Here is a 525,802-nt window from a genome sequence, read left to right on the forward strand (position 1 = left end):
TTTTTTTGCTTATGTGGAGCTGAGGAATCGAACCCAGGGCCTCAGGCATGCAAGGCAAGCGCTCTACCACTGAGCCACCTTCCCAGCCCTCCATGAGACTCTTATCTCTAATTAACCACCAGAAAACCAGAAGTGGTGCTATGGCTCAAAGTGGTAGAGTGCTAGCCTTGAGCTGAAGAGCTGAGGGACAGCACCCAGGCCCAGAATTCAAGCCCAATGACTGACAAAAACAACAAAAATGTATACTTCATAGCAAAATAATCGAGTCAGACACCTTTAATTCTTAGCAACTCAGAAGGCAGAGGCCTGGAAGACTCAAGTTCAGAGCCAGCCCAAACAGGAAAGTGAAACTCCATCTCCAATTAACCAGTAAAATGCTGGACTGGAGTCATGGCTCAAATGGAAAAATGCCACCCACGCAAGTAAGAATGTAATGCCCTGAGTTATTGCCCTGTCTCCTGAGTTACAGGAGACAGATCTGAGGATCCAGTCTAAATCCAGTCAGGGCAGATAAATCCAAGAGACTCTTAGATCCCATTAACCAGCAAAAAGCCAGAAATGGAGGGTTACAGAGAGAACAAATGCAGCAATGGTACTCAGTAGAAAATACATTAAAAAATGAACTATACAACTTGTGGACAGGGATGGGAGGGGAAAATTGGGAAAGAATAAAGGGGTGCCATTGTCCAAAAGAAATATACTGATTACCAAACTTATGAAACAGCAACCCCTCTGTACATCACCTTTATAATAATAATTTTTTTTTTAATTTTTTAGTTGGTCATGGGGCCTGAACTCTGGGCCTGGGCGCCGTCCCTCAGCTCTTCAGCTCAAGGCTAGCACTCTACAACTTGAGCCACAGCACCACTTCTGGTTTTTTATGTGTATGTGGTGCTGAGGAATCAAACCTAGGCCCTCAAGCACTCAAGGCAAGCACTCTGCCACTAAGCCACCTTCCCAGCCCCAATAATTTAAATTTTTTTTAAATTTAAGCCAGAAGTGGACCTGTGTCTCAAAATGGTAGAGCACCAGCCTTGAGTGAAAAAAAAAACAAGCAAAACATAAGTCCCTAAGTTCAAATCCCAGGACTGAAACTGGGGGGGGGGGGGGGGAGAAAGGGGGAGATGAACAACGGCTCCTAGCAATCAGTGGTACAATAATGTAAATATAATTAACACTATCTATCTGTAGTGGGGCATACTTGTAATCACAGTACTCAGGAGGCTGGGTACTGGTACTCAGTACTAAGTACCCCTGTAACCACAAGCCTTGCTGGGATAGTTCACATGTGGTACACCAGTTTAGTTGGAACTTGATTTTGTAAATGGGAGTTTCTGTTCTATTAATGGTCCACCCTGACAGCTGACAACACCCCTCTCTTTCTAGTCAAGGTCCATCATTCATTCTTCAGGTTCTGCCTATTGAGGTTTTTAGTTCTATCAGAGTCATTTTAAGTCAGCTGCTAGAATTTTGCTCCTATGTCCTGAAAAGCCAGTCGAACATTTCTTGGGGGGGGGGGGGGGGAGTTGTCTTTTCGTGACTGTTTGTGCCAACAGAGCTGACTCCTTCTGGAGTCTCTAGTGCAAGAATGCCTTTTTCAGCTTCTATTGCTACAATCTTCCACGTTCAATGTGCAGGGCTGCAGTCTCTTCTCCATCATCCTATCCTCTCTGACTCCCAGCTTCCTTCTTACAAAGATCTCTGTGAGTACAATGAACCAGTGTAATCCAATCTATAAGCATTCATTTCAATTTGTCTCCAAACCTTTTTTGTTGTTTGCTGTACTGGGATTTGCAGAGCCACTCATAGGCTCCACAGGCATTCTACTACTTAAGCCACATCCCCAGAGTTGTGAAATCCATTTAGAGCTAATGATTGACTGAGAACACAAAAGGGAAGGACAAATTGGATAACCAACTGAAGATAGCACTGCTTAGACTTACCTTTTCCCTTACAGCTAACCACAAACTCAACTGCACACTCTTACTATGGCAACTATCCCAGAGGAGTTAGGCAAAAACCTGTGCTCTATTTAGCAATCCATGAATTGAAATCCCATTTGGCTTGTTTGGTTGGTACTCAACCACTAGGGCCATGACTCCAGCTCATCTTTTTTTTCCTTTGTTGTAGATCCTAGGGCTTGAACTCAGGGTCTGGGCACTGTCCCTGACATTTTTGCTCAAGGCTAGCTTTCCACCATGTAAGCCGTAGTCCCACTTTTGGATTTTGGTGGTTAATTGGAGATAATAGTCTTATGGACTTGCCTACATTGGCTGGTTTCAAACCTCATTTCTCAGATCTCAGCCTATTGTGTAGCTATGATTACAGACATTCAGCATTCAGCCCAGCTTTTTACAGGTTATTTTGGAGACAGAGGCGTGCGGACTTTTCTCCACAAGCTGGCTTCAAATCACAATCCTCCTGATCTCAGCTTCCTGAGTAGCTGTGATTATAAGCCCAAGTCACCAAAGTGCCTGGCTCAAAAGTTTAAGTAGGAAAAAAAATATTTCTATATTTAGAAAAACCCAAACACAAAGAAAATATAACTCTCCTTTTCCTTCTGTCATTCAATCCCCAGTTCAGAGACAACCAAACATATAATCAATGCATATGCCAGTATGTACCTGCACATTCACATTTAAAACATTACAAAGGAACATCATTCTGATAATGAATTAGAAGCTGTTTAATAGTTTCAAGTTATTTTTAATAATCACTAATAAAAAAGAAAAGGCAGTCTTATATACCAAAACACAGATTACAGTTACAGTAGTTACAAACACAACAAGGCCCATTAATCATCGTCAAGCTGTTTCTTTGTACTAGCCTCCTCTGTATCAAAAGTGAACGGTTTGTCATAACCCATTAGATGGTTATAGTCATCAGGATTTGTAAAGAGCACGGGATTAACTAACAATGACTTTGTTTTTGCATAAAATGTGGTAAACAAATGTGCACTGTTGGGGATCTTCACATCATTCTGGTGAAACACTGTGCTCATTTCTGAAAGCAAAACACTGTAAGTAATAGCTTTGTAAGTGTCCGTCGTGGGCTCATGGTATAATCGAACAACATAGCCTTTTGTAAGGAAGTGAAGCAGTGTTGGGGTGATCACTGTAAAGCTTCCTAGGACGCCATAAAATAAGATTTGTAAAGGCAGACTTCCAAATATAATGTTACTCTGTGCAAACAGGTATGGTAGAAATGCAAGGCTGAGCACACTTGTAGAATAAGAGAAACATTTCACACCTAAAGGGAAAAAAGAGAAAATGATTAATACTTTTAAATTACATATAAGAATCAATTCATCCTAGTAATTCTTTCATCTTTCTTATGGTGTATCATCATGAAAACATTACCAATGTTTAAATCCTAGTATTACCACAAGCAAACAAACAAAAAAGCATCACAATGAGATAGAAATACAAATTACACTGCTTTATTACATGCCAGAATCTCTTAAGCAATTTTCCACAATTAATAATAAAATCTACCTATGAGATTAGTGTATAATAGTCAATACCACAATAAAAAGAAGAAAAGGAAATGCCAGAGGAACTCAATTTGGAAGCAGACCTGGACTTCACAATGGAACCTGTCTCAAAACACAAAAACAGAAAGCAAGGATAGGGCTAGGTACACAGCTTTGTGGTAGAATATTTGTCTAGCATGAGTGAGTCTCACAGATTTCTGCCCAGGCTAGCTTTTGTTTCTGTTGGTCATGAGGCTTGAACTCTGGGCCTAGGCGCTGTCCCTGACCTCTTCAGCTCAAGGTGAGTGCTCTACCACTTGAGCCACAGTGCCAATTCCAGTTTTCGGAGTGGTTTATTGGAGATATGAGGCTCACAGACTTTCCTGTCCAGGCTGGCTTTGAACTGTGATTCTCAGCCTCCTGAGTAGCTAGGATTACAGGTGTAAGCCACTGGCACCCAGCCCAAGCTAGCTCTAAACTGCTGAGCTGTGGCTCAAATGGCAGAATGACAGCCATTGAGGAAAAAAAAAGAAAAAAAGCTAAGAAACAGCATCCAGGCCCTGAGTTCAAACCCCACAACCAACAATAAAATATCACGCCCATAATACTAGCTACTCAGGAGGCTGAGGATTGTGGTTCAAAGCCAGCCTGGGCAGGAAAGACCATGAGACTCTTATCTCCAATAAACTACTCAGAAAACCAGAAGTGATGCTGTGGTTCAAGTAGAGCACTTCCTTTTCTTGAGCTGAAGAGCTAAGGGACAGAGCCCAGGCCCAGAGTTCAAGCCCCACAACTGACAAAATAAATAAATAAATAAATAAAAAATAAAACAGCAAGTTTTTTTGTTTTTACCAATCCTGGGCTTGAACTCAGGGCCTGCGCCACTGTCCCTGAGCTTCTTTTTTCTTTTACTCAAGTCTAGCACTCTAGCACTTGAGCTACAGTGCTACTTCTGACTTTTTCTGTGTATGTGGTACTGAGGAATCGAACCCAGGGCTTCATGAGTGCTAGGCAAACACTCTACCACTAATTTACAAATTTACTTAAGATGTTAATTTCTCTTAGTTTTAACTTACAATTTTAATATGATAGTAATCAAAGTACCATCTATTTGGAAAACTAAACAACTGAGATCCAAAACAAATATTATGACGTTTATTTGAAAAAACAAAAGGATAAAAATACCAACAAGGACAGCCAGGTATCCGCAGCTCACACTTGTAATTCTAGCTATTCAGGAGTCTGAGATCTGAGGATCTCAATTCTAAACCTGCAAGAGCATGAAAGTTCATGAGACTTATCTCCAATTAACTATCAAAAAGACAGAAGAGGAGCTAAGGCTCAAGTGACAGAGCATCAGCTGTTAGTGAAAAAAACTAAGTGACAGTGTCCAGGCACTGAGTTCAAAAGCAATGGGGAAGCCGGGCGCCAGTGGCTTGTGCCAGTAATCCTAGGCTGAGATCTGAAGCTAGATGGTGATTCAAAGCCAGCCCAGGCAGGAAAGTCTGGGAGACTCTTATCTCCAATTAACCACCAGAAAAAACTGAAGTGGCACTGTGGCTCAAGTGGTAAAGCACTCATCTTAGCTGAAGAGCACAGAGACAGTGCCCAGCCCCAGAGTTCAAGCCCTACAACTGACCAAAAAAAAAAAAAAAAGTAGTGGGGGAGGGGAGAGAACTAAACTTCATTCATAAGAAATACACAATTGAAACTACAGTATGCTACTGGTTTTCCCCCAAATTGGCAAACCTAGAAGTATAACATACTGCTGCTGAAGCTGTAACAAAGAATAAATCCATACGCTGCAGTTGGCTGAAGGTTTAATTATCTGGTGTTAGTAGTTTAAAAATAGTAGCTTCCTTCTTCCCACAGGTAGTTGCTATGACATCAGTATGAGTGGGATAAATGAGGACCAAGTGGCCTCATTATAAGTTCCCTCAGCCCTTCCCTATTCCCTAATACCTTTGTCATATCCTAGTGGGTTAAAACAAAAAGTATCCTCCATAAAATTCATGTCTACCCAAAACTTCAGAATGTAACCTTATTTGGAAATAAGTTTCTGCAGACTTTAAAGATTGAGATGGGATCATGCTGCATTAGAGTGAACCCTAAATCATATGAAAATGTCCTAATAAGGCAGAAAATAGGACAAAGAAGACTATCCTGTGAAGACTACAGCAGAGACTAGAGTTATGGCAGCCATAAGCCCAGGAATGCAAATGACTGCCAGGAACCACCAGGAGTGGCAAAAATTATTCTCTAGAGCCTGCAAGCCATCATAACACTGCCGATACCTTGATCTTGTATTTCTCCCTGCCAAATTGTGGCAAAATAAATTTCTGGTGCTGGGAATGTTTTTTGGTGGTAGGGTGCTTGCCTAGCATGCATGAAGCCCTGGCTTCAATTCCTCAGTACCACATAACAGAAAAAGCCAGAAATGGCGCTGTGGCTCAAGTGGTAGAACACTAGCCTTGAGCAAAAGCAGCTCAGGGACAGTGCCTAGGCACTGAGTTTAAACCCCAGGACTGGAAAAAAAGGTAGGTAGATAGGTAGATAGATAGATAGATAGATACATACATACATACATACATACATACATACATACATACATATACATACACATACATAGATACATAAATACATACATAGATATATAGCAAATTTGTGTTTTGCTGGGGTTTTTTTTTTTTGGTCAGTCATGGGGATTGAACTCTGGGCCTGGAAGCTGTCCCTGTGCTCTTCAGCTCAAGGTGAGTACTCTACCACATGAGCCACAGCACCATTTCCAGTTTTCTGGTGGTTTATTGGAGATAAGACTCTTGTGGACTTTCTTGCCCGGGGTGGCTGTGAACCGTGATCCTCATATCTCAGCCTCCTGAGTAGCTAGGATTACAGGAGTGAGCCACTGGCGCCTGGCAAATTTGTTCTTTGTCAGTCAAGGGGCTTGAACTCAGAACCTGGGCGCTTTGAGCCATAGCTCCCTTCTGGGTTTTGAGTGGTTAATTAAAGAGTTTCATGGGGACTTGTGGCCTAAGCTGGCTTTGAACTGTGATCCTCAGACCTCAGCCTCCTGAGTAGCTAGGATTATAGGCATGAGCCACAGGCATCAGCTAAATTTCTCTTCTTTTAGGTCACTAAATTTATAAAAATGTATGTCAGAAATCTAATCTACTATCTTATTTTGTCTGGAGTGAAATAATTGCTATTTCCTTTCTTTTTCAGGTACTTGGGTTTGAACTCAGGGCCTTGAACTTGCTCAGATGGAACTCTACTACTTGAGCCATACCCCCAGCTTGGCTTTTGCTAGGTTTTTTTTTTTTGGGGGGGGGGAGAGGGTCAGTCATGGGGCTTGAACTCTGGGCCTAGGTGTTATCCCAGAGCTCTTCAGCTCAAGGTTAGCACTCTACCACTTGAGCCACAGCGCCACTTCCAGTTTTCTGGTGGTTTATTGGAGATAGGATTCTCAGGGACTTTCCTGCTTGGGCTGGCTTTGAACTTCGATCTTCAGATCTCAGCCTCCTGAGTAGGTAGGATTACAGGTGTGAGCCACCAGCGCCCAGCTGGCTTTTGCTAGTTTTATGGAGATGTAGTCTCATAGGTTTTCTGCCCAGGTTGCCTTCAAACCTCAATCCTCCCAATCTCAGCCTCCTGAGAGTAGGTAGGATTATAGGCATGAATCACATAAGTGACCAACTAAAGGCTATTTGGGGAGTACTGGGGTTTGAATGCAGGCCCTCATACTTACTGTAAAGGCACTTTACCACTTCATACATACCTCCAGCCCCTGTAATTAGTATTTTTTTTACTTTGTACTGAACATGGGACTTGAACTCAGGGCCTATACCCTGTCTCTGAGCTTTTTCGTTCAAGGTTCTCTGCCACTTGAACCACAGCTCTACTTCTGGCTATTTTGGTGCATAACTGGAGATGAGTCTCATGGCAGCCGGGCGCCGGTGGCTCACACCTGTAATCCTAGCTACTCAGGAGGCTGAGATCTGAAGATGGAAGTTCAAAGCCAGCCCTGGCAGGAAAGTCTGTAAAATTCTTATCTCCAATAAACCACCAGAAAACTGGAAGTGGCGCTGTAGCTCAAGTGGTAGAGCGAAAGCCTTGAGCTGAAGAGCTAGAGACAGCGCTCAGGCCCAGAGTTCAAGGCCCACGACTGACAAAAAAAAAAGTCTCATGGCAGAGCTGGCTTTGAAATAAGATGCTCAGATCTCAATCTCCCAAGCAGCTAGGATTACAGGCATGAGCCACCATCATCTAGTGGCTTTCGCTGTTGTATCTTTCTTCAATACTACTTCGGTGCCTGGGATGCCCTTCTTTCTTCATATTCAAATTCTACTTAACTCATCCAGAAGGAAAGCCATCTTGATGTGGTCTTTTCTGTTCTTTCTCTCCTTAGTCTGAAAATAATATATAACCTGCCTCTTGAACTCAAATCTATTGTATAATTTTATAAATAGGATTATTATGAGGCATTTGTTCCACCTTATATTTGAATAACATTCCAACACAAAGCCCCTGACACAATACATAGCAAATACTTCAATGACATCTCTAATTATTTATGAATCAATAACCGAGAACTATGAAATATGTACCCATATGGCAATTTGGGGAATTGCCAAGAATGATACCTCTACCTTAATGGCTCTCTTCAATTGCCACAGAAAATACTGATCTGCTAGTGTCTTTCTAACACTAAAATAATTTAAACACTAAATTTCTCTATAAGTTAAAATTGTAAAAATAAACAAAATTATCATGAAGTTATACCAGCCCACAAATACTATGTCCTACCCACACCAAAACTAATTTCTATTTTCCCCTTTCTAGAAAGAACCTGCTCTACATTTCACTTTATGTATTGACCTTTTTTTTTTTGTGGGGCCTGAACTCTGGGTCTGGGCACTGTCCCTCAGCTCTTCAACTCCATTTGAGTCACAGCACCACTCCTGGCTTTTTCTGCTTATGTGGTGCTGAGGAATCGAACCCAGGGCCTCATGCATGCAAGGCAAGCACTCTACTATTGAGCCATCTTTCCAGCCCCATGTATTGACTTTTTAAACAAATGTCTAGAACTCAGAAGGCTTAGGCAGTAAGATTAAGAGTTAAGGACAAGGCCAGTGCTGATGGCTCATGCTGAGATCTGAGGATCACAGTTTAAAGCCAGCCTGAGCAGGAAAGTCTGTGAGGCTCCTATCTCCAATAAACCACTCAGAAAACTGGAAGTGGCACTGTGGCTCAAGTGGTAGAGTGCTAGCCTTGAGCTGAAGAGCTGAGGGACAGCGCCCAGGCCCAGAGTTGAAGCCCCAGGACCAACAAAAAAAAAAATTTAAAAATTAAAAAATATCATTCATTGAATGATTAAAATATATAGTGTCTATTATGAAGATAGCAGAAGAAACTCACTGAAAATTAATGAACAAGAGGGTAGAGGAATGTGGAGACAGTCATAGGTGAGGTTAACCTGACCAAATATAACAAATGCAGGCATCAATTACCATAGTAAAGCCTCTGTGCAAGTAATATATGCTAACTTTTTTTTCTTTTTGGTGCCAGTCAAGCCCCACAACAGGAGGGGGGATGGGGAGGCAGGGACGGGCAGGGGGAGGAGACAGAGAGACACTTAAGTCTCACTCTCTTAGAAACAGTCTTCTAAAAAAGTTATAATAGTCTTATATAATTGAAAGATGCTAAAACAATGAGTAAAAAAATACATATGTATACACATATTGAAAGGAAATACAAGAAATATCCTCACTTCTGATTACCCACCAAATACTGCACGAGACAGATTCCCAGTATAAATCAGCCTTCCATCTTCTGATTTGTCAAGCTGTGTATGTATGCATCGAACACATCCTTGCCAACAACTAGGAATCTATTGACACAAGGAATCCATAATGAGTGCACAATAAATTAAATTTTACATTTTAAAAGTTTGTTTTAATAAACTGCCCAAATCTACAGATTAAACCGCATACCATAATAGTTTTGCTTAATTCCAGTCATAAGTAGAAATCTGCTAAGTTGGAGCTTAGTATGTTTGCATCTCAGCTCTCAGACTTTTGCATCTAGTGTCACCTTGAACACATTTAAAAAAAAAAAAGAATAGTGGAAGTGAGCCAGATGCTGGTGGCTCACGCCTATAATCCTATCTACTAAGGAAGCTGAGATCTGAGGATCGTGGTTCAAAGCCAACCCAGGCAAGGAAAGGCGGTGAGACTATAATCTCGAATAAACCACCAGAAAACTGGAAGTGGCACTGTGGCTCAAGTGGCACAGTACTCTCCTTGAGCTGAAGAGCTCAGGGACAGCGTCTAGGCCCAGAGTTCAAGACCCATGACCACCACCACCAACAACAAAGGTGGAATTGTCTTAACAAGAATATCATGTGAGGGGCTGGGAAGGTGGCTCAGTGGTAGAGCGCTTGCCTTGCATGCTCAAGGCCCTGGGTTCGATTCCTCAGCACCACATAAGCAAAAAGAAAAAAGCCGGAAGTGGCGCTGTGGCTCAAGTGGTAGAGCACTAGCCTTGAGCTGAAGAGCTGAGGGACAGCGCCCAGGCCCAGAGTTCAGGCCCCACGACCGGACCCAAAAAAAAAAAAAAAGAATATCATGTGCATTAGGCTTAAACACATTGGTTAGTCATCAGAGTATAGCACAGTGGTGGAGCACCTGCTAGCATAAATAAAATTAATTTTAATACATTTATCTAAGCAAAACAATCTGCAAAGCCAAACCTTGCATTATGGCTTGTAGTTTTAAAAAGAGAGCAAATAACTTTGTAAAGAATCTTGCATCCCCTATTCCATTCATTCACTGATTCTTTGACAAAGGGTCTCACTAATGTAGCGCAGGCTGGAGCACACAATCCTCCAGCCCCGGGATCCACACAGAGGACAGGGTGTGCTGAGATTACAGGTGTGCCTCGGCGTGCCTCCTCCTTCATTAACATGGAGAAGGTTTTACTTGAAACGTTACATCAAATTCTTACAGAAACAAAGGAGTCCTGGGAACTTCTAAAAGGGGATTTCACGGGGCCCACAGATCGAAATGCAAAACGCATGCTTGTTCCCCCCCCCCCCATGGTAAAACTTAACTAATAAAAGGAAAAAGTCACCACTTTCCGGCGGCGTTCCCACCGTGCTGAAAGCGCGAGGCCCAGGGCTGACCCCGGCCCGGGCCTCGGCCTGCCGCACCCGCGCAGCCCGCGCGCACCAGGCCGGACGGGGAGGCCGCGGAGGCTCCCGGGCCCACGCCATGCCCGCTCCCCCCTCACCCAAGCCCGAGACGGCCGACCTGCGCTCGCCCGGGCCACGGGAGAAGCGGCGCGGCGCCTGGCGACCCCGCGCTCCCGCCGCCGACCAGCCCCGAGGGCGCGCGGCAGGAGGCCGCTCGCGAGACGGCCGCGCTGGGGCCTCGCAGCGCCGCGGCTGCCCACGCTGCGGTCCTCTTCCCAACCGGCCGCCAAGCAGCCGCCCACCGGCCGCCGAAAGCCAGCAGCAGCATCTCGCGGACGGAGGGCGAGCGGGGGATGTCGGCCCCGCGGGAGCAGCCGAGGACGGCAAAGCAAGGCCCCGCAGCAGCCGGCCCGACCGCAGGAGCGCGCCGCCCCGAGGGCCGGCAGCGCCGCGTGCGCTGGCTGCGGGGCTCGGCCGGCAACTCTCCCGGCCGCCGAGGGTTCCGCCGTCAGAGGCACCGCGAGCACCCGCTCTCCCCGGGGTGTGGCTCACTCTGTTTTTGTTGGGTTTTTTCCCCCTCTATGCTGTTGGAGTAGCTTGAAATTTAGCGCCTGCGTCCAGATCCAAGGCTGGCACTCCACCGCTTGAGCCACACCTCTACTTCTGGCTGTTTGCTTTTTTTTATTTTGGCTGGTCCAGAGTTTGAACTCAGAGCCTGGGAACGGTCCCTGGGCCTCTTTATGCTCAGGGTTAGCACTCGACCACTTGTTGGTTTTCTGGGGATGAATTGGAGATTAGAGTCTCAAAGACTTTCCTGGCCCGGCTGGCTTCCAACCTCAATCCTCAGATCTCAGCCTCCTGAGTAGCTAGGATTACAGAGCCATCTGCTCCTGGTTTGCTTTATGCTAGTTAATTGGGAGTCTCAGATTTTTCTTCCTGGGCTGGCTTCTTAGCAGTGATAAAATTACTTATTTCTGAGTAACCGTTTTTGTACAGTTAGTGTCTCTTTTTTCTTTTTCTTTATTTATTTTTACTTTTTGGTTCTGGTCCTGGGGCCTGAACTCAAGGCCTAAGCACTGTCCCTGAGTTTTTGTGTTCAAAGCTAGTGCTTCATCACTTCAGCCACAACACTACCTCCTGTGTTTGGTAGTTAATTGGAGATAAAAGTCTTATAGACTTTCCAGCATAAACTGTCTTCGATTGCAATCCTTATTGCTCAGCCTCCTAAGGAGCTAGGATTACAGGCGTGAGCCACCAGCATCCAGCAGTATAGACTTAACAGGAATTCTAACAAGCCAGTGTTATACTTTCCAAGAACCACGGCAGCCACATTAGACACGAAAATAAAAGACCTGTCTCAGCAAGGCAAAATTTACTTCTACAAAATGGTGCACCAAGCAGGGCACTAGTGGCTCACACTTGTAATCCTAGCTACTCTGTAGGCTGAGATCTTAGGATCGTAGTTCAAAGCCAGGCAGGAAAGTCTGAGACTCTTTTTTTTTTGGGGGGGGGGGTTCCGGTCATGGGGCCTGAAATCTGGGCCTGGGCACTGTCCCTCAGCTCTTCAGCTCAAGGCTAACGCTCTACCACTTGAGCCACAGCACCACTTCCGGCTTTTTTTTTCTTTTTGCTTATGTGGTGCTGAGGAATCAAACCCAGGGCCTCAGGCATGCAAGGCAAGCACTTTACCTTCCCACCCCCAAATCTGATACTCTTATCTCCAATTAACCACCAGAAAACCAGAAGTGGCACTGTGGCCTAAGTGGTAGAGCACTTGCCTTGAGCTGAAAGAGCTCAGGGACAGCGACCAGGCCCAGAGTTCAAGCCCACCACCAACAAAATAAAAATAAAGATGGTGGGCCACCAGCCAAAACTCTTGTAAGCAAGCACACAGAAATCAGGCTGCTCCCCTATTTATTCCTAACTCAGCAGGTCCTGCCCCCTCTGCTCAGATTGGTTGAGCTCAGGTTTACAATCTGCTCTGGATTGGCTAGTTTGAATAAGATAAGATGTATTTACATCAGGTGACCATTAAAAGACTTTGAAATAAGATTAACAGTACAGGGGCTGGGAAGGTGGCTCAGTGGTAGAGCGCTTGCCTTGCATGCTCGAGGCCCTGGGTTCGATTCCTCAGCACCACATAAACAAAAAGAAAAAAGCCGGAAGTGGCGCTGTGGCTCATAGTGGTAGAGCGCTAGCCTTGAGCTGAAGAGCTGAGGGACAGCGCCCAGGCCCAGAGTTCAGGCCCCACGACCGGACAAAAAAAAAAAAAAATAAAATAAAAAATAAAAAAAAAAAAAAAGATTAACAGTACATGGTCTCAAAGCTTGCCCATATACTCACCTATTCTTGATCAGTCTAAGATATGTCTTCTGAGGTATGTCTTAATTCTGTTGGAAAAATCAATTAACACAAAGCTTTATACTTAAAAGTTCCTATACTCTTTGCCTGACTTACGTAACTGTAAATCACCTTTATAATAACAATTTTTAAAAAATCCTTAAAGCAGTCCTCTTTCCCTTTCAGACCAGAGCAGGGTCTTTTTTTTTTTTCCCAGTTTTACTTTCTTACTTTCTTTTTTTTTTGGGGGGGGGGGGTCCGGTCGTGGGGCCTGAACTCTGGGCCTGGGCGCTGTCCCTCAGCTCTTCAGCTCAAGGCTAGCACTCTACCACTTGAGCCACAGCGCCACTTCCGGCTTTTTTCTTATGTGGTGCTGAGGAATCGAACCCAGGGCCTCGAGCATGCAAGGCAAGGCAAGTGCTCTACCACTGAGCCACTTTCCCAGCCAGAGCAGGGTCTTTCAAGCAACATAATTTGATTTAAAATTTTTTTTTAATTTAAAAAAAATTTTTTTTGCATAAGCAAAAAAAGAAAAAAAATGGAAGTGGTGCTGTGGCTCAAATGGTAGAGCGCTAGCCTTCAGCTGAAGAGCTGAGGGACAGTGTCCAGGACCAGAGTTCAGGCCCCACAACCGGACCAAAAAATTAATTAATTAATTAGTTAATTAATTAAAAAAATAAAAAGACAGTTTTTCTTATATCAGAAAAGGCTCCTAGCCAGGTACCTGTGGCTCACACCTGTAATCCTAGCTACTCAGGAGACTGAAGTCTGAGGGTTATGGTTCAAAGCCAGCCTAGGCAGGAAAGCCTATGAGACTCTTATCTCCAATAACCTTAGTTATGTTATCTCCTGCCACCAGGCTTTTCCACATGAGAAAAGTCTTTTCTATCAAAGTAATTGATTTCCTTTCTGTTTATCTTGTGAAATTTTTCTGAAAAATTCCTGCTTTGGCCAGATGGTTTGGGCCTTGTTAATTACATTTTAGTTACATCCTTTTCCCACTGCACTTTAATTAAAATATCCTATTAATAGCTCCTTGAATTTTAATTACTTCCTGTTAATTAAGCCATATCCTTTGCAGATTGGGAACCTGAGCTCAGCCAATCTGAACAGAGGGGCAGGGCTTCTGATTTAAGGATAAAAAGGGCGCAGTGTGCCTGTTCTTGTGCTTGCTTGACAAATTTCTGGCTAATGTATCCTTCAGAAGTAAACTTTCCTTTACCAAGTTCCTTTTGAGTTGGTATCCTCATTCCTATAGAATACCCAACATCTTGAGCTGTTTCTTGCATCCATTATAGGTTTATATTACGGCCATGGCTGCCACAGTCCACATTATTGAGGACAGTTTGAGGGAGACCACTTTCTGTGTTTTTCTACAGATCATTTGGTACTGTTCTAATAAGAACCTAACTTAGAAACCAGCCCTGAAGAAATGGTTGTTTGAAGTATTATAATTGACCCTCTAAATTTTAGGAAGGACAAAATATACCTGGTACACATATAAGAAGCTAAATCCTATCCCTTTTAGCATAGGGAGTTTTGATGAGCAAGTCTTTGAGGTTTACAGCAGGAACCTTTTATATCAATGTTTTATCCTTGGGTCCCATCCCTGAGAAGTATCTCTTCACAGTAAAGAGAACTTTCCCTCTGAGGAATTGTACATTTGCCAGGAGCTCTGATGTAGAAGACCAGAAAAGCATGATTAAACTCTGTATCCATTGATCCTTTTCTTCTCACTAAGCTCCGTTGCTTGAGTCAGAAGAGTTACTTACGTGCACTCCTGCCTGGGAGAAGAGCACCAGTATCTGGAAGAGTTACCATTGATGCCTGTTAGAGTAAATTAGACTTTGCAGAAAATCATGCAGACATCCAGGTACAAAGAACAAAGAAAAGGTTTGTTGCCAGCCAAGGGACTGGCAATACCCCTTCTCACAAGTGAGAAGTGAGAAGAACTGTTTGTCTGAGGTGCCCTATAAACCTACTGAGGTTTAGAAGGGGCTAGGAGGCAGAGACCCTGGTGTGGATGTGAGGACCAGGGGCCTTATCATGGTGGACCAGGATTTATGACTGCTGCCCAAGTAGTCGATAAGGGGCTCTGCAGCTGCCCAGACCTGAAGCTCACTCTAAGGGGCTCTTGCTGCCTTAAATGGTGGTAGCTGCCCCAGAGGGGTGCCATCTCAAGACAAAGGGTGGTGGGAGGGTTGGAGGCTGATTATCTACTGCCTTTACTAAATGGACCTAGTGTTGCCTAAGAAGGGAGCATGCTAAGCTGTGGAGAGGGGAAGGAGTGTGCTAAGCTGTGGGAAGGGAGCTCGTTGGGCTAACAATGCATGAGTGCGGTGTGGTGGGTTCTTGTTCTCTGACAACATAGAAATAAGTCCAGGAACACAGAAGGCAATTACTGTGAGGAAATAGTTTATTTAGCAGTGTTTATTTAGCAAAAGAGCTAATTTAACAAAGAGAAAGTGTCACTCAGGAAAAAAATGGCTTGTCCCTCTGAGTCTTGTTGGAGCTATTGCGTTAACCCTAACCCTCCTTTTTTTTCTCCTCCCTTTAGGCAATTTGTCAGGTTATCGTTGGCTTGTCTAAAACAGGCAAGAAACTCCCCTGGCGGTAGCCTCAGGATGGTGGGCCAGCCTGAGACTTTGTGACATTTCCCCCTTTTCTCTTTCCTGCCTTCTGGACTCCCATTCCACAAAAGTACTGGATCAGGAGCTGGGTGCTGGAGGCTCACAGGTATAATACTAGCTATTCAAGAGGCCTCAATATGAGGATTGCAGTTTGAAGCCAGCCCAAGCAGGAAAATCCATAAGACTCTTATCTCCAATTAACCAACAAAGAGCCAGAAGTGGTGCTGTGGCTCAAGTGGTAGAGTGCTAGCCTTGAGCACAAAAGCTGAGGGACAGCACCGGCACACACACACACACACACACACACACACACACACACACACACACACACACACACACACACACACACACACACACACACACACACACACACACACACACACACACACACACACACACAAACAGAGTCAGGGGCAATTTCTCAAATATTCTCTATCTACTTGTGTCTGCAGAAGTATCACCCAGTCAGATATGTGCTATGTCTCCTACTCTTCAGGGAGATACATGGCCAGGTTAAGAGAAGAGAATTTTTAAATGTTTTTATTGTTATTATAAAGGTGATGTACAGAGGGGCTACATTTACATAAATCAGGTAAAGAGTACATTTCATTTGGGACAATGTCACACCTTCCCTCACTCTCGGTTTTTCCCTCCTGTCTCCAACCACTAGTTGTAGAGTTCATTTTCAACAGTGTCTAGTGAACACCACTCCATTTCTGTGCCCCTCCTTGCCCTCCCAAGAGCAGGATTTGGACAGCTGGCACTTCCAACGGCAAGGCTTGGTATCAGAGAAGCCTGCTTTCAGAGTGCCTTAGGCTTCCTTTCAGGCAAATAGCCTGATACCTTATGAGAAGTGTGTACAATCAAGTCCTGCCGGTTTTTAAAACACTGCCAGTGTTTTAAGCACTGAGTGTTTCGTTGCCTTGGGGGACTAGAAAGGTCATGGATGGCAGCCATAGCTCGCAGGCAGCCTAGTCATCACTTAGCTACAACATTCAGTTCTTTTTCTCTGTCCTTTTTTAATTAAACTTAAATATTACCTATAAAAGACACCTTTAAACCAAGTAACAGAGAAAGGTTAAAAATACAAAGATATATAACAATAAAGTTCTAACAATAAAAGGCAAGTTTAAACTAAAATTCATTCAAAACAGAACACAAAACAAAAAAGTAGATTTAAAAAATAAAGCTTTTGGGCTGGGAAGGTGGCTCCGTGGTAGAGCGCTTGCCTTGCATGCATGAGACCCTGGGTTCAATTCCTCAGCACCACTTAAGAAAAAAGAAAAAAGCCGGAAGTGGCGCTATGGCTCAAGTGGTAGAGTGCTAGCCTTGAGCTGAAGAGCTGAGGGACAGCGCCCAGGCCCAGAGTTCAGGCCCCACGACTGGACCCAAAAAAAAAAAATCTTTATAATACAACATCCATTTCTTTGCTAAGATGCCTACACAAACTTGGCTGGTCCCAAGATTGGGTAAGCACACCTACAGGCATCCCATTATGCTCATGGACATCTATAGGTTAAAGTTTTTTCTAGTTGAAAGGCCTATGACAGGTTCTTGAAGAAGAGCCTGCTGAGCCAGGCACTGGTGGCACACACCTATAATCCCAGCTACCCAGGAGGCTGAGAATTGAGGATTGTGTTTTGAAGCTAGACCAGGCAAGGAAGTCCAAGAGTCTCTTATCTTCAATTAACCACCAGAAAACTGGAAGTGGAAGTGGTACTATGGCTCAAGTGGTAGAGTGCCAGGCCCTGAGTTCAAGTCCCAGGACTGGCAAAAAAGAAAAAAGAAATGAGTCTCACAGACTTTCTTGCTAGGGCAGGCTTCAAACTTCAATCCTTAAATCTTGAATATCTAGATTTACAGGCTGTGATCCACCAATACCTGAAATGGCTTCAACAGTTTATGTTACACACGGGGTGGGGGTTGGGGGGTTGGTAATGTGTAAGTCCCCTATCTGCATGACAAAGAGGGCCTTGTATTTGTTTTTTGTTTGTTTGTTTTTGTTTTTGCTGGTCTTAACACTAGAACTCTACCTAGATGCTGTCCCTAAGCAACTTTTGCTCAAGGCTAGTACTCTACCATTTGAGATACAGCACCACTTCCGGCTTTTTCTATGATTAATTGGAAATAAGAGTAGCTAGGGTAACAGGCATGAACCACCGGTGCCCAACTAGGAGGGACTTTTTTTATTTGGCATCTCCAGACCTCTCCATTTCCCAGTGGGGCCAGAAAGATCTCTCATTTCTGTGCCTTCCATTTCTCCTGGAGTATGAAGAAAGGTATACCCTACCCTGAATCTAGCCACTTGTACTTGGGTTACTATCAAATGTATCTGATGCTGCCTAGCTCACTCCCACCATTTTTTTTTTTTTTTGGTCGGTCGTGGGCCTTGAACTCTGGGCCTGCACACTGTCCCTCAGCTCTTCAGCTCAAGGCTAGCGCTCTACCACTCAAGCCACTGTGCCACTTCTGGTTTTCTGGTAGTTAATTGGCGATAAGAGACTCACGGACTTTCCTGCCTGGGCTACCTTTGAACCATGACCCTCAGATATCAGCCTCCTGAGTAGCTAGGATTACAGGTGCGAGCCACCGATGCCCAGCTTACTTCCACCAAACTTGATCCTGCCAAGTCTATTGTGCTTAGCTACTGTATGAAATGACAGTCTCTATAGTATGAGATGACAGGTATTTATTTTCCCTGTATTATCGAGTGTAGATTGCCCATGATCTCTTTTTCTTAAAAATTTTTATTGTGATTAAATGATTCATAAATTTCACAAATTTCATAGTCTTGTAAGATAGTGATACTTAGTTTAAAAGTCACAAACACATTCCAGCCTTCATGGGCAAATTGTCTTTATCATAGTCTATAAAGTTTGTGATTCTATGAGCTTTGACAATACAGCTATTTCTTCCCCAATGGGTGATATGTACATTTCTTTCCTTTTACTTAGTGTCAGCTGTTCCCTCTTTCCCTCTCATTCCCTTCCTCCAATGGCTGCCATTGAGTTGCTTAGTTAGAAATCTCAGAGCCTTTGGTGCCTGTCTTCCTACACTAAAGAGCACATAGCATATGACTCAGAGTGTACATCTTTTTCCATCAAAGCCGACAACCCAGTCCCTAACACCATAGGTAGTAGCTTAACAATGTCAGGGGTCCTTAAGGAAGGACACCAGGTCATAGACTTAGACAGACATCCAACCTAACATGTCCCACTGAGGAGTCAACAGCTTTCCCATTGTTAAAAGGTAAGACTTTGTTGGGCACAAGTGGTTCACACCTGCAGTTCTAGCTACACAGGAGGCTGAGGTCTGAGGATCATGGTGTGAAGACAGTCCTGGCAGGAAAGTCTGTGAGACACATTTCCAATAAACTACTCAGAAAAAGCTGGAAGTGGCGCTGTGGTCCAAGTAGTAGAGCTTTCAAACCTCAGGACTGGCAATAATAATAATAACAAAATAGAAGATTTTCCCACAATTTCCATAGATAAATGAAATTAATATATAGACAAAAATTTTTTTGGTCAGTCCTAAGGGCCTGGTTATTGTCCCTGAGCCTCTTTGTGCTCAAGGCTAGCGCTCTACCATGTGAGCCACAGCACCACCTCCAGCTTTTTCTGAGTAGTTTATTGGAGATAAGAGTCTCAAGGCCAGGTACTGGTGGCTCACGCCTGTGAACCTAGCTACTCAGGAGGTTGAGATCTGAGGATCTCGGTTCAAAGCCAGCCTAGGTAGGAAAGGCCTTGCGATTCTTATCTGCAATAAACCTCCCAGAAAACCGGAAGTGGCACTGTGGCTCAAGTGGTAGAGTGCTCTCCTTGAGCTGAACTGAGGGACAGCAGGCAGGCCCAGAGTTCAAGCCCCATGACTCACAAAAAAAAAAAAAAAAAAGAGTCTCACGAATTTTCCTGCCTGGGCTGGCTTCAAACACTGCTCTTTAAATCTCAGCCTCGTGAAAGCTAAGATTACAGACATGAACCACCACAGCCTGGCTGATAGGTTTTTTTTTTTTTAATGAGTATTTGATTCTGATAGATTTTAAAAGCAAAAATGCTAAGAACACCCTAATCCTGAGTTCAAGAACCATTGCCAGCAGAAATGTTGTAAAAGATAAGAGATAGCTAGGACTTCCACATAGATGGGACTCAGTAAAACTACATTTCAGTGTTATCACTTGTGGGAAAAGATGTAATTTTTATTTATTTATTTATTTTTGGTCGGTCAAGAGCTCAAGGCGAGCGCTCTACCACTTGAGCTACAGCGCCACTTCCGGTTTTCTGGTGGTTTATTGGAGATAGGAGTCTCACGGTCTTTCCTGCCTGGGCTGGCTTTGAACCGCGATCCTCAGATCTCAGCCTCCTGAGTAGCTAGGATTACAGGCGTGAGCCACCAGCGCCCGGCAAAAGATGTATTTTTAAAATTTATTTTTCAATCAAGTTTCCTGGCCTTCCCTCTGATTGGCATGGCCCAAGATTAAGAGTCTCCTTCGTCCTAATTGACAGGTTTTATTTTCTCATCTACCTACAATTGGGTTGCTGCTGGGAATGTTTCAGTTTGTTTAATTTGTCCTAGACCATAATCTCAGGTTTAACTGCTTTTACATTTTTCATTATTTTATAGAATCTTCCTCTCCCTATTTTGTTGAGCAAGTTCATTATCCTGCCATAGGCTATAAATTCCATCAGTTCTTTTTTTCTTTCTTTCTTTTTCTTTTTGCTGGTCCTGGGGTTAAACTCGGGGCCTGGATGCCGTCCCTGAGCTTCTTTGTGCTCAAGGCTGGTGTTCTACCACTTGTGCCACAGTGCCACTTCTGGCTTTTTCTTTTCTTTTTTCTTTTTTGTGTGTCGGTCTTGGGGCTTGAACTCTGGGCTTGGGTGCTGTCCCTGCGCTCTTCAGCTCAAGGGGAGCACTCTACCACTTGAGCCACAGCACCACTTCCGGTTTTCTAGTGGTTTATTGGAGATAAAAGTCTCACCGACTTTCCTGCTCGGGCTGGCTTTGACCTCGATCCTCAGATCTCAGCCTCCTGAGTAGCTAGGATTACAGGAGTGAGCTACCGGAGTCTGGCACTTCTTGCTTTTTCTGATTTGTTTACTGGAGATAAGAGTCTCAAGCACTTTCCTGCCTGGGCTGGCTATGAACTGTGATCCTCAGATCTCAGCCTCCTGAGTAGCTGGGCTTTGTTAGTTCTTATCACTTTATTCTTTTCCCCTGGCTTCACCTCTTTGCCAGACACGTTTTGTTTTTTAGTTTCATCTGCGGTTCTTGAGTTGTATAAACCTACATTCCCTTGCTTCTTGTCTTCTCATTTAAGAGCCCGTAATCCCATCCCTCAGAAGGCTGGGGGAGGATTGGGACTGGTGGCATTCAAGCCTTGGTACCCAGCAAGACTTTATCTCAAAACAAAATAAGCAAAACGAAATAAAACCTGTAGCAAAAGTAATTAATTACTTAAACAAACCCCAGATTGGCTATTTTCTTTTGTGGGCATGGTCACACAAAAGTTCCCAAATTGAAACTGGGCGCCCTTGGCTCCAGTCTGCAATCCTGGCGACTCAGCAGGCTGCGATCTGAGGATTTGCAGTTCGAAGGCAGCCAGGGCAGAAAAATCTGTGAGATTCCAATTAAACACCAAAAAAGCCTGACGTGAAGCTGTGGCTCAAGTGGTGAGCGCTAGCCTTGGAGCACAAAAACTCAGGGACATCAGTGCACTGGCACTGAGTTCAAACTCTAGGACTGGCAAACGTACACACACACACACACACACACACACACACACACACACACACACACACACACACACACACACACACACACACACACACACACACACACACACACACACACACACTGCTTAAACTGGACAACTTCACACAGCGTCTGGTCTCCACATTCTCTTCATTCCAATAGTAGAGACGGAACGCAATTAGCTGATTTGGCGTTCCTTGGAAAGGTATCTAGATATCTAACCACAGAAACACAAGGGAGAAAAAACAGGCTGATCCAGAGAGGTGGAGATGGGTGAAGCAGGGCAGTCCCTGAATGCGAAGGGCAGTCCCAGGATTGAGTAAAGGAGTCCGGCGCCCGCACTTTGAGTGAGCCCAGAATCTAGCAGAGCTGGGCAAACCCAGGGAGCAGAATCTGGGTGGAGGGTGGCTATTTTTTTTTCTTTCTTTCTTTCAATACACACTAATATCAGCGCAAAGAACTTAAGGCAAGCTCCAAGAGCAGCGCCGCCGTTTCACAGCGGACAGAGGCCGCTTCACTAAGTGCATAATCTTGTTAGCACAGAACCCACACTCTTCACTCTAGGTCGTCTTTGACTTCTGAATCGTCTAAAACCTTTAACGTGCAGCACGTGGAACTACAAGTCCCAAGATGCATCGCTGCAATGGGGCCCAGACACCTTTGGTACCCGCCAGAAAAAAAAAAGAAAAGAGAAAAAAGAGGACAAATGCCAGGATGTGGAAATTAGATCAGGTCCACCCTGCTGGCTGGGAAAGCAGAAGAGCTAGAATCTGATTGGTTGAAGTTTGACGTCTCTCAGGCTGGTGAATGTTCCTCGAATAGGAAGAGAGGGTGGGTGCCCTACGCACTTCCGGTAAGGCGGAAGTGAGCCAGCAGCCACCCACCCCAGCCTCCTCAAATACCACTCTCCCGCGCATCTCTGAAAGCGCCGGTGACCCGACGGAAGCAATTCCTCCGACTTGTTCCGGAACGCACAGAGGCCAGCAGCTGGGGGTGGGGGGGCGGCCCTGGAGAAGGGGCTGTGGCGGTACGCCGGGGAAGACTGCTGCGGCGGCTGCATTAGCGGCGGGATTCGCAAGTAAGTCTGGGGGCTGGTGCAGGAGCTGGGCTCCGGGCTGCGGGGTGCGTTTGGGGCCGGGGAGGCTTGTGACTGGGTGCGTTCGCCATCCCGCTTCGCACACTGGTTCCCGTCGGGGCGGGGGAAGGAACGGAAGCTCCTCGCCTCCCCGGCCTCCCCGGCCTCCCCGCCTCGTTTGGGGGAGGGGAGGCCCGCCGGAGCTCTCCCGGCGCCGCTCGGTGGGCTCGGGAAGCAGGGGGAGGCCCGGGCCGGGAGGAAGCTGCCCGCGATCCCGGGCCTTCTCCCCGGGCGGAACGCAGAGGGAGGGTGCAGTTGGGGGAGCATGGCAGCCCCATCGCCTTTTTGTTTTTTGTTTTTTTGCTTTCTCACGTGCTCTCAGATTTGTTCATTTCTTGGGTCCCAGGAGGGGCCGCTCGCCACTTTCCTCTGCAGTACCCCGAAAAAAAAGTTTGATCTTTGGAGCAACTTGTTGGGCCATGTCTCTCCCTGTGACCCGGTGGGTGGGGGCTCTCCTGCCTCTCACACTCCTTGTCTGAAAGGAGTTGTCTTCAGGCCAAGTACGGCGCCCCCTGAGTGCCCCGTAAACCAGTCTCTTCAGTAATAATAGATCTCCATTGAATTGAAGAGGGGGGGAATCCTGTAGTGCTAGTATTTCTACTCTGCAGCTTTGAGTGTAGAAAGCAACCGAAATCTTTAGTTATGAAACTTGGTTTTCAAACTGCCAAATTTGCTTTTGATCCCCAAATAACTACTTTTTTCCCCTGTTAAGTGGCTGAAGACGATAAATAATATCTGTATTATTATGCCGTATTTGAGCCATCACAGTTCGCAAGTGGGTTTCACTGGCGATGAAACCGTTGTTGGCCCTTCCATGATGGATATGTGTGGTTTATTGCGTGCGTGTGTGTGTGTCTGTGTGTCTGTGTGTCTGTGTCTGTGTCTGTCTGTGTGTGATGACTAATTTTTATCTGAAAAAATGGCAATTTTGCGATTAGACTTAACTCTTGATTATGTGAGGCAGTTGTTCTCTGCACCCTCCCCCCCAATTTGATAATGGTCCTTTTTAAAAAAGACATCTAATAACTGCTAGGCTGGGAATGTAGCTTAGTTGTAGAGTGCTTGCCTTTCATGCAAGAGACCATAAATCTGAAATCCAGTAACTAGACACATCCAAAAAAGTTGTCTTCTATCTAATAATTATTCAAAACCGATTTTTAAAATATGCACACTCATTATACATAGAACCAGTTTCATTATTAGATGCTAAATTTGAAGTAACTAGGCAATAATTTACACATGAAGCTATGTCTTCTATAGTTATCTAGTTAAGTACTGAAGTAATACTTTGTTGTTTAACTTCCAAAATGCTGTGTGGCTTTTTTTCCAGTCATGTAAAATAAACAGGAAAATCTTCAGTTTTTGCTAATGTATATATTAATACATTTTCCAAATGGTTATTGCTGCATTGTTAAAATCAGATAAACACCATTCAGTGAAGCATGAAACTTTTAAGTCTTAATAATTCTGGAAAATGATAATAGTACTCAAATATTTACCAAACATCTATTTATGTGCTTTGATGCCTACCCTCAAAATGGATATAGGGGATGGGATTATGTATTAGATATAACTTCAGGTAATGATAAATAAGAGGAAAATTAGGCCAGTGCTAGTAATTAGGAGTTGGGAGAATTCTAAAGTTCAAGGCTAGCTTAGGCTACATGTGGAGACCTTGTCTCAAACAAAAGGATGGGTTGGGAAGGTGGCTCAGTGGTAGAGTGCTTGCCTCACATGCATGAGCCCCTGGTGGCTCAAGTGGTAAAGTGCTAGCCTTGAGCTGAAGATCTGAGGGACAGTGCCCAGGCCCAGAGTTCAAGCCCCACAACTGGGAAAGGAAAAAAAAGAGAGACTTCTGGCTGCTTGTGGCTTATGCCTCTGTGATCTTAGCTGCTCAGGAGGCTGAGAGCTGAGAATCCATTTGAAGCCAGCACAGGCCAGGAAAGTCCTAGAAATTCCTATGAACAATTAACCACCAAAAAAGCTGAAGTAGAGCCATGGCTCTAGTGATTTAGAGCACTACCCTTGAGCAAATAAAAAAAAAAAAAAAAAAAAAAAAGCTCAGGGACAGCACCCAGTGCCTGCAGTCAAGCCCCAGGTCTAGTGCTTGGGCATGAGTGCACACACATACACACACACACACACATACACAAACAGATTTAGGTGATGATAATATGCTTTTGATGGAAAACTTGATTGTTTTAACTAGAGATTTCTCAAATAGTAAACTGCAAATGCATAGACCTTGACCACAATGAAGGAAAAGTAGTGTTGACATCAGGTTATGGTGGATGAGTGTTAATCAACTAGCAAATAAATAAAATTGAGGCTTATGGTCTTTTTTTTCTTTTTGAAATGAGAAACCACTGACAGGTTTTCAGTAGGAAGGTGGCTGATTTATGCTTGTTCATAGCAGATTGGTGAGTGGAGAGTAGACCAGCTCTCCAGCTCTGGATATAAGCTCTGGATGAGGAAACTTTTCTAAGTGTTTAAGTCTCTGAGATACATTAGCTTGAAATGTAGAGTTGGAAGATAATGATTTGAAGTGTAATTTCATGCTAGAGCCAAATGGCACAGATAAATTTTTCTTCTTTTTTCTTTTTATTTCTTTGTGGTGGGCTTGAACTCTGGGCCTGGGTGCTGTCCCAGAACTTCTTTTTGCACCAGGATAGAAATCTACCACTTGAGCCCTAGCTCCATGTCTGGCTTTTTTGGTAGATTATTAGAGACAAAAGCCTCACAAAGCCGGGCGCTGGTGGCTCACACCTGTAATCCTAGCTACTCAGGAGGCTGAGATCTGAGGATCGCGGTTCAAAGCCAGCCCGGGCAGGAGAGACCGTGAGACTCCTATCTCCAATAAACCACCAGAAAACCGGAAGTGGCGCTGTAGCTCAAGTGGTAGAGTGCTCGCCTTGAGCTGAAGAGCTGAGGGACAGTGCCCAGGCCCAGAGTTCAGGCCCCACGACCGACAAAAAAAAAAAAGCCTCACAAACTTTCCTGCCTAGGCTGGCTTTACTGTGATCCTTAGATCTCAGGACTCAGAGTACCTAGGATTATAGATGTGAGCCACCAGCTCTTAGATTTGATTTTCTTTTGAGTAAACAACTTCTATCCACCCTAATCATTTCAGGAATAGCAGTATCATAGTGTATCTTACTGGGTATTACTGCTTTGTAGCACGTACCTCTACTCCCAGAACTCAAGAGGCTGAGAGGTAGAAGGACGAGTCTCTGAGCAGCCTGTGCTATATGGTCAAACAAAACAAAAAGTATTTACTGAAGTGGGAAAGACTTGAGAAGGGAAACATCAGTTTTTGATAGTTTCCAAGAGTTGTGTGTGTATGTCAATACTAGGGTTTTTCTACTAAACAGCCTTGAATACTTAACTTCATTCTTTTGTTTAAGGCTGGCACTCTACAACTGAACTTTTAACTCCTCTTCTGGCTTTTTTTGGGGGGGGGGGCAGTCCTGGGGCTTGAACTTGGGGCCTGAACTTGGGGCCTGGAGCGTCCCTCAGCCTCGTTTGTTCAAGGCTAGCCTTCTATCACTTGAGCCACAGTGCTACTTCTGGCTTTTTCTGAGTAGTTTATTGGAAATAAGAGTCTCATGGATGCCGGGCACCGGTGGCTCACGCCTGTAATCCTAGCTACTCAGGAGGCTGAGATCTGAGAATCACAGTTCAAAGCCAGCCCGGGCTGTTTTACAATATACATGAGCTATGGGTAGATATACTTAGAAAATTTTCTTATTCTTTTTATAAACTATAAGGAAATTTGAGATAGTAAGGGAGATTAGGTAGTTTTCAGTGGTAAAGTGCCTTGCATCCTTTTAAGTTCACTGCTCTGTGGGAAACACCTGCTTAATAAAGATAAAAGTAAGATAAGTGGGAGTAACACAGTTAAATTCAATCACCTCATGTGAGATATGAAGAGTCAAATCCTGTCACTTAACCTATATAGATCTCAAGACAAATGTCTAAGCGAGAATAGAAATTCAGATATGGGGCTAGAGGTATGTGGTTTTTTTTTTGTTTTGTTTTTTTTTTTTGTCGGTTGTTGGGCTTGAACTCGGCCTGGGTGCTGTCCCTCAGCCCTTCAGTTCAAGGCTAGTGCTCTACCACTTCAGTCACAGCACCACTTCTGGTTTTCTGAGTGGTTTATTGGAGATAAGAGTCTCACAGACTTTCCTGCCCTGCCTGGTCTGGTCTGGAACCATGAAACCATGATCCTCAGATCTCAGCCTCCTGAGTAGTTAGGATTACAGGCGTGAGCCACTGGCACCCGGCTGAGGATTGTGTTTTGGAAGTCAGCCTGGGCAGGGCTGAGGATTGTGTTTTGGAAGTCAGCCTGGGCAGGAGAGTTGAGACTCTTAAATCCAATAAACTACTCAGAAAAGACTGGAAGTGGTCCTGTGACTCAAGTGTTAGAGAACTAGCGTTTGAGACAAATGACAGTGCCCAGGCCCTGAGTTCAAACCCCAGGACCTGTAGGACAACAAAAATGCCGTGTGAAGACACTGGTAAACAGTGGAGTTCATTTATTTTTATTACAGACCTATAAAAAAAATCTACATTTGTCCTCCACATGTAGTTCTATATACACATATACATACATATATACATACACGAACGAATGTTTGGTTTGGAAGTGGAATCATAGCTTTTTTTTTTGGTTGTGGGGCTTGAACTCTGGGCTTGGGCACTGTCCCTGCGCTCTTCAGCTCAAGGCTAGCACTCTACCACTTGAGCCACAGCGCCACTTCCAGTTTTTAGTGGTTTATTGGAGATGAAGAGTCTCACGGACTTTCCTGCCCGGGCTGGATTTGAACCTCGATCTTCAGATCTCAACCTCCTGAGTAGCTAGGATTACAGGCGTGAGCCACTGGTGCCCTGCTTTAACATTACTGTTTTAAGGTATTTCACTGTGTGCTGAATAAGCACTGTCTTTGTGCTTTATGTATAATTTATTTTTCATAATATCCTTGCGAAGTAAATGCCATATTTCCATTTTACAGTATCAGAAACGAGGCACAGAAATGTTAGGTAACTGGTTCATATAGCAATTAGTGATGGGGGTAAGCATTCTAAAGCCAATTGCTTTTAAGCAACTACATTATATGGAGGGCTAATGATACAAAATAACCAAAGAAATCTTAGGTAAGAGATGAAACAAGAAGATGTAGCAGGAAAAAAAAAAAAAAAGAAGATGTAGCAGAGGACTGTGTACACCTCCCAGTATTGGGTCTTCAAACGCATGTCTGAAGACATGGCTCAGTGGTAGTGTTTCTTTAGCATATATTCTGGATTGAACCATGAGCTAAAAAAAGAAACAAAAAAATCAAAACATTACATCTTGGTCCAAGTCTCAGCCTGTGTTCCTTATCAGTCACCATTCTCTTGTTTGATAAGATCTAGCTTCTCAATTCCTGGCCTCTTTTCCTATACTCATTGTCTCACTCTGGTCAAACTGGTCTCCATGCTCTTCTCTATCCTTGAAAGGTTCTTTTCCAGACACCATGACTCATTCCCTCACTTTTCAGGTTTTTGTTAAGTATCAATGGGGCTTTTCCTTTACTCCATTCCTTACCTCCTGCTTTATTTTTCCCCACTTCATTTCTTCGATCTCACGATTTTTGGTGTGGTATCTTTCAAGATCCTTTCCATGATGTTAAATATGTGTCATGTTCATCTGTGTTACTTAAGACACAACTTGACATACTATCCATTAGTAAATATTTGTTGGATGGGTGAATGTTCTTTATAACACTGAATTATGTATCTCAAACTATCTGACTTAGCTCATACTGTTTCCTTTGCCTGGATGTTCTGTCCTAATTTGGCCTGATAAAAATAACCCCATCTATCAAGACCCACATTAGAAACTGTTCCCCTAACAGGAACTTGTTAGTGATTATTTGTAGCTCCACATTTTCTTTGGGGCAGCCAGATTCCTACCTCTGTTAGCATGTACTGGCCCAGCAACAGCTTTTTCTGGTACTTTATTGGTGATAGGAGTTTCACAGACTTTCCTGCCTGGGCTGGCTTTGAACCATGATCCTCAGATCTCAGCCTCCTGGGTAGTTAGAATTACAGGCATGAGGCACTGACACTGGGCTAGGTTACTTACCCCCTCTCCCCCTCCTTACCTCCCCCTCCGCCCCCCAGGTTGTGGGGCCTTGAACTCTAGGCCTGGGCACTGTCCCTCAGCTCTTAAGCTCAAGGCTAGTGCTCTATCACTTGAACCACAGCGCCACTTCTGGCTTTTTCTGCTTATGTGGTGCTGATTTATTGAACCCAGGGCCTCATGCATGCAAGGCAAAGCACTCTACCACTGAGCCACCTTCCCAGCCCTCTGTTACTTTTATAGTCACTCCTAGGCAAAGGTCTGCTGATGACCTACATCCCCAGACTTCCCATTTTGCTTTTGTTGATTTTTGTTTTGTGTTGTTTTGTTTTTGGTCCGGTCATGGGGCCTGAACTCTGGGTGTGGGCGCTGTCCCTCAGCTCTTCAGCTTAAGGCTAGCGCTCTACCACTTGAGCCACAGTGCCACTTCCGGCTTTTTTCTTTTTGTTTATGTGGTGCTAAGGAATCGAACCCAGGGCCTCATGCATGCAAGGCAAGCATGCAAGGCAAGCGCTCTACCACTGAGCCACCTTCCCAGCCCATATTTTAACTCTTGATGATGATTTGCTCTGTTTCCATTAGTGATGTTAGAAAACCTCCTCCTTTTCATTTCTATTGTATACAAGGTGGCATTGATTTACTATATTAAGTGTGTGGAAAAACTGTTGCTACCCAAACGGTTTTAATGGTGTGACTTTGCATGGTTGCTGAGCTACTGCAAGCTAGTTAAACAAATATCCTATACATTTTTTTCCTGTGGAGCTTAGAACAGTTGGTACTTGACATTTTTATGCTTCAAGACTTTAGCATTTTTCTTTGCTTAGAATTAAGATCATAATTATATACAACAAAAGAAAGTAGTAATTGTCTAATATAAAATAGCATGCTATTTTTTAAGTTTAGAGATCTATCTAAGGATTTATATTAGCTGCTTCTAAAAGTACAAAGTAAATTCATTGGAGCAAAAAAAAATTTTGTTTTATTTTTGCATCCGGTCGTGGGGCCTGAACTCTGGGCCTGGGCGCAGTCCCTCAGCTCTTCAGCTGTGAAGTCAGATCCACCCAGGCTTAAACCTTGACTAAACCATCACTAAGTTATAGAAAGCTTGAGCAAGCAAAAGCCTTTTCCATGTTTTCAGATCTCTAAGATAAAAATGATTATTCCTCTTTGGGTGGGGGAGTTGGAGATTGAACCCAAGTCCTTGAACATGCAAGTAACTTCACCACCACTGTCTTAAGGCATATAGTGCTTTATTAAGTATTAGCCTAATAAATTGTTGGTTGTCTTTTACTTTGCCATTGCTATCCTTTTTTTCTAGTTCACAAGTTAGAAATAATTTCTCACTTTAGAAACAGCTCTCTCCATTCTTTCTTAGGGTTACTATAGATTAAAGTTGTTTCTACTCCTGTTTCTTCCCTGGAACAAATCACTCAGCCTCAATGATACTTTGTTTCTCAGTAAGCTGAGGGAGTTAGATTATTTCCAAACTCATTATTTACTTTATCTTTTGTTAAGATTAGAATTAAAATATTGGTCAAGAATTTGTTAGAGAATATTGTGACAAAAATGGTATAAATAAGATCTTCCCCCCCACCCCCCAGTTTTTAAATTAAACCTACACTTTATTGTTATTAAGGTTCCTTAAAGAAATGCTGTCGTGTTAAAATACAAACTCCTGGCAAAAAAAAACTCCCAACCTTTCCTTTTATGAATCATTTGTTATTCTTTTTGGTAGAACTGGTGTTTGAATTTAGAGCTTCACTCTTTCTAGGTTGATCCCTATCACTTAAACCACACTTCTAGCTTTATTTTATATTTTTAGTTTTAATTTTTTTGGTTCTGGTACTGAAGCATGAACTCAAGGCCTCTTGCTTTTGTTTTATGTGCAGGGATAGCACTCTACCACTGTTCAGCAACTTGAGCCAAACTGCCACTTCCAGTTTTTTTATGGCTAGAGATAAAAGTCTTTGCTGTTATCTTCCTGGGCTGGCTTTGAACTAGGAGCCACCAGCTCCTGGCCTTTGCCTGTTATTTTGGAGATAGAGTCTAGCAACTTTTCTGCTCAGGTTGGCCTTGACCAACTTAGAGATCAGATATTAGCATGAGCCAATGACACCTGGCTTGAATTATTTCATTTTGTAAAATTTTAAAGATTTTTCTCAATCACAAACTCTATCATTTTGTCATTAAATTCAGGACTTTTGTGGCCTACATATAGACAAGATGAAAAAATGATATTTACTATACACTCACATTACTAGAAGTCACTTTTTTGTTTGTTTTGCAAGGCTGGTGCTCTACAACTGCAGCCATAGCACATTGACATGTAGCAGTGCACACCGAATATTAATATAAAATGTGCACGAGCTTGTGCCACTAGTCAATTGGTTAATACAAATGATCAAGCCCAGCCAGGAGCTGGTGGCTCAAATATGTAATCCTAGCTGCTCAGAAAGCAGAGATCTGAGGATCATAGTTTGAAGCCAACCAATGTAGAAAAGCAAAAAGCTGGAAGTGAAGCCATGACTCAAGAGGTAGAACACTAGCCTTAAGCAAAAAAGTTCCGGGACAGCGCCCAGGTCCTGAGTTCCAAACCCTAGGACCAGCACCATAAAAAGAAAAAAAGTATCTGGTCCCAATATGATGATTAACCAAGACATTCTTACCACTTGGGAAATTCTTAAGAATTTAGATACCACCTCCCAGAAACTAAGGACAAAAGCCAGACAAATTCTTTTTTTATTTTTTTATTTTTTATTTTTTATTTATTTTTTTTAATGTCCGGTCGTGGGGCCTGAACTCTGGGCCTAGGCACTGTCCTTCAGCTCTTCAGCTCAAGGCTAGCACTCTACCACTTGAGTCACAGCGCCACTTCCGGGTTTTTTCTTTTTGCTTATGTGGTGCTGAGGAATCGAACCCAGGGCCTCAGGCATGCAAGGCAAGCACTCTACCACTGAGCCAACTTCCCAGCCCCAGACAAATTCTTTATTGATAAGAATACTTCAAGTTTTCTCAGACTTCTTAACAGGCCTATGCCCACCTTCTCCCCAAAATAAACAGAAGTCTTAGAATATCTTAGAGCCATGACATTTTTTCTTGGTAATCGTATTGTATGCATTTTAGTGGGCTGCACTTGTGTTTACATTCTGTTCTTAACACTGTATGACCATTTTCTTTGACCATTAAAAAAAAGTGCTGAAGGAAATTGGGCCCTACAGCCTCACACACGTAAGCACTCTTAACTACTGAGCTAACATCCCCCAGCCTTTGGTATTTTGAGATAGGGACTATCTCTATATCTCATGCTGATTTTGAACTCCTATGTAAAACAAGCTGGCCTCAACTCACAACCCTCTGCCTCCTTCTTCCAGTTGCTAGGATTACAGGAATGAACCACAATATCCATTTTTGTTTTTGTATGTTGATACCAGGGCCTGGGCACTGTTCAAATATAGCATTCTGCCACTTGAGCCACAGCTCCACTTCTACGGTTTTTATTGGTGGTTACATTGAAGATAAGAGACACATGGATAAGAGTCATATGGACTTTTCTGCCTGAGCTGGCTCCTAACCAGGATCCTCAGATCTCATTCTCAGTAGCTGGGATTATAGGCATGAACCGCTGTCACCTGGTGTCAGTTTTTTCATTTTTCTTTCTTTCTTTTTTTTTGTTGGTCATGGGGCCTGAACTCTGGGGTTAGACGCTGTCCCTGTGCTCTTCAGCTCAAGGCTAGCGCTCTACCATTTGAGCTATCCTGCCACTTCTAGCTTTTTCTGCTTATGTGGTGCTAAAGAATCGAACCCAGGGCCTCATGCATGCCAGGCAAGTGCTCTACCACTGAGCCACCTTCCCAGCCCCTTTTCATTTCTCTTTAAAGCCTATTTTGTATGTATATTATTTTAAGTAATATTTCTATAATTCAGAAGCTCTGCCCAAGCACAGAGCATTTTGTGATTCTTTTTGGTTGGTAACATTTTATACTTGACAACTCTTGATAAAGGAAGGAGATGTACTCCTTACCTAACTTATGTAACTGTAACCCCTCTCTGCATCACTTTTATAATAACAAATAAAAAGGAGGGAGACTCCTTCAGCTATTAATACCAAATGACATAAGCAACTGGTTGAAAACATGTCAAATTCAACATTATTCTTAACCTGGTCTTGTTACATTTCTAGGAAACTACTAAAGTTCCTGTGGAACCAAAGTAAAATTGTATAAGAACATAATGGGTAAGTTATACAAAGGTAATTTTGTGTTTTCAACTAGTAGAAGCTGTTTATTCTTAAACATAGGCTTTCAAAGTCATTAAATGGAAGAAAATGGTTAAACTGAAATTACTGTTTATGTAAATCAAGTTTATATTTACTGTATATTCCTAGAAGGCAGATCAGTAACAATTTTGTGCCAAGTGTAATAGCTTGTATCTTAAGAAATTAAGACTTCCCAACAAATAAGTAATAGGATTTTGAAAAAAATTGTGTTTATTGCAGTACTGATAAGAACTTAAATCTTCATTCTTTCAAGAGTTGGCAAGTCAGGTGTGGGGTGGCTCACATCTATAATTCTAGCTATTCAGAAAGCTGAGATCTGAGGATTGCAGTTAAAAGCCAGAGTTGACAAACTTAAGATTCTTGTCTCTGGTTAACCATGAAAAAGCTAAAAGTAGAGTTGTGGTTCAAGGGGTAAAGTGCCATCCTTGAGGGAAAAAGCTAAGAGAACAGTGCACACACAGGCCCTGAGTTCAACCCCCAGTACCAGCACACACAAGAAAAGAGTTGGTAAAACTGCTAAAAATCTACAAGTTTGTTCATTGGAATAATTACATTCAAGAAATATATGAAAAAAATTGTGAAAGACGTGTTGAGTAGCCAGTTGTGTGTAAAGCTAGCACAGAGTAACATTTGTGTTCTCTCTTTTACCTCTACTTTGATTTTGTTGCTACTGTGATTCTGGGGATCAAACTCTGGAACTCACATATACTGGGAGCATATTTTACCACTGAGCTACATCTGTAGCCAAGCCTGGGTTTTTATTTTTTTATTTTTTGTTGTCTTGTTTTGGTGCGAGTAGTGGGTCTTGAACCCAGGCCTCACATATTTAGTTTTGCCTGCTAAATGCTGGTGTTATCTCATTTGAGCTATACCTCTACTTGTGGCCTTTGGCTCTTAATTGGAGGTGACTCTCTGATTTGTCCCCCTAGTCCCAGACTGGCTTCAAACCTTGATCCTTGGATCTTAGCCTTCAATATAGCTAGAATTACAAGAATGAGCCACCAACACCCAGCCTGAGGCTTGTACCAGTCCTGAGGCTTGAACTTAGAGCTTGGGTGCTGTCCCTGAGGTTTTGTGCTCTGTTATTTGGACCACAGCTCCGCTTCTAGCTTTTTCCTGGCTAATTGGACGTAAGAGTCTCATCTGCTTTCTTGCCCAACGTAGCCTTCAAATCCGTGATTCTCAGATCAGTCTCCAAAATCATACCACTACTTTTTTTCAGATGGAGAGGAGAAAACCTATGGTGGCTGTGAAGGCCCTGATGCCATGTATGTCAAGTTAATATCTTCTGATGGTCACGAATTTATTGTAAAAAGAGAGCATGCACTAACATCAGGAACAATAAAAGCCATGTTGAGTGGCCCGGGTAAGTAGTTTTCTTCCACATATCTTTTTATGCTTGTTATGAGTTGAATCAAACGAAAGCATTTAAAGAGAAAGCAAGCAGGTGATAATAATCCCAGCTACTTATAAAGCCAAGGCTAGGGGATTCTTGAGTTCAGGTGTTGGATATGCAGCTACTGGGGGAGCAAAATAGAATTGTTGTTTCTGGCCAGACCAAGCCAAAAAAAATTTATCAAGACCCAGTTTCAAAAACAAGCTGGGAGCCAGGTGCCGCAGCTCAACGCCTGTAATCCTACTACTCAGGAGGCTGAGATCTGAGGATCACGGTTCAAGGCCAGCCCAGGCAGAAAAGTCCGGGAGATTCTTATTTCCAGTAAACCACTCAGAAAACTGGAAGTGGCGATGTGGCTCAAGTGGTATCACCTTTAGTCCCAAAACACCTTTTTTTTAAAAGGAAACTCCTACACTCATTACATTCTCACTACCTATTCTCTATGACTGTTATTTAGCAACAATGATAGACTTTCTGATTTGCTTGCTCTGGACATTTCACATAAATATACCTTTCATATCTGACCATTGTATGTTGTGCCAGTTCTGGGACTTGAAATTTACCTAGATGCTGTTCCTAGCTTTTTTGCTTAACGCTAGCACTCTACTACTTGAACCACAGCTTCACTGACTTTTTGGTGGGTAATTGGAGATAAGAGTCTGATGGACTTTCCTTCCCAGGCTGGCTTTGAACAATGATCCTCAGATCTCAGCCAATTAAGTAGCTAGGATTGGTGAGCCACTTGGCCATGTGTGGTCTTTTTTTTTTTTTTTGCCAGTCCTGGGGCTTGAACTCAGGGCCTGGGCACTGTCCCTTAGCTGCTTTTTTTGCTCAAGGCTAGCACTCTACCAGCTTGAGCCACAGTGCCACTTCCAGCCTTTTCTGTTTATGTGGTGTACTGAGGAATCGAATCCAGGGCTTCATGCATGCTAGGCAAGCCTTCTACCACTAAGCCACATTTCTGGCCCATGTTTGATCTTTTTAGTCAATCCTAGCTGCTCAGGAACTTGAGATCTTAGAATCACAGTCCAAAGCCAGTCTGGGCAGGAAAGTCCATGAGACTTATCACCAAAAAGCCAGAAGTAGAGCTTTGGCTCAATTGATAGAGGGTTAGCCTTGAGCAAAAATGCTCAGAATCAATACTTAGGCCCTTGATCAAGATTCAGGACTGGCACAAAAACACACAAAAGATATAGTAGTAACTGATCTCCACTCTATGAAAAAATGAGCAGATGATTGTATATTAATGTCAACATCCTTAAACATATCCATATGATCAGTGTCATGCTCCGGCTTCTGTTTTTATTGTGATCTAAAGCTTTTAAGTTCTACTTCTATGGATCTTTCCCATTTAAACATGAAAATTTTGAGTGTTTTACTTGCTTTTATTCAGTCATCTTTGTAGGGTTGGTTTTTTGGTCTGTTTTTGTTTTAGTGCCTGTTATGGGACTTGAACTCTGGGCCTGGGCTCTTTCCCTGAGCTCTTTCCCTGTCTCCAAGCTGGCATACTAGCCCTTTGAGCTGCAACTCCACTTCTGGTGCTGCGTGCCTGTGTAACTGGAGATAAGAGTCTTCACTGGCTTTCTTGCCCAGGCTGGGTTTGAACCATGATCCTCAGATCTTAGTTTCCTGAGTAGCTTGGATTACAGATGTGAGCCACCTGCGCCCAGCATGCTTTTGTTTTATTTAGGGTTTCTTTTTTGGTTATTTTTGAGGTAGAGCCTCACTAGGTTGTGCTACTGTGCTTCTTCATGTCACTGGAGATTACAGGTACATGCCACTACACCAGCTATTGTGCTTCCTGGTACCAAAGATAGCAGGCACGCTCCTCTGCCCAGCCATTGGTTGAGATGGAGTTCTGTGAACTTTTTGCCTGAGCTGACTTTGAATCACAATCCTCTATCTTTGTCCTTTAAGTAGCTGAGATTCTAGGCTTAAGTGACTGCACTAGGTACTCAATACTGTCTTGAAATGTTACTCAGAAATCAAGGATCATTTTTAAAATTTTCTTTTTTCTTTCTTTCCCTCTCTCCCACTCTCTCCCTCTCTTTCTATTTCCTTCTCTCTCCCTCTCTTTCTCTCTCCCTCTCTCTCTCCTGGTCCTAGGGCTTGAATTTAGGGCCTGGGCTTTGTCCCTAAGTCTCTCTGTGCTCAAGGCTAGCACTTTATCACTGGAGCCACAGCACCACTTCGCACTTTTTCTGTTGATGTAGTATTGGGGAATCTAACCCAGAGCTTCATGCATGTTACATAAGCACTCTACCACTAAGCCACATTCCCAGACAATTTTTTTTTTAATTTTTGGTCAGCCATGGGGCTTAAACTCAGGCCCTACGTGCTATCTCTAAGCCTTTTTGCTTAAGTCTAGTGCTCTACCACATTGTCACAGTGCCACTTTGTTATTCTTTTAACATGTATTTTATTGGGACTCCTGTAACAAAATATGTGTGTGTGTCTTTTCTTTTTGGTACTGGGGATCGAACCCAAGACGTTGCACTTGCTAGGCAAGCGCTTTGCCACTGAGCTACATTCCAGCCCCAGACCAGATGTCTTTAGTAACAAAACTTCTTGTCTTATGATCCTGGTTGTGGAAGCTGAAGGTTAGGATTGGTAGAGGTGATATCTGAGATCTATTTTTGCCTTGTAAATGGTGGTTATCTTTTCCCTGTGTCTTCCCATGGTCTTTTCTTTGTATCTCATGAAAATACCAATTATTTTGGATTGCTATATGAGACCTCCTGTTTTAATTTCTAAGTACCTCTTAAAAGACCTTATCTCAGCCTGTAGTCCTAGCTACTCAGGAGGCTGAGATCTGAGGATCGCGGTTCAAAGTCAGTCCAGGCAGGACACTCATCTCCAATAAACCACCAGAATACTGGAAGTGGTGCTGTGGCTCAAGTGGTAGAGTGCTCACCTTGAGCTGAAGAGCTGAGGGACAGTACCCAGGCCCACAGTTCAAGCCCCAAGACCAACAACAACAAAAAAGACAGTATCTCTGTATATAGTCACATTCTGAGATTCTATGGGTTAAGACAGCCAAATTGGGAGAGGGAAGAGAGGCACTATTCAGGCCATAACATACATAATCATTTTGTTTTGCAGGTCAGTTTGCTGAGAATGAAACCAATGAGGTCAATTTTAGAGAGATCCCTTCACATGTGCTATCAAAAGTATGCATGTATTTTACCTACAAGGTTCGCTACACTAACAGCTCCACCGAGATTCCTGAATTCCCAATTGCACCTGAAATTGCACTGGAACTGCTGATGGCTGCGAACTTCCTAGATTGTTAAATAAAATAAATTATAATAAACTGTTAATTTTTTCAGTATTTAATACCTGTAGTTCAGTTAGTAATTTTTTCACTTAGCATGTTGCCTGTATGCAATTGAACTATAAAGTTAATTGCAAAGCAAATTATCTTCTGTTCTTTTGCATAGCAATCAGAGCTGAAATTTGTTTGCTATATTGACAAGTTAAGGACGTTTTCACAAACTAAGAAATAAACAAATAATGACAATTCATAGGTCGTTTTGTTTATCCTTTGGATGTGACTTTTAAAATAGAACAATCATAAATACTGAAATGTAGGCATAAATGAACATGTCCTACAGATAAATAATGGGGCTAAGTATTTTTATGTTTTTAGTGTTTTTTAAAATATTTTGATCTTATAGCTGCTGCTTCTAGCATTACTAGAGTTATGCAAATAATTACATGAAAAATTTGTTTATAAGTTAGCCAAATCATTGATTTTTATAACTCAAAGGATTAAGAGTTGAAATTTCTTATGTGTTTTTTTGATAAACTGCAGTATTGTTTTAATTGTATCTTGTGTTTTGTTTATTGCTACAACTTAAGGTCTTTATTTAAAAGCAATTTTGGAAGTTATTAGGTACAAGTTTTACATTAGTAACTGAACCTGTAGCCAGATAATCAACAAGTGAACTACATAACTAAAGAGTTCCTGTGCATTGTATGTTTTGGACAACTCGAAGTATTGTACTTACATTGATTCTAAAGCTTCCTTTCTTGGGATTACACTTGTTTAAATGTATTTTAAAATATTCTATGAGCTTTATCTAGATCTTAAGAGCTAGACTTCTTTGAATTAGTCTTCCTCCATCTAGTTGGAATGTCATAAGAACCTTACAATGCACTCAATAGTACATTAATTATCTATGAAAATATTTGAGTAAATATACAACAATCAAAAAATATACTACAATCAGTGGGTCTTCTCAAAACTCAAGGAAGTTAATCAGCTTTTAATTATATAGATAAAAACATTTGAAAAGTATAATAGTATCTTTGTTTAGGCATTGGAAAAGAACTACTGGAGCTGGGTTTAGTGTTTAGAACAAAACCATCATAATGAAGTCTATAGACTTAAGTCCAATTCCCTTTCTTAATAAGACTAGCTTGATATAGCCCTATTTTTCTTCAGAAACTATAAACTAGAGTAACTTCTTTTTGAAAGCCAAAACATTTCGTACCTTATTAAAAGTGGTTAAGGTGCCTGTAATCCTAGCTACGAAGGAGGCTAAGATTAGAGGATTGCAGTTTCACGCCAACTGGGCTGAAAAGTCAGACATTCATATCTCCAATTAATCATCACAAAAGCCAGAAGTGGAGCCTTTGCTCAGGTAGTAAGGCACTAGCCTTGAACACAAAAGCTCAGGAACAAGGCTCAGGCCCCGATCCAGAGCTGGCCAAACAAAAGTGGTTAAACAATACTTAAATTTTTTCCATCATGTCTTTTTAAGACATAAATATCTTTTAGTATAAAAGATTATTCTGTGGCAAGGGATTTAGTTCATTGGCAGGAAGTTGTTGCTTCAGTCTGTAGGCACACCAAGTGATAGAACAGAGAATAGGCAAAAAGCCAGCTCACTTACTGTTTAGATTATATGTAAATATCCTCAATATTTCTTCTCCACAGAACATACTACCACCGCTTTTTGTTCAACTTATTTTTTTAACAAAGAAATAAATGCCTTGTTTAATATTTCATTTTTGTACTATCTAGGTTATGTGTTAGAATTTTTTTCCCTATATAGTTAGTAACTGTCTTACTTGTGAAGATGCTTGTTGATACTAAGGAATAAAGTTTATTATATGCAGTGAATTTAGCTTATTTCTTAGAGAACGCCTGTAGACATCTTGCTCTGTGTGGATTTGCCATCTTAGTTTCTTTTTTGCTAAGTTTAATAGCAAAGTGTAGATACTCTGAGAAACAATGTAAGAATTATTGTTAAAGATTGAAAGGCTTAAGCCAAGTGTGGTTCACATCTGTAATTCCAGTATAGGCAGTAGGATAATCAGTTTCAAGTCAGGCCCAGCTCCATAGCAAGACCTTGCCTCAAGAAAAAAATGAAGTGTTTAATTCAAGTAATTCCTACTACTCCAATAGAGGAAATTTTATACAAATTAAATGAAGCTTTAATGTGTCCAGCATTGCCAAGCTGAAATCTGGTTGACTTTAATCAAGCTCTTAAGGTCTGGTACTTAAATGATACTATTGATTTGTATGTGTTCTCTTATTTGCAATATATAAATACTGAGCCAGTCATATCTGTGCTTTTTATTGTTTGTATTAATTAGACAAAACTCTTTAGATTGTACCTAAGGGGTTTTTTGTTCTTAAGTTTTTTAAACTGAAAATTAAAAAGAAATTAGCCTGGAACTATTTTTGGTACAGTAGAGCACCAGCCTAGAAATTAGAAAGTCTAGATCTTGTGCTGATTAGCTGTGTGACCTTAATCAAGACCCTGGCCCTCTGCTGCACATCTGTAGTATTAGGAAATTTTACATGAATAGGGCAGTGTTTTACCATCAACAGTTTATCTGCAGGAACTCAGGGCCTTTTTTTTTCCAACTTAACATTTTTCTGAAAAATTTTTATTAATTTACTTTGTTATAGAGGTAATGTACAGAGGGATTACAATTACATGAGTCAGGGAGTGAGTACATTTCCTTTCAAACAGTATCCTCTGTTCCCTTACTCTCTCCTAGTCCTTCCATCCCATCTCTACACACGAATTGTATAGTTCACTTTCATCAGTGTCCAGTGAGCTCCACTGCTGTATCTTTTTCACACTCAGGGCCTTCTGAAGCTTTTGTTGGGCTCAAGGCTTACTACTGTACTACCTAAGCCACACTTAAGAGGTAAGCATTTCATGGATTTAATTGCTTGGGCTGGTTTCAAACTAGTTCTCAGATCTCAGCCTCCTGAGTAGGTAGGATGAGGCAGTCACACCTGACTCTCCCAATTTTTTTATCATGGTCAGTCCTGGGGTTTGAACTCAGGGCCTGGGCACTGTCCCTGAACTTGTTTTGCTCAAGGCTAGCACTACCACAGGGCCGCTTCCAGCTTTTCTGTGGATGTGGTACTGAGGAATTGAACCCAGGGCTTCATGCATGCAAGGCAAGCACTCTTATCGCTAAAGCCACATTCCCAGCCCAGTAAAACACTTTAATAGCAATAGCAAATGTTAGAAATTGGTATGGTGCCAAAGTAATGAGAATGTTAAAAAGAATGGGTTGATGTTTAGATTGTATAGATGGCTACAAGGACAGAAGAAAGGAAACTTTAATTTTTATTTTATTTTTTTGGGTCCGGTCTTGGGGACTGAACTCTGGGCCTGGGCGCTGTCCCTTAGCTCTTCAGCTCAAGGCTAGCGCCCTACCACTTGAGCCACAGCGCCACTTCCGGCTTTTTTCTTTTTTGCTTATGTGGTGCTGAGGAATCGAACCCAGGGCCTCAGGCATGCAAGGCAAGCGCTCTACCACTGAGCCACCTTCCCAGCCCCAAGAAAGGAAACTTTAAAAACATGCATCTGAGTAAGCCTAGGGTTGTGCAGATTCCTCTCAGTTTCAGGCCCTAGGAACTAGCTTCCATGCACCCAATACTACCTTGTTTTCTTCTTTTTTTTTTTTTTTTTGGTCGGTTGTGGGGCTTGAACTCTGGGCCTGGGAGCTGTCTCTGTGCTCTTCAGTTCAAGGCAAGAACTCTTACCACTTGAGCCACAACGCCACTTCCGGTTTCCTGGTGGATTATTTGAGATAAGCCTCATGAACTATCCTGCCTAGGCTGGCTTTGAACTGTGATCCTCAGATCTCAGCTAGGATTATAGGAGAGAGCCAAAGCCCCTTGTTTTCTAGTGAATGAGATTGTTTTTAGACATTGATTAAATCCATTATAATTATCAGGTTAGTAGAATTACCTAAAGAGAAGGAGAGCCCTTAAGATTAGACATTAAATATTTCACTCCAATACTAAACCTAGATTTACAGTCTTTGTAGTTTTTGTCTGTCAGTTGGGCCTGAACTCTGGGCCAGGGCTCTGCCCAACTCTTCAGCTCAAGGCTAGCGTTCTACCACTTGAGCCACAGCACCACTTTCAGTTTTTTCTGCTTATGTGGTGCTGAGGAATCAAACCCAGGGCTTTGTGCATGCTAGGCAAGCACTCTACCACTGAGACACTTTCTCATCCCTGTAGGTTTTTTAATTTTATTTTTTACTTTTAAATTTTAACAGCTGCTTAGACTTAAGTTCAGGGTCTCTTTAGTTCAGCTTTTTCTGCTTACAGCCAGCACTCGACCACTTGAACCAGGCTTTCAATTTCAGCTATTTGCTGTTTATTTGGAGATGTAGACTCGGATTTGTCTGCTAAGGCAGACTTTAAACCTTTATTTTCAGCCATCTGGGTAGCCAGAATTACAGTTTTGGGCCACTGATGCCTACCTAGCTTTGTACTTTTTGGTTTCCTGAAATACATAGAGGAACCCTTTTCCCTTCATTTTTATCTGTTTGTTAACGGATAATATAAAGGAGAAATTGTATTCTATCATTTTGTGCTAGTATAATTTTAATGTCAGGTCAACCTGAAAGTCATGTACTAATTTAAGAATTTACCTTGAATTAAATACATACATGACTTCATGTATCTCTAAGCTGAGAACAGAAGAGCAATATTTGGTTTTTCCCTAGGTGCTAGAGATTGAACCTAAGGCCTCACACATGCAAGATAAGCACTTTATCACTGAGCTACATCCCTAATCCCTAGAAAACCCTAGTTCATTTATTTGTTGGTCCTAGGATTTGAATTAGGGGCCTCACACTAAGTAGGCACTCTACTCTTTGAGCCACATCTCCAACTCAAGAAAACCAATTTTAATGTCCTGTGAAATAATTTACTTTCTCCGTGTTCCCTAGCTTGGTTCCCTTACTCTCAAGTTTTGGTGGATTTTTTTTTTATGTTGTTTTATTTGTAGTACTAGGGTTTGAACTAGGCCCTGTACTTCTAGACAGATTCTCTACCACTTGAGCCACACCCTGGCCCTTCAAGTTTTTTAAGTTGTGAAAACTTTGAAGTTGCTTGGCCATAAATTTCATGGTGTTAGTCATCAGTTTATTCTACAAATTAGTTTTCTGGAGTTTTGTTTAGATGCAGGCCATTGCTTATGCTAAGCATCAGCTCTACCACTGAGCTTACTCCAGCTCCGAACCTTTTGTATCTAAGATGACAGATTAAGATAAAAATTCACATTTGTTGACTTAATTGATTAAAGTCATTTCATTATAGCTTCTTTTTTATATATCATAAAAGTAGTTTGTGGTTAATCCTGCCTGCTCTGCATACCAACTGGCTCAGATTCTTTTTTTTTTTTTTTTAAAAGAAAAATTTTAAACTAGTGTTTTAACTGTGGGCATGTTGGATTTTAATGCAGATTTGTCACCTGTATTTTTCTTTTGAATCAGTGTAATGCCATTTTGGCTCTTGAAAACAGTTAAGTTTCTGTCCTGAATATAATTTCGAATTGGAAAGTACACTTTCTTCAGGTCACCAAAAACAATTTTTACCTTTTTTGCTCAAGGCTAGCACTCTACTGCTTTGAGCCACAGTGCCACTTCTGGTTTTCTGGTGGTTAATTGGAGATAAGAGTCTGGTGTACTTTTTTGCCTGGGCTGGCTTCTCTAACTGTGATCCTCAGATCTCAGCCTCTTGAGTAATTAGAATTACAGGCATGAGCCCCTGGTACCCAGCTAATTTTTATCTTTCTATAATTTCATTCCACTGTATTTGAAAGCATTCACTTCTTTAGCTTATCATACTTTGACCATTCATATCCCACAATATATTCCCATTTGAATTGGGGCTTTTAATCAGGGCCTGGGCACTGTCCCCTAAAGGCTAACCTTGTACCACTTGAGCTGTACCTCCACTTCTGGTGGTTAAATGGAGACTTGAGTGTTATGGACTTCCCTGCTTGGCTTTAAACCTTGGTCCTCAGATCTCAGTCACCTGAGTACATAGGATTACAGGGGTGAGCTGTTCCCAGCTCAAGATTAAGAATTTTTGATAGTCCAAGACTACAAATTAATGTTTACTGAGATTCTAGATCCAGATGGCAGTTCAGGTTAACTAGAATAAGCAAAGTGCTTAGATTCTGGGAAACTACACCCAGAAAAGGAAATCCTTTTCAATAAAATATTGAAATAATTGAAACAAAAATGTGGTGACACTGACCACGCTTCTCATTGTACACAAACTAACATGTTCATATGAAACCCTTTGTTCAACTACTTTAAGATAATAAAAATAAATAAGTAAATAAATAAAATGTTTCTGTGCTATCAGGGATTGAACTCAGGTTCTTGTGCTTGCTAGGCAGACACTACCATTTGAGCCACATCTTTAGCCAAGTAAATGTTTTGGTCACATACTTCCAAATAAAGGTGAGTAGCCAGGCCAGATAGTGAATTAGGTACATAGATACATATTAGCAAGGCTTTCTGCAGTAGCAGGTCATGTCATAGAACCAAATTGGAAACAAAAACCTGGAAACAAAAATAGAGAAACAAGCTGGGCAGTGGTGGCTCATGCCTGTAATCCTAGCTACTCAGGAGGCTGAGATATGAGGATTGTGGTTCAAAGTCAGCCCCAGTAGGAATGCCCATGAGACTTACTTCCAATTAACCACTTGAAAACTTGAAGAGGTGCTGTGGCTCAAATGGTAGAGCATTAACCTTGAGATGAAGAGCGCAGGGACAGTGCCCAAGCCCCACAACCACCAACGCCCCTCCCCCCAAAAAAACAGTTTTAATATAATACAATATTCCTATTGGCCCTTTTGTGAAAGTATTTTCATAAGTAGAAAAGTGAATTTCTTTTGGTTTTCCCATCAATCATGCTTGTTTTTTAATTTCCTTATTTGGGGGCCAGTACTGGGGCTTGAACTCAGGATTTCATGCTCTTGCTTAGCTTCTTCACTTAATGCTGGCGTTCTACCAAATGAACCTCACCTTTACTTCCAAATGCTTGCTTTGTTGAGAGTTTTGTGGCCCAGGCTGGCCTGGAACCTGACTGGTTTGAATCCAAATCATCCTGTCTCAGCCAACTGAGTTCTGGGATTGCAGGTGTTTACTACCAGACCAGGCTCACACTTTTTGTTTTTTTTTTTTAAAGCTGCATCAAGTGAGTTTCATAAAACTAATAATGCAGAACATTATTTTTACTTTCTTCAAAATAGATAGTATTCAAGCATCTTGCTTCCACAACATAGTGGTTCTTTTTGCAACACTGAATAGAGTACCATTCTCTAGTGAAAACCTCTTCCTCAAGCGAGGTTCATAGCTACATGACGGATGGAATGGTTATAGTAGAGTCCTAACAAGCCAAAGCTTACAAACAAGTAGAACTATGATCTAAAGTTTTGTTTTAAACACAACTGTTTTCATGATTTTCCAATAGCACTTTGTCATATATATAATATATATGTTATATATACATATATGTATATATAATATCTTTTTTAATTTCTTAAAATTGTTATAGTGGGACAGGGTTACAGTTATGTAAGTCAGATGAAGAGTACGTTTTTTTTTTGACAATGTCACCTTGTATATTATCTTCTAAAGATGAAGTTTGTAACCAGGAATTGTGGATGAGATGTTAATGGGACTATTTTATGAAGTGTTTATCTTACGTCCTTTAGCGCATAGCACAGTGCCATATATATGGTAAATAGTCAATAAACATTAAACATTAATATGCAAAGATAATATCATATATATTCTATGGTCTTAAGTTTTTGTGTTTTGTTTTTTGTTTTGTCAGTCGTGGGGCCTGAACTCTGGACCTGAGGGCTGTCTCTCAGCTCTTCAGCTCAAGGCTAGTGCTCTACCACTTGAGCCACAGCAACACTTCCAGCTTTTTCTGCTTACATGGTACTGAGGAATTGAACCCAGGGCCTCATGTATGCAAGGCAAGCACTCTACCACTGAGCCACCTTCCCAGCCCAGATCTTAAGTTTTATGTCTTACTCATGTATAATCACAATAGAAGTTTAAAGTCAACTTGATAAAATATTTGTTTATGTATTTTGTTGGTCGTGGGGCCTGAACTCTGGGCCTGAGCACTATCCTTCAGTTTTTTAGCTCAAGGCTAGCGCTCTACCACTAGAGCCACAGAACCACTTTTGGCTTTTTCTGCTTATGTGGCACTGAGGAAATGAATCCAAGGCCTCATGCATGCAAGGCAAGCACTCTACCACTGAGCCACCTTCCCAGCCCTATTCTTTATTTTAATCTAATATACTTAAGAATACACTTTAGCACTATTTAGGAATAAGAAAATATGAGAGTACCTGATTTTAAGATTACTGGGGGTATACCTCACTTGGTAGAGAATGTGCAAGACCCTGAGTTCAATCCTCAGTACTATATGAAACAAGGAAATGAGAAACACTAGGATAAATTGATAGTACCACAGAAGAAAGTTTGTATTTTCCCAAAAATGAGAATCAGTGCTTGCCTAGCAAGGGCAAGATCCTGTACTACACACAAAATAACCATCAGAATACTTACAAATTTAACATTTCTCAGTTCTGTTCCAACTGTAACATTTAAAAGAGAAGATATAAATATTGAGAAGGAACAAAATACTTGACAGCAATATTATATCGTGCAGAGTAATTCCAAAACTGAATTGAAAAAATCTTGAAATCTAGGAGAAGTTAAAAATGTGGATATTTGTAGAATATTTGAGCTGTTCAGCATAAAAATCTTCATCCTAGATTTGGACCATGCCCTGTCATCTTAAATTTAGATAAAAGTACTTCAGTAGCCCAAAGAGACTTCTTCCCTACCTGCTGATTACCAGGCTATAGGAACACAGCCAAGAAGTCCTCCACAGCCTTCTAAGAATTGTCAATTGTTTTTTCCTTTTTACATAACCAGTTCCATTTGATTTCCAGTGCTTTCAATAGGGAACCATGACTCGAAATAATTTAAAGGGTAGATCTTTAGACAAACCCTTCGGAAAAGGAGAAAGTTCTATTTTGATTACAAGATGTAGCTTGGACCAAAAATAGTACATGCACATTGGTATTTCAATTTAAGGTTTTATGCTTTCCCTTAGCTTTTCCATTCAAGCAGGGCAGTCTACCACTTGAGCCATACCACCACTTTCTGCTTTTTTTTTTGCAGATTGGAGATCACCAAGAAAAATTTGTTGCACTTTTCTTCCCTGACTCATTTTGAACCTTACTCCTCAGATCTCAGCCTCCTTAGTAGCTAAAATTGCATACATGAGCCAACAGCTCATGTTCTATTTTTCTTTTACAAATGTGAGTCTGAAAGCCAAGGGTCCTGGAATATTAAATAACTGCTTATCTCTTAGAACAGAGAGCTAGTTGAAGGCAAGGCTTTGGATGCTTAGAATGCGTGTGCCAGAAGCCATCACAGAGCTGGCCATGGTAGCTGGAGCATGCTGTAAATCCTAGTTAACTTGCAAGGCGGAGACTGGAAGGATTGATGGTTTAGACCAATCTGGGCAAAAAAATTTATAAGACACCTATCTCAACCAATAAAATGTTAGGTGTGCTTCATGCACCTGTCATTACAGGCAGGAAGGAGGTGTAAATAGAAGGATTTTGATCCAGGCTCACCTGAGTATAAATGTTGATCTTTATTCAGAAAATGACAAAAGCAGGGCTGGGAAGGTGTCTCAGTGGTAGAGCACTTGCCTTGCATGCCTGAGGCCCTGGGTTCAATTCCTCAGTACCACATTAGCAAAAAGAAAAAAAGCCGGAAGTGGCGCTGTGGCTCAAGTGGTAGAGCTAGCCTTGAGCTGAAGAGCTGAGGGACAGTGCCCAGGCCCAGAGTTCAGGCCTCACGACCAACAATAAATAAATAAATAAATAAATAAATAAATAAATAAATAAATAAATAATTTACTATGGGAATCATTTCATCATGGTAGAAGATGGTAGCTTCCCCCCACCCCCGCAGGAAAAAAAAAATATAACTATTTAAGGTCTGAACTCTATGTTCTTCCTCGTTTTGGGGACACTTGGTAGGACTCAGCCAAGAAGAATGAAGAATGAAGAATGCCAAGGTTCAAGCTTTTTTCCTGAGCTGGCAGCCAATCAGATATTCCTGATTGGAATTTTGCATTAAAGCCAATGACAGAAAGACGTGAGAGTACATGCATATCGGTAGCAGCTGTATCCGGAGGTTTCTGCTGGGGTCCAAGTCTTTTTTTCCAAGCACATTTTCCCCAGCGTTATGCCTGTTCTGTGAGCCCTCCTGCTCCTATTCCCAATACGGTTCTACCAAGAGTATTTAAAAATATTCAAGAGGGAAGTGGGATTAAAGAACATTACATAAATATATGTCAGACTATTATTTTGTATAATTAATGTAGTCCAATAAAAATGTTTTAAGTCCTCTATTTAAATAAAGCAACCAAATCGAACACTGGTGGCCCACCTCAGCTACTCAGGAGTCTGAGATTTCAGGATAGAAGTTTGAAGACAACCCCAGGCAAGAAAAATCCATATGACTCTATCTTTCTCCAATTAACCGCCAAAAAGAAAAAAAGAGGAGGTGTGGCTCAAGTGTCTCTGAGCAAAACTCAGGGCTAGTACCCAGGCCCTGAGTTCAAGCTCTAGGACCAATACACACACAAAAATAATAAAGCAACCAAGATATGGCTTAATAATAAATGATGTGGTTTAAATATTAAGAAGTCCAAGTCAACAAAAAAGTGATTTTTTTCTTGAGGTTGAAGTTGCGGGAAGTGGCGCTGTGGCTCAAGTGGTAGCGTGCTATCCTTGAGCTGAAGAGCTGAGGGACAGTGCCCAGGCCCAGAGATCAAGCCCCACAACTGACAGAAAAAAGAAGGAAGGAAGGAAGGAAGGGAGGGAGGGAGGGAGGAAGAAAAAATAAATAAATAAATTGGGTCCTCACACCTGCTACTAGACAGGAGCTCTACCATGTGAGCCACATTTCTAAGTTACATGTATGCTTTAACTCTTGGAGTTAATTGGAGATAGAGTCTCACAAACTTTCTTGCCTAGGCTGGGTTCAAACCTCAGTCCTAAGATCTCAGCCTTGTAAGTAATTAGGATGAGAGGCATGAGCCATCAATGCTTGGCTTGGCACTCCATTTATGTGTGCTTTGTCTAAATATCCAGAAGTAAAATGGCTTCTTCCTAGGAATGTCTACATTCAGATTTACAAGTTGCTGGCAAAAAGTTTCCTACAGTTGTACCAATTTACACCTTTGCTAGCAGGGTGTAAGAGTTCGAGTTATTCCAGTAGAGCTAGATCGAACCGGATTGAGCCAGATCGAACCGGATCAAGCCAGACCTAAAGGATAGATCCGGATTGAACCAAACAGAGCCTGATTGAACCAGATTGAGCCGGATTAAGCCGGATTGAACCTGAGCGAATCAGATCAAACCGTACTGAACCGGGTCGATCTGGATTGAACCGAATTGAGCTGGAACCAACTGGATCAAGACAGATTGTGCCAGATTGAACTGGATCGAACCAGATTGAGCCTCGATCCAACTGGATCGAGCCTGATGGAACTGGATTGACCCAAATTGATCTGGATTGAGCCAGATCGAACCAGATAGATCTGGATTGAGCAGATGGAACTGGATCAAGCCTGACTGAACCGGATCTAGCTGGCTCAATCCACACTGAACAGGATCAAACAGGACAGATTCGGATTGACCCAGCTTGAACCAGATCCATCTGGATTCAGCTGGATTGAGCCAGATCGAACCGGATTGAACCGGATCAAACCGAATGAAACCAGATAGAGCCAGATTCAGGGGGATTGAACTGGATCGAGCCACACTGAGCCAGATCTAGATGGATTGTGCCATATTGAACCAGATTGAGCCGGATCAAACCAGATTAAACCGGATCAAGCTGCATTGAGCCTATCCAGCATTGTTGCCTCATCCTTTGTTTTTCCCCTACCATCCTCTTCCCTTCCTTTTCAACATAGTGTCTTGTACATCTCATTGTTACAATGGGTCAACCTGTATCCCTATTTAAGCATTTTGTTATTTCCCTTCCCCTCCCCAAATAGAAAAGTATATATACAAGATGCAGGGCACCAGAATCAAATACAGTGAACAGGGGTTATATACCATGAGGGGAAAACATACAAAGAAACAAAAAAAAATCACATAGTACATTATAAATACATTAAAAACAGGGCTGGGAAGGTGGCTCAGTGGTAGAGCGCTTGCCTTGCATGCATGAGGCCCTGGGTTTGATTCCTCAGCACCACATAAGCAAAAAGAAAAAAGCCGGAAGTGGCGTTGTGGCTCAAGTGGTAGAGCACTAGCCTTGAGCTGAAGAGCTGAGGGACAGCGCCCAGGCCCAGAGTTCAGGCCCCACGACCGGACCTCCCCCCCCCCCAAAAAAAAATACATTAAAAACAATAACAAGAAAGAAAACACCACTTGTGTCCCTATCTTGGGTTTCATTTTGCTTAACATCATTATATGGTCATATGTATATAGCTTTGGCCTTTTCTGCTTGTCCTAGACATATACTAGTTATTGTAGATAAGGGAAACCATGGGACCTATGTTTCTTTGGGCCTGGCTTACTTCACTTCATACAACTTTTTCCAAGTTTTTCCATTTCCTAACAAATGGGGCAATGTCATTCTTTCTGATAGAGACATAGAATTCCAGTGTGTGTGTGTGTGTGTGTGTGTGTGTGTGTACATAACACATTTTCTTTTTTTTGTTTTTTTGTTTTTTGTCGGTCGTGGGGCTTGAACTCTGGGCCTGGGCGCTGTCCCTCAGCTCTTCAGCTCAAGGTGAGCACTCTACCACTTGAGCTACAGCGCCACTTCCGGTTTTCTGGTGGTTTATTGGAGATAGGAGTCTCACGGTCTCTCCTGCCCGGGCTGGCTTTGAACCGCAATCCTCAGATCTCAGCCTCCTGAGTAGCTAGGATTACAGGCGTGAGCCACCAGCGCCCGGCTATAACACATTTTCATGATCCATTCATCTACTGAGGGGCATCTGGGTTTGTTCCATATCTTAGCTGTGGATCCAATCTGTGGGCTTTCTATTGATCTTGTAGCTATGTCCTTTGCCACGAAGAAGCTGTGCTGTTTCATGCAATCCCATTTGTCCAACCTTTCTTTGATTTGTTGTGTTTCTGGGTCTCTATTAAGAAAATTTTGGCCTGTGCCAAGCAGACCACATTTCTTAGAATTACACATCCTCTGAATGACACGTAACTCAGCATCTTAATATATGCTGTTTTTACAAGACTATGTGCCTACAGTGCGTGTTCCTCATCAGGTGTTGTGACTTAATTCTGCCAAGTGAATTAATAAGTTATTGGGCCTCTATGACATGTTTAATAGAGAGAGATTCATGTGTTATCAAGCAGCACAGATGTGTCTATTTGATTTTGTTTACTAGTCTTTTAAAAAATATGTTGCCTACCCTTTGACAATATCTTTTTGAACTTCCTAAAGCTTTTCAAAATACAATCAAATTCCCTTTAAGCATGAACAAAACCTAAATGTCATCAATAAAAAGACAGTGGATTATATGCAATGTCCCCTAAAGTGAGCCCAATCAAATCTAAATGTTTCCATATATTTGCAACATGGCAAAACATTTTGTACAATAACATGTGGAGGAGATGGGGACAAACAAGTCGTTTAAGGATTCAGGTGGACCTGTTGCAACAATGAGAAGTACAAAATGTCATGTCAAAACCAGCTTTACAATGTCCGTGTGTGGGGGGGAAGGGGGGTATAATTGGGTGGGGGGAGGGGGGTATAATTGGGTGGGGGGAGGGGGGAGGCGGGGAAGGGAAGTGAAGGGTAAACAAAGGAGGAGGCTGCAATGCTTGGTAAGAAATGTATGCATTATCCTGCCCATGTAATTGTAGCCCCTCTGTACAGTATGTTCTCAAATAAAATAAAATACAATTAAAAAAATAGATAATGCAAAAAAAGAAAAACATTTTGTACAATAAGTTGGCAGCAAATTTAGAATGTAATCATGGATATAGGTATCATTTTACAAAACAGCTTTGGTGAGTAATTTTACCTGTCTTGGTTTCCTTTCCTAAGTCTGGCACTCTTGATGTTGAGATACTGAAAGCATATTTTATATGCCACACATTTTACTGCCTTAAGATAGTTGAGCTGCATCACTGACAGAGTGAGACTGAGCTGGAATGTAGCTATCTCCTGCTACCAAGCAATGGTGTCTGACCATGACATGACAAGTATGAGAACTATGTAATTTAATAAAATAAAAATTCCCTTGCAATACCCAAGGATTGAATCAAAACGAAGGAGACTTCAATCAGCTCACAGTCAGATTCACAACCTACCTGCAGGTGAAAATCATGCTATCAAGAGCATCTCAGCTTGCCACAAAGGAAGCTACTGAAAACATGTTCACTTAATCCAGCCTCCAGAGAGGAAGACCACAGCAAAAAGAAAAACAAAAGCAATAGTGATGATACTTTACTGATTTTGCTAAATTCTGCATCCTGTCTGTGGATATGGCATGTGTGGATTTTCACTGATGATCAGTGAACCAACCAGAAGACAAGAATTTTGGAAAACAACTGTGAGAATGTCATCAGATCTCTATTGGGATTATAGGTGTGAACCACCAGCACCCAGCACAGGACTATTTAATTTAGACAAAAATATTTTATATAGTTTGTGCCTCTTGGTATGCTATACCATTAATAGCATGCACAATTACTGAAACCAAAAGAAAAAAATTCTTTTTAGGATTTTGAAGAGCTGTTTGATATTCTGCAATGTATAGCAAGAGAAAGAGCACTTGAGCCACAGCACCACTTCCAGTTTTCTGGATAAGAGACTCATGGCCTTTCCTTCCTGGGCTGGCTTTGAACCGCCATCCTCAGATCTCATCCTCCTCAGTAGCTAAGATTATAGGCATGAGCCACCACACCTGGCTAGAACTTCTTTATATAGTCTATAGGTATATCTTTATTTTTTATATATGCGTAAAATATCTTGTATTTTTACAGTTTTCCTTCATCTTTCTCCACTTCCTCTTTTCTCCCCAACATATAGGAACTTAATCCTTCTGCCTTAGCCTCTTTTTTTTTTTTGTCGGTCTTGGGGCTTGAACTCTGGGCCTGGGCACTGTCCCTCAGCTCTTCAGCCTCAAGGCAAGCGCTCTACCACTTGAGCTACAGCGCCACTTCTGGTTTTCTGGTGGTTTATTGGAGATAGGAATCTCACAGTCTCTCCTGCCCGGGCTGGCTTTGAACCGCGATCCTCAGATCTTAGCCTCCTGAGTAGCTAGGATTACAGGCGTGAGCCACCAGCGCCCGGCTTGCCTTAGCCTCTTAAGTGCTGGGATTACAGGTGTATATCATGATGCCTTGCTTACCTTTTACTCTCTTAGTCTTGGTTGTTTGTTTGTTTTCCTGGTCTTGGGGTTTGAATTCAGAAGCTGGCTACTGTCCCTAAGCTACAGATCTACTTCTAGCTTTTAGGAGGTTAATTGGAGATAATAGTATCATGAACTTTCCTGCCTTGGCTGGCTTCAAACCATGTTACTCAGATTTCAGCCTCCTGCCTAAGTAGCTACCTTGGGGAAGGGGGGGAGTTTGTTTTAGTTTTTTTTTTTTCCATGCCAGTCCTGGGGTTTGAACTCAGAACTTAGGTGCTGTCCTTGAGGTGTTGTTTTTTGTTTTGTTTTTCTCTATGCTTGTGCTCTACCTCTTGAGCAATAGCTCCATGTCTGGCTCTTTGGTGGTTAATTGTAGATAAGAGTCACCAACTGGACTAGGAATGTAGCTAAGCAGTAGAGTGTTTGTCTAGCATGCACGAGGCCCTGGGTTCAATTCCTCAGTACCACACAAACAGAAAAAGCTGAAAGTGGTGTTGTGGCTCAAGTGGTAGAGAGCTAACCTTGAGCACAGAGGCTCAGGGACAGTGCCCAGGCCCTGAGGAGTTCAAGCCCCAGGGTGGCGGTGGTTGGGGGGGAAGAGTCACAGACTTTCCTGCCCAGGGTGGCTTTGAACTTTGCTCCTCAGATCTCAGCTTCCCAGGAGCTAGGATAATAGGGATAAGCTACTGACACCCAATCTTGATATATTGATATATATTTAAAAAAAAAATTTGGGTCAGTTGTGGGGCTTGAACTCTGGGCTTGGGTACTGTCCCTGAGCTCTTCAGTTCAAGGTAAGCATTCTATCACTTGAGCCACAGCACTGCTTCTGGTTTTCTGATGGGTTAATTGGAGATAAGAGTCTCACAGACGTTCCTGCCCAAGCTGGCTTTGAACTGCAATCCTCAGAGCTCAACCTCCTGAGTAGCTAGGGTTACAGGCGTGAGCCACCAGTGCTTAATCTTGATATTTTTATAAACAGATTTCTTAATTATAATGCAATTCCAATTTGTTTTTCCTCCTATTGTTAGTCCTTTCTGTGTTCTATTTAAGAAATCTTTACTTGTTCCAAAGTCATGAAGCTTCCTTCTGGAAAGAGTGCTGCTTTCCATTTTACATGATAGCTATACTGCATCTAAAAACTGTATTTCTGCCCGGTGCTAGTGGCTCACGTCTATAATCCTAGCTACTCAGGAGGCTGAGATCTGAGGATCATGGTTCAAAGCCAACCCCTGGCAGGAAAGCCCATGAGACTCTTATCTCCAATAAACCACTAGAAAACCAGAAGTGATGCAGTGGCTCAATCGGTAGAGTGCTCACTTTGAGCTAAAGAGCCCAGGGACAGTGCCCAAGCCCAGAGTTCAAGCCCTATGACAAAAAAAAAATCTTGGTTATTTTAGTGAGAGCAGTTCCTATGTTACTTCCTATTGCCCTCTTCTCGGGAGGCACAGAATAGTTCTCTCACTTTACTGATGTTGGCATCAGTAGGTTTGGGTGTGTCAGCATGACTCACTCATTTCAGTTGACCCTTAGTATGTGCAGGGGTTGCTTGGTTTGAGGACCTCATACAAAATCCCATCCATCAGTACTCAGATCCCTTATATAAAATGGTGTAATATTTGTGTACAATCTACACACATCCTGCTACATTCTTTAAATCATCTTTTGACTGTAATAGGTAATAAAATGTAAATTCTGTGATTGACAAGCAAAATGTCTCTGTATGTTCAGCACAAACACAACCATGAGAAACCTAACACCATAGTAAGGAATGAGATGTGACATGACCCATGCGCAAACAATGAGTATGGGAGGGGAAAAGAAGGGATGTGACTTAAGATGACACAGTAAGGAAGTTTTTTTTTTTTGGGGGGGGTCCAGTCATGGGGCCTGAACTCTGGGCCTGGGCGCTGTCCCTCAGCTCTTCAGCTCAAGGCTAGCGCTCTACCACTTGAACCACAGCGCCACTTCCAGCTTTTTTCTTTTTGCTTATGTAGTGCTGAGGAATCGAAACCCAGGGCCTCATTCATGCAAGGCAAGCGCTCTACCACTGAGCCATCTTCCCAGCCCCAGTAAGGAAGTTTTTGATAAGGAAAGCATTCATCTGGATAGCTTCGAAGAAATAATCAACTATCCATTTTATTGGTGAGAAAATCCAAACCAGACAGCTTCCTAGCCAGTCCTATGTCCTATACCACTAATGGGAAAACCAGCTTTAAAACCAGCTGGGATTTATTAGGATGACTATGTGACAATATTTAGATGCCTATCTCTTTGTAATGTTAGCTTTTCTACCCTCTCTCCCTCCCTCCCTTCCTCCCTTCCTTCTTGGCTTTAGCCTCCCAATAAGCTGGGAGTACAAGTGTTCACCACTCTGATTACTAAGTATAATTTGTACACCACAAACATCACCTGCTTTAAGTACAGAGTTACATGTTTATACATTTGGGGAACCATCAGCAAAATCTAGTTTTAGAATATTCCCATAACCTTAGAAATAAGACATCAAAATATTCTATCATGATTAGTCTCCAAAGAAACCTTCCACCTGGCTTCTCAGCCCTCCGTCACACCTCTGTGATCTCAGTAAAGATCTCTGGCCCCTCAGCAGTTTCCAGGACCCTGCCCAGTAGTGAACAGCCTCTGCCTTGAATGGTTGCCATCTGGCCCATACTCATAGTCAAGTAAGTTTAGTATTCCTAAAAAGAATCAGGGCAAGCACTCAGCTCTGATGCTTCCTTCTAGAGCTTCACACACAGCAGCCAGCCTTTCAGGAATACCTGTTCTAGAGTGTTAAAGGCTTAGTCTCCAGGTAGTGCTAACTGGGAGGTAGTGGACCCTTGAAGAGGTGGGGCCTAATGGAAGGATGTTAGGTCACTGGTGGCTTGCCCTTGAAGGGAAGGTCGGGATTTCAGCCCCTTCCACTTTCTCTTCTTAACTTCCTAGCTGCCACGAGATGAGCAAACCTCCTGTACCATTTGCTCCCACCCTGATATACAATGGCTGCATAGGCCTGAAGGAACAGAGCCAAGTGACCATGAACTGACAACTCTGAAATGATAAGCCAGAATTAACCTTTCTTCCTTCTTCTCCTTTTTCTTCTTCTGCCAGTCCTGGGGCTTGAACTCAGGGCCTGAGCACAGTCCCTGAGCTTCTTTTGCTCAAGGCTAGCACTCTACACTTGAGCCACAGAGCCATTTACAGATTTTTCTGTTTATGTGGTACTGAGGAATCGAACCCAGGGATCCATGCATGCTAAGCAAGCACTCTACCACTAAGCCACATCCCTATCCTTTCTCCTCCTTTTTTCCTTCCTCCCTCTTTTTCTTGCCTTTCTCCTTCCTTCCTTCCTTTGTTCTCCTTTCTTTCTTTCTTTCCTTTCTTTCTTTCTCTTCTTTCTTTCCTTTCTTCCTTTCTTTCTCCTGTTAATACTGAGGCTTAAACTCAGGATCTTGGCACTGTTCCTGAGCTTCTTTTGCTCAATGCTAGTGCTCTTGAATCACAGTACCACGTCCTAAACGTCTCATGGACTTTTATGCCTATGTTGGCTTCAAAGCACAATCCTCAGATCTCAGCCTCCTGAGTAGCTAGGATTACAGGCATAAGCCACTGGTGCCCAGCAATGCATTTTTCTTAAAGTATCACTCTAGATTGTATATATGGAGTATTTGATAAACCATGAAGTGAAATCTCATCTATTATACTTTATGCTAGTAACATTAGCATTTAAAAATTGTTGGTTAGGGGCTGGGAAGGTGGCTCAGTTGTAGAGTGCTTGCCTTGCATGCCTGAGGCCCTGGGTTCGATTCCTCAGCACCACATAAGCAAAAAGAAAAAAGCCGGAAGTGACGCTGTGGCTCAAATGGTAGAGCGCTAGCCTTGAGCTGAAGAGCTGAGGGACAGTGCCCAGGCCCAGAGTTCAGGCCACATTACCGGACCACCCCCCAAAAAAAAATTGTTGGTTAAAGGGCTGAAGGAATGGTTCAAGTGGTAGAGCTCTTGTCTAGTAAGATCAAGATCCTGTGCTTAAAACCCACTATTGCCAAAATAAATAAATAAATATAAAAGTCTTGGCATGGTAGTCTATTATTCTATTTTATATGGAGTTGTAGATAGGTGGGTGTAAATAGGTGTTTTAGGCCAGCCCTGGAGAAAAAAGGGAGACACTATGTGAAAAAATAACAACAAAGGGCTGGGAAGGTGGCTCAGTGGTAGAGCGCTTGCCTTGCAGGCCTGAGGCCCTGAGTTCGATTCCTCAGCACCACATAAGCAAAAACAAAAAAGCCGGAAGTGGCGCTGTGGCTCAAGTGGTAGAGCGCTAGCCTTGAGCTGAAGAGCTCAGGCCCAGGCCCAGAGTTCAGGCCCCACGACTGGACCCAAAAAAAAAACAAAAAAAAAAAAAAAAACAACAACAAAAACCAAAAAAGCACAAAAGACTAGATGTGTGGCTAAAGTGCTAGAGCACTGGCCTAAGAAGAACACAAGTTCAAAACACTGATATGGATATATGTATACCAATATAGAGATAGATATAGATAGATATACTAAAGCTCCAAGTATTTTTATAGAAATCACAATGAATCCTGGGCTGGGAAGGTGGCTCAGTGGTAGAGCACTTGACTTGCATGCCTGAGGCCCTGGGTTCGATTCCTCAGCACCACATAAGCAAAAAGAAAAAAGCTGGAAGTGGCGCTGTGGCTCAAATGGTAGAGCGCTAGCCTTGAGCTGAAGAGCTGAGGGACAGCACCCAGGCCCAGAGTTCAGGCCCCACCACCGGAACCCCCCCCCCCAAAAAAAAAGAAATCACAATGAATCCAATTCTATTCCTTAATACATTTGGAAAAACATATTTAAAAATAAAATACTACAGCATTTTCCTTGTATTTTATATAAATTTTTTGGCATAATAATTTTGGTTTTGCAGTGCTGGGGATGGAACCAAAGGTCTGGTGCATGCTAGGCAATCACTCTAACATGGATTCCCTTAGCACAGAATTTAATATAAATCACTTACCTTTTCAATTTTCTGTATGATATACATGGAATTTGAAATCTGGATGAACTTCTAAAGTTTATGCCATCTGACTTACAAATTTTAATGATAAGTTAGCCTGAGCAGGAAAGTCTGTGTGACTTTTTCCTCAGTTAACAAACCAACAAAAAGCCAGAAGTGGAGCTGTGGCTCAAGTGGGTAAACCCTTGAGCAAAAATTGTTAGGGACAGTGCCCAGGCCCTGAATACATGCACAGGACCGGCATGCACGGCCCCTCCCCACAAAATACACACACCTTCATTGATAAGGAAATAAACTAGAGGAATAATCATATCTAGGAGGGGGGAACAATGCTCCATAGGAAATGTACTTGTTACCTTACTCATGTAACCATAACCCCTCTGTACAGTATCTTTACAATAAATAATGCATATTAAAAATAGTCAGATCTAAGCTTGCTAGTGATACTGCTAGGAAAAGATGACAAACCTTGAACTCTTTGTTGGTGTCTTTTCTAATATCTAATGAACAAGCTGTTAGCGAATCTTCTCTATTTCTCTGATGAGATCAGCCAAAAGACAAACTACTCTGTTGAGACACAGACTCAAGCAAGAACTCTTGTGTCAACTCTGCCCCTTCCCATTCCCAAAAGCAAATCCTCAGAAGACAGCTTCTTCTGACTTTTGTTCTAGTGAATCACTGGACCACCACCAAACTAGGCTACATTACATGATTCATCTTCAGCAATTGCTTGGTGGTCCTTTTGTGGGTTCTTCAATATTACAAGACAAGTTTTCAATATTTCCTCCCCTTGACTACCAGGAAGTCCAGCTGCTAATTTAGTTTTCTGGGTCTCAGGTTTTAGAACCATCTCAGGCACTTGCAGAGCTTGTGAACAGCTTGACTTGTTTTATCTTACACAGGTGAAGCTGGGGTTAGTTTGTGAGGTAAGGAAGAATGATGCAAATAACATTACCAAATCTAACTATTCCTTAATGTCAATTGTAAATTTCATTTTCTCCAGTTGTCTCAAAAATATCTTTTTTTTTAAATTGGGCACCAGGGGTTCATACATGTAATTCTAGCTACTCAAGAGGCCGAGGATCGAGGTTTGAGGCCAGTCCAGGTAAGGAAGCCTGTGAGACTCTTTATTTCCAATTAACCACCAAGGGGGCTGGGAAGGTGGCTCAGTGGTAGAGCACTTGCCTTGCATGCCTGAGGCCCTGGGTTCGATTCCTCAGCACCACATAAGCAAAAAGAAAAAAGCCGGAAGTGGCACTGTGGCTCAAGTGGTAGAGTGCTAGCCTTGAGCTGAAGAGCTGAGGGACAGCGCCTAGGCCCAGAGTTCAGGCCCCATGACCGGACCCCAAAAAAAAAAAATCTCTCCAATTAGCCACCAAGTTCCCACTTGGTGTTCAAGTAGTCGAGTACCATCCTTGAATAAAAAAGCTAAGGGACAGCACCCAGGCCCTGAGTTCCATTGCTAATACTGGCACCAAAAATCAAACCAAAACCAAAAACTATTTTTGAAAGTTTGTTTAATCAGGATCCAAACATGATTAACATATTTACTATGTCTCTTAAACATCTTGTACTGCAAATGTAAGGATTATGTACTTAATTTCCCTATTGTTGAACTGTTTTCCAAAGTAATTGTGTTCATTTTATTTGTATATAGAATTTGTGAGAAATCCACTCCCCTTCCACTTTTTAAAAATTATATATAATATCCTTTGATTCTATTTGCACTTTTGACGAGACAATTTAACATTTTCCTGAGCCCCCCAATCTGTAAAGAAATGAGATATGAACTCAAACTTCAAATAATATACAATCAGGTGTTTCGGATATAAACATTTTATGCTCATTAGACATAATATACCCTTCCACCATCTAAAAGTCACTGTTTTACCTTCTGTGTCAGAAATGTTTTTGGAAGGGGAGTTGTTGGTAAAGGGGCTGGAACTCAGGGTTTCACACTTTCATTTGGCTTTCTTGCTCATGGGTGGCACTCTACCACTTGATCCATACCTCCAGTCCTGCTTTATTGCTCTTTAATTGGAGATGGAGTCTTGCAGACTTTTCTGCCCATGCTGACTTCAAACCTCAACCTTCCAGATCTCAGGCTCTTGTATAGCTAATATTACAGGAGTGTGACACTAGTGCCTACTAGGATTTTTTTTTTTTCCTGTTGGTTGTGGGCCTTGAACCCTGAGCTTTTTTGTGCTCAAGGCTAGTGCTATACCACAAGCCACAACACCACTTCCTAGGATATTTTTAAAAATTATTTTTTCTTTTCATGCTGGAAGATTAATTTCAGGCCCTTGCCCATGCCAGACAAATACTTTACCACTGAGCTATACCACCAGCCCTCTATTATGTATTAGTGAAATAATGAAGGTGGCTGTGGTAATTATGTGCTATTTAGTATTTCCTAGGGAAGGTATGCCTGATGGGTGTTGAATCTTTCCTCCCATGAAGATACTTTTTTTTTTTTTTTTTTTGTCGGTTGTGGGGCTTGAACTCTGGGCCTGGGAGCTGTCCCTGAGCTCTTCAGCTCAAGGCAAGCACTCTACCACTGCATCACTTCCAGTTTGCTGATGGTTAATTGGAGATAAGAGTCTCACCGACTTTCCTGCCCAGGCTGGCTTTGGACCCAGATCCTCAGATCCTAGCTTCCTGAGTAGCTAGGATTACAGGTGTGAGCCACCTTTGCCCAGCTTGAAGATCCTTTTAATACATATGAAACCCCTGAGGCTAGATATCACTTCTACTGTGAACAATGATAGAATTTCTGTAACCCCTTTTCTTCCTCCTAGTGTCTGTTGGCAGGCTATTTGTTTTGATGATGCCATAATGGTTTGTCTGTGGCATCACCAGTTGCCACATACCTTTTGGGAGAATCAACTTATAAGCAAAGTAAAACTTAGATGGTATGACCTGATCTTTGTGGAGCAGTTTTCTGAGATCATAGGAATAAAGAATATGTTTCTGGTTGATTCCTGGTTTCCAAGAGCATCCAAACTTCCTCAAGGACACAGTCATTTTCCCCAAAAGGAAAACCAACCTATTTTTGGTGGAAAACAGCCCATTTTTGGCACTACAGTTGACGTCTGAAAGAGGGAAGCGTATACACTGAAATAACTTCCCCTCTATCAAGGGAAAACAGTATGTTTAATATGCCATAGAATGACTGGAATATATTAAAAAATCATGATGTACCAGGGAACATCATGATCTATCTTAAGTGTGAAGAATGATAGCCTACGTTGCTGTTATATTTATCACTTAGAGAACTGCCTTAAAAAGATACAACAGATTTTAAGCTTTCATTTGGGTTAAATACCTGCTACTCAACGTGTCAGCCACCTTGATTTTTTTTTTTTTTAAAGAATTTGTGGTGCAAGGTTTTGGCTTCCATTTTACTTTTAAAAACCAATGACATCTCCAGTTTTGGAAGAGCAATTTCACTGTGGCTTCTGATAAATGTTGGCAGAACTGGTGCATTCTTAGAATAAATTCTGTATGCTCAGCATTTCCTCCCCAAATCCATCCATAGGTCCGATGACCACAAAATTTGCTCATCACAAAATAGGATAAAGAAAAATCTGCATGGGCTAGAGTAGGTGCGAGTGTGAATTATAATGTGAAACTGGTACATTGACAAAAATTCATGCTTAGCGTCAAATCGCTAACCAAATTTAGACTGCCGAAACAATGCCTATTATTGATAGACATGACCTTTAAAACTAGTTAGGCTAAGGGTGCAGAAATTACACACAAAACAAAAATTTCAAAACCCATCAGTTTCTTTTCAGGCAAACCTCAGCTCTACAGAACTACATGCCCTGGTCTTTAAAATATTAGAGTGAGGCCGAGCAAGGGTGATTCACACCTGTATTCCTAGCAACCTAGGAAGCTGAAATCTGAGATGACTACGGTTCAAAGCCAGCACAGTCAAGAAAGCCTGTAACACTCTTATCTCCAATTAACTATCAAAAAGCTACAAGAGGAGCTGTGACTCAGGTGGTAGAGCGCTAACCTTGAGCAAAAAAGCTCAGGGTCAGCTGCCCAGGCCCTGAGGTCAATCAGTCAATCAGTCAATCAACCAGCAGCAGAGTGGCTGCTCCTGTTATCCCTGTGAACAAGGACACCTGTGACTCTCTTCAATTTAGCAATATGAACTTTTCAGATCCTTAAGTCTCAGGAAGAGGTCCCAAGGGAAGTTTTATCTGGCCTCAAGGGTGTGAAAGACACGCGAAAGGAAAAATGTGTAAACCACACACCTGTAGTTGCAAAACAAAACGAAATCCCTGTGGACTCAGACATCTTCATGATCTCGCAGTACAGCTGCCCAAATCAGCAGCTGCGGTCCCCTCAACACGGGAGCGTGGCCTCCTAAGATACCCCAACAGAGGGTGGGTCCAACACGCCCTCGGAGCTGGGATCTGGGGTACCCGCAGCTTCCCTCACCCCGCCCCCGCCCCCTCCCCAACCCTTCCCCGGGCGCCCCGCCCCCCGGGCGCCCCGCTCGCCAGCCAATCGCCTCGCGCCATCCCCTTCCCATCGCAGGCTCCGCCCCCGCGCCCGGGATGTTGGGCCCCCGCGGCGTGACGCGAGCACGGCGGCTCCGCCCCCTGCGTCTCTGGCCTCGCTGGCCTTGGGGGGATGGTTCCATCATGGCGTCAATGCAGGTGAGGGGAGTTTGCTGCATCTGGACCGGCGGGTGAGCCGCCGAGAGAGTGCGAGCGTCCGGGCGAGGGCGGGGAGCGGGACTCGGCGACACCCGGGCGGGCTCCGGAGTGTCCCGATGGCCGGACTTCCTGCGGTGCCAGGGCGCCGGGGAGGGGTAAGGCGGCGGGAGGAAGCGGGGCGGGGGTGGGGCGGGGGTCTCCGGCGATCGCCGCGGACGCCAGCCGGCCGCGAAGTTAGTGGTGGGATCGAGGACGCGTGAGGAGGGCGGGCGGGGGGGAGTTGGCGGCCGACTCGGTGGTGGTGGTGTCCCTTCCTGCCCTGACGGCCGCCGTTGGGTGGTTCTCTCGGGGTCAGCCCCGGGGATGCCTTTTCCTCCCCGGGTTCCCCGGCCCGGCGGAAACAGCTGCGCCCGTCGTGGTCGCCGGGCCCGGGGCAGGGGGGGGTGGGGAGCGGGGCTGCGGGCGAGCGGAGGGGGCCTGCCAACGCCGTCCCAACCCGGGACGGCGCTCGGCGGCCTCGGCCCAGGCCTCCCACGGCCGGCCGCCCACCCTGCTCGGCCCCTTCCCTGCCACTCGGAATCCTCGGCCCGGTGGCTGCCTCCTGCGCTCCGCCTGGCGCGCCCTCGCAGTCCTCCCTCAGCCCATGTCTCCCTCCGGCCCCGGCCCCCCGAGCGGCCCCTGTGCTGTCACCTCCCGGGCGGGCCCCCCGTCGCCCAGTCACTCAGCCCCCGAGCCCCTCTCGGGGGAAGCCGCCCTCTGAATTTCTTTCTTCCCCTGCCCCACCCTTGCGGTCGCGCCGAGGCCGTGGCTCGGGCTCTCCGGCCCCCTCTCCCCCTCCCCCGGCGTTGAGTGCAAGCTCAGTGGGGCCGGAGCGTTTGTTAACCTGTGTCCTATCCATCTCACAGGGCAGTGCGTGGCTTTTCTGGCTTCTCAACTTAATTTGCTCCCTTCTCCCCTTAAATCCAGAGAGTTCGTTTTGTCAGGCAAAGATGGCAACCTCAGTGGAAGGGTTTTTAGAGATTGGCTGCATTATCTCTGTACCCTGCTTTTAATTCACAGATAAGACCAGTGGCAACCTTAAAACGTACAGGGAGAGAAGGCGTAACTCTTCAGTGTCAGCTGAATGTCTTTTAGAGTTTTAGTAGCCTTCTCTGAAGAGGGAATGTGTTTTTCTTAGAAGGATTTTTTTTTTTTTGCTTTTGTTTCTAGAAAAATAAGCAAGTCTGTCCTTTTTTTCTCTTTCTGTGACAGTGGGTTTTTTTCCTTTTCTGAGTCATTCCTGTTGTGCACATACCCATTTTTTTCCTTCTCATTATCCCCTTTCAACCTGTTTGCTTTACAGTATTCTTTTTACCTTTGCTTCTCCCCCTGGTCTTTTCAGCAGCATAAAATTGTATATAACATTTGTAATTGAAGAGTTGTTACGAAATGGTACAGTGGAAAACAAGAACAATTTCAGGAAATGTTATACCACTTGCTGGTCTCCCCAGAGATGTTGGAGAAGTTTCATCATTTGAGGCCAAAAAGGGAACTGTGGAACACCAAGTTGAACAGATGGGACTATAGGACCACTTAAAGATTTATCTGTACTAAGATGAAAATTTATTTTAACCAGTTTAAGATTATTGTCTGTACTAAGATAAAAACATTGAAAAATAAAGACTAAAATCTACAACACGTGATTTTATTTGAAAAGAGGACAGTGATAGGCACTTAGGTAATTAGATTTACACTCAAAAGTATTTGTGTTAGGTAGATTTGCTTTTATTGATAAGCTTGAATTTTACACGGTGACTTAAGCAGTGGAAAAAACAATACTTATCTACACAATATTAGGGTTTTCTGTACATTAAATGCCATCTCAGACTTGCCACTGGCTTAGCATTTTATTCCTTTCTCTTTCGATTTAGTGGAGTAGAGAACATGCTTCCCATTTTAATAAAGTACAGCTAAACCTTAATCTTTTATTTGTATTTGAAAATATCTGATAGGATTTTCTAAATACCTTTAAAATATATTACTTGGATTAATCAAACTTTTTACACAAAGGTTATAGCAGAGGTTGTTATTATTTTAGTTATTATTTAATTTTTTTGTTGTTCATGGGTCTTGAACTTAGGGCTTGGACACTGCCCTTGAGCTTTTTTGCTCAAGGCTAGTGCTCTACCACTTTGAGCCACAGGGCCACTTCTGGTTTTCTGGTGGTTAATTGGAGATTACTTGCCTGCCCCAGCTGGCTTTGAGCTAGGATCCTTAGATCTCAGTCACCTGAGTAGCTAGGATTACAGGCATGAGCCACTGGCGCCCAGCTGGTTAGTTATCTAAAATAACTACAAGTAATACACAAAACTACAACTAAAAGATGAAATGAGTATATTCACTCAGTGTATGTTTTTTGGGAGCCACAGTTTGTCAAGCACTTGAGTAGATCCTTGAAGCCTTGAAGTACAGCAGTACTAAGTTTCTGCCTTTGTGAATTTAAAAGTTAATTGTGTATTAGAAGTTGGTGGTGGTCTGGAGAAGCAGTATGGAAGGAAGTTAGGACATGAATATTCTGACAATTTCACTAGAAAAACACATGCTAATAAAGAGAATGCTGCTCTAACTTTGTCCTTACAATATTCAGTAGATTTCTTTGTCTTTCCCACACCAGGATATTGCTGTTAATGAAAAAAGGTTATTTAAACTTCCAGAGGAGCTGCATAGCTTGACGAGGGGGAGCCAGACCTGTACTTCGAGGAGTATCATGAGTTTGAGCCAGCCTGGGCTACATAGCAGAAGAAGACCCTATCTCAAAAAAGAAAAAAAAGAGGAACTGTATTTTAAAAATATGCCATATTGTACAGTTGCAGCGTGGAATTTGGTTGCTTAATAGGAGTGAAATGAATAGCCTGGTGCCAGTTGATGCCTAGAATCCTAGCTACTTGGGAGGTTACGATTGGATTGCAGTTTCAGTCCAGCCTAGGCAGAAAAGTGGCAAAACTCCATCTCAGTCAAGAGCTGGGCTCAAAGGCGCCTATCATCCTTGCTAAAATGGGAACTTAAAATTGGTGGATCCTGGCCAGGATGCATGGTACAGGGAGTGAGACTGTACCTCAAAAATAACTAGCACATGGGCTGGAGGTGTTGCTCACTGGTGAAAAAAGTACTTGCTTACCCAATGCTCTGCCCTAAGATCAAACCCCAATATTGCCTTCCTTGACTCCCTCCTTCCCCCCCAAAATAGAGTGAAGATTAAGGCAATAAAATTGAGTTATGCTGGGTGCTGGTGGATCACACCTGTAACTCTTGTTATCCAGGAGGCTGAGAGCTGAGGATGGAGGTTCAGAGCCAGTCCAGGCAGAAAAGGCCATGAGATTCTTATTGCCAATTAGCCACCAAAAAGTGGGAAGTGGCACTGTGGCTCAAGCCACAGCCTGAGTACAAAGGCTCAGGGACAGTGTCTAAGTTCAAGCACACACACAGTTCAGTTAGGGTAGACTTTCAATTTCATTTCTTTTCCCTCCCTTCTTCCCTCCCTCTCTCCCTTTCTGTCTCTCTGTCTGTCTCTTTCTTTCTTGCCAGTCTTAGGGACTTGAACTCGGGGCCTGGGCACTGTCCCTGAGTTTCTTTTGCTGAAGACTAGCACTCTACCACTGGAGCCACAGCACCACTTCGGCTTTTCCTGTTTATGTGGTACTGAGAAATCAAACTTAGGGCTTCATGCACGCTAGGCAAACACTTTACCACTATAGACTTTCAGTTTCTTATTGGAGAAATACATTTTAGAAATTGTGTTTATTGCCGAGCACCAGTGGCTCGTGCCTGTAATCCTATAATCCTGGCTACTCAGGAGGCCGAGATCTGAGGATGGCCATTCAAAGCCAGCCCAGGCAGGAAAAGCTGTGAAACTCTTATCTCTAATAAACCACTCAGAAAACCAGAAGTGGCACTGTTGTTCAAGTGGAAGAGTGCTATCCTTGAGCTGAAGAGCTGAAGGACAGCACCCAGGCCGAGTTCAAGCCCTATACTGACAAAAAATAAATAAAATTGAATTGTTACTATAAAGGTGATACACAGAGGAGTTACAGCTACCTAAGTCAGGTAAAGAGTTAATTTCTTTTTGGACTGTGTGACCCTTTCCTTCCCTCTCTTTTTTTCCTCTAGTTCCTCCACAAGTTTTATAGTTCATTTTTAGCAGAGAAATAACTTTAAAATTGAGATTGCAACTGCCTTTTTTCCCCCTCCGTTTTTGGCCTGGCTGTTCTCAGTTTATTGTGTGAAGAAAGTACACTAGTCCATAGTCCAAGATTAAAGATGTCTGGTTACCTGTCAGATCACATTATAGAAGATGTGACGTTTTAGTTGTTTTTGTTTTTGAGTAAGAGGGTTTGAACTGAAGGCCTTGAGTTTGCTAGGTAGCCATTTCTACCAATGAGACATACCTCCAACTTAGGCTGTGAGGTTTTTATTTTCAAACTTAGGAGAAGGAACAGAAGGAAAGTTGTGAGGAAACTGTAAGGAAATCATCACTTAAGCTTCAGTGAACCATAACCTTTTTTTTGTTGTTGTTGGTCGTATGGCCTGAACTCTGGGACTGGACACTGTCCCTCAGATCTTCAGCTCAAGGCTAACATTTTACCACTTGAACCACAGTGTCACTTCCACTTTCTGCTTATGTAGTGCTGAGGAATCGAACCCAGGGCCTCATGTGTGCAAGGCAAGCGCTCTACCACTGAGCCACCTTCCCAGCCAACATTTGTCTGTAAGTTGGATGTTCAATTACTGTATAGGTCAATTATACTATTTCTTAAACTTCATTATTTGTAATCCTTGGACTGTGGATCAGGGTCTTGTTGGCTGCTCTTCTGTTGAATTACTGTATGGCTATGATCTTTGGTGCCAGCTGGAAGCAGTTCATCACTCTCACCCTTGCTGCCATCAACACAGAGGTCAGGAGTGGAGGTTCTAGATGGGGCATGTGATATTATCTATGGAAACCGCATGAGGTGAGGGTAGGGAATGAATCATTGGGAATCTTGGGGGCTGGAGGAAAAGCCTGTGGGTCCTCTGTGATGGGGCTATAACTGCTTTCTTTTCTTTTCTTTTTTTTGTGTGTGTGCCTGTCCTGGAGCTTGAACTCCTAGACTGGGCAGTGCCCTTGAGCTTTTTTAAGCTCAATGCTAGAGCTCTGCTACTTGAGCCACAAATCCATTTCTGGCTTTTTGATGGTTAAAGAATCTCAACGACTTTACTGCTCTGGCCAGCTTACAATTTCATCCTCAGATTTCAGCCTCTTGAGTAACTAGAATTATAGGCGAGAGCCACCAATTATCAACTATCAGACTTTTCTTCTTCTTCTTCTTCTTTTTTTTCTTTGCCAGTCCAGGGACTTGAACTCAGGGTCTGGGCACTGTCCCTTAGCTTTTTTTTGCTCAAGGCTAGCACTCTACCAATTGAGCCACAGTGCCACTTCCTGCTTTTTCTCTTTATGTGGTACTGAGGGGTCTGCTACAAGGCTTCATGCATGCCAGGCAAGCACTCTACCACTGAATCACAGTCTCAGCCCTACCAGACTTTTTTAAATTTGAAAAACTTTAAAAATATTTTTTGTCATTATAAAGGTAATTACAGTTACATAAATAAGGTAATGAGTACATTTCTTTTTGGACAGTATCACCCCTTTACTTGCCCCATGTTTTCTCTCCCCTCCTGCCCATAAGTTGTGTAGTTTTCCACATAATTTATACTGACATTTCATATTTTTTGAAATAGGGTCTCACTAGCCTCAAACTCAAGGTCATCCCACCTATGGTGTGCTAGGATTACAGGTGTGTGTCATCACACTCAGCTTTGCTTTTATTTTGCCAGTGCTTCTCAACCTTCTTTTAAGTCGTGCCACACATAGAATGTAATTTTTTGTATAGTACACTAAGCTGGACGAGTTTGTTGGAGAGTGGAAGTAGGTGGCCAACCAGGTCTGCATGGACGTCAGGCAGGGATGGGGGAACCAGTGCTCTGGCACAAGTCCAGTGGTGGGGAAGTTCTGTGTTGCTAGACTTGTATATGCAGTTCAAGGTGGTGCTTTTCACACTTATCTGGATCCTTGAGGCATTCTCCTGTTTTTTGCTTTTCTCTTCCCACTATTCCTAAAGCAAAGTCACGAATCACCAAGTAAGATTACAGTTAGGTTATATTTTAGGAGATCATTTTTAAGAGAATAGTATGTTCATGGTGATGCTTTAAATTGGCAGGCATTAAAGAAACATATATTTTGGCAATTCAAGAAATCTTAAAATATTAAATGGAAAGTTCTTTGTGCACTTTTTTTAGTACTTTATAGGCTCTTGATTATTTGTTCCAGCCTTTCCCTCCCTAAGCAGCATTTATTATGAATCTTTTTTTTTTTTTTTGGTCGGTCGTGGGGCTTGAACTCTGGGCCGCCTGGGAGCTGTCCCTGCGCTCTTCAGCTCAAGGCAAATGCTCTACCTCTTGAGCCACAGCACCACTTCCAGTTTTCTAGTGGTTTATTGGAGATCAGAGTCTCATGGGCTTTTCTGCCCGGGCTGGCTTTGAACCATGATTCTCAGATCTCAGCCTCCTGAGTAGCTAGGATTACAGGTGTGAGCCACTGGTGCCCAGCTTTATTATGAATTTTTATATGTTTCTAAGATTTTGAAAAGTGTTTTCAGCCAAATCATAAAATTGTATTTTTGTGTGGTTTATTTTTTCATTTTATGTTATATTTTCTTTCTCATAGCTTAGCTTGTTCATGTTTTGAAATACTTAGCCAGTTTGGCCTCTTTGATATATTTTCAATTTCATTGTATTTTACTCTTTCATAGTTTTGGTGGTATTGGGGATTAAATACAGAGGTTCGTGGCTGCTAGGCACGCTAGGCACTCCCTTTTTGCACTGGCTATTTTCAAGTTAGAACCTGCCTTTATGCCCAGCTTGCCGTGGGCTTTGATCCCCCTACTGTGTTTCCTTGTCTCATTAAGGTTGACAGGTGTATACCACCACTGCACTCAGCCATTGTTCTTCCTCTGAAGCTGGGATAAGAAGCTGGTCACTGTACTGGTCTTGGGAATTTTTATGCCCAATGGCCTTGAACCTTGATCTCTGACCTCCAAAGTAAGTAGGATTACATGCTTCAGTTGCCATGCACAGCTCAACTTTAGAATTTAGCTCAGACTTTTTTTTAAATTTTAATTTGAAGTTTTAAAGTCTACCTAATTTGACACTTTAAGATTTTGGAAAGATAGTGCATAGTACTTGATGTTTGTCAGTTCTAAAAGTACTGATGTGATTGTGAGAAATAGTTGTGAAATTTCTGCATTTTCTTCCTCTCTCTGGTCTTAGACTGTTGACTTGATTTGCTAGATGGAAGGAGGTTGACATTAGTAAGAGGAAATAGAGTATGAATGTGTGCCTATTTTCAGGTGACTTATAAGTAATTAGGTTATTCATAAATAAAAAGTATGATAAAACAGTCATAGGGTGAAATTGCAGATTCATTTCATAAATCGTTGGAGTTGCATTTGAGTTAAAACTAGTAATTTCACAGGCTTTTTGTATGAAACTCTTTTTCCAAATACTTTTCCCCTTTTTTCTGATTCCTGGTCCCTGTTGGCTATCAGTGGAAGAAGAAAAAAAGCTAACAACAGATTTATTTTATGATTATTTATCATGTGACGTCTGCTATTTTGACTTCATAAGAGGAAAGCTGTAAGTGTGATTTACAAAAAGTATATTATTGGCTAGTCATTCTTAAAATTTGAGAATTAGGGGCTGGGAAAGTGGCTCAGTGGTAGAGCGCTTGCCTTGCATGCCTGAGGCCCTGAGTTCGATTCCTCAGCACCACATAAGCAAAAAGAAAAAAGCCGGAAGTGGCGCTGTGGCTCAAGTGTTGGAGCACTAGCCTTGAGCTGAAGAGCGGAGGACAACGCCCAGGCCCAGAGTTCAGGCTCCATGACCGGACCCCCCCCAAAAAATTGGGAATTAGTCAAGTAAAATTATGAGCCTTTGATACCAATTATAAAAGGTAATTTTTATTTCATTTGAAATATAATTCACATATTGTACAACTCCTAAAGTACAATTCACTAGCGTGTGTGTGTGTGTGTGTGTGTGTGTGTGTGTGTGTGTGTGTGTGTGTGTGTGTGTGTGTGTGTGTGTGTGTGTGTGTGTGTGTGTGTGTGTGTGTGTGTGTGTGTATGCGTGCATGCATGCCAGTCCTGGGGTTTGAACTCAGGACCTGGGCACTGTCCCTGAGGTTTTTTGCTCAAGGCTGGTGCTCTGTCACTTGAGCCACAGCTCCACTTTCAACTTTTTTGGTATTTAATTGGAGATAAAAGAGCTCAGCCTCCTGAGTAGCTAGGATTACAGGCATGTGGTGCCAGGTGGCTCATTGGTTTACAATATATTCACAACCATTAATACTTTCCAGAACCTTTTTCTTTTTGTGCCAGTACTGGGGCTTGAACTCAGGGCCTTGCTCCCTCTATCTCCCTTGGCTTTTTCATTCAAGGCTGGCACTCTGCCAATTGAACCACAACTCTACTTCCAGCTTTTTGCTGGTTAATTGGAGTTAGGAGTCTCAAGGAGTTCTCTGTTCTTAATCCTCAGATCTTAGCTTCCCAAGTAGCTAGCATTACAGATGAGAGCCATTAGTGCCTGACTTGTCCTAGGACACTCAGAGTGTGTGTGTGTTAGTGCGTGCGTGTGCGCATGCATGTGCACCTGCGCTTGTGTGCATGAGACCACAGAAAGGCATGTGTGTGTGAGTGTATGCACATGCTAGTACTGAGGCATCTTGGGTGTCCTACAATTCAGTCCAGTTTAGATAATAACAAGAGTTACTGGGGCTGGGAAGGTGGCTCAGTGGTAGACTGCTTGCTTTGCATGCATGAGGCCCTGGGTTTGATTCCTCAGTACCACATAAGCAGAAAAAGCTGGAAGTGGCACTGTGGCTTAAGTGGTAGAGCGCTAGCCTTGAGCTGAAGAGCTGAGGGACAGTGCCCAGGCCAAGTGTTCAAGCCCCACAACTGGCAAAAAAAAAAAAAAAAAAAGTTACTGCATACTCATATTTTAAGGACTTGGTTCCACAGACTACTTTCCACTTTAGACACTGATTGAAAGTATAGGGTCTCAAGTTACCCATAGCTTCTGTGGGACTTGACTACAAAGTAAGAGATTCTCAAGCATACAGGTTGAGAACTTTCCTAGGTGGGCTCCCAGAACTCCATGTACACTCAATTGCTGATATGTTAACAAAGAATATTTTAAAAGATAATAGCTAGATAAGACTGTACACAAAATGAGATTCCTAAGTGTCTGGAATACAGGAATTTTGTTCCTTAAAGTTGTGCTCATCATACTCTCTGCATGTGATTGTGTTGTTAAATGAAGAGCTCTCCAAGCCTTGTGGAGTTTTGAGACCTAGCATCTGTGATAAGTTCCACGTTTAGCTACTCTCCAGTAGCTGGAAGTTCCGACCCTTTATTCACATCAGTTCCTTTGGCAGCCAGTCTCCATCCTGAGGTTATCTAGGAGTGCCCCCTTAGTCATCCAAAGACACTTAAGAAATTCCCAGAGGGGCTGGGAATGTGGCTTAGAGGTAGAGTGCTTGCCTAGCATGCTTGAAGCCCTGTGTTTGATTGCTCAGTATCACATAAACAGAAAAAGCCAGGAGTGGTGCTGTGGTAGAGTGCTAGCCTTGAGCAAAAGAAGCTCAGGAACAGTGCCCAAGCCCTTAATTCAAGCCCCAGGACTGGTGAAAAAGAAAAAAAATTACCCAGGGTTTTAGGAGCTGTGCTACAGGAAATTAAAAGAAGGCCTCATCCAGTTGTGTCAGCATAGGGTTCCAAGACCCTATCCCCCATTTTAGAATACCACAATTCACAGATTATCAGATTCCTCATAAAAATGACATGCATGGCATTTGCATGTAACATGTACATCCTTGGGTGTTTTTTTTTTCTTTTTGAGACAGGTGTCTGGTCTTTTTTTTGAGACAGATGACCTGGAACACTTGTATATTCTAAATCATCTCAAAATTATTTACCTCTAATAAAACATAAATACTATATTAATAGTTATTGCAATTATTTTTTAGGGAATAATGACAAAACAAAGTATACATGTTCTTTACAAATTTAATTTCCTTTTCTATATATTTTATGTCCAAGAGTTGGTCGACTCTGAAAATATGGAACTTTTTGAGGAATCCTTGGATATTGCCATCTTTGGGTGTGTGTGCGTGTATGTGCCAGTACCATAATTTGAACTCAGGGCCTTACACTTTCACTTGGCTTTTTTGCTCAAAGCTGGTGCTGTACTTATTGAGCCAACCTGCCAGCATTTTGCTGGTTAATTGGAGGTAGAGTCTTAGAGTGCTTTTTTCCTTGTCTGGTTTTGATACTCACATTTCAGGCTCTTTTTTTTTTTTTTTTTTTTTTGTCGGTTGTGGGGCTTGAACTCTGGGCCTAGGCACTGTCCTGCGCTCTTCAACTCAAGGCGAGTGCTCTACCATTTGAGCCACAGCGCCACTTCTGGTTTTCTAGTGGCTTATTGGAGATAAGAGCCTCACAGACTTTCCTGCCCGGGCTGGCTTTGAACCTCGATCCTCAGATCTCAGCCTCCTGAGTAGCTAGGATTACAGGCGTGAGCCACCGGCACCCAGCTATTTCAGGCCCTTGAGTTGCTAGAATTATAGGTGTGAGCTACCAGTTCCTGGCTGTATATTTTCTTCTAAAACTGTTACCATGTTAGCTCTTGCATTTGACTTGATTGACATACAGTTTCTGATATTTGTATTATTTTATTTTTTTGAAGTTGTTTTAGGTCCAAGCTGATTATCCAATCCATTTTTACTGTTCTTTGTTTCCTTATTTTGTGCCTATATTCAGGGCTTGAGCAGCTCTTGCTTAGCCTTTTCACTCATGCTGGTGCTCTACCATTTGAGCCATAGTTACTTCTGGCTTTTTGCTGGTTAATTGGAGATGAGAATCTCATGGACTTTTCTGAATGGGCTGGCTCCAAACTTCAATCCTCAGACATCAGTCTCTTTAGTATGTAGAATTTCAGGCATTAGCCATCGGATTCAGTTATTATGTGAGATAAAAAAATTATATTCCAGTGATTTCTCTAGATGAGAGCTGTTTTGCAATAGGGCTTTTATTTGGCAGTCCTACTACTAAAAGACATTAATAATCTCAATAAATTATTACTTAGCCTAAAGGGACATCAAATTTTAGACTTAAAAAGATCTTCAGGACATACATAGGACAGGCCATCTGTTTAAGCATTTTGTATGTTTGTGTGTGTGTGTGAGTGAGTGAGTATGACTTGAACTCAGGACAGAGTACTTTCCTTTAGCTTGCTTTTCTGTTGAAGGCTCACACTTTTCCACTTGGGTTACAACTCAACTCTTGGCTTTTTAGTAGCTAATTGGATTTTCCTGAGCCATTGATGCTTGTCTTTTTTGGTCTTAGGGCTTGAACTCGGGGCCTGGGCACTGTCCCTGAACTTTTTCACTCAAGACTAGTATTCTACCACTTTGAGCCACGGCTTCACTTCCTTGGCTTTTTCTCTTTGTTTTTTTGGTCGGTCATGGGGCCTGACCTCTGGGCCCGGCACTGTCCCTAAGATCTTGAGCTCAAGGCTAGTGCTCTACCACTTTGAGCCACAGCACCACTTCTGGCCTTTTCTGCTTATGTGGTACTGGAGAATCGAATCCAGGGTCTCATGCATGCAAGGCAAGCACTCTGCCACTGAGCCACCTTCCCCAGCCCTTCCTTGGCTATTTTTAAATAGTTTTTTTTTTCTTTTTGTGCCAGTCCTGGGTCTTGAACTCAGGGCCTGGGTCCTGTCCCTGAGCTTTTGTACTCAAGGCTGATGCTGTACCACTTTAGCCAGAGCTCTGCTTCTGGCTTTTTTGTTGCTTAATTGGAGATGAGAGTCTCACAGACTTTCCTGCTTCAGCTAGCGTCAGACTGCAATCTTCAGATCTAAGCCTCCTGAGGAGGATTACAGGCACTGGTGTCCACTGATGCCCAGCTTGTTTTTTTTTTTAAACCGGTCATGGGGCCTGAACTCTTGGTCTGGGCACTGTCTCTCAGCTCTTCAGCTCAAGGCTAGCGCTCTACCACTGGAGCCATAGCACCACATCTGGCTTTTTCTGCTTATGTGGTGCTGAAGAATCGAACCCAGGGCCTCATGCATTCAAGGGAAACACTCTACCACTGAACCATCTTCCCAGCCCCCGTTTTTTGTTTTTTGAGATAGGGTCTTTAAAGGTAGGCCTTTAAGTCAATCCTCCTGCTTCATATGTACTGAGATTAGTGTGTACCACCATGCCTGGGTTAATTATTTTGTGTGTGTGTGTGTGTGTGTCTGCAGGGCCTCTTATGTGGCTTTGCACTCTTCCTCCTGGCTTGGCCTCCCAAGTGCTAGATTTATAGGCACATTCCACCAGGATAGATGGATGTTTGGTTATGTACATTGAATGCCTGGTTTGCTATGAGGAAAATCATATTCTTAGGAAAACCAATGAAAGAAATCCAGTGGTGAAAATTACATACCTGAGTGTACTGGTGTGAATTCTGTCCTTGATGTTGTTTAGTAGAAGCATTACAGAATTAATTGTACTTAATTGGAGTTATTTTTAATTAGTTTATATTAGGATAGACATAGTGGCTAATAATTTTAATTCTAGCTACTCAGGATGCTGAAATCTAAGGATTGTAGTTCAAAGCCAGCCAAAGCAGGAAAGTCTGTGACATTTTTTTTTTAATTTTTATTATTTTTGGGTCCAGTTGTGGGGCCTGAACTCTGGGCCTGAGCACTGTCCCTTAATTCTTCAGCTCAAGGCTAGCGCTCTACCACTTGAGCCACAGAGCCACTTCTGGCTTTTTTCTTTTTGCTTATGTGGTGCTGAGGAATCGAACCCAGGGCCTCAGGCATGCAAGGCAAGCGCTCTACCACTGAGCCACCTTCCCAGCCTAAGTCTGTGACATTCTTATCTCCATTTAAGCACCATAAAAGCCAATAGTGAAGCTGTGGCTAAATGATAGGATGCTAGCCCTAAGCAAAAGAGCTCAGGGACAGTGCCCAACCCATGAGTTCAAGTCCCAGGACCTGCATTTAAAAAAAAAAAATTGAGCCTTGGCTCATGCCTATCATCCTAGCTATTCAGGAGGCTGAGATCCAAGGATTGCTGTTAAAAGCCATGTGGGGCAAGAAAGTCTGTGAAACTTACATCTCCAATAAACTACTCAGAAAAAGCCAGAAGTGGTGTTGGGGCTCAAGTGGTAGAGTGTCAGCCTTGAGCATAGAAAGGCTCAGGGACAGAGTCCAGGACTGGCCAAAAATAAATAAATAAATAAATTTTACAGAAGCAATTTTGAGTTAGAGCTATTTATCTATTTTAATACTTCTACAGCCATTCCCATTCTCAGGTTCTGAGTTTGTGAATTCATCTACTTTGTCAAATTGATTAATTGATTGATTAATTTTTGTTCTGGGGCTTATCATTCCTACCATGTAGCAATTTGGGTATTTAAATTATATTGTCTAAATTTTAATGTATCTCTTTGGATCTGCTTTAAGAGTTCAGAAGACTTGAGAGATTTCAATGGCTAATAGTTTGGAAAACCTTAAAGAATCTAATCCAAGATTATAGAAATGTTTATATATGTTCCTGGCTTTCTACATAATCATAGTTCTAGCAAAGACTACCCATTTCTTGAACAGAGCACGTAACTGTCTTACCAATTTTCCTGAAATTTCTATGTAATAACTACTTTATACAAAGTAAGTTTCTGCCATGCAAGTTCTCTGAGGATCAGGATTAGTGTACTAAGTCCATTCAGATGGGGCTACTGGGTGGTCCCAGATTGTTATGAGCTAAATGCTTTTCTTTCATGCTAACAGTGTGTGCCCAGGTATACTTAGTTTATATTCTGAATCTTTGGAGTTAAATATGAATAAAAATAATTGTAGGGGCCCTGTATTAAAAAGTTGATAGTCCTGGCTGAGCATTAGTGGCTCACACCTATAATCCTAGCTACTCAGGAGGTTGAGATTTGAGGATCATGGTTCAAAGCCAGCCCGGGCAGAAAAGCCCCTGTGAGACTCTTATCTCCAATTAACCACTCAGAAACTAGAAATGGCACTGTGGTTCAAGTGGTAGAGCACCAAGAGGCTCAGGGACAGCACCCAGGTCCTGAGTTCAAACCCTACAACCGATAAAAAAAATTTTAAAAAGTGAATAGTTTGTCCATGTACTTTTTTTTTTTTTTTCCTCAAGGCTAGCACTCTACCACTTGAGCCACAGTGCCACTTCTGGCCTTTTCTGTTTATGTGGTACTGAGGAATCGAACCCGGGCTTCAAACACGTTAGACAAGCACTCTTCGCAGTCCCATGTCCATGTACTTTTAATGTTCGTAATTTTTTCCTCAGTCATTTGGTCCTTCATTTTTAGGACCAGTACTGTTGCTAGTTATTACATCTCCCATTCTAAGACTTAAGCTAAACTTTTATCAGTTTACTAGGAATATTTAAAAGCTCTCTTTATAGTCACCTGGAGTTTTTTAGTACTAGGGATAGAACCCAGGGCCTCACACATGCTGAGCAAGCATTCTACCCCTTGAGCTATGTCCTATGTCATTTTTTACACTACTTGCCTGTCTGTCTGACTGTCTATATACTGGTACTGGGACTTGAACTCTGGGCGTGGAAGCCATCCCTTAGATTGTTTGCTTAAGGCTGGCATTCAACCACTTGAACCACAGCTCCACTTGTTTGTTTTGTTTTGTTTTTGGTTGGTTGTGGGTCTTAAACTTGGGGCCTGGGCCCTATCCTTGAACTCTCTTGCTCAGGGCTAGCACTCTACCACTTAGAGACACAGTGCCACTTCCAGTGGTTAGATGGGGATGACAGTCTCACAGACTTTCCTGCCGGGTCTGGCTTTGAACCATGATCCTCAGATCTCGGTCTCCTGAGTAGCTAGGATTACAGGTGTGAGCCACTAGAGCCCAGCTCACTTAGGCTTTTTGGTGGCTAATTGGAGATCAGTTTCATGGACTTTCCTGCCCAGGCTGGCTTTGAACTGCTATCCTCAGATCTCACCTTTCAAGTAGGTATGATTACAGGCCCATCTTTGAATTTCCATTTTTAAATTCCTGGAAGTTTTGACAGCTCCTCTTACTGTCTTTTTTATTGTTCTTTGATTTGATCTCTCTCTTTCTCTCTTCTTTCCCTCTCTCCCTCCCATATCATGAGCCTGCTCTTTCCTAACTTCCTGAAATCTGATTTATCCATTGTAGACCTGAGATTATAAATTCACCAAACTCCTCAATAACTCCTCAAAGTTATTTATAGTTTTTCTTGTGTGTGTTCATAGAACATTTTAACCTATTATGGATTTATTTCACTTCTGCTTTATATTGTTATGTGTATAGGTGTTTATTTACTGGGGTTTGAATGGCTTTCTGCTCACTAGGGCAGGCATGCTACTGCTTGAGCAATGCCTCTAGTACAAGTTGGTAATGTTTATAAAGGTACTTGGTTTGGAAAAGAGTGTGTGTGTGTGTGTGTGTGTGTGTGTGTGTGTGTGTGTGTGTGTGTGTGTGTGTGTGTGTGTGTGTGTGTGTGTGTGTGTGTGTGACTTGGTTTGGAAAAGAGTGTGTGTGTGTGTGTGTGTGTGTGTGTGTGTGTGTGTGTGTGTGTGTGTGTGTGTGTGTGTGTGTGTGTGTGTGTGTGTGTGTGTGTGTGTGTGTTCGTGTTTCCCAGTACCTGGTCTTGAACTCAGGACCTGGTGCTGTGGCTTGTCTTTTTCACTCAAAGCTGGTGCTCTACCACTTGAATCACAAAAGCTTTTTGAGGTTAATTGAAGAGTCTCTTGGATTTGTCTGCCCAGGCTGGCTTCAGACTGTGATCCTCACATAACAGCCTCGTGAGTAACTAGGATTATAGGCATGAGCCACGAGCACCCAGCTATAAGATTATTATTATTTTATTTTTTATTTTTTTGCTGGTCCTGAGGCTTGAACTTACTGTCTAGATGCTGACCCTGAGCTTCTTTGTGCTCAAGGCTAGTACTCTACCACTTGAGCCACAGTGCCCTTTCCAGCTTTTTCTGAGTAGTTTGTTGGAGATAAGAATATCATGGACTTTTCTGTCCTGGCTCGCTTTGTATTGCAATCCTCAAATCTCAGCCTCCTGAGTAACTAGTATTACAGGCATGAGCCACCAGTGCCCAGCAGATTTTTTTTTTTAATTTAGTACTTCCACTACTTACTGGTAGCAAAGTGAATAAGAACAGATTGAGATAAATATTGTTTTAAAAATAGACCAAAAGTGATACAAAAATATTTGAGCATATTGCTTACTTCATGCTTTATTTCTGATTTCATCCATATTTGTCTGAGATCTGGAGGATCATGGTCTGAAGCCAGCTCAGGCAGAGAAGTCAAAAACAACCTCTTCAAAGTTACCAGCAAAAAAGGAGAGGGCTGGAGGCCCTACCTTGACGTGTGGCTCAAGTGATACACTACCAGCAGACCAAGCAAGCTGAGCAAGTTCAAGAATGTAGAGAGAATTATCCAACTATTAATCTAATTGATAAAGATCTATTTAGTGTGTATGTATTTATGTGTGTAACATTATATTGATTTATGATAAATTTTTCTATTCAATTCTTGATTATATAGTGATCCTTCAGATCTCTAGGTGTCATCAGTGCCTAGATGACAATATTATTTTTTCTGGTGGTGTTTTGGGTCCCCCCCACATGGTAAAGCTTATCTATCTGAAGTTGCATATATAATTCCTAAAAACTAGGGGTTGAATTATTCAATTAAATATAAGCAATTGGGCTACTATAAAAAAGAAAAAGTACCTTAAAAATAAGTTATAAGGCTGGGCATTGATGGCTTAGACATGTAATTCTAGCTACTCAGGAGGCTAAGATCTGAGGATCGTGGTTCTAAGTCAGCCCAGGCAGGAAAGCCCATGAGACTCTTCACTTAACCACCAAAAAGCCAGAGATGGAGCTGTGGCTCAAGTTGTAGAGCACTAACCTTGAGCATAAAGCATTGCCTTGGCCCTGAGTTTCAAGCTCCAGTACCTGCACACAGACACACAAAAAAGATAAAGCTGGGAATATTATTTAGTGGCAATAGTCCTTGCCTAGCATGCATGAAGCCCTGGGTTTGATTCCTCAGTACCATATAAACAGAAAGCCAGAAGTGGGTGGCACTGTGACTCAAATGGTAGAGTGATAGCCTTGAACAAAAGAAGCTTGGGGACAGTGCCCTGGCCCTGAGTTTAAGCCCCACGTCTGGCCAAAAAAAATAAAAATAAAACACACACACACACACACACACACACTGCTGTTAACTGTGGAGGCACACACACACACACACACACACTGCTGTTAACTGTGGAGGCTGGGAAATCCAGTATTTGAGAAACTGGCAGATTGAATGTCTAGTAAGGTTTTATTCCTTATAAGTGCCACTTTCTAGTTTGTTTTTTTTTTTTTTTTTTTTTTTTGTCGGTCGTGGGGCTTGAACTCTGGGCCTGGGCACTGTCCCTCAGCTCTTCAGCTCAAGGCGAGCGCTCTACCACTTGAGCTACAGCGCCACTTCCGGTTTTCTGGTGGTTTATTGGAGATAGGAGTCTCACGGTCTCTCCTGCCCGGGCTGGCTTTGAACTGCGATCCTCAGATCTCAGCCTCCTGAGTAGCTAGGATTACAGGCGTGAGCCACCAGCGCCCGGCTAGTTTGTTTTCTTATGAGAGAGAAGGGTCATAGGAAACTTATCAGGTCTCCTTATGTGGACACAAATCTGATTCTACACTCTTGTGACCGAGCATCTTCCCAATGACCACCACTCAATAGCAACACCTTGGAGCTTTTAGCATAAGGATTTTGGAAGGACACAGTCAGACTATAATATATTCGTTACTATGCCTAATTACTTACATTCTTAAGATTTACATTTTGTTTCATTTTGAATGAATAAGTGGCATACCCTTGTACACTGACACTTAATTCATATCTCTTGTGATACATTTGCATTTCAGTTTGTAGATCAAACTAAAACTTTCCACTTAACAAGAAAAGTATCAATTATTTTGGTCAATGTAAATACTTAGGCTGCTTTGGGCCACACTATGGTAGTAATCTGCATTTTTCTATTGCATGTCATGTTTTCTACTTTTTGTCATTTTATTAGCCAAAGTTTTTTAGTTCTGTTTATAAAAATCTCTGCAGGTAGCCTAGCCAAATCTAGAAAATAAAATTTTGAATCATAATTTTACAAGAAAAAAATTGATAAGCTTCCAAACTAAAAAAAAACACCGAAAACCTAGGTAGTTTAAACTACTCTGACTTGTCATTTCAAATTGTATGCATATATCAAATGACATTATACCCTATAAATGCATACAATTGTTATATATCAATTAAAAATCAAAATTAGGAAGTGGCTCTGTAGCTCAAGTGGTAGAGCACTATCCTTGAACTGAAGAGCTCAGGGACAGCACCAGGCCCAGAGTTCAAGATCTACAACGACAAAAAAGGAAAATTAAAAAAATGCTCAGCTTAAATGAGATATCAACTAGCTTAATACTAGTTACTTCTTTTTTCATCTATACTGTGAAATGGAGAGTGAAGGGAAGATTGTAGGCAGAGACTGTATTTTATTTCATTCTGAGTCAAGGTTTCTGGGTAACTTAAATATTTCATTGGAGTGTTACTTTCCAGAACACCAGACACATACCTCTTGAACTAGCTTGAGAAGTGAAGATTTGATTGGGACAGTACTCAGACACACACGCACGCACGCACACACATACACACACACACACACAAACATGACAGTACTCAGGCCCTGACACACACACCACTCACTACCTGTTCTTCCTATATTTTTTTTCCATGGTGAGTAACACTGCATCTGTGATGATTAGTATTTTAGGTTCACCCTCCTTTTTACTTTTTCACATCATACATCCAATAATCAGTAGCAGCAGCATATCTAGTGTCTTCTGCATCCTTGTCGAACCCTTTGGTTCTTCCACTTGTTCTCATTTCTCAACTCATTTTTTTCCCTAATAGCCAGGGATTTGAAATCAGGGTCTTGGGCACTGTCCCTGAGATTTTGTTCTCAAGGCTCACATTCTACCACTTGAGCCACAGCTCCACTTCTGGCTTTTTGTGGTTAATTGGAGAGAAGAATCTCATGGACTTCCCTGCCTCAGATCTCAGCCTTCTGCCACTAGTGCCTATTGAGACAGTCTCCCTGTGTGCTGTTTGTTGCTCTGTTGCTGGGATTACACCACACCTGGCAAGGGATTACTATTTACTTTAAAAATTATGCATATTCATTGTTGAAGTACTAGAAAACACAGATTGGCAAAAAAGAAAAATCACAAGCATAGAGTAAGGAGTGACTTTTTCAAAAATATTTTGGCTTGCACTTTTTATTTTCCTGTATAATCAGCATACCATTGGGGAAAAATCAATCCCTTATTAAGCCACTAATCTTGTGCTCCAGATCTAACTGATTTCTCCTTCTTTTTTTTTTTCTTTGTGTGTGCCAGTCCTGGGCACTGTCTCTGAGCTTCTTTAGCTTAAAGCTAGTACTCTACCACTTTTAATTTTCTGGTAGTTAATTGAAGATAAGAGTCTCATGGACTTTTCTTGCCCAGGATGGCTTTGAACTGAGATCCTCAGTAGCTGGGATTACAGGCATGAGCCACCAGCCATAGCCTCTTTGGGTATTTTACGTGGATCACTTCTCAATTTCTTCTCCTTTTCTTGATGCTTCCTATCAATATTTATTCTTTTTGATCTTTTTTTGTCCGTTCTGAGGCTTGAACTCAGGTTGAACTCAGGAACTTTTTCACTCAAGGCTAGAATGCTCTACCACCTTTAGCACCATTTCTGGTTTTCTGTTGGTTAATTGGAGACAAGTGTCTCACAGACTTTCCTATCCTGGCTGGTTTTGAAACATGATCCTCAGATCTTAGCCTCCTGAGTAGCTAGGATTATGGATGTGAGCCACCAGCACTCAGCATTTACTTTATTCATAATAAATGTATCTTCTGCTATACTTAGGCAGCTATTCCCCTATGACTCTCCCTCCCTTCAGAACCAAAGGCAAAAGTAGCCTAAAATAGTACTGAATAGAAGTTACCATTGCCTAGGCACCCGTGGCTCATACTTGTAATCCTCGCTACTTGGGCAGGGGAGAGAGGAAGGGTGTTTCAACTCAAGGTCTTGCATTCACTCACCTTTTATTGTGTGGGCTGGCTTTGAGTATCAGTTCTCTAGGTCTCAGCCTCCTGAGTGTCCAGGATTTTAAGCATGAGCCACTGGCACCTGTCCCTATTAGATTTTTGAAATGTTACTCTTAAATAATAACTGTTGGGCGCTGGTGGCTCATGCCTGTAATCCTAGCTACTCAGGAGGCCTAGATCTGAGGATCGTGGCTCAAAGCCAGCCCAGCAGGAAAGTACATGAGACTCTTAATAAACCACCAGAAAATCAGAAGTGGTGCTGTGGCTCAAGTGGTAGAGCACTTGCCTTGAGCTGAAGAATTCAGGGATAGGACCCAGGCCCTGAGTTCAAGCCCCACAATCAACACCCCTCCCCCCCCCCAAAAAAAGATAACTTCTATGTATTGAAGGTGTTTCCTTTCCTAGAAGGGGGATTTTTTTCAATTAAGTAACTTAGAAATTAAGGTCTGTAGAATTCTCTAAGAGGAAATATATTTTCTTTTTTTTGTGGGGGGGGGGGGGCCCTCCGGTCGTGGGGCCTGAACTCTGGGCCTAGGCATTGTCCCTCAGCCCTTCAGCTCAAGGCTAGCGCTCTACCATCTGAGCCACAGAGCCACTTCAGCTTTTTTTCTTTTTGCTTATGTGGTGCTGAGGAATCGAACTCAGGGCCTCAGACATGCAAGGCAAGCGCTCTACCACTGAGCCACCTTCCCAGCCCCATATATTTTCTTAATTTGTGTATATTCTGGTACATTTTAAAGTAAAGTAAAATTATTTAATTGTCTAGCATGTCACTTCACAAAGAGAAATGAGATTGTTAAAAATACTTTGAGAATACTTCGAGGAAAAAAGTAATAGTTATTGGTTGGGGTAATGCTGTTATTAAATACAGTATTATTTTTTCCCATTATGTTAACCTTCCACTTCATCTGGTTGTTAGGTGAAATACTATTAAATATTGTTGACTATTTAAGCTGGGCATGCAGGTGACTCATGCCTGTAATTAGCTATTTTGGGGCCTGAGAAGGATCAAGATTTCAAGCCAGTCTGGGTAGAAATAGAAAAGTCCCTGAGACCCTTTATCTCCATTTAACTTCCAAAGAGCTGGAATTGGAGATGTGACTCAAGAGCTTCAGCCTTCAGTGAAAAAGCTGAAGGACAGCTCCCAGGCCCTACCTTCAAGCACATACACGTGTATTATATCTTTTAGAAAATTGTTTCTCAACATGTCACATTTAGATAAAACTTAACAAGATGTGAATGTACCCACTACTTAATCCCTAGTTTGCTCCATTATGTTAAACATGCTTTGTTATTAATTAACCATTTCTTGCCCCAGTTGAATGTAAGCTTTCTAGAAGAAGAATGTTTGCCAACTTGACTATCCTGTTTATTAGTGAGGAAATTTATTCTGGGAAGTGGCATTGTGGCTCAAAGTGACAGAATGCTAGCCTTGAGTGAAAAAGCTCAGGGACAGAACCCAGGTCCTGAGTTCAAGCCCCACGACCAACCAAAAAGAAAAAAAAAAAGAAAAAGAATTGAGTGATTCACTTTGTCAGGCACCGGTGGCTCACACCTGTAATCCTAGCTGAGATCTGAGGATCTTGGTTTGAAGCCAGTCCAGATAGGAAAGTCTTTTGAGACAGTTATCTCCAGTTAATCACAGAAGAAGCCAGAAGTGGTGCTGGGGTGGAGTGCTATAACCTTGGGCAAAAATAGCTTAAGGACAGAGTCCAGGCCCAGAGTTTAAGGCTAAAGCAAAAAGATTTATTCTGTCCTGATTTTTACTTCAGTTTCAATGTGTATTAATAGAAATGAATTTCTATTTAATTTTTTTTTTTTTCCCGGTTGTGGGGCCTGAACTCTGGGCCTGAGCACTGTCCCTCAGCTCTTCAGCTCAAGGCTAGTGCTCTACCACTTGAGCCACAGCGCCACTTCCGGCTTTTTTCTTTTTGCTTATGTGGTGCTGAGGAATCGAACCCAGGGCCTCAGGCATGCAAGGCAAGCACTCTACCACTGAGCCAACTTCCCAGCCCAGAAATGAATTTCTATAGACGCTGATCCCATTTAGAAATAAATGAGTCTAGAATGCTATCTAAAAACACATACTTTCAAGAGTTGGAGCATTTTGTTTGATGTAGTCTTTTTCAGCCTACACAGTAAATATTCAGTGGTTAAACAAAACTATAGTAGTGCCTTTTCTGTATTAGTGTGCCTATCCTCGTCAACCATCTAAAACAGCAAAAATCTCCAATTTATATCTAAACATAGGTGTTGGAAAAAATAATCAATAGCCGAAGAGGCAAAGACTGAATTACTGGTGTAATGCTTTAACACTGCTGTAGAAAGTGTGGTCTGTGGACCACTCATGTGCATTTCTAATGTCACCTGTTGCTTTTAGTAAGGCAGTATAGTACAGTTAGATGAACATAAAGCAGTAAATGGGAGCTGGGAATATGGCTTAGTGGTAGAGTGCTTGCCTAGCGTGCTTGAAGCCCTGTGTTAAATTCCTCAGTTTTACATAAACAGAAAAAGCCAGAAGTGGTACTGTGGCTCAAGTGGTAGAGTGCTAGCCTTGAGCATATGCAGCTCAGCGACAGTGCCTGGACCCTAAGTTCAAGCCCCATCATTGGGAAAATAAATAAATAAAGCAGTAAAGGTCAGCCATTATTAATGCCAGCACTGAAAATGAGTTGGGATTATTACACCAAAATAATAACCAGGGACACAGTGGATAGAGAAGAAAAAAAATGTCAGTGACGTGACAGATTTCTGATAATAAATGGTAGTTAGAACAAACAAGGATATCAAGCTGTCACGGTTACTAACTAAAGGGTCAAATGAATTTATGAATGTCACTCTTTTTGGTTTACAGATGTTATGATTCCAAAAACTTTCACAACATTAATTACTATTAATAGTTTAAGTCCAAAAGCAGAATGTTGGAGATCTATGCTAGACCTTAGAAAAAAATTCAGTTTTTGTATTTACCCTTTATATCTCCTTTCTTGATTATGCTAGAGCTGTGTTTGACATATTCAAACTTGGTTTAACATTATGGGTTTTATGTTTGAACAGGCACTGACATTTTGAGTTGAGGAATATGGTACAGAACTAATGAGAATATAGTGTCTTTCCCACTCTTATTCTCCGTAGTGCATTAATTCCTAGACAGACAGTAAGGCAAAGGAAAGAAAAAGATGGAAAACAACTAGAAAAGAAAGTCAAATTATCTCTGTTTTACAGATGTTATGATTCTGTACTTAAAGACACTGCACACACATCCACATACAAATTCAGTAGTAAGATGCAGAATCAAACAAAAGTCAACTTCTATATGCCAATAATGATCAGACCGAGAAAAAAAAAAGAGAAAATCCCAAACTAGCCTTAGAAAGCAAAACTAGCAATAAACTCAGGAAATGAAACCTCTACAATGAAAACTAAAATACTGAAGACAACACTAGAGGACAGTCACCCTTTCCACCTGTGTGGGGTGGGTAAGATTTTCCTGGAAATTGATTGGCTGTGCTAACTATTCTACAGATTCAGTATGATCAAATGGATCTACAGATTCAATATGATCAATTCCAACATCATTCTTCACAGAAGTAGAAAAATCAGTCCTAAAATTGTTTGTTTTTTTTTGTCGGTTGTGGGGCTTGAACTCTGGGCTCAAGGCCAGCGCTCTACCACTTGAGCTACAGCGCCACTTCCGGTTTTCTGGTGGTATATTGGAGATAGGAGTCTCACGGTCTCTCCTGCCCGGGCTGGCTTTGAACCGCGATCCTCAGATCTCAGCCTCCTGAGTAGCTAGGATTACAGGCATGAGCCACCAGCGCCGGCCTAAAATTGTTATGAAAGCATAAGACTCCAAATCATTGTCAGTCCTGAATAATGAGAGCAGTGCTGTAGTTACCACAATATCTGACCTCAAACTGTATCACAGAACCATAGTAACAAAGTGAGGTACTGGCATAAAACAGTCTCAGGCCGGGGCTGGGAAGGTGGCTCAGTGGTAGAGCACTTGCCTTGCATGCCTGAGGCCCTGGGTTCGATTCCTCAGCACCACATAAGCAAAAAGAAAAAAAAAAAAGATTCGTGCCAATGGAATACAGTAGTAGATCCAGAAATAAACCCACAGATTTTCAACTGTACATTGGAGAAAAGACAAATTCTGTTAGAATTTAGACTGAAACTAAATCCCTCAAAAATGGATTAAAGATCTTGATGTAAGACTTGAAACTTCTAGAGAAAAAACTTACCTGAAATTGTTTTAGGCATGAGCAACAACTTTCGAAATAGAAATACCAATTGCTGAGGAAATAAGAGCAAGAACTGACAAATGGGATTGTTATCAGAAAGCTACTATATAGCAAAAGACATACTAGAATCAAGAGACAACCTACTAAATGCAAGAAAATCTATCCAGGCCCAGTGGCTAAAGCCTGGAATCCCAGCTACTCAGGAGGCTGAGATCTGAGGATTGTGGTTCAAATCCAGCCCAGGCAGAAAAGTCCCTGTGAGACTTACCTCTAATTAACCACTCAAAAAATGGAAGTGGCTCAAGTGGTAGAACACTATCCTTGAACACAGGCTCGGACAGCACTCAGGCCCTGAGTTCAAGCCCCATAACCGATAATTTCACTAACTATAACCCCTCTGTACATCAGGTTGGCAATAAAATTTAAAAAACAAAAACAAAAATCTTTTGTTTAGAGAAAGGATTAATATCCTGAATATATAAAAAGATCCAAAAATTAAACAACAGAAGAATAATCCAACTAGTGAGAGTGTTCTCTTTAAATACCTTTTTCTTTTTTCTATCTCTGAAAATATTAGATTTAAAACTTAGTGGTCTTGAGTTTGTTAGGCAGGCTGTGACTTGTCCAACCAGTTCTCAGAAGTTATACTAGTGGCCAGCTAACACATGAAGAAGTTGTTGACACTTTAGCCATAAAGGAAGAGGCAAATCAAAACAAAACTGAGATTCTATTTCACTCCTCTCAGTTAAAAATCTTGTTCTTAGGGGCTGGGAAGGTGGCTCAGTTGTAGAGCGCTTGCCTTGCATGCCTGAGGCCCTGGGTTCAATTCCTCAGCACCACATAAGCAAAAAGAAAAAAGCCGGAAGTGGTGCTGTGGCTCAAGTGGTAGAGCGCTAGCCTTGAGCTGAAGAGCTGAGGGACAGCGCCCAGGCCCAAAGTTCAGGCCCCACGACTGGACCCCCCCCCCCAAAAAAAAAATCTTGTTCTTAGCCGTGCACTGATAGTTCATGCCTGTAATCCTAGCTTCTCAAAAGGCTGAGATCTAAGGATTGTGGTTTGAAGCCAGCCCAGGCAGGAAAGTCCATGAGACTCTTGCCTCCAATTAACTAAAAAAAAAAAACACAAAAAACCAGAAGTGGAACTGTGGCTCAAATGGTAGAGTATTAGCCCTGAGCAAAAAAAGCACAAGGACAGCATCCAGGCCCTGCGTTCAAGTCCCAAGACTGACACACACATGAAAAATCTTGTTGAAAATAAAAAGAAAAAACTGTTGGAGAGAGATGAGAATGTTGAAATGACACAAACTGTTAAATGTCAGCTGCTTTGTACAACTGTTTGAAGATAATTTAAAAAAATCTAACGTTATTTTACAGATATATTCCTCCTTTAGTCAAAATCATGTAAGCAAATTTCTATTTTATATAGCTAAATTTCTTTTAAATGGCATTTAACTTGTAAATATTTACATTTTGGAGGACTGCTGAGATCACAAGTTGAAGGTAATGGATTATTGCAAGGTCAGATAAAAAGTTTCTCAGGCAACTTAATGTCAATTACAAGGCAGTGTTACTCACTAGACACTATGTTGAACTACACAACTTGTTGGTGGGGATGGGAGGAAAAAACTGGGAGAGCAAGGGAAGGAGTAAAATTATCCAAAAAGAAATGTACTCTTTACCTGACTTATGTAAATGTAATCCCTCTGTGGTCACGTTTATAATAACAACTTTAAAAAAGTGAAAAAAAAAGTATTACAGTAATTTGAAACAAAACAGAAGGTTCTAGTCTGTAGTGATATTAGAATGACTAAGTTTATTTAAAGATGCTGTGAATTGGGCTGGGAAGGTGGCTCAGTGGTAGAGTGCTTGCCTTGCATGCATGAGGCCCTGGGTTCGATTCCTCAGTACCACATAAGCAAAAAGAAAAAAGCTGGAAGTGGCATTGTGGCTCAAGTGGTAGAGTGCTAGCCTTGAGCTGAAGAGCTGAGGGATAGCGCCCAGGCCCAGAGTTCAGGCCCCACGACCAGACCCCCCCCCCAATAAAAAGAATATTAAAAAAAAAAAAGATGCTGTGAATTGAAAAGATATAGAAACATTGCTGTTAATAATAGTGCTTCATATTCAAAACAGACTAAATATTCTTTTTTTTTTTTTGGGTCCGGTCGTGGGACCTGAACTCTGGGCTTGGGCGCTATCCCTCAGCTCTTCAGCTCAAGGCTAGCGCTCTACCACTTGAGCCACAGCGCCACTTCCGGCTTTTTTCTTTTTGCTTATGTGGTGCTGAGGAATTGAACTCAGGGCCTCAGGCATGCAAGGCAAGCGTTCTACCACTGAGCCACTTTCCCAGTCCAAAACAGACTAAATATTCTTGAGTTGTGGAAAGGCATTTGTGTTCTCTTATGACAAGAGGAGAGGGGAGTGGGGAAAGGAAAGCAGGAGAAAATGAGGGAGGGATAAACCAAAAAAGAAATTCCCATGGATGTTAACAAAGGAAAAGGTGAACCATAAAAGCTGTACAAATAGGAATACAAAAGAACAGCTGGGCTCTTGTGGCTCAAGCCTGTGATTATGACAGTTCAAAGCTAGCCTGAGCAGAAAAGCCCTTGAGACAATAATCTCCAATTAACCACCAAAAAGCCAGAAGTAGAATTGTGATTCTAGTGATTTGAGTACTAGCCTTGAGCAAAAACGCCAAGCAAGAGTGTGAGGCCCTGAGTTCAAGCCCTAATACCAACATCCACATACACACAAAGAGAAATGTGAAATACAAAGCCATTTTAGAGCCAATAGCCTTATCTGTCCTTGGTCTAATAGTTAACGTTTTGGGTTTTTATTTATTTTTTTAAATCTAAGGAGGGGCTGGGAAGGTGGCCAGTGGTAAAGCGCTTGCCTTGCATGCTTGAGGCCCTGGGTTTGATTCCTCAGCACCCATAAGCAAAAAAAAAAAAAAAAAAAAGCCAGAAGTGGTGCTGTGGCTCAAGTGGTAGAGTGCTAGCCTTGAGCTGAAGAGCTGAGGGGCAGCGCCCAGACTTAGAGTTCCGGCCTATGACCGGACCCAAAAAAATTAAAAATCTAAGGAAAACTTGTCTATCCAAAATTATATACATGTTCTTTAGTGATTATGGAAAGTATAATTTTCAAAACTAGAAAGCAGCAAAATCTTCTGGACTCCAGTGGCTCATGCCTGTAATCCTACTACTCAGGAGGCTGAGATTTGAGGATCACGGTTCAAAGTCAGCCCAGGCAGGAAAGTCCATGAGACTCTTATCTCTAATAAAAGCACTCAAAAAAGTGGTTCTGTAGCTCAAGTGGTAGAGCGCTTGCCTTGAGCTGAAGAGCTCAGGGGCCAGTGCCCAGGCCCACAGTTCAAGCCCCATGACTGACCAAAAAAAAAAAAAGCAAAACTGAGTGCCTTTAATCTAGAAACTTTAAAACCTCAGTAGAGTGGCTAGGATGTCTTAAAGTTTTATCCGCAACTGTCTGTTCTCCATTACGGTATTAGATTGTGAATTTTAGAGTAGGCAATTCAAATTTTGAGAATTGGGCATATAAAATATATAAAAGATCCAGGGGGCTTGTGAAGATATGAGCATTTAGAGGGAATTTATTCAGTAGTTACAGACTGTATCTAGAAAGACATTAAAGATGAAAGTACAAATTACTATTATTGCTTTCAGAAACGACTACAGAAAGAACTGTTGGCTTTGCAAAATGACCCACCTCCTGGAATGACCTTAAATGAAAAGAGTGTTCAGAATTCAATTACACAGTAAGTATTTAGTTTTTTTGTGTGTGTTTTTCTTTTTGTGCCAGTCTTGGGGCTTGAACACCGGGCCTAGAAACTGTTTCTGAGCTTTTTTTTCAAGGTTAGAACTCTACCACTTCTGGCTTTTTGGTGGTTAATTGGAGATAAGAATTTTACAGATTTTCCTGCCTGGGATGGCTTCCAACTGCATTCCTCAAATCTCAGCCTCCTGAGTAGCTAGGATCACAGGCATGAGCCACTGGTGCCTGGCTAGTAGTTTTTATAATGTCTTGCTTCTATTGCTGGTAATGTATGAATATATATTCACTTTTTAAAAAGCTTTTTCATATTTTGTCATATTCCTCTTGTACCAATAGGAAAATACAGTAAAGTGTATTAATAAAATTAATAATATTCTCTGAGATTACATAATTAAGCCAGGCACCCATGGTTTATGCCGTAATCCTAGCCACTCATGAGGCTGAGATCCAGAGTCTATTTGAAGTTGGCCCAGGCAGAAAAGTCCAAGAGACCAGCTTCAAAATAACCAGCAGAGCAGATGCCATACTAACAGCCAAAATGGCTGCCTCAGGAAGCCTGAACTTAGCAGCACCTGGTGGGTTGGGGAGCCAGCCCCAGTGGAAAATGTGGAAATGTGGAGGGGGCCACAGGGCAACTAGTAGCTCAGGTTACAGTTACAGAGTCTCTTGTTAACTTTTCAATTCTGTTTGGAAAAACATAGGCAAGAAAAAAAAGATAAACAAATTTTCTAATGGTAAATAATACAAGGGCAGACCCAGCTTTCCAAGATACTTTGCACATGTAAGGGTTAATAAGCGGACCCTTCTGGAAACAGGTCATAAAGAGCTTCTGTTACCATTCAGTGAACAGTGCTCTTCTATTGAAGATAAGGACTTTTTTGGGGGTCAGTCATGGGGCCTGAACTCTGGGCCTGGGTGCTTCCTAAGCTCTTCAGCTCAAGGCTGGCACTTGAGCCACAGCGCCACTTCTGGCCTTTTCTGCTTATGTGGTGCTGAGGAATCCAACCTAAGGCCTCGTGCATGCAAGGCAAGCACTGTACCACTGAGCCACCTTCCTAGCCCCTAAAAATAGTTTTTAAAATGAAAAAAAAAAAAACAAACAGTGGAAAGCTGGGCTGTAGGCATGGCTCAAATGGTAGAGAACTAGCTGAGAGAGGAGCAAGCACAAAGCCTTCTTGAATATACGCAAGGTGTACCACAGCACTTAACAGACAGACAGCTCATGGTCAGGAAACCCACACATAGCTTTCACTCACACTGAGGTGATCTTATATATGAATAGAAGAAACAGATTGTTCCTACAACAGTAGCGAAGATTGCAGGGCTGGGAATGTATGTGGCTTAGTGGTAGAGTACTTGCCTAGCATGCATGAAGCCCTGGGTTCAATTCCTCAGTACTACATAAACAGAACAGACAGAAGTGGTGCTGTGGCTCATAATAGAGTGCTAGCCTTAAGCAAAAGAAGCTCAGGGACAGTGCTCAGACCTTGAATTCAAGCCCCAGGACTGGAGGGGTGGGGGAGGGGGGTCAGAGGGAGGCACATAAAATTGAATGCGAATAAAAGATTCATTTTATAAATTAGGCAAAATGTGTACAGTATTATACATTGATGTAAAACAAAATTGATTGTATATATAAATTTTATTTTTCTTATACAGAGATTTGAATTCATGGCTTTCACCGTGCCCTGTTTGCTTATTTGGCTGGTGCTCTATTACTTAAGACATACTTTCCCTGCTTTTTGCTGTTTTGTTGTTGTGGTTGTGGTTGTTGGTTGTGGGGCTTGAACTCAGAGCCTGGCCATTATCCTTGAGATTTGCTCAAAGCTAGTGCTTTACCACTTTGAGCCACAGCTCCACTTCTGGTTTTTCTGGGGGTAATTGGAGATAAATTTACCACTTTGAGCTACAGCTCCACTTCTGGTTTTTCTGGGGGGTAATTGGAGATAAGATTCTCACAGATTTTCCTGCTCAGGCTGGCTTTGAAGCACTATCCTCAGATCTCTGCCTCCTGAGTAGGATTACAGCCATGAGCCACTAGCGCTTGGCTCATTTTGTCGAGATGGTGTTGTTTAGATGTTTCTGCCCATGCTGACTTCGAACCTTCATTTCCAAGGTTTTTCTCAATCTCCTGAAAAGCTAGGCATCATGAGCTATCTGTGCTTGGTGTACAATGCTGGTTAATTAATTTATTTTTTTAGTGGTACTGGGGAGTGAACTGGCTTCAGTCTTGGTAGGATCCTACTTTTGAGCCATGCCTTCAGTTTCCAATTTTAGAAGTAATATGAAAACAGTGCAAACAATAATAGAGACGGAGTTTGTCAAGGAACTGTAGTGAAATGGCTTCAGTTGAGTTGTATGCAGTCATTATGTAAGAAAAAAAAATCATTAGACAAGCTTAATGGATGAGTGCAGTCGTTCACACCTGTTGTCCCAGGAAGCTGAGGTATAGAATCATCCCAGACATTCAAAACAAGCCCTAGCAGCATAGTCATACTCTTATTTCAGAAGAGAAAAGAAAAAGAAAGGAGGGAGGTATAAGGATGAAGAAAGAAGAAAGAAAAGAGGAGATAACATGATTTCAAGCCAGTTTTTCCTGTAAAGTGAAATTACTGTTTCTATATAATTTGGAGTCAGGGTTTGTGGGGAAAAAAATACCAAATTTAAAATGTTAGTCAGACATGGTGGACACAAGCTTGTAATTCCAGCTACTCGAGTAGTGGTCCTTGAGAGAATTGTGGTTTCAGGTCCGTCTGGCAAAAAGTTTGTGAGACCCTTCTCTATCAATAAGTCAGTTGTGGTGATTCATGTCTGTAATCCCAGCTTTTGGAGAGGAATAGGTAGAATTATGGTCCAGGCTGGCCCAGAGCAATCAATAAATGTGCCACCCTAGCTAAAGAATAAAGGAAAAAAGGGCTAGGGTTTGATTTAATTGGTAGCACACTTGACTAGCAGGCCCATCAATTTCAACCCCATTGCTAAAAAATATATGTATATCCCACCCACATATGCAATAAATCAACCCTTAGTATTACAGTAAAAAGTCCAGGAATGTAGGAATTGACACATTCCATTTCCCCATTGCATCTTTAGGCTCTACACTGATTATCAGAATCAAATGCTGGTGGTCTCCTTTTTTTTTTTTTTTTTTTGGTCTGAGATCAATACTTAAACTCAGTACCTGACCCTTTTGCTTATTGGCTGTCTCTCTACTAACTGAACCATGCCATCAACCCCATAGTGGTCTAAATTAATACAGTTTCAAAGTTCACATAATGCTACTTACTGTGTTTTCATTTCTTTCAGCTATGATGATGTGGGAAACTGCAAAAAGATTAAATGAAACCACCACTCCACAAAATAGATCCCAGAAATGGTTATCTCTGGGTGATTTTTTTTTTTTTCAGTTGTGGGGCTTGAACTCTGGGCCTAGGCACTGTCCCTGAGCTCTTCAGCTCCAGGTGAGCTCTCTACCACTTGAACCATAATGCCACTTCCAGCTTTTTCTGAGTAGTTTATTGGAGATAAGAGTCTCACTGAAGGGCTGGGAAGGTGGCTCAGTGGTAGAGCGCTTGCCTTGCATGCTCGAGGCCCTGGGTTCGATTCCTCAGCACCACATAAGCAAAAAGAAAAAAGCCGGAAATGGTGCTGTGGCTCAAGTGGTAGAACGCTAGCCTTGAGCTGAAGAGCTGAGGGACAGCGCCCAGGCCCAGAGTTCAGGCCCCATGACCGGACCCAAAAAAAAAAAAATAAAAAAGAGTCTCACTGACTTTCCTGCACAGGCTGGCTTTGAATTGCCATCCTCAGATCTCAGCTTCCTGAGTAGCTGGGATTACAGGTGTGAGCAACCAGCATCTGGCTCTGGGTGATTCTTTTTTTTTTTTTTCTGGTCATGGGGCCTGAACTCTGGGCCTGGGTGCTGTCCCTCAGCTCTTCAGCTCAAGGCTAGAGCTCTACCACTTGAGCCTGCCATTCTGGCTTTTTCTACTTGTGTGGTGCTGAGGAATTGAACCTAGGGCCTTATGCATGCAAGGCAAGCACTCTACCACTGAGCCACCTTCCCAGCCCTTCTTCTAAATTTTCTATGAGTGTGTATTACGTTTTTAATTAGCAAAGGTTGGGGCTGGGAAGGTGGCTCAGTGGTAGAGCACTTGCCTTGCATGCATGAGGCCCTGGGTTCGATTCCTCAGCACCACATAAGCAAAAAGAAAAAAGCTGGCCCAGGCCCAGAGTTCAAGCCCCACGACCGACAAAAAAAAAAAAAAAAGAATTAAAAAAAAAAAAAAAAAAAAGCTGGAAGGGGCGCTGTGGCTCAAGTGGTAGAGTGCTAGCCTTGAGCTGTAAGAGCTGAGGGACAGCGCCCAGGCCCAGAGTTCAGGCCCCACGACCGGACCACCCCCCCAAAAAAAATTAATTAGCAAAGGTTATGAAAAATTACCATGTACAATGTTGAAAATTGTGTCTTGAGCCTACTTTACAGAGATGAATGGGATATTTACTTAAATGGGGTATTTGCTTATCTATTACTTAAAAGCTGCCCATATATAGGTCACAATTAAATGTTGTATGTTGTATGTACTAAAAAATGACATATAAACTAAATCAAAGAGTATCAAGAAACCCTCTCATAACAGTCAAGAAAGTGGATAACTGGGTCTGTGGAGCCAGGGGCAGAGATAAGAAAGGACTTTGAAGCACCCAGTTCTAAGGGAGGTAGGAGTGGGTAGAGAAGGGAAGGAAGAGTGTGTGTGTGCTTGTTGGTTTGTTCTTATGTTTGTGGTGCTGGGATTGGAAGCCTGGGCTGCTCCATCATGTTAGACAAGAGCTCTACACTGATGTAAAATCTCTAGTAATTTTTTCATTTTAACGTAGCTTTTAAAAACATTGCATTGGCCAGGCTCTGGTGGCTCACGCCTGTAATCCTAGCTACTTAGGAGGCTGAGATCTGAGGATTGCAGTTCAAAGCCAGCCTGGGCAGGAAAGTCCATGAAACTCTTATCTCCAATAAACCACCAGAAAACCGGAAGTGGCGCTGTAGCTCAAGTGGTAGAGTGCTTGCCTTGAGCTGAAGAGCTTAGGGACAGTGCTCAGGCCCAGAGTTCAAGCCCCACGTCCGACAAAAACAAAAACAGAAAGCATTGTATTGGTTTTTCTCTATGCTCCTTCCAGTGTTAAGAGTGTGCTAGATTTTTAGTATATGTAGTATCATATGTCTTCCAATACCCTTAGTTTACATTAGTAGAACTTAACATATGTGTGCTTTAGCTTATTTCAGACAATAAGTATATTTGTTTATTTATGTACTTATAATTCCATACTATGTGGAATAATGACTAGAACCCGAAAATGGTGTCTTTAACTTACATCTTTTTGTTTCTCTGTATTTATTTATGTATTTTAACTTATTCTGTATTTTTTGGCAGTACTGGGGATTGAACCTAGGGCCACAAACATAGTAGGGGAGTACGCTATCACTGAGGTATACATCACCAGCTCCAGTTTTCCAATATTTAAAATAAAAGTTTTGATTGGAGGCATGGCTCAGGTGGTAAAGCACAGCTGATGAGTGAAAGCAAGTGTCAGATTACAGAGTTCAAGTCCCAGTTTCAGACAAAATTAAACCTGAATAAAATTTCATACCTGAAAAGAATAAGATTAAAGGAATTAGTCAACTACAATAATTAGATATGATAGATATGATTTGGAACTCTTTCTTTTTTGGTTTATAGTAGCATTGTAGTTTGATTGTAGGCTTTGTGATTGCTAGGCAAGCTGGCTATCGCTTGAGCCCTTATTTTTCAGATAGATTCTCTTGTTTTTTCCTGGCTGGACTGGCCTTGGACTTCAGTCCTCCCTCCTAAATCTCCTGTGGACCCATGATTACAGGTGTGATCCCTGAACCCAGAACTCATTTTTTTTCTTTTTTTTCTTTTTTGCCAGTCCTGGAACTTGAACTCAGGTCTGGGCACTGTCCTTGTACTTTGTTGTTGTTGTTGGTGGTGGTTTTCTGTTTTTGTTTTTTGCTCAAGATTAGCACTCTACCACATGAGCCACAGTGCCACTTCTGGCTTTTTTTGTTTATGTGGTACTAAGGAATTGAACCCAGGGTTTCATGCATACTAGGCAAGCACTCTACCACCGAGCCAATTCCCAGCCCCTGGAACTCATTCTTAATGATTGATATTTACCTTTGCTTCTAAATACTGCTCTGTTATCTTTGCTGTCTAGCCTCTACCCCGTTGCTTTTACAGAAAATGAGAGGGAGCTGGGTGTCAGTGGCTCACGCTTGTAATCCTGGCTACTCAGGAGTCTGAGGTCTAAGGGTTGGGGTTTAAAGCCAGCCCGGGCAAGGAAAGTCTGTGAGACTCCAGTTAACCATCAGAAAACCAGAAGTGGCAGTGTGGCTCAAGTGGTAGAGTACTAGCCTTGAGCTGAGGAGCTCAGGGACAGTGCCCAGGCCCAGCGTTCAAGCCCTATGACTGACCAAAAAAAAAAGTCTTCCTGAGAGTTGGGTGAAGGATGAGTAGCTGGCATCTTAGTCTTTCTTTCCTCCTCCTCATAGTTATTTCACGTTTTAATTTGTTTTTGTTTTTTGTTTTTCGCCTTACAGGTGGATCGTAGACATGGAAGGTGCACCAGGTACCTTATATGAAGGGGAAAAATTTCAACTTCTTTTTAAGTTTAGTAGTCGATATCCTTTTGACTCTCCTCAGGTAATTACCTTGCTTTAAAATTTTCACTGCATTATTAATATTGCAGCTAAATGCTGAATTCATGGTTTTTCTTGTCCTGTTTTTGTTTTTGTTTTCCTTTCAGTGCTGGAGATGTAAACCAGGGCTTTATGCTAAGCAAGCACTCTACTGATGAGCTATCCCAGTCAAATGAGGGGTTTTTCACTAACTAGAGATATATAAAAGAAACTCTTATAAACCTGGGTGGATTTGTTCATTCATTATAGGATTTCATTGTAGGATTTCAAATAAATTCTGTCATTTTACTTCAAATTCCATTTCCTTCACTGATTTTGCTGATATCTGCTCTTTTGATTTTGATGTTTTCCAGGTTTTTTATTCAGTACTACCTTATTTTTCTTACTGTAAATAATCTTTCATATCTTATTTGTAATCAAGATCTTAGGAACATTTTACTTTGAGTCTTGGACTATCCTGTTTTTGTGCTTCCAAGAACTGGAGATTGTTTCTTATTAGGGGTTTTAGCAGAACAAAAAAATCTAACCAGAACTCTGAGTTATTGGAGAAATGAACATTTTTCAAATGATGACCATCATTTTTTTTTCTTGATCAGGTGATTAAAAGAGTGGTAGAGAAGTGCAGGTTCATAGGAAGGAATGAATGTTTGATTTCCACTGACATGATGTTTTTGTAGCCTTAGAGTACTACAAGGACAGAGTTATGATGTTAAAGACATAGATAGCAGTCCTAAATTTCATTGTTATACTTTAAATCATAGTTTAATGGCTTAATACTCAAAGTATAATGGTGGTAGAGGAACAGTTTTGAGAATTACTTAACTCTAGTAAATGGTTGATTGGAAGTTAGGAAAAGGGAGACTCTAGGATGACTTCCAGGTTTCTGGCTTTGTGGATGGATAAATGAGTTACTCTAGAGTAACTTACTCTTCAGAGAATTATTATAATGAAGTAGCCTATTTTTTAAATTTGAGGATTTTGAAATTCATTGGCTAAATGGTGAGATTCAATACCAGCCTCCTGTAATACTGCGAATTAATGAAATATTCTAGAAAGTGAATCAAATGCCTGAAATTAGACTTGTCATGTGCTAGTTTATCGTTTTGAGGAAAGTCTTTGTTGCTGCTTTAAGCAGGATATCCCAAACATAACTTGATCTTTTCTTGTCCATATAGAAGACTAGAAGTCATTGTACTTAGAAGGGAAATCATTTTAAGGCATAGTATTAAATAGATACTTATGCTTTGGATTCTAAAGATTTCATGTAAGTAGAAAACTGTTAAGACTTGGGGGGCTCTCTTTTACCATTTGAATAAACATCGAAAGTAAAGGAATATTCTGTCATTCTTACATATAAGAAGCATCTGTAGGCTAAAATCAAAAACCAAAGCAAATGTCTTCCTTCTCTCCAAAAAACTATCTTTTCTCTGTTGACTTATGATATCCATCCTTTGGTTACCTTTGGCCTTTTGTACCTTTCGTTAGCAACATTGTGACCCAGCTCAGACTCTTTTCAGCTAGATGGGGGAATTGAGGAAGGCTTACTCTTGAAGTTAGATTTTTTTCAGCATTTTTTTTAACTGTATTTTTTTTTTTTTTGTCTTTTCTTTTTTGGTACTGGGGATCGAACCCAGGACGTTGTACTTGCTAGGCAAGCGCTTTGCCACTGAGCTACATCCCAGCCCTTTTTTCAGCATTTTTGAAAACATAAAACCAAGGTTAAAAAAAAGTTTAGCCCTTGTGACTCACGCCTGTAATCCTAGCTACTCAGGAGGCTGAGATCTGAGGATCACGGTTCAAAGCCAGCCTGGGCAAAAAAGTCCACAAGACTCTTATCTCCAGTTAACAACCAGAAAACAGGAACTGGCATGATGGCTCAAATGTTAGAGCGCTTACCTTGAGCTGAAGAGGTGAGGGACAGTACTCAGGTCCAGAGTTCAAGTCCCATGATTGAAAAAAAAAAAAAGTGGTCTCTTACTCTGAATTTAAATATCAAACTTAAATATTTTCTCATCTTCAGTTTTTCTTTTGGTAATAGGATTTCTAATAAATTCTTTGATTTTACTTGAAATTCCATTTCCTTCACTGATTTTGCTGATGCCTGGTCTTTTGATTTTGATGTTTTACAGGTTCTTTATTCATTTCTTGCTCTAATAATCTTCAGGCATCTGTAAAGGCTAAGTCAGAGATTTACTGATGCACACATACCTATTTATTTTCCTCCCCTTAGTAGTTTTTTTCCCCAAGAGTGGTAGGCACTCTACTACTTGAGCCACAGTTCTGTTTCAGGCTTTTTGCTAGTTAATTGGAGATAAGATTCTTTTGGGCTTTCCTGACCAAGCTGAATTTGAACATTTGTCCTCAGAACTCAGCCTCTTGAGTAGGTTTACAAGCATTAGCCACTGTTACCTAGCTTTTATCTCTCTTCTTTATAAAGTTTACTCTCAAGTCATGTTTTGGGCACACTTACTTGTCTCCAGACATTTCAAATTTGACTCATTTAAATTCAGCTCTTTCCAGGGCTGGGAATATGGCTTAGTGATAGTGCTTGCCTAGCATGCATGAAGCCCTGGGTTCGATTCCTCAGTACCACATAAACAGAAAATGCTGGAAGTGGCACTGTGGCTCAGGTGGTTGAGTGCTAGCCTTGAGCAAAAGAAGCTCAGGAACAGTGCCCAGGCCCTGAGTTTAAGCCCCACGACTGGCAAAAAATAAATTCAACCTTTTCCAATAGTAAGAAAGGAAAGTTAAACATGGGTTACTGTTCTGCTTTATGTTAAATCATTTTCTTTTCTTCCATATTTGTTTTTCAAACTGCTTTTGCAATGCTTAAATTAACCATTCATTTTTCATCTTACCATCATGCTGAAACCTATGGTTTTATCAGTAGCTTCTAGTTCTTTTACTATATACCTTCTTTCATGATTCCATTAGATTTTTATGAAGGCATAAGGTGCTAGAAATTAACCAAAGGCCTTGCACACTCCAGGTAAAACCTCTACCTGACCTGCATCCCCTACCCTTATTAATACTACTTAAACATTACCACTGCACCCAGGACCATGAATCATAGCGTACTCCTAACTTCCTGTCATCCCCATTAAAAAAAAATCTCTAGCCGGGCGCTGGTGGCTCACGCCTGTAATCCTAGCTACTCAGGACGCTGAGATCTGAGGGTCGCGGTTCAAAGCCAGCCCGGGCAGGAGAGACCGTGAGACTCCTATCTCCAATAAACCACCAGAAAACCGGAAGTGATGCTGTAGCTCAAGTGGTAGAGCGCTCGCCTTGAGCTGAAGAGCTGAGGGACAGCGCCCAGGCCCAGAGTTCAAGCCCCACGACCAACCAAAAAAAAAAAAAAAAAAAAAATCTCTAGGGCTGGGAATGTGGCTTAGTGGTAGAGTGCTTGCCTACCATTCATGAAGCCCTGAGTTTGATTCCTCAATACCATGTAAACAAAAAAAGATGGAAGTGGTGCTGTGGCTTATATAGAGTGCCAGTCTTGAGCAAAAGCCCAGGGACAGTGCTCAGGCCCTCAGTTCAAGCCCTAGGACTGGCAAAAAAAAAATCATCTAAATGATTTTTGTATTTCCTGCAGAATCAAGTATTTATTTATTCATTTATTTATTTGCAGTATTAGGTTTGAACTCAGGGCCTTTTACTTGGTAGGCAAACATTCTACTACTTGAACTACTCCAATAGCTCTTGAAATTAGGTCATTAGCTTGGCATTTAAATCTGTACTAGAACTTAATCTTTCTCTATAAATTGCCTTCCAGCATTCTACTACATTTATCTTAATGAAGTTTTTTTTTTTTTTTTCTCAGTCGTGGGCCTGAACTCTGGGCCTGGGCACTGTCCCTCAGCTCTTCAGCTCAAGGCTAGCGCTCTACCACTTGAGCCACAGCGCCACTTCCGGCTTTTTTTTCCTGCATATGTATGTGGTGCTGAGGAATCAAATCCAGGGCCTTATGTATGCAAGGCAAGCGCTCTACCACTGAGCCACCTTCCCAGCCCTTAATGAAGTTTTCTAAGTGAAAAAAACTGAAGTTTGTTGAAGTATCTTACTTTTGGTTTGATAGCTGATTAGTTGAAGTCAAGACTTAAAATTATGTCTTTTCTGTGTCCTGTGCCGTACTACCTATTAAATGTTAAGTAGCAGCATGGAAAAAGTGTCTCCTTACCCTTACAGTAATTTTCTTTCAGAAAGTAAAACATTATGTATGAAATTATTATATGTAGAAAGGAACAATTTCTAGGACTGTTGTTCCCATTCTTTCAGAATGGTAGGGCTTTTGTTTGTTTTTGGTAGCCCAAGGTTTACTGGGGCTAGAACTCAGAGTCTGGAGCTTGCTAGGTAAACACTAGCTTATAAACCATCTTTATCTCCCTATCTCTTTTTGCTAACACCAGTTAATTTTGAAGTCCTCATGTCACAGAAGTTATTCGATATTCTGGTGTCTATTGATAGAGAAAATAATATTACTGCTCTGAGACTGGTAATGTTTTGTTCATTATTTAAATTTTTTTAGGAAGTAGGAGTGTGGCTCAAGTGGCAAAGTGCCAGCCTTGAATGGAAAAAGTCACACCAAGAGCCTGATGTCTTGAGTTCAAGCCTTAATACCAGCACCAAGACAAACCAAGTGCTTCTCTTAGTATGTGATGAGGCAGACACATACTTCTTGTTAACTTTTAGCTCCTGTGTAAAGATGTGATGTTTGTCTTTCTCAGTTTATGATTTATGATTATTTTTAATTCCACCTATTTTCTTGTAAGTGCACAATGGGGGGAATGTGAGGAGATCCAGTGGGAAAGAGGTGGTGCAGGATAGGGTAAATATGATCAAAGCACTTCATAGGCTTGTTAAAAATTGTTTTAGGAGACGAGTGCCAGTGACTCATACCTATAAATACTAGGTACTCAGAAAGCTGAGATTTGAGGATCATGGTTCAGAGATAGTCCATGCAGGAAAACCTATGAGACCCTTATCTCCAGTTAACCACCAAAAAGCTAGAAGTGGAGTTGGGGCTCAAGTGGTCGAATGTTAGCCTTGAGCGAAAAAGCTCAGGGACAGTACACAGGCCATGACTGAATTCAAGCCCCCAGACCAGGAAAAAACAAACACAGATTGTTTAGAGATGTCTGTGTGTGGAAATACCACACTATACCCTTTTGTACAATTAATATACACTAATTTTCTTTATTTTTCCTTTCCCCCCAAACCCCAGGACTGGGGCTTGAACTTGATCTTGCATTGGCTTGACTTGCTTGCTTACTGGCTGGTGCTCTACCATGAGCCATACCTCTGGCCTGGCTTTTTGCTGGTTACTTAGAGATAGTCTTGTACTTTTTTTTTTTTTTGTCAGTTGTGGGGCTTGAACTCTGGGCCTGGGCACTGCCTTTCACCTTTTCTGCTCAAGGCTAGCGCTCTGCCACTTGAGCTCTGTCACTTCTGGTTTTCTGGTGGTTTATTGGAGATTTGTGTTTCATGGACTTTCCTGCCCAGGCTGTCTTTGAACTTCAATCCTTAGATCTCAGCCTCCTGAGTAGCTAGGATTACAGGTGTGAGCCACCGGTGCCTGGCCTAGTCTTGGATTTTTCTTCCCAGGTTGGCTTCAAACTGAAATCCTCCAGATATTGAGAGCTAGTATTGTAATCATAAGATGCCAGTGCCAAACAACACTAATTTTAAAAAATTATTTGGGTTTGGAAACTTAGATCCAGTGGCAGGGTGTTTGCCTAGTACATGTAAGGCTTTGTGTTCAATTTCTAGCCCCATAAAAAGAAAAAAGGATCTGGGCATTAGTAGCTCACACTTGTAATCCTGGGTACTAAGATGCTTTAGATCTGAAGATGGAGGTTCAAAGCCAATCCAATCAAACAAACCCAAGAGTCTCTTGCCTCTACTTATTCAGGAAGTAGGAGCTGAAAGTGGACATATGTCTCCAGGGGTAAAATGTTAGCTTTGGGCAAAAAAGGCTAAGGTGCAAGGCCTGGAGGTATAGCTCTAGTATTGGCACGTGTATACACACACACACAGGCACACACAAGAGTTTTTGCCAGAATTTTAGATTAAAATTTCAGTCTTTGGTCATTTATGTTAAATACTAATTTCAGACTACTTTTATTATGTCTTATACGTAATAAAATATCTGCTTTACTTTTTATTATAACAATGAACTCCCTGCTTGTATGCCAGCTTTTTGTTTCTGGTTTGGGTTTTTTTCCCATTTATATGGTAATGAGGAATCAAACCCAGGGCCTCATGCTTACTTGGCAACCAGTCTGCCACTAAAGCCAGACACATTTCTAGTCTCTGTATGCTAGTTTTTATACTTACCCACTAAGTGCTGTCATCTGCTTATAATTTTAACCAAGAAAACATTGCGTCATATTGTCCCTAGAGAGAAACCTTGGTATCTGAGCTTTCATAATTGTAGACTAGTTTATGGTTGTCCCACTTGGTTCCTCCCCTATCCTGTACCCTCTTTCACACTCCTATACGTTTCCTTGCCCTATCTTCTTGCTGGGGATTCAACTCATATCCTCGCTACATTCTTAGCAAGCTACCACTGAGTTATACTTCCCTTTGGTTGCTACAAATTTCAGATTGGCTACATTAGCCTTGCGCGTAGCATGTTTAAAAGCCTCTGCTTTTTTATTTAAGAATGGTTGAGATCTGATGGATTTTTTATTTATTTATTTATTTTGGGTCCAGTCATGGGGCCTGAACTCGGTCTGGGCGCTGTCCCTCAGCTCTTCAGTTCAAGGCTAGCGCTCTACCACTTGAGCTACAGTGCCACTTCCCGCTTTTTTGCTTTTGCTTATGTGGTGCTGAGGAATCAAACCAAGGGCCTCATGCATGCAAGGCAAGCACTCTACCACTGAGTCACCTTCCCAGCCCTGGGGCTGATGGATTTTTATTTCAATCTCTTGTGTTTCTGTCGTCTTGATTTCCAGCTCTTTTCTCCTATACATTGTCTGCTGTTTCAGCTATAGGTGTCTTTTTCCATTCATTTCTTTCCTCTTTAGATTTCCTTTTGGTTTGTGCATACTTTTTAGCTTTCAGGCTATATGAGTTTAACAATTTCTCTCCAAGAATGCTGGTTTCTTTTTGTGCTGTGAGTTGGCTATCAATGCATGTCATGATAACCTTTGCATTTGGCTGTATATTTTTCTTGGTGGTTGCTGATATACTTTATTATTTTTGCCAAAGAAGATCACTTCCAAGTTCTTTGGTACTTGCAGAGTACTGTTTCACTTCACATCTTGGTAAAGGGACCTTATTTGTGTGCAGTGTTTTAAAAAAAATTGTAGCAAGGGAATAAGTTATCCAGGAATTGCTTATGTTCAGAATGAAAATACCCTACTGGTCAGATGGTTTTCTATAAGAAAAAGAATACTCCAAAAAATATTCATACTCTTTAAGATTTTTGTGAACTCCCATCCTAGATATCTAGCACATTGTACAAATACATACAACATCATAAGCTATACTTGATGCTTATAAACTTTTAGTGAAATACCACTTGTGGCAGGCTTAAAAAGTAGTGTTGCAAGACTGCTTACAGGTGTACTTTCTTATGTATAGCACTGATAGATTCTTGAGATATCAATGACCTTCTTAGAACATAGCCATTTAAAGTCAAAGCCTTTTCAGAGGATCTTCTGCAATTAGATTGACAAGTAATTCAATTTTTTTTATTTTTGAAGCCTTACTTTAATTCTTAGTTTTATTTTAGCTTTTTAAAAGTGAGAATAGAGATGTTCAGCCAGAATTTAAGGTTTAAAAAATATATGCAGTCTTTTATTCATGGATAGGTAGGATCGATATTGTGAAAATGGCCATACTGCCAAAAATGACACACAGATTCAATACAGTCCCCATCAAAATCCCAATGACATTCTTTACTGAGATAGAAAAAAATGATCCAAAAATGTATAGGGAACAACCAAAGACCTACAATAGTCAAAGCAATTCTGGGCAAAAAAAAAAAAAAGGAAATGTGGGAGGTATCACAATACCAGGTTTCAAACTCTGCTACAGAGCCATTAAAAAAACCCAACACAGCTTGGTATTGGCACAAAAATAGACCTGAAGAGATCAGTGGAACAGATTAGAAAACCCAGAAATAAAACCACAAACTTACAGTTACTTGATATTGACAAGGGAGCCAAGACATACAGTGTGAAAAAATAGCCTCTTCAACAGTTGATGTTGGGAAAACTGGGAGCCATATTCAGAAAACTAAGAGCGGATCCCTGCTTGTCACCATGCACTAATAGCAATTCAAAGTAATATCAATTCAAAGTGGATCAGAGATCTCACCATCAGACCTGGCCATTAAAATAAAATAATGTCATTTGCAGAGAAATTGTTAGAATTAGAACAAGTCATATTAAATGAGGTAAGCCAAGCTCAGAGCGACAAATGGCACATGTTCTCTTTGATATATGGAAGTTTAGATCTAAAATACATTAGTATATAACTCGCATACAGTGAGACCAAAAAAGGATAGTATAAGGAGTGAATTATAAAAGTGCAATACCTGATCACTTCTTCATATTTATATAAAATAATATACTGAAACCAACTCCAAAGATTCTGAATGCTTTACCTTGTATATAGTGTGTTCACATGCATATCTGTGGGAAATTGAGAAGACAATACAGTTTCCAAAGAAAAAGTGAAAAAATGCAGCAGTGGAGCACACTGGACATTGAAAGTGAACTATACAACTGGTGGGTGGAGATAAGAGGGAGGGAAGGCCAGAGGATGAGGGAAACAAACACTGCACACAAGGAAATGTACTTATTACCTGACTCATGTAAATGTAATCCCTCTGTATATCACCACTATAGTAACACTGAATTAAATTCTTAAAAAATACATGCTGGCTTTGAAAAGGCTTTGAAAAAATTCTCCTTTTGTTTCCCTACATTGTTTAACCAAGAAAATGTCTCATATGTTAGTGTATTTAAAATGTTAGAAGCATCTAAACTATGTGAAAGACTTCTTTGCCAAAGTGTAATATTTGAAAAATTATTTATAGTTAGATTTTGTTTTTGGTCAGCCATGGGGCTTGAACTCCGGGCTTGGGTGGTGTCCCTGAGCTCTTTTGTTCAAGGCTAGTACTCTACCATGTTGAGTCACAGCACCACTCCCAGTTTTCTGGTGGTTAATTGGAGATGAGTCTTACAGACTTTCCTGCCCAGGCTATCTTTGAACCATGATCCTCAGATTGCAGCCTCCTGCGTCTCTAGGCATGAGCCACCAGCACCTGGCTTGTAGTTAGATATTCCAAGTATCTATTAGAAGCATAGTTTATTCTCACTTCCCATAACACATTCCATATTAAACTTTGGCTCTTACTCTGGCCATATACTGATCATTCTTATTGACTTTTGTGTAATATAAAGATTTATATCTGTTGAGATATTCAGATCTCATTGTGTCTTCTGAATCTGAAAATAGGACCTTTGATTTTTTTTTTAATGTATCTATGATTTTTTTTTGTTGTCCTGGGACTCCTAGGTTCAAGTGAGCCTACCACCTCAGCCTGCTGAATGTGTATTAATTGTACCAGGAGTTTTCACCATGGTATTTCAGATGTGGATAAACTGTTTTGCTAAAAATAACCCTCTCTATTGCTTTCTCCTTCCTTATCACTCTAACAACAGCTTTCATTAAGGTCCCTTCTGCCATCTTCATACATACATACATAGTTGCAGTATATCTTGAAATTATTCACTCTCCATCTTTCTTTTTCCATCTCCTTCCCCTCACCCCCAAAGCAGTCCCATAGTTAGGATCATTTGTGGTTTCTTGTTTCCTGGGCAATTGGATTCCTGTATGGAAAACAATTAGGCCTATAATTTCTCATGGTTTTCCTATGGTAGATTTAAAGTTTCAAGTCTTGAGTTCTTTGATCCATTTGGAATTGATTTTTGTACATGACAAGAGATAAGCTTAAGTTTCAATCACTTGCAAGTAGATAATTAGATGTTTGTTCATTTTGTTATTGTTTTGTGTCAGTTCTGGGGCTTGAACTTAGGATCTGGGTACTGAGCTCGGTGCTGGGGCTTGAACTCAGGGTGCAGTCCTGAGCTTTTGTGCTCAAGGGTAGTGCTCTACCACTTGAGCCCTGGCTCCACTTTTGGCTTTTGGGTGGGGAATTGAAGATAGGAGTCTCAGGGACTTTCCTTGTAAAGCTAGCTTTGAACTGTGGTTCTCAGATTTCAGTCTCCTAGGTTGCTTTGATTGCAGGTGTGAGCCACTGCCTCCAGCTTAATAGCCAGTTTTTTGAGGAAGTTAACTGTTCTCCAATCTGTGTTGTTGCTCCTTTGTTGGAAATTAGATAACTGTAGTTAAGTGGTTTTCTTCCCGAGTTGTCTTCCTGTTCTGTTTCATTGGTCTTTGGCTCTGATTTTTTACTGATTCTATGCTGTTTTGTTCTTTTTAAAAACTCTGTAGTACAATTTGAAGTTTGGTATAGTAATACCCCCAGCATTGCTATTTGCTCAGAATTGCCTTTGCTATTGGAGGTCTTTTATGCTTCCATATGAATTTTGGGGTTGACTTTCCTATTTCTGTGAAGAAAGAGATTGGAGGGGCTGGGAAGGTGGCTCAGTGGTAGAGCGCTTGCCTTGCATGCCTGAGGCCCTGGGTTCGAGTCCTCAGCACCACATAAGCAAAAAGAAAACAGCTGGAAGTGGCGCTGTGGCTCAAGTGGTAGAGCGCTAGCCTTGAGCTGAAGAGCTGAGGGACAGTGCCCAGGCCCAGAGTTCAGGCCCCATGACCAGACCAAAAAAAAAAAAAAAGAGAGAGAGAGATTGGAAATTAAGTTATTGCATTAGATTTGTAGAAGGCTTTTGTTAATGTGATCATTTATGATATTTTGACAATCCATGATCATGAGAGGTATTTTTCATCTTCTGGTGTTTTGGAATACTTTTTTCAAGATTTTATAGTTTTCATTGTAGAAATTTTTCAGTTCTTCTGTTTTCAGTTAATGACTGGGTATTTTATTGTTTTTGAGGCTCTTGGAATGAAATTGATTTCCTGTTTTCTTTCTCAGCCTTTTAATTACTGATATATAGAAATGCTACTGGGCTGAGAAAGTGGCTTAGTGGTAGAGTGTTTGCCTAGCATTCATGAAGCCCTAGGTTTGATTCCTTAGTCCCACATAAACAGAAAAAGCTGGAAGAGGTGCTTGTGGCTCAAGTGGTAGAGTACTAGCCTTGAGCAAAAGAAGCTCAGGGACAGTGCCCAGGCCCTGAGTTCAAGCCCTAGGACTGGCGAAGAAAGAAAAGCTACTGGTTTTTTAAAAAAAAAAATCAGATCTTCAGTGATTTTTTAAAATGGTATGATTAGGAATTAAGACTTTACTTGGAAGTGGCGCTGTGGCTCAAGTGGTAAAAGTGCTCGCCTTGAGCTGAAGAGCTCAGGGACAGCACCCAGGCCCAGAGTTCAAGCCCCATGACCCCCCCCCCCCAAAAAAAAAGACTTTACTAAACTGTAGAGCAAATATATTATTACATCTCATTAAAATTTTACATAAAAATAGACAGTTTCTCTTGGAACTTTCTCACTTGTAGAATGCTTGCCTAGCAGATACCTGGATTCATTCACTTTCCTTAGGGAAAGTGAATGAATGAATGACTTGAAATAGCGTATAAGACTTCTGTTGTTGTTTTCTTTTGGTGGGGGGATGGCTCTGAGGCCTTAAAATTCACTGTGCTTTTTTTGCTTAGAGCTAGTGCTCTATCACTTGAGCCACAGCTCCAATTCTTTCTGTTGGTGGTTAATTAGAGGTAAAATTTTCATGGACTTCCCTGCCTGGACTGGCTTTGAACTGCTAGCCTCAGATCTCAGCCTCCTGAGAGTTTGGGCATGAGCCACCAGTGCCTGGCTAAGACTTCTGGCTTTTGAGGCACTTTGAAGTAGGATATTTTTTCTTGTGCCTCTTTAGTGTTTAGATAGATAAGTTTGAGAAACACAAATGTTGGAATATTTGTTAAATTACTAAGGCAGAAGACGAGAATAATAGATAAATTGCCATTCACAGCAGTGCTGAGGAAAAATGGAGAAAGGAAAAACGGTGTTACAAGAATTGAATGAGAGGAAAGGCAGAGAAAAACATTAACTAATTGGAAGGCTCATTCAACCTTTTTTGTTTTTGTCTAGACATGTAAGTATTTGCTGATTAATAATCTCATAATGGATTATGATTTTAGAGGAGGTAGACTATTCAGCAGTCATTTCCTAATGTGTATAGCACCTTAGGTGCTAGTGTTGTTGTAGGTGATAGGGTGATCCTGTAATTTGTATTATCTCAAAGATGAATTGTTTTGTTTGGAATTTTAGTGTACTGTATTTTTATATGCAGAGCAATGAATAGAATTGGAAACATTCTTATAAATGTAGTTTGCTTTTTTTCTAGTGAAAATTATGTAATTTAGAAAAATGAAAGGGTATTTGTGAAAAGTAGTTGGAAATTTAAAGTAATTTAGGTTTTCTTATAACATAGGTTTTCATAAGTGAAAATATTACTGAGTTAATGAGGATTGACAAATAAGTAGTTGCATATCTTATTTCTGAAATCAAGTTTAGTTTTTATTTTGCCTAAAATATCAGAACTTGTTATATGTAGAGGATATTGTAGTTTTTAGTATTAGAGAATATTCAAGTGTTAATGGAATTTTATTCTTTCATAGGTCATGTTTACTGGTGAAAATATTCCCATTCACCCTCATGTTTATAGCAATGGTCATATCTGTTTATCCATTCTAACAGAAGACTGGTCCCCAGCGCTCTCAGTCCAGTCCGTTTGTCTTAGCATTATTAGCATGCTTTCCAGCTGCAAAGAAAAGGTAGGACTTTTCAGAATTATTCCAAGTAATGTCTCTTCTTTCAGTTTAGGTAGGTTAACAATTTTAATATATAATTATTTTTATTTGAAAAGGGATTTGTCTTTTTATTATAGCAAATGTCATGTTTAGTAATAATTTGGAAAGCTACTTTTATATCTCTTATTCCAAATATTTTTATGTTAATTAATGGCTCAGAAAAAATTGCACCTCAGGATATAGTAAAGACACTTGTACAACCATGTTCATTGCTGTAAAACAGCTCACATGCCCTTCAATGGATGAATGGATCAAGAAAATGTGATGTAATACACACACACAAATGGAATTTTACTCATTAAGAAGAATTATGTTATTTTCAAGGAAATGAATAGGCATGGAAAAAAATTACATTACAAGAAATAAGGCGGATGCTGGTGGCTTACACCCATAATCTTAGCAACTCAGGAGGCTGAGATCTGAGGATCGAGGTTCAGAGCCAGCCTGGGCAGGAAAGTTCATGAGACTCATTTCCAATTGACTGCCATAAAACCAGTAGTGGAGCCTATGGCTCAAAGTGGTAAAGCACTAGCCTTGAGCACAAAGAGGCTCAGGGATAGCACCTGAGTTGAAGCCCTGCTACCAACAAAAAAAAAGAAAAGAAAAGAAGTAGGCTCAAGCTGAGCACCAGAGGCTCACACCTGTAATCCTAGCTATTCAGGAGTCTCAGATCTGAGGATTGTGGTTCAAAGCCAGCCTGGGCAGGAAAGTCCGTGAGAGTCTTATTTCCAATAAACCACCAGGAATCTAGAAGTGGCTCTATGGCTCAAGTGATAGAGCACTTGGCTTGAGCTGAAGAACTAAGGGACAATTCCCACGCCCACCAAAAAAAAAAAAAAGAAAAAGAAAGAAATAAGTAGGCTCAAGAAAGATGAAGAACACATGTTTTCGTTCAGACGTTGAAGAAATTAAATCTAAATTATAAATGTATATAAACATACACATATGTACACACACAAACATTTTAGGTGAGATATAGCATGTGTGTGGCAGGAATCCAATGGTGTAAATTCATTGAACAACCAACTTACAGTTTAACAAAATGCCAGGAAGCTGGAATGTGGTAGAGTGGGGGAGGTGTCAAGCAAGGGGAAGGTGGAAGCAGATGAATGGAGGAGGGTGGACTAACGTGTAGTCATAATATTCCAGCCTTAATGTAACGTGCAGATGGAATCAGGTAACTTGAGGGGATGGGTGGGATTGGTCAGATGGGAGAAGAATGAGGAAGGATGTAACAGTGATCAAGATGCCTTGTACTTAACAAACTGACATGTTGAACTTAAAACCCCTTTGTATAACAACTTAAAGATTATTGTTTAAAAAGAAAACTTGTTACATACACACACACACACATTTTGTTTTTTTGTTTTTTTTTTTGGTCTGGTTGTGCAGCCTGAACTGTGGGCCTGGGCGCTGTCCCTTAGCTTTTCAGCTCAAGGCTAGAGCTCTACCACTTGAGCCATAGGGCCACTTCCGGCCTTTTCTGCTTATGTAGTTCTAAGGAATCGAACCCAGGGCCTCATCCATGCAAGGCAAGCACTCTACCACTGAGCCACCTTCCCAGCCCTTGTTACATATTTTTTAAATGTTTTTTCACTCCTTTTGTTGTTGTTGTTTTTTGTTCTTCCTGGGGCTTGAACTCAGCCTGGATGCTGTTGCTGAGCCTTCTTGTGCTCAAAGCTAGTATGCTAACACTTGAGCTACAGTGCCACTTCCAGCTTTTTCTGAGTAGTTTATTGGACATAAGAGCACAGACTTTTCTACTGGGGCTGTCTTCAAACCATGATCCTCAGATCTCAGCTTCCTGAGAAGCTAGGATTATAGGATTGAGCCACTGTCACCTGGTATGCCCCCCCATTTTTTTTTTGTCAGTGATAGGGCTTGAACTCTGTCCCTGTGCTCTTCAGGCCAGTGCTATACTGCTTGAGCCACAGCACCACTTCTGGTTATCTAGTGGTTTATTGGAGAAAAAGAGTCTCACCAACTTTCCTGCTTGGGCTGGCTTTGAATCGTGATCCTCAGATCTCAGCCCCCTGAGTAGCTAGGATTACTGGTGTGAGCCACCAGTACCTGGCACACCTGTTCTTTTAATCTGAACTTTAGTTTCATAAATGTGAGCAAGGAAAAAGTGTACAAGAAATTCTTATTTCTGGATGTTACAGTGGGAGCCCAAGAATAAGCATCCTAGTTCCTTCTCCCTCTTTGCCAGCCCTCATCCTATGGGCTGCTTTTAGGGCATTCACCAGCAGCAAGAGCTTTCCTATCCTAATGCATAGGTTGAAGGGGAAAGACTGTTTACCAGTAGAGTTTTCAGGGCTTTTCTGCATGTTGTTTGAAATCCACAGATTGTGTATCTAATGGAAGTGAGGGAAAAGAGCAGAATGAAAATCACGAGTTGAAGATACTTTTAAACTAGGAAGTATGGACACGTACACACACACACACACACACACACACACACACACACACACACGTTTAGTACTTTCTCTTCATAGTTTTCTGTTCTGTGTGTGTGTGTGTGTGTGTGTGTTGTGTTGTGTTGTGTTGTTTGTTTTTGTGCAAATACTGGGGCTCAAACTCAGGGCCCAGGTGCTGTTCCTTAGCTTATTTTACTCAAAGTTGGTGTTCTACCATTGAACCACAGCTTTATTTCCAGCTTTTTGGTATTATTGGAGTGTTACAGACTTTCCTGCTTGGTCTGCTTTGACTCATGATCTCGACTCATAGCTCCATCTCATAGCTCAGCCTTTTGAATGGCTAGGATAACAGATGTGAACCCCTGACACCTGGTTTGTAGTTAGTTCATTTTTAAATGATTACTTAGTGTAAAAAATTTTATTTATTTATTTATTTTTGGTGCTGGTCTTGAGGCTTGAACTCAAGGCCTGGGCAAGGTCTCTTAGCCTGTTCACTCAAAGGCTAGCACTGTACCACTTGAGCTAGAGTTCCACTTCTGCTTTTTAGTGGTTAATTGGAGATAAGAGTTTCATGGACTTTCCTGCCTGGACTGGCTTGGAACCATGAACTTCAGATCTGTCTTCTGATTACCTAGGATTATAGGCATGAACTGCCACTGAATCTGAAATACTCTTAAGCCACTGTTTTTTTTGTTTTTTTTTGGGTCCGGTTGTGGGGCCTGAACTCTGGGCCTGGGCACTGTCCACTCAGCTCTTCAGCTCAAGGCTAGCGCTCTACCACTTGAGCCACAGTGCCACTTCTGGCTTTTTTCTTTTTGCTTATGTGGTGCTGAGGAATCGAACCCAGGGTCTCATGCATGCAAGGCAAGCGCTCTACCACTGAGCCACCTTCCCAGCCCCTTAAGCCACTGTTTCACCCAAAATTTCTTAAAATACTAGAGGCTTCTTGGTATTTGCTTTAAAAACAACAACAAAAAAGTATTTGTTCAAATAATAAGCATGGGGAATGAGCTAAACTGAGTGTTTCAGAATGAAGAGTTCTTAGTACCCAGTTTTTATCTACCATATAAGAACAAAAAAGGCTAACAATTTAACTGTGATACACTATAAATGAGAAAATACTATCTCTGTTAAGGAATATTAAAATGTATAAAAATGGGGACTGGGAAGTTGGCTCAGTGGTAGAGTGCTTGCTTTGCATGCATGAGGCCCTGGGTTCAATTCCTCAGCATCACGTAAGCAGAAAAAAGCCTGAAGTGGCTCTGTGGTAGAGCTCTAGCCTTGGGCTGAAGAGCTGAGGGACAGCGCCCAGGCCCAGAGTTCAGGCCCCATGACCGACAAAAGAAAAAAAAAAAGTATAAAAATGTAGAGAAAGTGAGGTACGTATGTATAATATATCATTTTTTAGCTTCAGCTTCCTCTTTGTTGTGGATTTTTTCTAATCTGCACTATAAACATAAAATTGAACTTTTGTTTAAGCCTAAGGGCTTACTCATTTGTTTCTTAATATTTGTTGCTTATCATCATACTTGTCCTATACATACACTTTCAACTTATATATGTAAGACAGAGCAATATATCAGGGCTTCTATTTTCCTATTAAGCGTATTAGACAGTAACTGCAAGATTTAATAAGAACAGTAAGAGATGATCATTAATGATATCTGCACATGGCTCTTGCGTATGTTTTATGATGGCTAGCTTTTGTTTATATTTACATGTTAATGATTTAATGGTATATTTACTTCCTTTGTCTACCCCTTCTGTTTGCCTCATATTCTAGTTTGGCTGTTACTGGTGTTTCTTGCACACTTGATATAAGAATCATTCTGTTGAAATTGGTGATAAACTGTTTTTATTAGAAACACTTTAATATGTTGACTAAGATGATATAGTCTTTAAGCCAATTTGTTGAAATACAGTAAAATTCAAACACTTTTTGGGTATTTGACATTTTTACTGTGTTAGGTTACAAAGATGAAAAGGAAATGAAGTATTCAGGCTTATGATTTGCTCATTTTAATTTTTTAGGAATATCTCATATGTCAACAGTTATATAGGTCATTGTGTAAGATCTTGTACTCTAGTGTTCTTTTTTATTAAAAGAAATTATCATTAGCTGGGCGCTGGTGGCTCATGCCTGTAATCTTAGCTACTCAGGAGGCTGAGATCTGAGGATCATGGTTCAAAGCCAGCCCGAGCAGGAAACTCCGTGAGACTCTTATCTCCAATAAACCACTAGAAAATCGGAAGTGGTGCTGTGGCTCAAGTGGTAGAGCGCTTGCCTTGAGCTGTAGAGCTGAGGGACAGCGCCCAGGCCCAGAGTTGAAGCTCCACAACTGACAAAAAAAAAAAAAAAAAGAAATTATCATTAATGCTACCTTAGCTTTAATGCTACCTTAGCTAAGATGATAATTATGTATATGAAGGTCTTTAGAAGTACCAATCAGAATGACTGCTTTCCCTCCTATTGGATGGTTCCTCTCAACAGTACTTTCTCATTGGATGGCCATCCTGAAATGATAGCCCTTCTGACTAGCCTCACATCAGGAAGGTTCCCCTAAATCTCTTACCTTCTAACTAACAACTAAATCTGAAGAAACATTGAAGATTAGGGAAAAATCAAGTTGTTGGGAAAGTTGACAAAAAGAGACTTATAGCTGAGCATATCTATCATATGATCTATAAAACTTAGTAGCTTTAAAGTAAATTTAATATGTTTCCTCCTCTTTATAGAAAGTTACTTGTTTCTTGTGTCTGGTTAGTATCTTAACAGTGCTCGGCAAAGATCTGTACATAATCTGTCTTCAGTGTTTCTGGCATCACTATTTCCATTGTAGTTCTCATGCATAGCTGCTGTACTTCTCTTAACTGTTCTAGTCAGGGTATACAAATAACAGAAAGACCAGTGTATGGTAGAATGCTGATACATATTTTTCCTCTTGCATTATTTTCTGTTTCCTTGGTAATACTGTATAATAAAGTAATAAACCTGTTTAGAGGTTAGGTAGGTAGGTAGGCTTTTCTGTTTTAATTAAGAGGGAGACAATTAGGGGGAGACAAACTGTGAAGAGTTGGGCTTTCATAACTCTTACCTCCCTTTAGTTGATAATCATTTTCTATTGATCACCCCTAGAACTTAACCCAAAACTCCTGCCCCTACCACATCTCTTTGGGAAAAAAAAAAAATCTTGGTGTCAACAGTTTACATTTCCCAAAGTAGATTTATAAGCTTTTATTCTTGCAGTTAACCATTGTTTTTATAAATTGTGTAATTATTTTAAGCTTTTATTAAATCATTTCTCCATATTCTATTTTAGAATGTAGCTGTTTAAATTCTTCTTTTGTTTCAGAGACGACCACCAGATAATTCTTTTTATGTGCGAACATGTAACAAGAATCCAAAGAAAACAAAATGGTGGTATCATGGTAAGAAGTTTTAATTTGGAATGAAAAATCTTTTGTATTTTGATTTGAAAGATTGTATTTCCTAAAACTTGGGGAAATAACTGCTATATTTTTGTAACATGGAGAACATTCTTTAAAATATTGCAAGATATTTTTTGGAGAAGTTACACTAGATTTTTTTTTTGTGGGACAAACAAAATAGCTACCATACAAGTAAAATCTAACATTAACATTCTAACATCTTTTTATTATAAAAAGAAAAATAATGTCTAGATTAAAATAAAAAGCTAAAATAAAATATGGGCTCTTGAGAAACCTGGCATTTGAAGGAAGACGTTTTGATTCCTTGTGTACTCATGTAGTTCCCATAGTTGGAGGAAGGATAGGATGCATTGTTACAGGTGCCTCATAAAACTTCTCTGATTCTAGTAATACCCTTCAAAAAAATATGAGGTTCTGGGTTGGGAATGTGGCTTAGTGGTAGAGTGCTTGCCTAGCATGCATGAAGCCCTGGGTTTGATTCCTCAGTACCACATATACAGAAAAAGCCAGAAGTGACACCATGGCTAAGTATTAGAGTGCTAGTCTTGAGCAAAAAGAAGCTCAGGGACAGTGTGCAGGCCCTTAGTTCAAGCCCTAGGACTGGCCAAAAAAAAAAATGAAGTTCTATAAAATTTATCTTTATGAATAAATTATCCTGTTTTGGTCAGTACTGGGCATGGAGCTCAGGACCTCAAGTGCTCTATGTAACTTGAGCTATACTCCCAGACTTTTTGTTGTTGGTGGTCATAGGGCTTGAACTCTGGGTCTGGGCACTCGCTGTCCCTCAGCTCTTCAGCTTGAGGCAAACGCTCTACCACTTAAGCCACAGCGCCACTTCCCATTTTCTGGTGGTTAATTGGAGATGAGAGTCTCACTGACTTTTCTGCCCAGGCTGGCTTTGAACTGTGATCCTCAGATCTCAGCCTCCTGAGTAGCTAGGATTACAGGTGTGAGCCACTGACACCTAGCTTTTTTTTTTTTTTTTTTTTTTTAAGATAGGTTCTCATTTGCTTTGCCTAGGTTGGTCTCATACTCTCTAGTTTCCTATTTTTGCCTCATGAGTAGCTGGGATTATAGAACTAACCACTACATCCAGCTCATAAATGAAATACTCTTTTTTTTTTTTTTAATTAGCTTACATTAGTAATACAGAAGAGATTTCATTGTGAGATCCACACATATATTTACAATATGTTCCAGTTAATCTTACCACCTCTTAGATCACTGTCCCTTCTACATTTAATGATTTAAAATTTCTGTTTTCTTACAAACAAAAAGTTTAGACTGGTTGCCAGTGGTGCTGAAATATAGAGGATTATGGTTTGAAGTTAGCTGAGGAAGAAAAGTCTGCAAGACTCCATACCCAAAATAACCAGCAAAAAGCAGGGCTGGAGAAATTGTTCAGGTGATAGAATGGCAGCCAAGCAAGCAGTCTAACCAAGTATGAGATTTTGAGTTCAAATCCTAGAGCCAGCCAAGGCTTATGTCCTTATGTCATTTTTGTTTCAGAAAAATGATCACTAAGCACCTGTTCCCTTTTTAGCATACAGTTTCCAAGAAATATGAACTCTTGCTGTTTCTTTTATTTTTTTATTTTTGCTATTAATACTGTCTTTGAGATAGAATTTTAACTAGGCTGTGATTGTTCCTCCACAGCCTCTGAAGTAGCATGCCACCATGCCCAACAGACTATTTAACATCATCTAGTTTTCATTTATTTTTTTATTTTTTTTTTTTGGTCGGTCGTGGGGCTTGAACTCTGGGCCTGGGCACTGTCCCTCAGCTCTTCAGCTCAAGGCGAGCACTCTACCACTTGAGCTACAGCGCCACTTCCGGTTTTCTGGTGGTTTATTGGAGATAGGAATCTCACAGTCTTTCCTGCCCGGGCTGGCTTTGAACTGCGATCCTCAGATCTCAGCCTCCTGAGTAGCTAGGGTTACAGGCGTGAGCCACCAGTGCATGGCCATCTAGTTTTCAAAGGATTATAAAAACAGATTAGTTTCCACGTGTGACCTGCAAAGTTAATCATAAAGATAAGAGATTCAGGACTGGAGCACCTGCTTAGTATGCACAAGGGCCTAGGCTTATTCCTCAGCAAAGCCTCTCCCTCCCACACCCACCCTTTTAGAAAAGCTTTAACTATTTTTTGTCTTTTTGTAGTTCTGAGAGATCTGATCTAACCTAGAGCCAAGTACATGGTAGGCAAGCACTTAGCCACCGAGCCAGGTCCTTAGCCTTGGAATTCAGTAAATTTAGTGAAACATGTAGCATTCAACTTCAAGAAACTAGAATTCTTAGTTTCAGATATACTGTTTCGTGGTCCTCCTGTGTGTTGCTAACCAACAGAATTGGGTCAAGGTGGGTCAGTGTGTCAGGCTCAAACAGAGAGGCAAGAGAAGGTTTGATTTACAGAGAATATGTATACTCTCAAAGGTGCTTCCTGGAGGCAAGGTGGAGATACAGAAATAACAAGACTGAAATTCAGTTCATCTCTAATCTCCTAATTTTATAAGAGAAGTCAGATGACAAACCAAAGTTGAGCTGCCAGATACCAGAGTTGTATTCTTGGAAAAAAAGCTTCTCAGCTCAAACTCATTTCAACCAAATTATTAAACTTCCTTAAAAAACCTACTGCCTCTGGCTGGGAATGTGGGTCAGTGGTAGAATGTTTGCCTAGCATGCATGAAGCCCTGGGTTTGATTCCTGACTATCACAAACACAGAAAAAACTATAAGTAGTGCTATGGCTCAAGTGGTAGTGTTAGCCTTGAGCTAACCACCCCCCCCCAAAAAAAAAGCCTACTACCTCATTGAACTCATGGGTGGAAACAGGAGAGGGACTGGGAGAGACTGAGAGAACAGACTGTCAATGTTTTCCAGCTCTTTTTTTTCTTGTTGGTTATGGGCTTGAACTCAGAGCCTGGGCATTGTCCCTCTTTTGATCAACACTATTGCTCTACCATTTTGAGCCACAGCTCCACTTCTGGTTTTCTGTGGTTAATTTGAGATAAGAATCTCACAGACTTTCCTGCCTGGGCTGACTTTGAACCTGGATCCTCAGATCTCAGTGGCCTGAGTAGCTAGGATTATAACAGGTATAAGCCACATTGCCCAGCTCCAGAATTCTTAGTTTCCATTCACTGAGGAATTGAGGTCTTATATGTATTAGGATGAAAATTATAGTGTTGCCAGTTAAGGCAGAGGTCCATATTCTTTAAAAAATATCAGTTGTGCAGGGAACATGAGGTTAAAATAAAGGAACCTAATCAAAATAGGTTTGTGAAATAGAAAACATACAGATGTGCTGAGGAATTAGCCTGTGATTTGGATCTTAACTTTTTTTAATTTTCAAAAATTATCTTTTAAGTAGTTAAAGGTGTTTCAACTCAACATATCAGTGTTTAAGTACAGTGCAACTTGAGGATTTTGACATTTTGTTAAGATACCTCTGCATCTTCCAAATTTCATAATATTAAACAGGCAAAGAAATTGTTGTTGATAAAAGTATAAAGTTGGGCTGGGAAGGTGGCTCAGTGGTAGAGTGCTTGCCTTGCATGCATGAGGCCCTGGGTTTGATTCCTCAGCACCACATAAGCAGAAAAAGCTGGAAGTGGCACTGTGGCTCAAGGGTAGAGCACTAGCCTTGAGCTGAAGAGCTGAGGGGCAGTGCCCAGGCCCAGAGTTCAGGCCCACGACCAAAAACAAAAAAAAAAAGTACAAGGTTGCCGGGTGCCGGTGGCTCACACCTGTAATCCTAGCTACTCGGGAGGCTGAGATCTGAGGATTACAGCTCAAAGCCAGCCCTGGCAGGAAAGTTCTTGAAACTCTTATCTCCAATAAACCACCAGAAAACTGGAAGTGGCAGTGTGGCTCAAGTGGTAGAGTGCTAGCCTTGAGCTGAAGAGGTGAGGGACAGCACCCAGGCCCAGAGTTCAAGCCCCACAACTGAGAAATAAAATAAAGTACAACGTATCTTTTGTTACATTATAAAAAATATTATAAAGAGGTATAAATATATTGTTGGTTTATTTTGCTGGGAATCAAATCCAGGGCATTTGCTATTCATATAGCTACAGGCCAAGCCATTGGTTTTGTTTTTGAGATGGGATTTTGCTGTATAGTTCTATCCAGTCTGTCCAATCTTGAAGGTGGTAGGTGATCCAGTCTAGCCTCTCATTCAAGACCTCCCTGTTTCAGCTTCCCAAGTGCTGTGTTACAGACATTCATCACTGCTGACTAGACTATCACTGAACAACTACATTCTGAACTTTAGATAAAATGTTTCTGTATCTGATATTGAAATTTGAACCCATGGCTTTACACATGCTAGGAAAAAACTACTGCTGAGTTGTATCCCTACCTCCTGACTTACTTTCAAAGTCTAGTCTGTTTTCTCTAAATTATAGGAGCATGAAATCTTCGTTTCTCCAGCCATTAGACTCTACTGTGGTGTTATGGGTTTTGTTTTTATTTTTGTTTGTTTTGTGGGTAGGAGTGTGTGTGTGGGTAGGAGACAGAGACAGAGAGAGAGAGAGAGAGAGAGAGAGAGAGTGTATGGTTTTTTTTTCAGTTTTTATTTTTTGTTTTTTGTCAGTTGTGGGGCTTTTACTGGCCTGGGTGTTGTTCCTAAACTTTTTCCACTCAAGGCTAGCACTCTATACTTTGAGCCACAGCACCACTTCAGTTTTCTGGTGGTTCTTTGGAGATAAGAGTCACACTGCCTTGGGCTGGGAAGTTGGCTCAGTGGTAGAGCACTTGCCTTGCATGCATGAGGCCCTGGGTTCGATTCCTCAGTACCACATAAGCAGAAAAAAAAAAGCCGGAAGTGGCACTGTGGCTCAAGTGGTAGAGTGCTTAGCGCCTTGAGCTGAAGAGCTGAGGGACAGCACCTAGGCCCAGAGTTCAAGCCCCACGACAGGATCAAAAAAACAAACAAAAAAAAAGAGTCACACTGCCTTTCCTGCCCAGGTTGGCTTTGAACCATGATCCTCAGATTCAGCCTCTTGAGTAGCTAGGATTACAGTTGTAAGCCACTGGCACCTGATAATTTTACTGAGTTTTGCTCATCATTTAGTTTCTTTTAGTCTTGGGAATTTTATTAGCAGTATATCAGTTCTTCTATGGAATAGTATTTTTTTCTGAAGAATAGTTTTCCAAGATAGATAAATGCTTTAAATTTGTTTTGTAAAATATTTCTTTATTTTTGTTAGTTATTAGGGCTTGAACTCAGGGTCTGAGCCTGTCTCTGAGCTTCTTTGCTCAAGGCTAGCACTCTACCACTTAAGCCACACCTCAACTTCTGCTTTTTGTTTTCTGTTTTTTTTGTTTGGTTATTTGGACTTTCCTGCCTGGGATGGCTTGTAACCACAATTCTCAGATTTCAACCTCCTAAATCACTAGGATTACAGGCATGAGCTACTGGTGCCTGGCTGAAATAAATTTTGTACTAAAAGTTGTCTGTTATATACAGTGTGTTTACGCTACCAGAAAGTATAAGTAATTTGGTGGGATTTTTAAGTGACTTGTGCACATATACTTGTTGAAATTGATACATTGAATTAAGACTCCTTTGTATAACTTAAAAATAATAAAAATTAAAAATTTCCAAAAGAAAACTTAGACTAGCAATCAGTTTTAAAATCATATTTCATTGTTGAAGGTGTGTTACATTACAGTCTAATGAGCTGCCATATTACTTTGTGTTAAGTAGCATGGTAATGATGGTTATAAGTTTACTTCCTACTCCTTACAATTTTAAATTGTTGTCCATAAGAGAATTCTCTGGTTATAATATGAATTGGACTTTTTATTTTCAAGGATTGGGGAGCCAAGTCAGATAAGTCAACCATGTTCTTGCTACTTGAATTATTTCTACATTAGACTAACTTGTAGATTTAATTTAATCATACCTGATGTTTAAACTATCTTTTTTCTCATTCTCTTAAAGATGATACTTGTTGATGCCACTGTTGTCGTCATCCTCCTAGCAGAAGATAGTCCTACTGAGAAAAATGAGCACTTTGATCATTCAGTCTTTGAACTTTAACATTTGACTGGAAGTGACCTATAGGCAATGAAGACTACTTCCTTTTACTGCATTTTTACTCGTGTGCATTCTGGGCGCATGTTGATCGCTGGTTCAGTCCAGGCAACTGACATGCTTTTATTAGTCATACAGTATTAATGCAGGTGTCAGGAAATGTCAAATATAATTCCATTTTTTTTATTTTATTTTTTTAAGCTTTTGGAAAAGTTCCAGGTCCTCATGTATTGTGCAATAACAATGACTTCCCTGGTGGTTTGGGGACGTTCATTGCCGGCAATGGACGTTTGTAACAGGAAATGTTTCATTAATTCCTGCCGCTCCGTCATTAATGCATGATAGGGCCTATGAAATGAATTTATCGGTTATAGTGGGAGTATAATAAATAAAGTGAGGGATCCAGCATTGCTTTGAAAGTTTCACCCCAACTGTTTATATTTGGATTCTATGCACTGTGATCCTAATAACATGCGTCTTTAAAGGACTATAATGAACGATCATTGCGTATTTATTTAATTGTTTATATCTGCTGTCAAATTGTTTTGACATGGAAGGCTTTCAGATAACATTGGCAGAGAGGTACAATATGTTATCCCTATGGTGAAAATAAATTCATTTGTTGTAAATAGTTCCTCAGTCTCTGGAGTCAAGGAATGGAAAATATAGGGTTTAATCAAGGCTTTACTTGGGAAGTAAGGAAGCTGCCAGTGATGGGTAAATTGCTGCAGTCCATCCTTTGGGCTTGTTATTTGTATATTAAAGATTTTTTTTCCAAGTACATTATGCTGTTACTTCTTGCTAGCCATCAGCATGAGCCCTACTGCCTAAACACTATTTGATTTATTTATGTTTGGAACATCCTAAACATTTTTGTTTGCGATCTTGTTTCTTTTTGTTATGTTTTACGTCAAATTTGAATGTTATAATTACCTTAATTGAAAAACTTCTGTCACATTTTTTTCCTTGTAAATTTTCTTGTCCTTCAATCCTGTACCCTAAAATAAGAAATACACTTTTTGACAGAGGCTTAATGTTTTAACAAAATGTGTGGACATTTTTATTTTAAGATTTGGGCAAAAGTACACTATAAAATGGTATGCTTGCTTATTTGTCTCACACAATCATAGTTTTTCCTGGAGGGATTTTTTTTTTTGTTTTCTTGTTAGTGAAAAGACTTTGATCACAGCTAGGTAAGGTTTTTCTATATTTAAAAAAAAAATTGTTGAAAAGTCCCATTCTCAGTACATGTAAGTTAGTGATACTGCAACTAGGTTCTCTTTTTAAAAAGCAATTGATGTATTTTATAAATTACCTTTTCACATATGCAAAATCTGTTTTTACTACAGTGTTATTTTTACTAATGCCTTATTATTGCACTCTTTGAAGTATCCTGCAGTGAATATATTAATCAGTATGGGCTTAAACATAAAAGCCAATTGGCTGAAAGATTTGAAATATGTACCCCAGTAAAACCATCCAATAAGCAATTGATAAAGAATCTTGAAAAAATTGTTTTTAATCTCTGTGTAGATGACATTTTGTAGCTTTGTACATGTTGTTAATTAAGGGCATATAATTTTACATACAAAGTATGATTGCTGAACTCAGGGGTGGGTAGACTTCAAAAATTTATGTCTGTCATAGAAATAACTAGAAAAAGATATTAAAATCATGGCCAGCCATCAAATTATGGAGACTGTTTATACTGCTAAATAGCAACTACCACTTTTAAAATTTTTAAGTATTTTTGTTCTATCCTGGCTAGATAGTCATAATTCTTACAGTGATCAATTTTATTAGCTGGCCTATTTAACCTGGTTAGAAAAAAAAACTTTGAATTATTCTGAGTTTTTAAACTGCTTTTAATACAAAAATTACAGCTGTATATTATGTATTTTCATATTTTACATAACTACCCTAATCTACTGATTGACTTGATCTCTTTTCCATTGGGGGAGGGATATAGGGAAGTCACTCTCCATCTTGCTGGTCCTCTTACTAAAGTCCTTTTATGAAGAAATGACCTGTGACATTTATTCACCAAAGGAATTAAGATACTAGGTCAAAGATGAACAATGCTACACTATATTGATGAATAGGTCATGTTGTACCTTAGTCAAGTTTTTTATAATAGCATTTTTACATACCTCTCTCTAAATATAGATACCATAAAATGAAATGGAGGGGAAAAGTAGAAAACCAAATACTTTTGGTGTGTTATGGTTCAAAGAGAAAAGCAAAAAGATGAAAAAATTTAGGAACACCAACCATTTAAATTTCATGAGCAAGTTAACATTGCTCCCTTGAATTTAAGAGTGATTGGAAACTCTTTTGTTTGCACTTAGAGTTAATCATTTTATATGTAAGCTACTTAATTGAAAGTCATAGGACATTTATCTTAGTCATTCTATTAAGGGGTAAGTAAGGGCTTTGTAATAAAAGAAAAATATTTCACTATAGTTTATTGTTTGAAAACAATCAAAATACCAAGAAATTCACATAAGCATATGCTTTTCTCTGCATTCCTTCCACGGAGCACTAGGCCTACAGAATTATACATTCATACTTAGTTGTGTTATTTTTCCTCCCTCCTTCAGTCCATCAATCCCTTCTTCTCTCCTTCCCTTCCTCCCTTCCTTTTATTTATTTTAGGCCATTCTTCTGGTTTGCCAATTTTGTTAAGATTGTGATTCAGTTTTTTATTTATGCATGCTTAGATCATGAACTTGGTGCCCTTTCAAAAAGTTTTTGTCAGAAACTTAATGCCATAAGTTTTAAGAAGAAAGATTTCTGTTTAAGGGAAATTAAAAATAAATTTTATGGCTATTTAGGAATTATAGTTTATTTCTAATAAACTTGTAATATGTACATTTTCATTTAGTCAGTGGGAAATAAAGTATTTTTAATCACCAGAAGAAAGTGCTGGAAATAGCTTTTATGTAGTCAACAGCAGTTCAACTGGACAACGAGCTAATCCTCCTTTTGAGTAGGTACATAAATATCTGTTAAATGATAACTACCTGAGTTTATTGCTTTTTTTCCTTTTAAGTCTTAAATACACAATCATTAGATACCTGTGATGGATAATAACTTGCCAAAATTATGAAACATATCTAATGACTGTTTCCAGATGGCATCAAAGGTGAATTGACAAAAACATGAAAAGGACTTAGTGATATGAAAATGCTCTAAGTAGTTGTTCCTGGTTAATCAAGCCCTTTAAAAAAAAGCCTATTGTTATTGAGAATCAAGATATTTAGCACTTGTTTAAAGCTTCCTAAAAACAGAAGAGGAGGTACTGTGTTACAAAAAACAAAAAAAACAAAAAACCTTTTAATAAAAAATTCAGTGTCAATAGTTACAAGCCTTTATGGTTATTGCTGCTTATATTCCTTTATCTCACACTCATTTTTTTGTGTACATAGATGGAAGCTTAAAGCTTATAATTAAAAAATTTTTTAAAAACCTTATACTTATGTGTAATTGTGTATGTATGTAAATTGATTCTCAAGAAAATACCTGAGACGTAATCATATCTTTTCTAAAGACTAGACTCATAGTTAAAGTCAGCTACATTACTATTCTGGTTAGGCTAGTGTATTTTATGACTTTGTGTGATTGATGAAAGTGTCCTTTAGTCTGTGCTGTTTGGTTGCAATCTTTCTTTGCAGAGCTTTTCAGGGGTGTGTGTGTGTGTGTTGATCCTGAGGCTTAAAAACTCAGGCCTGAGTGCTGTCCAGGTGTGTGTGTCCTGCTTTTTGATAGTTAATTGGAGATAAAAGTTTGACATATGTTCCTGCCTGGACTGGCTATGATTCTCAAATCTCAGCCTCAAGGATTACAGATATGAGTCTCCAGCACCTGGCTCTTTCCAGATTTTTTTTAAAAATACTTGTTATTATAAAGGTGGTGTATGGAGGGGTTTCAGTTACAGAAGGCAGGTAAAGAATATATTTCTTTTTGGACAGTGTCACCCTTTCCTTTCATCCCAGTTTTTTTTCTCCCAGCTCCACCCAAAAGTTGTACAGTTCATTTCCAACATGGTATCTAGTGAGTACCACTGCTGCATTTGTTCACCTTTTGTCCCTTATTAAATCATGTTTGTCCCTTTTTAATCTTTCTCTTTATTCCCGTTCTCTTCATTGTTCAGGATTCAGTCTTCAGTGGATTACTTTTCCAATTCAGGGTTACTATTATCATTGCATCACCATTTTAAGGTTAAGAAATCTAAAGAAGAAAGATAATTGAAATTATAGTATTTTTAAATAAAAAAATATGCCCTTCTTTACAAATAAAACAATGGTTTTTTGATGCCTAATGGTTTCATCAGTTGGTGGATAAATTTATTGAATAATTGACTTCAATGAACTCTGACCCATAATTCAGTTCTTCAGTACAAATATTGAAGAAAATTTGTTTACTTTTTGGGTGGGGCTTCTCCCAAAGGCTGCATATTCTCAAATAAATTCCTAAGGTATTTTGACATGGGAACTAATCACGTGCTTCAGGCTTACTTCTGCCTAAAAAGTTATTTACGGTTCTGAATGAGATCCTGGTTAAGTGAGGTACTGTCATTCTCAAATTATAATACTGAGATTTGTATTTAGTGTTGAGTCTTCAGAATGACTATGTGATTGTCTTTAAGAAAAACAATGTTGACAGTACCTGAAGCTAGTTTGAATATGTGGAAGTATTTTCTGAGCAGAAGCTAGTCTAAATGTACCCCTGAGCTCTGATCCTACTTATGAGTAAGCATTGACTAGGAAGCAGATTCAGTTCTTGTGTTTCTTGGGACTGCTCAGCATGGATTTTGAGCAAAGGTCATTTGTATAATTTGAGCTGTTTTTCTTCCAAAGCATAAAAGATTATACTGGACTTAACCTTGTTATGTGACCTAACATCAGGTTCCCTGGTATATGGAAAGATTCAGTAGTCCTACTTATCTTAAATCCTAAAAAGGACTATTAAAAGAACTTTGTAGATTGTATCAGATACCACAAAAAGTCAAGTCTTTCAATAACCATATATTGTTCATGTAAATGCAAATTGTTAGGCTTGAGGTAAAATAATTCAATGGATTTGGGGATTGGTTATCTAGTAGACAAGAATTAAGTGCATGTTCAGGTGGAAATGAATTTGTTCATTTTAATTGGCACCGTTTTCTTTTGAATATTCAGAAATGCAAACTGTTCATTTTACTGATGGAAATGGAAATTCAGCTTGAGGATTTGAATAGGGTGGATGTATATATTTTACTAATTCAAATTGCAAAAATATGTAACTACTTTTTAAATAGAATATAAATGTTAAAACAAATCTGTTATATATTTTTAAATATGTGTATCAAACTTTTGTTAGTTGGATATAGGTTACTTTGTGTGCTTTATGAATTCATAACTTTTAATAATAAAGCAGTTGTCATTTGATTTTTTTTTCCCTGTATACTTGAATACTAATTGGATAGGCACTAGACTTTAAAACATCTGTATAATGGTTTTCTCTTTAGGAAATCAAGTATGTTCTTTCAAGGATTTTGGAAACAAACTTCTTCATTTCTAGAATGAATGCTGTAGAATGAAGATAAATGCTTAACAGATCATCTTTACTTAAGTATGGCTAGTCCTGGGTGGAGCAAGGTGGCATGCGTCTGTAAACCCAGCTATTTAGGAGACTCGAGACAAGAGAATCAAAAGCATCAGGCCAGTTTTGTCAATTTACTGAAATCCTGTCAAAAATAACAATTTTAAAAGGGTTGGGAGCTGGATACCAGTGGTTCACACCTGTAATCGTAGCTACTCAGGATGCTGAGATCTAGGATCATGGTTCAAACGCCAGACTGGGCAGCAAAGTCTATGAGATTCGTCCCAAAAGCCAGAAGTGGAGCTTGGCTTAATGTGGTAGAGCACTAGCCTTGAGTGAAAAGTCTAAGGGACAGTGCTCAGTGTCTGAGTGAGTCCCAGGAGAGGCACCAAAGAGGGGAGGAGGAAGTGGGTTGGAAGGGGGAGGGATTGGGAGGTATGTGGAGGCTGAAGCCAGCCCAAGTAGTAAAGTCTGTGACTTGTCCAATAAATACCCGTACAAGGCTGGTTGGAGTTCTAGCTCAAGTGGTAGAGCCACCATCCTTGAGCAAAAGCTCAAGGACATTGCCCAGGCCCTGAGTTCAAGCCTTGGGAATGGCACACACAAAAAGGTTTGGGGATATGGCTCAGTAGAAGAGGAGCTGCCTAGCATGTATGAAACCTAGCATTTAATCTCCAGGACTACGATAAACCCACAAATCCTTATTAAATACTAGAGGTTTCAGAATTTCAGATCAGAAAATAAGGGAGTACCATAAGAAAACTTTCAGATGCTTTTCTTAGTATACAAATAACTCATTTACTTAAATGAGTAGTTCTTGAACTTACAAGAAGAAAGAAAAAAAGCAAAAGGAGGGAATATCACTACATTTGTTATTCCAGAAACAAGTTCTGCTGATACTAGGTTTTCTTTTCCCCAGAGGATCTGCTTTGCCCTAAGGAGCACTTTAGCTTATTTTTAAGCAGTCATAACAGCATAAAATTATATTTTAAGCCGGGCGCTGGTGGCTCACGCCTGTAATCCTAGCTACTCAGGAGGCTGAGATATGAGGATCGCGGTTCAAAGCCAGCCCGGGCAGGAAAGACCGTGAGACTCCTATCTCCAATAAACCACCAGAAAACCGGAAGTGGCGCTGTAGCTCAAGTGGTAGAGCGCTCGCCTTGAGCTGAAGAGCTGAGGGACAGTGCCCAGGCCCAGAGTTCAAGCCCCACGGCTGACAAAAAAAAAAAAAAAATTATATTTTAATGGGGTTTTCTTTGATTCCTAAACAGCTAAATAAGTAGATTATTAGATAAATGTAGGAACTTCCTTTGTACTTTAGTAAGCTAATTAGGTAAAAGGATTTCTACTTCCTATATTTTATGTTTAAGATGCTGTGTTTTTCCCCTCAATACTTTTTTTTGGGGGGGGGGGTCTTTTCTTTTTCTTGTTTGGTTGGTCATGGGGCCTGAACTCTGGGCCTGGGCGCTGTCCCTCAGCTTTTCAGCTCAAGGCTAGCGCTCTACCACGGAGCCACCTTCCCAGCCCCTCAATACTTTTTATATTAATGTAACACACAAAATTGAGCGAGCTGAATTGGAAGGACAAATGATACAACTTCAGGCTTTAGTATTTTCTCGATTTTGGGGGGAGTGGGAAGAGTGGGATGGTTGCTGGTTCTGGGGTTTGAATTCAGGGCCTTATATTCTTACTCTTGCTCAGCATTCTTGCTCACCTCTGGTGCTCTACCACTTCAACCATGCCAGCTTTCTTTTTCTGATTAATTGAAGATGTAGTCAAATGGACTTGTCTGCTTGGGTTTACTGAACCCAGATCTAGGTCTCAGCCTCATAATGAGCTAATTTTATGGGTGTGAGCCCCCAGTACTTAGCTCAACAATTTTGTTTTATTTTTGTTTAGTCTTGCTGAGTCTGTTGAGAAAACAACATTGAAACTATTTCTCTCTAGTCTCCTTTACTAGTGTAGCCTTTCACTACCTGGCCCTAGGGTTCCAAGCATCTTGTTCCATCCATAGTAATAATACAGGGCTTCACTATACTTGCTAATGTACTGTATGTAGAGTGTCACAATCTACTTTTTTACCTGGAAGCTGTGTTTCTATGTAGTTGAGATTCAGATGTGATGAGGTCATCCTGTCCTTTTCTCCTCTTCTGCAGTTGTCTCCTCTGACCCCTCTGGGAGTAGCTACAGCATCGCAATTGTGCTATCTCCCCAGCATACAGTAGCAAACATACAGGCTTTTAATAAAAGTCTATGGAATCAACTTAATGTTTGTTCTTTTTTCTTTAAACTTAATTTTCAAGGTGATGTACAGAGGGGTTACAGTTACATAAGTAGTGAGTACATTTCTTGTGTAACTTGTTACCCCCCTCCCTCATTTTTCTTCTTCATTCCCTCCAGACCCGGATCCTCCAAGATGTACAGATCATTTCCAACATATTGTCTTGTGCGTATCTCTGTTGGATAGGTTCCCCCTTTGTCCTTTGTCTCACCATTTTGTTATACCCCTTCCCTTCCCTAGTTCAGATAAGCGTGTATACCATACCCAGGGAACCAAACTTGAATTACAGAGACAACAGGATAAACCATAGGGGGTAAAAAAAGGAAAAAGAAATCACCTAGTACATTGAGAACAATAACAACAAAGAAAAACCTCTTGTGTCCATGTCTTGTGGAGTTCATTTTGCTTAGCATTGCTTCTTTTAAACTTAACATTTTTAAAGAAACCTCATCCAGGTGCTAGCTATTTTGATCCCCATGTGAAGTGAAATGTTACCAGCAGAACACATTGCTCTTCCTGTGCCAGCAAGTCAGCGAAAACTGCTTTTAAATAAATCACTAATCATTGTTCATTAGAGGACATACTGGATTATGATGGATCCAGTGTGTCCATGTGACTGGTGTTCTGGTTGGAAAAGAGACACAGGAGAACACCATGTGACAATAGAGTGATGCAACCGCAGGCCAGCAAATGGCAAGGGTTACGTTACTGGTGATTACCACACAAGCCTTTGGAGAGAGCTAGGTTCTGCGGACATCCTGATCTTGGATTTGCAGCCTCTAAAACTGTGTGCTCATAAAATTCTATGTTTTAGCCAAACATGGCCGGCCTAGGCTACCTACCAAAAACCACAACTTTTTAAAAAATGAGCATAAATTAGTTGTACAGGATAAATTTCATTTTAATGTTCCCACACATGTATTCTATATATTCTAATCAACCTCACTCCTATTGGTCTTCCCCTTAAAACAATTTAAATAGGATTTGTTTTTTTTGTAAATGCAAACAACTACTTCAACCATACTCATCCTCATACTTCACCATCTTGGTAAGCCCTCCCTACTTCTATCCCCCATGCTTACCCCAATAAAGCCTGTTTTACTTTTCTGTCCCTTTTTTAGTGTACCTCATTACACCAAAGGGTTTCACCCTGTAGTTTCAGACATGCAAATATTACATTTTACTCAGAATAACCCTTTTGTTTTCTCATGTCCTATACCCAACCAACCATGTTGATCTAGATAGAGCTTTTTATTGAGATTGTGTCACCTTCATAGTTTCAATGTATTTCAAAATTGTTCATCTCCTTTTTCCTTCATCTCCTTAAATAGTCCCATGGTTAAAATCATGTTTTCTGTGTCTGTATATATCTATGCATATATGTTATCTATATGTATCCATGAATACATGTCTTTTAGTCCTATGAGCAAAAGCATAGGATATTTTGCTTTTGAGCTTGGCTTATCCCAACATAACCTCCAGTTCCATCCATTTTCCATGCAAATAACATAACATAAAGAAAAATAATTAATTTTTATTTATGGTTGTGTAATATTTCATGGTGTATAGTACTATATATTCAACATCTGTTGCTGGGCATTCAATTTCATAAGTTGGTTACTGTAAACAGTGCAGCAACATGGATCATGCAGGTACATTTTTTTTTTTTTTTTGCCAGTTTTAGGGCCTGAACTCTGGGCCTGGGCGCTGTCCCTCAGCTCTTCAGCTCAAAGCTAGCGCTCTACCACTTAAGCCACAGTGCCACTTCCAGCTTTTTCTGCTTATGTGGAATCAAACCCAGGGACTCATGCATGCAAGGCAAGCACTCTATCACTGAGCCACCTCCCAGCCTGAGGTACATTAACATATTGTTCATTAATTACATTGTACATTACACTCCAGATATATGCAAGAAAGTGGTATAGCAGACTTAAGAGTTTTGTTTGTTTGCTTGGTTGGTCTTTTTTTTTTTTTTTTGGCCAGTCCTGAACTTAGGGTCTGAGCACTGTCCTTGAGCTGCTTTTGCTCAAGGTTGGCACTCTACCACTTGAGCCACAACACCACTTCTGGCTTTTTTTCTGTTTTTGTGGTACTGAGGAATCAAACCCAGGGCTTCATGCATGTGAGGCAAGCACTCTACCACTAAGCCACATTCCAAGCTCTCATAAGGTTTATTTTTATTCTACTTTTTTTTTGTTTGCTTTTTTGCCAGTCCTGGAGCTTGAATTCAAGGGCCTGGACACTATCCCTGAGCTTCTTTTGCTCAAGGCTAGTACTCTACCACTTGAGCCACAGCATCACTTCTGACTTTTTCTGTTTATGTGGTACTGAGGAATTGAACCCAGGGCTCCGAACCCAGGGCCCCATGCATGCAAGGCAAGCGCTCTACCACTAAGCCACATTCCCAGCCCCTACTTCTTTTTTTTTTTTTTTTTTTTTTTTTTTTGAGAAACCTCACTATTGATTTCTTTAGTGGTTGCACTCATTTACATTCCCACCAACAGTGACGTTTCCTTCTGCCCTCTCCTGCATCTTCACCAGCACTTATTACTTGTTTTCCTTCTTCTTTTTCTTCTTTTCTTTTCTTTGTAGGTCACGGGGCTTGAGCGCTGGGCCTGAGCATTGTCCCTGAGCTCTTCAGCTCAAGGTAAGTGCTGTACCACTTTAGCTATAGCGCCACTTCTGGTTTTCTAGTGGTTAATTGGAGATGAGTCTCACGGACTTTCCTGCCCAGATTGGCTTTGAACCATGATCCTTAGAATCTCAGCCTCCTGAGTAGCAAGGATTACAGGCATGAGCCACTGGTACCTGGCTTGTTTTCTTGATAATTGCCATTAGGACTGGGTGAGATGGAATCATAGAGTGATTTTGACTTGCCTTGCCTTCATGGCTAACAATGATAAGCATTTTTTTTAATGAATTGAAGGACATACTTCTTTTCTATAAAGACATTTACAATTTAGAAGGGGTCATAATGTGTAAAGTGGCTCACCCATCACATCATCTCACAAGTTGGGACCTGTGGCTCACCTCTGGCAATACTTCCTTCTTGATTTGAGGGACACTGCATGCTTTGGTTTTCTTCTCTCATTATTCCTTCTCAAGGAAAGATTCCTCCTGTATCCCCCTAATCAGAAAACAGAGCAGAACTGTTCTTCCTCTACTCTTCTGCAATTTTTTTTTTTTTTTTTTTTTTGGTCATGGGGCTTGAACTGTGGGCCTGAGTGCTGTCCCTCAGCTCTTCAGCTCAAGGCTAGCACTCTACCACTTGAGCTACAGCGCCACTTCCAGTTTCCTGGTGGTTTAGTGGAGATGAGTTTCACAGACTTTTCTGCCGGGGCTGGCTTTGAACTGCGATCCTCAGATCTCAGCCTCCTAAGTAGCTAGGATTACAGGCGTGAGTCACCGGCGCCCGGCTGCTATATTCTTATTAGATGACTTTCTCTAGTCCCTAGTTTAGGCCATCATACATCAACTGTTATCCACCAAATCTAGCATCAAGCATGTCCAAACTTAATTTTCACCCCACCTGTGTTGATTGAACACATCATGTGTCTATTGGCCATCTGTGTTTCTTCTGAAAACTGTTGATTCAATTTGCTTGTCCATTTGTTAATGTGATTATTCTTTTGCTGTTTATATTTTTTAGCTCTTTGTATACTCTTGAAATTAATCTTTTATCTATTGAATAGCTGGCAAAGATTTTCTCCCATTCCTTGGGTTGTCTTGATTCTGGTAATAGTTGGTTGTTTTTGTGGGGGGGGGGTGTTGTTTTGTTTTTTGCTTTTTTGCTGGCCCCTGGCTCACACCTGCAATCCTACCTTCTTAGGAGGCTGAGATCTGAAGATTGAGGTTTAAAGCCAGCCATAGCAGGAAAGTCAGGTAACCACTATAAAACTGAAAGTGGCACTGTGGCTTAAAATGGTAGAGTGCTATTCTGGAGTATAAAAGCTCAGGGATAGCACCCAGGCCCTGAGTTCAAGCTCATGAGTTCAAGTTCAAGCCACAACTCACACCCTCCAGAATTTCATTTCAATAAATAATATTTTATTTTTATTTATTATTATAGAAGTGATATACAAAGGAATTACAACTACAAAGTCAGGTAATGAGTACATTTCTTTTTGTACAGTGTCATCTGTTCCCTCTCTCCCATCTCCACCCATGAGTTGTCTAATTCACTTTCATTAGTGTCCAGGGCGTTCCGTTGCTACACTTTTTCTCCCTTTTTTCCTCAAGTCTGTACCCTCCCCCCAACCCTTCCAAAGATGTACACTTGAATACAACAAACAATACCTGAGAAGACAGAATCATCAAAAACTAAAAACTAGAAAGAAAGTCTCTTGTTTCCATATCTTGGAATTCATTTCAGCATGTATATTATTTTATATAAATCTGAAGAGGCACTTAGCATTGTGCCTTTGTGTTTCTCTTCTAAGAGTATCCTCCTCTGGTCCTACTGTGTGTGAGTATCTAGAATCCTGTATATTTAGTCATATCCCATTGTATTTTAGATCTAACTTCCATATATCAGAACATGTGATATTTGTCTCTCTGAACTTGGCTTACCTCACTTAACACAATTTGTTCTAGTTCCATCCATTTCCCTGCAAATGATATTTTATTATTTCTAATGGCTGTGTAAAATTTCATTGTATATAGGTACCACAGTTTTTGGATCCACTCATCTATTAGGGGCCATCTGGACTGCTTCCATATCTTGACTATTGTGAATAGTGCAGCATAGAAACATGGATATGCAGGTGTCCTTATCATAATCCTTGTTTATGATATTCAAGGCAAATGCCCAGGTGTGGCATGGCTGGGTTGTAGGTAAGGCCTACGTTTAGTTTTTTAAGGAATCTTTAGACTGCTGTCCGGAGTGGTGCTCAGCAGTGCAGTAGGGTTCCTTTTTCCCCACATCCCCACCAGCATTTGTTGTTTGAATTCAATATGTTAGCCAATCTTACTGCGGTAAGATAGTATCAGGGTTGTATTGATTTCCAGTTCCTTTATGGCTAGGGATGATGAGCATTCCTCATTGCCATTCTTACCTTTTCTTCTGAGAAGTCTCTCCTTAACTCCCTTACCCTTTAGTGATTGGCTTAATAAATTTGGGAGGGGTTAATTTCCTGAGAGCGCTCTCTTACTCTCTCTCTCTCTCTCTCTCTCTCTCTCTCTCTCTCTCTCTCTCTATATATATATATATATATATATATATATATATACACACACACACACACACACACATATATACATATACATGATATTAGGTCTCTGATGTATTGCTGTAAAGATCTTTTTCCAGTTTGTTGGCTTTTTTAGTTTAGTAATCATTTCCTTAGCTGTGCAGAAACTTTTGACTTTGTTGTAGTCCTGCGCCAAATGGATCTCTGTTGGACTTTGCATTTGGCAATCTTCAGCTCTGTGTGGTGCAGCTAGTGTAATGCATCCTGGTCAGTTGTTGGGGCTCTGTGGTGTGCCGGGCTGTCTGGTATTCTGGCCAAGGTTTGGGCCCAGTGGCGGGTTCCCACTAGGTGGTGCACAGCAGTCTAGTGTGTTGGCCGGGTTCTGTGTAAGCAAATTCCAGCTAGTCGTGGGGGGCTGGGGGTCCATTTCCAGAGGGGCTGGGGCAGTTCCAGCGCCCGATCGCATTTGAGCCCTGCGTGGGGCAGTGGGGGCGGGGTGCCAGGAACGTTCCAACTGGGCTTAATAGGAGGCTGTCCCCACCTGAGTCCTGGTTGGGAGAGGCGTGGTCACAGTGGGGGCGGGCTCCCACAGGGCTGCTCAGGAGATGGTCCCCACTCGAATCCCGGGTTGGTGCCTTTTTGTCGGGGCTGGCCTTTACTACCCGCGGGGTGAGGGGCTGTGGTCTGTGGTCCGGCCTGGTGCGCCCTTGGGCCTGGGCTGCTATGCACGGGGCCTGGCGCATGCTCAGTCTTGCGGGGGTGAGGGGGGAAGAGGGGTGTTGAGGGGCTGCCACCAGGTGTGAGAAGATTTTCCCAGCTGTCTTCTAAGCAGGTCAGGTTTTTCTGCAGGCTGCGGAGAATGCAGGGTCCTAGTGCCTACCCAGTATTAATACTGGTGGTCTTCCGTTGGAAGCAGCAAATGGTTGCGGGGTGGGGGATGAGGAAGGGCTCTGGCATCTTTGCCCTCTTCAGGTGTGGTGTCCCTTCTTGGGCGTGGGGGGGGGGAGGCTGGGGGAGAGGGGTTTGGCCAAGCACTCTGGGTCTCCTGTAGCATGGGTCCCTGGCACAGTACTCACAGTTCGGGCGTTGGTTCTGAACTGACCCTAAGCGCTGAAAGTTTTCTGCTTCCGGATGTAGATGCAGATGCAGATTGGTGTCTCAGTGTATGCTGGTTAGAGGGTCCCGGGCCCTGGGGTCGCTCTTGTGGCTTAGCTGCTCTGCAGGCACAGGATGGGGGTGGGGAGGGGTGGGAGGAAGGCACTTTGCAGTTTTCCTTGCTTGTGTGTGTTAAGTATAAGTGCTTTGTTCTTGTGATTCTCTGTTTCTGTTTTTCTTGTCGATCTCTTGGGGTGAAGTGCATGTAAGGACTCTAAATCTGTGATTAGACAGCCTAGGGTGACCCCTATTGTTTTGCTGTTATCTGATGTGTCCGCATACATAGTATTTTGAACTTTCAGAGAAGTTACAGCCTTGTGTTCCTCCCCAAAGGTATCTTGCTTCATGCAAACCTCTTAAACTTGATGTAGTCCTATTTGGCAATTCCTGTTCTTGTTTCCTAGGCAATTGGAGCCCTATTCAGAAAATAATCACTTGTGCCTATAACTTGCACAGAATTTTCTTTATAGATTTAAAGTTCAGTTCTTTCTTTGAATTTGTTGATCTAGTTGGAGTTGTGTGTATATGTGTATGTGTGTGTGTGGTGTGTGTATGTATGTATGTATGTATGTGCGTGCTTATCCTGGGATTTGTCTCACGGCCTGGGCGCTGTCCTTGAGCTTTTGTACTCAGGCCTAGTGTTTTACCACTTGAGCTGCTGATCCACCTCTGGCTTTTTGGTTTTCAATTGGAGATAAGCGTCTCATGGACTTTCCTGCCTGGGCTGGCTTCAAACTGCAATCCTCAGACCTCAGCCTAGCCAGTAGCTAGGGTTACAGGCATGAGCCAAAGGCACCTGGCCTAGCTCTGTTTTCTTTGTGTATAGAGTAAGGTACAGAACTTTCCCCAGATATTTCCCAATGTTTCAGAAACACTTTTCATCCAGGAAAACATGTGTCTCACTATTTTTTTGTTTGCTTTTATATTTATTATTATTTTGTGCCATTTCTGGGGTCTGCACTGTCCCTGAGCTGCTTTTACTCGAGGCCGGCATTCTACTATTTGAGCCACAGCCCACTTGTGATCCTCCTGCCTCACCCTCCGCACCCATTACTGGCATGGCCACCATTGCTGGCTAAAATCTTGAAAATACAAAATATTGAAAAATTACTTGAAAATGTGCCATATTAAAAATAATAAAAATAGGTATGGGAAGTTGGCTCAGTGGTAGAGTGCTTACCTTGCATGCATGAGGCCCTGAGTTCGATTCCTCAGCACCACATAAGCAGAAAAAAGCTGAAAGTGGTGCTGTGGTTCAAGTGGTAGGATACTAGCTTTGAGCTGAAGAACTGAGAGACAGCACCCAGGCCCAGAGTTCAGCCCCCATGACCGACAAAAAATTAAAAAATAAAAAAGTAAAAATGGAGCCAGGTGCCAGTGGCTCATGCCTGTAATCCTAACTACTCAGGAGGCTGAGATCTGAGGATCACAGTTCAAAGCCTGCCCAGGCAGGAAAAATCCGTGAGATTCTGATCTCCAATAAACCACTCAGAAAACTGGAAGTGGCGCTGTGGCTCAAGTGATAAAGCACTAGCCTTGAGCTGAAGAGCTGAGGGACAGTGCCCAGGCCCAGAGTTCGAGCCCCTTGACTGACAAAAAACAAAAACAAAAAACTAGAGAGGTCTTCATTATTTGAGGCTCTGAGGTGAGATTCCTGGGAACCCAGGATTTCAACACCAGCCTAAAAAATATGTGAAAATCTGGTATCAAAATAATAAACATAAATCTAGGTGTTGGTTGCTAATGCCTGTAATCTTAGCTACTCAGGAGACCTATATCCTCCAAGGATCACAGCTCAAAACCAGCTCAGGCAGGAGACTATTATGAAACTCTAGTCTCTAATTAACCACACACAAAAAAGTAGAGCTGTGGCTCAAGCACCCAGACCCTGAGTCAAGCCCCACGACCGACCCCCCCCCCCCAAATGTTTTAACATATAGTAGCCAGATTGCTCTTACTACTTAATATATAAAAGAGATGAAATTTATTCTCTGATTTAAGATTTTTCAAGCTGTGACTGAGAGTTCCAGAAATACCTTTCAAACGTCTCAAGTACTAGACTGTACTTCATATTGATGTTATGCCTATGTTTGCATTAGGAGAAAGGGTTTGCTGATTGATTGATTGATTGATTGATTGATTGATTGATTGATTTAGGGTCCAGTTGTGGGGCCTGAACTCTGGGCCTGGGCGCTATCCCTCAGCTCTTCAGCTCAAGGCTAGCACTCTACCACTTGAGCCACAGCACCACTTCCAGCTTTTTTCTTTTTGCTTATGTGGTACTGAGGAATCGAACCCAGGGCCTCAGGCATGCAAGACAAGCGCTCTACCACTGAGCCACCTTCCCAGCCCCATGCTGTTTTAAACAATATTGAAAAACATTACCTAAGATTGAATCCATTTTTTATAACTACAAATAAAGAATTTATTTAAAAAATTTCATGTTTTAGAAATAAAACATTTAAAAAACAAAAACTTCACAAAAATAGTAATTTCATTCTATCCAATTGCTTAAGTGTGTTTTATAAATTCCAAACAAGTAAAATAATGTATTTTCAAACTTTTATAAAACAAAAAACCACAATCATTACTTACAAAATTTTCTTTATTCTTTCAATAGAGGAACTCACAGATATTAAAGTTATGTACTTATATTGTCAAATACAATCACCAACAGGCAAGTAATTACAGTTGTATTTTGTCTAAACTTTATATAGTTTTATTTACTTCCTATAGAAATGATGAAACACTGTGGTTACTAGTAATGATGTTAAAATGTATTCAGGAGACTGAGAGAGATCTGTGGATCATGGTTCAAAGCCAGACTGGGCAGGAAGGTTTGTGAGATTCTTATTTCCAACTAACCACCAAAAAGATGGAAGTGGAAGCCGGGCGCTGGTGGCTCACGCCTGTAATCCTAGCTACTCAGGAGGCTGAGATCTGAGGATCGCGGTTCAAAGCCAGCCCGGGCAGGAGAGACCGTGAGACTCCTATCTCCAATAAACCACCAGAAAACCGGAAGTGGCGCTGTAGCTCAAGTGGTAGAGTGCTCGCCTTGAGCTGAAGAGCTGAGGGACAGTGCCCAGGCCCAGAGTTCAAGCCCCACGACCGACAAAAAAAAAAAAAAAAAAAAAAAAAGATGGAAGTGGAGCTCTGGGTCAAGTGGTAGAGCATTAGCCTTGAGTGAAAAAGCTAAGGAATAGCACCCAGGCCTTGAGTACTGGCTGGCACGCATGCATGCATGTGAGCACATGCACACACACGTGTGCTCGCACACACACACATGCACACATAAAAAGTAGAAAAGTACATATGCTTTTGGTAAGCAAGAACTTCTTTAAGTGAATACAGCATTTAAATTTAAATTTCTTGAAGGTTATCTTTTTTTTTTTTTGGTTGTGGGCCCTGAACTCTGGGCCTGGGCACCTTCCCTCAGCAATTCAGCTCAAGGTGAGCACTCTACCACTTTGAGCCACAGCACCACTTCTGGCTTTTTCTGCTTCTGTGGTGCTGAGGAAGCGAACCCAGAGCCTCATGCATGCAAGGCAAGCGCTCTCCTGCTGAGCCACCTTCCCAGCCCCTTGAAGGTTAGGTTATCTTTTAAGAACTGTGAGGTGATCACTTCAGATTTGATTAGCAGTGACTTGTCAGTAACCTCAAAACTCCCAGCCAGGCACCTAGGAATGTAGCTTAGTGGGAGAGTGCTAGCCTTGAGCAAAAGAAGCTCAGGGAAGTACCCAGGCCCTGAGTTCAAGCCCCAGGATTGGCAAAAAAACACCCCAAAACTCCCAGCCAGGAGAAGATCCTTTCTTTGTTCTCAATGTGGTCAGTTTATGGCAAGCCTGATGAATTAAGAGAAAACATTTTGTAAACTTTTAACAGAAGTTGATATTACGAATTGTCAGCTAAAGATATCACCTCTGATATATATGGATGGTTTCATTCAATCCATGTTCTACCAGCATATCTCCTACATATATGATGATAATCAAGTGGCTAAGTCCTGTTGTTTCAAATGATGCATGATTTCTCCTAATCTGCATCTCTGTAATACCTTCCTTCAGATTTGACTGCTCCAAAGTGATTCTGCCTCCTGATCTGGGATATCAGTTCATTTCATTGGCTCTTGAAATGGGTAAGGGGCATTTAGATTATACTGAATTGTCTCCAGCTGGGCCCCAAACTGTTCTTTATCTGCCTTGATGGCATTATGACTCTTTCTAGAATTTCATATTTGATTAGGATCTGTAAATTTCTATGGGAAAAAAAGAATTTTCAATGGTATACTTTTGATCATAGTTGTAAAAATTCCTTTGCAGTTCACTAAAATCTTCAGATTTGCTATCTAATCTGGACTGCTGTCCTGTTATTGTGTTATCTGATTTCAACCTTCAGTCTTCAGAGAAATTCTTAGAAACTCACCCTTGGTATAGGATTTAACTTTTAAGAATCAAGATTATCTACGTTGGTTTATTTCTAAATAGGATTAATATCGGTAGGAAGATTCAGTAAAAGATTGATCTGTAAAGGAGAAAGTTCTGTTATAGTCAGAAAAAGGCCTACATCCACTTGCTGCAATTATGTTTTTATACTGGCTTGTGCAAAATGGGCATATGTTTTTGCAGGAATTCTTTTTGAGGTGCTGTTGAAAGCACACAACCACCCTCTGGTGTCAGAAAATGAATAAATACACAAAAGATATATGAGATTTCGTCAAGGCATTTTACCACTTTGCAGAAGGGTGTGCTGCAACAACTCTCCCCAGAACTAGGTAGACAGACTAGGCAGGGTGGTCTGCTTGGCTTGTAGTCAGACACGCAGATACACATATACATATACAAATATAAAGTAATTGGTTGCCAGGTTATGGTACAAGGAGGTTAGAAAGCACCCTCCATCAGTGAAAGGTCCCTACTTGGGAAAGACTGTCCTTTTGGAGGCAAGGGTCTTGTCATGGTTGTCTGGGATTGGGGCTGGGGGTTGCCGATGGTTACAGTTGGAAGAGGTTAGTAAAGTCAATAGAACGTTTCCACTCAGGAGCTGAGATTGTAGCTTAGTGGTAGAGTGCTTGCCTACCATGCATGAAGCCCTGGGTTTGATTTTTTTTTCTTTTTTTGTGTGTGCCAGTCCTGGGGCTTGAACTCTATGCCTGGGCACTGTCCTTGAGCTTTATTTTGCTTAAGGCTAGCACTCTACCACTTGAGCCACAGAGCCACTTCTGGCTTTTTCTGTGTATGTGGTACTGAGGAATTGAACCCAGGATTTCATGTATATGAGGCAAGCACTCTACCACTAAGCCACATTCCCAGCCCTGGGTTCATCCATTGACCTTGAATCCTGAAATAATGAAAAATACTCTTATATTCCATTGAAGACAGTATTCTTGAACTTCTCAACACTAAAAAGCTTCAGTTTATTTGGCATCACAGCCATTTCCTAACCTAGACCTTATCCTTACACTTAACTGCAAGCTAACTCAAAATTTAACCCTAATTTTTAACACCAAAGAATAAATGTAAGGAAAAATATTGTAGTCTCCATGAAATTCCACAGTGGTTTTACTTCTAATTTTTAGTAGAAAACTTAGTTTGACCGTAAAGCTCACCCTGCCCTAACCCTAACCTGCATTAGAAATATGAACCCTTACCCTAAGCCTAAATTACCCTCAAATGCTAAAAGTAAGCTTCATACACTATTCTCTCTTGCTAGATTGGCACCAACTGATACTTCATAAAATAGGTGGTAGTTTGCCTCAATATTTACTCTTTTTCTAATTCTAAACCTAACTCTTAACTGGAGCACTGAGGCTAACTGTAACTCTAATGCTATCCAAATCCTAGTATTAATAGCAACCCTGTATTTCTTATTCATCCAGTTTTACTCATCTTGTCATTCTAAGATTAATTTTCATTTGACCCTTAGTGTCACATTTTCCTAACCCTAATCTCAGCTGGAACCCTCACTCTAACCCTGATCCTAATGGTAGCCCAATCCTAATGATAATGAAAAATACTTGAGTTCGGATTCATCCTAACGGAAACTTCTTGAAATAAATTGCAGCTTGCCTGAAATCCTACAGAATTCCCAACCCCAATGTCTAAATTAACATGGTCCCTTCCATCCATTGGCCTTGAATCCTGATATGATGAAACCTGCTCTATTCTCCATTGACAGCTAAGTATTCCTGAACTTCTCAACCCTAAAAAGTTTCAGATTTACTTATTAACATTGCAGCCATTTCTTAAGCCAAACTCTATCCCTAAATCTAACTGGACAGCTAACTCTAAATTTCACCCTAATCAACCCTGAAGAGGAAACATTAGGAAAAATACTGTAGTCTCTATGAAATTTCACAATGATTTTACTTCTAATTGTTAGTAGAAAACTCAGTTTGATCCTAAAGTTTGCCTTTCCCTAACCCTAACCTGAACTAGAAACAGAAATCCTAACCCCAACTCTGTCCTGCCTTGGCTGGCTTCAAACCATGATCTTCTAATCCTGAGTAGCTAGGTTTACCAACATGAGCCACCAGCATCTGACCCTGTCCTTTAGGTTATTTTTATTTTTTCTTTTCTTGGCAAAAGGCTGGTGCTCTGCCACTTGAGCCAGAGCTCCACCTCCAGCTTCTTGGTTGTTAATTGGAGATAAGAGCTCCTCAGATTTTTCTGTCCAGTCTGGCTTTGAATCTCAATCCTCAGATCTCTGCTTCCTGAGTCGATAGGATTACAGACACGAGCCACTGGAACTCAGCTTGCTTTCCTCTCCTTCTTTTCACAAGTTTCAGATCTGCATCATGGTTTGGTTTGCCCAGCCTTATCTTTCTTTATCTTGCCCACTTATCTTTCACAAACTTACCCTGCCAAAAGTTCTCTTGCCCTCTTAGCTCCAGTGTCTGCTTCCTGGAAGGCCCAGGTCAACACAGTTGGCATTGGTGGTGTGCAAGAAGGAGGTAGCTGGATGTTGTGGCTTTAGACTCAAATCACTCACTGTCTCCATGACAGCGAGGTCTTAATTCCAGGTTCCATCTAGAACCTGGATAACCTCTACCACATGTTTTACTAAACCCAGTTACAACTTTCACCTGGGTGTGATTGCACAAAGCTGTAATCCTAGTACTCAGGGAGTAGAAGCAGGAGGATCTCAAGTTGTAGGCCATCCTGGGCTAGATAGGGAGTTTGAGAACAACATGGATTACATAAAGAAATCTTGACTTGAAAGTCAGGGAAGAAAGACTTTCACCAAATGTGACTTAGAAGAATGCTCCATTGGAGGGGACGCTCCATAACAATACAACTGATCAAGCCTATTTAAAAAATATGAGACATAATCCTAGCCACTCAGGACACTGAGATCTGAGGATTGCAGTTCCAAGCCAGCCCATATCAGGAAAGTCATGAGACTTTTATCTCTATTAACCTCCAGAGAACCAGAAGTGTCACTGTGATTCAAAGTGGTAGGGCACTAGCCTTGAGTAAAAAAGCTCAGGGACAGTCCGTGCCCAGGCCCTGAATTCAAGCCCCAGGACTGACAACAACAACAACAACAACAACAACAACAAAAAGAGAAAGCAATTAATTCCAGGACAATGGAATGAACTTGTTAGTAATTGTATTGACTATCCTTAGTTTGCTCAGGCTGGCAATAAGATTTAAACAACAGAAATGCATTTCTCTCCCTGTGGAGTCTGGAATACCAAAACCAAAGTACTTTCAAGGGAGCGTTCCTTCAGAGGCCTTTTCTAGTGGCTTTTGGGCGTCTACCCTCTTACTGTTCTTCTAGGAAAGGAGAAGGAAGGAAAAGGACAAGAATAAGAAAAGGGGAGAAAGAGAGAATCCCGTTATGGGGTAGAACTTCAGCATAAGAATTGTGCTAGGGGGGCTGGGAAGGTGGCTCAGTGGTAGAGCACTTGCCTTGCATGCCTGAGGCCCTGGGTTTGATTCCTCAGCACCACATAAGCAAAAAGAAAAAAAGCCGGAAGTGGCGCTGTGGCTCAGGTGGTAGAGCGCTAGCCTTGAGCTGAAGAGCTGAGGGATAGTGCCCAGGCCCAGAGTTCAGGCCCCACGACCAGACCCAAAAAAAAAAAACAAAACAACAACAACAAAAAAGAATTGTGGTAGGGGAGCAATTCCATCATAACAAAATGTTGAAGAAGAACTGGAAGGGCTCACCAGTCCTATAAAAAACCAAGTGAGAGCATAAGGCTGTGAGTTCAAGTCCCAGTACTGGTGAGTGCATGCATATGTAGTGTGGGCAAGCATGTGTGTGCACACACACACACACACACACATGCACACACACAAGCACACCACAAAGTCCAGGACAGTTAATCCTATTGAAAATTGAGTCTGAAGATCAGAAGGCCTCTTTAGGAGCTGCCAAGGGAAAGAAAGTCTTAACTCTTAACTCTTGCTGTGTGAGAGCAGGAAAAACTGAAGACCAAGGCTGTGGGAGTAGATCACTGGTAGAGTATGTACTTAGCATGCAAGCCCTGTGTTCATTCCTCAGCAGGAAAAAAGAAAATTCTGAAGACTAAACTCAGGATTTTGAATAGTCTTGAGCTTAATGATATTTGAGTGTCCAGCAAAGGTAAATCTGTTAGATCAAAGAGATCAGGGCCTGGGTTAGGAAAACACAAGACCCAGCCACATAGGTTGGAATCATCTGAGTACATGCAAAGTTTTTTTTTTTTTTTTTTGGCTCCTTTGACTCTGAAATCAGCCTGGGATGTAGCTCACTCCTCCCAATTGTGGATATTAAACTATTCTCCCTCAAAAAATGAAAAAAAAAAAAAAAGGAGTAGCCTTCTGAGGGAGAAGTTCCATCAGGGACCTACCTCTTTTTTTTTTTGGTCGGTCACGGGGCTTGAACTCTGGGCCCTGAGCGCTGTCCCTTAGCTCTTCAGCTCAAGGCAGGCACTCTACCACTTGAGCCACAGCACCACTTCCGGTTTTCTGGTGGTTTATTGGAGATAGGAGTCTCACGGTCTTTCCTACCCGGGCTGGCTTTGAACCGTGATTCTCAGATCTCAGCCTCCTGAGTAGCTAGGATTACAGGCGTGAGCCACCGGCGCCCGGCTGCCCCTACCTCTTGTAGATGCTATACATCTGGGGTTTTTTGCTTGTTATTTTGTGTATAGTTTTTGTTTGTTTGTTTGTATCCTGGGGTTTTGAACTCAAGGCCTGAGCACTGCCCCTACCCGAGGTTTTTGTTTGTTTTTTGTTGTTGTAGGGCTTGAACTCAGGGGCTAGGTGCTATCTCTGAGCTCTTTTTGCTCAAGGCTAGTGCTGTTCTACTTTGAGCCACAGCACCACTTTCAGTTTTTGAGTGGTTAATTAGAGATAAGAGCCTCACAGGGACTTTTCTGTCCAGGCTGGCTTTGAACTGCAATCCTCAGATCTCAGCTCCCTGAGTAACTAGGATTACAGGTGTGAGCCACTGATGCCCAGCCCCTGAAATTTTTTGCTCAGGTTTGTGTTCTATTACTTGAGAGACAGCTCCGCCTCTGGCTTTTGGGTGGTTAACTGGAGATAAATAGAGCCATGGACTTTCCTACCCAGTCTGGCTTTGAACCGTGGTCCTCAGATCTCAGCCTCCTGTGTAGCTAGATTTTCAGTTGTGAGCCACTAGTGTGCAGCCAATACATATGGGAACTAACAGCAAAACCCACCTGGGATACCCTGGACCTAATACTGGAGGAACAGTACTATGCTCCCATCATACCTGGAATAATTATGTTACATTAATCTACAAAACCTAGGGGAGCATCCTTGAGCCTGGGCTTTATATATATATATATATGGTTAATGCTGACTGAAGCATGAGACTGATTAGAGAGAGCCTATTTTGTATTGAGGACATTCTCTTGGCCTGTGAGATTTTATACCTCAGCGAGTAACACCAGAGCATGGTGCAAAACTCTTTTTTAAGGTAGATACTAGAAGTCAACATAAGAACTACCCATGAAGCCAGGTACCAGTGGCGTATGCCTATAATCAATCCCAGATACTCTGGAGGCTCAGTTCTGAGTTTTGCAGTTCAAAGCCAGCCTGAGCAATAAAGTCTGTGAGACTCTTCTCTCCAATAAGCTACCCAAAAAGCCAGAAGTAGAGCTGTGGCTCAAATGGTAGAGCATTAGCCTTGAGCAAGCTTGAGTTCAAGCACCAGGACTGGCACCCAAAACAATAATAATAACACCCACAAAAACTGGGTGCTGGTGGCTCATGCCTATAATCCTAGCTACTTAGTTAGGATCCAAGAATTATGGTTCAAAGCCATCTTGGGTAGAATAAAGTTTGGCTTTAATAATAGCCTTAACAAATGGTGTGTTTACATCAATATAAAGTCCAACTCCATTCTAAACTTAGGATGCTTCCGTCCTCATGGACAGAATTATTGAGTATTGTTGAGTGAGGTAGGCTTTCTAGATTACATAGATAGGGATTTTAAAAAAATGACAAGGCATGTTGGGCTCCAGTGGCTCATGCTACCCAGGAGTCTGAGATCTCAGGATTTCTATTCCAAGTCAGCCTGGACAGGAAAGTTTATGTAATTCTTATCCAAATTCACTATGAAAAGGCGGAAATGGAACTGTGGCTCAAGTGTTAGAGTGCCAGCCCTGAGTGAAAAAGCCTAAGGAACAGTGGCCACACCCTAAGTTTAAGCCTAAGTTTAGGTAAATGAATAAAAAAGGGCAGATGTGACATGTGGCAGATAACATCTAGTCCATCATGATACTTCTTCTTGCCCTGGATTCCTGCAAGAATGCTTCCCAGAATTCTTCCCAGAATGCTCTGCATTTCCCCTCCAACTCTGTTTCTTCCCAGAATGCCATGGGATCCTGCTCAACCAATAAAAAGAGCCAAGGCAGAACACAGACACAGACAAGTCATCAAGCAATCAGGATAAATCCCCAGAGAAGAGATACAGGAAGAGCCCTGTCCTAGAACCACAACCTTCCAAAAGGACTCCATTGGACTATGAGCTATGGGGCCCTCTTTTGCTTTCAAATAAACTTGCTCTGTTGTAAACATTTTCCTGCCTTCTATTTCTTTGATTGGTGGAGAAATGAATCTGCACCCCTCCACCCCATGGTATCTCTGCCACCTGATGATAATCATTGTGTGGACCCTATGCTATATTTAGTGCTTGAGCTCACTAGCCTCAACCAATTATTCCGTGTTTCTGGAGCCTGGCTCTTTCTCTATAAACAATCACCACTGGTTATGATCTCCAAAGTATGTGGGGCTCTGTGGGTCATCCAAGGAGCTGAGATCCCATCTAGCCTCATTGACAGAAAACTAGGACAAGAGACTTTATGCCCCATAGCAACAGGAAGACTGACTTTGATTTTTCATTCTCTAAAAGATTTCAGGGTCTTGAGCCATTGAAGGAGGAATACTTAGTAGCAGTAATTAATGCAAAGGAATGGGGAGATGCAAAGGGAATCTAAAACAGTATGGAACCACAAAGTCTCATAGAGAAAACATTATAACTAAGTTCTCAGCATCCTAGGTGGTCCACCAAGGGGTGGAATGTCAGACTTTTTAATCTAATCACCTAAGGATTGATGATGGGCTTTATTGCAACCTAATGTGATTCAACCAACAGTTCCTGAAACAATAGATCTTTAATTGACCCAAGTCAGTAAACCATGGCCTAGAGATCAAATGTAATTTAGTACACAACCCCCACTCCCATTCTGCAGACAAAGCGGGTATGTGGCTCCTGCCTGTCATCCTAGCTACTCATGAGGTTGAGTCTGAGTGAGGATCATGGCTTAAAGTAATTCAGCAGTGATACTCACCAAAGACTATGTTGGAAATAAACTTTACAACTTGGGGAGAAGAGGGGTCAGGAGGGGAAAATACTGGGAGAAAATGAGGGAGGGAGGGACACTGTTCAAAAAGAAATGTACTCAATACCTGACTTATGTAACTGTAATTCCTCTGTACATCACCTTTACAATTAAAAAAAAAAAAAGCCAGCCTGGGCAAGAATGTCAGGAGACAGCAGAGCTGTGGATCAAGAGGTAGAGCACTAGCCTTGAACAAAAAAAGCTCAAGATAGTGCCCAGGCCCTCAGTTTAAACCCCAGAACTGGCACACATGCACACATGCATGTGCACATAGACACACACACAAAATTAATAATTTTTGGCATGGTAGGAATGTACATACCGCTAGGTAAAAATCAGAGACATAATGGATACAGAGGGAAAAAGTCAATATATGAATAATTATGTAAAAGCAGTTATGAATTTTTTGTTAGTGTTTTTGTTGGTGGTGGTAGTGTCTGATTTTGCTTTTGGTTTTTTTTTTTCTTTTGGGAGGGCAAAAAGGGATGCAGAAAGGGAAAGAGGAAGGGTGAACAAAGGCAGTCATGCCATTCAGTATACACTACGTAGAAAATGATTTATGCAACTTGTGGACAGGGAAGGGGAAACTGGGGAAAGCAAAGGAAGGGGTGGCATTGTCCAAAAGAAATGTACTCCTTACCCACTTACGAAGTGGTAACCCATTTCCCATTAATAATAACACATTAAAAATATTTTAGCTGGGAAGGTGGCTTAGTGGCAGAGTGCTTGCCTAGCATGCATGAAGCCCTGGGTTCGATTCCTCAGTACCACATAAACAGAAAAAGCGGGAAGTGGCGCTGTGGCTCAAATGGTAGAGTGCTAGCCTTGAGCAAAAAAGCAGCTCAGGGACAGTGCCCAGGCTCTGAGTTCAAGCCCCAGAATTGGCCAAAAAAAAAAAAAAGAGTCTCATAGTCTTTGCTGCCTGGCTGGCTGTGAACCACTATCTTCAGATTTCAGCCTATTGAGTGGCTAGGACTATAGGTGTGACCTACTAGAGCCCAAATAGCTTGGCTTTCTTGTAGCTAGTGCTCTATCACTTGAGCAACACCTCCAGTCCAGCTTTTTGTTTGTTAATTAGCGACAGTCTCTTGGAGTTTTCTGAGCTAGCTTCTAACATCAAGTTCCTGCAGGTCTCAGCCTCCTGGATTGCAGTGTGGGACCTCACTCCTCAGCTACTTTTCTTCTTCTTTTTTTGCCAGTCCTGGGGCTTGAACTCAGGGCCTAGGCACTGCCCCTGAGCACCACTTCCCATGTTTTCTGTTTACATGGTACTGAGGAATTGAACCCAGGGCTTTATGCATGCTAGGCAAGCACTCTGCCACTAAGCCACATTCCCAGCCCCTAGCATTTTATGTGCGTGATATTCTAATAACTTTGTTGACATTATTACTTTCTGAGTGAGTAGAAAGTAACAAAATTTATTAGTGATCACATAAGTAATACTTTGGAAACTTCCAGAACCATTTTTTAATAGAGGGAAAATGTGTGGAAGTATTAATTTCATGCATTTCTTTGTTCATTCATTCATTTGTAGGTTCACTGGGAAAAAAGACCTTCTAGGGTCTTTTTCATTGCTGTGTGTCAACTAAGCCAAGAACAGTACTAGACCCATGGTATTCAGTCAGTGTTTGTGAAATTCACTAATCCATTCATTCAATAATTTTTTTTTCTGGTCAGGGGGCTTGAACTCTGGGCCTGGAGACTAACTCTCAGTTCTCCAGCTCAAGGTAGCGCTCTACCACTTGGGCCACTGAGCCACTTCTAGTTTTCGGATGTTTTATTGGAGATGGGAGTCTCATGGACTTTCTTGCCTGGGCTGGCTTTGAACTGCAATCCTCAGATCTCAGCCTCCTGAGTAGCTAGGATTACAGGTGTGAGCCACCAACACCTGGCTCAGTAAATATTTATTGAGCAGGGAGACTAGTCTTGGAAAAAAAAATGACAAGCCATTCTTCTCTTTCTAGTATAGTGGAAAAAATGCACAGCATAGTATGTAGCAATAAAAATGCATTCAGATATGAGTAACTTATACCACAGGTGCAAGAATTTTATTTCTATTTTTTTTTTTTTTTTTTGGTCCGGTCGTGGGGCCTGAACTCTGGGCCTGGGCGCTGTCCTTCAGCTCTTCAGCTCAAGGCTAGCACTCTACCACTTGAGCCACAGCGCCACTTCCGGCTTTTTTCTTTTTGCTTATGTGGGGCTGAGGAATCGAACCCAGGGCCTCGAGCATGCAAGGCAAGCGCTCTACCACTGAGCCACCTTCCCAGCCCCAGGTGCAAGAATTTCAGAGGATGGAGTTGGGAAGGTGGCTCAGTGGTAGAATGCTTGCCTTGCATGCATGAGGCCCTGGGTTCGATTCCTCAGCACCACATAAGCAAAAATAAAAAAGCCAGAAGTGGAGACGTGGCTAGCCTTGAGCTGAAGAGCTGAGGGACAGCGCCCAGGCCCAGAGTTCAAGCCCCACAACCGGACCCAAAAAAAAAAAAAAAAAAAAGAATTTTAGAGGAAGAGTGATGTTTAGGAAAAAAAGGACAAGAAAAAGAAAAGGTAAGCTGGTAAGCTGGGTGCTGGTGGCTCATGCTTGTAATACCAGCTACTCAGGAAGCTGAGATTTGAGGATTGTGTTTTGAAGCCAGCCAGGGCAGGAAAGTCTGTGAGATTCTTATCTACAATAAACCACTCAGAAAAAGCTGGAAGTGGTATTGTGGCTGAAGTGGTAGAGTGTTACAACCTTGAGCACAAAGAGGCTCAGGGACAGTGCTCAGGCTGAGAGTTCAAGTCCTAGGATGAGAGGAAGAGAGAGAGAGAGAGAGAGAGAGAGAGAGAGAGAGAGAGAGAGAGAGAGAGAGAGAGAGAGAGAGAGAGAGAGAGAGAGAGAGAGACCTTTGAGGGGGAACTGGGAGACAGCCAAGTGAAGGGGTGACATTGTCCAAAAAGAAATGTACTCATTACCTGACTTATATAACTGTAACCCCTCTGTATATCACCTTTGTAGTAACAACAAAAAAATATGGCAGAAATAAAGGTTTCAATGAACTTTAATGATCTGAATCAAATAAGAAGGAATGGCTGATGAGTTCAAAGTCATGTTTAAAAGCATAATAAATTGGCTGGGTGCTGGTGGCTCATGCCTGTAATCCCTCCTTCCCTTCTCCCCCCGGCCAAAAAAGCGTAACTTCATTTATTCCAAAAGCATTTACTGTCCACTTACTTGCTGTTGGATACTAGGAAAACAAAGATGAATGAGACACCAAGCCTGTTCCTCACCAATGCAATGTTTGGCAGAAGCGAACGGTGGAATCCATCTGCAATATCAAAGAGGACCTCAAAGAAGAGCAGGACTGCTCAGAGGAGTTAGCAAATGCCTGTTTTCTCGGGAGGTGATCTGTGAATGGCCCGAAGGATGATTTCTTCAATGAGTGAGGGGAAGGCCACAACCTTGCAAGCTTTAGGTGGCAGATCAGAGTGGCCACCCCCACTTAGGTCCCTACTTAAGTCCCTCCACCTCCGCCTGCACTATGCCTATCTCCCGACTCTATTCAGATCACTATGGCGTCCCTCCTCACCTTTCTGTTAAAGTGGCTGTGGTCTGTTGAGGTGGGAGTCGCTCCCTGCTTTCATTCTTCTCACCTTTTCCAACCCATCCTTTTCCTTAACACCATCTGCAGACAGGCAACTACTGGATTTACAGGATGATGGAAACCATAGGTCTCTAGACATTTTTTTTTTTTTCTTCAGGCAAGCAAGCGAGGGAACTCTGGGAGTAGTAAGGCAAATGGCTAAGTTTGTCAGAACACAGCGATCACACCGTTTCTGGACTTCGTTTATGAACGAATTGTTTTTTCTTTGCTGCCATTTACAAAGAGTCGAGTTTTTTTGGGCTTAACTGGGTTGAGGTTACCCGGGTGGACACAGGTCACCCACAGTGCAGGCGGGAGGAGCTCCGCCTCGCCCCTCGGGCTTCCAGAGCGCTGTTCCAGGGGGTCCTCGTCGCTGGCCTCCGGATTTCTTCAAGTGATCACAGGGGATTTCCATGTTTGGGTGGGGAGAACACGCGGGCGCCCCGGGTGCCGGAGGGCAGGGGATCGCAGGTGCTTTCCGGGCGAGGCCGAGGGCCGGCCTCCTCCCTTGGCTTCCCTCCCCCAGCCCGGGAGGGTGCGGGGTCGGCCGACCGCGGGAGCTGGGCGCAGCGGGCGCGCTGACAGCCGACCACCGCGGAGAGGAGCCGGGGCCGCCGGGGGGGGGGGGGTACTGCGGTGGGGCCGCCGACGGCAGATCCGCGGGGCGGGCGCGGACGCCGCCGAGCCGAGCGCAGGTGTGGACGCGGCGGCCCCCGGCCCACCCTTGGCAGCCGAGGGGCGGGGGGGGGCGCGCTCCCCACACACTTGCGGGCCCTGGGCTCCCGCGGTCTCCCCGGGAACCACCCAGGTCTTCAGGCTCGGCTCAAGGGCCGGCAGCGCCGCAGCGCCTGCGATGGCGGCGGGCCCGGCGGCCGCCAGGGGGCGGGAGCGGCGCGGGGGGACAAAGGCCGCGGGCGGGTGGCCGGGCGGAGCGAGGGCCGGCGTGCGCGCGCACGAGGCTGGCGTGCTGGGGCGCAGGAGCGGCTGCGCAGGCGGGGGCGCGCGGCGCGGGCCCGGAGGGCGCGGCGGGAGCGCAGGGAGGCGGGCGGAGGCGGGGGGCGGGGTGCCGAGGCGTGGAAGCCCGCGGCGGCGGCGGCGGCGGCGGCGGCGGCGGCCGAGCGGGGTCAGTTCTGTGTGGTGCTTGCCAATGTTGGAGCCGTCTGCAGCGTGTCCCGGGCTAGAAGGTAAATAACCTCGTGGGGGGCGCCCCGGAGGCTCCCCCTCCCCGCTTCCGCCTCGCCGGAGGTGAAGGCTGAGGGCGCTGGGGAGCGCGGCGGGTCGGCGGCGTGGCGAACCCCGCGGAGAGCGGCCCCCGTGGCGGCCTCCCCTCCCCCGCGCCGTCCCTCCCTCCCGGGCCGCGCGCGGCCGGCGGGGGAGGGGAGGGCGGCGGGCGGCGGGGGAGGGGCGGCTGAGGGGGGTGTGGGGAGGGAGTGGGACGACACAGGTGTTCTGAGGGGAGGAGCCGGGGGTGGGGTGGGGAGGCCGGCTGTGGGGGGGGGCTGAGCCGGGTGGGGGGGCATCCTGCGGGGGGGGGCTGGGAAGGTGGTGGTCGCGGGGACGGCGGGACGGGGCGAGGCGGGGAGCGGCGGGCGGCGCGGCGGGCCTGGGGGCGCCGGGGGCGCGGCGGCGGGGCGGGGCGGGGGCGCGCCGAGGGGGCGGCGGCGGCTATTCCTGTAGAATGGGCCAGCCGCACCGACGTAACTCGCCGAAATTGGGAAGGTAGGTGGGGCCGAGGGGACAAAATAGATCCGGTGACCGGCAAGTTCTGCCGCGGCTCAGCCCAACTCCTGCCGTGAGGGCTCGGCTTCAAGGGGAGGTTGGCCGTGGTGACCTTGCCGGGGCGACCAGACAAAGCTCGGTGACGGCCGGCCGTGTGCGCGGCCGGGGACTCGGGGGGTGGGGGCTGTACCGCAGAGGCCACGGAGGCCGGCGCCAAGCTGGGAGTCTTCAGAGGGGGGGCGGGGAGCAGGCCACGGGCTCCCGGAGTCCCAGAAATTATGCAAGATTTTGCTTTCTGCACTGTTGAATAATTGTCTTCGCAAGGCGTTCGTGATTGATCTCTCCCCCGAAGAGGCTGAGTAGAGAAGGCCCATCCAATGAGGGGAGAACCGGGAATTTACCCAAGGATTAAAACAAAAAAAGTGGATGGATCCGGCCGAGAGGGAGACAGATGATCGATGGTCCTCTACGTGTGCTTCACTCACCGAAAGCCTGGATTACTGGGTTTTTATGATCTTGGTGAACTTGTGCAGAGCTGTTGCTTGGATTTCTGGTGTGTCCTTGTGTTTTGGAAAAGCCTGAACATTTGAAATCAAGATCTGATTGGCAGGCAGGATGAGAGTAACCTTGAAGGAAAGATTGCAACATTTCTCAATAGGATATTTCTTTCCCATCCGTGTGTGTGTGCGCGCGCGCCTACTGGGGCTTGGACTCAGGGCCTGGGTGCTGTCCAGTTTTTCCCTGTCAAGGCACAATAAAGCATAATTCCATTTGAACCACAGCTCTACTTCTGTCTTTTTGGTGGTTTATTAGAGGTTAGAGTGGGCTTCCTGGGCTGGCTTTGGACTTCGAGGCTCAGATTTCAGCCTCCTGAGTAGCTAGGATTACAGACCTGAGCCATATTAGTGGCCAGTCTGTCTTTCTTGCTTTTTTTCCCTCCCAACCCCCTATTCCCCCCCCCCCCCCCCCCCCGCTTCCTCTCTCTCTCCCTCCCTCCCTCTTTTTGCCAGTCCTGGGGCTTGAACTCAGGCCCTGCGCACTGCCTCTGAGCTTCTTTTGCTCACAGTTAGCACTCTGCCACTTGCACCACAGTGCCACCTGTTTTTTCTGTTTATGTGATACTGAGGACTCTACCACTTGAGCCACAGCGCCACTTCTGGCTTTTTCTGTATATATGGTGCTGAGGAATCAAAACCCAGGGCCTCATGCATGCAAGGCAAGCACTGTACCACTGAGCCACCTTCTTCTCAGACCCCATTTTTACTTTCTTAAGATGAATAAAATATACTATTGTACATTGAGGTGTAGTAGAAAAAAAATAAACCTGTCAAAATCAAACTTAATCTGCTTAATTGTCTTGTTCAGTTTATCTATATTTTACTGTGAACCAGAGATAGCACAAATCACTTGAATTGTAGATGTGTTATATTTTGCAATAAGACTTACATTTTTGAAGCAATAATGTTAAACTGTGTGTGTTTTCACCACCTTTCATTACCTAGCAGTGTAATAGGAAATTTACTTCTAAGTGATGGATGACATTGATAGAGTACCTACTTCCTCACAAAAAGTTTTCTTTTTCCCTTAAAATCCAGTGTTTTGTATCTGTTGAAATATTGCTGTCTAACCCAAGAATGTGTTATCAATTTTAGAAAGTGTGGTATGAATTTTTGATTTTTAGCTTTTAATTTGGAAATAGTTTCAAGATTTCAGAAAAGTTGCAGGGAGAATACAGAGAACATCATGATAAATTTGACTCGGGTCCACCTGTTCTCATGTATTGGTTCACCTTTTATGGTCTTTTACACACAATATATTGTTTTCCTGAAGATACAATGATACTTTTAAATAATACAGAAAGTGAGACTATATAGTTGGCCAAAATACGTACTTTTTTCTTTGTACTAATTTCTTTATTTTTATTCTTTGTTGTGGTACTGGAGATAGAACCCAGGGCCTCCTTGCTAGGAAGCACTCTGCCACTGAGCTGCCCCATGCCTGTCCTTATCTCTTCCCTACCCCTCCCCCCTCCTTTTGAGACAAAGCCTCCTATGTACCCCGGCTGGCCTCCTGCTTGTGATCCTCCCTTTTTACTCTTCCTAGGGTACCACATACCTGGCTCTTATTTCCTTTTTTATATGTATATATTACACCAGGTTCTATTTTCTTCTTTTATTTGTGTATATAAACAAAAGACCTTTTTTTTTTTTTCTGGTCATGGGGCCTGAACTCAGGGCCTGGGCGCTGTCCTCAGCTCTTCAGCTCAAGGCTAGTACTCTACCATTTGAGCCACAGCACCACTTCTGGCTTTTTCTGCTTATGTGGCGCTGAGGAATCAAACCCAGGGTCTCATGCATGCAAGGCAAGCGCTCTACCACTGAGCTACCTTTCCAGCCCCAAAAGACCATTTGTATGTATAGAGGGAAAAACAATCTAGGTTTTGTAACAGTTATCTGTCCATACTACACAGTGTGGAGAGATACACCCAGTGTGTTCCATCACATGTATTTGTGCCTTTCCTTGTTACTCAAAGTATTAGGTGACCACTACTTGTAATAATTATGATTGATATGTGTGGACATGTCATTGATTTTGATAAACTCCCCAAATTCTCCATATCTGCCTTGTCATTATTGTAGTTCCAGACGTTAAGCACTTTGGTACAGGAAACATTTAAAGAAGGTGTGTCTTGGGGCTGGGAAGGTGGCTCAGTGGTAGAGTGCTTGCCTTGCATGCATGAGGCCCTGGGTTCGATTCCTCAGCACTACATTAGCAAAAAGAAAAAAGCCAGAAGTGGCGCTGTGGCTCAAGTGGTAGAGCACTAGCCTTGAGCTGAAGAGCTGAGGGACAGCGCCCAGGCCCAGAGTTCAGGCCCCACGACCGGACCCAAAAAAAAAAAAAAAAAAAAGAAGGTGTGTCTTTTATCACTCAGTGTATAGTGAAGAGAAGAGGATTTTGAATTTGTCTGAACTGGGTTTTAATATCACCAATGTAGCTATGAGTGAATAGCCCAAACCTGACCTTCTTAAGATAATTAAAATTAAATGAGCGAGTATAAAAGTGGCAGATAGGGGCTGGGAAGGTGCCTCAGCGGTAGAGTGCATACATGAGGCCCTGGGTTCGATTCCTCAGCACCACATAAACAGAAAAGGCTGGAAGTGGCACTGTGGCACGAGTGGTAGAGCACTAGCCTTGAGCTAAAGAGCTCAGGGACAATGCCCAGGCCTAGAGTTCAACGCCCATGTCTATAAATGATGGTTTCCCATACTACTAGTACGTTGGAATTTTTCACTGCCATAGTTTATTGAGTGAGACTTCTGTATACTTAGAATCTTTCATTAACTCTTAGAAGACACTAAAATTTGTACAGTTCTAATTTTCCTTAAAAGCTGTTTGTGTTTGTGTGTGTGTATGTGTGTATCTACCTACTTGAAAAAATTAAAATGAAACACATTTTGAAACACTTTAAAAATATTCCATGAGGGGCTGGGAAGGTGGCTCAGTGGTAGAGCACTTGCCTTGCATGCATGAGGCCCCGGGTTCGATTCCTGAGCACCACATAAGCAAAAAGAAAAAAGCCGGAAATGGCGCTATAGCTCAAGTGGTAAGAGCGCTAGCCTTGAGCTGAAGAGCTGAGGGACAGCGCCCAGGCCCAGAGTTCAGGCCCCACGACTGGATACCCCCCCACCCCCCAAAAAATATTCCATGATTCTTTTAGAATGTGGAACTTTGAATTGGTATTTAGTTCTGTGTAATTTGTAGCCTAAGAATGAGGATAGTAAATATTTTTGCCTTTTATATTGTCCACTAAGACATATGCATGAGAATTACCCACCAATTGTGGGGTCTGTGCTAATACAAAAAGTTTATGGAAACTTTTTTTTTTTTTGTCAGTTGTGGGGCTTGAACTCTGGGTCTAGGCACTGCCCCTCAGTTCTTCAGCTCAAGGCCAGTGCTCTACCACTTAAGCCATATCCCACTTCTGGTTTTCTGGTGATTAATTCTCATGGACCTTCCTGCCTAAGCAGGCTTTGAACTGAGATCCTCAGATCTCAGCCTCTCCTGAGTAGCTAGGATTACAGGCATGAGCCAGGATGCCTGGCTGGAAACTTTTGACAGGAGGGGAGGTAGAATTTTATGAAACCACAGGTAGCATATAATGGCACTGTTATGTCTTCCTACTTTATCAAATGCTTTAAAAATGTACAACAACAGACTGGCATATGTTTCCTTGTTTGTTTAAACTTGAGACCTTTTTTTTTTTTTTTGTTAGCTTCACAACCATCTATCTGGAAGAACATCATTAAGTAACATCATTTAAAGCACAGTCACTACTGTATCACAAATGGGCATATCTTTAAAAGAAGACATGAAGTACTAGAGACACATGCCACTGTGGGCATTCTGAGTTGTCCATGGTATGCTTACAAATTGTAATTTTTGTAATGCTGTGAATTTAACAACTTTTTAATGAAAAGGATTTATTTATTTTTGGTGCTGGTCCTCGGGCATGAACTCAGGGTTTGGACACTGTCCTTGAGCTTTTTTGGTCCATGCTAGTGCTCTACCACTTGAGCCACAGCTCTACTTCCAAAAGCATAATTTTTTTTTTTTTGGGTCCAGTCATGGGGCCTGAACTCTGGGCCTGGGCACTGTCCCTCAGCTCTTCAGCTCAAGGCTAGCACTCTACCACTTGAGCCACAGCGCCACTTCTGGCTTTTTTCTTTTTGCTTATGTGGTGCTGAGGAATCAAACCCAGGGACTCAGGCATGCAAGGCAAGCGCTCTACCACTGAGCCACCTTCCCAGTCCCTATAATTTTTTAATACTATTTACCCCACAGATTGCTATTAAAGGCATATTAGCTTCATAAGTTTTAAAACTTTTTTTTGTTTTTTGTTTTTGTTGGTTGTGGGCCTGAACTCTGGGCCTGGGCGTTGTCTCTTAGCTCTTCAGCTCAAGGCCAGCGCTCTACCACTTGAATCATAGCACTACTTCTGACTTCTGCATATATGGTGCCGAGGAATTGAACTCAGGGCCTCATACATGCAAGGCAAGTACTCTACCACTGAGTCACCTTCCCAGCCCAGCTTCATAAGTTTTAATTTATGCAGCTCTTTCTTTTTTAAGTGTGAAAGAAACATTGACAATTTTTTTTTTATTCAGTTGTGGGGCTTGAACTTTGGACCTGGACACACTCCCTCAGCTCTTTAGCTCAAGGCGAGTGCTGTACCACTTGAGCCACAGCGCCCCTTTGGGTTTTCTGAGTGGTTTATTGGAGATAAGAGTCTCAGGTGCTTTTCTGCCCAGGCTGGCTTTGAACCATGATTCTGAGATCTTAGCCTCCTGAGTAGCTAGGATTATAGGCCTAAGCCACTAGCACCCAGCTTGACAGAATATTTTAAATTGTACAATTTAAGTGAATAGGTGTTATAATTTTTCTTACTTAATAAAGTACCTTTTTCATATAAAAAGATTAGAACTTAAAAAAGTATATACTTCAGTATTTTACTGTTCCTGCTTCTTGGAACCAATTGTGTTACTAGAAGACGTACATATAAGTCTATATATTGTTAATGTTAAGAGGCTTATAAACAAAATGTATTTCTCAGAGATGGCAAGGAAGTAGTAAATATTACTAAATTGTAGAAAGTGAAGGACACTAAGTCACTAATATGCGTTTAGTGTATTGTTTATACATCACCTTCCAAATTAAATTCATTAAAAAAGAGAAAATTAATTGGGTTTGTAGTTTTAGTTATTTATGGCAGTTGAATTTTAACACTACTTGACTAATGCTACAGTTTTTTTTTTGTTTTGAAAATAGTATTTATTGCCAAGAATGCTAGACACAATGCTACAGTTTTTAATAACCTTAACTTTTGAATTAAAAATATGCTTTGTAATTGATCACACTCAAATTCCAATGTTTTTGATTTGCTTATATCTAACAATTATTTTAAGCTAGTTTTATTCGAGTGGAATTGCAGAGTTATCTTCTCATTTCATACCATATTACCTCAGATTTAAGGACTTAACAAGCATTTTTTTTCCTTTTTCTTTTTTTTATTGTGAAAATACTGTACAGAGGAGTTACAATTACATGGGCAAGATAACGAGTACATTTCTTATGAAGCATTGTTGCCTCCTCTTTGTTTCCCCTTCCCATCCCTTCCCATACTCCCCTCACCTCCCCCCCCTTAAAAAGCATTTGTTATCTCACGGTTTCTGTGGTTAAAAATCGTCACTCCTGGACATCTATCCAGAACATTACAGGCCAGAATACTGTAAAGGTACTTGCACATTCACATTCATTGCTGCACTATTCACAACAGCCAAGGTATGGAAACAGCTCAGATGCCCTACTGTAAATGACTATCCACAATAGAATTTTACACAGCCAGTAGAATAGTATTATGTCATTTGCAAGGAGATGGATGGACCTAGAACAAATGTTAAGTGAGGTAAGCCAAGCTCAGAGAGACAAATGGTGCATGTTTTCTCTCATATGTGGAAGCTAGATCTAAAATTCACTGGAGCATAATAAATTATACAGGACTCTAGGCATTCACACCAAACAAGGATAGTCTTAGGAGAGGGAAAGGCACAATGTCTATATACATCTGATCATATAAAATGCTGTTTATTAAAATGAACTCCAGGAAATGGAAATGAGATTTTTTTTTCTTTGTTGCGGTTTTTGTTTTCTTTTTGTCTTGTTTGTTCATTTATCTGTCTTTGGGAGGTTAAGGGGAGGCACAGAAAATTGAGGGACAAAGGGTGGACAAATGCAGCAGTGGTTTTCACTAGACACCGTATTCAAAATGAACTATGCAACTTGTAGGTGGGATGGGAGGGAAAAACTGGAAGAGAGTGAGGGAAGGGTGTTATTGTTCAAAAAGAAATACACTCTTAGCCGGGCCCCGGTGGCTCACGCCTGTAATCCTAGCTCTGGAGGCTGAGATCTGAGAATCTCGGTTCAAAGCCAGCCTGGGCAAGAAAGTCCGTGAAACTCTTACCTCCAATAAGCTGCCAGAAAACCGAAAGTGGCCCTGTAGCTCAAGTGGTAGAGCTCTAGCCTTGAACTGAAGAGCTGAGGGATAGTGCTCAGGCCCAGAGTTCAAGCCCCATGACTGACAATTAAAAAAAAAAAGAGAGCGATATACTCCTTACCTGACTTAGGAAACTAACTCCTCTGTACATCACCTTTATAATAATAAAAAAAAAATGTGGGTGCAGTGTGGCTGAGGTCACATATGAGGTTGCAGTTAGGCTTTCATTTGGAGCTGCACCTACGTCTGAACGCTTGACTGGTGAAAGACCTATTTGCAAAGACCAGCTTTCAACTTCAGTCCATCCTTTGGTAGGATTCAGTTCCTTGGGGCTGTGGTATTGAAGGCCTTGACTTTTGCTGGTTGTTGGCCATGGGCTTCTCTTAGTTTTTTGCTGTGTGTGCTTTTCCAAAGAGCAGTGCACACTATAGCATCTGGCTGTTTTCAGAGCAATGAAAATATGATGGAGAAAACCTGATAAAACTTTATAATTTAACTTTAGAAGTGGTATCTAATTATTTCTGCTATATCTTATCACAATGATTTCTAATTTATTCTTTAAAAACTGAAAAAAATGAAACAAAGATAGACCGAATAATTTGCCTAAGCCTTAAAAGATAATCTGAAGAATTTGGGCAAAACTTTAAATTTACTAGTACCACTTATTTTTTTTTTTTCCTACAGGATCTATTTCCTTAGAAAATATGAAAACAGAAAAGAAATAAAAGAACATAAAAGTTAATACCAATGCTGAGGACACTATTGTAAGAAATAGCAAAATATTTCACAATTGTTTTAAATTGTCTTGTTTGTCTTGAGAAAATGGTATCCAAATATGTGTGTGTGTGCATACACATGTATGATCCTGAAGGGAAGTTTATTGTTAAAATTTTCCAGCTTAAGAAATGGTTCAGCCCTCTTTCTGTGTTGGTAGCTTGATGGTTTTTTTTTGTGGGGGGGAGGTGCTGATTTATATTTTATGTGCATTCCCATTAGGAAAGCCCATGGTTTATGTTTGGGTTTTTCTTGTCTTCCTTGGCATCTATGTATAAGTTAAGTATTGAAAGGATTTATCACATGCAAAGAAATACAACCAAGGAGAGAGAGACAAGCCTAGAAAGTAGTAAAGCCAAATCTAGTAATGGAGTTTTATCATGCTTGTAACCTGTAATCTTAGTCACTCAGGAGGCTGAGATCTGAGGATTACAGTTTGAAGCCAGTTTAGGCAACTAAGTCCATGAGACTTTACTGGTTACTTCCAGTTAGCCAGCAAAAAGCTGGAAGTGGAGCTTTGGCTCAAGTGATAGAGCACCAGCTTGCACAAAAAAGGAAGGGTGAGTGCTAAGGCCCCAGGATCTGCACATGTACACATGAAAATTATATATATATTTATAATTTTTTTTTTTTGTCAGTCATGGGGCTTGAACTCTGGGCCTGGGCGCTGTCCCTCAGCTCTTGCTCAAGGCAAGCACTCTACCACTTGAGCCACAGCACCACTTACGGTTTTCTAGTGGTTTATTGGAGATAAGAGTGTTGTGGACTTTCTTGCCTGGGCTGGCTTTGAAACATGATCCTCAGAGCTCAGCCTCCTGAGTAGCTAGAATTACAGGTGTGAGCCACCAGCGCCTGGCTACATATATGTTTATTTTGAAAGTAGAAGCAAAAAAAAAAAAAAATTCAACACCTTAGAGAATACTTGTGTGTGATTTAGCTTCTTTAGGGTTAACATAAATTGTACAGATGGGAGGAACAAGGATGTTTCAAACGTGGCTAGAGCAAGGGCAGTATACATTAAGGATTTATCTGAAAGGTTTGGATTTGTTCACAAGCTTCTCTTTCAAGAGTTTTTAGGACTCCAGATCCAGAGGGGATTTTGTTCAGTAGTCTAGATATTCATTGTCTGGAAGTTGCCACAAGTTTACTTAAGTAAAAGGCAAAAAAAAAAAAAAAAAAAAAAAAGCAAAACCAAATGAAGTTTAAGCTAACTATTGGCGGTACATACCTGTAATCTCAGCTGTGGAGGAGCAATATATAGAATGTTTATGACTGGAAGCTGGCCCTAGGCAAAAATGTAAAACCTTATCTGAAAAATAACTAAAAAAGGGCTGGGGCATGGCTCAAGTGGTAAAGAGCCTCTCTAGTAAATTCAGGCCTTGAGGTCCAACCCAGTTTCCTGTTAAGTTTAAATTACCATTCAGGAAAAAATAAACATTTACTGCCTTGGTTATACTAGTCACCTTTTAGTTGCTTAGTGGCCAGATATGGCTAGTGACTAGCTATTGGTTTGACCACCCAGGTATGAAACATTTTTATTAAAGTTCTATGTTGGTCTGGATCAACTCCTTTATATTTGATGGTTAATCAAGGTATATAAATAAAGTATTACCTGGTGATTGAGATTAGCAACTAAATTGAACTTTATTTCATTTTTATTTTCCAGTTTTTGGAGCCGTGAGGTATATAGCAGTTTGACCAATATTATCTTAACATGCTTCAAATAAATCAGGTGAGTTTGTTTTAAGGCATGTCATACTTACATGATGCTTTGGTCATAAATTGTGGAAATGTTGTCAGTTCTTTTGTAACCGGACCACTCTATATAGAGAAGTTACATGCTATATAGTATTGTAAACAGTTACATACTTTAGGTAGTCATTATTGAGGACTGATGGTTTAAGGAAAAGAGTGATAGTTCTGAAAGTAGATAACTTCAGAGTAGGGAGCAAAAGATTTTTTAAAATGTCAAATCCATTCAGGACTCGTGTTCAAAGTGCTTGTGGTCATAGTCTAGCATCAGTGGCTGGCAGTTCTGCAGACTGAAAGCATTCCTAGTGACAAATCTGGTGAAGTAGTGTGTCAGTGTGTTAAAAAAAGGTTCTTTTTCTAGGGCATTGAAAAAGGCCAAAAGAAAGTTTCCTGCTAAATAAGTTCTCTATAGCCATATAATAAAATACCACATAGGCTCACCGAAAGTATTTTTTTCTTAGTTTGTTGGCATTTCTGTAAGAACTATATATATTTAATTTTACCTTTCTTGAATAAACAATATTGTATTGGAGGTATAGTATTACAAAATGCTTCGTTTTCTTTTGTTTGCAAATCAAAAGAGAGGTAATTAATTTAGTTTCTGTGATTTGAGAAAATAATCTCTCCCTTTCCTTCCAAGGATGAGCCTTATGCTCCATTAGAGTTCCATCTTTAAGCCAATATCTTCTAATTTTATACCTGTTGAGGCTTCTTTTCTGAATGCCAGACTCTTCTTGCAGTTATCCTGATATCTTTACACTTATCAGGCTTCATATGTGCTGGAGAAATAATCTAAATACTTCAGTATATCTGGACTGACTTAGTTCCTAGTTTTGGAAGGGCCATTCCAGTTCCAGGGCCTTTGCACAGTCTACTTCTGCCTGAACCTCTCTTCACCTTTCCATACTTGGCTCTCTTGACCACAGGCCTAGTTTATGCTAGTATATTTTAACAGGATTGTGATATTTTAAGTTATTCAAATGAATTATAGTTGGCCCTTCATGTCCATGGAAAGTGCATCCATTGGTAATGCACCCGTAGATGCAATCAGTGATAGGTTGAAAACATAGGAAAAAATTGAATGTATCATTCCTTAAACAAGACAGGATAACAATTTATATTTTATTAGATATAAGTAATCTATAAATGATTTCAAGAGTATGGGAGGTTTGTGTAAACCAATAGGCATGCTGCATTTTATATAAGGTGCTTGAGCATCCATAAATCTTGGTATTTGAGGGGTGTCCTGGAACTGATCCTCCATGGATACTGAAGGATCACTGTATTGTTTGATACCTATCTCTGTTGTTCGATGTTTACAGAGTGTTTTTTTTTGCTTCTTTTACTTTTGTATTCCCATGTCCTATAGCAAATAATGTAAATAGTTGTGTTTGTAATACTGATGAATGGGTGAATGATGCAAAGGTTATCACTAAAGCAAAGAGATGTCTATTATTTTTCCACAGTATCCATATAATTGTGTTGTAAGTTTTGGTATTTTATAGTGCTTAGGTTATACGGGTGTCTTCCCAGCCGAAAAATCTAGCAAAAGGCTAGAAGTTGAGGTGTGGCACAAGTGGTAGAGTGCCACCCTTGAGTAAAAAGCTAAGCATCAGCACCCAGGCCCTGAGTTCAGGTCCTAGTGCTGGTATAAAAGAAAAAAAATAGAATAAAATCTCCTTTATGTAAAGTTGTTCTTTGATTTTCTCTTATTTAGAAAATTTCCTTGTATAGTAAAAGATGTTTTCATTAAGACAATTTTAGTAGAGGCTTAAAGGAATATTAGCTTGTACTCTGCTCAGGTCTTCCTCTACCTTGGATGCTGCTACCAAATCTCATTGGAAGGATCAGCAGGGTGTTAGGAGACTAGTGTTGAAAACTGTTGTAGATGTGAAGTTGCCACTAAATGACTTTTTGTGGACACCTGACATTATTAGGGATGCAATTGGAATACTTTATTTCATGTTCTATAGATTGTTGGAAATAATGATGGATCTTATGGCAGCCAATTTGATTGAAAACTATAATATGGGTTAGTATTGATGCAGTTGTACTAATTTGCTACTTGCTGATCATATTGAAATTAGTCACTATACACAATTTGTAGAGATTGTTCCACACTACAACAGGCAGTTCTTTGGCCTTAGGTTAGAAATTGTACATAGTACCTGGAGATATACATAATTAGTGTGTAAAACACAACTGTTTTAGGATTAGTTAAGGACCCTTTTTTGCTTCTTGTTATTGACTGAACTTTCATCCATTAAAATATTCAAGTCTAAGCTGGGCATAGTGATACATTTCTATAAGCCCATCACTTGGATGCAGGGGGTCAGGGAGACTCATGAATTCTAGGCCAGCTTATACTATATATATCCAGACCCTGGTTTTTTTTTTTTTTTTTTTTTTTTTTTAAACAAAACACAAAAACAAAATCCCAAACACACAAACCAACCAACCAACCAACCAAAACTAAGTTGAAAGGTTAACATAATTGGGAATAGAATTTGTAAAAAGTAATTTCTCTTTAGCGAAATCTAAATTTGAAATCTGAATGATTTTTATCTTTATGATTATTTATGGTAACTTCTTTCTTGGTAGAGTGAGGGTTTTCGAGATAAAAGTAAAATGAGCTGAAAAGATTATTTGAGGTGATCCTTACCTTGAAAGAGCTGACATTTTTACTAGTGATTTCCTCCTCCTCCTCCTCCGCCTCCTCTGCCTCCTCCTCCTCTTCCTCTTCCTCTTCCTTTTCCTCCTCCTCCTCTTCCTCCTCCTCTTCTTCTTTTTCCTCTTCCTCCACCTTCTATCTTTTTTTTTTTCCAGTCCTGGGATTTGAACTCAGGGCCTGGGCTCTGTCCCTAAGCTTCTTTTGCTCAAGGCTAGTGTTCTACCACTTGTGCCAGAGCACCATTTCTGGCTTTTTCTGTTTATGTGGTACTGAGGAATCGAACCCAGGGCTTAACATATGCTAGACAAATACTCTACCACTAGGCCACATTCTCAGCCTACTAGTGATTTTCAACACTGTCTGTAGGATTCTAAGTTTTGATTTGGGATGTCTTTTCCTAAAATGTTGGAAGAACTGCACACTTCTCTTGTCCTGCCAGATCCTTTCATGTGTGTTCCTAAAATAGGTTAAAAACTAGGGTACTGGATGACTTTTAAGATACTTGATATTGGCTTTGCCTCACCTTAATAAGTGCTATGGAACATGGACATATTTTGTGTTCTGTTACAATAATGGCATTTTTTTCTGTCATGAATGTGTGATCTTCAGTTGTACTTTCTCTCTCTCGAATGTGTTAATGTCCTTCTGCAACCCATTCTTGCTGAAGTAAAACTACATTGGCATTGATAAGTAAAAAACAAAAGAAAAAAATCACAAAAATTCCACTATTCTTTTACAGAGATAATTACTGCTAACATTTTGGGGTGTATACTTCTAGATTTTTTTCTATTCAGGTATGTTTTTATGTGAGTATGTGTTATTAATAAAGCAGGTTTTTTAATATGTAAAATTCTGAAGTGATTTAATAATAATCTTTAGATGTACTAAAACTTATTAAACCAACCTCTTTTTGTTGGACAAATTGGTATATCATAATGCCAAAATGAAATTTTGAGATTGGTCAGTTTTTCAGTTATCATAACAAATTATTAGAAATGAAATACTAGAGCTGGAGACATGGCTCAAAGGTAAAATAAAACAAACAAAAAGCCTGGTCAGCCAGGTATGGTGGCTGATGCCTGAATTCCTAGCTGTTTAGGAAGCTGAGATCTGAGGATCACAGCCCAGGCAGAAAAGTCCCTGTGAGACTTTTATCTCCAATTAATCACTCAAAAACCAGAAGTGGTGCTGTGGCTCAAGTGGTAGAGCACTGGCCTTGAGCACAAAGAGGCTCAAGGACAGCTCCCAGGCCCTGAGTTTAAGCCCACAACTGACAAAAACAAACAACAAACAAAAAACTGGTCAAAAGTGTATGTGGATTTTAAACATAAAAATTAAAAAAAATATGTGTTAATAGGATATGGGAATGCTTATTTCCTTCTGGCAATTTCTTTTTATCTCTGATAATCTGTCTGACAAAAAAGTGGTATTTCAGTTTGCATTTCTGTGATCTATATTTGTTATTTTTATTATTTTGCTTTCTGTGAATTATATGTGCCCATTGTCATCTTTTCCTTTTCATTTGTAAATTACATTATTTCTATTTTTTATTATTATTAAATAGTTGCACAAAGGTGTTACAACTTTTTAAGTCAGGCTATGAGTACAATACTCTTGATCAGTGTCACCCATTCTTTCATTCTCCCCCATTTCTACCCTCCCATTTCTACCCTCAAGTTCCGCAGTTTGGTATTTCATACTGTACATAGAATATAATGACCACATTTGCTCATTCTTTCTCCTTCCATTTATGTGGTCTCCCCCTTTGCCTAATCCCCCAAAACATAGTTCCATTTCCTGGTAAATGTCATTATTTTCATTAAACCTTTGAGACTATGAGTCAGTATTTATAATTATTACTTTTTTTTAGAAAAAGAAAAATTGAATGAGAGTCTAGTAGTTACCAGGATAGCAAGTAGACAGTGTGTTTTTCTTACTAATGGTAAGTCTGTAGGGAAATCATTTAATATTAAGCTGCACCAATATAAATTAAGAAGGTATATTTTCAAATGATTGGTTGCAGAAGGATCATTTCTTTTAAATTAGCTGAAGAGGCAGACTTGACAAATCAGTGTGTCCTAAGGGATTAGAGAAGTCTGTGTTATGTGAATTATAGTATTGTGGTAACCGAGGAACAAAGAATTCATAGCAGAGGAACAAAGAGTTCATAGAAGTCTTAAGTATTTTGCTAATTCCTTTTACCAGGGTGTGGTAGTAGATGTTGGGAATCTGGAAGCTAAGAAGTTTTGCAGCCTGACCCTGTAGGGAAAGGGGGTTCTTCTGCAGGTGCTGTCAGAACAGGAAAGTTGTTACCTTGTAGACTGTAAGACAGGGTGTGAAACAAATGATGTAGATTTTAAGGAATAATGATGTCTATGTTTGTAAGTTTGCTGTGAGGAGTTACTGAGTGAAGCAAAATGCTCAGCATTGGTCCTAATGCTGCTATTTCTGCTATCTATTTTACTATTAATGTTATTGTTGGTATTGCTTCTTGACTTGTGACTGATGGGAAAGCAGGGTAGAGACCATTTGAATATTTGGAGGAATAAGCCACTTGGGATTGGTTTCAGTTACTTCCCCTTTTTTCTCCATAGAAAAGTTACTTTTCTTTTTTCTTAAAAGTTTTTGCTGCCCTGCGCCCATGGCTCATGACTGTAATCCCAGCTATTCAGGAGGCTGAGATCCAAGGATCGAGGTTCAAATCTTGCCCAGGCAAGGAAAGTCTGTGAGACTTTTCTCCAATTAACCATCAGAAAAACTGGAAGTAGTGCTGTGGCTCAAGTGGCAGAGCGCTCACTTTGAGCTGAAGAGCTGAGGAACAGTACCCAGACCCAGAGTTCAAGCCCTACAGCTATTAAAAAAAAAAGGCGGGGGGAGGGGGGAATTATTGGTAATTAAACCTGGTGTGGTGGCTTACACTGATAATCCTAGCTACTCAGGAGATCTGAGATCTGAGGTTCACAGTTCAAAGCCAGCCCAGGCAGGGAAGTCCATGAGACTCTGATCTCCAATCAGCCACCAGAAAACATGAGGAGATGCTATGGCTCAAAGTATTAGAGCACTAGCAGTGAGCAAAAAGAGCTTAAGGACAGTGCCCAGGCCATGAGTTGAAGCCCCATGACTGACAAAAAAAAAAAAAAAAAGTTATTGCTACTAACTCTTAGTTTTATTTTTCTCCATCTTGGCATATGGAGTACAGTCTTACCTTTCACAGCCATGAGACAAGGTCTGTAGTTAAACAAGAAAAACAGTAAGCATTAGAGTATTAAAATATAGAAGGAGTCAAGTACAATGGTTCACACTTGTAATCCCAGTTACTTAAGAGGCATAGATCAGAAGGATTGCAGTGTGAGGCCAGCCATAATGAAAAGTTAGCAAGATTTCATCAGTGAACAAGCCAGGCATGGTGGTGTACACCTCTAATCTCAGCTGTGTGGGAGATGTAGGTGGGAGGCACAGGTAGAAGGATCACCATCTGAGGCCTGCCTGGGCGAAAACATGAGACAATATCTAAAAAATAGGCAAAGCTAAAAAGTGTACAGGGCAAAGTTTAAATGTAAACCATAGGGCCCTGAGTTTGAACCCCAAATCACCCCTAAAAATGTGTAAGAAGTACTTTTAGTATCTCCTCTGTTGACTTAACAGGAACTGGATTTATCCTGTGTGTGACCACTGCCAAGGTGGTCCCCAGTGATCACTTCATTTTATCTGCTATTTATACATTTGTGTTGTCTTTGTACAACAAGGGCAGTAGGTGTGATCAATGGAACATGGCAGGCTCATTTTTATTTTTTTATTGGCCAGTCCTGGAGCTCAGGGCCCGGGCACTGTCCCTGAGCCTACTTTTGCTCAAGGCTAGCGTATCACTTGAACTACAATACTACTTCCAGCTTTTTCTGTTATGTGGTACTGAGGAAGAGAACCCAGGGTTTCATGCATGCTAGGCAAGCACTTTATCACTAAGCAACATTCCCAGCCCCAGTGATGGATCATTTTTGAGGATAGGTTATTTTGTTTCCTTTTATTCTCTGTATTCTACATTCTCTGTTTCTCTCCTATACGTCTTCCTTTGTCTTCATCTTGTTCTCTTGCATGCGCTCCCTCTTCCTTGGTTTTGGATTGCTTGTTCTGAGAGTAGTTGTTGCCATGTTGTGAAAAACTGATGGGAGAAGCACACGTCATGGGAAATGAGTGTTCCTGACAGTAGCCAGCAAGAAAAGGTGGCCTCTAACCAACAACACGTGAGTGAACCCTTTTGGAAGCACGTCTTCCCACTGCAATCAAGTTTTCTGACACCTGCTCTACTGAAATCTTAACTACAACTTCATGAGATATCCTGAGCAAGAACTACCCAGTTCAACTGCTTGCTGCTTGCTGACTCTCAGAAACTGAGAACAAATAAAAAATAGTCAATGTTTGTTTTATAAGGCTGCTGAGTTGGGGGTAACTTGTTCTGCAGTTAAAAATATGCCTTTCCTCCCTAGACAAGCAGAGAACATACAAAATACGTGAACTTTTTTTTCAACATTAAATGATAGGCAACACTAGACTGTGATCCCTGAAAGAATGGAGACTAATGAGGTACAAGCTCTTCTACTGCAGTCTACAGTCTAGAGGCAGTACTGGCTTTAGTGAAGAAGAAACCAAAAGAAAGCCCAGCAGGCTTTTTTTGTTTTGTCGGTCGTGGGGCCTGAACTCTGGGCCTGAGCACTGTCCCTCAGCTCTTCAGCTCAAGGCTAGCGCTCTACCACTTGAGCCACTTCCGGCTTTTTTCTTTTTGCTTATGTGGTGCTGAGGAATCGAACTCAGGGCCTCATGTATGCAAGGCAAGCACTCTACCACTGAGCCACTTTCCTAACCCAAGGTGTAGCCCAGGCTGGTCTCAAACTCATGATCCTCCTGTAGCCTCCTACTCACTGATTACAGAGAGCCACCAAGGCCAGCCCAGCAGTCTTGTGATAAGGAAGCAAAGATAAGAACCTTGGAAAGATAAGGTGTGACAGAGTATTAGTAAACAAAAGGAGCTGTCAACTGGAAGCTGAGGGCAGGGGAGGACTAGGAGATTGTACATGAAAAAGCAAGAAAGCCATGTATGCATACATTCTGGAGAGGTACAGAGGGTTCTTTTTTTTTTTTTTTTTTTAATACCAGTCCTGGGACTTGAACTCAGGGCCTGAGCACTGTTCCTGAGCTTCTTTTGCTGAAGGCTAGCACTCTACCACTTGAGCCACGGCACTACTTCAGGCTTTTTCTGTTATGTGGTATTGAGGAATTGAATCCAGGGCGTCATGCAGGCTAGGCAAACACAATACCACTAAGCTACATTCCCAGACCAGATCAGGGTTCTTCACCTGAGTTCTGATTTGTAAGTGTTTGACAGGACAGGACCTATTTGAAGTCACAGGAAAAACTGCTGGAAATCAGTGAGATAAATTCTAAAGCTCACACAAAGCACGATACTGGCCATGTTTTCATGGAACATTGGGAAGATTCCCAGATGACTCCAAGTGATTTAAAGTAAGTTAAGTGTGTACCTGAACACTCTTTACAGGAATATAATACAGTCCAGAATTCAACAATAAGAATTCATTTACTGTCATGTAACACAATTAAAATACTTGCCTTATCTTCAGTAATAGATAGAACTTCCAGAAAGATCTTAAGGAAATAGAAGACATGAACACCACTATAATTAGATTAAGGGACACGTGCAGAACATCAAGCACAAGTGAAACATGCTGCATTATATGATAGACCCCAAAACAAGTTTTAGTAAGATTTTTTTTGTTGTTGGTTATGGGACTTGAACGCTGGGCCTGGGCTAACTCTGGGTAGACTAGCGCTCTACCACTTTAAGCACAGCGTCACTTCCAGTTTTCACGGACTTTCTTGCTTGGGCTGGCTTTGAACTGTGATCCTCAGATCTCAGCCTCCTGAGTAGCTAGGATTACAGCCATGAGCCACCTATACCTGGCTAAAATTGAAGATATTTAAACCATGCATAGTATCTTCATGAACAATAGAATCAACTTAGAAATCAATGGAAAGAGTATTATAAAATTTACAAATATATTTGGCCTTCATGTTTGTAGATTTCTTGTCCATAGATTCAAGTAACTACATATTAAAAACATTTTGGAAAAAAATGTAGCATCTGTGCTGACTTCTTAATCTCGTTATTCTCTAAGCAATGTAGCATAGTAAATATTGACAGTATTTATATCATACTAGACATTATAAATAATCTAAAGATGATTAAAGACTGAGAGGATGTACATAGGTTTTATACAAATTGGTATTCTTAGATGTATATTGTAATCCAACCCCCACAGATACTGAGGGATGTTTACTGTAAAAATCGACCCATTCCCTTTTTTTTTTTTTTTGGTAGTACTTGGGATTAAACTCAGGGCCTTGCCCTTTCTTTTCTTTTTTTTTTTTTGGGTCCAGTTGTGGGGCCTGAACTCTGGGCCTGGACGCTGTCCCTCAGCTCTTCAGCTCAAGGCTAGCGCTCTACCACATGAGCCACAGCGCCATTTCCGGCTTTTTTCTTTTTGCTTATGTGGTGCTGAGGAATTGAACCCAGGGCCTCAGGCATGCAAGGCAAGTGCTCTACCACTGAGCCACTTTCCTAGCCCCAGGGCCTTGCCCTTTCTAGGAAAATACTTTATCACTTGTCATAGCATCCCCCTCTCCCCAGGTCATACTAATAGGTCAAAGAAGAAATATAGAGCAAATTAGAAAATATTTAGAGATACATGAAAGTGAAGAGAACACACATGACTTGACAGTGTTTAATAGCAGTAATACCTATGTTAGCAAAGAAAGATTTCAAGTAAATAATCTTTGAACCTTAAGGATAGTCGAAAAAGAAGACAAACTCAAAGGCTAGTGGAAACAAGTATAAAAAGCCAGGCATGGGCTGGGAAGTTGGCTCAGTGGTAGAGCGCTTGTGTTGCATGCATGAGGCCCTGGGTTTGATTCCTCAGCACTACATAAGCAGAAAAAGCTGGAAGTGACACTGTGGCTCAACTGGTAGGGCACTAGCTTTGAGCTGAAGAGCTGAGGGACAGTGTCCAGGCTCACGACAGACCAAAAAAAAAGCCAGGCATTGGTGACTTACACCTGTAATTTTAGCTATGCAGGCTGAGATCTTAGGATCACAGTTCAAAGCTAGTTTAAGCAGGAGTCCATGAGATTTTTATCTGCAGTTAACTACCAATAAGTTGGAAGTGGAGCTGTGGCTCAAGTGTAGAGCACTAGTCTTGAGTGAAAAAACTCAGGGATAGCACCTAGGCTTTGAGTTCAAGCTCCAGCCACCTCTCCCCCATGAAAATTATAGTGGAAGTAAATTGAAAATAGGAAATATACTATTAAGAGAATATTCATGATTGAAATAATCAAGAGTAGAAATAGCAGGGAATTAGTTCACATTTTTTCAGCATATAAGTGTAATATACAGAAGGGTTAAATTTTTTTTTTTTGGGTCCAGTTGTGGGGCCTGAACTCTGGGCCTGGGCGCTGTCCCTCAGCTCTTAAGCTCAAGGTTAGCGCTCTACCACTTGAGCCACAGTGCCACTTCTGGCTTTTTTTCTTTTTTGCTTATGTGGTGCTGAGGATTTGAACCCAGGGCCTCATGCATGCAAGGCAAGCACTCTACCACTGAGCCACCTTCCCAGCCCCAGGGTTCATGTTTTATAAGTCAGGTAATGAGTACATTTCTTTTAGGGCAATGCTACCCCTTCTTTTGCTTTCTCCCTCCTGTCCCCGACAATAAGTTGTACGGTTCATTTTCAACACAGTGTTTACTGAATACTACTGTTAAATTTGTTCACTCTTTGTCTCTCTATTTGCATTCAATAATTTTTGAAAACTAAAGGCTGATACTAAATTCAGTGAATTCAGTGGTGAAACACTGAAACTTTTCCTGTTATGGTCAGGAATAGCACAATAAATACCCATATTCATGGTTATCCAGATTGTGGTGGAAATTACAGAGCAGTTAAGCAAGAAAATAACGACTTACAAATTTGGAAGAAGTAAAACTCAGTACAAATAATAATGACCCTGTGTGTAGAAATTCCAGTGGATATATACACAAGCACAAAACTGATAAATATGCATGTAGGTAAAAGATAAACATAACAATTATTTCTATGACTAACAGTAATTTCAAAAGGGAAATGTAGCCAGGCACTGGTGGCTCACACCTATAATCCTAGCTACTGAGATCTGAGGGTTGCAGTTTGAAGCCTGCTTGGGCAGAAAAGTTCCAGTGAGACTCTTATCTCCAATTAACCACTTGAAAAGTAGAAGTGGAGCTGAGGCTCGAAGGGGTGGAGTGCTAGCTTGAGCAAAAAGAGCTCAGGGACAGCATCTAGGGCCTGAGTTCAAGCCCCACAATTGACAAAAAAAGGAAGGTGTCTCAGTGGTAGAGCGCTTGCCTTGCATGCCTGAGGCCCTGGGTTCGATTCCTCAGCACCACATAAGCAAAAAGAAAAAAGCCGGAAGTAGCACTGTGGCTCAAGTGGTAGAGCGCTAGCCTTGAGCTGAAGAGCTGAAGGACAGCGCCCAGGCCCAGAGTTTAGGCCCCATGACCGGACCCCCCCACCAAAAAAAGGAAAATACAGTATTCTTGAAAAAGAAGAAAGTTGGAGAATTCATATTTTCTAGTTTCAGGAATTACTTCAGAGGTGTAATAAAGCTGTGATACTGGCATTAGGGTAAAGAAATATAGAATAATAGAATAATACTGCTAGTACAACAATAAACTAATACATTTATGTAGAATTTTCTTTTGAGAAGAATGCCAGGACTATTCAGTGAGGAAAGAATAACTCTTTGAAGAAACTATTTGGGGATAACTGGAGATATACATGCAAAAAAAAAATTGAATCATTATGTCATACCATATAAAAATTAACTAAAAATAGGTCTATGTCCTAAATATAAAAACTAAGAGCTGGGCATACTAATGTGCACCTGTAATCCCAACTACTCAGGAGGTTTTTTGTTTGAGCACAGAAGTTTGAGGCTAACCTGAGCAACAGTGACTACTTGTGTCAAAAGTGAACTCCCCCCCCCTCCAATAAATTAAAACAACTCAATAACAAAAAGATAACTAAAACATGGGCAAGAGACTTGAGCAGACAATTTTCCAAAGAAGGTACATAAGTACTCAAGTACACATGAAAATGCTTACATCATACATGATCAGAATCAGTGAATAAAGCATTCTTTGAAAACAAGAAGAGCAACAGTCCTTTAGTTTGACTGAGAAAACAGAATAAAACATGCAAGAAGCTGGGCACCTGTGCCTCATGCCTGTAATCCTAGCTGCTTAGGAGACTGAGATCTGAGGATCACGGTTCAAAGCCAGCCCATGCAGGAAAGTCCTTGAGACTCTTACCTCCAATGAACCACTCAGAAAACTGGAAGTGGCTCTGTGGCTCAAGTGTTAGAGACGTTGCCTTAGGCTGAACAGCTCAGGGACAGCTCCCAAGCCCAGAGTTTAAACCTGATGACCAACAAAACAACAACAACAAAAAACATTCAAGAATGCATGTAACTAAACTTGGCAGTAAATGTAGGAGCATCACTAATTTCCTTAAATGAATAGAAAGATGGCATTTTATCCATTCTAGATTATCTGGGACCAAAAGACTAACCATAAAATGGTAAGGATGTGGAGAAACTAGAACTCTTCTATATCACTAGGTGGAATTTTAAGTGGTTTATCACTGTGGAAAAGAACCAAACAGTTCCTCAAACTTAAAGTATTGTCCTGTGAACCAGTAGTTCCAATTCTAGGTAAGAACCTTTAAAGTTGAAAACAAGTTCTTAAATATATAGACAAAGTATGGAAGCAGCCCAGGTTTCTATCAGTGTATGAAAGGGCAAACAATTCACAGTATCTATTATGTATGCTGCAGTGCAGATGAGTTTTGGAAAGACTTAATTGAAAGAAATCAGACACAAAAAGTCACATAATATATGATTATATTTATTTGAAATATCTATAATAGGCATTCAATGCAGATTAATGGTTGCTAGAGACTAAGGGTAAGGAGAAATGAGAACAATTATGAATAGATTCAGAATTTCCATTTGGAGTGATAAAATGTTTTGGAACTAGATCTAGATGGCTATTGCACTAAATGTGACTATATACTAAATGTCACTGTGTTATTTTTCACCTAGATAGACTGATTTAATGTTATGTTAGTTTTACCTAAATAAAAAATTAAAAAAGATGCTTGTAAAGAAGATCAATATAATTTGTAACTAAGATAAAAACCCACTAGTTCGAAAGAGGCTAATGTGGCTTAATAGAAAAAGACATACTATGTATGTTACAAGAAGGAAGAAGAAAACAAAAATGTGTAAATAGAAAGTATAACAACACACAGCTAGAACTTCTAGAGATGAGGAATCAATACCTGACATGAAAAAGGAATAGTATATAGGATTAGTAGAGAAGACACTTGTAGATACAAGATCAGTGAGCATACATACAATGGTGATGATTCAGAATGAAGCACAGGATGGGAAGATGAAAAAAGCAATACAAAGTTGTCAGTGAACTGTGGGATGATAACAAGTATGTTACGAGTCCCAGGAAAAGTAAGAGGGGCAATAAGCAAAATTTTAGATAAAATGATTGAAAACCCTACTGTATTTTGTAAAACTAAAACCATACTTCTAAAGTCAGTGAGCCATCACACACACACAAAAACCTTGTAATTACTGTAATCTAGTAACTATAAGTCAGTGATACTGAAGGAAAAAAAAATCATAGACCAGCCTGAGGGTAAACAGGCATTTTGTGAAGTTTCCTTTCCCTTCTTTCCTTCCTTCCTTCCTTCCTTCCTTCCTTCCTTCCTTCCTTCCTTCCTTCCTTCCTTCCTTCCTTCCTTCCTTCCTTCCTTCTTTCCCCCCCACTGTCTGTCTGTCTCTCTTTTTTTGATGCTGTATTTTTGGCTTAAACTCAAGGCTTGGGCGCTATTCTTTAGGTTTTTTGTTTTTTATTTTAGGTTTTTTGTTTTGTTTTGTGTCATGGGTCTTGGACTCTGGGCCTGGGCGCTGTCCCTGAGCACTTCATCTCAAGGCTAGCACTCTACCACTTGAACCACAGTGCCACTTCTGCTTTTCTGGTGGTTAATTGAAGAATCTATGGACTTGCCTTGCCCAGGCTATCTTTGAACCATCATCCTCAGACCTCAGCCTCCTGGGCAGCTAGGATTACAGGTGTGAGCTACTGGTGCCCAGCTTAAATTTTTTTTTTTCATTCAAGGCTAGTATTCTACCACTTGAACCACAGCTCTGCTTCTGGCTTTGTGCTGATTAATTGGAGATAGGAGTCTCATAGGCTTTCTTGCCCCAGCTGGCTTCAAATCATGATTCTCCTATCTCAGCCTCCTGAGAAGCTAGGATTACAGCCCAAGTCACCATTGCTCAGTGAAGTGATTTTTTCCCTTATGGTATTGGAGATTGAACCCAGTGCCCCTCACATATCCTAGGCAATTATCTACCATTGGTTCTATATTCCTCCTTTTCAATGAAATGAAGACATGAGTGATCACAGTGTTAGAAATTTAAAGCCAGAAGAGTGGAGTGCCATCTTGAAAGTAGTGAAAAACAAGTAGTTCTTAACCTAGATTTCTATTCTTCCTGAAAATACTTTTCAAAAAGAACTGAGATTTTGATGGTATGTTTTTAAAGTTCTTAATTTTGGTAAAATGCACGTAGTAAAGGTTATGCCAACTATTTAAAAAATGTATACTTACATGACATTAAGGTGTATTGTTCTATAACGATCACTATAAATCATCTCCAGACTTTAAAGGTTTTTCCATACTGGAACCCTATAATCAAACACGTACTCCCCATTGTTTTCCCTAAGCCTCTGGCAATTACTATTTTCTATGTCTATAAATTTCACTATTCTTAAATATGTACTTGTAGTCTGGGTGCTGGTGTCTCATGTCTGTAATCCTAGTTACTCAAGAGGCTGAGATCTGAGGATCATGGTTCAAAGACAGACCTGGAAGGAAAATCCCTGTAATTCTTTAACTTCAATTAACCGCTAAAAAGCTGTGGTTCAAGTGGTAGAGCTCTAGTCTTTAACAAAAAAGCTTAGAAATAGTGCCTAAATTCCGAGTTCAAGCCCTAGGACCGGCACACACAAAAAAGTGATTATATAATTTTTGTCCTTTAGTGAGTGGCATATTTAGTATAATACCATTATGGTACAGCTATGTTGTTGCATATATCAGAATTTCCTAAGTTTCACTTCCATTGTTATATCTGTATCCATTCTTTCTTTTCTTTTTTCTTTTTTTGTCAGTCATGGGGCTTGAACTCTGGGCCTGGGAGCTATCCCTCAGCTCTTCAGCTCAAGGCTAGCGCTCTACCAGTTGAGCTACAGTGCCACTGCCAGTTTTCTGAGTGGTTTTTTGAAGATAAATGTCGCATGGACTTTCCTGCCTGGGCTGGCTTTGAACCATGATCTTCAGATCTCAGCCTCCTGAGTAGCTAGGAGTACAGGCATGAGCTATTGATGCCTGGCTCTCTATATCCATTCTTTTATGAGTTCTTAGGTTGTTTTTAATTTTAGTTGTTGTGAGTAATGCTTTCGTGAGAATGATAGTACAAGTATTTATTTGATTTCCTATTTTTAGTTCTTCTAGCAGTTCTTCTAGTGAAATTTTCATGTGGTAGTTCTGTGTTTAATGTTTTCAGGAACTGCTACGTTGTTTCCTATAGACACTGCTTACAGTAATTCACAAGGAGTTCAGTTTTGCATTTTTACTGTACTAATTTTTTTATATTTAAGAAATGTGGCCAGGTTCCAGTGTCTCACACCTGTAATCTTAGCTATTTAGGAGAGTGAAATCTGGAAGACTGATGTTTAAGGCCAGGACAGAAAAGTCTGAAACTCTGCAAAATAACCAAGAAAGCAAGGCTAGAGGCATGTTCAAGTGTCAGGGTGGCAGTGGAGGAAGCAAGCTGAGTGAGTATAAGATCTTGAGTTGAAACTCTGGTACCACCCCCACCCTCAGAAAAAAAAAAAGGCATCCCAATGTATATGAAGTAATACTTCGTTGTGGTTTTGATTCTCATTTCTTTGATAGTGATGGTGAGTATCCTTTTCATATTTGAGTTTGCATATCATTCTTAAATCACTATTCTGAGAGCTTGCCTATTTTATAATTAGATTGTTCATTTTTGTTGTTTTTGAGATATAAAATCTTTATGAATTCTGGGTATTAGTCCCATATTAGATATATGGTTAGCAAAGGAAAGTTTTTTTTTTATGCTGGACCTAGAGCTTGAACTCAGGGCCTGGATGCTGTCCCTGAGTGTTTTGCTCAAGGCTAGCACTCTACCACTTGAGCTACAACTTTATTGCCCAGGATGGCTTCAAACCACAATCCTCAGATCTCAGCCTCCTAAGTAGCTAGAATTGCAGGTGTGAACCACCAAAGTCCAGCAAATTTTTCTTTCTTTCTTTCTTTCTTTCTTTCTTTCTTTCTTTCTTTCTTTCTTTCTTTCTTTCTTTCTTTCTTTCTTTCTTTCTTTCTTTCTTTCTTTCGTCGGTCATGGGGCTTGAATTCTGAGTCTGGGCGCTGTCCCTCAGCTCTTCAGCTCAAGGCTAGCGTACTGCCACTTGATTCACAGTGTCACTTCGGTTTTCTGAGTGGTTTATTGGAGGTAAGACTCTCACGGACTTTTCCTATGGGCTGTCTTTGAACTGAGATCCTCAGATCTCAGCCTCCTGAGTAGCTAGGATCACAGGCCTGAGCCACTAGTTCCTGGCGCAAATTCTTTCTTAAGAAGCTATTTCCATTGGGCACCAATGGAGTACAACTATTTCTTCCACATCGGGTAATATGTACATTTCTTTCCTTTTGTTTAGTGTCAGCTATTCCTCTTTGCCTCTCATTCCCTCCTTCCCATCACTGCCCTTGAGTTGTTTAGTTCATTTTTGTCAATGTCCAGTGAAGCTAATGGGCCCCTCTGTTGTATGTTTCCCTAAAGAAACATTTTTGAGAATGTTTTGACTCATTGTGGTATGTGCCTCTCATCCTAAACTACAAGGTAGGGGTGGAGGGAGAGCATAAATATGAAAGCTATGCCCAGCTTGGGCATATAGTGAGAGATAATCTGAAACATTAAGGATCATAAAGAGAGTGGTAGAGTGCTTGATTTCAAATATTAGTACAGACTCTTTCCCCATACCTTCCCACATCCATAATATATACCCTCCCACGTGTGTGTGTGTGTGTGTGTGTGTGTGTGTGTGTAATATTTTTCAAGGTGTATGATGTTTTCATTACTGGGATAGAATAGTCAGACAAAGACATGATGAGCAAATTACTGACAATACTTTTTCTTTTTCTTCTGTGCCAGTCTTGGGGCTTTAACTGAGAGCCTAGGCACTGTTCTCGAGCTTTATTTGCTTCAGGTTAGTGCAATAACCATTTTACTATTTGAGCCACAGCTTCACTTCTGGCTTTTGGTAGTTAGTTAGAAATAAGAGTCTTACAGATTTTTCTGCCCCCACTGGCTTCAAACCATGATCCTTGAATTTCCACCTCCTGACTAGATAATTACAGGCATGAACAACAGGTATTCAACAGATTCAAAACTTTCAAATAAATGTAATTGCAAAAATCTAAAAGTTTTAGCAAGTTTAATTCAGTATTATATTTTTATATTTATTTTATTTTTGTTGGTCATGGGGCTTGAACTTTGGGCCTGGGCACTGTCCCTCAGCTCTTCAGCTCAAGGCTAGCACTCTACCACTTGAGCCATAGCACCACTTTTGGCTTTTTCTGCTTATGTGGTGCTGGGGAATTGAACCCAAGGCCTCATGCATGCAAGGCAAGCACTCTACCACTGAGCCACCTTCCCAACCTAGTAGTATATTTTAAAATTATATTGTGGTTCATCTTTGGAAGGCAGGGCTGGTTCAACAGTTAAAAAAAAATCTGTAATTTCCCATATCAAATTAAAAAGTGAGCCAGGCATCGGTGACTCATGCCTATAATCCTAGCTACTCAGGAGGCTGAGATCTGAGGATCGAGGTTCAAAGCCAGCCCGGGCAGGAAACTCTGTGAGACTCTTATCTCCAACAAACCACTCAGAAAACTGGAAGTGGCGCTGTAGCTCAAGTGGCAGAGCACTTGTCTTGAGCTGAAGAGCTGAGGGACAGCGCCCAGGCCCAGAGTTCAATCCCCATGACTGACCAAAAACATAAAATAAAAAGTGAAAACTATTATCCCAGGGAAGCCAGAAAAATTATTAGTCAAAATCTAGTACTTAGGTTTCAGGTGCTTCCTACCCACCCCCCCAGCTAGAAAGAAATTTGTATGGTTTTGGCTCACAGAGATTTTGTTGCTGCCACTGCCTACTCTGTTCCTAGCTGCTTCTTGCCTTTACTGTTAGTGGAACTCACCTCACAGACTCCTCCTGTACAGATATGTGACAAAGTGCAGCTTGCTCCTTGGGTTAGTTGATACTTTACCTGGTGTTCATTCATGCTGAGAAGTAATAAAGATAACCCTCCCCACTTCTGTGGTGGTAGTGCCATCATGAAAATGTTTGTTTGTTTATTTATGCTGGTCCTAGGGCACTGTCCTGGCACTTTTGAGTTCAAGGCTAATGCTCTACTGCTTTGAGCCACAGTCCCATTTCTGGCTTTTTGCTAGTTACTTTGAGATGAGTCTCATGGACTTTCCTTCCTTGGCTTTGAATCTCACTCCTCAGATCTCAACCTCTAGAGTAGCTAGGATTCTAGGCATAAGCCACTGACTCCAGGCAGAAATAATTTTTATTGATAAGATATATTAATGCAGCTGGGCACCGGTGGCTCATGCCTGTAATTCTAGCTACTCAGGAGGCTGAGATTTGAGGATCGCGGTTCAAAGCCAGCCCGGGCAGGAAAGTCCATGAGACTCTTATCTCCAATCCATTAAACCATTAGAAAACCAGAAGTGGCACTGTGGGTCAAGCGATAGAGCATTTGCCTTGAGCTGAAGAGCGCAGGGACAGCGCCTAAGCCCAGAGTTCAAGCCCACAACAGACCAAAAAAAAAAAAAAAAGTTTTAAAATGCAGTGATGTCCAGTATGTTTTATAAGTTCTGGGAGGAAGAATGACTTCACCTGATAGCATTGAGCCATGGGTAAAAAGGAAAAGTTTACACACAACTTGCAGCTGCAGCATTTGCATCATTCCTTGTATTCACTGGATCCTGGGAAGTGAAATGAAGAAATTAAAAATCCTCCCCTCTCAGGTCAGTTCTAAAGAAGACAATTTGTGGGCTGGATGAGATACTGAAAGCCTTGTAATCTAGGTACATAGGAGACAGAGATTGGGAGGATTTTATTTTGAAGCCAGTCCAGGCAAAAATTTAGCAAGACCAAGTCTCAGCCAATAAGCCAAATGTGACGTGTGCCTGTGGTCCTAACTAAGTGGGAGGCTGACAGCCACTCTCTAGTACCTTGTAGATATTTCTTTTGGTTTTACCTGTTGCCACAGATGACATTACTGGGTTGTATTCAGCTCTGGAATGTTTACCAAGTCCTGTCTCACAGAGAAAGACACTAATTTTATTTGCAGCACTCTTAATGCAATGTTTCATATTAGCCTATTTTTTGCTGTTCATTCTTACTGATTATATTCCCAGTGAGTGAGGAAAAAGCTAGAGATGCATTTCTGTAAACTTAAAACCCTTGTTCCTTTTTTTTTTTTTGAGGGGGAAGAGGATTCTGCACCTTTTTTAAATTGTCAAAACAAAATAAAAGTTCTCTTATCCAAGCCTTGTTTCTTGCAATGATGTAAGCATGTGAATAGCTGCAGGTACTGATTGGCTAGAGGAAGGGAGGGTAAATTTTTAAATGAAGACATGGAATCTTTGGCCTACATGCTTAGGGACATTAGCCTTAGAGGGAAATAGCATTGGGCCCAAGTGGACGGAGGAAGCAGCTGTTTGCAGAGATGTCCTAAGGGCATCAGATTTTCCAACAGTAACTGTTCAATTTGGTTCACAAAACATGCATATTGATAACTGGTTTAAAACCACATACAACCTGATGATACTAAAGGAGGTTCTTGGGTGAGAAATGTGCTACTCTTTTTTTTTGGGTCCAGTCATGGGGCCTGAACTCTGGGCCTGGGAGCTGTCCCTCAGCTCTTCAGCTCAAGACTAGCTACTCTACCACTTGAGCCACAGCGCCACTTCCGGCTTTTTTCTTTTTGCTTATGTGGTGCTGAGGAATTGAACCCAGGGCCTCATGCATGCAAGGCAAGCGCTCTACCTCTGAGCCACCTTCCCAGCCCCGAAATGTGCTATTCTTTGTAGTGAAATGAATTCCTTAGCAATGCAATTGAACTTTCAGTGATGCATGATGTACTGCTCAGGTGAGAGTAGTAAAAACCTGTTTCCAACCAGCAAAGAGAGTCACTAATGGCTTGGCTGACTATAATCCTAGCTACTCAGGAGGCTGAGGATCATGGTTTGAAGCCAGCTTAGGCAGACAATTCCAGGAGATTTTTTTTTTTTTTTGGTCATGGGGCTTGAACTCTGGGCCTGGGCACTGTCCCTGCGCTCTTCAGCTCAAGGTGAGTGCTCTACCACTTGAACCACAGCGCCAATTCCAGGAGATTTTTATCTCCAATTAACCAGCAAAACCCCCGAAATGGAGGTGTGGCTCAAGTGGTAGAGTGCCAGTCTAGCAAATGTGAGGCCTTAAATTCAAATCCCAATATTGGGATTCAAACAAATATATGCATATATACAGTTTTAGGAAAAGATTCTGTAATTGTAAAGAAAACCTTTGTATTGGCAGCATACTTTGAAGCCACCTATACTTCTTAAAATCTTACTTTCACAACTTTTGGGTTAAATTGGATAGACTTCTTTTTCTCTTCCTGTCTTCACTTTTCCCTGCCCCTCCTACATACTTGCATCGTCCTATCTAGCTAGCCTCATTCTATTTGAAATGGAAGCAGGAAGATAGATTTATTACTCTTACTTTAAGAAAGATGGATTTATTACTTTCATTTTAAGAGAAAATAGAAAATTTAGTGTGTTTAAATAAAATAGTTAAGACTTTGAAGATTAGGGAAGGATTTCTTAAATATGACATAAAATAAGCATAAACTGTAAAAGATCAATAACTGCAATATATGGGAGTATGAATAAAAAAAGAGCAGACGCAGTTTTTTACGATTCATAATACAAGAGAAGATGTCTAGTGTTCCTAGTACTCTAGGAATGCAAATAAAAATACCCCTAAAATACCAGTGGGATGCCACTGGGTAAACATGAAATTACAAAACATTACACTATGTGGCTTTAATCTGTGTTTTCAAGCTTGCAGGGAAATAGTAGTTTTCATGTTCTGGAGGAAGTTGTTTAGATAATGATTCCCAGAGCCCTTTGGCAACATATTCCTGTAAAAGCAAAGACTTGGAAATAACCTAAATGTTTGAATTAGGAGCAGAATAAAAGCTGCTACAGTACTGTCGTATAAATCCTACAGCAGGTTAAGGTGATGTGATATATCCTTAAAGCATGAAAAAAGGAAATTGTGAATATGATAAATTTATCATAATGCTGTTTATATAGAGAGCACAAAACCAAATATTTTAAGACTTTATGTGAAGGTACATGTATGACAATAAATGTTTTTTAAAATATTCTAGAAGAGTATATATTCTAGAGGAGTATATATTCTGTGGAAAAGGTAAAAGGAACTCAATTGTAATGTAATACAATGTTTTTCTGTTGTTTTTTCTATGCCAGTACCAGCGCTTGAACGCAAGGCCTGTGCTCTTATTTGCTTTCTTGCTAACAGCATGTGCTCTACCCCTTGAGCCACCCCTGTAGCCCAGCATTTTGCTGGCTAATTGGAGATGGAGTTTTGCAGACTTTTCTGCTCAGCCCCACAGAGCCTCAGTCCTATATCTCAGCTCCCTGAATAGCTAAGATTACAGGTATGAGCAATCATTGCTCAGTTGTTATTTTAGATTGATAAGAGAGAGCAAAGGAAGGGTGACATTGTCTGAAATGTACTCTTTACCTGACTTTTTGTAACTCTAACCCCTCTGTATATAACTTCTATAATAACAATAAACATTTTATGTGATCTTTTTTTCTTTTTGTCGGTTGTGGGGCCTGAACTGTGGGCCTGGGCGCTGTCCCTCAGCTCTTCAGCTCAAGGCTAGCACTCTGCCACTTGAGCCACAGTGCCACTTCCAGCTTTTTCTGCTTATGTGGTGCTGAGGAATCTAACCCAGGGCCTCATGCATGCAAGGCAAGCGCTCTACCACTGAGCCATCTTCCCAGCCCAACAATAAAAATTTTAAAAAAGATTGATAAGGTTGATAACTGTAATGAAATAATCAAGGCTCAAAGCAAATATTTCAGGAAACTATCTCAGGTCTAGGAGTTAAGGTATTTGCTGAATTGTCCTCTGCACCCCTCCTTACTCCTCCTTCTTCCCCTCCCCTGTCCTCCTCGCTTTGAATTTATAATTTATAATTGTTCTGCCTTAGCTGCCTCAGCTTCCTGAGTGCTCCTGGTATTATAGGTATGCACTACCATGCCTGGTTGCTGTTTACTTTCAGAAGTTCTGTAACAAGAAGAAAAGGAATTTTGCTTACAGTTACCAGAAATAGAACTAATACTTAGTTTTGGAATTTGATTCCCAAGTCTAGAAATTCTGATGTGCTGCCTCAGGAGGAAATGGACAAAAGGTTAAAATGTAGACAAAATTTAATCTTAGAGTACTAGGAATCAAGATGCTTACCTATTAATGATGAATTTCTTGAAAGGAAAATTTATAAGCTAAATTAATATTTATTGTAATCTTAAACTTTAAATGTGCTTTTATATATGTATAGAGCAACTTAAGATTAGAACAAAGCACCCTAATTTGTTATTTAGAATGTAATACATATTTCTGTTGCATGTAATAGAAGACTTGATAACTTGAATTTTTTAATATAAAAGTTCATGAAAATAATTCATATATACAATCTGATTTCTAAAAAGTCTAAACAACTTTTTTCCCCCAGTCCTGTGGCTTAAACTCAGGGCCTGGACACTGTCCCTGAGCTTCTTTTTTTGCTCAAGGCTAGCATTTTGTCACTTGAGCCATATTGCCACTTCTGGCTTTTTCTGTTTATGTGGTGCTGAGGAATTGAACCCAGGGCTTCATGCATGCTAGGCAAAGCACTGTACCTCTAAGCCACATTCCCAGCCCTTCAGAACTACTTTCTTCCATTTTGTAAAGTCGTTCTTGACAAAAACTTTACAGCCTTTTTATTTACAGCTTCTCTCCAAGATAAAATGGCAAACCCCAAAGAGAAAACTCCAATGTGTCTGTTAAATGAGTTAGCCCGTTTCAATAGCATCCAACCCCAGTATAAACTTCTGAGTGAAAGCGGGCCTGCTCATTCAAAGGTAAGGTTTGACCAGAGGTGGTGAGATATGCTTATCAAAATATCAGGCCAGGTCTTAACTGTGTTGATTTGCTGGAGTGGGGAGTAGATGATCTGAAGATTTTTAGTTCTATATTAATAATAGTCTGTAAAGAATCTTATAATCATCTTGGCTTATAAAGCTCTTTCAGATTTAGCTCCTCAGAAAAACCTTAACAAAACTACAAGATAGAGATTTCTTAATTTCCTTTTGTAAACAAAGAATCTCAAGCATAGAAAAATGTGACTTGTTTAGTAGTTAATAAATGCTGATACTAGCACTTGAATATGTTCGGCTTCTGAGTAAAAAGCCAAAAAAGCCCAAAGAAGCCCAGCCCAGCTGTTAAAGTAAAATGTTACAAATATTAACTCTTAAAACATCTTCTGCAATGTAATGTTTAATTCTAAGATTCTTCCCTAATAAACATTGTGTACGGCAGTAGTATGATTATGCATTTACTTACTGTTCTTTAAAATGGACATCCGTGTGTATTTATATTTAGTTGCATGTGTTTACATATAAAAATATTATAAAAATGTATAATAAATACATTCAGCTGTATTCATTTGTTTGAAATATCTCAATTGCGCATAATTTTTCTTGGCATATTTTAAGTATAGATATTTAATACAATATTATAAAATGTATGATAGGCCGGGTGCTAGTGGCTCATGGTTGTAATCCTAGCTACTCAGAAGGCTGGAGGATCAAGGTTCAAAGCCAGCCCGGGCAGGAAAGTCCGTGAGAGTATTATCTCCAATTAACTACCAGAAAATTGGAAGTGGCGCTGTGGCCCAATTGGTAAAGTGCTTGCCTTGAACTGAAGAGCTCAGCACCCAGGCCCAGAGTTCAAGCCCCAAGACCACCACCACCACCAACAACAAAAAGTATGATAATCACACATTTTTGTACACATTGTGGAAGCAATTGATTCTGTAAGTGTTGGTTAATCTTCGAAAAGCAAACTCTAAATTGGGTTTGTTGTTTTCTATCATCTCCCTTAAAGAAATAAGGTGGAACTAAAATCTGTCACTTGTTCCTTATTAGAGGCTTTTGAGAAGACATTATGGACAGTTGTTTAATTCATTCACCCTATCTCTTGTTCGAGCATTAGCAAAGAAAATGTTGTGTCTTGCCATATTGGACAGCCATGCATACTATTCTCTTTCATATGATTCTGCCCTTTATCATGTTGAGCTGTTTGCTTTCTCAGATTACTTCACATCTCCCTGCCTTTGTCCAGTATCTTTCTGCTTTGAATGTTATTTTGCCTTTATTCATTTTGGAACATTAAATTCATCATCCCTCATGGCATTTATCTACCTTTGGATAGTTCTATCACATTTCTCATGGGTGGGCTTTGATTTTCTTTTTTCTTTTTTTCTTTTTTTTTTGGGTCCAGTCGCAGGGCCTGAACTCTGGGTCTGTCCCTCAGCTCTTCAGCTCAAGGCTAGCGCTTTACCACTTGAGCCACAGCGCCACTTCTGGCTTTTTTTCTGTTTGCTTATGTGGTGCTGAGGAATCGAACCCAGGGCTTCATGCATACAAAGCAAGCGCTCTACCACTGAGCCACCTTCCCAGCCCCATGGGCTTTGATTTTCTTATGCATCCTTCCTATTTAAATTTATGGTGATTTTTATTCCAAGATACTGACCTTTTTCTTCCTAGAAGGTTATATACAATTAGTTTGTTTCTGCTCCTTCATCCACTTACTCATGTAATTATATTTTGTAATTGAGATCCTCCATTATTTTAATTTCAATTACTCAGTCTCTGACTCTTAACTTCTAGATCATTCCTTGTAGTAATTTGATTATAATAGTCCTTCCATTACAAAAAGTCTGTTGATTCTGCTGGACATTGGTACTTACACCTGTAATCCTAGCTACTTGGGAGGCAGAGATCTGTAGGATTATTAATAGAGGCCCACCCATGTAAAAAGAAAAAATAAGTTTGTAAGACCCCATTTGAACCAATTTCTAGAGACTTGGAGGATCATATTTCTAGCTCAGTTGGTGAAAAACTTTTGAAAGATCCCATCATAAGAGAAGAAAAAGCTGGTTGTAGTGGTTCATTTCTGACATCCCAGCTAAGGGGGAATTGTAAAATAGGTTTGAGATCCAGGCCAGCCTAGGCAAAAAGCAAGACCCTATTTTAAAAATATCAAGAACAAAAGGGAGTGGAGGCATGGGTCAAGCAGCTGAGTACCTGACTAGTAAGGAGAATCCTGAGTTCAAATATCTCTTATGCAAAAAAAATTCTATTGACTCTACCACCTTTTTACTATTCCTGACTTACCTTAGTTCTTAGCTCTTCATTCAGTTTAAACTCCACATTGTTTGCACTCTAGTCTCTTACCGCTTTTGGTTATAGGTACTTGCTTGGCTCAATGCCGAACCCCAGTCTGAACTCTGCCAACCACTCTATTTGTGTACTAGATTATAGCTCCTTCAGCTTCATTTTTCTTGTGCTTTTCCCTTTTCCTATTCTCTTCAGTATCAGCAGCTTCCTCTTCCAGTAGTTCATGCCCATCAGCATAAACTCATATACCTAGTTCCCATATCTTAATAACTCTCCCTATACTGCCTTCTTCTGTTAAAACTTCAACTACTTAAAAGAGTTGTATGTATTAGCTGTTTTCAGTCCTCTCTAGTTGGGATTTTGTTCCTACCGCTCCCACTGTTCAGAATTGGCCGTGTGAAGGTCTAAAGTAACTTCCTTGTTAAATACCATAATTGCTGCCTTGTGTTTCTTAACCTGTTGGCTGGCTTTGATAGAAGTGAAATGTATTCAGTTCCTGTTACACTGAGATAAAGTGTTGCCATGAAGCCCAGGCTGGCCTTCAATTCAGAATCTTCCTGCCTTGGCCTCCTCAGTGCTGGGATGATAGGTATACACTAATATGTCTGGCTCATTTGCCACAGTTTAGGTTTCTTTCTTTATTTTTCCCCTCTAATCTCTCAGACCTTTTAGTATGGTAAGTCCCCAGAACTCAGATTCTGAACTTCTCATTCTCTTGCATTTGCTTCCTAGTGATTTTTACATACAGTCTCATAGCTTTAAATAACATTTACTTGTTGTCAGTGTTCAAATTTAAGTCTCCAGCTCTTCCTTGTACTTTCTAATTGTATACTTAATTGCCTATCACTCATCTCTATTTGAGTATCTAATATCTCTCTCAAACAAATGTATCTAAAACTGTATTCCTGATCTTTGTCATATGCCTTCCCTTTTTCTTGGTAGTGGGGTAGTACCTGAAGATACTTTACTGTTTTGTCCTTTACTTCCCCAATTACAACATAAATTCTGTGAGGGCAGGGCTCATTTGCTATTTGTTTACTTTGGTATGTTTCCAGTGCCTTGAATGGTCCTTGTAGTAGGCATTCATTTAATGTTTGTTGAAAGAGTGAATAAATAAATGAATGAAAAATTTAGTTAACTATGTAGATGTCAGTGAGTGAGCTTTTCTGAAAGACAGAAAAAGGTCTCATATTTCTTTTTGTTATGTTTTTGTCAGTCCTGGGGCTTGAACTCATAGCCTGGGCACTGTCCCTGAGCTTCTTTTACTCAAAGCTAGCACTCTACCACTTTACCATAGCACCACTTCTGGCTTTTTCTGTTTATGTGGTACTGAGGAATCGAACCCAGGGCTTCATGCATGCTAGGCAAGCACTCTATCACTAAGTGACACACCCAACTCCTCACATTTCTTTTCTTTTTTTTTTTTTTGTTGGTCATAGGGCCTGAACTCTGGGCCTGGGCGCTGTCCCTCAGCTCTTCAGCTCAAGGCTAGTGCTCTACCACTTGAGTCACAGTGCCACTTCCGGATTTTTCTGCTTATGTGGTGCTGAGGAATTGAACCCAGGGCCTCATGCATGTGAGGCAAGCACTCTACCACTGAGTCACCTTCCCAACCCCTAAAGAGACTTCTAAAAAATACTTTGAACAAATGAATGGGCTGGTAATCTAGTTTATTGGTAGAGTGCTTGCATAGCATGTATAGTTTTGGGTTCAGTTCTTAGCAGGCAAAAGCAAAAACAAAATATAAAAATAATAGACAGGAAAACATTTATTTGAAGCAACTCTGCTGTGCAAAAACTTTCCCCATTGTTCTGAATCTTAAAAACAGGTTTAAGAAGGAAAAATATTAAGATAAATTTATTGTTAGTATTTGTTTCTATTTTCAGAAATAGCATTTTACAGTATATGACTAATTAATTTTGGGATGCCACTTTGGTTATTGTACTTTAATAATGTTTTACTTTGAGTATATAAAGTCATTTTTTTTGTTGTTTGTTGTTTGGATTTTTGAGACAGAATCTTCTGTATTGCCCAGTCTGGCCTACAACTCAGAATCCTCCCATCCCAACCTCTAAAGTGTTAGAATTATAGTCCTGATACCACACCTAGCTAACCAAATCATCATTATTAAATAAGTTTTTTAGGATGTTATGATTACTGTTTTGGTGGTAGGATACTTGGTGTTTTAAAATAGTTATTTTAAAGTCTCTTGGCTTTGCTCTGTAAGTTAAAATGAAAATATTATGAAGTAGAGAAATAATTTTTTATGTATTTATGTACCAATGGAAATCTGTAAAGTAGGTTATGTTACAAGAATTTGAGCATATTAGTTAAAAATGCTTTTCACTTCAGAGAGATAGTTGCTGTTTCATGTAAGCTTTTCAGATCTTGGTGTAAAGGTCAAGTTATATTCCACAGAAAGGAAGGGTTTTTAAGCATTCATTGAAAGAGTTCCAACTCTCAGAGTCCCAGAAACTCACATTTCTTCTGAGGAACACTGTTTATTCCTGAACTAAGTTTAATTTAGCAGGAGTTGAAATACTGTGGTTAGGGTCTTTCTGACTCTGGTATTTTAGTTACACTTATTTGAATTAGTTCAGTGCCTCTGGAAGGCTCATAAATACTAGTTTATAATTTAGGGCATTTTTTGATGTTACCCCTGATGGAGTGAAGAACTGAATTACCATAAAATGGCTAATAGTTATTGACCCCACCCTGCCCCTCACATTTTATAAAGCAATGCCAAGATACTAATTTGCCTTGATTCTTTATAGATTTACTGAAATGTTTGGAGGGGCTAATGAACTATTTTCTTCTATTTTTTTATTTTTTGGGTCCAGTTGTGGGGCCTGAACTCTGGGCCTGGGCCCTGTCCCTCAGCTCTTCAGCTCAAGGCTAGCACTCTACCACTTGAGCCACAGTACCACTTCTGGCTTTTTTTCTTTTTGCTTATATGGTGCTGAGGAGTCAAACCCAGGGCCTAATGCATGCAAGGCAAGCGCTCTACCACTGAGCCACCTTCCCAGCCCTGAACTATTTCTTTCTGTCTTTCTCTGTCTTCTGTTTCTGTGGTCTTTGTTGCTTCTCTCTTCCCCTAATTCCTCATCGACAAGGCTTTAAAGAATGAAACGATTTGTTGTGATGAAAGTGGAATACAGCGGGTTTTATAGACTTTTTTTTCCCCCTAGACATTACTAAGATCCTGTTGCTGCCTTAGCCGGGCGCTGGTGGCTCCTGTCTATAATCCTAGCTGCTCAGGAGGCTGAGATCTGAGGACTGTGGTTTGAAGCCAGCCTAGGAAGGAAAGTCCATGAGACTCATATCTCCAGTTAACTACCAGAAAGCTGAAGTGGTGCCCTGAGTTCAAACCTCATGCCCCAAAAAAAAAAAAAAAAAAAAAAATCAAGCTGCCTGGTATCAGCCTTGACCAGTAATCCTCCTGCCACTGCCTCCTCCTGCCTAGCTGTGGTTTACAGGTGTGATTTAGCCAGCTTTTTATTTTCTAAGTACTGGGATTTGAACTCAGGGTCTTACCCTTTTGAGATACTCTACTGCTTGATCCATGACTCTAGTTCTTGACTTATTTGTGAGAGGATCCCCCTAACCTTTGCTTGCACTGAACCAGGATCCTCCCATCTCTACTGCTTAGTAGCTGGGATTGAGGTGTGTACCTCCATACACAGCCCTCTTTCTCTTCTTATAGAATTAATCTTATTATGGAGATGATGTCCTTAACTAAGCCTAATTATCTTCCAAAGGTCCCTTCTCCTAAATAATATCATATTGATATTATTCATATGTCAACATATGAAATATTGTAAGGGCACAAATATTCAGTTTAAAATAGACGATATTTTTGGTTGTGTGTGGTTACCAAAGTCTTAGTTCTATAATCTTGATGGATAGCCACTGACCTGAAAGATTTTATAAATATCTGAAAGCAATAGAAAAAGAAAACTCCAATGGGTTTTAAAATAGTACTGTTAGGACAAAACATTATGAAATAGGAATGGTGGGGTGATGGAATTGAGGAGATGATTTTTTTTTGGGGTGGTGGTGGTTTAGATGCACTGTCCCTGAACTTTTTCACTCAAGTCTGGCACTCTGCTACTTTGAGCCACAGGACCACGTCCTATTTTCTGGTGGTTAATTGGAGATAAGAGTCTTACCAGCTTTCCTGTCCAGGCTGGCTTTGAACCACAATCCTCATATCTCAGCTTCCTGAGTAGCTAGGATTACAGATGTGAGCCACTGGTCTCGGCAAGGAGATCATATTCTCTTGACCTTATTCCTTTTGAGTTTGTGGAAATACCCAGTGTATTGTTTAGAAGATGACAGTTTGAGACATAAAGCGTAATTTTAATATGCTTTCTGGAGGCTACTGGGATTCTCAAGTCTAATATTCACATAGACCTCTCTTTCTTTCTCTGTCTCCATCTCTGTCTCTGTCTCTCTGTCTCTCTTTCTCTGTCTCTCTGGAAGAACTGGGATTTGAGCTCAGACCTTAGTGCTTTCTAGACAGGTTTTTTTACTGCTTGGGCCACACCGCTAGTCTTTTTTTTACTGTGGTGGTTATTTTCTTTTTGTGCTGGCTCTGGGGCTTGAACTCAGGGCCTGGGCACTGTCCCCTAACTTTTTTGCTCAAGTCTAGCACTTACCTCTTTTTTTTTTTTTTGTTGGTCATGGGGCCTGAACTCTGGGACTGGGTGCTGTCCCTCAGCTCTTCAGTTCAAGGCTAGTGCTCTACCAATTGAGCCCCAGGACCACTTCCAGCTTTTTCTGCTTTTGTGGTGCTGAGGAATCGAACCCAGGGCCTCATGCATGCAAGGCAAGTACTCAACCATTGAGCCACCTTCCCAGCCCCTAGCACTTAACTCTTGAGCCACAGTTCCACTTCCATCTTTTTGCTGGTTATTTGGAGATAAGAGACTTTCTTACCTGGGCTGTCTTCAAATGGTGATCCTCAGATCTCAGCCTGCCAAATAGCTAGGATTCCAGAAATGAGCCACCAGTGCCCTGATACTCCGCTTGTTTTAAAGATAGGGTCTCACTTTTTGCCAGCTGGCCTGTAATGCTTCTACTTATACTTCTTATCATAGCTAAGATGACAGGTGTGTCCTATTGAGATGGGGTCTTGTGAACGTTTGCTCCAGTTGGTCTGGAACTATAACACTCTTGATCCCAACCTCCTTTGTCACTGGGATAACAGATGTGGACCATTAACTATTGGTTGAAATGAGGTCTTGAAACCTTTTGCCTCCTGATCTCTGCAATTGAAGAAGCTAGGGTTACAGGTCTGAGCCAGTGGCCCTAGGCTTCTTTTAGGCATTGTTTAGGTTATAATGTAAAACATTTATTTGTGGAAGAGTTCTTTGTTAAATGCCAAATTTTGAAAAAATTAAGGGGCTAGTCATTTAAATGTCACATTAAATTCAGGTATAAGGTCAGATATAGATTGAAAGGTGCTGGTGGTTGAACTCAGCCTTTGTACAAGCTAGGCAATTGCTACTACTGAGCTACATCCCAAGGAAAATTTTAAAGTAAATCAAAATAGGAGAAAATAATTTCTAATTAATTTCATTAATAATTATTTTCCCACTTTTTATTTTTTATTTTTATTTTTGGGTCCGGTCGTGGGACCTGAACTCTGGGCCTGGGCACTGTCCATCAACTCTTCAGCTCAAGGCTAGCGCTCTACCACATGAGCCACAGCGCCATTTCTGGCTTTTTTCTTTTTGCTTATGTGGTGCTGAGGAATCGAACCCAGGGCCTCATGCATGCAAGGCAAGCGCTCTACTACTGAGCCACCTTCCCAGCCCATCCCACATTTTTGAATAACTGAAAACTTGCAGAAAACAGCAGTACAGTAGCACTTGTGTGTCTTTCAGATTCACTAATCATTAATATTTCTGTCATAATGCCTTTTCTTTTCTTTTTCTTGTTTGGTTGGTCATGGGGCTTGAACTCTGGGCCTGGGCACTGTCCCTCAGCTGTTCAGCTCTATGCTAGTGCTCTACATCTTCAGCCATAGCGCCACTTCTGTTTTTCTGGTGGTTTATTGGAGATAAGAGTTTCACAGCTTTTCCTGCCTGGGCTGGCTTTGACCCTTGATCCCCATATCTTAGCCTTCTGAGTAGCTAGGATTACAGACATGAGCCACTGGTGTCCGGCTTACTTTTTATTTCTTGACCCTATAGATAGATCTTAACTTAGTCCTTATGCAATTTGAAAGTTAGTTTCAGCTCTCGTGGCATTCACTCATAAGTGCTTATATTAATCTTTTATGTTTAAAGACAATTTTCTGTATAACTTGTGTTAACTGTTAGTGAAGAACTAATGTTTACTAGATGTCCTAGTCTGTTTGCTGTTTTGTAACAGAAAGCCAGAGCCTGAGTGAATTATAAAGAAAAATATGTTCTGGAGGCTAGGAAGTCTTGAGAGGGAGAAAACTGCATCTAGTGCTAGCCATCACTGCATAGTGGGAGCTATATAGGCCAGAGAGTGCAAAAGGGCACGGGAGGACTAACCTTGCGTTGGTAACAAACCCAGTCTCTCTATAAAGCCCACTTTTGTGATAATGACAATCTTTTCATGAGAACAGACTCCTTGTGACTTAAGTCTCTCTTAGAGGTCTTATCTTCTAACACTGTTGGATTAGGAATTAAATGGTAGCCCACAAACGTTGAGGGTTACAATTAAATTGTACATAGTAGCCAGACACTGGTGGCTCATGCCTGTAATCCTAGCTACTCCGGAGGCTGAGATCTGAGGATCGCTGGCCCACGAACGTCTGTGAGACTTTTTAATCTCCAATTAACCACCAGAAGACTGGAAGTGGCGCTGTGGCTCAAGTGCTAGAGCATTAGCCTTGAGCTGAAGAGCTCAGGGACAGAGCCTAGGTCCAGAGTTCAAGACCCATGACCAAAAACCAAACCAAAACAAAAAAGCCAACCCAATCATAGAGCTCATAGTCAGATTTCACCAGATCTCATTTGCATTTTTTATTAATCATATTTTATCATATTTTTTGTGTTTCTTTCTTTTTTTTTTTTTTTTTTTGTCAGTCATGGGGCTTGAACTCTGGTCCTGAGCGCTGTCCCTCAGCTCTTCAGCTCAAGGCAAGTGCTCTACCACTTGAGCCACAGTGCTACTTCTGGTTTTCTGGTGATTTATTGAAGAGTCTCATGAACTTTTCCTGCCCGGACCGGCTATGAATTGCAATTCTTAGATTTCAGCCTCTTGAGTAGTTAGGATTACAGACATGAGCCACCGGAGCCGGGCTCGTGTTTCTGTAATGTTCTCTAGTCTGAAATTTGCATTTTTATTTTTCTTTCATGACATTGACATTTTGAGAGTCTAGGTTAGTTGTTTATGCATAGTGTAGATCTGACTATTTTCCCATGACTAGGTTCAGGTGAAACATTGTTGACCAATAATAGTACAGAATTACTGATTTGTTCTCATTGTATCATATCTGGAGGCACATGCTAACTTTAATCACTTGGTTAATTTCTTTCTACCTGATCATCTCTCTACAAAGATATATTTTTTGTAATTAATAAATGCTTTATGCTAACATTAAGAAGTAACATGCAGTATGTATAGTAAAATCTATTGTGTGTATTCTGAAAACTGAATTTTATTGGTTAAAAGTTGACTTTGGCACTCATATGGAAATACAGTGTGTATGAAATGTGGGATATGTAAGGGAAGGGCGTAAATGGAGTAAAAATGGGCAGGCAGAAGTTTTTCTGCTAAAATGGTAATATTTGGTTAGGGTGACACAGTTGGGTTTGAATTTGAGAAAGATACGCAGCAATCATTTGGGAGATTATTATATTCAAGGTAGAGTTTTATGAAAAGCTGATTCCAGTGTAATATTGTTGTCAGGAAAAAGAGGAAGAGTTGAGAAATATTCATGAAGTTAAAATGGGCAGAATGTACTGACTGTTTAAATGTTTGTTGTGGGGATTTTCTTGGTGTTTAATATGAATGCCAGACTTGTTGACTCCATTTTGCTATGCATAAGTTTTAAGGCATTAGATTCTATAAATGTATTATTGTGACAGGTCATTTTAGTTTTTCTTAACAGTTATCTTATTCTTTGTACTTATCCTATTTCCTTGAAGATTATTTGAATGACATTAACAATGTGGTTCTATTTAGGGAAGAAATATCTTCTTGATTTGTTCTACTCAAATGTACACTTGGAGCTATTAAGCCTTTGTGTAAGATCAAACAATTGGTTACAATGTCTTAAAATTATTTTGCTAGGTAGAATAAGATTTTTTCTTTTGTGCCAGTACTTGGGCTTCGACTCAGAACCTTGTGTATTTGCTCAATACTGAGACTTGAACCCAGGACCTTGTGCTCTTGCTCAGATTTTGCACACTGCTGGTGCCCTACTATTTGAGCCACACCTCCAATCTGGCATTTGTCTGAGTTAATTAGAGATAGTCTCTCAAGCTTTTCTGCTTAGCTGGCTTTGAAGTCTCAGACTTTAGAGCAGCTAGGATTACCAGCACTAGCCACTGATGCCTGAACTGGAATAAGATATTTGTTGTGGCCGGGCACTGGTGGCTCATACCTGTAATTCTAGCTATTCAGGAACCTGAGATCTGAGAATCATGGTTTTCAATGCCAGCCTGGGCAGGAAAGTCTGTGAGATTCTTATTGCCAATTGACTACCAGAAAACTGGAAGTGGCACAGTGACTGAAGTGGTAGAGTGCTCGCCTTAAACTGAAGAGCTCAGGGATAGCACCCAGGGCCAGAGTTCAAGCCCAATGACTGACCAAAAAAAAAAAAGGTATTTGTTACAAGTAGTCTAATATCACTTCTGCTAAGATTTTGATTCTATGAAGTGTTTGTTTTCTCAGACCACCTATTCTATTTTCCCCAAAAATAATTTTGTTTTGTTTTTCTAAGATGTTTTCAGTGCAGCTGAGCCTTGGCGAGCAGACATGGGAATCCGAAGGGAGCAGCATAAAGAAGGCCCAACAAGCTGTTGCTAATAAAGCTTTGACTGAATCTAATCTTCCTAAACCAGTTCAGAAACCACCTAAAAGTAATGTTAATAATAACCCAGGTATGTCATTGACTTGTGGCCTTCTTTTGTGTAGTAAGGAGTGTATGATGTCTGTATATGTTTCATATGTATAGCAGTCCAGCCACGCAGCCATAAATACTAACAGTGTATACATATACAATACAAGACAGGTGAATAAGCTGAAGGGGTAAGAAAATAAAGCAGGTAATTGAAATTATTTTTAAAATTTGCTTTAATGGGCATTACAAAAGTGCATTATTAATTTTTAAATGTTGGGAAAAATACAAGTGGATACAAACCATAAATAATGTGAGCCTTTTAAGGTAAAGATAGAAATGATCAACACCTCTTTTTTAGTATTTAAAAAAATAAGGCATTCTTCTTTTTTTTTTTTTTTTTTCTGCTGTTTTTGGGATTTGAACACAGGACCTGGGTGCTGACTCTGTTTTTTTTGCTCAAGGTTAGTGCCCTACCACTTGAACCACAGCTCTGTTTCTGGCTTTGTAGTAGTTTACTGAAGATAAGAGTTTCACAGGCCTTCCTGCCTGGGCCAGCTTTGAACTGCAATCCTTAGATCCCAGGCTTCTGAGTAGCTAGGATTACGGGTGTGAGCCATTGACACTTAGCTCATTATTTTATTTTATTACAAAATTATAAAGTTAACCTCTAGGCATCTTATTAAATATTGCTTTTTGAAATGGTTGATATTCAGTTTTGAAAATCGGTGAATTGCTTACTTACTTAGTTTTACACATCTATGAGGTCCAAAATTTTATTTTCTAGGAGGATCCTTATAGTTTTATATAAAAATGCATAATTTTGTGGTAAACATTAAGTGCCAAGTGGATAATAACAGCTGTGAAAATAATAGGTAATAATAAACATTAACTGAAGATACATATAGACTTTGAATAGTAGCCATGTAAATAGGAGAGGAAAATGTATTCCAGATTAAAGGAATACTATGATGAAAAAAGGCACTGGAGTGAGAATCTGGACAGTGGGTTTGGTTAAAAAAAGTCATAGATGGTTTTTAATTACAATAGGCAAGTGACTAGTCAAAAATAAGACTAGAGACTGAAAGGAGAGAGTACATTGTGATGGTCTTAAATGCTAGTGGTATAAGATTGTTTATTTTTTCTCCTCTGTAATTTGGGACAATTAATATATATAAGCAAATGGACAGTGGGCTTAAAAGAACATTTTAGGGTGTTCAGTTTGACACTTGAATGGATGGCAGAAGATAATTAAAAACAAGATGATCAGCTAGGAAATCATTGCCATAGTTGGTGAGTGAAGAAAGGAAAAACTGAAACGCCCTTATATTGAGTAGTATGTTCTCCCCACTCTGCAAGGGATTGGGACTGTGGTACATGGAATGGAACAGAGTGAGCTCTCCAAGGCTGATAATGTACAGCAGCAGCAGCTGTGGCCTAAGCTCTGGGTCAGGCCCTCTAGCAGAGGATCACAAAGGAAATGTTCTAGCAAGAGTCAGACCAAGGAGAGGCCAAAAGGCCAGAGAAGATGTGTTTTCATTATTGAATATTGTAAACTGAAAAAAGAAATTATTTTGGGCACTTAAAAAAAAGTATATTGCATACAGGCAAATGTAACATATTACAGTTGTGGAATTGATGAGGTTTGCACTGAAAGGCTTTATGATAGGTTTTATCAGTGCTTCAGAAGTCTCCCTTATGTCTTTTTTTTTTTGGGGGGGGGTCCATTCATGGGACCTGAACCCTGGGCCTGGGCTCTGTCCCTCAGCTCTTCAGCTCAAGGTTAGCGACCTACCACTTGAGCCACAATGCCACTTCCGGCTTTTTTCTTTTCTTTCTTTCTTTCTTTTTTTTTTTTTTTTGGCTTATGTGGTGCTGAGGAGTCCAACCCAGGGCCTCAGGCATGCAAGGCAAGCACTCTACCACTGAGCCACCTTCCCAGCCCCCCTTATGTCTTTTTTGAGTGGTTAAATAACTGCAAAAGAAACCATTCTTCTGATTTATTTTTTAAATATGTTTTATTATGACATTTCATCTACATACCTCATATTCACCCCCCTCCATTTGGGCCACATTCCTCATATTCACCCTGTATTCACCTCCTTCCCGTTTCATACCTCATATTTACTTCCTTCCATTACACTGCCATTCAGGTTTCTGTCAGAGAGTTGTGTATGCTTGTTGGAATCATACACTAGCCTCTTGAGGATAGCTTGCTTTTTCTGTTATTATATGTAGGTGATTCATCTGCATTATGTTTAAAGCATAGTATTTTATATATTATGTATATAATATATATTATATAATATATATTTATTATATATAATATATGTTATACATTATATATATTACATATACTTATATATATATATTATATAGTATTCCCTCACATATGTTAACGTAATTTACTTAAGATAAATTCCCTTTCATTCATTCCACTCTTGATACTCAGATTATTTCCAGTTTGGAGCTATTTAAAATAATGCTACTACAAGCATTCTTGTATACATTTCTGTTGGGAATATACTCATGATTGGATGTCTTTCATCATAAGTTATGCATGTGTTTTGTTCTAATACATAATATCACACACTGTCAACTTATTTCCCAGCAGTGTATAAGAACTCTCTACATTCTTGTTAACCCTAGGTATTTTCAGCTCTCCAATTTTTAGCTATACTCTGAGGAAATGGAGCTTGAGCTAAAAATGCTGAGGGAGTACTAAGTCCTAAGTACTAAGTCCTGCCTTAGTACTGGTACACATATAAGAAAAATGCATTGTCTTTTAAAATTTATTTTCTGTTTGTTTTTTAAAAATTGACTTGTGAGTTTTTATATATATTGGAATCATAACCTTGTTGTGTATTTGTATTACAGAATTTTTTCATACTTCTAATAGCATATATTGAAATTCTTTAAAGAATATTAATAGTCTTTTGACTAGTGCTTTTTTTGTATACTGTTTAAGAAATCTTATCCCATACAGGTTTTGAAGATAACCACGTTATTTTTAGAAGCTTTATTATTTTTCTAATTGAGGAAATCAAGTGCTATATGTGATACCAGAATTTGCAATTTCTCTTCTTTTTAAATGTATGGCCATGCTGTTAACCTGATAGGTCTATACTAAGAGAGCCACATTTGCTGTAAAGCAGACTCAGTATATAGGAGTCTGTTCTAGCAGGTATCAAGTCCTGACTATGTGAATAGATGGCTGTTAGTTGTAGCCCATTCAGCATGGATGATCTTGACAGTTAATTACGATTATATCATAGCCTATTTTTCTTTCTTATTCCTGTTACTTTTTAACTGTGGCAATAATTTCAGATTTATAGAAAATTTGTAGAGATAGTACATAAAGCTCCAATGTACTATTCACTCAAATACCACATTAGCATTTCTAAACAGAAAGTTTATGGATGTGATATTCCATTAGCCTTTAGTACTTCAAGTATTTTCTAAGTGCACTGACATTCTTCCATCAGGAAATTAACTTGATTGAAATTACCAGTCTTAGTAGACTGTTCAGATGTTACTGATTGTCCCAGTAATATCATTTGTAGATCTAGGGTCTAATCAAGCTTGTATAGTTAATATGCTTACTATTTTTCTTCGTTCCACTTCAGCCTGGAACAGTTCTTCAGTCTTAACCTTTCATGATCCCGACAATTGTGAAAAATACAAGAACAGCTGTTGTGGTTTTTATTTTACTTTATTTCATTTATTTTTTTTGCTAGTCCTGGGGCTTGAACTCAGGGCCTGGGCTCTGTCCCTTAGCTTCTTTTGCTCAAGGCTAGCACTCTACTACTTGCCACAACGTCATTTCTGGCTTTTTCTGTTTTATGTGTTACTGAGGAATTGAACCCAGGGCTTCATGCTTGCTAGGCAAGCACTCTACCACTAAGCCACATTCCCAGCCCTGTTGTTTTTTGTTTTTTGTTTCTTTTTAAAACTAGACAAGTCTCAGCATTTTGTTATGGCTGGCATGAACTTCTGGGTTGAAGCGATCCCCCATTGAGGGAGCTAGGACTATAGGCATGCATTAATGCACCTGGCTTCTTATTATTTTGGTTAAAAGTATCCCAGGTTTCTCTGTGGGTATGGCTCCTCTGAGCTGACGACTTTGTCTTGATATTGCCTCATCATTCCTTGGTCACTTCTTTCTGGAATAATAAGTAGTTCTTAGGTCAGCTTGTATTTTCCTTGGCTCAGCCACATAGTGGTCTCTCCTTGGTAGCCTGGTTGGCCTGTTCATCAGTTCATTTTTCAGCAAATATTTATTGTGTGACTGTTGTGTTCATGTGCTTTCTAACTTCCTACAAATGCTCCTTGAAAACTAGTTGTGACATTTCCTTCACTTGTCATATGTGGAAATCTAAAATACTTTTGTATAAGTATACATCTAATTATTTAGCCTTATAACTAGAATTTTCCTTTAGTATGTCTAAGAACCATGTCAGAATCCCATATCATTCCCATGGATACATAAGACTTTTTATTTGTCAATTAAAAATTATGAGAACCGGGGCTGGGAAGGTGCTCAGTGGTAGAGCGCTTGCCTTGCATGCCTGAGGACCTGGGTTCGATTCCCTCAGCACCACATAAACACAAAGAAAAAAGCCGGAAGTGGCGCTGTGGCTCAAGTGGTAGAGCACTAGCCTTGAGCTGGAGAGCTGAGGGACAGTGCCCAGGCCAAGAGTTCAGGCCCCACGACCGGACCCCCCCCAAAAAATAATTATGAGAACCAAGGAAAATTGATCTCTTTACAGCATCAGCTTTATAACTTACAACACTGCAGGACCCTGGTTGATAATTGTCTTTTTACTCCTGGGTTGACCTCTCATACGTTGAAAATGAAGTGCTTAGCCTTCCTTGGAGGTGATTCTTAGCTTCAAGTGGTTCTGTGGAAAATTCCTGTGGAGGTAATGGAGGGGTGCACATCGTAGTGATGGGCACTCTACTTTTTGTATGATGGAGATGGAATGATGTTGCTATGAGAGATGAAGCCTTTCAGCGTGCTCTGTGCTTTCTTCTCTTCTACTTTTTCTTATATTACTGTCAAGAAATGTGCTGTAGTTTTGCTTTTCAGTGAGTAATTTTATATGATTTAAAATAATCTGAATACAATGGTTTTTATTAGTTTAACCTCTAGATCTTGATAAGGGTGGCAGTATAGTGTGTTCACATCTACTACACTGTAGATTTTCTTTTGCTTTTATTCACACTGGTGATTGTCAGACATACTAGATTCTTACTGCTTTACTTAAATAATGACAACTTTCAGCGTTTTTTTCCCACTGAATTTTATGCTATTTGAATGTTTATTGCAAAATAGTTGTATAAATTTTGCTGGCATAGTGGCACATGCCTGTAATTCAGCACTCAGCCAATGTGGGCTGTGTAGCAAGACCATGTCCACTTGAGCCACAGCTCTACTTCTAGGACCATATATCTAAATAAGTAAATGAAGAATAAATGTATGAATTCAGGAGAGAGACAGAGAAGGAAAGCAAGGAAAGAAGAAAGAAAGGAAGGAAGAAATGATTGCTTGAGTCAGAAGTTTGAGCCCAGCCTGGGCAACTCAGGGAAACTCAACTCAAAATAACACAGATCTTGGATTATAACGAATGTGTTAATAATTAAACTAAAATCATCATGAAATTTAAAGTGTAAACTTTTAAAGGAATAGACTATTATTTGGCATTAAAGTCTTTGGAAAACGGGCAGTTTCCAGTTGGACATAAACCTACTCTATGACTCAGAACTTCCATTGTTAAGCCAATGTCCATGAAAACTGAACATATATCAACTAACAGACTTATTCAGAAGTGTTCAAAGTAAACTTCTACTTAATAGCTCCAAACTGGGAATAAATAAAATATTCTATGATTAGTAGAACAACTTTTGGTATTTTCATTTAGTGGAATATTATTCAGGGATTAAAGAGAGTTTAAAATATAGATATATGTAAAACAGAATAATTGAGTGAAAGTAGCAAAACAGAAAAGCATCTTTATTTAGATAAGTATGAGCTAGCAAATCTACAATGACAAAAGTCAAAGTGGGTCAGCCTGGGGAGGCAGATGTTTATTGGATAAGAGCTGAAGGAACTTTGTGGAGAATGGAAATGCTCTTGATCTGAGTGGTGGTCATATGAATCTTCTCATGTAATTTGTTGAGCCTAATGCTTTGTGTTTGTACATTTTATCCCTCTGTAAAATACTGTAAGAGTGAGAAGAGTAAAGGGAGAGAGAGGAAGGAAGAAAGAAAAGAAAAGCCCTTTATTTCTGCCTTTCTCTTCCTTTGCCATAAGTGCATGTAGTAAATTAGGGATTTGGACTAATTGAATTTACTGTTCAATCTGTTAATCTTTTCTCTTTTTCCCCCCTCTTTTTTCTTAACCTTAATTTCATTTCTTAAACTCTTTAATGGTTTTGTATTACTTCTTTAGAAATGAGACAGTAGTTTTTTGATTCTTGATGGGTTACTTATGACCTAAATCCCAAGTGTGCATTTGTGCCAGCTCTGATTTCCCTGTTGCAATAAGTGGACCCTACTTTATATGTAATGAATGTGGAATCTTAAAGATAGGTTCGAAAGGCATAATTCTATTGAAATATAATAGCCTAGTGATGTTAGCTCACACCTGTAAATCTACCTATTCAGGAGGCTGAGATCTGAGGATCAAAACCAGGCCAGGCAGGAAAGCCTCTTAAAACCAAAATTCTGAAAGTGGAGCTTGTGGCTTAAGTGATAGAGTAGCAGCTTTCAGAAAAAAGCTCAGGGACTGTGTCTGGGCCCTGAATTCAAGCCCTAGTACTAGCACAACCTCCATTCCTTCCTGCCCCTCCCCCTCCAGAATCCAACCGAAAATGAAATTGTGTAGAGTTTATATTAAATTTTTCTTAATGTCAGAGTTTCATATTCAGTATGATTTATAAGAATAGAAATTCATATTGTGTTATTTACAAACTGTTTTGGAACTTCAAATAGCCTGATCCATTTTATATTTTTTTAACTTACAGAATTAAAGAGAATGAGATAGTGATTGTCTTCTGTACCTATTACTAATTTCAACAGTTACCAACACATGGCTGCCAATCTGTCTCCTTACTGAAATGTGTATTTTGTGTGTGTGTGTGTGGGGGGAGGTTTGAGAGAGAGTCCTATTATATGATTTAGACTGGCCTGCAATTCTCTATGTTGTCCAGGCAGCCTGCAACTTGAAATCCTCCTGCCTTAGCCTTTGAGCCATCATGTCCAACCATAAAGAACAGTAGTTCTTTAGTGTTAAAAATGTCCAGAGTTCTGATTTTCCTTATTGACTTTTTTTTCATAGTTGGCTTATTTTAATCAAGATAGGAACAGGATCTGCATATTGTATTTGATCTCTAATATCTCTTTGCTATCTTTTAAGATATAGAATCTTCAATCTTAATTTTTTTTTTTTTTGGTCCTGTTGTGGGGCCTGAACTCTGGGCCTGGGTGCTGTCCCTCAGCTCTTCAGCTCAAGGATAGCGTTCTACCACATGAGCCACAGCGCCACTTCCAGCCTTTTTTTTTCTGCTTATGTGGTGCTGAGGAATAGAACCCAGGGCCTCATGCATGCAAGGCAAGCACTCTACCACTGAGCCAACTTCCCAGCCCTTTTTTTCATATAGATTATTTGTTGAAGAAACGAGGTCATTTACTGGTACAGGATTTTCTACATTTTTGTTTTGCTGATTATACATAACTGTGATTTTAAACATCTTATTTGCCCCTTATATTCCTGTAGATGGGAGGTTATATATGTTTAGGATTGATGTCTTTGGCCAGAATGTCTTATAAGTAGTTTTGTTTGCTTCTTGTATCATATCAAAAGACACAATTTCTTGGGGTTTCTTACTTTGTGTTTTGTTGATCAATAGATTTTGGTGTTGTTGGCCTAGTTCATTCATTATGAAGTTTCCCCACAATATCTGGGTAATTGCTTTTTCTGTCTGCTAATACTCTTTGCCCTAAATATCTATTAGTTTATCAGGACTAGTGAACTGGTCATTTTGGGGGTTATTACTTCTGCACATATAAGCTAGCGTTAATAGATAAATTTTCCTTCCTTATCCGCTTGCTGTGATACAGTTTTTTTATTTTTTTCAGAACAGATACGTGTGTGTGTTTTCCTCCCTTTATCAATATTATATGTAGTTCTGGACTCAGTGGCTTCTCCAAAGAATATATTTCTTGTTTTGTTTTGTTTTAAATAGGGATTGATAGTTTTAATTCAGATAGGATGCTGGTTGTCTTCATTGCTAATGGAAAAACCCTACTATTTATTTATTTATTTATTTGCAGAGCTGAGGACCAAACTCAGGACATTGCAATAGGCAAGTGTTCTACTAAGTTAAATTCCCAACATCCATCCCCCTATTCTCCTCCCCTACTTTCTTTTTGTGCCAGTCCTGAGGCTTGAACTCAGGGCTTGGGTGCTATCCCTGAGCATTTTTATTTTTGCTGAAGGCTAGTATTCTACCACTTGAGCCACAGATCCTCTTGGAGAGAGAGAGAGAGAGAGAGAGAGAGAGAGAGAGAGAGAGAGAGAGAGAGAGAGAGAGAGAGAGTATGTGCGTGTGCGTGTGTGTGTGTGCGCGCGCGCTATCCCTGAGCATTTTTATTTTTGCTCAAGGCTAGTATTCTACCACTTGAGCCACAGATCCTCTTGGAGAGAGAGAGAGAGAGAGAGAGAGAGAGAGAGACAGAGAGAGAGAGAGAGAGAGAGAGAGAGTGTAGTTAATTGGAGATAATAGTTTTAGAGATTTTACTGTCTGGCTTGGCTTTGAACTGTGATCCTCAGATCTTAGTCTCCTGAATAGCCTGGATTAAGGAGAAAATACTTCATGAATTCATATTGATGTTTTTAACTAAAATCTAAGACTACATTGTTTTACTTAATGTATTTGCTTTTATATTTCCATCTCTCATGCTACTTTCTAACATAAACAATTTTAAATCTATTTTATAAATTCCAATATTACTAATATCATGATTATTGAAAAATAATTTATAATTTCTTTACTTTTTTTTTTTTTTTGGGTCTGGTTGTGGAGCCTGAACTCTGGGCCTGGGCGCTGTCCCTCAGCTCTTCAGCTCAAGGCTAGTGCTCTACCACTGGAGCCACAGCGCCACTTCAGGCTTTTTTCTTTGTGCTTATGTGGTGCTGAGGAATCGAACCCAGGGACTCATGCATGCAAGGCAAGCGCTCTACCACTGAGCCACCTTCCCAGCCCTTAACTTTCTTTTTCTATAGGCCATATGAGTATGTTACTTTCTTTTCAAGTCATTTGAAAAAAGACAGTACTGTTTGTACAATTAAGGCTACAAGTTTGATTTACTGTTAGCTTAGCTGTATTGTTTTCTTTTTAGAGATTTTTTTTGGTTGTCTCCAGTTTGATTTAATTTTGTTAAATGAAAGCACATTACTAGTTAAAAATGTTACTGGCAATATGATTATAGAAAACAGTTTGAGACTTTGTTTTGTCTTTTTCTGTTAGGGTAAATTTCATTGTGAGTATTTTATTTTGTTTAAAGTCATATAAAAATTCTGTTTAAGTTACCAAAAGGGCCTGGATGCTGTTCTTTAGCTTATTTGCTCAAGACTGGCACTCATCTATTTAAGTCACAGCTCTTCTTCCAGCTTTTTGGTGGTTAATTGGATATAAGAGTCTTACAAACTTTCTTGTCTAATCTGACTTAGAACCTTTAGGACTTTAGATATTTTTTTCCCCCAGATTTTAATGGAAATATTTTTACAGTAATAAAAACACTTCAAAATTTGTGCAAGTACACATTCAGAGAATGTCCTCTTCTCTGTGCTCTCTCTCTCTCTATGTGCTTCCCTTTTTTAGTTTGGTTTTTATTCTTTACAAAACAAACATACATATTTCTATTTTCACTTTCTTAGATAAAAAAAAGACTGTAAACTACACACTATTTGGTGCTTTGTTGATTTTCATTTAATAGTACATCCTGTTCTAAAAGGTATTACCTCCAAGGATATTGTTATGTTTAAAAAAAAAAAAGAAAAGAAAAAGAAAAAAGAGCAGTCCTGGAGCCAGTGTAAAAAGAGGCTCCAGGGGCTCATGCCTGTAATCCTAGCTACTTAGGAGGCTGAGATAAGAGGAGCACAATTCGAATCTTGGGCTGGAAAGACCATGAGATTCTTATCCTAAATTACCAAAAAGTGGGAAGTAGAGCTGTAACTCAAGTGGTTAGTGCTAGACTTGAGCAACAAAGGTCAGGGACATCTCTCAGGTCCTGAGTTCAAGCCCTAGTATCAACACTAGAAACAAACAACAACAACAACAACAAAAGATAAAAGAAAAAAGAAGAGAAAAAGCAAAAGTGAGGTGTATATTGTTCATAAGTGGTGCCGTGTGGTGGTTCTTAGGTTGTTTCCAGTCTGATTTGATAACACTGTTTTTATGTACCTCTTTGTGTTGTGTGGGAAAGATAACTCTTCAATTTCTGGAGTATCATATTCAGTATCACTTACATTTACTTTGTCTTGTTGGTTATTAAATAAAACTCAACAAAAGTTTTTTTCTAAGTTGAAGAATTACTTACAACCTTGTATTCATTGACAGTGTTTAGTTGCTTAAATGCCGAAGTATAAAGTATTCACAAGTGATATTCTTAGTGATTAAATACATGTGAGCTTTCTGGGGTAAGTAATAGATATGTTCAGTACTTTTAAAATAATGCCTACGACAATGTAAGAATTTTGTGTTTACTTTGTTTTGAAGAGTATGACTACATTTGAAGTTTTGTTTATAATTAATTTTTATATAATTTTTATATAATTTTGTTTATAATTAATTTACCAAGAATGTTGCAAAAGTATCCAAGGGATTTCATTAAAACGGATTTTCTAATTATTTCACTATATATAATACATAAGAAAACCAGTCAGAGGGGCCATCTACTCTCACCTTCTTTCATGATAATTAGATGTAGTAAGTAGAGTTTGTGTGATTTGCTGTGGAAATATTTCACTTGTGTGCCTTTAATATTTCTTTAAACAGGTAGTATTACTCCAACTGTGGAACTGAATGGGCTTGCTATGAAAAGGGGAGAGCCTGCCATCTACAGGCCATTAGATCCAAAGCCATTCCCAAATTATAGAGCTAATTACAACTTTCGGGGCATGTACAATCAGAGGTTTGTATGTCTTCTTTGGTTTTGTTCTTATTTATATTTGTACATATTGTAAAGTTTCTAAAACTCAAAGAGAATTTTCATTGTAAACCCAGCTCTCCTTGGGCATTTTGCATGGTATGTAGATAATCAGAATCACTAGTTTTTATGGATTCATCAGAGCCCTGTATTTGTTGAAGGGAGGACAAATTTTTAGTCAACCCAGAATTCTATAGTGATGACTTGCCAACTGACTTTCTCATTCCTTTACTAATCAGAGCTCAGTGTTTTTCTTGATTTGTTTGAATATAGTAATGAGCCTGAGTGTTTATAGTTTCTAGGAAATACATTGTTAGAAGAAAGAATTTAAGTCCTTTTGCACATGCACATTTAATGACTTTATGATAGTTATAAGTATTACATAGTTGTTAAGATAAAATTTAGGCCTCTCCCTCAGTCATGTGAGTTATGTAAAACTCATTTTAGAAACTGTAGAAAATTCAGAAAAGTAAAGAAAAATAAATAACTTACAATCCAAGCATTAGTTACCTTTAATACTTTGATGTACTTTATCTTTGTATACAAATATATTTAACAAAATTGAAGTTGTTCTTTATATATAGTTTCTATAGTAATCTATTAAGATATGATGTATATACATTAATACACAAATCTTAAGTATATGTCTTGATGACTTTATGTATTATGTGTGTTTATGCTTTATTTTAGTAGCTTTTTTTGGCTATTGTTGGTTGTGGGACTTGAACTCAGGGCCTGGGCACTGTCTCTGAGCTTCTTTGTGCTCAAGGCTAGTGCTTTACCACTTGAGCCACAGTGCCATTTCTGGCTTTTTTTGAGTAGTTTATTGGAGATAAGAGTCCCACAGACTTTTCTGTCTGGGCTGGCTTCAAACTGCAATTCTCAGATCTCAGCCCCCTGAATAGCTAGGATTATAGGTATGAGCCACCAGTGCTTGGCTTTAGTGGCTTTTATGTGATCACCACTCAGATCCAACTACTGAAAGTTCCTATCATCTCAGACCTCTGTGCACTTGACACAGCTTCCTCCAAGAAGTACCTCTGTTCTATCAACATAGATTATTTTTGCCTATCGAACTTCATAGAAGTTGACTCAAAGCATTTACTGTGTCTAGCTTTTTTTTTTTGTCATGGTTCTTGGATTTAAACTCAGGACCTTGTACTTACTAAGTTGCCTAATTTTGTTTTATTTGTCCTTTTGAATTTATGTGTTGCTTACATCTACATTTTGTCCTTTTTTATTGCTGAATAATACTACTTTGCATGGATACATTTTAATGTATTCATCCTACGTATGCATATAGTGCCCTCTCTTCATGTAATCTAGTAACCATTTTTTATGTCTTTAATCTTTATGAAGTATTTTAGTTGACAAGAAAATGCTTCTTATGGTCAAGGTATATTTCATAATTACATATGCCTATTTTTTGATCATCTAGGTTGCCTTCCCCCTGGGAGGCTATAATAAATAGTACAGCAGTAACAGTCTTTTTATGAGCATAAATTGTACAAAAGGGTTTTCTGGTGATAATACATATATGTATAGAGTACACATTGACTTAATTTACTACTTCTATATTAGTTTTTTTAATCCTTTTTTTTCTTTTCTTTCTTTTAAAAAGAGTTTTTAGTGGATTTTATGCTGTTTTCCTCTGTGTGTGTGTGTGTGTGTGTGTGTGTATGTGTGTGTGTGTGTGTGTGTGTGTATAGTATTTCTAATATTCACCTCTCTCCTTAGCACCCTTTATTTCCCCTCCTGTAACAATGTTTATGTAGAAATCTTTGCTCTTACCACTTTATTTCCGGAAGGTAAATTATTATAAATGGAGTATTAGAGTGAAAAAAAAAAACAGTGTGGTGCCCAATTACATTAAAGTTTGTTCTAGTATCATATGGTACTTAAGGACAATGTTGTTTAAGGAATGTTGTTTATATTTTGATAAATCTGAGCAAAAAAATGTCATTGCATAGTTGAGGAATAACTAAAAAGTCAATGTTACTGACTACTAGTGAAGTGTAAGTTTCTTTAAATGTTTACTACTTTACCCTTTTGTCTGTTTTAATTTTCTTTTTATAACATTGCTTGATATATTTTCAAATGCTTATCTGTTACAGATAGTCAGTCTATGTTAATTGTTGTAATTTTCCTGTATTAAAAAATTGGGGCCAGGCGTGGTACCTCACTCTTGTAATTCTAGCTACTTGGGAGATAGAGATAGGATGATCACACCCAAAAAGTTAGCAAGATCCTGTCTCAGAATCTGAATTATGTATAATGCTCATACCCACTTCTCAGCTCTTGGGAGTAGGCAAGTCCAGAAAAAAGTGTGAGACCCTATCTAAAAACAAAACTAAAGCAAAAAGGACTGAGGCATGGCTCAAATGGTAGAGCGGGTCCTGAGTTTAATCCCCAGTACTGCCAAAAAGGGAAAGCAAAACAAAATGTAAAATCATATTCATTTAAGGTTGTGTTATTTAAGGTGTAAGTAGTTTCTTTGGATGTTCTTGCTCAGGACTGCTAAGAAAAAGTTGTATAATATCTTAATTTTCTTCTACTCTCTTTGTTCTGTGTGTGAAAGAATTAAGGGAATGACCCTCTCTTCCTCTGCTGTGCTTGCCCTAGATTGTCCTTAAGCGCCTCTTAGTGGCAGTGTCCCTTCGTCAAGTACATGTTGAAATATGCAGGAGTTGCAGTCTTCCCTTGGCTTAAGCCCTCAGCTTCTCTTGGCTTCTCTGTGCATCACTCCATTCATTTCTTTTGTAGTATCTCTGCTTCTACCTATGGAGTATCTAATATCATTTTACTCTAGCTCTCAGCTCAGTGTTTACACTGCTTAAGAGGTAGGGAGATGTAATATTTTTCTTTCACTTGCTTTATTTTCTTTCTCTTTTTGTCTAATGTGTTGTTATTTTTAATCTTAGGCTACCCAATGTAAATAAAGCTACTTGCCCACTTTAGCATAATAGATATGTATAATTACCGACCAAGGAATTCCCAGCCTACTGTCTACTTTGTAACATTTTATTACCAATGTACTATGGTAAATGGATTAATAAAGTTATCATTTTAATATTTCTTATATTTTGGTATCTATGATCCTTTACTTAAAATTTGATAGAACTTTGACTTGTGGATTTATTTTTTTTCAAAAGAAGTATTAAAAAAGCAGAAGGTATGCTTGTCCTAGTGGGGGGCTTACGCTGTAGTAGAGTGGGCAGTTGTCAGTAAGAGGTTAATTAGTCCCTGAGAAGGTCACACCTGAAAAAGATCTAGAGGAGAAGGAGAAAACAGTATGTAAATGTTGATGGGAAGAAGGTTCCTAGGACAAGAAAGCAAATGATTAGCCTCTGATGTAGGAGTGTGCCTGGCAAGTGCATGTCATAACCAGGAAGCCTCTGTGCCTGGAATAGAGTGAAAGAGAAGAGTTGCTACATAAAATCAGGGGAGGTGACTAGGGTCATGTTATTTAATAGGCTTTTCTAGATTTTTCTGCTAAAAATATTGATGTTGGTTGTCAATTTCTAGTTCCAAGATCAGGTAACAAAAAGAATAAAAAGAAAATAGGGATATAACCACTAAGTTACCATGATAGTGTTTCAGCTTAAAAACTCTCTCCACTCACAAAAGGGCTGACCTAACCATTACTCAGTAGCCTGTTAAAATTAGATTTTACACATAACTTTAATTTGAAGATGACAACATTCAAATGTCTTACAGGAAATTTGGAGCCAAAGACCAGAAGAGACTGTCTCTTCCTTGTCAGACTCCAGATTAGTCAGTAGCTACTTAAGGAAGGGAATGAGAGTTTAACAACATGTTATTTACAGGGATTTTTTTTTTTATTTGAAAAGGTCCTCTTCTTATTTACTTAAAGTTGTATTAAATAGTAATTTGATATTTTCCATGTTGTTTTTTAATTTTTGTTCTGTGCTAATGAAGTTTCTGTACTTAAATTCATTCAATGTCTAAAGAAAACTGATTTTTTTTCCCCCTTCTATTTTATGATGGATGGAGTTTTTTTTTTTTTTTTTTTTTTTTGCCAGTCCTGAGGCTTGAACTCAGGGCCTGGGCACTGCCCCCAAGCTTCTTTTGCTACCACTTGAGACACTGCATCATTTCTGGCTTTTTCTGTGTATGTGGTACTGAGGAATCAAACTCTGGGCTTTTTGCATGATAGGCAAGCACTCTATCACTAGGCCACGTTCCTAGCTCAAGAAATTTTTTTTTAAACCCCTGGGCAAACTGCCACTACAACCTAGATTCTTTATACCCAAGATGATTGACAATGAGTATCTTTAGTTCTATCCTTTCTCTTTCTCTTTTGAGGCACTGTTTACTAACAGATATGTTATAAAATAGAATTTAAAAATTCAAGCGGGGAGCTTGTTGCTCATGACTGTAATTCTTAGCTACTTAGTAAGCTAAGACCTGGACAATTAGGGTTCAGAGCTAGCACTGGCAGAGACGTCTGACAGACTCTTTCTCTAGTTAATCATTAAAATGTGAGATTGGGGCCATGGCCATGGTTCAAGTGGTAGGACATTAGTTATAAGTAAGAAAGTTGAGAGTGCAAGGTACCGAGTTCAAGTCCTGATATCACTGTAAAAAGTTAAAAACCTCATATTATAAGGTATAAAGTTAAGACTGGAGGGCATTTTGTGCTTGTGTTAATCAGATTTCTATTGCTATATCTGATATAATCAGTATAAAAAGAGGCTCCAGTGGCTCATGCCTGTAATCCTAGCTACTCAGAATGCTGAGATCTGAGGATGGCAGTTTAAAATCATCCCAATACAAAGTCTGTGAGACTCTACCTTCACTTAACTTCCACATTTATTTATTTATTTACTTATTTATTTGTCGGTCATGGGGTTTGAACTCTGGGCCTGGGTTCTGTCCCTGATTTTTTGTGCTCAAGGCTAGTGCTCTGTTACTTTGAGCCATAATACCACTTCTGGCTTTTAAGTGGTTAATTGGAGATAAGTCTTTGACAGGGACTTTTCTGCCTAGGCTGGGTTTGAACCATGATCCCACAGATCTCAGCTTGCTGAGTACCTAGGTTTACAGGCATGAGTCACTGGCATGCAGCTTTCAATTTTATTTTTAATGTTGTACAGAAGAGTTTCAATTCCATAAGTCAGTATATAACACTTTTAAGTCTGTATATAAAGCTACTATGTTTGCGAGCCATCAGACTTGTATCATATCAGTGCTCAGATTGTTTCAGATTTAGGAGCATTTCAAGTTCTAGACTTTTGAATTAAATATTTTCAACTTGTATCTCAAAGTTGATGTAGGATGATAGATTTCTAAATATTGTGATGTTGGTTCAGTAGAAGGGCTCTTCATGTTTATAATTCCTTTAAAAAGAACATATCAGAATATTTGAGAAACACTGAATATATTTGCGTCAGTGTATAAATAGGTGTAAACCTCTAGTTTTGGTTTCTGCCACCAGATGGTGCTTGTGTATTGATAAAACATACAGACTGCCTAAGTGCATTTTGGTTGCTGTTCCAAGGTCAGTGGCTTCCTTAAAAATAAAGAAGTTAAGCCATTTGAGATTGCCAGTTATTAACCTTTCCTTGGCCTGTAAACATTTCAGTTCCTTAAAATTCAACCTAGAACTAATAAGAAAAAGTTAGCCTAGTATACAATATTAAAATCTGCTGGATAAATGAAATAAATATGAAGGGATAAAAGCAAGAACTTGTTTTAATAGTTGTGGCTTTAGCCTATTATCCTGGCCACTTGGGAGATAGAGATCTGAGGATTGCAATTCTGAGGCAGTCAGGCATAAAAGTTTGGGAGACTCACTTGGGTTCTGGTGGCTTACACCTATAATTCTGTGTATTTAGGAGGCTGAGATCTGAGGTGTGAAGCCATGCTGGGCAGGAAAGTCTAGGAGGCTTTTATCTCCATTTAACCACCAAAAAGTCAGAAGTGGAGTTATGGCTCAAAGTGCACTAACCTTGAGCACAAAAACTCAGGGAAAGTGCCCCATACTCTTGAGTTCAAGTTCCAAGACCAGCACACAAACACAAAATGTTTGAGAGACTCCATTTCACTCAGTGTTTGGCTGACATTGAGTGTACTCCTGACATCTAGAGTGACATGAGAAAGCCACAAATGGGAACCTGGGCATAAAGTAAGGCTCTTTCTCAAAAATAACTAAGGCAAAAAAGAACCGGAGATGTGTCTCAAGTGATAGAGCACCTGCTTAGCAAACATGAGACCCTGAGTTCAATCACCAGTATTTCCCTCAAAAAAAAAATCATAGATAATTTTGCCTTTTTTTGGATGACAAATTTTTTCTTATCAGTCTAAGAATAATTACAATAGTGTAAAATGCTGTGAAGATACTCAGTGTGGAAGCATTTTTAGCAATGAACAATCTGTGGTTGAGTATGTAAATTTGAAACAAGGGAGAAAAACTGTATGTATGGAATATGGAAAATCCTTTCTTAACAATGTGTACTGGATCTCTTGGTTTGGGGAATATATTCTTTTCTTTTTTTGTCATATGCTTTACACATAGAATGCAGGTAAGAACTTAAATATGGTCCTTCTTTATGTGGTTGTCACTTATAGGATAGATGTAAAACTAAAATAATATTTTCATATTTTATTTGTATTTTTTTAAAGCTAGTTCTGGGGCTTGAAATCTAGGCCTGGGCACTGTCCCTTTGTGCCTCTTTGTGCTCAAGGCCAGTACTCTACCACCTGAGCCACAGTGTCACTTCTGGCTTTTTCTGAGTAGTTTGTTGGAGATACAAGTTTCACAGACTTTCCTGCCTGGGCTGGCTTTGAACTGTGATCCTCAGATCTTAGTCTCCTTTGTAGCTATGATTAGAGGCATGAGCCACTAGGGCCTGGTTTTTTCCCCCTACATGTTTATAGAGAGTTGCTTTGTTAAGTTAGGAATTTTTTTTTGGGGGGGGGGTCTGGTCGTGGGGCCTGAACTCTGGGCCAGGGCGCTGTCCCTCAGCTCTTCAGTGCAAGGCTAGCATTCCACCACTTGAGCCGCAGTGCCATTTCCAGCCTTTTTTTTCTGCTTATGTGGTGCTGAGGGCCTTATGCATTGCAAGGCAAGCGCTCTACTACTGAGCCACCTTCCCAGCCCAAGGAATGTTTTTTATTTAGGAGAAATAAGCATAAACCCATAGCAGCGGGCTACAATAAAATATATTAAAAAAAACACTGATAAGCTAAAGAAGAGAATTTAAACATGTTATTGCCAAAGCAAGAATGAGGAAGGTTGTATTTAAGATTGGTACCCCTCATGATCAGATATAAAATTTTTATTTATTTATTTATTTTTTAAATTTTATTTTATTTTATTTGTGAACATACTGTACAGAGGAGTTACAATTACATGGGCAGGATAATGCGTACATTTCTTACCAAGCATTGCAGCCTCCTCCTTTGTTTACCCTTCACATCCCTTCCCAGCCTCCCCCCTCCCCCCCCAATCCCAATCCTTCTCCTTTCCCCCCCTTCCCCCCCCCCCCCCCCCCCGCACCGACGTTGTAAAGCTCGTTTTGGACATGACAACTTGTACTTCTCATTGTTGCAACAGGTCCACCTGTATCCTTAAACAACTGGTTTTTCCCCATCTCTTCCACAAGTTATACTGACATCAAATATAGTGAAAGCAGGGGCAGATATAAAATTTTGAAAAAATATTAGTGAATTATCCACTTTTTTTTTTTTTTTGCTTATGTGGTGCTGAGGAATCGAACCCAGGGCCTCATGCATGCAAGGCAAGCACTCTACCACTGAGCCACCTTCCCAGCCCAATATTAGTGAATTATATAAAGCAAAAATTTAAATAATATAATACATTATGATTGTGTGAAATTCTAGGAAAGCAAGATTGGCTTTGTATAGTAATCAAAATATTTATGAATAGATTGAAGGGATTTAACTATATGAATATCTTATTAGATGCAGGAAAAGCATTTGATAAGCCAGCCCTCATTCATGAAACTGATCCAGAATACTAGAATCAGAAGAAAACTTCCTTAAACCTGGTAAGGGGCTGCCCAAAACAACTTATAGATGACATATTTTATACTAATAGACTGGATATGTTTCTTACAAGGTCAGAAACAAGACATTGATGTATATTTTTGTCTCTTCAGTATTATACTTGAGTTCTGTCATATAGAATAAGAAGAAATAATGGAGGTGGGGAAGTATTACAAGAAGCAAAGCTGTAGACATTGCGATCTTGTATGCAGAAAATTCTAAAAAACAAAAGCCAGACAACTTCTGGAATAAATGAGTTTAGTAAAATTTCAGGATATCATGTCAACATCTAGAAAAACCAGGAGTATTTCTATTAATGAATAACTAGAAAATTACAATAACAAAACTTATAGGAATAAATTGAACAAAATGTGTGCATAACCTTGATACTGAGAGTTAATAATGTAATTCTTACATATTGTTTTGTTTTGGCTGAAATAGTGTCTTACTGAATAGCTCAAGCTGGCTTTGAAATCTTAATCCTCCTGATTCAGCCTCCCAAGTGCTAGGATCACAATTTTGTATCACCATGCTTGGCATGATGTTTGTTTGTTTGTTTGTTTTACAATTTTAAGTGGCTGGAAAACTATCATAATGTATGAAATTTAGGTGAGATTTTGATTTTAGCACGTGTTAGTTTTCTTAGAACATAGCCACTATCACTCGTTTAGGTTTTATCAATAGCTACTTGTGTGTGGATATAAAACAGTTTAGTAGGTAGGGCAGGGATTATATACCTTGCGAAGCCCCAAATATTTATTGTCTGGTCTTTTAGAGAAGTTTGCTGGTATCTGAAATAGGAGACAAGAAATAGGTCTATCCCCCTCTATATTAACAATTTAGTTCTTTCAAAATTAATTACAATACAGATGATAATAAGCAAATAACATATGCTTTTCAACAGTTGTATATCTATCTGGGTATCAGGCAGAAACAAAACAAGAACCTCAACTTCTAGATAACCCCAACCACTGGAAGTAGACCATAGCTAAGTGCAAAGGTTAAAGTGGGAAATACTTTACTGTTCTTTAGATAGGTAAAGGTTTTTTTTAGAATACTGGGAGCGCAAATTACATTTTCCAGGAGAAAGTACTTTGGTATCTTGAGGACAACAGAGATTCATTAGATTACAGAAAGCAAGAATCATCAAAGAATTGAAAAATCAAATGCATCAAAATTTAAAAGTACTTTTCTAAGAAAAAGATGAAAAAGCAAAGCATGTATAAAAAGAAAACATTTGTAATACATGTGTTTGAAAGATAACTTGTTTCTAGAATATTTAAAGGAATATCTACAAGTCAATATCAAAAAATCAAAATTGTTCCATCTTTTTTTTTTTTTTTTTGGTGGTGGGTCTTCATCTCTGGGCCTGGGTGCTGTCCCTCAGCTCTTCAGCTCAAGGCTAGCACTCTACCACTAGAGCCACAGAGCCACTTCCGGTTTTCTGGTAGTTAATTGGAGATAAAAGTTTCACTGACTTTCCTGCCTGGGCTGGCTTTGAACTGTAATCCTCAGATCTCAGGCTCCTGAGTAGCTAGGATTACAGGCGTGAGCCACTGGCACCGGGCATTGTGCAAAGTCTTGAACAAACTCTTACTATGAAAGAGGTTAATATATATATGTATATATACATATATATGAGGGAGAGCGAGGGCTAGAAATGTGGCTTAGTGGTAGAGTGCCTACCATGCATAAAACCCTGGGTTCAATTCCTCAGTACCATATGAACAGAAAAAGCCAGAAGTCATGCTATGGCTCAAGTGGTAGAGTGCTAGCTTTGAGCAAAAGAAGCTCAGAGACAGCACCCAGGCCCAGAGTTCAAGCCCCAGACCCAGAAAAAAAAAATAAGAGAGAGGTAGGAATGATTAATATGGTCAAAATGATTAATAATGAGGACCATTCAAATTAAAGCCTGAAATCTAGTCTTAAATCTGAAAAGACTGACTCATATGTCACCAAGACAAGTATCATGGTGGAGCACCTAGAATTCTTTCCTAGGAAGTGAAAGATGTGCTTACCGTGCTACACAGAAATTGCACACCAGATCTATATGTATTAAGAGAGCTATTTGAAGAATTGTACATGAATGTGTGTAACATGTTTTCTTTATAATTGCTCCATATTAGAGACAATGCAGCCTATTGCTGGGTAAATGATTAAAGAAATCGTTATATAACCCTCCTTTGGAACAGTATTCTGCAGTTTTGAACCATGCAATAGTTATGTGTGAATCTCAAAAATGCTATGCTGAGGGAAAATGCCAGGTACATAATGTATATACTATGGATTCTGTTTTTGTGAAATTCTAGAATAGATATGCAACTGTTCTATAGTGACAGAAAGTAGTTGATTGGCCTGTAGAGATTGGAATTTCCTGTACAAGAAGCTTTTGGGGTAGTAACAATGTTCTGTATCTTGATTTTAATGGTTGTTCTATGATACATGTCAGAATTTATCAACCTGAGCTTAAAATAGACACATTTCATTATATGTAAATTTTACCTCAAGAAAGTTGAATTTAAAAATACATTTTGCAATACTCCACTTTACTTGAAGCTGAAGATATTTCTAAGAATCATCATATTTTTACACTCTAGTATTTGACTAAGTACTTACTTGGCCAAACGCCTTATTTATTGAAGTAATTCTTATCTCATAGGCTGTTGGAAGATAATAATAATTTGCCTGTAAGTTGCTTGGCATTTGCCTTTGCACAATAACTGTTACTGTAGTTCTTAGCCTTTCATATATTGTAAGTGGTATAGCTACAAGACAGTGCAGCTGGATTCATAGCTGTGTAGTTTTGAGCAACCTTCTTTTTCTCAGTTAACTTACTCTCCAGTTGGAGGATAGTGTTCCTAATACTGCTTATCAGGATTTAATAAAGTAATTAAGAATCTCACATTTGCTCATTACCCCACTGTATCATAGTTTTTATTTTTAGTTCCTTAAAATAAGTATTTCTTTGGTCAGAACTCTGGGCCTGGGCACTGTGTCTGAGCTTTTGTGTTGTTGAAGGCCAGTGTTCTATCACTTGAGGCACAGCTTCTCTTCCAGCTTTTTTGGTGTTTAGTTGGAGACAAGAGACACATAGACTTTCTTCCTTAGGCTGGCTACAAACAATGATCCTCTGATCTCAGTCTCCTGAGTAGCTAGGATTGCAGGCTTGAGCCACCAGTGCCTGGCTCTTAAAAGAAGCGGAATGCCAATGTACTTCTGTTAAACATTGTTATTTTGAGAAATTAAAAAATTATTTCTGGTAGATTCAAGGGAAAATTCAAATAGTCTAATTATAAATATCAGGAAGCTAGGGTACCTGAAAGGGGTCTAGGAAAGGGGTAATGAATGTAGAGGAGAAGAGGGGAGGATGGAGTTAGGAATTCAATGTATATCCTATAATATTAAGAGGGAGGGAAGGGGGTGGCTGGGGAGGGGTGGATGAGAAGGTTGAAAGGAGTGACATTGATCAGGATGCATTGTATTCATAACCTGCTTTACTAAATGGTAACTCTGTACAATGACTTAAAAAAACTCGGCCCCATTAAAAATTATATTATGATTCTCTTATTCTGGGTATAGTCTTTATTGAGGAATGAATGAGTCTGTATTGCAAATATGGATACTTTTGGACTTTGTTGGAATTTAGTTGACTTTGAATTAAGACTGCCTTGGTAGCCCAGATAATTATTTTTCTCATGGAAAACAGTTCAAATCAGGAGTTATTTGGGATCTAAACATGACCTTTAGGAAATCTGGAGTCCTTATCTAATTGTATGCAACATTTTATTTATATACATCTTTTTGTATGTTTGATCTTTTCCCTTTTCTGCAGGAATAGTAGCTCTGGATTATTTCCTTCCCCCCATCAGTTATTGTTCAAATACTAATGATTTGGAAATAAGTTTCCTATGATAGAAATTCAGGATCCCACAGTCCTTTGTTCTGCTTTTAGAACCAACCAGCCAGGCCCAAGCTCACCACTTAATTATGGATGAAAAAGATAGCTGTTTATTAAATAAAATATTTTTTCCTACAAAATTAAACATTTTAAAATATCTTCCTTAAAAGCAAAAACAGAAGTAAATAAAGCCAGTTCTTAAGTAAAAATTAATTAGGGATTGACTGCAGTCTGATTTTTATTTGTCTATTTGTTTTAAAAATGCCATTGAAATCTCTCCCTCCCTCCCTCCCTCCCTCCCTCCCTCCCTCCCTCCCTTCATTTGCTTCTTTCCTTCCTTTGCTTCCTTTGCTTCCTTTGCTTCCTTCCTTCCTTCCTTCCTTCCTTCCTTCCTTCCTTCCTTCCTTCCTTCCTTCCTTCCTCTTTCTATTTCTCTTTCTTCCTCCCACTCTCCCCTCCTATCTCTCTCTCTTTCTCTCTCTCTCTCTTTCTTTCTTTCTTTCTTTCTTTCTTTCTTTCTTTCTTTCTTTCTTTCTTTCTTTCTCTTTCCTCTCTTTCTCTTTATCCCTCCATCCCTCCCTCTTTCCCCTCCCCCTCCCTCTTCCCCCTCCCTCCCTCTTTCTCTTTCTTTCTTTCTTTTCCTTCTTTCTTTCTTTTCCTTCTTTCTTTCTTTCTTTCTTTCTTTCTTTCTTTCTTTCCTTTCTTTCTTTCTTTCTTTCTTTTCTTTCTTTCTTTCTTTCCTTCCTTCCTTCCTTCCTTCCTTCCTTCCTTCCTTCCTTCCTTCCTTCCTTTCTTTCTTTCTTTCTTTCTTTCTTTCTTTCTTTCTTTCTTTCTTTCTTTCTTTCTTTCCTCCTTCCTTCCCTCCTTCCTTCCCTCCCTCCTTCCCTTCCCTTCCCTTCCCTTCCCTTCCCTTCCCTTCCCTTCCCTTCCCTTTCCTTCCCTTCCCTCCCCTCCCCCCTCCCTCTCTCTTCTCTCTTCTTTCCTGGGTCTTGAACTCAGGCCTGGGCACTGTCCCTGAGCTTCTTTTCCTCAACCATAGCACTCTACCCCTTGAGCCACAGCTCCATTTCTGTTTTTTTTTTTTTTTTTTTTTTTTTTGTGTGATAGGGGCTTAGTTGATTGGTGATAAAATAATCTCATGGACTTTCCTGCCCCAACTGGCTTTGAACTGTGACCCTCATATCTCAGCCTCCTGAGTAGCTAGGATTGCAGGCATGAGCCAATGGGGCCCGGCTCTCTAAATCTTTTATACTAAAAGTTTAAGAGTTACTTTAAAAAGCCAATATAAGGGAAATAGCAATGAATATTATGACCGTTTAGGAATTATTTTCCTAGTTAAAGAATCAAGTTATATCCTTGGGGTAAAATGTAGTCATGCCTAGAATCTGCCCCCCCTCACTCCCCCCTCCCAACACACAGTTAAGTCATAAGTCTGAACATTTTGAAAACCTTGAAGCTTTCTTCCCTTTCCATTCTGGGGAGTTCCTTTCTAAACCAAAAACCTACCTCCAGGTGTTTCTTCTTATACTTAATCACATATTTTTGACTATTTCCTTTTAGAAGGTATGCTAATTGGATTTGGAAGCAAGTGTTAGTATGTTTGTATTTGTTACTGGCAGTACTGAGGCTTGAACTCAGCACTTTACACTTCGCTAGGTAGAAGTTCTACACCTTGAGTTATGTCTCAGCCCCTTAAGTAAAAGCAAGTGCTCTTGACTGTTAATGATGAAAAATTATATTACATGTTTATAAAAGTTTCTGCAGTAATCGGATTTCTTGGAAATGTAGTGCTGTGCTTCATAGTTTTGGGTAAGATTTTGGATGATCATCAAAATAGGTCATGTTCCAAAGTTTGTTTTTATGTTGGTTACTGGAAACTTAGAATGTATTTTCTCATAGAAATTTTGTGATAAGTGCTGGCAAAGTTCCCCAAACAGCCCATAAACACTCATTTTACTTAAGTGAGCAGTGCATCTTGTATTAATTTTGGCTTACTATTTTTCTGTCAATGCCACCTGATGAGTATCAGTGAGCTCTTGAAATGCTAGCAATAAGAGTAAAGAAGAGAGGAGGATCTAGACACAGGTGATGGAGCAGCTCTAGTTTTATTTTTTTCTTTTTCTATATATTGTTTATTGTAAAAATACTGTACAGAGGGGTTACAGTTACATGAGTAAGATAATGAGTACATTTCCTATCGGGTATTGTTACATCCTCCTTTGTTTTTCCTCTACCATCCTTTCCCTCCCCACCTCCCACATTTCTCCCCCCACAAGTTGAAAAGTTCATTTTCAACATAGTGTCTTGTATGTCTCATTGTTACATGGGACAACCTTTATCTTTATTTCAGCATTTAGTTAGTTCCCTTCTCCTTCCCAAATTAGAAAAGTGTATATGCAAGATGCAGGGCACCAGAATCAAATACAGTGAAAACGGGTTATACCATGGGGGAAGAACATACAAAAGAAACAAAAAAATCACATAGTACATTATAAATACATTAAAAACAATAGCAAGAAAGATAAAACCACTTGTGTCCCTATCTTGGAATTCAGTTCACTTAGCATCATCTTCTATGGTCATATATACATAGGTTTTGGCCTTTTCTGCGTGTCCTAGACGTATACTAGTTATTGCAAATAAGAGAAAGCATGGGACCTATGTTTCTTTGGGCCTGGCTTACTTCACTTAGAATAATTTTTTCTGAGTCTTTCCATTTCCTAGCAAATGGGGCGGAGCCATTCTTTCTAATGGAGGCATAGAATTCCATTACAGACAGACAGACAGACAGACAGACAGACAGACAGACACACACACACACACACACACACACACACACATTTTCTTGATCCATTCATTTACTGAGGGGCATCTGGGTTGGTTCCATATCTTAGCTATGGAGAATAATGCTGCAATAAACATTGCAATAGTAGTTTTAGTATAGCCTCTTTGTGATCCTTTGGGTCATAGGGGAGCTCTATGTGAAACCTTTTGAGAACCTTCCATACTACTTTCCAAAGTGGTTGAACAAGTTTACACTCCCACCAACATTGCAGTAGGGTTCCTTTTTGGCCACATCCCCTCCAGCATCTGTTATTGTTAGATTTCTTGATTATTGCCATTCTAACTGGGGTGAGGTGGAATCTCAGTGTTGTCTTGATTTGCATTTCTTTCATGGCTAGAGAAGTTGGCAGCTTTAGTTTTAGATTGTTTATTAGAAATGAGGTCAGTCAGATAAATGAAGCATGGGTCCTGTGAGTGCTGGTCATGTTTTGGAAGGAGACATAAAATAGGTGTTACTGGCTCATGCCTAGAATCCTTGCTACTCAAGAGGCTGACATCTGAGGGTCACAGTTCAAAGCCAGACTGTGAAAATCTGTGAGACTCTTAGATTCAGTTAACCAGCAAAAAGCCAGAAGTGGAGGTATGTCTCAAGTGCTAGAGCATTAGCCTTGTGCAAAAAAAGCTGAGGGAGAGTGGAATCCTCTGTGGTCTGGGATGGCTTCAAAACATGGTCTCAGATCTCATCCTGACAATTACAAGCATGTGTCACCAATGCCTGGTTCTCTTAGTTCAAGATTCTAGATGTGTCTGGGATACACTTAACACTAGTTTTATATTTTTAGACAGATCCATTTAATATGTGAATATCAGATCAACCAGTCAGCTTGAGATGGGAGAGGCTAGTAAGCACAAAGATAGGTAGGACTCTTACTCTGTAGCTTGTAGCCTAGTGGGGGAGGACAGATGATTATCACTCATAGTGATAAATGCCAAAGGCTGTTACTCCAGAGGCCATAAAGTGCTTAGAGGGTTAATTAATTCAACACCAAGATCAAGAACAAGGCACACTGACACCAAAGCTATTTAGCATTGTCGTAGAGGTATTTGCTGGTACAGTTAAAGGAGAAAAGTCAGTTTATAGGAACAAGATGTAGCTGTCTGTACTTACTGGTTATTGGTTATTTTGCTTTCCACAGTTTCTGTTACTGATTGTCAGCCATGACTGAATAGATAAAACTAAGTTTCTAAGTAAAAGAATTACAGATATAATCACTAGAAACAATCTTGGAATATTCTACAGAAATTTAGAAACAGAATAATTGTAGTAAATGTGTAACATTTTAAAGTCAGGAAGTATCTAGTTGCTTTCTTTTAACAAATTGAAAGATCTTCAAATCATAAGTTGCTTTATCAATTAAAAATAATTTTGGCCAGTGTAGTAGCAAATAGCTGTAATCCTGTTACTCCAGAGGGTGAGACAAGATCACAAATTCAAGGACAGCTTGGGCTACATAGCAAGTTCTAGGCCAATCTGTGCTACATAGTGAGACCTTGTCTCAAAAAAATACCCAATGGTGCATCACAGTGTAAGTTCTGAAACAGAAAAAAAAAACCAAAATGCAAAAAACTTGAGTGGCTTTGCTGTAGCAATTCCAGTGACTTCTTTTTCTCTCACATTAGTGGTACAAGGTTTCATTCTGACACCTCCATATGTGCATACAATGTATCTGATCACACTTACCCCCTTCATCACTCTCCTTCATCCCTCTACCTCCTTCCCAAACAAATCCCAACATGTTTTCCCCCTTTCACACATGTACATGAGGTATGATGACCACATTTGCCTTCTTTCACCATTCTCTGTTTACCTTTCTCCTTCTATTAAATGTGCCTATATCCTAGACCTGGTTTTATGTAACTCATGTTTTCTCTTTTAAAGTGTATATTAATTATTCAGAGAGCTTTCACTATGGGATTTCACACAGCATATATAGTACTTCAATCAGGTTGTTCCTCGTCTATACTCTCACTTTCCCATCTCTACTCTCCCCTATTATTCAACAGCTTTCAGTGGTTGCTATTTTGCTCTCTTTATTCACAGATATTTTGATATTGTGCATGCCCTAACATTCTCTTTTCTCCTTCCCCCCTTTTTTTGGTTGGTCATGGGGCTTGAATTCAGGGGCTTAAACTCACTGTCCCTGAGCTTTTTTGCTCAAGGCTAACACTTTACCACTTGAGCCATAGCTCCACTTCTGGTTTTCTGGTAGGTAATTGGAGAGGAATTTCATGAACTTTCTTTGAACCACAATCCTCATATCTCAGCCTCCTGAATAGTTAGGATTACAAGCTTGAGCTCTCCCCTCTCTTTATTCCTCTCAAACAGTTGCCACAGTATTCTCTCTCTCTCTTTCTCTCTCTCTCTCCTCCTTCTCCCTCTCTCTCCCTCTCTCCCTCCTTTATTCCCCCTCTTTTCTTCCCTCTTTTTTTCTGAGAAAAAATGCAATATTTTTCCTTCTGAACCTGGAACTCCAGTTCCATTGATTTCCCTGCAAACAACATCATTCTTCTTTATAGCTGAATAATATTCCATTGTGTGCATATGTATTTCACATTTTCTTGATCTGTTCATCAGTTGTAGAACATTTGGGGTGTTTTCATAGCTTAGCTATTACAAATCCTGGTGCAGTGAATGTGAGTGAGCCTCTATGGTGTCCTGACTTGCATTCTTTTAGATACATGCCCAAGAATGATATCCCCAGATAGTTTGCTCCTTCTATTTTTGGTTTTTTGAGAATCCTCCATATTCATTTCTGTAATGGTTGCATTAGATTACATTCTTACCAGCAGTGCTACACATTGTTAGCATTTGTATATTTTTGATGATGCTACTTTGACTGGACTGAGATGAACTCTCAATTTAATCTTGTTTTGACTGAATTTCTTTTATGGCCAGGGATGTTTCTTTATGTATTAGTTGGCTATTTGTACTTTTTTTGAGAACTGGTTGTTAAGTTTATTTGCCCATTTATTAAATGGCATGTTAGTTCTTCGAGAGTTCATTTTTGAGCTTCCTATATGTAGTGGTTGTTAATCTCTTGTCAGATATATAGCTTTTTGGTTGATGTCATCTCATTTGTCAGTCCTTGCTCTTACTTGCTGAATTCTCTTCAATAAGTTACTTATGTTGGTACTTATGGACTTACCTAATGCCAACAAATTTTCATCCATAAAGTATTACAAGTTAAAGTTCTATGGGGATAGTGGAACAAAAGGGAACTTGAAGAAAATAAAAAAGCAATGTAGAATTTCCGACATATTTAATAGAGCATATGTATTTTTAAGTAGGTATGTATCAACTTGCTGCGTAATTTAGATTCCTTTGGATTCTTTTAAAGTAGTAAAAGTGTTAATTTTAAAATAAACCACAAATATACTTTTTATATTACAGAAGCTATTATTTTTTCTAATGAAAAGTTTTGTATGCTAATTAAAATGTTAGATGCTCTTTAAATTTTTGGATATAGTAAACATGTAAAAATGTATATAAGTTTCCTAATTCTTTAGTGGGATATGAACACTTAAGCTGGAGTATTATTGTCATAGACTTATTTGAAAAGAAGCTAAATTTGAGAAGACGGTTGCAGAATACACAGCAGAAGTCTATAGTTTTGACTTGGTTGACACATGCATAAGCAAATGGAAATGGAAATGACTTGATATTCAGGAGTCTTCATTATGAATATAGCAAATGTAGTTAATTTTGAATTTAATTATACCCAAAATTGATGTTTTTTCCCCCTTCACTATTTGATGTCATTCTTCATTTATAATATAAAGAAATTGTATTTATCATCATCTTTCTCATGTAATACAGGAAAAACTAAATTGAACCATTAGAGGGCAGCATGAATTTATCTTTGGCACAAGAGTTTGAAATGTTTGAATGCTTTTGAGATATGAGCTTAATATCTACAACACTTAAATGAATGGAATTTTTTTTAGTTAAAGCTAAAATCTATTTGAAAATTTTAACGAGGTTGTGATATTGGTATGAAAATAAGTCTTGCTTTCTTCATTCACCTTCACTAACCTAAACACATTAGGGCTTTTAAATTAAAGTTTGTAATAGATACATAAAGTTTGAAAAGTATATATTATATATATCAAAGTATACATATATGTATGTATACACACATATACTGCTTAAGCCAGTATTTTAAGGTACTCTGTAAGATAAAGGATTTGAAAGAATTATGGGAAATGTTGCATACCATATCCCTTCTACAGATGCTTTAATTATATATAAATATAATATAATATATAATCTCACACACACATATATTTAACCTCAGTTCTCAGAAAACAAGGTGTTCTGGGTAACTAGGTTTCCTAAGTTGCTGGGGATTCACTCCTCTTTGGAAATTACTTAATTTAAATGCCTTTGGAAAGTTTTTGTTTTGTTGGTCTTGGGGCTTAAACTCATGGTCTGGGCACTGTCCCTGAGTTCTTTTGCTCAAGGCTAGCTAGCACTCTACTACTTTCAGCTACAGCTCTACTTCTGGTTTTCTGGTGGTTAATTGGAGGTAAGAATTTTTTGGACTTTCCTGCCTAGGCTGCTGCAAACCACAATCCTCAGATCTCGGCCTCCTGAGTAGCTAGGATTTTAGGCGCGAGTTGTAATGCTATTTTTATTTAGAATGCTAGTTTTATTTATAGATAGTACTGTTCCCCACATCTCCTTCCTCAGCACAGAGCTGTGGCTCATGTGGTAAAAGTGCTAATCTTGAGCAGAAGAAGCTCAGGGACAGTGCCCAGGCCCTGAATTCAAGCCTTAGGACCAGCATGTGTTACGGATATGTGAAACATTTGGAAACCTTGTTCTATGTTTTACAGTTTTGAACTGTTACGCCATTGAACTTCTCTGTTGGTGTGATGCCTTTAGAAACCACATATTAGCTTCATTAAAAAAATTCATATTGGAAAAACAAAAATTCCCAAACTATTCCTTTTCAGAAAGTCACAACCATTTACAGTAAAGAACTATGGTGATTTTAAAGGCTGAGGTTAAAAGGTCAAAGAGAATTGCATATTGGGTATTTATTATATCCTTACCATATTTTGAGATACAGAACTGTGCATGCAGAGTGCTACTGTTCCTTTATTATAATTTCATATCACCCTTCTGCCCACCATCCTCAGCCCTTTTCAACCAGCAGTTTGTTCTACATTTTTGTGGGTTTATCATTCCAAGAATGTTATTTACATGATTTAGTGCCCTATTTTTTTTTGGTGCTGGTCCTGTGGCTTGAACTCAGGGCCTGAGTGCTGTCCCTGAACTTTTTTGCTCAAGGGTAGTGCTCTATCACTTGAGCCACAGCTCCACTTCTGGAGCCTCACAAACTTCTCTGCTGGCTTGAACCATTCTCATATCTCAGCCTTCTGAGTAGTTAGTTACAGGTGTGAGTCCCTGGCACTGGCTTAGCATGTGACTTTTTTTATAGTGTTCTATGGTATAGTAAGATATCCAGATTTTAGTTGTTATGAATAAAGCTACTACTTATATTTGTGTTTGTTTTTTTTGTGGACATGTTAGCTTCTTTGGTGTATATGATCAGGAATATATAGATGGGGAGTATGGTAATGGATTGTTTAGCTTTCTAGAAAGTTAGGAAGCTGCATTTCACAAATTTTGGCATGTTGTAGTTCAGTTTTGTTCAAGTAAGTGTAGTTTTGAGATTTCTCTTGATACTTTGTCTTTGACTTGTAGGTAGTTTTAGATATGTATTTACTATGTCCTTGGAGATTTGTCCTTTTACCTTTGTTATTACATTTACTCCAATAATTCCATATGGTCAGAGAATACACTTAAGTATTTACTTATTTATGAATGTTTTCCTGTGGTCTCAGACTTGTGATCTGCCTGCTTCAGCTTCCTTACATCTTTTTGTATTGTGTTTAAAACCACAGCTATGGGGCTGGGAAGGTGGTTCAGTGGTAGAATGCTTGCCTTGCATGCATGAGGCCCTGGGTTCGATTCCTCAGCACCACATAACCAAAAAGAAAAAAGCCGGAAGTGGCGCTGTGGCTCAAGTGGTAGAGCACTACCCTTGAGCTAAAGAGCTGAGGGACAGCTCCCAGACCCAGAGTTCAGGCCCCACAACCAGACTAAAAAAAAAACAAAAAACAAAAAAAAACAAAACCACAGCTGTGATTCACTGGCCTTCTCACCATATGGACTTCTTTCTGTATGAATTCTGTCTCTTAGTTTGAAACTAAGTTTAGCCCTACATTTAAAACTAAACTCTAAGTATATGTTCCATTTTTGTCTTAGAAGCACTTTTGGGGTTTTAGAGTGTACCCAGTTTCACTTCCACTGACTGTGTCACAGGAGCATTATTCCTCTCATGGAGGAATCAAGTGCAGATGATTTCCTGTGTGTATATGTATAAGATAGCATGTTCATTAATACATAGAGGAATAGAGTATTTATGGGTTTTGTATGTTCACATATATATGTGTATAAACACATATACACAAATATATGCACATATACACACATGCTTGTGTGTATATGTGTATATATCTATCATATACACACATGCTTGTGTGTATATGTGTATATATCTATGTATGTATAGGTGTATGTATATATACATATATATATGCATATACACATACACTTACACATTGCTCTCTATCATGACACTTTCACCACATTGGCTGCATTTTCCAAAGAATGCTCCCATTTTCGAGTGTTATTCTTTTTTTTCCCCCTCCTTCTCATCCACCATGGTGATCTAATGTAATCTATTTAGTCTTGTCTTTCATGGCCATTGCAGTTAAAATTATACTCTACCCCACCCAGACATTCTAGTCTTTTTTCTTTCCCTGTTTTTTTTCTCTATGGAGTTAGTATCTACAAAAAGCAAAAAGAAGTAATATCATGAGATGAAGCTGGAAGTGGCTAGATCTTTCAATATTAACCTAAAAAATCTAGTCATCCTCTTCACATTTCTAAGTAGGAGGAGATCCAACTATATTTACATAGATAAACAACAGGGTAGAAGTATGAGTAGGTCAATAAGAAGAGCTTTTTATGAGTGAATAGGAACAGAAACAAAACTTGTGTTGAAGGTTGGGAAGGTTGCTCAGTGTTAGAGTGCTTGCCTTGCATGCATGAGGCCCTAGGTTCGGTTCCTCAGCACCACATAAGCAGAGAAAAAAACCCGGAAGTGGCTCTGTGGTTCAAGTGATAGAGCGCTAGCCTAGCTGAAGAGCTGAGGGACAGCGCCCAGGCCCAGAGTTCAGGCCCATGACCAGATCCCCCCCCCCCCAAAAAAAAAAAAAAAAGTAAAACTTTTGATGATCTGGGCAGGCTACTAGGTGTTGAAGAAACCATGATGTCATGACTCTTTATTTCCCTGAAAGGATGTTAGAGTTTACAACAATATTCCCTGTATCCCATAGGTTTATTTATCTAATCTGTATGAGAGATTTGAAAAAATTCAAAGGATGTTTTAAGCAGTTTTAGATTTTTGGAATGTAAGTACTGAACCAAAGCAGGTAATTGAACAGGTTAGGCAAGTACAAGATTAAACCAATGGATTTCATCCCCACACTATTTCTGTGCTTATTTATGTACTTTATAAATCTTGTAGAAATGTATAATGATAGTATTTCTCAGACTCAGTAGGCCAAGAACTCTATTATGTTAATGAATTATCTTTGAATATAAAATAGACTTTAGGAAACACTAGATTGTATTACGTGCTCAAGATCTTAACTAGTTAAAGGTAAACTGTGGTTCTTCGGCAGCACAAATATTGAGATTGGAACGATGCTGAGAAGATTATCATGGCCTCTGAGCAAGGATAACACAAATTCCAGCTCTGAACCATTAACAGTTTAACAAAATGAATATCAGGAAGTTGAAGCATATTTTGAATGTGGTTAATAGGAGGAGGTAAGATGAATGGAAAAGGGAATGGTGGCTGAATGTAGCCATATAACTGTGAATGTGACTGGTAGGGGAAGGGATAGGTAGAATGGGGAGGTAGAATGATGGAAGGAGTGACTGTTCAAGATGCACTGTACACATAATTGGACATGCTAACTCATAACCCTTTTGTGTATTTGTAAATAAAAAATTAAAAAATAGGTAAGCTAAAACAACACAGTTTTTATATTAGATCTGTGATTCTTCTAAGACATTTCATTATTACCATATGGAATAGCATTAATTATGAAAATGCCAGAATTTTTTGACCACATTTTAATATTATATTTCATTGGGGGTTAATGAAGTTCTAAATTTGGCATAAATGTATGCAGTAACTTCAGTGGGCAAATACATAGACTTAAGTTTAATTCCATGTGAAATTTATGACCTAGGGAATGTGTAGTGAAATGTCCCTTTTTTTTCTTTTTATTGCCTCTCTTTTCTTGATTTTTTTTTTTTTTTTTTTTTTTTTTGGGTCCAGTCGTGGGCCTGAACTCTGGGCCTGGGCGCTGTCCCTCAGCTCTTCAGCTCAAGGCTAGCACTCTACCATTTGAGCCACAGTGCCACTTCCGGCTTTTTTCTTTTTGCTTATGTGGTGCTGAGGAATCGAACCCAGGGCCTCATGCATGCAAGGCAAGCACTCTACCACTGAGCCACCTTCCCAGCCCTTTTCTTGATTTTTTTTTTGGCAGTCCTGGGGCTTGAACTCAAGGCTTGGGCACTATCCCTAAGCTTCTTTTGCTCAAGGTTAGTACTCTACCTATTGAGTCACAGTACCACTTCTGGCCTTTTCTGTTTATGCAGTACTGAGGAATCAGACCCATGGCTTCACGCATGCTAGACAAGCACTCTACCACTAAGCCACATTCCCAGCCCTATTGCCTCCTTTTTGTGCCTTTGAAATATGAATAATATTTTAGCTCTCTTAGCTTTCTTTTTTTCTAACCATTAACTTAGTGGATAATGGTAAAGTTAGTATATGGAAAAAATAATGGTATAGTAATTATTGCAAATAAGGGAAACCATGGGACCTATATTTCTTTGGGTCTGGCTTACTTCAGTATGATTTTTTCCGAGTCTTTCCATTTCCTAACAAATGAGGCGGTGTTATTATTTCTGATGAAAGCATAGAATTCCACTGTGTGTGTGTGTGTGTGTGTGTGTGTGTGTGTGTGTGTGTGTGTGTGTGTGTGTATCACATTTTCTTGATCCATTCCATCCATCTATCCATCCATCCATTCACCTGAGGGGCATTTGGATTGGTTCCTTATCTTTGCTATGGTGAATAATGCTGCAATAAGCATAGTTGTGCTGGTAGCTTTAGTATGGCCTTGTTTGTGATCATTTGGGTAAATGCCCAGAAGTGGGATTGCTGGGTCATAGGGGAGCTCTATGTTTAGTCTTTTGAGGAACCTACATACTGCTTTCCAGAGTATATGTCTGGGATAATATTATCAGATGAGCAGAAAAGCTCAAAAGCTATGTACATATGTAAGATGATTGCTATGTACATATGTAAGATGATTCTAAGTGAAATGAACTCCCAAGATATGGACATAAGACGTCTTTATTTTTGTTGTTGTTTTTAATGTACTAAGTGATTTTTTTTTCTTTTGTATGTTCTTCCCCCTATGGTATATCCCCTGTTGTCACTGTATTTGATTTTAGTACCTTGCATCTTGTATATACGTTTATCTAATTTGGGGAGGGGTCGGGGAATAACAAAATGCTGAAACAAGGACACAGGATGACCTATTGCAACAATGATACTCACAAGACACCATGTTGGAAATGAACTATACAGCCTTGGGTGGGGATGTGAGGGAGGTCGGGGAAAAAAGGGGTAGTAGGAGAAAAACAGGTAGGGATAACAATGCTTGACAAGAAATGTACTCATTACCTTACTCATGTAACTATAACCCCTCTGTACAGCATTTTTACAATAAAATAAAATTAAAAAATAATGGTATAGTAAAATGCAACATTATGTATAATTTATTATTGAGAAGAGTATTTGGAAAATATTTCTAATAAATACTGTTGATGCATTTTAAAATTGGGGACTGGCAAACCATGGCTTACAGACCAAAAGCAGGGTTGCTATTTTTTGTATCACTCTTATAATTTAAAGCTGCACATTTAAAAACCATGAGAAAAAAGTAGAAGAAAAATTAAAAAAAAATTTTTATTGTAAAGATACCCTACAGAAGGGTTACAGTTACATGAGTAAGGTAATGAGTACATTTCTTGTCAAGCATTGTTACCCCCTCCTTTGTTTTTCCCCAGCCATTCTTTCTCTCCCCACCTCCAATTCCCCCCTCCCCAACATTGTAGAGTTCGTTTTTAGCATGGTGTCTTGTACATCTCATTGTTAAAATGGGTCAGCCTGTATCTTGGTTACAGCGTTGTTGTTATTTCCCTTCCCCTCCCCAAATTAGAAAAGTGTATATACAAGATGGAGGGAACCAGAATCAAAAACAGTGAAAACGGGTTAAACCAATAGGGAAGAACATATAAAAGAAACAAAAGAAATTACATAGTACATTATAAGTACATTAAACACAACAGCAACGAAGATAAACCCTCTTGTGTGTCTATCTTGGGGTTGATTTCGCTTAGCAGCATCTTATATGGTCATATGTGCATAGCTTTTGGCCTTTTCTACTTGTTTACTTGTCTGGTAAGGTTATCCTAGACGTATACTAGTTATTGCACATGGGACCTATGTTTCTTTGGGTCTGGCTTACTTGACTTAGTATAATTTTTTTCTAAGTCTTTCCATTTCCTAACAAATGGGACAGTGTCATTCTTTCTGATGGAGGCACAGAATTCCATTGTGTGTGTGTGTGTGTGTGTGTGTGTGTGTGTGTGTGTGTGTGTGTGTGTGTGTATCACATTTTCTTGATCCATTCATCTACTGAGGGGCATCTGGGTTGGCTCCATTTCTTAGCTATGGAGAATAATGCTGCAATAAACATAGTTGTGCTGGTAACTTTAGTATGGCCTTGTTTGTGATTGTTTGGGTAAATGCCTAAAAGAGAGATTGCTGGGTCATAGGGGAGCACTATGTGGAATCTTTTGAGGAACCTCCATGCTGCTTTCCAAAGTGGTTGAACAAGTTTACACTCTCACCAACACTGCAGTAGAGTTCCCTTTGGGCCACAATTCTCTCCAATATCTGCTGTTGTTAGATTTCTTGATTATATCCATTCTTACTGGGATGAGGTAGAATCTCAATGTTGTTTTGATTTGCATTTCTTTTATGGCTAGAGAAGTTGAGCACTTCATGTATCTATTGGCCATCAAAGTCAAAGCAGACACCCTGAAAACATTACAGGAAGGAATAGGAAAAACTCTAGGGCTCCTTGGCATAGGCTGAAACTTTCTTAATGGAGACCCAGAAACACAACAAATCAAAGAAAGTTTGGATAAATTGGATTGCATGAAACTGCAGTTTCTTAATGGCAAAGGACACAGCTAGCAAGATCAATAGAAAGCCCATGGATTGGGAGAAGATCTTCGACTAGCCATACAGCGGACAAGGGCCTAATATGTAAAATATATTTAGAATTCAAAAAATTAACCCCTCCCCAACAACAAATCCTCAAATAAACAACTACCTGATTAATAAATGGGCTAAAGACTTAAAGAGAGACTTCTTTGAAGAGGAAATAAGAAGAAAAATATTTGATGGCCATATGCTGGTGGCTCATGCATATAATCCTAGCTTCTTAGGAGGCTGAGATCTGAGGACCGTGATTCAAAGCCAGCCCAAGAAGGAAAGTCCATGAGACTCTTACCTCCAATTAAGCACTAGAAAACTGGAAGTGGTGTTGTAGTTCTAGTGGTAGAGTGCTAGCCTTGAGCTGAAGAGCTGAGGGACAGCACCCAGGCCCAGGGTTCACACCCCACGATTTACCAAAAAAAAGAAAGACTTGATGATGTGTGAAAATTACATTTAATTGAGATTATATTATCAATTAATAAAATATTATTGGAGTATAGCCATGCATACTGGCTTATGTATTATCTAGGACTGTATTCATGCTACAACACTACAGCAGTGTTCAAGAGATATGCAGACAACATTGGGCCTGCAATGTCTAAGGTATTTATTGTCTGCCTCTTTTAGAAAGTGTGGTAGCCATTGGTTAATATTGAGTGAGTGAGAGTTTAGGGATTTATTGATACATTTATGAAATATAGAAAGCTACATTTTATGTACAATGAGCCTGCTTTAATCACAGGTATTATTGTACAATACTTTTGACCAACTGTGATAAAAACAACTCATTTTAAGAAATAAAAGAGGGCTGAGAATGTGGCTTAGTGGTAGAGTGCTTACCTAGCATGCATGAAGCCCTGGGTTTGATTCCTCAGTACCACATAAATAGAAAAAGGCAGAAGTGGCTCTGTGGCTCAAGTGGTAGGGTGGTAGCCTTAAGCTACCACTCAGTAACAGTGCCCAGACCCTGAGCCCCAAGACTGGCAAAAAAATAAAAATAAATAATAGAAATTGCAAATGTAAAAAATTAACGCCCTGAACATATATAGCCTCAGCTGATATGAGAAGCTCTTAGAGAGTTGAGTTATCTTCAGTTGTATTTAAATCCTTTTGTGTTTTGCCTTTAATTTTGTGAAAGTAGGCCTTCCAAAAAGTATGAAGTGAATATACTTAAGTAATAAAGTAAAAAGTTATAAATCTGTTGAAAGGTAGAGATTTTGGGTGGAATTATTTGAAAAATTATTCAAAGGTCCACCTTGTAGCATGCACTGGACACTACAAATTGAGTATTTGCACATTTTTCCTCAGTGGTGATCTCCTTGGACCTATTTACCTACAGATGCCTAAGGTCTTCCATATGACAAATTCTCCAAATCATTGCCCTCTAATAATTTTTACACATTTGTACCTGATGGTTCTGTCCTTTTCTATTTTTTGATAAATGAAACATTTTAATTTCATTTTCTTTTTTCCTGTTGATCAGTAAACAGTGTGAATATTGTATATTATTCCAGGAAGTATTTGAATTTTAAGAAATGAAGGCATGTGGAGAAGACCTATGAAAGAGTAATAGAGGGTGAATTTAATCCAAGAATGGGAATGTCACAATAAGTCCTTTGTACAATTAATTTATCTAATGAAAAGATTTTGTGTTTTAGAATAGTTTTATATTTTTCCTGTGTACTTGATTTAATGGGGAAAATGCTTATATTTGAAGTTGACTTTGATAGGCATATGTCCTTTTTTAAATATTTTTTTTTCAGATAATTTTACAGAATAATGTCCTTGAGTTTAACTGGCTGAATGAGTTAGCAGTTTACTTTTTTCCTAACACAAATAGTAGTCTTAGAATGTTTTGCTTATTTGATTTGAATATTACCAGGTAATTTTATATAATTTGATGTAGATATTGTGATGTCTATTTGATAGCTAGCCCACTAGTTGACTTTTGAGCTGATTGGTTCAATTTTTGTTTCCACAGTTCAGTAATTTTGAAGATGGATTTATTTCTCTTCATAAATGGTTTGGAAGAAATTAAAACATCAAATTAGAACAAGGTTAATGAAATGTTGTTTTAGTGTTCACCATTAATCATGAAGTTTTAATGGTGTACCAACTGTCTTTATTTACTTAAAATGCTGTGTTTTTAAATGTCAGTTTTAGTTGTAATACAAAAAGTTAGTTTTCTGAGACGGTTGAAAAGAAAGAAGGTATCTACACCAAATATAGCTCTCTAACACTTAAGGCTAATGCTCTACCACTTTGAGACACAGCTCCACTTTTGGCCTTTTCTGTTTATATGGTACTGAAGAATTGAACCCTGGGCTTCATGCATGCTAGGCAATCACTCTATCACTAAGCCACATTCCTAGCCCTGTAGTACTATTTTCTTATGATGAAAAAAGCTATAGATGAATGCTGCTAGGTTTCAATGACTTTGATTTTCAGTCCCATTCCTTTTGTAGATCCTTCTGTATTAGATTCTTGTCAGCACAAAAAATGTAGGGTCACATGTTCTGTAAGAAGAACAGCATCTCCATCACTTAAGAATTCTTAAGAATTGGGTGCCAGTGGCTCACGCCTGTAATCCTACCTATTCTGGAGGCTGAGATCTGAGGATCACCAAAGCCAGTTTGGACAGAAAAGTTTGTGAGACTCTTATCTCCAATTTCACTCAGAAAAAGCTTAGTGGTAGAGCAAGTGGTAGAGCACTAGCTTTGAGCACAAAGAAGCTTAGGAACAGTGCCCAGGCCCCAAGTTCAAGTCCTAGGACCAGCAAGAAAAAAAGAAAAGAAAAGAAAATTAATTCTTAAGTATTTTCAGTTTCTATTCTTATTAGTTTGTTAGGTATAAAGATAATTTGAGGAGGGGCTGGGAAGGTGGCTCAGTGGTAGAGTGCTTGCCTTGCATGCATGAGGCCCTGGGATCGATTCCTTAGCACCACATAAGCAGAAAAAGCTGGAAGTGGTGCTGTGGTTCAAGTGGTAGAGCACTAGCCTTGAGCTGAAGAGCTGAGGGACAGTGCCCAGGCCCAGAGTTCAGGCACCATGACTAGCAAAACAAAAAAAAAACAACAAAAAAAGATCATTTGAGGATAATACCCTACTTAAGGAGACTGGGTTTGATTCCCCAGAGTGTCCTTGGCCTCATATAAAAGGATTGGCAAGTAGACTAAAAATATAGAACACAAACTATCCCAAGACCAAAAGAACTAGTAAAATTGATATATTATCATATAGAAAAAACGTTCTATAATTAAGCTCTCTTATCAAAATGAATACATCCTAAACAATATATTAAAGAGTTTGTATTTGTTTTCTTTTTGTGCCAAAATACTGATCATAGTTCATGTCAAGTTTTTTAGGGATAGGGAGCTGGATAGTGGTGACTTACATTTGCAATCCTAGTTACTCAGAAGTCTGAGAACTGAAGATCATGGTTTGAAGCAGCCCAGGCAGGAAAGTCTGTGAGACTCCTATCTCTAATATACTACTAAAAAAGGCTGGAAGTGGAGCTGTGGCTTAAGTGATAGATCACTAGCCTTGAGCAAAAGAAGCTCATCAACAGCACTGAGGCTGAGTTCAATCCTCAGCACGCACACGTGCACGCACCCACACCCACACCCACACACACACGCACATATGCACATTCACGCATGCGCAGGCATGTGCATGCCCCAGCACATACACAGTAGGGGTAGCATTTTCTTTTGAAACCATTTGAATGTTCACAGACTCTGTGTGTGTGTGTTTGTGTGTGTGTGTGTGTGTGTGTGTGTGTGTGTGTGTGTGTGTAGTGTGTGTGTAGTGTGTGTGTGTGTGTGTGTGTGTGTGTGTGTGTGTTTCCAGAAACAGTTGATGTCATTCAGTTTGGAAAGGAATAATTGGAGACACCTTGTAAAGAGTTCTAAAAAAACAGTAAGTGGTAGGATATAGATGTTCTGGCTTTTTGCTGGTTAATTGGCCTGACTTTCTATTGCTTTAGTAACTTTTTCTTACTGATTTACTGTTATTATTTTTTTTTTAAAGCTTCTCACATGCCTCCATTTTATAAGCAAGGGTGAAAGCAGCTGCCTCAAGATGAATTCATTCCCCAGGTCTATAGATTTGGAGCCTGTTGTTACAATTAAGGGAGTCTGCCCCTGACCTTCCCTAGCCGGATCCTACACGATTCTTTTACTTTGAACTTGCTTCCTCTGAGGCCTGATTTGCTTTACTCACACATGGACACGAGCCTGGCCTTGGTTCATCCCATTTTGTTCCTCATGTTTGCTCACCTTGGGGAGATGATAGTGGTGTAATATTGTGGTTTAAGGGACTTATGGAGCCCATCTACCTGGCTCCACCTAGACCAAGTTACCTAATCTCTCTGTTCTTTAGTTTTGCAACTATAAAATGGAAATAGTAATAGTGTTTTCCCCAGGGCTACTACGAATATTTCCTTGAGTCACTGAATGCTCAATATAGGCATCTAGTAAACTGCTTAGAAAGTTTAGCTATGATTGCACCATCATTTAATAAATATTGTTTGACTCCTTTTAAAGTGCTAGGCATCATGCTAGATAGCAGACACTAGGACCTCAGTGAGTGAGACTTCCTTTGTCGTATGTGTGTGAGCAGAAATCAGTCTCCTTTTGGCCTTTAGGGACTCCAGTCCTGGAAATAGCCTGTGCATCATTTACTTTAAACATTTCCCTTTGCTGAAGAATTATGTGGTTTCCTTAAGGGTTCTCAAGCACTTTCAGGGGAGTTATGGCTTGCTTAAATTTGAGAAGTAAAAGGATATGCTTATTTTGATTTTACTAGAATTACATTTTGATAAAACAGACAAGTGACAAGTAAGATTATAAGTTTAGCTCTTCATCTACTTGACTTCATCATGAGTTAACCAGCTCTGAAGTGTTCAGTTTCTGTCCATGTTTCTTCTGCATAACTGGGGTAATTTAGCTTCCTGGGAGATTGCTGTGGTCATGCTCTTGTCAGTCTTGATCGTTCTCCTACTTTAGAGTTCTCAGAGTCTTAAATCTCTCATTGTGTTGCAGGTTTCTTTGTCTCATAAGTGTTCCCTTTGCAAATAAGATTGTACAGTCAGATTTGCAAATCTTTCTTTTGTTTCTTAAATTATTAAGAAAGTAGCAAAAAACATAATAAGTAAAATTTGCTTAAGATGCATTTTTACTTTACTCTCATGTGAGTCTCAGGTTTTCAGAATTCTCCATATAATTTCCTCTACTACTTAAGGAATCTTTTTTTTTTTTTTTTTTTGGTCCAGTCGTGGGGCCTGAACTCTGGGCCTGGGCGCTTGTCCCTCAGCTCTTCAGCTCAAGGCTAGTGCTCTACCACTTGAGCCACAGTGTCACTTCCGGCTTTTTTTCTTTTTACTTATGTGGTGCTGAGAAATCGAACTCAGGGTCTCAGGCATGCAAGGCAAGCACTCTACCACTGAGCCACCATCCCTGCCCTACTTAAGGAATCTTACATACTGGGTTTGAATAGAGTTTTTGCTTGACATCATGTCTTTTTAGGAGTTTATAGAAAGCCTTTTCCAAACTAATAAAGGCAACAAGACATTTAAAAAAATGTATTGAACTCTTTAGCTATCTATATATTCTATTTTAAAATAGGAATTAAGTTATTTTTGTGCTCCTCCATTTCTCATTGAGATCAACATAAGTAGCCTCAGCTGTCTGGTTATTCTCTTTTCCTTCTGGGTAATGTTCAAGTTCTCTGGCAGTAATATTTGGACTGTGTAATTAATCATCTCAGGTATTATTCTCATCATATCTTACTGCTTTCCTCAGTTCATGTTTTCTGGGAGCTTATCATTCATTAATTTCCCAGGCTTTCTCTTGGTTTTAGTTACTAAGTTCTTGACCCACTTAATTTCTTTATTTCCTTATGACTTGTTAACATTCTCACATTCTCTGATCAAGATGCCTTTCTTTGAGGATAAATGAGCTTCTAGACACCTATACTGTGATTGGTATGGAACATAATCACAACATGTAAATAAATTTCCCTTAAGACATAAGACATAAAAATTTTAAAGTTGACATAGTAATACTCATTATTTTACACTTAATTTTTTTGCCCACTACCTACTAATCTTAAAGTGCATTGGCACTTTTGAACTATCCATGAGCCAATGTGAGGTTTCTTAAAGAATTGTGAAACTACTGTCCTTACTTTAGAACCAGCATTGTTTGGACACCACTGAGTATGAGATGAAAGGCTAGAGCTCTGTCCACCTGACTCATCCTTCCTGGACCTCCCCCAAAGGAGTAGCAGTGCCTGCTCTCTTTGCTCTTCTTTGAGGAGCTGGTAGCTTAAGGTCATTATTTATGAGGCAATAACAAAAAGCATGAGAGGTTGCTGAAGCATTATAGAAATATTTTGGAATATCCAAGAAGGAAGACAGACAACTTATTTCCTGAGCCTTCTTTATTCTGGCACCATGTTTATCTTGGTCAGGCTTGCACACTAATAAAGGTCTGAACTGATCCTCTAGCCCAGTTCATTGCTTTCCTGTGGTTCTTTACTAATTCATGTGAACATCAGGTTTTGGAAATTACTAAAGTATCATGACTGACTTCAAATTATCCTCAAAAACACCTTTGCCCATATATAAGAATTTACAGGAATCAGTTATGGTGGCTCTTGTCTATATTCTCAGAACACCACAAGAGCCTTAATCAGGATGATTGTGAGTTCCAGGCTAGAGTGGGCTACATAGTGAGCTCTAGATTAATCTGAGCAAGATACTGTGTCAAAAACAAAAAGCAACAAACAAAAAAATAACAAAAAAAGAAACTTGCAATGTGATAAATACAGTTTTTTCTCTATTGTGAGTAGGAATAACCTGTTGTAACTGGAAGTGGGAACTGTTAATCTTACAAAACTTCTAATGTATTTGATCACTTCCTGTGTGTGGTGGTCAGACTCATATCAATATGGCATCTTTACCAATATGCTTGTTGCCATGTTTTTTGTTTTTTTCTTTTTCTAATTCTGCCAGTCCCGGGGGCTTAAAATCAGGGTCAGGAGGCTATTCCTGAGCTTTTTTGCTCAAGGCTAGCATTCTACCACTTGAGCCACAACTCTACTTCTCCCACTTTTTTTTGTCTTAGAGATAGTAGTCTCATGAACTTTCTTTGAATGATTATTGCTGATAATGTCAGACTACTTGTAGTACCTGAAATTTTTGACAGCATATTTAAATGAAGTAATTCTAGCTACACAATTGTATTTCTACTTTAAGCCCTTATTAAGTTACTTTTAAAGTTCATGGTTTGTTATTTGAAAGATGTATCTCCTACTGAATGCAAGAGTATGAAACACATAAGTGACAGGATAAAATAATTGATTAAATGTACCTATTCTTTGGCATTCATGTTTAAACTTTTAATTATAATTTTTATGATGTGTTGGAGCCAACACATTTTCATATAGAAATATAACTCAACATTTTCGTATAGAAGTATAGCTCAAGGTTTAATATTGAGTAACAGTGGGAAAATGGGATTTAGTATGAAAATATTTGCTTTATGTAAACTTTTTTTTATGAATGCTGCTAATACATAAAGTGAAATCAAGCTGTAAAAACAATTAGCTGGGAAAAAGCCAAGTGAACTTTTTATATTCCAATGGATATCTATTAACTTACACATTATTGTTATTAAACTATATGCAGATGTACAACCACATTTGCTTAGATGTGGGTGAAAGAGACAAAAAATGCTAGAAGAATGCAGTAAGTGTAATTAGTGTTTGCATTTCCAAACAAAGCACATTAATCTTTCTGTAGTACAGTTGATGTAATGTCTCTGTGTTACTTTTGGGAGCATTTTCCATGGGCATGCATCCAAAGTTGATAGCTAATTCTGATCAGCAAAAGCACTGGAAGAGATGTCTGGGTTGGACATTGTAACAAAGCAAACAATTTCTGGAGCTCAAGTAAGATTCAAGTGAAAACATAATTATGCATTTGAATCTTGTATTTAGACCTCACAAAAATTACTTGTCTTAAAAGACATAAAACCTCTTTTTAAAATGTAGTTAATATATTTCTATATGTATGCTTCCATTTTTTTATATTTTAGAAAAACTTCTCAATATGAGCTTATAGGCTTAAATAATGGGAAAACAGTATTTCAAGTTTAAAAAAAATTTTAAAGGACTCTTTTCATGAATCATTTTGTTACTGGAAAGGACTTAAAATCTTTACTAAGCTAGTGACTTTTAAAAAACAATTTCAAAGCATCCTTAACCAAAGATGGAACTGAATTACAGAAATATTCTTAGAACTAAAGAAAGAAAAGCCATAGTTTCTATATAATGTTCTTAACACATAGAAATATGTATTAGATTTTACACATGTAGAATTTAGTGAACATGTATTGAAAACTTGAAATTGTATTTCTTTAAAAAATTTTAACAATGGTTTTTGTGCAGACTATGAACAAACACATACATACACACATACATATACAGGGGCTGGGAAGGTGGCTCAGTGGTAGAGTGCTTGCCTTGCATGCATGAGGCCCTGGGTTCGAATCCTCAGCTCCACATAAGCAGAAAAAGCCGGAAGTGGCGCTGTGGTTCAAGTGGTAGAGTGCTAGCCTTGAGCTGAATTGCTGAGGCATAGCGCCCAGGCCCAGAGTTCAAGCCCCACAACTGACCAAAAAAAAAAACAAAAACAACAACACATACATATACATACAATTACATACAGAAAATTTCCCTAAGTAAATACATAGCTATGCTGTTATGTTTGGGAAGCAAACAATTATTTCTGCTTGGCTTTCCACTTGAATAAGGTTGAGATGGTTGGCATTGGCAAAACCATTCATAATACTTATGAGTCCTATAGAACATAAACTTTTTGCCCACTGTGATATATCTAGTGGTTGTAAGTTAAATCAAGTTGATTTTGCTCTAAATCTAAAAATCTTTTCAGTATTTTTTAAAATTTTTTTTGGGGGTTCCGTTTGTGAGACCTGAACTCTGGGCCTGGGCGCTGTCCCTCAGCTCTTCAGCTCAAGGCTGGCACTCTACCACTTGAGCCACAGCGCCACTTCTGGCTTTTTTTTTCTGCTTATGTGGTGCTGAGGAATCGAACCCAGGGCCTCAAGCATGCAAGGCAAACGCTCTACCACTGAGCCACCTTCCCAGCCCTTCAGTATTTATTTACTGTAAGTTTGTAAGAAGTTCTGTGTCTGCCTTCCTTCCTTCCTTCCTTCCTTCCTTCCTTCCTTCCTTCCTTCCTTCCTTCCTTCCTTCCTTCCTTCCTTCCTTCCTTCCTTCCTTCCTTTCTTTCTTTCTTTCTTTCTTTCTTTCTTTCCTTCTTTCTTTCTTTCTTTCTTTCTTTCTTTCTTTTCTTTTCTTTCTTTCTGTCATGGGGCTTGAACTATGGGCCTGGGTGCTGTCCCTGAGCTCTTTAGCTTAAGGCAAGTGCTCTGCCACTTGAGACACAGCGCCATTTCTGTTTTTTTGGTAGTTAATTGGAAATAAGAGTGTCATAGACTTTCCTGCCTGGGCTGACTTTGAACTTCAGTCTTCAGATCTCAGCCTTCTGAGTAGATAGGATTACAGTTGTGAGCAGCTGCTGCCCAGCTTTCATCATCATTTCTTAAAATATAAAGAAATTTAAAAAATTGGCTCTATTTTTTTGAATAAAAGCTTTAAATATATTAAAGTGCTGCAGAATTCAGATTCTTACCCTAGTCAAAATCCCTACAGTAGTGTATGCCAAGATAAGTTTCATAGATACACATGATGGATTATTAAAACAGGCTTCATTGCCAAGCATATTTAGAAAACACTAGTACATTTCTCTCTTGAGAATATTACAGTGCAAACAAAATAAATCCTAAGAGAAGCAAATTTATTAACTGTGAATCTACATTAATAATGATATTATGAAAATAAGCCCAATATTCAACACAAGAAATTAGAAAAATAGTAAGTTTGAGAAAGAAAATGAATGCACAATGTTTAATTACTACCTAGAATGATAGAATATTTGCCATCCAATATGTTGTTCTTAGGAATACCTAGAGGTCTATGTAAATGCAAAGTAAGGAAATACGGGTTTTAACCACAAATAAGCAGAATATGGCCTGCTAATGGATGGTGGAGTGGGAACTGCAGTTGCATAGAGAAAGTAAACATTCTCATACATGGACTTCATTGTACAATTCCTGATAAAAAACAATTTTAGAATCTGAATGAAATGGGTAATTTTGTAGGAATGTATAAGTTACCAGACTGAGACCAGAAGAAAAAGAAAAAGATTTCATTACCTTAGAAGTAATAGAATAAGTAATAACAGAATAAGCCACCTCTATCATTTCTGCCACTCTGAAGAAATACAACTAGTTCGGATGAGTTAACAGAGAGTTTTATTGAATTTCTGTAAAACATAAAGTGTTTTGGGCCATTGAGAGCAAACGGGATCTAATTTAACAATACCAGTTAAAAAAAAGAGGATGTCAGCCAGGCACTGGTGGCTCACACCTGTAATCCTAGCTACTTAGGAGGCTGAGATCTGAGGATCGAGGTTCAAAGCCAGCCTGGGCAGGAAAGTCTGTGAGACTCTTATCTCCAATAAACGACTAGAAAACCGGAAGTGGCGCTGTGGCTCAAGCGGTAGAGTGCTCGCCTTGAGCTGAAGAGCACAGGGAGAGTGCTCAAGCCCAGAGTTCAAACTCCACAACTGACCAAAAAAAAAAAGAGGATGTCAATACTATTCATATTGCAACAATGATACTCACAAGACACTATATTGGAAATGAACGTTTACAACTTGGGTCGAGGTGTGGGGGAAGTAAGGAAGGTAAAGAATAATAGGAGTAAAATGAAGGAGGAGTAACAATGCTCAACAAGAAATGTACTCATTTCCTTACTGATGTAATTGTAACCCCTCTGTACAGCATCTTTACAAGAGAATAAAAATTAAAAAAAAAACAAAAAAAGAAAAAAAAGAAATATGGCATTTTAATTAAAATTTGGTCAACAGAATTTGGTAATACATTGAAGGAATAATAATCATAACCAGCTAGGATTTCATAAACATAAAGTTGTTAGAAGTAAGTTAATGAACTTCAGTTAAGTTTAGTTTACTTGAGCAGCCCTGACACTTCAAGTCCTACACGGCTTCTCTGGAGTTTATAGCTAGCACTTGTGCAGTTTATCCAGTTGATGCAGCATAGTGGTTAGGAGTGTGGGTTTGGGAATGAGACTGGTTGGATTCAGTAGGTGGCTCAAGTTGGGTGGCCTTCGGAAACTTACTTAACATCTTTATACTTCAATTTTCTCATCTGTAAAATGAAGTTGTGAGTTGAATGGAGATGGAATGAGATTGGTATTTAAATGCTTAGCATAGCATCTGGCATATAGCTAGTGCTTTGTATATTTTTGCCCTAATTATGATATTGGTGATGGTGAGGATGATTTATCTAGATTTCTCTCAAGAGAAGGTTTCTGTTGGATAGAATGCGGTATTGAGGGGTGGTGGTGGTTGTTTGTTTACAGTACTGAGGCTCTTTGATAACATGCTCTGCTTTCCATAGTCCTGATCGAGGTAGTGGTGCCAATGACAAAGTGCAAGTGCTTCATTCTCTTGGCTCATAGTCTAAGTTATATAAGTTATCCTGCTAATTGATCATATTTGATTTTGAATACAGATTTGCCTTTGTTTGGACAAAGACTAAATTTGCTTCAGCTAAATATTTCCTTCCATTTTTACCCTACTATGGCCAGTTATTTTTAAAAAGTTGAAATTATGAAAGAAAAGATTGTTATTTATTACTTTTCACTTCAGACAACCCATGTCAGATTTCAGTGTTTGTCTTTCTACATTTTTTCCTAGGTGTTTAAAACACAAGAAAGCATTTCTCCAAATAGAACAAAATATCCTTATTTCTCTGTTAAGATTTATTTTCAGCTGTCCACGAATCTTTTCAAATCACTCCTAATATTTGGAATTTTTCAAGAATCAACACTCAGATTCCATTGAAGATATGTTTTTAAATTTTATAGATGTGAAGAAAGAGCTGTCTATCTAGACATTTTGTATATGTACAAGTTTGAAAATATGCCAAGGCTATTTTATAGCTTTCTGATAAAACTTGTTATTTTTCTGTTGCAAGAGAAAGAATTTGGCTTAGCAGTGCCAGAAAGTGTTCAGAGAGTCAAAATAATCATCATGTCATTTGAATTCTAAGTTTTAGCCTTTAAAATTCTTTAACTATAGACTCTATGAATATTTTACAGAGAAGTAAACTGTGAAATAGAAAGGTTAAGTAACCTTTCTGTTTTCAGTCATTTTAGAAATAAATGCAGAATCCACAGCCTTTCCCTGTAAGATCAGAAGATAACATTTTCATATATTTTAGGACATAAACCTGTAGAGGAGTTACGGATGTTTGAGTTTTACTGAAAATTTATGAGTAATGCTATCAAATAAAATGAAGCAACTATTTTTCAATTTTGTAAAAAATGTCCTACTATTATTTGGAATATATCTTTCTCACCTTGTAAAAATGATACTTTGCAAAGTCAAGATGTTGGAGAATTAAGCACTCACAGAATGATAGTGAGGACAAATGGGTTTTAGTTGTTTAGAAAGATAATGCAGAAGGAGTTTGGAAAGAAGGTATTGAGTGAAGTAACTTTATGGAGGGTTGGCAAAGGTATATGGTGTAGAACATTGTTATTAACTACCAAATAGAAGTGAATAGAAAGTCTTCCTTTCATGTAAAAAACAACTGTATGAGGAATGTGAAGCATTAACTCAAAGGAAGCAAATATCTAACCTTTTTCATTGTATTGTTTTATGTATCTCAAGGATAGGTGAAATTTAAAGACTTTGGGGGGAATCTAAAGAAAGGAAGCTTTTATTTAAAGCTTTTAAAAATACTTATTTGTATGATTTCTAGCAGAAAGAGGGGGCACCTATGCTTTAAAAAACACCTTGAATGCAGCCATTGTAAAATTAAGACTGTTAGGCAGAGAGGCTTTTAATGCTACCATTCTGACTTCTCATTTGGTGTTACTTAGTTGTGTCTATTTTGGGTTCAATATTCTTTCAGGAACGCAAGAATTCCTTGTGGAGTTCTGTTTCAGCAGTCATTGAAGAACATGTCTGATGTGTAATTGTGGGCTTTCATTTAGGGGAAGGGGACCGGGGGGACTCCTAGTCTGACAGGAGTCCCCCAGGACTGAATGAGAAACAAATACATAAACAATTATTGTGCTATAAAGAGGGCATATGATGTCTCCTCTGAATGGTGTTTGAAGCAACTGTCTGTTGCATAGATCCTCGTGTATGAAAATGTGATGAGATTTGTTGCAGGACTTCTAGACCTTCAGTATGCAAAAGTCACTAGGGCAAACTAAGATTCTATTTCCATCCCCTGGACTCTTCATGCAGCAGATGAAGGAATCTGTATTCTTAACCAGCACTAAAAATGATTCTCTGAAAAGTGGGACTATACTTTCAAGGTAGTGGGTTGGAGAAATCATTTGACCTATTAATAACCTGGAAGAGCTCAGCACAGGTGACTCAAACCTGTAATCCTAGTTACTCAGAAGGATGAGATCTGGGGTTTTGCAGTTTGAAACCAGTCCTGAAAGAAAAGTCACAAGAGATTCCCCAGTTAATCTGCAAAAAGAGGCATGGTTCAAGTGGTAGAGTGTCAGTCATGGATAAAGGAGAACAAATAAGGAGAGTCTCACTGACTTTAAACCCTGGAACTGGCAAAAATAAACCTAGAAGCGGTTTTCATAGTTCATCTTTTAACAGCAGTAACAGTATGGGAATCTAAGCTTTTACCACATAATTCTAACTGAAAATCATTCAAGAATAGCTATGTTCGGCTGAGTGTAGTGACCCAAACATGTAATCCTAGCTATGAGTGAGAGTGAGATTGGGAGGATTGCCTTTGGATGCCAGCTTGGGCAAACAAAGTTCATGAGACCTCATCTAAACAGAAACAGCAGGGCACAGTGATACACATTTGTTACCCTAGCTACTGCAAGAAACGTAAATAGGATTGCTGTCCAGACTGGCCAATGCAGAAAGCAAGACCCTTTCTTAAACATAGCCAGAGCAAAAAGGGCTGGAGATGTAACACAAACCAAGTGGTAAAGTACCTACCTAACCAGGTATGAAGCCCTGAGTTTCAACTTCAGAGTGCCCCCCCCATTTTACATATAAACAGTTAAATATATACTAATTTGTTGTTTTCTAGATATTTTACCAAAAGTGAGCTTCATGTTAGAAATAAAAACAGAACGTCATTAAATAGAATATACCAGTCTCTAAAGTTAATAAACTGGGTGTTTCTTTAGCGAAGGAAATAAATACTTGGAATCAAGGACCTTGACACACAGTGCTCTATGTGATGAAGCATTCTGCATCATCTCTCCTGTAACTCAGTCTGGAGGCCATTAATCAGAGTGCTCTGGCTAATCTTAATTGTCATAATGTTGTGAGAAGATGTGATAGCTATTCAAACCACGTGGGGTATATTATTAAGAATCATTGTTAGGTGGGAGGATGAAGTGAAACTGGAATGAAATAAGTCAGGCGTCCGGTTTTGGTATTTCCTGTTGTTAGTGCTAGAATACTTTGCTTTTTATGTCAGAACTAAAAGGTACTTAATTTTTCCTCTGATATTTATGTGATTTAATGTATATACATACATATCAGCATGCATGCATACACATGCACATGTGTAGAGTCATATTTGATGACCAAAAGAGAAGAGGCCCTAAGGGCTCTTTAGTATGCAATTAATATTTTGGTAAGAAAATCAGCAGATTGTTTCAGTATGGTTATGTTATGACATCATATTCCAGTAAAGTTATAATGAACAGAAATTTTGTTTGTCTCTGTGGCAAACCGAAATGAGTTTAGTAATTGTCAGCAGGCCTTAGTGATTAGAGTGGCGCCCACTCCTTCTACCATAGTTAAAGGTCTGCTAACATTCCAGTTGTGGACCTCTGTTTTCAGAAGTTTATAATTAATTGTAAACATTTGCTCTTTGGTGAAAGCTTACTGTGTAGAATCGGTTCAGGAGTAAATTTCTGATTTCAGGCTGTCTGTTTTAAAGTTTCATAGAGCCTGTTAAAATATGCATAAAGTTCTGTGGAGGTGGGAAAACTGAATTTTGTGGGATACAAAGTGAAGATAATCTGCATTATTCATATTAGTCTGTTGAAATTTTTGCATTAAAGATCTAAAATTAGTAAAGTGGGCTTGTGCATTTCAGTACCCTAGTTATTATAATCAAAGAACAAAAGACTCTTTAAATTCTTTTTAGTCTTTAGACATTAAAATAATCTTTTAGTGCAATTGATTTTTTCTTTAATTTCTAAAATATTTTTAATTAAAAGATGAGATTGTATGACTAGATAACAAAAACTCATTTTAAATACTTTATTGTAAAACAGTAGAAAACTGTAAGCCAAGAAAATTGATTTTAAAATAGCAACTTTAAGTTTTCATACTCTGATTTCTTCAGTTTATTTGACACTGCTAATTACCTCTTTTCCTGACATCTGTTGTAATTTCTTTTCTAACTCTGACCCTCTTTCATCCCCTTCATTGCCATCTATTGTTTTCCCCGCACTTTGATCATAGGCATTAAGCAGATCCTAGCCTTAGGCCCTTTGGTTCCTTTACACTTACAGGGTCCAGGTGTTTATACGCTGACATGGTTTCAATTATTGCCTCTAATCTTCATCTTCAATACCAATCTACATCTTTTGTCCTTCACCTTCAATAAACCTTCAGTGATTAGTCTCATCTGCCCTGCAAATTCTTACACTGGGAGCTCTGTTCAGTTGGTCTCAGATTGACTGTAGAATACCACTACTTGGATGCCTTTTTAATCATTTAACAGTTATTTAAACTTTTAAAAAATTTTTTTGAAACTTTTTTTTTTGTCGGTCGTGGGTCCTGAACTCTGGGCCTGGGCGCTGTCCCTCACCTCTTCAGCTGTAGATTAGTGCTTTACCATTTGAGCCTCAGTCCCACTTCCAGCGTTTTCTGCTTATGTGGTGCTAAGGAATTGAACCCAGGGCCTCATGCATGCAAGGCAAGCACTCTACCACTGAGCCACCTTCCCAGCCCAATTTTGAAACATTTTGTAGCAAATGTTTCTAACTTACTTTTTCAGCCATTTCAGTTCCATTTCATTATCAGCCATTTCAATGCACCATTGCATCAAAATGATCTTATTCATTTTGCTTAATTGCTGTGTTCAGTGTTCATATTTCTCTGTCATCATTTAATTTAGCCTCTGAGTAACTTAGATACAATTATCCTCCTTGGCATACTTGTTTTATAAAAAGGGCACCATGCTTACCTGGCTTTCCTTTTTTCCCTCCCTTCACAACTTGTTATTGTATTAATGACTTTAAATATAATCTCTATATTGATCATTTCCAAATTTCATCTTTATCTTAGACATCTTTCTTAATTATCCAGTCTTACAAATCTAATTTGTCCCCTTGATGTATCCACTTGAATACATTAGAATTAGTAAGATCTAATAATATAGCATCTCCAAAACAGAGGTGCTAATACCTATCATCTCATCTAGCAAATGTTCCCTTTACATGCAGTATTTAGTGTCTACATAGCAGATTCTTTATCTTCCAGCTTTCACTCCCATAACCCTACAAATCCTTGAATAATTTCTCATAACCCATAGGTATTCCTTAGGTAAGTCCTTTTTCACTTTAAAAAATTGTGCAGCTCGAGTAATTTGGGAGTGGAGTCCATGGGATTCTTTAAATACAAGATCATGTCATCTGCAAAGAGGGAAAGTTTTACTTCATCTTTCCCTATTTGGATCCCCTATATGTTTGCATCTTGTCTTATTGCTGTAGCTAGGCATTCTAATATTAAATTGAAGAGAAGTGGAGAGATTGGACATCTTTGTCTCATTCCTAAGTTTAGAGGAAATGGCTTTAACTTTTTGCCATTAAGTATAATGCTGGCTGTAGGTTTGTCATATACAGCCTTTATTGTATTGAGGAATGTTCCCTGGATTCCTAGTTTTTCCAGAGCCTTCATCAGAAAGGGGTGTTGGATCTTGTCAAATGCTTTTTCTGCATGTATTGAGATAACCATGTGGTTCTTATCCTTGCTCTCGTTGATGTGATGAATTATATTAATTGATTTGCATATATTGAACCAGCTTTGCATGCCTGAAATGAATCATGCTTGATTGTGGCATATGATATTTTTGGATGAATTGTTGAAGTCTATTGGCCAAAATTTTGTTGAGAAGTTTTGCATCAATGTTCATCAAATATTCTTTGATGAGTCCCTGTCTGGTTTTGGGATGAGGGTTATGATGGCTTCATAGAAAGAGTTCAGTAGTGAATTTTCTCTTTCAATTTCATTGAAGAGCTGAAGGAGAATTGGTGTGAGTTCTGCTTTGAAGGCCTTGTAGAATTCCGCTGTAAATCCTTCTGGTCCTGGGCTTTTCTTAGATGAGAGGTCTCTTATTGCTGTTTCTATTTCAGTGCTTGATATGGGCCTGTTAAGTTGGTTTAACTCATCTTGGTTTAGTTTTGGTATGTCTATATTTGCTAGGAAATACTCCATTTCTTCCAGGTTCTCAAACTTGATTAGCATACAGGTTTTTTTGTTTGTTTGTTTGTTTTGGGTCTGGTCATGGGGCCTGAACTCTGTGCCTGGGTGCGGTCCCTCAGCTCTTCAGCTCAAGGCTAGTGCTCTACCACTTGAGCCACAGCACCACTTCCGACTTTTTTCTTTTTGCTTATATGGTGCTGAGGAATCGAACCCAGGGCCTCTGGCATGCAAGGCAAGCGCTCTACCACTGAGCCACCTTCCCAGCCCTAGCATAAAGGTTTGAGGAGTATTCCCTTATAATGTTCTGGATCTTGGTTGTTTCTGTGGTGATGTTTCCATTCTCATCTCTGAGTTTATTTGGGTGCGTAGTTTATTTGGGTGCGTACTCTTCTTTTTCTGATAAGATTTGCTAAGGATCTGTCAATTTTGTTAATTTTTTCGAAGAACCAACTCTTTGTTTTGTTGATTTGAAAATGTGGTATATATGCACAATGGAATTCTATGCTTCCATCAGAAAGAATGACATTTCCCCATTTGTTAGGAAATGGAAAGACTTGGAAAAAATTACATTAAGTGAAGTAAGCCAGGCCCAAAGAAACATAGGTCCCATGGTTTCCCTTATTTGCAATAAGTAGTATATTTCTGAGACAAGCAGAAAAGGTCATATAAAATGATGTTAAGTGAAATGAACCCCAAGATAAGGACATAAGTGGTTTTTCTTTCTTGCTATTGTTTCTAACGTATTTACAAGGTACCATGTGATTTTTTTTTTTTTTGTTGCTTTGTATGTCCCTCCCCCACGGTATAACCCCCGTTTTCACTGTATTTGATGTTGATATAATTTGGGGAGTGGAAGGAATAAAACCAAGTTGTTTAAATAGGGACACAGGTTGACCCATTGTAAGAATGAGATGTACAAGACACTATGTCGAAAAACAAACTTTACAATTTAGGTGGGGGGAGTGGGGGGCCGGTAGGAGCGGAGGAATGTAGTTGTGGAGATGGGAGGGAAGGGATGGTAGGGGAAAAACAAAGGAGGAGGCAACAATGCTTGATAAGAAATGTACTCATTATCTTGCTCATGTGATTGTAACCCCTCTGTACAGTATTTTCACAATAAAAAACATTTAAAAAATTATGCAAACTCCAACACCTTCTCTGACTTTCACTATCAGATTCTGGTTTGTGCCACTATCACCTTTCCCTGTACTTTCTCAGTACTGTGTACAATTAGATATCCTTGCTTCCACTATTGTTCTCTTCCAGCCTGACCTCAACATAGTAGATGATTCTTCTACAGTGTAAGGCAAATAATGTTTATTTTCTTCTCAGAATAGCAGGCCATTTCATTCAGGGTAATAGCCAGACTTTTAAAATGATTTTTAGGGAAAGCCTAAATCTGACCATCTTTTTCATCTTCTAGCTTTCCTTTCCTCCTCTTCTCAACTCTAGTAAGATGAGCCTTCTTTGAGTTATTTGAACATGTGTGCATAATGCTGCCTCAGGACCTTTGTAAATATATATATATATATATATATATATATATATATATATGTTTATTTATTTATTGTAAAGATACTGTACAGAGGGGTTACAGTTACATGATCAAGGTAACGAGTCCATTTCCTATGGAGCATTGTTACACCCTCCTTTATATTTCCCCTACCATCCCTTTTCTCCCATCTCCCCAACTCCTCCCTCCCCTCTCCCGCCCCCCACCCCCCATCTCCACAAAGTTGTAAAGTTTGTTTTCAGCATACTGTCTTGTACATCTCATTGTTACAATGGGTCATCCTGTATCCTTATTTCAGCATTTTGTTATTTCCCTTCCCCTCACCAAATTAGAAAAATGTATATATAGATGCAGGGCACCAGAATCAAATACAGTGGCAACAGGGATTGTACCATGGGGAAAGAACATACAAAAGAAACAAAAAAAATCACATAGTACATTATAAATTCATTAAAAATATTAACAAAGATAAAACCTCTTGTATCCCTATCTTGGGGTTCATTTTGCTTAGCATTAGGTTATATGGTCATATTGTACTTGCCATTTTTGCTTTTTAAGATGCCTGGTCCCAGATACTGACATGGTTTACTCTCCCATACTTTAGATCTTTATGCAGTTGTCATTTTCTCAATGAATCCTTCCTTATCTACTTTATCTAAAACTTACCTCCCTTATTTATATTTCATCTATTAGATATTGTACATATTTGTTTTATTGTCTTCTGCACTGTAGTGTATTTTTTTTGGGGGGGGGTCCGGTCGTGGGGCCTGAACTCTGGGCCTGGGTGCTGTCCCTCAGCAATTCAGCTCAAGGCTAGTGCTCTACCATTTGAGCCACAGCGCCACTTCCGGCTTTTTTCTTTTTGCTTATGTGGTGCTGAGGACTTGAACCCAGGGCCTCAGGCATACAAGGCAAGCGCTCTACCACTGAGCCACCTTCCCAGCCCCTGTAGTGTATCTTTTTATTCTTGTCAAAGTTCCCTTCTATATAGAAGCCACTCCATGTGTTCAGTTCATCTGCACTTGTTGAATTAATAGACTTTTTTTTTTTTTTTTTTTGCCAGACTTGGGGCTTGAACTTAGGATCTGGGCACTGTTGCTAAGCTTCTTTTGCTCAAGGCTAGCATACTACCACTTGAGTCACAGCACTACTTCCAAGTTCTTCTGAGTAGATGATTGGAGATAGGCTGGCTTCAAACTGTAATCCTCATATCTCAACCTCCTGAGTGTTTAGGATTATAGATGTGAACCAACAAGGCCTGGCCAAATTAATAATTTCCTTCCTTCCTTCCTTCTCTCCCTCCCTCCCCTCTTTCATTTCCTTCCTTCCTTCTTTCCTTCCTTCCTTCTTTCCTTCCTTCCTTCTTTCCTTCCTTCCTTCCTTCCTTCCTTCTTTCCTTCTCTCTCTCTCTCTCTCTCTCTCTCTCTCTCTCTCTCTCTCTCTCTCTCTCTCTCTCTTTCTTCCTCTTTTTGTCTGTCTTCTTGGTTTTTGTCTCCTTTCCCTCCCTTTATATTATGATAATTTTTTTTCCTGCTTATACTAAAGTTTACAGGGCCTTTCGCTTGCTTGGTTTGTGTTGTACTGCTTGAGCCATGCCTTTAGCTCAGCTTTTTTCCTGGTTATTTTGAAGATGCTGTCTTTTATACTTTTTGTCTGGGGCTGGCCTTGGAACATGATCCTCTGAATCTCACCATGTTGTTGAGTATTTGGATTATAGCTGTGAACTGCTGATGGGTTGTCCCTGGTTTTACTTAATTTCTTCTAGGTTTGTACTTGTTCAGTCTCTCTTATCCTCTCATGTCTGCATTATTGTAATGCTGTAGTCATACTTTGCTGCCTCAGTCTCATTAGACACAAATCTGCTAGTTTTTTTCAGTTGAAACTTAAATATATTTTATTTAATAATTTGATATTTGTTAATAATGATACTTCTTAAGAATTGACCTGAACATTTGCTCAACATCTGTAGTCACCAGAGAAATGCAAATCAAAACCTTATTGAGACACCATGTCATCTCAATAACAAGTGGTGGCAAGAATGCAGTAAAAGGGAACTTCTCACTCTTGGTGGGAATATACATTGATGCAGTTATTGGAAATATGGAAGTTCCCAAAAACTAGAAAGAGAATTACCACACAATCTATCTATACCACTTCTGGGTATATAAAAAGAGGAACTGGAGTTAGTATGTTCAAGGAACATCACCATTGTACGTGTACTACTTCACGGTAGCCATGATTTGGAATTGACTTAGTTGCTTATTTGATGGATGAATGATAAAGAAAATGTGTAAACTGAGAGAGGTGCCCTGTAATCCTAGGTAAGAATAGGAGAATCCTGGTTTGAGACTGCCCAGGCAAAAGTTAGTTAAGCCTCTTGAAAACAAGGTGGACATGGTGATGCAGGCCTGCGATCCTAGGTATCTGGCAGTAGAGATAGAAGTATCATCATTTGAGTCAGATCTGGTAAAAAAACAAAAGAAGTGAGATCCTATCTGATAAACTAAAAAACAAAAAACAAAAATCTGGAGGCACAGTTAAAGTGATAAAGCAATTGCCTAGCAAGTTTGAAGTATAGAATTCAATCCTCAGTACCACAAAAAGATGGTATATAATATAATAGACTATATTATTCAGTGATAAAAGAATACAATTCTTTTATATAGATCAACAGAGATGGAATTCAGGGGCCTATGTTAAGTGAAACACATCAGGCACTGGAAGAAAAATACTATGGATTCTTACATATATTTATGTCAAGGAAGTACAGAAAATAGAATAGTAGTTACAGAGCCTAGAAAGGAGTTTAATTGGATAGGAGGAGTAACTTTTAGTATTCTGGGTATCACAGTAAGATAACTACAGTTGACAATAGTTAATTGCATATTTTAAATAGGGAGCATTTGGGATATTTTCAGCACAAAGAAATGATATATGTCTGAGTGATAAGGTGCCAGTTACCCTGATCTGATTATTACACATTGGGTGCATATATTGAAATGTCATACTTTATTCTATTCATATGTAAATTACTATGTTAAGTAAAAATATTTGAAAAGAATTGGCATACATTCCATATTCTTTTCTACATTGTGATATTCTTTTTTTTTTTTTTTTTTGGGTCCGGTTGTGGGGCCTGAACTCTGGGCCTGGGCACTGTCCCTCAGCTCTTCAGCTCAAGGCTAGCGCTCTACCACTTGAGCCACAGCACCACTTCCAGCTTTTTTCTTTTTTGCTTATGTGGTGCTGAAGAATCGAACCCAGGGCCTCATGCATGCAAGGCAAGCACTCTACCACTGAGCCACCTTCCCAGCCCCTACATTGTGATATTCTTATTCCTCTTCATCCAACTCCCTGCTCTTATGTTTATGATGAGAATTGTCTTCTGCTAAAAGTGTAGTCATGTGCACAGTGTCCACTGGATGGTCTGACTCCCAGCTTCTGTACTAGTCTCCCTTCACCGCCCTAACCCCCAGCTCCAGAATGTTCAGCTCACATCTACCAAAATCTGAAAACTCAGCAGGAAGTCTTCTGTAATTCAATAAATTTTTTTTTTACTGTATTTGCTTTTGTTTAATGTGGCATTCCGTATGTTTTCATGAAATTGATATGCACTGTTCTCTGCAGATATTGACTCAAATTTTATCATAAATATATTCATGAGTTTAAAGTTTTATTAGGATTAGAGGATATATAGTACATTATGCAGTTGGTAATATCTTAAAACAAATTTTACTAATGATTGTAAAGTGGTTTTATTGAACTAACACTAATATTTTTGTTTCTTGTTTTAGGTACCATTGTCCAATGCCCAAGATCTTTTATGTTCAACTCACTGTAGGAAATAATGAATTTTTTGGGGAAGGAAAGACCCGACAAGCTGCAAGACACAATGCTGCAATGAAAGCCCTTCAGGCACTGCAGAATGAGCCGATTCCAGAAAAATCTCAGGTGGGTACTTGCTGCATGAGACCAGTCTTACTTCTGCTTTCCCAGGGGGATTCTTGACCAGAAAATAAGCGCATTATGTAGATAACAGAAATTATCTGTTCTGCAAGGGAAGAATACTAGAGTGATACTCTGCTAAGCTTTGCTTCTATTACCTGGTGACTTACTGCTGGGTAAACAACAAGGTTAACTAAATAGAAACTTATGTATTCTTGCCTTGAGGGCTTTACATTTCAAAACTTGGGTACACCTGGGGAGTTCAGCTTCCATGGGGCAACTCAAGATTTGAGGATATTTGTATCAGGATGAGATATAATTAGTTTACCATGCATTTAATACTATGTTTATTGAGCATTGATTATACTGTATTAGCCTAGAAGCAAGGTATTTAAAGTAATGGAAGTCTTTATGGATTTTTGAGTCCTACTTTATGTTATAAATGAGATATTGAGCCTAGTCTTGGGTAAATTCACCTATTCTCATGGTTTCGGCTACTTTCTCCATGGACATCAAAATAGTACCTCTCCTTTGTACAGTATTTTCACAATAAAAAACATAATTAAAAAAATAGTACCTTCAATTGAGGTATATCTTACTGGACTCAAACTCAACAGTTGAATCTTTACAATTACTCTTTTTCCCCAAACATCTGATGTTTTAACATCAGAGTTAGATTATAACTCTTAAACCATTTATCTGTTTTTCAATTGGATGACAAGCTTTTTTTTTCTTTTTTTGTCAGTTGTGGGGTCTGAACTTTGGGCCTGGGTGCTGTCCTTCAGCTCTTCAGCTCAAGGCTAGCACTCTACCTCTTGAGCCACAGTGCCACTTCTGGCCTTTTCTGTTTATGTGGTGCTCAGGAATTGAACCCAGAGCCTCATACATGCAAGTCAAACACTCTACCACTGAGCCACCTTCCCAGCCCCAGATGATAAGCTTTTGACAGCAGGAATTCTGTCACTTTGTATCTAGAATACTTATACTGTGCTCAGCACAGATGACACCATCTAGAAGTAAATGTTAAATAAGGGAATAAGTGGCTATGTGCCAGTGCCAGACAGATCTTAAATAGCTAGACTTGTACACAGTACTCTTTGTGTTATATGGTCTTCATAGATCATGTTAGAACAGCAATAGAGGAATTGTATGGAATTAGGGTAGAGTGGGAGGTGGGTAGAAATCTCTAACAAGAGAATAGGTTTAAGGATGTAGGATAATTCAAAATAGTGTTTGATGAGTAAAAGATTTCCAAATTTAGCACTAAATACCTCTACAAATAACAAAAAGCCTGGCAGCAAAACCTTTGATTACTGTGGTTTCTTGAGAAGCTTCCAGGTACAGTCTGTAGTCTGTTGTTGCTTTTATGTTTTAGCTAGGTCTTCCTAGTTAGAATATGTTTTTAAAGTTTATTATAAAGTCAGGATTTAAAATTATTCTTTTTTTGGTGATTTAGAATGGTGAATCAGGAAAAGAAATGGAAGATGACAAAGATGCAAATAAATCTGAGATCAGCTTAGTGTTTGAAATTGCTCTGAAGCGAAATATGCCTGTCAGTTTTGAGGTATGTACTCATTAGAGATCTTGTGATTTTTTTCCCCCCTTTCTCTATTTTAAGCACACAAACAAAATAATAGTGAACTAGAATCCTGCCAAAGTGAATGTAACTGCTACGTTCAAACACAAATGTTCAAACTCATATACTTCCTGTGTTCAAATTCACAATTGCTCAGACTTATGACTTGCCCTGGGAAAAATATAAACCACTTTCATATCATAAATTACTGCTTATCTCTTTGTCTTTCTGCATTAAGCTGTTTTTATACATGGTATTTCTAGTCTTAGTATAAAATTTTTATGTATCAGGTAATATGTAATAAATACCTCTTTTAGCATTTGGTGTATTTTTTTTTTTTTTTTTTTTGGTCATGAGGCTTGAAATCTGGTCCTGGGCTCTGTACCTGCACTCTTCAGCTCAAGGCTAGCGCTCTCTCACTTGAGCCACAGCACCACTTCTGGCCTTTTCGGTTTATGTGGTTCTGAGGAATTGAGCCCAAGGCTTCATGCATGCTAGGCAAGCTCTCAACCAATAAGCCACATTCCCAGACCATGCCTCTAGTCCTAGCCTCTCAGGAGGCTGAGGTCTGGAAGATTAGTGTTCATAGCCAGTTTGGGAAGAAGTCCACCAGATACCATCTCCAAAATAACTAACAACAAGCCTAATTGGAGGCATGGCTTAAGTGGCAGAGCACCAGCTGAGTGAGCTTGAGGCTCTGAATTCAAATTGGGTACTGGAAAAAAAAAGTAAGAACAAATTAGAGTTTAGAAAAATTCACAGCTGAAAGATTTATAATTCCTTTTTCTAAAAGCTAGGTATTTTTAGACATATCATGTGCCTTTTTAAGATTATATTTCATGAGTCACTTTTCCTTTCTGAAGTCTTTGAAATCTCTAGCACTGTGAGGTTAATTTTCAGTTATCACCTGTTTTTTTTTTTTTTTTTTTTTTTTGGTTTGTTGTGGGGCTTGAACTCTGGGCCTGAGAGCTGTCCCTCAGCTCTTCAGCTCAAGGCTAGCCTAGCACTCTACCACTTGAACCACAGCACCACTTCTAGTTTTCTGGTGGTTTATTGGAGATAAGAGTCTCATGGCCTTTCCTGCCTGGGCTGGCTTTGAACCTTGATCCTTAGATCTCAGCCTCCTGAGTAGCTAGGATTATAGGCTTGAGCCACCAGCGCCCAGCTCACCCGTTTTTACAAGTTGCTTTTTAAGGTTGTTTTTTAAGGTAACTTTATGGGTTGTAGAATACAGAAAGACATTACTAACTTACCCTGGTATAGGAGAACATTAGGTATGTTCATAGTTATAGAAAATTTGTCACTATTTTATGGCTTCTAATCTAATCTAATCTGATTTTTGTATTTTTTGTCCTTAGCTTTGTGTTCTATAAGACCTGGGAAGAAACTATAACTATAACTTCTTGTTTTAAATGAATTGAATGTGTATGTTTATTTTTTTTCAACTTCATTAAGTATCTGATATCATACTTACATAAAGCTTTTGAAAGAAATACTATGATTTTGGCTTAGATCTTAATATGAGTTTGATCATGATAAGAATATTAAGAAAGATGCATGTCTTAAGAGCACATCTTAAGTGCCTGCTTAACGTTTACTTGTATTTAATAGGTTATTAAAGAAAGTGGACCACCTCATATGAAGAGCTTTGTTACGCGGGTGTCAGTGGGAGAGTTCTCTGCAGAAGGAGAGGGAAATAGCAAAAAACTGTCTAAGAAACGTGCTGCAACCACTGTTTTACAGGAGCTTAAAAAACTCCCACCTCTTCCTGTGGTAGAGAAGCCAAAACTATTTTTTAAAAAACGCCCTAAAACAATAGTAAAGGTGAGTACTTGTGAATATTGGTCTCTTTTTCTAAATGAGTATAGTCACATACTGTAACCATATTTTGATCAGTGGTCAGACTGATATATGGCATGATAGTGGTCCCATGAGATCACATTAGGGTAGAAAAACTGTTCCTAATATTTTTCCTGTACTTTTCTCTGTTCCAGGTATTTTTAACTATATAAATAATGCTGTGTTACAGTTGTTTTATAAGTAATATGTTTTATAGGTTTGTCTTAGGAGTAGTAGCTAATATCATGTAGCCTAGGTGTACAGGAGGTTTCACTGAGTTTGGGGTAAACAGACTCAGACACTTGCACACGATGGAGTTATGTAATGATAGATTTCTCAGAACTTATCTCTGTTGTCAGTGGCTATATAGGTACAGGTTTTTCTTACAGTATATCTCTTGGAGTCAATCAGACAAATCTCTTTTGCTTTTTAAACACCTTTATGCCTGTATTTTTCATAAAAAATAACAGCAGTACCTTAGATATTTATAGTTTTTTTATAGTCAATTCGTGTTTCCTTTAGGATAATTATCATAAGGCACATATTATCCAAATAAGATCTTACAAACATGTTCAAAGAATTTGCTCATTTTTAGCTGGGCGCTGGTGTCTCACATTTGTAATCCTAGCTACTAAGGAGGCTGAGATCTGAGGATCACAGTTCAAAGCCAGCCCAGGCAGGAAAGTCTGTGAGACTCTTATCTCCAATAAATCACCAGAAAACTGAAAGTGGTGTTATGGCTCAAGTGGTAGAGTGCTAGCTTTGAGCTGAAGAGCTGAAGGACAACATCCAAGGCCCAGAGTTCAAGTCCCACAACTGACCAAAAAAAAAAAAAAAGAATTTGCTCATTTTTATTCAGCTGTCATGTGAAACGCCCTGGACTCCTCTGATATGTAATCTGATGTTCTTCCAACCACAACACTGCTACATAGGATATCATCAAATAAATGACAACATTTACATCTAATGCTAAAAAAAATGACAGTAGCAGCAGGTGGAAATTGTAAAGTAATCTGTGTGCTCGACTTAGGCCCAACACTTTGTTTGCTTTGTCACATCTAGTCTCATAGTGGTCCTGAGGTTGATGGATTATTTTTGGTTCATTCAGGCATGTATACCTTGCCTAGGAACAACAGCTTTTGAAAGTGTTGTGGCTATTTCTTTTTTTTTATTAATATATTTATTTTTTTAATTTTAATTTTTATTGTGAAAATACTGTACACAGAGGGGTTACAATTACATGGGCAAGATAATGAGTACATTTCTTATCAAGCATTGTAGCCTCCTTCTTTGTTTCCCCTTCCCATGCTTCCCATCCTCCTCCCACCCCCCCACCCAATCTTCCCCGCCCCCCCCCCAAAGTTGTAAAGTTCATTTTCGACATAACGACTTGTACTTCTCATTGTTGCAATGGGTCCCCCTGTACCCCTATTTAAATGACTTGTTTTTCCCCTTCCCCTCCACAAATTATACCGACATCAAATACAGTGAAAGCACGGGTTATACTGTGGGGGAGGGAACATACAAAGCAACAAAGAAATTATCTTATAAATGCGTTAGAAACAATCGCATGAAAGAGTGACTTATTGGGTTATATTTTATTTAGATTTAAAAAGAAAACAGCAAACATTGGGATAGATGAAATCAGTGTTTAGTGTAGAAAGTGTCAGCCTCACCTGGTTAGCAGATTACTCAAAAATCAAGGACTATAGATAAGAAATACCTAATCCTTGATGAGTTTCTTTGGCATATTTTAGATATGTATATGCCTTCGTACCTTTGTTTCATTTAAAATTATGTATCTACATTAATGAGTAACTACATAAATATGATTTTTGTGTGTGTTGGAACTAGAGCTTGAACTCTTGTACTCTTGTTTGGCTTTTTTTGCTCAGCTTTTTTTGCTCAAGGATTGCTCTATACTACATGAGCTATACCTTCACTTCTGGCTTTTTGTTGGTTAATTGGAGTTAAGTATCTCTTGAATTTGTCTGCCTAGGCTGGATTCAAACCAAGATCAATAGATCTCAGCCTCTTGACTAGTTAAGATTTCAAGTGTGAGCCACCAGTGCCCAGCTAAATACATACTCTTTTTAGTGAATACTGGCATTATTGCTCTTAGAAGGACGTCAGTCAGTGCTTCTGAAGAAGACTGGCATTCATTCATAGGCTCTATTCATATAGTCAAGGGTAGGATGTAACTATTTGGAGTCAGTTTTCAGTTTGTAAATGTTGTCATTTATAAAGTGAGAATAATAATTTGTACTTGCTTCATGCTCTTATTGTAAGTCTTAACTGAAGCACTGCACAGAGTGCATTAGTATTTATTAAGCGTGTATCATTAGCCACATACATAATAAATATTACAATGTAATATCCGTATTGTTATTGTTATATCAATACTTAATATTGTAGTTCTATTTTATGTATGTGAATGTATCTGTGGTATATTTCAAAATATTTAAATGCATACCATCTGTAGTTTTTCTGTGGTGGAAGAACAATGCTTTACGTCAGAATGACAGCAAAAAGCTGTCTAATCAACAAACAATACAATTTAATAATTCAAAAATATAAAGCTGTTAGGCTAAAAAATATATAGGACATAAGTTTAACTCTTTGTTTTACCTATAGCTGTTAAAAAACAAGATTGTTGAACTGTTTTACCTATAGCTGTTAAAAAACAAGATTGTTGAACTGTCCCTCAAAGATGAGGAACAAGAGAAACATTTTGAACTCTCAAAATTATTTGCTTCTGCTTTAATATATAAGCACATTGTCTCAGAACTTCCCCTATCCATCATTCAGCTCTCAGTTTAAACTTGACTTCTTCAGGGAAGCCTTCTCTGGGCCTCCCCCAGTCCTAGACTAGGTTACTCCTCTGCATTTTTCTTTATATACATCACACTTGGAATTACTTGTGCTATGTCTGTCTTATGTAAAATCAAGCCTATAGATATCCCCTGATATGTAAGGCTATTTTACAAAACTAACAAGCATGTAGTGAATTAGAATCTACATATTTTAAAGTATAATCTTACCTTATACCAGCAAAAGGACCAGTTTGGAATAGTCTTACTATTTTTTTCCCTTGTTAATGTATGTCTTAAATGTCTAGGGTTTGCAGTTGCTTATGTCCCATTGAAACAGGAAAAAAATCTGTAAAGAATGAGTTGCTTTGATATTATTAAAGTAAAACTTTTGCATGGTCTCATGATCCTCTTAATTATGATAGCAGTCATCTCATTTTACCCACAAAACCACTTGTGTTTGAACAACTTGTCCAAGATTTTATAGCAGTGCAAGTTTTAAATCCAGTTATGTCTGCCTTTAGTGTCCATTTGAAACTAGGAAATAATTGTGAACTCCTTCTAGGTTTACTCTGTAAGGAGTTACCGATAACATGTAAAATTTTAATAATGATATCTTTGGGTAGTTTTGTCTGTTGTTTAATATAGTTTTCTTTCTTAAGTTGCAACTTCAAATACAGTCCAATATTGGATATAAAATTTTCTATAGATTTAGTTTTTCTTCCTCTCTCCTCCCATCCTGTTGCTGCAGCTTCTCCCCATTACTTTGTTTGCCTAGAAAGTGCTTTAACTATTTGAGCAACACTACTGGACACTGTTTTTTGTTTTTTGTTTTTTGTTTTTTGGTCATAGAGCTTGAACTCAGGGTCTGGGCACTGTCCCTGAGCTCTTTTGCTCAAGGCTAGCAGTCTACCACTTTGAGCCGCAGTACCACTTTTGGTTTTCTGTTGGTTAAATAAGATTGTCCTTACTAGTTTTTGGATGATATTCTGAGACTTGGAATTCTATTCAAGGAATAACTTGGTTGTTAAAGATGCTAGTAATTAATTTCAGTCCAACAAAGAAATTAAGCCTATTCTTACGTTTTCAGAATTTAATTTTTTATCTAAATTAACTTATGCATGTGGCTTTTAGTATATGGAATTCTTATCTACGACGATTTCTTCAGAAAAGATACTTTTTTGAAATCTCTATTTGTCTTTTCTCATCATCTCTTCTTTATACCTTTTGCAATTTAATTTTTATTTTTATATGTAAATAGGGGGAAAAATCAGCATTTTACAAAAGCTGAAAGGATCCTTTGCTCCATCTTCTTTTACCTATTACAGTAATGGTTTTTAGTCTTTTTTATCAGAGTCTTTCACTGGCTTATTTATTTGTCTAGAGATTCAATTCAGCCTTTATATAGATGATTCCCAAGTGCTCTCTTCTGTGCTGTACTATGTGTCAAACAACATTGTGTAATAATTCATAGGTACATCAAGCTCTGTGTCCAGAGCATCACTTTTCTTTCTGAACTTCCTTCTCTCTAGCATATTTAATCTTAGTGGCTGGTACTGCAGTTCTGCTGTGGTACTTTTCAACAACTTTTCTACCCCTTATATCCGTAAATCATTAAGACCTATTGACTCGGTCATCTTAATATTTCTCTTCTTTCCATCCCTTCTTGTACCCTTTTGGTCCAAATCACAGTATATTGAACTCGTACAGTCAGGTTTTGGCTGACTTTCCTGTGAGTGTTCTTGACATCAAATGATCTTTTAAAAAGTATGATCTTATAGGAATGCCTGTCTGATCTTGCCATGCCTCTGATTAAAGCGTTTAGTAGTTTCCCATTACTCTTTGGAAAAAGTCCAAAATCTTAAACATGGTTTAAAAGGCCATGAAAATTCTGACCTGGAGGCTGCATCTCTGAACTGGACATTTTCAAGACTGAATACTAACAGTTATCAGGAAAAATTAAGCATATACAGAGACTCTTACATAGTGTAAGTAGAGTAACATGAACAGTCCTGTAACATAGTGATCACCATTGGCACTCCTACCTATTTAAGAATAAATCTTCAAAGGTAACAGTAAAGTTTGGATCATATAATTTATGCAGATCACCATTTCTAGAAAGAATATATAGTGAAAGTTCATATGCAGAAAGAATATTTGATTTATAAAAGATTTGGTTTTCAAGCTGGGGGCCGGTGGCTCACACCTATAATCCTAGCTACTCAAGAGGCTGAGAACTGAGGATCTCTATTTGAAGCCAGCCCATGCAGGAAAGTCCGTGAGATGCTTATCTCCAGTTAACCACCAAAAAAAAAAACCTGCAAGTGGACCTGTGGCTCAAGTGGTAGAGTGCTAGCCTTGAACAAAAGAGCTCAGGGATAGCACCCAGCCCCTGAGTTCAAACTCCAGGACTGGCGTGCGCTCTCTCTCTCTCTCTCTCTCTCTCTCTCTCTCTCTCTCTCTCTCTCTCTCTCTCTCTCTCTCTCTCTCTCTCTCTCTCTTTTCTCTCTCTCTACCTCTCTCCCTTTCTCCCTCTCTCTCCCTCCACACATACACACAAAACAAAATAAAACCAAAGTTTAGTTTTTCAGTACATGCAAAAAGCTATGTATATAAACTTGTATATAAGTTGTAAACATGTTAATTAGGTGTAAAACTGAAGTCCTCAACTTGAGTATTGACATTTCCTTGTAAGATAAAAGTTCTCTATGTACCACTCTTCCCTCATATCTTCTTGAACCTTCACTAGTATTATTTTGTGTATCATTTCCTATCATACAGTTTTTCTGCATTAAAAAAAGTCTTAATATAATTTTTTCCAAGTCTTTCCATTTCCTAACAAATGGGGCAATGTCATTCTTTCTGATGGAAGCATAGAATTCCATTGCGTATATATACCACATTTTCTTGATCCGTTAAGTGAAGTAAGCCAGGCCCAAGAAACATAGGTCCCATGGTTTCCCTTATTTGCAGTAACTAGTATATGTCTGAGACAAGCTGAAGAGGTCAGATAAGTTGATGTTAGGTGAAATGAACCCCAAGATAAGTATTCAAATGTTTTTTTCTTTCATGCGATTGTTTCTAACACATTTATAAGATGATTTCTTTGTTGCTTTGTATGTCCTTCCCCCACAGTATAACCCCTGCTTTCACTGTATTTGGTGTTGGTATAATTTGTGGAGGGGAAGGGCAAAAGCAAATAGTTTAAATACGGATACAGGTGGACCCATTGCAACAATGAGATGTACAAGTCGTTATGTCGAAAAACGAACGGGGGTGAGGGGTGGGGGTAGAGGAGGTGGGAGATGGGAAGGGATGGGCAGGGGAAACAAAGGAGGAGGCAACAATGCTTGTTATGAAATGTACTCATTATCTTGCCCATGTAATTGTAACCCCTCTATTCGGTACTTTCACACACTCAAAAAAAATAGTCTTATTTGGGGCTGGGAATGTGGCTTAGTGGTAGAGTGCTTGCCTGGCATTCGTGAAGCCCTGGGTTTGATTCCTCAGTAACACATAAGCAGAAAATCCCAGAAGTGGCACTGTGGCTCAAGTGGTATAGTGCTAGCCTTGAGCCAAAGAAGCTTAGGGATAGTGCTCAGACCCTGAGTTCAAGCCCCAGGACTGGCAAAAAAAAAAAAATCTTATTTGGAGCTGGCTTTGCTGGCTTTGCTGGCTTACACTTGTAGTCTTAGGAATTGAAAGGTAGATATTTTTTAGGGATCATGGTTTGAAGCCAGCCTAATAAAAATTAGTAAAACTTTGTCTTGACAAGCCAGGTATGGTGGTATACACCTGTAGTTTTAGCTACACAAGACCTACAGCTATAAGACTGTGGTCTGAGGCTGGCTGGGCAAACAGAAGACCATACCTGAAAACTAACCTAAAGCAATAAAAACTAGAGGCATAGTTCAGGTGCTAGAGTGCTAAGTTCCAGAATTTAGAAATGACATTTGGTTAGCTTTTTAAAATAGCTTATTGGCCAGGTGCTGGTGGCTCACACCTATAATCCTAGCACTCAGAGATCTGAGGATTGTGGTCAAAGATAGTTTGACCAAGAAAGTCCATGAGATTGTTACTTCTAATTAACCACCAAAAAAGCTGAAAGTGGATCTGTGGCTCAAATGGCTAGACTTGAGCAAAAATGGCTCAGGGGGGGCTGGGAAGGTGGCTCAGTGGTAGAGCGCTTGCCTTGCATGGCTCAGGGACGGTAGCCAGGCCCTGAGTTCAAACACCAGGACATGTACACACAAAAAAATAGCTTTATGGAGTTATAATTGACACAAACATTATACATATTTAAAGTAAACTTCTTGACATATATGTGTGTGTATATATGTGTGTATATGCGTATACATATATGCATGCACACTTCTAAAACCATGACCACAATCAGGATAATAAACCTATTTGGCATAGCACCCACAGGTTTCCTCATACCTCCTTTGTAATTCTCTGCCCTCAGATCCTGAAAAACTATGCTTTTTTATGACTTCTTGGTCTTAGCATAATTATTTTGAGATTCATTCATGTTGTGTCACGTTTGAATTGTTGGTTCTATTTTATGACTGAGTATTGCATGACTTTTAAAAAATGGATTACTGCCACTTACTAATACATTCACCAATTGGTGTATATTTAGTGTGTTTCTAGTTTTTAGCTAACACACATACATAAACATAAAGCTTCTGTGAATATTTGTGTACTTACCTTCTTTTGAGTATATTTCATTTCTCTTGACTAAATGCCTCAAAGTGAAATGACTTATTTATTAAATGCATATTCAATTTTAATTATTTTTTGTAGTTCTTGGGACCAAATTCAGTAATAAGTTAATACAAACATATTTTGAAATGTTTCTAAATTATTTTTTAGGCTGGACCAGAATATGGTCAAGGAATGAACCCTATTAGCCGCTTGGCTCAAATTCAACAGGCCAAAAAGGAAAAAGAGCCAGATTATATTTTGCTTTCAGAAAGAGGAATGCCTCGACGTCGAGAATTTGTGATGCAGGTATTTCTAACCATTATATTAAATGTTTCTAAAACTTTCAAAAAGATTTAGAATTTTGTGGGATGGAATAGTGATGGGGGGGAAAGATAGACTAGAACTTGATGGAAAAGTGAAACTTTGCAGTTTAAAGCACTCATTCCCTCTGGGCTCACCTATCAGCGTGTTGGAAACATAGCAGTGTCAAGGACAGGTTAGAGAAGACAACATGAAGTTTGGAAAGACTTGTGAGTTCATGCAGGTTATTTACCACAGTTTATCATGTTATGCCTATCTCTTAACTTTATGTGCTACATTTTTCAGCCAGAGTCCATTAACTACTGGGAATTGGAGACAAATGGAATTAGAAACAAAATTAGAAGAATGGATGTAATGGATGGAATAGGGCCAAGAGCATGAGCTCGTGGGCTATCAGGAAATTTATACAAGGAGAGCTGGGCTGCCTAGTAACTGGTTGGGACTGAGCATTACTGAGATGTGACTGCTACATTGCACAGCCAAGAAAATTGAGGGATGGGTTTTGCTTGAGCTTTGGCAAGCAAGTGGGAGATACAAGCAAGGAAGAATGTCTAAAATGTTCTCCTTCAAGACTGGCCAGTTATCTTCATTTGCCAGTTCAAGTTATAATCTTATAGAAATGTTGCCTTTAATTAAATTAAGTTAATTAATTAATTTTTTTTTACCAGTCATGTGGGGCTTGAACTCTTGGTCTGGGCATTGTCCCCGAGCTTTTTTGCTCAAGGCTAGCCCTCTACCACTTGAGCCATAATGTTATTTTGGGCTTTTTCTAAACAGTTTATTAGAGATAAGAGTCTCACAGACTTTCCTGTTCAGGATCCTCAGATGTTAGCTCTGTAGCTAGGATTACAAGGGTGAGCTACCAATGCCTGTCTGCTTTTAATTTTTTATTAAGAAATATATCTATCCAATCATATGCTAGTAGCTCTTGCCTATAATCTTAGCTACTGAGGAGGTTGAGATTTTAGGATTATGGTTTGAAGCTAGCCCAGGCAACATAGTCAGTGAGACCTATTATCTTCAACTGAGCACCAAAACAAAAACAAACAAAAAAGTTTGAAAGATTAGTGTTGAGCAAAAAAGTTCAGGGACAGAGCCCAGGCCTCAGGTTTAAGCCCTGGGATCAGCATGTGTGTGTATGCGTGTGCGCGCGCGCGCGCGCGCGCGCGCACGCACACACACACACACACACACACACACACACACACACACACACACACACACACACACACACACACACACACACACACACACACACACACACACACACACATATCCAAAGGTGGAGAAAGATGAAAGGATTCATAATGTATCTATCACCCCAAACATGGTAGTTATATTATTATTTTTCCATGCCAAATTTAGCTATTATTCCTTCCCTTTTTTCCTTTTTTCCTCTCTACTTTCCTACAGTATTTCAAAGCTAATTTCTAACCATATGCTGTTTTTTTCTTAATATATATTTTTTATTGTATAGATACTGTACAGAGGGGTTACAGTTACATGAGCAAGGTAATGAGTCCATTTCCTATTGAGGATTGTTACACCCTCCTTTATTTTTCCCCTACCCTCCCTTTCTTCCCCAACTCTCCCTCCCACTGCCCAAAGTTGTAAAGTTTTTCAACATACTGTCTTGTACATCTCATTGTTACAGTGGGGCATCCTGTATCCTTATTTCAGCATTTTGTTATTTCCCTTCCCCTCCCCCAATTAGATGTATATACAAGATGTATATACAAGATGTAGGACACTGGAATCAATATAGTGACAACAGGGGTTGTACCATTGGTGAAGAACATACAAAGAAAAGAAATATATAGTACATGCCATTTTAACCTTATATACTTAGTGTATATCTCTTTAAAATATGGAAAGTTGGGCTGGGAAGGTGGCTTAGTGGTAGAGCGCTTGCCTTGCATGCATGAGGCCCTGAGTTCGATTCCTCAGCACCCAGTAAGCAAAACAAAAAAGCTGGAAGTGGCGCTGTGGCTTAAGTGGTAGAGTGCTAGCCTTGAGCTGAAGAGCTGAGGGACAGTGCTCAGGCCCAGAGTTCAGGCCCGACGACTGGACACCCCCCCAAAATAAATAAAATATGGAAAGTTTTTTTTTACATTAGACATGCTTCATCAGAATAATCTTAATATCCAATCTATATTTTTCTTTATTCTCCAAAAACTGTTCTTTAAAAATAATTCCATAAAAAAAACCCTCACTTTTCATATAGTCTAGATAAAATCAGTATTTTATTAGCTGCGGAATATGACATTTTGTCATTCAAATATTCTGTCTTACTAACTTTTCATCCATAATTAAGTTTTGACATCCTTCCTGATTTTTAATATTTATTTTGTTGATTTTTAGGCTTGAACTTAGGACCTAGGTGTTATCCCTGAGCTTTTTTGCTCAAGGCTAGTGCTCTACTACTTTGAGCTAAGAGCTCCAGTTTTCTGGTGGTTAATTGGAAATAAGAGTCTCATGGACTTTCTTGCATGGGCTGGCTTTGACTTGCGATCCTCAGATCTCAGCCTCTTGAGTAGCTATGAGTATAGACATGAGCCACTGGTGCCTGACTCTTATATTTTTTAATCTCACAGTATAGCTAATGTAGTTGTTAGTAAACAACATCATGAACATGTTATATATATGTCTGTTAGCTTCCTGCCTAACTGAGCAGGCTATTTTTGGAAATAAAGATTTATAATGGGGTCATAGATAAACCAGTGCTGGGAACCCAGATGTCCAAAGTGGGGAAATTCTTCTATGGTTTGTAAACACATTACTGTGTAGCTGTCATTAGGATCCAGACCAGTGTTGTTCTAGTATTTTCACTTGGCAAAATCTATTAATCCTTTTTGCTCTTAGATTCTTAGCACTTGAGATTTCTAGGTTATATTCTTTCACTTCTAAAGACTGAAATAAATCACCTAAAATTTAAACATGCCTTAGGAATATAATCTGTTTTAGCTGTATTAAATAAGTCCTTTTCTATGGTGTTGGGTACCCCCCCCCTTTTTTTTTAGAGGAATTTAGAGCATCTTAAGCCAGCTTCTATTTTATGGCTATTCATAAATATTCTAATCAAGTGGAGACATTTGGCTGTGCTTTTAAATGTTTTCACACTGAATTCATATTTTTTTACCCTTCTGGAAGCCCTGGAGTATTCATTATAATATTGCAGCAACTTTATGAAAAATAAAGGCTATTGTATAAATTCCTTAAGCAGTGTTACCATTTTCTATAACTGAATGTGGAAGAAAATGTGTAGAGATAATACACTCACTTTTACCTATTACCAGAAAAAAGTGAGTTTGTATGTGATAAAATATAGTTACTTGTGTTGATTACTAGATAAACAAGATCTCTGATGACATTATTTGGGTAGTTATTTGCAAAGGAGATTTCTTTTCAAATGAAGTTTGGAAGTTTTCAAATGAAATAATGATAACAAAATTACATATCAGCATGCTCTATTATTACATCTTATAATAACTTTTCTACCTGTAATTAAGATCTCCAAATAGTTAAAATATATAAGTCAAATTTTATCAGATTTGTGTCCCAGTGAAAGGTAAGTGTGTTTTTGGGTAAATGTCATTTCAAAACTCTTTCTTAGGCCAGACCCAAAGAAACATAGGTCCCATGGTTTCCCTTATTTGCAATATCTAGTATATGTCTGAGTCAAGCAGAAAAGGTCAGATAAGGTGATGTTAGGGAAATGAACCCTAAGATATTTATTCAAATCTCTTTTTTTTCTTTCATGCGATTGTTTCTAACACATTTATAAGATTATTTCTTTGTTGCTATGTATGTCCCTCCCCCACAGAATAACCCCTACTTTTACTGTATTTGATGTCAGTATAATTTGTGGATGGGAAGGGGAAAAACAAATCGGTTAAATAGGGATACAGGTGGACCCATTGCAACAATGAGATGTACAAGTCGTTATGTCGAAAACGAACTTTACTACTTTGGTGTGGGGGGTGGGGGGGCGGGGAGGATTGGGTGGGGGAGAGGGGGGAGGATGGGAAGGGATGGGAAGGGGAAACAAAGGAGGAGGCTACAATGCTTGATAAGAAATGTACTCATTATCTTGCCCATGTAATTGTAACCCCTCTGTGTACAGTATTTTCACAATAAAAAAATTATAGTTAAAAAAAAACTCTTAGCTTTTTTTGAGGACTTGATTTAAGTAAAAGATTTGTTTAAAGTCCAAAATCTGGCTATCTTAAATTTACTATATGGTAAAATAATGGAAAATTCTTGCTAGTAAAAATTAACAGGATAATTCATGATTTTTTTTTTTTGCCAGTCCTGGGCAAAAAACTCAGGGCCTGGGTACTGTCCCTGAGCTTCTTTTTTGCTCAAGGCTAGCATTCTACCACCTGAGCCACAGCGCCACTTCCAGCTTTTTCTGTTTATGTGGTACTGAGGAATTGAACCCAGGGATTCATGCATGCTAGGCAGGCACTCTTTACTAAGCCACCTTCCCAGCCTTCCTTCTCGATTTTTATAATAAAATGCTATTTTGAAGCCAGGTGTCGGTTGGCTCATGCCTTGTAGTTCTAGCTACTCAAGAGGCTGAGATCTGAGGATCATGGTTTAAATCCAGTGTGGGCAGAAAAAATTTTGAGATTCTTTATCTCCAATAGTTTGAGTGGCTCCTGAGTTTGATGAGTTCTTCAGCAGTATTTTCTCAATACTAACAAATTCCTCTGGGATAATTATCCACAGACAGTGTGGTTAATAAAACTTCTGTGAGCCAAGGGGATGAATGAGGTAGATATGATAATGGGAAGTTCCTGTTCTGGAAGAAGTAGGTCTTGCAAATATCAGAATAGGTCCAGTGGAAATCTGGCAAACACAGATAGTGAATGGAGAAGTGAGAATAGCATTGCAGCTGCCAAGTCCAAGAGCAGAAAGAAACTTGGGGCCAAAGAGAAATAGATAAATAAGATTTAGGGAGAAAACAGAAGAGAAATTGACAGAGATTGAGTGAGGTATGTATAACGTGTAAAAACAGATGAAAACTTCGGTTTTTACTGCTCAGTGATCTTTTGCTTCTATTTACTTTGGCAAGTCTTTGAACCCCCAATAAATTAGATTTGACATTGCCATTCCAGCAGTACTGTAGTGGCTGGTAAAGCTGAGGAGCATACCAAGCACTGGAAAATAATAGTACAGGTGACTAGCCAGGATCTTGGTCACATAATCTTAGGGCCTGTCATATTGAGGTCAGGCCAGGAAACCAGTGATAGGAGCAAGTGTTATGAGTTCATCTAGCCCCAAGAATCTGCTGTACTATAGAATGTGCTTCTCAAAATGAAGTCTGCAGGTGACCTCTAATAGTCTATGTTGGTTTCTGACTTTGCGGGGAAAAAAAGCAATATGTCTCAAAAACATTTCACAGATATATACTATATGATTTGTGATCATTGTTCAGAAACTTGTAGTGAATATATTTTCAGTGTTTCATATGCTATAAGAATTATTTAGTTCATCTTGACTAAAATTCTGTCAATAAGAATCTTATATTATTTGAATATTTGATATATCATGTATCACCAATTTCTTAAAAATGGTTTGTTCACTGAAAAATAAAGTGATGGGAAGAGTAACACAAAATAGTGTAAGAATAAATGAATAGCAGAATACTGTGACTCACACTTGTGATTCTAGCTGCTTGGGAGGCAGAGATCAGGAGGGTTGTGGTTCCAGGCCAGCACAGTCAAAAATAGGTCACAGGACCTTGCCTCGACAGAAAAGGCCGGGTGAGGTGGCCTGTGTCTGTCAGCCCACCCACAGCTCAAAGCAGAAATTAGACATTACAGTCCAGGCCAATCTAGGCAGATACTGAGTCCACATCTCAAAAATAATCCAAGTAAAAAGGGTCAAAGATGGGTTTTAAGAGGTAGTGTCTGCCTAGCAAGTACCAAGCACTGAGTTCAAGTTCTATAAGAAAAAAAAAAAAGGCAAAAATAAGTAGCCAGTACTCAAGTGTGCATATCTGATGGAAGTCTATGTTTTTTGGGGAAGGTGAAACAATGTTAGAATTTTATACAACAGCCAGAAAGGTATGAACTAGATCTACCATGCTATATACCTGAAAAATAGATTTGCTTGTATTATATTTGCATTCATTGCCCAGACTCAATGTACTGTCCTGAAATTTTGTTCAAGGGACAGCACAATACAACTTTTAAAATATGTATTGCTTGTTAAGCTCTCTTGCTTATTTTTCTAATAGCTTAAAAAATGAATTTAAATGAATTCACTAGGGATGTGTTATAGTCATATGACATTTCTATTATCTTGCCTAGATTTGTGACCTCCTTTTTTCTTTGTAACTAGTGCTCTTTTTAGGAACAGAAGTAATTTTTAAAAAATTTTTATTTTATTTGTGTTTGTGACTTTAAGTATCACTAGTCCATAATACTGTAAAATATGTGAAATTTATGTAACCACCTAATCTCAATTAAAAAAAAGTGAGATGATGGTTAGGAGCAATGGGTGACAATGTTGTCAGACACCTTGTTCTCATATACTATTTTGTAGAATGGGAACTTCTTCGTATAACTACTTAAAGATACAATAATAAAAAAAAAGTAAAAAAAAAAAGAGAAATGAATTTCTCTTAAGCAGTCATTGACCCACGGTATAACTCTAAATTCTATCACAGTTACTTAAAAAAAATTGAAATTTTATAAGACAAAAATCTGCTCCAGAGAAGCAATGACTCAGAAAAACAGTACACAGCAGTCTAAGTCCCCATGACCATTTTTTTTTTATTGTAAAGATACTATACAGAGGGTTACAGTTACATGAGTGAGGTAATGAGTACACTTCCTCTTGAACATTGTTACCCCCTCCATTGTTTTCCCCCTACCATCCCCTCCCTCCCTCCCTTCCCCAAGGTTCTTTTTTTTTTTTTTTTTTTGATTGTGATTAAGTGATTACATAATTTCCGGAAATTCACAGTATTGTGGAATGATGCTCATTTAAAGTCACAAGTTCATTCTAACTTTCCTGGAGCAAATTGTCTATCACAGTCTGTAATATATAACGGTGCTCACATGTTATATACCATATATGTGATCAGCAGCATGGGGATATTTAGTAGTGGTTCAACCAGATGAGTGGGAGTTCTTTGTTTCTTAAGTCCTGTTAGTTTTGTCATATCACCTAACATTTTGGATTTAGCATCCACTTATCAGGGAGACCATGTACTGTTTGTCTCTTCGTTCTTGGCTTACCTCGCTCAACATGATTCCTTCTAGCTCCATCCATTTCCCTGCAAATGCCATTATTTTGTCATTTCTAATGGCTGCATAATATTCCATTGTGTATAGATACCACAATTTTTGTATCCATTCATCTGTGGGGCATCTAGGTTGTATCCATTCATCTGTGGGGCATCTAGGTTGTTTCCATATCCTAGCTATTGGGAACAGTTCTGCAATAAACGTGGAGGTGCACGTGTCCTTGTATATTGGTTCCTGTTCTCAGGGTAGATGCCTAGAAGTGGTATGACTGGGTCGTAAGGGAGGTCAATCTTTAGCTTTCTAAGGACCCTCCAGACTGCTTTCCAAAGTGGTTGTATAAGTGTACATTCCCACCAGCAGTGTAATAGGGTTCCTCTTTCTCCACATCCCCTCTAGCATTTGTCGTTAGCTGCTTTGTGGATGTGGGACATTCTGACTGGGGTAAGGTGGTATCTCAGGGTTGTCTTTATTTGCATTTCCTTCACCACCAGGGATGATGAACATTTCCTCATGTGTTTCTTTGCCATTTTTATTTCTTCATTTGAGAAGTCCCTTTTTAGTTCCCTTGCCCATTTAGTAATTGGTTTGTTAGGTTTGGGAGGGATTAGTTTCTTGAGTTCCCTGTATATACAGGATGTTAACCCCTTGTCTGATATATTGCTGGTAAATATTTTTTCCCAATTAGTTGGTTGTCTTTCTAGCTTGGTTGTGATAGCTTTAGCTGTGCAGAAGCTTTTTATTTTAAGGTAGTCCCATTTGCCGAGTCTCTCTCCAACTTGTTGTGACCCTGGGACTCTGTTCAGGAAGTTCCTTCCTGTGCCTATTAGTTCAAGTGTCTCTCCTACTCTGTCCTGCAGTAGTTTCAGAGATTCAGGCTTAATGTTAAGGTCTTTAATCCATTTTGAGTTGATGTTGGTGCATGGTGATAGGCTGGGGTCCACTTTTAGTTTTCTGCATGTGGCTGCCCAGTTTTCCCAGCACCAGCAGTTGAAGAGGCTGTGTTTCTTCCATTGTATGTTTTTGGCTCCTTTGTCGAATATCAGCTGGCTGTAGGCCTGTGGATTTATTTCTGGATCTTCTATTCTGTTCCATTGGTCTTCGGGTCTGTTTTTGTGCCAGTACCATGCTGTCTTTGTTATTATAGCTCTGTAGTAGAGTTTGAAGTTTGGCATGGATAGCCCTCCCATATTGTCTTTATCCCCTAGAATTGTTTTGGCTATTCTAGGTCTTTTGTTGTTCCATATGAATTTTTGGACTGTTTTCTGTATTTCAGTGATGTACGTCATTGGGATTTTAATAGGAATTGCATTGAATTTGTATATTAGTTTTGGAAGTATTACCATCTTTACTATATTAAGTCGGCCTATCCAGGAGCATGGGAGGTCTTTCCATTTTCTAGTGTCTTCTGCAATTTCTTTCTTTAACTTTTTATAGTTCTCATTAAATAGTTCTTTTACATCTTTGGTTAGGTTAATTCCTAAATATTTTATTTTTTGGGAGGTTATTGTGAATGGGGTTGCTCCCTTTATTTCCCTCTCTTCCTGTACATTATCAGTGTATAGGAAGGCAACTGATTTTTGTGGGTTTATTTTGTATCCTGCTATTTTGCCGAAGTGATTTATGATTTCTAAGAGTTTGGGGCTGGAGTTTTTGGGATCGTGGAGGTATAGTATCATGTCGTCTGCAAAAAGGGATAGTTTAACTTCTTCTTTCCCTATGCGGATCCCTTTAATGTCTTTTTCTTGCCTTATTGCCCTGGCTGAGGGTTCTAGGACTATATTGAAGAGGAGTGGAGACAGTGGGCATCCTTGCCTTGTTCCTAATTTTAGGAGAATTGGTTGTAGCTTTTCCCCATTAAGTATAATATTGGCTATTGGTCTGTCATAAATGGCTTTTATTGTTTTTAGAAATGTTCCTTCTATTCCTATTTTCTCCAGAGCTTTTAGCATGAATGAATGTTGAATTTTATCAAAGGCCTTTTCTGCATCTGTGGCGATAATCATGTGATTCTTGACCTTGGCTCTGTTGATATGTTGGATTACATTTATTGACTTATGTATGTTAAACCATCTCTGTGTCTCTGGGATGAAGCCTACCTGGTCATAGTGTATTTTTTTTTTTTTATGTGTTTCTAGATTCTGTTAGCTAGAATCTTGTTAAGGATCTTTGCATCTGTGTTCATCAAGGAAATTGGCCTGTAATTCTCCTTTTTGGTTGGGTCTTTGCCTGGTTTGGGGATGAGTGTGATATTGGCTTCGTAGAATGAGTTTGGGATAGCTCCCTCCTTCTGTTTCTCTGAAGAGCTTGAGGAGTATGGGTATTAGTTATTGTTTAAAGGTCTTAGAGAATTCTGCTGTGAATCCATCTGGTCCTGGGCTTTTTTTTGTTGGAAGACTTGATAGCTTCCTGTATCTCATTATAGGATATTGGCTTATTTAATTGGTTAACTTCTTCTTTGCTCAGTTTGGGCAACTTGTATTTCTCTAAAAATGCATCCATTTCTGCCCGATTTTCTTCCTTTAGAGAGTATAGCTTTTGAAAGTAGTCTGTTAGAATTGTTTGGATATCTTGGGTACGTGTTGTGATGTTTCCCGTGGCATCCCTAATCCTATTAATATGGGTTTCCTCTCTTCTTTTTTTAATTAATCTAGCCAACAGGCCATCAATTTTGTTTATTTTTTCAAAGAACCAGCTTTTTGTTTGGTTTATTTTGGTTATGGTTTTCTGATTTTCTAATTGGTTAATCTCTGCTCTTAATTTGGTTATCTGGCTTCGTCTAGTAGCTTTAGGTCCTACTTTTGTTTTTCTAGCTGTTTTAATTGCAACATGAGATTATTTACTTGGTCTGTCTCCATTCTCTTGATGTGGGCACTGAGGGCAATAAATTTGCCCCTCAGGACTGCTTTTGCTGTGTCCCACAAGTTTCTTTGTGAGGTGTTTTCATTTTCATTGAGTTGTAGGAAATGCTTTATTTCTTCTCTGATCTCTTCTGTTACCCAGGCATTGTTAAGGAGTGTGCTGTTCAATTTCCATGTATTAGAGAAATTTCTGCGGTATGCTTTGTTATTGAGAGCTAGCTAGATTCCACTGTGGTCAGATAGGATACAGGGGATTATATCGATCCCTTTGTATTTGCTTAAGTTCCTTGCATGAACTATGATATGGTCTATTTTGGAGACAGTTCCGTGAGCTGCTGAGAAGAATGTGTACTGTGTTGTTTTAGGGTGAAATACTCAGTAGATGTCAGTTAATTCCGCTTGAAGTATGGCCTCTCTTAATTCGGTAGCTTCTTTGCCAATCCTCTGGTTGGTAGACCTGTCCTTTGGTGAGAGTGGTGTGTTAAAGTCTCCTAGTATTATCGTATTGGGATCTATTTTATTCTGTAAGTTTGAGAGCATTTGTTTGACATATCTGGGTGCACCAATATTTGGGGCATATAAGTTGATGATGGTTATATCCTCCTCTTGGATTGTTCCCTTTATTAATATGTAGTGTCCGTCCTTGTCTTTCTGTACTGATTTTAATGAAAAGTTTATTTTGTCAGATATCAGGATAGCTACACCTGCTTTCTTACTGGGGGCATTTGATTGGTAGATCCTTTTCTACCCCTTCACTCTGAGTTTGTTTGTATGTTTGGCTGAGAGGTGGGTCTCCTGAAGGCAACAGATGGATGGGTCTTGTTTTCTGATCCAGTCCTCAGTTCGTTTTCTTTTAATTGGCGAATTCAGCCCATTTATATTAAGAGAAAGTATAGAGAGATGCATTGTTGTACCTGCCATTCCGTTTTCCTAAGTTTTTCTTCTTTCCTTTCCTCCTGTGCTTGCTCAGTTAGACTTTGAGTAACGCCTGTTTGGGGCAGGTCCCAGTTCCTGGTTGCTTTCTTCAGGTTGTGTCCCCCCTCTTAGAATTCTTTGTAATGCTGGCTTAATGTTTATGTATTCATTTCGTTTTTCTGTGCTATTAAAAGTTTTCAGTTCTCCATCGAATGTGAATGCTAGCTTTGCTGGGTATATTAGTCTGGGTTGGCAGTTATTGGCTCTCAGGGCTCGTATGCTGCTTTCCCAGGCTTTTCTTGCATTCATTGTTTGTGTGGAGAGATCTGCAGTGATTCTAATTTTTTTCCCGTTGTAGTATAGCTCCTTCTTCATTTTTGCTGCATGCAGGATTGTTTCCTTATTATTAAGATCTATCATTTTTACTATAATGTGTCTAGAAGTGTTTCTCCTGGGATCTTGCTTGTTGGGTGTTCGATAAGCTTCTGTGATGTAGTTAAGATGGTTGTTTTTGAGGTGGGGAAAATTTTCATTGATTATCTTGTTAAATAGGTGTTGCATTCCCTTGCTCTGGAATTCCTCACCTTCGTCCACTCCGATTATGCGAAGGTTAAATTTCTTGGTTGGCATTATCTGCTTGCTCTTGAATTTCCCTTTGGTTTAATTTGAGTGATTTTTCCATATCTGTCACTTTTTGGTCCAGTTGGTGTATTCTGTCTTCTGTATCTGACACTCTACCTTCCATTTCATTCACTCTGTTGACTGTGGCTTCTATTGTGGTTTGCATGGAGGAAATGGATCCCTTTATGGATTCAATGTTGGTTCTCAGAGTACTGATCTCACCTCTCAATGAGGTATGCATTACCTCTAATTTGGCGTTTATCTCACTTCTTACTGAGGTTTGTGCAGCTTCTATTTTTGCATCCAACTTTTGTTTGATATCCTGTATCTCTTTTGATAGTTCATCCTTGTGCTCTTTCAATTTCTGATCATTTTCTCGCTTTATTTCTTGAGTCATTGCCTCCAGCAACCCTTGGATGTAGCTTTTGTCTTCCATTCCTGCTTTGCTCCCACTGGGGCTCTCCCCTGCGTGGCTGCTGGCTTTTGAGGTGAGCTTGCTGTCCTGGGTGGTGGTAAACCTTGTGATTTTTCTCTGTGATTTTTGCATGGGGGTTCAGGAGACTGCTCTTCAATTTTGTTTTGGTGTGTCTGTCTTTGCTTGGTTGCTGATTCTGTATTGGTAGAGAGAGTCTGTGCCTGATCTGGGTTCTGTTGGGAGCCTATTTCCAGCTGCTATTCTGACTTACTTAGGATTCTCAGCTCTCTGCTGTAGATTGCTGGCAGTTCCCGCCTTTGGAAGGGTTGAGCAGCCTAGACTGCTTGTGTTTGCTCCTATGGGTGCTCTTGGGAAGATCAGATGCTCTGGATGCACTCTCCCAAATACTGGAGTCTGCTATGGGCTCCTGATGTGTTTTTGTTTGTTTGTTTTGGGCTGGTTGTGGGCTTGAACTCTAGGTTTAGGTGCTGTCCCTCAGCTCTTCAGCTCAAGGCTGGCACCCTACCATTTGAGCCACAGCACCACTTCTGACCCTTTTTGCTTTTGTGAGGCTGAGGAATCAGATCTAGGGCCTCATACATCCAAGACTATCACTCTATTGCTGAGCCGCCTTAACAGCCTGAGCTCCTGCTTACTATCAGGTGCTGGCAGCCTGTGTTGCCCAATTCCCAGCCTAGGGTATATGGGTGGAGTTTTGGTGGGGTTTGGGCTTCTCTTGTCCTGAGCCTCCAGGTCTTTTGTTGTCGCAGGCGTGCTTCCCGGGGAGTGTTGTTTCCTGATTTTCTCCCCTCTGTTGAGGCGTATGCTCAGCTTTTTACTTCAGTTGGGAGGAGTTGGTTGTGTTGTTCAGGCGCCGGATCCCAGGGCCTGGTTCGGGCTCCAGCCTGGATCGTGCTCGTTAGGCCTGTGCTGATGTGTGTACCATCTAGGTTATGCAGCCTGGGGGACACAGTTCAAATTTCTTCTACTGTTGGTAGTCTTGACCCAGGGGCGCTGTTCCTGGCTTGGGCATTTAAGCTCCCTTCCAGGGGCACTCTTGCTCTGGCCTGGCCAGCAGAGTGTGCTCCACGGGCTGGTGGAGCTCTCAAACAGTTCCCAGTTTTAGTGGGTCCTGTGGTCCGGGTGTTGGGGTAGGGAGTCTAGGTCAGGGTCTGGGGATTCCCTCCAGCTCTGGTCTCCCTTGAGGGATACACTGTCCCCTGTGGGATACTCACCCTGGAGCTGGTTGTTTCTGTGTGGTGTAGGTCGTCAGTTGTTGTTGCAATCCGAGTTCAGTTGGGGTGGTTGCGGGCTGGGTTGGGCGGTGGTGGCTCTGTGTAATTCTTTTCTGTCTCTGCCTCTGTTGAAGCTGTCGGGTCAAAAGTGTCCACGCTCAGGCGGGTTGTAGAGATCCGGTGGGTCTGACGCCGGTGCCTCAGGCAACTTCTGCGTGGGTGATCTGCAGGCAGCCCCCTGTGCCTCTGGAACCCGGGTGACCCCGGGTCCTTGCGATCTAGATCGGGCGGGTGGTCTGCCGACAGGTCCCTTTGTCGCGCTGCTGGTGCCCGGCGGCTTTGGCGGGATGGAGCCTCTCTGCTCCGGTGGAGAGTGAGGGGTGGGGGTGGGATCCTCGTGGAGACTCCCGGCTGGTAGGTTTCTCTGTTCCTGGCGATCCGCTGTTCTGCAAACCGGTACCTGGTGATCTGCAAGCGGCCCCCTGTGTCTCTGGGGCTCCGGCAGCCCCCGCCGGGCCAGCTGGCCGGTGGCTTGGCGCACTGCCGCGCGGCCAGTAAAGGTTGGGGGAAGGGTCTTTGCTTTTCTCTGTTCTGAAATTCTTCTTTTCCTCTCTTTCTTTTTTTGTTATTTTCCACCTCTGGTTTTTCTCTGAGTGTTCGTCTTTTTGTTGTTGTTGGTCTCTTGGGGAGATGAAGCGTTGGAACTCGAACTCTCTTTTTGGTTGGAGAGAGCTGTGGCGTTTCCCTACTGCCCCGTCGCCATCTTGGTCCCCCCTCCCCCATGACCATTTTTTGCAAGCTCTTTTGTGATGATTGGTGTCCCCCACTAAATAAAGATAGGTTGAAGTAAGGTCTGAAGTGCCTCAATCATGACTTTACTGGAAACAAAGTTTTCAGACTTTACTGGAAACTAAAGTTTTCAGAGAAGTAGTCAAGATAAAGAGAGAGCAATAGGTTGGGCCATTATCCAATATACCTTCTAACCTTATAAAAATGGGAAATTTATGTATCAGAGGCAGCACAGAAAAAGGACAGTATGAAGATATACAGGTAATGGACATGTCTGTCAAGTGATATATTTACAAGAGAAGGAATGGCAATATTCATAGCAAAGGGAAAACATTAGAATAAAAAGTTTCTACCCAAGAACCATCAGAAGCATCACAACTAACAACTTGATGTTCAATTTTCTGAATAGACAGGCCTTACATTTACATTGTTTTAAAGCTCTAAGATTTGATGGTACTTAATTGTGATAACATCTTCCATGGCCTAGTGTCAACACTTCAGGAGAAGACCCAGAAACTTGAATGTAATTAAACTGTGCGTGAGATACCCATATTTTAAAAACAAACCCATTTTAAAAAATTTTATTGTAAAGATGCTGTACAGAGGGGTTACAGTTACATCAATAAGGCAATGAGTACATTTTTTTTTTTAATGAGTACATTTTTTGTCGAGGATTTTTACCGCCTCTCTGTTGTTCTTCTAAGGGGTAGTGGGAAGAGAAGTAATTTTTTTAATTTTTAAAAAATACATTTTTTATTGTAAAGATACTGTACAGAGGGGTTATAGTTACATGAGCAAGGTAATGAGTCATTTCCTATTCAACATTGTTACCTCCTTCTTTGTTTTTCTCCTACCATCCCCTTCCTCCCCAACTCCCCCTCCCTCCCAAAGTTGTGAAGTTTGTTTTCAACATACTGGCTTGTATATCTCATTGTTACAATGGGGCATCTTATATCCTTATTTCAGCATTTTGTTATTTCCCTTCCCTTCCCCAAATTAGAAAAATATATACAAGATTCAGGACACCGGAATCAAATACAGTGACAATGGGTGTTATACCATGGGGGAAGAACATACAAAGAAAGAAAAAACAACACATAGTACATTATAAGTATATTAAAAAGAACAAGAAAGATGAAATCTCTTATGTCTCCATCTTGGGGTTCATTTTACTTAGCATTAGGTTATATGGTCATATGTACATAGCTTTTGACCTCTCCTGCTTGTCCTAGACATATACTAGTCATTGCAGATAAGGGAAACCATGGGACCTATGTTTCTTTGGGTCTGGCTTACTTCACTTAATATAATTTTCCCAAGTCTTTCCATTTCCTAACAAATGGGGCAGTGTCATTCTTTCTGATGGAGGCATAGAATTCCTATATATACAACACATTTTCTTGATCCATTCATCTACTGAGGGGCATTGATCGGAGTTGGTTCCATATCTTAGCTATGGTAAATAATACTGTGATAAACATAGTTGTGCTGGTAGCTTTAGTATGGCTTTGTTAGTGATTGTTCGGGTAAATGCCTAAAAGTGAGATTGCTGGGTCATAGGGGAGCTCTGTATGGAGTCTTTTGAGCAACCTTCATACTGCTTTCCAAAGTAGTTGAACAAGTTTATACTCCCACCAACAATGCAGTAGGGTTCCCCTTCTGGACACATCCCCTCTAGCATCTGTTGTTGTTAGATTTCTTGCTTATAGCCATTCTAACTGGGGTGAGGTGGAATCTCAATGTTGTTCTGATTTGCATTTCTTTTATGGCTAGAGAAGTCTAGCCTTTCTTCATGTGTCTACTGGCCATTCTTATTTCCTCTTCAGAGAAGTCTCTCTTTAAGTCTTTAGTCCATTTATTAATCTGGCAGTAGTTTCTTTGAGGATTTGTTGTTGGGTTTTTTAAGTTTTTGAGTTCTAAGTATATTTTAAATATGAGGCCCTTGTCCATTGTATGGCTAGTGAAGATCTTCTCCCAATCCGTGGGCTTTCTATTGATCTTGCTAGCTATATCCTTTGCAGAAGGACAGAAGCTCTGTTGTTTCATGCACTCCCATTTGTCCAACCTTTTTTTTTGTTATGTTCTGTTTCTGGGTCTCTATTAAGAAAATTTCAGCCTGTCCCAAGGGACCCTCGAGTTTCTTCTATTCCTTTCTGTAATGTTCTCAGGGTGTCAGCTTTTACCTTGAAGTCTTTGATCCATTTGGAGTTGATTCTGGTGCAGGGTGATATATAAGAATCTAGCTTTAGTTTTCTACAGGTGTTTAAGCAATTTTGCCAGCACCATTACTGAAGAGGCTGTCTTTCTTCCATTCTATTTTTTTAGCTCTCTTATTGAAGATTAGGTGGCTATTGGTCTGTGGGTTCATTTCTGCGTCTTTAGTTCCAGTCCGTTGGTCTTCAGGTCTGTTTTTGTGTCAGTACTAAGCTATTTTGATTACTATGGCTTTGTAGTAGTTTGAAGTCTGGTATTGATATTCCTCCAGCACTATTCTTTCTGCTAAGGATTGTTTTTGCCATTAGGGCAACAGAAGTAATTTTAAGCACTCAAATTGATTGCACTTAAATTATGCCTGATCTTTTCTTAATCGCTTTATCTTTTACATTACTTTTATAATGTCTAAACATCCAGACAAATCACCTTGTTCTTTTTTGCATAAGATCTTGTCTTCAGGTTACTATGTAAATTTTGTCTTACACTGTTCTATTTTTGTTTAGATATACAGCCCAGGCTGGCCTTGAACTCATGATTTTTTTGCCTCTATCTCCCAAGAGCACCACCAAACCTAACACTATGTAAATTTTGGAATTACTTGTCAAGTACTATAAAAATATATGTGGGTTTTAAAAATTGGAATTTATTGAATGTAGAGGTGTTAAGTCTATGAACATGACTTTCTACTTGCTAAGGTTAATGTTCCTCATTAATGCTTATTGTTTTGTAAAGGGTTTAAATATTCTTGTATTTCATTTATATTTAGTAAAATGATATTTTCTAATATTCTAATACGTTAATGGAATATTAATAGAAACAGTTGACTTTTTCTATGCTGACCGTTATATACAAAGAGCTTGTTACATTCCCATTAATTTTTATAATTTTCCTGTATATTGTTTTAGATTTCCTGTATATAAATACTGATAATTAATAATATTTCCTTCTTTGTTTGGTTTTTATACCTTTACTTTTCTTACTCTATCCAGGATTTGTAACAAAATGTTAAGTACTAGAAGTAATAGAATATAGTCTTGTTTTGTTTTTTATATCAGAGTTTCAACATTAAATATAATATTTGTTAAGGTTGGCTATAGATCTTTAAAAATTATTTTATCATATCAAAGATGCTGCTTTTCTTAGTTTGCTAATAATTTCCATTATGAACAATATTTGCTCAGTTTATTACAATGACTATGTGGTGGTTTGTCTCCTCAGCTTATTAGTACAAGACATTTCATTGACTGCTTTTTTTTTTTTTTTTTTTTCTTTCACATGGCAAACCACTCTTCCTGTGCTGGCTACGCCCAACTTTATCATGATTCTTCTTTTTATATGTTACTGTACTATTCTTGTACTACTTAAAACTGTTGTATCCATGTTTATTTGTAAAAAAAAGTACACATTTTCTTTTTTATTGTGTTTTAAAATCAAATTGATACCTTTTCTTTTTTACAATAGATGAATTTATATAATATTAGCATAATTCTTAAGTAGTATGTATAATTTCCTGGAGAAACTCAGGAATTTTCTTTATGGAAAGATGTTTTAAAATAAGTTACATTTTTAATTTCTTTAATAGCTATCATCCTACTGGTTATAAGTTTATTCTGTGGAAATTGTGGTCACACACACACACACACACACACACACACACACACACATACACACACACGCACACACACACACTTTTGGCTGGTCCTGGGGTTTGATCTCAGGGCCTAGGTACTGACCCTGGGTTTCTTTTCCTCAAGGCTAGAACTCTACCACTTGAGCCATAGTACCATTTTTGGCTTTTTCTGTGATTAATTGGAGATAAGAACCTTTTGGATTTTTCCTGCCCAGGCTGGCTTTGAACCATGATCCTCAGATCTTAGCCTTCTCTAATCCTTAGCTAGGATTACAGGCATGAGCTGCTGGTGCCCAGTTTACATTTTATATTTTTGGATGCTAAAGAATGGAATCAATTACTTAATAATATAAGGACTTCTTGTTTACCAAAACAACTCTAATTAATTTCTTTCTCTTACCTACTCAGGTCAAAGTAGGCAATGAAGTTGCTACTGGAACAGGACCTAATAAAAAGATAGCCAAAAAGAATGCTGCGGAAGCAATGCTGTTACAGCTGGGCTATAAAGCATCAACTAGTCTTCAAGATCAGCTTGACAAGGTAAGCATGAAGTTTATGTGTATTTGTGCATTCTTTCACAATATTAAAGTGGGTAACAAATTCTAATCTTCGCTAGGATTTGAAGTAGACATCAATTTTAACTTTTTGAGGCAGTATTCTTGTCTTCATATAAGATAGATATCACAGGTCCAGGACAACATTTACTTAAGGAGTGAGATGAAATACTAGTAATTGTAATTTTAAAATTAGCAAATACTAAAATTTATATAGGATAATATGTATAGTAAATGTTTCAACTAAGCCAGGCACTGGTGGCTAACACCTATAATCCTAGCTACTCAGGAGGCTGAGATCTGAAGATTGCAGTTCAAAGCCAGCCCAGGCAGGAAAGTTCATGAGACTCTTACATTCCAATAAACCACTCAGAAAAACAGAAGTGGTGCAGTGGCTCAAGTGGTAGAGCGCTAGCCTTGAGCTGAAGAGCTGAGGGACAGCATTCAGGCCCAGAGTTCAAGCCTCATGACTGACAAAAAAAAATGTTTTAACTTCCTGACCAATTGTATTTTGCTAGTCATTTGTTTTTGTTATTTTTTTTTTGATGTAGTCTTGTGCCTTTTAAAAAACAGAGGTTGAAAACAACAACAAAGAAAAACCTCTTGTGTCTATGTCTTGGAATTTATTTCGCTTAGCATCATCTTATATGGTTAGATATACGGAGCTATTGAGCTGTTCTGCTCATCTGCTAGGATTATTCTAGACATATACTAATTATTACAAATGAGGGAAACCATGGGACTTAATATGATTTTTTCCTAAGTCTTTCCATTTCCTTACAAATGGGGTGGTGTCATTCTTTCTGACGGAAGCATAGAATTCCATTGTGTATATATACCACATTTTCTTGATCCATTCATCTACTGAGGAGCATCTTGGTTGGTTCCATATCTTAGCTATGGTAAATAATACTGCAATAAACATAGTTGTGCTGGTAGCTTAACTATGGCTTTGTTTGTTGTGGTCATTTGGATAAATGCCTAGAAATGGGATTGCTGGGTCATAGGAGAGCTCTATGTTTAGTCTTTTGAGGAACCACCATACTGCTTTCCAGAGTGGTTGAACAAGTTTACACTCCCACCAACAGTGTAGTAGTGTTCCCTTTTGTTCACATCTCTTCCAGCAAACTTGTTTCTTTTGTATTGATTTTCCCCCCTATGGTTTATCCCCTGTTATCACTGTATTTAATTTTGGTAGCCTGGATATAGTATTATACATTTATCTGAATTAGGGAAGGCAAGTGTAACAACAAAATAGTGAGGCAAAGGACAAAGGAGGAACCAATGCAAGAGTGATACTCACAAGACAAGATGTTGGAAATGATCTGTATAACTGGGGAGTAGGAAGGGGAGGGAAAATGGGAGAAAAATGAGGGAGGGGCTAACAAGTTCAACAAGAAATATACTCACTTACTTATGTAACTGTAATCTCTCTGTACATCACCTTGACAATAAAATTTAAAAAATAAAATAAAACCAGAGATTGTTAGAAGAGAAGCTACTTTTTTTTCTTTCTGTTGGTCGTGGGGCTTGAACTCTGGGCCTGGGAGCTGTCCCTTAGCTCTTCAGCTCAAGGCTAGCACTCTACTACTTGAGCCATAGCACCACTTCTGGTTTTCTGGTGGTTAACTAGAGATCAAGAGCCTCACGAACTTTCTTGCCCTGGCTGGCTTTGAATCATCATCCTCTGATCTCAGCCACTTGAGTAGCTAGGACTACAGGAGTGAGCCACTGGCACCTGGCTTTTTTTTTTTTTTAATGCAGCTGAAAACACAAAATAAAAATTTTGACTATCCCTTTAGAGTAGGAACTATATTAGACAGACACTCTATAAACTAATTTTTTTGTTTATGTTAAATTTAAAGATAAATTCAGAGGGTATTTGTTTTCTGCCAAGGCCTGTGTTCATAGTCTCATTTCTTCTGTAATTCATTACATTATTAACACCCTTCCTCTGCTGCAAAAGAAACAGAGGCCCCTAAACTCAGGACCTGGCAGAACTTTGGCAAGAACTGGCTTAATTTTATGTTATGTTATCATTTCATTATCTATGCACACATGGAAATTTTTATCTGTTAAGTATCTTATGTAACAAGAAAAAAAAAGTATGCTTGTAAAACTAATTACTCTTAAAAACTCAATGTGCTTTGGTCAGGCTTCTCTTGTCTAAGGATTCTGCTTCAGCTATATCTTTAGCTTCTACAGAACACATTCCGAAAGAGGCAAAGTGATTGGTTAGTAGGCATTTAGTTATACTCTTCTTAGATAGCATTTTTTTCAGTGATTAAAATACCATTTATGTGGTATTGCTAGAGGTTTCAATTCAGTTTTTGTTACCTGGCTTGTCCAAATGCATTTCTTCTTTTAAAAGTATTTGTAACATGAAATCTAACATATGTTCAAGTTTCTATAGCTCTTACTGTGTATATATATTGTTTTAACAACACATTTATATTGATTAAAACTGGTTGTGGTTTATAAAAATACACCAAAATAAATATCTCACTGACACTTATTTGAAAATTAAGTGAAAGAAAACACAACAGAAACAGCATTAATTTTATTAATTTGAAAAATATTTTTCCATACCCACTGAATTAGTGAGGGCTCTCCAGAGAAACAGAACTAACATGATGTGTACACACAAACACACACACACACACACACACACACACACACAGAGTTATAGAGACAGAGATGAAAGGTTGGGGGAGGGGAGAAAGACGACATACTTTCCAGTAAAAAAATAACCTTTGGTGAGTGTGGCAAATTAGTTTTTTAAACCTTCAAGGCTGGGCTGTAGCTCAGTGATAGATCTATCTTGTACAGGTCTTGGGTTCATGCCCCAGCATTATTTTTTTTAAAGTCAAAACCTGCAAAATCAATATACAGTATGCTCTTTTCTTATGAAATAGACAAGACATAATGTCTTCTACATTTTATAAAATGCATAAAATGCTAGACCTACCTCACCTTATCAGTCTGTATTCACAAAGGCTTCTCGCATGTAATGTTTTTCACATAAATGTTTCTAACTACTTAATTTAGAAAAGCCTCAAACCAAACAACCCAGTGCTGGCAAGGCTAAAGCACTCAAAAAAGATCAAACTAATAATACATGTATTAGGATTAGGGATTTGGGATTGGGGCTTTGCATTGGAGGACTGCAATGAGTTAATACTTGTATTGGTAGTGTCTGAAACACAATGACTGTTCAGTAAGGCTTGATAAATAAGAATAAAATATATATTCTGGCCAGGTATTGGTACTCACACTTACAATCCTAGCCATGTAGAAGGCTGGGTCGTGGTTCAAAACCACCTGGTCAGGAAAGTCCATGAGATTCTTTTTATTTTTTTAAATTGTGAAAATACCATACAGAGGAATTACACTTACATAGGAAGATTCTTATCTCTACTCAACAAAAAAGTTGGAAGTGGAGCTGTGGCTCCAGTGGTAGAGTACTAGTGTTGTACTACAAAAAAAAAAGTGAGGGGAATATGTCTTAGTGGTAGAGTGCTTCCCTAGCATGCATGAAGATCTGGATTTGATTCCCCAGTACATAAACAGAAAAGGCTGGAAGTGGTGCTGTGGCTCAAGTGGTAGAGGGCTAGCCTTGAGCAAAAGGAAGCTCAGGGACAGTGCCCAGGATTTCAAGCCCTAGGACTGGAAAGAAAAAAAAGCATCTCAGGGACCATGCCTAGTCTCTGAGTTCAAACTCCAGGTCCTGCACAATATAAATATAAATATCTATATCTCCTTACTGAGATATTCTATAATTACACACTAATAATGTACTCCCATAATATAAAAAATCTGACCTGTTCTTTGAATTTTGAAACATTGTATTTACTCCCTAAGTACCACACCAATAAGATTCCTAGTATATGTTTGACTCCAGAAGAGTTCTACAATGCCCCTCTGTACAGCTTCCTTTCTTCTTTCCCTAGCAAGCTTCCATCTGATCTCTTTCTTTTTACCTTTTTCCAGAGTATCATATAGAATAAATAAATCACACATTACATAGTCTTTGGTTTGATTTTTTTCTGTTTGGTAAAATATTTTGTGTATGTGAGTGTGTGTGCTGGGTAGGGCTTGAACTGGTGCTCTTGATTGACTATTTCCACTCACAACTTACATTCTACCATTTGAGCCATACCTTCACTACCAGCTTTTTTTTTTTTTTTGGATGATTATTAAGTATCTCCCAGATTTGTCTGCTCAGGCTGGCTTTGAAACTTGACCCTCATTTTTCAACCTCCTGAGTGGCTAGGGTTATGGGTGTGAGCCATTGGTACCTGGTTGGCATAGTGCTTTTTAGGTTTAGTTACTTTATTACCATTATTGCATGTATTATTAGTTTGATCTTTTTTGAGTGTTTTAGTTTGCCAGCATTGTTTGAGTAGAAATGAGAAAGCAGTAGGCCTAGGATTCAATTGAAGGTGAAAAATTAGTTAAAGGAAGTATAATTTAATATTCTAGCAAGTATAGTCATTAGTAGAGAGAGAAGAATTGTGAAAGGAGAAATGACAATATTTGCACTTCAGTGGAGCAGTCTAATGCTTAGGACTATGCACTTTGACATTCTCTTGTACTTCCCCTCCCTAAGGTGACTTGTTCCTCACAGTACTCACATTCCTCAGATTCACAGCCTGCCTCAGTGAGCTTGTGCATTCTGGGATACATTTCTGTTTCATAGAGAACATACACAGGAGAGTCTCCTTCCTGCAGCATGTTCCTTAGCATGTTCCTTGCATTTACAAACTTTGTTCTTCTTCCATTCTTCCACTCACTGTGAAAAGGAAAGGATCATGTTACAGAGATGGTTGGAAGTTACACTGTGTGTGTGTGTGTGTGTGTGTGTGTGTGTGTGTGTGTGTGTGCGTGTGCGTGCGTGCGCGCGCGCGCGCGCGCACGCGCGCGCGCTCAGGTCCTGGCTACTGTCCCTGATCTTTTTTTGCTCAAGGCTACTACTGCTCTACCACTTGAGCCACAGTTCCACTTCTATATTTTTTGCTAGCTAATTGGAGATAAGAGTCTCATAGACTTTCCTACCTGGGCTGGCTTTGAGCTATGATCCCAGATCTCATCCTCCTGAGTAGCTGGGATTGTAGGTGTGAGCCTTTGAGTGCTCTTTTTATTAGTTCCAAGCTATCTTCTTCATCCCACTGTTAGTCTTTCCTTTCTTAAATGCATAGAACTTTTCTAAATCTAGTTCATTTATACAGTAATTTTCAAGGTTCTTTAATCACAGAAGAACCAGGCATCTGAAAAGCAAACACTGATTTTGTGTAGAAGACAACTGACATGGAAAAGCTCCTTCAACAGGAAAGGCAAACACACTTGAAAATACAAAGGATTCTTCAGAATACAAACTTCCCTTAAGTTTCACAAGGTGGTTTAATGTTATTGACTCATTGATCAGAGCCTAGATACAAAGCAGTTGTCATGGTATGTCTATAGTCTCAGTAACTTGGGAGGATGAGGCAAGTGCATTGTTTGAGCTCATGAGTACTGGGCCAGCCTGGGCAATATAATAAGGATATACTTTACACACACACACACACACACACACACACACACACACACACACACACACACACACACACACACACACACACACACACACACACACACACACACACACACACACACACACACTGGGCCAGCCTGGGCAATATAATAAGGATATACTTTACACACACACACACACACACACACACACACACACACACACACACACACACACACACACACACACACACACACACACACACACACACACACACACACACACACCTACATGTAAGTCAAAATATACTGCTTCAAAAAGAGATTCCACAATTTATTTGCTGCTTCAAAAAGAGATTCCACAATTTATTTGGTTCTGAAATGAAAAGGGGACTCCAAATCATATAAAAGCTTTTCTCAGGGACATAGGATACCCTTAAACACCTGTTTCAAAGGAGGAAATACTATAAACTAGAAATGACTGAACCCTATTTGTAAAATGGACAGAAAGGTTCTAGCATGGTTAGTGTCTAACTTAGTATTATAGTACAGTTTTAGTAAGACTGCATGCTAGCTATGTGACTACACACTAATTAATAAACCTCTCTAACCCCTATAAAAGTAGAATGTTAATATCACTTATTAGATTTGTGTAAAGATTAAAATGAGATGATTTTCATATATCCAGGTAAAACAGCACAGTATCAACCACATTTTGTCTTAGTGTCAGCCATTGGTATTTACTGCTGTCAGTCTGTTTTGTTGTATAGTACTTTCCGCTTTGTGAGAATGCCACTGTTAATATTCTTCAGTCACAGGTTGCAGCAGTGATTTCTCATGTGGTAAGGGTAAAGGAACACAGGATATTGTGGGATTCCCCCTCCAGCACTGGAGTTTGTACTCAGAGCCTTGAGTTTGTTAGGATGGCAGTTTGACTCTTGAACCATGTCTCCAGCCTTGGTTTTTGCTGGTTATTTTAAAGATGGCCTTGAACCTTCTTCTCTCATCTTCCCAAGTTGGTAATGTAAGGTATATTAAATAGGTAGGTTTCATTAGGTAGCCGATGAAGAGAACACCACACGCTATTCAGGCAGGAAAAGAAGTTTATTTACCGAACTGCTGCCCCACCATGCATACAGATGTATCTTAGCTTACAGATGCAAGATAGGATGAAAGAGATTATTGAAGGAAGAAAGATGCTGTCTGATCACACAAAAAGCTATTGCACACTTATTGCCAACTTATTTTTCATGATTTTTTAATTTTCTGTTTTACTGCTGTATGTCATTTTATCTTCCAGTCATTCTTAACATGTATAGTAAAAATAGACACAAATGAAAAAAATGTTAAGGAATACTGTTAAACCAGTTGCTAGAATTAAAATTTTGGTGATACTCATCATAGGATAAGTTTGTCCATTCCAAAGGGACATATAACATTTCTATTGTTAATGTGATCTTAAGATTGATAAGGCTCTTTTAGACACTTCAGTACTTCTGTTGATTATTTTTACTGTCTAGAAAGAAATTACTCTTTTAACAAAAACCTTGATCTCATTTTCCATGTAAAACACATACTGAATGTAAGGGGGGGGGGGTTGATGCCTTAAATTATAAATGTAAGTAGAGTGCTGGTAGCTTACACCTGTAATTTTAGGAACTCAGGAGGCTGAGGTCTGAGGGTCACAGTTCAAAGCCAGCCTGGGCAGGAAAGCCTGTAAGACTCTTACCTCTAATTAACCACCAGATACCGGGAAGTGGTGCTGTGGTTCAAAGTGGTAGAGTGTTAGCCTTAAGCAAAACAGCTCAGGGACAGCAACTAGGCCCTAAGTTCAAGCCCCACGACTAACCCTCCTCCCCAAAATTATAAATGTAAAAGAGAAGCCTCAGATAAATAGAAACAGGAAACAAATTTGAGTGTGGAAAAGGATAAATGATACTGTTCACCTTTTTTGTTTGTAGCTGTTGTATTAGTCAGATTTTGAGAGAATACCCAATAATTGTGTGAGAAATCTTTGCCCTTGGCGTGAATGAAAATGGTGGTGTACCTACATATCCCAGCTACTTGAGAGACATAGGTAGGAGAGTAAATAGTCTGAGATTACACCTAAAGGACAAAGTCTGAGACCCTATCTGTAAAATAAAAGAAAACACACAATCCCCCCCGCCCCCCCCCCCCAAAAAAGAGCTGGGCACCAGTCCTAACTACTCAGGAGGTTGAGATCTGAGGATTGTGATTTAAAGCCAGCCAGCTGGGCCAGGAAAACCCTTGAGACTTTTATTTCGGATTAACCACCAAAAAGCCAGAAGTGGAGCTGTGGCTCAACTGGTAGAGTGCTAGCCTTGAGCAAAAAAGTTCAAGGATAGTACTCCACTCCAGGACAGGCACACAGATACAAAAAAAAGGTCTGGAAGCATGACTCAAATGGTGTAGTACCTGCCTTAAGCTCAAGGTACTGAGTTCAAACCCTTGTACCACTATTTCTTTTTAAAAATCTTTGCCCTTACTTAGTTAGTCAGTGTTTATGTGTTTTTTGAATAAGCCTGTTTACCTGTATTAAAATTGATGATTTAATTTTTCAGACAGGGGAAAACAAAGGATGGAGTGGTCCAAAGGCTGGGTTTCCTGAACCAACAAATAACAGTAAGTTCTCAATTTTGTGTTGTCTGCACTTGGTGTTCATCAGTGATAGTGACTGGGTTTGTCAGGGACCTAGATGCTGTGTGAAGTACTGTGGAAGATGTAAGGAAGTATTCATGTTTGTTTTCCTGAATAACTTATAAAATGAAGACACAAATGCTCACAATGTTAAATGGCTAAACTGGGATGAACATGTAACTTAGTTGTTCAATGCTTGCTTAGTAGCATGCTCAGTGCCCTGGGTTTGATATCTAGCATTGCAAAAAAGAAAAACCAACATAACAATAACAAAAATGCAGTTAGACTACTATAGACTGAGCATCATTTTATGCACATACTGATAACATTTTTAAAGTTGTCATTTTTATTTAAATAACTTTTTTGTGTGTTTGTGCTATTACTGAGGCTTGAACTCAGGGCCTAGGTGTTGTCCTTCAGCTTTTTTTGCTCAAGACTAGCACTCTGTAACTTGAACCCCATCTCCACTTCTGCTTTTTGGAGGTTAATTGGAGATAAAGTCTCATGGACTTTCCTGGCCAGGCTGACTTTGAACTGAGATCCTCAGATCTCAGCTTCCTGAGTCCCTAGGATTGCGGGTGTAAGCCACAGATGCCCAGCTTGAAATACTTCTTAATCAAAAAAGAAGCATTTATCCAGAAATCAGTTATCTCTCAAATCAACAGTCTTCACATTTGCAATTTTATGTGCACACAAAATATATTATCAAGTTGTTTATCCTGTTGTTTTGATTTAACATTTCTATAAACATTTTTCATATTTTGCTTACTCATTAGAGGTTTTTTTTTGTGTGTGTGTGTGTGCCTGTCCTGGGCTCGATTTCAGGCCCTAGGCACTCTCCCTGAGCTTCTTTTGCTAAAAGGCTAGTACTCTACCACTTGAGCCACAACACCCCTTCCAGCCTTTTCTGTGTATGTGTTACTGAGGAATCAAACCCAGGACTTCATGCATACTAGGCAAGTACTCAACCACTAAGTCACATTCCTGGTCCCATTAGAGTTTTGTTTTATTTGTTCGTTTATTTGTTTTGGTTTTGTGGGGCTTGAACTCTGGGCCTAAGCGCTGTCCTTCAGCTCTTCAGCTTAAGGCGAGTGCTCTACCACTTGAGCCACAGTGCCACTTCTGGTTTTCTGAATGGTTTATTGGATATAAGAGTCTCACGGACTTTCGTGCCCGGGCTGACTTTGAACCGCAATCCTCAGATCTCAGCCTCCTGAGTAGCTAGGATTACAGGCATGAGCCACCAGCATCTGGTTTTAGAGTTGTTTTTTACAGTCAAAATTTTTTTTTTTATTGTTAGTGTACAGAGAGGTTATAGTCATATAAGTCAGGTAATGTGTATATTTCTTTTTGGACAATGTCATCTCTTTCACTCTCTCCATTTTTTCCCCTCCCATCCCTACCCACAAGTTATATAGTTCATTTTCTACGTAGTAGCTAGTGAGTATTACTGCTGCATTTGTTAACTCTTTGTTCCATGTTTTTTAGAGTTTTTATTACATATTAAAGCCAGTAAGTTTATATCAGAAATGTAAGTATAAAATTGCTCACAGTCTTGTTTCACTTACACTAATGTTATCAGATATTTCAGAAGTGGGGCTGGGAAGGTGGCTCAGTGGTAGAGCGCTTGCCTTGCATGCCTGAGGCCTTGGGTTCGATTCCTCAGCACCACATAAGCAAAAAGAAAAAAGCTGGAAGTGGCGCTGTGGCTCAAGTGGTAGAGCGCTCGCCTTGAGCTGAAGAGCTGAGGGACAGCGCCCAGGCCCAGAGTTCAGGCCCCATGACCGGACCTAAAAAAAACAAAACAAAACAGATATTTCAGAAGTCAACTCAACTTTTTTCTCTCTTTTTAAATGTGTACGACTAAGATATTTTGCTTTGAACATACAGACATTTTCATAACAGCTTCCTTTTTCTGGAAAAGTATGTGTTTTGCCTGAAGTGACTATTTTGCTATAGATTTAATGATTTAATGAGTATTTGCCCAGTGAAAATACAAAATGGAATCTCATTTCTTTTTTTTTTTTTGGGTCCGGTCGTGGGGCCTGAACTCTGGGCCTGGGTGCTGTCCCTCAGTTCTTCAGCTCAAGGCTAGCGCTCTACCACTTGAGCCACAGTGCCACTTCTGGCTTTTTTTCTTTTTGCTTATGTGGTGCTGAGGAGTCGAATCCAGGGCCTCAGGCATGCAAGGCAAGCACTCTACTACTCAGCCACCTTCCCAGCCCCTGGAATCCTATTTCTAACTTTCCTGTTCTTCTTCATTTTTTTTTTTAAGTGGACATTGAAAAAGTTTAAGTCTTTCAGTCATAGTTCAAGTTCTTGAGTCTTTGGTTTTGGCAATCCAAGTCATACGTGTTTAGTGAAATTTGTAATAATTCTTATAGAAGAATTGAATTTTTGGATATCAAACCTAATCTCTTGAAAAGAGTATTCCAGTGAGGTATAATAATACTTCCCCCCCATTTTAAAAATTAGCTTTAAGTAATTGTTTATGGGGGTTTCAACTCAGCATCCAGTTTATGAGTACAATGCATCTTGATCAGTCACTTTTCGATGTTTCCCACATATGTCCCAATGCAACCTATCCTCTCAAGAGACCTGATTCCATTTTCACATGTGTACATGTGACTACATTCATCTACCCCTTTTCTTTCCATTCATCTGCCACAATACCCCTTGACTTCACTCCCTTCTGATAAAATGTATTTCAGCTTCCTGCTATTAATTTTGTTAAAACTATAAGTTAGTTGTTCAAAAGAGTTAAACCACTGAAATCCTCCCCTGCATATACCATCTTTTAGTCAATATGTTTGTGTGTGTACACATGTACATGCCCTTGGATATGTTTTCTTATATGCTTGGGTAATTTAAATCTGTGCTGTGACTTCTTGCACTCTAAACATAGCAGTAGTAAATGTGAAGGATGGAGCACATAGCCCAATGGGCTCAGCTGAGGATTCTTAGAGTTTGTGTTTAACTCATTTGATGTTTGAGTATATTGGTTTGTAATTACTTTATAAGAGAATGTTAAAAAAAATTAGCACTTGGCACGCTACCTGTTCTAGTAAGCTTATGATGAATGATGATTTCTTTCCATGTTCCATTTTTTTTTCTCTTTTGGTAAAAAATGATGTAACTATGTAAGTGTTGGCCAGAAAATTTATTCTTATATGTTCTGTTTACCAGATTTTTTTTGTTTTTGCATGGACATTGTAGTTGAAGAATAATATCCCCCTTCTTTTGCCTTTTCTTTCCTCCTCTTTCTCCTCTTCTTCTTCTTCCTCCTCCTCTTCCTCCTCCTCCTCCTCTTCCTCCTCCTCTTCCTCCTCCTCCTCCTCCTCCTCCTCCTCCTCCTCCTCCTCCTCCACCTCCTCCTCCTCCTCCTCCTCCTCCTCCTCCTCCACCTCCTCCTCCTCCTCTTTCTCCTCTTCCTCCTCCTCCTCCTCTTCTTCCTTCTCCTTTTTCTTTTTTTTCTCTTTTTGCCAGTTGTGGGGCCTGAACTTAGATCCTGGGCACTGTCCCTGACATTCTACCTTGAGCCATAGCGCTACTTCTGGCCTTTTCTGTTTATGTGGTACTGAGGAATTGAACCCAGGACTTTATGTATGCTAGGCAAGCACTCTACCACTAAGCCACCTTCCCAGGCCTCTCTTTCTTTCTTTTGGTGGTACTGAGGGTTGAACTCACAGCCTTACTGTTTGTTTGTTTGTTTCTTTGTTTTTTGTTTTGGTCAGTCATGGGGCTTGAACTCTGGGCCTGGGTGCTGTCCCTCTACCACTTGAGCCACAGCGTCACTTCTGGTTTTCTGAGTGGTTTATTGGAGATAAATCTCACGGACTTTTGTGCCGGGGCTGGCTTTGAACCTGATCCTCAGATCTCAGCATCCTGAGTAGCTAGGATTAAAGGCGTGAGCCACTGGTGCCCAGCTCAGAGCCTTCCTCTTATTAGGTAGGCACTTCACTACTTGAGCCATACTCTTTTTATTTTAGTTATTTTTAGGCTAGAGTCTGAAGTTTATGCTGGACCTAGTTTGGACCATTGTCCATGACTATGCTACCTTAGTGATGTTAGGAAGAAGTATGATGGATGAACCAATTACTTGAAAATTTTAATTCATATATTATGGTCACATTTAGGTTTGCTTGTCTTCTGCTTAATCAGTTTCCTAAGTTTGAAATTCTGCTCTACATGATTTCTGCTCTGTGATGATTATCTGTGTTAGCATGTTGTAGGTAAAGGTTTGAGTATAGGTCTCATGGGACAACACTTATAGGAGAATATAGGAATCTTAGGTTACCAAAGCTGTTTTACTCTAACATATTTCTGACCTTGAATAACACATTTTACTAATTGTGCTCTGTTAGGAGTTGTACATAGTAATTTATAATGTTGAGAATCTTTATGTAACATTTGGAAGGGGATTAACCATTCTTGAATATCACATGAAAAGGTAGTGTATTTCTTTGGGAGAACACTTGTGTTCCTAAAATGGCTCTCTTTTTTATGTTTTCTTTCTCAAACTTTGCATTACTTCAAAGTGTTGTAACTTTGAAGATTAAATTTCTAGCTATTATTTGGATAAGTAATACAGAATTATTGTGGATATAATGTACAGAAATTAAAACAAAAGAGTGCAGAACTGGAAAAGAGGAAGAAAAATTTTAATCTGGCATAGCTAGTACCTATATATAAGTAAACAAAAATGTTCATGTACATGTGCATTTAATTTTTGAGGTAGAAGATATTTTTGTAAAGATTATAGTCATAAGAAACTGTTAACAATTACAACTAAAAAATAGTTTAAATGGTTCTGCAAGTGAATGAGATTACACAGCCTCCATTTATTTTCCTGACTTGATTGCCTGCAGCTTTAAAGTATGGACCTAATTTTTGTATGTTTCTCAGGCTTTCTTCAAGTACTTAAATCCAGCAGAAGGCAGATTATTCTAGGTGTGTTTTTAGCCTTGGAATCACTTTCATAATTATGTTGAAGTGCAAGAACATAGAACTCTATAATGTGAAGTTTGTGTTAAATATAGCATATGGCAATTTTATGCTTGGCATACACATAAAAAGCTAGCTCTTTACAAATGAATGAGGAACAAGGTTTTAAAAAGATTATGCATTTTAAAGATCTACTGATGGCTCATGGAAAATTTTGTAAAATATTTAGATAGAGTTCAGTTGATAATATCTTTCTTTGTAATCACATTCCATGTCTTATTAATACAGGGTTTTACTTAAAAGCAGGTTCATTGTTTCTTAAAGGTGAACTCTAGTGTAATTCAAAATTGGACTACACTCAAAGGTATTCACTGGTATGTGCCGAATCCACCCACTAAAAGATTATTTGGGGACATTTTTCATATAAATATTTTTCCATTAACCTTTTAAAAGGTTTTATTTAGTCCCTGAGAAATATACTGACTCGTCAACTTCATTAGAGATGACTCAGGACAAATACTTGGGAAAGGATAGACATCTTATTGACATTTCCATGGTCTTAGTTGAGTTACCAGACTTTTTAAAGTTACTTCTTTTGCATTTATACATGTATTAAACACTGAAGCCAGGAGACTTTACTACCCATGATGTGGTATTGGGATAGACTCTGCTTGTTTTTCATATTCTGTGTACTGTGTTCAGAATCTCTCCTTCCCTCCCCCCAGCTCCATCCTTCCATTCATCTCTCCTTGCCTCCCTCTCTTTCTCATTCCCTTCCTTCCAATGAGGGGGAGAGGGTTTATTTTTAAAATAATATATTAATTTATATTTCATCAATAGAGTTTTGGAAGAGTGCCCTGAACAAATGTCTTTTTGGAGTTCCCATAATAGAAATCACATTGTAATGAGACAATTAAAATAGTTTTTAGCCAAGTGGATTTAAATATAAAACTAAGCCATCCAACTTATCTCTTCATCTAGATATGAATTCTATGTTGGAAGTATAAGAATACAGCTGGTCTGCAGTGATCTGATTTAGAGAGTTTGGTAAAGTATTTGTAATAATAGGCAGCCCCATGCTATCCAGGTTTTCTCCACCATGATCAAAGGAAGAAACATCCAAACATTCTAGAAAAATACCTGCCCATTTACATTGGTTAGACCTGCTTGGGCGGTGAGAAGCTGGTCAAATTCTTTTCCCTTCCCCTTCCAGTCCCATCAGTTGGACAAGGATTTTCTTTCCCAGCTTGCTAAATCTAAGGAAGTTAGAGGTGGTGGTTCATTTGTTTCTGTTTTAGTTATATTATTTGAGTCTGTGCTTAAAGACCCATTAATCTAAGGAACCATTAGAAAAGCTGTAAATGGATAACATATTGTTGAAAATATTCTTGGAAAGGATTGAATAATTTTCAGTTTTCATGAACTTAAAATCTTACTTGAGCCAGGCACCAGTGGTTCAAACCTATAATCCTAGTTGCTCTGGAGGCTGAGACCTGAGGATTTGGGTTCAGAAATAGCTCTGGTAGACAGATCCTTGAAACTCTTATCTCTGATTGACAAGGAAAAAGCCAGAAGTGAAAGGCATTCATGGCTCAAGTAATAAGAATGTCAGATCTGAGAGAAAAAGCTGGGCAAAAATGTGAGGCTTTTGCCAGGTGCTTGTGGCTCATACCTGTAATTTTAGCTACTCAGGAGACTGAGATGTGAGGATCATAGTTTGAAGCTAGCCTGGGCAGAAAAGTCTTTGAGACTCTTCAATTAACCACCAAAAAGTCAGAAATGGAGCTGTGGTTCAAGTAGTAGAGTGCTAGTCTTAAGCAAAAAGCAAACAAAAACTCAGGGACAGCACCCGGATTTTATTTTTAAAGAAAAAAAGAGACAATACTTGATACATAATATATTCAACAATATGTTGTGAGCATGATATAAATATTGCCCATCTGATCATCTTTCTTCATCCTGCTCTTTCCTACCTCTGCTTCCCATGCCCTTCCCCCCAACACAGGTGACTACTTTGTAATTACTCCCTTCCTCTTTATCCCTTATGGTTAATTAAGCAAACGTGAATCTGCAGCAGAACTTGTTTAATTTTGCTTATTTCAACTTTAGAAAAAACAGTATGTAGCTAGGTGCCAGTGTCTCACACCTGTAATCCCAGCTGGAATAGTAGGTATGCATCATCACTCCCAGCTTTATACTGCCAGCCTGGGCAGGAAAATCTGTGAGACTCTTTCTGGTGGTTATCAGAAAACTGAAAGTGGTGCTGTGTCTCAAGTGGTATAGTGCTAGCCTTGAGCTGAAGAACTAAGGGACAGCACCCAGGCCCAGAGTTGAAGCCCCACAACCGACCAAAACAAAAACAAAAACAAAAACAAAACACAAAAAACCCAGGATGCATTGTTTAAAATGAAAATTACAAAACAGTGATGAAAGAAACTGAATAATAGACAATCTATATTCATGGATTGGAAGAATTAATATTGTTACAATAGTCATACTACCCAAAGTGATCAATAAATTTAGTGCAGTGCTTATCAAAGTGCCAATGATATTCCTCACATAAATAAGAAAAGAGCTCCTAAAATTTGATTAGAGCTAGAAACCGAATAGTCAACATATTTGGTTCTGAGCAAAAAGAACAATGCTGGCTTTAAAACATCCTGCAAAGCTGTAACAGATCCATCAGCACCATGGGAGTAGCATAACAGATATAGACAAAGGGAACAAAATAGCAGAACCTAAGACAAGCCATTGTTTTTACTGTCAACAGTTTTTTTTTTTTTTTTTGGCAAAGGCATCAGGCCATACATTAGAAAAGTTTCTTCAATTAATGGTGCCGAGAAAACTGACTATCTGTTGGCAGAAGAAACATACCATATTCAAAGATAAGCTCAAACATGAACCCAAGACTTAATGTAAGATTCTGAACTATGAAATGATATGGACAAAATAATAGAAGAAATATTTAGGACATCGGTCTGGTAACATTTTTTTACCTCAAAAAACATAAGCAATGAACAAAATTGACAATGCAAATAAAAATTCTCCCGTAGAGCAAAGGAACAATAGAGCAAAGATGATCTAGAATGGGAGAAAACATTTACAAAATATTCATCTGAAAAGGGATTCATTTCTAGACAAGCAAAATGTTCTTGCCTAGAATTACTCTTCTAATCCTAGCTATTTGGAAAGGTGAGCTCAGGAGGAGCTCAGAAGTAAGTTTTTTAGACCCCATTTCAGGCAGTATAAAGCTGGGAGTAATGATGCATACCTACTATTTCAGCTACTTGAAGAACATAATTAGGAGAATGAGAGTCCAGGCAAGACCCTATTTAAAAAGTATTGAAAGTAAAAAGGTCTTAGGGCATAGCTTTAGTAGAGCCTGGTAAGCTCAAGTGTGTGAGTTCAAACCACAGTACTTCCAAAAATGGACAAATGACCTTGTATAGACATTTTCAAAGGAGAGTGTATACATTGCTAGCAGGTATATGAATGAAATGCTCAGTATCATAAATCATTGTAGAAATAAAGATCAAAACCACAATATCATCTTGTACCATTTACAACAGCTGGTTTCAGAGAGAAAAAAAAATGCTTATGATGATTCAGAGTAAGGGAAAATCTTATACACAATTGGTGGGACTATGAATTGATGTAGCTATTATGGAAAAAAATGCCAAAAAATGTCCAAAAAAATGACAAAAAGCCAACTACATGATTTAGCAGTCTCCCTACTAGGTATGTCTCCAAAGGCATTGAAATCAGAATACTGAAGCTATACAGTGTCAGATACTGTATGCTATTCACAATAGCCAATTTGTGAAATTAGCATAGATGCATACTGATGCATGAATAGGGAAGGAAAATGTGGTATACTGGTTACTGGTACCTCACACCTTGTAATCCCAGCTACTCAGGAGGCTGAGATCTGAGGATCACAGTTCAAAGCCAGCCTGGGAGGAAAGTTTGTGAGAGTCTTATCTCCAGTTAACCACCAAAAAAACCCAAATGTGGTGTAATAACCAATGAAAGAATAAAGATAATATGGAATACAAATGCATGCACAACTCAGCCATAAAGAAAAATGAAATTATGTTATTTGGATGAAAATTTATCAACATGGATGGAACTGGAGGATGTTATGTTGAATGATACGTCAGATCTAGAAAGAAAAATACAGCATATTCTCCTTTATATGTGGAAGCAAAAGAGTTTGATTTTGTTAAAGAGAATCACAGTCATCAACTCAATCTTTTCTCTTTTGAATTTTAGGGATAAGTATGCTTGTAGTAGAGAATTATTCATATCAGCTTCAGATTTTGTTCTTTAAATTTCTGGGTTAGATATTTGGTGGTGAAGATTTTGAAGTTTCATTTTCTTTTGATAATTTGTGAGGTAAAAGTCAATAAAAAATTTTGAAATAAGGAAAGCTTTCAATATAGAGGCACAGGCCATCAGTTTCTCCATAGGTCTCTAAGAACTGGCAGAGGGAATGACATCAGCAAAAGAACAGTTACCAAAGTGAAGAGACATCCTACAGAATGAGAGCAAAACCTTTGTCTGATAGTCATCAGAATACGTTAAGAACTCAAAGCATTAAATACCAAAGAGTGAATAATCTAATTAATAATTGAACAGATGAGCCAGGCCCTGGTGGTTCACGCCTCTAATCCTAGCTACTCAGGAGGCTGAGATCTGAGGATTGAGGTTCGAAGCCAGCCCTGGACAGAAAAGTTTGTGAGACTTGTATCTCTAAATAAAACTACTCAGAAAAAGCTGGGAGTTGAGCTGTGGCTCAAGTGGTAGAATACCAGCTTTGAGCACAAAGAGGCTCAGGGGCAGCACCTGGGTCCTGAGTTCAAGCCCCAAGACTGGCAAAAAAAAAATTGAGCAAATGACTGTGTAGTGGTCTTCAAAGGAAGTACAGATGGCCAATAAACACATGAAAAAATGTTCAGCATCTTTAGCTATCAGGGAGATGTAAATCAAAATCACATGGATATTCTATCTCACCCTAGTTAGAATGGCTGTCATCAAGAAAACAAGCAAAAAGAGGGTTTGGAAGGAATCCTTATTTTAATTAGTGTAGCTACCATAAAAGTCAGTATGGAAGTTGCCAAAGAACTAAAAATACAGCTTCCGCATATACCCACTTGTGGGTATATGCTTGGAAGAAACTAAGTTAGCATAGAGATACCTGTACACCCATGTTTATTCACAGTAGCCAAAATAGAGAATCATCCAAGTTGTTGGTTGATGATATAATCAGCCTACCTGTCCACCAGCAGATGAATGGATGAAGAAAGGTAACATACATGCAAAGGAATATTATTCAGCCATAAACAAAAAAAATGTCGTTTTTAGGAAAATGTATGGACCTAAAGATCATTATGTTAAACAAAATCAGTCCTACACAAGACAAATACCATGTATTTTTCTTTCTTTAAAGCAGAATCTAAACATCTTTTAAAGGGCATAAAATTAGAAAAAGATCTATTTGGGAAGAGGAATGAGAACAGTTGAAAGTGGGAGGAGAGCAAGAAAGGATAATAGGAGGTAACTGTGATCAAATACATGTTTTTTGTTTTGTGGGGTTTTTTTGGGTCCGGTCGTGGGGCCTGAACTCGGGGCCTGGGTGCTGTCCCTCAGCTCTTCAGCTCAAGGTTAGCGCTCTACCACTTGAGCCTCAGCCCCACTTCTGGCTTTTTCTGTTTATGTGGCATTGAAGAATCGAACCCAGGGCCTCATTGCAAGCAAGGCAAGCACTCTACCATTGAGCCACCTTCCCAGCCCCTCAAATACATGTATGCTTGTATGAAAATGTTACAAAATCCATTATTTTGTACAATTAATATGTGCTAATAAAAACAACTTTTTAAAAGTTGACTACAAAAAAATAGAGAATAAAATAGTGGTCCTCAGAGCCTGGGAATGGAGTGGGGGCAGTGGGGACAGGGAGATGGTTAATGGGAATAGTGGTAAAATTGGAAAGAGGAATAATTTCTAATACAGGATAACTGTGGTTGACAGCAATTAACTGAATATTTCAAAACAGATAGTAGCTGTGTTGCAAGTTTCAACAGTGAGGTGTGATGGATAAGGGATATGCCAATTACTCTGATCTGAGCAGGATGTACCACCTGTATTGAAATGTCACACTGTGTTCTATTATAAATCACTCTATGTCAATTAAAAATATATTTTAAAAGAATATGTATACTTTTAATTTTGGTAGATGTTGCCACATTATTCTAAATAGACACCAGTTTGCATTTTTATCACCTGTATCTGTTTTTCTGTTTCTGAAAACTTCTATGTGCCTATCAAACTTCTGGATTTGTCCAGTCTAACAAATAGGATATTTATTGTACTTTTGTTTTCTATCATTCAACTAAGAAAATGAAGGAAAATTTTCTTAAAAAATATAGAGTTATGTGAAAAATATCTGACCAATTGCTTTTGATTTCAAAAACCCATGTTTGGTGCATGGTATCTGGTACTATGCGTACCTTGATTCTTAGCTTAGTGTTGCAGGACTCAACATCATAATGGGTGCTGTTATTGGTATTCCAGCCACCTCATAGAAATAATGCATTCTTTTCTTCATAGATTAATTTCCTTTGGGTTAGAACATTAACTGAATTCCTATCAGAGTGTTTTGAATCTCACATTGGCAGTCTTTGAAAGATGATTTATTATTTATAAATTTAATCTATCTGAAAAGACAGATTCTTGGAATGTAGTATGTGTAAGAGGGAAGAAACTGCAGGAGTCATAGTGAAAAAGTTGGAGCTTGCCCAGCCTCATGTTTTACCAACAGGAAAATTGAGGTTCTGGTGATTTTTATCATGTATTAGAAAGACTCAGAAAGTAGGGGAGACTTGAAATCAAATTCCAAGGTCTGTTCATTTATCACTAGACAACACATTTATTTCTAGCTACTCAATGTGCTAATCAGTTAGTAAGAAAAAAAGGATAGAAATTTTATGAATTTCACTAAAATTAGGTACATATACATATTTTGAAAGAATGCTTTCTGTATCATGTTCTGGAATCTTTTTTTAACCAGTTAGAACATCTTAAAATATGGAAATTATACAAGCTGTTGTTTCAAATGCCACATTGATATTTGGGTGGATCATGTAAAAACACTAAATAGCTGAGAAAATATATGAAATGTTTAACTATTATTACATCAGTGGAACAGATATCTACAGTATTTGATTTTTTTCTTAAGATTTAAATATCTTCTGCAAGAATCCACTTTTAAAAACACTCAACAAGCTTTTGAGGTGATGTTATTTTTTTTTTATTCTAACCTTTCTAGTTTGTGTTAAAATGAGTCATATACTGCAAGAGCTGAAAGAGATTTTTGAGTTCTCTAGTGGAATTCATTTTACAGATGAAGAAAGCAGGATAAAGAAGCTATCTGCTGCCCCAACTTGACATCAGATAGCTGGGCTCCAGGATAATGTATTTAATACTTTAAAAATATTTTTAAGTTGTTACTATAAAGATGATGTACAAAGGGTTACCATTTCATAAGTGAGGTAAAGAGTACATTTCTCTTTGGACAGTTTCACACCTTTCTTCATTTTCTTCCGTTTTTCCCTTCCATACCTACCCACAAGTTGTATAGTTCATTTTCAACATAATATCTACTGAGTACCACTGCTCATTTAGTCACCCTTTATCCCTCCATTTGTGTGTGCTCTTAACATCCCCCCAAAGACAGATAAATGAACAACCAAGAAAAAAAGAAGAAGAAAACCCTCTTGTTTCCATTTTCTGGAGGTCATTTTTGATAAATATTATATTATTAGCGGCACGGAAGCATTGGCTCTTTGTGTTTCTCCCCAAGAGTATTGTCCTTCGGTCTTACTGTGGGTGAATGCCTAGAGTTTTGTATAATTTATCATGTCTGAGCATTTTTACTACTTTTAGTTATCTTTACTCTGACTTTTTGCTACATTTTGTGCTAATATTAAATATCATACTATTTTTTACTATTTAAATTTTGATTATCTATTACTATTGCAGTAAAAATACACGGGATCTACCATCGTGTGTGTGTGTGTGTGTGTGTGTGTGCGCGCGCGCATGTGCGTGCGCATGTGTGCATGCACGTCTACACGCGTGCCAGTTCTGCAGCTTGAACTCAGGACCTGGGTGCTGTCTCAGAGCTTTTTTTTCCCACAATGCTAGTGCTCTATCACTTGAGCCACAGCTCCACTTCCAGCTTTTTGGTGGTTAACTGAAGATAGACTCTCATGGACTTTCCTGCCTGTGCTGGCTTTGGACCAAGATCCTCAGAGCTCAGCCTCCTGAGTAACTAGGATTATAAGGGTAAGCCACCTGTGCCTGGTGCTTTCCTTAATTTTTAAGTGAACAATATATTACTGTTGGCAATAAGCACAATTTTACATGGCTAGTTTCTAGATTTTTCATCTTGTATGACTGAAATTCTATGTTAATTAAGCAGCAACTTAACATCTTTTTCTCCTCTAGCCCCTGGCAAATCCATTCTACTTCCTGTTTCTGTGAATTTATCTAATTCAGGAAATCTCTGTAAGTGCAATCATGGAGCATTTGTCCTCTGGGATAAGCTTATTTTACTTTGCAGAATGTCCTCAAAGTTCATCCATATGCTAGAATTTTCTAAAATGGATGGATAATATTCTATTGTATGTATATGCCACATTTGCTTTATCCTTTGATCCAGTGGACCTTTATGTTGCTTTTATATGTGTAGATATATTAATTAAAATAAATCACAAGATGTATTTTTTTTTTTGAGGAACCTCCTTACTGTTTTCCACTGCTATTGCACCATTTCACATTCTCATTTACACTGCACAATTGTTTAAATGACACAAGATTTCTTGCCAACACTTATTTGTGGAATTTAATGTTATTATTTAAAAAATTTTTAGCTACTCTTGTCTTCTTTTTTAAAACATATAATTATTGTAAAGGTGATGTACAGAGGGTTACCATTATATAAGTAAGTTACTGAGTACATTTCTTTTTGAACAGTGTTACTACCTCCCTCATTTTCTCCCTAAAAAAGCTGTCTTTAGGGATAAAGTGATACCTCCTGCTGGTTTGATTCATATATCCCTAATAATAAGTGATTATGGGCATCTTTTCATATATCTGTTATATATCTTCAGAAATATATTTAAGTTCTTCGTCCGCCTTTTAATTGGATATATAGATTTTGTTTCTTTATTACTGGCTATGGGAGTTCTGTGTGTATTTTGGAAATTAATCCCTAACTTAGTTTACAAATACTTTCTTTTGTTCTAGACATTGATTTTCAGTTCTATTGATTGTCCTCTTGGCTATTCAGAGGCTATTTAGTTTGATGCTCATCCTGCTTGCTTGTTTTGCTCTTGTTGCTTGTGCTTTTAGTATTGTCCCTAGGAAATTATGGCCAAGAACCTTGTTATAAAATTTTTTCCCTCTGTTTCTTGTGGGAATTCTATAGTTTCAGGTGTTATAGTTAAGATTTTTAATACATTTAAGTAATTTTTGTGTGTAGTGTAAAATAAGGCTCTAATGTCATTCTTTTATATGAGTATATCCAATTTTCCCAACCATTTGTCTCAAGAGGCCATTCTTTTTCTATTGTATGGCCTTTGCACCCTTCTCAAGATCATATACTGCTAGTATAACATCAGTTTCTGGAGAATTATTATTTTTTTTTTTTGGGTCCAGTCGTGGGGCCTGAACTCCGGACCTGGGCGCTGTCCCTCAGCTCTTCAGCTCAAGGCTAGCGCTCTACCACCTGAGCCACAGCACCACTTCTGGCTTTTTTCTTTTGTGGTGCTGAGGAATCGAACCCAGGGCCTCACGCATGCAAGGCAAGCGCTCTAACACTGAGCCACCTTCCCAGCCCCTGGAGAATTATTCTTTGCTTTAATATGTTTCCCTGCTTCATCACCCCTGTCTTAACTTTACATGGGGAACATGTATTTGAAAAAGTGGCCCAGTGTTTGTGAATTTAAGACCATCGACAATAAGCCTGAATGAGATTCTGGGGGACTCTGAAACCTTTTTTCATAATTGTGGCATCTCTGTGCCTGTACATTGAGTTTCCAAAATAGAGAAGCTTTCGCATTTCTTTTTCAGGGACTTTTATTTTTGTTGCCTTTGGCACTGTAGCTTCTCTGATTTTGTAGTTACACCAACTTCACTCCTTCTTTCCATCTTCAGTGGCCAACCAGATACTCTATAAAAAAATGGTTCTGTTACCTTATGTTTCCTTCTCTGATCCTGCCTATGTTTATGGTTTTGTCATTCCCAGAAGGTTATAAAAATAAACCATACAGTAGTAGTATGTGGCCTTTTAAGATTGGCTTTTTATTCTTTAGAGATTCATCCACATTGTTGGGTGTATCGGTATTGTTCTTTTTACTTCTAAGTACTTTTACTTCTAAGTGGTATGGGAATTTTTAACCATTCACTCATTGAAGGATATCAGACTGTGCTTAGTATTTTGCTATAAAAACAAACATGCTTTGCTAATAGTCATGTGTAGACTTTTGTGTGAACATAGTTTTCATTTCTGTTTGGGAGATGCCAAGGAGTACAACTGCTAGGTTGTGTGGTCATTGTATAAAATGACATATTATTTCCATAATACCATTTTTTATTCTTCTTGTATATTTTTCTTTCTTTTTCTTAGATTAGTTATACGGGGGGGGGGGTGTGGAATTTCACTATTGCATTTCCACATTGTTTTTCTTTTTTAACAGAATTATGAATAACTTTTTTATATTCTTTCCAGCATTTAATATTTAGCTTATTACCCTGCTTTTTTTTAGTTTAGCCATTCTGATTGTTTGAAGCAATATCTTACTGTGATTTTAGTTTTATATTTCTGTAATGTCTAACAGTGTTGACATTTAATGATAGTAAGAATCTTTTCATGTGCTTATTTGGCAATTACATATCCTCTTTTTATGTCTTCTGCTCAGTTTTAAATTAGATTTCTTTTTACTATTGATACTTCAAAAATTATTTATATATTATTGATTCTAATCCTTGAATGCCTTAAATTGGGTAAACTTGAGTTCTCCAATGTAATTCTCTTTTTCTTTTTTTGAGGGGGAAGCGAGAAGGGGACCTCAATTCAGGGCATGTGTACTGTTCCAGAGTTTTATTGAGCAAGCCTAGTGTTCTTCCACTTGAGCCATAGCTCCATTTCTGGCTTTTTAGGTAGTTAATTGGACATAAGAGTCTCATAGAATTCCTTGCTCAGTTTGGCTTTGAACATCTATCCTCAGCTCTCAGCCTCCTGAGTAGCTAAAATTATAGGCGTGAGCCATCCACACCCACTGTCATTCTTTTTTAAAAGTTATTTTGGATATTTTACTTATTTCTGTTCCACATAAACTTGAAAAACAATTTTGTGTGTACAAGTCAATCAGAGTTTGATGGAGACTATATCAAGTCTGTGTATCAATGGAGGAGGAATGGCAGGCATGTAGTTTTGTTGCCTCTTGCCCCTTTTTCTACATGTGTCAGGTTTTTGGGTTTTTTTTTTTTGTTTGTTTGTTTTTTCTTTTGGGTGGAGGGGTTGGTCATGAAGCTTGAACTCAGAGCCCTGGACGCTGTCCCTGAGCTCTTTTTACTTAAGGCTAGCACTCTTAACACTTTGAGCCATTGTTCCACTTCTCATTTTCTGGTGGTTAATTGGAGATAAGAGTCTCAGGGACTTTCCTGACCAAGTTGGCTTTGAATCACGATCCTTAGATCCTAGCCTCCTGAGTAGTTATGTTATAGGCCACCAGCACTCAGCGCACCTTTCACAATTTGTGTTTCTTTGTATGTTCCTAAAATATGCTTATAACTGGATATGTGAGCAACTGTATTCTCACAGTTCTAGATACTGATTCCTTCTCCTGTCCAATACTTTTTGCTGTTGTTTGTCCATTTAGTGATTGGCTGGAATATTCTTTAAAAAGTCTATTTCTCGTACAGTGTAAAGCCTTTGGTTTTGCTCCTCCTCAGCACATCTTTAAGCATGTGCCTGGTCACGTGTAATGACAGTGGATTTATTGGAACTTGTTGACTGACTTGTTTTTTGGTAAGCTTTTTGCCTCTGTTATATCATACACAGCTAGTGGGCTCCATTGATTACTGACTTAAGTTGTTCTTGGTCTGATCCAGTGAAATTTTCACTCTTTGAGACAAATCTTGGAAATTTGTTCTCAGACATAAGACTCTTTTTAGTGCCCTCTTTTTTCCAGTTTTCTCTGACAAGCTAGTGATTATAGTACAGCTTGTTGCTCTCAGAAACCACAATTGTTTTCAAGAATGCCCTTAGGCTTGAACTTTCCCACATTCTGTCATTTCCTTGAGGAGTTGTGGCGTGCTTTGGACTGCTTCTCCTCTTGGGCACAGTTTCTAGACCACTGCCCCACTATGGAAATTTGAGACAGTGGCCCATTTCTCTTGCTTTATGCTCAAGTTGAGGGGTTGGGTGATCTTTGTGGTCCACCAGGAATAATATGGCATTCTTCGCTTGGTCTTTCTGATGTGAAACCTCCCTTCTGGGAAGAAGCTGTGGAGAGCATATCAGTGTTTAAGTGTTGGTATCCTGCTGTGGTTGTATAGAGCCTTTGCTGTCTTAGTAACAGCTGTGTACTAAGTAGTACTAAGCATCTTCCAACTGGTTCCATTCACCAGTAATTTAGCTTCTGTAACTTGGAGGTGGGAGACATCAGAATTGTAGCAAACTGCCTCTTTTGCTGGGATTTCATATTCCTTGCTGGGAGGTTAAAGGGAAAGAGAGCCCCATCTCTAAGCCACATGGAGGGAGAAAGGTTGTGGTTGTCTTGCTGACGTGTTGGTGTAGGGATGAGGGTATTAACTCCTTTGTTACTTTCCGTTATATGGTAATGTCAGTGAAAGTGACAGGGCCCTCAGGACAACTTTGTAAGAGTGGGAGTCTCCATTCTGCCTTTGGGACATGAATAAGAGTGGGAGATTATTATTCTGTATGATTGGCTAAACTGAAGTTGTTTCGGTCTAAGTTTTTTCTCATTCCCTTTTCCCCTTTTTTTGTACGCTTTTAATTATAAAAATGCTGTACAGAGGGGTTACAGTTACATGAGCAAGGTAATGAGTACATTTCCTATTGAGCATTGTTGCCTCCTTTGTTTTCCCCCTATCATCCCTTCCCTCCCACCTCCACAACTACTGCCCTCCCCTTGCCGAAGTTGTAAAGTTTTCAACGTAGTGTTTTGTGTATCCCTTCCCTCCCACCTCCACAACTACTGCCCTCCCCTTGCCGAAGTTGTAAAGTTTTCAACGTAGTGTTTTGTGTATCTCATTGTTACAATGGGTCAACCTGTATCCTTATTTAAGCGTTTAGTTTTTTCCTTTCCCCTCCCCGAATTAGAGAAGTGTATATACAAGATGCAGGGCACCTACATCAAATACAATGAAAACAGGGGTTATATCGTGGGGGAGGAACATACAAAGCAACAAAAAAAATCACATGGTACATTATAAATACATTAGAAACAATAGCAAGAAAGAAAAAAAGGTATTTGTGTCCCTATTTAAATTTGATTTTGTGACAGTAATGCTTATGTGGCTAAGCTAGCCTTGAACTCATGATCCTCCTGCCTCATCATCCCGAGTACTGGGACTACACACATGTAGTCCCAGTGTGTACACACATGTAGTCTGAATGTTCTGCCTTGCTAAGCTCCCTGTTTCCTGGTCTGAAATTAAACGTTTTTGTAAGTCAGTTTTAAAATTGGAAAAGTACTTAATATTTATACACTTTTATTTGGTTCTTTTCATAATACTGTAGAATGTTCCACAAGTTTCTAAGTACACTAATTTTTGATAAGTTGTTAAATTAGAATTAGGTCATAAAAAGATAATTGAAAGAGAGCATTATATGGATTAGGTTTCTTCTTTTCTGTAACTGTTTTTTTCTGTTAGGCTAACAATATTTGAAGTTACTTCCTTACCACAAATACAGTATAAATGTAGGCAAATGCATTATTTTGACAAATCTCTCAAAGGGTTCTTTCACAGTGAGAATATTTTTTCAATAAGTTAAATTTTCCCTGGCCTTCATGTCCATCTTTTTGTATTACTATCTGAGGTTAGACTTCTAGTTCATTGAACCTAGAAACTAGGTTTGAAATGGAGAGACAAGAAACTTTTTTTTCTTTTTGTCAGTTATGGGGCTTGAACTCAGGTCCTAAACACCCAGAGCTTTTTTGCTCAAGGTACTCTGCAACTTTAAGCCACAACTCCACTTCTAGTTTTCTGGTGGTTAATTGGGGATAAGAGTCTTGTGGACTTTCTTATCCAGGCTAGCTTCAAATGACAGATCTCTGACTAGGATTACAGACGTGAACCACCAGTGTCTGGTGAAGCTTCATTTTAAGTTCAGTATTTTGACAATTTTTCTTCTCTGGTATAGTGTCAAAATATTTCAAGAAGGAGAATGTCCAGAACTTCTTGAGTATTTTGTTGTAAAGAACACAAGTTTTTGTTTTTGTTGTTTGGGTTACTGATGGAAATGTGGTTACATGTGTTGACTTAAAAGTCAGCCTATGTCCTGGTCCCCAAACCTGCCACTTAACCGACTTTTGGCAAGTCATATAACCTTTTTGTGTTTTAGGGCCTTCAACTGCAAATGAGGACATGATATCCATTCATACGATATTCCATGAAGATATGACTAATAATACATGCAAAGCATTTGCAGCAAGCCAGAAAGATGGCATAACTTCATGAGTTTTAGCTATAGTTAATGCTGGTATGGTTTGTGAGCTGCTTAAAGATATTGACCGGCAAAAAAAATTTAAAAAAAAAAAAAGGTTAGGATATCCTGTTGAGGATACTGTGCTACTTTTGGGGGCCTATTGTGGCAAGCATTCTAGCATGTGTTTTATCCTGCCCAAACTTTGTGTCATTATATCATATGATAGATTTATCCATTTTTCAATCTTGTTGCAGTTTTAAGGATTAAGGCATGATAGCTTTTTTTTTTTTTTTTGTGGCACTAGGGTTTGAACTCAGAACCTTTTTGTTTGCTAGGTAGGCACTCTACCACTTAAGCCATGCCTCAGCATTTAACACAGTTTAAACTGTTAATAAAACTGACCAGTGAGGATGGTCTCTGTCATATGCCATATATGTACTACATCTAAATATACTACAGACTGAAGTTGACTCATTATCTTTTCTCCAGCTGATGGCTTTGGCGTTCTCAGTAGAGGTGCACATAGCTATTTCTTTATTGAAAAAGAGTTAACATTTCTTTAGAATGTGTGTCTCCATCCAGTTAGCCACCTCTACTGTGGTTTGGTCAAATACTAGGTGAAAAGCAACTATTGCTTACAATTGTTTTTGTTTTGTTTTGTTACTTAGGGATACAGGCACTTTCTGTGGAGTCTTGGTTGGTATTGAATTTGAGATCTCCTGCCTTAGCCTCCTGAGTGCTGGGATTGAAGGCATACATATGCCTAGCTTAGTTTGTTCTCCGTCATTACCCTGTAATTATGTCTTCATTTTTAAAGCTGCTGCTAATCATAGAAACATGTTGAGTATTCTTAAGTGTATTACTGGAGGAGGGCTGTCAGTCCCTGTGTAAGCTTTTGATTGTTTCTTTCTTTTTGCTTTTTTTTTTTTGCCAGTCCTGGGCTTGAACTCGGCCTGAGCACTGCCCCTGAGCTTCTTTTGCTCAAGGCTAGCACTCTACCACTTGAGCCACAGCGCTACTTCTGGCTTTTTCTGTTTATGGTGGTACTGAGGAATCAAACCCAGGGCTTCATGCATGCTAGGCAAGCACTCTACCACTAGCCACATTGCCAGCCTGATTGTTTTTTCAGGATAATACATATTGGTATGTATCACCAAAAATTTTTACTTCATTAATCTGCAAGGCCCATTTATGGACATGCCCCTAAAAGGACCCTTATGTCCTTTTTAGAAACCCTGTATCAGACCTGTTCTTTAAGTCATATTACCAATTTTGTGACCCAGAATTCTTGGTAAGGAAATTTTTCTGGCAAAAGTATAAATCATTGCATTAGTGTAAGGTTTTAAAAAAAATATTAGCCAGGTGCCAGTGGATCATGGCTGTAACTGTAGCTACTTGTAACCGTAGCTACTTGGGAGTCTGAGATCTAAGGATTAAAGCCTGCCCAGTTTGAAAACAGCCAGGGCTGGAAAGTCCGTGAGACTCTTATCCCCAATTAACCCTCAGAAACCCGGGAGTGATACTGTGGCTCAAAGTGGTAAAGAGCTAGCTAGCCTTGAATGAAAGACGTCAGGGAAAGCATCAGACCCTGAGTTCAACCATGACTATCAAAAAAAAATTAATGGTGAATTTATTTACTAATTTATATACTAATTTATTTACTTATGTTCTTATCCTTGTTATCCTGTACCTTTGTTATTATATACTTATTTTCCTCTTTTTAAAACAAAAAAATAAGATTTCAATTCTGGTTTGAAAACTTAGATTAATCTACTTCCCTGGTTAAACTTGTGTACATTTGTGAACTAGAATAGAATTTCCAGTTTCATTACAAAGGAATCTTAAAAAACAAACTAATAACCAGGTACTGTTGGCTCATGACTAAATTCCCAACTACTCAGGAGGCTGAGGTCTAAGGATTGTAGTTGAAAGCCAACCTGTGCAGGAAAGTCTGCAAGATTCTTGTCATTGATTAATTACTAAAAAAAGCTGAAAATGGAGCTGTTGCTCAAGTGGTAGAGCATTAACCTTGAGCACCAAATCTCAGAGACAGCACCCAGGTCCTAAGTTCAAACCCCAGGAGACAGACGGACAGACAGACAGACAGACAGATGGACAGACACACACACACAGACACACACACACACACACACACACACACACACACACACACACGGAGACAGACAGACAGACAGACAGACACACACACACACACACACATGCCCAGGAGAGACACACACACACACCAAAACAAAACAGAAACACTTGTTATTGCTGTTAATGTTACTCTGGTAGTTTTCCCCCTACCCCTTTGGTGTATATTAGACAACTACTGTACCAACTCAGAATAACCCCCCCAACCTTTTGTTGAGTTTTTAGGAAAGTCTTTCTGTCTCTCTATCTCTGTTTCTCTCTGTGTGTGTGTGTGTGTCTCTCTCTCTCTCTCTTTTTTTTTGTCAGTCATGGGGCTTGAACTCGGCCTAGGCGCTGTCCCTCAGCTCTTCAGCTCAAGGCTAGCGCTCTATCACTTGAGCCACAGCACCACTTCTGGCTTTTTCTGCTTATGTGGTGCTGAGGAATTGAACCCAGGGCCTTATGAATGCAAGGCAAGCACTCTACCACTGAGCCACCTTTCCAGCCCTCTCTAGTTTTTATATCTCACCTCACAGTTGTACTGGGGTTGTCTCTTTGAGGTGCTACAGCCTTTTGTCAGGCCTCTATCCCAGGGCTTAGCTCTGTGGGTCAAGAAAAGACAGCACTTTTAACTCACTGCTATTCTCAACAAAGACTAATGTTTTGCTGAAAACTTCTTTTCATCAGTAATTTTTTTATTGTTGTTGGTTGTGGGGCTTGAATTTAGGACCTGGGCACTGTCCCTGAGCTTTTGCTTAAGGCTAGAGCTCTACCACTTTGAGCCACAGCATCCCTTCTAGTTTTCTGGTTGTTAATTGGAGATAAGAGTCTCACAGACTTTCCTGCTTGGTTTTGAATTGTGATCCTTGATCTCATCCTCCTGAGTAGTTAGGATTGCAGGCATGAGCCACCAGTGCCTGGGTTTTGTCAGTAATTTTATTCATAGCATTCACAATTAATAACTCTTCTCATACATCATTACTTTAAATGTAACAAAAAACAAATAAAAATGTACCAATTAACATAATCAGTATTTTAAGGGCAAGAACAAAGTTAATCTTCACTACTGATTTAGGTTATGCTGTTTAAGTACATTAAAATACATAATTTGATCTATTTGTTCAGTAATTGAATTATTGAATGTTGCTATTTCTTCTTAGCTTTACTTTTCAAGGTGATTCTCAAACTGATCTTAAAAAGGAACCTAGATTTATTTAACACCCCAAAGTGTAAAAAAAAAAAAAAAAGATGGCTGCCTTTTTATAGGTACCAGTAGTATTTGTCTGATGCATGAACATAATTCATATGCATACAATTCAGGAATCTGAAAAATTTTAAAGAAAATTTTCAGTGTTATGGTTTTATGAATGAGAAATTAAAATTAAAAAAGATCTCAGTCCTTACTTGCCTATACAGGATATGTGTATGAAATATGTACATACACACATATAAAATAATTAAAAAATAAGTAAATAAACTTGTAAAATTATTTACCTGTTTGATTTGTTTCCATATTATTGCTCTTAGGCAACATTTTGCTCTTAACTTTCAAAAGAAGATGATAAAAATTCACAACGGCTGGGCGCCGGTGACTCATGCCTGTAATCTTAGCTACTCAGGAGGCTGAGATCTGAGTATCGAGGTTCAAAGCCAGCCCAGGCAGGAAAGTCCGTGAAACTCTTATCTCCAATAAACCACCAGAAAACCGGAAGTGGCGCTGTAGCTCAAGTGGTAGAGTGCTAGCCTTGAGCTGAAATGCTGAGGGACAGTGCTCAGGCCCAGAGTTCAAGGCCCATGACCGACAAAAAAAAAAAAAAGAAAAGAAAAAAGAAATTCACAAGGTATTTTGACTCCATAAATAAGTATATTTTGTGCTTAAAAACTAGGTAGAACTAAGGCTCAGGGGTCTTGGAAGATGAGTGTGATAGTGAATTGTGTGGAAAAGATTGTTAAGGGTCCCATCAAATCCCATCTTTCCCATTTGTTCTCAACACCAGGGCAGCAGGAAAGGGAGATTGCTATAGCTTACATCAGCCTAGTATCTAAAGCTTGATTTTATTTCTGACCCTGAGAAACATGACCATGTGGCCCACTGGCTCCTCCTCCCAATTGTTATATGTACTCTCACTTCATATTTGGCCACAAGCTTCCTGGGAACAGAGCCCTGCCATGAGGCTCCTATTGCCAACAGGAGCTTCTTTACTCTCAGGAAGCTAAAAGTCAAGCAGCTAGAGCTGGGGTTGCCTAACCTGGGCAAATACTTGGCATGGAGTTTACTTCCTAGATTAAGCCTTAGGTGCATTGAACATTGGCTGAATATTACATTTAGTTCCTTCCCTATTCTTATAGGAGACCTCTTAATATTAATGGTTAAGTATCCCATGTTCTAGGGACATATTGGCTAAGAGAAAAATTCTAGTATTACTGCTTGCTATCCATATGATCTTCAGTAAGTTGCCTAGCATTTCCATGCTTCAGTTTTGTTTTTGTTTCTGTTTTTTTTTTTTTTTTTCATTTCCACTATGGGGAAATGGTAATGCTCATGAAGATGAAAAAATAGTGCCAATGTTGTATCTGTAATATTGCTATGTATAGTGGTTTCAGCCTAACAGTATTAAAGTGAGAGTATCAAAGGAAAGATCGAGAATATGAGGTATAACAGGTCCATTCAGAAAGTGCAATATCTAGCTGGGTGCCGGTGGCTCATGCTTGTAATCCTAGCTACTCAGGAGGCTGAGATCTCAGGATCTTTGTTCAGAGCTATCCTGGGCAGGAAAGTCCATGAGACTTATCTCCAATTAACCACCAGAAAAACAGAAGTGGCATTGTGGCCCAAGTGGTAGAGCATTTGCCTTGAGCTGAAGAGCTGAGGGACAGCACCCAGGCCCAGAGTTCAAGCCCCACAGCCTACAAAAACGAAACAAAAAAACAGAAAGTGCAATATCTGAAGTTCATTAGAAAAACCAGCTCAGAGGAGGCACAAATCTTAAACATTTCATGAAAGAAAACTTTTTAGAATAGTGACCAAATAAAAGTCAATTAAGATTGCGGTGCATTATTGTAGTATGATAGTGATTGTTTAGAATAAGTAAAAGATGTTTTGGCCAAAGTGTGGAAAAACGAGTTTAGTCACATCTCCTAAATAGAAATACAAATTGATACCGTTTCTGGGATACCTAAATGGCAAAATAAGTTAAAGATCCTTAAGTGGTATAAACTAACTTAGTCCTTGATAATACTTTTAGTTTTTATACTATTGCAATTAGGTTTGCAGCATAAAGAACCTAATGAATTACAATTGACCTATACACTGTTAACTGATACTCAAGTTGAAAATCATTAAGAAATTGACCACAGACCACATAAATCCTCATGTGTCTTTACATGGCGTCTATGATTATCTTGGTTGAGTTCTGTAGACAAGAATCTTGTCTTATTCATGAAGAAAAGCTGACTCTGGCAATAAAGGAACCTGAACTGCATATGAGTTCTTATTCTGTGAGGTAATTTCTCTCTTGAGTTTTGTTGCTATTGGCAAACACCTTACTACTGTGTAATAATAGTGAAATAATGCTATTGTTTCTTGATTTCCTATATTGAGTATAACAGATAGAACTATAGTTAAAGAATAAGTCTTATTTAAATAAGAATTATATAGTGTATGTAGATAATGAAAAAATAGCACTATGACATTTTACTTACTAAATTGACAAATACTTTACAACTTTAAACTAAAATTATGCATAACATATACAATTAGGCCCATTTTGACATGATTATGAACTTATACAGTGAACATTTCTGTCTTTTCCAACTGAAGTTGCTTTATGTCCTTTTGCAGTCTGTCATTCCTGATAGCTTCTCAAAGCAACCACTGACTTTCTTTCCTGCCACTGTTAATATTTAATACCAAAATAGGAAGCAAGGCACTTTCCTATATATCTATGGGAATGTGAAATCATTATCATTTATTTGAATGAGGATTGGTATTGTTATAAAGTATATATATATATATATATATATATATATATATATATATTCTTTGAACTAGCAATTCTACTTCTGTTCAAGGGAAATAAATTGTAATGTAAATAAGGATTAATTTTTATTATAATTGCCAACACTGGAAACAAATTATATGTGTAGCAACATGTAATTTTTTTCTTTTTCCTCTGATTAGCATATATTAACTTTGCAAAGTGGTTTCACTGTGATGTTTACATACATGCATATAATATACCTTGATCAAATTCATCCCATTCATACTATTTCTTCTTAACCTGTGTCACCTCCTGTCTCGTTTTAAACATTTTTTAGTGGGTTTCATTGTGCTCTTTTCTTTTTTTCTTTTCTTTGTCGGTCATGGGGCTTGAACTCTGGGTTGGGCGCTGTCCCTCAGCTCTTCAGCTCAAGGTGAGCGCTCTACCACTTGAGCCACAGTGCCACTTCTGGTTTTCTGGTGTTTTGTTGGAGATAAGAGTCTCGTGGAGGGCTGGAAAGGTGGCTCAGTGGAAGAGCGCTTGCCTTGCATGCCTGAGGCCCTGGGTTCGATTCCTCAGCACCATATAAGCAAAAAGAAAAGAGCCGGAAGTGGTGCTTTGGTCAAGTGATAGAGCGCTAGCCTTGAGCTGAAGAGCTGAAGGACAGCACCCAGGCCCAGAGTTCAGGCCCCAGGACCGGACCCCCCCCCCAAAAAAAAAAAAAAAAAAAAAGAGTCTCATGGACTCTCCTGCCCTGGCTGGCTTTGAACCACAATCCTCAGATCTCAGCCTCCTGAGTAGCTAGGATTACAGGAGTGAGCCACCGGTGCCCTGCAACATAAAGCCTTCTTATACATTAGTGCCATCAGGATGATGGCAAGCTTCCCACACCTCCTTATGTCTTAACAGTGAGGAATTACCTGAGGTGTCTTGGAACACAAATTCTCTTAGTACATTCCTTTACCCTTCACCCTTCACTTTTCACCCATGTTGTCCATCTGCCTTTTTTTTTTTCTTCATTATTTTCCCACATGACTTTGTTACTGAAAAAATTTTGTGAAATTGACATGGGATAATAGAGTAGCAGTGAAACAATGTAATATGATAGTAGCCCAGTGATGGTTATAGTGAAACATGGGAGGCCTGAATCAGAGTTAGTGTAAATGAGTGGAAGGTCTGGGTCAAGACCAAAAGAATTAGGTATGTCTCTCAGAGTACATTTTCTATGAGGGATAGCTTATAAGTTTTAAAGATGATACATTTGAGAGTTTCATATCTGATCAACTTAGAACAATCACTATGAAATGTGGTTTGAAACTTCTTTGAGATAAATGATAAAGCAAAGTCTTTTTCTTTTGTTTTTTTTTCGTGTGTGTGTGTGTGTGTGTGTGTGTGTGTGTGTGTGTGTGTGTGTGTGTGTGTGTGTGTGTGTAAAGGAGTTTGTGCGTGCACTGGTCCTGGAGTTTCAGCTTAGGGCCTAGGTGGCTGTCCCTGAACTTTTGTGCTTAAGGTGAGCCACCAATGGCCCTGCCTTTCCCATTGAACTTCTCCAAATTCTCCCTATCCTGCACAGTTTTCCTACTATATACAAGTTCACTGAAACTACTTTTCTGGGTTTTTAATACTTGTGATTTTAGGAACATTGAATCACATATTTCACCTGTGAATAGGAGCTGCAGTTGCCTCCCAAGGTGTGAGGAAGATGCTCAGATTGGCAGTGCTTCTCATTTCTTCATTGCTATATGTAGGAAGCCACTGAGTTAATCATGCAATGCCATGCTTTTATTTCAACTTTTTAAAAGGTGTTCTTCTTTCTATCCATAGCTCCAAAAGGAATTCTTCATCTGTCTCCTGATGTTTATCAAGAGATGGAAGCCAGCCGCCACAAAGTGATCTCTGGCACTACTCTAGGATATTTGTCGCCCAAGGATATGAACCAGCCTTCAAGCTCTTTCTTCAGTATATCTCCCACATCGAATAGCTCAGCCACCATTGCCAGGGAACTCCTTATGAATGGAACATCACCTACAGCCGAAGCCATAGGTTTAAAAGGAAGTTCTCCTCCCCCTTGTTCTCCAGTACAGCCTTCAAAACAACTGGAATATTTAGCAAGGATTCAAGGCTTTCAGGTATGAATTAAAAGAGAAAGAATAAAAGAAAAAGCAAAACAATTCATTAGCCCCCAATCCTTCATCTCTACTCATGAGAAGGCTCATTCTTGCCTGCTAGTATGGCCTACATGCCACTTACATTGTAAATTATTTAGAAACACAGAAGACAGAAAAAAAGAGAGCCACATGCATATGCCTCATTTTCTCATTTTCTGTCTCTCAAGTAATTCTTCTCTTGCCTGACTCTCCATTTTCCTTATCCTTTTTTTTTAAAATTTCATATTCTGGTTTGTCTTCCAGTTGGTTTTGATTGAGTGCATCTATCTCCTCACTCTGTCTTCCACAAACAAAAATTTTTTGCCTTGAGACATTTGGGGTTAGTAATTTACACTCACTTCTCCCTCTTTTTACACCAGGGTTGAGTTTTTCTAATGATGATTTTTCTTTCAAAGCAGTTTTGAATTTTGAATTATTGTGAGTACTGATTCAGGTACACAAGTAAGGTACAGCACCCTACCTTAAAAGTCTGTTACCTTAGCAGTTAATTAAACATGGTCTTTGAACAATAATGAAGTGCTTACTATTTGAGGCATAACCATATGTATTTGTTTTTCTGGATCATGTTTTGGAACTATCTAGGTAGAATAGCAACTGCTTCAACTATTTCACTGGGTAGCCATTTACGCTTACAGTTTTAACTTCATTTGTGCATATAAATTTAGGGATGGAAGGCCCCTACCCTCATTTATTCTTTGTTCCCTTTTGGAAGGAAAAAACCCATAAAAACCAACATTCCTTTATGGATATTTCATAGCTTTTAAAAGAATTGTTAACACTAGGAAGGGGAAATAAATGTGTCCTGATTTCTTAGTTGCCTTGAAGATCATGTACTGAATTGTAACCGCCAACTGACTGATGACTTGCAGCTTGCTTGTGTGTAGAAAGATACTGCTCCCCAGATTTCACTGTTCTCACCCCTTTACCATCTTAGTCTTATTCCTGAAGACCAAAAACTGTAATTTCCTTTAGAAATGCTCTAGAAGATCTGTATTGTGTAGAATGATCATGTATTCATAAACATTTTACAAGTTTAGATTATAAAATGAGAAAGATCATGTTTTTTTGGGGGGGTATTTTGCATGTTTGTTTTTGTCTTTTTCCTTCACAGAATCCTTCTGATCCTTTCCATCTATTGCGAGGTAGTTGTCAGTGTTTTTAATTGAACTATTAATATGAAATTAAAGAAGCTGTTACCAATTATTGGCTCTGTCATCTGAAATTTTAAATGCTTAATTTCAAGTTACAATTTTAGAATTTGTTTTTTGTTGTTTATCTTAAGAATCACAATAAATCACTGTTAAAATATGACATTGATTCATATACAGTATTAGAATAAAAGTTAAATAATATTTAGTTCTACCAGTTATCCACATAGGATAAATTAGAAATAAACTAATGAAAAGAAATTCATTGCTTACTTATAAATTTAGTCATTTAGAAATACCTGAGCATAACATTTTTATAGATACAAAGCACAAATTTCATTCAAGTTCTGAATTGATTTTTCTTTTTGGCTTAGATACATTATAACATATAATTTTGCTTCTGGAAGAACTTAAGTTTTATAATTTATTTGTCAGTCCTTGGCAATAATAGATATGATTTTTAGCATATCTCTACTTTAACCAATATGTAGAGTCTGCTACCCTCATTACTGAGCTGTCTGCTTAGATCTCTTTTAAAGGCTTGTGCTGTTAATATACTTTTCTTTATGTTAAACATTTTCCAGATCTGTGTACTGTGATTTTTTTTTACATATTAATGAATGTAAACAGTTGGTTTTAAAACCTTACTGCTTCTTTGGTTGAATGAACTGGTATGGTGTGGAATATTTTGTTGGTGGTGGTTCACCACCTATAACCAGTCAGTGAGCAAGTCTCTATGGGAAGTGCCTGGTGTCTTTTCTCATACCTAGCTCATCTGAAGCATGTCACAGTGGAAGGTTCTTTGTGGCTGAGAGTTTAAAGCCTGTTTTCTTCTAGATAACTTTCTCAGGTATATATACCTGGTAGAAAAGTATGTAGATGGTTTTTATTTCTTAAACATTTTGATTAGACTGTGGTCTAGAAATTACAGGATCAGCTTGTTATTGGTTTTATCCTATTCTGTTACTTTTTTTCTGGAATTTGAAAACAATAAATTCTTTTGCTTTGTTTCTAGGTTAGTTCCTTTTATTTTGTTGCACAATGAAAAGATATTATTGCTTACTGACTATTGTGTAAACCTTTCTCTGGCCTTCATTGCCCATTGCAGTTTGATTTACACTAAATCAAGCTGTTGTATGTGACAATTATACTGTATTACTAAGTAAAACTATGTGAGTTTGTGAAAAAAAATTCTTTTGTCCCCTGAAATGGAGACTTGAACCCAGTATCTGACACTTTCACTCATGGCTGGTGCTCTACCACCTAAGCCATACTGCCAACCTCAACTTTTACTTGAAATTTACAAATTAGGAAAAACTAGTTTGTTCATCAGAAAATAGGCATTAAGTTTATATCCTTTTGTTTAAATCTATAAGATTATTATCCAATTAAAATTACTATAAACAAAGCTGATTTTACAGAGCCAAAAGTGATTGAACATTTTGCACAGTCTCAGTGTGTGTGTGTGTGTGTGTGTGTGTGTGTCTGTCTGTCTGTCTGTCTGTCTGTCTGTCTGTCTTGAGGCTTGAATTCAGGTCAGGTCCCTGAGCTTTTTTACTCAAGGATAGTACTCTACCACTTGAGCCACAGATCTGCTTCTGTGTTTTGTTGTTGTTGTTATTTGTGGTTAATTGGAGATAAGAGTCTCACAGACTTTCCTGCTGGCTTCAAACCACAGTCCTTAGATCTCAGCCTCCTGAGTGGTTAGGATTATAGGTATGAGCCACTAGTGCTGGCTCTCACCTAAAGATTTTTATCATTAGAGAAGCAAATCTTACAGACTCCTGTCATAAATGAGTATCTGTTTCTTAGTGTCATTAAGTGTATTTTAATTATCTTTTGTTGAAACCAGAACATCTTATTGATTCATTACTATTTGGAAATTTTTCATATCAGTAGTTTTGAAAACCTGAGATGTCTAGCAGTCAGTTTCCTCCTAATACTTCACTACATTTCAAAAACTCATTCAAATCTTCTCATGCCACAATTTTCTAGATTCTTATAAATGTTGATACTCTCCTGCAATGTTTCAAAATCATCTTTTTAAAAATTAAATTTATTTTAAACTGATTTTTAAATAATTATATATATATATATACAACTAATACATAATTGCATATCAGATAGATATAATTAATATACATATAAATTATGTATAGTGAACATACATATTAATTTCATAACACATATTAATGAGGTAAAATGATGTTTTGGCACATATATGTTGTGTATTTTTTATATTTTATTTTATTGTAAAGATGCTGCACAGAAGGGTTACAGTTACATGAGTAAGGCAATGAGTACATTACTTGCCCATCATTGTTACCCCTTCCCTTATTGTTGTTCCACTATCCCTTTCCTCCCCTCCCCACAGTCTCCCGCTCCTAAGTTGTAAAGTTAGTTTGCAATATATTGTCCTGTGGGTGTCGTTGTTGCAATGGGTCATCCTGTGTCCTTGTTATTCCCCTTCCCCTCTCCAGATTAGACAAATGTATATACAAGATGCAGGGTACCAAAATCAAGTACAGTGACAACAGGGGATATATATGTTGTGTAATGTTTAAATTGGGGTAAGCATATCTTCTAAGAATTCATGATGAAAGAGGTAAACAAATCCTTTGTTACTACATTTTGAAATATACAGTTGTACTCATGCACAGAGAAAAATTATATTTTTATTATCTTTGAGTAGTTGTACAAAGGGATTACCATTCAACAAATTGGTTTATAAGTAGAATGCATCTTGGTCAATATCACATCTTTCATCATTCTCTTCCCCATCCCTCCCAACCCAAAATCATGTGTGTGTGTGTGTGTGTGTGTGTGTGTGTGTCTGTCTGTCTGTCTGTCTGTCTGTCTGTCTGTCTGTCTGTCTGTCTGTCTGTCTGTCTGTCTGTCTGTCTGTGTCTGTCTGTCTGTCTGTCTGTCTCCTGGGGCTTGAACTCAGGGTCTGGGTGCTGTTCCTGAGCTTTTGTGCTCAAGGTTAATGTTCTACCACATGAACTACACTTTTATTTTGGGCTTTTTGCTGGTTAATTAGAGATAGAGTCTCACAGGCTTTCTGGCCCGAGCTGGCTTGGAACCTCAATCTTCAGATCTCAGCTTCCTCATAAATAGCTAAGATTATAGGCATGAAGCCCTTCTCCCAGATGTACCAGAAATCTTTTATAAGTAGTAAATGAGTCAGTAGGAAAAATCACACTAAAAATGAAATTGCAATAGTTTGGTAAGTTATCATTTGTAGATAGATTTCATTACATTTTATAATTTTGTATCTTCCATATGATTGTCATCCATTGAATGGTGTCATTTGTGAAACTGGTAGATTAAAATGATATACTAAAGTTTTTTCTCACATAAATAATCTGAAGAAGCACTTACTTGGTGTTCTAGTTAAACTGTATTAATTTATTTTCCAAATTACTAAGTGTGTTTTGTGAGGGGATGCTTTCCGTCATGTGAGTTTTAAATCATGGTGGTACCATTATAGCAAGATGAAAATATCTGCTTACATTGAAAGCTTTCTTTTCAAATGTAATTCACACTTACTCTGTTTCAGTTGATAAATCTCCTTTTGTAAAGTTGTTATGGGTTTGATGTGATTATAGCAGGCTACTTTTATAGTTATGGGCTTCTTTTTAACATTTTATTTTTAACAGTTTGACCTCAGTGCAGGTTACTGACATGAGGTAGGTGAGAGGGGTAAGCTACCCTTTCTCTTCTTTCTCATTTTTTCTATACTTCCTGTTTTGTAATGTATATGTTTATCATTAAGCAGGCCACTTGCAGTTTTTTTTTTTTTAAGAATTGAAGTATCTGTTCTTTTAGAAGACTATTACTAGTGCAACTTCATAGATTGCCAGTATGAGATTGTGGAGAAAGAAATAATTTTTATATATGTGCATGTATACATGCATGCACAGAAACATCCCACTTTGAAATGCACAGACACATACAAACATCTGACTTAGAAATGTGGTTTGCGTACACAAACACATTATGACTGAATTCTACCACAGAAACTTTGATGCCATTCTGAAATAAGTGACTGTGGTGTGGTATAGGAAAGATGACTGTGTGTTCTCTCCAAATAGAACTATGGAAGGACTTTTCTCTTAAAGGAGAGACTTCTACTCAAGGTAAAAATTATATTTGGAGTTATTTGAAGTTTGAGTATGTAAAGAAAAAATTCATCTAGAGTGGATTATATTTTCTTTTGCTAGAAAAGGTTGATATGTTAGTTTTTTGGGGTTTGTTGTTGTTGTTGTTGTTTGTTTTGTTTTCTTTGCATGCCAGTACTGGGGTTTGTACTCAGGTGCTGTTGCTGCATTTTCTGCTCAAGACTAGAGCTCCACCACTTGGGCTACAAGCTCTACTTCCAGCCTTTTGATTTTAATTGGAGATAAGTTTCTCATGGACTTTCCTGCTCTGACTGGATTCAAGCCTCAGTCCTCAAATCTCAGCCTCCTGAGTAGTTAGGATTATAGGTGTAAGCCACTGGTGCCTGCCTGGCTGTTGATTTTTTTTTTTTGGGTCCGGTTGTGGGGCCTGAACTCTGGGCCTAGGTGCTGTCCCTCAGCTCTTCAGCTCAAGGCTAGCGCTCTACCACTTGAGCTACAGCACCACTTCCGGCTTTTTTCTTTTTGCTTATGTGGTGCTGAGGAATCGAACCCAGGGCCTCAGGCAAGCACTCTACCACTGAGCCACCTTCCCAGCCCCTGTTGATGTTTTTTTGAATTTTAATGATGTAATGTTAATTGTAGTATCCATTAGGAGGCTGATAGCAGTGTACCCAAATTTATTCCAGGTCATATTGAAATGATTCCAGTGTTTTTCTTTAAATGACAATGGCTGTAATTTTATGCTTTCTTCTCTTTACACTAAGACATCTTTTTTTTGGGGGGGGGGTCAGTTGTGGGACTTAAACTCAGGGCCTAGGCGCTGTCCCCGAACTTTGGTGTTCAAAGCGAGTGTCTACCATGTAGAGCCATAGCTCCACTTCCAATTTTCTGGTGGTTAATTGGACATAAGCTTCTCAAGGACTTTCCTGCCAAGGCTGGCTTTGAACAATGATCCTCAGATCTCAGCCTCCTGAGTTGCTAGGGTTATAGGTGTGAGCTACTAGCGCCCCGCACCAAAACAAAGAAAAAGAACAGTTTGTGGGATATAACATATAAAGGATTTCTGCTCATTCCAACAAACCTATTCCATGGACTCCCCCTCATTATAGAGCAAGAATGCTTTTATGCATCTTTTTACTGTTTTCCCCACATCCCCCTTCTCCAGACAACTGTAATATATTTTCTCACATAAAGATGATTAGTTTTGTCTTTTCAAGATACTCACATAAATAAAATCATATAGTACAGTTTGTGTCTCTTGTCCTCGGTATAATATTCTGACATCCATTCATGTTTTGTAAACCAGTAGTTTGTTCCTTTTTATTGCTAAGTGCTAGTCATTGTATGGCTATATATGCATACATTATTTATATATAGAGAGAGATATCTCTATATCTGTCTGTCTGCCTGCCTGTCTATGTATATATACCACAGATTTATTCTCAATTTATCTAGAGATAGGCATTTGGGTTGTTTTCAGTTTAGGGTTATTATGAGTAATATGATTTGTGAGCATTCATGAACAAGATTTTATGTTGACATGTTTCCAATTCTTTTGAGAAAATACCTTGGAGTGGAATTCCTGGATCATATGGTAAGTGTACCTACAATTTACTTAAAACCCTGATTCTTATTGCTGTGTTCTGTCACTAGATTCCTACCAGCAATGTATGAGGATTCAGTATATTATACCTATTGAGGGTATAGTGGATGGCATTGATATTTTAGTTTGTATTTCACTGATGAGTAATCATTCTAGCTTCTCTTCTTCATTTCTGCTTATTGGTCACTTGTATATTTTTGTAAACCGAATACCTTTTACCCAATTTTTATTTCTTTTTATTATTTTACAGTTTTTTTCTCTTTTTTCTTTTTTTGTTGTTATTTTTGGTTAGTAATGGGGATTGAACTTGGGAATTTGAGTGCTGTCCTGAGGACTTTCACTGTCCCTGAGCTCTTTCACTCAAGGCTCTAACACTTTGAGTCAAAGTTCAAAGAAATAAGTCTCATGGACTTTACTTCCTGGGCTGGCTTCAAACAGTGATCTTCAAGATTTCAACCTCCTGAGTCTCTAGGATTACAGGCTTAGCCATCACTGCCTGGCTTTTTTCTTTTTCTTTTTCTTTTTTTTTTTTAACTCAAGGACTCTACCATTTAAGCCTCATCCACTAGCCCTTTTGGCTTTAGGTTTTTTTTCCCCCCTCCTGTTGGATCTCATTTTTGTTTGGGGCCATCTTTGGACTGTGAGCCTCCTCCTTGAGCTTCCCACTAGGTGGGAAGCATAGATCACCACATTTTTTTTTTTGTTGGAATCTTACTAATTTTTGCCTGGACTGGCCTCCATAATCCTGTTAGCTCTTATCTTTCCAAGTACTAGAGTCAGGCTTGCATATACTGAATGTAAGTCATCTGCATTCAGATATTATCTCTCTGCCTATATCTTGTCCTTTTAAAATCTTAATGTATTTCAAAATCTTCACTGCTGCTTTTTAGCAGCAGTTTTCACTTAGGAAAATTTTATTTTTCCCCTATGTAGTTTACCTTTTTAGTTTTATTTAAGAAACTTTTCACTACCCCAACATCTCGAGATTTTTCTCTTATGATTTCTTGTAGACATTTTATGGTTGTCATTTTTATGTTTTATGTTAAATTTGTATGAAATTAATTTTTGTATATGATATGCTTTATAGATACTGGTTTTCTTTTGTTTTCCACCAGTTTGCCTATGATATTTCATCAAATGGGGTTTTAGGACTCATATGGTTACATGGAATCATAAAATAGTTTTAAAACAGTTTTGGAGAGTTTTTGATCTTGTTTTTTCAAAAATCTTTTCTACCCCTTTTCTTCCCAGTCCTTTACAACTTTATTTACATATGTATTGAACCTAATGATACTACACATCTCTCAGCTCTGTGGAATTTTTTCCTTAATGTTTTGGGTTAAAATATCTTCTGTTGATTCTTTTTTGTTGTTGTTGTTGTCAGTGGTAAGGCTTAACACTGGGCCTGGGTGCTGTTCCTCAGCTCTTCAGCTCTAAACACTTGAGTCACAATGCCACTTCTGGTTTTCTGGTGGTTAATTGGAGATGATCTCAGACTTTCCTGCTTGGGGCTTTGAACTGTGATCCTTAGATCTCAGCCTCCTGAGTAGTACAGGCTTGAATCACCAGCACCTGGCTGATTCATCTTTCTTAATCATTAGTCAGACTTAATGATTCATCTCCCTATCTTATCCAATTTTCTCTTGATTCCATATAATAAATTCTTCATTTCAGAAAGTTTATGTATTTTTCTTTCACATTTCCATTTGGATTTTAAAAAATAATACCTGCTTTGAAGTTTTGTCAACTAAATCTCAATATCTGGGCCCTGTAGGAGTCACTTTCTATTGACTATCTTCTTCCTGTGTTTCACTCTTTCCTCCATGGATATAATAACATGTTGTAGCAAATCTGCATCATCTTTCTTTTTCAGATTAGTGTCTCTGTTTTATTTTTTGGTCTGAAAATTTCAATTACCTGAACTCTGTGGTGATACTGTTTAGCTCCACATGCTCCACTGCATGTGCTGAGTGTATGCTCACTCTCTGCCTCTTCTAGCTTCTAGGATTTACCTCCTAATTTTGTAACCCTTGCTAGCCTCAAGCCCATTGTTACTTCAAGCTAGTAAAACTATATCTCACTTCAGTCACTTGAGTTCTGTGGAGATTACATACTGCATACTCAAATTTCAACCAATTATTGTTTTCTGCTTGCTTTTAGATCAAGTTCTTTTGAGTCTCCTTTGTGTATGTGAATGTTAGCAGTCAGTTGGGATAGGGTAGGACTTATATTCAGATTTGATATTGCATCACATTTGCAGCTCTGTTGCTTCTAGGATTTCTTCCTTAAATGCCTAGCTCTTCTGCCAGACGTCAACATTTTGTTCTGCCATCTCCAGCTGGCAAGACTAGAATTTCATACAAGCACGAAGTACAGGATGCCCCCAGACTCATTCAAAAATAATTATCGGAATCTTCTATTAATATTTGCAAAAGGCTTTGGTGCAGTGAATTAATTTTTCCATTAGAAGTTAGAGTTGTAATTTTTAAAAATATTCATTGCATTTATTTACTAATTGTTCACTTGTAATCTTGCCATTTATCCAAAGAAAGTAATTCAGATTATAGAGAAATTTATAAATATGAAGATACTCATTGCATAATTGATTTTAAAACATTAATTTAAGCAACAACAAATTCATCTTCAGCCAGTTTTTGAGGCCAGAAGTCTAGAATAAGGGTCAGCAGAGTTGGTTCTGTTTAGAGGTTCTGAGGTGGAAGCCCTTTGGTGCCTCTGTTCTAGCTTCTTGTGGTTGTCAGCAGTTACTGGTGTTCCTTGGCTCAAGAATTCATTCCAAGGCTTTCTTCTTTGTGTTGACATCATCCAGGATGATCTCATCTTGAAATCTTTAATAATATTTATAAAGACTCTGACTTGAAATAAAGTCACATTGAAATATACTAGGACTTAACCCTTGGGCATCTTTTCAGGGCCACCATTTGACTCTGGGTTACTTGCTTTCTGAAATGTGCATACTTACTACTTTCAATCACATTTGGATTTTTTTTTTTAACCAGTCCTGGGGTTTGGACATGGGGCCTGGGCGCTGTCCCTGATCTTCTTTTGCTCAAGGTTAGCACTCTACCACTCGAGCCACAGTGCCATTTTCAGCTTTTTCTGTTCATGTGGTACTGAGGAATTGAACCCAGGCCTTCATGCATGCTAGGCAAACAGTCTACCACTAAGCCACATTCCTAGCCCACATTTGGGAAATTTTGGTTCTTTTTTTCCTCAAGTAATGTTCATTTATTTCTTTTTCTTCCCACCTCTACATTTGGGACTTCATTTGCATACATCTTTGATAATCAGATTACTGTGACTCTTCCTTTTTTTCCCCCTCTGCTACAGATTATAAAATTTCTAGTGATTAAGAAGTTCACTAATTCCATTTTCTCCTTCACCCACTAAAGTTTTTACTGTTCACTTTTTTCTGTGTACTACAGATTGTGTGTGTGTGTGTGTGTGTGTGTGTGTGTGTATATATATATATATATATATATATATATATATATATATATATAACACACAGATATATATTATTTTATTTTTTGTCGGTTGTGGGGCTTGAACTCTGGGCCTGAGCGCTCTTCTGATCCCTCAGCTCTTCTGCTCAAGGCTAGCACTCTACTACTTGAGCTACAGAGCCACTTCTGGCTTTCTGGTGGTTTATTGGAGATAAGAGTTTCATGAAAAAAATAAAAAGAAAAGAAAAGAAAAAAAAAGAGTGTCACGGACTTTCTTACCCAGTTTGGCTTTGAACTTCGATCCTCAGATCTCAGCTTCCTGAGTAGCTAGGATTACAGGCGTGAGCCACCGGCACCCAGCTTACAGATTGTATAATTGAGTTTGACCTCTAATTGATTGCCTTTTTTTTTTTTTTTAAACAAGCGTGAGTTACCTTTTCCTACTTACTCTGGGTCCAGTGATTACAGATTATATCCTCACTCATATGTACCACATATTATGTAGACTGGGATACATTCTGAGTGTTTTTGGATTTTGTTTTCTGAGATACTTGTTCTGGTTGAAACTCTGAACTTTGTTTTTCTTTTATTTTTTAAATTTATTTTTATTGTAAAGGTGATATACAGAGGAGTTACAGTTACATAGGTCAGGTAATGAGTACATTTCTTTTTGAACAGTGTCACCTCTTCCTTTGTTTTCTCCCAGTTTTTCCCTGCCCGACCCTCTTTCCCCTCCCCAAGTTGCAAAGTTCATTTTCAATATGTTTAGTGAGTATCACTGCTGAATTTGTTCACCCTTCATCCCACCATTTCTGTTCTGTATTTCTTTTCTTTTCTTTTCTTTTCTTTTTTTTTTTTTTTTTTTTTTTTTTTGTCGGTTGTGGAGCCTGAATTGTGGGCCTGGGCACTGTCCCTCAGCTCTTCAGCTCAAGGCTAGCGCTCCACCATTTGAACCACAGCGCTACTTCCAGCTTTTTCTGCTTATGTGGTGCTGAAGACTTGAACCCAGGGCCTCATGCATGCAAGGCCAGCACTCTACCACTGAGCCACCTTCCCAGTATCTGTGTTTCATTTTTCTTAAACATTGTCTTCTCTTGGATTCTGGAACAGTAGTCCTTATTGCTCACAATCATTGCTCACAATCAACTTCTGTATCTAATATTGAAAAAAATAGCTAATACTGTGGTATTTAGGTTTTTATTACATCCTTTTGGGATAGCATCTTATTATAAATGATAGTGGAGAAAGTTGAACTAGTGATAGTAGTATTTTTCTAGAGTAGAAAACAATTACTGAATTTTATGTTAGCAGTTGAATAGCCATAATGTAATTGTCAATATAACCAGGAAATTAATGATGATATAATACTATGAATCTAAAGATCTTATTCAAATACCGATTTTTCTAATAACATCCCTTTTCTGGTCTAAGATCCAGTGTAGGATCCCATATTAAATACAGTTAAATGCTTTTCTGATATTTTTCATGATAAAATTTAAGTTTTTTTCATCTTTTTTTTAAAATTCATTCATTTATTTACTTACTTATTTTTTGGTCAGTCGTGGGGCTTGACCTCTGGGCTTAGGTGCTGTCCCTGCACTCTTCAGCTCAAGGCAAGCACTCTACCGCTTGAGCCACAGCGCCACTTCCCATTTTCTAGTGGTTTATTGGAGATAAGAGTCTCATGGACTTTCGTGCCCGGGCTGGCTTTGAACCTCCATCCTCACATCTCAGCCTCCTGAGTAGCTAGGATTACAGGCATGAGACACCGGCACCCAGCTCAGGGTCTTGTGCTTGATCCATATCTCTAGTTTTTTTGCTTATTATTTTTCAAATAGAGTATTGCTTTCTGCCCAAGCCTTCCTAGGCCACAGTCCTCTTACATACGTTTCTCACATACATATCTGGGATGACAGTTGGGTATCATAGTTCCCAGCTTTTTATTTGTTAAGATGGTTTCTTGCTAACTTTTTGCCCATTCCGGCCTTGAAGTATGAGCCTCCTGATGGCTACATCCCAGGTAGTTATGATTACAGCCATGACTATGACCCACCTTGCTGCCTGAAGGGGGAGGATGGGAAGGGATGGGAAGGGGAAACAAAGGAGAAGGCTACAATGCTTGATAAGAAATGTACTCATTATCTTGCCCATGTAATTGTAACCCCTCTGTACAGTATTTTCACAATTAAAAAAAAAAGAATGTCACAGAAATGATAATGTGCCCTTTTAGATGTTCTTTATATGTCTCAGTTTATAATTATATTAAGTATTTCCTCTATATACATTGAAAAAAAACAGAAAATGCTATATATAAATAATAATTATTTATTTATTTATTTTTTATTTATATTTTTTGCCAGCATGGAGGTTTGAGCTCATGGCATTGCACTTGCTGACCTTGATCACTTGGCTTTCACTCTATGACTGGAGCGCTGCTTCCAGCCCAGATTTTTTTTCTGGTTATTTGGAAGATACTTGTAATCTTGTGGACTTTTCTGCCCAGGTTAATTTCAAACATGGATCTCAGTCTCCTATCCTTTTTACTTTACATGTCAATTGGAGTTTAGAAAATTAAAGAAGAAAAGGAAGTCTACTATAATTACATTTTTACTCTTCTGCTTTTGTTCTTCCTGATAGAGTTCTCAGATTTCTATTTTTATCATCATCTTTCTTATTCATGAGCTTAGATAGTATGTTAGTGTAGCTCCGTTAAAAAATCATGATTGATTTCCTTTCATTTGAGAATATTTTGGGTTCCTCTGTAACCTTCAAGGATATTTTTTCTGGTTGTAAAAAAAAAATCTGGGTTGGCAATTTCTTAAATACTGGAAAAATGTGCACTTCCTGCTGGGCTCAGGACTGGACCACAATCCTCCTCTTTATACTTCCTGTCTTTTGGATGTTTCTGCTTGCCTCTACACTTCCAAGCTCAGTTTCCCACAGAGTTAAGGATATCTGGCTCTTGCTACTATTCCCAGCCATGGATTCAGAAGGGATCTGGGGGGAATTTTTCTGCTTGAGCTGGCTGGTAATAACCATCTTCCCATGTTCAGCCTGCCAGGACCCAGTTAATTATTGAAACATTTTGATTCTGGGAGCTTATGCTTTTCACTATGTCATTTGACAACCTGGCTTAGGAGAAAAGAACTTATTACAGCTAGGTGATGTTGAAAGTATCTCTTAGGTCTCTTCTGACCCTGCCTTGGCAAAGAGAGGTAGAGGCCTCATTAGTACTAACTAGAAATGCATATGTCCTGCTCTCTCACTGTGCTCCCAAGGGAGATGGGTTTCCTAGGTGTAGTCCAGAGGGTGAAAGTATAGGCTTCCCAGTTGCTTTTTGTCCTTAGGAGTAGGAGTGGGTCCATGGTGATTGCCTAGAATTGAGCAGTCATTGGAAGCTTTCTGTCCTGCTAGAGTATCCCTTTTCTGGTTTATTGGTGGCAAGAGAATGGGTTATTCCTCAGACTTTTTCTTCTTTTCCCACACTACCCATTGGTATATTCAAGTTGCTGGGTTCTCTGGCACCCAGTCCAGGTAAACAAAAACCTTAAGAATTTACAACCATGTTATTCCTGGAGTTCTTAAAATTCCAGTTGGTACTTTACCCTTCTGAGTTCTCTTCCTTGCTTTATGTATAACATCCAGAGCCTTTATTCATACTTGCCAGGAAAAATAAGGAAAAATTAATTTATTCCATTTTGTCTGGAAGCAGATGTCATAAACAATCTTTGTATCATAGAGTGTCACTACATTTTAAATACTGTTATATATTGGCTCTGCCTGCCTGCAGTTCATACCTGTAATCCTACTCAAAAAATAGGCTTCTTTTCTGGTAGAAACATAATTGTTTTAAAAAATCAATGCTAACAGTATATCTTACCATTTGTGATATCTTGGGAGTAGTTAGTCAAATGTGATAGATGTGCTTCTATCTATAATTTTTTTGCAAAGGCGATATACAGAGGGGTTACAGTTATATAAGTCAGGTGATGAGTACATTTCTTTTTGAACAGTGTCACCCCCTTACCTCATTTTCTCCCAGTCTTGTACTAGAAATACATCTTGTACTAGAAATACATCTTTATACATCAATGTCATATTTGAACACCAAATATAAACATGTAATTTTAAAAGCAGTTCCCAAGCATAGAATTTCTAAAAGATAGAAAAGATAATTCTAAGTTGAGTCTCAGTTTGTGAAATGTGATTTCATTCATTAATTTATTTCTATCCCTTTGAGGCATTAATGTGATGGCACATTACATGCAAAGTGAAATAGACTCTCACCAACTCAAACACTAGTATGACTGAGAATGTTGAGTATATGTTGACATTTGTGTTACAAAGAAGTGGATATAAGAAAGTTGAGGGGAAATTTTTAGACATCTGAACAGACATCCTAATTCTTAAAATTATACATCTTATCATATTTGTTGTGTTATTATATTAGGATGTGTTATAATAGTAGTAAGAGGACCAAGTTGAGCTCCGGTGGTTCACTTCTGTAATTCTAGCTACTCAAGAAGCTGAGATCCAGGGGATCATGGTTTGAGGCTAGCCCAGGAGAAAAGTCATTGAGATTCTCTGTCCAGTTAGCCAGTAAAACACAGGTGAGTTCAGAGTCTGAATTCAAGTCCCAGAACTGGCACACAAAAAATAAATATTATTTATTATAAATATATATAATATATAAATAATGTATAAATACGAATTATAAATATTTTATTATTACACACTGGTGTAATATTTATGAAAATGCTTTTCTTTTTTTAAAAAAAATTGTGATTAAGTGGTTACATAATTTTTCAAATTTCACAGTATTGTGAGATAGTGAAGCTTAGTTAAAGTCACAAACACATTCTAACTTTCATAGGACAAATTGTCTATCATGGTCTATAACATTTATGAGTTCTATGAGCTTTGCAATAGTTATTTCTTCCACATTGGGTGCTATTTACATTTCTTTTCTTTTGCATAGCATCAGCTGTTCCCTCTTTCCCACTTGTTCCCTCCCTCCCATCGCTGCCATTGAGTTGCTTAGTTCATTTTGGTCAATGTCCAGTGCAGTTGATGGGTCCTGCTGTTGTATGTTTTTCCCTGATTCCCTTTAGTTCTGTGTCGTTCTCCTGGTTTCCTTCTGGTGTGCCCATATATACTATACATATTTATGAAAATGCTTTTCATAAACTAATTTCACTCACTCATGAATTAATTCATTACATGTGTTAATTCATTATATTAATTCATACATATGTATGCCATCACTCATGCATATGTTTTATTAGATAGAACTGAATGTAGATTTTTAGTTGAGATAGTTAACTCTAAGAAGATAATTTATATATTACATATTATTAAGTAATCTTAAAAAATACAAATGCTTTAAGACCAACTTAATCTCTTTATTTTGGTCAATATGAAACCCATCTGTTTTATGGCTCACTAAGAACATGGTATTGGCAAAGATTTAGTGTTTGCTATAGCTGCTGTGCCAATGGCAAGAATTGATCCTGTGGTGGACATGCTATGATTTATTGCTGAGCTTTGGCTCTTGGCTTTCTTTGCTCTTCTGGGAAGGGCTTCTGTGCAATCATGGTGGTATAAGTGCGGTCTCCTGTGAAGTACACTATTGGTTAATGAGCCTAAGGTGTGCTTTATCAGACTTAATGTCTTTTGACATGGTGATTCTGTTATACACTAATGTTCATTCATCCTTTCATCTCACCTTAACAATCTAATGAACTGCTTCCTTTAAACTGACTTTTCCAAAGCCTCCTCATTTTGTCCTACAGGAGGTGGCGATTCAGCACATTGGACAGGCATTTAACCAGTTTCCTGCTGACATTACTGGAATTTTGTAGTCCTGCAATATCGAGGGACTGCAGACCTGCAACAAACTGTGGACTTTCTTGTTTTTGTTTTTGGATAAGATGGGTTTGAAAAAAATTCACATTCATGCATATTATGTAAATTATTTTAAGACTTACGGGATTTTACTTATTAAATTGTATGGCTAGTTGCAGTGATTTGTACCTCTTTATTTAATTTAATTGTCAAGGTGATATACAGAGGAGTTACAGTTATATATGTAAGGTAGTGAATACATTTCTTGTCAAACAATGTTATACCTGGGGCTGGGAAGGTGGCTCAGTGGTAGAGCACTTGCCTTGCATGCATGAGGCCCTGGGTTCGATTCCTCAGCACCACATAAGCAAAAAAGAAAAAAGCCGGAAGTGGCGCTGTGGCTCAAGTGGTAGAGTGCTAGCCTTAAACTGAAGAGCTGAGGGACAGCGCCCAGGCCCAGAGTTCAGGCCCCATGACCGGACCCAAAAAATAAAAATAAAAAAAGAGTTTCAGGCACTTTTCTATAAAAAACAAAAAAAAAAACAAAACAATGTTATACCCTCCCTCATTTTCTCCCACTTTTCCTTTCCTCATGTCCCTTCCTCAAGTTGTGCAGTTCATTTCCAATATGCTGCCCTGTGAGTATCACTGTTGCATTGGTTCTTCCTTTGTCCTTTATCTCACCATTTTGTTATTCCCATTCCCTTATTCAGGTAAATGCATATATAATACACAAGGTACCAAAATAAAATACAGTGACAACAAGGGATAAACCATGAAAGGAAAAAAGAAAAAAAATGCAAGAAAAAAATCAAGGGGGAAAAATCTTCAGATTCTCTAGATAACAGAATGTACAAGTATAATATCTTGTCTGGGCTTATTAAATTGCAAATCAAACTAGAAAACTTACTTTAAGACAAAAAGTTACTATATCTTTGCAATTTTAAAACAAAGCCATGTTATTTAACTGACATATTAGAAAGCATGAGTTACCTTTTAGTGGAACTTTTTTTTCCAATAATTCATAGTTGTTGATAGGGTTATAATTCCAGAACAAGTATTACAACATCAGTTACAACATCAGTTGCTCACATTTTAGAGGATTGAAAGTGGCAAAATGATAGGATTTATGAACAGCAAATCTTGAAAAATGTAAGAAAATGAGTTTGTAATATTTTAGAACTATCTTTATTCCTTTCCCTTTCATCAAAATCCAGGTTCTATGACATTGTAAATATCATCAGAGGCCATAATTGTAGAAGCACAGCTTTGTTCTAGCAAATATTCTGTCACTCTTAAAGATATATTGTTTGAATTACTTTAAACAATGCCCTAGGAGTTCTTATTCCTGCTAATTATTTGAATCATACATTTAGAAAGATGAATTTCAAAATGTCACTTTTTTTTAAATTCACAATTTCTCTTTACTAAGATCATTATTAGTGAGCATGTCAAGTATGTAAAATACGTTTTTTTGTAGGTCCTTTTATCAGCATATTATTGTTTTGTTTACTTTGAAATTGGTCTTCAAACACGTTTATATTTTCCACATATTTTTATTCAGTATATTAGTCTCAGTGCAGTAGTAGAAAACATAGAATGTTTTTGTATTTCTTCAGTCACTGCTTTCTTCTATGCTTATGTTAACTTGTCAAGTCTCAAATTTAAATTTAAAAATGGAATATAAGAGCTGGGAGTAAGAGTGGACTTCTGTGGTAGAGCATTTGCCTATCATTTACAAGGATCTAGGTTCAATCAGCATGAATAAATGAATTAGTGAATAAGTAAGTCTTCCTCCAGTTCATTGTACTTAAATTCATATGCAAACTATTCATTTTGGCTTAGGGAGAGAGCCAAGAAGGAGGGGAGTGTACAGTGTCCTCTTTTTCTCCTCTTCTTTGACCATGTGGCTGGAGGAGAGAGAGTTTGGTCTGGACCTGAGATACTTCTCCACACCTCTTCTGTTTCATGGCCTTACTCCTCTAATCTTGGGAGACTTGGAGCGGTGTGTGTGAGAGAGACGGGGGGGGGGGGGGGGGGGGGCGTTGCAGAGAGAGACGGCACCTTTAACCTGGTTTTGTCACTGCTGATTTCCTTATGGATGATACCTGTGGTTTTCCCAGCTTCCTTTGACCCTGAGGGGTAGCCATCTTTCCTTTGGCTTTGTCAGTGCATCATGCCCTTGACTAACTCCATTGGTTGGTGTTACTTGGTTGACTAGTAGTCCTTGACTTCTGGCAAGATTCTCTTTCCTTTCCTACAAGATGGCGGAGATGGGAGGAGAACATGTCTTCTTTCATAATTTTTTGTTCCTTTTAGGTATACTTCATACCTAAGACCCCTTCAACATACTCTCAGATGTCAGTATCTGCATATATTTCCATACCTCAAATGGAGAGGGGACTGCAGGCTCATTCTTAGCAAAACTTCTTCTAGTGAACAAAATGTCAGTGAGAGCCTTGTGAAGCTATTCCCACCCTCTTCTCCCCCTTCTACTAGATGAACTTCATTCCTCATACTGCTGGCAACCAGATGATTCCCTCCCTCTGACTGTTCCTCTTCCCACATGTTCTTGGTGTTGACTAGTTGTGCTGAGTCTTCTAGAGCATGAGGGAGGGGAATAAGGCCTATCCCTAAATATTGGCAGCTCTCTGGAATTCCTTTGTGATTGGCTATTGGTTTTGGTATCAGGACTAGACAATAGAAAAAATCTTAACAGGGTGAGTTTTCTTCTTAAAGGAAAAAACCCAGATACAAGCAGATTAGAGGTTACTCTTACTCATGTAAAAGTGTATAAGCTTCATCTAGGGCTGGTAGTTTACTTCCAGCTCTTCCCTGGCCATGTCTAGTTTTTCTCATGTCAAAATGTTAATATAATATCTCCATTTCAAGCAACACATTGGCACAAATGGGTAAAAACAAGAAGCTCACACCCAAAATCTTTTTTTTTTTTAAGTTTCTAGGAAGCTACCACAGAATTCTTTTCTATACATTCTGTGAGTCATCTGGCTAGTCATAGCTTTGGGACCTTGGGAAATTTTCTATTCTAAGCATCCAAATGCTGAGCTAGTACCAGTGCTGTGATGTCTTTGGAGCTTGACACCTTCACATTTATCTTTCATGTAGGTATTGCATATATACACTAAGATTGACTATCCACAGGACACTGTATAGTACTAGATTTGTGCAGGCTCATTGTGAATTGACTACAATTCTGAGAAAATTAAATCTTCCAGCAAAGGTATCTGAGCCACTGATGAAAACATTTTGAAGTTTATCTTTTTCACTAGAATTGTCTAGTTATATTTTTACCTGTTCTAGTTTTCATTTCTCTAGAAGAAAGAAGAGACCTGTAATTAGCCAGTTGATATAGAATTGTGTTCATTCTCACTCTGTATTTAGGAGAATGATATGGAATGCATACTTCACATTTTGTTAAGTCCTAAAAGGTGAGCTAGTCACTAGTGGTTCATGTCTGTAATCCTAGCTACTCAGGAGGCTAACATCTGAGGATTATAGTTCAAAGTCAAGCTGGGCAGGAAGGTCTGTAGAATTTTATCTCCAATTAACTACCAAAAAGCTGTATGTGGAGTGTGATTCAGGTATTAAAATGCAAGCCTTGAGCATGAAAGCTCAGGGACAGTGCCCAGGCTCTGAGTTCAAGCCCCAGCACTGGCAAACACACACACATGAAAAATGATCATACTTTATAATACTACCTTAAAGACAAAATATTATAGACATTATATATTGTCATAATATTTTATGTCTATAAAGTTCATGAAAACTGAAGCTATTAAAGTATCACCATTTATTAGCTTTTTCTTAAACCTATTATGTAATGTTTGATTTTTTTCTCTCATCATACCTTGCTGATACCTAATAAAGAATTCTACATTCTTGAGTTCATATACCTTGTGCTCTAGTATACTCAGGAGGTAGAATACAATGAATTAGGACTGTTGTCAAATTTTTTTCTCTAAGGTTAAACTAGAAAGAAATTTTTTATAACAAAATCTTTATTGTACTCCCCCCCCACTTCCTAGAGTTTTTATTATACTTATGAAACAGGCCTTTTACATTGACTTGATTCAAGCTCTAATCATTGTTTATGTATTCCCAGGAAGAAATCTCTTTACTTCTAGAGAAAATGATGTCCATTCTTTTTTTTTTTTTTTTTTTTTTTTGGGTCCGGTTGTGGGGCCTGAACTCTGGGCCTGGGCGCTGTCAATCAGTTCTTCAGCTCAAGGCTAGCGCTCTACCACTTGAGCCACAGCGCCACTTCCGGCTTTTTTCATTTTGCTTTATGTGGTGCTGAGGAATAGAACCCAGGGCCTCAGGCATGCAAGGCAAGCGCTCTACCACTGAGCCATCTTCCCAGCCCAATGATGTCCATTCTTAACTACTTTACTGGCTTTAAAAAGCCATTATGTTAAAACTCATACTGTAATTTCCAAATTCACATTATCTGTGATAAAATTCTCTAATAAAAGTAGATAGAATAAAATCCCCTAGAAGAAATTTTATAAATTTTAAATTTCTTCCTCACAAATTCAATTTTTTTTACCTAGGCCTTTACATTTAACAAATGGAACAGTTATAAATAAGAAAACAGTTTTCCTTTTCATAATGTGATTAGTAGGAATCTCATATCTATTTTATAGGCACATTTGTCAAAACAGTGTTAACTTGTTAGTTTATAATTTCAAACTACTGAAAGAATGTTTTAGAAGTAGATAAACAGAAGACTGGGAATTTTCTTAGTGAGAAGATAGACTTATCCTCTCTTGCCCTGTTATGCCCCACTTGGATCAAGTGTCTGACATGTGGTTTTAATGATGGTCAATTGTAGTCCACTAAAAGAAAAATAATAACTTGGTAATCTTATTTTGGTCTGCATTTTGCAAATCATTTCAATTTAATTTAATTATAATGTCAAAATTTCAAACCAAACATAGTATAGTGACATAGTGGTGATTTTGTAGGGACCATAATGTAGAAACAGAAGACTATCACTACTAAATAAGTGGCAGCCACATTTACATAGTTAAAGATGAGTGTAAACTCAGTTTGGCAAAGTTCCATTAGGATCAAGTGAACTTTTATTTATGCTTGAGTCCTTTATGCATTATGCATTATGAAAAGCTAGAGCTTAAAAATAGATGTGACAGTTATCTGTGAACTTTTTCTACCTAGCTACAGTAAATAGCATTTCTTAAACTCCCTCAAGACTTCAAAATAGAATTAATATATTTTCCATAGTTACTAGAGGGTTCCTACAAGATTTGAAATATTTAAATTGTGTCCTACAGAAAGCATTTGGAAATTTCTTAAAAATCTATTCCCTTTGCAAAAGGACTTTTTGCATCTGGGTCCCTCCAGATAATGGTGTTCAGCAGATTGCGTGTGTTCTGTTATAGGTTCACTACTGTGATAGACAAAGTGGCAAAGAATGTGTGACCTGTCTGACCCTAGCCCCTGTGCAGATGACTTTCCTTGCTATTGGAAGCTCCATTGAAGCCAGCCATGACCAGGTATAATATGCCACTGCCATTTTGCTGCATTAGGGCCCAGCTGAGAAACTGGGGGTCATCTACATGGAAGCTAATGTATATGCACATGCACACATGTGCACACACACACACATACTTTGCTTTCCTTTATACCTTATCCACAAATGCCATTTGCTAGAATTTTGAAAAATCAGAATTACTTGTTTTGGGAATCAGAAGTCTTAGGTGATTCAAATTCTTTTAGACATCTTGGTTTGCAGTTTATTACTAATTTAAGTAGAGAATTCTCTTATAAGGAAGAAATGTCCTAATCTTATCTTCATAATTATACCTGAGAGTCATTGTCAGTAGAACAATGGAGATCACATTGAATCTTGTGGTTCTGCCAAAAAGTGTTGTTTTATATATAAAATAACCATGTGAACCTTCAGAACCATCACTTTGTTCCATAGTTTGAGATATTATTAAAACCAATTCCCAGTATCGAATTTTTTTTTTTTGTCACTTGTGGGGCCTTAACTCAGGGCTTAGTCTCTGTCCCTCAGCTCTTCAGCTCAAAGCTAGCGCTCTATCACTTGAGCCACAGTACCATTTTCAGCTGTTTCTGCTTATGTGGTGCTGAGGAATCAAACCCAGGGCCTCATGGATTCAAGGCAAGCACTCTACCACTGAGCCACCTTCTCAGCCCCAGTATTGACATTTTTAATTTTAAATTTTAGTTTCAAAAAAAAAGCTGAAAACATGAAACTATATTGTTTCTTAATAAACACATTCCTTTGATTGTTTGGATAGCTGTTTGGGATATATCCTGTTTATAAGATAAGACATATTTTTAATTAAAGTTCTCAACACATTAGACTAAACTAATGATGTAGGTCATAGAATTTCTAGTTTGCAGCCAGAGTAAATAGACATATACAGTTTACTCTGTGACTAACCAGCTATGCTTTCTAAAATAACCATATTCAGAACAGGCATAACTCATTTCACATCCATTTCTCAATAATTCAAATACTTCTAATAGTCTTCAGACATTCTTTTCTCTTTCAAGTACTACCTCTTGCATGGAGAGAATAAAAGAATATAATAGTGCATATTTTCAGGACTAGATGCAGTGGCTCATGCCTCTGATTCTAGCCACTTGGGAGGCAGAGAGCAAGCAAGCAAGATCCCCATTTCAGCCAGGCTAGGCATGGTGGTGCCTACTTGAAATCCCAGGTACTGCATCATGCTTAACTGGGGTTACAAATCAAAGACTGGCCCCTAGCAAAAATGCAAGATCCTATTTGCAAAAAACTAAAGCAAAGGGGCTGGGAAGGTGGCTCAGTGGTAGAGCACTTGCCTTGCATGCATGAGGCCCTGGGTTCAACTCCTCAGCACCACATAAGCAAAAAGAAAAAAGCCAGAAGTGGCACTGTGGCTCAAGTGGTAGAGTGCTAGCCTTGAGCTGAAGAGCTGAGGGACAACGCCCAGGCCAAGAGTTCAGGCCCCACCACCACTGGACCCCCCCCCCAAAAAAAAAAAAACTAAAGCAAAAAGGTCTGGGAGTATGGCTCAAGTGCCTAGCAAGCTCTAGGCACTGAGTTCAAATCCTAGTACTACAAAATATGAATCTTTTCAAACCCATAATTTATCATTGTCCAACTCAAACAAGAATTGGATGAACTTTTTTTCTTTTTTATTGTAAAGGTGATGTACAAGAGAGGTTACATATAGTTACATAAGTCAGGTTATGAGTATATTTTTTTTGAAAGTGTCTCCCCCTAGGTGAACATTTTTTAAGGGTATGTCCTTGCAGCCCATATGTCTCTGACATTGTGACTTTGTAATGATCATTTGTTGATTGGTGGAGAGATTTTGTAGTGCTCATGAAAGAGTAACTAATTGGTTTTCAGGGGGGAAAAATCTGAGTTTTAGGAACCAATCATGGTGTAAGGTAACCACAGTTACCTGGGTAGATTCTGCCATTTCACTCTGACTCAGTTTCCTGGAATGTTAAATGAAGAACTTGGAAGAAGCTTGTAAGTCCATGCTAGTACTGTCATTTTATAATTCTGCGGCTGAACTTTTTGTTCTGGTCAAATGAGTCTAAAATAAGCAGAAATAGCATGTTGATCTAGAAAATGGCTAGAGATTACGCTAGTGTTTCTCAGGATTTTATTACACTAATGTGTGCCCTAGCCTCAGAAGGCAGTACTGTAGATATGAGACATAACTTAAAGCAGCTAATAAATAGTCATATGATTCCTGAATGAAACTATAACAGCCACATACTGTGTGCTGAGGATGCGGAGTGACAACATGAGCTGTGTGCTTCCTGCTCTCATGGAACTTACAGGCTAGCAAATGCGTGTATAGAGTTAGAGCTAACACTCTAACACCACTCCCTCAGTCTACTCTTGGCAGACACAAACAGCCAGACCAATATGGAATCCCATCCTGGAAAGGTCTCTTCTGAAGAGGAACAGAGAAGTGAGAGAGTATGTCAGTAACCACACATGTGAAAAGGGCATCCTCTTAGCAGAGGTAGCCTAGTGCAGGAAAACAGCACTGGAAGGGAATGGAGACAGGATCACACTCAACTGTGCTGTGAGCTAGCTGTGGAACCTCATCTCTTCATCTCTTTGGGAACTCAGTGCCTTCATCTATGACCTGGTAAAGAGGGTTTAAATTTGTGCCAAATCTATGTGCCAAGGGACTCAAAGTCCAGAGCTACTCTTAGCTCATGTAGCATTTTCACAAGTTAGAAAAAAACGCTTTTCCTCCAGGCACTGCACTGTCCTTGGTGGAGATGTTTTGTAACAGACAAGTTTGTTAATAGCTGCAGGAGAATGGTATTTCCAAAAGGACTTCTGCTACATCAATCTGGAATTTGGCTTTTTATGTTGTACTAATGAAATAGATATTTTCACATTAAAGCAAATACAGCTAAACTAGATTGTAGAAAACAAAGTTGAGATAAAAACGAAAGTTTCAAGAGTTGTGTTGATATTGGTCAGGTTCTGGCTCTGCAACTCAAGTCAGAGTGCTGTGCACCAAACGCTACTTTGGGGGGCTTCAGAAGCACACTGAGGAGTGTGGGCTCCTCTTTTTATTCTTGGGTAATTCAGTTCCCCAAAGAAAGTGGACATGGAGTGAACATCCCCATGTCATGAACTTTTCTCCATGGTGCATCAATATCTGTTCTGCATCCTGATGCAGACATATGCTCATTCCTCCACTATACCAACAGGGTAAACATGACCTCGTCGGGTGGAGAAGATGGACCACTAGCTGCTTTTTCTGCAACTAGTTTGTATCTACTAGTACACAAGAAAATCCTTTAAAGAAAGGAAAATTATGATAATTAAAAGGACCAGTTCTTAATTCATTTGAGCCAGTGCAATTGAGCCAATAGATTTGGAAAAAAAAATACATAAAATCTATAGGTAGTCTTCTCATTAAGCTAAGATGATTTTTACCTATCCAGAAATTGAAGCAGAGAAGTGTAAGAGTGCTGCTGCCTTGGACCTTTAAAGTTTATCTTCTGTCTGTAAGTGTAACTCTAGGAATCAGTGATGCAGAGACTGAATGCGTTCTCTCAGGTGCATTCACAGATGGTAGTAAAGAGTTAATGGAAAATTCTCTGACAAAATGCAAAATCGGGTGCAAAATGGGCATAGGGGAACGTGTATGTACTGCATGTGTCCAGACTTAGGGAGTTCTTAAGTTTTCACCTCTCCCAATCAAACCTGCTCCTCTATCCTCCCAGTCATTTCCCTACTTGCCCTGGTAAATGTTCCACGTTGCTCCTGTTGCTCATGTCCTCTTTGTCTCCTCTCTCCCCAGTGTGCTACTCCCAGTTCCGACAGCAATTCCTTGAACAACCTCTCTGGTCTGACCATATTTTACCATTACCAGTATTTCTGTTCTACTTAAAGCCACCATCATTTATTTTTTATTTTTGTTGGTCAGGGTTTGAGCTCAGGGCCTGGGCACTGTCCTTGAGCTCTTTGTGCTCAAGGCTGCCACTTTGAGCCATGGTGTCACTTTTGTCACCATCATTTTTAGCCTTGGTGAATACATTAGCCTCTAAACTAGTTTTCATTTTTCTACTTCCATTCTACCGTGGTCTGCATTTCATAAAATAGCTAAAATTATATTTTTAGTTAATCAGACCATATCACTCAATTGCTGAAAGCCTTTTAGTGACTTCCTATCATGCACACTGTAAAATGCAACATGCCTGGTATTGCACACAAGCCACTTTCACTTCTCCAAGCTCAGCTCTTGTCTCTCTCTTGTTCGCTGATTGTGCCTCAATCCCTTGGGCCTTGTGGCCAGTTACATCATGGTAATGAAAGAAACTAGCCAAAAGGCTACATATCATAGATTCCATTCATGTGACACTCTGGCAACGGCAAAACTGTAGGGATTTGAAATTGATTGGTGGTTCCCAGGAGCTAGGAGCATGGAGGGGGACTGATGAGAGAGTAATGAGAGAACCTGGGGTGATAGAAATGCCTTATTTTGATAGAAGTGGTAGATATACAACAGTTTGCATTAGCCACATTCACTTTAAAATTGATAAAGGTTACTGTATATAAACAATACCCAACTAATCCTATTATTTATTTATTTATTTATTTATTTTTTGCCAGTCCTGGGGCTTGAACTCAGAACCTGGGTACTATCTCTGAGCTTTTGCTCAAGGCTACCATTTGAGCCACAGTGCCACTTCCAGCTTTTTCTGTTTATGTGGTACTATGGAATTAAACCCAGGACTTCATGCATGCTAGGCAAGCACTCTCCCACTAAGCTATATTCTCAGCTCTAAACCTATTTTTAAAGGAGAAAAAGCAGATTGGTTGCTTTACTGGTTGCTCCCACAGTATTGACTGAGTTACATGTGCAAAGGTACAGTCTCTTTGCTTCTCCGAATGCTGGGTATGTTGGGTCTAGTTTGGAATGTACTGGATTTAATCAGCACCTGGTTTAGAGTTCCCTCAAAAGCCAGCAACTAGTTAGGCCTGCCCCAGACTTCCTGGAATAATTATTGTTAGTTTTCAAAAAGTGGTCTAGGCCCATTTCTGTTGGACTGAGGAAAAGCTCTGCTGGGAGTTTCCCACTTAGAAACTGAATTTTCATTTGGACAGGGGGCCAGCATTCAGCTCTCTGAGTGAGAATGCTCTGGTGGTATTTGTTCTATGTAACACAGCAAATGTGATAGTAGAATTTTACATTTGCTTAGAATGCTTAGTCATCCAGAGCAAAATGTAGTTCATTCACATTTCCAGATACAAATTATTCTAGCAAATGTGTACTAACAGCAAATGGTTATGTTGGAGTCCATTAGAAATAATTGACTTCTAGGTTTAATCCTTGGTGAGAAGTCAGTTTTTAAAAATGTAAAAATTGTAGATTACATTGTGGTTTTGAGAATAAGTGATCATCCTTACATACAAGTTGAGTAAAGAACATAGTAAATTGTGCCTTGGAGAAATGTGCTGAAGAGTTCCATCATATCCTACTTGGAAATAGTTATATTCCTTATTTTCTTAGCCTAATTTTCTCTCTACATAATTTCTTGTCCTTGTTAGGTATTCCTGAGTGTGTTTTCCTATCTCTTCTTATACCAGTCCAGCTCAGAAGTGGTTTCTTTCATCTTTACCTAGTTAAATCTTCATTTTAAGTTAAGTAACAAGTAAGTAGACTTTATAAAATTACTTTAACTGTAACAATTTGCAAGTCTTACCTTTTTTTTTTTGGTAGTGGGGCCTGAACTCTGGGCCTGGGCACTGTCCCTCAGCTCTTTTACTCAAGGCTAGCACTCTACCACTTGAGCCACAGCACCACTTCTGGCTTTTTCTGCTTATGTGGTGCTGAGGAATCAAACCCAGGGCCTCATGCATGCTGAGCCACCTTCCCAGCCCCGAGTACTAGATATCTTAAATGATGATGCCTATACTCCCTAGAACTTTCGGTCATGACAGTCTAATGGAATGCATCAGTCAGGATGCTTTTGAGTGGCTTAAGAAGTAAGGAGCTCCATACTTTCACATAGCAAAAAGACCAAAGGAGGTTTAAAAGAGAACTCCTATGTTGGCTACAGTTGTCAGCAAAGACACCTGGTATTCCCAATTCTTACCTCTGCTGTCCTCCACTTCATCCTCTCCTGAAAAAGGATGAGCAAACTAGGCCTCTGAGTCAAAGGCAGTACTGCTGTATCCACAAGGAGGGATCTGAGCTATGTCAGACAAACACATCTGTTGCTCCAGTCAGGAGGCCTTTTCCTAAACTCTAAGAGAGAATTCCCCCTCTCTCCTTCGTTTGCCCTTCACTGTATTTTTTACCTTATCCCATGATCACACTTACCAAACTATCTCTCCTTGTCTCCTTCATGCTTGTGTACCCCAGCCTCCTTGCTGTCAGGACAGGATCTTACTCGCCTTACTCGCCATGTCTTTGCTTGAACACTTACAAGGTACTTGTTTATAGGATGAAATTAAATTGGATTTCTAAAGAAAGTAGAATGGCTTGGATTTTGATAGAAGTTAATAGGTATAACTGGCGAAAGAAATAGAAAGTTTGGCCTACTAAGCTTTCTCTGACAATGGCCCTAGAAAGACATTTTTTTTCCTCAAATCACCCCAAGACTTCTGCATATTGTCCACAAATTATTCCCATATTCTGAAAACATGATTCTGTCCTTAGGAATTCATTCTATCTCAACTCGTTCTTCTATCAATCTATTCCCCATCTTTAAATTTTCTAGCCAATCATATCCTGTTGGTATCTTGAACTACTTCAAGTATCAGGCAGGGCTGCCTCCTTATTCTGACCCCTGCCACATAGCATGCAAGTCATGAACCTGGAATGATGCCATGCCTTCCTCAGAATCAGATCAAGGCTTCCAGCAATAACCTTGTATTAATATAAAGTATATTGAGGCAATACTGCATCTCAGCAGACCCACATCAGCACTGCAGAGGTAGCTGCACTGGTGCTGGTATGCTTGCTATCACACAGATGTGGAAAGGGTTTTGCCAGGTCTGTGTACCCAGCTGTGCTGCGAGCTATGACCCGGGAAAGCAAGGGCAATGGCGATTACTGCTGTGAGCATCCTGCAGCTCCCGGAACTCAAATATAATTTTGAGTAATTTACTTTTGGTAAATTAGGGTGCCTAAATATACTTTAATGTCGAATGTGTGTTGATGTTTATTTAAGGAAAGTGCTTTGATTTTTGATTTTTTCAATTTTAAAATGTTTATTTGAAACTTAACCACTTTATTATAGAAATAAACTTTCTCGAAAAAAACTTTCTCTTGTTAACTTTCAACTTTATTTGATAAAAGTTCCATTCTATATATGTATGTATAAATTAGGACGTTCAATGGCTTTCAGAAATACTTTGCAGCTGGCTGTGATGGTACTTGCGGGCAATCCCAGCATTCAGGAGGCTGAGGCAAGAGGTTTCTAAGTTTGTGCCTAGCCTGGGCTACGTAACAACCCTGTGTCTTAAAAAAAGATCAAGGGCAATGAATGTAACTCAGTGGTAGAAGATTGCTTAGCTGAGCTCAGTCCTCAGCAATGAAAAAAAAAAGTGTGTGTATATAGTGTATTTGTATTAGATATATATCACTCACCACTGGAAAGTAATTGATGGACCAGCCTACTACCTAAACTAAGAATGGCTTTTACATTTTTAAATAGTTAAAAAAATTCATGGTGTTAAAATCATATAGAATTCAAATTTAGTAAATTCATTTATTGGAACACAGCCACAACCATTATATGTGGGTATTGCCTATGGCTACTCTCACATTCAAATGACAGAGATGAGTATTTACAGTTGACTGTGTTGCTTACACAGTTAAAGTATTTGCTGTTTTCCCCTTTGCAGGAAGTCATTTGCTAATTCAATCCTAAGATTAGAAGAAAGAAACTCTTAACATTCAGCTTTTGTATCTTGAATGAAATGTTGTGTTAAACATGATCAGTTTGTTCTCTTTTATAATGAGTCAGTGTCCTGGAAATGCTGCCCATACTATATAGCACAATAAGATGGAGGGTTTTGGAATTTTTTTTTGTACAGTGGAAACCAATTTTATTCTCTAGGAGAATAATAAATAAGTCTCTCTTCATCAGTATTCAACAGAGCATTGAAAGAAAGTTTGCCTGCAGCAAAGGTTACTTTTGACTTCTTGCTGAAATCCCATCTAGAAATGCTCCATAGCCAGGCTTTTCTTTAAGTAATAGGGGATGTTTGTATGTTCCTTTAATGATCTTTCATTTCAGTTGTATAATCAGTTTTCAAAACCAGCAGTGAGTTAAGGAAGGGAAGTTACAGAAGGTAATAGGAAGATTGAGTATTGCGTATTTTATAACTGACTCATTATTTCATTTATGCTTAATACAGTATGACCACATTTCTAAGAGGTTGCATATATCCAATGATATTGTGCACACAAGTGACTTATTAATTTGAACTGTAAAATAATTTTGGACTATAGTCAAAACCTATGAACTTACTCATTGCTTTCTTCTCCCACTTCTTTTTTTTCCTGGAATGATGAATAATAACTATTTTAATCAGCAAAAAAGTCTGAAATTTTAGGTATTTAAAAAACTGACTTTTCCCAGTTAAAATAAAAAGACCATTAGTGTGGTTATATACTCTGCATCTTAGTGTGTCTATAGTTTAGTGTTTTACCACAGTTTAGATAATTTTATATTCATGATTTCATAGGAGACAAAGTCTAAATAGAAACAGAAGGTCTTCTAGATTTTCTAATAAGTTTTGTCAGTTTTGGACCTGTGTACAGGTTCCATATCAGTAGTTCCATTATTTCTAATTAACTGTTCTAATTTTTAATGTTCCTCTAAATTAAAATATTTATGCAGGGATTATATTCTTATTCTGTATATCTCTAAGTTTGATGTTAACTTGAAGATCACTGGGGAAATAATCTAAGGCCCTTTTTCATCAACAGTTTACACTAATGAATCATAAGCAAATACATTATTAAACCCACAAATACCATACATATGTAATTGGCTAAATGTATATGAAGTGTATGGTGGAAAACTGTTGGCTATATAGACTTAGTAAAGTAACAATCAGTGGAATACAGTTCCCTAGACCATAGATCTGAGAGCCTTACTGCCCACTGGAGGTCACTTCTACAATCTAAAAAGTATTACCTTCCTCATAAAGTCCACTTATGGTGTTATGCATGATTTATAGCCCAAAGTGAAAAATAGTACTTCTCTGTCCCTTAGCAATAAAGTGTCAGTTAAGTCATGAATTCCATTTTGGACAAACTAGTTACTGGTTATATTTAAAATTTTCAGTGTTATTCTTTCATTGCTAATAATTCTTTGGTCTGTTCTTTGTAAGTTTGGAGTTATTGCCTTTTCAGATCATATACTTAAAAATATTCTTTAGTTAATTGGCTTCTCTTTTGCAAGAAATTTAAAAGGATCTCTTTTCTTAGTTTGGCAAGACTGGGTTTGAACTAAGTTTGAAGTAGGTACCCTACTACTTAAATGATCTCCTCAGCCTTTATTACTTTAGTTATTGTTTGGATATGGATATTTTTGCCTGAGTTGGCCTAGACTATAATCCTCCTTTTTATACTTCCAGCATGGTTGTGATGACAGGTGTGTACATCAGCTATTGGTTGAGATGGAGATCTTGTTAACTTTTTTTTTTTTAAATCTTGGCTGGCCTCCTGATCTCTTGAGTCCCAAGTACCTAGGATTACATGCATGATCCACTGCTCCTAGCCTGAAAGAATCTTTAAAGCCACAAATATATTACATATGTAAGAAAAATTACAAGATCAAGATAAAGGTTTTTTTTCTTTTGGTTAGATAAAATGTTCTGTTACTCTTCATCAACAGTACAGTAAACCTAGATCAAATCAGTATTGTTTGATAGACGTTCCACAATTCTACCACTCAAATTTAGAGGACTGGAGGTATCACTCAATGGCACAGAATGTGCCTGGGGTGCACAGTCTTGAATTCAATTTTCAGCATCCAAAGAAACAAGATTTACACTTAACACTGATGTGCTGGTTAGTTTCATCTCTGATTCTTCTACCCTCACTTGTGAAGAAGAGGTTATACCTTCACATAGGTTCCTGTCTCATAAGGTTTCCTAAGTGTAGGTGAATTGCTTATCGAAAGCATATAAGAAAATTGTCACTTCAGGCAGAAGGTTGTCTGGCAGTCAGAGTCTCCTTATTGCTATGTGTCTACTAGGATCTTTACTTAAAATTTCCTTACTATTTGTTTGGGTGAGCCTGTCTACTTCTTTTGAACTCTCATTTCTGCTGACTTACCTATAGTATGCCTTGTTGCTTTATTTTTGTCCATAGGTACTTTTTTTTTCACTCTCCACAGTTTTATGATGCCTACCTGATTGCTACAATTAGCAGTTCTAATTAGCATCTAACACTTTGGAGACTCATTTTCACATTTCTCCTTAAATCTCAAGCTGTCCGTGATGAATAGAATTCAATTGTATGGACATTTTCTTCTACAGCTATTACAAAATTCAAATACTAAGATTGTCCCTATTGGCACACCTGATATTCTCTGTCCTCTGACCATTCTTTTTCCCAGTTGTTGAAATGTTAGAATATTTTCCTACTTCTTGCAGGTAGCTGCTTGCTTCATTTTCCACCTTGTGCTGTTATGACCTTACAGACCTCCAGACCTCCTAGAGCTCTGGAACCTCCCAACAGTCTGGAAACTATTGGGTTTATTCAGTTGCCATATATTAAGCATGAGTTTAATATATTCAAGACTAGACTAGATGCTAAGCAGCATTTTTACATTGTAAAAGAGAAGCCTTTAAATTGAGTGTCATTGGAAGTTGGACACATGCTACATTGGAATTGTCTGTGACTGCTGCTCAATTTGACTATGGACCTAAAATTGTTTTAAAAAGTACAGTCACACAAAGAAAAAAAACTGCTGGAGAAATAACAAAATACATACAGGAAATAATTGAGAAATAATTGAGAGCCAACTAGAAACTAGTATGGTTTTGTAACAGTAATGATTTAAAAATTTATCAATGCCCCAATAACACCACCAAAAAAAATAAACCCTCTATAGATACTGAAAGTCTACGGAGTATAGGAGTTGTTAAGAGCAGAAGGAATCACTCAATTCAGCTTCTTTTAGAAGCTGGATGAATCAAAAATTAAAGGACAGATTATGAGGATAGTTCACATGGGGGAACAACATTAGGAAAGATACAAGCATGGAAGTTGGCAAAGAATATGTGGGGAAAGAAAAAACCTAGCTTTGTGAAAGCTCCTAGAATAAGTATTGTTGCATGAGGTCAAGGCAACTAACTATATTATTTAAATTTTTATTATTATAAAGATGATGTACAGAGGGGTTATTATTACATAAGGTAAAGAGTACATTTCTTTTTGGATAATGTCACCCCTTCCTTTGCTCTCTCCCAGTTTTCTCCTCCTGTCCCCACTCATACAGTTCATTTCAGTGTAGTGTCCAGTGCATACCATTGCTCCATTTGCTGAATACAACTTGAAAGCTGGGCTGGATAATTTAGAATTTTTGTTTCTTACAGCAGCACCATTCTGTAGTCAGGAGCAAAGGATATGATTATGATTATGATGGTGTCCTTGCAATAATTCTGAGAGATGGAGCATGTCTCAGTGATACTGTGCCATCCTGGCAAGTATGCTGCCCTGAGTTCAAACTACAGTATTGCTCTCACCAACCCTTACCAAAAAAATAAAAAAATCATGGAAGACAAGATCATTCTGCTGCCAGATGCAGACCTGACTGTGGTGGGGAAGAAAATTTCTCTCCTAGTTGCTGATGACCTGAGGAAAGCTACAGATTTTCCTGAGGCCATCTGGGTACAAAAGAATGAAAATTAAAAATTAAAAATAGTTTTGAAGACAGACTATCACAAATCAGAGTAAGAGCTAGGCAAATTCTCTTAAGAAATCACAATAAAATTGTACAAAATTATAAAAAAGCAAGTTTAATACTACATACTAATAAAAGACATTCAATAAATTGAAAAACATTTATCGATGGGAAACACTTGTGTTTCAGGTAAGAATAGAAGGACTCTGTGGTATTTCTGACTAGAATAATCTTATCCCCCACCTCCAGACTCAGCATAGTACTTCTACAAGATGAAGGAGACCCATGGAAATGGAAGTTTCACTGGAGGAGTAGCCTTGTTTGGTAGGAAGTGGAACATGAAAAGCCCATTGCTGTTAGCACTGTAGCAGTATGCCTAATGGCGAGAAGGACTAGTTAACTCAGTAGACCTGAGATTGTAGTCTGGGGCCAACAGTGGGCCACAAGACTGACCTGAAATTTATCAGGGAGTGATAAATGTTATAGTTATAAGGGATCTTGGTATATTTATACAAAGGCTGATGAAAAGGCTTCATATATATGTAGAGGAGATAGAAGAGGACTTAAGCTATCATCTCTACACTCTAGTTGACTGTGAAATTTTGAACATATACTGCAGAGATGGATGAGAGATTGGAAGAAATTAAGTGTCCTGGCATACTTGAAAACTACCTGAACTATTTTATATGGTCCCCAACCAAACACAGGTCCATTGACAGAGGGTAAAAGGTGTTTGAACACAATCACTGACTATACACTGGCTTGACCACTAAGCTATGAAGACACAGAAGTGATCCCTAGTTATCTAGGCTTAAAAATAAAGCTCATACCAATAAGCCTAGCTACTTGGAAGGCTGAGATTGGGAGGATTATAGTTTGAGGCCAGCTCTGGTAGAAAAGTCCCTAAGATTTGACTCCATGATGGGAAACTAAGTGGTGACACATGCCTGTGATCCCAGCAATGATGGGAGACCTAATGTAGGCAGATTGCTGTTCAGGCCTGTGCCGGGTAGGAAGTGAAGCTATCTAAAAAATACCCAGCCAAGAACATGGTGTGTGACTCAGGTGGTAGAGTGCCTGCCTAGCAAATGTAGGGTCCTGAGTTCAATCCCCAGTGTTGCCCCTAAATAAAGTTTTTATTTTAAAAAAATGGAGTAGAGATTCACCAATCCTTGCACTGTGAAGAAGATGGAGTCCACAGATTTAGTCCATGAATATTAATAAACAAGAACAACATCCCCAAGAAGACATTGAAATCCAAGCTTACTCTCATATTCTATCTAAAAGTTAAGCAGAAAAGTACAAGATATATAAAGAAAAGGGTCCAATATTCATAGGAAAAAGAAATAAATGGAAGTGTTTATAAGTGGGCCTACATGTGAGACTTGACAAATAAGGATCTCAACACAGTACAGTAAATATATTCAAGGATTATATACACAGACATGGAAATTATTAACGAGATCAAATGGAACATCTACATTTGGAAAATACAACTGAAGTGAAAAATTCACTGGAGTGAGTCAATAACAGACTTAAGATGCCAGGAGAAAGAACTAATGGTCTTTAAGATGGATTAATTAGAAAAGCAGAGAGAAAAAGAATGGAAAAAAGTGAACAGATCTCAAAAGCCTAGCTAACATCAAGAAACTTATCAAAAGGATTAAATAACTAAACATTATCAAGGTAACTATATATAATATATCCATAGCAGAGATAATTCCCATGATATTCTCAGTATGCATGGAAAAAGCATTAATGAAATCCAACATGCACTCCTTATTAAGAACTGAACAGTGGAAAAATAAGGGAACTTTCTCAATAAAGAGCATCTAGGGGAAAAAAAACCCACAGCTAATCTTGTCTTCTTTTTTTTTTTTTTTTTTTTGTCGGTCGGGGGCTTGAACTCTGGGCCTGGGCGCTGTCCCTCAGCTCTTCAGCTCAAGGCGAGCACTCTACCACTTGAGCTACAGCGCCACTTCCGGTTTTCTGGTGGTTTATTGGAGATAGGAGTCTCACGGTCTTTCCTGCCCGGGCTGGCTTTGAACCGCGATCCTCAGATCTCAGCCTCCTGAGTAGCTAGGATTACAGGCATGAGCCACCAGCGCCCAGCTATCTTGTCTTCTTAATAGTGAAAGATTGGCTGGTTTTTTTCCTAAGATTGGGAACAAAACAAGAATGTCAGCTTTCACTACTACTCAACATTGTAGTAAAGATATTTGCCAGTGTGATATGTCACAAAAAGAACGAGAAGAAAGAAATAAAAGCATGTAGTTTGGAAAGAAACAGTGTAATGTGCAAATGGCATGACCACTTATGTAGAAATCTTATACACACATAAACACACAAATTAATAAACAAGTTCAGTAAAATGCCGACATGATAAAATCTACGATATAAGAATAATCCAAAATGAAATGAAAACTTTTGCACAAAATAGCATCAAAAGAGTAGGACACTCGGTTAAAATTAGTTTAAGCCAAGAAACAATTTAAGGAAAACTACAAAACACTGAAAAGACATTCAGCCATAGGGATAAAAAGCAATGTAAGGATGGCACAGTCTCATAAGGTTTCAAGGTGGTTGGGAGGTTGACCAGCAGGCCAAAGTGAAAGTCTCTATGAAGTAAAAGGATGATAGTAGTTTCACCCTACTTCCTGCACCCTGGGGACCCAGCAGTAGGGCTTATTTTTATTTTATTTATTTATTTTTTTTGGGTCTGGTCATGGGGCCTGAACTCTGGGCCTGGGCGCTGTCCCTCAGCTCTTCAGTTCAAGGCTAGTGCTCTACCACTTGAGCCACAGTGCCACTTCCGGCTTTTTTCTTTTTGCTTATGTGGTGCTGAGGAATTGAACCCAGGGCCTCAGGCATGCAAGGCAAGTGCTCTACCACTGAGCCACCTTCCAAGCCCCATAGGGCTTATTTTTAAAGAATCAAATAATACAGATTGTCAACATAGGAAAAAGATTGGCATCATCCACCAAAAGCAGAAAATTCGATAAGCCTACAGACCAGATATGAAAGAAAACCCAGAAAAGTGAATCAGAGAACAAATTAGTGCACGATGGTACAGACAGCAAATTTGAAGATGAGACCCTAAACAGGCTATCGAGGACATGAAGAAGTGAGTGAATTTTAACTCAGTGCAACAACTACAGTTAATGAGAAAGTGCTGAAAGGCGAGTATAAAATGCTCTGTGAAACTCTTGATTGTATTCTACAACTTTATGAAAAAGAAAAGCCAGATATTACAAAGAATTGGGAAAGCTAGAAGTAGAATAAGAATGTGGAAGAGGGCTCAATTTAGCCAATAATTTGATACTGTCAAGAATGCTCGATATGTGGAACATAGAAAGAGAAAAGTCAGATCTCAATGTATCACTTACAGACGTGCCTGGAAAATCAAGGAAGAAAGAGAATATGAGGGTTTGACTTCTTCAAGCCATGATGCCTCAAACAGCAGATCATGAAATACCTGAGAAAGAACCAAAAGTAAGGACCAGCAGTTAAGGGATTTTTAGAGGACCATATAGATGATTCTCATTATTTCTGATGGAAGAAAAAAACTCTCAAAAAAGACAGCATAGCCAGGCAGTGATGGTGCACACCTGTAATCCTAGCTACTCAAGAAGCTGAGATCTGAAGATTGTGGTTCAAAGCCAGCCCCAACAGAAAAGCCCCTGTGAGACTTCTATGTCTAAAACTAGAAGTAGAGCTGCGGCTCAAAGTGGTAGAGTGCTGGACTTGAGCAAAAGAGCTCAGGGACGGTGCCCCGGCCCTGAGTTCAAGCCCCACAGCTGACTCAAAACAAAACTAAACAAAAGACAGCATATAAACGGAGTGGCTCACCCCTGTAACCCTTCCTATTCAAGAAGCAGAGATCTGAGGAATACAGTTTGAAGCCAGACAGAGCAGGGAGTCTGTGAAACTTTTATCTCCAATTAACTAGCAAACAAAAAACCCAGAAGTGGTAGAACACTGGCCTTAAGCGAAAAAGCCGAATGAGAGTGTGATGCCCTGAGTTCAAGCTCAACAATGGCACATACACACACAAATAGAGTTCTCAACCTGATTGCACACCACAGAGCTATCTTCACAGCAGCAGGCTCTTCCACAGTCTGCTCCTCCTCACACACAGGGACTGTCCATGGCAGGGTCATGTGTTCTTGGAGCACCGCCAGCTCTGCCTTCTGGATCATTTGGAAGTGGTCCTGGACCTCCTTCTTGAGGACTCTCCATAAAGGATTCCTCCCTCTCCACCTCCTCCTGGCATTATGCACTCACCTTTGTGCCTCCACTTGGAACTTCCCTACTTGGACTTTCTCCACCACCTCCCCTGTCCCAGCCAGAGGTCTTTATATCCCACACCCATCTTGGTTCTGCAACATAGGTTACATGAGTGCAGCCACAACTAAGAGGAAAGCCACCACACCTGTCTTTGCCAAGCCACAAATCACTTGCTCCAAGCCAGAGATGACTCCGTCTGTGCCCACCACATGGTGGGTATGGTGGAGAAATAAAGGGGCCATGCTATTGCCAAGAGAAAACCAAGGGATGATTCTGTTGTGCTTCATACCAAATAGCCCCCAAATTTGGTCTCCATGCAAATTAAGGATGATATTTATAATATTTTCATGAAAGATGGGAAGGGCTGCTGTGATGGCTTTTGGTGCCAGGCAGGCTTCTGTCCACAAAAGTGGTTCATGAAGCACGAGGCTCCTGTTAGGAGACACTGCTACTTCTATTTTCTAATTTCAATTCAAGGAATGTCCTGAAGTTTAGTGTTGTTTGGAATGTTTGGCACAGACAGGAAGTATTGTGGCAAATAAATTAATGATCGAAGCAGAACTACTAATACCCTTTCACACTACCGCTTTCACCCCATTTTGTCTCCAGTTCTTTCAGAATTGTAGTTACTCATTCTCACTTCTTAGGTTCTGTGGGTGTCAGAGAAGAAATTTCTGAACCACTTATTTAATCTTATCCTTTTTTTTTTGTTTGAGTTATTTTTAAGATTTTCCTGTAAATATCTGGTGGTCTTTTAAAGTGGATCTGAATGTCATTTCTTGATACCAAGTAGGATGTGTGGGAAGAAAATGTATAATTCTTTGATTAATGTTGTTTCCCACTGACCTAAACTTTGAGTGTTTCCTAGGGGAAAAACTATCCCATGTCAAAATGAATGAAGGGAGAGAGGGAGGAAAGAGAGGAAGGAGGGAGGAGGGAGGGAAGAAAGCAAAGAAGGAAGGAAGGGAGGGAGGAAGGGAAGAAGGAAGGAAGGAAAAGAAGGAAGGAAGAAAAGGAAGGAAGGGAGGAAGGAAATTCTAAAGTGTCACTAAGAGAAGATGTAGAAAACCTAAGCACATGGCAGGCATTCAATTCATGGGTTAGAAGGCTTCTTATTGGTAATTTGGCAGTTTTCCCCAAATTGATATACACATTCAATACAATCCCCAAAGAAATATTGGCAGACCTTTTTGGATAGAAATTGACAAGGTGGAAATGTGAACAACTCAGAATAGCTAAAAACAATTTAAGAAAGGAAAAATAGAATAGGAAGATTTACATTTTTCAGTTTGAAGTTTTCCTATTAAACTCCATGATTTCATTGTAGCGTGAGGACAGACACATACATTGGAATAGAACTGACCGTCTGCAAATGAACCTTTTTATGTTCAATCAGTTTTCATCAAAGAGGCTAGGGAATGCAATGAGGAAAGGATTGTGGTTTTAATAAGTAGCATAAGAAGATGAATTTACAGGCTTGCCTCATGGCATATGCAAGAAGTCATTCCAAATGGATAATAGATTTAAGTGTGAGAGGTAAAACTATAAAAGTGACAGCTAAAATGTCAAAGCTAAAACTATAGGAGAATTTCCCTGATTTTATGTTAGAATCTTTAGATCTATCACCAAAGCTTTATTCATGTTATTCATTCATTTTTACACACCTCTTTTGGGCTAATTTAGCTGTGGGCTGCACTATCTCTGTTACAGCTTCCATCTTGGCCCAGAAGGAAGGCCTATTTGTTTATTTTGGAGGATGGGCACTTCAGTTTTGCTGTAGTAAATGCCAGCGCCGGAGATAATATTCACTAGATAAGTGAAGATTTGAGAATGGAGCCACAGTGAGAAATTAGTGTTGAAGATATAGATTTGCTGTTCACTCAAGAATAAGAAGCAGGAATGAGGCAAAATGTCAGTCTTGGGCAATCTTTTTTTTTTTTTTGGGTCCGGTCGTGGGGCCTGAACTCTGGGCCTGGGCACTGTCCCTCAGCTCTTCAGCTCAAGGCTAGTGCTCTACCACTTGAGCCACAGCGCCACTTCCGGCTTTTTTCTTTTTGCTTATGTGGTGCTGGGAATCGAACCCAGGGCCTCAGGCATGCAAGGCAAGCGCTCTACCACTGAGCCAACTTCCCAGCCCAGTCTTGGGCAATCTTAAAAGGGAAAGGCATGGAGAATGATTAGGAACAAGGAAAAAGTCAACTCCCCCCCCCCAAAAAAAAACTACACATGATGTATACTAAAGGCTTTATTTTACCAGAGATGCTCTTCCCCCTTCTCCTGCCCAAGACAGTAGGCCTGAACAGACCAAATTGAAGAAATTACTTAAGATTTAATAAAAATATATTTGTTTGGTTTTCTTTTAAGGAAACAATTTTTTCATAAAACTCAAACCTGATTGTGGAACTACCTCCCCCACTAGGTGGCAAAAGTAAGCTGTGGGAGAGAGCCAGGCAGTCAGGCCTGAAGCCGGGCACTGTCACCTCACCCCTTAATACCTTTGTTTGGAAACACTCAAAGGCTGTACACTTGAGATTGTATAAAACAAATGAAGAATAAGATTCACCTTGTATTGGCTTTTGGTAGAAATGTGAATGCTTCAGGGTACTTAGATCTGCTTTTACCAAAAATACTAAAGAGAAAGTTAATTGTGTTCATTGGTAATTTTATCCCAAGAGTCTATGGGAAATGCTATTGAAAAAGCCTGAGCTAAATGGTAAGTTCTTTTAAAAATAAACTTGTAGCAGTTGGTAGAAATTATTTCTAAACTGCTGTCATTGTAGGTTGCTTTCCTACCTGTGCTTTTATGAATATAAAAAGTTTCTGAAAATTTAAATAATTACATGGAACTTGGAATATGTTTAAAAATAGCCTGAATGAAGTAGTACTTTCAAAATATTCTATTCAAAAGTTTTATTAGTCAACAAAGACTGGTCGGTTCTAATTGCAATGTCAACATTAGTAGTATTTTTCCTTCTCATTTCTTTTTATTTGTAGATCTTTTGTGTTGTCCTTTGGTGGCTAGGCACCTGGGAAGGGCAGCAGACTTGCTTTTTTTCTCATAGGAAGTGATTCCCTCACACATTACTGTGCCCAATCCAGCACTGTAGGTAGTACGGTGTCTCCCTGGTCTTTGGATGTTACAAGAAACAGGCCAAGCAACCGGGGGCTCATACTTGTAATCCTAGCTACTCAGAAGGCTGAGCTCTTAAGGATTCAGATTAGAAGCTAGACTAGGCAGATATGAGTCTGTAAGACTTACAAATTAACCAGCAAAAAGCCTGAAATGGAGCTGTGATGCAAGTGGTAGAGCACCATCCTTTAAGGGCATATAAGCTAAGGAAGAGCTTGAGGTCCTGAGCTCAAGCCCAGTACGGGTATATATTTTTTTTAATTAAAAAAAAAAATGAGGCTGGGCGCCAGTGGCTCATGCCTGTAATCCTAGCTACTCAGGAGGCTGAGATCTGAGGATCGTGGTTCAAAGCCCACCAGGGAAGGAAAGTCCAGGAGCCTCTTTTTTTTTTGGGGGGGGGTCCGGTCATGGGGCCTGAACTCTGGGCCTGGGCGCTGTCCCTCAGCTCTTCAGCTCAAGGCTAGCGCTCTACCACTTGAGCCACAGTGCCACTTCTGGCTTTTTTTCGTTTTGCTTATGTGGTGCTGAGGAATCGAACCCAGGGCCTCAGGCATGCAAGGCAAGCACTCTACCACTGAGCCACCTTCCCAGCCCCAGTGTGGAGTGTTTTTGACATCAGGCAAAAAAAACGTAATTTCCACCTAGTGGGTCAGGGACAGCCATGGAAATCTGCAAATAAGCAAAGCAGTTCTACCTAGAGTAATGGTGTAGATCATATTGAACACTTAAGCTATCATAGGTGAGAAATTATTTAGCAAACTTGAGAAATATCTTTTTTCTGGATTTTCACACTTTTATATAATAAATATAGCATGTCCTGTTGATAATATTTATAAATTTGTCTCTTTGTGTAACTTTACAAGTTCATTGTGATATTCCCATGTATACATAAAATGTATTTCAATCAAATTCAACACTCTAATATTCCTCTTTCTTATCACTACCTTTCTCCTCGTCCCCCCCCCCCTTTTTTTTTGTCTTGGGGCTTGAACTCGGCCTGGGCGCTGTCACTGAGCTCTTCAGCTCAAGGCTAGCACTCTACCACTTGAGCCACAGCGGCACTCCAGTTTTCTTGTGGTTAATTGGAGGTAAGAGTCTCACGACTTTCCTGCCTAGGCTGGCTTTGAACCATGATCCTCAGATCTCAGCCTCCTGAGTAGCTAGGATTGCAGGCACGAGCCACCAGCACCTGGCATTCCTCCCCTTTTTGAACAATTTTTATCATTCTGTTCTCATGCATGCATGTGGAGTATTTCAATCATATTCAATCCCTTTCTCCTTTACCTTCCCTCTCCAGTTCACTCCAACCACAGTCCCCTGATCATGTCTCCATCTATCTATCTATCATCTATCTATCTATCTATCTATCTATCTATCTATCTATCTATCTATCTATCTATCTATCTATCTATCTATCTATCTATCTATCTATCTATCTATCTATCTATCTATCTATCTATGTACTGCTGGTCCTGGAGATTGAACTTAGACCTGTGCCCTATCCCTGAGCTTTTGTGCTTAAGGATAAGCATTCTACAGGAGCCACAGCTCTACTTCCTGCTTTGTGGTAGTTCTTTGGAAATAAGAGTCTCATGGGCTTTCCTACCTGGGCTGCCTTTGAACCATGGTTCTCAGATCTCAGCCTCCTGAGTAGTTAAGATTACAGGTATGAACCATAGGTGCCCAGCTTGTCATTTGTTTTTAATATTTATTTTAAAAGCCTTGACTTTTTTATTTAATTGGAAACATGTGCCTTAATCTTGATTACTAGTCACAAAGAAATTTTATTTTAACAGTGGTCTTCACAATTAAAGTGATTTAGATTATGCATCTTTTTTTTTTCTTTTTTATCCTTTCGATCATAGGCCTTGAACACTGGGCCTGGGCGCTGTCCCTGAGCTCTTCAGCTCAAGGCAAGCCCTCTACCACTTGAGCCACAGCACCACTTGCAGTTTTCTGGTGGTTAATTGGAGATAAGATTCTCATGAACTTTCCTGCCTGGGCTGGCTTTGAACCATGATCCTCAGATCTTAGCCTCCTGAGTAGCTAGGATTACAGGCGTGAGCCACCGGCAGCTGGCTGGATTGCGCATCTTTTGAACTCCACTGGAAGCACCCTTAGAAATGTGTCCTCATTTACTTCTGGGCATGCTCCCTCCCCAGTGTCAATAGAAATGGGAACTTCTTTCTTGTTTCCTCGTGGAATAACAGGTACTTTCCCAGTATTCGCTGCTCCTGGAGAAGAAACAACAAATTATTAAAAGTGTCTTATATTTTGGTTGTTATCTGTGAGCCAAAAGGCAAATTGAAATATGGTCTTGGTCAAAGAATAATAATCTTACTAAACATGCTTGAATTAAACTCATTGAATTGTATAATCCCCTCTTCTCACTAAGGCCAAAAAATTGTAAATTCCATAATAGCTAATGGAGAACAAACCTCAAATGAAATCTAAACTTCTTTCCTAGGGATAAAAATATTAAACATCATAACAGAGCATACTCAGGAAATTCTGCCTAAGCATTTACTTTAAAAGTTTAGAATCTAAGAAATGTCTGTCTTATCCATGCTGGAGATATATAAGGTATCTAGGAGTGTGTGTGTACATGAATGTATAATATGATGGCACATTAAATATAAATACACAATTCTCACATGAATCATAGTTTGCCACTTACTATCTTCTTTCTTTGTATAGTGATATGTTCCCATTTAAATGCTTAATTTTACTTAAGATAAAGTTTGAAGCCTTAATGTCATTCCTCTATTCTTTGTCCTATTAAATAACACTTTAATGAGGATTCAATGCTTTTTTTTAGTCAATATGTGACTGGGAGGTTTTCTGTGATTTCTTTTAAGTAGGAAAATTTGCACAAAAGAAGTGTTTTCTTATTACCAAATGAGTTACTTTGAAGTTGATGGCAGATTACATCAGTCTCTTATTTAAACTGGTACAGCAGAAGACGTGCATTGTGCATCATTAGTGATGCAGCAAATTGGTTATTTATGTTTCAGAATCTAGGCATAGCAGTCCTTTGTGTGTGCTTTCAGAGATTGCTGTTATAGTAAAACATTTTTAAATGAATAAGGTTGTCTTTTTGGTTCAGTGAATGCATCACTGGAGAATTTTAAGATCTTGGCCCTATCCACATGTCTCCTTGTCTAGTAAAATGTGAAAAAATTGTGTAAATTACTTCATATCTTAAGAGGATAATTATCACATATTATTTGTATAATTGCTGCAATATTCGTAGGTGAGAAAAATAACAGAAGCGGAGATGTATCGATCATGTCTCTAATCTCAAGTTTAATCATCTGAATATTTGAACAGAGTGAGACTAAAATATGCTGTGCTATTTTATTACGGTCAAATATTGTAATGTCTTTGTAGTGCAGCTAAGACCATACTGTCATTTATATACGTATATAATATTATAATATATAATAATATAATCTGTATACTGGAACTCATTTTCAGGCTCCTAGTTAAAATTTTGTACAAGTGATGAAAACAGATAGCCACAATATTTTTTTCCACTAATTGCCAGCATAAATGAGCTTACTGTGCTAAAGGTTTCCCATAATATGCTGGGTAGACTAATATTAGGAGTAATTGAACTATGGGGATGTTTAGAATGTTTTGTTCAGCACCTAGACACATACTGGGCCATATAGCTGGGTAGGTAGACTAGCGGAGAATAGATCTTATGGGTTTGAAAAAATTGGTTTGCACAGAAATACACATACGCAGTATATGTTGTATATACTAGGAAATTTATATATATGTTAGAACCTCTACCATATTTTGGTTAAAAATATAAATAACCAGTTTACTGTATCACTAATGATATATAACATATCTTTTGCAAATATGACATTGATATAATACTTCAAAGTATCTTATTTGCTTCTTTTATGCAAACCTTCCTGCTAAAATATATATTATACACATAAATGATATAATGTATGTTATCATAATTATAGTTATTTAATGAAAAATTTCAGTGATGACCTCACTTCTGAATTTCCATGGAGCCCTAGCTTCAGAGCAAGCCATGAGAACACCAGCATTTTGATTGTAATCACTGTTTGTCTGAGACAGAGATGTTACACTTGTGATCACATTATTCCTTTCCCCAGTGCTCTAGAGCCCATCTTTGGGAATACTCACTCTACTTCTGGGACTTATCTACTGCTAGAACTTGTCTTCTCTTCTTATCTTCTCTAGTGGCTCCTTTCCTTTGACTCCTGTCTACCTCGTCCTAATACTTTATTCTTCTCCACTATACCTTCCTGTTTGCATTGCTCTCTTCCTGTGTCAAACTTTTTCTACTTTCTCACCTTACTCACTGGTAGACAACTCTGTGGATGCAGTGTGATCTTCCTCTCAACTATCATTGTAACTCTCCTGGCCAGAGTTAACCCTAGTCTTATTTCAAGGCCTTCCTAACCTTCACTTGTGTGAATATATTTGTAACAATAGGATATATTCATTTTGAAAAGAGGAGAGACTGGTGAATTTTAAATCGGGGCACATTGATTCTGGAGCTGACAAGTTCAAACACTAGTGCAGGTCCAGAAATAGACACTATAAAAGATGTCTCAGTCTTGAATCTCAAGTCTACAGGGCAAGCCAGCAGGATGGAGAAATTCAGGCAGGATTTCTATGATATAGTCTTAAGATAGCACACCTGCCTTTTCAAGAATCTGGGTCTGTTCTTCAAGGCCATTGACTGATTGAATGGAGGCCATCATATTATGGAGACTAATCTGATTTACTTAGCCAATAGATGGCTCATATTAATCACACCTATATCATACTTTTGCCAGGAACACATAGACTAGAGTTGAACTGAACATCACAGCCTTGCCAAGTTAACAGAATATTAACTCTCACACTTCTTTACCAGCTGCAGGTTTCATGGGATAATTGGAAAACTGGGACTTGACACTTGAATCTTGTACTCTCAAGCTGCCTTACCATGGGCAAGTTTATTAATTTCTCCATGTGGCATTTGCCTTGTTTACAAAGTAAGAATAATAAACATTAGTCTGTATGATCTCTATGGCTATCAGTGCCAGCTATACAAACACTTGATTGGTAAATACAGTACATAATAAGTGAAAGGAGAAAAACTTGAGTTTTGAATAGTGAATTGGAAAAAAAAAAAGTGACAGGTACATAGTGTGTATGTGTGTGTGTGTGTGTGTGTGTGTGTGTGTGTGTACTGAATCTATTAATTATGGAATGGTTACAAGCCATAGTATAGTATATACACACATGGGGACTAAACAAACCTTGAATGACTTCTACATGCCAGGCAGTGGACTAATTCTTGATCCATGTCATGAATTTTGCTGATTTTCCTTACTGTTTTGCCTGGGGAAATTACTGTGACTTCAGACAGTGTCTTTTGGTTGTTTTGATTTACATTCTGTGTGATGCTTTTTGTAAAAATTATTTTTACATATTTTTATTGTGAAAATACTGTACAGAAGGGTTACAATTACATGAGCAAGGTAATGAGTACATTTCTTATCAAACATTGTTGCCTCCTCCTTTGTTTCCCCTTACCATCCCTTCCCATCTCCCCCCCTCCCTGCGCCAAAGTTGTAAAGCTCGTTTTTCGACATAATGTCTTGTACATCTCATTGTTGCAATGGGTCCACCTGTATCCCTATTTAAACGGTTTGTTTTTGCCCTTCCCCTCCACAAATTATACCAGCATCAAATACAGTGAAAACAGGGGTTATTGCGGGGGTGGGGGGGGGTGGGAGGGACTACAAAGCAACAAAGAAATAATCTTATAAATATGTTAGAAACCATAGCAAGAAAGAAAAACCATTTGAGTCCTTATCTTGGGGTTCATTTCACCTAACATCAACTTATCTGACGTTTCTGCTTATCTCAGACTAGTTATTGCAAATAAGGGAAAACATGGGAACTATGTTTCTTTGGGCCAGGCTTACTTCACTTAACATAATTTTTTCCAAGTCTTTCCATTTCCTAACAAATGGGGCAATGTCATTCTTTCTGATGGAGGCATAGAATTCCATTGTGTATATATACCACATTTTCTTGATTGATTCATGTACCGAGGGGCATCTGGGTTGGTTCCATATCTTAGCTGTGGTAAATAATGCTGCAGTAAACATAGTTGTGCTGGTAGCTTTAGTGTGGTCTTGTTTGTGATCATTTGGGTAAATGTCCAAAAGTGGGATTGCTGGGTCATAGGGGAGCTCTATGTGGAGTCTTTTGAGGAACCTCCATACTGCTTTCCAAAGTGGTGAACAAGTTTACACTCCCACCAATAATGCAGTGGGGTTCCCTTCTGTCCACATCCCCTCCAGCATTTGTTGTTATTAGAGTTCTTGATTATAGCCATTCTAACTGGGGTGAGGTGGAATCTCAATGTTGTTTTGATTTGCATTTCTTTTATGGCTAGGGAGGTTGAGCATTTCTTCATGTGTCTATTGACCATCCTTCTGTCCTCTTCAGAGAAGTTTCTGTTTACGTTTCTCCCACTTATTTATTGGGCAATTGTAAACTAATTTTTTTTATTGTGGAAATACTGTACAGAGGGGTTACAATTACATGGGCAACATAAGTGAACTAATTTTTTTAAAGTAACTTGTTAGAGGAATTATAAGTCCTTGAGATAAACTTTTTTAAAAAATTGATCATTTTTCATTTTAAGTTTTGGTTTTTCTGAGGCCCAGGCTGGACTCCAACTCACAATTCTCTTCTACTTCAGTCTCTCAAGTACAAGGGTTACAGGCACATATTCCCATCCCCAGCACATTTGGACATTTCTTATTAGCCATTAACAAAATTCTCAATTAAAATTAAATGGTAGGATATTTTTATTTTATATGCTATGTTGCTAACTGTTGTGTACTTGAGAAGAAAATGTACATTGCCACAGCCAGCAAAATAAATAACCTTTTTAATATCTGTTAGATGGTTTTTATTGTTGCTGTGGGATTTTTCTTTTCTTTTTTCAGTATTCTAGGTTGAACCCAGGACCTAGGTTAGCACTTTACTACCAAACTGGCCTCTTACCTCATTTTATATGGTTTTTATAATCATGCATGGGATACTCGGAATCTTTAATGAATAGCATAATCACACTTTCTCATATATCACCAAATTTATATTTAATAGTATCTAGTACACAGAATGCGTGGAGAAACCAATGCATTCTCCTTAGGTGGTACTTTTATGTTATACCCAGGTATCTCAGAATGTTATGCAAAGCAGAATTATTGTTTCAATGGCAAATGAAAACATCATACTCAAAAAATAAAGTCTCAACTTTTTTATCAGCAGTATACACTAATTTAGAAATGGGAATAAAGTTTTTAATCTGATTAGACAGATAGATAGGTAGATTTTTTTTAAAAATCTGAGAATAGGATCACAGTTTCAGACCAGCCAAGCAAAATAAAGTAAAACAAAAGTCCAGCTGTACACCTGTCATCCCAGCTGTGCCAGGAAGTGCAAAATGGAGGATCATGGTCTAGGTTAGGTGAAAAGCAGGATCCTATCACAAAAATAACCAAAGCAAAAAATATAGGGGCATGGCTCTGGTGGTAGAGAACCTGCCTAGCAAGCATGAAGCCCTGAATTGAACATCAGAACTGCCAAAAATAAGAATGAGAATATAATAAAATGTTCTTAATTACACATGACCTGTGGAGCTTTGTACATGTTTTGTGATTTGTGCTTTTCTATTTTCTGACTTAACTAGAAAGATTTTTTTCTTCCTGTGCACCTGTAAATCAATAATATACAAATGTTTTAAATATTAGTTGTCAACAAAATTTACATTAAAATTTAATATAATGTTATTTCCTAATCATTTGTGTATTTTTAATCATAACCTGAGTCACATCTTTAAATACTCCTTGATCTGAGCAATGTTATAGATTTTTTCATAGGTTGTACAATTTTACTCTACATCTATTTAAATCCAGAAATGTGGAAAACTTATCAAATATCAAACTTAATCAATTTCAGTTTGTACATTCGTTTGCCACTTGGAAAAATATTACTTTGGTAAATTATACATGCTCATTGTAAATCACTTGTGCACTGAGAGAAGAGGCAGAGAGGAGAGAGGTTGAAGAGAGGTTAGAGAAGAGAAAGAACCTGAATAAATTGGCAAATGGCTCTGCAGACATACAACTGGCTTTCTGTTGGTCTGTGTGTCTATGGTTTTACTTTTAAAAGACTAATCATGACCTTCTAAAATGCATGGCAGATGTTTTCTGTTCTAATTTATGTAAGTGTGGCTAATTATTTTTCTAATATTTTATTGTGAAATTTATAACATGCAGAAAAGTTGAGAGAATTTTATAGGAATAGTTCTCCCTATCATCCATGTTGTACAATTAATATTTTGCTCCAGTAGTTCCTTACCTCCCTCTCTGCTCCCCCCCCCCCCACACACACACTGTTTAAGCAGCTCTCCAGCAATCTCTCTTTTGGTGCTGTCTGCTGGGCAGTCTCTATTCATTCTTCAGCTTTCATCCAGTATTTGCTTAGGGTTATTTTTTTAAGCCTTTTGAGATAAAAATGTAAAAAGTTTAAGTGGACCAGTTGACAACTTCTGACCATCTGCAGTGGAAATTCAAACCTCTCTTGAGATAGAAAGTATTAGCATGACAATAAAAAGTCCCTCATTTACCTCTTCAGTAAATCCCAGCCCTTACCCCCTCACAGGCTGTACAGTTCTCTACAACCTGGTATTTTTAACTGTTTCAGAACTGTGCATAGACAGTCACTCAGTGCATACTCTGTGACGCTTCTGTTTCTTACCAAGGTGTTTCTAAAATTTATCCCTCTTGATGTATGCATAATTTGATTTCTTTCTGTTGCTGAATAGTATTTCAGTGTGTAAATTAAATTTGCTTATCTATTCTCCTTTTGATAGACAACAGAGCCAATGCTTTCTCCCCCCACCCTCTCTGTGGTACTAGGGTTTTGAACTCATGGCCTCACATGTGCTAGGCAGGCACTCTGACACTTGAACTACCCCCTTCCCAACCGTTTTGTGTTTTAGTTATTTTTTCAGAAAGGTTCTAACTTTTTTGTTTGGGACTGACCTCATACTATGATCCTCCTTTGTATGTTCTTGCATACCTGGAATTACCAGCACTTGGTGACTTGATGGTTGGTTGTCTTGGGGGGTAGTCTTACTAACTTTTTGTCCAGGTTGGTCTCTAACCACAATCCTCTGGATCTCCACTTTTGAAATAACTGGGATTACAGTCATGGTCTAGCATGCCAGGCTTATTGACATGTCTTCATTTCCCATGATCAGTTCCTAGGAGTGGATTTGCTAGAACATAAAATAGGGTTTTTTGTTGTTTTTTTTATTTGTTTTGTTGTTGTTGTTGTTTTTAATACAAGACACTGTTTGATTCTGCCAGCAAGGATGAATGAAACTGCCAATATTTGGTACTTTTTTTTGTTGGTCACAGGGCTTGAACTCTGGGCTTGAGTACTGTCCCTGAGCTCTTCAGCTCAAGGCGAGTGCTCTGTCTCTTGAACCACAGAGCCACTTCTGATTTTCTGGTGGTTAATTGGAGATAAAAGTCTCACTGGCTTTCCTTCCCGGGCTGGCTTTGAACCATGAACCTCAAATCTCAGCCTCCTGATTAGCTAGGATTACAGGTGTGAGCCACTGGCACCCAGCTGGTACTGACTTTTTAATTTAACTATACTGGTGGGTGAGAAATAGTAGTGTATTATGGTTATATGCTTGTTTGGTGCTCCTCAATGGCTAATGATGTCAAGTACTTCTTTATGTGTTTATAGACCATCTATCATCTACTCATAGCTTACTTTGTGAAGATTCTACTTCAATTTTTCTCTATCTTATATTTGATTGTCTTTTTATTATTAAGTTATAGGAGTTCTTTATCCTATATATCCTCTCAGATGTAGTTTTATGGCCAATACAGTTTGTGGCTTTCTCATTCATTTTAGAATAATGTATTGTCTTTTTTTTTTGGTTATCTTATGTTGGTTATACAGGAGGAAGGTTCATTGTTATATCTTCACCCATATTTACACTGTATTCCAATCTATTTTACCCCCTCTATGACAACCACCACCTTTTCTCCCAACAATGTATATTTATAAGCAGACTTTTAAAACACTTTTGATATGATCCAATTTATCATTTTATTTTATGAGTATTTATGTCTGTTTTAAAAGACTTTAGTTTATTCTAATATATCAGATATTCTCCTTTGTGTTTATCTAAAAGCTTTCTAGTTTCAGCTGATACATCTCCAGTTGTAAGGTAGACCTTTGGTAATGTGTATATGTAGTATGAGGAAGAAGTTGAGATTCATTTTGCCTCCATATGGATAATTCAGTTATTCAGACTTGATTGTACTTCTTTGATACTTTGTTGAAAATCAAGGGCCAAGCAAGGATGGGTCTGTTTCTAGGTTCTCCATTCTGTTCTATTTTGCTGAATTTTACGATAACATTACTGTAGCTCTACAGCAGATATACAGTTGTTTTTGTTTATCTTGTTTTTTGTTTTGTGTGCTGGTAGCAAGGCTTTTAGTCAGGGCCCTGTACGCTCACTCAGATTTCTTGCATACGGCTGGTACTCTACTACTTGAGCCATGTCTCCAGCCTGGCATTTTGTTGGGAAACTGAAGATGAAGTCTCACAGACTTTTCTTCCTGGACTGACTTTAAGCCTCAATCCCCCAGGTCTCAGCTGCCTGAGTAGGTAGGATTATAGACAAGAGCTATTGCCACCTGGAAGTACCACAGTTTTTGCCCGCTGGGTATAATCCTGCATAGGTATCTACCTTTTTTATCTCCTGATTTATTTTCCAACTTTGTTCTAGCATAACTAACATTGCCACAAAACTGTTTGACACATGTATCTTCCTTTACTTACTGAATTATCTGCTTGGGGTTAATTTCTGTATGGAGGAATGCTGGGCAAAGGGTGGGTGCACCCTTCATCGTCATGCATAAATCCAATCTGTCCTCGACACTCCATCAACCTTTACATATCTGTTTCCTCACATCATACAGAGTTAAAGTTCTAAAGTGTAACTTTTACTAAATAAGCATTATTGAACTTGGAGTCTGGGAGGTACATGCGTGCACACATGTGCGTGCATGTGTGCATGCATGCATGCATGTTTATGGAACTGGCCTTTCTTTTTTGTCCTAATTGTTGTCTCTGAATCATACATAACGTGCCATGAGCAAAGCACTTATCTCACAAGCACTTTGCCAGTAGGAGGTGGTTTATTCAGGCTGGAATTCCATCCTGGCACTGTGTGCTAAGTGGCCATATGCCATGGAAGTGGACCCAGCTCCATGGAGGTGGTAGGCGAGGCTGGCTGAGGTGGTGAGCACTGCTCTGATTGTGGGGGCATCTCTGAGAACTTTCACTGAACTCTCTGTATTTAGGCTTTCCAAAACAAGTAAAATGTCCTTCAACAATAGAGAACAGTCTAGGCTTATTTAATGGATACCTGGTAATTTTCTGACATAATAGTAGCTTGCATGGCATAGTTTACAATGTCCATCAGAGTCAGTAACAATGAAATGCCTTATTATTTTTGTCCTCTATATTTGTACTAAACTCTTAAATGTTAAAATTGAAAACAAAGGTTAGTACTAGACCTTTTTTCCCCCCTCCTGCCCCAATTTCTTGGTGGTGTGTGGAAGGAATTTTCCATTAATTTTATCTCCCTGTGGCCAGTGTAAAGAAAAAAAAATCAAAACATGCCAAATCAGAAAAACGTTGACTCATGAGGGATCTACCCAGTTTAATGATTTTCTTCTCTGGAGTATTTTTATGATGCTAAAAGAAACCCAATAAATGGAGAAGTCAGAAAATGGAAGTCCTAATCTTAGACACCAATAAATAAATATGTGACCCTTGGCAGATTGCTCAATCAGTGTAGGCTGACGTTTCCTCATCTATAAAATGAAAGATTTGACCTTTGCTCTCTTCCAAGGTTCATGCCTCTATAATTCTTTGGCTGACCCTGCTCCCAATTTTGAATGTAGGTTAGAATTTTGTTTGAAAGTCAATAGATTTTTTTAAATAACAGCTTTTTTTAAACTAGAAAAAAAAGCAAAAGTACAAATGTAAAAATTTGTATTTAACTCCCTTAAACTCCTGTTTCCCACTCCTGCATGCTGTGCCTTCCTATGTATTTCCAGACCGGAAACCTAAGCTTGCTTTTTCCTGCAAGTACACAGAGATGTTAGAGAAATAGGCTGTGTGCCTGTTGGAATCACCTGTTGAGAAAATAGGCAACTATTGACAAGTCTGATTCATGGCTGAGTGACTGCTCTGCTAGCCTTCACATGATCCCCACCGAGCAAAATCTTTGACCGCCTGCTAAACAAGGTCTGTTTGAAGTTTCTTTTTAACATTTCCAAAACGTTAATTCAGCAGGACATCTCCTCCTGGCTTCTCCATGTCACCAAATCAGCAGCTGTTGAATTCCGTTCACTTCAGCATGAAATGTTTTCATAAGTGCTTGCTTTATTTGTGACAACAGCAAAGTAAATATAAGACTAAAATTCCACCTCATCCACCATTTACATGTGGTGAAACTACTTCTGATGCTCGTTTATATTCAATCACTTTGCAATTGCTTTAACCAGAAGACTGTAAAACAGCCTTGCCTGCCAAACATAACTATACCATCAATTTCTTTTTAAAATAATTCCAACACTCATTCCATGAGTAAGAATTTATACTAGGACTTTAAAGCAGAAGTTTCTATATTTCTTATTGAGCTTTCCTTTTTTTTTTTTTGATGATTTTTGTCTCATAGATGGTTTAGGATATGTTTAGATCCCAAGATGAGATTGTTATACATTCAATTTCCCACTGTAAAAGGAAAAAAAAATACTAGGGAAATAGTGTAACAGTATAAAGTGAGGTAGAATTCTTGTGCTAAAGAACTGAATCCTTCAAAAGCTGATGGCAAAGATAAGGCACATGAGGGTCCGCAGGTTATGATATAGTCCATTTGAGTTAAGTCATTCTCCTCTAAGCTAGCATCTCCTATTAGTTGTAAGTAAAAGCCATCTATCTTTGTTTTAGGCTTAAACATGAGAACTGCTACATCTCTTCGACCTGGGTTGAGCTGTCCTTTTTCTGTTTATTCAGGTTTTAAAAGGTCTTAAGTATAGTTTTATAAGTTCATTAACTTGCTTCATTCTTTGAGATGCATTTCACCTTCATGTTATCGAATTTCATTACATGAAAAGAATGATCAGATCAACCCATTATACAGCCTAGCAGCATGAAGTCTTTTCCCATCTACTAGGAGTATATTGTGTAAATCAGGCTCTCGGGTTTCAGTGGGAGGCAGAGGGTTGCATGGTGTCCATTTGTCAAGTTGATAGCCCTGCAGTGAGGTTACATTAGCTTGTCTTTGAACAGAAGTGAAATCTTATGTGAAGCTCCCTTGCTGTCATTTACACTAACATCCATCCTCTTAAACCCGGGACTCTGAGAAAAACAAAGTGATGGCACAATATAATCAGTCACTCAAGTTGTCTGTCATCTGTTTTCTTAAGGAAATGACTTTTAAGTTACTAGAGCAGAGAGCTGTAGAAAATTAACAAAGGTTGTAGTAGTAAAAGTAGGTGGGTTTTTTTTTGAAACTGCAGATGTCTTTTTGAGAAGATTTTACATGCAGAATGCCAAAAGGATTTTCCCCCCTCTCTTTCATAATGAATCACATGAAATGTATTTCTTCTTGAACAATAGACCTACTGCTGTTAAGCACTGCAATCTTTCTTGCTTAATGTGAGTGCCTGTTAATGCTCCCAAAACTTTGTGTAAAACTGAGTCTATAAAACTCTTTGGCTCAGTGGGTCCCCTCGCTGATGATTAGCTCTCTACCTTTCAATTCAGTGTTCCCTGGATTTCACTTATAAAATGACACATCTTGCATAGAGTAGGCTACTTGAGGGTGTAAATGCTACTTAAAAGGTAAATTATCAGAATTTCGTTACTTCACATCACACTTAGATAATTCCTTTAAAACCCTAGCTACATTGCCCCTGGTGATCAAATTTACAGGTTTATTTCCCTAAACCTGTTTTATGGGTAGAACCGTACTGACTGATCATTTACACCCTATCTCATTTATCAGCAAGTGGTTAGACTCAGATTGTTAAGCCAGGTGAGATTAGTTGACCGTCTGCAATGCATTAGATTAAGGCCTCCTTTAGTTGTACTTAACTCTTTACTCATTCCATTTGTGGGGCATTTGTAGAAAAACTGAGGGGGGTTCTGTTTTCAGCAATGAATTAGCATTTTAAAAAATAATTTCATTTATTCTAAGTAATATTGAAAACCTTTCAAGAAATATGGGTTGGTTTACTTAAACATAAATGAGGTCTCCCTTTTGTTTTATTTTCTTTGTAAGTTATGTGGTTTGTTTTTGTAAAATAATCAATGTGGAAAATCATTCCCTTTTACTGGTAACTTCTCTTAAGAACTATTCTAGAAAATCCCTTAAGAATGATAGACAAAATTGATCCAGACTTTCTAGGTTCTAGGGGAAAAAAAGTTGCTTTTCCTTTTTAAGACAAGCAGTGTTAGTATGTATTTTAGTAATAGTGAAATATACTTTCTAAAATGCTCCTGAATCCCCCACTAGAAGTTACTGACCATTGTATTATAAGGACATACTATATAATATATCATATTAAAGGGAAACTTTATTTTCTTCTCCTTTGAAACTTTCGTGAACATTTGGAATTGGTGAACTTCTGAGAGACCAAGGAGATCAATCTTGATTAGTTTATTTTTCTTAGCAAAAACTTTGATAGCTTAGTTTAGCCTTTTTTTCCCCTTTAAAAGATTCCTTATTTCCTCTGTTGAGGATGATATATTGTTAAAAGCACCTTATAAATGAAATAGTGAACTTTCATCATCGATGAGGAGACCTCAGATTCAAAAGACTGCCCTTTTCCTCATATTTCTCTCCAATTTAACCTCAAGGTAATTTTTAAAGTTATGGCTTAATTAATAGTCATTTTATCTTTGCTTTGAAACAATTTATTACAGTGTTATTCCCTTTATTACAACTTTATTTCCTTGAACCAGCAAAAACAAAGACATAAATGTTAAGCTATTTTATGATGAATTTGGTTTTCTAAATAGGAAACTTGAATTTTTGTCTTTGAATCTTTTCAACTAGATATAAAGATATTGGGTTGTTTGTCTTAATCCTATCATTTTAAAAAATTACGTTAATTTAAAAGTTTATTCTGTAGAAGACTATACTCAATTACTTGTTTTGTCAAGAAACCAAAAGTGTTTGATAAGTTTCTATTCATGCATGCATAGAGTATTCATTAAATCAAACTTTCAGCATTCATTAAATAAAACCTGCAAAAATTGAAACTGAGTTTTTCCAAACAAATTATGTAAGAAACTTTATGTTTCAGAATCATTTCTTTTTATTAATATTTTATCATAAATCACTTTATTTTTATTTTGTTTTTTAAGTGAAGTTTAACCTCTGTTTTCTTGAATCCTAAAGTTTGGGTTTTTTTTTTTTTGGGGGGGGGGTCTGGTCATGGGCCTGAACTCTGGGCCTGGGCGCTGTTCCTCAGCTCTTCAGCTCAAGGCTAGCACTCTACCACTTGAGCCACAGCACCACTTCTGGCTTTTTTCTTTTTGCTTATGTGGTGCTGAGGAATTGAACCTAGGGCCTCATGCCTGCAAGGCAAGTGCTCTACCACTGAGCCACCTTCCCAGCCCTGGGTTTGTTTTGTTTTATCAGATGTTAATATGTATCAAATTACTTCGTCCTGGGATTATTTGAACCACAGTTCACCATGGATAATAATGCCACAATACAGTAGTGCCTTACCAGTATGTATAAAGCCTTTCCTTTGAGCCAAGGTGCTTTATATGGGCAGATTACATGAAAAATGTTCCTTTTCAAATTGCAGAGAGCTACAGGATCAGGCAAGACTTGGACCCTAAGCAAACAAATTAGAAACTCCCTTGTCTCTCTCCTTATCAAGCAGAAGGACACTTCCAAGGGTTTAATGTGAAAAAGGAGAATGAAGTTAATTCTTCACCCATAATCACTGCTGAGCTCAGAAGTGTTTTGCACTTCCTTCCTCATTTCCAATTCAGAGAGTTATTCAGGGAGGGAAGAAACATCAGACCCCTTCTCTTCCATACCACTCAAAACTCATTCACTAACTTTCCCTGCTACCCACCAGAGTCAGTTATAGGCACTGACTTCCAAGGTTCTTTCCAGAAGACAATTCAGGAGAATTCTTTCAAAAGGAAGTGTTATTGCATTATTTCCCACTAGTGACCTAATGGATGTGGGTGTTTTAAGACATGGCTCCCTCCATTAAGGTTTTCCCTCCCATCTCAAGTCTGAAAGCCAAGAGAAAGGGAAATTGTGAAATATTAGTTTTCTGTGGCCTTTTTAACAAGACTCTTTAATCTGTATTCACAGATTAAAACAACTATTTTATTGATTGATTTTTTTTTTTTTTGTGGGTCAGGGGGCTTGAACTCTGGGCTTTTTGAGCTCTTTTGCTCAAGGCTAGTGCTCTATCACTTTGAGCCACAATGCCACTTCCATTTTTCTGGTGATTAATTTGAAATAAAGTGTCTCACGGACTTTACTGCCTGGGCTGGCTTTGATCCATGATCCTTGGATCTCAGCCTCCTGAGTAGTTAGGATTATAGACGTGAGCCACTAGCACCTGGCCTATTTTATTAGTTTTATTTACAGTGCTTGAGATTGAACCCAGGGCTTCATGTGTGCTAAGCACAGATTCACAAAGATTTGCATCTATAGCTATTTTAAGGGGAAAATTGAGAAAACAAGAATTTTCTTAAATTAGATGCTGTTTGATTTTTTTAAAAAAAAAAAGCTGTTTTTACTTTTTTTTTTGGGGTGTGGGGGGGTGGGTCCGGTCATGGGGCCTGAACTCTGAGCCTGGGCACTGTCCCTCAGCTCTTCAGCTCAAGGCTAGCGCTCTACCACTTGAGCCACAGCACCACTTTTGGCTTTTTTCATTTTGCTTTATGTGGTGCTGAGGAATTGAACCCAGGGCCTCAGGCATGCAAGGCAAGCGCTCTACCACTGAGCCATTTTCCCAGCCCTGTTTTTACTTTTTATATAAATAATTAGTTGATGATATACAAAGCCTGACTATATGCATTTGCAGTACCATCTCCTTGCCTAGATAGTTTGTTAATATATTTCTATTTATATGATATGTTGGGTAATCTAGGAAGGATATTCTGAGATTATTCAGGTGCTCATTTATTTGAGCTAAATCACACAGGATCTTATTTTCACTAAGAGATGCCTCAATATCAATGTTCAATTTTTCATATTTACCTTGAATGAGACAATTTAGCTATTTTTACTGACTTTTTTATGTAACAAGAATGGGAGTGTTTGGTATGGCTCTGGGGATAGGTCTAAAGAGAAAACCTTTCTTCTGGGATTATGTACTTAAGTGGCACAATTTTGGGTTACTTACCTTGTAGGAAGCCTGCTCTATATCATATTTCTTTTCTGTCTAGACTTCTTAAGAGAAAAAGCCAAGATCCTAAATGGGATACTGTGAGCTTTCCATTGGCCTCTTCTATTCTCCCACATAAGCAGCCTTTGGCTTTGGACAAACGTAGTAATTTCCCTTGGGCTTTTGTTTACCTTGTTTACCTGTTTACCTTGTTCTTGATTTACCCCCCTTGTTTTGGACAGCCTTCTTCATTGTTGACTATCATAGTTGTGTTGGTTCCTGAAATTACTCTGCAGAAGTCAAAGTGATCTAGAAACACGTGTTCTAACCCTGTTGCTGGCACAGATTTCTTCTTTGTTGACTCAATCTCTGGCCAGCATGCAGTGATTGGATTCGGAACTTCTCCTGAAAAGTGTCATGGTTTTTGTGTTGTGTTGTGTTGTTGGATTTTAAGGCAGCACTTGCTCTATAACCCAGGGTGACCTCAAACTCCTGATCTACCTGCTTCAGCCTCTTGTGGTGACCAATAACACACATGCATCAGAGTGTCATTTTTGTTTAAGAGCATAGAATTGTGCCTGTCCTAGAATAAACCCACGCTTTTGTGTGCTATTAAAACAAATGTTAATTTTAGAAAATGGTTTACTTTTAAAGTGTAGAGTTGTAATTCTTAAAAGGGATGAGGGTAAGAAAACAACATTTACAAAATAGTTGGTACTTCATTTGTTGGGCCAAGGAATCTGTGGTGAAATTTAAACATAAGAGTTCTAGCAATGGTTGCTTCTGTGCCAGTGTTCAGCCTGTGGGATTAGAATGTGGGTTATCCTAATTACCATATGTGAATTTATGCTTGGGAAAAGGATCAAGTAATTATGATGCAACATTACTAATTAGTAAGGTATGGAAAAAGTAAATCCCTTAAGGTGATTTATCTTCTGCCATGACCAGTTGTCAATCCTTATTTTATTAGATTTACTTTGGGTAATTTAAATTAATCTCCAGATTGCCTAGTTTGGAAGTTTGTAATTGCCACAGAGTGTTCAGGGGTTTATTAGGGCCACACAATAAGTTAGCCACAGAATAAGGAATTGGAAGTTGACCATTTCTCAATGTATAGCAGGAGGTATAGGTAAGAAAATGGGATCCTTTTTCCTAACTGTCAGTTAAGTAGAACTATATCCACCTTATAAATTAAGATATTATGCCTACTTTTATTGTAAGTAATAGCTAACTTGGTAGAACATTATTTATATTCTAGAAAGAATTTTTATTATTTCCATGCCCTTTTTTTTTTGACAGAACTAGGATTTGAACTCAGGGCCTGGAACTTTTTTTTTTTTTGTCGGTCATGGGGCTTGAACTCTGAGCCTGGATGCTATTCCTGAGCTCTTCAGCTCAAGGTGAACGCTCTACCACTTGAGCCACAGAGCCACTTCTGGCTTTCTGGTGGTTAATTGGAGATATGTGTCTCATGAACTTTCCTGCCCGGGCTGGCTTTGAACCACAATCCTCAGATCTCAGCCTCCTGAATAGGCTTGGAGCTTTCTAAAAAGGCACTCTACTGCTAGATTTGAATTTCCATCCCTTAGAAACTATGTTTTAAAAACTAAGCCAGATCCATTTAACTGACATGTATGCCATTATATAATCATTTGAAATAGGAAGCTATATTCAGAACACAAATGTATATTATATTGCAAGGATGTTAAAAAAACTAGATTACAATGCTCTGCAATAATGCTAGAAACTCCTTCCTTATTACCATACTCATTAATATCACATTTTTTAATTATTTTGCTATCACCTCATTGTATTGGCTTCTAAAATCTGACCACTTAATAGAAATAGCCAAGGGAACTTGATGATCTCATGGTCATTGTCATCTCTGTATATGAAACGTAGCTTTTGAAATTGTTTTTTGACACTAAACATGGACACTAATTGCATCTTCTTATGAGAATAACTCTGGACATGTCTATTTTTCTTCTCATGAAAAAGCTCCCTGGCTGACTATGGCTAAAACAAAATCTTTAGAATTTTGTGAGGGAGAGTAGGACCCTGCAAACAGGGCTTCTACTTGAACTCCAACACAAACTATAGCATGTGGGCAGGGCCTCGGTATGTCCCACACAGTTAATCTGCAAGTCCCACATATCAATCACACCTCCTTCACATACCTGGCCTGGGGCCTTAATGGAATTCCTTTTCATTACTTCAGCCATGGCTTACTTCCTCTGTTTTTCCAATTGGCTCCTCTTTGTGCCAACTTCTTCCAGGAGCTTTTTCTTACCTAAGCAATGTTGTCATGTTGTAATATATGCTGACAGTTCATTTATACAACCCTTCTTGTTCCAGATGTTTTTATGTTCAATTACTGAAACTTAATCATCAGGAGAGATTGGATTTTCTCAAGATCAGGCAGCTTTGCTTAAATGTTAATAGTACATTACTGAAACATAAGACTTCAAAGGCTTAACAATTCAGTATCAAGAAAATTCATCAAGCTTTGAACTGATCACAGATAAGAACTGTGCAAAAGACCACATATAAGTTGCATACTTTAGGACATTATTTGAAATAGTGGCAAACCAAGTCAATGATTGTTCATGATTATTTAGGCAGTTTGTAACAATACTGTTTGTTTTCCTGATTTTTTTTTCAAGTTCATTTTTAACAGCCTCCCTTTCTATTGGGTTATATTGTTAAAATTCATTCAAACCAAACAATTCTTTTCAAGCTGTTATCAGCATGTGGAGACACTTTCTTCCTAACTCCATGTTTATGCTACTAGACAGACAGGAGGGAAGAAAGAAAGACCAGCCACTTTATTTCTTGTTTTAGAAATTTCTCATTTTAGGTTTTCAGATTTTTCACATTTTCTCTTGTTTTGGGCTTCAGTGTATCTCTTGTTTTAGACAGTCAGATCTGTTTTCTGGCTATCAATTACTCTGCACCATACTTACCTGTATTCTCCCATACTGAGGTACAATGCTATTTCATACCAGAGCACCATTTCTGGCTTCTGCTCTGTGTATAGAGCTCTAAAAAAAATCTTGTGTAAGGTATAAAGCAAATATTAAATATTATTTTTGGTTCTGATACAAGGAAATTATAAGAGGTATGGAAGTTCTGTTTACCTTTCTTTGTAGAGAAATCCACCTATTAAGTCATCTCAGTTGGCTAAATAGCACCTGCACCTGTACACAGTAGCTGATCCAAACTTATTCATATGATCCTGCAAATAGTCATTAAGTTTTCTTTTTAGAGTGATTTCAGTTAATTAACTACAAGTGAAATATCGCAATCCCCAGTTATTTTTCTGTAATAAAAAATTTGTCACAATTGGTGATTCTTTATTTTTCTGAGAAAATAATTTAGTTACTATAAATAGCATGTGACCCAAATAAAAGATTCCCATTAAAATAAAACGAGGGCTGGGAAGGGAGCACAGTGATAGAATGCTTGTCTATGTGGGCAAAGCTCCAGGTTCCATCCCCAGTGCCAACCCCATCCATCCTACTACCCCTGCAAAAACAACACCAACAAAGGTCAATTTTAACATAAGCCTATATTAAATGAAAAGTGGTAGCTTGGAAGGCACCCTACCATTGGCCGTTTGAGCCAGAGTGTTTACTTCATGTCAGCTTACACGGTACTAAAGGTTCCTGTCATACCTAGAACTATGTCCTGAGTGCTGAAATTAACTAACTTGTTTACTGTTAGGTACCTGTTAAATTGTCAACTATGAAGCTCTTTAGATCATGAAGCTTTTGCTATTATTATTAATTATTCTTACTACTAAGCTGTTAATTAGTAATTAAGGTAGCCTCAGGATAGGGGCTGGGGGGAGGGGGGTGAGTTGCTCAAGCACAAACTCTCTGGCAGTGTGCACAGGCCCGTGTTCAACCAGCCTGTAATGAGGCGTGTAACACCCACCTGCTGGGATGGTGGGATTTGCTGAGATAATAGAATACCTGCGAGTTACCAGGGAGCCCCACACCTGAGAGGAGCTTAAAATCTGATAAAAGCCAGCGGCAACAAAAGCAACTCTCCAGATATAGAAGTAAATTGAAATAGAAGAAAAAAGTACCTCACCTGTGTGGGATAACACTGGAAAGACGATCTGTCTGCAGACCAAGGGCCTAGTGGGAAGATGCTGCAAAACAGTTGTCCACCTACTGCACTAGACCTAAAGGAAAACAAAAATTTCACCCACAGAGTTGTTGGAAGAGGAGGGAGTTTTTGAGTCAGACTCCCAACACTCACTAAACACATGCAGTGAAAATTCATTATGATGTTTCCACAGCAGTATTTCCTCCCTTTAAACATCACAGCTGAAAATTCAAAGCATCAAATGCTGCCTCATATTCCTAAAATACTGCTCTACTTGAAACACATTTTAATTCTTTGTAGAGTTACTTAATCTATTATTACATATTAATCAGGAGTTTTAGAATGTAACTAATATATTCAAAATTTGGCTTTTGGGTGGAACACCAAAAGAGTTACAGAAAGAAATACCTTTTTAACTGGGGCGGGGGGTAGTCAGTGTGGTTCACCCTTCAAGGAAGTATTGTTTTGGCTTAATTTGATCTAAATAGTTATTCTAAAGCCAGGAGCCAGTGGCTCACGCCTATAATCCTAGCTACTCAGGAAGCTGAGATCTGAGGATTGCGGTTCAAAGCCAGCCCAGGCAGGAAAGTCCGTAAGACTCTTATCTCCAATAAACCACTAGAAAACGGGAAGTGATGCTGTGGGTCAAGCGGTAGAGTGCTAGCCTTGAACTGAAGAGCTCAGGGACAACGTCCAAGCCCAGAGTTCAAGCCCCATGACTGAAAAAAAAAAAAAAAAGTTATTCTAGAATCTGAAGCCAGAGGGCTTCTGGGCCCTCTGACTGTCAGTGGATTCCTGGGATTGGATGAGTATTAACTACTCAAGAGGCTGAGAGCTGAAGATCACAGGTCAATACAAGGTAGGCAGGAAAGTCTATGAGACTATTATCTCCAGTTAACTACTACAAAAAGCCAGAAATGGGCTGGGAAGGTGGCTCTGTGGTAGAGCACTTGCCTTGCATGCATGAGGCTCTGGGTTCAATTCCTCAGCACCACATAAGCAAAAAGAAAAAAGCCACAAGTGGTGTTGTGGCTCAAGTGGTAGAGTGCTAGCCTTGAGCTGAAGAGCTGAGGGACAGTGCCCAGGCCCAGAGTTCAGGTCCCATAACCGGACCCCTCCCCCCAAAAAAAGCCAGAAATGGAGCTGTGGTTTAAGTGGTAGAGTGCCAGCCTTGAGCAAAAAACAAAACAAAACAAAAAACCCTCAAGGACAGTACCTAGGTCCTGAGTTCAGGCCCTAGGACTGGCAGAAAACAAAATACCACCACCACCAACAACAAAAAAGAGGATACAAATTGGTGAGGAGGCTGCAGGGCCAGAACCCTACTGCACTGCTCCGAATGCAAATGTAAATAACTTTTCCAGGACTTCATGCATGCTGAGTGAGTGTTCTTCCACCGACCCCTGTCTCCAGCCCCTGTTCAGGATCTTTTCATGCATCAGTTTTATGATTTTTCTCAGATTTTTATTGATTACCTCCTGCATACAAAGCTGTCTATTATTTGTACTCGAAGATACTCATCGACAAAACAAGACTCAGCTACTTGTATTAACTGTGGGACAGAACAGATTTGAGAACAAACAAATATTTCTTTATTCAGAGATAAAATTATTTTCTAATTTGAAAAAGGGACCAGCTCATCAAGAGGACACAGTCTTAAATGTGTATGTATCTAGTAGCTGAGCTTCAAGATACAGAAAGCAAAAACTCAAGAATCTCAAGGGAAAAAAATAGACAAATTTACCATTATAATCAGATATTTCAACAACTTGCTTAATAATATGGTGAATGTGTATACAATAGCAGTAAGCATCTAAAAGACTTGAACAATGCTATCCACTAACTTGATCCAACTTTAGGAAGCACTCCACCATACCATAGTTGTTTTTAAGTATACACTGAATATCTGGCTATACAGGCCATTCTCTAGGTCAGCCTTAAAAAAGTAACAAAAACCTTTGAAAGAGTCAAGTCCTACAAATTATCTTCTCTGTCACACTAGAATTAAGTTTAAAATCACCATAAAATTGAATAGTGGTTCCTCAAGACAAAAACAACAACAAAATAAACCACCCAGGATTCTGAAGGGTAGAGGTATGGCTTGGTTAGTAGAGCACCTGCCTAAGCAAGCACAAGGTCCTGAGTTCAAAACCCAGTACTGCAAAATACCAACAAAACCTTTTGATTCAGCAATTCAATTTCTGTGGATATTGTATGTCAAAAAGAACCAAAAGCAAGAACTTGAAGAGATACCAATACATCCATATTCATACCTATATCCATATTCATAGCAGCTTCAATCACAATAACTGAAAGGTAGAGGTTCATTTATCCATTGATAGATACCCAAGTGTCTGTCAGTGTAAGAATAGATAAACTCAATGTGTTTTATTTATATTATCGTGCCAGTTCTGGTGCTTTAACTTGGGGCCTGAGCACTGTCCCTGAGCTTTTTTTCTCAAGGTTAGTACTCTACCACTTGATCCACAGTTTCACTTCTGGCTTTTTTTGGTGCTTAATTGGTGATAAGAGTCTCATAGACTTTCTTGCCCTGGCTCTTTTGAATTGTGATCCTCAGATCTCAGCTTTCTGAGTAAGTTAGTAAGTTAGCATTACAGGTGTGTGCCACTGGTGCCAGGCTCAATTTGTTTTATATGTAAATGAAATACTATGCAGCCTTTAAAGGAAAAATAAGTCTGCCATATGGATGAACCTTCAGGAACTAAGTCTAAAGTGCTAAAGGAACTAAGTCAGTTACAAGTAAACATAAGTATGTGCACTTAAGTGAGACCTCTAGAGTAATCAGATTCATGAAGACAATGCAGATCAGGTAGCTGCCAGATGCTGAAGGGAGGAGAAATGGGGATCCTTGCTTTGCTTTTGAAATATGAAAAAGTTCTGGGGAGCGGGGAAGGGGCTATACAACAACATAAATAAAGGTATTTACTGCCACTGAGCTGTATGCTTCTAAGTGGTTAAAATGGTAAATGTTATGTTGTCACCATTTCACAACAATAAAAACTAAAATAGAAGATACAAGGAAGCTCATACTTGACCACAGTCCTGCTGGCTTAGGGCTCCTGATTAATACTACATACCTGACAACAGCCCCAAAGCTGTGCAGGCTCACCAGAGGCTCTCCGTAGTAGCTCTTGTAGATCTGCAAAGAACTGAGCCAGGCTGCTCTTCCCTTAGATCTGTGTCTGCCATGCAGTTTTCCAAAACAGAAATCAAGTGGTTTTAAGATGGCAGAATGCATGTGGTAAAATTATACAGGAAAGTAAAGGGGTGATTGACATGAAAAGCTCTCAGAGAAAAGGAGTGGAAGGCAACTGGGAAGGCAGACCCAAAAGCACTAGGAATGTTCAATTTTTTTGGCCTGGGAATGGGGTGGGCAAATGGTATACATCAATACTGTGTGTGTATGTTAAATAAAACTGTACATCTGCATTCTGTGCACTATACATGGTAGGTATGTATTATACAGATTTATGATAGACTGATTTTTCAGTGTCATGTTGAACTCCATGCTTTTGTGTGTATGTCAGTATGCTCTATTCCTCCCTGGGAATAGTTGATTGCTTCATTCTCTTTAAAGGTGAGTCAGATTGCTTGGCCTCCCCTTGCTAGCCAACACTTCCAATTTGGTTCCCACAGATTTTTGTGTTTATTTGGTAACAAAGACCGCTTTAAGTAAACCAGTTGTATTTGACTTTGTGATTATAATCTTTGATAGGCATTGCCTTTAATAAATTATACATGCTTTCAAATTGATCTCTTGGTTATACCATCCCATGGTGATATATTAATTCTATATATTTAACTTTGAGAGGTTTTAAAATAATAGATTGGAGTCTTCTTTCTCCATACACTTCATGCCTATTACATTCCACATGTTAATAGTCTCATATCAGACAAAATCCTGTGACCTCATCAAGTCTGATACATGTTAATGTCTGTACTTACCATGCTTATACTAACATTTGACTATTTATCTGTGTCACTATTAGGTTGAGAGCTCTCTGGGATTAAAGCTGCTTTAGAGATTGATCCTGTGTTATTCCTTGTTAAATCTTTGTCTCTTCATTGTAAATTTTCATTTAATATATGTAGACAGATGAAAAACATCATTTGTTAGGCAGAAGGAGCAACATGAATAAAGCCACAAAGACCTGAGGAAGACATGTTTAGGGGCTGGACCATTTCAGCATTGCTAGAGCACCACCAGAGCACCAAAGATACTGGGGTGGGAAGGGCCAAGAGGTGCAAGATATGAAAGTATGAAAGGGGTAGATTCCATGTTTAGACATCTGCAGTGGATCTGTGCTTTAGAAAACTAACTCTTAGTCGGGCACAGTGGCTCACGCCTGTAACCCTAGCTACTCAGGAGGCTGAGATCTGAGGATTGCAGTTCAAAGCCAGCCCGAGCAAGGAAGGCTGTGAAACTCTTATCTCCAATAAACCACCAGAAAACCAGAAGTGGCACTGTAGCTCAAGTAGTAGAGTGCTAGCCTTGAGCTGAAGAGCTGAGGGACAGCGCTAAGGCCCAGAGTTCAAGTTCCATGACTGACAAAGAAAAAGAAAAAAAAAAGAAAACAGAACAAAACAAAACTAACTCTTAGCAGGTATATAGTGAATGAACTGAAGGAGGTAGAGAGGGAGCCAGAGAAACTGGTAAGAAGGCTGACCAGGGTAGAAGCAAGCAAGGCCCAGGAACTGTGTGGGATGAGTTTGTTTGTTTAAAAAAAAACCTTCTGAAGCCAATCATATTAGAATGCATTCTTGGAGATATTTTGAGAGAAAAGTTCAATCTTGGAGTACACATTCCAAATATGTACAATAAAGTATAATTTGTATATCTATATATATATACAGTATTTAGTACTATATATATAATATACATACACGTAGTATTTACGTATCTTATCGGAAGTTTTGATGATTTTTTACTGATTACAAATTCGATCATTCCTTTTTTTTTTTTCCTTTTTTGCTTGTTCTGGGGCTTGAACTCAGGGCCTGGGTGCTGTCCCTGAGCCTTTTTGTGCTCAAGGTAGTGCTCTACCACTTGAGCTACAGTACTACTTCCAGATTTTTTGAGTAGTTTATTGGAGATGAGAGTCTCACAGGGGCTTTTCTGGCTGGCTGGCTTTGAACTGTCATCTTCAGATCTCAGACTCCTAAGTAGCTAGGATTACAGGGATGAGCCACCAGCGCCTAGCTCTTGATCATTCTTAATTCTGGTTTTCTCTTTTTTATTGTTGCTGTTGGCTGTGAGGCTTGAACTCGGGGTCTGGACACTATCCCTGAGCTTTTTCACTCAAGGCTAGTGCTTGGTAAGACTGGTTTTCTTAAGTACTGATTTAGTCTAATTTCTGTTACATTACAATCTTCATTTTATATAAAAAATCATTTTACACAACCTACAATGTAATGCAAATATTAACACTTCATTGTATGCACATGTGTGTGTGCACATATGCATGCATATGTATGCATGTTTGTCAGTCAAAGGAGACAGGGCAGAACAGGAGGAAGGCAGACAAGAGAGGGGAGCTCTGGACTGTGGCCGGTGTGGAGTGGGAGGCTTTGGGAATCGGTTCTCATTTTAACTTACATGAGGTACTGTCTTATGGAAATGATCAATATCTAAAATATAAACATTCAAAAAGTTAAGAAATAACGGGAAAATTTGAACACTGATGTTTGATAATATTAAGAAAATTTGGTAACTTTTTAAAGGTATGATAATGAGGTGTTTATTAAGAGTTCTCTTCTTTAGAGAATAGTAAAGCATTTACCAATGAAATGATATGGTAGGGCTGGGAATGGGGCTTAGTGGTAGAATGCTTGCCTAGCATGCATGAAGACTCTGGGTTTGATTTCCCAGTACCACATAAACAGAAAATGCTGGAAGTGGCGCTGTGTCTCAAGTGGTAGAATGCTAGCCTTGTGCAAAAGAAGCTCAGGGACAGTATCCAAGCTCTGAGTTCAAGCCCCAGGACTGGCAAACAACAATGCTTGATAAGAAATGTACTCGTTATCTTGCCCATGTAATAGTAACTCCTCTGTATGGTATTCTCACAGTTAAAAAAAAAAAAAGAAATGATACAATAATTGGGATTTACCTTAAAATTTCCAGGGGTTGGGGCACTTATTGAGGCTCTGGCAGGAGTTTGTATGGTCCATTACAGTAGTCTTCTTACATTTGATATGTTTGAATTTTTTCATAATAAATACTTTTAGAAAGAGAAATGAGATTTAGAAAACTAATTCAGCTCCTTAAAGTCATTGATCTTTGTTTACTAGTTAGAAATATAAACCAGGCAAGATGATACATGCCAATAATCCCAGTACTTAATCATAGTGGGCTCTATTTCTAATAATAATGATGATGATGATCATGATCATGATCATGATAAGACAAAAATATAGCCACCTATTAATTTCAGTCATTGGTATATGTATCATCCATCTGTCTATCTGACCATAGATGGTTTTGCTTTTTTTTTTTTTAAGAAAAGTTATCAAAAAATGGACCAAAATCCAGATGACTAAATTATCATCCATTGGATCAGCAATATTGATGGCTCTATACATCCACTGAATTTATAGATTTATTTACCAAATTCATGATTTACAGCATAAGTAATAATACTTATATGTTTTCTATTTCAGCTACTAAGCCTCAGATACAACTGTTTACATTTACATAGCACACCACCCCCTACCTGCTCTCCCCCAGGGTCACTAGGATTCTGATTCTGTCTTTCATTAACAACTAAGCTATGCTTGTTTTTATACTTTGAGTAAGTAGATCTTACTATAAATACTGTAGGGATTTTTTTTATTTTTTGTTTTTTGGGTTTTTTTTTTTGTTGGTTGTGGGACTTGAACTCTGAGCCTGGGTGCTATCCCTCAGCTCTTCAGCTCAAGGCAAGTGCTCTACCACTTGAGCCACAGCACCACTTCCGATTTTCGGAGTGGTTTATTGGAGATAAGAGTCTCATAGAGTTTCCTGCCCAGGTTGGCTTTGAACCACGATCTTCAGATCTCAGCCTCCTGAGTAGCTAGGATTACAAGCATGAACCACCGGCGCCTGGCTATAAATACTGTTTTGTGTTGGGTTTTTCACACAGTATTATTTCATCTGCAGATAATGTTGACTATATATAGTCACAGGCCATTCTTCCCATGGCTATATGATATTCTATGCGACTCCCCCTTAATTTATTTTTTCTTTTCTACATTTTGACCATTTTGGTTCTGTTAGGTGCCTTTTTATTTATATCTTTTGATGCATTCTTTTGGAATATAGATACTCTTACTGGAAAATTGAGTGGAACTTAGCTTTGTAAATATCAAAAGGTGTGGATTGCCAGGTGCCAGTGGTGCGGCTCACACCTGTAATCCTAGTTACTCAGGAGGCTGAGGATCATAGTTTGAAGTGAAGCTAGTCCAGGAAAGAAGGTCCATGGGACTCTTATCTCCAGCTAGCCACCAAAAAGTCAGAAATGGAGGTGTAGCTCAAGTGGTAGAACACCAATTTGAAGTGAAAAACTAAGGGACTGTGTCCAAACTCTGAGTTCAAGCAGTTTAGGCCCCAGTACTGGCATGTATGCGGACACACACACACACACACACACACACACACACACAGAGAGAGAGAGAGAGAGAGAGAGAGAGAGAGAGAGAGAGAGAGAGAGAGAGCATGGATTAATTGAAGTTTAAGCCAGCTTGCTTTTTTTTGTTTCTCCCTGCAATAAACCTACCCACTAAATGAACAGAGCATGCTTCTTTTGCGTGAAGAGCGTCAGAACAGTTGTTAAAATACCCTATCCTGAGCCATATTGACAGATGGAAAGGTGGTAGGTTTGTTCTTGCTTTTGTTACTGAGAAGAAGGTTGTGGGGAGATATTGAAGATCTCTTCATTCCTCAAGTAAAATAAAGTTTCAGATTCTCCAAAACTCTAGTGCTTTTGAATTGTATATCACAGAAAACAGCAACTAGATCATAAAATAATCCATTCCCCTTTATATTTTTATAAGATAAACCATCCCTTTTATGGCCCCAAAATATGCAGTTTTGATGCATGTGGGCAGACATTTCAAAAGGAAAATGCTTGCAGATTCAGACAAGACAAAGGCCCATCCTTTTTGAGACACTCCCTCCTCTTGAAGCTTCCAGAGGGTTTTTTAACCATTAGGACCACATACCACAATAAATTATTAAAAGATTTATGGTTCATAAATCACTCTTGCAGACCATATTTCATGTGCTTATCTTAGCAGCTCTGAGGTAGGCAGGGAAGATGGTGTGGGTCTCTGAGTACACGAAAATGCTAGGTTCAATTTGTACAGCATCGTCTGTTCCCTTGCACCTGAACTTATTGTGGGCTATTTATTATTCTTGTGACTGGAAGTTTCCAAACTGTCTTCTGTCTCCCTTCTCCCTCCAATATTCCCTTTCCTCCTGACATCCTTGGCATTGGCGGGGAGAACACTGCTCTAAGCCTCCCAGTGCTTGAAGCACCTTCAGCCACACCTTGTAATTTTATTTTTGAGCTAGTAAGCACTTAATCCTTTTGATTGTGTTATATTAGAAGGTGTTAGTCCAGGCAGTGGCTGGTCATATGACATCACTGGCAAATCCAGCCTCTGGCTGTTTCTCTCTCTTCCAGGCCAGAATTCAGATAGCAAACTGAGCTTTGATGGTTCCTGCCTATAAAACCTAGATCCTGAAGAGGCTGAGATTGGAGGATCAAAGTCCAAAGCCAACCTGGACAGGAAAGTCTATTAGATGCTTATCTCTGATTAACCACCAAAAAGCCAGAAGTAATAGTTCAAATGGTTCAGCACCAGCCTTGAGTAAAAAAGCTAAGGGTCAGTGCCCAGGCCCCAAGTTCAAACCTCAGTGTACACACTCTACACACACACACACACACACACACACACACACACACACACACACACACACACACACACACACACACACACACACACACACACACACACACACACACACACACACACACACACACACACACACATTCAGATGGCAAGACCATGCTGAGCAGAGGGTTTCTCACGGGGAGCAATGGGAGTAGTCCCACAGTTCTTGTGGCTTCTTTGCATAGCTGTATATTCCAAGTCTGTAAAACATGCGAGGCATGCACCTTATTTGGTCTTGAGGCTGCTCCACATTCAAAGCAGATGACATAGGTCCATGAACTTGTTTAGGATGATTCTTATGCAATGCTTCACGACCACAGCCTCTGTTGTCCCTTTGATGCATGTGGGTTCTATCAAGTGATTATCCTACACATTCCCTCCCCCGCCCCCCCAAAAATACTGTTTGATCTGGAATTCTCAGGGATTCCTAAATATGTTTATCCCTCTATGTAGCTTTAAGTATTTGTACGCATTTACAGAACACTGTTAATGAGAATCACCTCTACGGGTGTGTGGCTGAGTGCAGGGCTTTCTCCCTGTCCTCCCTCCAGATGCCTGGGGCTGCCAGCACCGACTGGACTGTAATTCACTATTATTGGTAAGATGGCAGTTTTATATACGTATTTCTTCCTCCATCGTGCTGACATTCACCTTGACTATTACAAATGATGTAGCAGACAATGCTTTGCTTTTTTGTTTTCAATACAACTTGAAATGGGGGAGATTTTACAGTGCATGGGAGCATTTCAAGTCGCTGCTGAGTCACTCTCCCTTCATTACAGCTAGTTGCACCAATACCTTTAATTGCACCCGTTTTTTTTTTTTTTAAATAAAGCTCATATTTATTGACTTGCTCTCTACTTAATGAATTCTTCTTAGTGAAACAGGAGCTTGCTGGCATGGCATATGAAATGACCCTATATTACAGCTGGAGGCAGACAGTGTGTTTCCATCTTCTTTGTCTATTAGATGCTTCTGCTTTTTGAAATGCCAAACCAGCTCAGTTGCAACCTTTGTCTCTGTTAGATGGGCTGCCTTTACCTTATGAAATAGAATTCCAAAAAGGTTTTGTGCATTTCTTTTTCTTTTATTCTTTTATCACATTCTACTTTAAAGGGCTCTTAAAAAAACAAACTTCAAGGAGTACTTTTTTTGTAAGGCCAGTAATTGTCTTATACTGTGGATAATGATTCCTCTATCTACTGTCTGTCTGTCTGTCTGTCTGTCTATCTATCTATCTATCTATCTATCTATCTATCTATCTATCTATCTATCTATCTATCTATCTGCTTTCATTCATGGTTTTCTAATAGTTCAATTCACAGCTAATCATTCAGGACAAAAGTAAAGCCTTCAAAAACATTGGCCTGCTTTCTGCTTTGATGTGAGGCCAGCACTACATTTCCCTTTCGTGGACCCTCCCCTAATCCAGTTCTTTACTCTCTGTGTCTATCCTCTCCCTTGGTTACTATGTGTGGGTCACAGTTCTCTCTTCATGCTAATAAGTAGTCCATTAGCAGCATTATTTTGATTGGTTGTTCCCCAACTGGATAGCTTTTTATTTTAAACCCAATGTCATCTCTTCTTAACACATCAGTTTTTCTTCCCTTGTTTTGACAGATTTGTCATTCCCCACCCAATTGAAGTACACCACCACCATGTCTCATCACACACACTGATTAAAAGCAAATCCATTTTACATTCCCTCACTGAACCTCCAGCCCTAGATTTTGTTAGGAAGGTTTGTCTTTAACTGAAACAATGTAGGTATATAATACCTAATGGATCTCAAGTGAGGTCCCCTAATCTACATGCTTTTGAAATCTCCTGGTTGGCACACTCTCTTCCATTGATCTTCTATGTCTTCCACCACCCTAACCTTTCCCCAGATAGACATGTGCAGCCAGTCCGAGCACTTGAGTTCTAGCATAATGGCTGCTCTTAGCAAATATGAATTTTTCTCCTCTCCTCTCCTCTCCCTTCCCCTCCCCACCCCTCTTCTCTCCTTTCTTCTCTTGATTGCCAAAGTAGTAACTAAGAACTAGAATCTGAGAATATTAAATATAAAATAGTTAAGTCTTTGGGGAAAAAAGAAAGAGAAAAAAATTTAGGAAATAAACCCCACTCTACCATATCTTTAAAGGGTGCTGAATTAGAGGAATGATAAACCATTAGGATCTAGGTGGAGGATGGAGAGAAGTACGAAGGAAAGTACAACATCAGATAATATAAAAGGAGAGTTAGATTAAGGAACCTTAGTTATGCAGTTATTCCTAGAAACTAGTAGAAATATGCTCTTGCTGTTTCTCTTAGGGGGCTTTTTCAGGCCATTGGCTCTATTTCTTTTAGCTCACTACTTAGTTACATCAATCACCTGAGCCTACATCCTAGCTTTGCCAAGTCTGGTTAGTGATGCTTTCTTTTGTCTGTTATGCTTGTGCTGTTTATTGTTAGTATCTATCTGGCACATGATGACTAACTCCCTTCAGTCCTAATTTCTTTCCTGTGTAGAGGACAATCAAAGTAAAATCAAGCCAATTGTAATGGGTGCCTAATTCTAGCATTTGGGAGCCTGATTGGCAGGAGTAGTAGACTGAAAAAGGAAAGAAAAAAGAAAGAAAAGAAAAAGAAAGAAAGAAAGAAAGAAAGGAGAGAGAAGAAGGAAGGAAGGAAGGAAGAAAGGATGGAAGGAAGGAAGGAGAGAGAAGAGGAGGGGAGAGGAGAAGAAGGGAGGAGGGGAGAGAAGAGAGGAGATGACAAAAAAGAGAATAAAATAAAATTGGACTGAGCATGGTGGTAGGTCACTCCTATAATCCCAGCTACACAGGAGGCAGAAGAAGGAGGAGAATAGAGGTCTTGGCCCAGGCAAATGTACAAGATCTTATCTGAAAAACTAAAAGTAAAGGGTTGAGAGGTATGGCTCAAGTGGTAGAGCAGTTGTCTGGCATTTTTGAAGCCCTGAGTTCAGTTACTAATATGGGAATTTCCCAGGGTCCTTTACAGTCAAGAGCAACTCCTGACCTCAGTAACATCCTATCAAGGAGATGTAAAGTGCTCTGTGCTGCATAACAATTTAATTTAACCCTGAATGTGGTAACTTGAGAAGCAAGTCAGAATTTATTAATGAAAAGGAGTCAATCTTCTTGAAAACAGAAGCAAGACTATTTGGGGAAAGGAAGGAGTCCTGCAGGAAAGGGAAGCAGAGACCAGAGGGAGTGATGGGGTAGTAAATACAACCATAGAAATCTATGCAAGTATGAAATGATAGACATACACATAATGAAACCATTATTTTGTGTAATTAATGTAATGCTAATAAAAATGCTAAGGGGGCTGGGAAGGTGGCTCAGTGGTAGAGCGCTTGCCTTGCATGCCTGAGGCCCTGGGTTCGATTCCTCAGCACCACATAAGCAAAAAGAAAAAAGCCGGAAGTGGCACTGTGGCTCAAGTGGTAGAGCGCTAGCCTTGAGCTGAAGAGCTGAGGGATAGCGCCCAGGCCCAGAGTTCAGGCCCCATGACTGGACCCCCCCCCCAAAAAAAAGCTAAGATGTTAAGAAACATAAAAGGAGTCAATCCTAACAATATCCATACAGGTATAAAGCATCATACCCACTATTTAAGGAGAAACCAAAGTTTCGAGAAGTGAAGTAATTTACTGAAAGTAATTTAGCTTGTACATTTTGAGACCTTAGAGCAAGGCTTCTGGCTTCAAGTGAGATCATCAGCTCCCTGCCACTTCTTTGGGCTGTCTATTAGTCTAAAAATAAATATATATCTGCACATTTAGAAGTCATATCGGTGAGAAATTCATTTATAAAGATTCCCAGCTATTTTCCATTCTTTCCAGGTCACAAGTTTGTTCACGCTGCATTACTTTAATTCCAGCTTTAAGCTGTTTGGGATTTTGTGTTTGTGTGGGTTGTTTTTGTTTTTTTGAGTTCTTGCCCAGTAGTCCTCACCCCAATTCTCTCTCTCTCTCTCTCTCTCTCTCTCTCTCTCTCTCTCTCTCTCTCTCTCTCTCTCTCTCTCTCTCTCTCTTCCCTCCCTCCCTTCCTTTCTCCTTCCTTCCTTCCTTCCTTCTATTATGAGACTTGAACTCAGGGCCTAGGCACTGTCCCTGAGCTCATTTGCTTAAGGCTAACACTCTACCACATTGTGCCACAGCTCCACTTCCAGGACTTTCCTGCCCAGGCTGGCTTTGAACTGTGATCCTTGGATCTCAGCCTCCTGAGTAGCTAGGATTACAGGTGTGAGCTACCAGTGCCCAACCATGGATAGAACCTATGTAGCAGCTCGGAACCCCAGCCTGTCTTCTCCAAGGCACAGCAAGTGGTTGTCCTGAGTCCTCTCCCTGTTTAGCCAGATAGACTGCTTACCATGACTGTACCATCTCCTCATTTAATAGCCCTTTGGCTGGAAGAGTAATAGATACACATTTTCTCAGAGCAAATTTCTTTAGCCTACAGGACAGAGCAGAAGACATGGCTTCTTAAAAAAACAAAAACAAAAAACAAAGGAAAAAAAAAAAGAAAAGAAATGGCTTCCCATCAGCCTTAACATTATTTAAATCTTGAGCCAGGTTGTTGGTCTTCATTGACCTCTTGTTTTTCTGCCTGAAAAAGAGGATAAATGATATCTGTTCTATCCAACCCTAAAAGGACCTTACGAGAAAACTATTCAACTTAGTTTTACTTATTTATTTTTTAGTCAGGATCTCCCTAAAATAGCCCAGGCTGGTTCTTAAACTCGAGATCTTCCTACTTCCATTTCCTGCATGGTGGGATTACCAGAGTGTGCTACCACTCCTTTCCTAATCAATTTTTAATTCAAGTAATTTTTAATGACTATCCACCGCTAAACAGTAATAATTCTTAAGCCTGGAAAAACAAAGATTAGAGGGTAAGGTTTCTACCTCCTTGTCCACTGGCTCTATATGAGTCTTATAAATTAAAGGTTTCTGTTTATGAAAAGTACTAAAAGAGAAGTTTGCATAGTTTATTGCTTCCCAACCTGGCAGAAAAACCTTGTTGGTCTGGGGATATGACTCAGTGATAGAACACTTGACTAGGTTGCACAAGTCCCCTGGTTCAATCCCCAGCATCAGTAGAAACATAAAAGAAAATAGAAAAGTCTTCCTGAAGAATTTATGCCACAACCATTAAAAAGTAAACAAGAGAAAGGAGAAGGACACTTCAGGCCAGAAAACTATACTGACAGTGCAGTGGTTCAGAAAGGAGTAGGTACCACAGGATGGGCCTGGGCTGGGGACAAGTGAGGGGGACTCCTGTAGTTAGGTTGTACCATGAGCTTCTCATGTCACCCGCATCAAGGAGAGTCCCTGACCTGGAGGAAAATAGCCAGCATGTAGAAGACTACAGGAGGCCACACAGAGGCCTGTAACACAAAGTAGAAATAGGAGGAGTGTGTGTGTGTGTGTGTGTGTGTGTGTGTGTGTGTGTGTGTGTGTGTGTGTGTGTGTGTGTGTGTGTGTGTGTGTGTGTGTGTGTGTGTGTGTGTGTGTGTGTGTGTGTGTGTGTCTACGAGGGTGAGGGTGTGAAGGGCCAGGATGGCTCTGTGGAGAACTTTGAAAGAAGCCTTCCTTCAGGAAAAGATGGTGAGAGCTACCCGAGTGGCTTCTCCTTTTCTTTCTCCCCTCTCTGTGTCACATTCTTCCATTCACCAACCTCTTGACACTGGCTTAAGTTTCCCTCCACCCCCTTTTCTTCCTGGCTTCCTTCCTGGATTATTTCTTTCATCCTGCTTAGAAACCTTCATCCTCTCTAATAAGCCAGAGGGAGGAAGGCGTAACACACGCCCTTTCACCTCTTCTCTAGTGGAATTTTATTACAAAGACCAGGGATATAATAGCTGGCAAAATGATTTCTTTAAAGACCCAGAACACCCACTAAAGAAAAAGAAGAAGAAGAAGAGCACACATTCTCGCAGGTTCAAATGAACAGAACATGAATAAAGATGATTGGGTAACTTCATGAGTCTGGACCTCAGGAAAATAGCTCTAAGACTGAATCATGGATATTTTGATTTAAAGAGAATAAGATATAGATTGTAAGGTCTAGAAGGGTACGATTCTAAAATGCAAGCATTCATCCCCCTGTGGCAATTTAGTGAAGAGATAAAGATGAGAGTCTTCTGACATAGCCTTGTAACTATATTCACTGTACTTACAAACATGAATAGTAAGTAGCAATAAAGTGAAAGGCCAGCAAGGGGGGCTGGGAAGATGGCTCAGTGGTAGAGCACTTGCCTTGCATGCCTGAGGCCCTGGGTTCTATTCCTCAGCACCACATAAGCAAAAAGAAAAAAGCCAGAGTGGCGCTGTGGCTCAAGTGGTAGAGCGCTAGCCTTGAGCTGAAGAGCTGAGGGACAGTGCCCAGGCCCAGAGTTTAGGCCCCACATCCGGACCCAAAAAAAAGGCCATCAAGGAAAAGAGGGCTGAACTCCCATGGCACTGCACTTTAGCAATACATGTGCACACACATACAGGTATGTGCATACACGTGTCTGCAGGGGTCACAAAAATTCCAAAATGGTCACACCTGCAAAAGGTTGAGAGAAGAAAACATTAAAGACATTTAAAACATTACCCTGTAAAAACAGAAATTTAACCCACCCCAAACAAAGCGTTACAGGCAAAACTTAGTTGAAAAGGGATAATTAAAAACTAAGAAATAAAATAGTAAATGAGACAATCTAGTATCTTTACTAACAAAGATGTGTTTTCTAGCCCCAAATACAAACAAGGTAAAGATTATAGTCTGAGCTATCATAAAGGAACTGCAATTTTTTTTGGTGGTGGTGGTGGTGGTCGTCATGAGGTTTGAACTCTGGGCCTGGGCGCTGTCCCTCAGCTCTTTTACTCCAGGCCAGTGCTCTACCACTTGAGCCACAGTGCCACTTTTGGTTTTCTAGTGGTTTATTGGAGATAAGAGTCTCACTAACTTTCCTGCCTGGGCTGGCTTTGAACTGTGATCCTCAGATCTCAGCCTCCTGAGTAGCTAGGACTACAGGTATGAGCCACCGCCACCCATGTCACTAAATCTAGGTGTGGTGGCATATGTCTTTAATCTCAGCCTTTGGGAAGCTGAGGCAGGAGGATTGTGAGTTCGAGGCCAGTTAGAACACTAGTGAGACCCTGTCTCAAAATTTAAGCCAGTACTCAGCACCCAAGCCCAGAGTTCAGGCCCTATGACCCACCAAAAAAGAAAAAAAATTAAGCCAATACTTAATATAATACCATATTTGGCATTGGGCTTAACCTATTGAACATAGGACTGGGAATATTGCTGAATGGTAGAGAGCTAGCCTAGGATGTGCAGGATTCCATCCCTACCACCCCCAAATATATACATGGAGAACGCTGAAAAGGATCCCCAGTGCTTCCCACCCTCTGCTCAAGGGACAGGAAATGGAGGGATCAGGCAGGAGTTTTGTCTTTGAGTGTGGCTCCAACAGTCTCATCTCTGTTCTACCTCACTTACCTAATTCTTTGCAGGTCTCTCCATTCTTTGGGCTCCGTTCTTTGGGGGGCAAGGATGTGTAAAAATTCAAATGGAAAATACATATTTTCTCAGTAAGAGTAAAACGCCATCCTATGGATGTTTTGGTCTCATTCATAAACTATGCTAAGAAAACAGGAGCCTCCTCCCATGCCAGTGACCGCACTTTAACTGTATCTTCTTAACACAGTGTCACCAGAACAAATCCACACCTCTAAAATGGCTCACAGAGACCTTTTATCATTCCCGAAGAGGTCATTCTTATCTACAAGTTGGGTGATATGACTTCATCTAACTTCCTGACTTCCTTGCTGCTGAGTATGTTATTGCAAGCTGTGTTCAGCTTGGATTCATTGCTTTTCTTAATGTTTTCTTTGATTTCTTATTCTTCTTTTTTTTTTTTTTTTTTTGGATGCTTTGTTTTTGAAAGTTTTCTTGCATTTCCTGAAGCCCTTAGGGTTTCAAGAGAAACACTGAGCTATCTGGGCAATAGTCTCTGTGTGTGTGTGTGTGTGTGTGTGTGTGTGTGTGTGTGTGTGTGTGTGTGTGTGTGTGTGTGTGTGTGTGTGTGTGTGTATGTGTGTGTGTGTGTGTGTGTGTGTGTGAATCCATTGCTGCTGGAACAAATGTTGCATTGTATATTATGTAGAGCTGCCTCCTTCACTCCTTGAACAGAGCACCTGGTGTTACTGGTTTCAAAGAATATTTTGAGATTGGCAGTTGGAGTCTCTTCATAGAAGTGTAACAGCGCTTCCCAGAAAGCTTGAAAAATGATATGCAAAGTGAAGGAGAACAGAGAATAGGTGTCACTCTCTCAAAGCCCAGTTAGCAGCCGCAAGACCTCCATTCAGAGAGGATTCCAGGAGAAAATGGAGACTTCTGAGAACCAGCTTCATAACTCCATGCACTCTTAAGAGACTGAGCAGCCTCCTGAAGCATGGTTCTACCTAATCTGCTTGTCAGCCCCTATCTATGAGCTCATGTGTAAAATAAAACAACAACAACAAAAAACACCCAACACAAAACAGGTGTCTGCTTCAGGCAAGATCCTGGAAATGTTTCACTCAAAAGCTAGAAGTTGCTATCCATTTTCAGGCAACTTGTTAAATGTGGTCTCAAAAACCCCAACTCTTTGTCAAAAGGGTAGACTAAAGATACTTCCTAAGAAATCTGGCCTTCCATGGAAAGAATCATGATGTTCTACTTTGAACTGTTCATTTCCTAGGCTCCCCCCGCCCGCCCCCCCAGTTCCTCTTCTGCTCACACCCAAGGTTAGTGAACCTGCCTGAAAGGTTAAAATGAAAAATGCCAAAGTCAATCCCTAAGGTGCTTTTCCTTATCTCATCCTACATCCTACAGCTCTCGGGTGCTCCCTGCAGCTGCTCAGTGAGCAGAAATCATCTTACAAAAACCAAACTTTTATTCATCCCAGATATGGATCCTAAATCAAGACGAAGAGAAATTACCTTCTTGAGATTTTCTCTCACAGATAGAATGGATACAGCAACTCCTTTTCCTGAGTGTGTGCTTCTCATAAAAGTAATAATGACTTCCAAATTTTGGATTGCACATCAATAAATAAACGTTGAGCAGAGTTGTGGGAAGAGCATCGGATTCAGGCCTTGACTACTCAGAAAAGACTTAGAAATCTGAAAGGTGAACATTTGTTTTGTGTCATCAGCTTACATAATAATTACAGTGATTTATTTTTCTGTAGTCTTTCTTATGAAGCAATATCCTCAAGTACTCAGCAATGCATACATAAAGCATATTTCCTCTTCAGAACTGGCACATACAAGATGAAATAAATACAAGGAATCCATTTTTTTCTGGAAATCATTGTTATAAAAGCTGTTTTAAATTTGTATCTCACCAGTTTGAGAGTTTAAAAAAAAAATGGAGTCGGGCACTGGTGACTCACATCTATAATCCAGCTACTCAGGAGGCTGAGATCTGAGGATCACAGTTCGAAGGCAGCCCAGGCAGAAAAGTCCCTCTGAGACTATTGCCTCTCAAAAAGGTCAGAAGTGGCATTGTGGCTCAAGTGGTAGAGCACTAGCCTTGAGCACAAAGAAACTCAGGGATAGCACCCAGGTCCTAAGTTCAAACCCCAGGACCAGCAAAAAGAAAAGAAAAGGGAGGGGATAAAAAGGAGCAAAACCACCCAGCATACATAAAAGTCTATGGCCATTTTTATTTTCAAACAACATCATATTGCTTGCTGGGCACCAGTGGCTCACACCTATAATCCTAGCTATTCAGAAAGCTGAGATCGAGGATTACAGCTCTTCCAATTCATTCATTAAAAGCTGGAATCAGGGGTGTAGAGTGGTAGAGTGCCAGTCTTGAACAAAAATATCTAAACAAGCAAAAGGCCTGGAGTTCAAGCCCCAATACCAGAACAAAAAATCAAATGAAGACTAGCATGATGCTTTAATGTGGTAAAAAGTAAGGTAAAAGCAGGCTGCATTCACCTTATTGCTTGCTACTGACATGCAGCTAAATAACTTGTCCATGAGCACACCCCCCAAAAGTCAAACCCAGGACCACCAATGTCTTCATTTCACCAGCAGCTGTTGGTAGTGGATAGACAGGAAGGCAGGCAGACAGGCAACTGGAGCTTCCCAGTACCTCCTGGTATGGCTGTCTTCAGGTTAGTTATGCTCAAAGCACTCCTGTGTCCAAAAAATTTCTCAAAGATTTCTTCACCATCACTGACTACACATAGTCTTTATTACCGGGATCAGTTGGGTCTAGTTCAAAGGCATTAAAATAAGCTGCCTAATTTTTTAAATACTAGCATCATAAAGTTTCATGACAAACCAAGCCTTAGACTAAAACCACTTATATTTTGGCATTCTACTGTGGAGGTGAGGCTTGAAACATAGGTTCTGAGGGAACAAGGAACATCTTTTACATTTATTTGCAGGTTTTAAAGTGTTTTGTAATTTACTAGTAGAGGTGGGCCTAGAATAATTATAAATGGGGAACCACAAAAGGAAAACGTGGAGGGAAGAGGAAAACAGAAAGAGAAGAGGAAGAAGAGAAGCAGAGGAACTTGATTGACAGGGCAGGGCTGCAATCATTTTGGATAGCGGTGGGGTCCTGGGCCTGCCTTTCTGATTCATGTTCTAAGGGACTAATTCAGTTCCAGCACTGCAGATTCTGAGTTTATGTTCCCTTGCATTCCACAGTGGGTGAAAGCCTGGGGCTGCATTCCTACCGGCCTTCTTCTCTTCCTACTTGGGTCTCTCCTCCTATAACCTCCTCCTTCTCCCACATGCTGCAATGCCTACATGCAAGCTGTTGGCCTCCTCAGTTGCCTCTAGCACTACATGTTGTAGATGGTATCCTATCCTAAACCTACAGATGCATTTGCAAATACAGAGAAGAAATGGTGTGTGGCCCCAAAGTCACTCTGTATTTATTATAACTCTGTGAGCATTGTGATTGTCTTCCAAACCCAAAAGGAAGTCTTCTATTACCTATCCAAGAAGATAAGATATGATTAGGTGTCAATTCCTGCCTTCCTCTTCTGAGATTCATCGTCCACCTCACTGCCTACTAAATAGATGTTATTCCTTTCAAACTAGCCCCTAGCAGGAAATAATGAAATGTCCTGTTTAGTGTCTTGTGCTGTCTGTGCTGTCATGCACATTTGTACTCTAGCAAGAGCTACTCCTGTGTGCTGGACACTGGTACATACCTTGTGTACATTTTCTTAGGCGAAGAGTCTCATTGATCAAACAAACTTACAGAGATTAAAAAACGATAACAACAACACTTTGCCTGGATCCCAGCCAAATTCCAAGTCAGGCTGGTCCAACTCCATGGCCTGTATAATCACCCCCTATCTGGTATATACCAAGGAACCTGGCTTACATACACACACACACACACACACACACACACACACACACACACACACACACGCACACACGCACGCACACACACACGCAAAATGGAAGCTGAGTTGAGAGTTGGGGTGGGGAAGGGACCAGCATATTGGAGGATGATGTTAGGGTAGTCTATCTAGCATTCAATGTGACAGTTGTTTGAAGAATGTGAAAACAATGCTGTGTCCAGAGTTCAGCACTGCCATCATGGCTCTATCCTGGAAGCCCCAGATGCTGTCTGTGGCCATCACCAAAGCTGAGACACCCCCCCCCACACACACACAGCAGCCAGGGAATCCCTAGGGTGCCTCAAACACAGAAGACCAGGGACAAAGGCTACTCAAAGCCTTAGCAGAGGACAGAAATAGCCCTCTGACTTAAGTGTTCACCTGAAAAGCACTTTGTGATTGTTACCTAACACCTTGCCTATGATGGTTAACAGGAGTGGCAAAAGTTCTTCACTGTAGATGTCCTTGGATTTGATGTAGATGTAGAGGTCCTTTAGATTTGATCACCACATCTCTCAACTCCTGCAGTAGTTTAGCACTCGTGTTTAACAAGGATTAAGGCCCCCCCCCCACACACCATATTGATTTAATAATGTGTGCTGTCTTATCAAGTTTTATCTCTCTGCTAATGACCTTCTCCAAACCACTTTTGTCAAAAGAACACCACCAACCCCTCCTGCTTTCATTTTCTTCTAGTTCTTGTTTGGTTAACTATTGAGATCACAGCTACTCCAGCATCCAAGGAGATGGGGAATGCTTGCCAGTCACCCATCAGGTAGCTACACTGAGAGCCTTAAGGACACAAACTGGACTTGAGTTGAAGCCTGGGTTGGTAGCACTGCAGAATGGAGTGGAGGGGAAAGTGCCAAGTGCTAACCTGTATGAATGGTCTGATAAAAGGAGAATGATCCATGAAGCACGGCCCTGAAATCCTCCCACATTCCTCTGCTCTCCATGTGTATTCAGGCTGGGGACATAGGAGGCCTCCAAGTCACTGGCAGTTCTGCCTGATAGATGTTACTCCTTCCAGAGCCCAAGACAAGTATTCCCCGAATATGCATTCCTATTGACTGCATATATTCGGCTGCATACCAGGGCCCTTAGTAACAGCCCATTGGGTGTTGTGACAACCCTGTGAGTGTGTGGGGGCAGAGCTGTGTGAGTGAGGTTCGGTGTGGATTTCAGGGGAGTGCTCCCCTTGGTAGGGCCAACCACGCGTGAGGTCTCTGCCCAAGGGATCATCTTAATGGGGGCTGACTGCACGTGGGCGGCCCTGCTTCCTGGCAGGGAGGAGGATTGAGGTGCAGCTTCAAAATCTGCAGGGCATCTCAGCTGTTTAAAACTGATACAGGTGGCTTCCAGCATGGATGTAGGGGTTTCTGATTTCTTCATGGAAATTGTACTCTCTAAAGCAGGTTCTATATGCTGCAGTGGAAGATAGGGATTTTTTTCCTATAAATAGAATAATAAATAAAGCCTATCAGAAAATGGCTCATATTCTCTGTATTTGTTGGGAATTGACTTTTTCTTCTTTCTTTTTGGCCTACCAGGTGAGCAGGTTGTTGGCTTCTCTTCTGTGAGTATACACTTTCAAAGTAAAAGCATCCAGTCTATGTTGATATTCTTTTCAAACTATATCTCTGCATCTACCCTAGTAATTTAAAAACCTTGTTAGGTTAACATTAAATCAGCAGTTGTTAATCATTAGAGAAAAATCTGTTTAGGAGACTTCTTTGAAAAAAAACCCACAAAACTTTGAAGTTGAAATTTGATTACTTTCACAAAAGTAGGCTCCATTCAACAAAATGATTTTGCTAAATTATTTAGTCATTTCAAGGAGCTGGGATGATTAAAATGCTTTAGAATGCACTGTTGTTTTCCATGAAACTCTAGTGTGGCCCTGCTCCCTGGCCACAGGAATGTAAGAACTTCTTGGCAAATACCCTGACGAGGATCAGGTGGGATGATGTATAATTAATGTCAAGTATTAGTGCCCTTCTCCAATACCATCCACCCACTAACCAGCATCAACTTCTTCCTTTTCTTTCTATATTCAGAGCTTGGTTTACACCACTTTGGTTTTGAATATATCTGGATAAAATTGTGGTTGTCCCTTTGGAGAATACACATGACAACACTCAGGTTCATGTAACAAGGAGTATTTCTTATATCTTTGTTTGGTAGGTTCACAAGGAGCCAGCAATTTTAATTTTTGTAGATAACAGTCAAGTTAGTTGTTTGGATTTGATTTGGTTTTTAAAAGAACTTTCTGTAGCTGTTTGTTAGGTTTTGTTGTTGTTTTCAGTTATAGGTTTTTTTTTTTCTTGTACATCAATTTTTTAAAAAACTGAGCCTGGCCTTAGTAGGATTGGTGGAGAATCCTGGAGACTGTTCATGCTCCTTTGTCTTTCTTGTTTCTCTAAATTTAAACAAGGTTAAGCTTGATAGACTGATAAAGCAAAAAGATATTTGTATACTCAAAAGTACTCATGTGTTAAAGGTTACAAGTACTATTTCTGACTATTTTAGCACACCATTGAACTGAATTCAAAGTAGAAACAATGAGACTAAAACACATATTCATAAAACTGATTGTCTAATGTGGAAAACTACTGTTGTGAAAAACCAAAATTCCAAGTCAATTCTGGAGGCCAATTTTACTTTATGGAAGTAAAACTGAGACTTTTAATTCCATAAGAACTCTTCACATGGAGCTCCTAAGAAGGAACTCTGTAAGCCAAATTTATTAATAAAACTTAAGTCTAGATGCTAATGCCCAGTTCCCAGCCCATTCTGAAATGCAGCCATTAATGGGGTAACACGCTGAGGTGTAATGAGGGACAGGGAGATCTCTAAGATCCTTCCATAACCCAGGGCTTCAGTTCTGCTTCGTCCATACCCTGCCCTACCTATCAAGTTCATTGAGTATTACTCCTCACCTAATAGAAATCATATATATAAAAACAGCTAAACTGTGGCTACTTCAATAAAGAGGAAAGCCAACCAAATTGCAATATCACACCAAAGAAAGAGAAAACTAAGAGCAATATTTAAAAAGCAGACTTGAAGTCATAGGCACCTGGGAGAAAATGAAAGTCACTGCATAAATTTCCTCTTGATTCAAAAAAGTCTTCAAGAATATACTTCCTTGCTCATCCTCTTATTTTGGCTTTAATTTATGTGTGTGTGTGTGTGTGTGTGTGTGTGTGTGTGTGTGTGTGTGTGTGCATATGTGTGTGTGTGTGTGTGTGTGTGTATGTATACCAAATCACTTAGTCTGGAAAGTATTAAATGAAATTCCTTTATGACAACATTACAAATGGAAATATGAGAGTGTTTCTCAAGCATGAATGGTTCACTTGAAATGAAGCTAGTACTGCGTATTAAAAGCTGAGGCTGACAGGGCTGCTGGGGCCCACACAGCCCTAGGACAGGATTGTACTTGCTGCACTTGGATGAGACCTCCAGCCTATTGTGTTGTGGATTAGTATTTAGATGGTAATGTCTGAAAGTAGCTTTGATTCTAGCTTTGATTAATTTTATTAATACTCTTGCCTTCTCCCATTGAACCGCAGATAGCAGAGTGCGGAGTGATTGATTCTCTTTTCAGTGCCCTTGATGAGCAAGAAAGGGGCAGGGAGAATGTAGTAAGAAAAATCTTAATTCATGGATATAATATACCCTAAGGGAGTAAAATTATAGCACTTCAAAGTATTCTGAATGTGTGTTAAAGAAGGATGTCAGGGCTAAAAGAATGTCATTAGCCAGGGAAAGAGGTATCTTACACCTGAGAAGCAAAGGTTTGGGAACATTTACAGGCCTTGGATTCATATGGTAATTATTAGTACACTAAGAGTGGTTCACAACTAAATAAAAATTATTGTATAACTCCTCAAATTTGAACTCAGCAACCCTATAATGTTTTCACTTAAATGATTATCCAAATATGTCTGTGAGCAGCTCTTTCTATATTCAAAAAGGGAAGAGCCACTGAGAAAAGTGTCAGTGGCTTCTAAAAATAAAGATTTTGATCAGTCCAGGTGAGCCACATAAGGATGGTAGAAAGAATAATTATCTGACAAAATGGAACCAAGTGGACTTCTGCTTCCTCATTTTGGATGCGGGCTGGATGCACAATCACAGCTAGGACTTGACTTCTTTCATTTCATACCTCCCATATTCTACCTTCCTCTTGTGTACATTTCTTTCTTTCTCTCTCTCTTTTTTACCTTTATTGAATGAAGCAGGGACTGTATTATGCCCTTAGGAAGTTTTCAAAGAACCCTGACTGAATAAATGATTGATCACTCTAGACATTTCGAATATTCTTTCTCCCTGTAGTACAAGATGAGGGGTTCCATTTCTTGCCCTGGGTTAAGTTAGGTTCATCTATTTTAAATAGATCCCACTTAGAGTTCTCTAGATCACTAACTAGGACCTGTTTCAGATAGACCACACACTGTATATTTTAGGTTGCCCTGTTGTTGTACCTGATCTTGTGTGGTACATTTATTTATGCTCCATTTATCTTTGAGGGTTTGGGGTTGTCCCCTCCCCGCCCCAAGACTGGGTCTCAAACTCAGTATCTGATGCATTTGCTCATTGGCTGGCATGCTACCACCTGAATCATGACTCCAACCCCATCTTTGGGGTTTTAATTCAACCATTTACTCTATGACAACAAGACTGAAATTTATGTTCTTCACAAATTTCAATATCATGAATGTCTTACAGCAGAATCAGATTTTTTTAGTGCCAGTACATGGGCTCCTTTCTGACTTAGACCTAGACACTGAACTCATTTTCATAGACTTTGAAAAATAACCAGCAAACTTTGACTAGCACACTTAGACCTAGACTCTTCACTTCTCGGCCGTCCATCCATCCACCCATCCAACCAGCCAGCCAGTATTTGTTTACTGGTGATTTACAGTGTTTGGGGTTCTGTGTTGAGGCAAGAGATATATTTGTCCCTTTGCTTTGAGTAGCTCTTAGCCAGGTGGGTACTCCTGTATTCATCAGTGCACCAAAACGTTAACAGATAAAGTCTTTTGCAAAGGCAAAGGACAGAGAAGCTCAGAGAATGTGAGGAGCATTTTAGGGAGAAAATGATAGCTTAGCTAAATCTTAAATTTAAAAAATGATTTTTTCATATATTGAGGGAAAAATATATCATATTCCTGGCTTAGCTTCCTGTGGCCTCCCCTGAACTAAGGTTGCCCAAAAGCTATCAAGGATACTGCTTATTCTCCAAGACAAGGGAAGACTGGTTACAAACACCAATCTCCACTACAGCTGCAGCAAGCCCACTGGGCATGTTGACCTTTGATTCCTGACCTATGCTCCTAGTTTCTGGCCCTACCTCCTCCCCTGCCCCCCCCCCCCCCGCCCGCCAAGCCATATGTCCCAGAGTCACAGTTTGACTATGAGACTATAGTTTGACATACAGACCAGTTCAGTTCCCCAAGATGAATGCCATACTTCTTGAAACTGTCAACTCCCCCTCCCCTGCAACATTAGATAGCAGAGGCTCTGAGAGGCAGCCTAAGCCGTAGGCTTTGTGCCTTGCACTTTGAGGAAGGAGGTAAGATCTAGTGGGCCCTCCTACCTGCAGCTGAATTTCACATATTGTACTGTGGACACTGAATAGGATGAGTTGGTTAAATATTTTATCTTAGTTATCTCAGTTTAGGCTGAATCCTACCTATAAGCATGAGCTGGCTTGGAGATCTTGCCAAAGTCATCCCTCCTCTCTCCTGGGGGACCTGCTCTGTGTGCTCCAGAGCCACCATTTCCCACCAGTAATAATCATGAACCTATATACTCAGCCTCTCGCATTGTGTGTCATCCCCGGAGGAGCACGAGTCACCTGCTATCCTTACTATAAATCTCTGTGCATTGACTGTACATCTGTAGCCTCCCCAGCTTGGTAATATGTCAGAGCCAACGTGATATTGAATCCTCTTCAAAAATACGTTCTGTTAGGATCCTACTTGTCTAGTACTCTTATTGTTTATTTCTCTCTAGTGTGTGTGTGTGTGTGTGTGTGTGCTGGTACTAGGGCTTAAACTCAGGGCCTTGAGCTTCCATGGCTGGTATTCTGCCATTTAAGCCATGTCTTAACTTCTGGCTTTTGTCTAGTTAATTAGTAATAATCTCAAAGATCTGTCTCTCTGGGTTGGCTCTGAACAGTGATCCTTAGATCTCAGCTTCCTGAGAAGGCTTGAACTCACTAACACCAGGCTTATTTTAGCCTTAAAATGTTAAATACCATTCAAATGGTAGACTGCTCTTGGTTTATTATGTGGAAGGAGAGAGTGGACCAGTAAATGTTTGACTGACATGTAGTGTTGGGGTCAGATGACGGAGAACCCTTTGCCTGTGAGTCTAATCCTTACCCCTACCTTTGTTGCTATACAGATTAGGGTTTGAGAAAAAAATGATCTAAATACAAGTACAGACACAAACCATCAAAAGAAATAATTAAAACCCACTTTCTGGTGATTTGTACTAGAAGCAAAAGTAAACATGAGTTGAAGATAGATCCACTAAATATTAAAGAAAAAAAATTAAATTGTGTCTGTCCATCCCAGTGAAGGCCCGAGGATCAGCCCTCCAGAATGGAGTCTGTTCCAAGAAATAGCAGCCCCCAAGAGAATAGTCTGGCTGTTCTGACTCCCACCTACAACATTTACCTTCCTGTGGGGTTGGGTTTTTTTGAGTTTTAAATTTTATTTTATTGTTATTATAAAGGAGATGTACAGAGGGGTTACAGTTACTTATATCAGGTAAAGAATACATTTCTCTTTTTTTTTTTTTGGGACATTTACCTTCTTAACACAACAACACAAACCCTAATCAAAGGTATCTTTTAGAAAAGATGTCACTTATATTTCTATCTAGAGTTTGTTTCTTGTTGGTATAAAAAAGTATGTAGAGCAAGAGGAGTTGTCTACCCTAAAAACTGCCTCTTTTAAAATGTTTCTCTTCCTGATTTCTAAAAAGACCTATCTATTTTCAAACTGGTTTAGTTAGTCAATCTCAAAGCACCCAACTGTGCCAATTCTTACCAGCTTGGTTTAGGAAGCAAAATGTCTCTTGGTTTTTCTCAGACGGACCTTAAGAATCTATAAAGAGTATGTTTCCTGGATATAGTTGTACCTGTAGTGCAGGTGTAGAGTATAAATGACAGGAAGATGAGCAAAGAATGGGAAGACATGTTTATGTAGTCATAGGAAACGATTCTGACTCAGAGATAAATATTTAGGATTTGTAGGTGCCAACGATAGTTCATGAATATACAATATTTCATATGCTACTACCAGTATCTACTGCCTCTTTGGAAATATATTTTCTTTTTCTTTCTTTTTTTTTTTACAATAATTTCTAGTTCCCCAAAGGAGGGGGGGACAAAACGTGGGTATCTTTATTTTAAAAAAAGATTTTCTGCTTTATAATCACACTTTAGTAGAGATTACATGTTTAGCAAAGAAACCTGTATCTGTGAATTTTATCTTTAAGCATTACTCCTATTCTTCTGCAATTTTTCTTTCAAGACATCAAGTTATAATTACTTACTAACCACAATGTACAATGCATTGGGTTTTAATAGTAAATCTAAATTTAAAAACCTAATAATGTGGAACAAATGAACCCCTTAGTTCTTTTCCAAACTAAAAATCCTCCTTACATTTTATCGTTTCTAACCCTTTCTTACTGCATACCATCAATTCACTGACTTCCTTCGGGTTCCTTTGAGCTTTGAACTGTACCTTTACAGTGCTATAAATTAGCATGTCACTAAGCTGTACTATAATTTGCATTAATTTCTTTGAGAGTTGGAGTTGTCTATCTGTGAAGACATCTTTATAGTACTTAGAATTCACTCAGAAAAGTAATGCCCAACTACAGGATGTAAAACATAAATTTAAAAAACATGGTTTGGCTTTTATCTTCAGATGGAAAATAAAAGTGGTCAAAGTTATTTGTGCAGTTCTGTGATATGGCTTTAGTCCTGTTGTTTCAGGCACAGATGGCTCAGTGGCCGGAAGTAGAGAACAGCAGAGCTTGGCTCTCACCCGCCTGAATACTAGCAGCTATGTTGAAGATGTGCTGATAGGAGAGTGATCAGGGTCATAAAATTGTCAATGAAATGCACTGTCATCAGCTTTCTGTGGGGTGTATGGTAGAAAAAGGGGAAGGTCTAAGCCATGAGGGGATAAAGCTGCTCCGGAGCCTGGCCTCACCAAGGGCTACAAATGGTCCTTGTGAAACACCTCAGAGCAAGTGTCCAGCTCCTCTGCGCTGTCACAGAGGCTCGGGACAGGGTGGAAGAGAGGCTAGAGATGAGACGGTGAGTCTCCAGGGGGTAGGAGAGGCTCTCAAAGGCAAAACCCAGACCTGCAAAGCTACGTCTCCACAGAGCTGCGTGTCCACTGTATACGGCCTGCAGAACACACTGTCATTGGCTCTCCTGACTCAGATTCATCCCCTGTCCCCCAATCCTTGCTTCTAATGTTTGTTCTGCCCTTTTCCATGCTGCACCCTGCAGAAGCTGATCCTTCAATGGAATTTGTTTCCCAAGCTTTAAAAGCAAAATTACTGGGAGGGTAAAAGAAAGCCTAAGCCTTTCAGTCCTTGGGCGCCAGGCCACCAAACTCCTCTAACTTTTTTTTGTTGTTGTTCCTTTGAAATAGACCCGTTTGGGGTTGAACCTGTACTTCCTAGCATCTGGAGATGAGGAGGAAGAATATACTATTTTTAAAAGGAACTTTCTGGAAAGTATACAAGACCTGATAATTAAAAAAATAAAAGGCAAAGCCTCAGCTGCACAAACAGCCCTTGTTCTCTTCCAGCAAAGGTCTGTCAGGAGTGCCCACCTTCCTCTCCCTGAGAAGAGCAATTAAGGAGACCAGGAAGCGTGGCTGCCTTGGTCTGTTTTCTAGCCGCCTTAGTCACCCCCTTTGATCTAGCTGTGAGCAAGGGGAGGGGAGCTAACCCAACCTGCCTCTGCCCGCCGCCCATTTGTAGGCACTGTGTTCACGTCGCGTTCCCGCTCTCCTAACATCTTTTTTTCGATCACAGTGTACACATCTGTCTTTATACCCAGCTGCTTTTCTGGCCCCAAACAAGTTCTCTGTGAGTTTCCCCAACTGAGCTCAGTGGGATCTCTGTCAGCTGCAAGATTTATGTCATCTTGTCCAGTCCTGAGAACTGTCCCTTCAGCTTCTCACATCTGGATCTAATTGGAAAGACATTAAGTGCACTGAAAAAGCATATTTTAGAGCAGTTCTTTATAGACACCCCTGTGAAAGGAGCTGACGGGCGTAGCTTTGGGTGGGATGAGCCAAGCTGATGTCTCCAAAAGTGAAAAGTACAGAGTTATGAAAGAGCTGCTGGAAATAAGGCCCTGTGCAAGGGTTACATTCACCTGGTTCCCCTGGGAGGGAGATGGGGCACAGTGCCTGCCAAGTGCAGCCTTTGTCCTGAAGCGTGTGCGGATCCACACAGGAGAAGGAAGGCCTGGGAGGTTTATAGGGACAGTTTCTCCTGTGCCTGTTTCCCATATTCTCGTGGGCTGCCATTTATGCCTGTTTGCCTGAGTATTTTAGAGGAGCAGAATGGTAACAATTGCTGCTACTTTCTTGCCTCACCATCCTCTTTGGGGCTACCCCACTTGTGGTGTCTATCCTCTGGTAGCAAAGACAGAACCTAGTTGTGTGACTGTAGCAAAGTCTTTCACGGGAAGCACCTTCTGCTCTTGAATACCAGGTTAGAATTCAGATAAATGCATCCAGCATGAAAGCAGAGAGTCTGTGAGCTGACCAGCTCTTTGTAAGGTCTCAGACTTGGGGCTAGAGTTCAAAAGTATAAGGAAAATCAAAGAGTAGTTGTCATCACAAGAATACTGACTGGTATCTTACTGAGATTTGAACTCAAGGCCTTGTTTTTGCTGAATGGGTATGCTATCACTTGAGCAACACCCTTTGCCCTTTTTGCTGTGGTTATTTTTGAGATAGGGGTCTTGATTTCTGCTGAAGGCTGTCCTGGACCGTGATCCTCCTATTTATGTTTATATCATAGCTAAGATGACAGGCCTATACTGCTACATCAGCTTTTGTTTTTCCTGAGATGAAGATTTGGGGAATTTTTTTCCCCCAGGCTAGCTTCTAACTTCCATTCTTCTGACAGCCATGAACCACCAGGTTTGGCCATAGGCCCTGAATTTTGTAGTTGCTCGGCAGCAGTCCAGCATCTTTGAAGTTCTAGCCCTTAAATGTCTCATTATTAGAAGACAAAGTGAATATTTTGTTTCTTTGTTTTTATCTAGAATCAACCTTACCTTAGAGACCAAAGAGTGCTTAGTCTGTTCTGAGTTCTGGATCCTTTTGACAATCTGTTGAAACCTCTATACTTCTTCACAGAAGACTTGAACTATGCAGGATTATAAACTATTTTTTAAAGTAGGTTTGATAGTACTAAATGTGTTTAACACATTGACTTATATATCTAGCTGTTGTTTTAATAACTACTAATATATACTTATAGTATTTCTACTATTTTGCCTAAAAAGTGCTAAGTTTACATGCTAGTACAGGGTGAAAAGGTGAACATCCTCAACCCAAAATCTAAAATACCCAGAAATGCAAAACTTTGAACACCTAAGAATCACATTTCAGAGCTTTGAAAAATTTGTATTTTTTTGCCACAGTCCCCAACTAGCCGTCTATGGAAATCTCCCTAAATCCAAAACCTAAAAAATCTTAAACACTTCTGGTCCTAAGCATTAGAGACGAAAGGTACTCATTCAGCAATTGTAACAATGTCATCTCTCTCCATCTACAGTCACGGATTCCCCCAAACCCACCCTCCTGCAACTGAACCCCCAAGGTGGTGAGGTTGCTCCTTATTTCCAACCCCACCCACTTGCCTCTAGAAGCCTTTACCAGGATTTTGACCCTCCCTACAGCCTGCTTGCAAGGTCTTGCCACTTTAGGTGTTTGCAGATGCACCTGGATGGCCAGGTCCAAGTAGTGACCCCACTGGAGTTCAGGCCAAGCGTGTACTGGCAATGAGGGATGAAGGAAAGTCTTGGCCACACCCACCATTAGCCCTCTAGGCCTCAGGTATCCACAGAGAAAGGTGCAGAAGAGTCATTGTAATGTCAGAGTCCGTGGTATCAGAGCAGCAGCCGGGTAGGAGTCACTGGGAGGAGGAAAGCCTCAGCTATGCCTCAGGCCTCCTCACTGGTCCCCCTGCCATGGCCACCCAGCTTAAGGACATAGCTTCTTCCAAGGCACAGAGCTGAGTTAAAGGTCACATGTAGCTAGAATCTGCTCTCCTTGATCTGGCATGGAAGCCCTGATTACAGACCCAGCTGTGTCCCCTGAAGCTCTTCTATTAAAGTCCTAACCCCCAGGGCTTCAGAGTGTCATCTGGCCACCTGGGGGTAGGAGGAAACGGGAATATGATGGCTTTCAGTCAGAAAGGCTTCCTCACCTCCTGGACTGGAACTGGGACACGGTGTCCCTGAGGAGGTCCACCTCCCAGGCTGGGTGCCTGGTGCCCCTTCCCATCCAGGGCCTCCTGACACAGCTGCCCTTCTGGTCTTTGAAGCCAGTGGCATCCACAGCTCATTACAACTTTATGACAAAGCTATTTGATAGCATCTATCAAAATTTTATAGTTATCTTTATGTATTGGCATAAAATGTATGTGGAAGAATATCTATTGGCACATCAGTTTTAAGAGCTAGACAGGATCTAAATGTCTATTAGGAGGAGACTGATTAAGCTATGATACAGCTATGTAATGAAATACTATGTAGCAGTAAAAAGACGAGAATAGAATTATTTATGGAGGTAATAAAAGGTATCTAAGGGGTATTATTACATGAGGAAAAAGCAAGTTTCAGAAAAACAAGCATAGTGAATCTATTATAGAAGAAATCAAAATTTCACACATGTGTATATACATTTACATATAGACAAATATAACAAGTGGAGTATTTGGAAAGGTGCCCACCACACTCTTAATAATTGCTTCTGTGGCATTGGATTGGAATTGATTTGAGTATAATACATTATGGGAGACTTTCCTTTATCCTTTAAATATTTTTAAAACAGAGACCTGAGTGCAGGTGGCTCATGCTTGTAATCCTAGCTACTCAGGAGGCTGAGATCTGAGGATCATGGTTCAAAGCCAGCCCAGGCAGGAAAGTCTGTGAGACTCTGAGTGCCAATTAGCTACCCCCCAAAAAAAGCCAGAAATGGAACTGTGGCTCATGTGGTAGAGTGATAAACTTGAGCACAAAAGCTCAGGAAAAGCTCCCAGGCTCTGAGTTCAAGCCCAAGAACAGACAGACAGACAGACAGACAAACGCACACACACACACACACACACACACACACACACACACACACACACACACAACATAAAAGGTTATTCATTTTAAGACAAAAATTACTATTTTTTTCCAAAAGCATAGTTCTAATTTTGTTTTTAATGTGAAATAATTACACACTCACCAAAAGTTGCAAACATAGTATCTAGAGAGGTCTCATGGGCTCTGCACCTCATCACTCCAGGGGTTTCATTTCTTGTGACTGTGGTACAATATCTACACCAGGGCATCCATGTTGGTAGAATGGGTATTGAGATTCTGTTCTATTTTTATCACATGTGTAGATTGATGTAACTACCAAGGTATCTACATGTGTCTCCTTCCAGTCCCTTACAGGAGTGGAGAATGTCTGGCCAGAGGGCCATATAAGAACAGTGAAATCATTTAGTACAAGATAGGACAGACTTGTATGATTCTCATCAGCTGCTCATGGCTGTCTGTATGTAGTAATAACTTTGAACAGCCTTTGAATGATGTTATAAATTTCCAAATGGCTTTTTTTTTGGGGGGGGGAATGTTCATTCTCACCTTTTCTTGAGTCTCCCCTCCTTTGTTCATCATCACCAGACATAGATACCCGCTAATCTTTCTCAATTTCTGTGCTTTTCTCATCTTGAAATTGCTATATAAACCAATCATGTAAAATGTGGCCTTTTGAGACTGGCTTTTTTTTTTTTAATTCAGCCTAATGCCTTTGAGATCCCTCCAAGTTGTTTTGTGAATCAACAGCTTGTTCCTTTCATTGTGATATCTGAGAAGTTTCTGTTTAGTTTTCAGTGAAAAACTATTTCTCCAGGGTGGCTGATCCCACTTACATTCCCACAGCAACGTGTGAGAGACCTGGTTTTTCCCAGTCCCCTCTCGCATTTCGTGTTGCTCAGTGCTGTGACTTTTCCTTGTGACAGGCTTGGTGGGTGGGTAGTGATGCCATCTCGGGGGCAGTGAGAGATGCTGAGCATCTTTCCATGTGTCCAGTTGCCAGTTGTAAGTCTTCGCTGGCAACATGTCTCTTCACCTATTTTCTAATCAGACTGAGGGTTCCTTATGTGGTCTAGAGACTAGTATTCTCCAAACATTTTGGCTCAATTTTATTTATTTTTCCATCCTCTTCCAGGGTCTTTTCACAAAGCAAAATTTGATGATTCTTATATAGTCCAGTTTGTGAGTTTTTCTTTTCTTTTCTTCCTTTCTTTCCTTCTTTTTCTTTCTCTTTTTCCTTTATCTCTCTTTCCTTTTTTCCTCTCTTTCTCTCCCATCCTTTTTTTCTTCTTTCCATCCTTCCTTCCTTCCTTCCTGTCCTGTGACTTGAACTCAGGGCCTAGACTCTGTCCCTGAGCTTTTTTACTCAAGGCTAGTACACTAGCACTTGAGTTACTGCTCTACTTCTGGCTTTTTGGTGGTCAATTGGAGATAAGAATTTCATGGACCTTCCTGCCTGGGCTGGCTTCAAACCTGATCCTCAGACCTCAGCCCCCTGTGTAGCTCGGATTGCAGACATAAGCCACCAGCACTCAGCAGGGTTTTTTTGTTTTTTGGGTTTTTTTTTTCTGAGTGAGGGTGTTTGCAGTCCAGGCTGTCCAAGGGTGGGCTGAAAACCCTGAAGGACCCTTCCTTGTCCCTGAATATTATTAACACAAGAACCGTTTCTGATTTCAGGGCAACCCAATGGAAACAGGCTCTATTTTTTGTGGAGTTCCATAGTCCTAAACTCTTTCTCAGAAGTCTGGCTTGGTTTTCATTCTCTCTCTCTCTCTCTCTCTCTCTCTCTCTCTCTCTCTCTCTCTCTCTCTCTCTCTCTCTCTCTCTCTCTCTCTCTCTCTCTCTCTCTCTCTCTCTCTCTCTCTCTCTCTCTCTCTCTGTTAGTCATGGGACCTGGGCACTGTCCTTCAGCTCTTCAGCTTAAGGCTAGTGCTCTATCACTTGAGCCACAGTGCCACTTCTGGCATTTTCTGCTTATGTGGTGCTGGGGAATTGAACCCAGGGCCTCATGCATGCAAGGCAAGCACTCTACCACTGAGCCACCTTCCCAGTCCTTCATTCTCTTTTTTATCTTGAAGTTGGGGTCTACTAGAAACTCCCCATCTCTCCTCTGTCTTCTAGAATCCACCTTCTCCTTCCGAACTATGGGACCTACTTCTAGTAGGGCCTGAGGACTTTCTCCTCTGAAGACTTCACCTGACTCACCAACACAGTGAGAATACATTTAATACCTATGGCTGCCTTCTGGTCTCTGTGTCCTTTAAAAAATGTCTTCTTAGGCTATTTTGAGGAAAGGAGAAAAATCCAGGTGTTTGTTCAGAATACTAGCACACAGAGCATAACATCCCTGGGTCAGCCTCCTGGGTTTAGTGAGCCAGGCAGCCACTTGCACGAGAGAATGTGGGAGAATGGAACATCAGCTGCATGCTGTTGTTAGTGCTACACACACAAAGTCGAGTAAAAACTCAGCTCTGCCCTGCTCTGGGGATTTACCATTTGACATGGGAGACAAACTTGTGCATACTTCAGTAAGTGAATGCCACAATGTGGTAGCACAGTGGAGCCTGATTCTTCACACTTGCCTCCAAGGATTCTCCTCCTCCTCCTCCTCCTCCCAAATTGTTTAGTGTATGACTAGGTTCCACCCAGAGATATATAAGGGCTTCCCATCCATATTACCTTTCTATATATCATCATCCATGTTAGTTTTTCTTCATTGGGGTAAATAGGAAGAACCACAATGCTAGTCCAGAGGAGGGCAGAGTCATGACAGAAGGGGGTCTGAGTCGCTGATTGAGCGGGGCCTCTGCCCACCAACTTGGACTTTCTGTGAACATTGAGATTCTGGAGTTAGCTTACCTTGACCAAGTACAGAAGGCACAGAATTCACAAAGCAGTTCTCCCTTCAATAGAGAAAGGTCTCATTGGGAAAGTGACTGATTTCCTTGTGGTTCATCCCATATTACACCTAAGATACTCTTAAGTACTATTTATTTCTGTAATTCATGCTGCCATATATATGAGATCAAACCCAAGGCCTCTTGCATGCATGCTAGGCTAGTACTCTGCCAGCCCACTTCACTGCTTTTGATGTTTGTCCTCATTCACTAATTTCCCTCCATTGAAATATCATTTTACCTTTATTTGCTAATAATAGTAGCTATACAAAAGCACTAAAGTTACATGCTATCAAATTTCAAATAGCTTATTGCTTTTAGAAACCACCCTCTCTTCAGCAAATCCTTCTAGCCCTTTGATAACTTAATTCACATCCTTTCCACATATTTATCCAGCAAGGCAGCTTCTTAATTCTGGCCTGGTCACCCACTTTTTCTCTGGAGCTTTGATATGACCAGATGCTCGAGGGAAAACATTCACAATATGCCTACAATCTATTTCAACACATAATTCTATCCAGTTGAATGTCAGGCATTTCTCAAGAATGCTGTTGGTTGATAGCATGTCACTCACTCAAACTAGGGTTTCGGTGGCCTTGCATTACATTTTTGCTCAAATTTCTACAGCAATCACAGATACCCTTTTCCATCAGTCTTGCCTCCTTAACAACAGTAACCATCCAGAATAGAATTTAACGTGATACGTTTAGAGAGCAAAAGAAGAGAAATATTCTGCTTTTGAAAGGGAATGTACCCTCAGGCAAAAAAAAATCCTGTCTTAATATGAGATATGAATTGCCAGTTGTCATGCATGTGGCTTAAGATGGATTAGGATTCCATCACTGGCCACCACATAAATTCTTACACGTATAACCTCACATCTTCATTTGCAGCCGAAAATTAGAGAGAAAAAAAACATTTCTATATATTAGATTCTGCCACATCTTATAGCCCTACTAGTTTCTTGAAACAACTTAGAGGAACGTTTTACGGAAACATTTGACAGACTTGAACCATATCCCTCAAAATAGTCTGTTTATTCTCATTTGATGCTGGTGTAGGTGAGCAGATCATTTATGGCCATATTATTCTAATACAGAGTCTGATTGTATTGCCTTATGAATGTGTTCTGATAAAACAAAAAAAATCTTTAAGGTAGTATTTAATTACAAAATTTAAAAATCACATTTAGTGAAAATTCTAAAAGTTATTAAACCACATGTGGTGTTTTAGTGATATACTTTTCTTCCCATTGTAACTAGAAAAAAATAGATGATAGATAGATAGATTGATAGGACCAGTCTTATGTTTTATTCTCCCCAGTGACTTTGCATTTGTATTCATTAAAAAAAAAAAAAAAAGGACCGTTCTGGCCCTGGCAGTGTACACCAGTGGTCAATGCAGAGGATGAGGGAAGAATATTGCAAGTTTGAAGCCAGCCTGGGCTACAACTTACCAGGCACCATGGGCTCATGGCTGTAATCCTAGCTACTCAAGGTGCTGAGATTTGAGAATTGCAGTTTAAAATTGGCCTGGGCAGGAAAATCCATGAGATTCTTATTTTCAATTAACCAGCAAAAAGCTGGAAGTGGAGGTGTGGCTCAAGTAGTAGAACACTAACCTTGAGTTCAGGAACAGCGCCCAGAACCTGAGCTCAAGCCCCAGGACCAGCATTAAAAATGGCAACAACAGCAACAACAATAACAACAAAAAAACACTTCTTGAAAAGATTATACTTAATTCCAATAAAGCTTTTTTTATTTTTTCAAAGTTGCAGTAATATAATTGCCATAAAATAAGTTTACAACTGCCAGGCACCGGTGGCTCATGCCTGTAATCCTAGCTACTCAAGAGGCTGAGATCTGAGGATCATGGTTCAAAGCCAGCCCAGGCAGGAAAGTCCATGAGACTCTTATCTCCAATAAACCAGCAGAAAACTGGAAGTGGTGCTGTGGCTCAAGTGATAGCACACTAGCCTTGAGCTGAAGAGCTGAGGGACAGCGCCCAGGCCCAGAGTTCAAGCTCTATGACCTACCAAAAAAAAAAAAAAATTACAACAATGAGAACTCCCATTGAAGACCTAACTAGTGCACTGCATTTGAAAAACCAGTGTTTAGCCATACTTAAGCTGAATGGTCAGTTCCATATAAATGGGGAATAATCTGCTCCCTGATTCTTATTCATTCTAAGAATGAATAAGACTGTATATAAGAGATGGTTTGAGTCTGGTGCCGTGGCTCACACCTGTAATTCTAGCTACTTACAAGGCTGAGATCTGAGGATCTTGGTTCAAAGCCAGCCCAGGCAGGAAAGTACATGAGACAACACCCAGGCCCAGAGTTCAAAGCCCTGCACTGACAGAGAGAGAGAGAGAGAGAGAGAGAGAGAGAGAGAGAGAGAGAGAGAGAGAGAGAGAGAGAGAAATGGTTTATGTGGTAGATTTTTTTAATGTAGGTACTACTTTAACCATTCATTCACTCATTCTCTGAGTCATTCAACCAGCAATTATTGGTTGAAGACCTGCAGTTCTGTGTAAACAGAATTCAGAAGTGAACACCCAGTAGCCAAAATTGTTCCTCCATGGAAATTAGGTTCCAATGGAAGACCCAGGTAATAAATACATAAAATGGTTGAAGATATAATAAAATTTTAGAGATAATAAAATTGTACTGAAAATAATTCGTGTGTGGAGATGTGAGACCATCAGGCAGAAGTGGGCTGGTGTGACTTCTGCAGATGCTTAGGCACAGGGGGTGACAGCAGAGTGCTAAATGAAGCATGCGGGTAAGGCCTGTAATGACTTGGAGAAGGGCATCCAACCTCAAGGAAAAGCATAAGACTGCCCTTGAGCCAGGAATGAACTCCCAACCAAGAGGCTCTGTTCTGGGGATCCATTGGCTTCGGGAGCTTGTAGGAGCTACATCTGAAGCTGCAGGTAGATGCACTCATATGGGCTTCAGAAATATAGGTAGTAGTCAGGGTTTATTCTAAGGGAAATGAGAAGTCCTAGAGGGTTTTGAGCATTGCAGTGATGGGTTTTCCGTTATGTTTTAAAAGGCTGGGCTGTAGGTAGGCAGTGACAAACACAGGGAAGAGAATTAAGAAGGTGTGGCCTGACTCTGAGTGATGGTGGATTGAGCTAGGATCATGGTAACAAGTATATTCTGGATGCATTTCACAGAACCAACAGAATGAATTCAGATGTGGGAACTGAGGAAGAAGTGAGGGTTTTGCCCACGCATCTATTTGAGTGGGGATACTACCTCCTGGAAAAGGAATAATTTGAGGATGAGAATCAAACTTCTGTTTTAGGCAGGATTGAAATATCGATTAGACACCTAAGGAGAAAGAGCTACCAGGAAGTCAGCTATATGAACTTTAGGGCAGAAGGCTAAAGCTGCAGACGGAAGTTTGGGGCCATTACCATCGAAAAGGAATTAAGCTATTGCGTCCAGAATCAGAAGGAAGTCGCAGCACAGGAGGTTGAGATGAGACAAAGAAAGGTGCTTTGTACTCATAAACTGACAAACTGAATTGAAACCCCTTTGTAAAACTACTTGAAGATAATTTAAAAATTATATTAGCAAGTTAAAAATAGAGACAAAGAAGACAGAGGTCCCTAGAAGCTAAGCAAAATCTAGCCTATAGACATTAGGAAAAATTGGAAGTTGTTCTATCCAGCCAACCCCAGCAGCTTTGGAGGCCAGCTCTGCCCCTTCTCAAGGGTGAATAAAGAGGGAAACCTATGATCTCAGATCCAGCACCCCTTGCTGGACCTCTGCTGCTATGCCAGTAGTACACTCAGTAATACAGTCTGTCACTGGCTGGAAAGATGTATACAATGTAGTCATCAATAATTCCCACTCCAGGTCTGGTGCCAGTGGTTAACACCTATAATCCTAGCTACACAAGAGGCTGAGATCTGAGGATCACAGTTCAAAGCCAGCCCTGGCAGGAAAGGCCATGAGACTCTTAACTCCAATTAACCACCTAAAAACTGGAAGTGACTCTGTGGCTCAATGTGGTAGAGCACTGGCCTTGAGCAAAATGCTCAGGGACTGACCCAGAACAGGAGCTCAAGCCCTATGATGGGTGTGGAGGGTGGGGAGTCCACTCTGGAGCCAGGCTATTTAGGTCCCAAGTTCCACCAGAACACGCCAGGGAGCTGAAAAACGGCATGCTTTTCACATCACCTGCCTCCTATCTGACAGAGGAGCATCACTCAGATCCCCTCAGTATCCTCTGCCTTCCTTCCTGTTCTGAGCCCACATTTCCAGCAGCCTTTCCCACAGTAAGGCACCTCCTTTTACTACATGAGAGCTTTAAACCTGTTCTTAGGGCTTCCCATGCTCCCCAAACTCCACTCGCCCTCCCAGCACCACTTGGGCTGAAGGGCTTTGTACAGTCCTCTCAGTCTGAGAGTCCTCTCACCTTAAATCTCACCCCATGTGCTGCTGGAAACCAGCTTAATAAGTAAATTTAGGTGGATATTGGATTCAAGAGAGAGCAAAGGAAAGAAAATACATAAGACAAATCTTCATTAAATATCACTAGACTCTAGGCACTAACTTCTAAAATAATCAAATGCAGCAGAAATTATAGTCCGTAATTCACGGAAAATGAGCAGGAGGCTCAGAGAAGTAAAGTAACTCATATAAGAACACTCAGATGGCCGGGCGCTGGTGGCTCACGCCTGTAATCCTAGCTACTCAGGAGGCTGAGATCTGAGGATCACGGTTCAAAGCCAGCCCGGGCAGGAGAGACCGTGAGACTCCTATCTCCAATAAAACCACCAGAAAACCGGAAGTGGTGCTGTAGCTCAAGTGGTAGAGCACTCGCCTTGAGCTGAAGAGCTAAGGGACAACGCCCAGGCCCAGAGTTCAAGCCCCACGACCGACAAAAAAAAAAAAGAACACTCAGATGGTTTGCAATAGAGCTGGAATTGTAAACCAAACCTGATATACTCTATCTAGTCAGCTTTTCGTTTCTATTAACAAAATATGTGAAATAACCAGCTTGTTAAAAGAAAAGGTATGTTCTGGCTCGCAGTCTGGGAATTTTCAGGTTGTGATACTTTGTCCCTGCTGTTTGAAGCCTATGTTGAGGTAGCATATTGTGGCCAGGAAGCAAACGAGAAGTGGAAAGTTGGGATCTCCCAACTTCGGGCATGCCCCCAATAACCTGAAGATCTCTCAGAAGACCACACCTCCTAACATCTCCACATTTCCCATAGCACTACCTTGGAAACTAAGTCTTTAAATCATGGGCCTCTGAAGGACATTCGAAATACAGTGTATAGCATTCTCCTCCTAGCCCCTCAAAGGCTCATGTCCATCGCACAGGGCAAACAGCATTTAATCTTAATTGATCCCAGCATTACTGAAAATCCAAGTCCAAAAACCCCCTCAAGTTTCAAGACAAAACTCTTGGCTGTGAACCCCTATAAAAGTCAAAACTAAAGTTCCATATTTCCAAGATACAATGGTGGAACTGACAAGGGTAATCTAGTCTAAAAGGAAGGAATGTAGAAATAGAAAGAAGGGATCAGCCCAATCAAAACCAAAACCCAAGTTCAAGGTGTGGTGTCCAGGGCACACTGTGGTTGGGAGGTGGTTTCTGAAGGGCTTGGGCACCTCTGCCCTTGCAGGTTGCAGCACACATGGCTACTGCCTGCGGCTAGCTTTGCTCACTGCTTACCGCATCCCTCAGCAGGCATTGCACATTGCTGGTACTTTTCTCTTTCAGAGGCTCGCTTGCAGCTTAGGCTCCACTCTCACAGCTGTACACATTGCCCTGTTACAGGATGCCAGGAAAGCCTCCAATCACGAAACATACCGCTCCCAGGCTTTCCTTTGCAATCCTAATGGACGCTTCCCACATCTCCCATTGTTTGCCTGATAAACCAGCAGCACATGGTGTCAAGGCTGGCCACTAGGAAAGCTCTTCTTGGACCCCCTTGAACCATAGCTGCGGTGGACTCTGAGTGTCCTGATGCCTGTACACGGGGAAATTAATACTGGGAAAATGAGTCCATAGATGGTCTTGGGCAAGCAAGGCACCTTGGGTTCTTTTACTGAAATACATTTGAATTTCTGTTGCTCCAAAAGGTAGGATGGCTTGCAAATTCTTGACATATGTTTGCAATTGATCCAGTACAAAGCACTTACCTTTTCCTTTAGCAGTAGCATCTGCACTTTCATTAGTCCCACCTTTATATGTGCTCCTTTTTGACCAAGCAGCAAAAAATTTCATATCTTTCTACTCTAGTCTCTTTGCTCTTGATCCTCACTATAAAATAGTTAGTAGAAACCATGCTTAGCCTACAGCTTGAGTGCTTTTCTGCCTTGATAAACTACTCTGTCATCTTTAAGCTTGATCTCTCCCACAAAGGCTCAGGGCCTAGACCAAATACATACAAATTTTCTGAAACAAATAGCTAAGATAGCCTCTTGTCTAATTCTCAATAGAATTTTCATTTTCACATGAATCCCAGTCAACACTACCTTTCCTGTCTACCTTTCTATTAGCATTCTGGTCTCCTGAGCCCACATCAGAATCACCCAATAGCCTTTCTTTAGCTTGCTTTCCCAAACTTCTCCACTCCTTCAATAAGCCACTTTCAAAAGCTGTAGTTAGAACAATAGCGCTACACTTTCTTTTTTTTTTTTTTTAGCAACACAGTGTTTATTAGTGAAAACTTAGAAACCTAAAAATTCCTCAGCAGTTTAATGAAATTTGGCACTCATGAAACAACCATGTAGCCATTTAAAAAGATGTGGAAATACGTATGTCACAGCAATGAGTCAAGATACTGTTGAGTGAAAAAGTTACAAAACAGCTTATACAATTGATCCCATTAAAAAAAAACTATAAATACACAGAAAGTCTAGAAGGCTTTCTATTGAAATAGCAGTGCTTGTCCCTGGATGATGGTTGTAGCTGATTTTATCTTTAGCTAGGACTCATAAAAAATCTAAACAAAACTGACACTTCGAAACAAAAAAGTCTCAAGTAGGAACAACAGCTGAATGTAGCATCCTGAAGCACATGAACATACACACAGTTGTCTGCTGCTTCAGTTGTTAGTCAAGGTGTTCCTCAGCTAAAAGGCACTGTACAGAGTGAAAATATAGGTGGTAGTCTTTTTCCCTATTATTTTTTTTTTTAAATTCAGCACTGGGGCTTTGAACTTAGTGCCTTTTGCTTGCTTGCCTTCTTTACTTACCACATCCCCAGCCCTGTTTTTGCTGGGTATTTTAGATGGAATCTCTCGGATGTTCCCAAGTAGGCTAGCAGTGAGCCTCTGGATCTCAGACTCCCAAGCATATAGGATTCCAGGCACTGGCCCAACTTCACTTCTTGGAACCAGTTTCCCATGTTTGTTTTCTGCTCCTACAACAAAATACCTGAGATAATTTACTTACAAAGGGAAAGGGCACACAGTTTTGGAGGCTTCAGTTCATGATCAACTGGACCTGTAGAGAGGCGGCATTTTTTTAATAAGTTTTTTATTGTGAAAATACTGTACAGAGGGGTTACAATCACATGAGCAAGGTAATGAGTACATTTCTTATCAAGCGTTGTTGTCTCCTCCTTTGTTTTTCCCCTACCATACCTTCCCTCCCATCTCCACAACTACATTTCCCCCTCCCCCAGCCCCACCCCTGCAGGCAGCATATCTTTTAAGGAGCCTGTGGTAGAGAAAAACTGTTCCCCTCATGGCCAGGAAGCAAAACATGAGAAAAGAGCAAAGGGCTCTGGTCCCACAGTCTTCCTTGCGGATGCATCCTCCACAATGACCTAAAGGCCTCCCACAAGAACCCACTTCTCAAAGTTTCCATCTCCTCCCAATAATGCCACCCTCGCAACCAAGCCTTTAACATGAGGGCTTTGGGGGAACACTTACAATCCAAACTGTAGCAGATTCCAATATTGACTCTTTTCTCTTCCTTGTGTGAATGGCAGGGAATGTGTTAATTTTCTTGTGCTGCCTTAACAAGTTATTTGAAACAATATAGATGTATTAGGTTAGAGTTCCACAGCTGAGAAGTCAAACTGGTATCTCAGTTGGAAAAATAAGGGGTCCATAGATCTTTCTGGAGTCCCAAGGGGAAAATCCATTTCCTTCTCCTTTTAAGTTTCTAGAAGCCACCCATATTCCTGGACTCATAGTTCCCCTCCTTGATTCAAAACCACCAATGTTGTGCATCCATTCTGCTCAGACTAAAGCCAGAAAAGATTCTCTGCCTTTAAGGATTTGTGTGATTATAGAGTGGCCCCACCTGGATAATGGGGCTGATCTTCCCCTCTCAGGGTTCATATGAAAATCCCTGTTGTTGGCCAAGGTGACACTCAGATTATGAGGATGAGGATGTGGTCATCTCTGGGGGCCACTGTTCTCCCTACCACAGAGAGTGATGCTGCTGTCACACACGCTCGTCTTACACAGGGTGTGAGGATCCAAACACCCTGTGTGGTAAAGGCCCATTACAAAGGGGACTTGGTGTCCAATCAAAAAACATCTAAAATAGAAGGGCGAACAGATGCAGTCATGGTATTCAATATATACTGCATTAAAAAATGGACTATGCAATTTGTGGGCAGAGATGGGAGGGGGAACTAGGGGAAGTGAAGGACGAGGTGGCATTGTATAAAAGAATTGTACTCATTATCTGACTTATGGATGGTAACCCCTCTGTACAACACCTGAATAATAACAATGAAAATTATATTAAAAATAACTTGAAACAGTTTTTAACAGTTTCATTATTTCCAAGGCAATAATGAAAAAACAGAAAGCACATATAATTGAAGCGTGTTCTAAGCACACTGAAAACATTTCTCAGCACAGATAATCCTGCTTCAACTCAGCTCTGGTTGTTGTCCAGGCTGGCTGAGGCATGGATCACCTACTCTAATAGCCTGCCCACATAAGCAGAAGTGGCAGCTAAATCTGTAGCTTTAATGCTCAATTTTTGTATAAAGTCTCCAGAATCTAAAGTCAAATCACCTGTATCCAGGAGACTATTGAAAATTTGCATGTGTTAGCGACCATTTACGCTTATTATTATTATTATTATTATTATTATTGTTATTATTATTATATTTTAAACAACTGGTAACCTTCACTCCAGCAGGCAGGCATTCCTTTATTTGAAGGGCAAGCCATTATATAAGTGCCAATTTTACGGAAATGACCAGAACTAACAGGATTGTTGAAGCCTGAATGAAAAGAGCAGACTATGAGGAAATTGTCAGTAGCCCGTCAGTGAATGGGTTAATGAAAGCTCACTGCAATCCTGTTTTCATATCATTGATTCATCTAAAATGGAATAGACTGAGTAGCTTAACATAATGTGGTAAGTTTAGAAATAAAACTCTCTTTTAGTTTCTCTAGTTTTATATAAAGACAGACATAACATTCGATGCTAGCCCTTACAAAGCAAGGAAGAAATAAGAAACATTGAAATTCTCCCTCTTTGGGCAATCAGCCTTCAAGCTTCCTGGAGACCTTTCTGGTTTTCAAGTGTTTAAATGATTTGATACAGAGTTAGCCGCAAAGATTCTTGGGATGAGAAGTTAGGAGAACCCTTTGCTGCACTGGAAACCTATCATTTCCTAGGACAGGAGCTGATTAAATGAACTGCACACATGATCACTGTGTTCCAGGAATTGTTCAATCAACATGAGCAAGCACTTCAGGGGGAAAAGACAAAGCCAAACAAACCCTGAACACTTACTTAAATAAAAAAAAAAAGTGAAGGCCACATCCAGACAAGTATGGTTACCACTGACTGAATAGCCTGTTTCTGGGAATCAGGAAGAGAAGCTGGTGGGAAAAGGGTGACATAGACTCAGAGTTGTTACTAGGACTCATTGGGCATCTTGCTCAAAGCCTTCACAAAGAACTGCCAGTCATAAGATGGCTTCAAATTCATATTTTGTTAATGAAGACTGTTGTGGTCTCAAAGAGTGACCTAGTGCTGCTTTGTTGTCATTACAAACTAATCCTTGGAGAAGGAAGCAGGAAGAACAGGCGAATTGCTAATTGACAGAGTCAGAGATAGCAGCAATGACTGGGAAGATACACTGCCACCACACACACACACACACACACACACACACACACACACACACACACACAGAGACACACACACACACACACTCATTCAAGTGAACCAAGACCAACAAGTAGGCATGGAAAGTATCTCACCGGCATCATGTTTCGGCATTGCTATAACTACACACAAAACAAGCAACACATGAATTGGTGGCGACATCTGTTGTACAACCTGTGTGGCTTTACTCACAAAACAGTTGTAAAAGCTTTTGGGGACAAAAATATTTCTATGTATCTATGCAGATGCTTTCCTGAAAAGGAAACACATCCATGGGGTTGGGAGGCTGGGGGAATGAATTTAGAGTGGAAATGACAGTAATAAAAACTTTAAAATGTACTTTAAAATGTACACTTTTTCTCCATTTCAGTTAAGCCAAATTTATCATTTTGGATGTGCCTTCATTTTTTTTTTAAGTCCCACAGTACAGGTTCATTGTCCTAAAGTGAAAGTTTAAGATTGCAGTGGGCAGGCTGTGGTAACCGACAAATGTGTGTTTGTTTTGACTTGCTAGGAAAACATGTTTAGACCTTGGAAATGAAATCATTGAGTTGTCTATTTGATTATGGCCAAAGACTTATGGAGGGTCTGGGCACTTATGTTAGTATATCTTTGAAATTCTCAAATCCACAGTGAGTGGGAAGTCACCCAACTTGCATTTAGTTAGCAAGATGTTCCTCATTAAGAAACCCAGATTTGCTTCTTCCCACGACTCCCCAAGATTCATTTCCATTTATCACACAGCAAATCGTCCATGCTGGAGGGGTAAAGTGCAGACAGTGGGAACTGAACATCTTGTTATCTATTTACCTTCTCAGTAAATAGAAAACTTGAACTTGCTTCTTAATCAGGCTTTGAGTATATCTTCCCAAGTGAGAGCTAGTTAATTTTTTCCCTCATTCCAGAGCATCTTTATAACAGCTTGTAGAATATTTATAATATGCTTGGTATTTTTAAAGTAGCTGGCTTCTAGAAAGTTCACAATTTATTCAGTCCCAGTAGCTTCAACATGAAGATTTTGTTGATCTTGCTATCTTCTAGACAATTTGGAAACATGTAGTAAAGCATCCTTGTGGACCATTTAATGTTCTTATTTGTTCATAGAGTCACTGCATTATCCAGTGTTCTTTCAGATAATCAATCTGATAGCAAAGGTTCATTCTGCTTGTTGACCTCAGTGTGTAATTGATTCTTGCTAAATGCAGTGTTGCTTTTTCAGGCATTGTACGTAATCTTATTGTGTTGGATATTTTGCTATAGAAAGAGAAGCCAATCTATCTCCTTCCATGGAATTCTTTAATCAGTATAAACGTCGGTTCTTGGAAAAGAGTGGGTGATGAATTGAGGGTCACTGTGGGAAGAGAGCCCTGAGCCCATGGAGGAACTCATGGCAAGCACAGAAAGAAACAGCTTTGAGAGTGCTCTGTTAGTATAATTGGAGTTCCGGGACAAAGGCCCAACTCAGGGGTTCAACATGTGAGGTCCAGCCACTTACCCCAACGCACCCAAGAAAGAGATTGAGTAGCAGTGAGGGATGGAAAGAGATGGTTTACTATTTGGCATGGACAGCCTATGGAAAGAGACAATGTCAACACTTCAACCCATCTTTATGATGCAAGATGTGAGCAGTAGGTTTAAACAGAAGATGAACTGGTGTAGAAGAGAGGTGCACATAATTAAACAGAGCCAGGCAAAGTGTGGTCTGATTGATCATTATCTCTAGGGATTCAGAGAAGTTAGCACTTATCACTCAAGGGAAGCAATCAGATTCCCATGAGATGATTACTCCTGATACAACCTTAGGATTACAGGCATTGTCCTTACTTGGGGGGTGATCTGTCTCCTGAAGTTCTGGGGCTCTTTTTTACTGAAGCAAGTTCTGGGTCCTCCTCATAAAGATGTTATAATCAGCCCTCTCTTTCCCGCACCCATGGTACTTGCAGGGGAAAGAGATTCAGAGTGAAAGAGGCAGATGTAAAAATGGTTTCAGTTAATTCATGGATCCAGATAAGGAGTCAGTGCTTTTTAGCAAAAGCTGTTTCTGTGTACCTATTACATTATGGCCTATAAGAAGACACACCTAGTCAGCAGCTCCTTACTAAAGGCCTCTGCCTTCCTAGGCAGCCCGTGGCTGTCTGTCCATCAGAGGACTGTCAAACCCTTTGCTCATGTGTTCCCCTGTAGCTAATTCACCTCTGCAGGCCCAGGCCTCTTCTCACTGCCGTGTCCTGCATCCCACAGCCTGGCAAAACCCCAGCTCCTTTCTTTCCCTCCTGCTGGCAAACACAGGAAAGTAGGAAATGAAAGTCTTTAGAATAAAAAAATGTAAAGAGAACAATATTCATTACCCTAAGGATGTTAAGAAATGGAGAATCAAGTCAACTCATCTGTGGTCAGTCAGTAACTCCAACTGACAAAATAATGACTGTAATCATTTGGTGTTAACCAAAATTGCAAGTGTTACAGAAGTGCTGAGTGAAGCCATGGAGGCCAACCCGGGCCCTGAGAAGGGGCTGTGTGACCCTACAAGATAATAATAAATGTCTTGTCTGGAAAGTGGTGGGAATTCAAGTAATTCTTGTGGAAGTGCTGAATAGGGTGAGCATGGAAGGAGCCCAGGGGTGATTTTGGATTATCTGTATCATAAGAAGCCACACTGATTAGGGCTGGGCTGAAAGTGATCATGTGTGAGGAGAATAAAGTAGTAAGACCAACAGTGTAGTTCAAGTTCAGATCTTTGCCACTTTCTAGCTGTGTGATCTTAAGTAGGTTATGGCATGCTCTGGGCCTCTGTGACAACAGCTGAGGCCATGCAGGTAAAGGGCCGAGTCCCATGACTGTGGCAGAATGATGTGCATCAAATGGTAGCTCTTATTGTTTACAGAGGTGAATTAGAACGAAGTCCTTTCATAGTTGTAAGCTATTGTCTTCAGGATTATCACTACAATGTGGGTTGAGTGACCTCATCAGATAGATAAAGGCATGTTACTTGGAACATGTAAGCATACCTTTGGAGGGAAGCAGTCACGCAAGTATTCCAAAAGTCCGTTCAAGGCATGGAGAGAGAGAGACAGACAGACAGACAGACAGAGACAGACAGACAGAGACAAAGAGACAGAGACAGACAGAGACAGAGACAGAGACAGAGAGAAAGAGACAGAGACAGAGACAGAGACAGAGAGAGAGAGAGAGAGAGAGAGAGAGAGAGAGAGAGAGAGAGCGCACACTGCCATTCCTGCCTGCAGGACATTCTTTGGCTAATGATAGTCATTTAGACAGTATACCAAGGATCTGAATGACATGATGATAAAATCATCCAGGAGGTTTTGCAAGAGCTAAAACCCTGGACCTCCTCCCTAAGAGCTGGCCTTCCGCTCTTCTGTGCATCCTTTCCTGTGGAAGAGAGCAGGCTCAGCGCTCAGAGATGCAGGTCTTTTAATTACTGGTATTCAGACCACACTAGAAACCAAGGGTTCCCACCACAGTGAATAGAAATGGCCTACAATGAGCTGATGTTATTTTTTTAAGTTTTTAAATGTTGGAACTGGGGCTGTAGCACTGGGCTAGCATGCCTGAGGCTCTGGATTTGAGTCCTAGTGCTGCCAAAAAAAAAAAAAGTATAAAATTTTGGCTAGGGTTGTGTGTTGAACTTGGTGGGAATAAAGCTGAACCAAGAAGTCCTGGAGTTTTCAATCGCATCATTCAGCAGAGGCACACGGACTATTTAAATTTCCTGGCACCCAATGGATGTTCAGTAGACCATTTGTGAAGAAATTGACCCTGAAAGTGGCATTTGTTCTAATAATGGATCACAGCTTCACGGATCAGAAGAAAATAGCTGATCACTTGCTTTAAAACCGTTGAATCTCCAAAGTATTGTGAGTTCATTAGCCCATGTCATAAAGTTGGAGATATTTAGGAAGAAGGTCAGCATGGATTGGTTTGGGGGCCTAAACCAAGTGAATATACCTGGCATTTTGCACCCCATATCCACAGGGGAGGTGGGGTGCTGGGCCTAGTCCAATGGAACAAGACCACATGAGGGTGCACATCCACAGGACTGCTCTTAACACAGTCAACCTGAGCACTCAGGACCCAACCAGATCTAAATGAGAGGGGTGGAGACGGTTATTCAATTCAGGGTCTTTATGGGGGTAAATTTCATTTCTTTTGACTTTTTATTGTGATAAAGATGATGTACCAAGGGGTTACCGTTACATAAGTCAGATAATGAGTGCCTTTCTTTTTTGACTATATCACCTCCTCCCTAGCTCTCTTCCAGTTTTTCAAAACTTCACTATAGCAAAGTCTAATGAATAAGATTAATGTGCAGAATGAACAAATTAAAAAAAAAATGACAACCCTGGTTTGCTTATCTGACCTACAAGTGGTTTGGAAAGGTAAATTCCAGAAGCACAAAAGAAACTCCCCTCCTCCCACTGATGGTGGTAGGGACATAGCCTCTCCCAGGGAAAGCCAAGATCATGATCTTAAAAAAAAAAAAAAAAATGAGTGCCATGTGCCAGGTACAGTGGCTCAAGCCTGGAATCCTAGCTACTTGGGAGGCAGAGATCTTGAGGAGTGCAGCTCCAGACCATCCGAAAAACTCAACCAATATTTGGCATCTATTATCCCAGCAACAAAAGGAATCACAAACGGGAGTGTCAGTGCAGTCTGACCCAGGAAGAAGTGAGCCTTTATCTTGAAAATAACCAATGCAAAAAAAAAAAAAAAAAGGCTGGCAGAGTGATTCATGTAGCAGAGTGTGTGCTTAGCATGCATGAAGCCTTTAATTCAGACCTCAATACCCCCCCCCCACACACACAAATTAGCATCATCTTTGGCTGAGAAATTAATTTCTAAGGATTTATCATACAGGAATACCTCAATAATTTCATTAGCAGATTGCTTGATATAGGGCTAATAACACTTTAAAACAAACTGGCTTAAGTGTCCAGCAGTATGGACTAGCTGAATACAGAAGGGCATGTAAAGCCCAGGGCACTGTACTGCTATAAAAATGATGCTCCTGAAATGTTTGAGGAAGGAAGGAAGAAGGGAAGGAGGGGAAGAGGGAGGGAGGGAGGGAGGAAAGAGAAGAATCTTAAATGCAGGTTGTAAGTGAAAGGCTGTATAGTGTATCCTTCCAACTATGACATTCTGGAAAAGATGAAACTATTACAGCAGCAAAAGGGCCACTGTCTACCAGGTATTTGGTGGGAATGTGGAAGAGATAAACAGAGCTCAAGAATTTTTATTGCCTTGATTTTTTATTATTGTTGTTGTTGTTGCTATTAATATTGGTTCTGGAGTTTGAACTCAGGGCCTTGAATTTGTAAGACAGACCATCACACAAGCCGTGGCTCCAGACTTTTTGGCTTTAGTTATTTTTTTCAGATAGGGTCTTGTTCTTCTGTCAAGAGCTGGCCACAGACTTTGATCTTTCTACCACCATGCGCCACCATATCCAGCCAGATCACTTCATTTTTAAAGCAGCAAAACTACTCTACATAGTACTGTAATATAGGAGTCTACATATCATTGTGTATTTATTACCTCTATAGACTATAAAACAGAAACAAGAATCTGAATGTGGATTTTAATATACCAGTATTTGCTAATCAGTTTCAACAAATATACTATATGCAAGCTATAATAGTAATAGGAGTGACTTTGTTTAGTCTCCATAGTATGTTACCTGCTAATTTCCTTATAAACCTAAAACTGCAAAACTAATGCAATGAAACAATAATAAAGCTTATTAAGTGAAATGCAACCCCTCAAATATGTTCTGCATAAAGTATAAGAAATCATACACCTACTCAGCTACTCCAAAGGGGGTCCCTGGAAGATAAAAGTTGGGGAAACTGCAAGAACACTTTTTTTTTTAAGGCAGCTGAGAAGAGCCAGATGCCCACAGTGTGAACCAGCAGGACTACCAGATTCAGACACCCCTGACTGCTGACACCTAGCTCAGACTCAACAAAGCCCTTCTAATGGGGTTCAGGAGGTGGGGCAGCGGATGGGGAAAAAGGAACCAAATTCTTATTCAAAGAAATAACAATTTGGACCAAGCACAAGAGTGTCAACAAGCTATGTAGATCTTATCGGCGTGCATTTTTTGGTGCCTCCCAGCTACCCAGCCAGGCTCCACCAGCCTGTCAACACCCCTGCATCCCACGCCTCCTGGCCTATCAACACCTTGGGAGGCTCTGCCACGGCCAGGCCTGTCTCCTCAGGGCCTCAAGGACCCTGGATTCTCTTTCCTTCTCTTAGGATGCCATCAGACCTAGCACTTACTATGCATGCCTACCTCCTGCCCATTTTTCCACTAATATTTTGGGTCTTGCCTGGGGCTCACTGTCCATAAAACTGAACAATACCTTTATGCTAACTGTGGAAAGTACTCAGGTGGAAACATTGGATGTGCTTGCATCTGAAGAAAGAGAATGTATAGCTTCAGCCATGTGAGGAAAAATTATACAAAGTCGCTGACAAAGTATTTTCAGTTATACAAAGCGCCTCTCTGTGTTGTAGGTGAAACATGATTTTTCAAAAGTATGACTAAAGGGAAGGTGTAATAAAACCATTGGAGATTCCTTTCCCAACCCCCTCCCCACAAAATGATGCCTCTTTATGTTTTGCTAACAGATGCAAAAAGCATTGGTTCAAACTAATGAAACGGATAGTCTTCCTATTTCAGCTTTTTTTAATAATCACCAGTTCATTATAAAGACAGCAAATGACTCTGTTTTCTTTCCTTTTTAGGCAGCTTTAAGTGCCTTGAAGCAGTTTTCTGAACAAGGACTGGATCCAGTTGATGGAGCAGTGAATATTGAGAAAGGTTCTCTTGAAAAGTGAGTAAATCTTTTATTAGTACCTTTCAATTTATAATTTTGTTAACTGTTCAAAAAATGAGACAGAGGGCTGACATGTAGCTCAGTGGCAAAGCACTTGCCTAGCAAGGGCAACGTCCTGGGTTTGATCCCAGTACCAAAAAAGAAAAGACAAAAAAAACAGTTATAAAAAAATGAGACAGATAATTATTTCTTTCACCTGTTTTTTAGTTTTGTAATCAGATTTAGATTTTATTTATATAATTTTAAAAATACTCTTTAAAAATGCCAGCGGCTCATGCCTGTAATCCTAGCAACTCAGGAGGCTGAGATCTGAGGATCGCCATTCAAAGCCAGTCTGGGCAGGAAAGTCCAAGAGACTCTTATCTCCAATAAACCATCAGAAAACTGGAAGTGGCGCTGTGGCTCAAGTGGTAGAGCACTCTCCTTGAGCTGAAAAGCTGAGGGACAGCGCCTAGGCCCAGAGTTCAAGCCCCATGACTGACAAAACAAAAACAAACAAACACAGATATTCTGCTCCTATAGTTAAATGAGCAGAAAAAAACCAAATTAACAGTATGGGAAGGGATGGGAAGGGGAAACAACGAGGAGGCAACAATGCTTGATAAGAAATGTACTCGTTATCTTGCCCATGTAATTGTAACTCCTCTGTACGGTATTCTCACAATAAAAAAAATACAAAAAAAATTAACAAACCACCTAGACAACAAAACAGTAAAACAAAGCATAACCCAATTAACAAAAGGATTTCAATTTAACATGTCAGTTTGAGCACAATATGCATCTTTACCCATTCACCCCTTCCATCACTCTCTTCACTTCTCCCAAACCCGTCCATCCCCTCAAGTTACCTGTTCCCATTTTCACATATGTGCATTGAATTTCGTGACTGTTTTCGCCCACACTTCTGCTCTCTCTTTGTCTGTTCTCCTCCCCTTGACCTTCACCTTTTGGTAACACAGAGGCATAGATAATTATAAGGCAATCATGACTAAATCTCACAAAATTATTAAATGTAGATAAGTGAGGAACAATAACTATGGTCCTACTCATCTCCATCACCTATGGATTGGTTATTTTAATGACTTTGCTGGAAATATTTATGAGTTTTATTGACTTGCAGATTTGCAAAGCATACAAAAGATTGCTTATTTTCACTTTGGTCTGTTGAGCATTCTCTGGTCAACCCATGTCTGAGGTAAAAAAAAAAAAATGTCATCTATGTTCCTTCTAAGTTGTGGGAACAACTGAGAGAAAAGGAAGCGATGGAGATGGGAGAGGGGGTGCCCCTCGTGCCCCCCGTTTGTATTTGGCTTTTCACATTGCTGTGTGTGTGAAACACAAGCTCAGATTGCCACAGAAGTGGGCTTCCCAAAGGCTGCGAAGGCAAAAACACAACCATCACAATCATTTATCACATCTAGCCCAGAGAGGTTTTTTTGAGATTTGAACATAAGGTCCTATCTAAGAGACTAAATTTTGTCCACATACCCAATTTATATACTAAAGAAATGGAAAGCATATTATATTTACATAGTAGAATCCAAGTGTTTTCAAAGCAGTAATAATAGCAGTGGGATCTCAGAACACACAGAGAAGATAACATTTTTAGAATTAAAAAAAAAAAAACAGGAAGAGTCAGACATACTATTCCTATAGTTACACGAGCAGATAAAACAAATTAACAAACCCTCTAGAACACAAAACAAAACAAATAGTAACCCAGCATTTGGTCATTAATATTTTAAAGGTAAGAACGTGAGAAGAACACATTTGGTAAACAGACATGGCATTTTAAGTTGTCTATGGATTGGCAACCATTTATAAGCTAATTTAATCAAAACCATTTCCACATGATCTCATCAGCCGACTATCTGAACATAAATATTGTTGTTTCACTTTAAAATGTCATTTTTGTGGTGACCTTTGAATCCGGTGTGCCATCTGCTAATAAACATGTCTGAAGATGTACAACCCCAGACCTCAGCTCTTGTTAATGTATTAATCTTTCAGACAAGCCAAGCATCTGAGAGAGAAAGCGGATGATAACCAGGCGAACTCGGGCTCCACTGCCCAAGACTGCAAGAAATCAAAGCCGGCCATCTAGCAGCTCCCAGAACCCACGCTGCCACCGCATCCTTATAAACCTGTCAGCACGCATGGGGGTGTCTGTGTTCAAGGAAATGAGTGACTATTACCATTATTCGAGTCTCATGTGAAGACAACACTATTCTAACACAAGAGATAATATACATGGTACTGTTTATTCAACTGGGGGAAAATAAAACTTAGAGCATTTCCTTTGGAACTTGAGATCAGATCATAACTCATTTGCCCAGAGGCAGCAGAAATCTGATCCTGCTACTGGAGCTTATAATAACAATTAATGAAAAGTGTTAGAAACAGAGCTAAAGCTTGAAAAAAAAGATTAATCAAGAAGTTGGGTTTGGTTCTGTTGTTATGATTGTTTTGTCGTGGCGCTTGTGTTCGGTTATATTCTCTCTTATTTGAGATAATGCTTGACGATTCCAAAATTAACCAATGATGTGCTGTGGAATGTGATGGTTGCTGTGTTCCTATAGAGTCGCACCATTCTCTTTTTATGCAGGTATTTGTAATTGTCGTATAGCCACATCAACTACTATAAGGTGCACTACTCAGAGATGTATGCAAACAAATATGAATCAGGTCAGATATCTGATTTTAAAAAATGAATACTAGGATTTAAAAAAAATACTCCAGGATTAAAAGAGAAAGAAAAAGAAAACCAAGCTGTTGTGGGTTTTGAATTCCATGATGCCATTACCCTCTGGAGGGGGGAGGGGCGTCTTGCCCCTGTGCACCCTTTTCTGGATTCCACTCTCTGTCCCCACCCCCATCTGTGTGTTGTGGCCACTTACTGCTTGAATCGAGTGTCTTTGTTAACTGCCTCTGGGATTGGGACAGTGAGTAGGGTCGAGACAAATACTGTACTGGAGAAGTTTTCAGCCAGCCACGCTCTGGACCAGCATGTTGGAATCCAGTGTGGAAAAAATGCAGTAAAAGAAGAAAAACTCAATTGGTTGCTGTGTGTGAAGTGTTGTTCTTGCTTTTTCCATCGTTCACTCTCCTCTCCTAAGTATCACCTCAGTGAAACCCATCTGGAAGGCCCCACCTGGCCTTGTCACCCTGCTCTCATCCTGCCTGATGGTTGTATCTGTGAAACTGCAGAGCCGCCTCCTGGGTGACTTGGGGCTGACGGGGACTGGGCAGCTAACGTCATCTCATTGTTCAGGCTTTCTCCGTATGGATTTGCACACGTTGTGCAATGAGAAAACACGATAGGGTCTAACTGCTCGATGCAACCTGACAATGGGAATATAATTATGTAAGATTTCACAAGCAAAACCACCACAAATCATGATCTGGCTGACTCACACACGATGGGAGAATAAACAAACAGCACCATAAGGAAATAACTGCAGGGTTGTTGTTAATGACTCCCATGTGGGCAAGTCCGGCAGCATGGGGAGGGCTGGGTGCCCTTGGAGGAAATAGGTTTTGTTACATAAAGTTGGGTTCTTGTGAAAAAGAACAGCACGTTGTAAAGTTGGGATTCACAAAGGGAAGCTGCTTTTGAAATGTAGTTCTGCTGCCTAACCCAAGGTCACAGAGGGCCCTAAATCATTCCTTAGGAGGAGGCAGGCCCTTTCTTCTGATAGACCCTGGCCACCTGACACTTCCACCCACAGATGAGGTGGGGTGCCCCCCCCCACCCCGCACCCTCAGGAGTGGCTCTTGAGTTTATCAGGCACAATCAACCATCACTACTCTCTGGCCAGCAGGTCTGTGGGAGAGTGATGAGCTCAGGACACAGGCAGAGCTAACCAGTTCTCAGCACCCAAGGATCCAAAGCATTTAACTACAACCATGACACACAGTCCCTCTCAGAGCCGAGAGATCACTGAACTCACATAGAATCTAACTTTAGTACCACACTCCTTTTTTTTTTTTTCCTTTTCTTTTTTGTATTTATACTGGGACTTGAATTCAGGGCCTGGATGCTGCTCTTTAGCTTTATTCAAGGGTCGTACTCAATCACTTGAACCACAGTCTACTTCTGGCTTTTTGCGGGTAAACTAGAGATAAGAGTCTCATGGACTATCCTGCCCAGACTGGCTTTGAAGATGAATCCTTAGATCTCAGCCTCCTGAGCAGCTAGGATTAGGTGGGCAGGGTGGAGGGCCCAACTGGGGTTACATTGTTTCCTGAACACTTTATGCCCTACCTTCTGGAAGGGCCCAGCAAGACTTCTGGCATTTCCCCTGCAACAAGGACACTTCCTAGGAATCACTGGATACATTACCAATGCAAATGATGGGTGGGCTGCAGTCCTGGCAAAGGCCTGCTGCAGTGCCCGGCCCCAAAGTGAAATGTTATATATCATTTGAGGGAAAACCATTAAGTAGATTTATTGAAAGAATGTTTCTTCAGCACAAGGAGATCTTTTTGATGAAAAATGGAACTCATTATTCTTTAAAGGACACAGATTGACTTATCTCCTTTACACAGTGTCTGCTTTCAGCTTGTCTCAATCAGCATGGACTTTGTAGTCACTTCCTAGTGCCGAGGCCAATGTACTTTATGAAAAAGGTTTGTTTTTACCTTTTAATTGGAAATATAATATTGCACTTTGGAGCTCAGACCATCTTTTCCAGTACCACTTGCCAGCGATCAATGGTGAGACACCACCCAGCGGCTTGTGACCGATACACCTCCCCTTTCCTGGCATGACCCCTCTGAGAAATTGCTCTCGCCTCCTCTCCCTAGGCAAACATTCTCAGTTGTGATTTTCTTTTCTATACTTTTGTTTTATGTATCATAAAATAAAAGTCAATGGCTGAAACACCCACTGTCCTATACAGAGGCCTTCAGAGATTCGGGTGACTTTGGAACTGTGATCCAGACCAACTGACTGGCATTTAAATCAGATAGGAAGCACTCCCCCTCCCCCCCAACTGTCGAGTTTGCTTTGGGCCTTTTAATTTCCAAAGGCAACATGTTATCATTATGGCTCAATATTATGACCCAATATATCATGAATGACCCAATGAATTATGAATGACAAAATCAGGAGTGGCATTGCCTTTGCATCTTCTATAGCCTAACCCATCATAAGGAAGGGCTACTTATCCCAGGGGACTTGTGGGTTTTTCTTAAAAAATCAAGAACATGGCAAGTCCCCAAACCCCTCACTCATTTTAGTGGATCTTAGACCCCTAGAAATCATCCTGCTCTTATATTCCTTCCCTAGGCTGTAATCCCATCCCAGACCCATTCTTCTCTTTCTACAATCTCATGTGCATGTTTTCATGAGGAAAGACTCGTGTGTGTGTGTGTGTGTGTGTGTGTGTGTGTGTGTGTGTGTGTGTGTATGTGTGTGTGGGGGGGGGTACTGGGGCTTGAACTTGAGGCCTGGGTGTGTCCCTTAGCTTTTATTCCGCTCAAGGCTGGCACTCTACCATTTGATCTCCACTTCCAGCACTTTTCTGGTTACTTGGAGTTACGAGACTCATGGACTTTCCTGCCCAGTCTGGCTTTGAACTGCGATCCACAGCTCTCAGCATCTTGAGTAACTAGGATTACAGGCGTGAGCCACTGGGAAGCCCTGCAAGGAAAGACTAAAAAAACAAAAAACCTAGTTCAAAGCAAAGACTTTCTTAAACCTGGTCAAACCCGTCTGTTTCTGGCAGACTACCTGGATTTCCTATCACCTTTCAAGACTCATTAAAAGTTCCCTCACTGGGAAAGCTTTTTCCTCACTTCTTATCTCTCTGCCTCCTCCCTTTCTCCTCTCAATATCTCCCTCTCGATAGTACTACTTTTTGAACTGAGGTCCCCACACTTGCTAGGCAGGTGCCCTTTTTGCTTTAGTCATTCTTTTTGCAGATTTTGCATGGGCCAGAGCCTCAGACCTCAATCCTGCTAGGCATCCTTCCTGCATAACTAGGACTATGAAGGTGAAACAAAGCACCCAACCTCCCTGGTGAGATGTGGTCTTGTTCACGTTTTGCATGGGCTGACCTCAAATGGCAGTCCTTCCATTCTCTATCTCCACAGGCACGAGCCGTCCATCACATGTAGCTGCTTGGGTTCTAATCTCAAGTGGGTGGTTTTTCTGACTGTATTCCTTCCTAATATGCTGTAATGTAGCGTGTGAATTCAGAATGCAAAAAACAAAAACTGCACTTGAAAGAATTTCCATTCTACCTAGTTGGAAAGTCTGATGAGGAAATGAGCCTGGAGAACTGACTATGCTTACTCAAAAGTGTGACGGTTAGTGGGTCACCTTTGTGTCACTCACTTGTTCACTCCCTCATTCCCTCACTCACCTCCCTATGCCTTGGGCATCATTCTATATTTTCTGTGACTTTGCCAAGCTGTGTCCACTTTCAAGGTGCTGTCACCCTAATAGTGACTCTTAGTTTATCTCCCCACACCACCCCAAACATTCCCTGCTCTGACACCATGTGCCCATCCACTAGGATAAGGCTTTCTTCTCACTAACATTTAGGAAGCCAATTAACCCAACTGGCTCCTCATTGTATCTACTGATCTAGAGCAGTGCCCAGGATACAGTGAGCAGCCACTGAAGTTTGTGGATGAACAAAGTGAGAAACTGCCATGATGGTTCCCCCATCTCATTCTCTCAGTGGTATCCTGGACAGATAAGTTCAATGTATTCAAGGGAGCCTCAGGCCTACAAATAAGCTTCCCGTTCTTGCTCAATCTGTATGGAGCCTTGTAGAAATCACCAATGTCTTCAAGTTTCAGGTTTTGTCTAAAACCTGAGGAATCAGGTATCGACAAGAGTACACAGGGTTTTTTTTAAATGTGTATATATTATGAAAGTAAGTATACTATTTCAGTACATTAGTGGATAGATAGCAGGAAAAGAACAATGGCTTCGGAGTCTGGTGTGGGAAGCTGGTTCAGGCACAGATGTGGCCTTGACAAGAGATGGACCTTTTCTGGGCCTTAGCTTTCACAGGTATAAAATGATAACCAGAGAGTACTGAGTTCAAATTTTGCCTCTAATGGATGTGAACTTTTAATCAAATGCCTAAAGAGAAAATATCCCTCTTAAATTAAGATCTTTCCTAACATGACACAACAAGGTATGTTATTTTTCTATAGCCACCAGGATATTTCATAGAAGCAAAAGGCAGAAATGCAGAAAGAAACAAGAAGTAGGAAGTGGAAGGATGGGGAAACCCGGAAGTTCTTCCTCTCTTTCAATTCCCTGTTCTCATTTCTTTCCTTCCCCAGACTACCTCTGACTTACATCAGAGAACGGGGGTACACATAGAAACCAAGTTTACACACACCTAAAGAAACGCTGACTTTCTCTTTGGATTTTATATTCAAAGTCTTAAGAAGCTATGCCTATTGGCTGGTCATGGACCAGGTATTCACTCCTGACCCACATTGTACAAATACAGCTGCTCCTAATTTGCCCATAGGAGCAGGGTGAACTAAGAACCTAAGAAGAATCTAAAAAGGCTGATCCCTGTTCAGGGACATAATGCAACTCTTGCCTCAGCTGCTTTCCAGTCTTCAGGAGAAGGGCTCACTGTAATCAGATGCTAGTCCATTCTTTCCACGTAGTAAAACAGCAAAGTTTAAATGACTGAAAAATGTTCTTCCAAATGTCATAGTTTGGGTTCTAGTTTGTAAAGGCTGTAACATTTTGTTTGACTTTGTTTAATCCTTCCAGTTTTGAGTTTCAAGGATCTGATAAACCACAAAACTCTCCTGAATGAGTCATAAAACTACCTAAAATAAAAAATACAAACTTGCCTGTGATCTCAAATTAGTATATTTTATGTAAGCCTCATTCCTCCCTTCAGCATGTGTAAATAATGAAAACAACCTTTTTTAGGCAGTAGGGCAGTTCATCCACTGCCTGGTTTTTACAGATCAGAAAACCAAAGGACATTGCCCCTGCTTTTGTGAGCCTGAGAGATGCTAGCCAGCAGGGAATTCTGAATGTTGCAACAGAGGTTAGGAGAAACTAAGCTTACTTGGTCTAATTTCCTTTTGAATTTCAAAAGTAGGGAAGAGGTCTCACAGGTGTGGGAAAACACAGTTATTTGTGTGGGAGGGAGGAGGCAGACAATAGAAAGAATCAGAAGTTTGGACAACTAAAAGTGCCTGAGGAAGCCAAGCTGTGTTGGAGAAGAAAGAGGGAACAGGAAGTTTTAGAGGACCTTGTGATGGGAGCAGATCACGTGGTCCCTAAATTAAGCCTTCTTAGCTTTGAACATGAGAGTCCAAATCTTCCAACTCCCCTTGAGCTTGTCCCCAAACCATATATATAGTATATTTTCCATAATGGTGTTTGGCCACTGGTTCTTCGTCATTCTCTGAGGGCAGAGGAAGGAATGAGATCTCTCTTCACCAACTCAAAGTGGTTAATAAATGGCTTCATTGGCCAAGATCAGGACTTGGATGTGAACTCTAAGGAAAATGGAGAAAGTAGGCCGTCTGAATTTCTGCTATCAGAGAAGCTCAGAACATTTTTGGTAGTGGTAGTTGTTTGGCCGGAAATCAGAGTTGCTCCTACAACTGCCCCAATATAACACACAGCAGCTCCTCATGCGTTCAGTTTCACTACAGCTACTGCCTCTGTTAGGAGTGGAGGAGAGCTTGAAAATATCTGACAAACATATCATGCCGTCTAGTTTTTGACCTTAATCAAATTCTAGTCAAATATGGACTGCATCTCCATTCTTGAGTTAGTCAATAGAGAAATCCAAAGAAGCGTAAAGTGTCTACAAAGCTTTCCAGTCCAAAAGAGATGTAATGGGGCGGGGGCGGGGGAAGGAGGAAGAGGAGGAAGAAAACAGAAGAAAAAAATAAAAACTGATTCCACCTCTTCCACACCCACAATGCTTATGAGAATCATCATGACCGAGGTTTAGTATGACTACCTGGATTCTTGCTCTTCTTAATCTAGTAACTTGGGCTGGCCAGCTATAACCAACTTGCAACAGGAATCCAATTTGCATGTTTCTATTTTTTCCTGGAGTAAATTCCTTGTAATAGCTGAGTCTTTCTGAGCAATGTCTCCTCTCAGCTCTCCACCCCCACATCATCAGCCTTCCTAATTGCAGACATGTGCTCCAATCCACTCGTCACCAAGGAAGCACCATTGGTGGTTGGAATTTGGATTTTGGAGTTGCCAATGTTCGACTCTTGAACCTCCTCATGCTCTCCTTGTATGTGTTATGTGATTTTAACTGCTTCTAGCCTCATTCTCTCAGCCACAAAGTAAGTCTGGCAGTGTGGTTATGGAGATTACATAAATTAATTCTATGAGTTAGTACATCGAAAGTGTTTTGAACTGCAGATGGCACAGAGTAAGCACTCATAAACATGAGTAATGATTGACCAAAAGACATCCAGGAATTCATCTATAAGTATTGATCAACTACTGTATGTCAGAAACTACAACTAGGAGCTGAGAAAGAAGAGATAGGGGCATGAATGAGTAAAGCACAACTCTTATTTTTGTATCTCAGATTTTTGTTGTTGCTGTTCTGGCTCTGGCTCTGAGTTTTTGTGCTTAAAGCTAGTGCTCAACCACTTGAGCCACAGCTCCATTCTGGCTTTGTGGGTGGTTGATTAGAGATAAGAATCTTCTGGACCTTTCTGCTCAGGCCGGCTTTGCTCGGAGATCCTCAGATCTCAGTCTCCTAAGTAACTAGGATTACAGGCATGAGCCACCAGCACCCTGCCAGAATTTTGATTTCTTAAAGATAATTATAAAACACGGATACAAATATTATCTCTGAATGTTCTCCAAGATCTAGGGCTGGGAACATATGCAGAAAGCTCCAATGGGTCTTCTGGATCACTTTGAGATGCCTTTTCCACAAATCTAAATATCTGTGGCTCCTAGTGCCTCCCAGGCACTGTGTTCTGAGAATGGATCACAAAAGGATCCCACTTTCTACCCAGGCCTGTGCATGCCTCCTGCTGTACCTCTTCATCTCGTGGCTCCCTGAGGGAGCCAAGGAAAGGTGTTCTCGGTCCCAGAAGTCAGGGAAAGCTGATGAGGTAGCTCTGAAATATCAGGCCCAAGCTGGGCTTGCTATTTGTTGCTGTAGGTTTCCTAGAGGAAAGGAGAAGGAAATATAAATAGCCTAGTCTCTCCTGGCCACTATGGAAAAGACAGCTTATTTCTCTTTTCTGTCCTATCTTGTTATAAAATATGCTACCACGAACTACTATGGTCCTTTTACATGGTCAGTACACTACTCTGAGAAAGAGAAGTAGAGACACAGGAGATCCTACCTAGTGGTTAATAGAAGATGATTTTCAGTGAAGCTGAAGTGATCTGGGTGTGAATGAAGGTACTAGAAGTAGGGAGGAGGAACAGGAAGCACTTGATATATAAAGAAGGCAGATTAGACAGAGCCTAAACCGCACAGATGTAGGGAAAGCATGGGAAGCCCATCTAGGCCACCTCAGAGCACTAACTTAAGAGAGTTGAGCATGTGGCAATGTTATCCATTCATGCAGGGAATAAGAGCAAGAGTGAATTGAGTACAATTCTGAGCTTGTTGAGTCTAACAGGTGAAAAGGACATCCAAAGAAAGATCTTCAGTTGCTTACAGAGGAAGTGTGGCAGTTGAAGGATTTGAGCTTCTGAGTGGTAATCAGTGACATTTGAGACAGGCCTGTGTGAGCATACACTGAAAAACATGGAAAAATTCATAATTAAGTTATTGTGAATTAGGGATGGCTGTTAATAATCACTCTCTCTATGCAGAAGTGGACTTTTTTTTCTCCTTCCCTTGAATCTGGACTGGCCTTGTAATTGCTAAATCAATAGAATCTTGTTGAAGCAACACTGGGCCGGTTGCAGACCTAGCCTACTGGATCTAGCCTCCTGCTTCCTCCTTCTGTGGCCACTGCCTTCTGGCTCTCTCTTGGAACTGAGCCAGCGTACTGTGAGAAACCCAGACCACACAAAGAGGCCTCAACAACTTCAACTGTGTTCTAGATCCATAGCTAGTGTCACCTGTCACTTGTGAGTGGCCATCTTGGATACTCTGCCCAGTGAAGCCTCGGATGTTCTCACCCCCAAGCAACATCATGATGAGCAGAAATAATCACCCAGCTGAGCCCACCCAACCCCCCGACCTGCGAGAAGTGAAGCACAAGAGTTACCTTAAGTTTGTGTGGATTGTTATTAACAGTAGGTAACTGGAACCGTTTGCCTTCACTATTTTCTACTTAATCTTAATTTAGCTGCTGGAATGATTGACACAGGTAAACCTTAAGTGACCAATTAGCTTCCACTTCAGCTGAGAGGTTCTTCCTATGATTCCTTTCAGCTACAATAGAGAGCTGGAATCCTTTCTGCTTCTCTCTCTCCTTACAGATCCATACAGAGAAACAAATGCCTCAAGTATTGGGTAGAGGCAGAGACTGGTGAGTAGTCCTTCTCCAAAAGAGTTGTCAGAGCCACTGGAAGCTGGTTCCATGATTTCAGAGATGTACTCTAAGTCATTTGTTTTGTTCAGTCTTCACAGGAGGAGACCAAATGGCTATGTTTCTTGCATTGAGTAGCAGTTTGAGTGACAAGATGTGACAATCACAGTAACTGTGTGGTTGTGGTATTATTCATTGTCTCGGATTCAAATCTCTCAGCCTGCTCCAAACCCCTGCCATTCAAGATCTCAAAAGATTCACTTGGTCAGGGTAGGTCATCCCTCATTATGTATTGCCGACCCTGCCTGGTGGATCAGGGTGAATGGAGAAAAGCCTGCAACCATTTTGTTTTGTCTCATGTAAGCCCAGAGAAAATGCTAGTTCACTTGGAGAGTTTGGTTCTAGGGCTGGAGCTTTGAGTGAGAAATAAGAGTTCCTCAGAAAGTTCTGGTTCACCTACCTTGGCTTAAAGTCTACTTGCCGTGCTGGGAATTCAAGTCAATTCATTTCAACATGAAATTTGCATCATTGTTGTAGCTCTTTGTATCTTGATTTCAGGGACTTTCTAGCACCATGCTTGTATTGTGTTTATACTATTTGGAACATAAATGATCATAGGTAGACCCTAGTACTAGGAAATAGAAAATTCAACGAGGTGGTCCACAGTAAGTTATCTTGTTATGGAATTAGTTTCACATCCAGGTTTGGATGATCTCATCGATTGTTCTTTGAGTTGGCAATCTTACCCTAGCCACTAGACTGAGTTATTTCCTTGTAATCAAGACTCACCCCCCTCCCCCCCCGCCCCCACACTCTGTAGTCTATAATGAAGAACACCTTGTATGTCTTGGCTGGCCTGGGCAGTAGAAGATACCCACAATTGTGGAACAGCTGTGGGCACTGGACTCAGGATGTGTCTGTCCCTGAGGGACAATCGGTGATTTTCATGGTGTATTGCTGAAATATCAGGTGTGGAAGAGAGGTGGGAGGGAGCTTGTAGAACTCTACAACTAACAAGGGTCTAATGAGCCTATGGATCTGGGTCAGACTATCGGCCCTCAGACCACAGATCAATGAGAGCTGCAACCTTCTGTGACATCTCTGATAAGGAGGTGGCCCAAGAGACAGATCATACTGAGCTTCAACCTGCTGCACTGCAGCAGAGAAGGCCTCCTCTGGAGCAGGACTTATGTAGGTGGGGGACAAATGTCTTCCCTGGAGGCGAGGGTCTGAGATCCTTCAGATCTGATGGAGATCAGGCCTACAAGAGAATGACTTAGAACTAGAAACCACATGGTAAGACAGCTCCTTTTGACCCTGCAGGGTATGGATTGTTCTCCAAAGCCATTTCCTCTTTTCTTTTTTTTAATAGATGGGAGAAGGGGATAAATTCCCCTCTTTGACACAGAGCCAAACCCTCCAAAGGTTTATAAGAACCTAAACTCCAACCCAGAGAGTGAGGCTTGCTGAGTGTACATCATTTGCTCCCTCTGAAATCTACAAATGAAACAGCTTGTGGAAAAGATCTATTGCCTCATCAAAGGCTGTAGCAAGTGACCCAGAGACTGTCTTTGCTACTGCAAATGTCACAGTTTCTTCTAACCACCAGCCACCTCTGCCAGCACTAAGCACTCATATGACCAAGAGCCTGGCTGGAAGAGAAACATTTTCCACACTCCTCACAGCCACCCTTCCTGGGTGCTGATGGCTCCGGATTTGAGTTTGTTGCTGTCGGCACATGTCTCTAAAAACTCTTCTTTTGACTAGAACTTTAGAAAACCAAATATTATTTAGAGGAAAATATTTCACAGGGCCAGCTATAGTTTTTCCCAAACCAAGGGGTTTCCTGGGTCATAAGACTTTCAGTGGGGAAGCTGGAAGGTCCAGCCATGTAGTCCCTGCTACAGAAGCAGAAGACATAACAAAGGTCCTGTGCTTCTACATAATCAAGTCCTCTAGTTATGAGCTGCACGCTCCAGGAAATGTAGACCAATATTCTCCCCACTATCCAACACAATTTAGTCAGAAATGCAGACCCCAGAAATATACAAGTCCTTTCAGTAAGCTGTGGCTTCAAATGCCAAAGAAAAAGCAACCATGTGGAAAGGCCACAGGAGCCCAGAATATTCACACCCCGGACCTCCATTTCTTCTTAAAACGTGTCCTGGGAAATCTCATCAAAGGGCCAGTTTGGCGCCTTGGCAACCTTAGTGTGTTGTAAGAGCTTCAAGAACTGGTCAACAGATTTTCTCCTCCCTCAGGCCATCTGCATATCTTTACAGGATTCTGAGTCAGAGATCTAGGCTTAGTTGAGAAGAGTTCCCTTGTTAAGTCTGGAGGAAATACACAGATTTTAAGGAGTGGAGACTTTTGGCGTTGCCCAGAGATGGATTGTCCTACTAGAAAATGATGTAGAAAGCATGAAAGCAGCTTTGTCTTGGTCACATGGTAGCCTCAAGATGTTGCCAGCCATTTGGAACACTTTTTGTTGTTGTTTGTTTATGCCAGTCCTGGGCTTGAACTCAGGACCTGATTACTGTCCCTGAATTTTTGTGCTCAAGGCTAGTAGTGCTCTTCCACTTTCAGCTTTTTGGGGGGTAGATAATGGAGGTAAGAGTCTCACGGACTTCTTTACCCAAGTTGGCCTCCAACTGCAATCCTCTGATCTGAGCCTCCTGAACAGTTAGGATTACAGGCGTGAGCTACCAGTGCCCCCCTATATCACATTGTTTTGTGGATCTGCTTATTGAAGATACAAAATGAACATTGGAGACTTTCTAATTTAATTACCTTTGCCAGACTCCTACTGTTCTAGCTTTCAGAAGTGTCCTCAGCACAGGGAAGAACTAGAGCAGTAAATCACACACAAATTGGAGAAGTTTAAGAAACACCAGTGATAATCACTGGACCGTAAGATGTTCTCCACCCTCATGACACTTAGCCACTTACCAGAGCAACTAGATCATAAAGGAGAAATGTCCCTGGGGCAGTGTTGGAGTGACAAGTTCAATTTTCTTCTTCCAGAAATTCTAAGGTACTTTAAAATTCTGTATGTATCTGGATTTTTTTTTTAGAGTATTGCTTTCAGGCTACTGATAACCAAGTTTACTGTGCCCCAGAAGCGGAAGGAAAATCTGTCAAAACCTTAAACTCTTTTCCCTGATTGTTCACAGATCTGGGCCCTGAGTCTTCCCTTAGTGTCCCAATTTTATTCTGCCTTGTGGGCCTTTCTGAGCCCAGAAGTCTTTAGTCTTCAGAGCGTCCTAGTTCTGTCATATGTCCACATTTTCCTCCCACCACTCCAACACATCTTCTCCACCCAACTCCCATCCTCAGGTGTAGCTCAGGTCTCATTCCAGGAAGAAGTCCTCCTGGATGCTTGGACCCTTCTCCATTTGGAGCACGGGTGCTTTACTAATTCTCTTCTTAGCAGAGGAAGGGCCCTGTGTTCTATGTGTTGCCATTTTAGTGGTCTCATGAGCTCATTTGTCCTCCTCCCTGGACTTGAAACTTCTGGAGGGCAATTCCTGTCTTGCATTTTCTGGATATATCCAACCAAGTCCAGCACATAGAAGAAACTTAGTTGTGGATTGCTGATATCAGTTGCTCAAACAGAAACTCTGACTTAAGCCAAGCCATATCTGCATCTACATATTCTGAGACCCAGCAATTTCATACCCAAGTAGTTACCCCAGAGGAAGGAACACAAAACGCCTGTACAAGAAGGCTTAGCTTTATTTATAGTAGTCCCAAACTGGAAACAGCCCACGTGCTCATAAATAAGAAGGAAGATAAATATTTCAGGGAAAACTATTGGGCAATAAGCAGAGTAGACCTGTCAATTAATTCAGGTCTGTGTGTGTATTTGAAATGTGTTATACTGAATGAAGCCTTACATAAAATCACATTCACTGCATGTTTAAAAATATATCATATTTTGGGATAGGCAAAACTCTCTTATTTAAGGATTAAAACAATAATTAGACCTGTGCTGGCTTCTCAGATGGGTAGGGCCAATGTCTGGGAGAAGGGTGCAGGAAACTCACTCAGGAGATGACAATGTTCTTCACATTTGCCACATCTGGGTTACTTAGGAGTATGCATTCACCAGCACTCAGCAACCCCTCACTTAAGATTTGTGCATTGAACCAGGGGCCGGTGGCTCACACCTGTAATCCTAGTCACTCAGGAGGCTGAGATCTTAGGATCATGGTTCAAAACCAGCCTGGGCAGAAAAGTCTGTGAGACTCTTATCTCCAATTAACCACCTGAAAGCCAGAAGTGGCATTGTGGCTCAAGTGGTAGAGCACTAGCCTTGAGCTGAAGAGTTCAGGGCAGTGCCTAGGCCCAGAGTTCAAGCACCATGACCAGAAAAAAAAAAGATTTGTGCATTAAAAAAATATATATCTCAATAGAAAAATTACAAACATCAAAAGCCAACAAAGTGAATGTTGCAGAGTTCTAATGTTTGCATTTTTTTATCAGTTGTGAGGCTTGAACTCAGGGCCTGGACATTGTCCCTGAGCTCTTTGGCTCAAGGCTAGCACCCTTCTACTTTGAGCCACAGCTCCACTTCTGGTTTTTGAGTGGTTAATTGGAGATAAGAGTCTTATGGGGACTTTTCTGCCTGGGCTGGCTTCATGCCTGATCCTCAGATCTCAGCCTCCTGAGTAGCTAGGATTACAGGTGTGAGCTGCTGGTACCTGGCTGCAATTTGTTTTGAAATGCAACAGAAAAAAATGTATCAAGAGAAGAAGAGATAGATAAATGATGAAGGATTATAGTAAAACAAAACAAAGGAAATAACAGCTGGTGTTGACCACTCCTAGCCTCTTCCCTTCCCCTCAGGACTGCCACTTTGGGCAAAGGGGAGCTGGAGAGATGAGCAGCTCCTCTGGCAGGGCCATAGCAAAGGGCCTGGTGTTCCTCGGGGGTGAGCAGGTGCCCAGAAAGCTAGGAGGGAAATAGCAGAGTGGGAGCTTTGTTCTGGTGGGAAGGTGAAGTTGGATCAGCAAGGAGGCTGGGTAGGGAGGGACAGAAGGAGGCTGGGGCAGGCTGGAAGACTGGCTGCTGGCTTTGATCTTCAGCAACTGCCCAAAGGGCTGCCCCATTCTTGGCACATGCCAGGTATTAAGGAATGCTAACTGAATGGCAGACTGGCTGAGCTAGTTCCATCCCTAAAGCCCTTGGAAGTCCAGAGCGGCATTCATGGTTCAAAGGACTATCTTTTCTTAGGAAACATTGATAATCCAAACCACATCTAACCTCATTCCTCCTTTGATAGGGTAACTGGGCTGATAGATCAGAGGAGAGCCTGAGATTTAGTCCATCTGGATTTCAGCAGAGGTTGCAAACTGGCAGCCCTCAGGCAGGATCCAGGACACAGATGTGTTATGTGTTTTGTTTGGCTCCTCAAAGGGATATATTTTTTTTTTAGTTCAGTTTAGTTGCCAAGATGTTAAAAATCTGGATCATCTGCATCTCTCAAGACATTGGAAGGTCTGGCAGCCATAGGCCTATGTGATGATACTGGCAGAAGTGAGAGGCAGCCACCCCACCCCTCCAAGTCCTGGCCTCCATCCCCTCCAGTCCCCTGGCTGGCTGTACAGCCAGAGGCGTCCCATTCTTGCATGCCATGTCACTTATATGACAAGAGGGAGAAGTCAGGGTTGCCTGATAATTAATGCTAAACTAACCTTAATGCAATAAACAGTGACAGAAGCCAGTGTTTGGATGAAGGACTGCATGGAAAACAAAATGACTTGGTCTTTTTGGTTTTTTTTTCCAAAGGAATTTAGATTCCAGAAGTGTAGATGGATGAAAAAGGAAGAAAATGGGAGAGGAAAAAAAGATGAAAAGAATAAAAACAATAAGGTCATTATGAATTGTGCTGGCTGTTATAAAGGGGCAAGATGTAAACTGGGTGGGGAATGTCTGTCTTAGATACGGTCATGGAAAGGCATACTGGGCTGGCATCTTCTGGCTGAGTTCTAAAGGATGAGATTTGGGGATGAGTGCTGAAGTGAGGGAAGGCCTTGAATAGGGAAGCACTTAGGTCCTTCCCAGGAGTTAAGAAAAAGTCCTAATGCAATGGCATTTCAAAAACAGTGCAACAAGACCAGGGTGGAGGGGTGGTAGGGGGCAGCTTGTAGTCTGGGTAGGTGTAGAGTTTGTTCTGGATGTGGTAGGGAGGCACTCATGGTTTGGGACAAGACAAACGCAAGATCAACTCTACCTTTAATAAAACGAAGGGGAAGGGGTGACATTGTCTAAAAAGAAATGTACTTTTGTGCAGGGAAGGTGGCTCAGTGGTAGAGCACTTGCCTTGCATGCCTGAAGCCCTGGGTTCGATTCCTCAGCACCACCTAAGCAAAAAGAAAAAAAGCCGGAAGTGGTGCTGTGGCTCAAATGGTAGAGCGCTAGCCTTGAGCTGAAGAGCTGAGGGACAGTGCCCAGGCCCAGAGTTCAGGCCCCAGGACTGGGCCCAAAAAATAAAAAATAAAAAAATAATAAATGTACTTTTTAACTTGACTTATGTAACTGTAGCCCCTCTGTCCATTACATGTATAATAGCAGTAAAAAAAATAAATAAATAAAATAAAAGCATCAAATTTGTCAGGATCACAGAACAGTGTGGCCAAAAGTCTCTTCTTGTACATACAGATAAGGGAGGCAGCTTCACTGGTAGAGAAGGGGAAGTAAGCAATGCACGAGAAGGTAGCCAGGAAAATCCCATCAGTGATTATATTGGATGTAAGTTCTTGGAGGGAGTTGAAGATTGCCTGTAATAATAATACAGATAGACTTCAGCTTTTTCAAATGCAAGATGGTTCACCTAAGCAATGGCTTCCTTTCATAGCACAATGAAATCTAAAGCCATTCATTTCAAACAAACAAACCAAAGCTTGAAACATACACAGATTTTGCATTCTGTTCCATAATATATCTTTATTTTATCTGATTTAAAACAAAACAAATCTTGCTGAGTGCTGGTGGCTCACACCTGTAATCTTAGCTATTTAGGACACCAAGAAAGAAAGTCCAGGAGATTCTTATCTTCAATTAACCACTAAAAAGCCAGAAATGGAGGTGTGGTTCAAGTGGTAGAGCATTAGCCTTGAGTGAAAAATGCTAAGGGATAGGTCCTGAGTTCAATCCCTAGCAGTGGCACCAAAAAACAAACAAACAAACAAAAAACCCAACCAAACAAACAAAAACACCCAAAAAACAAAACAAAAAAAAACCAAAATAAAACCCATAAGTAGCATAACATTGAGCAAGAAAGAACCTCTCTAAGAGTTCCCCAAAGTCACTGGCTAGCACTGGCTGCAGTGGGCTGCAAGCACACATTTTCAGCAGATGCATGAGGCGGGCCCCTCTCAGAGCCTCCAATTTAATAGTTCTGGACTTGACTCAGGAGTCTGGAGTTTCGAAGCTCCCCAGTGACACTAATGTGCAGGCATGGTGAAAAATCACTCTCTAGAGAAGAGGTTCTCAAAGTGTAGAAGCCAGACTAACAGCAGGGGCTACACAATCTGGAAACTTGTAAGAAATGTGATTTCCACTCTGATCTCCTGAATGCCCAGTTCGAGGGAGGGCCCAGACATCTGCTTCTGACAAGATCTCCCAGTGATCCGGATGCCTGCTGCAGCCAAGAGTCCTGCTCCAGGCGCTGTGCTTTTATTTCATCTGATCCTTATATGAAAGGTAGAGTGAGCAAGCAGAGATCCTTTCTGTCTGCCAGATGGGTGGATGGAGGCTGAGGTGAATTTACTTATCTGCATCCAATGGAAGACTAAAGACCCAAACCTAGATTTTTAAAAGGTTAAAGCAATGGCTGGTATCCATAGCACCCCCACCCCATGCCAACTTTTGCCTCTTGTCACCTGACAGTTCTGATAATGAGGAGGTGTTCTCTCAGCAGGGCAGAGGAAGCATCTTAGGCACTGGGAATAGGCTTGGTTTAGGTGATAGGGAGGTTTAGCATGGTGCCCTCCTAAAAGTTAGGATGAAGCAACTTAGGCATGATATAGAGGCCCAGCAAACTGAGTCTGCAAAGGACTGGCTAGTAAATGGCTTTCTGTCATTGTAGCACGAATGTAGCACATGTAGCACAGGAGATAGATGACTAAACTACTGAGGAAATCTCATAGTGGCTGTGTTCTAACAAAACTTTGGTTACAAAAGTAGGTGAAGGGCCGGATTTGGTGAGATTTGGTCCTGCTTATGGTAGGGTTGTAGAACATAGGTCCAGGTCAAGTCTGCTAAAGATCCCTTCTTCAGCTCTTATAGACATGTATGAGGTACCCAGGAGGCTCTGATGTATTATTATTAGTTAGAGTTTAGATCTGAAATGTCCCCTAAAGACAAATATGAAGAAAGCTTGGTCTCTAGCCAGTTGCACTGCTGGGAGATGGTCGAACCTTTAGGATACAAGAATAATGGAAGGAAGTTAGGTTATTTGGGAGGGGGACTTGAAGGGGATATCAGGACCTAGGTCCTCTCCTTTCTAGCCACTGTGAGGTTTCTTTGTTACAGACTTCCACCATGATGCACTATTTCATCACAGGCCTAAGAGCAACAAGGCCAAGTAACTATGCACAGAAACCTCTGAAATCATGAGCCAGAAGAGATCTTTACTCCCTTAAGTTGATTTTCTCAGGTATTTGATCATAGATATGGAAAGCAAACACATTGTCCAAGAGTAGAAAGTGGTGAGGCCAGAGACCTAGCTATAGTTGATGAAGGTAGCTTTTTTTTTTTTTTTTTTTTTTTTTTTGGTATGATCGTGGGGCCTGAACTCTGGGCCTGGGCACTGTCCCTCAGCTCTTCAGCTCAAGGCTAGTGCTCTACCACTTGAGCCACAGCGCCACTTCCGGCTTTCTTCTTTTTTGCTTATGTGGTACTGAGGAATTGAACCCAGGGCCTAATGCATGCAAGGCAAGCACTCTACCACTGAGCCACTTTACCAGCCCAAACATAGCTTTCTTTATTCAAACCCAGTAGCTCATTCTTCTGGAAATTATCTTTATGGAAAACTTGGGAACATTACAAAGGCCCTGAATATGGCAAAGCAAAAATAACAACTGAGATGAGTAATGAGAAGGAGCCATCCAAAGTACAAGAGGAAAGGTGTTTGGCTGTGCAAAATATACTCTTGTTTCAAATCCACAGAATAATTTCAGGAGTCAAAATCCTGTGCACATTTAATTCATGTTTACTAAGAAGTGAAACACAGCATGTTTACTAAGAAGTGAAACACAGCACAGCAGAGAGGGAATGCATCTCCACATAGAGAAGAGAATCATGACAACACATTTTAATTTACTTTTAAAATTATCTTAAATACTTGTTTTAACATAGACCTATACATCAGATGTATACATAATGAAGTTTAAACTCTGATGAAAATCTGTGGTTCCATCAGCCAAAGGAATAGGGCATTGCCAATAATTCAGTAATTCAATGTCTGATATGACATTACCAATATATGCATAATTCTTTCTCTAGTGGTTGCCATAGAAGTAATTATCTGAATATCCTGAGGATATTATATATATATATATATATATATATATATATATATATATATATATATATCCATGCACAGCATATTTTCTAATTTTGTTTGTTTTTTTGTTTTTGTTTTTGTTTTTTTGCCAGTCCTGGGGACTGAACTCAGGGCCTGGGCACTGTTCCTGAGCTTCTTTGGCTCAAGGCTAGCACTCTACCACTTGAGCCACAGCACCACTGCTGGCCTTTTCTGTTTATTTGGTACTGAGGAATTGAACCCAGGACTTCATGCATGCTAGGCAAGCACTCTACCACCAAGCTACATTCCCAGCCCCTTTTGCTTGTTTTGCGTTTTATAAAAATGCCACCACATGGAAGTGGCACTGTGGTTCAAGTGGTAGAGTGGTAGCCGTGAGCTGAAAAGCTGAGGGACAGCGTCTAGACCCAGAGTTCAAACCCCATGACCGACCAAAAAAAAAAAAAAGGAAGAAAGAAAGAGAAAGATCCCCAAATGCCACCACACTATTTAATGTAGTCTTCTTGTCCTCACTTTTTTTCTCAATATTTTTATATTCCTCTTTGTTGGATGTAACTATGGCATACTTATTCTCAGTTGTAAATTACTCCATTGCATGACTACCTAAAAATTTTTTTTATTCTTTTGTCATTAGATATTTGTGCAAAAAGTAAAATAGCTGGTTACTGAGACTTGCAAATGTTTAAATTCTCAAAATTTCCAAATAAATAAAAAAAAATTGGCCCACTTTAATAGTTTCTCATTATGCCACATTTTCTCCAATACCAGATATCTGTGAATACATGCACATATATGAAAGTTAAGAGTATGGGTTATTTTAAAATATTTTAATCATATAATAATTATAGGGGATATAACATTAAACCCCATATCTCCCCATCTTCAGTAATGATTAACTATTCAGCAATCTTTTTCATTATTTCTTCCAAGTCCCTCCCTGCTAAGTTATGTTGAAGCACAACCAGATATCATATTATTTCATTGACAAGCATTTCTAAGTGTCTAAAGACACTTAAAATATAACCAAAAAAACCCCACCAAAGATATGAAAATCAAGCACTCAAACCAATCCCTCCCTCAAAACTTAAGCCATGGTTTGAGAAACAGGAAGCCAATCACAAGGTCCCACAAAACAGAGAATAGCCAATTAAAAGTAGCCTAACCAAAGACAAAAATACCACTCCTGACCCTGTCTGTACACTACTGTACTTCTTTGGTTGGCTAGCTGCCTGCCATATTTCTCTTATATCAATATTCTAATAAATCTTTGTTTCTCCTAAAAAGAACCGAAACAACAAAAGAACATACCAAAATGTTATTATTCTAACAAAAATAGCAATAATTTCACACCATCAAATATCCAGTCAATTCCAAATTCCTTAAATAGCTATAATTTCTTTTACAGTTGTATTGTTTATATCAAGGCTCAAAGAAAACTAGGCCTGGTGGCACATATATGTAAACACAACACTTGGGACACAGACACAGGAGGATCAAAAGTTGAAGTCTAGCCTGGGCTCCATAGAGAGACAGTCTCACAGAAACAAAATGAAGCAAAACAATTGGAATTAGGTTGCTTAGTTAAATCTCTATCTATATAGTCTGTCTCTTCTTCTCTCTTAGAGTTTATTGGCTGATAAAACCAAATATGGCAAAGTTTTAGCTATTGATTTAATTCCTATATGGGTGTTAGGATCCATCATATTTTCTAAGTTTTCTTTTGTCATTACTTTTGGTTTTGATCATTTGACCATTTCTCCTGGTTTCAATGTATTTCCAGCAAGTTGACCATAGATAGTGTTTTCTAATGTCAGGGTGGGTTGGGGAGTTGGGTGCTGTCCCTTAGCTTTTTTGCTCAAAGTTAATACTTTACCACTTGATCCACAGCTCTGATTCCAGCTTTTGGTGGTTAATTGGAGATAAGAGTCTTAATGGGCTTTCCTGTTCAAGCTGGGTTTGAACTTTGATCCTCAGATCTCAGCCTTTTGATTAGCTAGAATTACAGGCATGAGCCACTGGTGCTCTGCTTTCTGAATCACTCTTTTTTTTTTTGGTATGCTGTTCTTGGGGCTTGAACCCAAGGTCTAGTCACTGAACTTTTTTTGTTCAAGACTATCATTCTACCACTTGAGCCATAGTTCCACTTCTGACTTTTTCTGAACAGTTTATTGGAGATAAGAGTCTCACAGACTTTTCTGCCTGGGTTGACTTCAAACACTAATCCTCAGATCTTAGCCTCCTGAGCAGGTGTTTGTAGGTATTGTTACTAGGATTGTAGATGTGAACCACCAGCACCTGGCTGTGAATGACTTTTTATTTGCACAAGTTGTTCACTTTTGCTCTTCTAGGAGGAGCAGCAAATATGGTAGCAGGGACCCGGCCCAGGTATACTGACCTGGCTCCCTGCAGCTTTTAGAAAGGTTATATCCACATTCTTAATGATCTGTCACTGGCTGGTAGGGGAGGAAGGCCTGCTCTCTTTACCTTCCCAATGGGCCATTTTGTAAACCATACCTTGGGCTATTATTCCTGCCTTTTAATTTTATTTTAATTTGTTTGTTCTCCTAACTAGAACTATAAATGAGCAGAAACTATATAAAAGGGCAAACATGTTTGGAATCTTAAGGAGAATCTATGATGTCAGATGTTTTTCCTGCTCGTGGTGAGGTTGAGGAAATGCAGCCTAGGATGGTTAGTGGTGAGGCTGGTATAGTCTTGGAGATATTGATTGTGTTCTGGCTGTTTGGCATTTGTTTACACACGTCATCAGATTTCAAGGAAAGAAAGTTATGTTTTATAAATAACTTGGAATTTGCCTTGCCATGAGATGTTTTAAGAATAAAATTTGTAAAAGCATGTATGATAGAAGCCTATTTTCCTTGAAGCTAAGGTCTTCTAAGATTATAGGTCACTGTGAGAGGTGCCATTCCCTTGTTACCATGGATCTAGAAGCAATTAAAAAAAAAGACCCTCCCCACAATACTAGGTTTAAACCCAGGGCTTTGTACATATTAGGCAAGAGCTCTACCACTGAGCCACAACCCAAGGCCAACTTCAATTTAAAAAAACACATAAACAACAAATGTGATCTAGCTGTGGTTGATGCAATGGTACACACGTATAATCCCAGCATACAGGAGGACTGAAAGTTTGAGGCCAACCTAGACTGCATAGAGACCCTGTCTCTAAACAAAACAACCCTATTTAAAGAACACACTGGCTCTATACCTAGGAGTCATTCCATACCTTGTCCCTGCTTTCCCTCCTTTATATCGGAGAGCTACTGCAAGAAATAAGGAGTGGCATATGTACAGTGCTTGGTGTCTGGCACGTACATTGGAAGTCTCACCAGCAAGAAATAGAGATGCAGCCAGGCAGTGGAGGCTCGTGCCTATATCCCAGCTACTAAGGAGGTTGAGATTTGAGGATCACAGTTTGAAGCCAGCCCAGGAAGAAAAGTCAGGGAGACTCTTCTCCCCAATTAACCAGAAGTGCACCTGGCTCAAGTGGCAGAGCACTAGCCTTGAGCAAAACAAGCTCAAGGACAGCACCCAGCCCCTGAGTTCAAGCCACAGGACTGCAAACACACACACACACACATACACACACACCATACCACACCCCACACCCCAAACAAATACTATGTATCTGTTTGTCTACATAGATTCCTAAGGTATCTATCTCTCTATATATAGATCTATAGATCTAAGATACCTATATATCTAAGATATCTATATATCTATATAGCTAGATGTCTCTTGTTTTATATATATATATATATATATATATTCAGACTTATGCAAGTTGAATTGTGTAAATCTTGAAGTCAGAAGCATTCCTAAGGATATAAACCACTTCTTTCATGCTACACATTTCCTCTGGTAGATTATGTCTCACTACAACTACCAGAACTCAGCTACAACTTCTTCTGTTTTGAGGATTATAAGCACTCACTCCCTTGCATTTGCAGTGCTTAGCATAGATCTGGTTTATTCATTTTATTATATACATATATTTCAAACCCTACACTTAAGTTGTGAAAAATAGTATAATTAACTCCCATATACTTTCACTGAAACTCATTAGTTGTTAATGCTTGGCTGCCTTCCTCCTGGTCTCAGGAGATTGTCCGCTTGAGTTGAGAAGTACTTAGCTTGGTAAAGCACACCTGTGGGTATCTGTCAGCTTTCTCTGGAGAGATTAGCTTTAAGGGAGAAGATCTTCCAAAACATGGATTGCACAACCCATAAGTGGGGGTGGGGGTTGTGACAGATGGAATAAAATGGGGACAGGACAAGGCTTGGAATGCAAACATTCCTGGTCTGCATCTATAACCTGCACTGCCCCTGCCACGCCCTCTCCTGCGAGACGGGCTAAGGCCGCTAAACATACGAGCCCAGATAAGTCCTTCCTCGCTGAAGTGTATCTGGCAGATATTTTGCCAACAGCAGCAGCAGCAACAACAACAATCTGAAAAAACAATTCTGAACATTTTTTGTTTGTTTGTTGTGGAACTTGAACTCAGGGTTTGTGGGCTGTCCCTGAGCCTCTTTGTTTGTGTTCAAGACTAGCACTCTACCACTTGAGCCACAGCGCCACTTCCTGAACATTTTACCTTTAACCACCAACTACTTCCATGTGTATTTCTTAGAAACAAGAACAATCTCTCACATAACTACTGTGCAGTTATAAAATGCAGGATAGTTCTTGCTGATACGGACTATTAGGTAAAACATGGGGCACATGCTGTTTCTAGCAGTACTTCTAACTAGATAAGAATCTAATCCAGACAGATGCAGGGCACTCAGTTGATATATCTTGCTAGTCTCCTTCCAGCCATAATGATTATGCAGATGTTCTTTGTCTTTCATAAGACTGGCTTTTTGTTTGTTTAAATTTTGTGTTTGTTTTAGTGTCTGTATTAGAGCTTGAACTCAGGTCCTGAGTTCTGACCTTGAGCTTCTTTGTTCAAGGCTAAATCTCTATCACCTGAGCTCTACTTCTGGCTCTACTTCTGGCTATTTGAAAGCAAATTGGTGATAAGAGGTCATAGACTTAAATAAATAAATAAATAAATAAATAAATAAATAAATGAGTGTCATAGACTTTCCTGCTCAGGAAAACTTTGAATTATGACTCTCAAATTCTAGTATCCTGAGTAGCTAGGATTATAGACTACGTGCTGCTGGTGCCTGGCTTCTTTTATTTATTTATTTTATTGTTATTAGAAAGGTGCTGTAAAGAGGAGTTACAGTTACACAAATCAGGTAAAAAGTAAATTTCTTTTTGGACAATGTCCGCCCTTCCTTCACTCTCTCCCAGTTTTTTCCTTCCCATCTCCACCTACACGTTATATAGTTTATTTCCAACACAATGTCTAGGCTTTGAACTTGTGATTCTTTTGTCTTTACCTCCTGGGTAATTCACCTGTTGTAATTACAGGCATGTACCACCACACCTGACTTGAGACTGACACATTTAAAAAGGAGAATAGACCTATCGTTTAGTGGAAGTTATCATAATTTGGGCTTCTATGCCATTTTCCTCTTGATTGGATTTGGATACATAGTTTGGGCAGACTCATCCTCAGAGCATCAAATCGGGAGGGTGGGACACCAGCCACTCCTGAGAGAGTGAACTTGATTCTCTGGCTGTTCTTTTGAGTCTGATGTCTAAACTGTCATCTTTCTTACTGGTTCTGTGAGCTACATGTAGTTATTGCTTGAATTTCTAGATAGACTTTGAGTCCCAGGACCCTTTTGGGTAAGCAATTGGATCATAATGGACTTTGCTGGCTCCATTTGGACGAGATAGGGTCTGGTGCCTCAAACCTTCCATAAGCCAATTGCCGGGCATCTGGAAGCCAGTGGGAAAGGGTTAATAAGGATGCAGGACATCTGCTTTTCCTTAAGGATTGCACAGCCTTCCTAAAGGGCCCCCTTTACACCTGAAGATGCCAAGCACTCCTGTTCCCATGGACTCCACAGCCAATGGAGCCCTGACCTGTGATTTATATAAAAAGTAGCTGTTCCTTAATTTCCCCCACAATGGCTTCATTCTTACCTTATGAACCTGCATTGTCAGTGTTCCCTTTGATTTATGGACGATTTCAAACTCCCCAAATAACTATCCCTTTTCTTTTCATTAAAGTTAATCCCCACAAAGACACTTTCATCCGCTGATTAGTCATGCCCCAGTGAGCCCTGCTAACCAGAGGCGAAGTTATTGATGTGTTAAAGATGTAATCTCTGAGTCTTGGGACCACTGAAGAAACCCCAACATGTTATTTGACAGTCAGCCCCACACAATGGATGGTCTCCTTTGAGCAGCCTTGGTCGCACATGTTCCTTGGGGGCCATAAATCTCTCCGGCCCAACTGCCTGTGAGGGCTGAGATTTTTGTGGGACTACCTGCACACACTGCCCAGCACCCTAGGATAAAGCAGTAAGCCTTCTCCAGATTCCCAATAACCAGACAACAGCAGTGATTCTCTGGCCCCATCAGCCACAGCCAATTGTTTAGTCCCTGCCTGTGGCGGTTCTCATAAATATGCACCAACCCACAAGTCAGCAGGGCTATAATTTGAGTGTGCTGTGGGCCACCAGTGGCCCTACTCCTTCCTTCACCCTACTGATTCAGAGCATGTGTCAACTGCAGCCAGCCATTGTTGAGTCCATTGGATGGTGTGCTGAGGCCCTGACTGCACAGAAGAGAAGCTTTGTGCAAAGGTGTAAAGTTCACACTAGCCAATTACAATCTGTACATTTAAAAGGAGCTGGGGGCCTGGTGGCTCAGACCTGTGATCCTAGCTACTTGGGAGGCTGAGATTTGGGGTTCACAGTTTGAAGCCAGTCTGGGAAGACAAGTCTGTAAGATTCTTATCTCCAATGAGCCAGCAAAAAATCAGAAGTGGAACTGTGACTCCAGTGGTAGAGCACTAATCTTGAGCAGAAAAGGCCAGGTCAAAGTGTGGGGCCCTGATTTCAAATGCCAATACCAACACACACACACACACACACACACACACACACACACACACACACACACACACACACACACACACACACACACACACACCCCAAACAAACAATAAACAAAATCCCCTAGACCTTTTCTCTGTGTGACATCCATGTGGCCAAACTAGTGGGACAGCTCCTGGCAGCATCTTCCTGCGTTGTCATAAGATGCTCAGAGAATAAATGATAAGAGACACGGCCGTCATTGTGACACTCTCAAATGCCAACAAATATTTGCTTTGCCTGCATATGATTTTTAAAATAAATTCATATTTATCATCTTTAAATACCTATACAGATAAGTTTCAATTCAGCATGTCACTATATGAGTACAATGTATCTTGATCAGTGTTACCCCTTCCATCCTTCCCTCCCCATCGAAACCAACCCCACCCATCCCCTCAAGTTTCTTAATTCCATATTCACACATGTGCATTGAACATTATGACCGAAATTGTCTATCATTTCACTCTTCTCAAACCCTATGGGTCTCAGACAAGATGCCCATAGAAGATAATGTGCGGGGAAGGCAGCACATTCCTCCAATAGGCACACTTTGCAACAGGCATGAGTTAAAAGCAACACATTGGCTCTCACAGCCCATAGGGCCTTGAGCTGACTCTTCTTGTTTCCTCAACAGAATGTTCCCTGTTCCTGAGTCTCCACTGCAACTTTGGCTTCACCTCACATCCTTGGGCTTCATCCTCTTATGGGCAACCCTGCTACACGTTGTTTGCCCTCCCATGCTGGGTGGCAGCTTCTAGAACCCTGTAATTCCTGCATTCTACATGCCTGGAAAAGCACCAGCTCATGAATACCGTAACTTTTAGAACATGATAAATCATACAGGACTCTAGGTATCCACACACAGTGAGACCGAGGGAGGATACTCTTAGGAGAGGGACACAAAGGAGCAATGTCTGTCTGCCTTTGATCATATAAAATAACAGTTCTCAAAAATGAACTCCAGGAAATGCAAACAAGAGGGATGTTGTTGTTGCTGTTTTCATTTTCTTTTTTTCTTGTTTGTTTGCTTATCTGTCTTTGGGAGGGTAAGGAGAGGGCTAAAGAAATGGAGGAACAAAGGGTGGACAATGCAGCAGTGGCCCTCACTAGACAACTTTTGGGTGGGGTTGGGATGGAAAAACTAGGAGAGTGCAAGGGATGAGGTAACATTGTACAAAAAGAAATGTGCTCTTAGTTGGGTGCCGGTGGCTCACAATCTGTAATCCTAGCTATTCAGGAGGCTGAGATCTGAGGATCATGGTTTGAAGCCAGCCTGGGCAAAAGTCCACGAGACTCTTATCTACAATTAAGCACAGAAAAATCCAGAAGTAGTGCTATGGCTCAAGTGGTAGAGCACTAGCCTTGAGTGAAATGGAGCTCAAGGACAGCCCAAGCCCAGAGTTCAAGCCCCAGGACCAGAAAAAGAAAAGAAAAGAAATGTACTCGTTACCTACCTTATATAGCTGTAACCCCTTTGTATATCACCTTTATAATCACAATCAAACAATTTTTTAAAAACCCAGTAACTTTAGGTTTGGAGGTTTAGCTCAGTGGAAGAGCATTTGCTTAGCAAATGCAAGGTCTTGAGTTCGGTTCTGGGCACTAAAAAAAAAATAAAGCTAAAAACCACAGCTTGGGGCTGGGAAGGTGGCTCAGTGGTAGAGCTCTTGCCTTGCATGCCTGAGGCCCTGGGTTCGATTCCTCAGCACCACATAAGCAAAAAGAAAAAAGCCGGAAGTGGCGCTGTGGCTCAAGTGGTAGAGTGCTAGCCTTGAGCTGAAGAGCTGGGGGACAGCACCCAGGCCCAGAGTTCAGGCCCCACGACCGACAAAAAAAAACAAAACACAGCTTGAAGTAAAAAAAACTAAAACCTGGTGGGCAAAACAACTCCTTAACAGGAGAGCAGAACCATCCCAAGAAAACATAGCCTTGACCCAGGCATTTTACCTAAGTTTTGTGTGTGTGTGTGTGTGTGTGTGTGTGTGTGTGTGTGTGTGTGTGTGTGTGTGTGTGTGTGTGTGTGTGTGTGTGTGTGTGTGTGTGTGTGTGTGTGTGTGTGTGTGTGTGTGTATGTATTGTTTTTTGTTGTTGTTGTTCATTTTCTGCCCACAATTCTTTGGGCCTGAAGGCCAGGGAGTCTATACTGACTGGGTATCACAGGCTGGAATGGAAAGGTTGGTTGGCTTAGGCTAAATTCAAAAAAAGCCCTATTCTAGGTGCAGCCAAGCCATGGCAGAAGGCACTCCTAGTGGTCCTAGGACTGGAGTCCCCTTTTCTCACTGTTGTCTGTTCCTAAGGCCCTTCACCTCCTGCCTACTGAATCCTTCTTTTTTGGAATTTCTCCTACTTTGACGTTTGTTCCCAGCAGCAGAAAACTCTTGTTGAACTGAGCAAATGGCCTACATTCTGTTTACTGAGTTGAGACCACTGACCAGGACTTGGGTACTAGGATAATGAGAAATTATTGTAACATATTCTAAGGGCTTCCTCTCAAGTTATGGATCCAACTCATTGAAAACTAGTTTTTTTTCTTTCTTTTCTTTTCTTTTTGTTGGTCATGGGGCTTGAACTCTGGGCCTGAGCACTGTCCCTGCGCTCTTCAGCTCAAGACTAGTGCTCTACCACTTTAAGCCACAGCACCACTTCCAGTTTTCTGGTGGTTAATTGGAGATAAGAGTCTCATGGATCTTCTTGTCTGGGTTGGCCTTGAACCACAATCTTCAGATCTCATCCTCCTGAATAACTAGAATTACTGGCATGAGCCACTGACACTTGACTTAGTTTATTTTCTTAAATGATGATTCTTTTAAAGTAATTCACTTAAATTACAAAGAAATACATGCAGAGCTCCTTAGATAGCCACCTTGCCACCATCTTGCCACACTGATCTCACCAGGAGGAAACGTAGTGATGAAGCGGGGATATACCTACTGCTTTAGGATCTGTATTACATATGCATGTGCTGCCCCAGAAGACACGTGGCGGCGTGGTTTCACATGTTTCCCTGTAAATGATCACAATAGTGTACATGTTGAAAATTACTCTTCTCACCTGGCAATGCATTTGACCATGATGACACCAACCTATACCTCTGATTCATTACTTTTGTTGTTGGTGGTGGCTGTGGGGCTTGAACTCAAGGCCTGGATGCTGTCCCTGAGCTTTTTTGCTAGTGCTCGTGCTCTACCAGTTTGAGCCACAGCTCCACTTCCGGTTTTCTGGTGATTCATTGGAGATGAGAGTCTCACAGGGACTTTTCTGTCTGGGCTGGCTTTGAGCCACGATCCTCAGATCTCAGACTCCTGATAGCTAGGACTACAGGCGTGAGTCACCAGCGCCCAGCTGATTAATTTCTCTTAATGTGCTGTGTGTTACTTTATGCCTCTCCCCTCCTGATAGATATTTGTGATTCTCACATTTACAAGCAAAGCTGTATAGACAGTCTAGCAGTGCTCAGGTTTCTTTAAAAAAGATGGAGAAATGTGTAATTGCCAGGTCATAGTTGGAAACTCTACAATGAAAACAGATGCAGTCATTGTTGCCCGCTAAGGGTCAGATTGTGCTGATTTACCCTCAGTCCACCCCCAGGACTCAGTTTGTCCCCATCTTCACCAGCACTGAACATTATCACACTCAAATGTTGTCATAGGGCTGGGAAGGTGGCTCAGTGGTAGAGTGCTTGCCTTGCATGCTTGAGGCCCTGGGTTCGATTCCTCAGCACCACATAAACAGAAAAAGCCAGAAGTGGTGTGGTGGCTCAAGTGGTAGAGTGCTAGCCTTGAGCTGAAGAGCTGAGGGACAGCGCCCAGGCCCAGAGTTCAGGCCCCATGACTGACAAAATAAAAAAGTCATACTTTAGGTGTGAGCTAAGATTTCATTGTTTTCATTTGCATTTCCTCTGTTCACTGGGGAGATTCAGTAACTTTTGTGGTTGTTGATATTGTTTGAGATAGGCTAACTTCAAACACACGATCTTCCTGCCTCAGTGTCCTGTGTGCTGAGACTACAAGTATTCACCACCTCAACCAACTGAGACTGAGTAATTTGACTCTCTTTTTAAAACTACCTGGGAATAGTTTTGACCACTTCAAAATTAGATTATTTGTCTCTTACGAATTCATAAACATTCTTTATGTGTGTGTGTGTATGTGTATATATATATATATATATATATATATATATATATATATATATATATATATATGCATGCATGTATATATAGCCAGTCCTGGGGCTTGAGGCTTGGACACTATCCCTGAGCTTCTTTTTGCTGAAGGATAGCATTTTACCACTTGAGCCACAGCACCACTTCTGGTCTTTTCTGTTTATGTGGCACTGAGGAATTAAACCCAGGGTTTCATGCATGCTAGACAAGCACTCTACCACTAAGCCACATTCCCAGCCCACATTCTTTATATTTTTAACCAATCCTTTGCTCCATGAAATATAAGATTTTTTTCTCACCAGGCATTAGTGGCTCATGCCTATAATCCTAGCTACTTGGGAGGCTGAGATTGAAGGATCATGTATCAAAATAGGGAAGACACAGCTGAAAATCCCTCCAGTTAATCAGGGAAAAATCCAGAAGTGGATGCATGACTCTTGCATCAACACCAGCCATGAGCAAAAATGCTAAGGAAGATTGTGAGGCTCTGAGTTCAAGCCCTAGTACTGACACAAAATTATTTTTTTCTCACTACACTGATAAATTGAAAAATTATTTATGGTGTCTTTTGTTGGCGAGGAAACTTAATTTTGATGTAGCAAAGATTATCCTTTTTTTCTTCTCTATAGTTTACATTTTGAAGACCTCAAGTTTCTACATTTTCTTTTTAATTGTAATGTTTTGTTTTTATTTGTTTGGATCATAAGACATCTGAGGTGTGTATATTTGTGTGTATGTGTCTGTGTGTCTGTGTGTATGATTTCAGGGTTTTTTGTGTGCAGCAAGATTGTCCCAATCCATATATTAGATAATCTGTTCTTTCCCCATCGATTAAAAATACCAACTATAACAATTATTCTTCTGTGTGGATTTTATAGTTTGTTAAATACTAAGGAAAACCACATTGGGATTTTGGTTTAAATTACTTTAAATTTATAGATTAATTTGGAGAACCTCACACAGTCATTTTCAAAGACTTACAAAAATGAGACAATTAAAATGTAAGTACAAAGATGTAAAATTTCAAACTAAAAAAGACTCACTGTAACACTTAAAAAAGGAGCCAGGAACTATATAATTAACAAACAAACAAACAACAACAACAATAAATAATTCCCCAAACAGAGTGAAACCAGGCACTGGTGGCTCACACCTATAATTCTAGCTACTCAGGAGGCTGAGATCTGAGGATAGCCCACGTGGGAAACTCTTATCTCAAATTAACCACAACAAAACCAGAAACGGAGCTGTCGTTCAAGTGGTAGAGTGCTAGCCTTGAGCAAAAATCTAACCTCAGGGACAACATCGAGGCCCTGAGTTCAAGTGCGAGACCCACACAAACAACAACAACAACAACAACAAGGCAAAATAACCTTTGTCATTCATTCAGCCATTCAAGGTCCAACTGTGCATCCAGCACTTTGCTAACTAACTTAGCAGTGAAAAGGCCAACACAGTTCTAGTTTGAGGGACTTGACATTCTACCTACTGGGCAGACAAAAGAGGGACAATTTAACAAATACATACACGAGAGTACAGTTGTCCCTTGTGTCTGTGAGGGATTGGTTCTGCAATCTTCATGCATACCAAAATCTGAGGCTGCTCAAGTCATTTGTGTAAAATAGCATAGTATTGGCATAAAACCTAGGTTCATCCTGCTCTATACTTTAAATCATCTCCAGACATGTTAGAATACCTTATACAATGCACATGCCATGTACTTCATTGCTATTCATTTTGCTAAGGAATAACGCTAAGAAAGTGTTGCTCAGTAGAGGTGCATTTTTTTTTCCTTTTTTGGCAATACTGAGGACTGAACCCAAGGTCTCTAATATTTGAGCCATTCCCACAATCATTGTTTTGCTATAGTTTTTCAGATAGGATCTTGCTTTTTGCCCCAGCCAATCTAGACTTCAATCCTCCTATCTCTACCTCCCAAGAAGCTAGAATTACAGGCCTGTACTACTACATCTAGTCCAAGGTGAATTTTCCCCCCACATATGTTAAAACTGCACTGGCAATACTATTTAGCAAAGGAGGAAAAAAATAGTGACGGAGTAAATATAATTTTATCATTCCTTCTGTTTGTGAAATAAACAAATAAAATAAAATTAATGTAAGGAACGATCCTCAATTTATTTAAATTGTTTTCAAACTATGGGGAGGGGAGCATTGTGGGCTAGGTCTTACTTGTAGAATATTAGATTCCTCCACGATTTGATCACCTACTTCAGCTCAGAAGGTATCACTCAGCATGAATAAATTGCCAACAGATGCAATTTATTTCATTTAGCTTATCAAGACACTTGGCCAGGCTCCAGAAGAACTGGTAATAAAAATATTCAGTTACCATAGATGGGATTAAGGGTGATGTTTTGTTAAGGATCAAGAAGTGACTTCAAAACTGGAAGCCATGAGGAACATGAGAAACTGGTAGGAACACAAAAACATACTCTAAAAGTCTCTGGGAATGGTTCTTTGAAAATCCCTTTTGTAAGCCATAGAAAGTACACAGTAAGCTGCAGCTCACACCTGCAATCCTACCTACTCAGGAGGCTGAGATCTGAAGATCGTGGGTGAAAGCCAGCCTGGGCAGGAAAACCTATGAGATCCTTACTACCAAATAACTACCCCAATAGCCAGAACTGGAGCTGTGGCTCAACTAGTAGAGCACTACTCTTTGAGCACGAAAACCTTAGGACCAAAAAGAAAAAGAAAAAAAAAAAAACAGAAGAAAAAAAGAAAAATAGTACACAGCAGATTTTTGTATTTGCCAAAGATAGTGTTGAGAATTGAGCCTGGTGGATCTGTCCTTGGGTGAATTATTAAACCTCTTTTTTCCCATCTGTGAAACGGAAATAATTCCACCTTCTTGGTGAGTGATGTAAATAAATGAGATAATGTCTTTAGAGTGTCTGGGCTGCTTGTGCTACAGCTGTTAGTCTTATTTCTGAGAGGAAACAGCAGCTTGAAGGGGACATACTACAGGAAACCTCAGTGGATCTGAGTGCTAAACTTGGAGGAGAGGGGGAACTTGTCCACAGACATCTTTTTGATCCTCGCTGGACTGCCCAGCTGGTTTCTCTCAGTGTGTGCCCCACCTGCTGATGAGTGAGTACATTCTCAGGAGTTCAGCTCTCCCTCCCCATCATATTACCCCACGCCTCTCTGGTCTTAGCCCTAAATATCGATCTCTTTTCCTCCTTGCCTTCCAGTCCTTCATGTAGTCAGCAAACTTTTTCTAAAAAGCATCATATAGTAAATCTATTTCATCCCTTGATCTTGGGAAGAGGATTAATGCCAGGATCCACTCACCCCCTCCCATCCCATAGAAAGTGGGATATTCAAGTCCCCTATATAAAATGGTGCAGAATTTGCACATCATTTCATATATCACCCAAATACCTTGAATGATGATGTTTAATAGCTAATGTTCATGCTATGCAACGGTATTGTTTGGGGGAATAATGACAATGAAAAACAGTACAAACAGAAGCTTTTTTTTTTCTTCCATTTTTGAAAAAGTCTGAAGCGCTGGGACTTAAACTCAGGGCCTTACACTGACCAGGCGGATGCTTTAACACTTGAACCATGCCCTCAACCCCATGTAATTTTTTATCTGAAAGCAAATGAATCTGTGGATGTTGATCCTATTGATCAGAAGGCTGACTGTCCTCAATTCTGCAATTCTAGTATCAACCAATGTACACTATTACGCAAAGGAGGAATGGAGGCATGGCTCAAGTGGTAGAGTGCTTACTTAGCAAATAGGGAGTTCTGAGTTCAAACCCCAGCACCACCAAAAAATAAAATTACACAGCTGGAATATGGGTCTAGGTCTTTCTCTCCAAGGTAGAGTGCTTGCCTAGTACATCTGAGGCTCTAGGTTCTATAAGCAGTATCCTCATGGTGTGTATTAGGGGAGCAGGTGGGAAGTATGACCATGTGCCCCGAAAATATCATTTACTAAAACTACGATCTCTCTGATACTGATTGGTCTCTTATGGTTTTGTTCTTGCCACATTTCATGTTGGGTGGATAGCGGGGGCAGATTCTGGGGGACCAAACCTAGTGCCTTGCCAAGCAAATGGTCTACTACTAATTTTGTCACTTTTTTTTTTTTTTTTTTTTTTTTTTTGGTGTTTGTGAGCTGATACTGGGGCTTGAATTCAGGGCTTAGGTGGCATCCCTTAGCTTTTTCACTCAAGGCTGGCACCTACCACTTGAGCCACACATTCACTTTTGGCTTTTTGGTGACAACTTTGAGATAAGTGTTTCCTAGACCTTCCTGCCTAAGCTAACTTCAAACTGTAGTCCTCAGATCTCAGTCTCCTGAATAGCTAAGATTATATGAGTAAGCCAACCACTGCCTGGCTTTGGTCACTTTTTATTTATAGCCTTTCACTGACTTTCCATTATTTTTCAACAGTGTGCTTAGATGGTATTAGAATGTCAACAATGTGTTTTTTAAATATAGAGTTACAGGGCTGGGACTTAATCAGCAAGCACAAAGTCTGAATTCAAATTCCAGTACTGCCAAAAAAACCAAACAACAACAACAACAAAAAAAAACCCCATGAAACACAGAGTTTTAGATGCCTCTCCAGAGCTATTGTAGTAGAATTCCTTGCGTTGGACTCAGAGCTAGACTTAACAAACCAGCCTCTCGGGGAATTCTAATGTGGCAGTGCTCAGAGTAGGATCTCTGGACTTTCTGGGTGATCTCTATAGAACCTTTGGGGAGATTTATGAAGCAGAAAGAGTAATGGGTGCGTATGGCAGGTGGACATGTGGGAAGGGGTTGGGAGAGACTCTCAGAGAAGTTGGCATCTCAACAGGGGATGGAAGGTGGGGAAGAAGCATCCTGAGCAGGTCAGAAGGCCAATGTGGCTGGAGGGAGAGCAGAAAGAAAGGAGGGAGGGTGGGAGGGAGGAAGAGATGGAAGAAAAGGAAGGAGAGAAGGGAGGGAAGAGAGCAAGCAGCAGAGGAGGCATTGAGGCCAGGGAGGAAAGAGACCACGCAGATGGAGCAGGGCCTCATAGGTTCTTGGCTTGGATCAAGATGGGAGCCACTGGTGCCTTCTGGCAGGTTGGGCTGAACTGTCGAATTTAGCCTCTCTTCCTTCTTTCTGACCCCATCTTCCTTTCTCCCTCAGTGAGTATCGCTCCTCACCCTGTGACTGTGCTCTTCTTGAGGGCCAGGTCTGTCTCTTTCATCTCAGTACCTTCAGTAAACACTGGTGAAGGTAAGAAAGCCAATGGCTTCCTTGAGGCTTGAGTCTGACCTGAACTGGTAAACACTTCTTGAGGAAAAGGCAAATGTTGTGGGGAAAACACTAGAACAGTATTTTCCTATAAGTGATACACTGTCTCTTTAGAAAAATCCATCATGGAAGGTACTACACTAAATGAACTCCAAGAAATGGAAACAAGAAGGTTTTTTCCCCATTGTTGCTGTTTCTGTTTTCCTTTCTTTTTGTCTTGTTGGTTTATGTGTCTTTTGGAGGGTAAGAGAGAGACACAGAAAGGGAGAGACACAGAAAGGGAGCGACAAAGGGTGAACACATGCAGCAGTGGTGCTCATCAGACACTCTGCTGAAAATTATACAACTTGTGCATGGGGATAGGAGGGAAGAGCTAGGAGAGAGTGAGGGAAAAGGTGGTATTATTCAAGAAGAAACATACCTGACTTACGTAACTGAAATGCCTCTGATTACTGCATTTATAATAACAATTTTTTAAAAATGTAAAAATACTACACTTTACTAGGGAATCAGAATGCCTTTCCCTAGTGATCATAAATAAATCAAAATAATCCCCCCCTCAAAAAAGAAAAGAAATAAATAAATCAAAATAAGATCATTAGAACCCAGTGCTGGTGGCACACACTTGTAAGACAAGCAACTCAGGAGGATGAGATCTGAGGAGCATAGTTCAAAGCCAGCCCAGGCAAGAAAGTCGGTGAGACTCTTACAATACACTACCCAGAAGAAGCCAGAAGTGGTGCTGTGGCTCAAGTGGTAGAGTGCTAGCCTTGAGCACAGAGAAGCCCGGGGACAGTGCCTGGGCCCTGATTTTAAGCTCCAGGACTGCCCCTCCCCCCCCCAAAAAAGATAATTCATGTGTTCTGGATGTGATTCTGTGGCATTGGAGAAGAAAATCTCTTTTCTGCACTGGGTCGTAAAAAGCAATTTCACAGTTCTCTTTCCTGCTTTTCTTGGGGCGCAGGGCCTCCAGTGCTGGTGTGGGTGCACCTCCCAGAGGGGATCTTTCTAGTCAGTGTTTTCTCACCCATCCTGACTAGGCACCCCAAGACCATACGCTGGGTGTTGTAAAACATTCTTCTTTCTGCTTCAACTTATCTTCCTCACAGAGTTGACTTTGTCACCTTCCTGACTGTCCACAAGACTGAGAGACTCTGGAACCAAAGCATGCTTGCCTATGGGAGGTTATTGGACCCAGCTTTTCTCTCTCTTTAGTTTAGAAGGGAATAAAGGAAGCCAAAGAGTGCTCATTCCTTTTCACATTCGGAAGTGTTGGAAACTCTAGGGGAAGAGGGTCATAGTCCATTTTGTATTGTTATAATAGAATGCTACAGACTGGGGGATTTATAAAGAATAAAAATGCCTTTTGTTCATGAACCTTGGAGACTAGCAAGTACAGGAATGAGAAGCCACATCTGGTGTAGGCTTTCCTGCTACATCTTCCCCTGGGAGATCTTTCCTGCCATATCCTTCCCCAGCATAGTGAGAGAAAGGTAGAATCCATACCTCGGGTGAAGCCCTTAGGCCTAAATGCCTCCCATTAGGCCCCACCTCCTCACACTGTAGTTCTGGGAATAAGTTTCCAACATATGCTTTTGAGAGGACACATTCAAACCATATCAAGGAAAATTTAAGAATGTCACTGCCTAAACAAATTAGTATCTTATTTACTACATATTTGGGCCCATCCTATAATTTCATTTTCCTATCTTTTTGGGTGTATTATATTCCTAAAGTATAGTGGTTCATTGTTCTATACACTGAAATGGCTGACTAAGGGGTTCCGCAATGCAGGAGGAATCTATGGCTCCTCCCCTCTAGTCTGGACACTCCTGTGCTATCAACTCCACCTAGCAGTGTTGCCACCATTTTTGTTTCCATGGTTGATCCAGTGACAGAACAGTTGGTCCTATGACAGGTCCTGTCAGGGAAGAAGTGTTCAAAGGATGAGTGTGAGACATTTTGCAGGCCGAGGTATGTCATACGGGTAGAATCATATGATGCTTGTCTTTTTACAATTGGTTTGTTTCACTTTGATCATGAGTCCATCTTTATGGTAGCATGTGTCAGAATTTAATCCCTCTTGAAAAGCTGACTAATAATAATCCATTGTGTGTACATTTTGTTTATCCATTCTTCCATTGATGAACATTTGGATTGTTTCCATGCCTGGCTGTTGTGAATTAATACTGCTATGCACATGGCTGTTCAAATACCTTGAGTGCCTATTTTCAATCCTTGGGGATGTATACCCAGAAGAGAGATTGCTAGATCACACAGGAATTTTATGTTTAACTTTTGAGAAACTGCCATATTTCTTTCTCAACACTGCTTTACATTCCCCCCCGCAAAGCACAATAGTTCTACTTTCTCCACACCTTGAACAATAGTTGTTATTATTTTCTGTTTTAAATAATAGCCATCTTAATGGGTATGAAGTCATACATTACTGTGGTTCACCATCTTTTTATGTGCTCATTGGTCAGTAGTGATTATTCCATAAAGAAATGTCTACTCAAGCTCTTTGTCCAGTTTCCCTGCCTGTTTGTCTTTTGTGTTGGGGATCAAACTCAGGGCCAGGTACATGATGGGAAAGTATTCTTTGCCACTGAGCTTCACACCTATTCCCCTTTGTCTATTTTTGAATTGAGATGGCCTTTGTTTTGGGGTTATTGGATTTTGTCTTACATTCTGAATATTGATCCTTATTAGAAGTACAATTTACAAGTATTTTCTCCTATTTTGTAAGTTGTCTTTTCCTTCTGTTGATAATATCCTTTTGTGCACAAAAGTTTTTCATTTTGAAGGAGTCTATTTTTTATATTTTTTTCTTTTGTTACCTTAGCTTTGGGTGCCATTATTTCCATTTTCTTACATGCCACAGAGAAGTTAAATAACTTGTACAAGACCACACCACCATTAAGTGGTAGAGCTGGAACTGTGACCCCGAGAATGCGGCTGTGGATCCATTTCTACATTACCACTCTCTCGATTGTCTCTCTACTGCTTAAGGTGAAGCAGTGCCTAGCATCAAATAGACATTCAGTAAACACTTCATTAAGTCAAAGAAGTACACAATGACTACTTTCAGTTCTCTATATTTGCCTGAATAAATTTGAACCTATGTTGTGTGTATTAGTCACTTCTCACTGGGAGACACTGTAATACCCTCACTAGAGACAGGAGAGAATTAGCTGATCAGTTGTTAATCCGTCCTGTACCCTGAAAGGAACTGTAGGATGATGTTGATATAGAAAGGCATGTTCCTTACCCAAATCCAAATATTTATCCATGGGAAGGTCAAGACTCAGTTAGTAAAAGGAGACTTAATAGAAAAATACATGTGAAAGTGTAGCTGTGGCTCAAAGTGATAGCGAAAAGAGCTCAGGGACAGTGCCCAGGCCCCATGTTCAAGCCCCATGATTGATAAAAAGAAAGGAAAAGAAGCAGAAAGAAAAGAAAGAAAAGTGAAGTAAAGTAAAATGTAAGCCCGGCAACAGGGACTCACATCTGTAATACGAAATTCTCAGGAAGCTCAGCTCTGAGGATCGCAATTTAAAACCAACCGGGGGGGGGGGGGGGGGGCTGGGAAGGTGGCTCAGTGGTAGAGTGCTTGCCTTGCATGCATGAGGCCCTGGGTTCAATTTCTCAGCACCACATAAGCAAAAAGAAAAAAGCCGGAAGTGGCACTGTGGCTCAAGTGGTAGAGCACTAGCCTTGAGCAGAAGAGCTGAGGGACAGCGCCCAGGCCCAGAGTTCAGGCCCCACGCCAGGACCCAAAAAAATAAAAAATAAAACCAACCTGGACTGGAAAGTCTCTCAGACACTTATCTCCAATTACTTACCAAAAAAGCTGGAAATAGAGCTATGGCTCAAGTGGTAGAGCACTAACTTTGAACAAAAAGCTCAAGGACAGCACTCAGACCTTGAGTTCAAGCTCTAGGACTGGCACCAAAAGAAAATAGGAAGGAAGAAGAGGAGGAAGAAGAGGAAGAAGGGAAGGCAAGACAAGGCAAGAGCAAGAAATTGGGGGACCAAAGAACTGGAAGTAGGAGTGTATATGGCATATTCCAGTTACCATGAATGCTCCCTGTGAATGAGCAGAGTTGGAGTGATGAGAAACAGGAAGAGCCTAAGTCCCAATACCCCTTTCAAGACACACATCCAGTGACAAAACTTCCTTCTATGTGGCCCCACTTCTTAAAGGTTCCACCACCAAAGCCACAGGTTTGACTTAAACCTTCAACACCTGGTCCTTAGGGGACATTGAAGGATCTTCAATGTCCATGAGGTTCACTTTATGAGTGTTAAGAATGCATTGGAGGGCTGGGAAGGTGGCTCAGTGGTAGAGTGCTTGCCTTGCATGCATGAGGCCCTGGGTTTGATTCCTCAGCACCACATTAGCAAAAAAAAGCCAGAAGTGGTGCTGTGGCTCAAGTGGCAGAGCACTAACCTTGAGCTGAAGAGCTGAGGGACAGCACCCAGGCCCAGAGTTCAGGCCCCACAACCCACAAAAAAAAAAAAAAAAAAAAAAAGAATGCATTGGACAAGCTGGAAGGTTGTGGATCATACCCATAAGTCTAGCTACTCAAGAAGCTGAGATCTAAAGATCCTGATTTGAAGCCAGTTTGGATAGAAATAAGTCAATGAGACTCATCTCCAAGTAGCCAGCAAAAAGCCAGAAGTGGAAGCCGGGCGCTGGTGGCTCACGCCTGTAATCCTAGCTACTCAGGAGGCTGAGATCTGAGGATCGCGGTTCAAAGCCAGCCCGGGCAGGAGAGACTGTGAGACTCCTATCTCCAATAAACCACCAGAAAACCGGAAGTGGCGCTGTAGCTCAAGTGGTAGAGCGCTCGCCTTGAGCTGAAGAGCTGAGGGACAACGCCCAGGCCCAGAGTTCAAGCCCCACGACCGACAAAAAAAAAAAAAAAAAAAAAAAAAAAAAAAAAAAAAAGCCAGAAGTGGAGATGTGACTCAAATGGCAGAACACCAGCATTGAGCAAAAAAAGCTAAAGTGAAAGAGTCTTATCCCTTAGATAAAGTGCCAGTACTGGCTTAAAAAGAGAAAAGAAAAGAAAAAGAATGCATTGAACAGATTTACTGTTGCATACCTTTCTGGAAACAGGAAGTGGAAGAGGGAGAACTCTCAGGAAATCACTTGTCAAGCATGTCGTCAAAATGTTGATGGTTAGAAGAACAAGTGATAGATTGGATCACTGTCTCTGTGGACTGGGAAGTGAAACAGCTTAGTCCCTCAAAGCAACCTTTTGAGCCTGGGTCATCAATGACAGAAAGAGAAAGTGTGGAGAATGGAGCTGTCTTGGGGAAGCTAACCAGCCTTAGTCATGCTGAATGGAAATAAGATGTGCTTCCAAGAAGAAATATTCAGCTAGCGGCTGGCGATGAAGAAGAACACTCTGGTTTGGAAATGTAGATGTGACAGATAATGGTGTCATCTTCTGAGACTGTGAGACCATGTGTAATTTCTTAGGAATTAACAGGATAGATAAATAGGTGCTAAAAAAACAAAACAGATGAGGATTTTAAAAATATTTTCTACCAACACTGAAAGATATTGGACATTTTACCATGTGTGATCCCTTAGGCTGATGAAAAGCTCTTCCACAATCTGCAAGGTGGTTGTACAGAACAAATCTGTTGTGATCCTTTGGAGCTGAAATAGAGTTTTGAAAAACAAACCCCACTAGAATACTGGTTTAAAACAACTTACCAGCATTAACTGTCAAATGGGCCTTATAGCAGATTCCTTAGCTCCTCCTTCCCCACTTTTCCTCACTTTTTAATGATCCATTTATTTCTCAGGCAATTCTTTCAGGAATTTGAAAGTTTAAGCAGGGGTTACATGGAGAACTAACAGGAAATGTCTCATCTTTCCAAGTTTATTGTTGAGAGTGGCCAGATGTCATTTGTTTGTGAGTGGGAAATGGGAAGTTAGATCACAGAATGTGAAATTTAAAACTCCATGGGTTTTTTTTCTTTTCTTTTTTCTAAAGGGGAGTGGAGAGGAGAAACACACGTTAACTCCTAGGACTGGGTTAAGAGTATAGGGCAGCACTTGTGAGAAAAGATTCTAATATGAGAACATGTTTACTGTCTGCAGACTCTGCTCTTTCTGAGGTCTGTATGCAAACAGCTGGTCTTTGCTGGGCCTGGCCAGGGTGTCTGGGAGCTCTCTGTGGATCTGCTGTAATTATAAACCCCAAGAAGGGCCAGGAATGGAGGCCAACATCTTATTGGTCATCACGCCCCAGAATAAAGAATCAGAGAGCAACTTATGAAGATTCTTGAACATTGAGCCCTTATAAAAGCAATGATATTGATGTTTTCAAAATGATATTTGCAGCCTCTGTGTCTTTTTATTTTATTTTTTACAATTTGAAATTGTTATTATAAAAGTGATGTACAGGTAAATTGTATATTTCTTTTTCGACAATGTCACCCCTTCCCTCACTCTCTCCCAGTTTTCCCAGCCTGTGTTTTAAATGCTAAGTCAGACATTTGATCTGACTGGCTCAGATCAGGCCTTGTCTTGTGTGTTTGTTTGTTTGTATGTGTGTGTACCTGCCTGCATGCATTTTATAAGCCAGTACTGAGCCTTGAACCCAGGGCCTCATACTCTTGCTCTTGTAAGCATTTTTACTCAACGTTAGCGCTCCACCACTTTGAGCCACACCTCTACTTCCAGCTTTTTGCTGGTTAATTGGAGATAAGAGTTTCTCAGATTTGTCTGCCTGGGCTTGATCTGAACTGTGATTTTCAGATTTTAGCCTCCTAAGTAGCTAGGACTACAGGCATGAGGCAATGGTGCCCAGTTTCCCTTGGCTTTGAATGATCACCAAATGTCCTGGAAATACACTCTTTTTCCCTTGTTTTGCTAAGGTGAGCTTGGCAGGCCCCTGCTTGCTAGGCCAGGTGTCCCCAGATGTCACCATAGCGGCAATGTACAACAAAGATTCTGAGGGGCGTGGAATCGATGGGCTAGGAGGTGGGACCTGAATTCCTGTCTCCAGCCCACAATTTGCTGACCCATTGGCACCTCTTGGAAGATTATAGCCTCCAGGCTACACAGATAAAAAACTTGGAATGGTTCTCAGATGATTGAGCCAAACATGGGACACTTAGCTGAATGGGAGGACACAGAGCAAAGTGGGATTCCAGAGGGGTAACAAAGTTCAGAATACATTGGCCAGTTTTGTAAATGAAAAGAAAGAAGAAAATCCCCATTACCTGCTAAACTTTCAAGGGTAAAAGGAGGATTCTTTCCAACTCAAGCCCCTTTTCTGTTCAATGTTATTGAGCAGCTTTGTCTTCTCTGGGCTCTGCCCAGATTCCTGAAATCCCCTTGGAGTCAAATCTGTACAGCTCCATTTATGCCAATGCTGAGCTGGAGCAGCCAGCCCTTGGCAAGACTCATCTGCCATATTGGTTTCCAGGACATCTACTGCCACAGTGCCCCACCCCCAACCCTGGGAATGGAAAAACAGCAGACACACTTTTGTATTTCATTGTTATTGTGGTAAAATATAAAATGTTCAAATGATAAATTTTTACTATTTTAAACATTCTACATGACATAGTGAGTACATGCTTTGGGTCATGCTGCCATTCCTACTATCCATTTTCAGTACTTTTACATTTTCCCCAGTACTTTCTACCTATTAAATGATAACTTCCTTTTTCTTCCTCTCTCACCCCTTGCTATTCTGCGTTCTACTGTAAGTTTCTTTTTTTGGGGGGGGATACCAGTCATGGGGCCTGAACTCTGGGCCTGGGCGCTGTCCCTCAGCTCTTCAGCTCAAGGCTAGTGCTCTACCACTTGAGCCACAGCGCCACTTCCAGCTTTTTTCTTTTTGCTTATGTGGTGCTGAGGAATCGAACCCAGGGCCTCAGGCATGCAAGGCAAGTGCTCTACCACTGAGCCACCTTCCCAGCCCCTCTACTGTAAGTTTCTATAAGTTTTCCCTATTCTATTTTCTTTCTAAGTTTTGCTTATACTAGATATCAACAGGTATGTTCTAAATGTCATTATTTTAATGAAAATAACAACTGCAATTTTTTATATGCTCAAGGAACATAGAACAGTACAAAGAAAATATAGGAAAAGTATATCCTAGCTTGTTGTTGTCAACATTTGTGAATGTTCTCACAAATGCCTTTCTATGAATTTTGAGATACATAGCCATCTGAAGAAAAATGCATAGCTAGAGAGACAAAATCTACAAAAATGAGATTATGCAATACATATTTTTTATGTTATACTTCTAATTTGGGGGGGATTTAACAGAAGAAAATATGGTTGAAAGGATTGCTGAATTTTAGATAAATGAATCTTCATAGTAAGTCATATTAACTCTGAAAAGTCCCTCTTCATTAGTAAAACAATGAAGATGCTGGACTCTTTCATTTATTGTTGTTTTTTTCTTTGTTGACGGTATTTTTCAACTTTGGTTGTAGCAGATGAATCAATGCAATGAGTAATGGCAAAACCCCAGCACTCAGTTTAGGAGGCCTGAGATTGAGGCTGGGACCTCCTACTTTGGTCTTTCCTTATCACGAGCCAATCATGATGTTAATAAAGATAGGTAACTTAAGAGCTTCCTGTGGGATAAGTTTTATGTGAACCTATAGCTTTGAATGTATTAAGTTCTTTGCTTCTTACAACCTGTGATCAGAACTATTGCTAGGATGTACTACTATCATTATTTTACAGAGCCTAAGCAAAGGAACTAGCCCATGTCATACCTGTCAAACATGGAACTTAAGCAGGCTGACTAAAGTTCACACTGCCTCTAAAAGTAAGCAGCAGCCTGGAGTCCTAGCTACTCAAGAGGCTGAGATCAGAGGATCGTGGTCCAAAGCCAGCCCAGGCAGGAAAGTCTGTGAGACTTTTATCTCCAATTAACTACCACAAGGCCAGGAATGGAGCTGTGGGTCAAGTAGTAAAGTGCCAGCCCTGAGCAAAAACGCTAATGGACAATGCCCCGGCCCTGAGGTCACGCCCTAGTACTGACACCAAAATAAATAAATAAAATAATAAATAAATATATAATATAATGATAATCACAGCAAAATGAATGAAATAAAAGTGAGCAGCCAAGGTATCTCTTCAACAAAGGGGCTTTTCTCACTGAAAGTTAAGAGCGACAGTGGTCAGATACACTAGGACCACCACAAGGGAACACTAGGCAAATCAACCTGTTATCTATTAAAATTGTGGCATATGTTTTCTACTGTTTCCATTTCTGTGCCCTTGTACTTTCTCAATAGCTTTGTCACAAAACTCCAGATTTGGCCTCGGGTCCAGAATGTGTATAGACTTATGTGATTGCAATCAAGCTCCCTCATCTTTGGAATTTACTTCCCTTTAGTTAAAAATCAGTAATTGGGGCTGGGGATGTGGCTTAGTAGTAGAGTGCTTGCCTACCATGCATGAAATCCTGGGTTTGAGTCCTCAGTACCACATAATCAGAAAAAGCCAGAAGTGGCTCTATGGCTCAAGTGGTAAATAGCCTTGAGCAAAAGAAGTTTAAGGGGCTGGGAAGGTGGCTCAGTGGTAGAGCGCTTGCCTTGCATGCATGAGGCCCTGGGTTTGATTCCTCAGCACCACATAAGCAAAAAGAAAAAAGCCGGAAGTGGCACTGTGGCTCAAATGGTAGAGTGCTAGCCTTGAGCTGAAGAGCTGAGGGACAGCGCCCAGGCCCAGAGTTCAGGCCCACGACTGGACCCAAAAAAAAAAAAAAAAAAGAAGTTTAAGGACAGGGCCCAGGCCCTGAGGTCACACCCCAGGACTGGCAAAAAAAAAAAAAAATAATAATAAATAAATAAAAATCAGTAATTTTGGATATAGCACAGCCAAACAATACTTTTTTGAGCTGCTCACTAGTTTGCTGCATGACAGCACTTCTGACATAGGGATTGTGGTGCCCCAATGATTAGGTTATTTTGCAGAAGCTTGAAAACTGCTTTTTGCTAAAATCACTCTTTTTTTGGTCGCTCATGGGGCTTGAACTCTGGGTCTGAGCGCTGTCCCACAGCGCTTCAGCTCAAGGTGAGTGCTCTATCATTTTAGCCACAGTGCCACTTCCGATTTTCCAATGGTTTATTGGAGATAAGAGCCTCACAGACTTTCCTGCCTGGACTGGTTTTGAACTGCGATCCTTCGATCTCAGACTCCTGACTAGCTAGGCTTACAGGTGTGAGCTACCAGCACTGGGCAAATCACTGACTCTTTCCCAGAGCCTAGATGTCTGATGGATGACTAAAATGAGATATACACTTTAGCACTTCTGTCCTCATGTCATCCCTTTCGCTGTCTCAACCTTCAAGTCAGACTACTCAGCTTTGCATGTAGACAGGTTGATTCCTTTCTAATTCAAGACAATAACATAGGGTTAGCCTGGCTTATTGCCCATCAGAATGGCTATGAGTTTCTTCTACACCAGATTGGTGTAGCAAACTCAACTCATCCCCAGGCCATAAGCTTTATGCAAGCAATGATGAGGGTACCAGCTCTGATTCAGCAGCTTCTGAATGAAAGAAACTCACTGCCTATTAACCCACCAAATACAAGGCCACTATGCTCATGTATATAAGAAGGACGTCTTTCAAAGTCATATCCACGATGAATGGACAATTGCCAAACTTCAGTTCATCCCCTGAAAGAATCAATACAAGCTTGCTGCTCCCTGGCCAGGTCACCTCTCACTAGTGCTAGCTCCTTTTAGCTTGAGTTGCTGGCTCCAAATGAGGTCTTAGTCAAGGAGCATTGCCTGTCTTGTTATGATTTGTGACTGGTTTCATTTCTACTGTTTCCATGCCACAAGCCCCAGCTTTCTGGTATTTGTGGGGCCCAAGCAATGCTATGTGTTGACATGGTACATTTCCTGAGTTATCTTGTTTGCTCCATTAGTTCCTGTCTGACAGATGAGCCAGCAAAAACATGACGCTCCCCGCACATGGTTCCAACTCAGCTTTGGCCTCTGGCTTGTTCAGAACCACCTTTGTCTGCTCTGCCCCACTCCTGACCCTGATGATACTATTTGGAAAATTTAAATGGGGGAGGAGAGCTTCCATTAAGATAAAAAAACAAAACCAAAAACAAAGAACAAAAACCCAGGGCTGGAGGCATGGCTCAAGGAGCAAAGTGGTTGCCTAGCAAGTAAAAGGTCCTGAATTTGAACCTCATTACCACCAAAAAAAAGAAAGAAGGAGGAGGAGAAGAAGAAGAAGAAGAAGAAGAAGAAGAAGAAGAAGAAGAAGAAGAAGAAGAAGAAGAAGAAGAAGAAGAAGAAGAAGAAGAAGAAGAAGAAGAAGAAGAAGAAGAAAAGAAGATTGTTTTGTCAGTCATGGGGCTTAAACTCAGTCTGAGTGCTATCCCTGAGCTTTTTTTTGCTCAAGGCTAGTGTGCTACCACTTTGAGTCACAACACCACTTCTGATGTTCAAGTGGTTAATTGGAGATAAGAGTCTTACACAGACGTTCCTGCCTGGGGTGGCTTCAGACGTCAATCCTCAGATCTTAGCCTCCTGAGTTGCTAGGATTCCAGGCCGGTAATCTTTTATTGGTCACTCTATTGACAAAGAAAAATCAAGGAAACAATAATAAACTTCCACAAACTTGGTGGTTTAAAACAAATGTACAGTCACACCTGGGTTGGGGATATGTGTGGAGGAGTGTATTGTTAGGCAACTTCATCATTTTGTGACCATCGCGAAGTATACTTAGACAAAGTGAGATGCTCTATGGCATCACTAGGTAATATGTTATGGGGCCACTGTCATGTAGGTATTCAATTGTTGAGTGAAATAACTGGAATGCACACATAACTGTACTATACTGACAGTTCTGGAAGGTAGGTGTCCAAAATCTGGTATTAGAGAGCCTCATTCCCTTTGGAGTCTCTAGGGGAGAACCTTTTCTTGCCTCTCCCAGCGGCCGGTGGCTCACGGCACGGCATCATTAGGCTTGTCGATGCATCATTCCCTTCTCGATGTCCTTCTCCATGTCATCTTCTCTCTTACAAGGACATGTGGCACTGGATTTAGGGGCCACTTAATTTAGGATGATCTCATCTCAAAATGCTTAACTTAATTATATCTATAAATGTATACCTATTTCCAAGTAAAGTCACATTTACAGGTTCTGAACAGACATATATCTTAGGAAGGGGGGCATTCGACACTAGGATTCATGGTGTGTGACTGAATGGAAGTGTTCCAAGGCATGAAAGTCAGCCATGGATTAAATTTTAGTTCTGACTTGGACAGGGAGCCATTGGGGGTACGTGGGAATTGTGTTTAGCTTCTCAGGCATAGCTACACCTGAACTTGAAAGTGTTTCTACATGTTGCTATTGTATAGAAGTTCTCTTTGGGGGCTAGAAATGCACATCCACACTTTATACATAGAAGGAGGTGGGGGAGAGAGAGAGAGAGAGAGAGAGAGAGAGAGAGAGAGAGAGAGAGAGAGAGAGATTGCACGCAGTGGGAATATGGTAGAAGGGTGAATTGGTTCAAAATGCACTATATGAATGTATGGAAAATCACAATGAACCCCCCTGGTAATACAAATATCTGTTAACTCAAAAAGGAAAAAGAAGAAAGAGAGAAAGAAAAAGAGCAAAACCAAGCCCCATGAGGCTTTGTCATAGGAAAACATATAATGTTTTCCTGTGCATCACAAAAGAACACCTCATGAAGATGTTTTGCTGAAAATGTTTTCATTGCAAATGTCAATTCTTACCTCCCTTCCTCCTCATTGGTGTCTAGGACCACTTGGATGGTCCTGGAAGCCTTCAGTGTTCCTGGAACTTCTCAATCTTTCCACCCCAGGTTAGTGGCAAGACACTATCACAGAAGTCAGCAGTAACTTCATACTCACTCATCTGAGGATAGTTATCTTCCATTGCTTTTTATGTATCCTGAAAAGTGACTGTTGAAGTCATTAGCTGATGGGCCCGGCACTGGTGGTTCACATCTATAATTCTCAGGAGGCTCAGATCTGAGGATAGCAGTTTGAAGCCAGCCCAGGCAGGACAGTTTGTGAGACTCTTATCTCCAATTAACCACCAGAAAAGTGGAAGTGAAGTATGGTTCAAAGTAGTAGACTTGAAAAAGAAAAAAAAGCTCAGGGACAGTACTAGCCCTGAGTTCAAATCCTGTGACTGACCAAAAGCAGAAACAAACACAAAAACCAACTAGCTGGAGGTTAGGTTGTTTTTTTTTTTTTAATTTGCATACCATTCTTATTTCTCAGGGTGGGAGGAGGTCACAAACAGAAATCTGACCATTTTTATCTATGAGTAATGCTGTCATCAGAGTCAATATGATAGGGACTACCAGCCTCCATGGTGCCTTCCCTCGAGAAAGAGTCTGGGAACTTGGCTCTTGTTGAATGCAAGACACTGGTAGAGCAGGACGCTTCTGCCCCTCCCTCAGCAGCTCCTGCCAACAGCACCACCAGAGTTGGGCCCCTGAATTTGCTTTTTACATATTTCTCAATTATTTTTAAAAATATTTTTGAGAAAAAGATTTACTTACAATGTAACTGATCACACTTCTCAGTCAAAATATAAAGAAGGGTTAGTGAATTAAAAATAAGAAATTTAATTATACCCTGCCTACTAGATACTCACTTTTTCCTAAAGGTCAAATAGGGAAAAGGGCACAAGAAGATACTCAGGCAAGTAACAACCAAAAGAAAAACATGATTTGCTATATTTATACTGCATGAAATAAACTACATGTCAAAATTTAAAAAAATATTTTTTGAGAGATTGACTATGGGCATTCAATTTTATAAATATTGAATCTCTCAAAAGGCCTATGTACAGGGTTCTATTACTGTAAAATTGGGGTTCCAAGAGATTAAGGAACCTACTCTTAGTGCCCCAGCTGCCTGGCCTCAGAACCTGTGCCCTGACCGCTGAGCCAATCTGCGGTGCCATGGAGCTGGTCCTTTAAGGCAGGAGTGGCATGAGCCAGCAACCCCCATTCTGCCTTCAGTTTGTAAGACATTGGGGAGGGAGATCTAAGGTTTGACTCAAGGCCTTACATTTGCTAAGAAGATGCTCTACATTTGAGTCATATTCCTAGTCCTTTTGCTTTAGTTATTTTTCAAATAGGGTTTTATTTTTTGTTCAGGCCAGCCTGGGTTGCAATCCTTCTAGTTGTTTCTGTGCATGTGAAATGACACATACCATTGTGACCAGCTTCTTATTGGTTGAGATGGAATCTCAAGAATATTTTTGCCTAGACTAACCTTAGACTATGATTTCCTCAACTTCCAGAGTAGCAAGGATTACCGGAATAAGCTATCATATCTAGTTACAATGTCTTAGTAACATTTACCTGATATAGAAGTAAATTACAGCACATTCACATGGTTAAAAATTCTGTGAATGAGGAAGAAGCCACGATTTTAATCCCCAATTTACATATAAGGAAACCAGTGGTTTGATGGTTTGACCAAGTTCACCCAATAGTTGGAGGAAACAAGATTTGAGTCCATCTCTTCTGTCCCTTGCTAATTCCCAGAAACACACCTTCCCTCAAATGTGGAGGTCACACCTGTTCATTCTGCTTTGATCCTATTGAGGTAACTCACTTCCCCCAAGACATCTTCTGCACTAGACTGAGCCTTTGTCTGATCCCAGCCCTTCAGGATGTCCTCCATCCCAGCACTTGGCCTGTATGAGGTGTTCACAGATTATATAGTGACAGAATGACTGGATTTGTTCCTAGTAAGTTTCCCCAGAAAAATCCCAGTTAAAACGTAAATATGTTGCCCAACAGAGAAGCCTGGAATTTGTTTATCAGTTCCCTCCCAGGGATCAAGATTTGGAGGGCAAGACTTGATAGAGGAAAAGGGGAAGCCCAGGAAGAAAGTGTGGGCCCAGGGGAATTCAGATGCAGAGCAGGAATCCTAGAACACAGTGGTAGAAGATGCAGTCCCAGTCCTGCCCAGGGTCAGGATGGAATGGGCTCTGCCTTGCTGGGCTGTCTGGCCTGTGGAGAGCAGTGAGCCTGACTCAGCCCCGAGAGTGGCCCATTGGTAGGCCCAATTCTACATTCCTCCCAGTCCTAGGAAAATGCCCCAAATCAGGTTTCTCCAAGAGAGTTCAACTACTCGCATCTCTATCCTATTCTCAGGTCCAAGTTCATCAAGCAGTCTTGCTCCCCTTTCTGAAGGCAAGTTTCCTCCCAGACATTTCTGTAGTCATTGACACACATCTGTACGTAGGGAGCACAGTAATGGGATCTTACTCTTCAGGTCTTTCTGCGGCTTCTCTTTGCCATTTAAATATATCAGGCATCTCATTGCCAACTCACACGGATGAGCTGTAATTTGACAAGAGCTGCACTGTATTTCATCAACCACATACCAGACATACCGCGACCTCTGAGCCAGGCTCTCCCTCCTGAACAAGGTCCATGCCTCCAGGTTGGTTTTGTTTTTCTGTTGTAAACTGCCATAAGCCACCTCGGTGTACCAGTATCTTAGATACAGGCAGCAACTTGGATCTTTCAGAGATGTCACAGGCAACCGTACTTTCTCTCCAAGATCTTTGCTTAGGAAGGGAGAGAGCTGAGTATCTCTCTCCTGAATTCAGCTCTCAAAACCCATTTCTAAGCTGCCCTCTAATCTGTGCTGGAGCATCCAGTGAGTCATTCCACCCAGCTTCTGAACCCACATCTGCCCAATTGACTGTGAGTGAGAATCCTGGCCCCACAGGCAGCATGCAGGTGGCCTCTGGCCTCCCATTCCGGGGAACGGAGGCTCGCCCGCATCATTTTCTGTAATAGCAGAGGAAATCCCCAGAGAAGGCGGCCTCCCTCTTGCCTCCCAGAAGGCACTCCCACGGAGATAACCGGATGAGTGCGTACTTCATCACAGTTCACGGTTCTCAATGGCTTTCTCCACTGCCAAAAATCTGCTCTTAGCTCATTGCCACTGCAGCCGCAGCCAGACCGACACTTCCTAGAAAATCGTCATTCCATTGACTGTTTACTCTTAGGGCGGATCTCAGTTTCCCATAAGCTCTTGAAGCTGGCTGTAAGGTAGGGTTTGGATAAATCCTATCAATCAGGTGTTTATACAAAAGAGGAAAAGTTGCTCTGTGTTTTGCATTCTTGATGTTTCATGGGCTGGACACAAGGAAAACAATGTTCTGTTTTTAAGTTGGTGACCATGGCAGGCAGTGGAGAATTCTAAGTAAGGAACCCAATTCGGTTTTCTAGCTTCTCATTTCTTTTCTACAAAGCTGATGCACTGCCTAGGTATAAAAAGGAAAGGTGGACTGTTTATTTATTACGCATTGGAATTCATAGATTTCTCAACTGTTCATTGATGGTCTTGATTTTGGCCAGTCTATGAACATTAGCTTCTTAGCTAATGTAACTTTATCCTAATCAATATCTTATATAATAGGCTTAGTATGCTAACCACATCATTGTGTGTGTGTGTGTGTGTGTGTGTGTGTGTGTGTGTGTGTGTGTTAGTACCAAGGTTTGAGCTCTTTTGGTTTTCTTGCTCATGGCTGGCACTCTATCATGTGAACCATGCTCCCAGTCTGGCATTTTACTGATTAATTGGAGATGGAGTCTGGAGGATTCTTTTCTTTTTGAAAATCAGGATTGGCTCCAAATCTCCATCCTCCAGGTCTCATCCTCCTGAGTAGCTTGGATTATAGGCATGAGCCACCACTGCTGGGCTAATCATATCTTTTAATGTGTATTAAATTCTAAAATATTGCCTGTTACCTAAACCCTGAGGCATAGTGAATCCTAGACTTGAGTCAACTATGGGGGAGTTGTCTAACAAGGCTTGATTACTATGGAGACACAGAGATACTGCCTTTTAAAAGATATCTTTGCATATTTATGCATTTAATGTACCACAGAGCCAGTGACTAGGAATTGGGAGGAGTGGAGAAATTATCTACTTTTTGAAAAGCAGAGTAACTTAATGGAAGGTACAAAGGCTTGTGCATCAAGTGTAGGCACACATTCTAGTGACAAGCTTACTCAGTTGTAAATGGACTATAGTAAGAGTCTATAAAGTAAACAAAGGTTTAATGTGATAATAGCTGCAAAGGGACTGGTTGAGAGGAAATATCCACACCCTAGCTCAGCCAGCATGGTCTTCAGCTCACATAGAGATTCATAGTCACCCACATGGCACCTGTTTCTGTAGGACCATCAGAAAATGAAATGAAAGCTTAGCTGGGCATGGGCTTGTAATTCTGGCCTTCAGGAGTTTCACATCTATAATTCTCACTAACCACATAGAGGGGGGAACACTGAAAAGCTCAAGGTCAGCCAGGCAAAAAGGTCATGAGCCCTCCATCTCAGGTCATAGCTGGTACTGTAGGCATAGACCTGCCATCCCAATGACTTGGACTTTGAGATGTGGAGGATGGAGGTTCCAGATCATCCTGGGGTGGGGAGGGAGGGAAGTTCTTGAGACCAGAAAAAGTTAAGCATGGTAGTGTGCAAATTATTCAGGAACAATCACTAGAAGGATGTTGCTGCAGCGTAGCCCAGCCAAAAAGTGAGACACCGTTAAAAAATAATAATAATAAAGCCAAAAGGACTAGGGGTGTGGCTCAAGACAACTATTCATCAGCAGTCTTTAAAAAAAGTTTCAAGTAATGGGAAAGTCAAGGTGACTAAAGTTTAAGATAAGAAGCTAGTTCACAAATAAGCCATCTGCAGTCCTTCGGGAAGATTCCACCTGTGAGAGCTTCCGTGGATCAGTGGCGAAGCAGCAGATAGGGATTCCTGGAGTTTCACCTCAAGCTGAAACTGAGTGTTAGAGCTAGAATATAAGCTGAACTCTTGGGTACCATTTCTGAAAAGGGAAAAGGCAAAGTTGAATGTGAAAACCTCCTTGGGAGTGGGACAAGGCAGCTCATATAATAAAGGTGAAGGGTGTGGGTCTCACCCCTGTTTTTGCTTCGGTTTGAATCCCTCTTCCATGGTCTACCAGGGCTGAACCAGCACACACAAAGGCTCTTGGGAGGAGGGCAGTGTGGCAGAGGAGTCAGGGGACAGCACAGAGGTGTGGCAACGGTGGGTAGAACATGGGAGGCTACAACATCTTGTACCCTGAGGAAAACTAGGAAGTAGTACTCACGGGGACCTCAATGGGGTGGATGATCCTCAAAGCTGATTTGAGCTGAGTCAGGCAGATGAGGGCAGAAAGAGGGAACCGCAAGCATTTGTTGTTGTTGTTGTTGTTGTTGTTTTTGGAGACAGGGTCTTGCTCTCTAACCCAAGGCTGGATCAAACCTGTGATCATCTGCCTGTGTGCTGGGATTATAGGCATGCACTATCACACCTGGCTCCTAAAAACAATTCTAAGAAACTTGTCTAGTGTGTACATAGAGACGAGAAGATATTTGAGGGTCAATGAGCAGAAAGATGTTATTTGACTCACTTCATTTTGCTTGGTTTCTATTAGCCATATTACAGAGCTAATACCTATCTCCCTAGGTCTGAAGCAGAAGCTGGGGTATGTGATGTCTGTGATCCAATTTCTTAGCCCTAAAAAGAAAAGAAACTCCCACATTACAGACATCTTTCACGCCAAGTTAGAGGCCCAGCAGATCTGTGCAACCTTGGAGGGTGACAATGAAGGCTGGCCTCAAAGATGGCCACATGTGACCCTCGAGTCTTGGTTCTGCCTCTTACCAGCCATGTAATCGTGGGCCAATGATCTGGCCTACATGGATTTTCAGTGGATACATGGATACACAGTGGTCCAATGGGGGCAACAGGCTCTATATGCAAAACATATGGGCAAGGAGCCCAGGCTTTTGGTAGGGCCCAGGACTGAGGTAACTATACTTTGAGCTAAATGCCAGGGTGGGCAGACATGTTGGTGCTGGCAAACTGGGTTTCTTCTTTCCTTATCTCTTGGAAGTAGGAGTCATAGAGAATTGTGAGGATAAACAATTCTTCCAAATGGCAGTTCTGGGGATAGAAATAGTCATTCTCGATTTATGGTCACACAGATTATAATTGGAACTTGGGGTGATGGGGGAGGTTGGGGTCTCCTAAGCTGATCTCAGTTTAATTATGGTGAGACATGTTGCCCTTAGGAGTAGGGGATAAGAGAAACAAATGGAAATACTTATCAGGAACCCACCTCCCTTACCTGCTTCTGTCCTGCGCCTCATTTTCCTGAGCAGTCCCGTGGTGTGGGGCCTGTCCCTCTCCAGCTGGTCAGGCAGGGCGGCGGAGGGGGGGATGGAGAGGCTCACGCCAGCTGAGTTTCTGCAGCTCTCACACAGTCGGCCCCCCTGAGAAGATGCTCTCAGATGTGGTGCTGAGAAAACAACTCTGCTTCCTGAGGAGACTTCAAAAGCCCACGCCCGGTCTACCGCTGCACATTTTTTGTGTGTGTGCAGCTGAAGGAAAAACGGCTGGAAATAGGAGTTGCCCTGATGTCGTTGGGACAAGGCCGACTGAGTTCTCCCAGAGATGTGAGGGAGTTGGCTCAGGAAGGGCTGGGTGGGAAGTGAACAGCACTGAGATCTTCACACAGGGAGGGAAGGCCCTGGATGGCCATAGTAGCTCTTGGGCCTAGAGGTCAGGAGAAAGAGACTTGCAGGAAAGGAGAGAAAGCAGGTAGGACTAGAACCTCTGAACTCATCCTTCCCCTCTCCTCCTTCCTGTTTCCTCCTCAAAGAGGAAAGCTTTGTCCTATGGACTTTACTGTCTCCAATTCCTTCTTGCAGTTCTGCTGGTACAGGATGTCATTTTGAGATGATTTGAAAAAGGCACCTGACTCCCAATCAGGACAGGAAACGTCCAAGATGATCCTGGGGCTCATGGCTGTGCAAGGAGTCAGGGAAGCTGTTAACACCTAGCCAGCTGAACTGTCCTATTGGCCAAAGATGATGACCTTTTAACATCTAAACATGATTATGAGTGCAGTACATATACAGCAAGCCCAGAAATCCATCAGTTTGTCCTGGTAAGAAGCCTTCTCATTGGTAACCACTAAAAGTAGTAACTCATGTCTGAAAATTGACAGAAGGAAAATCAAGGTTATATTCTACCATTTCTGGGTGACCTATTAGAGTGGAGTTCATCTTTATGTAAGAATTCCACTTTGCTTGGTTTCTATTCAAACTAATGGTTTTACCCTTGTCTGTCTACACAGATAATATCCTTCTATGTTCTGCTTCTCCAGTGTTCCTCGAGTTCTCCCTTAACCAAGGCCAGCTAGGTTGACCTGGAAAGTGCTTTGTAAGTCCTTGGCTTACCCATGGAAGACCTAGGATCTTTGAAGCTGATTGAGAAAGGATTAAGACTTGACTCTAGGGCATCTGGGGCTCTGTATGAATGCTGTTTTAAAGGCAGTATTATCCTATTTCTTGTCTCTAAAAGGACAAGAAAATCCCGTGTTACAGAAAAAGAGGCATTGGATCTATGTAACTTCTGGGAGTCGGGCAATAAAGGCTGGTTTCAGAGACAGTCACACCTGACCCCTGAGTCTTGGCTCTGACGTATAAAATACCTCAGACAAGGTTGTATGTACGTGCCCAGCAGTCTCAGCACTTGTAAAGCTGAGGCAGGAGGATCTAGGGTTTAAGGCCAGCCTGGGCTACATAGTGAGAACTTGTCTCAAAAAAGAAAGAAGAAGAAGAATGAAGAGGAGGAGAAAAACAGCAGCAGCAACAACAACAAAAGACCCAACCAATCAACTAAACATTTTTTTAAAAATGTGATTCTGCAATCTCTAATAAATAATGGAATTGGAAGTCATCATCAATGGATGATAAAAGCATTTGGTGAAAGGTTGACAGGAAAGTTGAAAACAGGAAAAATTGGCAAGGAGTTTTGTTTTTTGTTTGTTTTTGAGATAGTTTCAGTATGTTGCGCAAGCTGGTCTGGAACTTGCAGTCCTCCCTTGTACCTCAGCCTCCTGAGTAGGTAGCATTATAGGAGTGTGCCACCATGCCCGACAACAGGGAACTTTTTTTTTTTGCCAGTCTTGGGGCTTGATCTCAGGGCCTGGGCCCTGTCCCTAAGCTTCTTTGGCTCAAGGCTAGCACTCTACCACTTGAGCCACAGCACCACTTCTGTCCTTTTCTGTTTATGTGCTACTGAGAAATCGAACCCAGGGCTTCATGCATGCTAGGCAAGCACTCTACCACTAAGCCACCTTCCCAGCCTGAAAGCCAAACTTTAAATGTGAGGTTCTGAACAAAGCTGTGCTTTAAGTATACAAAGTCATATCTGGTTTTTAAAGACTATAAAAATAAATATAAAATATTTCAGTTATTAGTTTTATAGTAATCATTTTGAGACAATATTTTGGCTACTTTACATGAAATAAAATTTATTATGAAAATAATATGACAAATGACAGATAAATGACTTTCTACAACAAATATATTGCTTTAGAACAAATGGAGAAGAAAGTGGTTTTAGGTTAAATAGATGTAAAACCAGGTGCACTGTATGAAGCATGTTTGCTTCCTAAATAAGCAGTTATAAAAAGAGACTTTTGAGACCAAGAAACTTAAACATTTGGACTGGGGATTAGATCATATTAAGGGTTTATTGCTTATTTTGTTGGGGGTAATAATGACATTGTGGTTATATTTTAAAAATGTGCTTATCCATTCGGGACGTATAATCTAGTATTTGTGGGTGAAGTTACATGTGCTCTGGGATGTGTTTTAAAAATCCTTTTGGAGTGTGGTGGATGGATAGAAGCAGGTTGGTAAAATGTTGGCTCTGATTAAAATGAAGTGATAAGGCTGTCTAGAAGTTCATAATATTCTTCTATCTACTTATTTGTTGAAAATTTGTAGAATTTATTTCTACAATTTATTTCCATCAACAACATATATATAACACATGTTATATTTCGTAAGAGTAGATTTATTTTACATAGTAACAATAAATTATAATGAATTTTGATGCCTCTGAAACTATTTTTCTTTTATTTATTTGGCGCTGGCTAGTGAACACAGGGCACCACGCGTGCTCTGTGTGGGCTCTACCCTCTGAGCTGCATCCTTAGTCCTGATACTTTCATCTTTCATTCCTGGGAAAGGAAACCTGTGATTAGTTTGTCCTGTCAATTTGTATAAAACCTTGAAAGTGAGGATCCACAGAGAATGGAGGTGAGTCCTGCAGTGCCTCACACTGGAGTCCAGCCTGTGGTCACAGATTATACCAATGATTCCGTGAAATACAGCTGACCAGAGGCCAGCTCAAAGGCTCTGGACTCTTCGGACAGGAAACCAGTTGATCATCTAAAGAAGTCCTGAAAGAAACTTGAGGGTCAGCTTGAGACAGGTCAGTTCAGACACATGAGAGGGCATTGTGCATATTCTATCTGTGGGGCTTGAACTCAGGGCTTCGATCTCCTACTTATCTTTTTTGTTCAAGCTGGTCCTTTACCACTTGAGCCATACCTTCAATTCTGGCTTTTTGCTGGTTAATTGGAGACAAGAGTCTCATGGACTTTCCTGCACAGGCTAGCTTTGAACTGGGATCCTTAGATCTCAGCCTCCTGAGTAGCAAGGATTCCAGACATGAGCCACTGGCACCCAGCTTTTGTACTCAGTATAAAGTCTGCTCAAAAATCCCAAACTTGTAAGGATTCTTGTCTATTTCCAAGTGCCTTGCACCTAGTAGGTGCTCAATAAATATTAAGTAATAATAGTAGGGACTTTGGGTACTGCAGCAAATCACTGAGGGATATTTTTAGGCCTGCTGACTTTCCTGGGACCATTCCAGTCACCCCCACAGAGGGTAGTTTCTTGTTCCCCTCATTTGGTTGGTCATCCTGGAGAAAGGGCCCCAGACCAGCATGTATTTTGTTTTGTTGTTGTTGTTGCTTAAGAACTGAAGAAGCCAGATGCTGGTGGCTCATGCCTATAATCCTAGCTACTCAGAAGGCTGAGATCTAAGGATCATGGTTCAAAGCCAGCCCAGGCAGGAAAGTTTGTAAGACTCTTATCTCCAATAAACCACTCAGAAAACTGGAAGTGGCACTGTGGCTCAGGTAGTAGAGTGATAGCCTTGAGCTGAAGAGCACAGGGACAGCGCCCAGGCCCAGAGTTCAAGCCCCACAACTGACAAAAAAAAAAAAAAGAATTGAAGATAATTATAGTAGGAGCTATAGGTGCTTTTGCTTCACTGTGCTTCAAGATCCATTAAAGCTCTGCTTCAGTGGGATAGCTCTGGGGGGGCAGTGATAGAGCTCATCACTTAAATCATTTATGCTTTGGCTGCCCTGGTCTCAAAAAAAAATGCCCTTGGGAGCTATCCTAAAGTGCAGGAGGATAAGTTAAATGGCTTAATAGATCCTGGCAGCTTCAGACAGGACTAATGGCTCAACATTAATTGGGCCCAGTGAGCGCAGATGAATCTCTGAAGAGGTATTTCAGATTCACCCATTCAGCTAACACTCACTTTGAAGCATCATCAGTCAACTTCCAAACTGATGCTGGTTATGAAAGAAATATGAACTCCGGATACTGGCCTTGACCTTTACACTCCGGACACGCTCACTGTCTCCTTAGCAGCACGCTCAGTACCTCCACTCAGGCATTGTGCCAGGGGACCAGAGACAGATAGAGTCACAGAATCTACTTCCTGGGAACCTGTATCCCGGAGGGCAGAAGACAAGAAGTACCACCTTAGGAAGGCGCAAAGGAGAGGAGGGCTGTGGTGCTGCCCCAGGTAGGAGGCTCCTGGGTTGGCTGGAGACTGCAGGCATGTGCCAGGCCTCTGAGGTAGGCGAAGTAGGGCTCTTAGCCACGGACAGCAGCAGCGTGTGACTCATGCAAGGAACCCACAGGAGCCAGAGGGAAGAAGAGAGTGTAGGCCGGCAAGGTAGGCAGGAGCCAGACCCTGAAGCACCCATGAGTCCACAGAGGAGTGCACGCTTGCATTCTGATGTGCCACTGAGTCACAGAGGATTGGAGCACAGGCATGCCATGCCCAGCTTTGGGCTGTAGAAAACCGCTGAGATGGCAGAAAACACACATGAACCAGGACCAGACCAGAAGCAGGGGAACCTCTTTTAAGGCTTCAGGATGTAAGCCAAGAGCTGAAGCAGTAACGCAATACTGGTTGAGCGTTCTGTAGCAGTGGGCTAGCTGCCCTCTCAGCCCAGGGGCTCTTAGCTTCTGCCTCAAGCTGAGGAACAAATGGAAAGATCTCTAAAAAAGAGTATCTTATGACTCTACGTTCTTGACCCCACATATGGTATATGCATGTGCCCATCTGAGGAAAGCTAGGAGGAGGGCACAGAATCAGAGGGAAACAGATTTAAAAAAATACAACAGAGGGGCCCATCAGCTGCACTCAACATTGATGAAAGTGAACTAAGCAACTCAAGGGCAGCGATGGGAGGGAGGGAATGAAAGGGAAAGAGGGAACAGCTGACACCAAGGAAAAGGAAAGAAATACATATCACCCTATTTGGAAGAAGTAGTTGTATTGTCAAAGTCTGTAGAGTTCACAAGTCTTATGCCATGATAATGACAATTCACCTTGTGAAGGTTAAAATGTGTTTGTGACTTTAGCTGAGTATCACTATTCCACAATACTGTAAAGTTTATGTAATCACTTAATCTCAATAAAGAAATTAAAAAAAAAAGAAGTTCAGGGACAGTGCTCAGGCCCTGAGTTCAAGCCTCAGGGCTGGCAAAAAAAAAGTTTGAACAAGACTATTTATAAACAAACAGGAGAGGATTAACCTTAATCCAACTTAATAAATATGTGTATAAATACTATGGATATAAATGGAGTTGTTGTTAGAGGTTGTTTTACGGGACAGAAGTTAAGGGTTACTCTCTGTACATCACTTTTATAATCATAAACAAAAAAGAAAAAAGTAGGAGTTATTAATATGAAAACCACAAAGAGAAATCATCAGTGGTATTGTGAATGGCGAAAACAGACTTGGGGACACTGAGGGAGAGGTAATTTTGTTTTTCCAAATAGTTCATGGACACTTCTAGTTTTTGTAATTGCTGGGGAATGAGCATTTATTGGGTATCTATCCAGCCGGGAACTTTACACCAATGCTTATACATCATCTTGGTAAAGATGCAGAACAATCATCTTTTGACTTCAGGTTTTACTCCCTCTGGGTATTTCAAGTCTTCACCATCCCTTGGAATGTAAGTTTAATAAATATAAACCTATTTAACTAGTTTAACAAAGAGTATCTTAGGCACTTCTGTTACAAGGGATAGGAAGACACTTGAACCAGCTTCGGAAAGCAGAATTTGTAGGAAATCTTCTATCGCGTGGGGGAAAGATAGGAGCCTCTGGTCCTCAGGGTGCAGGGGAGTTGTCAGGAAGTTCTCTCTGTTGTCTCTCCCATTTCTCTTCTCATCTGAGCACCGGTGCCAGATTTCTTCTTAGAGACACGGTTAGATCTCAACGCTTCAGCATCAAGAGTCTTTAGTACTGTTTCAGTTTCTGTTTGTTCTGGTTTGGACATGATTTGAGTACCACTTCTGTGACGGTTAATCTTGATTGTCAACTTGATTGGATTGAGAAAGGCTCAGCAGATTCATGAAGCAAACTTCTGGGTGTGTCTGTGAGGGAGGCTGTGGAGGTGATTAACTGAGGGTGGTGGGGGGAGGGAGAGGATCTATCCTGATTGTGGGAGACACCATCCATTCAGCCAGGGTCCCCCCGAAAGCAAAAGGGGAAGAAGGAAACTTGTTAATGTGGGCATACTCTCTCTGTCTACATCCCGAAGTAGCCAGGTGACCCTAACAACAATGCCAGCACTGTCCCATTTAGACCTTACAGCCACCAGAATCAGGAGTAAAATAAACCTCTTCATAAAGTACCTACCCTCAAAAAGTACCTACCTACTTGGACAAATCCTGAAGAATAATTTGATTAACCAACTTGGGGCAGAGTACCTTTCCATCAACAGATCGATATGAACCAGGGTTGAGTGACATGAGTGACTCAGACAGGATAGTTGGCAGTCCCTTTTTAAATACAACCAGGGGAGCAGAAACTGGAGCAATGATGGTGGTTCCTACCCCAAACACAAAGTTATAGCATGAGCAAAAGCATTTCCTATGACTCCAGGTTCAGGGCGTTTATTATAAGCCAAATGGTTTTGTTCCTGTCTCTCAATTCGTGGGCTGAATCCCTAACCTTACTGTGATGTTACTTGGGGCAATGCCTTTCAAGGGTCAATCCAGTTGGATGAGTTCATGAAGATTAGACCCTCATGAGGAGATTTGCACCACATGAGAGGAAGAAGACAGATTGCAAAAACAAAATAAGAAAATTTCATAGGAAGACAAGGCTAAAAAAGATTGTCTACATGCAAAGAAGAGAATTCCTCAAGAACCAGCATTTCCAGTCCCTTGAATTTGGACTATTTTTTTTTGGTTGGTCGTGGGGCCTGAACTCTGGGCACTCGCTGTCTCTCAGCTCTTCAGCTCAAGTCTAGCGCTCTACCACTTGAGCTATAGTGCCACTTCTGGCTTTTTCTGCATATGTGGTGCTGAGATGCATGCAAGGCAAGCACTTTTACCACTGAGCCACCTTCCCAGCCCTTGAACTTGAACTCTTTCTTATATTTTCAGAATTCCTATTATTTAAACCACTCAATCTACAGAACTACTGTTTTTTTTTATTACAGCAGCCCAAAATAGCATGGGGTTCCATCCCCCCCCCCAAATTGCTATATAAATGAAACTGGATCATCATTATACAACCTTTATGGCATATACTCATTATAGCATTATATCTTGGAATTTTCAGATACATCGCTCCAATTCCAGTGCAAGGAAAAGCTACTGAGATCAAATAAGGGCTTCTGACATGTGATGTTGAGTTAGTGAACGCCATAATCCTGAGCTTGTGTATCATATAACACACAAGGGAGGCAGTCCAACAGTGTGGAAATCACAAGTAATTAATATAACCCTCGAGTCCTCCCCAGAGAGGTGCCGTGTGGAAAAACCACTTACCATCACTTAGTATATTTGACAGAACTATATTTTTGCCAACTTAGAACACATCACTGTTTTCTTTGGTTGGACACCAGATAAAGCAGCGATGCTATCCAGCCCAGTGAGATGCTTAAGAGGAAATTGCAGCTTCCTTTTTCCTATAGAAGGCTCTCTCTTCCTGGATGTATGTGGGCTCACAGGGTAGACTGGTAGGTAGAATTGATTGCCTTTATTTACCTCACTGAACAAATGCAGTTGAAGTTGTGTAAACCAAATGGACATTTCGCGTCACTTTTTCCTATTTATTTACTTGCCTATGTTTGGTGTTCATCTTCTAGAATGCATATTCAGTGAGTTAGGAGTCTGGTGTGTTCCATTGACTAGAACTTTTGTATGACTGTGACATTGCCTGGCACATAGTAGGTTCTCAACTATTTTTTTCTTCTTGTTGGGGGCTTGAACTCAGGACGTGAGCAGTGTCCCTGAGCTTTTCTGCTCAAGACTAGATAAGAGTCTCATGGACTTTCCTGCCTAGGCTGGCTTTGAACCATGATCCTCAGATCTCAGCCTACTGAGTAGCTAGAATTACAAGCATAAGCACCAGCACCTGAATATCAATGTTTTTTGTCAGTCCTAGGGCTTGAACTCAGGGCCTGGGTACTGTCTCGGAACTGTGGCTCATCACTAGCACTCTACCACTTGAGCCACAGCACCGCTCCCAGGTTTTTCTGTTTATGTGGTACATGCATGAACCCAGGGCTTACAAATCACAGCTACTGAGGACAGCACCCAACTTTGTCCTCACAAACTCATCTACTGAAGAAGCAGCGTCTCCCTGCTCTGCAGTCACAGCAAGAAAAAAGGCCACCTCTCCTGTTACATCTTCTCTGCTTTTGGAAGTTCCTCTGCAAGAGCTTTAGACTTGAATCTTGATGGGGGCAGTCTACCTGGGATCTCAGACCCTGGACAAGACAGAAAGACGTTCATGGGTGGCAGCCACCTGGTCTTCCAACTGCAAAAGTACTGACATCCCCTGGAGAAGACAATGTTTGTTTCATTTTTCTACTGAAAATTATAATCTCATTTACATTCTTTATGTGTATCTAGATTACATGTGACTTGGTCCTTTAAGATTCTTACATAAAAATACCAGAGACAAGCCGGGAGCTGGTGGCTCAAGCCTGTAATCCTAGCTACTCAGGCGGCCAAGATCTGAGTATCACGGTTCAAAGCCAGCCGGGGCTGGAAAGTCCGTGAGACTCTTTTATTTTATTTTATTTTTTTTATTGTGAAAATACTGTACAATTACATGGGCAAGATATGTCCGTGAGACTCTTATCTCCAATAAACCACTAGAAAACCAGAAGTGGTACTGTGGCTTAAGCGGTACAGCACTCACCTTGAGCTGAAGAGCACCGGGACAACGCCCAAGCCCAGAGTTCAAGCCCCACGACTGACAAAAAAAAACAAACAACAACATAATAAAAACCACCAGAGACTTGGGTGCCTTATACTCAACAGAAACTTATTTCTCACCATTCAGGAGAAGATTCAGTGTCTAGTCAGGGAACATTTCCTCATAGACTGTGTGTTAGTCAGCTTTCTGCCACTGTGACAAAAGACCTGAATAAACAACTTGTTATGAAGAAAGGTTGATGGTCTGTGGTTTTAGAGGTTTCATTTCATAGTAACTTGTTTTGGTCGTCTTTAAGCCTGTGAGGTCTCAGTACATCATGGCAGGAGTGTGAAACAAAGGAAGCTGTTTTCTTAATAACAACTGAGGACTGGAACAGACAAAAAAAAAAAAAGAGGAATAGCCAGCCAGGGGCCAGTGTCTCATGCTATAATCCTAGCTACTAAGGAGGCTGAGATCTGAGCATCAGGATTCAAAGCCAGCTCAGGCAGAAAAGTCCCCAAGAGACTCTTATCTCCAATTAACCATTCTAAAACTGGAGTGGAGCTAAGAGCACAAAGAGACTCAGGGACAGTGCCCAGGCCCTGAGTTGAAGCCCCACAACAGACAAGAAGGAGGAGGAGGAGGAGGAGGAGGAGGAGGAGGAGGAGGAGGAGGAGGAGGAGGAGGAGGAGGAGGAGGAGGAGGAGGAGGAGGAGGAGGAGGAGGAGGAGGAGGAGGAGGAGGAGGAGGAGGAGGGGGAGGAGGGGGAGGAAGCGGAGGAGGAGGAGGAGGGGAGAGGAGGAGGAGGAGGTGAAATAGGAGGAGGAGGAGAAGGAGCAGGAGGAGGAGGAGGAGGAGGAGGAGGAGGAGGAGGGGGAGGAGGAGGGGGAGGAGGTGAAATAGGAGGAAGAGGAGAAGGAGCAGGAGGAGGAGGAGGAGGAGGAGGAGGGGGAGGAGGAGGAGGAGGAAAGACTGTCACAGGGATCTAACCCTCCACCAGGTCCTGTCTCCTAAAGGTTCTACCACCTCCCAGGCTGGTGACAAAGCCTTCAACACATGGGCTTTTGAGTGACAATCAAGAGTTAAAACTATTACAGTCATCTTCTCATTGGAACTCACAAGGCAGAAGGGCACACTAATTCCATTCATGAGGGCATCAGTTCCAAGACCTAATCACCTCTTCAAGGCCTAAGAAAGCTTCTTACCACTTAAGCAGGTTAGGATTTCAACAGGTGAAGACTGAAATTTCAACACATGAAAACTAAAAGATAGGAATATATATTTTGTAATTGATGGTGAGTGTCTTTTTTTCTCTTACTGTATCACAAATTCCTTTTGGTACTAAGCGATAAAGTTATCACATTATTATTTATGGCTACAGAATATTCCATTATACAGATGTGCCATAATTTAATTAGGAGCATCCTATCATCGGACATAGTGAGTTGTTTGTGATTATTTGCAATTATTATAGATAAATGTTTGGTTTGCATACTAGCATGTATTTCTTTGATAATTCCTGTAAAGAATTTCCTTGTAGGTCATAAAATTGAAGTATAAGAATTTTGATTGGGGTTGGGAAGGTGGCTCAGTGGTAGAGCGCTTGCCTTGCATGCCTGAGGCCCTGGGTTCGATTCCTCAGCACCACATAAGCAAAAAGTAAAAAGCTGGAAGTGGTGCTGTGGCTCAAGTGGTAGAGCGCTAGCCTTGAGCTGAAGAGCTTAGAGCTGAGGGACAGTGCCCAGGCCCAGAGTTCAGGCCCCAGGACCGGACCCCCCCCCAAAAAAAAAAAGAATTTTGATTGTCCTATTGTAGCTATTTATGTGTAGCCAGCAGGGGGTAGAGACTTACCAAATGGAACCTATAACATTGTTCTTTGTCTTTACTGATTGGAGATCCTATATTTTCTTCCAGTTTTAAAATTTAACTCCTAGTGAGTTTGGAGGGTTCTTCTTTTTCTTTCTTTTTATCGGTCATAGGACTTGAACTCAAGACTTGGTGCTGTCCCTGAAATTTTCTGCTTTGCTCAAGGCTAGTGCTCTACCACCTTGAGCCACAGCTCCACTTCCCGTTTTCTCACAGACTTTCCTGCCTGGGCTGGCTTTGAACTGTGATCCTCAGATCTCAGACTTCAGTAGCTAGGATTACAGGTGTGAGCCACTAGAACCTGGCTGGGTTCTTTTTTTCACATGTTTAACATCACTTTACATTTCTTCTTTTGGGGGTCATCTATGTGTGGGAGCATTTTGAATGAGAAGTGACATGACTCCATGGTGCGTGGTTAGACTGTGAAGGACTGTGGGGCGCTTCCATTTCCACCTGCTCCTCCCTTTCTGGATCTGACTTTGGTCACTGCCTTTTGCTGCGCCCACTTAGCCACTGAGTCCTGATCACTGTGGTGACCTGGCTTGTATCTGGTGTGGACCAGAAATTAGGATAAAAATGTTTCCTCCATTTTTTCTGCAACCCATTCCTCAGGCTGTAATCTAATTGTATTTATCTTTTTGAGAAAAGGTCACACTATGTGACCCTGTCTTGCATTGAACTCACAGTCTTCCTGCCTCAGCCTTCTGAGTTTGGGGGTTATAAGTGTATACCACCATGCCCAGCAACATTTCAAGCTTGTAAATACTGGAGAAGAACCTCAGTGAGCCAAGGTGAGAGCTGTAAGAACAATACAAGCGCTGTTCTCAGGAGCTGAGCATCTTGGTGGCAAATTCAGAGATGCCCAAATCCCTGATTCAAAGCTCACTCAAATGTGCGCTACTAGACAGGAGGTGCAGTGAGGGAGGAGAGGATAGAAATGATGACTCTTGGTTTGCAGATGTTTCTGGGGGAGGGGTACCTTTTTTTTTTTCTTCCAGTACCGGGTATTTGAACTCAGGGCCTTGAACTAACTAACCTGGCAGGATACTGCTAAGCCACACCTCTAGCCCTGCTTTTCACTGGTTATTTTTGGGATAGGAGATCCTTTCCCACTCAGGGGTGGGGATCTGAATGGGGATCCACCTCCCTAGGCTTATTCACTATTGTCCCTTTTCCTTTTGTGGAGACTCCAGTGCTAACCTGGAACCATAATCCTCCAATCTCCGTCCCCAGAGTAGCTTAAAATGACAGGTACATACCCCTGAGTCCAGCTATGGGCTGATATAAGGATCTTGTAAACTTTTCTGCCTGGAATGGCCTTGAAATGTGATCCTCTCTTTCTCAGCATCCTGAGTAGCTAGGATTACAGATATGAACCATTGATGCCCAGCTTTGGAATTTTATTCTTGTTATTGCTGTTATTATTATTATTATTATTGTCAGTTGTGGGGCTTGAGCTTAGGGCTTGGGTACTGTCTATAAGTGCTTTTTGCACAAGGCTAATGCTCTACCACTTTGAGCCACAGCTCCACTTCCAGTTTTCTGGTGGTTAGTTGGAGACAAGAATCTCATAGACTTTCCTGCCTGGACTGGCTTTGAACAATGATCCTCAGTTCTCAGGCCCTTGAGTAGCTAGGATTACAGGTGTGAGCCACCAGTGCCCAGGTCTTCAGAAGCTTACTAATTGGGTTTTGTTATGATAGTTCCAACATGTATGTAATGTACTTGGGTCATATTCACTCTCATTACCCTCTCTTGTCCCTCCTAAAGTGACTTCTTAAAGAAATGAAAATTTGCAGGGAGAGAGAACAAGGCAATTCTATCATGTGCCAGGTTAACATATATAGTAACTAACTGTCCCAGTGTGTACATGTGTTAGGTGTTATCCTCACTATTTCAGAGGAAAGTTAAGTTTAGCTGGCCTAAGACTGCTAAACTAGTGTTAGGATGGATATAGGACCCTAAATCTGGCAAAACACAAAGCACTATGGTTTGGACGAGTATCCTTCTACGGCCCATGGGTTAGACTGGTCTTCAGGGAGGCACAAATGGGAGATGGGATCCTAAGGGGTCCTTAAGTCACTGGGGACATGTCCTTGAAGAAGATTATGGGTCCCTGGGTCCCACTCATTCCCTTTTGCCTCCTGGCTGTGAGCTGAGTGGTTTATTCAACCAGCTCACTCTCCAGAGGCCCAAACACAGGTCTTGGCCTGGAACCTCCAGAACTGAGCCAAAGTAAACTTTTTCCCTTCACAAGTTAATTATTTCAGGTATTTCATTATAACAACAGATAGCTGACTAATACAAGAAATCATTTGCCTCATGCTTTTCCAATGACTACTTGAACAAAAACTTCTTGTAAGGGAAGTGTAACTGGTATCAAGCATCAGAAAGCTGGGAGTTAGCTGTTAGAGCCCTCTGTCTCTAGCTTAAGTGTCCCCTCCCCTCCTTCTTGCAGATGGATGATGCTCATCTACAAGTTTGCACTAGAGTTGGTGAGTGAGAGAGAAGGAAAATGTGGATGGGACCCTAGATGTGGAGAAAAGCCAATGAACAGGTACTAGAGACTGACAGAATTTGGCCAGAGGCAAAGGTCCATCTTTCCATCTTGGCTTCAGCCAGATGGAAAGAAACCTCTGAGGCTTTGGTCTGATATGGGAGGAAGGGAACCTTGGGCAGCTAGACAGCCAGACCCAGAAAATAAAGGCTATGTGGTCCTGGGAATAAACATCCTGCTCACACCTGGGTTTGTCTGAGTCCAAATTCTAGCACTGCCCCCTTGACATGCCTGCCCACTGGAACAGCTATCTATGCCTCCATTCTTCTCATTGGTAGAGAGAGTTATCAATCACACCAGCTCCCAGGTGGTTCTGAGGAGTAAGCTGAGTTTCCATAGGTCTTGGGACTGCTAAGATCACTGTCATCTTCTTTCACTAGGCACCCCTTGATATCTGGAGACTGAAAATATGGGGTGTAAACAGCGTGGGAGGACTTTTGCTGGGAGCTTGGAGTGCCCCAGCCTGACAGCTGAGGAGACTTGGGTAAGAGATTGGTACAGTGTCTGGGTGGTTGTTTAACGTAATCCATAAGGATGCAAGACGCTAGGACATGCCCCACCTCAAACCTGGAGAATCTTGAATTCTTGCCAAACCTTGCTCTCTCTGAGCTCCCAGTTTAGAAGACAATGAAACATAAAAACAGTATGTGCCTCAAGGGCTTGTTTGTGAGACTCGAGATAGCACATGGGCCTGTCATCAGACATCACCATCTTTATATTCCTCATGGGGTCCCATGGTCCCCATGGGCTCTGGACCCTGCACCATGCTGTGCTCCCTGGCCACAACCCACGCCATCCTCCCTAGCCACAAACAACTTCACTGCTCCTGTAAGTCCCTCTCTCCTTCCCCTTTCCTCTCCCTCTCATCCCTGTCCCCTGTATTTGCATTTTCTGTTCCTCAGCTGTTCCTGTGCTAGGCTTTCCCAAATCATTCTCCCTCCCTTCGATAAGGTCTCTGCTCAATGTCACCTCCGTGGAGCAGCCTTGCTGGCTCTCCCTTCTAAACTAGCTGCTCTGGCCTCAGGCCCTTCCACTCCCTGCCCCTTCCCTGCTCCTCAGTGGAGGCCTGGCACATACCTGGAGCAGAGTCATAATGACTCAGGCATGGCCTCCTCCTTGTGAAGAGAAAGCTTCCTGAGTACAGACACCCGCTCTGTCTCCTTTACTTTTTTCTAAACCCACAGCACCTAGAAAAGCAACAAGCACATAGTAGGGACTCAGTGAACATTGGTGCAATGAGTGTGTGGATACTCTGCTTAGTGCCTCCTGCTATATAGACAGTATGCATGGCGTATATTGGATGTGACTGTGAGTATGATTGTTGTTGCCAGAGCTAGGCAGGTAGTGTTGGGGCTATGGACTCCGGAACGAGGTATTGAAGGTTAGTGTTCCACCACTTCAGCCCTAGCTCCACTTTCAGCTTTTTTGCTGGGTAATTGGAGGTAAGAGTCTCATGGACTTTCATATTCTAGCTGGTTTGTATAGGTCTGGGGGTGGCTAAGATCACTATCGTCTTCTGAGATCCTTAGCTCTCAGCATCCCGAGTAGCTTGGATTAGAGGCGTGAGTCACCAGCACCTGGCACAAAATTTAATTTGCAACTGGAGCATGGTACGAGAGTAATAACAATGATGAATAACAAAATAGAACAACTGTAACAACATGTTGTGATAGAAGGTACGGGAGTGGATGTGTCAAAAAACTTGCTGTACCATTCTCACCTTTCCTCTCCCTGAGCCTAGGGGAAGAGGTGGAGCCAGCGAGTGACTCAGGCGTGTCAGGCCACCGCGTGAGGGTCATTTGAACAAGGCTCTGGAATGCTTTGACAAGCTGATCTGATAACTCAAGGGCAGGGTGTGTATACAGTGAAGATACGCTGCAAGAATAAATAATTTACATTTAAGATGTCTAAAAGTATAACTGAGATCTGCTAAACTATCCACATCTGGAATTTTCCCTTCAATATATATTTTATGCACATGTGTGCCAGTGCTGGGGCTTTTTCACTCAAGCTGGGCACTCTACCCCTTGAGACTCAGCTCCACTTCTAGCTTTCTGGTGGTTAATTGGAGATAAGAATGTCATGAACTTTCCTTCCAGGGCTAGCTTCGAACTGTGATCCTCATATCTCAGCCTCCTGAGGAGATAGGACTATAGGTGTGAATCCCATCTCTCAGTACTTTGGACTGAGGTTGACCTTGAGCAACTAAAATCATGGGAAGTAGCAACACAAATGTATGTTTTGTGTAAATATCATTTTTTTCAAATTCTTTTGGATAATATCAGAGTACAACTGCCGGGCCACATGGCAAGTTCACATTTGACTGTTTTTATATAGAAGTACTTGGGTTTGAACTCAAGGCTTCATGCTTCCTAGGCTGGCATTGTGCCACTTGAGTTACATCTGTAGCCCTTTTTGCTCTGGTTATTTTTGAGATAGGGCCTCAGGTTTTATCCATGACCATCTGGCCCTCGGCTTTCTACTTCCTGAATAGCTGGGATGACAGATGTGAACCACTGCACCTAGCTATTGATTAAGATGGGTGTTTTGCTCTCTGCTTCCCAAGGATTACAGATATAAGCTGCCACACCTGTCTACATCTAACTTTTTGAGGTGCTGCCAGATTGCTTTTCAATGTGCCTGTCTCATTTTGTATTCTACCAACATAGCAAGAGAATTCCAATTTCTCCAAACTAATAACACTTGTTATTTTGTTGCTGCTATTTTTTAAATTACAGCTAACTAATGGGTGAGAAAAGATTATTTCATTGTGGTTTTGCTTTGCATTTCCCTATGACTAATGAATGGAACATCTTTTTATGTACTGTGTGTTGTTGACTCAGAAGCAGTTCTTGGTTGGATGGCCTTTTCCCAGGCTGTACTAGACAGAAAATTGCATTTGAAGATTCATTGCTCCAGGTGCTGCTGGCTCATGCCTGTGATCCTAGCTACTTAGGAAGTTAAAAACTGAGGATTTGGGTTCAAAACCAGCTAGGGCAGAAAAGTCCATGAGACTTTTTTTTTTTGTCAGTCATGGGGCTTGAACTCTGGGCTTGGACACTGTCCTTGCACTCTTCAGCTCAAGGCGAGCTCTCTACTGCTTGAGCCACAGCGCCACTTCCATTCTTCTAGTGGTTTGTTGGAGATAAGAGTCTCCTGGAGGGCTGGGAAGGTGGCTCAGTGGTAGAGTGCTTGCCTTGCATGCATGAGGCCCTGGGTTCGATTCCCCAGAACCACATAAGCAAAAAGAAAAAACCGGAAGTGGCGCTGTGGCTCAAATGGTAGAGTGCTAGCCTTGAGCTGAAGAGCTGAGGGACAGCACCCAGGCCCAGAGTTTAGGCCCCACAACCAGACCCTCCCCCCGTGCCCCCCCAAAAAAGAGTCTCCTGGACTTTCCTGCTCAGGCTGGCTTTGAACTGTGATCCTCAGATCTCAGCCTCCTGAGTAACTAGGATTACAGGAATGAGCCATCGGCCCAGCTTCCAGGAGACCCTTATCTCCAGTTGATCAGCAAAGAGCCAGAAGTGAAGGTGTGGTTCAAGTGGTTGAAAGTCTAGCCTTGAGTGAAAAAGCCAAGCATGAGAGTAAAGCCCTGAGTTCGAGTCCCAGTATTGACAAGGAAAAAGAATGACTTCGGTATTTTCCTGGTTCTGTTGGACCTCCAGGTATGGCACAGGAATTGGTGGCCACCTCCTCTTCTAAACAGTACACTAGGCCCAGGGACAGGAGTAGCTAAGACCAGTGCTGGCTCTGAGGTCAGATCCAGGCTCCCTCAAGCTCTTGACCTTGGGCTGCATGAGTCAAGTTCTCTGCTTTGGTTGCTGAGGGTAATAATAGTAACTGTTGCACAGGGCTGTTGTAAAGATTAGATGAGTTAGTATCTAAAAGCCAGCACTCTGTAAGAGTCAACTATTATTATCTTCTGGCTCCAGCAGACACATGCTCTCAAGTTCATGTTTATTCTCCTGCTCTGCTTACCAGCCAGCTTCCTCCGAACTCTGTATGGCCAGTCTTCCATTTGAACTACATAAGATCTCTGATCTGCTATTGGCCAGTCTTCAAAACCAATGGAGTTTGGCCTCATGCAACAGCTTGTCTGTGTCCAAGCAAGACTTTTGATGAAACTCTCTAAATATGGAACACCTCTGATGATCAGACATAAGGCCAGGAACACAGCATGGAAGAGGTAGAATTTGAAAAGACAGAATAGTCTGCTGCCACCACTGCCTGAGGACAGCAGAGCAGAGAGCAAGCCTGAGTCTCCTGCTTGGCTTCCCTCTCCACTCTGACCCTGAGCCCTACCTCAGTCCTTTTGGCTTGGGGGTTGGCCAGACTAACAAATTGAACACGCTAGAAAGTTCTTCTAGAAAATCTACCTCTTTCCCAAGGATGGTTTTCTCTTCCCTATCTGTGATTGTTCTCTCCTGTTCTTCCTTCCTCCCTTAAAAATCTTGAACAAGGAAGCTCTTACTTAGGAAAAGACAAGAAAGTCATTAAACTTCTATGTGAATTATCTCTTGGAAGCCTTTTGATTAAGCTTTTTTAAGCATAAACCCATTTTGGATGCTAGAATGCATGTATCTCTTTTTCTCTTGTAATCCTGGGATTGGAACCCAGGGCCACATGCATACGAGGCAAGTGCTCTACCACTGAGCTACACCATCAGCATGAGGAGGGCATTCTTGCTACAAAGAAGCAGGCACTAGATAGAGTGTGAGGAGGAGGAGGGCAGAGTAAACCACCCCCTGCTGGGTCCCCAATTCTGGGGTAAGAGGGCTTTGGCTGCTCACAACAGGACAGGCTAACACTCAGGGACCCTGGGGAGCTCTAGGCAACTGTAGTGTTCTGTTTATTCCCAGGACAGTCTTGGGGTGCATTCTGTGGTGGAGACAGTGCCATGTCAGCGTTGTTGTCTTTAAGCAGACTCTTAAAATGGTCCCACAACAGTCCAGTCTGCTGATGATTGCACGGATTCCTGTGGAAATCCAGCCTGCAGAACCCAAGGCTGTGGCAGGAAGAATCCCGGACCCTTCTGGGGTAGGCTCAAGATAGACTTGGGCTCCCTTCTGTTGTTCCAGAATGAACTCCTGAATGTTCAGCTATGTCTCCCAGGCTCCGAGGCTGTGAAACTTCAATGACAGCAAACTCAAGCCTCCTGTAGTTTTGAATTGCCAGGCCCCAATTCTGCTGGCTCATTGCTGAAGTCTCATGGATTGTTCAGCCTGCTCATTACTAGAAACAACACTAACGTATAAGATCAGTTCAGCAGATTATAAACATGTATATAACGTAGTGATTATGCAGCTATAGAACGGAATGTACTGCATTACATGATATAAAGGAATCCCAAAAATGTAATGTGATTGTTGGGTGCAGGTGACTCACGCCTGTAATCCTAGCTACTCAGGAGGCTGAGATCTGAGGATTGTGGTTCGAAGCCTGCCTGGGCTTTGAGACACTTATCTACAATAAACTACTAAAAAAAAAAAAAAAAAAGTTACAAATGGAGCTGCACCTGAAGTGGTAGTACTAGTAGTCTTAAGCAAAAGCAGCTCAGGGATAGTATCTAGGCCTGAGTTCAAGCTTAGTGTGTGTGTGAGTGTGTGTGCACACTCACATAATGCATTAAAAAATCCTCACTTTCTTTAAACTTTTAACATCAACTGACAACTTCATTTTATGTGCAAATCTACTAAATTTTAACGATCACTTTTTAAGGGGACTTTTTACATCTTACTTAATTAAATCAACTTATATATTTTAAACTGCATTTCTAAATTGTAGCATATTTGAGTTTATAAGCACTTCAAATGCCTAACAATCAGAACATTCCCAAACACTTAAACAATTCTAATAGGTAAAATAAATTACACTTAAAATATCATGCATCTCAAGTTCTCATAAACATTCCAATATTGTTTACAAACCTAGTAAAATCGCAAATCTAAACAATTACTCAATTACACAATCTAAAGTGGAATCATGAGGCTAATATATTAGATTCTTTCATATTGACTCCCCTTAAGCATTACAAACACTCAAAATACCCAATATCCACAGACTGCTGTTAAATCTAGTAGAAAGAAGGTTTCATTCATTATTAGAATGATTCTCGAGGTCAACAGAAAACAGGAAACAATCATGCAATCAGCAGTTTTGTCTTGGCTATGGACTGAAGTGATAGTGAAGATTTTGCTGTGGACATGAGTTCTAGTTTTCCTCTTGACAATCCCAGACAAGCAGAACCATCCTAACAGAAACTCAGCACCTGAGGAGAGCTTGAAATCTCTAGGGTTCTATCACCAAAGTCTCTCATTTGGACTCGTTCCCAGATTGCCTCATTTTTATTTATTGCTTAATTCTATTTACAACTACCCCTCCCCACCCCCACCTCTATATCCTGCTATATCAGCTCAGCAACTTAATGACTGGATGGGTTCTGCTTCTTTCTAATAGTCTTGTGTAGCTCCCTAGTCAGAACACCAAGTCATGGTGAAAGTTGCCCTGGAACCCAACACTCATTGACTTGCCTTAGTGCTGTGCTAAGCGGTAGGGATTACTATTCTATCCCCAACCGTACTCACCTGTTCTATCTTGGTTGTTGTTATGTCCCTAGGTTCTGCAAGGGTTCATTACCCAGAAACCATGAGGTCCTTCTGACTCTCTTCCATCTTTTTCTCCAAGTGCCTTCCCTCCCCAAGTGTTTTCCTGTGGTAGAGGTAACTGTCTTACTTAAACCTCAAGGACCAAAGAATATTGTCTATGATTTTCCTCTCCATGAAGGACTTCTGTAAGATTTAGTGATTTAGGAAACAAACACAAGAAGAGATTCCCACCTCATACTTTTCCTTCCCCTCCCTCCTTTTCCTTCTCTTCTCTTCCTCCACCATCCCTGTTTTTTCTTTCCTTTACTCCCTCCTTTCTTTATTTCTCTCTCCCTTCTTATCTCCTTCTCTTCTTTTCTTTCCTTCTTCATTTCCATGTCTCTTTTCTCTTTTATCCATCCACCTTTTTAACTTTTATACAACTATGACATATTTCAAGCATGTAAGAAAAAATAATAAATGACAAGACAAAGAACACCCAGTTATGTCCAGTGAGTATGCTTAGAATTTTTCCATATTTATCCCAAAGCACTTTACAGTGGACGCTCTGTGCAATTATCCTTCATCTGACTCTATTCTTTTCTTTCCATGAAAGTAAGCACTTCTTGGATGGGCTGGGAATATGACTTGGTGGTAGAGTGCTTGCCTAGCATGCAAGAAGCCCTGGGTTTGATTCCTCAATACCATATGGGCAGAAAAAGCTGGAAGTGGCATTGTGGCTCAAATGATAGAGTGCAAGTCTTGAGCAAAAGAAGCTCAGGGGCAGTGCCCAGACCCTGCCCCAGGACCAGCAAACAACGACAACAGTAAAAGTAAGCACTGCTTAGAAGTTAATGCTTAACATTTTATGTGTGCATTTACTATTTTATTTAATATGTGTCTCCACAGTAAATAAAATAGTTTTGTACCTTCTTGGTTGTAAATAAATGGCATCATGTGCTGAATCCTTTAGTAATTTACTTGTTGTATTCATCTTGGTGTGTATAGCAATAGCTCAATTCCTTTTTTTATTGCTTTGTAATAATCCATTGAATAAACATACCACAATGAACCCATTCTCCTCTTGATGCACAGGCAGTTCCAATTTATCTAGCCAAACATACTAGGAAGACGTTCTTGGTCACAGCCTCTGGTGTGCACATGTGAGCATTTCCCTGGGCACTCTTTGGTGGAGTGGGGGTGTTCTATCTTTAACTTTCCAGGCTGTGGATGCTGTCAACTCCTACCAGGAATTATGAGAATTCCTTTGTTCTCCACACCTGGGCAGCCATTCATATTATATTTTTTTCACTTTTGCTTATCTGATAGGCATGACATGGTATCTCTCCTTGTGATTTGAAATTGCATTTCTCTCATTACTAGTGACCTTGGTCATTTATATACTGACCCTTTATCACAAGTTTTTCTAATCTGTGTCCTCCTTCTCCCTCCATCAGGAGTAAGCAAGGGTAGCCCAATTGTTTTAAAGGCTTGAGCAGGTGGTAACACAGAGAAAGGAACCATTAGCTCCATCAACCATACAAAGAAGGAACACTCATTTTCTGTGGATTTTGTTCTGTAGGGCTGGGTATTAACCGAGGATAAAACACTGGCTAAGCAAGTGCTCTACCACTGAGTCACAACTCTGCCCCCAGAATGCTTGCTTTATTATTTCATAATAAAGGCATGGGCTGCCTATAGTGACGTCACTCTTGTTAGCCAGGTACTTTACCGCAGACCCACACCTCTAGTTCTTTTTTGGATTGGTTATTTGAAATGAGGTTTTATTTACTTTTGCTGTACTCATACTTGGACCTCAATCCCCCATTCTACACTTCCACCAAAGTGGAACTGCTGGTTCCTATGGTAATGCTGTTTTTTGCGATTTTGTTGTTGTTGTTGTTTTGTTTTTGTCATAGGCTTGTCTGGAAATTCCTTGTCTCAGACTCCGAAATTGTGGAGATGCAGGCATTCATCACCACATTGAGGCTGATTTTAATTATTTTAATTTTGTTTGTCTGCTAGTCCCAGATCTCAGCCTCTTAAGTAGGTAGGATTACAGCTGGAGCCACAGGTGCCTGGCTGATTTCCTTTTCTTTTCTTCTTCTTCTTCTTTTTTTTTTATTGTGAAAATACCATATAGAAGGGTTACAATTACATGGGCAAGATAATATGTACATTTTTTATTTTTTATTTTCTTTTTTTATTGTGAAAATACTGTACAGAGGGGTTACAATTACATGGGCAAGATAATGAGTACATTTCTTATCAAGCATTGTAGCCTCCTCCTTTGTTTCCCCTTCCCATCCCTTCCCATCTTCGCTCCCCACCCGCCCCTCCAACAAATCCTCACCCCCCCCTGCACCAAAGTTGTCAAGTTCATTTTCAACATAACGACTTGTACATATCATTGTTACAATGTGTCCACCTGTATCCCTATTTAAACGATTTGTTTTTTCCCTTCCCCTCCACAAATTATACCAACATCAAATACAGTGAAAGCAGGGGTTATACTGTGGGGGAGGGACATACAAAGCAACAAAGAAATAATCTTATAAATGTGTTAGAAACAATTGCATGAAAGAAAAAAAAGACATTTGAATAAATATCTTAGGGTTCATTTCCCTAAAATCACCTTATCTGACCTTTTCTGCTTTACTCAGATATATACTAGATATTGCAAAATAAGGGAAACCATGGGACCTATGTTTGTTTGGGCCTGGCTTACTTCACTTCATAGAATTTTTTCCAAGTCTTTCCATTTCCTAACAAATGGGGCAATGTCATTCTTTCTGATGGAGGCATAGAATTCCATTGTGTATATATACCACATTTTCTTGATCCATTCATCTGCTGAGGGGCATCTGGGTTGGTTCCATATCTTAGCTATGGTGAATAATGCTGCAATAAACATGATCGTGTTGGTAGGTTTAGTATGGTCTTGTTTGTGAATATTTGGGTAAATGCCCAAAAGTGGGATTGCTGGGTCATAGGGGAGCTCTATGTGGAGTCTTTTGAGGAACCTCCATACTGCTTTCCAAAGTGGTTGAACAAATTTACACTCCCACCAACAATGCAGTAAGGTTCCCTTTTGTCCACATCCCCTCCAGCATCTGTTATTAGAGTTCTTGATTATAGCCGTTCTAAATGAGGTGAGGTGGTATCTCAATGTTGTTTTGATTTGCATTTCTTTTATGGCTGGAGAGGTTGAGCATTTCTTCATGTGTCTATTGGCCATCCTTCTTTCCTCTTCAGAGGAGTTTCTCTTCAAGTCTTTAGCCCACTTATTTATTAGACAGTTGTTTCTTTGAGGATTTGTTGTTGGGGGATTTAATTTTTTGAGTTCCAGGTATATTTTAGATATGAGACCCTTGTCCATTGTATGGCTAGTGAAGATCTTCTCCCAATCCGTGGGCTTTCTATTGATCTTGCTAGCTATGTCCTTTGCCATGCAGAAGCTCTGCAATTTCATGCAATCCCATTTGTCCAACCTTTCTTTGATTTGTTGTGTTTCTGGGTCTTTATTAAGAAAATTTCAGCCTGTGCCAAGGAGACTTAGGGTTTCTCCTATTCCATCCTGTAATGTTTTCAGAGTGTCTGCTTTGACTCCGAGGTCTTTGATCCATTTGGAATTGATTCTGGTGCAGGTTGATATATAAGGATCTAGCTTTAGTTTTCTACAAGTAGTTAACCAATTTTGCTAGCACCATTTACTGAAGAGGCTGTCTTTCTTCCATTCTATTTTTTTTTAGCTCCCTTATTGAAGATTAGATGGCTATAGGTCTGTAGGTTCCTTTTTAGGTTTTCAATTCTATTCCATTGGTCCTGAGGTCTGTTCTTATACCAGTACCAAGCTGTTTTGATTACTATGGCTTTGTAATAGAGTTTGAAATTTGGTATTGATATTTCTCCAGCACTGTTCTTTCTGTTAAGGATCGTTTTTGCTATTCAGGATCTTTTATTATTTCATAGGAATTTTTGGATTGCCTCTTCTATTTCCTTGAAGAATGAGGTTGGAATATTGATAGGTATTACATTGAATTTGTAGATAACCTTGGGAAGTATTGCCATTTTCATGATGTTGATCTTTCCAATCCAGGAGCATGGGAGGTTTTTCCACTTTCTAAGTTCTGTTTTGATTTCCTTTTTCAAGTTTTTAAAGTTTTCATCATAGAGGTCTTTCACTTCTTTGGTTAAGTTAATTCCTAGGTATTTTATTTTTTGTGGGGCTATTACGAATGGAGTTGCTTTCCTGATTTCAGCCATGCTTTTCTCATTGTTGGCATACAGAAGAGCCATTGATTTTTGAGGGTTAATTTTATACCCTGCTACTTTGCCAAAGTTTTGAATCAGCTTGAGTAATTTGGGAGTGGAGTCGGTGGGATTCTTTAAATACAAGATCATGTCATCTGCAAAGAGGGAGAGTTTTACTTTATCTTTCCCCTGATTTTCTTTTCTTTTCTTTTTATTTTTTTGTGCAGGTCCAGGGACTCAGGTCCTAGGTACTCCCCCTGAGCCTTTTTTTTTTTGCTCAAAGCTAATGCTTTAACACTTGAACCACAGCTCTACTTCCAGCATTTTGGTGATAAACTGGACATAAAAGTCTCATGGAGGGGCTGGGAAGGTGGCTCAATGGTAGAGCGCTTGCCTTGCATGCCTGAGGCCCTGGGTTCGATTCCTCAGCACCACATAAGCAAAAAGAAAAAAGCTGGAAGTGGCGCTGTGGCTCAAGTGGTAGAGTGCTAGCCTTGAGCTGAAGAGCTGAGGGACAGTGCCCAGGCCCAGAGTTCAGGCCCCATGAACAGACCCCCCCCCAAAAAAAAAGAAAAAAAGAAAAAGTCTCATGGATTTTTCTGCATGGGTTGGCTTCAAATCATGATCTTCAGATATCAGCCTCCTGAGTATCTTGGATTAGAGATGTGAGCCACTAGCACCTGGCTGATTTTAATTAATTAATTAATTTTTTGTCAGTCATGGGGCCTGAACTCTGAGTCTGGGTGCTGTCCCTCAGCTCTTCAGCTCAAGGCTAGCACTTGACCACTTGAGCCACAGCATCACTTCCAGTTTTCTGGTGGTTTATTGGAGATAAGAGTCTGGCGGTCTTTCCTGGCTGGGCTGGCTTTGAACCAGGATCCTCAGATCTCAGCCTCCTGGCTATCTCTAGGATTACAGGCGTGAGCCACTGGTGCTGATGGTTTTAATTAATTAATTAATTAATTAATTAATTAATTTTGCAGTTGTGGGGTCTGAACTCTGGGCCTGGGCACTGTCCTTCAGCTCTTCAGCTCAAGTCTAGCGCTCTACCACTTGAGCCACAGTGCCACTTCTGGCTTTTTCTGTTTATGTGGTGCTGAGGAATCAAACCCATGTGGTAGCACTGAGCCACCTTCCCAGCCCATTGATTTTAATTTCTTTAAGGAATCATTTTCCACTGGAGCTGTACCATGTTCCTTCCCTAACAACAAGGAAGAAGTGTTCTAATGTTTTAAGTAGCTCTTCTGTTAAGACTGTATTATGTTCCTTAAATCACTACAGCCCTAGGTTTTGTTTGAAGTTGAAAATACAAGTCATTTTCATGTCTTTATTCATCATCCTACTTCCCACATTGCTGTTCCCTCCCACAGTTCTGGGGCTTGAACTCAGGGCCTGGGCACTATCCCTGGGCTTCTTTTGCTCAAGACTAGCACCCTACCACTAGAGCCACAGTGCTACTTCTGGCTCTTTGTGTTTATGTGGTACTGAGGAATCAAGCTCAAGGCTTCATGCATGCTAGGCAAGCACTCTACCACTAAGCTACATTCTCAGCCCCCACATTGCTTATTTTGTAACTGGGTTTGCTTTCAAATGAATCTGATTTCAGGGGCCTGTCACAAGAAGAAAATACTAAAAACCCTAAGGCTGATGATGGGATCTCCTTGGGCCTGAGCTTCCACTTCTGGGAGCACATACTAGGCTGGCATGGTGAATTTCAAGGCTGCTACTTTTTTGCAACTTTTCATGGTCCACCTCATCTTTCTCTTTCCTTCCCTCCTTCCTACCTTCCTTCCTTCCTACCTTCCTTCCTTCCTTCCTTCCCTCCTTCCTTCCTTCCTACCTTCCTTCCTTCCTTCCTTCCTTCCTTCCTTCCTTCCTTCCTTCCTTCCTTTCTTTCTTTCTCTTCCTTCCCTCCTTCCTACCTTCTGTCCTTCCTACCTTCTGTCCTTCCTTCCTTCCTTTCTTTCTTTCTTTCCTTTCTTTCTTTCTTTCTTCCTTCCTTCCTTCCTTCCTTCCTTTCTTTCTTTCTTTCTTTCTTTCTTTCTTTCTTTCTTTCTTTCTTTCTTTCTTTCTTTCTTTCTTTCCTTCCTTCCTTCCTTCCTTCCTTTCCTTTCTTTCTTTCTTTCTTTCTTTCTTTCTTTCTTTCTTTCTTTCTTTCTTTCTTTCTTTCTTTCCTTTCTTTCTTTCTTTCTTCCTTCCTTCCTTCCTTCCTTCCTTCCTTCCTTCCTTCCTTCCTTCCTTCCTTCCTTTCTTTCTTCCTTCCTTCCTTCCTTCCTTCCTTTCTTCCTTCCTTTCTTTCTTTCTTTCTTTCTTTCTTTCTTTCTTTCTTTCTTTCTTTCTTTCTTTCTTTCTTTCTTTCTTTCTTTCTTTCTTTCTTTCTTTCTTTCTTTCTTTCTTTCTGTTGACATTTAACCTAATGCAGAGTTACTTAGTTTCTCCCCCTTCTCCACATAAAATATGACTTCTTCTCTTCTAAGATAAATAATTCAAAGTGACATTTCCTTGTGGAAAATAGACCAGATCAAACAAGAAGTTGGGGAGGGGGGGAGTCTTATTCTGTGACTCAGTGAGCTAACGAACACCTAGGGGCTTGATGGAAGGTTGTTCTCAAGAGCTTGGTTCCAGAGAGGAAAATCTGGGAGACCCCCTTCCTCTGCAGAAGGTGCTGGTGTTCTCTGCAGGTAAGAAGCAATGGTTCCTGGCCTTTCAGCTGGCTGAGGAAGGTCTTCAGGGATATACTCCAGGCGGTGGAGGAGCAGGAAGTCAGAACAGCTGGAGGAACTGTGTTAGGGAATCTCCCTTGGGGCAGGCAGCTTTTGCTCCGTTGAGCTCCTTCCATGACAGCCATCCTCATTTCTCCACTCTCGGGCCAGGTTATGTGATTCCCAGCTCTCAGGCCTCCAAGGCCTGTGCTTCAGGAATGTGGAACCAGTCATCATGAGTGAAGCATCTCAGGTCCACTTCCAGGGGCCTCCCAAGACCCTTCAGCATCCTGCTGTCCATCCCCCTAATCTGACAATGCCTATCCATTGCGAAAGTCAGAGAAAAAGGGAAGAAAATAAAGGACAACCTGTGGACAACACAGAATTCTTCTCTTGTTTCCTTCTTTCCCTCCCTCCCTCCCTTTCTTCTTTCTTCCCCCTTTCCTTCCTTTTTTCTTTTCCCCTTCCTTTCTGCATTCCTTTCCTTCCTTCCTTCTTTCTTTTCTCCCTCCCACTCTTTCTTCTTTCTTTCTTCTTTCTCTTTCTTTCTTTCTTTCTTTCTTTCTTTCTTTTCTTTCCTTCTCTCTCTCTCTCTCTCTCTCTCTCTCTCTCTCTCTCTCTCTTTCTTTCTTTTTCTCTCTTTCTCTCTTTCTTTTTTTGTCGGTCATGGGGCCTGAACTCTAGGCCTGGGCACTGTCCTTCAGCTCTTCAGTTCAAGGCCAGCGCTCTACCATTTGAGCCACAGCACCACTTCCAGCTTTTCCTGTTTATGTGGTACTGAGGAATCGAACCCAGGGCCTCATGCATGTGAGGCAAGCACTCTACCACTGGCCACCTTCCTAGCCCTTTTCTTTCTTTAGCTTTACATTGTTTCTTTGAGTCAGGAGAAAATGTTTGTCTGTAGAGGTCAGATTAAGGTATTGCTGCCTGTGCCTCAGTGTTTGTCTTTTACAAAACGTGGACAATTTCTATTTTGCTACTGGAACTTTTCAAGAGTGGCCAGTGGTTTGAGGACTTCGGAGCATATACCCTGTTTGATTTAGGTCATAGAAGCATTGGAGCTGCCTGACAACTTTTCTGGCTCTTTCACCTTTACACAAAGATGATGTTGGAAGAGAGCCAAGGCTTATGATCAGGTAAATAATAAGCACCAATATCCTCATGGCTTTTTAGAAGTGATAGAGCAGGCACAAATAAATAAGTAAATATACATATTAGTGTATGGGAGAAAGAAGGAATGGGTAGGGAATTTGAGTGGTCAGTAGTTTAACCAATCATGTCTAAGTAATAAAATGCAGGTAAGAGTTCAAGACAGCAAAGTTTGGAGAACTGGACTGATAAACTCATGGAGGCTTCCAGAGAGGACATAGAGTCCATCATGGCCTTTTGCAAACACCTTGCTCTGTGCTCTAACTGGGGGCTGACTGCTCTCTTTCCACAGTAAATGATAACTGTTACTACTGCAGTTTTTTCCTGAGTTCTGTGTAATTCTAGGGAATTGTCAAACCAGTGAGATTATAGGAACCTCTGATTTGCAGTCAGCGAGGCAGAGCAACGGGCAGTTTGGGGACTCCATTTGGGGCTGGCATGTGAAGCAGGGACAAGCTTTGTGGGGTTGAGGCTCTTCCCCTTTGAGGTCTGTGCTAATTGTGAGAAGTGTGGAATTGTAGGATACTCTGCTGGCATCAGAGAACTGAGAAGTGTGGTGGAAGTATGAAACAGCACTAGAAAAGAGGCTGTGGTTGGGTACTGTCACCACCTTGATCCATCAATTAAGATGAACTATGAAATTGCCTTTTCGTAGATCAAAACAGTTGAGTAAAAGCAATTTCATGAATCAGCCTAGTGTGATCTTATGCTGTAGGAGGTAAAGTTCAGATGCTGTCCATGAATCCTCTCCTATTTTTGATATACAATACTATATGTAATTATATGTAATTTATTATGTTATATACAATATATTTCCTTTTCTTGTGCTAGTACTGGAGTTTGAACTCAGGGCCTAGCACTGCCCCTTAGCTTCTTCCCTTCAAGGCTGGTACTCTACCACTTGAATCACAGTTTCATTCTGGCTTTTTGGTTGTTGTTGTTGGTCACAGGGCTTGAACTCAGGGCCTGGGCACTGTCTCTTAGCTTTTCTGCTCAAGGTTAGTGCTCTACCACTTTGAGCTGCAGTTACATTTCTGGTTTTCTGATGGTTAATTGGAGATAATAATCTCATGGACTTTTCTGCCTGGTCTGGTTTCCAACCTCAATCCTCAGGTCTCAG

General features: G+C 40.1%; 5 protein-coding genes, 1 non-coding gene and 1 pseudogene across 14 annotated transcripts; 4 read left to right on the forward strand and 3 right to left on the reverse strand.

Moving 5' to 3' along the window:
* Positions 1 to 2,670: 2,670 nt before the first annotated feature.
* Positions 2,671 to 11,096, reverse strand: Tmem70 (transmembrane protein 70). 2 transcript variants are annotated; one of them, XM_070038734.1, is made up of 3 exons: positions 10,780 to 11,096; positions 9,254 to 9,359; positions 2,671 to 3,249 (listed from the first exon to the last, which is right to left on the reverse strand). In XM_070038734.1, the coding sequence occupies exons 1-3, from the start codon at positions 10,987 to 10,989 to the stop codon at positions 2,795 to 2,797; spliced, it is 771 nt and encodes a 256-aa protein (XP_069894835.1). In that variant the 5' UTR covers positions 10,990 to 11,096; the 3' UTR covers positions 2,671 to 2,794. The 2 variants fall into 2 exon arrangements, with proteins under 2 accessions (XP_069894835.1, XP_069894836.1); XM_070038735.1 differs by lacking the exon at positions 10,780 to 11,096 and adding an exon at positions 10,581 to 10,762.
* An 11,182-nt stretch (positions 11,097 to 22,278) lies between these two features.
* Positions 22,279 to 37,831, forward strand: Eloc (elongin C). Its single transcript, XM_070038736.1, has 4 exons — positions 22,279 to 22,457; positions 32,816 to 32,869; positions 34,134 to 34,277; positions 37,410 to 37,831. The coding sequence occupies exons 2-4, from the start codon at positions 32,866 to 32,868 to the stop codon at positions 37,598 to 37,600; spliced, it is 339 nt and encodes a 112-aa protein (XP_069894837.1). The 5' UTR covers positions 22,279 to 22,457; positions 32,816 to 32,865; the 3' UTR covers positions 37,601 to 37,831.
* Positions 37,832 to 62,642: 24,811 nt separating this feature from the next.
* On the forward strand, positions 62,643 to 147,698 carry Ube2w (ubiquitin conjugating enzyme E2 W). 4 transcript variants are annotated; one of them, XM_070038740.1, is made up of 6 exons: positions 62,643 to 62,721; positions 90,933 to 91,024; positions 97,652 to 97,754; positions 110,464 to 110,619; positions 116,426 to 116,501; positions 147,593 to 147,697. In XM_070038740.1, exons 1-6 carry the CDS (start codon positions 62,707 to 62,709, stop codon positions 147,619 to 147,621), a joined length of 471 nt encoding a protein of 156 aa, XP_069894841.1. In that variant the 5' UTR covers positions 62,643 to 62,706; the 3' UTR covers positions 147,622 to 147,697. The 4 variants fall into 4 exon arrangements, with proteins under 4 accessions (XP_069894841.1, XP_069894842.1, XP_069894838.1 ...); XM_070038741.1 differs by lacking the exon at positions 147,593 to 147,697 and adding an exon at positions 122,469 to 123,603; XM_070038737.1 differs by lacking the exon at positions 62,643 to 62,721 and adding an exon at positions 62,782 to 62,876 and having other exon boundaries at positions 147,593 to 147,698.
* On the reverse strand, positions 140,684 to 143,698 carry LOC138839075 (nucleoporin p54 pseudogene; annotated as a pseudogene).
* A 5,620-nt stretch (positions 147,699 to 153,318) lies between the features above and the next one.
* LOC138839072 (double-stranded RNA-binding protein Staufen homolog 2) lies at positions 153,319 to 442,752 on the forward strand. Of its 5 annotated transcripts, none has more exons than XM_070038742.1 (16): positions 153,319 to 153,427; positions 161,698 to 161,777; positions 163,454 to 163,519; positions 186,554 to 186,684; positions 197,930 to 198,089; positions 209,107 to 209,242; positions 258,395 to 258,551; positions 260,002 to 260,109; positions 261,733 to 261,945; positions 269,646 to 269,783; positions 288,143 to 288,274; positions 296,382 to 296,442; positions 324,079 to 324,383; positions 346,023 to 346,136; positions 439,617 to 439,705; positions 441,719 to 442,752. In XM_070038742.1, the coding sequence occupies exons 4-16, from the start codon at positions 186,571 to 186,573 to the stop codon at positions 441,810 to 441,812; spliced, it is 1,821 nt and encodes a 606-aa protein (XP_069894843.1). In that variant the 5' UTR covers positions 153,319 to 153,427; positions 161,698 to 161,777; positions 163,454 to 163,519; positions 186,554 to 186,570; the 3' UTR covers positions 441,813 to 442,752. The 5 variants fall into 5 exon arrangements, with proteins under 5 accessions (XP_069894843.1, XP_069894847.1, XP_069894845.1 ...); XM_070038746.1 differs by lacking the exon at positions 186,554 to 186,684 and adding an exon at positions 166,950 to 167,004 and having other exon boundaries at positions 153,321 to 153,427; positions 441,719 to 442,750; XM_070038744.1 differs by lacking the exon at positions 186,554 to 186,684 and having other exon boundaries at positions 153,321 to 153,427; positions 441,719 to 442,750.
* On the reverse strand, positions 153,421 to 155,220 carry LOC138839077 (basic proline-rich protein-like). Its single transcript, XM_070038750.1, has 2 exons — positions 155,203 to 155,220; positions 153,421 to 154,317 (listed from the first exon to the last, which is right to left on the reverse strand). Exons 1-2 carry the CDS (start codon positions 155,218 to 155,220, stop codon positions 153,421 to 153,423), a joined length of 915 nt encoding a protein of 304 aa, XP_069894851.1.
* Positions 231,774 to 231,882, forward strand: LOC138839080 (U6 spliceosomal RNA). Its single transcript, XR_011375832.1, has one exon. It is a non-coding gene; the product is annotated as a U6 spliceosomal RNA (small nuclear RNA).
* Positions 442,753 to 525,802: the final 83,050 nt, after the last annotated feature.

The sequence above is a fragment of the Dipodomys merriami genome, unplaced genomic scaffold (genome assembly GCF_024711535.1).
Source record: "Dipodomys merriami isolate MVZ:Mamm:240054 unplaced genomic scaffold, mDipMer1.0.p SCAF_291, whole genome shotgun sequence".
Classification (NCBI taxonomy): domain Eukaryota; kingdom Metazoa; phylum Chordata; class Mammalia; order Rodentia; family Heteromyidae; genus Dipodomys; species Dipodomys merriami.

What these genes read in the sequence shown, in the direction of transcription:
- Tmem70 (XM_070038734.1), bottom strand. Translation starts at nt 10,989, where the DNA reads ATGCTGCTGCTGGCTTTCGGCGGCCGGTGGGCGGCTGCTTGGCGGCCG. An exon ending in CGTGGCCCGGGCGAGCGCAG is followed by an intron (nt 9,360 to 10,779) that starts GTCGGCCGTCTC and finishes TTGTGTCAATAG; the next exon opens with ATTCCTAGTTGTTGGCAAGG. An exon ending in TCTGTCTCGTGCAGTATTTG is followed by an intron (nt 3,250 to 9,253) that starts GTGGGTAATCAG and finishes TTTTCCCTTTAG; the next exon opens with GTGTGAAATGTTTCTCTTAT.
- Eloc (XM_070038736.1), top strand. An exon ending in AGCCATGTTGAGTGGCCCGG is followed by an intron (nt 34,278 to 37,409) that starts GTAAGTAGTTTT and finishes TTTGTTTTGCAG; the next exon opens with GTCAGTTTGCTGAGAATGAA.
- Ube2w (XM_070038737.1), top strand. Translation starts at nt 62,838, where the DNA reads ATGGCCGGACTTCCTGCGGTGCCAGGGCGCCGGGGAGGG. An exon ending in GTTCAGAATTCAATTACACA is followed by an intron (nt 91,025 to 97,651) that starts GTAAGTATTTAG and finishes TTCGCCTTACAG; the next exon opens with GTGGATCGTAGACATGGAAG. An exon ending in ATCCTTTTGACTCTCCTCAG is followed by an intron (nt 97,755 to 110,463) that starts GTAATTACCTTG and finishes ATTCTTTCATAG; the next exon opens with GTCATGTTTACTGGTGAAAA.
- LOC138839072 (XM_070038742.1), top strand. Translation starts at nt 186,571, where the DNA reads ATGGCAAACCCCAAAGAGAAAACTCCAATGTGTCTGTTAAATGAGTTA. An exon ending in CGATTCCAGAAAAATCTCAG is followed by an intron (nt 258,552 to 260,001) that starts GTGGGTACTTGC and finishes TTGGTGATTTAG; the next exon opens with AATGGTGAATCAGGAAAAGA. An exon ending in CAAGGATTCAAGGCTTTCAG is followed by an intron (nt 324,384 to 346,022) that starts GTATGAATTAAA and finishes GTTCTGTTATAG; the next exon opens with GTTCACTACTGTGATAGACA.